Genomic DNA, 514635 nt, shown 5'->3' on the forward strand with positions numbered 1-514635 from the left:
TGCAACAAAAACATTAGAATTAGCTAAGTCAGTCAATTACTTGGTTAACTATACTGAACAAAAATAAACGCAACATACAACAAATTCAAAGATTTGACTGACTTACAGTTTGAGGAAATAAGTCAATTGAAATAGATTTATATCTATGGATTTTTACATGACTGGAATACAGATGCATCTGTTGTTCATAAATACATAAAAACACATGGGCCTCAGGATCTCATCACTGTATTTTTGTTCATTCAAATTGACATAGATTAAATGCAGTTGTGTTTGTTGTCTGTAGCTTATGCCTGCCCATACCATAACCCCACAATGGGGCACTCTGTTCACAACGTTGACAGCAGCAAACACCTCACATGGTCTGTGGTTGTGAAGCCGGTTGAACGTCCTGCCAAATTCTCTGAAACAACGTTGGAGGTGACTTATGGTAGAGAAATTAACATTAAATTATCTGGCAACACCTCTGGTGGACATTCCTGCAGTCAGCATACCAATTGCACACTCCCTCAATATTTGAGACATCTGTGGCATTGTGTTGTGTGACAGAATTGCACATTTCAGAGTGGCCTTTTATTGTTCCCAGCACAGGGTGCATCTGCATAATGATCATGTTGTTTAATCAGCTTTTTGATATCCATACATGTCAGGTGGATGGATTATCTTGGCAAAGGAGAAATGCTCACTAACAGGATGTAAACAAATTTGTGCACAAAATTTCAGAGAAAAGTTTTTTGTGCTTATGAAACATTTCTGGGATCTTTTATTTCAGCTCTTGAAACATGGGCCAAACACTTTACATGTTGCGTTTATATTTTTGTTCAGTGTAGGTAATGAAACACTCATGTAAAATGTGCACAAGCCTAATATTCCAAATTGAATGGTAACAGTCTAGTTGCAGTGAAATTAGGAAGGGCATTTTTCTTGCCAACTTTCAATCACCAATAAACAGGCAGGGGAACAAAGTAGTTTGTCAAAAATGGTTGAATAGTCAGTAACTAGTTAGTCTTTAAAATATAGCTACGAATGACATAGCTAGTTCGTTTGTACAGTAGCTAAACTGAACTCTGAAGGTGGAGTAAACTAAACGTTAGCTAGCTTTACCCCAGCAGCTTTCTGGCTAGTGATGGCATTTTTATCAGCTTTATCAATCAGATGAATAGCTATCAAATATATTCATACATCTGTCCCCCTTGTAGCAGCTTGCTGACCCAAGTTTGATGCATGCCTCCACAAGGAAAAGCATGTAATCTGGAGTTGTGTTTTCAGCAGAGTTTAGCCAAAACAGTAAAAAGTCCTGCATTTAAACTGATGCAAACAGATACAAATAGTGGAATCATGCCAAATTTGGACTAGATAATGCTTAACAAGTTTGTAATGTTATATTAATTCAACAAAAGACAACAATTAGTTAATTTGACAAAAAGGACAAGTCAGTTAAATCGCACTGTGGATGCATTAGACTTCATAATTGCATTGGGGGGATACTTATATTTCACTGTACAGCCTTACTTCTTGTGTCCATGATATGGGGTAACAGCCTACTCAGTGACACCCACAGAACACACCTGTGAAGAATTCACACAAATATTAGCATTTTAGCTCTTATTGCAAGATTTTGACTGGGAAATCACCTCCCCAGTCAGTCGATTGTGAAATGAGCCACATTATCCCACCGGTCAACCTACTATTTGTATTGAACTTTCATATTGCAATGTACAGTCTTAGCTAGGGATCTTGAGTCCATGAAATGGGGTATCAGCCAGTGGTGTAGTGCAATTTTCTTTAGGTGAGGGAGTGCACATTATCTAATATCAAAGTTTGTACTGACAGGTATAGCCTATTGAATATCATTGTACATTAAGCCTATGCATAAAATGCATCCTCTAATTGCAATGTCTTCTACCTATGCCCACACAGTCAAATGTTTTTCTATTTTTTGAATTACTGTTCCACAGGCAAATTAAGGCAGATGGCATTAAACTATTAGCTTTTCTTATAGGCCTATTTTGTTGAAATCAAGCTTAACCTGCCTGGTTGCACGCGCTGTTACATTTGGGCTGCATGAGGAAATAAATGTGACTACTCAGTTTCAGATAAGAAATGACATGTTTTTGGTGTAATACAGGCCTACTATGCTACAGTAGTCTTAATACTGTTATATTTGGTTCTGTTAAATACACAATCATTGTGATCTTGTGTCTCACTGCTTTGCTTTATCTTGGCCAGGTCGCAGTTGTAAACTTGTTCTCAACTAGCCTACCTGGTTAAATAAAGGTGAAGTAATAAAATGTAAAATTCACAGTCGCCTCTGAACAGTTGATGTTGAGATGGCTCTGTTACCTGAACTCTGAAGAATTTATTTGGGCTGCAATTTGTGGCCAGTAACTCTAATGAACTTATCCTCTTCAGCAGAGGTAACTCTGGGTCTCCCTTTCCTGTGCCGGTCCTCATGAGAGCCAGTTTCATCATAGCGCTTGATGGTTTTTGCGACTGCACTTGAAGAAATGTTCAAAGTTCTTGAAATGTTCCAGATTGACTGACCTTCATGTCGTAAAGTAATGATGGACTGTTGTTTCTCTTTGCTTATTTGAGCTGTTCTTGCCATAATATGGACTTGGTCTTTAACCAAATAGGGCTATCTTCTGTACACCCACCCCTACCATGTCACAACACAACTGATTGTCTCAAACGCATTAAGGAAAGAAATTCCACAAATTAACTCTTAACAAGGCACACCTGTTAATTGAAATGCATTCCAGGTGACTACTTCATGAAGCTGGTTGAGAGAATGCTAAGAGTGTGCAAAGCTGTCATCAAGGCAAAGGGTGGCTACATTCTCTCATATAAAATATTAGGATTTGTTTAATAATTTTTGGGTTACTACATGATTCCATAGTTTTGATGTCTTCACTAGTATTCTACAATGTAGAAAATAGTAAAAAATAAAGCAAAACCCTGGAATGAGCAGGTGTGTCCAAACTTGACTGTTACTGTACCTATAGGCTGCTATAGCCTACATATTCATGCCATCATTTTCCTTGAATTTTTTGTTGTAATTAAATAGAATCTTTCAGAATGAGTTTTACAGAAATATTTTTACCAGCTCAGTGTATTCTGAAATTTAAAAAAGTGAGGGAGCACTAAGGCAGCACAAAATCCCTGGTATCAGCCTACTCAGTTACACCCACAGAGCACAACTGAAGAGTGTACACACATATTAGCACCATAGCTCTAATTGCAGGACTTTGACTGTGTCAATCACTTCACTATTCAGCCTATTGACTGGTGAGCTAATGTGGCTTATTTCACAAGTCTTGCAATAAGAGCTACGACCTTAATATTTGTGTAAACTCTTCACGCTGTGTTCTGTGGGTTTCACTGAGTATGCTGATACCTATGGATCTTGGGTCCATGAAATAGGCTAAGGCTGTACATGGCAATATAAAATGTCCAATACACACAATAGACTGACTGGTGAGGTGATTTTCCACAGTCAAAGTTCTGCAATATGAGCTACACCGCTCATATTTGTGTAAACTCCTCACAGTTGTGTTCTGCTGGTGGCGCTGCTAAAAAGTTATGACATTATTTTGACAGGGTAGTTTTACACAGCTTGCTGTAGTTCCATTTGTGAACATTTGAACGGTTCTCTAGTATTGTAAGATCGCTTACCTTGCATGTTTGCTTACTCTAATGTTACCTGTTTGAAATGTGCATTCCAAAGAGAGCACATCACACTTTACCCCTCCATCAAAAAGTTCGCCCTGCTCTGAGTCACGTGGTTTAAGAAAATGGCTTCTTGAAACGAATTTTGTCAAATGTGTTGCTAAAAGTAGAAATTATAGCTACCTAAAACTGAATGCGAGTGTTAATATTGGACTGAAGGCTTTGTAACTTCAATCTCAGAAATCGTTATGCATAAATAAGTAACCGTTCTACTCAGGAAGATGGGTGTGCAGCAGATCTCAACTGTCGTAACATAAGATAGCTTACAGTAGCTAACTAACAAATCTGTCTCAATTTAAGCACCAAAGTCAACCGAACAACATGCCTCCTCGGAAAAAGCTAGAGAACAGAGGCACGGATTGTCCCAGGAAACGACGACGAGCTCAGGAAGAGGGCAATGTCGTCATCTCAGACAGAGACGAGGTAACCAGCTGAACTAACGTTACTGTATTTAGCTAGCTGGTAGCACACTAAATTGCTAGCAAACTATCTTCCAACACTGGACGCAGAACTACCGAGATAGCTATATTTCTGTGCAAATTGACCTTTCATTAAATCTTAGCTAGAATACAAAGACTGTATGGTATACTTGATAACTGTCGGCCTTCAAGCAATTTGTATTTGGATCTCTAAGCTAGGCATCCAGGCTTGAATAATAATATTATACAAACCTGGGTGCCTAGCTTAGAGAGCCAAATACAAATGGTCTAAAACAGAGATACTGCTTGGCCGACACTTATCAAGCATAGCATGCAGTCTTTATATTCTTCATGTCATTAACAACTCATCTCTCTTCTAACCCAGGATGAAGACTTCAGACCGACATCATCATCATCAAGAGGGGAGCGCAAACGGGAGAAGGAGAGTAGAACACGATCAAATGGTATTATGACCAACATATGTCTCCTTATTTGTAGCAAATTAGACTCATACTTTTCATGTACCACATCAACAGAATGCAACCATTGAAGCACTGCAAGATGGAACTTTAACCTACTGTACTGAAACTGTCCCTTCTTCTCAGAGATGACAGAGGAGGACATGCTGGACCTGGCCATGAGACTGAGTAAACAGGAGGCCAGCAGCGCTGCTCTCCAGCAACGACAGGAGGAAGAGGCCGTGAGGAAGGCCATCGCTGAAAGCCTCTACGTAAGTGTAGATATTACTGACAGAAATCAAATGTCGCCTGGAGATTTACTTTAGCAGTCCTCACCATTGTTTCAGATCAATCCAACCATTTGTATTGCATTCTATCTATTCCTGTGATACATGAGTGTTGCTGTATCCCTTCAGGCAGACAGCTCTACTCATCCCCTATCCCTCGGGTCAGGGAGCCCTACACAACAATGTCAAAATTCTCCTCCAGAGGGAGAGAGCAGCATACAGCCCCCCAGGTGTAAACTCTCCTACCCTAACCATGGTGTGGCTGACAAGGAGGGAGCCCGCAGTGGAGATGTTCATGTAGGGGTGGCTCCCTCAGACAGGAGGAGGAGGAAGAAGGAGGGAAGCCCATTACTAGATATGCCTGACCTGTCTCAGACCCAGAAGGTCTACTCCCAGTCCTCCCCCCTCAGCCAAGCTTCCACCTCAGTGCCTCTCCCATCCTCACAGGTCAGTGGTGAACACACACAGACCTACGCCATTATTTATCTGTCATTGCCTGTTCAACCCTGGCTGCTGTTCTGCATTTCTTCAGGGGCTTCAATGGGCCCAGATCTAACTAACTACACTCATACCTTAAGATTTAACTAATGTATGTGTTAAGTTCTGGTGACAGCAGGGTAGAAGAACCAACAACTTACTTAGATCTAAATGTGTTTTTAACAACAATGTTGGCATCATCTTACACTCATCACAGGCTAAGAATGCATGCCAGATGTTTTTGGCATTTGGCACAATGTTTTTGGCACAATGTTTTTATGATAACATCTTCTATGCCATTTTAAGGAAGAGGGGTCTTCTCAGAGGAACCTTTTCGGAGACCGCTCAGCCAACGCAATTGAATCTCAGGACTACAACAACTCCACAAAGAGTGACTCCCAGTCCCAACTCAGGATCAAGTCCCCTGGTTTCCCTTCCACTACGGCTCCCCAAGCCAACAAACCTGTCCTGTGCCTGGAGAAGCTTAGCCAGGACCTCCTAGTAGACTGTCAGGCCTCTGGGTTCCTACTAAAGGGTCATCCCAGCTTAACGCTTCCCACAAAGTCCCAGAAATCTCAATCTTATCAGCCCAAGAGCCCCACATTCTCCAATACCCCTGTGTTTTCCAAAACAGAGAGAGGTGTGGAACCAGGCCAAAGTAGTCCCTCCTTTCCTAAACGCGCCATGTTCTCTAATTGTGATTCAGGAGAGGAAGAAAAAGAGGCCAGTCCCACCATTCCTAAAAGCCTGGTCTTTTTCAAGACTGATAGAGGAAAGGCAGAGGAACAAGGGAGTCCAACTTCTCCTAAAAGCACCATGTTCTCTAAGACTGAAAGAGGACCAGAAGAGAAAGAGACCTCTGGAAGTCCAGTCTTTACCAGAACTGATCAGATAAGGGACCAGGGTCCACAGAGCTGTGTTGAAAGTGTTTCTGCAACAGGAGACTATGAGGATGGAGACAGAGATGATGCTGTGAAGAGCAGGGATGCCTCCGAGTGCCTTCCGCCATGCCCCAGAACAACCCTGTCCCTGAACAAGAGATTTGTGCCTATAAGGAAGACTGCTGGAGTTTCAGACAAAGTTGTTGACCAAGAGGAACGCGATTGTGAATCCTCGCAGAGAACTGTAAACAGGATTAGCATTCCTGCAAAGTTGGGTATGTTTTTTTCCCTATTGTTTTAAACACTGTCATACATGCAAAGCAATGTTACGATCATACATTGAGTATGAATAAGAACAAGAAATACCTTTATGGCAGGTTCAAATGGCCTCTCTGCCTGCCCTTTTGGCTTTTTATGTTCAGATTCAATGTATGTATTGACATGATTGTTCCCTTTTAGCTGCAGAAGAAGACCTTAATTCAGAGGAACTTACATTGGCTTTGGAGACTCAGCCAATGCAGGAGTTAACCAGTAATATGGCGCTACGCTGGTCAGATGATGACGAAGAGGAAAATGGTCCTGAAAAGGTGAAACCAGGGAACTACAATATTGTCTATCACCAGTACTGTTATATAGCTTTTGGCCTCACCCGAAACCTAGTTTCCACAATACACTGTAAATATCTTTCTCTCTCTCTCTCTCTTGCAGTTAGCTCACTCGCCCAGCCCAGTCTTCCCACAGGAGAATGACCTCCCTCAGCCAAGCAACCAGGGTCTCTCCCCAAACACCCACGACCACCGTTCCCCCCAACGCAGACACAGCCCCTGCCTCGTCCCCAAGAAACGCACTCACAACTTCGACGGCGCCGCGTGCGAGGAGGGGGAGAGCCAGTCCAAGTGCATCCGGAAGAAGTTCACCTTCAAGGGCATGTATGGAGCCCCCTCTCCCTCTCTTCTCAGACAGGCTGCAGGTAGGAGCCAGGATGAGGCCAAAGGCGGAAGCACCTCTTCCCACCAGCCCCTGGCCTCCTCCAGCAGCCTCTCTCCCCCCACAGACGGCCAGGGTTATGGGGGAATGGTGCGCTACTATTGGGGTGTGCCTTTCTGTCCACGGGGGCAGAACCCAGACGCCTACACACAGGTGATCCTTCTTGGACTGATGTAGTTTTCATTCATTTTTCTCTCACACAGACATTTTCTGGATTATGAGGCAATGTGGGTAACTGACTTCTGGGAACACAAAAAGTGAGGGGTATGAATACTGTGTGCTATTGTGTTAGAAAAGTTCCATCCATTATTTTGTAATATTTCATTGATCTGATGTTAGATGTCATGACTTCTAACTGTAAGTGTCTAATAGAAATTACATGATTTTCCTTACAGGTGATCCTGTCCCAGCTGGAGGTGTATGAGAAGAGCCTGAAGGAGGCCCAGAGGGGTCTGCTGAGGAAGGCAGGCTGGGGGGAGCCAGTCCTCCCTGGGCCTCCAGAGAAACCCTTCTCCAGGAGGGGACGCCTCGAGAGACGCAGGGCCCCACGACTCCTGGAAGAAGAGGAGAGAGGGGGAAAACGTCAGGAAGAGCTAGTGGAGGTGGTAGAAGATGATGATGAAGAGGAAGGAGAGAAGAGGGCGAGACAGCTGTCACGGTGGGGGGTGGAAGGGGGAGGGAAGAGAGGAAGGCAGGAGTGGAAGGACTGCCAGGATCTGTTTGTGTCCTCTCCTGAACAAGAGGAAGTGAGTATTGCTTAATAATTAGAAATGCCTATTATAGGCAGCTTGGAGCAATGCATTTATGTATTTTCGTAGGCTGTATTAATATTATTATTTTTCTTTAGAAGTGTCAATCATATTAAAGGCTCTGATGGTGCTACAGTACTTACTTAAAGTTCCTTGTTACACTATCTAACCACTTGATGGCACTATCAACAATTTACAATCCCAATGTGTTATTATAATACGGGTTTAAGTGTGTCTTTTTGGGATAGACACATTTTATTATGTAGAAAGGTCGATCCACTTGATGTTTTTCCCCCAGCAAATTTGTCTTTGTTTTGTATTCCCATAGAAATCTGCCTCCCCTGTATTTCATGCAGATACCAGTCAGCTAATTCTACTTCAACGGTATGGGAGGCGTAAACTGCTAAATCATACAGTATGGACCTAGGTTGTCTTTAATCTCAATGATACAAGTGTATTAATTGTGCACAAGAATAAAAAAAACAATGTATAAAGAATTCAGAGAGTTGATTTTTCATTTTATCAGGAGACTTGGCCTTAGAAGAAAAGAGGAAAGACTAGCAGAAAAACAACCACCTGACTTACTGGAGGAGAGGGAGGAAGACGAGAAGGAAGAAAATACGGATGATAAAGAGGGTGGAGAGAAGAGGGAGGAGGAAGAAGTGGATGTCAGAGGCTTACAAGTTCCAGGTATAAGAAATAATGTAATTATTCCATAAACCAGTAGGTATATATGGTTCTATTTAGATTTGAATAATTAATGTTTGAGCTTCATATGTAGCTGTAATTGTCATGCCGCTACTTCTTGTTGTTTCTGATGACAGAGACCCAACTCAGTGACGACAGCACTCAAGACCTCATGGTCACCAGCCCTGCACAGGTTAGTCACTTCAGCACTACCAAAGACACTCATACATAGAGCATTTTGACTACGGTTCTGAATTATTCTCCTTTTACCCAACACCTAGAAATAATGGGTGTGTGCATAGAATTGTGAGGCTATGGTTTTATATTTTAGCCATTTAGCACCGTGGTTTCCAAACTGTGGTGCTTGCTTTTCCCTCAAAGAAGTTATCAGCAAAGTCAGTGCTAGCAGGAAAAGACAAGTGCAGGTTTTTTTTGTGGGGGGGCATTGTGGGATTTATCAGAAGTTTTCGGAAGAGGATTGTTGATGTCTATGATTGATTTGGAAACCTGTAGCTCCAGCCAGAGAGCCAGTCCCTGCCTCAGATCCAGACCTTTCTTTCATCACCCCGTCCTCTGGAACAGCATGAAGAGGGGATGTTGGTGGTTGGAGAGGAGGAGGGGTGGAGGAGTAGCCCTGTGGGGATCCCTGCTGTAGGAGAGGATGTTCGGATGGAGGAGGATATCCCAGAGCCTGCCTTCCCTCGGAGCCACAACATGGACTGTCCCATGTGCATGCGTCTCTTCCCCCTGACGGAGATTGAGATGCACGCTGCCTACTGTGACGGTACCACCGGTATCTTGGAGGAGGAAATGGCAGAGGAGAGCCACTCGCAGGGTGATACGATTTTCCTTTTGTAGGACAATACATCTGATTCTGAGTAGGCACAGCAGACCAGCATGATGAAAATGATTAACTTGTCAATGTCGCCAAATTTTACAGTACCCACAAATAGTATTTCATAGTACTTTAGGACTGATGTACATACAGTAAAACAGTCATGTTGATATGTAGTTTCAGTCAAGGCTCGTAGGAAGAGGACCAGAAGAGGTGAGAACATTGGAGAGGAGCAGCCCAGCTCTTCTGCCTCTGGCAAGTAAGTAGGTATGACAGCATTTACCTTGGTCTAGCAGCATGTCTTACTCGGGTTACTTAGGGATTTTGTTGTGTGTCCCATCCTAAGGTGTTGAAAGTAAATTTCCCTTACTCCCCCTTCCTATAATGCCTATACATGTTAACAAATATGAATTAATGGAAGACAAGCAACTGATGTTCATACCTTTTCTACGTGTGTTGTCTCCACGACAGGGTGGTACAGGGTGAGAAGTGCTTCCTGTGTCAGCAACTATTTCCTCTCAAGTACCATGAGAAGCATGTAGAGGGCTGCATCAAGAACAAAGAGTTCTCCAAGGCTGCACCCAGAGATGGACAGGTACTCCTGGTTGGCAGTACTACACACACTAGTACTTGTTTTTTTTCTTCAAAGAAGGGTCTACTTGCAGTGACTGTGATATGTGGTTGTTTTTCTTACTAAACTTGGTTGAATGCACTGACTTCAAGTTACTCTAGATAAGAGTGACTGCTAAATGACTGTAGCTCTTCTGGTCTTCTGTCTGTGTGACGATCTTCCAGAGTGGAGACTTGCTGAGTGCTCTGGACCAGACAGAGCATATATATTCAGGTACTGTACTCTCACTTTCTGTCATTGGCTTGTTTTACACTTTCCTAAAGCCTCTTTCCACCATGTTTGAATGGGAGAAAAAGAGAGCCAATGTTTTCACTCTTTGGTCTCTTTCTAGGGACTGCTGAGGCCAAACCATGTGATACTACCGCCAATAACCAACAAAGGTAAGCAAAACAAACGGAAATAGTGATGGATTTTTTTGGGGAAACTCCATTTGACTGTTACTGTAGTACCCACCCCCGGTGACATAGGATAGGGAGGGGAGTCTGATAAGCGGACCCTATTTGTCTGTCAAGGATATACCCTGATAGTTATCTGATAGTTTTCTGAAGCATCATAGCAAGTCTATTACATGCTTATAAGACTTCATAGTTGTCCATAGTGGACTAAGGCTGTTAGTATACCCCTATTTAAGTAGTTATTAATTTGCCATTTTCTGCTGGTTTAATAGTTCATAAAAATAACATTTTTTGGGTCAATATGAGATGGTAGTAAGCAGACTGCAGCGTTTAGTGCTGGTCTACACTTGATTTGGGATTCCACAGCACTCCAGTAAACTATATGTCATCAATCTACCTCTCAAGCCCATTACTTCTCTGTATAACAGTGTGCATGTAACACCTGCACTTGTCCAATAAGAAATGCAAATTTTCACTCTTCGTTGCATAATGTTTTCCTACGGTCTACCTCAATGAACATGACCCTGCTCTGTATAACTGTGTTACTTTTATTCCAGTGGCCTGATTGATGATCTGGACACAGCAGAATCTGGGGGAAGAGGAGACTTCAGCGCCCCAGGTTTCAGAGTGAGCACCTCGCCCATCCAATCCTTCACCCCTGTCTCAGAAGCCACAGACTGCCTTATCGACTTCTAACGCCAATGCTCTTCCTCTACCTCCTCTTCCTCCTCCAGGCCCAGCCAAAAAGAGATTAAAGCAATAGTTTACAAAAAAATGTAAATGACTGTCAACCACTTTTTTATACCCCTGTAGATCTTTCATTTGTAGTGTTTGTTACACTGAATTGAATGACAAAAATGTGTGTTATTAATATGGTATTAAATTATACTGATTTCTTTGGAGACATCTACTTTCGTTGGAGACATGTTTGTTGGATTGTTACTATGTTGATGTAGATGTCATGAGGTATACGTGTAGTTCTAAACTGTTTCTTGGCAGTAATACATACAGAAAGCTATGTAAGAGTCTTCACTTTTGCAGACCAACCAAAAGAATGCCTGCATACCAAACAGTCACAGCGAACCAAACTGTCCTCATTGTACATTATTGGGTTGTATTTTGGAAGGGGGAGAACTATCAGGTTACAGCAGCCTTCATCAGTGCCACTGTGGCTGTGTGATTGTAATAGAAATACAGTGCTACCAGTGTAAACAATGATTGCAAGAGGACTGATTGTCAATTGCAGGTAAACAGTTCTTCAATTTATTTTGTAGTGAATTTAGGTACGTTCTGTCGAGTTAATTTTGTTTTATGTCAAGTATATGGTAGGGCTATTTACACCTGATGTTGCATGAAGTATTTCCTTCCAAAGTATGCTGAAAATTTGTACTTTCTTCTGCCAACACTACAAGCATATCAAGTTAAGTGATTCAATCCATGGAATGTGCTATTACAGTACAGTTAACACTGCTATTAGCATCTAAGCTCTTTGCCATATGTGTACCATTCCAGTGATTCTATATCCTCCCAGGTGAGCAGCAAGAGGGCCAAACTTAGCCAGGATTCCTCAGACCCCGTCAGCATATGCATATCCGCAGATACCTTCCACATGGTACACCCACTGTGTGTGACCTTATCGCTGCGTTTCATCCTTCCTCTGCAGGGGAAAGTGTCTCCCAGCCTTTCCGTCTCTGAGTAGGACGAGGACTTAGGAGAGGTGTCATCTCACCTGCAGAAAGACCTGAATAAATTACTGGGCAAAGACACCAAAAGGCTCCTCTTAAGATGCTTCCCACCTTTGTGAGGACCACACCTAATGGAACAGGTATGTTTAAAGAGACATGGTCTCGATGTGGTCCAGTGAAAACGTCTTTTATGTGGACTGAATTTTGTATACTCAAGGAAAGTGGAAACTACTCTGGTTGGCTTCAACAGAGACTGGTGACTTCCTGGCACCAGACCTGGGAGGGACTAACCTACGTGTCCTCTATTTGAAGTTAGGAGTGGAGGATCAGCAGCATGAAAGATGTTTACACCATCCATGAGGAGGTTGATACGTCTGGAAAGGTGAGTGTTAACTCAGTGGTAAAACACTTTCTTTCTTAGTGTGTGTATGTGACCCACCGAAAGAGTGTAAAACTAACACTTTTCAAAGTGTTGACAAACTAACACCTTAAGAGTGTTGGGTCTGTAATTACAAATTCTGACTTAAAATAACACTAAGTAGTTTTACAGTCATTCTTGGAGTGTTGTAGCATTGTAGGGTGCAGAGCATTATTTGCATATTTCCCAGCATGCATTTCAAGTGAATGTTAGTGATACCTACCCATGACTGTGTTTTGTTAGTAACAGAGACATGGTTTTGCAGTCAGCACTAAATGACAGCCTGAGTGAGTTTTTTTTAAATTAAAAGTTAACCAGTATTGTGGTTTGATGATCCTGGCTCATGGGCCATATAAAATCTGCAAATCACAATATGCTGGTTTGTGAAGTGATTTGTAATTCCTATTGGAATCCAGCTAGAGGGAGGATATTCAACTATTTTTATCACCCACAACCAGCATTCAGAATGACTGCTATGGTAAAGTACTAGCTAATAAAGAATACCTAATACTAAACATCTAAACTGGAACAACCATCTCAGTAATGGATTCAGTTAATCTAACCAATAACAGATTGGATTTGTTTATTTTTTATATATTTTTTGGATTCGTTTAGATTTTCTATGTATGTCTGTGTAGTACTATTCTAAAAATCAATCTGCAACAAAGCATGCTGGGAAATGTGTTGAGGCCCCTCCCTAGTACATCTTTTTCACTCAGAGTTAACAGAAATGAACTTGACTCAGTTGAGTAACAACACCACACAGTGTTGATTCACACTTGATTTATCCCACTGGTGTTAACTCCACTAGAATAACACTCACAACACTTACCTCCACACTAATATTTTAACACCTGCAAATTTTAACTATGAGAGAGACCTGAAGTACTGAAGTTAGTGTGAAAGCGGAGTGTCGCAGAAGAAGAAACAGAGAATCCATCCACGTTCCTCGCAAAACCATGAGCAGCCATGAGCTCAGATGCAGAGGCTGTGCTAGTGGGTTAATTGAAAACTGCCTTGTTCAGGGGCAGAACAACAGATTTTTACCTTGTCAGCTCGGGAATTCGATCTTACAACCTTTCAGTTCCTAGTCCAACGCTCTAACCACTAGGCTACCTGCTGCCCTCAGGTTTATTTATTGGAAAATAAAATAAATAAATGTGATGCCGGATGACAACATAATGATGTTTGTTTCCAACATTCGGGTTGTTTTCCTAAAGAAGTTAAATCTGCTTTGCGTTTTGTTTCCTTTCCATGATACTATACTATCCCAACCCTAGAAGGAACCAGTGACAGTAAAAAACGCAGCAGGGATGAATGTTGAAACTTGTCGAAGGTATTTCAACAGGGCGGAACGTTGAGGGCATGCCACTACTCTGCCATGCAGGCCCCAAACAAAGATTTTTTATCTTCATCTTCAGAGGTCTATAATATTTTTTTTATGGCTGACTGTGTTCAACCCAAACAATACCAGTTCCTTTCCTGTGGAACTTTTTTGCCTGTTTTCTGACGTGTAGGTCTGTTTACACTCTCTAATAAAGTCGTCAATTAGCCCATGTTTCAAGTCAAGGACATAAAAAAAATTATAGCAATCTAACCTTTATTTATCCAGGTTTCATTGAGATAAAATATATTTAGCAAGGGAGACCTAATTGAACCTGGATGAATGATATATGACCTGGATGAATTAAGATGTAAATATAGTGTTAGGTATAGGGCTGGGTGCCTCCTGAAAAGATATCAGTGTTGTCATGAGCAGATCTGCTTCACAACATTGATTTAAGATTACAGTATCATATTCGAAGAGAACAGAAAAGTAGGATCTAGGGATTCATCCAGTCAAGTTAACTTAAAATGGTACATTACTTTCACTGGAGATGGACTATTTCTGACGGAGAATTACATATGCATGGGCATCGTCACCTTGTGGAGAAATACTTATTTTTGTCTATTCTGACTGTTGTGTTACTCTGAATAACATGTCATAATCCCACTGGTCATCTTTGACTATGCCATTATCTGTAATAGTGTTATAGATGGTATACAGGTGGTATACCAGATGACATGGACAATGGTAACCTTGTCCTGAAATAGAAATAACAAACCTTCTCATTGGTAGAGTGTCTGCAGCCTTTCCGTCGCTCTGTGGAGAAGCTGCGGGAGGTGTCGTCTCGCCTGAGGAAGGACCTGATCATAAGGCGGGACAAACACACAAACCGCCGAGCGGCAGTCAAGATACTGCCCACTTTTGTGAGGTCTACACCTGATGGCACAGGTACAGTACTGTACTGTATTCCTTAAGGCCCAATGCAACCGGTTTTATATCAATATCAAATATTGCCTGCGTAACAATTAAGTAGCTTACTGTAATAGAATTCCATTAAAATGGGCAAAAATAGCTATTTAGCAAGACTATTTTTCAAACAAGAATTTTGCTAGGACTTTCTGGGAGTGGTCTGAGTGGAAAGGTGGAAAACTGAAAACTAGCTGTTATTGGCAGAGAGGTTTGGAACTGTCTTTATCATTGGTCTATTAACCAATTTACTCAGTGCTTAATTTGTAAATTGGGAGGTACCGGGAACAAAAAGCGAGCCTGGGAGGGGTGACCTGGGAAGGATCTGAGGTACAGGAACGCAAGAAGGGAAAAAAATCAATCTTTATAACAAAGTATTGCAAGCATTATCATTGCTTTTGCATACTGGCATAGAGCAGTAGAATCCTTATATAATTGCATGAAATGTGTTCTGAAATCATTTTTGACAAATGATCGAAATGACAGCCTACTTTGACACTGAGAATCTGAGATCAATAAAAATGGCCCTGTCTTGAATACATCAATAGCCTAGGTGTGTGGAGACTAGGGTTGCAAAGGGTGGGGAAACTTTTTCCATAGGAAGTTAACCCCGAGAATGTTGGGAGTTTTGCTTAAATTCATCAATAAAGTTAGCTTATAACAGTGAACCTTTTTTGTGGGATACACAAAGCCAATTCTAGGTCTTGAGGCATAGTTTAACCAAAATATCTCCAATTCAATGGAATTGAAACCCTCTGCATGCACAGTGCATTCTTCCATCACATGTACATCTGATTCTCAAGATATTGCACACTAATGGGATGCTATTGAGCCCATACTACTAAACTGTCTGAGCCTTGCACACTAATGGGATGCTATTGAGCCCATACTACTAAACTGTCTGAGCCTAGGACTAAATGCTTTCTGGGAAGTTTTGATTACAGTACTAGGTGGGGTGAATATATTTTATGACATAAATATTTTTTGTTAACTAGTAAATAGTAGCCTGCAGCAAAATGTGTTTAAATCATTTCTAACTTGTTAACAATTTCTGCCTGTTAGTTTTTGCTACCATGTGGGTTTTAGCTTGCTTGAGCTTGCTAACTGTGAAGTGTTAATTTACCTGTTTCCATACATGTTTCATTTTAAAACATTTATCTTACAAAGAAGTTGTTTAATCTAACTGCTTAACTATTTATCTGTACATGGAATTGTATTTGTTTTGTTTTTTTACTATTTTTTTTCTAATCTTTACAGGAAAATGCCACGGGTACTATCTGATGCGTGGAGACATTTTACTGCAGCTAATGTAGAAGGAAAAGCTGTGTACATTTGCAAATACTGTGCCAAATCATATGTGAAGAATGCAACAAAGATGCACAATCATCTGGCCAAGTGCATAAAGTTCCCTCAGCGCTCACAACAAGCTACCTCTGACAAAAGTCCCTCTACATCTATTCGAGGTGAAAATGATGAATCAGACACCTTATCGATAGCAACAGCTCATGGTCCTTCTGGAATCAGAGTTTTTTTTGACAGTGGAGGAACGTAGTCAGAGAAATACTGATAAATGTCTTGCTTGAGCTGTGTATGCAGCTGGTTCACCGCTGATGTTCACAGGCAATGTGTATTGGAAGAAGTCGCTGAATGTTCTTCGCCCAGCACACACTCCTCCAACCAGACATGCTTTATCTACCGTAATTTCCAGACTATAAGCTGCTACTTTTTTCCCACGCTTTGAACCTCGCGGTTTATACAATGACGCGGCTAATTTATGGATTTTTCCCGCTTTCACAAGATTCATGCCGCCAAAAAACTGAGCACCGTCACATAATGTGACGTAAATCGAGCGTGCTCAAACTTCCCATCATTCTGATTACGGTAGTCATTTTGTCACCCTCATCATGGCAAAGACACGGAGAAATGCATATGATGCAGCTTTCAAGTTGAAGGCCATCAATCTGGCTGTTGGAAAAGGAAATAGAGCTGCTGACAGCGTGGAGCATTGTCAAAAAATCCACTATCATCAACGGGTTTCGAAAGGTTGGACTGCTGCGTGTTAAAGAGGGCAGCGATCCAACATCGAATGAAGCAATTCTGAGGCTATTCAACCCCGACACCGAAGGAGATTACTTCAGTGGTTTCAGTGCACAGGAGGAGGAAGATAGTGACCAATGACTTTCTTGGTAGGCTACTGTTTACTGCTATTTTTTATTTTTTTGTTACAAGCCGTGTTTCATTTAAAAGCCTATTTATTTTTTGTTACAAGCCGTGTTTCGTTTAAAGGCTGTGTAAAGTTCATTTGTTTCAATGTACCGGTAGGCACCTGCGGCTTATAGACATGTGCGGCTTATTTATGTACAAAATACATATTTTTTTTAAGTTCAGTGGGTGCGGTTTATATTCAGGTGCGCTTAATAGTCCAGAAATTACTGTACTAATTTGCAGGATGCAGAGTTCAAGTGAAGATCAAGTAAATCATAGAGAAAGCAGACTGTATTACAATCATCTCTGATGGGTGGTTGAATGTTCGCAGGCAAGGAATAATTAACTACATTATCACCACCCCACAACCAGTATTCTACAAGAGCACAGGCACAAGGGACAACAGACACACTGGTCTCTACATTGCAGATGAGCTGAAGGCAGTCATCAATGACCTTGGACCACAGAAGGTATTTGCACTGGTGACAGACAATGCTGCGAACATTAAGGCTGCTTGCTCACATCACACCCATTGGCTGTGCTGCTCATGCATTGAATCTGCTCCTCAAGGACATCATGGCACTGAAAACAATGGATACACTCTACAAGAGAGCCAAGGAAATGGTTAGGTATGTGAAGGGTCATCAAGTTATAGCAGCAATCTACCTCACCAAGCAAAGTGAGAAGAATAAGAGCACCACATTGAAGCTGCCCAGCAACTCCCGTTGGGGGTGGTGTTGACATGTTTGACAGTCTCCTGTAGGGGAAGGAGTCTCTAAAAGAAATGTCCATATCACAGTCTGCCGATATGGACAGCCCCATCAAGAGGATCCTCCTGGATGATGTATTTTGGGAGAGTGGTAAGCAGCCTGAAACTCCTGAAACCTATAGCAGTAGCCATTGCACGGATTGAGGGAGACAATACCATCCTGTCTGTTCTGAAATACATCAAAAAGCGTGAAGACTTCTGCCTGAAGCCCATGTTAGACCCCAAGTATGCTGGCAAGAGCATCCTGTCTGGTGCAGAGATCAACAAGGCCTATGGTGTCATCACTACCGTGTCTCGCCACCTTGGCCTGGATGCTAAGCTTCTTAGCAGTCTGGCGATGTACACTTCCAAGCAAGGGCAGGTGTGTGTGGTACTGAGTTCACAAGAGTAGTCTTTCATTGTATGTTTGGGATGTACATGTTTTTACAGCTCATCCCACCCCTCCCATGGGGTGGTTATTTTTTAATCCCAGGTAGAAACGGTGCCTGTAAATCCCTGTGTTGTTACAATGTCTTAATTTGTAAGCATGGACTTTCAATGGTTCATTTTAAGTCAATCTACATTGACTGGAAAACCGTCTGTCAGCCACAAAGCCCTTTTTAAACTACTCATGTGACTGATCAGGAAAACACAAGTCAGATAATTGAACATAGACATACTCAAGGTAATACATCTTGGTGACTCATGAGGGCTGTGACTTTGCCAGGTTTTGATGGCTGAAAGCCATGCTCAGTTTCTAGAGAAAACGTATACGATTCCCCAGCCTGCATAGGTATGAATCCCCTTTCAGACCCGTCTCTTGGATTTTCGCACACCGTTGTAAAATGTTGACTCATTGTGATGTCTTTCCCTGTCCAGTGGTTTTACCACATTGCGGCCTGCCTGGCTGAGTTCCTGGAGCTGAAGGATCAGACGCTACCTCTGGGCTGTAACTTCTCCTTCGAGCAGAAAGACATCGACAAGGTTCGTCAGTCAGCCAACACACACAAACACATGCACACACACATGAATCCACAAAGGATCCATTCATGCAGCCAGGACTGATATTAGTAGAAAATACCAAGCCCAGGTTACTTCTCAACATTGGACTAATTAATTTGAACATTTAATTGTCTTTACACTTGTTTGGACAGTCTATTTGACAACTTTGTCAGAAAAAGTCAAGGGCTAATAGTAAGTGATGGTCAAATCTCACTCATTGTCTGACCTCGACTTCCAGAGTATCCTGATCCGTTGGATCAAAGGCTTTCTTTAACTGTTCAGGAGTGGACGTGGTCAGGCTACTGAGAGAAGCCATCCACAGCAGAGAGTTGAGTCTGTAGGCCTCTTATCATCCAACTACCACCACTTTCTAATAAACAGTTATTTTGATGGGATATGCATTTGGAATGTTATTACTACATTAGTAGAGCCTATAAAATAAGTTGTTATACCAGTATATTTCTTTCTGTCTTTCTCCCCCCCCCCCCCTTGAACTATGACATTGGTTCAGTTGCAATGGTGAATGACACTGTGGGTACCATGATGAGTTGTGGATACAGGGACCAGAGCTGTGAGATTGACATGATCATTGGTAGGTAGTACCTATCTGTACTGCAGCCACACTACTGCAAATATAGCATTAGAGGAAAGAACACAAATAAAGGCAAAAGATGCCCCATTTAGCCTAGAAAGTGAAGGAGAAGGGGACTGTAGTAACCATATATAAGTCATATTATCATGTTATTACAAATTGCTTGCCACAATGTTAGGGATGTCAAGGATAACCATGGAGTCCTATCTTGAAACATATCATGTAGTTTAGTGCCATTTCTAGCACTTCCACAATGCAATGGCTCCCTCTGCTGGAGATGATAGCAAAGGGGTTTTGTTTGCGTTTTTGTGTGTGTGCATGCAATATGTTGCATTCATTTCTGTGTAAGATTCTCTGCCTCCCCAGGGACGGGGACAAACGCATGTTACGTGGATTAGATAAATAACGTGAAGAGAGTGGGCGGGGAGGATGTATGTATTTGCAGGTAGCCTGGCAGGTAGGAGCATTGGGTCAGTAACCGAAAGGTGACCGACAAGGGTTGGGGCGTGTTGACCTGATGGTGGATCGAGATTTACTCAACCCAGGCGTGCATGCGTATGTGTTTCTACGCCAAATTAATGAGCAGTCAAAAGTACATAGCTGAAGTACATAAAAATACATAACTTCTATGTTTGACTCTCTTGACTTTCATTTGCCGAATACAGGCCAAACCTCATTCACCCTGGTCAATTTATCTGTGTACTTAACTCTGTTGTTTTGTGACTTTGTCCAGGACAGCGTTGAGACCAGATTCATCTCTGGAGGTAGAGGAGTAAGTGACTGACACACCATGCTCTTATGTGTCATCTCTAGTTACACAGATCCTAAATATAGCAGTTTAAAAAAAAAAAAATCAATGTGCTACATAATACAGAAGCTACTACTGGGTAAGATTGAGAGAAATGAGCGCAACTGTCTTTACAACCATATATTATAAAATTGACTAGAAATGGAAGGGCTGGGAATTGCCAGGGACATCATGATACGATATTATCACAATACTTAGGTGCCGATATGATGTATTGCAATTCGATACTGGGATTTTTTGGCAATTTAACGTTCTAAACATTGCTCACCATATGTCTGCTGCAAAGGGACATGAGAAAATTAGTTTTGATCAGTCATAGAAATATTGTTAGTGCTGAAAACAAATGAGCTCCCTTATTAAAAAGAAGGTTGAAGAACTAGTTATGAAGGAAAAATACTGGAATTTTGGTGCAGGTACAGACAACTAGCGCAAAATATATTGTGATAATGTCGATACGATATATCGTAAAAATATGTTCACCTCAGATAGAAATGGTCCACAGGGTTATTTCAGTTTAAGTGGAAAGTTACAGATAAATTCTGCTTTTTATATTCTTGTCACTTGATTGAATGGAGAATATCCTCTTGTGCTGCCATAATAACAATGTGGATTTCCTGCCTTTGTTTCCTCAGCGTATTCACAAGTCACTGAATCTCAGTAATATGTCGGTCTAACCACTATCCTAAAGTTAATTTACACCCCTCCCTCAACCTTATCCCTGCCTTTCCACTCTGTTTGTCTAAATGCAGGAATTTCACATGATGGAATATTATTTCATAGAATAGTTATTTTCCAATTGTCCATGGAGATTGTATCTCTCATTCACCCCTTTGCACTGTCAGGAGGACCAATGTCAGTATCAGGTGTGCAGGTAGTCAAATCAAAGTATGGCTATCTCCCTGTCTCTCTCAACATTGTTGTCCCCCTGTTTCTCTTCCCTTCAGCTTCAGTAAGCAGCTCCAGGAGACCGTAAGAATCCTGGTCCCTAAGTGTGACATCACTTTCCTCGTCTCGGAGGATGGCAGTGGAAAAGAGCACTGCCATGGTAATGGCGGTGGCACAAAAGCTGGCCATATCGCCCCGACTGTTAGAGGACAGCAGAGGAGGATGAGGAAGATGGAAATTAATGTTAGGTCAGAGGAGGCATACTGGAAAGACTACTTGAAATGCAGCACCATAAAAATGTCCCCCCTCAAATGCTTTTGTTGTACGGTACATCCTAAACAGCTCACTCACTTTCTCCTACTGTATGGAAATGAATGAATTCATTGAGGTTAACTTTTTTACAGTAGGCTATTTTTTGTTGTTGTACATGGTTAACTTTCAGTGAGGAAATTCCCTTTTTTTCTTAAACTTCTGTGTGAAATATGTATTATGTATAACAAATGTTACATTATTTTATACTAGGATGAAAACTTGTAATGGGTAAACTCACTGTATTGCTAGTATATTTAGAGACCAAATATTTAATACTTGGACATCACTGCAGCTATATTTGAATGGCAGCTTGGTAATACAATTAGTCTTGAAGTAAAAATCTATGAATTTCATGGTCAAGCCAAGTTCCACAGAATGGAAAGAGACACACGCTCACGCCCCCTGTTGGAGAAACTGTACAAAGGAACATCAGGTCATTAAATCAATGTTTTCCGCAAAATTATACAACTTTAGAATATTCAGTCACTCTTAAACAACAGACACCTTTCTGAACACGTGTTATGTTAATCAAAACTTACTGCAAATAAAGATGGCTAGCATTTGATATTGATACAATGTTGCACTGTACATTTCCCTGCACCCCCAGTAGGCTAGTAGTTCTGTTGCACTTCTTCAGCCATAACACGTGATTGTCTTTGCTCACCTTTTCTCCCAGTGTGGTATAGTGTAAAATACAAGTCACGATAACTTAAAATGATCACCAGGCGTTTGTCTCCATGGTTATACCCGAGGACCCGGACTGACCAGTTCAATGATTGATATTAGGCTACACTGTTAGAAAAATAAAATAAGGACTATTACAGGCATGAACAACAATGATTTCAGAATGGAAAAATGTCCTCCCATTAAAAATATCCACTTTCATATTAACAATAACTTAGGCTACTCTCGCAAACAGTTTTGGCCACACCTAGATCCTGTCCTATTTTCATAAAAAAGAGGGGCCTTTTCTTGTGCATTTGTTGTGTGCCGGTGAGTACCCGGCTGTGTAACTTGATAGGGGGCTTCGAGAGGGAATAAGGGAATGTGGGGCTGCAATGGAGCAGAATGCAATACAGGTAAAACCGACACTATATTGTTAAGAAATAAATCGTAGTTTTTCTATGCGCACACATGCCACTTTTACATGTTGACATGGGGAATAAACCGATAATTTTGGTCTTATTTTGATATCAGTTTGCCGGGTTTCAAGTCTGGAATTTTGTTTAGAATGTAGACTTGATTGTCCTATCAAGCTAACAAGTATTTTGCAATTGCAATTTAGCTGAATGAGTCAACTTTCCAGTGGAGAAAATAGCTCGCTATGATATTTGAAAGCCCCAAATTTCGCTAACAGGTTTTTACGATTTTATTTACCAGCGTTTGCAATGTAATTCAACTTCAATATTTCTATATTTTCTTCCTGTTAATGATTAATTTATTTTGTGTCGTGTCGACTACCTACGTTTTCTACCCCCACATTAAAGAACGTTTTTATCTGACGATTCGACAATATTAAGATTTTGTTTTTCAACTAAATCAATGGTGTAACTTAACCGTGTTTTGAGTAATTCGAAAACAAATATCTTACATTTACAGTGACGTGATATTAAAGATTATAACATCGATGCAACTAGGTGGAACAATTTATTTATCGAACAAATAGCCAACATATGGATAGTAAAAAAACGCCGACGTTATGTCTCGGGTGTATTTGGTATTGCTCAAAATGGAATGAGGATTTTCGTGATGGAAATCGCTGTACTTTTTACTTGAAATTGAGAGGATTATTTTTGATTGTATCATACCAGGCCTACAAAAATGCACGGGATGATTTTGTTTCTGTCGAATTGAAAGACTTCAATATCAATAAACCTACATTGGTTTGATATTTAATATCAGAAATATTAAAGTTATATCATTAATGATGGTATAGGTTATTAAGTTATAGGCCTAGCAAGCATAGTTTTCTCTACATTAATATTATATGTCCCTCGGATCCTCCTCTGTTCTAAATAAATCCAATAATGTACTTTTGTACCCCTTAGAATGTTGTAATAGTGTGTAAACGATCGTTTGTATATTATGATATCCAAGGTCACATAATGTTATTTTGCAGATAGAGCACATTTTATTTTAGTTCCTCTCTTCCTGGAACAGCAGTGCCATTCTAAAGCAATCACGAGCATTGACGTAATCAAATCAGTTGGTTAGTGTTTCTATTTAAAAATCCACTTTAAAAATTGAAAACTCAGTCTTTTTATATTTTGTGGCTTTACTGTAGAATCAAATTTACTTAATTTTCACCACTAGTTGGCCAAGTGATCAACGTGTTCTGTTCCTGCTACACTAGGTAGGGGACGGGGTTGCCCACAAGAGGGGGTGGGGTGAGGACCAGGGGTGCGAATTTGAGACGTTTCCGCATTTAGGCATCTGGGCTGGGCCCTATAATAGGCCTACAGGGGTGTTAATTTTAGAAGATCCTGAACAAAGAAAATGGACCGACCTATTATTGTTTTTTTTTAGATTAGGCCTTAAGAGTAAAAAAATAAATAAAAACGTTATATAAATTAAACATTATTACAGCAAGTTTCTTCATAGTTTTTGGATGAATCACCAACATTTTTTTTTTTTTGCATAGATAAATTGTATAATTTTTATTTTATACCCATCCAAAAAAACTATATAATATGCATGGAGGCCGATATCTATGAGTTGCCTACTAAGTAGATTAATACTTTGGAATGTGTTTTGGTGCATGGTAATGCTAAAGTGGCATGATGCTAGAGTGGCGAGCAGAAGGGCACTGTATTTAGCCATTGTAATTTATGGCCACTTGCAGCGAGGTCACTCACACATAGACATAGACTGTGCAAACTATACTGAATAAAAATATAAATGCAACTTGTAAATTGTTGGTCCTATATTTCATGAGCTGAAATAAAAGGTCCCAGAAAATTTCCATAAGCACAAAAAGCTTATTTCTCTCAAATGTTTTGCACAAATTTGTTTACATCCCTGTTTGTGAGCATTTCTCCTTTGCCAAGATAATTTATCCACCTGACAGATGTGGCATCTGATTAAGCTGAAGCTGATTAAACAGCATGATCATTACACAGGTGCACTTTGTGCTGGGGACAATAAAAGGCCACTGTAAAATGTGCAATTTTGTCACAATTTTGTCACACAACAAGTTGTTTTGAGGGAGTGTGCAATTGGCATGCTGACTGCAGGAATGTCCAACAGAGAATTTAATGTTAATTTCTCTACCATAGGCCTCCTCCAATGTTGTTTTAGAGAATTTGTCAGTACTTCCAAACGGCCTCACAACCGCAGACCAAATCTAAACACATCAGCACAGGACCTCCACATCCGGCTTCTAAGCCTGCAGGATCGTCTGAGACCAGCCACCCTGACCGCTGAGAAATACTCCTCAGTTCCATGTCTGTAATAAAGCCCTTTCTTGGGGGAAAAACTCATACTGATTGGCAGGGCCTGGCTCCCTAGTGGGTGGGCCTGGCTCCCTAGTGGGTGGGCCTGGCTCCCAAGTGGGTGGGCCTGTGCCCTCCCCAGCCCATGGCTACATCCCTGTCCAGAAATCCATAGATTAGGGCCTCATTTATTTCATTTGACTAATTTCCTTATATGAACTGTAACTCAGTAAAATTATTGAAATTGTTGCATGTTGCATTTATTTTTGTAAAGTGCATTTGTAAAGTGTTCAGACCCCTTGACTTTTTCCACAATGTTTTACTTTACAGCCTTATTCTAAAAGGGATTTTAAAAAAATCATTGTCAATATACACACAATACCCCTTAATTGGCAGCGATTACAGTCTCGAGTCTTCTTGGGCATGATGCTGCAAACCTGGCACATTCATTTGGGGATTTCCCATTCTTCTTTGCAGATCCTCTCAAGCGCTGTCAGGTTGGATGGGGAGTGTCGCTGCACAGCTATTTTCAGGTCTCCAGAGATGTTTTATCAGGTTCAAGTCCGGACTCTGACTGGGCCACTCAAGGACATTTAGACTTGTCCCGAAGCCACTCCTGCGTGGTCTTGGCTGTGTGCTTAGGGTCGATGTCCTGTTGGAAGGTGAACCTTCGTCCCAGTCTGTGGTCCTGAGCGCTCTGGAGCAGGTTTTCATCAAGGTTCTCTGTGCTTTTCTCCATTCATCTTTCCCTCGATCCTGACTAGTCTCCCAGTCCCTGCAACTGAAAAACATCCCCACAGAATGATGCTGCCACCACCATGCTTCACAGTAGGGATGGTACCAGATTTCCTCCAGACATGATGCTTGGCATTCAGGCCAAAGAGTTCAGTATTGGCTTCATCAGACCAGAGAATCTTGTTTCTCCTTCAGGTGCCTTTTGGCAAACACCAAGCGGGGTGTCATGTGCCTTTTACTGAGGAGTGGCTTCCGTCTGGCCACTCTACCATAAATGCCTGATTGGTTTAGTATTGCGGATATGGTTGTCCTTCTAGAAGGTTCTCCCCTCTGTCAGAGTGACCATCAGGTTCTTGGTCACCTTCCTGACTAAGGCCATTCTCCCCTGATTGCTCAGTTTGGCCTTGTGGCCATCTCTAGGAAGAGTCTTGGTGGTTCCAGACTTCTTCCATTTAAGAATGATGGAGGCCACTGTGTTCTTGGGGACCTTCAATAGAGTAGAAATGTTGTGGTACCCTTCCTCAAATCTGTGCCTCGACACAATTGTGTCTCGGAGCTCTACTGACAATTCCTTCGATTTTGCTCTGGCATCCACTGTCAACTGTGGGACCTTTTATATAGACAGGTGTGTACCTTACCAAATCCTGTCCAATCAATTGAATTTACCACTGGTGGGATAATCAATGGAAACCGGATGCACCTGAGCTCAATTTTGAGTCTCATAGCAAAGGATCTGAATACTTATCTAAATAAGCTATTTCTGTTGTTTTTTTAATGTAAATTTGCAAAAATTTCTGAACCGGTTTTTGCTTTGTCATTAGGGGTATTGTGTGTAGATTAATGACGATTTTAAAAAATATATTTAATCAATTTGAGGATAAGGCTGTAACGTAACAAAATGTGGATAAAGGGAAGGGGTCTGAATACTTTCCAAATGAGCTGTACATATTAACTAATGTTGATAAATGGGGAGCAATGCAGGTCTTTGCCAAGAACATTGGGTAGAATCTGAAGGTATATGTTCATGGCCAAATTAATAATTTGTGTAATGTGAAGGGGTGTCTGTGTAAGGAGTTGTGTTTGATAGTCAGATTGTACACATTGATGGGATAAATAACATCTATTTAATTCAAACTTGAAAAAAAAGTTTGTTTTGAAATTTAAATGATGCTTTCCTTGTCTGTTACAGACATTTGTGAGGGGCACTAATTAGTTGTAGTAATAAAATTAAGTATTTATGTTTAAATTGATTTATATAGTAGATGTCAGTTGGGCTGTACAAGACATAGTCACAGGATTATTGCTCCCAGTATAATTGCAGAAAATAAATGGTGACAGTACACATGGTTTTGCTGTTAAACGAAAGCAGCTTATAATAGAGAAATTAACATACAGCTCTGGTGGACATTCCTGCAGTTAGCATGCCCCCTGTATATAGCCTCACTATTGTTATTTTACTGCTGCTCTTTAATTATTTGTTACTTTTATTTCTTATTCTTATTTTTTGTAGTTTTTACTGCATTGTTGATTAAGGGCTTGTAAGTAAGCATTTCACAATACCTGTTGTATTCGGCGCATGTGACAAATAACATTTGATTTGAATTGCACACTCCCTCAACATGAGACATCTGTTGCATTGTGTTGTGTGACACAAGTGCACATTTAGTGGCTTTTAATTGTCCCCAGCACAAGGTGCACCTGTGTAATGATCATGCTTCTTGATATGCCACCCCTGTTCGGTGGATGGATTATCTTTTTCAAAGCAGAAATGCTCACTAACAGGTGTATAAAAAAAAATGTGTGCACAAATTTGAGCGAAATAAGCTTTTTGTGCATATGAAACATTTCAGGGATCTTTTTATTTTAGCTCATGAAACCAACACTTTACATTTTGCGTTCATATTTTGTTCAGTGTACATTATGGTCCAAGTTTGACTCAAATCACATGCCTAGTCACATTGAACAGACAGGAATGGTTAAATGACTCTAACCGTTCTTTCTTTTTTTGTGAAAATTGCTCACAGTGGTTAGGTGCTCCCTCCTGCCTGCGTGGATCCTTTGCCTTCTATAAGTCAGTGAGCTGTGAGGCCTTGGCTGGCGCCCCTGCACTGGTCTGGAAACTGGGGGAGTTCTACTATGTCCGCTGTGGCCCCCAAGAACCTGTGTGCATTGCTGAGGTACGACTTCCCATAGCTCCGTTAGTTAGCGCATGATACTTCCGTACCAGGGTGTATTCAGGGTGGTGAAATGTGCAAAACGTTGCAGATGGATACATAATAATTTGTTCTTCACCGATTTCTACCTGATTTTGAGCGGTCTGTAACGTTGCAACCTCCTTAACAAGACCCAGAGTTTTGAGTTTCATTCCTTCTTGTCACGTACTGATCACGTATTAATTGTAAGTCGCTCTGGATAAAATTATCTGCTAAATAACTATATTTCTTATTTCAGGTGACTTTACTGTGGGAGGACCTGGCCCAACGCCATCTACTGGCCAGCTCCAGACTCTACTTCCTCCCTGAGGATACTCCCAAGGGCAGGACCAGAGAGCATGGAGAGGTTGGGGGGGGGCCACTGAGCTCTATATTATAGACATAATTTGGGGGCAACCAAGGGGTGTGGGTCTGGTGTTTCCTTACAAGGTTTCTTTTTTTTGGAAGAATGAATGTATATCATTTAGGAATATTCAATAATTTTCACAACTGCTATTCAAATCTACATTACTGTAAACACTGAATGTGGGTGTCATTTTCTCTGTTCAACGTATAAGTACTTAGAATCACACAAAATTACAGTCCTTATCTGTCATTGCTAGACAAGTATGTCATACACAGCATAACTCATGAAAGGACATACTGTATTGTGCAAGATCATATGTTGCTTGGGCTGACGTAATAATGGATTGTGTGTGCCTGGCATTTAGCCAACTTGTTTAACCACCGATAACTTTAAGCAGGAATCCTTAGATTGTTGTGTCACTTCTCCCCTCATTCAAGTGAAACATTTTGTTATTAACCTAGACAATTCATGTGTTGTTAAATGTATTTTCATTCAAGTTGTTTTTTTTAACTCTCAGTTTTAATAATGCACAAGTATGGCAAAGACTAGTTTCATGAGATTTATTTATTTTCTCAGGTGGTTGTTGCTGTGATGTAAATAATGAGTTATGAATCCCAGATTTTCCAAAGTTGTTTCCTATTTCGCTACAGTCCTATGTTAATAACAATGTGTTGGGAGGAGTACGAGGTCTAATGGCTCCTCATGTGCCACAGGCTATTGGCACTCTGACTTATATCATGTGAAGTATTTCCTTGATTCTTAAAATGTTTGGTGGCCCTTTCTTTTACGGTATGCACCAATTTTAAAGAGTGTGTGTGTGTGTGTGTGTGTTCCTCAGGATGAGGTGTTGGCCGTCTCGAAGAAGATAGTGGTGCGGGTGGAGGATCTGGTGAGGTGGACCTGTCCTGAACCTCCAGGATGGAAAGGAGGAAGCCAGAAGTCCAGCGAGATCAACAGTCATCACAAACATACCCCCATTACCAATGGACCCCCAGCATCAATCGAAGAGAAGGGTGAGCGTCTGGGGGTCAAGGTGCTCAGTTACCCCCAGTACTGCCGCTTCCGCTCCCTCCAGAGACGCATTCAGGACGGGGTGGTTTTGGGGCTGCAGGATCCCCATCTGCTGGCCCTGGGGGGGATCAGGGTGGCCCAACACGACACCCAGGTCCTCTACTGCAGGGACACCTTCAACCACCCCACCCTGGATAGCAATACCAGTGTCTGGACACAGCTGGGTGAGTTGCTGGCTGGTGGAACAGTCTTTGCCATACTGTATGTTGTGGACATAATGTGCTGAAGTTATGGGATATACAATCTTTTTTTGAGGCCCATGCTTCTCTTCTTATTTGGAATTCGGGTGAAATGTGTGTCCCGTTCCCAGGATGCACTTCCCTCAGCTTGAAGGGGCGACCCCTCAAGAGAAGAGGAAGGCCAGAAGGCCAGAAAGCTGTGGAGCCACCAGCCCTCAACCAATCAGAGTCCTGGATAGAAAGAATAACGGTACAATTAGTTTTGTTCTATAAAGTTTTACTATGGCTACAGACCAACTTCATCCAGTTACTTTCAGATGTCTTATTATTAACCTCATATTCCCTTAAAAATCACTTTATATCCTAGTAATTACCTTGAGGTTTTTTTGTTAGGAAATGCATCACAACACACTATTTATGCCAAGTAGTTACTATTCTTAGAAATAAAAATTCCACATAATTTGTTAATGGACACCAACTGAAATGGGACTGTTAAAAAAAAAAAATGGGACTGTACAGCATTACCACATGTAGTATGGTGAAAACTTTATGTATCCTGTAGGAAAATGTGGTGGGCAGTGTGGAGATGCAACGTGAGGAGGGCTGTCTCCCCCACCCTGAGGAGCAGATGTTCCTGGATAAACTCTACTGCTACATGGAGCGCTGCGGCTCACCCATCAGCAAGGTGCCCAACCTCGGCTTCAAGAAGAGTGAGTCACTCACTGATGACTTCATCAACAACCATTAATATCCATACCAAAGACTTTGAATACAAAGTGTGTTTTCCCTATGGAACTAAATAAAATGTTCCCACCATGTGGTTATGTATTTGAACAAGCTGTTTATCTGTCAGTGATGTAATCCAGACAGTCAAAGTCACAGCTCTTAGGACCTATGGTATGTTTTAACACTCTTACCTGTGTGTGTCCACAGTTGACTTGTTTGTCATGTACTCTATAGTCAAACAGTTGGGGGGCCATGAGAGGGTGAGTAGTGAAAGCCCTCGTTCTTTATCAGCCACATATCTTATACAATAGTGGATAGATCGCAATGTCTGAGCAAATTACTTAGAACCATTTGTAAAAAGATGTAATTGTCTAAAAAATGCTTTTAAACTCTTTACCATCTCCTGTAGGTGACATCCCAGCGTCTGTGGAAGAAAGTGTATAATGAACTAGGAGGATGCCCGGGCAGCACCAGTGCTGCCACCTGCACCAGGAGGCACTATGAGAGGTAAGGCAGGAACACTGCTGGTGCCAGACTAGTTTACATTGTGCCCCACCTAAAGTATGTATATTCTTCTTGTGACAAAAGGTAACCATGTGCACAACTCTTACCCGTGCTTCAGCTGTGAGAAACACTGAGTCAGGGCTGAAACTATTCATAAAATGTGTCAAAAGATTGTAGTTCTAGAATGATGCCGTTAATGTACTTGATGGGAATCACCAGCAGTTGAGGCTTCTTGGCCTTGGTGTTTCCTTACAAAACTTGTTTTTCATTCTGAAACTTTTGGCTTTGTGTGTTTTCCTCAGGCTGATTCTTCCTTACGAGGAGCACAGAAATGGAGGTGGTGCAGAACCAAAACTCCCAGCATTCTCTGGGCATACCCGAGTTAGGGCGATGAGTGGGAGGAGACCGCTGGTGAAGGGGAGAGGAGCAGAGGCCAACCTTGAGAAGACTGTAACCCCTACCCCTCCAGTGAGTCTGTCTGCTAATCTCTCACTCTACATACAGTTCATCATTTTTGACTTGCTCAGTACATGTCAGTCATTTGATATTTAATATGCAATTCATCACTCGTTATGTCTTGTTTTGATCTGAATCTAATGTAAATTAATGTATGAATGTATTATATGGTGTTATAGAGACTAAAATGAGAATTCCTCATGTATGGCATCTCTCTCACTAGACCATTTCTCCAGACGGTGTGGTGGTAGTGAAGAGAGGCCGTGGTAGACCTCCAGGCAAAAAGAACCAGGTCAAACTCCTAGTCTCCAAGGCCAGTCCAGTGGTCCTGTCTCCCCCAGCTAAACCTAGCCTGGACCTCGGGGCCCAGCCCCCTCTCCAGGCCCCCTCTCTCGAGTCCCTGTCTGTGTTCCAGGGGCTAAACCTGGCCAACCTGCCACTAACCCCAGACCTGTCTCCCATCTCTTCCCCCTTCCTCCTGCCCAAAACCGAAAGGGAGGTAAAGATGGAGAACGGGGATTCTCCAGCACCATCACCCACTCTGTCTCCTGCCACTTTCTTGCCTGCTCTCCCCAGGCTCCACACAAGGGGGTCCTTCGAAGGGTTCAGCCCCACTAAAGGCCTCTGTACCCTTGATCTCTTTAGGAGCCGACTGGGCCTCACTAGCCTGGACACCCCTGGTCTAACCCCCCAGAACCCTGCCTCCCACCAGCCCGCCAGTCTTTACCTCCAGGCCAAGACAGGGAACCCAAACACCACCCTTCTCAATGGGAACCAGCCCCACCCAGAGTCTCACCATCAGTCCCACCACCAGTGCTGGGGGTGCAGGCTGGATGAGGAAGCCCAGAGGGGGGGTAGCAGCAGCACCAGGGAGGTCCGTAGCAGCAGGCCTCCCCTGCCCCCTCTCCGGGTCCTCCCCCTGGATCTGGACTGCAGCCTGCAGGTGCGCCAGCTGATGCGTACGCGGTTGGGCTCGGCCCAGCTCTACTCTATCACCAAGCGGCTGTCGGAGGTCTTAGCCAAGGACCTGAGTAGCAAGCCACATCTGTCTGTCACCCCTCCCCCAGAGCAGGCCCTGCCCCTCAACCTCAGCAAGTGCTCCACCACCAAAAGATCTGCCTTTGATGAACCTGACTACAGGATGTCTTCAGGGGATCAGGATAATGGTGACTCCACACTCCCCTTAGCTAAAAGTCGTAGAGTGGAGTCGTGTGATGAGGCTGAGGACTTGAGCTCACCCAGCAGGGCCAGGGCTTTCCTCCTGGAGCTGCCGCAGCAGACCACTATCAGCCCAGACACCTCTACTACACCTACCCAGTTTTTCCTCACCAAGTCTGGGGAGGCCTGGGGAGACACCCCCCTGGAGAACCAGGGCAGGAATTCTAACTCTGAGCCAGCAATCCAGGTGAAGGTGGAAGAGGACCTGAGGAAGAGCAGCTTGGTGGAGCCTGAGGGAGACTGCTCTGTAAGGACAAAGCAGGCGAAAGTGGAAGAGGGAGAAACTGTAACGATGGATAGGGAAGAAGAGAAGATTGACGAGGTTGATACCGTTATCATTGAGGAGGGTGTACAAACGCAATCAGAGAAAGATGAGATGGAGGGGAGGAAACTAGAGAGGATAGAAAAACAGTGTAATACCATAAAGATGGGCGGCGGCATATCAGAGATTATGAAGGGGACTGAGGATTCCTTAGCCCACTCTGCCAGTGACTCTGGGGGCCAGCAGGTGCCAATGGATGATGAGGAGATGGAATGTGATGTTAAGGCATCTATCAAAGGGCTGCCCAGTCCTATCCTACCCCCAACCCAGGCCCAGCCAAGCTGCCTGAACACCTGCACACAACCTCAACTGCACATAACATACTCATGACCAACACCAACAATCACTACACCACTCTACCTTATGGGAGGATACTCTCAAACACACAATCAAAGATGAATCCTATAAACTCTGTAACGACACACACAGACTTTGAAACACTGCCATTGCCTTTAGATGACACCATTATATTGTTCTGTATAGTACTATGCATCATACAACTTTCGTGCTTCCAACTTTATTACACAAAAATTAGAGTGCAGAGGTTTTTACAACAATCCACCAATTTCCTGAAAAGGATTGGATAAAATATGCGCCTTAAAGCTGTTGTGCTCTGATTTCTAGTCATTCACACAGTACAACAGCCAGGGGTGTATTCATTGCCAAATGGGACGAAATGGGAAGGGACCCATCTGAATTTGTACAATAGAAACTAGTTGTCATTGCAAACCATTTTTCCATTGTGAAATGCTTTGCTACAATGTGCACTAATGAATACACCCTATGAAACAGTGTTTGAGTCCTATATGTACTTCCTGTTTGCAAGTCTTTAACACTGACAGGATTTGCACACCTACTGTACTTGTTCCTTTTTTTCTTTATTTTATGAGGCAGTCATTTATGAATATTTCCTCTGATGCCAATTTTGAGGTATTTTAATGTTTGTCTAGTTTAGAGAAACAATGCTGACACCACTTGATGTTTTTAGTCCTTGGTGCCTTCATCAGAGTTTGACCCCAGTAAGTCTGTCAGACAGTTGGTATGTTGTGTATGGATCTGGGGTGTACTCTGATCTGATTTAGAGTAGCAGGGGAATTCTATTGACTACAAGAACCAAAGGCCTTTCATAACTCGTTCAATAGAGAGAGTACAAGTTTTCGGTTGTGCTTTATAGATTTTTCTAAATTATTTTAAAGATATATATCTATATATATATATCTGGATCAAAAATTGGAGCTATTTGTGGTTCATCCTGTTAGTGTTGAGTGTCTATCCTCATTGCAGCCGTGATGTATTTCTTTATGTATAAAACGGGCAAAATGGTGAAAGGGCCACATTGGGTGAGTGGGCAAAATGTTCTAGTTGAGCTACACATAATTTTGGTGTGATAAGTTCCTCATCGAGTTGAATAGGGTTTAGGTATTTAGTTAAATTATTGTTTGTGTAGCTTTTTGATGTTATTTTGATCATTTAGAGTTTAAGATCAAATGTTTACATTCAAAAATGCAACTACTAATATTAAGTTGATTTTGTATCTTTAGTGCTTTGCAGATGGTCAGACTGGTACTGTATTAGAGTTGGTTCACAGTATACCTACTTCTGGAATGAGAACAAGAGTCTATCTTCATTCAACTATGGTGGACTTAAAGCGAATCTCTGCTACTTTTTTATACTTTTCAGCCAGTAGTTCTGAAAGTAGCACTTATGAGCCAAAAGTAGTCCTGGAAGATTGCGTACTACGTTACATATGCAGATATGTGCGACACTTCATTGCTCGCACTCACTCTCTCTCTATTAATCTCACTCACTGAGCTGTTGGGCCCACCCTGCAACCTCATTGGAGAACACTGGGCAGGCCTATTGCTAGCTGTCACATTGCTAACGGAGGTAAAACAGTAATTCTGCTCATAAATTATGCATGTATGAACTACACATTGACACATCCATCCCAAAGCGGGAGGATTACAAAATACTTTCTTAGTTGCCAAAGTACCAGAGAATGTCTTTAAACTATTCTTAGAAAAATAAATAGCATATGGAATTGATTTCCAGTTGACTCCGATCTACTGTCTCTTATACCCCCCCCCCCCCCCCCCCATTTATTACTTGAACAACTGCTACAGAGTTAATGTCATGTAGTTATATCTCTATTTAAACCTGTGTATCAGTTGAGCTCATCTTGCTCATGGCAGACATCTGTCTCTGGTATTCTTTTCACTGTATGTGAGAGTAAGACCAGTGCACATCTTGACTCCTGTACGCTGACAATTGATAATATGGTAATTTCAACCATTTTTGTTTTAACACTGTATATTTATATTAAAGATGTATCTGTTAACAGGTGGGGGTTGCAGATTTTTGTATGAGTGTATATGTCTTTTAGGGGTGTTTTTTAAATTCCAGACACCGATTAAGTCTAATCCTGTACTAAAATCTGTTTCTTGGAGATTTTCCTTTGATCTTGTGTTTTAGATTAAACCTAGTCCTGGACTATCTGGGAACCACCCCTACTGTATGAAAATGTGTCAGTCTCTTTCACGAGGCATGATGTATAGAGACCCGCAGTTTCCTAAAATGACTACTAGATGGAGACAACACCAGCACTGTCCTATGACAGGCCTGGCGACGCATTCTACAGTCCTAAAGGGGAGGAAGGATACTCTATGCTAGCCTACAGAAGAAGTAAGGGCTGAGTTTGCTTCAGAGCTAAACAGATCAGTGCAGATACATTCCATCATTTAACAGCCCAGAGATCTTGACTAGATATGAGCTTCAGTGGGCCATGCACTTGGGCATGTGTCAAAATGCCGACCTTCAGCTATAATTTGACAAAGTGTAATGGTAACTGCTAGGCCTACATGTGTCAGGAATCACAAACCATTTACTGAGACCTTCCAGAAAAATGGATGTGTGTTTGGGGGACTAGCCAATCTTATTAAACATATAAAATGTGCTTTCAGTAGCCTAGTCTTGCTTTATTGTATTGTTCATCCATCCCTGTGAATCCATTCAATATCCCACAAGCACACACATACTTCCATACTTTTACATATCAAACACACTGGTTTCTTTCTGATGGAAGCAGCTCCTGTATTCAATGCTTTAGCCAAGCCTGACATTTAGTTAAACAAAAGAGGAAATTAACACATTCCAGAAGCCACCAGAACATTGCTTTGTTGTGCTGGTCGCCGCTCAGTGAAGAGGTAACGGGTTCAGGTCAGGGTAGAGATGTGTTATTGTCTGTTTAGCCATGTCATGGACTGGGGTCACACTTTGTCTTTCTTTCTGTGACCAGGATTGCATGCAGAGAGCCTGGTTGACCTGCATTTTTGGACACGTTTTTGTAGAGTACTGAAATTCCTGTCATTCAGCTGCTATCGGTGGTCTGATTCTGTTTTCCAACTTAAAAAGCTCTCCATGGGTCCAGGCTTCACTGGTCTGGTATGTGGATAGTATTTTTTTTCTTCTGCACAACAAGAAGTTAACCCTTTGGGAGTCATAAATCTTTTTTCTGTAAGTCTGGCCGCCTTGTCTCGGAGTGAGACACTCAAACAGCACTATTTCCTCCACACTTGACCATGGTAGTATTGACTAAAGTAAACGCTAAATGCTTTATTAAGTGCGTTAAGAGGTAGTGTGAGATTTACATGTTAACTCTTGCACCTTGAACCCACTTAAGATCAGAGCACCTTGCCTCCCTCTAAAAAGAGTGTTTCAAATGAACTCACAAAAAGTTAGCCTTTTATCCTCTCCTTTTGATGTTCGTCTTTGTTCATTATGTGGAGAATAAAGCACAGAAGAATGAATGTTTCATCAAAATGAAGTGTTTTGGCCCTTAAGTGCTTATTTGGTGTGTTTTGTTTTTCAGCACATCAACCATCTGTCTGTTCCCCATGGCAGCAGAAAGAGAGTGTGTTCAGGGGGCCTGTGTCCGAGCAAGACTTTAGGACACCACACAATTGTTTTCCTTTTGGATACTAACACAGTCAGATGTTAGGCTAACTCAGGGATAGGATACAGCCGTCTGTGCCTGCCTGCCTATGTGTCAGTTGTAGCAGACCTTTCCAAGGATGTGGTCCTCATCCCTCATAGACAGAGGAGTTGGCTAAAGCATAAACAAATCACATTTTATTTGTCACATGCTTTGTAAACAACAGGTGTAAACTCTGTGAAATGCTTACTTACGGGCCCTTACCAACAATGCAGAAATAAAGACATACATAACGAGTAACGATAACTTGGCTATAGACATTGGGTACCAGTACCGAGTCAATGCGCAGGGGTACGAGGTAATTGAGGTAGATATTTACATATAACTACAAATAAAGTGACTAGGCAACAGGATAGATACACTGTTGCAACTGTTTATGTGATGAGTCAACAAAGTTGTGCAAAAAGGGTCACTGCAGATAATCCAGGTAGCAATTTGACTAACTATACTGAACTAAAATATAAACACAACATGTAAAGTGTTGGTCCCATGTTTCATGAGCTGAAATAAAAAATCCCAGAAATGTTCCATTCGCACAAAAAGCTTATTTCTCAAAACCATTGTGCACAAATTTGTTTACATCCCTGTTAGTGAGCATTTCTCCTTTGCCAAGATAATCTATCCACCTGACAGGTGTGTCATACGAAGAAGCTGATTAAACAGCATGATCATTACACAAGTGCACCTTGTGATAAGGACATTAAAAGGCCACTAAAATGTGCAGTTTTATCACACAACCCAATGCCACAGATGTCTCAAGTTTTGAGGGAGTGTGCAATTGGCATGCTGACTGCAGCAATGTCCACCAGAGCTGTTGCCAGACATTTGAATGTTCATTTCTCTACCATATGTCGTCTCCAACTTGGTTTCTGAGAATTTGGCAGTACGTATTCAGTGTATTTAGCAGTCTTATGGCTTGGGGATAGAAGCTGTTCAGTGTCCTGTTGATTCCAGACTTAAATAAAAAATACAATAAAAAGTAACACAATAAAATAACAACCCACTCCACTACAGCCCAATTGATGTGAATGGGGGCGTGCTCTGCCCTCAGTTTCCTGTAGTTCACGATCAGCTCATTTGTCTTGCTGACGTTGAGGGAGAGGTTGTTGTCCTTGCACCAAATGGCCAGGTCTCTGACCTCCTCCCTATAGGCTGTCTCTTTGTTGGTGATCAGGCCTACCACTGTTGTGTCGTCAGCAAACTTAATGATGGTGTTGAAGTCGTGTGCGGCCACGCAGTCGTGGGTGAACAGGGAGTACAGGAGTGGACTAAGTACGCACCCCTGAGGGGCCCCCGTGTTGAGGGTCAGTGTGGCAGATGCATTGTTGCGTACCCTCACCATCTGAAGTTAGGAAGTCCAGGATCAAGTTGCAAAGGGAGGTGTTAGTCCCAGGGTCCTTAGCTTAGTGATGTTCTAGCGAAACAGTCCTCTAGTCTAGCATCCGCTTCATTGGACCACTTTTGTATTGAGCGCGTCACTGGTACTTTCTGTTAGAGTTTTTTTTCTTGTAAGGGGGATAGAATAGAATTCTTGTAGAATTCTGGTTTGACAAATGGATGCCGAGGGAGAGCTTTGTATAAGTTTCTGTGTGTGGAATAAAGGTGATCTAGAGTTTTGCCGCCTCTAGTTGCACAGGTGACATGCTGGTAGAAATTAGATTAAATGGATTTCAGTTTCCCTGCATTTAAAATCACCGGCCACTAGGAGCGCCGCCTCTGGATGAGCATTTTCTTGTTGCTTATGATCCTATACAGCTCGTTGAGTGCGGTCTTAGTGCCAGCATCGGTTTGGAGTGGTAAATGGAAAGCTACAAAAATATAGATAAACTCTTGGTAAATAGTATTTGTGTATCATGAATTATTCTAATTCAGACAAGCAGAACATCGAGACTTCCTTAATATTAGAGATCCCACACCAGCTGTTGTTAACAAAGACACACACCTCCCCCTTGAGCTTACCCGAGGCTGCTGTTCGATCCTGCAAATGCATAGAAAAACCAGCTAGATGTATATTATCCATGTCCTTGTTCAGATATGACTCCGAGAAACATAGGATATTACAGTTCTTCAGGTCCCATTGATAGGATAGTCTCGAATGGAGCTCGTTCAGTTTGTTCTCCAGTGATTGTATGTTCGCCAATAGAATGGAGGGTAGAGGCGGAGCCTGTAAAACAGCAGCTGTCCATTGCAGCCCCATTCTGAGTAGTGCAGTTCTGGGACCAGAGTACTAGAGTGAAGATGTGAGTTGGAACGAAAGCCTTTTGTCTTTCCACCTGCCTTCACTCCCCTTTACCCCACAGACTTCCTAAAATAGAACCAGATCAATAAATCAATACCACTCTTTTATGAACTCAGAACAAGCTGCTCATTGTCCTCCGTCTCCCTCTGTTTCTCCAGCCCAGTTTGAAAGTACTCTGAATGACGAAGAAATCATGTTACTTTGTTCAAATAAGAGAAATTAATTCTAATTCCTCATTCTAATGCTACAGTGTTTTTGTCTACTTTCGGCCCTACTGACAGATTATAGGAACTAGTTTGTGTTGTGTAATTCAGTTTGAGCTTGATGCAAAAGCTGCTGTATTCTCCTCCCTTCAGCCCCAGCAGAGTCATTTGGCCACTGAAAGACTGAGAGCCTGGTGTCAGAGTCCTATATGGAGCTACTGGCTCAATCCCCTGCTGCTCCATTTAAGACAGGGTGTGAGCTTTGGGCACTGAAGCCAACACACACATACCACGATCCCACCCACCCAAACAAACACACACTCACCCCCCATGTATGCATGCCACTGCTGGAGAATCCTGGACATTGGATCCCAGCCCATTCTTTGCTGGACAGATGTCTTCCCTGAGAACAATCACTACAACCAGTGAAAATAATTGGTACCTTAGCCATCTGCAGGAGACGCTGAGGACCGGATGGATGAGGAGAATAATTAATGTTAACCCACTTAACAGGGAGGAGGGCCGCTATGGGCCAAACACAGATCCTCATTGGATGAGACAGTTAGGAAGGAGGGGTGAGTGTGGGGGGCGTGAGCGTGTGTGGTATGAGGGTCATTGATGTGAAGAAGGAATATTGTTGGATAAAGAGGATAAGAGCATATGTAAGTGTAGAGGTGTGTATTGTGTGTGTGTGTGTGTGTGTGTGTGTGTTGGGGGGGGAATGATTGACACTCATATCTATTTCTACATTAGTGGCATGCTGTGATTTGTGTCAGTTAGACTGATGAAGGATTACTGCTCTTCCCCCTTCTGAAAATAAAGCATTGTGAAACCTTAAATATACATGAGACATTCTATTACCATGTTATTACCAGTTTAGTTTATGTTGTAATGTATAGTGCCACTATCCATAGCACTTTTTCTCATGGATGCTAGAAACATGGCCTGTCTCGTGTTGTGTTCTGAGTGACAGTTCCCTGGCAATCTGAGGTCTTGTCAGGGCTGGCAGGGCTTGTCAGGGTAGGGCTGGCAGACGTACACTACATGACCAAAGGTATGTGGACACCTGCTCGTCGAACATCTCATTCCAAAATCATGGGTATTAATATGGAGTTTAGTCCCCCCTTCGCAGCTATAACTGCCTCCACTCTTCTGGGAAGGCTTTCCACTAGATGTTGGAACATTGCTGCAGGTACTTGCTTCCATTCAGCCACAAGAGCATTAGTGAGGTTGGGCACTGATGTTGGGCGATTAGGCCTGGCTCGCAAAGTTGGAAGCACAGAATTGTCTAGAATGTCATTGTATGCTATAGTGTTAAGATTTCCATTCATTGTAACTAAGGGGCCTAGCCCAAACCATGAAAAACAGCCCCAGACCATTATTCCTCCACTACCAAACGTTGGCACGATGCATTCGGGAAGGTAGCGCTCTCCTGGCATCCTCCAAACCCAGAATCGTCTGTCAGCCTGCCAGATGGTGAAGCGTGCTGCCAATGGCGTCGAGATTTACACCACTCCAGCCGACGCTTGGCATTGCACATGGTGATCTTAGGCTTGTGTGTGGCTGCTCAGCCATGGAAAACCATTTCATTAAGCTCCTGGCGAACAGTTCTTGTGCTGACGTTGCTTCCAGAGGCAGTTTGAAGCTTGTGTGGCCTACCACTTTGCGACTGTGCCGTTGTTGCTTCCAGACGTTTCCACTTCACAATAACAGCACTTACAGTTGACTGGAGCAGCTATAACAGGTCAGAAATTTTTACAAACTGACTTATTGGAAAGATGGCATCCTATGACGGTGCCACGTTGAAAGTCAAGGAGCTCTTTCGTAAGGGCATTCTATTGCCAATGTGTGTCTATGGAGATTGAATGGCTGTGTGCTCGATTTTATACACCTGTCAGCAACGGGTGTGGCTGAATTAACCGAATCCATTAATTTGAAGTGGTGTCCACATACTTTTGTATATATAGTGTGGGTGTTGAGCCAATGAAGCCTGGGTGCACAGCACTGAGGCTGCCCCTGAGGCTCTGTCCAACACTGTTTGGGTAGGAGTTGGGTCAGCTGTAAGCACAGATTCAGGATCAGTTTACCCTCCCCAAACTGTAACTATAACCATAAGGAGAATAAAATAACAAAACTGACCTTAGCCTGAGTAACTTAATCTTACTCTATACTCAAAAATAACAAAACTGACCTTAGCCTGAGTAACTTAATCTTACTCTATACTCAAAAATAACAAAACTGACCTTAGCCTGAGTAACTTAATCTTACTCTATACTCAAAAATACACTGTAGACCCAGATTGGGCTCTAGGATCTTTATCCCAGTTATCAGGCAACAAAACTGTTCTCTCTCTGCCCAATCTGCATACAGTACTGAGGCTGCCCCTGAGGCTCTGTCCAACACTGTTTGGGTAGGAGTTGGGTCAGCTGTAAGCACAGATTCAGGATCAGTTTACCCTCCCCAAACTGTAACTATAACCATAAGGAGAATAAAATAACAAAACTGACCTTAGCCTGAGTAACTTAATCTTACTCTATACTCAAAAATAACAAAACTGACCTTAGCCTGAGTAACTTAATCTTACTCTATACTCAAAAATAACAAAACTGACCTTAGCCTGAGTAACTTAATCTTACTCTATACTCAAAAATAACAAAACTGACCTTAGCCTGAGTAACTTAATCTTACTCTATACTCAAAAATAACAAAACTGACCTTAGCCTGAGTAACTTAATCTTACTCTATACTCAAAAATACACTGTAGACCCAGATTGGGCTCTAGGATCTTTATCCCAGTTATCAGGCAACAAAACTGTTCTCTCTCTGCCCAATCTGCATACAGTACAGACTACAGACCCCCCCCCCCCCCCCCCAGTCATACACTCCAGACTGGGTCGGATGCTATCAGGGCTGATTGTTCCTGTTATTTGTTAGTAAAACATTATCAGTCTGAGAGTTGCAGCTAGCTACAGCCTTGAGAATTGGTGGCTTTTGGATGAATCTCTTTTCCACAGCCCAGACATCAAACACCCATCTCTGGATAACCAGCCAGAGCCAGACAAAAGCCTAAAACAACAGCTGTTAAATAAAGGGCTGTTTTTATCAAAGAGCAAGTTACGAAGAGGATTAATGAGAATGTTGATTAAAAAAAAGAGACTTAGTTAGACCCCCATTTCTGTAAGAGGCTATAGCTACTGTTCGAAATCAATTATTTTTCATCTCCCTGGTCTTTGTCAGGTGCTGGTTTGACGAGTCATTCCATGTCGGTGCCGGGCCTGGTCAGATCAGCATTTAGTGCTGACTGCTGACGTTCTATACGGCGCTAGGACCCAGCAGTGTTTTTTAGAGGCCTGTGAATTTTTCGCACTAGGACCACGCAGTTTGTGGGGCTGTAGCGCTGCACTGTCTTTGTTCCTCCACTCAGAATCTCTCCCCCTCTCACTTTCTACTCCGCAGTGTCTCTCTCCCTCTCATTCTCTATACTCTCCTTTACTTCCATTACAGTATTACACCGGTCTGGATGATTGCAGAGACAGCAACATGGCTGTGAATCTCGGCAAGAACAGACTGGCCCTTCTAACAGCCTACCAGGATGTTATCAACGAGACCTCGTCCACTGACTGGTAGGTCAATTGAACTTCCCTTATCTATCATGGCTCATCGGCATTAAGTGTTTTTATCGTTGAGTGTGTGTGTGTGTGTGTGTGTGTGTGTGTGTGTGTGTGTGTGTGTGTGAGGATGCGGATGGATGCACAGGACGGGATATGCACATCCCCCCATGCAGTACCGCCTGCAGGCTGTTTTTTGTGATAGGCTACGCAGCATCCCCCTGGTCTTTTACATGAGGAACAGGATGGGGAGAAATACCGAAGTAAGCCTACAAATTAAAGTTCAAAAAGCACTGTGGCAAAAATCGCAGGGAAATCATAGTTGATACTATAGGCTAGTATGTAACTATCCATGATGCGGGATGATCTACTCATAAATGCATAAAATGTAACGGTTCCATTCCAAAGCTGTCAGAAGCAGGGTGTTCAGCCCATAGGGCGATTTTTTTTCATACAATAAAATCCCACTTGTTTAAAGTGCTGAAATGTGCGGCTGTTCACAGCAGACCAACTGACACAGCGGTCACTGGCTGCTCCTAGTCCAGAAAAACAGCAGGCAATGTGCGCATTGATCAAATATTGAGAAAGAAGAAGGGTGATTCATTGTTTGCTCAGAGCGAGTTTTTACTTTGGACCACCGACCACTGTGTTTCTGTCTGTCATAGACAGACGTAGTGGGGAGCCCCGGAAAAGCTTTGAATATTGAGAGAATGTACGTACGTTTCCCCCTTTGCAATAGCATACCGCTCGTTTCCCTAATTTTAAATAAAAACATTTACATGTAGCGTTCTCGCATCCCGACTAGCGAGGGCTGAGATGATATGGGCGAGGCGAGTAGTGTCAGTCTAAAAACCCTCAATGTGACCGGCCTTGTTCTCTTCTGCTCCCTCTTCTCTCTTCCTCCCATTATACGCGATGTAACTGCTGTTTTGGCCTGTTGGGAGGGGAAAAGTTGCAAATGTGATGGTCCCATTCGAGTTATCCATACATTCCATCGGGCCTTGTGTCAATGTGGAGGCGTTTCTCTTCCCTTTGTGTGGAAATGGATACACATGGTCAGTGGAATATCTGTTCACCTACAAAACCAGCTGGCCTTAACAGAGAGAGTGAGACATTCTGAAAGGTTGCATCCATTGAAGTCCACTGATGATCACTTCTCTCTTTTGAAGATGGATAGGCCTTTGACTCTATGCTAAACAGCTTAAATTATCATATTTTTCCAACTAAAGATAACCAATTGCTATCTTTCAAGACAAATATTTTTAGAGCATGTGTTATCCTTTGGAGTTTATCTCTATAGCCTTATAGGCCTATAGAGTTGATCTGATTGAATCATCTACAACATCACTATTGTAATGTCTCTTTAATAATAAAAGATGCCACAAGCCAAGAAACAATATATTTTATCAGTCTGCCACCATTGTTTTGTATATTTTTCAATACAGATGTAGCCTTTTATTGTTGCCTAAATGGCAGTATCTGCATGTTTTGACTGGGCTTCAGTAGTCTGCCTGTTGGATTGCCCATGCCCTGTAGAGCCCCACTAACCCCCATTTCAGCCTGTGTCTGCTTGGAACAGGTTCACAAAAGCCCACAAAATGGATGCAAAGCAAAGTGAGATTTTCTTGTACATAGAAATGACATATCCTAAATTAAGATTCTATGAAGATACAGCTTGTATGTGTGATGGTGAGACGTGTTACCATGCTGTTTTATTATAATCGTGTTGTAAACATTATATTGTTAAATGATAGAAGGCTAACCTAGTCTTTTGAGAGGAGGCATCCTCCCTCAACCTGCCTGTTAGCTAGTAGCCACACTACTAGAGAAATTCCTACCTGTAGTTGAATATCACTCTCTGCTTTTTGTTCAAGTGGGTTGCACCCATATAATTGACAAAGGTTAATATTTCCTTAGGCTGTGTTTAAATGTTGCAAGGGCCCATTTTATTTGCCTATTTATCAGATTATAGCAAAGAATAGCTTGATAATGCAAAGGGCCTCAGGCTTTCCCCCATTACTCACACTTGAACGGAGCTGAACAAAGACAAGGCTTTCAACAATCTCTGACCCTAAACAACCTCAATCTTCCCCCTCTTTCCCTGTCCATATAATACCTCATCATCTATAACATCATGGCTGCCTTGCCCCGACACACAAGTGTGCATGAACACACTTACACACACGCGCTGGCACTTTTTTAAATTAGCATTTTAATCATGTAGCATACGCTCTTATCCAGAGCGACTTACAGTAGTGAGTGCATACATTTTCCTACTTCTTCGTACTGGTCCCCTGTGGTGCCATGCTCTACCCACTGACCCACACACCCAAACACACACACACACACACACACACACACACATACCGCAAATGTATCATACCCCTTCATACCCCCTCAAAAATATGAGCCCTTTTCATGGGCCCTCAATGCCTCTAACACACAGGTGTATTTCCCCTAATGGTGGATAAGTGGTGGATTCATTGTGGGCTTTCTGTTCACATAACTGACCTTCCTTCTTCACTGAGCACCGCTGTCCTTGTCATGCATTTTTCAGGACTTTTTGTGGAGTAAAAATGTATTCCCATTCAAATTCCTATTTTCCCTAACCCCTAACCCTAAACCTAACTTTAAGCCTAACCTTAACCCCTAAACCTAACCCTAACTCATAATTCTACACCTAACCTGAACCCTAAACCTAACCCTTAAGCCTAAAATAGCATTTGAACATATTCAGGACATTAAAAATGTCCAGACTTTTCTAAAAAAAATAATCCTACCTTGTCAGGACATTGCGATCCTGTTAAGGTAGGAAAATATGTACACACACGCGCGCATGTGTGCGCACACACACACAAGGTGATGGCACGACAATGGGCCTCAGGTCATCGTCATGGTGTCTCTGTGCATTCAAATTGCCATTGATAAAATACAATTGTGTTAGTTGTCCGTAGCTTATTCCTGCCCATACCATAACCCCACCGCCACCATGGGCCACTCTGTTCACAAAATTTACATCAGCGATCCGCTGGCCCACGCAACGCCCTGCACTCTGTCTGCCATCTGCCCAGTACAGTTGAAACTGGGATTCATCCATGAAGAGCACACTTCTCCAACGGGCCAGTGGCCATCGAAGGTGAGCATTTGTCCACTGAAGTAAGTTACGACGCCAAACTGCAGTCAGGTCAAGACCCTGGTGAGGATGACGAGCACGCAGATGAGCTTCCCTGAGATGGTTTCTGACAGGACTGTATGTGCAGAAATTATTTTGTTGTGCAAACCCACACTTTCATCAGTTGTCCAGGTGGCTGGTCTCAGACGATCCCGCAGGTGAAGAAGCCGGATGTGCAGGTGCTGACGTGGTAACAGGTGGTCTGCGGTTGTGAAGCCGGTTGGACTTACTGCTGCATTCTCTAAAACAATGTTGGAAGTGGCTTATGGTGGAGAAATTCAACATTTAACTCTCTGGCAACAGCTTTGGTGGATATTCCTGCAGTCAGCATGCCAGTTGCACTCTCCCTCAAAACTTGAGACATCTGTGGCATTGAGTTGTGTGACAAAGTTGCACATTTTAGAGTGGCCTTTTATTGTCCTCAGCACAACGTGCACCTGTGTAATGATCATGCTGTATAATCAGTTACTTGATATGCCACACCTGGCAAAGGAAAAAAATGCTCACTAACAGGAAGGCAAATACCTCATACAGGGTGAGAAGACACTACCTGTCTGATCATGGCATGATGAGACATTTCTCAAAACGGTTCAGAAAAGGCAGTCAAAGCCAGTAATAACTATTGCAGAAAGAATCCAGGTGGATGATGAATTATATTATAGTGTCCTTCGATTCAACGAGGGCCAGCCAGTGACAGTTATGGCTAGAGCCTAGAGGACTCTTGAGAGGCTCTTTGCAAGAGAAAATTAAGGCTTTTTGAACTCCACCATGAAGATGTGACGCACAACGAGCCAAAATGTCACAAGGGTTATCCAATATCAAACACACAGACATCTGGAATGTTCCATGTAGAGCGGTGGCTGCTGCTGATTCACCGGGAGCTATGGATTTGACCCTTTGACCCCTAGCCCTCTCAGTCATTACCTGACATGTTTCCTATTGGTCCTGATGATCTGTTCCTTTACCCATCAGGCTGCATTGATTGGGTTATCAACTACAGACAGAGAGGGCAGGTCAAAGGCAATCCTTTTACTTGGATTAGATAGGTCCTGGTTGGTTGCTTCAGCAGAAAGGCTTTGTTAAAAGTGTAATATCTTAGTATCTGAAGACAGAAATATAAACTATTTTCTGTCCTTTGCAATCAGTTGTCCATTTTTTTAAGAACAATGTTCTTCTAATTTGCTCAGTCAGATTTGTTTTGCTCTCCGTCTGTCATCACCGGTATAGGTCATATTCTGAACAGGAAGGAATGTTTTAGTTCTCAGACAGACAGCCAGACTCCTCTCTGTCCAATCAGCAGCAGGTTTGGCCCCTGACTTCCTGTCTGTCTCAGGGGAGAGGATTCTCCTGGAAGTCATCAGTGTGTCAGTCACCTGGTTGCATGGCCACCTCTGGCTGCTAGCCCGCTAAAAGCTATCCCACTATGCTCCATCCATACAATAACAAAATGTGCAATAAATCTCAAATTTGTCGTAGATAGTTTTTCATTTTACCCCGTATTTTCAGTTATTTCAGTTAGGCTACATAAATCAGGATTATTGTGCACTTCAAAGGTACAACATGAGTTAAGGTGTCAATCTTTGTGTTTCTGTGTCTCGACTGTTATTGACTTTGTTGCAATGCTACTTCAATGCAATGCTATTGCCTCCTCCTCCCACTCCTACTCAAGTGGCGCAGTGGTCTGCATCTCAGTGCTAGAGGCGTCACTACAGACCCTGGTTCGATTCCAGGCTGTATCGCAACCGGCCGTGATTGGGAGTCCCATAGGGTGGTGCACAATTGGCCTAGCGTCATCCGGGTTTGGCCGGGGTAGGACGTCATTGTAAATAAGAATTTGTTCTTAATGAACTTGTCTAGTTAAATAAAGGTTCAATAAAATAAATAAAAAATGCCCATCCCCCCTCCAAGTCAACCAGACATGGTTCTGGCGACATCCCTGGGGACAACACACATACAACACACATGCAAACACACAGATAGAGAAAGAGAGGTATAGCTACAACTGTATAGGGTTCTTTTACACTCTTTTACACTCTTGTGCCATGGGAACCAATTTAAGCCACACACACACTGTAAATTGGTCTGGTGGTCTGGGAAAAGGCAGGAAGAGCTCACGTGGTTGAATTGGCCTCATTCATGTAATTAGCAAGAAAAATCCACAAGTTGTTCATTTTAAATTCAATAACGTTATTATGCAAGAATTCTGTTCTGGTCCAAGTGTTCTGGAGTTTCGAGTTGACTATGAGAGCACTGTACTACAATAAATGCTATATAACCCTCCAGTTAAGACAAAATGTCTAAATTTGGTTTGGGAAATCATTTGCACTCCACTTGCACTTTCATGCCATGGGGATGAAGATTCAATTGGGTAGAAAAGAAAAGCCATGCAGTCATTCCACAGAACAGCTGTCTAACAATAAGTCGCACAACTAGACCTAACATGCTGACCAGACCGCGAGCGTCGCAAAATAAATGTAGAAATCCATGTTATTCAATTATTGCACCCACACTGCTCGCGCACGCCAACGAGCGTCTGCGATGCCAAGGGCTAAAATAGAACTCCTTTCTATTTCTGACGCAGATTGCGCTGAAAGTCCTGCCTCTCCCATCTCCTCATTAATTGTCGGGAGTAGAGGACCTTGTGCATTTCAGGTAAAATAACAACTCAATGTTTATATCCCAGAACAAATTAGCTAGCAAGTGCAAGCTAACTAGCTAAATTGCCATACATGTTTAATGCTTTTTGACCTGCCCCCAAATTAATGTCATTGGTTCAGTTTGTTTTGATATTTTAACCTGCATTTCGTAATCGCGTTTGGTGTAGGGGGACAAAATAAATTGATGCACGTGCGCAGCCTGTTTGGATTCCGTGTAAGGCTGTCTACTCCGTCATTTTCCATGCTAGATAACTTATTTTAAGGTGATCAGCACACATAAAATGATGGATTGGATACTGTCTGCCTGAAGTCATAGATGAGTTTCCTACTTTTTCATGGTCTTGCGTTTTGACTGCTCCAAGATCGCAAAGACAAAACAGTATAAAAACATTCATCTAGCTCTGCAAATGGAGGACAGAAAAGTTTTCATTGGCCCTTGGCAGAGCTGAAACTTCCCTATGAGAAAGAAGTTATCCTTTGTTTATGGAGCCCAAAGCTAGAAAGTAGACCTTGAAAAGACGGTTTTGGTTTGCTCAGCTCCTTCAACCAGTCAGTCAGTCAGTCGAATCACAAAGGAAGTCAGAGAAACACCAGCCGAGATTGGAAACTCTACTGTTTGCTCTCTGCTGCCAAGAAATGACCTGGAAACCAGCGAGGGCAGTAAGAATCTGGAAAGTCCTGTGACCGATAGGCAAGTCACTTAGAAAAACACACCGTTTTGAAGCAATTTTTTTGTGTAAAATCCAAAGCCATTGAATTACTAGTCTCATTCATTCACTCAGACCTCCTCACTCCTGGATTCACTCGGCTCTTGATCGCTCTCCAAGCCGGCCTCTGATTACTGGTATTGACCAAATCACAAGCATGACAACCTCCCCAAACTAAGTTCGGACTCCATTGGCTTTAATACCACTGAGTGATGTGCTATTTGGAGAGGTCCTATGTGGTAGAGGCACAATGCCTTACCAACTAAACATAGACTTGATTTGGAATTCAATGCAAAACAAAATCCTGATACTGTTCTTCTTCATTCCCCCTTTCCATTCTGACCTTGAGTCTAATTTATTTTAGTCTAGTATTTTACAGATGGTGGCCATGAAGTTCGTTTCTACATACAATCTGTAAGTGTTTGTCCCTGTGTGTTGTTTTAATGACTTCTACAGCCCAGTATGTTGCATTGAAACAGATCCTCTTCAGGGAGTCTCTAGCAAAGAATCATAGTCATAGCAAATATTCCTCTCCTCGCTCCTCCACATCACATTCCCTCGTTTACCTCTGGACCCTAGGAGAGGACAGAGAAAGGAATCCTCACTGTGGAAATGGATGCCTGTATAATAAGTCAAATAATTCCTTCCCTTCTTTCAGAACAACACCGTGACGAAAATGCTGATTATTTGGCACTTGGGTATACTGTCAGTTAGCAGATCAGCGTCAGACACAGACCAGAGTGTGTGAGACAGTAACAATAATCCTGTCATTGTATTGTGTGTTTTGGCATAGCCTCAGTTGTAGGAACTGGACTGTTATTCTGTCTGGAGCTCAGCCTTCTGCTACTTATTGTGATTATGAACATGTCACAGGGCTTGACAATCCTTCAGAATGGGTTTATGAGTGACCTTTGAACATTTAGCAGGTTTCTTATGCCCTTTACAGACAGACTTTACGGTATGTTGCCTTTAAAAGAAATCAGGCATGTTTTTTAGAGCCCAATTCATACAGTCCCATTTTTACCACATTCTTGCCAGTTTAAGCCTTTTATATTTCCTGTGCAGATGCCGACAAATTTAGGAGTGGGAGTAGACATGGGCCGATGTGGGTGGACATGCATTTTAATAAACCCATTGAATATACACCATCACAAAGAAATCAATTTTTAATTTGTTTTAGGCAGGCCCTAAGAAACATTTGAAAACACTTTGAAAATGTATTTTCCAAATAATAGAATGGCAGATGTAGATTTGAATTATGTTACTGGTTTTGCAGCATATATGCTACATGTGTAACGGATGTGAAACGGCTAGCTTAGTTAGCGGTGGTGCGCGCTAAATAGCGCTTCAATCGGTGACGTCACTTGCTCTGAGACCTTGAAGTAGTAGTTCCCCTTGCTCTGCAAGGGCCGCGGCTTTTGTGGAGCGATGGGTAACGATGCTTTGTGGGTGACTGTTGTTGATGTGTGCAGAGGGTCCCTGGTTCGCGCCCGGGTATGGGCGAGGGGACGGTCTAAACTTAAAGAGATGACTCAAGTAGCGAAGTAAACTATAAAAATGGACGTTACACACGGCGTATCACATTTAACAAACCAAACATTCAAAAACCGTTATAGAAGGTAAAGTAAACCGATCCGTGCATCAATACCAGTGTATCATAAAATACTGTATACCGCCCAGCCCTAGGATGAATTGACAGGCCTTGCAAAGTTTAGAACCGGCGCAAGAGCTTAAGAGCGTAGTGCGAGCCAATGCCCCCTCAGCATTACGGCTACATTTCATACTAAGCTGTAGGCAGAACTTTACCGCAATCATGACTAGGTCGGTTGGCGGAAATAAAAGTGGAGGCTTTGTCGCCTGCAGTACCTTTCATATATAAGAAAAGTCTGAAAAAGGTTGTTGGGATGCTAGTTGGCATAAAGACGTCTTGGTTTGAAAGGTGTATTAGTATGTTAGTATCTGATAATAAATGCACAGTTTTGTCCCAAAGGAAAGTATACAAAGGATTCTGGTCCCCTCTAAAGTGTTCAAATAAACACTATTTGCTTTCAGCATCAACGGGACCTTTCATCTTGCTGTGGGAAATGTTAGGCTAACCGTTTGCGCCAGCTAGCATTACACGTCCCAAATGGAATTCCTCCTCTCAAGCATCTTGTGTGCGGAACACAGCAGCAGCTACAGTAGCAGCAGTCGGCTCAGTTGCCCATTAAAGCACATCTGGCAGTGCCTGCTCTCTCGCTTCAGGCAGCCGTGGCTATTTCTGATTCTAACAGGCTTTAGCATAAATAGTGTGCTAAAGCCTGTTAGCAAGCTAGCATCTCTTTCCAACACCAGCCCAGCATGCTAGCTCTCTCTCTGACACATGGGAACAAAGATAGACGTGTCCAGGTCAGGCCTGAGTGCCTACAGATGATGCCACAGATGATGCCACTGCTAACAAGCCACTGAGGATTATGGGTGCAGGAGTTGGGCGCAGCTTAGAGGGAGAGGTTCGCTAGCTAACACCGTCCCCCACTCTGATTCAGTTCCTACACTTCATACCAACCATTCTTCAGTGCCTTCATCCCCCTTCACCCATGACCCTCCACCCAATCCACCCCCAATGACCCTACTCTGCTTCAACCCCTTGTGAGTTCATCTTCCCCCCAGCCCCTTACAACCACTACTGATGTCCCCATCCTGCTTTAGTTCCTACCCCCCCACCCCTACCCTCAGGACTGGGATTCAGTTGGACTTGATCATCAGCTGTGTGGAAGTAATCGGCCCGCTAATCCCCCAACATTAAACAGCATATCTCCAACTTTAAACATCTAGGTAAGTCTGGCTGTGCCAGTAGTTTTGGTGATAACAAAAACAGACAGCAGCGTGGTCTTATCAGAGAGCTGCTTCCCCTGCCTGACAAAAGTACAGCAGGCCTCGCTCCAGGCCTCAGAGTGGCCATGCTGAGTTGAATTTATGAAAAATAGCATCTGATGAAATATGAACAAAAAGGCTTTATTTAGGCCTTTGAGAAAAATACTACAAGGTGGTGAAACCAAAGCAGAAGACTGGCCTTTGTGTACTTTGTTTGGCGGCGGTTTGAAGTGTGTGTGTAATGCTGTTTGATCTGTGTGTGTTTCCGTGTCCTCTCATGCTGTTTCAGGTGGATTCCACTGCTCACTCTCTATCCCAATGGGACTTCCTATGAGGAAACACTCCTTCTAAAATAGGTCCGGCAGCTAAAAGCTTACCCCAGGTGGTGGCTCTGGCAGTCTCTGTGTTACTATGCTATTTGTCTCCAGCCCTGTTTCTCCTGGCACTACTCCTTCCCTCCTGCATATCTTTCCTTCAGAAAGGAAGAACGTAAGACTGCTTAGCAGTACCATGGCGGAAGGCTATCCATTCAAGGCTTGGCCCTTTCTACTCTTTACTGTAACAACTATTTCCTGTGTTCAGTTTAGTTTCAGGGTCTTTGTCTGTGCTCTAGGCTTGGGCGGTATACCATATATACTGTATACCAGGGTCTTTGTCTGTGCTCTAGGCTTGGGCGGTATACCATATATACTGTATAGCAGGGTATTTGTCTGTGCTCTAGGCTTGGGCGGTATACCATATATACTGTATACCAGGGTCTTTGTCTGTGCTCTAGGCTTGGGCGGTATACCATATATACTGTATACCAGGGTCTTTGTCTGTGCTCTAGGCTTGGACGGTATACCATATATACTGTATACCAGGGTCTTTGTCTGTGCTCTAGGCTTGGGCGGTATACCATATATACTGTATACCAGGGTCTTTGTCTGTGCTCTAGGCTTGGGCGGTATACCATATATACTGTATACCAGGGTCTTTGTCTGTGCTCTAGGCTTGGGCGGTATACCATATATACTGTATACCAGGGTCTTTGTCTGTGCTCTAGGCTTGGGCGGTATACCATATATACTGTATACCAGGGTCTTTGTCTGTGCTCTAGGCTTGGGCGGTATACCATATATACTGTATACCAGGGTCTTTGGAAATAGCCACCGGATGGTTTTTTAATACCGTCAATACCATTGAGACTATTTGTTTGACGTTTTTCAATAAATGTGTGTAGCTACTTTAAGTACATACTTGCAGTCAACTTGTGCAATACGTTAGGAGATGAAGCAGATTGCGTTCTTCATTTCACACATCACATTATTTTACATTTTGAAACTTACTGTGGTTCCCCAGAACAGTTGAGCCAGTCACGTGTTTGTTTGTAAATAGCACAACAGGAGAAGGCGGGAGCAGGTGAGTCCAGCAGTGGAGCCTATTGACAGGGGTTGTGCTTTATATTGAAAGTCAAGTGTTTTTTTGGTTCAATAGAGTGATCAGGAATGTGCAACTAATGTTTTCCTTCACATAAATACATTAGTGCAACACATTTGGCAGAAAATATCTTTGCTATTTGGCTGTCAGCCACACATTTAAATGTGTTCACAATGAAAAAGCAATGTCTTTTTTTGCAAAAACGATGCATGGCCATCATATATATGTCTAATGTTTATCATAGAACAAATGCAGCCAGCTACATTTCCTACTGTTTTGTTAAAGCTAATCTTCCATTTTACCTGAGAAAAGAAGGCTGGCTACACCGAGAAAACTAGCTACACATCAGTCGGAGCGTTGTATGCTGATGTGAATTCTCATCTGAGTGGAGAAGTGCAACTGAAGCACAACAATTGTGTGATGCCGTGCAGAAATGACAGAAGAAGCATTTTAGATCTGCGTTTTGGAATTTCTTATGCGTTTTAATCTTTTTTTCCTGCGTGAAAAGCGCATAATTCTGAGTTAACCCGAGCCATACGTTTAACTTGCTAGTTATCTAAGTAAGGTTAAGTGGCTGAATTAATAAGGTGATGGGGTATCATATTGTGTTAGCTTTGAGAAGTCAAAGCCCTTTGGATGAGTTATTTGTACAGTAATGGCTGTTGATTGTGTTTTCTCCTCCATTCTCGGCCCGTCTGCTCCTCCCCGTCTGCTCCTCCCCGTCTTCTACGAGCAGAGCATGCAGGGTCCATGCTATCTGGGATCCTTGGGACGTCCCTCCCCAATTGACATTGACATTTGAAAATGGTTGGTAAGGGCTAGGACCCCATATAGCACTAACCAAACAGGCAGGCCCGTTGCCCTAGAAAATCCAGACTCCACACAGACACAGCATGTACTGTAGGCCTACACATGCTGCTCCAGTGCCATTTTTTGTTTTTAATTTAACCTTAATTTAACTAGGCAAGTCAGTTAAGAACAAATTATTATTTACCATGACGGACTACCTCGGCCAAACCCGGGCCAATTGTGCGCTGCCCTATGGGACTCCCAATCACGTGGAGCTGCACTAGAACAAAGCAATCCCATCTCCAAGCAACTTAAAGAACACAATCAAAGCTGAATTATTCATTTAAATCACGACGGTTATGCTCACTAGCCTGAAGTGAATAATTTATTCTGCGTTTATATGGTTTGCCACAAATTCAATGGATGTAGTATTTTGTAGGTCATGATGATGAAACGTAACGTTAGTCATGGTATGTTAGTGGTGATAGCTACACCAGTGATGACGAGTGGAGAGAACAGTGTTCCAAGACACAATGAAGAAGTGGTTTGGGGTCTTTTAAAATACATTTGATGTTACATACAGTATTTATGACCATGGAATTATGAATGACTAAATGATCACTAGTAACTGCAGTTTGTCAGTTTGTTCTACATTGTAAGTACTAGTAGCATTCTTTTCACCCTTCCAATGGTACCCACATGCATCCATTCATATGTATTATTAACCTTCTTTGGTTACATAATGTGAACCTGCTGTTCTTTTTCTTCTTTACTGTTTGCAGGGTTTGTTTTTCAAATAGATATATATTCCATTCCTTTGTACCATCAGAACACTTGATAAAAGGATTGAGAATCAGAAAAGCACAGGGAGCCCTTACAACAACAACAAAAATTGTCAAATGTAGAAATCGTATTTTTAAGTGTAATATAACTGTTGAACTTACATTTCAGATGTGAAACCATATTTTCACATGTTTTAAATGTAGAGTTCACATGTTAACACCACTTTTTCAGGTGAGAGGAAAGACATGTTTTCACCTCACATGGGAAATGCAGTTGCACATGTGAAATTGGAGGTTTCACATGTTAAAACTTTCATGTTCACGTGTGGAATTGCAAGTTCACATGTATTGGTGAAATAGTTTTATTCTCCTCACATGTGAAATGGTGGTGTTAACATGTTGCAGTAACAATGTTTCCACATATGGAATTACAAACTCTGTATTACCATTCTGTAAAAAAGTAACATGATCTACCTGAGTATCATAATTCAAGTGTCTTAAAAATAATGATTTATTACGCGCCTGTCTTCATACGTTGGTCAGCGACCGCTGGAAGAAACGCAGTGAAAGAACAGAGAAGCTAGCGTTCCGTGTCTCCTTATTTATCCTTTTAAACCCTCTACTGCACATTGTTGCCCTCAGGCAACAGAAAACCCTTTTTCCCTTCTGATAGTGACGGCAGTGTGCTTGAGGACAGTGACCGCAAGGAAGAATGGATACCAGAATCAGGTTTGAGAGGCAGTGAAATACAAGTTTATGCCCATATTGTATTTTCTTATGAAAGGAGTGCTTGTTTCTACTATATTTCACGTAATAAATGTTTTAAATATATCAGATTTTACTTGGTGTTTTAGCAACCTTTTGGCACAGCGTTGCCCTAAGGCAAAAGTGTAAAACTGCAACAAACCAAAAAATATATTGATACATTATCAGAAAGCCAAAAAACAAAAAAACAAATGGCCTTAAGGGCCTCCCGGGTGGCACAGTGGTCTAGGGCACTGCATCGCAGTGCTAGCTGTGCCACCAGAGACTCTGGGTACGCGCCCAGGCTCTGTCGCAGCCGGCTACACCCGGGAGGTCCATGGGGCAATGCACAATTGGCCTAGCGTCGTGAGGGTTTGGCTGGTAGGGATATCCTTGTCTCATCGCACACTAGCGACTCCTGTGGCTGGCCGGGCGTTTCCTCTGGCACATTGGGGCAGCTGGCTTACGGGTTGGATGCACGATGTGTTTATAGGCAGTGCGGCTTGGTTGGGTTGTGTTTCGGAGGACGCATGGCTTTCGACCCTCGTCTCTCCCGAGCCCATAAAGGAGTTGTAGCGATGAGACAAGATAGTAACTACTAACAATTGGATACCACGAAATTGGGGAGATAAGGGGGTAAATAAAATAAAAAACAAATGGGGGTAAATAAAATAAATAACAAATGGGCACAATTTACCCCCTCTCAACCAACTCAGTGCTGGAATTATGTTTTTTTTTTTATTGGAATGCTTCCCCCAAACGCCATTGCCCCCCCCCCCCCCCCCTTGCAGTCCCCCACGTCTAACAAGGGATCATTAAATCAACCAATGTGAGAGCAGGGGGAGTTGTTGTTGCCGAGGGGATTTATTTAAATCATATTCGGGTCGTTTATCATGACGACCATGCTCTGGGGTGCTCTCAGGGCATTCCTATTGAGCTGCACTGTAAATGTAAATGGTCCGTCTGACCCACCGAGGTTGAAATGTCCCTAGTGTTGTTTTTCCCAAAACAGTTCTATCCATCACATGTTGTAGTGACCGGGGTATTGAGATCTGCTCACTGTGCTCTGCTCTCTCCCTTGCCTGTGCGTGCTGCATTTGTAACCCTACTGCTACCAGCACTTTGGGCCCTTTGCCCAGACTCTGGGAGAGAAAGATAGAGGAGAGCAATTATAATAGAGCTGTTTATTTCCCAAAAGAGTCTCCATCTGATTCTACTATCTGTTGTTGTTATTTTGAGAGTTCGTGGAGGTGTTCCGGGGTATTAGCAGAATTGACAACACAGATGAAACCATAGCACTAGCAACAGTTATCAATTGTTAAAACATTTTTAAAACAATTCTAATACATTTCAGGAATTATGGTAGGAATTCAGGTATTTATTGTCAAATGTCACTTTTTTATTTTTTAGAATGCACTCATATATACATTTTGTAATGGTATCAGGTAATTGAAAGAAAAATATATGTGCCCAATTTGCATAAATACACGGGATGAATTTGCATATATGAACACATTAACATAAAGGGGTGGAGCAGGGCTTCAACCACCAAAACACTTGCTCTGTCTGTCTAGGCCTACCTGCACTCAACTATGCTGTCGAGACTGCCTCATTCAAGTGTGTTAATAGCAGGATACCCTCGGATAAAAAAATCCAACACGCTTGGCTCTAGGTTACACCTATTTATACATACTTTACATTGTTTGTGAGATCAGACATAATATCACTATGACTGTTGATTTATTTTTATTTTTTAAAGACAATGTATTCCTTTGAGCCAATTTCAGCCATTGCCAGGTTGTGTTTGACAGGTGATTACAAACATTTCTGCGGCCGTAACGTTAACGGGGAAAAAAGGACAGGCACAAGCAGGAGTATGAAAGAGTCACATGAGTAAAATGAACACAATCAATCCAGTGAGATTTAAGTGACAAGTGGATTTTGCACCCGTCAAACACAGGAAATAGATGGCTGAAAGAAACAGATCCTCAGGTGGGCGGGGCATGCACGTTGCTAATTGCACTCTTTGAATGCTCCCTTTTTAACAAGAATTGTCTAATTTTGTTGAGTTCCTTTGAGCTAGCTCAAACTCTTATCTTTCCATCTGTCTCTATTTTGCTGTCTCTTTCATTCTAATATCAATCTTGCTTTCTTCTCTTTTGCTCTCCCTTTATTTGTTATTTTCTCCATCTCCTTTCTCTCTTTTTCGTTTTCTCCTCTCTGTCAGATTTAGATATGCTTCCATTGATTTACGAGAGAGCGGCAGACAGTATGAAGCTCCAGCACAGTGTATGGTTACTCTCAGCTTGGTTCGATGAATGTGAAAGGCCTGTACTAGGCCGCCTTACTCATATTCTCCCCAGAAATATCATGTTTTAGGTCAAGGCTCCACTTGGCACATCACAAAATGAAAACCTTGTGGAAAATCTAGTTATAATCCCTTGAATAAAATTGTATTTATATCCAACCAATAGCGGCGCTGCCGAGACCTGCCTGCATCTCATATGATGCATGGAGGATGAAGCTTAGGGATTTGTGGAAAATATGAAATGATTTGCAGAACAGTGTCAGGGGAGGAGAGGGGTAGAGCTTAGGCCCAGCTAAGACGAGAGGGAGGTGAGTGTAGGCTTCACTATGGCCCCAATGGGCCTTCCTCCATCCTCAAGGACGTTTGACTGTACAGCACAGTAATTGTCTGGGTTTCTCCTCCCATGCTGTGAGGGTAATCTTTTGGTAACTGCTGCTTGTCTATAACTCTGTTGATGGAATTATACGGGCACAGTAAGGGCCCCACACTCCTCTCCATCTGGCGTCCTGCTTCGCCCACCTCTCTCTCTCTCCGTCTCCTGTACCTCCCTTGCTATACCTCCCATTTTCCTTGCTCCCTTGAACACTCTTTTTAATCTCTTGCCCGCTCTCTCCCTTTCCCTCCCCATTTTCTCTCTCTCCCCTCACCCCCTTCTCTCTCTCATATACACCATTCGCTCTCATTAATTCCCAATCCCAGGAGCAGAGAGGAGACTGCTCTGCTGTCAGCTGATGTAGGAGATTAGGAGATCCTCTCCCCCACCAAACCCAAAACACACAATACAGCCAAGAGAGAGAGAAATATTTGTGGTAGAGTGACAATATGCAGCTGTTTTCTGTATTACTGTAATGTACTTTGTCTTCGTACAATTCATATTTTCTGACAATAGGACCATAGCTTTCATATATAAATCAGATGTAAATATACCAGGCACATACAATGGTGCAAAAAAGTATTTAGTCAGCCACCAATTGTGCAAGTTCTCCCACTTAAAAAGATGAGAGAGGCCTGTTATTCTCATCATAGGTACACTTCAACTATGACAGACAAAATGAGAAAAAAAATCCAGAAAATCACATTGTAGGATTTTTTATGAATTTATTTGCAAATTATGGTGGAAAATAAGTATTTGGTCACCTAGAAAACAAGCAAGATTTCTGGCTCTCACAGACCTGTACCTTCTTCTTTAAGAGGCTCCTCTGTCCTCCACTCGTTACCTGTATTAATGGCACCTGTTTGAACTTGTTATCAGTATAAAAGACACCTGTCCACAACCTCAAACAGTCACACTCCAAACTCCACTATGGCCAAGACTAAAGAGCTGTCAAAGGACACCAGAAACAAAATTGTAGACCTGCACCAGGCTGGGAAGACTGAATCTGCAATAGGTAAGCAGCTTGGTTTGAATAAATCAACTGTGGGAGCAATTATTAGGAAATGGAAGACATACAAGACCACTGATAATCTCCCTCAATCTGGGGCCCCACGTAAGATCTCACCCCGTGGGGTCAAAATGATCACAAGAACGGTGAGCAAAAATCCCAGAACCACACGGCGGGACTGAGTGAATGACCTGCAGAGAGCTGGGACCAAAGTAACAAAGCCTACCATCAGTAACACTACGTCGCCAGGGACTCAAATCCTGCAGTGCCAGACGTGTCCCCCTGCTTAAGCCAGTACATGTCCAGGCCCGTCTGAAGTTTGCTAGAGAGCATTTGGATGATCCAGAAGAAGATTGGGAGAATGTCATATGGTCAGATGAAACCAAAATATAACTTTTTGGTAAAAACTAAACTCGTCGTGTTTGGAGGACAAAGAATGCTGAGTTGCATCCAAAGAACACCATACATACTGTGAAGCATGGGGATGGAAACATCATGCTTTGGGGCTGTTTTTCTGCAAAGGGACCAGGACGACTGATCCATGTAAAGGAAAGAATGAATGGGGCCATGTATCGTGAGATTTTGAGTGAAAACCTCCTTCCATCAGCAAGGGCATTGAAGATGAAACGTGGCTGGGTCTTTCAGCATGACAATGATCCCAAACACACCGCCCGGGCAACGAAGGAGTGGCTTCGTAAGAAGCCTTTCAAGGTCCTGGAGTGGCCTAGCCAGTCTCCAGATCTCAACCCCATAGAAAATCTTTGGAGGGAGTTGAAAGTCCGTGTTGCCCAGCAACAGCCCCAAAACATCACTGCTCTAGAGGAGATCTGCATGGAGGAATGGGCCAATATACCAGCAACAGTGTGTGAAAACCTTGTGAAGACTTACAGAAAACGTTTGGCCTCTGTCATTGCCAACAAAGGGTATATAACAGAGTATTGAGATAAACTTTTGTTATTGACCAAATACTTATTTTCCACCATAATTTGCAAATAAATTCATTAAAAATCCAGAATGTGATTTTCTGGATTGTTTTTGTTCATTTTGTCTGTCATAGTTGAAGTGTATACCTATGATGAAAATTATAGGCCTCTCTCATCTTTTTAAGTGGGAGAACTTGCACAATTGGTGGCTGACTAAATACTTTTTTGCCCCACTGTACATAGACAGGATTGTTCTCTCTCGTGCTGTCGAGATTCTCTCTGCACGATTAAGCTTTAGCTGTCACGAAGAGAAAACATGACCTGAATTTGTGTGTTACCGTTCAGATTTTGCATCACATCATCCGCACAGTGTATTTTTCCAAGATGGTTCCTCTTCTGTCATTACCACTGTATATGAGCACATAGATTACCCGACTATGTCCCAATCTAGATGAACATAATGCTTAGTTAGAGTTTAGAGATTTGTCCTGGTGAGACTTGTGATCAGAGTGTGGGTAGGTGCAGGTGCATGGTGCCACTGGCCACTGTAAAGATCGTTTGATGCCCAGAACTCATTCCATTAGTCCTGCTTTCATATCTCTGTCTGTCAGTTTGTCTAACATGGTGCCAGGTGCATAAAATTGAGGGCTTATAGGGATTTTCAGTCACAGCAGCCCTTAAACACAGATCTAGGATCAGATTGCTCAAGACACAATCCTACATGTAATCATTACGGGATTGAGAAAATATCTGGTCCTGTATCAGTGGTTAGAGGCAACTTTGGCAGCACAGGCTCTGGGTACCCTATTACTGGGGAGGCAGACTAGAGGGAGGGAGGAGAGGACTCTAGGCTGTATGATTGTATCAGATCTGTTTATGTACAGTGTAGTATAGCACTAACTCTCCAGTTGACGTAATGGCCAGTGTCTATCAGTGACTGAGTGCCCGTCCCCTCTTTATACACCACTATTGTTGGCATGATAGTGTGTGTCCCTAGTGTTCTCACTCCTTATCCTTCTGTTTGAGGGGCAGCCCAAATTCCTGTCCAATCGCTGTGGTATAAGTCCATTAAAGAGTATTAAGCCCAGCGCTTTGAAAGTCATCACATGGATGTGTGGCAGCGATACAGCAGATTAAAAATCAACTGTTTCGCTCCCTGGGTCTGGTTTTCTCTCTATGCCTCTGGACAGTTCAGTCCATATGGTTTTATATAGTTTTCTCTCCCCTGGGCTAGTTCCATTCTATACACTTCTCAATCTCACAGGAACAGAGGGCTGTTTGTGATCCGGAGCCAGGCTCACTTTCCATGCCCATCTCCATCCCTGTGTCCATCCCTGTGCCCATCTCCATCCCTGTGCCCATGGGTTGTCTGAGCTGCAGAGCATGGCCAGTGTTTGATGTCCTCTCCTTTCCCTGCCTGCTGCATCTCTAATGGGCTCAGTTGGAGAACCAAAACCTAGAGACTAGGAGGACCACTGTAGCAGCACTCAAACTGGGCCTTGATTCACTGTTACCGACATATCAATTGGGTCAAGTGAAAAGTATAGGAATGTGGTATTGTCGTTCTTTACATATGGTTCTCCCAGGTTGTTTTAACCAGGGTGTATTTGGTGTTGTAGCAACACATGCTTTGACTCACCACTTATAAAATGTTCCATTATTCCTGAAGCACCCCTATCTGTACTCCTCATTTGTTTCTTACTGATATGCGAGGAGGAAGGTACAGCAGCTGTACACTTAAGAGGATTTATGTTACTGTAACAAACGTAGTGGATTTAGCTGTGTTGGTGGGGCGTAATGCTTACATCACCAAAGTTCTGTATTTAATTCCTGTTTGAAACAGTAATGAATACTTCTGTGTTGACTGTAAGTCACATGATGACGCAACAGCCTTGTGGAGGACAGGGAGGAAAGGCAGCGCGTGTGTGTGCATGCACACTTTTGTGTGTTTTCCGGTTGAATGGAGGTCAATTGTTAAAAGTACAGTAGGGTAAGTGCAGTGGATTAGTGGTGTTATTTTGCAGACGGGATAGCTCCAGGGCCTGTATCTGCAGTAGTAGATCAATATAGATATCTGATTCTGGTTAGGCTCTGTGTACCAACAGAGTGTTACTACGTGTGTATCGTGTAAGTGTATGTGAGTGCGTGCGTTTGTTCATCTGCACACATCTGCAAGCGTGTTTTGGAAAGAGAGATTGAGGGAGGTAGGGATGTGAAGCCAGGCTGCAGTTTTCTAAGGTTAGCAGACTGCAGCAGTAGAAGAGGGGGATGGGCTGGGAGGAGGAGTGAGCTTGCTCACAGGGGCATTCTGGGTGGTTCTCTCTCTCTCTATGCATACACTACAGCATTCAGGGCAGTACCAGAGTGGATGCCAGTTCTGGGCTGTTGACTATAGGATAGAATGGATGCTAGTGCTCTATGCAGCATTCGATTTGATGTTGGCTCTATTCAGACTGTGTTTAATACCAAACAAATCCTACTGCCATTGACCTAACAAGTCCCTGCCTCCTATCAGTCTGTTTAGGTAGGATTTTACCCAATGCCCATTATACACAGTGTCAATCTGCTCTGCCCTCTGAATATCAGAAGATGGGAAGTCATGTTAAATAGTGCCTAGGGAGTCCCCACGTCTATGAGGTAACCTATGATAGTGATGCAGATTGTGGTTTGATTTCCTTGTTTTTGATGCTGGTGCTGTTGCTGTTGCTATAGGAGATGTCAATCTATATGCAGCTAGTAGCCGGGTCCTCTTCACGTCACTCTTGGCAAGGTCCTGGTAGGGCTGTGTTGTGTTCTGGGAGGCCAGGCAGACTGCAGAACAGCACTGGAATTTTAATACCATGCAGACATCAATCAGTCTGAATGGGCTCGGCTTCAATCCCCTTGCTGCCTTTCCTCTGTGTTCTCTCTCTCTCGCTTGTTCTTTCACTCACTGTCTCTTGCTCTTTCACTCCCTCTCTCTCTTGCTCTCTGTACCTTTTTCTTGTTCGCACTCATTCTCTTTCTATTTATTTTTCTTTCCTGGCTCTCCTCCTCTTTCAATTTCTCTCTGTTTCTTTTTTCTGTACGCCTCTTGCTGTTTTTAGTTTTCCTCTCTGTCTTTTTCTCTCTCTTTCATTCTTCCCTCTGTCTTTTTCTCTCTTTCATTCTCTACCATCATATCTCCATTCTCTCCCCCTCTGTCTTTACCTGCATGTTAGGGATGATTAATTGGTGAGAACATATAAGTCAATCCGAGGGATCTGATCCAGGCAAATACTCATAATTATGTAATATGTAAAACCCTGATAAAATTCTCATCAAGAATCATCATATGTTTCTGCCTTTTAGACAATGCTAGGTAAAAGACATCCCTGTTTCTGGTTTTGAGCAGACAGGGCTGTGGTTTCTGACTGAGACAGTGAGGTGAGCATCAGGGATGGATGCTACAGAGTGGTTATAGATATCTAGCCAGGCTAAATTTAAGCACAGAGGATGGGGGACTGTGATCGAAAACGGAAGCGGTAGGTCACAGAAGAGGTTGTCTTTCTCTCCTGTTGTCTTCCTCTCCTTTCCCTGTTTCCGTATTCTGTTGTGTTAAGAAACCAAATAACTAGCCTACTGATTTTGCTGCACTCGTTATGTATAGGGGTCTTAGGCTTAGCTACATGGTCTGTAACCTAATGTGATGTGTGCATAAATGTGGAGTAACGTTTACACTGATTCACAGCAATAAGATGCTAGATAAAACATGTTCAAAATATAAAAAACTGAAAATAACTATAGAGTAACTGAAGCCTTTGTTATTTCTTTGTACACATTATGTATGAAATTGGAACAAAATAATCACACAGCAATAGTATAATACAACACTCAAGATAATATTGTCTCAAAGATAAGAGGACAACCAAAAACACGTTATTTTCACAATAGTTCCAACCATATTAGTCCGTAACTAAATCAACCAATAATTGTCCAAATCCGCCTAACATGCCACTCAGTCCAATAGTAATCTGATCCGGTCAGTGACACGGTCGCAAGACTCAAAGTAATTTTTGAAAAAAAGGAAAATTTCACCAGCCTTAAAAGGTAAATAAATATTTGTGTGGCATCAAAAATAGCAAGGAAAAAATATTCATCTCACTGTGAAGTATGTGTTCCCCTTTGAACCGATGACTTTAAAAACCTCTTAAGGATCGGACCCTCAATTTTCGCCTAAAATGACATACCCAAATCTAACTACCTGTAGCTCAGGACCTGAAGCAAGGATATGCATATTCTTGATACCATTTGAAAGGAAACACTTTGACTTTTGTGGAAATGCCAAATTAATGTAGGAGAATATAACACATTAGATTTTTTAAAATTTTTGTTCCATCATCTTTGAAATGCAAAAGAAAGGCCACAATGTATTATTCCAGTTTAGGCACAATATATAATTTGCCCACTAGATGGCAGCAGTGTTTGTGCAAAGTTTTAGACTGATCCTATGAATTATTGCATTTCTGTTCAAAATGTTGTATCAAGTCTGCCCAAATGTGTCTAATTGGTTTGTTAATACATTTTCAAGTTCGTAACTGTGCACTCTCAAACAATAGCATGGTATTATTTCACTGTAATAGCTACTGTAAATTGGACAGCACAGTTAGATTAACAATAATTTTAGCTTTCTGCCCATATCAGATATGTCTATGTCCTGGGAAATGTTCTTGTTACTTACAACCTCATGCTAATCACATTACCGCACTTTAGCTCAGCCATCCCGCTTGGGGGGACACCGATCCCGTAGAGGTTAAATTGTTAAGAAACTCTGTTTGGAAGCCATGGCAAGACTGTGCGTAATCCACCATTTGGGCAGGTGCGCCGGAAGGGGAATGCTTTGCGCGTATTCCAGCTATCTAACAGAGATCTAAACAAACACTTTAAAGACAAAATTCTCTACAAATTAACCTCGCAAAAACCTAGGTCACAGACTACCCAGAAGCGGCATAATTCTCTCCATGGTGCTTTTTCACACCCCTTTTCTCCCACCATTACTTAAAGATACATAATTTGACAGCGCATTCAATTAAAATATTAAACATTGTGTTCATAGACCATACCCTTATTGTCACTTGGGAAAAGGCACATATGTACATAACATTTCTGGTCTAGGGATTACCTTTTACCTTTACTTTGATGACCATGTATGTTTTTCACTTTAGGCTCATTTAGATAGGCCTATATGTGTAACATTTGGTACATAGGGAAGTAAACATGTGCTTGTGTTGAATGTACAGTATGTACCCAGGAGACAGACACCTTACCTTAGGTCCAGGGCCAGCTCCTTCTTGACCTCTTGGTCGGCCAGTCCAAGCACATAATTATTTGTTCACATGGTGATAAAACAAAAATATGTAAAAAAAATAAAAAAAAGGAAAAATACAAAAAGGCACCACGAAAGAATGTTCATAGAGCTGTTATCTTCTGAATATACTCTTAAAGACCTAGTAATTTTTTACATCAGTAGCAATCAATATTTAATCCTCACCTTATTCAGTCTCATCTGAAAGTTGTAAATTCTTCACAAACCCTGGCTAACAAGTTGAATCAGCAATACAAAATTTGATTTAATTATTTATTTACTAAATACCTAAATAATCACACAGAATTACATCTACACGGAGTGGATCATTGATTACAAATTATGTCATAAAGGAAAACGTCCCTAGCGGATGGAACAGACATGACGGCTGGTTACACAAGGAAAGTGGGTTGGGTTTTGAATGAAAGAGCGGGAAGACTGAGGAATAAAAATATTTTGTATGTCTATCGGACCGTAGGCAGCTCTGCTATCGTAAATACAGTATCTTATGCATTCTAAATAACCTCCCATTTGAAAAAGGAAAATGCAAAAAATATTTACTCTGAGCTGCGCTTCGGTAGATTGGTCGTAGATAGAAGGCCGAGTTGTCCAGCATGGATCTCTTGTCCTCTGAAGAATGTCTAGTAGTGAACTGGAGAATGGTAGAATAGATACTCTGTCCGTCCTCTCTTAGCCCACGTTTACAGCTGATGTTGCTAATGCAACGGCTAGGAGGTATTACTTCTTTAGTGAATAAGAGTTCAAAGTTCATACCAAGATTCCATACTTTAAGCTCATGCTATATTCTGGCTGGTATAGTCGGAATTCATCCTTTCGGCGTGTTGATCGTCATCTTCACGTTGAAATTCTATGCTAATTTCGTTAGGTTCTTGGCGTTCTACCAGAGCTCACGCTGAGGTTGGCTTAGTTCTGTTGGTGATCTTGTTCTTTTAACGTGGGGACCGCCGTCCTCTCGTCCTTGGAACAGAAAGTAGAATTTTAGTTGACTGGTTTATATAGTGGTGAAAGAAGGGCGTGTTTCATAGTTTAGAACCAAGGTCTGTTCACTTGGGCGATGCCTCTGAGTGAGCAGAGTTTCTCTATGACAAACCGTTCTCTCATTTAAGAAGATAAAATTACATTTAGTCTTTTCACAAATAGTTTCATGTTTAAACATTTAAATTGCACAACAATTTCATGTGAATCTAATAACTAGACTGTGTCGACTTTCCAAGATACAGTTTATGTCATCCTGTCATTAGTAGTAATGTCTCAGACAACAACTGATCTGAGATCATATTCATTAAGTACCAACGCATATTTACAACTGGTTGGATTACCGAAATATGGTTCCGCTTCCCACCTTTTGATGTTACCAGACTCTGTTACAAAGGTTTTACAAGAGTCAACTCTATAAAGTAGAGAGAGAGAGAAAAGGGGAAAGGTATTTATGGGGGTCATAAACCTCCCCCAACAGACCAACGTCTTGACAGGTGCTAATCCAGGTAAAACGGGGGGTGAGAGCTGGTTACATCATAGATGTACTATCAGGGCCACGTTCAGTAGGGCACAACATAACAAAAGGTTTTGCAACCAAAACTAAAATCTGTGTTCTCACTGGACACATTTTGGCAGTACTTCTCAGTTTCACTCTACTGAACACCACCCAGCTGTTTTTTTGTTTTGTTCTGAGTGTTCTAATATGTCTGTTCATCCCATTAGTCTGACACCGAGTGTGTCTTCTATCATTAGGAAATACATAAAACCAGAGGTGTGGACTCGAGTCACATGACTTGGACTCGAGTTAGACTCGAGTGACAAATATGATGATTTGCAAAAAAATTATGCTATTAAAAAAAGTGTGCAGCGCATCAACTCTTCATTGAACCTTTCTTGGGCACGGAACCCCTCGACAACATTCCGCTGAAAAGGCAGTGCACGAAATTCAAAATTATTACATTAACAAGTCCAATACAGCAAATGAAAGATAAAGATCTTGTTAATCTACCCATCATTTCCGATTTAAAAAATGCTTTACAGCGAAAGCACAACATATGATTATGTTAGGTCAGAGTCAAGTCACAAAAACACACACAGCCATTTTCCAGCCAAAGAGAAGAGTCACAAAAATCAGAAATATAGATAAAATGAATCACTAACCTTTGATGATCTTCATCAGATGACACTCATAGGACATCATGTTGCACAATACATGTATGTTTTGTTCGATAATGTGCATATTTATATAAAAAAATCTCAGTTTACATTGGCGCGTTACGTGCAGTAATGTTTTGATTCCAAAACATCCGGTGATTTTGCAGAAATACTCATAATAAACATTGATAAAAGATACAAGTGTTATTCACAGAATTAAAGATAGACTTCTTAATGCAACCGCTGTGTCAGATTTCAAAAAAGCTTTACGGAAAAAGCATAATCTGAGAACGGCGCTCAGAGCCCAATCCAGCCAGAGAAATATCCACCATTTTGGAGTCAACAGAAGTTAGAAATAACACTATAAATATTCACTTACCTTTGATGATCTTCATCAGAAGGCACTCCCAGGAATCCCAGTTCGACAATAAATGACTGATTTGTTCCATAAAGTCCATAATGTATGTCCAAATAGCCACTTGTTGTTAGCGTGTTTAGCCCAGTAATCCATCTTCATGAGGCGCAGGCACTTTGTCCAGACAAAAACTCGAAAAGTTCCATTACAGTCCTTTAGAAACATGTCAAACGATGTATGGAATCGATCTTTAGGATGATTTTAACATAAAACATCAATAAGCTTCCAACCAGAGAATTCCTTTGTCTGAAGAAAAGCACTGGAACGAGAGGTAACTCTGTCAGGAGCGCGTGTCATGAGACCAAGGCACTCTGCCAGACCACTGACTCAAGAGGTCTCATGAGCCCCTCTTTTATAGTAGAATCCTCATTCAAGTTTCTAAAGATGGTTGACATCTAGTGGAAGCCGTAGGAAGTGCAACTGTATCCATATCTCAATGTGTATTCAGTAGGCCAAGCTTTGAAAAACTACAAATGTCAGATGTCCCACTTCCTGGTTGGATTTTTCTCAGGTTTTTCGCCTGCCATATGAGTTCTGTTATACTCACAGACATCATTCAAACAGTTTTAGAAACTTCAGAGTGTTTTATATCCAATACTACTAATAATATGCATATATTCGCATCTGGGACTAAGTAGGAGGCAGTTCACTCTGGGCATGCTATTCATCCAAAAGTGAAAATGCTGCTCAGATGGAGCCCTTGGAAAGATGATACCCCAAATTATTATTTTCGGATATAAAGACTACGCTGTAGTAAAAAGAAAACGCAACAACTTCCAAAGCGAAACAACTTCCGACTTTGTTCGACATTTGAAGCTGCACGAAGAACTGTTATAGCTAACAGCTATATATAACTTTGCTAGTGTAGCATGTAGGCTAACATAAAGTTAAATCAGTGAGCCTTCACACAGTCAGTCAGTGTGGGAACGTGATCATTGCACCCAAGATTGAGCTACAATTGGCTAGGCAGTTGGTAGGCTAAATACTGCCTGATGTTACTGCTGTTTCTAAAACCATTGACATACGTTAGCCTACTATAACCACACACAGAGAGGGTGTGAGTGTGTGTGCTAAGGTTGGGCGATTGTGTACAAGCCTACATCGGCCGATTGCGCCCCATAGCGATCCTCGATAGTTGATCGCTATGGGGGGGGGGCGGGGGGGGGGACTTTCTCATGGCTACCCATGTATTTCCATGGAAATAAAGTTTATTTGGAAAGTAATAAATATATATATTTTTAAAAGCATTCATGATTTGCGTAAATGTAATATACTAACTATTACTATGGTATTACATTTGGTGAAGAGCACATAATGACTTGTTTAGGACTCGAAACTCAAAGTTTAGGACTTGATTTGAGACTTGTTGGTCTTTACTAGGGACTTGATTTGGGATTAGAGTACTAGGACTTGAGACTGACTTGTAAAACAATGACTTGGTCCCACCTCTGCATAAAACCATTAGGTTGACTTTTATTAGAATCAACATTACAGTAGCTATGGATCCATAGAAAGCCTAGAATTGTGAAATCCTCAAAAAAATGTATTGTGTTTGGTTCTGAAGCGTAGCCAGCACCCCCTTTATAAATCACAATAAAAAAAGTATTCATATTTTTTATATAAAAAAATTGCACTAGGCCTTTATTACTCTCACCCCAAAACATATTCCTGCAGCCATGTTCTGAAGTGACCTGGCCAGCCTTCAATGCACTGTTCAAAGACTTCTGCAGCTTAGAACAACAGAAGCTACGGCTTTAGGCCATAAATCTCATTATCAAATGAAAATCTCATAATTTCTAGGATTAGCTCTCAATAGCTGTTAGCAGAATGCTAACAGTGGATGCTAACTTGGCATGGCATGGCATGGCTGTGTCCCTGTGCCCCTCCACAAGGGGATTATTATCGGATACAGAGAGAGGTTGAAATGTGCTGTGTCTTTTATACTGATAACAAGTTCAAACAGGTGCCATTAATACAGGACAGTGGAGGACAGAGGAGCCTCTTAAAGAAGAAGTTACAGGTCTGCGAGAGCCAGAAATCTTGCTTGTTTGTAGGTGACTAAATACTTATTTTCCACCATAATTTGCAAATAAATTCATTAAGAATCCTACAATGTGATTTTCTGGATTTTTCTTTCTCATTTTGTCTGTCATAGTTGAAGTGTACCTATGATGAAAATTACAGGCCTCTCATCTTTTTAAGTGGGAGAACTTGCACAATTGGTGGCTGACTAAATACTTTTTTTGCCCCACTGTACATGCACAGAAAATTATAAACACATCATGTTTATGAGAGCATGTTCTGCTCCTGAATGTTATAAATGGTATGAAGGAGACAGAAACACAGAGGGAGAGAGAGAAATATATACTGAAATAACGAGAGAAACATGCTGAAATATGGAGAGAAATATACTGAAATAAGGAGAGTGTAACGGTTGATTTCTTCCTCTGAAGAGGTGTTGCAAGGATCGGACCAAGATGCGACGTGGTAATTGTCCATGGTTGTTTATTTAAAAACATAAACTGAACACTATGAATACAAAAACAATAAACGAGAACAAACCGAAACAGTACCGTGTGGCGACAGACACGGAAACAAACACCCACAAACAAACAGTGAAACCCAGACTACCTAAGTATGATTCTCAATCAGAGACAACTAACGACACCTGCCTCTGATTGAGAACCATACTAGGCCGAAACATAGAAATCCCAAAATCATAGAAAAACAAACATAGACTGCCCACCCCAACTCACGCCCTGACCATACTAAATAACGACAAAACAAAGGAACAAAGGTCAGAACGTGACAGAGAGAAATATATACTGAAATAAATAGAGAAAAGTATACTGAAATAAAGAGAGAAAAGTATACTGAAATAAAGAGAGAAAAGTATACTGAAATAAAGACAAATATATACTGAAGTAAGGAGGGAAATATATGCTGAAATAAAGAGAGAAATATATAATGAAATAAGGAGAGAAATATATATACTGAAATAAGGAGAGAAATATATGCTGAAATAAAGAGAGAAATATATACTGAAATAAAGGGAGAAATATATACTGAAATAAGGAGAGAAATATATGCTGAAATAAAGAGAGAAATATATACTGAAATAAAGGGAGAAATATATACTGAAATAAAGAGAGAAATATATACTGAAATAAGGAGAGAAATATATGCTGAAATAAAGAGAGAAATATATACTGAAATAAAGGGAGAAATATATACTGAAATAAAGAGAGAAATATATACTGAAATAAAGAGAGAAATACAGTGCCTTGCGAAAGTATTCGGCCCCCTTGAACTTTGCGACCTTTTGCCACATTTCAGGCTTCAAACATAAAGATATAAAACTGTATTTTTTTGTGAAGAATCAACAACAAGTGGGACACAATCATGAAGTGGAACGACATTTATTGGATATTTCAAACTTTTTTAACAAATCAAAAACTGAAAAATTGGGCGTGCAAAATTATTCAGCCCCTTTACTTTCAGTGCAGCAAACTCTCTCCAGAAGTTCAGTGAGGATCTCTGAATGATCCAATGTTGACCTAAATGACTAATGAGGATAAATACAATCCACCTGTGTGTAATCAAGTGTCCGTATAAATTCACCTGCACTGTGATAGTCTCAGAGGTCCGTTTAAAGCGCAGAGAGCATCATGAAGAACAAGGAACACACCAGGCAGGTCCGAGATACTGTTGTGAAGAAGTTTAAAGCCGGATTTGGATACAAAAAGATTTCCCAAGCTTTAAACATCCCAAAGAGCACTGTGCAAGTGATAATATTGAAATGGAAGGAGTATCAGACCACTGCAAATCTACCAAGACCTGGCCGTCCCTCTAAACTTTCAGCTCATACAAGGAGAAGACTGATCAGAGAGGCAGCCAAGAGGCCCATGATCACTCTGGATGAACTGCAGAGATCTACAGCTGAGGTGGGAGACTCTGTCCATAGGACAACAATCAGTCGTATATTGCACAAATCTGGCCTTTATGGAAGAGTGGCAAGAAGAAAGCCATTTCTTAAAGATATCCATAAAAAGTGTTGTTTAAAGTTTGCCACAAGCCACCTGGGAGACACACCAAACATGTGGAAGAAGGTGCTCTGGTCAGATGAAACCAAAATTGAACTTTTTGGCAACAATGCAAAACGTTATGTTTGGCGTAAAAGCAACACAGCTCATCACCTTGAACACACCATCCCCACTGTCAAACATGGTGGTGGCAGCATCATGGTTTGGGCCTGCTTTTCTTCAGCAGGGACAGGGAAGATGGTTAAAATTGATGGGAAGATGGATGGAGCCAAATACAGGACCATTCTGGAAGAAAACCTGATGGAGTCTGCAAAAGACCTGAGACTGGGATGGAGATTTGTCTTCCAAAAAGACAATGATCCAAAACATTAAGCAAAATCTGCAATGGAATGGTTCAAAAATAAACATATCCAGGTGTTAGAATGGCCAAGTCAAAGTCCAGACCTGAATCCAATCGAGAATCTGTGGAAAGAACTGAAAACTGCTGTTCACAAATGCTCTCCATCCAACCTCACTGAGCTCGAGCTGTTTTGCAAGGAGGAATGGGAAAAAATGTCAGTCTCTCGATGTGCAAAACTGATAGAGACATACCCCAAGCGACTTACAGCTGTAATCGCAGCAAAAGGTGGCGCTACAAAGTATTAACTTAAGGGGGCTGAATAATTTTGCACGCCCAATTTTTCAGTTTTTGATTTGTTAAAAAAGTTTGAAATATCCAATAAATGTTGTTCCACTTCATGATTGTGTCCCACTTGTTGTTGATTCTTCACAAAAAAATACAGTTTTATATCTTTATGTTTGAAGCCTGAAATGTGGCAAACGGTCGCAAAGTTCAAGGGGGCCGAATACTTTCGCAAGGCACTGTATATACTGAAATGGACAACGCAGGTCCAATTGTGCGCCACCATATGGCCGGATGTGATGCAGCCTGGATTTGAACCAGGGACTGCAGTGATGCCTCTTGCACTGAGATGCAGTGCCTTAGACCGCTGCACCTTTCAAGAGCTAGTGCACAAGTGTGTGTGTTTTACGAAAGTGTTTACCAGATTGGGACATTTTTTGTATTTTATTAGGATTCCATTTACCTATTGCGGTATCAGCAGCTACTCTTCCTGGGGTCCACACAAAACACGAAAATGAAATAATACAGAACATTAATAGACAGGAACAGCCCAAGGACAGAACTACATAAATTTTAAACGTTACACCTCGCCTACATATCAGTACATACACACATCATCTAGGTCAAATAGATAGGGGAGAGGTATTGTGCAGTGAGGTGTTACTTGATCTGGTTTTTGAAACCAGGCTTGCTGTTCACTTGAGCAATCTTTGATTGAAGGGAGTTCTATGCAATCATGGCAATATAATAGTGTACGTTTTCTTGAAATTGTTCTAAATTTGGGGACTGTGAAAAGACCCCTTGTGGCATGTCTGGTGGGTTAAATGTGTGTGTCAGTGCTGTGTGTAAGTTGACTATGCAAAGAATTTTGAATTTTCAACACATTAATGTTTATTATAAAAACAAGAGGTGATGCAGTCCGTCTCTACTTTTAGCCAAGAGAGACTGTCATGGAAAGTATTGATATTAGCCCTATGATTACAGTAAAGAGCAAGAAGAGCCACTCTGTTTTGTTCCAGCCGCAGTTTTTCTAGGTCCTTCCTTGCAGCACCTGACCTGTGTAATAATCAACATAAGATAAAACTAGAATCTGCAGGACTTACTTTGTGGAGTGTGGTGTCAAAAAAGCAGAGCATCTCTTCATCATGGAAAGACCTCTCCCCATCTTCACAACCATTGAATCAAAATGTTTTGACCGTGACAGTTTAGAATCCAAGTATTTTAGTCTCCTCAACTTGCTCAACAGCCACATTATTCCTAATCAGATTCAGCTGAGATTCAGCTGATTTGTACCAATTACAATGCTCTTAGTTTTAGAGATATTCAGGGCTAGTTTATTACCAACCACCCATTCTAAAACTGACGGCAACTCTCTGTTTAGGGTTGCAGTGATTTCCCTAGCTGTGGTTGCTGAAGCGTAAAGGGTTGAATCACCAGGATACATAGACACACAGGCTTTGTTTAATGTCAGTGGCAGGTCATTGGTAAAACTAGAAAAGAGTAGAGGGCCAAGAGAACTGCCCTGCGGTACACTACACTTCACATTTAACATTAGAGAAGCTTCCATTAAAGAAAACCAACTGTGTTCTATTAGATAGATAGCTGAATCCACGATTTATGAGGTCGAAAAGCCATAACACATACAACAAGTTATGGTCTATTATATCAAAGGCTGCACAACCTTCTTATTATCAATTTCTTTCAACCAATCATTGGTCATTTGTGTCAGTGCAGTTCATGTTGAGTGCCCCTCTCTATAAGCATGCTGAAAGTCTGTTGTTAATTTGTTAACAAAGAAATAGCATTGTATCTGGTATCTACCATTTAAAAACTTTTTTTGCTAAGAGTTGGCAGCAAGCTGATTGGTCGACTGTTAGAACCAGTAAAGGGTGCTTTACCATTTTTGTTGCGAAATAACTTTGGCTTCCCTCCAGGTTGGAGGAAGAAAAAAAAATCCACTCAAATTAAAGATATTACAAATAGGAGTGGCAATATAGTCCGCCACCATCCTCAGTAGCTTTCCATCTAAGTTGTTAATATCAGGTGGTTTCTCATTATTGATGGACAACAATAATCTTTCCATCTCACCCACACTAACTTTAGAAAATTCTAAATTACAGTGCTTTCTTTTCATTATTACGTATTCTATGCGTGAATATGATGGCTCATAGTTTGTTGTTGGCATTTCATGCCTAAGTTTGCATACTTTGCCAATGAAATAGCTATTAAAGTAATTGGCAACATCAAAGGTTTTTGTGATAAATTAGCCATCTGATTCAATGAAAGATGTTGAATTAGTTTTTCTGCCCATAATTTCATTTAAAGTATCCCAAAGCTTTTTTCCATTATATTTTATGTAATTTGTCTGTTTCATAATACCATTTATTTTTTTATATGTTTTTTCCTTCCAGTTTATTCACATCATTTTCAATTGACAGTAAGTTTGCCAATCAGATTTGCAGCCAGCCTTATTAACCACTTATTTTGCCCCGTCCTTTTCAACCAAATGGCTTTTCAATTTCTCATCAATCAGTTGGTTCCTCTTGTTCTTTGCTCTCTCTTGTCCTTAAACCTTAGGAACTTAACCACTATCAGCCTGGGTCTGTCACCTGGACTGGTTACAGGTTTTCCAGACCCATTTTTTTTTTTTTTTATGTTTTATTTCACCTTTATTTAACCAGGTAGGCTAGTTGAGAACAAGTTCTCATTTACAACTGCGACCTGGCCAAAATAAAGCATAGCAGAGTGAACAGACAACACAGAGTTACACATGGAGTAAACAATTAACAAGTCAATAACACAGTATATATATATATTTTTAAAGAGAGTCTATATACATTGTGTGGAAAAGGCATGAGGAGGTAGGCGAATAATTACAATTTAGCAGATTAACACTGGAGTGATAAATGATCAGATGGTCATGGGCGCACTCCACCTCAATCTTCCTTTGATCCATCTACAACTTTTCAGTGATCGTCTTTCTTACATTCTCCTCATACTCAGCCCAGTTCTCATGTGAAAACTCTGGCATGCCATCCATAATGATGTTATTCCTCCTCGAATGTCCCTAGATTGTTTTCATGGTAATCTGTAATAATGATTCACAGACAGTGTTGATGTCATCTCGTGTGGACTTACGGTTTGGTGTCATCTTTCAGGACATCCACCTCTCCTTGGGAGAACTGTTCTTAAGGTCCTGGACCTGTCTAGTCAAATCTTCCATTATTTTGTTAGTTGAGTCTATCAGTATTTGGACAAAGCTCTTTCATCTGTTTTCCTGTTGTTGTAACAACTGCTTGTAGAACTTTTTGTTAGTTTAAAAGATCCTTCGCCTGTGATAGAGAAACACAGTCCTCTCCGTTACTCCTACCGGCTTTGGCTTTGGATGACATGGTAGCAACGTAGGCTAATGCTGGTAGTCCACACAGTTTCAGACAGGGCAGGCCGTAGGGCAGATGGAAACAGAAACAAACAGCAGGGATTTAGACAGCCACAAGCCCGGGACACTCCGCTTGGATAAGGGAAAATGGTACCAGTGGACATTGGTGGGTAGATGCTGTATGTTATAGCTGCTAGTCCTCCTCCTCCTCCCCCTCATATCATCCTGCTTTGTTGCGTTCTCTATGGCCTCTGTGGAGGCTGCTGTAGTGGCTGTTTGATATAGTTAATGGCATCATAGTATTGCCATCAGGAGCCATTCTGTTCTGTGCTGTTCTGTCGGTCTGAGACTGGGCTGATGCCCCAGTTATTGCTCACTGCTCAGAATGATGAACACGTTGGATTTGACAAGCCACTGAGCGTGAAGTCCTTATGGCATCTGAGGTATACTAGCTAGCAGGCATGGGGACGGATAAGATTCTCTTGTCCTCTCTGTCCAAGTTTTCATTCTCCTGTTCTCAACCCTCCCATTTCTCTCCTCTCCAGCATTTGCAGCAAACACAACATTCAGCATTTTCTGCAAACCCAGCAGGAAATTTAGGAATCTCCCTTGCTTTTCCCATATTCCTATAGCTGCGCTGCAGGGAACTCGGTGACCAGAAAGTGAATATGTGTCACTGACTCAGACACGACTCTAGCCTTTTAGCTTACAAACACCATGGGACCACGCAGCCATCATACCGCTCAGGAAGGAGACGCGTTCAGACAGAAGACAGATGTGACCCGAGCTGGAGACTGATGGGGTCAGCTAGGCACTGGCAGAATACATAAAGTGTGTGTGTACAGAATGTGTGTGTACAGAATGTGTGTGTGTCTCCTAGAGTTGAATGTACTTTGGTGCGAAAAGTGCAAATGAATCCCAGAACAACAGCAGAGGACCTTGTGAAGATGCTGGAGGAAATGGGTACAAAAGTATCTATATCCTCAGTAAAACGAGTTCTATATCGACATAACCTGAAAGTCTGCTCAGCAAGGAAGAAGCCACTGCTCCAAAATGGCCATAAAAAAGCCAGACTTTGGTTTACAACAGCACATGGGTACAAAGATTGTATTTTTTGAGAAATGTCCTCTGGTCTGATGAAACAAAAATAGAACTGTTTGGCCATAATGACCATCGTTATGTTTGGAGGAAAAAGTTGGAGGCTTACAGACTGAAGAATACCATCCCAACCGTGAAGCACGGGAGTGGCAGCATCATGTGTGGGGGTGCTTTGCTGCAGGAGGGACTGGTGCACTTCACAAAATAGATGGTATTATGAGGTAGGACAATTATGTGGATATATTGAAGCAACATCTCAAGACATCAGTCAGGAAGTTAAAACTTGGTCGCAAATGGGTCTTCCAAATGGACAATGACCTCAAGCATACTTCCAAAGTTGTGGCAAAATGGCTTAAGGACAACAAAGTCAATGTATTGGAGTGGCCATCACAAAGCCCTGACCTCAATCCTATAGAACATTTGTGGGCATAACTGAAAAAGCGTGTGTGTGAGCAAGGAGGCCTACAAACCTGACTCAGTTACACCAGCTCTGTCAGGAGGAATGGACCAAAATTCACCCAACTTATTATGGGAAGCTTGTGGAAGGCTACTCAAAATGTTTGACCCAAGTTAAACAATTTAAAGGCAATGCTACCAAATTCTAAATGAGTGTATGTAAACTTCTGACCCACTGGGAATGTGATGAAAGAAATAAAAGCTGAAATAAATCATGCTACTATTATTCTGAAATTTCACATTCTTAAAATAAAGTGGTAATCCTAACCGATTTAAGACAGGGAATTTTTACTAGGATTAAATGTCAGGAATTGTGAAAAACTGAGTTTAAATGTATTTGGCTAAGGTGTATGTCTGCACTTTCCACAAAGCCTAATGTTACTATTGCTTCCATTTTTGCCATTTTCAAACATAGCTTTGCCCTTGCCATATGTGTGCCAGTTTGTCCTTGATATTAGCGGTTAGCATTCTCATACACATAGCAAAGGCATTTCTTCCCTTAGAGCCAAGTTGTATGAGGTCTCAACATGTTGTTTTTCCTACAACAGATGGCCTCTCTCTTTCTGTTCCTTATGAAGGGGTGGTACAAATCATGTTGTTTGTTTTGAGCTATTATATTTGTTATTGCTGACACTGACTAAATCAATTGGGGAGCCACATTGGCAAAAGTCCATCACCGCAGAAAACTTCCCCTTTAGTATGGCCCAGGTCAGATGTCCTGTACAATGCACACATATTCGGCGAACTCTTGTTTTTCCTCATTATTTACTGTCATGTTTAATGATAACCTAAAGCTGTTTTGAGAATGCAGATAGCCTATGGATATATTTAAAAAAAAAAAAAGCTCTATAGCCCAGTAAACCATTTTTTTGAGTTGGGTATATGAAACATTGACATTTCTGATTAGTACTAAAAATGAATATTTTCATGGAAATTCTGCGCTTGATTAGATTTGCTTGCCAGACAGCTTCAGAACTGTCTTCTAAATCACTTTGAAGGACTCCGTTAACAGCTTTCAATTCCACTCTTGTTCTCACACAGATATTCACCGCCATTGGCTGGTCTTTAGCCTACTTCAGAAGGTGTACAGTATAGTAGTGGTCTATTTAACACACCCATGTTCAGAGAGCATCATTACATACATGAATCCCGGCAACAAATGCCCTCTATAGCCCTTGGTATGCACTGATTGGGCTCCTTCACTGTGCTATTTATACATTTGAACATATTTGTTATTTCAGGTCAAGAAATAATGGGGGGATTTTTGAAAAATGTTGATTTTACAAGAGAAAAAAATGAGTCACATTCCCAGTTTGTACCCCTGTCTGAGAACCTAGAACAGTCTCTGAGTATGCTGTGCCAGAGAGAGCAGCACTGACAGGAGTATTGGCCTACTGAGCTGTTGAGATGGGTCATTATTGGTCAGCACTTCTTTAAAGAGCATGTTAGTATTGTTGCTGTGTAGTTGTGGTATTGTTGTGCTGCTGCTCTGAGAGGCTGTAAACAGTTAACACAGACAGAAGACAGATGTGACCCGAGCTGGAGACTGATGGGGTCAGCTAGGCACTGGCAGAATACATAAAGTGTGTGTGTACAGAATGTGTGTGTTCAGAATGTGTGTGTGCATGCATGTGTGTCTGGTAGTACATCTGCCATCTCTACCTCATTGTTCCTCACTGCCCATTTTTAGGACCTCATTGATGGGGTGGGAGGGACCCCCTCCTGCCCTGTCTACTTACACTGGACATCTGGACTGGCCACCTCTCCCTACCACTGACCACTCCCCTGACAGAACTCCACAGATGGCCTTTTCATAGCAGGAAACCATTGAGAGACATCAGATTGGTGGAAACTGTTTAAATGGTAGTTAGTAGTACAGCAATGAGACAGCAGTGGCTGTGTTACATGCATACCATGGTTAACAAAGTTACACATAGTTCCTGTACAGTTGTTGGAGACAAAGTAGAGGCAGATGTCGCCACAGTCCCTGTATGTAAGAACTAGCTCTTGGCTTAGATTTTGTGTCAACCAATTAGCATCCAATTACCATCCTACCTTCTGTTGTTGCTGGTGAGACCGTTCGCAAAAGTGTTATTGCTGTTTTGTGTAGGTGACACAGTATGTCTGTGGGTAGCTGTCACAATCAGTGACAGTTGTTTTGTGATTTTTCAGTGGGAAGGTGTTTGTCGAGCATTTCTCCTCAGTGTCGATACTAAATGTAAGCCTTGATTTAAATGAGATGGTGCACAATGGTATAGCTGGAGGAACAGCTTGGAAGCAGAAAACATATTAGCTGGGTTCAATGTTTCTGCCAGGCCCCTGTCTTTCATCATGTCATGTTCTTAATGCCAAAGATAATATAGCCGATAACACATTTACACCCAGTGAAGTGTAGGCAGTTTCTGTTACAGGAATATTGTACATCATAGGGGCAGATGTAACTGATGTGAAATGGCTAGCTAGTTAGCGGGGTGCACGCTAATGATGTTTCAATCGGTGGCGTCACTCGCTCTGAAGCCTTGAAGTAGTTCCCCTTGCTCTGCAAGGGTCACGGCTTTCGTGGAGCGATGGGTAACGATTCTTTGAGGGTGGCTGTTGTCGATGTGTGCAGAGGGTCCCTGGATCGAGCCCAGGTTGGAGCGAGGAGAGGGACTGAAGCTAAACTGTTACACAGAATCAACCACCCCCTGAGCCCTTTTCACAGGGCCAAATTACTACCACACACATGCACGTATGCATGCACATATACATGCACACATACATACGCACACACACACACACGCATAAAGCAACCAAAATCCATGTCCTCCTTTAATTAATAAGAGACGAAAGAATGGTCTGCCGTACGTCGTTTGGTTTGCAGTGTTTCGGGGAACGGTGCTGGCAGACGTCTCAGTCATTTGGGTAAATCATTATTATTTTGCCCGGCCGTCTGTTCGAGCACTACTACTGACCCCAGCGATAGACCGACCACCCCACTGCAGGTCCCCGGGGATTTTGCTGGTTGGAGATATTCACAGACGGAATTTGAGCAGACACTGAGCGATCACCACATGATTGCATTTGTCAAAGCAGCCCTGCGTAGCCACACTGCAAATTTGGCTTCTGAGTAGGAAAAGTTGACCCTTGTTGAGAGAGATGAAGTGATTACTGTGAAATTGAGGATGGTGTTTAAACTGTCGATGTGACATGGAGAGGGAATATATTGACAGAACCACTCAGAGGGAAGAGTCATGAAAATGGGACTGAAAACTCAGCAACAGTAGAGAGAATAAACTGGCTATTATCAACAGTATCTAATGGGCTTGGGTTTTATTCCTGCAAACATTTATACTAACTGCAGACTTTCAGAGGCATGATTGTATTACTAAGAGCTTGTTTCCAACAGCTGATATAAAAAGAAATATTATACCAATAATTCCAAATTATACAAAAAACAATCATATCTTTAGGCCTTAAAACGATAACATCTTTAGGCCTTTAAACGATAACATCTTTAGGCCTTTAAACGATAACATCTTTAGGCCTTTAAACGATAACATCTTTAGGCCCTTAAACGATAACACCTTTAGGCCTTTAAACGATAACAACTTTAGGCCTTTAAACGATAACATCTTTAGGCCTTTAAACGATAACAACTTTAGGCCTTTAAATGATAACACCTTTAGGCCTTTAAACGATAACAACTTTAGGCCTTTAAACGACAACATCTTTAGGCCTTTAAACGATAACATCTTTAGGCCTTTAAACGATAACATCTTTAGGCTTTTAAACAATAACATCTTTAGGCCTTTAAACGATAACATCTTTAGGCCTTTAAACGATAACATCTTTAGGCCTTTAAACGATAACAACTTTAGGCCTTTAAACGATAACAACTTTAGGCCTTTAAATGATAACACCTTTAGGCCTTTAAACGATAACAACTTTAGGCCTTTAAACGACAACATCTTTAGGCCTTTAAACGATAACATCTTTAGGCCTTTAAACGATAACATCTTTAGGCTTTTAAACAATAACATCTTTAGGCCTTTAAACGATAACATCTTTAGGCCTTTAAACGATAACATCTTTAGGCCTTTAAACGATAACAACTTTAGGCCTTTAAACGATAACAACTTTAGGCCTTTAAACGATAACAACTTTAGGCCCTTAGGCCATTTGGGCTTTTAACAAATGTATTGCTTTTGGTTGCGTCATCATCATAAGCCGTTGGCAGACTATGTCACTGATCAAGTCTCTGGAACAGAACAGAACCCTGTGTCCCTTGCTGTCCCTTTCCCAGGCTACTTAAAGCTTCATTGAGCTGACAGCACTTATACACTGTTTCGCTATGGTTGTATTCGTCAATCTAGCAAGTTGGCAATATTTTGAAAAATGTAGCAGTAGTTTATTTTTCAAGAGGTCACCTATAACTCCAGCACCTGTGAAAAATACTGGATATGCATATGTTCTTCAGATTTTGTACTTAGTTAAATAGTTAAATAGTTAAAATGTGTGCGTCCTCCGTATCAACAAGAGGAGAAGGGCTGTGAGAAACTTTCTTCTGAGCATATGCCATGTGTCGAGCCAACGACACAAAATTCCTTCTCTACTTATTTTAGGTTAAGGACGTCTGTAGGTGTCATTCTTTATGGTAGAGCTATATAAGTTATGCATATATACAGTTGAAGTCGGACGTTTATATACACCTTAGCTAAATACATTTAAACTCAGTTTTTCACAATTCCTGACATTTAATCCTAGTAAAAATTCCCTGTCTTAAATCAGTTAGGATCACCACTTTATTTTAAGAATGTGAAATGTCAGAATAATAGTAGAGAGAATGATTTATTTCAGCTTTGATTTATTTCATCACATTCCCAGTTGGTCAGAAGTTTACATACACTCCATTAGAATTTGGTAGCAATGCCTTTAAATTGTTTAACTTGTGTCAAACGTTTCGGGTAGCCTTCCACAAGAATCCCACAATAAGTTGGGTGAATTTTGGCCCATTCGTCCTGACAGAGCTGGTGTAACTGAGTCAGGTTTGAAGGCCTCCTTGCTCGCACACGCTTTTTCAGTTCTGCCCACAAACGTTCTATAGGATTTAGGTCAGGGCTTTGTGATGGCCACTCCTATACCTTGACTTTGATGTCCTTAAGCCATTTTGCCAGAACTTTGGAGGTATGCTTGGGGTCATTGTCCATTTGGAAGACCCATTTGCGACCAAGCTTTAACTTCCTGACTGAAGTTTTGAGATGTTGCTTCAATATATCCACATAATTGTCCTACCTCATAATGCCATCTATTTTGTGAAGTGCACCAGTCCCTCCTGCAGCAAAGCACCCCCACAACATGATGCTGCCACCCCCGTGTCTCCTTCCTGAGCGGTATGACGGCTACGTGGTCCCATGGTGTTTATACTTGCGTACTATTGTTTGTATAGATGAAAGTGGTACCTTCAGGCGTTTGGAAATTGCTCCCAAGGATGAACCATTTTTTCTGAGGTCTTGGCTGATTTCTTTTGATTTCCCCATGATGTCAAGCAAAGAGGCACTGAGTTTGAAGGTAGGCCTTGAAATACATCCACAGGTACACCTCCAATTGACTCAAATGATGTCAATTAGCCTATCAGAAGCTTCTAAAGCCATGACATCCTTTTCTGGAATTTACCAAGCTGTTTAAAGGCACTGTCAACCTAGTGTATGTAAACTTCTGACCCACTAGAATTATGATACAGTGAGTTACAAGTTAAATAATCTGTCTGTAAACAATTGTTGGAAAAATTACTTGTGTCATGTACAAAGTAGATGTCCTAAACGACTTGTCAAAACTATATTTTGTTAACAAGAAATTTGTGGAGTGGTTGAAAAACTAGTTTTAATGACTACAACCTAAGTGTATGTAAACTTATGACTTCAACTGGAGAGCGAGAGAGAGCAAGATTTGTGACCTGTTGCCACGAGGGCAACCAGTGAAGAACAAACACCATTGTAAATACAACCCATATTTATGCTTATTTATTTTATCTTGTGTCCTTTAACCATTTGTACATTGTTAAAACACTGTATATATATAATATGACATTTGTAATGTCTTTATTGTTTTGAAAATTCTGTATGTGTAATGTTTACTGTTAATTTTTATTGTTTTTCACTTTATATATTCACTTTATATATTATCTACCTCACTTGCTTTGGCAATGTTAACACGTGTTTCCCATGCCAATAAAGCCCTTGAATTGAATTGAATTGAATTGAGAGAGAGAGAGAGAGAGAGAGAGAGAGACTTGTTATGACATGCATTATCTGAGTTAGGTCCACAGAATTATAGCTACTTAGAAGGAGCGGCTTCTATGGAGAAAATTTGAATGCTAGCTAGCTGACAAGCTTGTTGTGTGCAGAGCGTCACCAGAATTAAAAACATGTTATACCGTTTCGCAGTTAATAAATCCAACGTGATAACTAGGCCTAAAGTATCCTTAACTAGCATTGAAAAAGTGTATTCATTCTTATCTAGCCAATTAAAAATCTATCTCCCTATCTTCTGAATCACGATTGTAACGTCAGTACAGTAGCCTATGCTTCGAAGGGGGGAGGGGCAGGTAGCCTGAACACAAATAGGGGCAAAGATTTTCAGCTTCCAGGCAGACACTGGAATAAGTTGTGACAGAGTGAGGGCTTTACTTTGGCACTTTGTTGCGTTTTTGTGTGGGATTGGGGGAAAAAATGCCTGGAATGTAAAATAACGTTATTAACCTGTTCCTATGATTTTAAATAATGGTTCTGTTCCAGAACAGTATGGATCACTTTTGTTCCAGATTCCGTTTCTCTATTGAAAAATGTAATTATTTTCTGGTTTTTGGTTCTGTTCCCAGAACCGTTTCCAACCTTTGGAGCCAACATTATGTTTATTCAACACCAGGGCTTTAGAAGCTCCTAGGAATGTCTTGGGTTTTTTGTATTCTGACTTGTAAAATTGTGTGAAATATATACATAAGTAATTTAAACATAATATCAGCAATTCTAATGCCCGATTTTTGGGAACTGTAGTCTGATTTTTGCCATAAATATAGCTTATTGAGTTTAAAGGCTGCCTATATTGAGGGGCTAATCTATAGTGTGCACTCTTAAGCTCTAGGGAGCGAGGGGGCTACAGCTGTAGCCTAGGCACTATCTGTTGGGGAGGGAACTAGGGAGGCAGAGGCAGACACAATGGGGCATCAGCTGAAAACCTTGATCCATAGTAGTCAATTGAAATGACTGATGGAGGGGGGATAGAGGCCATTTCATATGTTAAAGAGATTGACCTTTGGTGCAGGAAGTAGTCAGTTATGACTTTCACTCATTATTAGTTATATTGATGTAGTAGTGGATGGCGGCTAGTTATACCTTTTACATTGGCTTTCAATCAAAAGGCTTTAACGCCAACTGTGTTAGCCATGGCACAACATCTACTGACTATAATTGTCCCTGGTCTTGGTAGCAGTTAACTAAAATGCTTGAATGGACACACCACAGTGATCGATTTCTTTTAAACCCAAAATGAAGACCATACTCTCCCAGCCCAGTTGGTGGCTGTGCCTGCTCTGTCCTGGCAGGTCCTCTGGGCTAAATGTCACCCAGCAGTAGCATTGAGGCTCAGAGCCCTGTTTTCTCTGTTCTCTGAGTTCTCAGTGGCCATATGGAGCAGAGTTCAGCTTGGAAGCTTTCACACCTCCTCTTCTTCCTGGGGCCTTCCGTCGCCTCCGCTCTGTGTGTGTGCGTTTCACACAGAGGAACATAGAGTCTCTGTGAGTCGCCACTTCCCTCTGTAAAGCCCTAAAGTCTCAGACTCCCAGCGCTGCAGGAGGGGAAGTGACCGGCACAATGGCTCCACTTATTGAGAGTGAAATAACAAGGAGATCTGAAATGGGCCCTTGATTTGCATCAAAGTCTGCTGTGAAGATATCATTCAGGGATGTAATGTAGTCATAGTGTGTTTGATAAATTGTTCCTGTGATTATGTAATGTCAAAATGTCAGGTCTCAGCTTCTTTTCTATTTCTGTCTCCTAAGATGCCCTCCCCTAATTCTTTTTACTTTACATCCTGTGGAGCAGAAAGCTTCTCCACCCACCTCTTCTTCAGATGTCAAGATGATGACACCAAGCACGGATGCTCACAATTATAATTCATTTTAATACAGTCGCCTCCTCCTCCATCAGTGGGGCATAGAAGGAATAGACAGACGGAACACTAAGGTATCCACTGTAAATCTCAATCCCACCTCCAATATGGCATACTGCATCACCTGTATCTTGTTGTTCTGTTAGGTCTCTGATATGCTTGTCTGTATGTATCCATGCCATGGAACTGCTCAGCACACAGACAGACAGACAGACAGACAGACCTGGCTGCTAACCTACTGGAGGAACTGGCTGTGCACACACACACACACACACACACACACACACACACACACACACACACACACACACACACACACACACACACACACACACACACACACACTGTATATGTTCTAATTGAAGGTGGAGGAAGCAGGTGACTGGGTGACAGGTGTAGGTGTGCATGAGAGAGAGGGGCTGGATACATGACATGGATTTATACGTTCTCTCTCTAAGTCTCTCTCTCTTTGTGTGTCTGTCTCTCTCTCTCTCTCTCTCTCTCTCTCTCTCTCTCTCCCTCTCTTTCTCTCTCTCTCTCTCTCTCTCCCTCTCTTTCTCAATTCAATTCAATTCAAGGGGCTTTATTGGCATGGGAAACACGTGTTAACATTGCCAAAGCAAGTGAGGTAGATAATATACAAAAGTGAAATAAACAATAAAAATTAACAGTAAACATTACACATACAGAAGTTTCAAAACAATAAAGACATTACAATGTCATATTATATATACAGTGCCTTGCGAAAGTATTCGGCCCCCTTGAACTTTGCGACCTTTTGCCACATTTCAGGCTTCAAACATAAAGATATAAAACTGTATTTTTTTGTGAAGAATCAACAACAAGTTGGACACAATCATGAAGTGGAACGACATTTATTGGATATTTCAAACTTTTTTAACAAATCAAAAACTGAAAAATTGGGCGTGCAAAATTATTCAGCCCCTTTACTTTCAGTGCAGCAAACTCTCTCCAGAAGTTCAGTGAGGATCTCTGAATGATCCAATGTTGACCTAAATGACTAATGATGATAAATACAATCCACCTGTGTGTAATCAAGTCTCCGTATAAATGCACCTGCACTGTGATAGTCTCAGAGGTCCGTCAAAAGCGCAGAGAGCATCATGAAGAACAAGGAACACACCAGGCAGGTCCGAGATGCTGTTGTGAAGAAGTTTAAAGCCGGATTTGGATACAAAAAGATTTCCCAAGCTTTAAACATCCCAAGGAGCACTGTGCAAGCGATAATATTGAAATGGAAGGAGTATCAGACCACTGCAAATCTACCAAGACCTGGCCGTCCCTCTAAACTTTCAGCTCATACAAGGAGAAGACTGATCAGAGATGCAGCCAAGAGGCCCATGATCACTCTGGATGAACTGCAGAGATCTACAGCTGAGGTGGGAGACTCTGTCCATAGGACAACAATCAGTCGTATATTGCACAAATCTGGCCTTTATGGAAGAGTGGCAAGAAGAAAGCCATTTCTTAAAGATATCCATAAAAAGTGTTGTTTAAAGTTTGCCACAAGCCACCTGGGAGACACACCAAACATGTGGAAGAAGGTGCTCTGGTCAGATGAAACCAAAATTGAACTTTTTGGCAACAATGCAAAACGTTATGTTTGGCGTAAAAGCAACACAGCTGAACACACCATCCCCACTGTCAAACATGGTGGTGGCAGCATCATGGTTTGGGCCTGCTTTTCTTCAGCAGGGACAGGGAAGATGGTTAAAATTGATGGGAAGATGGATGGAGCCAAATACAGGACCATTCTGGAAGAAAACCTGATGGAGTCTGCAAAAGACCTGAGACTGGGACGGAGATTTGTCTTCCAACAAGACAATGATCCAAAACATAAAGCAAAATCTACAATGGAATGGTTCAAAAATAAACATATCCAGGTGTTAGAATGGCCAAGTCAAAGTCCAGACCTGAATCCAATCGAGAATCTGTGGAAAGAACTGAAAACTGCTGTTCACAAATGCTCTCCATCCAACCTCACTGAGCTCGAGCTGTTTTGCAAGGAGGAATGGGAAAAAATGTCAGTCTCTCGATGTGCAAAACTGATAGAGACATACCCCAAGCGACTTACAGCTGTAATCGCAGCAAAAGGTGGCGCTACAAAGTATTAACTTAAGGGGGCTGAATAATTTTGCACGCCCAATTTTTCAGTTTTTGATTTGTTAAAAAAGTTTGAAATATCCAATAAATGTCGTTCCACTTCATGATTGTGTCCCACTTGTTGTTGATTCTTCACAAAAAAATACAGTTTTATATCTTTATGTTTGAAGCCTGAAATGTGGCAAAAGGTCGCAAAGTTCAAGGGGGCCGAATACTTTCGCAAGGCACTGTATATATATATATATATATATATATATATATATACAGTGTTGTAACAATGTACAAATATTTAAAGTACACAAGGGAAAATAAATAAGCATAAATATGGGTTGTATTTACAATGGTGTTTGTTCTTCACTGGTTGCCCTTTTCTTGTGGCAACAGGTCACAAATCTTGCTGCTGTGATGGCACACTGTGGAATTTCACTCAGTAGATATAGGAGTTTATCAAAATTGGATTTGTTTTTGAATTCTTTGTGGATCTGTGTAATCTGAGGGAAATATGTATCTCTAATATGGTCATACATTGGACAGGAGGTTAGGAAGTGCAGCTCAGTTTCCACCTCCTTTTGTGGGCAGTGTGCACATAGCCTGTCTTCTCTTGAGAGCCAGGTCTGTCTACGGCAGCCTTTCTCAATAGCAAGGCTATGCTCACTAAGTCTGTACATAGTCAAAGCTTTCCTTAAGTTTGGGTCAGTCACAGTGGACAGATATTCTGCCACTGTGTACTCTCTGTTTAGGGCCAAATAACATTCTAGTTTGCGATGTTTTTTTGTTAATTCTTTCCAATGTGTCAAGTATTATCTTTTTGTTTTCTCATGATTGTGTTGCTGTCTTGGAGCTCTGTGGGGTCCGTTTGTGTTTGTGAACAGAGGCCCAGGATCAGCTTGCTTAGGGGACTCTTCTCCAGGTTCTTCTCTCTGTAGGTGATGGCTTTGTTATGGAAGGTTTGGGAATCGCTTCCTTTTAAGTGGTTGTAGAATTGAACGGCTCTTTTCTGGATTTTTGATAATTAGTGGGTATCGCCCTAATTCTGCTCTGCATGCATTATTTGGTGTTCTATGTTGTACGCAAAGGATATTTTTGCAGAATTCTACGTGCAGAGTCTCAATTTGGTGTTTGTCCTATTTTGTGAAATCTTGGTTGGTGAGCGGACCCCTGACCTCACAACCATAAAGGTCAATGGGTTCTATGACTGATTCAAGTATTTTTAGCCAGATCCTAATTGGTATGTTGAATTTTATGTTCCTTTTGATTGCATAGAATTCCCTTCTTGCCTTGTCTCTCAGATCGTTCACAGCTTTGTGGAGTTACCTGTCGCGCTGATGTTTAGGCCAAGGTATGTATCGTTTTTTGTGTGCTCTAGGGCAACAGTGTCTAGATGGAATATGTATTTGTGGTCCTGGCAACTGGACCTTTTTTGGAACACCATTATTTTGGTCTTACTGAGATTTACTGTCAGGGCCCAGGTCTGGCAGAATCTGTGCAGAATATCTAGTGTGCTGCTGTAGGCACTCCTTGGTTGGTGACAGAAGCACCAGATCATCAGCAAACAGCAGACATTTGACTTCAGATTCTAGTAGGGTGAGGCCGGGTGCTGCAGACTTTTCTAGTGCCCGCGCCAATTGTTTAATATATATGTTGAAGAGGGTGGGGCTTAAGCTGCATCCCTGTCTCACCCCATGGCCCTGTGGGAAGAAATGTGTGTGTTTTTTGCCTATTTTAACCGCACACTTGCTGTTTGTGTACATGGATTTTATAATGTTGTATGTTTTACCTCCAACACCACTTTCCATCAATTTGTATAGCAGACCCTCATGCCAAATTGAATCGAAGGCTTTTTTGTTAGGTTTCCAAACTGCATTCCTTCCATTTATAGCATTTCTTAATGTTACTCAGTTCCTTTGGCTTTGATGCCTCATGATTGAGTATTGCTCTTTTCAAGTAGACTGTGATTTTGCTGTGGTCTGATAGGGGCGTCAGTGGACTGACTGTGAACGCTCTGAGAGACTCTGAGTTGAGGTCAGTGATAAAGTAGTCTACAGGAGTTGTGAACCGTTTTTGTTGGTTATGTCTCTCTTTCTCTCTCTCTACGTCTCTCTCTCTCTCTGTGTGTCTCTCTTTCTCTCTCTCTCTCTACGTCTCTCTCTGTATGTCTCTCAGTTTCTCTCTCTCTGTGTCTCTCTCTGTGTCACTCTCTGTGTCTCTCTCTCTGTCTTTCTCTCTCGCTGACTCTGTCTCTCTCTCTCTCTCTGTTTCTCTCTTTCTCTCTCTCAATTCAATTTAATTCAAGGGGCTTTATTGGCATGGGAAACATGTGTTAACGTTCCCAAAGCAAGTGAGGTAGATAATATACAAAAGTGAAATAAACATTAAAAATGAACAGTAAACACAACACATACAGAAGTTTCAAAACAATAAAGACATTACAAATGTCATATTACGTATATATACAGTGTTGCAACGATGTACAAATGGTTAAGGGTACAAAAGGGAAAATAAATAAGCATAAATATGGGTTGTATTTACAATGGTGTTTGTTCTTCACTGGTTTCCCTTTTCTTGTGGCAACAGGTCACAAATCTTGCTGCTGTGATGGCACACTGTGGAATTTCACCCAGTAGATATTAGAGGTCTACCAATTATGATTTTTCAACACCGATACAGATTATTGGAGGACCAAAATAGCCGATACCGATTAATCGGACAATTTTTATTTTATTTATTTGTAATAATGACAATTACAACAATACTGAATGAACACTTATTTTAATTTAATATAACACATCAATAAAATCAATTTAGCCTCAAATAAATAATGAAGCATGTTCAATTTGGTTTAAATAATGCAAAAACAAAGTGTTGGCGAAGAAAGTAATATGTGCCAATGTGCAATATGTGCCATGTATTTGCCATATAAAAATGTGTGCCACGTAAAAATGTGTGCCACGTAAAAATGTGTGCCATGTAAAATATGTGCCATGTAAAAAAGCTAACGTTTAAGTTCCTTGCTCAGAACATGAGAACATATGAACGTTGGTGGTTCCTTTTAACATGAGACTTCAATATTCCAAGGTAAGAGGTTTAAGGTTCTAGTTAACCAGTTGCGACGAGCAAACCCGGATCCGGGATCCTATTTATAGCCTCAAGCTCATTACCATAACGCAACGTTAACTATTCATGAAAATCGCGAATGAAATGAAATAAATATGCTAGCTCTCATGCTTAGCCTTTTGTTAACAACACTGTCATCTCAGATTTTCAAAATATGCTTTTCAACCATAGCAAAACAAGCATTTGTGTAAGAGTATTGATACCTAGCGTAGCATTTAGCGTAGCATTTAGCGTAGCATTCAGCGTGCAACATTTTCACAAAAACAAGAAAAGCATTCAAATAAAATCATTTACCTTTGAAGAACTTCAGATGTTTTCAATGAGGACACTCTCAGTTAGATAGCAAATGTTCAGTTTTTCCAAAAAGATTCTTTGTGTATTAGAAATCTCTCCGTTTTGTACATCACGTTTGGCTACCAAAAAAACCTGTATCCAGGAGTGTAATTATCCCCGCAAGCTCATTAGCATAACGCAACGTTAACTATTCATGAAAATCGCAAATGAAATGAAATAAATATGCTAGCTCTGAAGCTTAGCCTTTTGTTAACAACACTGTCATCTCAGATTTTCAAAATATGCTTTTCAACCATAGCAAAACAAGCATTTGTGTAACAGTATTGATAGCTAGCGTAGCATTTAGCGTAGCATTGAGCGGGCAACAGTTTCACAAAAACAAGAAAAACATTCAAATAAAATAATTTACCTTTGAAGAACTTCGGATGTTTTCAATGAGGAGACTCTCAGTTAGATAGCAAATGTTCAGTTTTTCCAAAAAGATTCTTTGTGTATTAGAAATCGCTCCGTTTTGTACATCACGTTTGGCTACCAAAAAAACACGAAAATTGAGTCATCAAAACGCCAAACTATTTTCCAAATTAACTCCATAATATCGACTGAAACATGGCAAACGTTGTTTAGAATCAATCCTCAAGGTGTTTTTCACATATCTCTTCGATGATATAACGTTCGTGGAAGTCTGGTTTCTCCTCTCTATCAAATGGAAAAATAGTTGCACCTGGCGTTTGCGCACCAATTTCGACGCAGGACACCAGGCGGACACCTGGTAAATGTAGTCTCTTATGGTCAATCTTCCAATGATATGCCTACAAATACGTCACAATGCTGCCGACACCTTTGGGAAACGGCAGAAAGTGTAAGCTCATTCCTGTCGCATTCACAGCCATATAAGGAGACAATGGAAAACAGCGCCTCAGAAATTCATCTTGGTTTCGCCTGTAGCATCAGTTCTGGGGCACTCACAGACAATATCTTTGCAGATTTGGAAACGTCAGAGTGTTTTCTTTCCAAAGCTGTCAATTATATGCGTAGTCGAGCATCTTTTCGTGACAAAATATTGCGCTTAAAACGGGAACGTTTTTCATCCAAAAATGAAATACTGCCCCCAGAGGTTCAAGAGGTTAATATAGTATTTATAGGACTATTTCTCTCTATACCATTTGTATTTCATATACCTTTGACTATTGGATGTTCTTATAGGCACTATAGTATTGCCAGTGTAACAGTAAAGCTTCCGTCCCTCTCCTTGCCCCTACCTGGGCTCAAACCAGGAACACATAGACAACAGCCACACTCGAAGCATCGTTACCCATCGCTCCACAAAAGCCGCAGCCCTTGCAGCGCAAGTGGAATAACTACTCCAAATCTAAACGCGAGTGACGTTTGAAACAGTATTAGCGCACACCCAGCTAACTAGCTAGCCATTTCACATTGGTTACACCAGCCATTAGGCTGATAGGCTTGAAGTCATAAACAGCGCTGTGCTTGCAAAGAGCTGCTGGCAAAACGCACAAAAGTGCTGTTTGAATGAATGATTACGGGCCTGCTGCTGCTCAGTCAGACTGCTCTAACAAATCAGACTTAATTATAACATAATAACACACAGAAATACGAGCCTTTGGTCATTAATATGGTCGAATCCGGAAACTATAATTTTGAAAACAAAACATTTATTATTTCAGTGAAATACGGAACTGTTCTGTATTTTATCTAACGGGTGGCATCCCTAAGTCTAAATATTCTTGTTACATTGCACAACCTTCAATATTATGTCATAATTACGTAAAATTCTGGCAAATTAGTTTGCAATGAGCCAGGCGGCCCAAACTGTTGCATATACCCTGACTCTGCGTTCAATGAAAGCAAGAGAAATGACACAATTTCACCTGGTTAATATAGCCTGCTAAACTGGTTTAGTAGTTATAACTAGTGATTATGATTGATTGTTTTTCAATCTGTCGTTCTGCTCCTGAACAAGGCAGTTAACCCACCGTTCCTAGGCCGTCATTGAAAATAAGAATTTGTTCTTAGCTGACTTGCCTAGTTAAATAAAGGTATACATTTTTTTTTTAAATCGGCGCCCAAAAATACCGATTTCCGATTGTTATGAAAACTTGAAATCGGCCCTAATTAATCGGCCATTCCGATTAATCGGTTGACCTCTAGTAGATATGGGAGTTTATCAAAATTGGGTTTGTTTTCAAATTGTTTGTGGATCTGTGTAATCTGAGGGAAATATGTGTCTCTAATATGGTCATACATTGGACAGGAGGTTAGGAAGTGCAGCTCAGTTTCCACCTCATTTTGTGGGCAGTGTGCACATAGCCTGTCTTCTCTTCAGAGCCATGTCTGCCTACGGCGGCCTTTCTCAATAGCAAGGCTATGCTCACTAAGTCTGTACATAGTCAAAGCTTTCCTTATGTTTGGGTCAGTCACAGTGGTCAGATATTCTGCCACTGTGTACTCTCTGTTTAGGGCCAAATAACATTCTAGTTTGCTCTCTCTCTCTCTCTCTCTCTCTCTCTCTCTCTCTTTCTCTCTCTCTCTCTCTCTCTCTCTGTATCTCTGTATCTCTCTGTGTGTGTCTCTCTCTTTCTCTCTCTCTCTGTCTCTTTATCTCTCTGTCGCTCTCTCTGTGTCTTTCTCTCTCTCTCTCTGTCTCTCTCTCTCTGTCTCTCTCTCTCTCTACCTTCACATATTCCATTTTCCCCCTTCACATGCTATATCACACACTCCCTCTCATAACCAGCCATCCACTCAGCCCTAGCAGCTGTGACATCCTACAGATATATGTTGAGCTGTATTACAGATAAAACAAATGTATTTTTCATCCAACCCATTTCCGTTGGACATCTGTCTGGCGCTGTTGCTTTCCTCTGACGTATCTGTTTAAAATATGTGTTTAGATTTCAAGACACGGACATTAAAGCACTCCAGTGTCAAGATTAGCCGAAGATCATATCTACTCTTGAGGTTTTGATGGTGTATGGAGTAGTATAACTCTACGCCTTTGTCTGGATGGTGACCTTTTGGGATGACGTCTCTTCACTCTTGTCTGGTGCTAGAAGGGTTATTCTTCCCCATGGGAGAGAGGCGAGAGGCAGCAGCAGCCGTGGCTGTATTAGTCACACCAAGCACTCAGCTCTGTGATCTGAAGCTCTTCAGAGACACTGGAGCAGCAGCCAAATGATCAACACAGACTGAGCCATTTCAGATGGAGTCCTGGAAATGCTAGTAGAAAACACCCGTCTCTAGAGAATACAGATCGCCTTTCTGTCCTAAAACAAATCTTAGTACAAAGGGGAAAATTAACAGAAAGGAAAAGATTATTCAGTGTTGGTTGTGGGAGCTGTCCTAAGAGAGTGTTGGTGGGGTTTAGCAGTCTTTCTCTGTCCAGAACAGCTACAAATCTGTTAGTGTGTGTGTGTGTGTGTGTGTGTGTGTGTTGTAATGGCTTCTTGAAGGATGACATCAACACACTGGTTCATAGTGGTGCAGTCAGAGGGAGGAAATGAGAGAAGAAGAGAGAGAACAGCGAGAGGGGGAGGACATTGAGGAGAGATGGGTGGATTGTATCTGACACCACCCTCCTACAGATCAGCATGCTGTTCGCACAACGGCCTTGAGTCTCTGGGTGGTTGATATATAGTACTATCCTACTCCACTCCACACTGCTCCATGACTTGTTGTTCAAATTGTGGTACAGTGTGATGTCTGTTACAGCCTGGAGGGTAGTAGTAGCCTGGACTGTTGGACTGTTAACTCAAAATGTCACAACGACAAGGTTCCAGTTTAACAAAGTTTATTATACCGTATGAACACACTAGAAGGTAGCCATTCCACTCAAGGCTAGGTCCATCAACAACCAAACTTCCCGCTCAGGCGCACTCTTGACAGAGTGATAGCCCCGTAATAACAGAAGTATAGGGATACTTAAAACATGAACTTAACAGTACAGTGTGATATTGCCTGGATTGTAGTACTAGCCTGGGCTATTGTACAGTCTGATGTGTGGATTTTAGTGTATTGTCATTTGCAATGCGGTCTGGATTGTAGTGATGTGTGGTGAGGTTTAGCACGTAGTGCCCGTGCACTATCACAAGAAACTGGGTGAAGGGAGAGAGGAGCCACGTCGCAGGCTCACTGGCACACCGCAGGCTCACTGGCACACCGCCCACTCTGACCAACTGACTGAAGCGATTGCCACTCAGCTCACCAAGGGCAGCGAGTGTGTGAGGAGGCTCCTCTTTGATCCACATCCATTTTGTTTGCACGCCAGCCCAGCCTCCACCAATGCATGCTGTAGAAACTACACACTATACAGCCAGAGGATATGACTGGGGAAATGTTCAATTAGATTCCATTTGGAACTAGATAACCAACAACAATGTAGTATACCTAAAGACATTCATATACCAGTTAATGTGTATAACATTTGGTAATGACATTAGTTCAAATCAAGTGAATAAAAAAAACCTCCTAAATAATTGTGTCTGTCAGGCCCAATGTCATGTCCTGTAGTTGGGGTGAGTTGGAGGGCCAGCACGTGAACATAGACAGAGGCGAGGACATTGCATTTGTCTGCTGCTGCTGTGTTCAGCAGGCTGTTTTACTGTCTCAATTCGCTTATGATGCTACGATGGAGATGTTAATTTGAGCTGAGGCCTCCCCAGGCCTTCTCAGTGTGTGCATGCGTGTGTTGCTGGCCGGCCGGCAGACGGGACTGGCTCCAAGGCGAAGGGAAGGGGAAGACTCAGATTAGCTCTGTGACAGCCTCTTGGCAGGCCTGCGATTAGTGGCCTGTCCACTCTGGGCTTCTGCTTCCCCACACTTTTGTTTAGAGTTGACTGTCTGCTATTGGCATGGCAACAGTGTGTTCCAGCGGTCAGCTGCAAGATCTGAAGGAGGAGGAAAATGGCCATGGCAGTGGCTCTGGCACCATGGGAAGGCTGTGATATACATCTAGGGCACAATGGAGTCCTGTTGCTGGCCAGACCACCATGGAGACTGGACTGGGTCTTGGGGCAGTGTTTAAATAACATGCCTTCATTTTTCCAGTGTTATGGTTTTTTATTTTACCATTACCTTTTAACTAGGCAAGTCAGTTAAGAACACATTCTTATTTTCAATGGCGGCCTAGGAACACTGTTCAGGGGCAGAACGACAGATTTGTACCTTGTCAGCTGGGGGATTTGAACTTGCAACCTTTCAGTTACTAGACCAATGCTCTAACCACTAGGCTAACCTGCCGCCCCAATGGTACTGCATACTGTACAGAACATGACCAGAAATCTGCCTCTGTTTTATTCCTTCACCCTCATTTTACATGATGTAGGGATGTTCCATTGGTACAATGATACTGAATTCAGAATTTTGTTTTGTCTTGTGGTAAATATGAGGATTTGTCATTAATGTGAAATGCTCTGACTGAGGCAGATCAAGAAATATCCATGGGATTATATAAATACAGACAGGATAGTCTGATAGCCCTTCTCTCCACTCTCCTCTCTGCAGCCAGGAGCAGTTTATAGTACCTTTCAAAACTGCAGATTACACATTGAGAGTGGATGTGTCACCTGAATACCTTCAACCTCACTAGGGTATGCCAACTGGCCAACATCCAGTGAAATTGCAGAGCTCCAAATTCAAATACAGAAATTATAAAAATTCAGAAAACATACAAGTATTTTACATAGGTTTAAAGATGAACTTCTTGTGAATCCAACCACGGTGTCAGATTTCAAAAAGGCTTTATGGCGAAAGCATGCTGTACGATTACTTGAGAACATCGCCTAGCAGATAAATCATTACAAGCAGTAACCAGCCAAGTAGAAGAGTTACACAAGTCAGAAATAGAGATAAAATGAATCACTTACCTTTGATGGTCTTCATATGGTTGCACTCAGAAGACATTAATTTACTCAATAAATGTTTGTTTTGTTCGATAAAGTCTCTCTTTATATCCAAAAACCTCCGTTTTGTTCGCGTGTTGTCTTCAGTAAGCCACAGGCTCAAACGCAGTCACAACAGGCAGACAAAAAAATCAAAATTGTGTCCGTAAAGTTCATAGAAACATGTCAAACGATGTTTCAAATCAAATTTATTTATATAGCCCTTCTTACATCAACTGATATCTCAAAGTGCTGTACAGAAACCCAGCCTAAAACCCCAAACAGCAAGCAATGCAGGTGTAGAAGCACGGTGGCTAGGAAAAACACCCTAGAAAGGCCAAAACCTAGAGAGGAACCAAGCTATGAGGTGTGGCCAGTCCTCTTCTGGCTGTGCCGGGTGGAGATTATAACAGAACATGGCCAAGATGTTCAAATTTTCATAAATGACCAGCATGGTCAAATAATAATAATCACAGTAGTTGTCGAGGGTGCAGCAAGTCAGCACCTCAGGAGTAAATGTCAGTTGGCTTTTCATAGCCGATCATTAAGAGTATCTCTACCGCTCCTGCTATCTCTAGAGAGTTGAAAACAGCAGGTCTGGGACAGGTAGCACGTCCGGTGAACAGGTCAGGGTTCCATAGCCGCAAGCAGAACAGTTGAAACTGGAGCAGCAGCACGGCCAGGTGGACTGGGGACAGCAAGGAGTCATCATGCCAGGTAGTCCTGAGGAATGGTCCTAGGGTTCAAGAGAAGTACTCCAGATATAACAAACTAACCCTAGCCCCCCGACACATAAGCTACTGCAGCATAAATACTGGAGGTTGAGACAGGAGTGGTCAGGAGACACTGTGGCCCCATCCGATGATACCCCCGGACAGGGCCAAACTGGAAGAATATAACCCCACCCACTTTGCCAAAGCACAACCCCCACACCACTAGAGGGATATCTTCAACCCCCAACTTACCATCCTGAGACAAGGCCGAGTATAGCCCACAAAGATCTCCGCCACGGTACAACCCAAGGGGGGGCGCCAACCCAGACAGGAAGATCACGTCAGTGACTCAACCCACTCAAGTGACGCACCCCTCCTAGGGACGGCATCAAAGAGCACCAGTAAGCCAGTTACGCAGCCCCTGTAATAGGGTTAGAGGCAGAGCATCCCAGTGGAGAGTGGGGAACCGGCCAGGCAGAGACAGCAAGAGCGGTTCGTTGCTCCAGAACCTTTCCGTTCACCTTCACACTCCTGGGCCAGACTACACTCAATCATATGACCCACTGAAGAGATGAGTCTTCAGTAAAGACTTAAAGGTTGAGACTGAGTCTGCGTCTCTCACATGGGTAGGCAGACCATTCCATAAAAATGGAGCTCTATAGGAGAAGGCCCTGCCTCCAGCTGTTTGCTTAGAAATTCAAGGAACAATTAGGAGGCCTGCGTCTTGTGATCGTAGCGTACGTGTAGGTATGTACGGCAGGACCAAATCGGAAAGATAGGTAGGAGCAAGCCCATGTCATGCTTTGTAGGTTAGCAGTAAAACCTTGAAATCAGCCCTTGCCTTAACAGGAAGCCAGTGTAGGGAGGCTAGCACTGGAGTAATATGATCACATTTTTTGGTTCTAGTCAGGATTCTAGCAGCCGTTTAGCACTAACTTAAGTTTATTTAGTGCTTTATCCGGGTAGCCGGAAAGTAGAGCATTGCAGTAGTCTAACCTAGAAGTAACAAAAACATGGATTAATTTTTCAGCATAATTTTTGGACAGAAAGTTTCTGATTTTTGCAATGTTACGTAGATGGAAAAAAGCTGTCCTTGAAACAGTCTTGATATGTTCGTCAAAAGAGAGATCAGGGTCCAGAGTAACGCCGAGGTCCTTCACAGTTTTATTTGAGACGACTGTACAACCATTAAGATTAATTGTCAGATTCAACAGAAGATCTCTTTATTTCTTGGGACCTAGAACAAAGATCTCTGATTTGTCCGAGTTTAAAAGTAGAAAGTTTGCAGCCATCCACTTCCTTATGTCTGAAACACATGCTTCTAGCGAGGGCAATTTTGGGGCTTCAACATGTTTCATTGAAATGTACAGCTGTGTGTCATCCGCTTAGCAGTGAAAGTTAACATTATGTTTTCGAATGACATCCCCCAAGAGGTAAAATATACAAATATTTTGTTTTTTGAAAACAAAAGTGGTCCTAAAACGGAACCTTGAGGAACACCGAAATTTACAGTTGATTTGTCAGAGGACAACCCATTCACAGAGACAAACTGATATCTTTCCGACAGATAAGATATAAACCAGGCTAGAACTTGTCCGTGTAGACCAATTTGGATTTCCAATCTCTCCAAAACTATGTGGTGATCGATGGTATCAAAAGCAGCACTAAGGTCTAGGATTACGAGGACAGATGCAGAGCCTCTGTCTGACGCCATTAAAAGGTAATTTACCACCTTCACAAGTGCAGTCTCAGTGCTATGATGGGGTCTAAAACCAGACTGAAGCATTTCATATACATTGTTTGTCTTCAGGCAGGCAGTGAGTTGCTGCGCAACAGCTTTTTCTAAAATTTTTGAGAGGAATGGAAGATTCGATATAGGCCGATAGTTTTTTATATTTTCTGGGTCAAGGTTTGGCTTTTTCAAGAGAGGCTTTATTACTGCCACTTTTAGTGAGTTTGGTACACATCTGGTGGATAGAGAGACGTTTATTATGTTCAACATAGGAGGGCCAATCACAAGAAGCAGCTCTTTCAGTAGTTTAGTTGAAATAGGGTCCAGTATGCAGCTTGAAGGTTTAGAGGCCATGATTATTTTCATCATTGTGTTAAGCGATATAGTACTAAAACACTTGAGTGTCTCTCTTGATTCTAGGTCCTGGCAGAGTTGTGCAGACTCAGGACAACTGAGCTTTGGAGGAATATGCAGATGTAAAGAGGAGTCCGTAATTTGCTTTCTAATGAAGTTCATTAATTTATTACTGCTGAAATGAAAGCCATCCTCACTTGGGGAATGCTGCTTTTTATCTTTGCGACAGAATCAAAAATAAATTTCGGATTGTTCTTATTTTCCTCAATTAAGTTGGAAAAATAGGATGATCGAGCAGGGCTCTTCGATACTCTACGGTATCGAAGTACTGTACTGTCGGAAGACTTCCAGTTTGGTGTGGTGCCATTTCCGTTCCAATTTTCTGGAAGCTTGCTTCAGAGCTCGGGTATTTTCTGTATACCAAGGAGCTAGTTTCTTATGACAAATGTTTTTAGGTTTGCAACTGCATCTAGGGTATTGCGCATGATTAAATTGAGTTCCGCAGTTAGGTGGTTTACTGATTTTTGTCCTCTGACATCCTTGGGTAGGCAGAGGGAGTCTGGAAGGGCATCAAGGAATCTTTGGGTTGTCTGAGAATTTATAGCACGACTTTTGATGCTTCTTGGTTGGGGTCTGAGCAGATTATTTGTTGCGATTGCAAACGTAATAAAATGGTGGTCCGATAGTCCAGGATGATGAGGAAAAACATTAAGATCCACAACATTTATTCTATGGGACAAAACTAGGTCCAGAGTATGACTGTGACAGTGAGTAGGTCCAGAGACATGTTGGACAAAACATGATGATGGCTCCGAAAGCCTTTTGGAGTGGGTCTGTGGACTTTTCCATGTGAATATTAAAATCACAAAAAAATTTAATATTATCTGCTATGACTACAAGGTCCGATAGGAATTCAGGGAACTCAGTGAGGAACGCTGTATTTGGCCCAGGAGGCCTGTAAACAGTAGCTATAAAAAGTGATTGAGTAGGCTGCATAGATTTCATGACTAGAAGCTCAAAAGACGAAAACGTCTTTTTTTTTTGTAAATTGAAATTTGCTATTGTAAATGTTAGCAACACCTCCGTCTTTGCGGGATGCACGGGGGATATGGTCACTAGTGTAACCAGGAGGTGAGGCCTCATTTAACACAGTAAATTCATCAGGCTTAGGCCATGTTCCAGTCAGGCCAATCACATCAAGATTATTATCAGTGATTAGTTAATTGACTATAACTGCCTTTGAAGTGAGGGATCTAACATTAAATAGCCCTATTTTGAGATGTGAGGTATCACGATCTCTTTCAATAATGGCAGGAATGGAGGAGGTCTTTATTCTAGTGAGATTGCTAAGGCGAACAGCGCCATGTTTAGTTTTGCCCAACCTCAGTCAAGGCACAGACACGGTCTCAATGGGGATAGCTGAGCTGACTACACTGACTGTGCTAGTGGCAGACTCCACTCAGCTGGCAGGCTGGCTAACAGCCTGCTGCCTGGCCTGCACCCTATTTCATTGTGGAGCTAGAGGAGTTAGAGCCCTGTCTACGTTGGTAGATAAGATGAGAGCACCCCTCCAGCTACGATGGAGTCCGACACTCCTCAGCAGGCCAGGCTTGGCCCTGTTTGTGGGTGAGTCCCAGAGAAGGCCAATTATCTACAAATTCTATCTTTTGGGAGGGGCAGAAAACAGTTTTCAACCAGGGATTGAGTTGTGAGACTCTGCTGTAGAGCTGTAATTGCCAGAGACAATTACTCGATGCCGACACATCTTTCCAGCTGATTTACATGCTGAAGCTATGTTATGCTTGGTGACCTCTGACTCACCCTAACATTGTTGGTGCCGATGTGGATAACAATATCTCTATACTCTCTACACTCGCCAGTTTTAGCTTTAGCCAGCACGATCTTCAGATTAGCATTAATGTCGGTAGCCCTGCCCCCTGGTAAACAGTATATGATCGCTGGATGATTCGTTTTAAGTCTAATACTGCAGGTAATGGAGTCGCCAATGACTAGGGTTTTCAATTTGTCAGAACTAACGGTGGGAAGCTTCGGCGTCTCAGACCCCGTAACAAGAGGAGTAGAGACAAGATATGGCTCGGCCTCAGACTTCGACTCGCTGCTTAGTGGGGAAAACCGGTTGAAAGTTTCTGTCGGCTGAATGAGCGACACCGGTTGAGCATTCCTACAGCATTTCCTTCCAGAAGCCATGAGAAAGTTGTCCGGCTGCGGGGACCGTGCGAGGGGATTTATACTAATGTTACTATCTGTACTTACTGGTGGCACAGACGCTGTTTCATTCTTTCCTACACTGAAATTACCCTTGCCTAACGATTGCGTCTGAAGCTGGGCTTGCAGCACAGCTATCTTCGCCGTAGGCGATCGTTCTCCTGTATATTATGAGTACAGCAACTGCAATTAGAAGGCATCATGTTAATGTTAATACTTAACTTCGGCTGTTGGAGGTCCTGACGAACCATGTCCAGATAAAGCGTCCGGAGTGAAAAAGTTGAATGAAAAATAAGTTGAGTGAGGGAAAAACGAAAAATATAAATGGTAAATAAAAAGTAAAAACCATAAAGTTGTCAGGTAGCAAAGTAAGGTTGGCAACAAAACACACAGCAACACGTAAACAAGTCTGCAAGTTGCAAGGATGAGGAGGAAGCCAGAGTGGTTATTAGCAGAGAGAGAGAGAGATGCACTACTTGTGTCAGTCAGAATACGTAGACTCTGGAGACATATTCAATCCTCAGGTTGTTTTTAGCCTAAATAATCCTCAGGTTGTTTTTAGCCTAAATAATCGATAATATTTCAATATTGTCAATATAAAAGGTAAACAAGAATGGCACTCTCTCGGTCGCGCACATGAAAAAGCTCTGTGACACTGCAGGGTCCACTTATTCAAACTTCTCTTACTCCCTCATTTTTCAGAATACAAGCCTGAAACAATTTCTAAAGACTGTTGACATCTAGTGGAAGGCCTAGGAACTGCAATTTGAGTCCTAAGTCAATGGATACTGTAATGGCATTGAATAAAAAACTGCACAACAACAAAAAATCCTACTTCCTGGATGGATTTTTCTCAGGTTTTCGATGCCAAATCAGTTCTGTTATACTCACAGACACTATTTTTAGTTTTTGGAAACTTTAGAGTGTTTTCTATCCAAATATACCAATTATATGCATATCCTATCTTCTGGGCCTGAGTAGCAGGCAGTTTAATTTGGGCACACTTTTCATCCAAAATTCCAAATGCTGCCCCCTACCCTAGAGAAGTTTTTAAGACCTCAGGCCAAAAAGATCATCAAGGACAACAGCCACCCGAGTCACTGCCTGTTCACCCCGCTATCATCCAGAAGGCGAGGTCAGTACAGGTGCATCAAAGCTGGGACCGAGAGACTGAAAAACAGCTTCTATCTCAAGGCCATCAAACTGTTAAACAGCATCACTAACAACATCACTAACTCAGAGAGGCTGTTGCCTACACACAGTAGAGACTCATATCATTGGCCACTTTAATAAATGGATCACTAGTCACTTTAAACAATGCCACTTAAATAATGTTTACATCTTACATTAATCATCTCATATGTATCTTTTACCATAAATTGCATCTTGCCTATGCCGCTCGGCAATCGCTCATCCATATATTTATATGTACATATTCTTATTCCATCCCTTCAGATTTGTGTGTATAAGGTAATTGTTGGAGAAGATGACTTAGATATTACATATTACTGCACTGTCGGAACTAGAAGCACAAGCATTAACATCTGCTAACCATGTGTATGTGACCAATAAAATTTGATTTGAATAGATTTTGACATATTGGCAGTGCTTGGGCTATTACTGTCTAACTTGACTAACACATTGGTTCCTAGCTGTAGAATGACAATGAACACGAGTTGTGTCACCTAAAAATACACTGTCTGTCTGTCTGTCTGTCTGTCTGTCTGTCTGTCTGTCTGTCTGTCTGTCTGTCTGTCTGTCTGTCTCTGTGTGTATGTGTGTGTGTGTGTGTAAGGTCAGACTGAAACTTCCTCGGTGGCTGTGCTGGTTGTGTCCTTTGAGACAGAATCTGTTGAGGAGAGAGAGTGACACTGCCCCTCTGTGCTGATTGGGGAGTTTTGGGAGGTAGTCTGGAGGTGACGACGTGCTCTGGGTAGCTGCCTAGCTGGTGTTGACATAGTGGCTCTGACAGACTGGCACACTGAGGTCAGAAATCTACAGAAACATGCTCTGATTGGGAGAGGCTAAATCCCACAGGGTGCTAGTCTGAGCTCAGCTTGTCATAATAGAGCACATTTCTCTTATTATTGACCTTTATCATCTCTATATTGCATCATCAATGCCTGTACCTAGCATCAGTGCCTGTACATAGCATCATTATCTAGCATCAATGCCTGTGCCTAGCATCAATGCCTGTACATAGCATCATTATCTAGCATCAATGCCTGTACATAGCATCATTATCTAGCATCAATGTCTGTACCTAGTGTCAGTACTGTACCTGGCATCAATGCCTGTACCTAGTGTCAGTACTGTACCTGGCATCAATGCCTGTACCTAGCGTCAGTACTGTACCTGGCATCAATGCCTGTACCTAGCGTCAGTACTGTACCTGGCATCAATGCCTGTACCTAGCGTCAGTACTGTACCTGGCATCAATGCCTGTACCTAGAACCTTGAAGCTGTCTTCTACATAAACAAGGACAATAGTTTTGTGTTTGGTCTTCACAAGTAAAGAAACCCAATGAACACCAAATCAATCAAATATATACACAAATAGAAAGATAATCACACAAGGAATGAATACACAAAGAGTTAAGATGACTTGGCTATATACACAGGGTATGAGTAACGAGTGGATGTGCAGGGGTATTAGGTAATTGAGGTAGATACAGTCTGTACATATAGTTGAGGGTAAAGTGACGAGGCAATAGGATAGATGATAAGCAGTAGCAGCAGCGTACACTGTATGTGCTGAGCCATGCAGGGGGGGATCAATGCAGATAGTCCATGAGCTATTTGGTTAACTATTTAACTAACTATTTAGCAGTGTTATGGCTTGGGGGTAGAAGCTGTTCAGGGTCTTGTTGGTTCCAGATTTGGTGCATAGGTACCGCTTGCCGTGCTGTAGCAGAGAGAACACTCTATGACTTGGGTGGCTGGAGTCTTTGACAATTTAGGGCCTTCTTCTGACACTGCCTGGTATAGAGGTCCTGGATGGCAGGGAGCTTGGCCCCAGTGATGTACTGGGCTGTACGCAGTACCCTCTGTGGCACTTTGCTTTTGGATAGCAGTTGCCATACCAAGCGGTGATGCAGCCAGTCAAGATGCTCTCAATGGTGCAGCTGTAAAACTTTTTGAAGATCTGAGGGCCCATGCCAAATCTTTTCAGCCTCCTGAGGGGAAAGAGGCATTGTCGTGCCTTCTTCATGACTGTGTTGGTGTGTGTGGGCCATGTTATTTCCTTCGTGATGTGGACACCGAAAAACTTGACCCGCTCCACTACAGCTCTGTTGATGTACTCGGCCTTCCCTTTCCTGTATTCCACAATCAGATTCTTTGTCTTGCTGACGTTCACTGACATTGGCTGACCTCCTTGCTGCTAGGTCACTGACCTCCTCCCTATAGGCTGTCGCATCGTCGTCAGAGATCAGGCCTACCACCGTTCTGTCGTCAGCAAACTTAATGATGGTGTTGGAGTCGTGTGCGGCCAAGCATTCGTGGGTGAACAGGGAGCACAGGAGAGGACTAAGCACACACCCCCGATGGGCCCCCTTGTCAATACCTACCCTTACCACCTGGAGGCAGCCCGTGTGGAAATCCAGTTGCATAAGGAGGTGTTCAGTCCAAGGGTCCTGAGTTTAGTGATGTACAGCGGGACGTTTGCAGCATGCTTCCCTGGCCAAATTCCCTAGTCATTATCTGTGGAAATGTTCATCCAGCAATTTCCCTGCCTCAGCAACCGCTGGTTTGGCAGGCAGCAATTTTCCATCTGCTATAGCTATCAGCCATTATCCATTAGCATGTTAGCAATGTGGAGCGTGGGACAGATGGAACGGTGGCTCAGAATGGGCCAGCGCTGAGTTTGACCCAACCTGGATATGGACCGGTTTCTTTAGTACAATAGGTAGTTTGCAATGACAAACTGAAGACATAAGTGTTTTCACAGAACTGAAATTGTCCAAAAGCACTGAAGCATCTTGACAATTCCAGAACGTAGCCTTGCATCTGAATAGAACACTTGAAATGTGCTTTTGGATCCTTGACATGGACAAGCTCTGGAAAACTTCCCAAAATGTTTTGAGGCTATAGAGGAGAATTCACAGGAGTATTCACTATTCAGTAGTGGTTGTTTCACAAAGAGAAAATAAAATGGTCAGTGGCTTTCCAAAACCACTAGTAGATTTGTATATTTTAAGCTGTGGCCTTGAGTCTGAATCAAAAGCTTAGATATGCCTCATGAGATGTTAGACAGAAATGTCAGACAGAGACAAACATGGGGATTTCAATCATCTCAGTGTCACATTCTTACAGAGAGGGATCAGCAGCTCTCAGAAATACAGAGACTCACAAGAATTATGTTCTTCTCGCTAGCTAACCACAAAGCCTCAAGAATGGAATCCCAAAAATGGTCCTCCCACTCTCTCCTTCTCTCTCTCCTTTGTCTCCGTCTCTAGCAGTGGTAAGAAGAGACTGATTAAAAAAGAAAAGTGATTCTCTCGCCTGCAGACTAAAGTATGTAGTCTAGACCAGGGGAAAACCTGATACCTGGCTGATATCTGCCTTGGAGGTGTACATGCTATTGGTATTAGGCTGTAGTAGAATGTGTATAAAGGATTATTTCCTACCTATTCCTTTAGATATTCACTGATGTATTAGAGATTGGATGAGTTCTAGCAAGGTACCATGTCAGATCAGTGAATACCTTAAACAAGAACAAGGGAGGAACTAAGCAGGGAAGGAAGACTGTTAGGAAGGATGCCTTTCTACAGTATTTGTTGCCCATAGTATGGCTTGTATTCCTCAGACAGATGCAGGTTGTTTCTTGTGTCTACTGAGACATTGAGCTGTACAGTAGCTACTGATGCTATACCTTAGAATAGAAACCTCTGTACTCTTGAGTTATTTTTAAGCCCTGGTACATCTCTCTTACTGTGACGGGGTGAATGAAATAGATGTAACTTTATATTTAGATCAATTAAAAACGGGAATATATGAACCTTAGTAGACCCGTGTGTGTATGTTAGTGAATTACGGGTCAGCTGTTTGTTCACCCGCACCCTCCGGCAATTGCTAATAACCCATCCGCAACTGCTCGACTATATGTGATGAGAGCATCAGCTGTTCCGGACAAATGTGTGATCACGCTCTACGCAGCCGATGTGAGTAAGACCTTTAAACAGGTCAACATTCACAAGACCACAGGGCCAGACGGATTACCAGGACGTGTACTCCGAGCATGCGCTGACCAATTGGCAAGTGTCTTCACTGACATTTTCAACCACTCCCTGTCTGAGTCTGTAATACCAACATGTTTCAAGCAGACCACCATAATCCCTGTGCCCAAGAACACTAAGGTAACCTTCCTAAATAACTACCGACCCGAAGCACTCACGTCTGTAGCCATGAAATGCTTTGAAAGACTGGTCATGGCTCACATCAACACCATTATCCCAGAAACCCGAGACCCACTCCAGTTTGCATACCACACTAACAGATCCACAGGTGATGCAATCTCTATTGCACTCCACACTGCCCTTTCACACCTAGACAAATGGAACACCTATGTGAGAATGCTATTCATTGACTACAGCTCAGCGTTCAACACCACAGTGCCCTCAAAGCTCATCGTTAAGCTAAGGACCCTGGGACTAAACAGCTCCCTCTGCAACTGGATCCTGGATTTCCTAACTGGCCACCCCCAGGTGGTAAGGGTAGGTAACAACACATCCGCAACGCTACTCCTCAACACTCAGGGGTGCGTGCTCAGTCCCCTCCTGTTCTCCCTGTTCACTCATGGCTGCACGGCCAGGCACGACTCCAACACCATCATTAAGTTTGCTGATGACACAACAGTGGTAGGCCTGATCAACGACAATGGATGAGACAGCCTATAGAGAGGAGGTCGGCGACCTGACCATGTGGTGCAAGGACAACAACCTCTCCCTCAACGTGATCAAGACAAAGGAGATGATTGTGGACTACTGGAAAAGGAGGACCGAGCACGCCCCCATTCTCATCAACGGGGCTGTAGTGGAGCAGGTTGAGAGCTTCAAGTTCCTTGGCCTCCACATCACCAACAAACTAACATGGTCCCAGCACACCAAAACAGTTGTGAAGAGGGCACGACAAAACCTATTCCCCCTCAGGAGACTGAAAAGATTTGGCATGGGTCCTCAAATCCTCAAAAGGTTTTTATAGCTGCACCATCGAGAGCATCCTGACGGGTTGCATCACTGCCTGGTACTGCAACTGCTCTGCCTCCGACCGCAAGGCACTACAGAGGGTAGTGCGTACGGCCCAGTACATCACTGGGTTCAAGCTTCCTGCCATCCAGGACCTCTATACCAGGCGGTGTCAGAGGAAGGCCCTAAAAATGGTCAGACTCCAACCATCCTTGTCATAGACTGTTCTCTCTGCTACCACACGATAAGTGGTACCGGAGCACCAAGTCTAGGTCCAAGAGGCTTCTAAACAGCTCCTTAACAGCTAATCAAATGGCAACCCGGACTATTTGCATTACTCCCCCCCCCCCCACGCTCTTCTACACTGCTGCAACTCTCTGTTATTATCTATGCATAGTCATTTTAATAACTCTACCTACATGTACATACTACCTAAATTACCTCGACACTGGTGCCCCCGCACATTGACTTTGTACCGGTACCCCCTTTATAAAGCCCCACTATTGTTATTTACTGCTGCTCTTTAATTATTTGTTATTCTTATCTCTTACTTTTTTGTGTATTATCTTAAAACTACAGTGGGGCAAAAAAGTATTTAGTCAGCCACCAATTGTGCAAGTTCTCCCACTTAAAAAGATGAGAGAGGCCTGTAATTTTCTGTAATTTTCAAGGCCTTGTAAGTAAGCACTTCACTGTAAGGTTGTTGTATTGTTGTTGTATTTGGTACATGTGACAAATAACATTTGATTTGATTTGATGTGAAGGGAAAATCTGAGGCCTGCACTCAAATCTAACCCGCAATTATAGAAAATGCAATGTACAGTCAAAGATGACAGAATAATTTTTTTGACAGGCCTTTTTAGATAGGCCTATGTTTCTGCTTGTAATTTCCAACATTTTGGTAGGCTATTAGTTTGTCAATTTGTCTATAATTAGATACATACAGCCTCTCCTCTGTCATTACTTGTTGCCCTAGAAGACTCCATAGACCCTTGCTCAACAGAGTGCCATAAATCGATAGAATTAGTGTTTCAATCTAGTTGACAACGTTAAAGTTTGTTTTCTCTTTCATCTCTGCTTCTCTAGCTCTGCAAAGACTTTTAGGGACTGGGGAGAAAATGCAATAACCCACCCCCTGGTTTTAAGGAAATACAAAGCTATTAAAATGACCCAACATGTTTCTAATAAGATTTTAGTTCAGCTTGGAAGCATATTTTATGTGGTTGAAATACAATCAGCTTTTATGATGCTGATAAAGATAGCACCTTTACAGATGGTCCCTAACGCTACATTCATTCTCTCAGGATGCTGAAAGAAATAAAATATATTTCTCCAATCCTGTTCCCTAGTCAAATTTGACATTTGGTGTATCATTTTACTGCAATAAAAGCTTAATTCTGCTGGAGTTAATGTTATATTAGGCTATGTGAGAGGTTATAGACCTAAAGTCACTGTCCAGATTTCAGTTAGGCTACTATTCCATTTAACCCATCGGAACAGTACAGTTACCTTAGGCTACTGTTCTGGTCTTCCATTCGATTTATTTTCAACTCTCCATTTAATCGATTTTCTATTATTGAATTCAACTCCGACATTTGACAATTTGCGTGTATTTGTCACGCTACAGTTGAGCCCTAAGTTGTAGGCTTCTGCAGTATGAATTACACAGGAATGATACAGTTAGGGATTTTATTGTATTGTTTTCTCTTTATTCCATCCTCTTTGCCCTTCATTCACACAATATTGCATGACCCTAAAGCAGCCCGCCCAGTGGATATAACTGTGGGGACCGCCGGTTATGAGACAACCCGCACATCACTAGTGTGTGTTTGTGTGTACAGCATAGTAAAGGAGATGTGTGGCTTGCGGAGTACATCTGTGTGATGGGGTGACACTTATTCTTGTTGAGATGTGACCTGCAGTCAAAGAGCAGAGAGTGTGTGTGTGACCTCTTTCCCAGAAAGGGTTTTTCTGGTAATGTGTGGGTAATGTGTTTGTGTGTGTGTGCTAATGTTTTTGTCTACTGTGTGTATTTTGTGTGTGTGCATGTCATCTCTGTGTCTTTGCGTAGGCCTATTTATGTGTGTATGTTTTTCTGTGTGTGTTTGTGTGACCCCCTTCTTCAGAGCCACAGATGTCCCGGCCCTGACTGCCATGAGCCACTCTACTCCCTAGGGGTGTCACAGATCCAGCTTCAGCTGTGCTACTTGCTGTTGCAGAAAATCACACACGCCTGAACCCTACCCCAGCCCTTGTGCTCGTCCAAGCCTCATCTGTGCCTGCCCATGTCCCCCACCCTTTCACTCCCTCCATCCCTTAATACATGTTCCGTTTGCTTCTGTTTAAGAAATGTTTTGCAACAGAGTCCGTGGAATGAATACACCCCTCGTCACCCGCACACACAGTTAACTTTCATAGCGACCACATACAGCATCATCACTTTGGTTGATGTATAATTCCTTCTCTCATCTATCCGCTCTCCTCTTCTCAACTTTTCCCTTCGCTTGTGGACTTCAGTGCACAATGCAACAGCAGTGTAAAAACTTCTTCAAGCTAAACCTTCATACCATCACCGTTACACAGCCTATGTCGTTGTCACCATATTAACGTTATAGTCAACAAACTAGAACTAACTCGTTAATAAACCCACATTCCAATCCATGTGTACAATCACACAGTACAGTGTGTACAGCAAGTAGTTTAGCAGTTACAGTGGTGGGCCACAGTGGCAATACATTTGTAAAACCAGTTTACCTTGGAAGAGTTGCAGTGTTGGATAGCCTTAGCCAGCTAGCTAACATAAATAGCATTCCTCTCTGTTTGAGTCAGGATGTTGAGCAGGTTAAATTAGCTGGATAACCTTTTTTTATTGCAAAACAGTGTGTTTTAATTAGTTTTTTTGGTGATGTGAATATATTTAGGATCGTTTTGTCTAAAAATAATAACTTTTTGAATGTTTCACTATTTTCCCCTTCCTCCTCCAAGGAGCCTTCACTGGCAGGCACACACACACACACACGCGCGCGCACACACACACACGCACGCACACACACGCGCGCACACACGCGCGCGCACACACATATACACACACGCGCGCACACACTCACACACACACACACACACTGACCTCATTGAAATGTGTCACTTTATTTGTGATTTCTGCACCGTTTAGCCCAGCCACTCTCAGTACCCCGTTTAGCCCAACACTAACGCACCTCTCAGTATCCATGACTATATAAGGCTATTTTTCCAGCTTGTTCTCTCAGCATACTTACTTAGCTCACTCCCTTACTCACAATGCATTCCCAGACCAGAGAAATAGTTTTGACTACACCCTACCCTGTCCTCACCCCTCTCCCTCCTCTTAACACCCCTCTCCATTTCCATCTCAACCCCTCCTCTCCCCCAAAGGTTGTATGAAATCAAATCAAATTGTATTTGTCGTATACACATATTTAGCAGATGTTCCAGTGCAGTAGTATCTAACAATTCAGAACAATACACACAAATCTAAAAGGAAAATAATGGAATTAAGAAATATATAAATATTAGAACGAGCAATGTCTGAGTGGCGTTGACTAGAATACAGCAGAATACAGTATATACATATGAAATGAGTAAAACAGTATGTAAACATTATTAAAGTGACTAGTCTTCCATTATTATTAAAGTGACCAGTGATTCCATGTCTATGTTATATGGGGCAGCAGCCTCAAAAGTGCAGGATTGAGTAACCGGGTGGTAGCCGGCTATTGATGGCTATTTAACAGTCTGATGGCCTTGAGATAGAAGCTGTTTTTCAGTCTCTCGGTCCCTGCTTTGATGCACCTGTACTGACCTCGCCTTCTGGATGATAATGGGGTGAACAGGCCGTGGCTCTGGTGGTTGATGTCCTTGATGATCTTTTTGGCCTTCCTGTGACATCGGGTGCTGTAGGTGTCCTGGAGGGCAGGCAGTGTGCCCCTGGTGATGCATTAGGCAGACCGCACCACCCTCTACTCACAGGTGACACACACACACACACACACACACACAACCAGGGATGAATGAGGTAGTGTTATGCGAAGAAAATCTTGTGGCTAATTCATCATATTAAACTATGGGATTACAGCCCCGACTCTCACCCATCCTGTTCTATTCTGGGGAAATAAAGCCATGTTTGATGTTGCACAATGCACTGTTGAGGAGGCTATGTTGAGGAGGCGAATGAGGATGGAGAGAGGGTAGCAGCTCCTCTATGACCTTTATTTGCACCCCCACCCCATGACATGACATCACATCTCATCTGACACTCAATCAATATGTCCTCTCATCTCTATGGTGTTACACTGGAGGCTTTACAACTACCATTTTTGCTAACTTCATTCTCAGTCTTTGATACACACACACACAGAGTCACGCATGAATGCAAGCATACACACACACACACATACTCACAGAGAAGAGGAGGCGTAGCTCATGTTGCCATGGCAACTGGGAGGCAGATGAAATGGATACTGTACATCCCTTGAATCTACTGTACTGTAATTCCCCCACACATATTAATAATGTTCAGCCTCTGGCCCTCCATCCGTTCTGAGTAGAGAGGCAGTCTTATAAAAAGGCCAAGTCATTCCCAGTGTTAAAGTAAAGCTGGAGAGTATATCATGGCTATATTGTAAAAATGCATATTTAATTTAAGGTTAGGCATAAGGTTAGCAGTGTGGTTAGGGTTAGGTTTCAAATCAGATTTTAAGAAGAGATATTGTCAAGGTGAAGTGAGGCATCTGATTGGTACAGGATGGGGTGTGTGTGTGTGTGTGTGTGTGTGTGTGTGTGTGTGTGTGTGTGTGTGTGTGTGTGTGTGTGTGTGTGTGTGTGTGTGTGTGTGTGTGTGTGTGTGTGTGTGTGTGTGTGTGTGTGGAGTGGGGGGTCTCCCAGGGACCAGACAGGCTTGCCGGGCTCCCCGACTCTCAGACGGTGTTGTATGTGTTGACACTGTTCCTTAGTGGGCCCAGTCCTTGTCTTTGTCACCATGTGGACCTGCTCAAGAGAAGTGACAGCGTGGTAGACTGGACATCATCGTGGCCCTCCAGTGAGCATGCCCAGAACCCTCCCTGCTAGACGACACACACACACACACATACACTGAGGGCACTTTAGTCCACTGGATCAGTCTGTAATTAGGCCAAATGACCCAGGATGAGGCTGAGATTCTGAGACCATATTTAGGACTATTTGGACTAGTTATTGGTTATTCTAGCTAGTGGTTATTCTACTTAGTCTGGAAGGGCCTCACTAAGTCATTTTATTAGGTGTGAAGACAAGCTGTCTCAGTGATATTGTGTTATTTTGACCTGAACAGAAGTTTGGTTTTCTAACAGAATATTCTCAGCAGACAGAGAGGGGATCTGGATCTGTGGTGCAGCTTTTTGAAGTGGTTTGTGTCCACCCGTTCCACAGCCTATTTTGGCTTCCTTATCTGGTACACACACGCACACTGCATCCCACTGTGTGTTTCCTCTTGCTCTGATTCAGCTAAGCAGCACACATACACACCCCTGACACACCCCAACCCCCCAACTTCCCACCTCCAGGGAAAGAAGTGTTGTTGCCAAGGCAACGGTGGGGATGCTGTTGGTTGTCATGGTGATGCAGCATGGGGAGTAGACCAGTGAGCAAGGTTTTACTGCCCAACAAGACAATGATGTAGGTAGAAGGGGAGAGAGAGAAAGAACTTGTGTGTGTATATGTAGAGAATATACTTCAGTGTGTCTGTTTGCATACTCATGAATGTACAGTTCTGTATATCTGTGTATTTTGTAAGGGTTGTGTTTGTGTATGTATGCACTACATTCTGTTTGTTTTGGGTGCAGGTTCTTTAGACAGTTTACCACCATGGCACAGTTCAGAGACTTACACAGCACGTTTGTATTAGTGTGGAATTGATTTCCATTTGGCCTCTGATGTGTAGAATAGAGAGTGGGGCTCTTTCTGTCAGGGATCCTGGGCTCTCCCTCGTTCCCTTTCTTTCTCTCTCCTTCTCTTCCTCTCTCACTCTCTTTCTCTCTTTTGCTTTCCCTCACTATCTCTCTCTTTCTCCATCCTTAAACCCTGTATTTCTTTCCTCCATCTCTCTCTCTCTCTCTCTCTCTCTCTCTCTCTTTCTCTCTCTCTCTCTCTCTCTCTCTCTCTCTCTCTCTCTCTTTCTCTCTCTCTCTCTCTCTCTCTCTCTCTCTCTATCTCTCTCTCTCTCTTTCTCTCTCTCTCTCTCTCTCTCTCTCTCTCTCTCTCTCTCTCTCCCTCTTCTTTTTCCCCCTCTTCCTCGCTCCCTCCCTTTCTCTTTCCCTCTACTTCCTGTCTGTCTGTAGGATCAGCAGTTCGTGGGGGTTTGAAAAATGAATGAATTAGTGGTTTGGGGGCCATGATGGAGGAAAACTGGGGTTGTTTTCACCACCTACATCACAACAGAGTTAGGTTTTGGAATGTGGTGAACCACCATCACGTCAGGGGCTCTTTGGGAAATGTCTTTGTCATCCTTGACAGCTGCCCACAGTGAGGCCACTGCCTCAATCCCCAAGCCCTCATTTCAATGTCATTGAGATGTACCTCACACACACACACACACACATATACACACATACACACACACACACACACACACACACACACACACACACACACACACACACACACACACACAGCAGGGTCCAGGAGATTGTCAAGATCTCTGCAGGAGAGAAGGGATTTTAAGACAAGAGGGCCAGAATGGAGAGAAATTTAGAAAATTGTTTAATATAAAAAGGACAAGTACAGGGTGAGAAGAGAATATAGCCCTAGGTCTCAGTAGTACCGTGTTGGTTGTATCTGACTCCAGTACTCAGTAGAGGTAGATTTTTCAACGCCGATACCGATTATTGGAGGACCAAAAAAGCCGATACCGATTAATCCGCCGATTTATTTTATTTTATTTGTAATAATGACAATTACAACAATACTGAATGAACACTTATTTTAACTTAATATAATACATCAATAAAATCAATTTAGCCTGTTCAATTTGGTTTAAATAATGCAAGAAGAAAGTAAAAGTGCAATATGTGCCATGTAAGAAAGCTAACTTTTCAGTTCCTTACTCAGAACATGAGAACATATGAAAGCTGGTGGTTCCTTTTAACATGAGTCTTCAATATTCCCAGGTAAGAAGTTTTAGATTGTAGTTTTATTATAGGAATTATATGACTATTTCTCTCTATACAATTTGTATTTCATATACCTTTGACTATTGGATGTTCGTATAGGCACTTTAGTATTGCCAGTGTAACAGTATAGCTTCCGTCCCTCTCCTCGCCCCTACCTGGGCTCGAACCAGGAACACATCGACAACAGCCACCCTCGAAGTAGCGTTACCCATGCAGAGCAAGGGGAACAACTACTCCAAGTCTCAGAGCGAGTGACATTTGAAATGCTATTAGCGTGCACCCCACTAGCTAGCTAGCCATTTCACATCGGTTACACAAGCCTAATCTCGGGAGTTGATAGGCTTGAAGTCATAAACAGCGCAATGCTTGAAGCGTTGCGAAGAGCTGCTGTTTGAATGAATGCTTACGAGCCTGCTGGTGCCTACCATCGCTCATTCAGACTGCTCTATCAAATCATAGACTTAGTTATAACATAATAACACACAGAAATACGAGCATTAGGTCATTTTTATTTTTTATTTTTTATTTCACCTTTATTTAACCAGGTAGGCAAGTTGAGAACAAGTTCTCATTTACAATTGCGACCTGGCCAAGATAAAGCAAAGCAGTTCGACACATACAACGACACAGAGTTACACATGGAGTAAAACAAACATACAGTATAAACAAGTCTATATACGATGTGAGCAAATGAGGTGAGATAATAGAGGTAAAGGCAAAAAAAAGGCCATGGTGGCAAAGTAAATACAATATAGCAAGCAAAACACTGGAATGGTACATTTGCAATGGAAGAAATGTGCAAAGTAGAAATAAAAATAATGGGATGCAAAGGAGAAAAATAAATAAATAAATAAAATAAATACAGTAGGGAAAGAGGTAGTTGTTTGGGCTAAATTATAGGTGGGCTATGTACAGGTGCAGTAATCTGTGAGCTGCTCTGACTGTTGGTGCTTAAAGCTAGTGAGGGAGATAAGTGTTTCCAGTTTCAGAGATTTGTGTAGTATGTTCCAGTCATTGGCAGCAGAGAACTGGAAGGAGAGGCGGCCAAAGGAAGAATTGGTTTTGGGGGTGACCAGAGAGATATACCTGCTGGAGCACGTGCTATAGGTGGATGATGCTATGGTGACCAGCGAGCTGAGATAAGGGGGGACTTTACCTAGCAGGATCTTGTAGATGACATGGAGCCAGTGGGTTTGGCGACGAGTATGAAGCGAGGGCCAGCCAACGAGAGCGTACAGGTCGCAATGTTGGGTAGTATATGGGGCTTTGGTGACAAAACGGATTGCACTGTGATAGACTGCATCCAATTTGCTGAGTAGGGTATTGGAGGCCACTTTGTAAATGACATCGCCGAAGTCGAGGATTGGTAGGATGGTCAGCTTTACAAGGGTATGTTTGGCAACATGAGTAAAGCATGCTTTGTTGCGAAATAGGAAGCCAATTCTAGATTTAACTTTGGATTGGAGATGTTTGATGTGGGTCTGGAAGGAGAGTTTACAGTCTAACCAGACACCTAGGTATTTGTAGTTGTCCACGTATTCTAAGTCAGAGCCATCCAGAGTAGTGATGTTGGACAGGCGGGCAGGTGCAGGCAGCGATCGGGTGAAGAGCATGCATTTAGTTTTACTTGTATTTAAGAGCAATTGGAGGCCACGGAAGGAGAGTTGTATGGCATTGAAATTTCTGCTTGAAAAAGCTAGCCTTGGCTTTTCTAACTGCCTGTGTATAATGGTTTCTAGCTTCCCTGAACAGCTGCATATCACGGGGGCTGTTCGATGCTAATGCAGAACGCCATAGGATGTTTTTGTGTTGGTTAAGGGCAGTGGAGAGAGAACCAAGGGCTATATCTGTTCCTGGTTCTACATTTCTTGAATGGGGCATGCTTATTTAAGATGGTTAGGAAGGCATTTAAATAAAAAAAAACAGGCATCCTCTACTGACGGGATGAGATCAATATCCTTCCAGGATACCCCGGCCAGGTCGATTAGAAAGGCCTGCTCGCTGAAGTGTTTCAGGGAGCGTTTGACAGTGATGAGTGCAGGTCGTTTGACCGCTGACCCATTACGGATGCAGGCAATGAGGCAGTGATCGCTGAGATCTTGGTTGAAGACAGCAGAGGTGTATTTAGAGGGCAAGTTGGTTAGGATGATATCTATGAGGGTGCCCGTGTTTAAGGCTTTGGGGAGGTACCTGGTAGGTTCATTGATAATTTGTGTGAGATTGAGGGCATCAAGTTTAGATTGTAGGTTGGCTGGGGTGTTAAGCATGTTCCAGTTTAGGTCGCCTAGCAGCTGGGGGCAGAGGGTGGTCTATAGCAGGCGGCAACGGTGAGAGACTTGTTTTTAGAGAGGTGGATTCAAATTGGTAGAAGTTCAAATTGTTTGGGTACAGACCTGGATAGTAGGACAGAACTCTGCAGGCTATCTTTGCAGTAGATTGAAACCCCGCCCCCTTTGGCAGTTCTATCTTGTCTGAAAATGTAGTTTGGGATGAAAATGTCAGAATTTTTGGTGGGGTTAGGGAGGAGGCTTCTAATGTTAACATGCATGAAACCAAGGCTATTACGGTTACAGAAGTCATCAAAAGAGTGCGCCTGGGGAATAGGAGTGGAGCTAGGCACTGCAGGGCCTGGATTCACCTCTACATCGCCAGAGGAACAGAGGAGGAGTAGGATAAGGGTACGGCTAAAAGCAATAAGAATTGGTCGTCTAGAACGTCTGGAACAGAGAGTAAAAGGAGGTTTCTGGGGGCGATAAAATAGCTTCAAGGTATAATGTACAGACAAAGGTATGGTAGGATGTGAATACAGTGGAGATAAACCTTGGTATTGAGTGATGATGAGAGAGATATTGTCTCTAGAAACATCATTGAAACCAGGAGATGTCATCGCATGTGTGGGTGGTGGAACTAATAGGTTGGATAAGGTATAATGAGCAGGACTAGAGGCTCTACAGTGAAATAAGCCAATAAACAATAACCAGAACAGCAATGAACAACGCATATTGACATTAAGGAGAGGCATGCTTAGTCGAGTGATCAAAAGGGTCCAGTGAGTAGTGAGGTTGGTTGGGGTCACGGCGATTTAGACATTAATATGGTCGAATCCGGAAACTATCATTTCGAAAACAAAACTTTTATTATTTCAGTGAAATTTGGAACCGTTCCGTATTTTATCTAACGGGTGGCATCCATAAGTCTAAATATTGCTGTTACATTGCACAACCGTCAATGTTATGTCATAATGTAAAATTATGTAAAATTCTGGCAAATTAGTTCGCAATGAGCCAGGCGGCCCAAACGGTTGCATATACCCTGACTCTGCGTGCATGAACGCAAGAGAAGTGACACAATTTCACCTGGTTAATATTGCCTGCTAATCTGGATTTCCTTTAGCTAAATATGCAGGTTTAAAAATATATACTTCTGTGTATTGATTTTAAGAAAGGCATGGATGTTTATGGTTAGGGACACGTTGGAGCAACGACAGTCCTTTTCCTCCCAATATTAAATAACACTAACACTTGCCCTAATGTCCCCTCTGCCTCAGGAAGATTCAACATACAGTTGAAGTCGGAAGTTTACATACACCTTAGCCAAATACATTTAAACTCAGTTTTTCACAATTCCTGACATTTAATCCTAGTAAAAATGCCCTGTCTATGTCAGTTAGGATCACCAGTTTATTTTAAGAATGTGAAATGTCAGAATAAAAGTAGAGAGAAGGATTTCTTTCAGCTTTTATTTCTTTCACCACATTCCCAGTGGGTCAGAAGATTACATACACTCAATTAGTATTTGGTAGCATTGCCTTGAAATCGTTTAACTTGGGTCAAACGTTTTGGGTAACCTTCCACAAGCTTCCCACAATAAGTTGGGTGAATTTTGGCCCATTCCTCCTGACAGAGTTGGTTTATTTGAGTCAGGTTTGTAGGCCTCCTTGCTCGCACACACTTTTTCAGTTCTGCCCACAAATTTTCTATAGGATTGAGGTCAGGGATTTGTGATGGCCACTCCAATACCTTGACTTTGTTGTCCTTAAGCCATTTTGCCACAACTTTGGAAGTATGCTTGGGGTCATTGTCCATTTGGGAGATGTTGCTTCAATATATCCACATAATTGTCCTTCCTCGTGATGTCATCTATTTTGTGAAGTGCACCAGTCCCTCCTGCAGCAAAGCACCCCCACAACATGATGCTGCCACTCCCGTGCTTCACGGTTGGGATGGTGTTCTTTGGCTTGCAAGCCTCCCCCTTTTTCCTCCAAACATAACGATGGTCATTATGGCCATCTGTTTCATCAGACCAGAGGACATTTCTCCAAAAAGTATGATCTTTGTCCCCATGTGCAGTTGCAAACCAGTCTGTCTTTTTTATGGTGGTTTTGGAGCAGTGGCTTCTTCCTTGCTTAGCGGCCTTTCAGGTTATGTCGATATAGGACTCGTTTTACTGTGGATATAGATACTTTTGTACCTGTTTCCTCCAGCATCTTCACAAGGTCCTTTGCTGTTGTTCTGGGATTGATTTGCACTTTTCGCACCAAAGTACATTCATCTCTAGAAGACAGAACGCGTCTCCTTCCTGAGCGGTATGACAGCTGCGTGGTCCTATGGTGTTTATACTTGCGTGTTTATACTTGCGTGTTATTGTTTGTACAGATGAACATGGTACCTTCAGGCATTTGGAAATTTCTCCCAAGGATGAACCAGACTTGTGGAGGTCTACAATTTTTTTTCTGAGTTCTTGGCTGATTTCTTTTGATTTTCCCATTATGTCAAGCAAAGAGGCATTGGTTTTGAAGGTAGGCCTTGAAATACATCCACAGCTACACCTCCAATTGACTCAAATGATGTCAATTAGCCTATCAGAAGCTTCTAAAGCCATGACATTATTTTCTGGAATTTTCCAAGCTGTTTAAAGGCACAGTCAACTTAGTGTATGTAAACTTCTGACCCACTGGAATTGCAATACAGTGACTTCTAAGTGAAATAATCTGTCTGTAAACAATTGTTGGAAAAATGACTTGTGTCATGCACAAAGTAGATGTTATAACCAACTTGCCAAAACTATAGTTTGTTAACAAGAAATTTGTGGAGTGGTGGAAAAATGAGTTTTAATGACTCCAACCTAAGTGTATGTAAACTTCCGACTTCAACTGTTAATGTAAAGCCCTCCCATAGAGACACACTCACTGTGATTGACAGCTGAGGTGCCCCTCGGGTCAACCTGTTAATACACACAATCAGAGTTCCAATCTCAAAATTCCTCCCCATCCATAAGGATATGAACTCGCTGAGCCAGTGCTAGTCAGCCACACAGTTAGAACTCCTCCACCTATATGACCCATCTTCTGACCCGTCTGTCACCAATGGGAGTGTCGTGTCGTGACTATCATTAATGTGTTTGACTGTTATTTTATAAAATAATTACATACCACGTTCAATCATTACGTGATTAAATTAATCATATAACAATTAATTAAATAGTAATCTGGGTCACCACGGGAAAAGTTATTTAACGAGTTACTATCTCCCGACTAAACTCTAAAGATATAAATATCTCTTACATCAGTCACAGTCAATTCATTCATTATTTTTTACCTTATCAGTCTCATTCTGAATATCGCAAAACTCTTGGATATCTGCACAAACCCTAGAATTAATGATGAATCAGCGATATACAAATTGGCTTAATTATTTATTTACTAACTAACTAAATAATCACACAGAATTACATAAACACACAAACAGGATAGTTTACACATTGATCACTACACAATGCAATGAAAAGTCCCTAGTGGACTAAACCGATATGATGGCCTGAACACAAAATGGCGGATTCAAAAGAGAGGGAAAGGTAGAGCCAAAGGAATTCCACTATCGTACACACAGCTGATAACTATGCTCATGGAAATGCGAATACTTTGCACATGAACGGCCGCTCATTCGAAAAAATTGCAGTGTGCATATTTACGTCTGTATGTCTTTGCTGTCTCTCTGTTGACAACACTCGACCCATTTACGAGGAGTAATTAGACAGAAAGTCTCTGGTTGTGTAAGTATCTGGTCACCATGTCCTTTGTAGCTGTAGCTTCTCTGTCTCGGAGTGTCTGTTAGACCGAATCTTCCAGAGGAAGTGTTCGTTAGAATGGATCTTTCAGAGTACCACCCGGTGGTTCTCTGTCGAGTTTACTATACAAAAGTACTTAAACAGCTGCAGACTGAATGTTCCTGTGTAGTCTTCTTCTTCTTCTCGAGAGAGAGTTTCAGAGTTTCTAACCATTTCGTACCTTTCAGCTCACTCTGTCGGTCACATTGGTCTAATATAGAGCTTGAACCATTTTACACAACCGTAGCAACCCGGCAATGTACTGGCCTCTAGAGATTTAAATTCCTACCATTTCAACGTGCAGCCACACTCCACGTTTTTCTGGTCTCGTAGATTCTAGCCATTCGTGACGCCCGGTTCAACACCGTCCGCCTGCTTGGTGTAATATGTTAATATGTTAATATGTTAATGCACTCTGGCAAAAGTGACACCAACATAATGTCTCTGCTCACGTGGGTGTGGTCACTGACTGGTTAAGACGTTATATGAAAAACTATTCTCTCATTTGGGAGGCTAACATCACATTACGTCTTCTCACAAATAGTTTCATATTTTATCATATAAGTTCCACAACATTTAAATGTGAATCTGATAACTGGGATGTATACATTTGTAGAGGTACAGTTATTTAGTTAAACCATCCTTCATGATATCACAAAAGAATAACTGCTGGACATGGTTATTCTTTAAATACCCATGGACTATTCCCAATGTTTGGATTATCTAAATATTGTTTCATTATCCAGCCTTTTGATGTTGGAGTTTAGACGGGAGCAATCTCCTTGTAACAGAATTTTTCTTCGCCCTCCATCCTGCAGAGCCATAAAGCAGAGTTTCTACAAGGTATTTAGGACCGTCATCAAACGGCCAACTTCACCCCTCTCCCCCTCTGTGGGAGAGAGAGGGCGCTGTAGAGCGGGCCCACTGTAACCTGATACTTCGGATCAGGAGAGTCATGACAGGAGGTGCATGTATTTGGGCTGAGCCACCCGACCTCGTTTTGGGAAAAACAACCTGGCACACTATTGCTTTGTGTGTGTGTGTGTGTGTGTGTGTGTGTGTGTGTGTGTGTGTGTGTGTGTGTGTGTGTGGACATTAGCGCAGCTTTCAACATACGAAACCTCTATTAAAGCAAGATGTGGCGTCTGTATTGGATTATTTTGTCTCTGCCGGCCTCTTCGGGTGGTGTTTAGGAAACGTTGACTCACCTTCCTAGAAGGGAAGAGCTTTGTCATGACAAACAGCCCTGATTGGACACCATGACCCTCCGAGAGCCAATCAGATTAGTTGTTTGTGCTGGGGGCGAGCGTCGGCTTGATCATCGATGACATTGTTCTGAAATGAGTTGCGGGGGGTTCGAATGAAATCTATTTGACTGCTGACGGCCTATTGGTCTGTCTTCCTCTCTTCTTCTCCTCTGATACCATTGATCTCTTGCTCCATCTCTCCATCTCTCTCTCTCCATCTATAGCACTATTAGCAGAGAGGAGACTGAGAGACTCACACTAATAGGCTATCTGCTGGGTTTTCCACAGTGTTTCAACTCTCTATCTACCCTCTCTATTAGTTTCTAATTTCCTGTCTCTACCCCATCTTCATCATATCCCTTTCTCTGTTTCTATTTCTTGCTCACATTCTCTGCCCCCCCCTCCTCCTGGAGTCTTATTTTCTTGTTTTTAGTCCTCCTCTCTGATATTGAAGTGTAATTGGTCTATAGTGAGGGACTCTCAGTCCCAGCCCACTCATTCCCTCTTTCCCACCCTGGGAGACAATAGAGGAGGGCCCCAGCACCCTCGCTCTCACTCCCACACCCCTCTCCCCTGCATTCTCTCACACCCTCACCCCCGCTCCCCTGCATTCTCTCACACCCTCACCCCCGCTCCCCTGCATTCTCTCACCCCCACTCCCCTGCATTCTCTCACACCCTCACCCCCGCTCCCCTGCATTCTCTCACCCCCAGTCCCCTGCATTCTCTCACACCCTCACCCCCGCTCCCCTGCATTCTCTCACTCCAGCTCCCATGCGTTCTCTCAATCCCTCACTCCAGCTCCCATGCGTCTCTCACTCACTCCCTCACTCCAGCTCCCATGCGTCTCTCACTCCCTCACTCCAGCTCCCATGTGTTCTCTCTCTCCCTCACTCCAGCTCCCATGCGTTCTCTCACTCCCTCACTCCAGCTCCCATGAATCCACACACGTACTTTGACCCCCCCTCTCTCCCCTTTCCTCTACATCTACTTACCCTTCTCTCTTCACCATCCACATACCCCCTCACCCCCACCCCCCTCTCTCATTTGGACACCCTTCTGAACCCCTCCCTCCTATTCACCCCTCCCCCACATGTCGCTCTCTCCGTTTCTCTCCCACTCAGCAGTAGCTCCATGCCTGCTGTATGCCATGCAGTCTCTCTCTCTCTCTCGCTCTCTCTCTCTCTCTCTCAATTCAATTCAATTCAATTCAAGGGCTTTATTGGCATGGGAAACATGTGTTAACATTGCCAAAGCAAGTGAGGTAGATAATATATAAAGTGAATATATAAAGTGAAATAAACAATAACAATTAACAGTAAACATTACACATACAGAAGTTTCAAAACAATAAAGACATTACAAATGTCATATTATATATATACAGTGTTTTAACAATGTACAAATGGTTAAAGGACACAAGATAACATTTTTAAAAAAGCATAAATATGGGTTGTATTTACAATGGTGTTTGTTCTTCACTGGTTGCCCTTTTCTCGTGGCAACAGGTCACAAATCTTGCTGCTGTGATGGCTGGCACACTGTGGGATTTCACCCAGTAGATATGGGAGTTTATCAAAATTGGATTTGTTTCTCTCTCTCTCTCTCCCCAGGCCCAGTGACATAGGCTCCACAGAGCAGAGCTGTTTCTAGGTCATGCCAGTCTTTTATGAATAATAAAAGGAGTCTGCTTTAAAGGGAATTATTTATAGTTCTACACGTGAACTAGCTCACACATTCTCTCTCTTGGTTTCTCTACCTCCAATTTCTGTCTCTTTCTTTCGCTCTCTCTCTCTCCATGTCTACCCTTCTCTTTCACCCCTATCTTTCTCTTTCTTCCTCCCCACACTCTCTCTCTCTCTGACTCTCTCTCTCTCATCTCTCTTATTTTCTCTCTCTCTCTCTCTCTCCATTGTCACCCTGCATCCCAGTCTTTTCTCAGCTCATTGGCCCTGGTGTGTCCCAGACAGACTGTAGATGAGCTACTGGGTGTGGTGGGCTGGGTAGGGTTAGGCCAGCCAGAGAGAGGCCTGCTTAAAAATATCCCTGCTCTGCTATAGCTGCCTTCTGGGGACAGAAATTAATACAAAGTAAGGAGACTGAAGGGTGGCTTGAATACAACAGGCTTTAAGTGATCCTTAAACAGTACTTGTATGGCTTCAATTATGTAAGAGGGAAAAGTGTAGGGGGAGGAAGTTAAATCTCAGTAAGACAAAAATAATGGTGTTCCAAAAAAGGTCCAGTCGCCAGGACCTCAAATACAAATTCCATCTTGACACCGTTGCCCTAGAGCACACAAAAAACTATACGTCTCAGCCTAAACATCAGCGCCACAGGTAACTTCCACAAAGCTTTGAACGAGCTAAGAGACAAGGCAAGAAGGGCCTTCTAGGCAATCAAAAGGAACAGAAAATTCGACATACAAATTAGCATCTGGCTAAAAATACTTGAATCAGTTATAGAATCCATTGCCCTTTATGGTTGTGAGGTCAGGGGTCCGCTCACCAACCAAGATTTCACAAAATGGGACAAACAGCAAATTGAGACTGCATGCAGAATTCTGCAAAAATATCCTTTGCGTACAACGTAGAACACCAAATAATGCATGCAGAGCAGAATTAGAACGATACCCACTAATTATCAAAATCCAGAAAAGAGCTGTTAAATTCTACAACCACCTAAAAGGAAGCGATTCCCAAACCTTCCATAACAAAGCCATCACCTACAGAGAGATGAACCTGGAGAAGAGTCCCCTAAGCAACCTGGTCCTGGGCCTCTGTTCACAAACACACACACACCCCACAGAGCCTCAGGACAGCAGCATAATTAGACCCAACCAAATCATGAGAAAACAAAAAGATAATTACTTGACACATTGGAAAGAATGAACAAAAAAACAGACCAAACTAGAATGCTATTTGGCCCTGAACAGAGAGTACTCAGTGGCAGAATACCTGACCACTGTGACTGACCCAAACTTAAGTAAAGCTTTGACTATGTACAGACTCAGTGAGCATAGCCTTGTAGGCAGACCTGAGAAAGGCCGTTGTAGGCAGACATGGCTCTCAAGAAAAGACAGGCTATGTGCACACTGCCCACAAAATGAGGTGGAAACTGAGCTGCACTTCCTAACCTCCTGCCAAATGTATGACCATATTAGAGACATATTTCCCTCAGATTACACAAATCCACAAAGAATTCGAAAACAAACCCAATTTTGATAAACTCCCATATCTATTGGGTGAAATTTGACAGTGTTCCATCACAGCAGCAGATCTGTGACCTGTTGCCACAAGAAAGGGGCAACCAGAAGAACAAACACCATTGTAAATACAACCCATATTTATTTTTATTTATTTTCCCTTTTGTACTTTAAATATTTGCAAATCGTTACAACACTGTATATAGACATACAGTATATCACAAAAGTGAGTACACCCCTCACATTTTTGTAAATATTTGAGTATATCTTTTCATGTGACAACACTGAAGAAATGACACTTTGCTACAATGTAAAGTAGTGAGTGTACAGCTTGTATAACAGTGTAAATTTGCTGTCCCCTGAAAATAACTCAACACACAGCCATTAATGTCTAAACCGCTGGCAACAAAAGTGAATACACTCCTAAGTGAAAATGTCCAAATTGGGCCCAAAGTGTCAGGAGGGAGGGAGTGAGAGGGAAGGAGGGAGTGAGAGGGAAGGAGGGAGTGAGAGGGAAGGAGGGAGTGAGAGGGAAGGAGGGAGTGAGAGGGAAGGAGGGAGTGAGAGGGAAGGAGGGAGTGAGAGGGAAAGAGGGAGTGAGAGGGAAGGAGGGAGTGAGAGGGAAGGAGGGAGTGAGAGGGAAGGAGGGAGAGAGGGAAGGAGGGAGTGAGAGGGAAGGAGGGAGTGAGAGGGAAGGAGGGAGTGAGAGGGAAGGAGGGAGTGAGAGGGAAAGAGGGAGTGAGAGGGAAGGAGGGAGTGAGAGGGAAGGAGGGAGTGAGAGGGAAGGAGGGAGAGAGGGAAGGAGGGAGTGAGAGGGAAGGAGGGAGTGAGAGGGAAGGAGGGAGAGAGGGAAGGAGGGAGAGAGGGAAGGAGGGAGTGAGAGGGAAGGAGGGAGTGAGGGAAGGAGGGAGTGAGTGAGAGGGAAGGAGGGAGTGAGAGGGAAGGAGGGAGTGAGAGGGAAGGAGATTGGAGACACAAAGGGATGAGGGGATGAAGAGAAACAGAGAGGGATTGAGCCAGTCCTTCTGATAGAAGCCTCATGGCTGGCTGAACAGACACTACAGTACATTATAGAGGAAGGTCAACCAGATTCATCTGGAAATGTAGGATGTCTGTTACTGCCTTTCTGGCATACAGTAATCCCACTCTCCTTCATTCACCCCTTGCCTATGTGTGTACGTGTGTACGTGTGTGTATTATTACTAGAGTGCTGGTATGCGATGGTCCCGCTATAATCCAGGCGGAAGAGAGACTGTATTCCCACAGTCATTAATTAAACATGTTTATAATCTGTTTATTGTCTCACACGCGCGTGCGCACATATCTACCTACACACACACACAGATCTCTATATCTCTCTCTGTCTCTCTGTCTCTCTCTCTCTGTGTAGAATTCTGGGTAATCGAGTCTCACTGCATTGCTCTATTCAGATAATAATTATATGTCTCTATCTCCTCTCATTGTCTTCAGAATGGGAACAATAATACCGGCAGTTTAGCCTGAGTACCTTTCTATCTAATGCCGTAAAACCAGCAGAATTCATTGAAATGTGATTTTTTTCTAAAGCTAGTTAATCGCTCCAGGCATTACCTCATTTCACAGCTAAGTGAATAGATGATACCATTCTCTCTCCTATCCACTCCTCAGGACTAACAGCACCCGTGACCTGGTGTGTAGAGTATTGGCCTCGAGTGGAGTGTGTTCCAACCCGCACCCTCTCCCTCTTCCTCCCCTTGCTCATATAGTTACCACTGTATGAATGGAAAATAGAATCATACTGGATAAAGTTCTGGTGAAAGACAGTATGGCTGTTATGCTTGGATGCTGTGTTGTTCTGGAGTCTAAATGTCTGACGGTCTCTCTCTCTCTCTCTGTGTTTCTCTCATGCAGGGCCTTGTTCTCATATGAGGGCAACAGCAATGATTTGACTCTGGCATCATCAGGAGGTAAGCAAACTCCACCATGAGATCTGAAGATGATTGATTGTTGTTCTGGTTTATTTGTTTCCACTGTACTCTCTGTGCCTCTTGCATTGATAACATGTATTGAGATGAGGGTAAAGAGCCTGCAACTGACTAATAATGACTGTTTGTCTGGAGGGGAAATGTGTCAGTAGAGGGCATACTCACTAGCTTTGAGGCCTCCATTGAAGGTGACAGCCAGCCATTGTTGTCGGTGTTAACAATCACATGAAAAGGAAATCATGTTTTGTTGAGATGCTAACTATTCCATTAGGAAGGCATAATCATTATTAAATTTTTGTACATTTGACATTTTAGTCATTAAGTCATTTACAGGAGCGATTAAGGTTATGTTTTTTACCTAGTCGGCTCGAGGATTTAAACCAGTGATCTATATCGGTTGCTGGTCCAACCCTCTAAACGGCTACGCAAAGTTGATTATTATGCCTGTTAATAACTGTGATCCATATCTCATAGCAGTGCATGCTGCTCCTCACACTGCTCTGTTAATCATGTCTGGGAGACCAGCTTGGCCTGGTCTTGTGAGATCCACTATTAGTGGAGGGTTGGAACCTGGGAAAGCTCTGGGATACACAGCATCCCACACACGAAGCATGCCTATGATTGTGGTGAGGCAGACCTATCAGTCATCCTATTGGTGTAGAGTAGGTGGAGTGGACAGGCTGGACCAGTGAGACCTGACTCTGATTGGAAGGTGGGGTTTGGAGTGTGTTTGTGAGTGTGTGATGGCATTGGTGTCAGCTCTGTTCACTTGCGTTGGAGCAGTCAGGTGTGAGTGTGGGCGTCTGTCTCAGGGCTCAGCATGACCCTGTTTAGGACGCAAGTCTGTGTTTATGTGTCTGCACTCTAGTCCCCATCCTACTTGACCCAACCACAGTCAGCGGTCTCTCCATCTCAATACATTTACCATCGAAGAGATTTTAATGTTTCAACAGCTCATTGTAATGTTTCAACAGCTCATTGTTACAGTTGACAACAGCTCATTGGAAGTTGCCTATTTTCAAGCTATTGAATGATTATATTGGATGGTAACGGTAAGGATCATATCGGGCAGAGAGCTGCCTATGGGGCGGCAGGGTAGCCTAGTGGTTAGTGCGTTGGGCTAGTAACCGGAAGGTTGCAAGTTCAGGAGGGAGTGAGAGGGAAAGTCCCCTTTATCCCCTTTACCCTCATCTCATGTCGTTCTGCCCCTGAACAGGCAGTTAACCCACTGTTCCTAGGCCATTATTGAAAATAAGAATTTGTTCTTAACTGACTTGCCTCGTTAAATAAAGGTTAAATAAATGGTGAGAAGTGAAATAGAAAGTGAGCTATCATACAACCTGGCTGGTTTCACCAGGCTAGTTTGTACCTGGAACAGAATACCGTAGGAGCATTGAACTGTGAGTCGCTGAAGAGCACTGGGCCACATAATGTGGAGGAGGACATAGACTGTGTCAGTGTGGAACGGTCAGATCAGCCTTGAGAGTGGTAGTGATGTGTTTTTCTGAAAACACTCTACCTCTCATTCTTCTCATCAGTTTTTTCTCCCTCCTCCTATTCCACCCTCCTCTCCTTCTCCTTGTCTTCCTCCTACTCTCCTTACCCTTCCTACTCTCCTTACCCCTCCTCTCTCTTCTCCTCCTCTCCTCCTCCCCTCCTCCTCTAGCTGGAGGTCTACCAGAGATCACAGTGACCTTCGATAATGGCAGGGTCATGTACGGCTTCTGCAGCCTGAAGGAGCCCACGGCCGCACTGCCACGCTATGTCCTCATCAACTGGGTGAGACTGTGTGTGTGTGTGTGTGTGTGTGTGTGTGTGTGTGCGTCTGTGCATGCGTGTGCATGTGTGTGTTAGTACAGTAGACTGTTAGTACAGTCTATAAATGTGTGTGTTAGTACAGTTGATGTAGGTCTACAAATGTGTGTGTAGAGTACATGTGTAACTAGATCTGTATGCCTCTATAGGTAAACTGTATGTGTGTGTCCATTCAGCCCTCCCTCCCTCATGTCATTGTGTCCACTCAGCCCTCCCTCCTGTCAGTGTGTCCACTCAGCCCTCCCTCCCTCCCTCCTGTCAGTGTGTCCACTCAGCCCTCCCTCCCTCCCTCCTGTCAGTGTGTCCACTCAGCCCTCCCTCCCTCCCTCATGTCAGTGTGTCCACTCAGCCCTCCCTCCCTCCCTCATGTCAGTGTGTGTCCATTCAGCCCCCCCTCCCTCATGTCAGTGTGTGTCCATTCAGCCCTCCCTCCCTCCCTCATGTCAGTGTGTGTCCACTCAGCCCTCCCTCCCTCATGTCAGTGTGTGTCCATTCAGCCCCCCCTCCCTCATGTCAGTGTGTGTCCACTCAGCCCCCCCTCCCTCATGTCAGTGTGTGTCCACTCAGCCCCCCTCCCTCATGTCAGTGTGTGTCCACTCAGCCCTCCCTCCCTCCTGTCAGTGTGTGTCCACTCAGCCCCCCCTCCCTCCTGTCAGTGTGTGTCCACTCAGCCCTCCCTCCCTCATGTCAGTGTGTCCATTCAGCCCTCCCTCCCTCCTGTCAGTGTGTCCATTCAGCCCTCCCTCCCTCCTGTCAGTGTGTCCATTCAGCTCTCCCTCCCTCCTGTCAGTGTGTCCATTCAGCTCTCCCTCCCTCCTGTCAGTGTGTGTCCACTCAGCCCTCCCTCCCTCATGTCAGTGTGTGTCCACTCAGCACTCCCTCCCTCATGTCAGTGTGTGTCCACTCAGCACTCCCTCCCTCATGTCAGTGTGTGTCCACTCAGCACTCCCTCCCTCATGTCAGTGTGTCCATTCAGCCCTCCCTCCCTCCCTCATGTCAGTGTGTGTCCACTCAGCCCTCCCTCCCTCCTGTCAGTGTGTGTCCATTCAGCCCTCCCTCCCTCCTGTCAGTGTGTGTCCATTCAGCCCTCCCTTCCTCCTGTCAGTGTGTGTCCACTCAGCCCTCCCTCCCTCCTGTCAGTGTGTGTCCACTCAGCCCTCCCTCCCTCCTGTCAGTGTGTGTCCACTCAGCCCTCCCTCCCTCCTGTCAGTGTGTCCATTCAGCTCTCCCTCCTGTCAGTGTGTCCATTCAGCTCTCCCTCCCTCCTGTCAGTGTGTCCATTCAGCCCTCCCTCCCTCATGTCAGTGTGTGTCCATTCAGCCCTCCCTCCCTCATGTCAGTGTGTCCATTCAGCTCTCCCTCCCTCCTGTCAGTGTGTCCATTCAGCCCTCCCTCCCTCATGTCAGTGTGTGTCCATTCAGCCCTCCCTCCCTCATGTCAGTGTGTGTCCATTCAGCCCTCCCTCCCTCCTGTCAGTGTGTCCATTCAGCCCTCCCTCCCTCATGTTAGTGTGTGTCCATTCAGCCCTCCCTCCCTCATGTCAGTGTGTGTCCATTCAGCCCTCCCTCCCTCCTCTCAGTGTGTCCATTCAGCCCTCCCTCCCTCATGTCAGTGTGTGTCCATTCAGCCCTCCCTCCCTCCCTCATGTCAGTGTGTGTCCATTCAGCCCTCCCTCCCTCATGTCAGTGTGTGTCCACTCAGCCCTCCCTCCCTCATGTCAGTGTGTCCATTCAGCCCTCCCTCCCTCCTGTCAGTGTGTCCATTCAGCTCTCCCTCCCTCCTGTCAGTGTGTCCATTCAGCTCTCCCTCCCTCCTGTCAGTGTGTGTCCACTCAGCCCTCCCTCCCTCATGTCAGTGTGTGTCCACTCAGCTCTCCCTCCCTCATGTCAGTGTGTGTCCACTCAGCACTCCCTCCCTCATGTCAGTGTGTGTCCACTCAGCACTCCCTCCCTCATGTCAGTGTGTCCATTCAGCCCTCCCTCCCTCCCTCATGTCAGTGTGTGTCCACTCAGCCCTCCCTCCCTCCTGTCAGTGTGTGTCCATTCAGCCCTCCCTCCCTCATGTCAGTGTGTGTCCATTCAGCCCTCCCTCCCTCCTGTCAGTGTGTGTCCACTCAGCCCTCCCTCCCTCCTGTCAGTGTGTGTCCACTCAGCCCTCCCTCCCTCCTGTCAGTGTGTGTCCATTCAGCCCTCCCTCCCTCCTGTCAGTGTGTCCATTCAGCTCTCCCTCCCTCCTGTCAGTGTGTCCATTCAGCTCTCCCTCCCTCCTGTCAGTGTGTCCACTCAGCCCTCCCTCCCTCATGTCAGTGTGTGTCCATTCAGCCCTCCCTCCCTCCCTCCTGTCAGTGTGTGTCCATTCAGCCCTCCCTCCCTCCTGTCAGTGTGTCCATTCAGCTCTCCCTCCCTCCTGTCAGTGTGTCCATTCAGCTCTCCCTCCCTCCTGTCAGTGTGTCCATTCAGCCCTCCCTCCCTCATGTCAGTGTGTGTCCATTCAGCCCTCCCTCCCTCCTGTCAGTGTGTCCATTCAGCTCTCCCTCCCTCCTGTCAGTGTGTCCATTCAGCCCTCCCTCCCTCATGTCAGTGTGTGTCCATTCAGCCCTCCCTCCCTCATGTCAGTGTGTGTCCATTCAGCCCTCCCTCCCTCCTGTCAGCGTGTCCATTCAGCCCTCCCTCCCTCATGTTAGTGTGTGTCCATTCAGCCCTCCCTCCCTCATGTCAGTGTGTGTCCATTCAGCCCTCCCTCCCTCCTCTCAGTGTGTCCATTCAGCCCTCCCTCCCTCATGTCAGTGTGTGTCCATTCAGCCCTCTCTCCCTCCCTCATGTCAGTGTGTGTCCATTCAGCCCTCCCTCCCTCATGTCAGTGTGTGTCCACTCAGCCCTCCCTCCCTCATGTCAGTGTGTGTCCACTCAGCCCTCCCTCCCTCATGTCAGTGTGTGTCCACTCAGCCCCCCCTCCCTCATGTCAGTGTGTGTCCATTCAGCCCTCCCTCCCTCCTATCAGTGTGTGTCCACTCAGCCCTCCCTCCCTCCCTCATGTCAGTGTGTGTCCACTCAGCCCTCCCTCCCTCCCTCATGTCAGTGTGTGTCCACTCAGCCCCCCCTCCCTCATGTCAGTGTGTGTCCATTCAGCCCTCCCTCCCTCCTATCAGTGTGTGTCCACTCAGCCCTCCCTCCCTCCCTCATGTCAGTGTGTGTCCACTCAGCCCTCCCTCCCTCCCTCATGTCAGTGTGTGTCCACTCAGCCCTCCCTCCCTCCCTCATGTCAGTGTGTGTCCACTCAGCCCTCCCTCCCTCCCTCATGTCAGTGTGTGTCCACTCAGCCCCCCCCCCCTCATGTCACTGTGTCCACTCAGCCCCCCCCCCTCCCTCATGTCAGTGTGTGTCCACTCAGCCCTCCCTCCCTCATGTCAGTGTGTGTCCACTCAGCCCCCCCTCCCTCCTGTCAGTGTGTGTCCACTCAGCCCTCCCTCCATCATGTCAGTGTGTGTCCATTCAGCCCTCCCTCCCTCATGTCAGTGTGTGTCCACTCAGCCCTCCGTCCCTCCCTCCTGTCAGTGTTTCCACTCAGCCCTCCCTCATGTCAGTGTGTGTCCACTCAGCCCTCCCTCCCTCCCTCATGTCAGTGTGTCCACTCAGCCCTCCCTCCCTCCCTCATGTCACTGTGTCCACTCAGCCCCCCCTCCCTCATGTCAGTGTTTGTCCACTCAGCCCTCCCTCCCTCATGTCAGTGTGTGTCCACTTAGCCCCCCCTCCCTCATGTCAGTGTGTGTCCACTCAGCTCTCCCTCCCTCATGTCAGTGTGTGTCCACTCAGCCCCCCCTCCCTCCTGTCAGTGTGTGTCCACTCAACCCTCCCTCCCTGATGTCAGTTTGTGTCCATTCAGCCCTCCCTCGCTCCTGTCAGTGTGTGTCCACTCAGCCCTCCCTCCCTCATGTCAGTGTGTGTCCATTCAGCCCTCCCTCCCTCATGTCAGTGTTTGTCCACTCAGCCCTCCCTCCCTCCCTCCTGTCAGTGTGTGTCCATTCAGCCCTCCCTCCCTCCTGTCAGTGTTTCCACTCAGCCCTCCCTCCCTCATGTCAGTATGTGTCCATTCAGCCCTCCCTCCCTCCTGTCAGTGTGTCCATTCAGCCCTCCCTCCCTCATGTTAGTGTGTGTCCATTCAGCCCTCCCTCCCTCATGTCAGTGTGTGTCCATTCAGCCCTCCCTCCCTCCTCTCAGTGTGTCCATTCAGCCCTCCCTCCCTCATGTCAGTGTGTGTCCATTCAGCCCTCCCTCCCTCCCTCATGTCAGTGTGTGTCCATTCAGCCCTCCCTCCCTCATGTCAGTGTGTGTCCACTCAGCCCTCCCTCCCTCATGTCAGTGTGTGTCCACTCAGCCCTCCCTCCCTCATGTCAGTGTGTGTCCACTCAGCCCCCCCTCCCTCATGTCAGTGTGTGTCCATTCAGCCCTCCCTCCCTCCTATCAGTGTGTGTCCACTCAGCCCTCCCTCCCTCCCTCATGTCAGTGTGTGTCCACTCAGCCCTCCCTCCCTCCCTCATGTCAGTGTGTGTCCACTCAGCCCTCCCTCCCTCCCTCATGTCAGTGTGTGTCCACTCAGCCCTCCCTCCCTCCCTCATGTCAGTGTGTGTCCACTCAGCCCCCCCTCCCTCATGTCACTGTGTCCACTCAGCCCCCCCCCTCCCTCATGTCAGTGTGTGTCCACTCAGCCCTCCCTCCCTCATGTCAGTGTGTCTCCACTCAGCCCCCCCTCCCTCCTGTCAGTGTGTGTCCACTCAGCCCTCCCTCCATCATGTCAGTGTGTGTCCATTCAGCCCTCCCTCCCTCATGTCAGTGTGTGTCCACTCAGCCCTCCGTCCCTCCCTCCTGTCAGTGTTTCCACTCAGCCCTCCCTCATGTCAGTGTGTGTCCACTCAGCCCTCCCTCCCTCCCTCATGTCAGTGTGTCCACTCAGCCCCCCCTCCCTCCCTCATGTCACTGTGTCCACTCAGCCCCCCCTCACTCATGTCAGTGTTTGTCCACTCAGCCCTCCCTCCCTCATGTCAGTGTGTGTCCACTTAGCCCCCCCTCCCTCATGTCAGTGTGTGTCCACTCAGCTCTCCCTCCCTCATGTCAGTGTGTGTCCACTCAGCCCCCCCTCCCTCCTGTCAGTGTGTGTCCACTCAACCCTCCCTCCCTGATGTCAGTTTGTGTCCATTCAGCCCTCCCTCGCTCCTGTCAGTGTGTGTCCACTCAGCCCTCCCTCCCTCATGTCAGTGTGTGTCCATTCAGCCCTCCCTCCCTCATGTCAGTGTTTGTCCACTCAGCCCTCCCTCCCTCCCTCCTGTCAGTGTGTGTCCATTCAGCCCTCCCTCCCTCCTGTCAGTGTTTCCACTCAGCCCTCCCTCCCTCATGTCAGTGTGTGTCCACTCAGCCCTCCCTCCCTCCCCTCATGTCATTGTGTCCACTCAGCCCTCCCTCCCTCATGTCAGTATGTTTCCACTGAGCCCTCCCTCCCTCCCTCATGTCAGTGTGTGTCCACTCAGCCCTCCCTCCCTCCCTCATGTCAGTGTGTGTCCATTCAGCCCCCCTCCCTCATGTCAGTGTGTGTCCACTCAGCCCTCCCTCCCTCATGCCAGTGTGTGTCCACTCAGCCCCCCCCTCCCTCATGTCAGTGTGTGTCCACTCAGCCCTCCCTCCCTCATGTCAGTGTGTGTCCACTCAGCCCTCCCTCCCTCATGTCAGTGTGTGTCCATTCAGCCCTCCCTCCCTCATGTCAGTGTGTGTCCACTCAGGCCCTCCCTCCCTCATGTCAGTGTGTGTCCATTCAGCCCTCCCTCCCTCATGTCAGTGTGTGTCCACTCAGCCCTCCCTCCCTCCCTCCTGTCAGTGTTTCCACTCAGCCCTCCCTCATGTCAGTGTGTGTCCACTCAGCCCTCCCTCCCTCCCTCCCTCATGTCAGTGTGTCCACTCAGCCCCCCCTCCCTCCCTCATGTCACTGTGTCCACTCAGCCCCCCCTCCCTCATGTCAGTGTTTGTCCACTCAGCCCTCCCTCCCTCATGTCAGTGTGTGTCCACTCAGCCCCCCCTCCCTCATGTCAGTATGTGTCCACTCAGCCCTCCCTCCCTCATGTCAGTGTGTGTCCATTCAGCCCTCCCTCGCTCCTGTCAGTGTGTGTCCACTCAGCCCTCCCTCCCTCCTGTCAGTGTGTGTCCATTCAGCCCTCCCTCCCTCCTGTCAGTGTTTCCACTCAGCCCTCCCTCATGTCAGTGTGTGTCCACTCAGCCCTCCCTCCCTCCCTCATGTCATTGTGTCCACTCAGCCCTCCCTCCCTCATGTCAGTATGTTTCCACTCAGCCCTCCCTCCCTCCCTTATGTCAGTGTGTGTCCATTCAGCCCTCCCTCCCTCATGTCAGTGTGTGTCCACTCAGCCCTCCCTCCCTCCCTCCCTCCTGTCAGTGTGTGTCCACTCAGCCCTCCCTCCCTCCTGTCAGTGTGTGTCCACTCAGCCCTCCCTCATGTCAGTGTGTGTCCACTCAGCCCTCCCTCCCTCCCTCATGACAGTGTGTGTCCACTCAGCCCTCCCTCCCTCATGTCAGTGTATGTCTACTCAGCCCTCCCTCCCTCCCTCATGTCAGTGTGTGTCCATTCAGCCTCCCTCCCTCCCTCATGTCAGTGTGTGTCCACTCAGCCCTCCCTCCCTCATGGCAGTGTGTGTCCATTCAGCCCTCCCTCCCTCCCTCATGTCAGTGTGTGTCCACTCAGCCCTCCCTCCCTCCCTCATGTCAGTGTGTGTCCACTCAGCCCTCCCTCTCTCCTGTCAGTGCGTGTCCACTCAGCCCTCCCTCTCTCCTGTCAGTGTGTGTCCATTCAGCCCAGTGAGACTCAGGCAGTCTGAGACAGTCTACTGGGCTTACTGTGTCTATAGTTGTGACAGGCCCAGACATCCCCCTGGCTACTGGTCTCTGTCACAGTTTAGGATGGCTCTAGAGTGAGATTTGGGGTCTCTTGTCCAAAATTACAAACCTCCATTTTGGGTGTATTGTAATTCTCAGGCACTGCAGTCACCCATCAACTCCCCTCTCAAAAAGAAAACAGAAAATATAAGTTTCCTGTTGTCCTCAATATAAGTTCTAATGTGATTCAATACAGAAGTTCTCCAGAGATGTGTTGTTAACTAGGAGGTGAAGGGCCCTGGAATTGGTGTACCAGTTCAGTAGCCATGTGTTTTTATGCTTGGTTAGTATTCCACTATTCCTTTAATGTATTCAGTGGCCATTGTGTTGTTTTGAATAGGTCATGGTCATGTAATGCTACCAGGAATGTTCCTGTTGAGACACAATGCTTCATTCACTCATAATTACTACTGTTAAACTGGACACAAAGACAACATTTTGAATAGAATACAAAGAGCACATCCAGTCCTTTCAATGTGGTTACTTTGATTGATGATGATGATGTCGACGGCGATGATGACACTACTACTGTATTCTTGAAGTCGGAAACACACAGTAGCTCTAACCCTGTCTCCTCCCTCTCTTTTCTCTAACTCTCTCTTCTTCTCCCCATTCCCCCTCTCCTCTCCCTTTCTTCTCCCTCCCCCTACTCCCCCTCTTGTCTCCCTCTCTTCTCTCTGTCTCCTCTCCCTCCTCCACTCCCCCTCTTTCTCCCTCTCCTCTCCCCCTCTCCTCTCCCTTTCTTCTCCCTCCCCCTACTCCCCCTCTTGTCTCCCTCTCTTCTCTCTGTCTCCTCTCCCTCCTCCACTCCCCTTCTTTCTCCCTCTCCTCTCCCCCTCTCCCCCTCTTGTCTCCCTCTCTGTCTCCTCTCCCTCCTCCACTCCCCCTCCCTCTCTTGTCTCCCTCTCTGTCTCCTCTCCCTCCTCCACTCCCCCTCCCTCTCCTCTCCCCCTCTCCTCTCCCTCCCCCCACTCCCCCTCTTGTCTCCCTCTCTGTCTCCTCCCTCTCCTCTCCCCCTCTCCCCTCCCTCCCCCCACTCCCCCTCTTGTCTCCCTCTCTGTCTCCTCTCCCTCCTCCTCTCCTCTCCCTCCACCCTCTCCCTCTCCTCTCCCAGGTTGGTGAGGATGTGCCTGATGCCAGGAAGTGTCAGTGTGCCAGCCATGTGGCTAACATTGCAGAGTTTTTCCAGGTCAGTCTCACTGAGGTAAACCCAACTGCTACTCTAAGACTTTTGAAACGGTTTATTAAAACTAGCCTGGATGACTAGCTAAATTAAAACATATTTCATGTTGTCTGATGAATGCTATCTGCCCTTCTAGGCCCGTATTTTTAAAGTATCTCAGAGTGCTGATCTCTGATCTGTTCCCCTCTGTGTCACGATCGCCGTAAGAAGCGGACCAAAGCGCAGCGTGGTGTGAATGCATCATTTAATAGATGACGAAAAACACGAAGTAAACTGTACAAAAACAATAAACAAATAACGACCGTGAAGCTATCATAAGAACTGTGCTGACACAAGCAACTAACATAGACAATCACCCACCAACAAACAGTGAAACCCAGGCTACCTAAGTATGATTCTCAATCAGAGACAACTAATGACACCTGCCTCTGATTGAGAACCATACTAGGCCGAAACATAGAAATCCCAAAATCATAGAAAAACAAACATAGACTGCCCACCCCAACTCACGCCCTGACCATACTAAATAAATACAAAACAACAGAAATAAAGGTCAGAACGTGACACTCTGTCTATTATCTTATTCATTCTGATCTCAAAAGACAAACTGATTCCCTACTCTGAGAGGTTTCATGAATATTGGCCCAGATTGTCATTCGGGGTATGTCAGTTTTCATCTGGGTGACATGGTGGATCTAAAACCTAGAGTGAAAAACTCAGTATTGTCCTCCACCAGCCCAACCAGAGCAGCATACATAAGGCCATTAGCTTCTAGCTTCCTATTGAGATTCACCTCAGTGGTCTCAAGGGTATAGGAGTGATTCCAATGATCTGCCCACAGGGTCAGTGGAGATAGTGTGTGTGTGCATGCCTGCGTACATTACCTGGCAGTCAGCTGATGATGCACGGTGTCTGTAGTGTGTCTGTGTCTGTACTGTAGTCTGTCTGTGTGTGTGTGCATGCACATGTGTATATGTATGTATGACTAACACAGCACTCTCTATGGTTATTGTGAACAAGGTGCTTGGCAGTAGTTGCGAGCTGAATAAAAATCCTCTCTGCCTTTTATCTATGATATCTCCTGAATGTGTGTGTATGTGTGTGTGTGTGTGTGTTTGAGAGAGAGATAGTTTTTCTCCTGACTGTGAAGGCCATGGAGCTTAAGGAATCTCTAGACAGATTCCTTCAGTCAATTGATGTGGTGTCAAGCAACTTCTCCATAACAGCTCTTTTCACTGGCCATTCAGACTGATCTGCTCTGTCGGCTCTGGCCTTGGATTTAATGTGGGGTTAGCTGGTTGAAAATACTCTATCGAGCTGGAAGTTGCAGACACCTGTCAGGTCTCTCTTTCTCTCTCCCTCTCTCTCCCGCTCTCTCTCTCGCTTTCTCTCTTCTTTCTCTCTCTCACTTTCTCTCTCTCTCTCTCTCTATCTCTCTCTCTCTCTCTCTCTCTCCTTCTCTCTCTCGCTTTCTCTCTCTCTTTCTCTCTCTCCTGCTCTCTCTCTCTCTCTCTCTCTCTCTCGGTGCCTTTGTTTCTTTGTGTTTGGATTTAATGTGGGGTTAGCTGGATGAAAATACTCTATCGAACTGGAAGTTGCAGACACCTGTCAGGTCTCTCTTTCTCTCTCCCTCTCTCTCCCTCTCTCTCCCACTCTCTTTCTCTCTCTCTCTCTCTCTCTCTCTCTCTTCTCTCTCTCTCTCTCTCTCTCTCTCCTCTCTCTCTCTCCTCTCTCTCTCTCTCTCTCTCTTTCTCTCTCTCTCGCTTTCTCTCTCTCCTCTCTCCCCTCTCTCTCTCTCTCTCTCTCTCTCTCTCTCTCTCTTCTCTCTCTCTCCTCTCTCTCTCGCTTTCTCTCTCTCTCTCCCCCTCTCTCTCTCTCTCTCTCTCTTTCTCTCTCTCTCGCTTTCTCTCTCTCTCTCTCGCTTTCTCTCTCTCTCTCTCTCTCTCTTTATTTTATCTCTCTCTCTCTCTCTCTCTTTCTCTCTCTCTCGCTTCCTCTCTCTCTCTCTTTCTCTCTCTCTCTCTCTCTCTCCCTCTCTCTCTCTCTCTCTCTCTCTCTCTCTCTCTCTTTCTCTCTCTCTCGCTTTCTCTCTCTCTCTCTCTCTCGCTTTCTCTCTCTCTCTCTCTCTCTTTATTTATCTCTCTCTCTCTCTCTCTCTCTCTCTCTCGGTGCCTTTGTTTTCTTTGTGTTTGGATTTAATGTGGGGTAAGCTGGATGAAAATACTCTATCGAGCTGGAAGTTGCAGACACCTGTCAGGTCTCTCTCTCATTCTCTCTCTTTCTCTCTCTCCTGCTTTCTCTCTCTCTTTCTCTCTCTCTTTATTTGTCTTTATTTCTCTCTCTCTCTTTCTCTCCCTCTCTCTCTTTCTCTTTCTCTCTCTCTCTCTCTCTCTCTCTCTCTCTCTCTCTCTCTCTGTGCCTTTGTTTTCTTTGTGTTTGAAGATGTATGACTTATCCTGTCTCAGAGATCATTCCTACACACACAACAGGATTCCCACAGCATCAAATCAAATCAAATTGTATTTGTCACATACACATGGTTAGCAGATGTTAATGCGAGTGTAGCGAAATGCTTGTGCGTCTAGTTCCGACAATGCAGCAATAACCAACGAGTAATCTAACCTAACAATTACACAACTATGTAGGCAGCAGCCACTCAATGTTAGTGGTGGCTGTTTAACAGTCTGATGGCCTTGAGATAGAAGCTGTTTTTCAGACTCTCGGTCCCTGCTTTCATGCACCTGTACTGACCTGAATAATTACAATTTAGCAGATTAACACTGGAGTGATAACTGATCAGATGGTCATGTGCAAGTAGAGATACTGGTGTGCAAAAGAGCAGAAAAGTAAATAAATAAAAGCAGTATGGGGATGAGGTAGGTAAATTGGGTGGGCTATTTACAGATGGACTATGTACAGCTGCAGTGATCGGTTAGCTGCTCAGATAGCAGATGTTTAAAGTTGGTGAGGGAAATAAAAGTCCAACTTAAGCGATTTTTGCAATTCGTTCCAGTCACAGGCAGCAGAGAACAGGAAGGAAAGGCAGCCAAATGAGGTGTTGGCTTTAGGGATAGGGATAGTGTGTGTCGCTGTGTAGGTGGATTGTCATCTATGGTGTCATCTCTCTCTCTCTCTCTCCTCTCTCTCTCTCTCTCTCTCTCTTTCTCTCTCTCTCGCTTTCTCTCTCTCTCTCTCTCTCCCCCTCTCTCTCTCTCTCTCTCTCTTTCTCTCTCTCTCGCTTTCTCTCTCTCTCTCGCTTTCTCTCTCTCTCTCTCCCCCTCTCTCTCTCTCTCTCTCTCTTTCTCTCTCTCTCGCTTTCTCTCTCTCTCTCTCGCTTTCTCTCTCTCTCTCTCTCTCTTTATTTATCTCTCTCTCTCTCTCTCTCTTTCTCTCTCTCTCTCGCTTTCTCTCTCTCTCTCTTTCTCTCTCTCTCTCTCTCTCTCTCTCCCCCTCTCTCTCTCTCTCTCTCTCTCTCTCTCTCTCTTTCTCTCTCTCTCGCTTTCTCTCTCTCTCTCTCTCTCTCGCTTTCTCTCTCTCTCTCTCTCTCTTTATTTATCTCTCTCTCTCTCTCTCTCTCTCTCTCTCGGTGCCTTTGTTTTCTTTGTGTTTGGATTTAATGTGGGGTAAGCTGGATGAAAATACTCTATCGAGCTGGAAGTTGCAGACACCTGTCAGGTCTCTCTCTCATTCTCTCTCTTTCTCTCTCTCCTGCTTTCTCTCTCTCTTTCTCTCTCTCTTTATTTGTCTTTATTTCTCTCTCTCTCTTTCTCTCCCTCTCTCTCTTTCTCTTTCTCTCTCTCTCTCTCTCTCTCTCTCTCTCTCTCTCTCTCTCTCTCTCTGTGCCTTTGTTTTCTTTGTGTTTGAAGATGTATGACTTATCCTGTCTCAGAGATCATTCCTACACACACAACAGGATTCCCACAGCATCAAATCAAATCAAATTGTATTTGTCACATACACATGGTTAGCAGATGTTAATGCGAGTGTAGCGAAATGCTTGTGCGTCTAGTTCCGACAATGCAGCAATAACCAACGAGTAATCTAACCTAACAATTACACAACTATGTAGGCAGCAGCCACTCAATGTTAGTGGTGGCTGTTTAACAGTCTGATGGCCTTGAGATAGAAGCTGTTTTTCAGACTCTCGGTCCCTGCTTTCATGCACCTGTACTGACCTGAATAATTACAATTTAGCAGATTAACACTGGAGTGATAACTGATCAGATGGTCATGTGCAAGTAGAGATACTGGTGTGCAAAAGAGCAGAAAAGTAAATAAATAAAAGCAGTATGGGGATGAGGTAGGTAAATTGGGTGGGCTATTTACAGATGGACTATGTACAGCTGCAGTGATCGGTTAGCTGCTCAGATAGCAGATGTTTAAAGTTGGTGAGGGAAATAAAAGTCCAACTTAAGCGATTTTTGCAATTCGTTCCAGTCACAGGCAGCAGAGAACAGGAAGGAAAGGCAGCCAAATGAGGTGTTGGCTTTAGGGATAGGGATAGTGTGTGTCGCTGTGTAGGTGGATTGTCATCTATGGTGTCATCTCTCTCTCTCTCTCTCTCTCCTCTCTCTCTCTCTCTCTCTCTCGCATCCCTTTAGGCCATCTGTCTGTCCCTCTCTCTCTTCCTTCCTGTCCCTCTCTCTCCTACTTCCTGTCCCTCTCTCTCTTCCTTCCTCTCCCTCTCTCTCTTCCTTCCTCTCCCTCTCTCTCTTCCTTCCTGTCCCTCTCTCTCTCTTCCTTCCTCTCCCTCTCTCTCTTCCTTCCTCTCCCTCTCTCTCTTCCTTCCTCTCCTTCTCTCTCTTCCTTCCTGTCCCTCTCTCTCTTCCTTCCTGTCCCTCTCTCTCTCTTCCTTCCTGTCCCTCTCTCTCTTCCTTCCTGTCCCTCTCTCTCTTCCTTCCTCTCCCTCTCTCTCTTCCTTCCTCTCCCTCTCTCTCTTCCTTCCTGTCCCTCTCTCTCTCTTCCTTCCTGTCGCTCTCTCGCTTCCTTCCTGTCGCTCTCTCTCTCTTCCTTCCTGTCGCTCTCTCTCTTCCTTCCCCTCCCTCCTCTCTGAACATGACATAACCACTTTTCTCTGTTTAAAGTTGGTGAGGGAAATAAAAGTCCAACTTAAGCGATTTTTGCAATTCGTTCCAGTCACAGGCAGCAGAGAACAGGAAGGAAAGGCAGCCAAATGAGGTGTTGGCTTTAGGGATAGGGATAGTGTGTGTCGCTGTGTAGGTGGATTGTCATCTATGGTGTCATCTCTCTCTCTCTCTCTCTCTCCTCTCTCTCTCTCTCTCTCTCGCATCCCTTTAGGCCATCTGTCTGTCCCTCTCTCTCTTCCTTCCTGTCCCTCTCTCTCTTACTTCCTGTCCCTCTCTCTCTTCCTTCCTCTCCCTCTCTCTCTTCCTTCCTCTCCCTCTCTCTCTTCCTTCCTGTCCCTCTCTCTCTCTTCCTTCCTCTCCCTCTCTCTCTTCCTTCCTCTCCCTCTCTCTCTTCCTTCCTCTCCCTCTCTCTCTTCCTTCCTGTCCCTCTCTCTCTCTTCCTTCCTGTCCCTCTCTCTCTCTTCCTTCCTGTCCCTCTCTCTCTTCCTTCCTGTCCCTCTCTCTCTTCCTTCCTCTCCCTCTCTCTCTTCCTTCCTCTCCCTCTCTCTCTTCCTTCCTGTCCCTCTCTCTCTCTCTTCCTTCCTGTCCCTCTCTCTCTCTTCCTTCCTGTCGCTCTCTCTCTTCCTTCCTGTCGCTCTCTCTCTCTTCCTTCCTGTCGCTCTCTCTCTTCCTTCCCCTCCCTCCTCTCTGAACATGACATAACCACTTTTCTCTTTCCAGCCATGTGTTCTGTGGGTCTAAAGCTAGTGAGTGATGTGTGTGCACATTGCCCCAATCAAAAGTAGTCTGAGGAGGCTTGTGCTCTGACACAAATATAAGTGACACAAATATTACCTCCACAGAACCTCTGAGAGCCTGCTGCTTTTACCGTGGGATACCATCTCACACAAGCCATTTAAAGGGGAAAGGTATACTTCCATTGAAGGTGTGTTTTTTGCTTTTTTGCCCGCAGGGAGTCAACGTGATCATCAACGCCAGCACCATGGAGGACATCGAACCATCTGCCATTGGACAGAGACTGACAAATGGGATGGCTTCGGTAGCCAGCCCCGTCCTCAGCCGGCTGAGAACCAGAGAGGAGGAGAATGGAGAGGATGGAGTGGTAAGAGAGAGGGGGCAGATGGGGGAGGGATGGAAGAGATGGAGGGGGAGAGATGGAGGATAAGATGGAGAGAGGGGATTGGAAGGAGTAGAGAGATGGAACCAGAGAAGGGATACAATGACGGAGAGGGAGGTGGCGGGATAGAGAGATGCCTTGAGAGAAAGGTTAAAGGGACAGCGAGATGGAGCCTGGCAGAAGACGAGGGGGTGTTACGACATAGGTCAAAACAAGTGGTCTGTGAAAGAGCTCTCTATTAGTGTGATGTGTGACACAAGGCCACAGTCATGTTACTGTTTTAGAGGAGAGAGAGACGACAGAGGGAGAGAGAGACAGAGATAAAGGGAGAGGACAAGAGAGAGGGAGAGGGAGAAAGAGAGAGAGCGTTGGAGAGGCCCTCTGAGAGCGAGGCATTGTTAATGTTTAGGAACTTCAACAATGGGCCTTACTATGTATCAGATGGTCCATAAGAAATGAGTCTCTCAGCTGGACAGCTAGCAGGCTCCTTCCTCATTCTCTCTCTGCGTATCTGGACACAACTGAACCAGGATGTTAGGCTAGCCGCTGCGCTAAAGGTACATTACATTCTGATGGATCGTCTACAGTGTCGACAGTCTACAGTGCTACCAAAACATGACGACCTTAAGCTGAGGTAAATTCCTTGAGTTTAAAGAATGAATTATACTGTAGATTAACAAACTAACCAAATGTATTGCGTCACAGGGTTTTACAATGTCACACTGGCACTTTTGAACAGGCTACCTTGTGGATAATATCTATCTTTAAGGCCCGCACCTAAAGGGTTCAAGTTTGTTCATAATATAGAAGGTAAAGTTATATAACTCCATATAAATCATATCCAGGCAATGGTGCACAATAAGTGATACGGTAATTGTGTGTCGAACAGAAAAATGACACTATATGTCTAGTCTGACCCTGTTGGTTACGGGTGGTGTGGTGCAATAGGATTTGGAGGGCACAGTAATTGTACTATAGCAGACGCTGACCCTGAGCTGTGTGTGTGTGTGTGCCATGGTTCTCCAACCAACCACTTCCCCTTCCTCTCTCCTCTCTCCTTTCCTCTCTCCCTATTGGGCGGATGTCCAGGGCACCGTGTACACCAAAACCAACGCAGAGATTGAGATGAAGAAGATCAATAGAGAGGAATTCTGGGAACAAGCCAAGGTAGGAATAAACATGATTCCCGCTAACGTCAGGAGGGAGGAAAGAAGTGATGGAGGGCGGGGGGTGTGACTGGGACAAGGACTCTGGAGACAAGAAGAGCAGCACTGTTATCTGTTTTCTCTACCTTCTCCTCAGACTAGGAATGATAGCATGAATAGTGGTTTCAATTGGAGTGTGTAGGAGTAGGATCTAAACAAAGTCAAAAAATGTCCCCCGTCTTCCAGAAGCAACGCCACAAGCCAATGAGACAGACTCAAATGAGATATGACATCCACTGCTCTCTGTCCTTGAGGTTATTTGAATTTGAATCATTGTGAGCGGGCGGCTTTGCCCTCTACATGTTAGTTTGTGTTGATTTTGCTCAATAGAAGGACCAAAGCCAGATGTTCTGTTTCGCATTTTAGTCATTGATGTTTTATGTTGTGACTAATTGGTTATTGAAGTATTGAACAAATGTTGAAATATATTCCTGTCTTTTGTGTGTACCAGCGTGAGGAAGAGTTGAGAAAGGAGGAGGAGAGGAAGAAGGTTGCGGAGGAGAGGCAACGCTTCGAGGAGGAGAGGATGGAGCTGGAAAGGAAAGAGCAGGAGGATAGAGAGAAGAGGTACCGCGAGAGGGAGAGGCAGATCGAGGAACACAGGTGGGCCGCAGTTACTTATGGGTAGTGTTGTATCACGGAAACTCTGGTGCTTGGTCCATGTGGTAACTCTGTGTGTGTGGAGCAGAAAGAAGATACAGGAGGAAGAGGAGGCCAAAGAGAGGACACGGAACCAGCCCCTCGTAGTAAGTGTGTGTGTGTGTGTGTGTGTCTGTGTGTGTGTCTGTGTGTATGTGTGTGTGTGTGTGTGCGTGTGCGTGTGCGTGTGTGTGTGTGTGTGTGTGTGTGTGTGTGTGTGTGTGTGTGTGTGTGTGTGTGCGCCAGAGCATTATGTGTATTCTCTGTTCCATGCCAAAGAGGGTCTTGCCACCACTGAAAGAGGCAGTCTGCTTTTAGAGAACATTTCTGATCTCATTTCAAGACTTGTCATAATGCATCATTGATATTGTCTGGGAAGAAATATTAAGAAACAAGAGTTCTATTTCATTATCCTGTTTTTAAAAATCCAACTTTAATTCAATAGTAGCATCAACATTAATAATTTCAGCCCTGGCACGACATGACACAAGAAAATGTATTCTCCAAATATTGGACCGTACAATGTTTTCACTTCTCTCCTTCCTTTTACCATTCCACAAGAGCCATCGTTATTTTAAGACTCTCACTTCCTTCGAAAACAATACTTCTGCTTTCAGATCCCTTTGAAAATGCCAGCTTGAACGTCTGTGATTTTATAATGGCTGCCATGCTGTGAGAATGGAATTACTTTGTAGGCTGTTTCCTTGTACCCATCTCTCTCTCTCTCTCTGTAGACAGCAGAACCTAGCTATGAGGACCTGGAGAAGGAGAAGGAGTCTGAAGTGGAGGTGGGTTTCAGACTATCAGTCCCAATGGGGGGATTCATTGCATGCAGAAAATCAACTCTGTATATCCTATTCTGTGCCTCTCTAGTGTTAGTAGGCTGAGACTGAGAGAGTAAAGTAGAGTGTAGCCCAGACACCTGACCTGTATATATGTGTCATTGTGACAGTAGCACTCCTGGGCTTTGGATCTGTGTTAGTGGGACTAGTCAGGCTACACTGGGATATTTGTCTCTGGCTCTCTGTGTGTAAGGTCAATTCAGTCTGAGTGTGTGTGCTCCTACGTGCATTTGTGGTGTGAGTGTATTACCTATGTGCGATGAGTATCTTGTGTGTGTGTGGGGCGGGGGGTGGTGCTCTATGTGTCTAACGTTGTACTGTATGTATGTTTGTTGACAGGAGGCGAAAGCCCTCATTGCCCAGCGGGCGGACAACCCCAGGGAGTTCTTTAAGCAGAAGGAGAAGGCTGTGGCTACTGGTTTGGACATCTCCCCTGTCTCTAGCCACAGGACCGGTAAGACCAGGAAGACGGGGGAGATGGAAGGAGGGAGGGAGGGAAGAAGAGAGGGAGGGTTTGGGGCACCTGACCACCATTTGTCCTGTCATCCACCTCCTCACAGGCCTCAGTCCCTGTACTCTACTGTATGTCACCAGTGTGTCTGTCATCACTGTGTATGAGTGGACAGAGCCTGTTGGACCTAGACACCTGGGTATACCACAGAGATCTGGAAGGCAGGAGAACAGTTGGAGTAGAATTCAGACTAAGATGAGAAGTAATCCAGTTGAAGACAGAGGAAGATGAAGATGGACTGCTGTAGCAGTTATCCCTTGCAGGCTACATAGATCCGGAAAACAAGTGGTACCAAGGAGCCAGTTGGAGTGGATGGAGATTGGAACAAGTGCCTGACTCAGTGAGGGTCTCTGAACAAGACAACACACTGTCTCTCCTCTCCACCTGCAAACCCAAAGAATCTCCCTGAAACAATATCTGTTTTTGTCTAGAAGCAACAGGATATTTTCACTATTGGAGAAAGTCTCTGTGTTCATTCCATCTTAACATACTGAACTGAATCCATGTTCCTTCCTCCATCGTTAATGAGCTTGATGCAGTGCTTCTACGACTGCCTGCTTTGTCCACAGTGGCATTACCACACTAACAACTCTCCCTCTTCTTTATATGTCTCTTTGATTTCATTCATGGTTGTGCATCCATTTGTCTTGTCGTCCGTCTCTCCATTCATCCATCCATCCGTTCGTTTTATTCGTCTGGTGTCTCCCTCTGTTCTTTGGATCCTCTCTTGAGCGTCTCTTCTTCTATTCTGTCCTCACTATTGGGTTTCTATGGGACCATACCCATCCTCCCACAACCCTTCACTTCTCACCGGGGATCCTCCTGGGCCTTGCCTCGTTTTATCTTGACTTTCTCCTTCCTGTCTTCCTTCTACTCTCCCCTGTCTCTCTTTTCTCTGTGTCCCTCTATCACTCTCTCCCTCTCTCGTCTTTCCCTGTCCTCCCCGCGTCTGTATGTATGTGTGTGTGTCACCACCCTGGGCCCTGGCCCGTTACCAGGCCGTTTGGACAGCCCGTTACCAGGCCGTTTGGACAGCCCGTTTTTGAAGCAGCAGCACAGTCCCAGCGAGCCCAGTCCGCCCCCCCTCCGCACCCCACCTCACGCGAGGCTGCAGCCCACTGCACCCGGTAGGTACTGGACAGGAGGAGGAGCAGGGAGGCCCCCCCCACCCACCCTCACATTACCACAGTAGAGGACACGCCCCCTGTCACCCCAAATCATCCCCTGAAGCTGCTGTAACAAACTCAGCCCCCTCTCCTACACCATACCACCTACCCCCCACTAGCTCAGAGCACAACTGTGGCTACCTACTGTTAGCTAACCTGGGCTTGACGTGCTCTATTTTATTGTGAGTCCTTGTAGAGCCTGAATTAGATATCTCCATGGTAAAGTAGACCAGATTGGTACTGTCTGTAGGAGATGGTGGCTGTGCAGAGTGCTAAAAGCACTTCCGGTGTGATGACAGATCCTGTTCTCCACCTAAAGGCTGTGTCTCAGTCAGTCAGCACTCTCCTGGTTTGGCCTCTCTCTCTCTACACCCACTCTGATGCAGTTTGCTTTTAGTTGTCTTGCTGATGATGGCAGCTTATATCAAAGAGCGGAGTTGATCATGACCCTTAGTTCTGCCTACTACTTAGTGCCTCTTATATCTCCTTTTACAAATGAATCTGTGTACTAACTACCCTAACTTACTAACACACCATCTTGTCAACCGCCTTCAGTCTTCCACACGCCAATGATGTTTACTCCATGATCCCTCTCGGTCACCATATTTATCTGACTGATCTTTTATCCAGGGTTGTGGAGATGAGGGTGGTTAGGGGAAAAGTCCTAGTGAACCCTATAGGGAAGGTTTTCACCTGGAGGAGAGGAGGAGAAATAGAGGAGAATAATAGAAACCTGCATAGGTTCCATGCTCCATGATTTGTTTTGCCAATCTTACTTCGTATCCACCTTTACCCCATCTACCCATCATCCCTGCCACGTTTCTCCGTCCGCACACACACGTACCTCCTGACGAATGACCTGTGAGTGTGTGTTCCGTCGTTATCGAGCTGCCCGGGGTCTCAGGAACTGTGTTGCGTACCCTGTGGGCCCTGTGTGTTTACACAGTAAATGGATGTTACCCCTGACCTATGTAGAGTATTGTACCAAAAATTGTACTGTAATTGTTTCCTAATGTTGTGTCTGTGTCTGTGTAAGGGTGGTCAACCAGTTCTAACCAGTTCCAGCTAGTTCTAACCAGCTCCTACTAGATCCAACCAGGTCCTAGTAGTTCCATCCATCAGCTAAGTCATGAAATTAGTTTAAATGAAAATGGATTCCTATACCACCATCACAACCTTTTCACCTTGGTGTATTGACCCCTTAAATTGAAACGGTTTATAAATTGTTCAGCGTTGATGAGGACGAGGCAATATTCTATCCTCCTCTATTCTCTTTAGTATTTAAAGACCCCTCGATTAGAATGGAAATGGCAAGTCCACCCAAGCAAGATGCTGCTGTCAATATATATAATGAGCAGTCACGTAGGGTCATTCATCTCTATGTCCTGTTGTTTCCAGTCACAGTGATGTTGGTCATTATTGTTGGTTTGCTTGTTCATGCCTTGGCTCTTAGTAATTACTAGAGCATGTTCTGTTATTGTGTTTGTAGTTCCTGGTCCTAATTGAATTGAATTGAATTGAAGGGAATTGTGTTTGATGTATCAGCCTGTATAATGTGTTTGCCGGGGTTTATTCGTTGAGTGGATATTCATTGTTTCTCATCCAGATGCGCCCTCATTCTTTGCAAAGTACATACAGACAGCAGAGAATCATAAGCTGCCTCCAGAACTTTTAATGGACTTTACACACACCCAAAATGTATACTGGGGCAGTTTATATGTTTATATGTCTTGACTGATTAAATCAGTCAAGACATATAAACAAAAGGAATCCTGCACTGAGTATTGCTGCTCCCAAAAGTGAATTCACTGTTTAAATCAAGACAAACAGCATCACCGTGAAGATCTTTATCAGAGGGTAGTATTGCTTGAGGTGCTGAAGATTCCCCTAACCACAAATCTCAGATCAGATAACTTTCCCATTCCTAACCATAATCATTGGATATCTGATCCTGTATCAGTGGTTAGGGGCAACTTCTAGCTACAGTACATATTGAAGTCCATGTACTGTATTGTAGTGGAGAGCTGATATAGGTCATATGGAGTACTGTTGCTGCAGCTCATGCACTGGATTGACACTACTGCTGCTACTGCTCTACTGTCTTACTTCTACACTATATATACAAAAGTATATGGACACCCCTTCGAATTAGTGGATTCAGCTGTTTCAGCCACACCCATTGCTGACAGGTGTATAAAATTGAGCACACAGCCATTCAAACTCCAAAGACAAACATTGGCAGTAGAATGTCCTTTCTGAAGAACTCAGTGACTTTCAACGTTGCACTGTCATAGGATGACACCTTTCCAACAAGTCAGTTTGTCAAATTCCTGCCCTGCTAGAGCTGCCCCGGTCAACTGTAAGTGCAGTCATTGTGAAGTGGAAACGTCTAGGAGCAAGTGATAGACCACACAAGCTCACAGAACAGGACCGCCGATTGCTGAAGTGCGTATTGCATAAAAATCACCTGTCTTCGGTTACAACACTCACTACCGAGTACCAAACTGCCTCTGGAAGCAACGTCAGCACAAAAACTGTTCGTCGGGAGCTTCATGAAATGGGTTTCCATGGCCGTGCAGCCACACACAAGACTAAGATCACCATGCACTGTCCCAACAGTCTGCTGGAGTGGTGAAAAGCTCATCGCCATTGGACTCTGGAGCAGTGGAAACGCGTTCTCTGGAGTGATGAATCACACTTCACCATCTGGTAGTCCAACTTTGTGGCAACAGTTTGGGGAAGGCCCTTTCCTGTTTCAGCATGACAATGCCCCCGTGCACAAAGTGAGGTCCATACAGAAATGGTTTGTTGAGATCGGTGTGGTAGAACTTGACTGGCCTCCACAGAGCCCTGACCTCAACCCCATCAAACACCTTTGGGATGAATTGGAACTTCGACTGCGAGCCAGGCCTAATCGCCCAACATCAGTGCCCGACCTCACTAATGCTCTTGTGGCTTAATGGAAGCAAGTCCCCACAGACATTTTCCAATATCTAGTGGAAAGCCTTCCCAGAAGAGTGTAGGCTGTTATAGCAGGAAAGGGGGGACCAACTCCATATTAATGCCCATGATTTTGGAAGGAGATGTTTTTGGAAGGAGACGAACACGTGTCCACATACTTTTGATCAGTGTATTATCTGAAATGCCTGATGGAAAGGACCCACGCTTCACCATCACCAGTGATGTTACGTCACATGATCTCATCCCCAGTTACATTTGAGCTTTAGCAGAAATGCTCTGCCACAGTTGCTGTTGCACCATTCAAGTCAATCCTGAAAACAAATAACCACGCCATTGTGGTTGAAATTGAATGCAGTGTTCAGGCTAGCCTGACTGCTCATTGTGACCACTGGTGTTATTTTAATTGTGTTCATGTGATTTTGTGGTGGCATTTTGTCTGTGTTTGGTAACATTTTGAATGTGTTGGTGATTTGATTGTTGGGTGGTACAGTATTTTCATTCTGTTAGTGATTTAATTGTTTGGTGGCATTTTGACTGGGATTGATATGATTGTGCGATGTTGATGTTTGGTGGTGATGGTTTGAAGTTGTTATGGTGTACACTTTCTGATATTCCTCCAGATGGCGATGATGAAGGGAGCTTAGATCACAGTATGGGAACGTCCTCAACGCCAATCCCCAAAATAGTCACCACACCCATCCAGGAGGCGGAGGATGACAGCCGGAATGAGTGGGGTAAGATTAGGCAGAGTTGGGTTATACTGGGGTAAGCCTGAGGAATTTATGAGGACTTAAATCCTTGAATTTTGTTTGGTTATGTTGCTATAGGCTACTTTGTACATGGCTAATGTTAGCATTGAAAGTCATTGAGAGCACTTACTCTGTTGGATATCATTCATCCCAGACAAACAAAGACAGTGGGCACACACATTCACACGTTCCTTTACAGCTATTACACCATGTAAAGAAACAACATCCTAATTAAAAACATTTCACAAACTGGATTCATGTCATCTCCGTTAGACACCATAAAGGGCATTTCATTTTTACAATTATTGTCCAGCAAGTATTTAAAGGCCTTGATTCTAACATTAGATTATTCAAATATGTAATACAAATCTCCAAACTTCTTTTGTTTTGTTTATAGCACTAAAAAATGCTTTAAAAAACTTTAAAAAACATTTATAAAGCACAGCAAATACACAAAAAAATGACGCATATTAAGCAACAGTGATTACATTTTTTTGTTATATTAACCAAACAATTTTGACTCCATCAATGACAGAGTTGACCACAGATACTCAAAACAGATATATCTTTGCCCATAAAAATAAAAGTTCAATACAAACATTTGTAAAATATGGAAAATGATTGATGTGAAAATCCCCAATAAAAACAACAATTCTATCAGATCTTTAAGCACTCTGACGAAGCTGACGTTAGACAAAAATCGGAACTAGTGGATGTTTTACGGAGTTGACAAAAATATTACATTTTCTTCTTCATTCAGGTGGTACAGTGCTTTGCAAAAGTATTCACCCCCCTTTGCCGTTTTTCCTAATTTGTTGCATTACAACCTGTAATTTAAATGGATTTTTATTTGTATTTCATGTAATGGACATACACAAAATAGTAAAAATTGGTGAAGTGAAATGAAAAAAAAGAACTTGTTTAAATGTATTTATTTTTAAACGGAAAATTGGTGCATGCTATGAAGCCCCTAAATAAGATCTGGTCCAACCAATTACCTTCAGAAGTCACATCATTAGTTAAATAAAGTCCAGTTGTGTGCAATCTAAGTGTCACGGGATCTGTCACATGATCTCACCTGTTCTGAAAGGCCCCAGAGTCTGCAACACCACTAAGCAAGGGGCACCACCAAGCAAGCGGTACCATGAAGACCAAGGAGCTCTCCAAACAGGTCAGGGACAAAGTTGTGGAGAAGTACAGATCAGGGTTGGGTTACAAAAAAATATCAGAAACTTTGAACATCCCACGGAGCACCATTTGAATCCATTATTAAAACATGGAAAGAATATGGCACCACAACAAACCTGCAAAGAGAGGGCTGCTCACCAAAACTCACAGACATTAATCAGAGAGGCAACAAAGTGGCTAAAGATAACCCTGAAGGAGCTGCAAAGCTCCACAGTGGAGATTGGCGTACAGTTGAAGTCGGAAGTTTACATACACCTTAGCCAAATACATTTAAACTCAGTTTTTCACAATTCCTGACATTTAACCTAAGTGTATGTAAACTTCCGACTTCAACTGTATCTGTCCACAGGACCACTTTAAGCCGTACACTCCACAGCGCTGGGCTTTATGGAAGAGTGGCCAGAAAAAAGCCATTGCTTAAAGAAAAAAATAAGCAAACATGTTTGGTGTTTGCCAAGATCCAAGTGAGAGACTCCCCAAACATATGGAAGAAGGTACACTCGTCATATGAGACTAAAATTGAGCTTTTTGTCCATCAAGGAAAACGCTATGTCTGGCGCAAACCCAACAACTTTCATCATCCCGAGGACATCATCCCCACAGTGAAGCATGGTTGTGGCAGCATCATGCTGTGGGATGTTTTTCATCGGCAGGGACTGGGAAAGTGGTCAGAATTGAAGGAATGATGGATGGCGCTAAATACAGGGAAATTCTTGATGGAAACCTGTTGCAGTCTTCCAGAGATTTTAGACTGGGACGGAGGTTCACCTTCCAGCAGTACAGTGACCCTAAGCATACTGCTAAAGCAACACTCGAGTGGTTTAAGGGGAAAACATTTAAATATCTTGGAATGGCCTAGTCAAAGCGCAGACCTCAATCCAATTGAGAATCTGTGATATGACTTAAAGATTGCTGTTCACCAGCGGAACCCATCCAACTCGAATGAGCTGGAGCAGTTTTGCCTTGAAGAATGGGAAACAATCCCAGTGGCTAGATGTGCCAAGCTTATAGAGACAGACCCCAAGAGACATCAGCTGTAATTGCTGCAAACGGTTGCTCTACAAAGTATTGACTTTGGGGGGGGGGGGGGGGGGGGGGGTGAATAGTTATGCACACTCAAGTGTTCTGTTTTTTGTCTTATTTCTTGTTTGTTTCACAATAAAAAATATGTAATAAAAAAAATATATGTAAAAATATCTTCAAAGTGCTAGGCATGTTGTATAAATCAAATGATACAAACCCCCCCCCCCCCCCCCCCCCAAAAAAATAGATTTTAAATCCAGGTTGTAAGGCAACAAAATAGGAAAAATGCCAAGGGGATGAATACTTTCTCAAGCCACTGTATACACAGTAGCAATTTAGTTTTCCCTCAGTTGCTTTAGGACTCTAAAATGAAATTTAGTTTATTTGAGTTTATTTTATTTTTACAGGGACAGTGCACATGAATTCATGTTTCAGTAATAGTGCCGGTTTTAGCCAGCCGGCTAATTTTCAACCGCAGTCCCTGGGCAGGTTATTAAAAACAATTACAATATAGACAATCATTGAGCAGTGAGCACACGCAGAGCAACATAGGAAAAGCAAGACATAGCATTCAGACAGAGCAACATAGGACAAGCAAGATGTAGCATACAGACAGAGCAACATAGTACAAAAAGCAGCGAGACAAAATTCATAAAAGCAACAAAGGGTTTCCACACCTCACAAGCTACAGACAACAGACAACATGGAAAGCGGCAATACACAGCTAGGGATTATGATCACAAATCTGATTGACCTTTAGCCATGTATTCATACATTTTGTGAAAGTGTGATAGGTGGTGCAGTTATGTGTGTCTGATGGCAGTGTATTCCAGACATGGGAAGCTCTCACAGAGAAAGTAGATTTACTAAAGGTGCTTATCCTTAATGGATCTGCTGCCATATGTTTGGGTTTTCTGTTTAACAAAAATACTGAGTGGATTGGGAGCCAGGCCATTTAGGATCTTGAATACAAGACATGCGTCGGTGTATTGCACAAGATTTTCCCAACTCGGGAGCTCATGCTTTCTGAGGATGTAACAGTGATGATGGCTATTGGGCTTCCTATCAAGCACTTTGAGAGCCTGTTTGTAGACAGACTGAATAGGTTTTAATGTTGTACAGCAAGCTTGGTCCCAACTAGTCAAGCTGTATGTTAAGTGGGGGAGTATCATAGATTTGAAATACAGTTTTGCTTCCTCTGTAGTCAAACAATTTAGTATACATCGGAAATTAGCTAGGTTGAATTTGGTTTTCTAAATTACCTTTTTCACATGCTTTTTAAAAGAGAGGTTGGAATCAAGTATCATGCCAAGGTACTTAAAATCAGATACCACCTGGAGCTTCTCCCCTGACACATAGACTTCCGGCTCAGTAGCATCTGTTGCCCTCTTTTTGAAGAATATGCAAACAGTTTTTTTCACATTGAGATGCAAACACGAGTCACTGAGCCACTTTGTAACCTGGACCATTACAGTAGTGAGTTCTTGTGCAGCTTGTTGTTTGCTCTTTGCATGCACATATATCACTGTATAATTTGCATACATTTCAACTTCAGACACAGTACAGACAGAAGGCAGATCATTAATGTACAGGCTGAACAGGAGGGGCCCCAGTATTGACCCTTGGGGCACGCCCACATCACAGCTAAGAGTGGGCGACAGCTCATTGCTCACTCTGACACACTGAGTTCTGCCTTCAAGGTATGATTTTATCCATCTCAAGGCATCGGGGGAAAAGTTGAACTTGGACAATTTTGTGATGAGAATCTCATGGTTAACAGTATCAAAAGCCTTCATTAGGTCCAGAAACACAGCCCCAACAATGCCCGCTTTGTCAATCTTGGACTTCACATTTTCCAGAAGAAAACAGTTGGCCGTTTCTGTGGAGTGTTTCGCTCTGAAGCCAAACTGCATGGAGTGTAATGTGAAGGGGCTGTTGTTGAGGTGGGCAATCAGTTGTTCTGCTACACACTTTTCAACAACCTTTGACACCACAGGTAGTATACTAATGGGCCTGTAGTTACTCACATCAGCAGGGTCGCCCGATTTAAAAATGGCCGTTGTTATGGCCGACTTCCATACCCTTGGAAACACCCGAGACCGATAGATGTGTTGGTGACCTTAGTAATGGGGCCAATGAGTGACTCTTTGTAGTTTTTAAGAAAGGTAGAGTCCAGCCCAAACACATCTTTGGCTTTAGAGTTCTTTAGTGAGCTAATCACCTTGTTCACCTTTGACTCAGAAACCTCCCTTATGATGAAGACAGGTTGAGCGTCATTTACTAGCACTGAGCCCAAGAAACCAGTGGAGGGTAGTCAATAAAGTAGGAATTGAAGGCTATTGCTATTTTGACTGCATCCTGTGTTAGTTGTTATTCACCATGAGTTCTTATTCACCATTAAATGTAACATTTGGGGGTTGGGTGCCCCCAAAGCTCATTGGTCCCCTGTCGTGTGTGGGCTGCGGCGGTGTGTGCTACGCCAGTGACACGCATGCACACACACACACACCCTGGGACTGTGTGTATTTTCCCAGGCCTAATTTGCCTTCACAGATGGCTGGGCTTCCCCTGCTCATGTCTCTAGTCTCCAGTGGCACTCTGGTACTGTGGACAGTGTTAAAGTACACCACCTGAACACCAATGAGTGTAACAGGAACACAACACAAGGGTATCACTGCGTAGGAATTCATGTTGTGGACCTAAGAGATCTTGGACTGTAGGTATACTGTAAGAGCATCAATAAACAGTGTGGTCTTTCTATTGCGATGTGTAAGTGGAGTTTATTATCTGTGAACTGTGTGACTAGAATGACATGGCATACTGATGATCTTCTGACTGTTTCGCTTTGTGTCCTATCAGGGCTTATTGATAACAAGTTTTGACTGTTATCAATAACAGTCCCCCTCCCTCCCTCTCTCTCTACCTTCCTTCCCTCCAGGTGAGCCCAAGCAACAGCCAGGCCCGGTCCAGGACTCCACCCCCACCAAGCCCATTCAGAGCGTGGCACCCCAGACCCGCACAGACTCCAAACCCCCATCCTCAACCCCGGACGACTATGACCCCTTCTCAGGCTTCAGGCCTCTGCCTGCCCCCACCACTGCAGACCCCCTGGTGGAGCTATGGGACAGCAGCCCTGCCACCGGCATCGCCCCCTCTCAGGCCTCACACCCTGGAGGGCAAGCCCAGCCCCTGCTGAGCTTTGACGAGATGGGGGATGTACCATTCTGCCCGGGGGGTCCCGAGGGGGTCGAGGAAGAGCCCTCCAGCCTAGTGGATGTGGCCGGGACCCACGATATGACCCTGAGCTACCAGCAAGCACTGCAGCATGCTTCAGATGATACTCAGCTGATGACCAACGGGGAGACCCTGCTCAAAGAAGGGACTCAGGTCAGGAGAGGAGCAGTAGTCATGTTACCTCCTATTACAGTATATTGAGTAAAATTACTTGGCAGTACTTTACATGCATGGAGTTGCCCTTATACTTATGCCATTAAGTTGACGTTTTGCCAATACAGCAATACAGCATGTAATTTCTCAGCTGCACAACAACAAAGGTATGTTGTCTGCACTATCTGTATTGTATCATTCCTTATAAAAAACAAGTATTATATTATGTGCCACAAGATGGCAGTGAATGCATACCACTGCTGGCTTACTTCTGAAGCTAAGCAGGGTTGGTCCTGGTCAGTTCCTGGATGGGAGACCAGATGCTGCTGGAAGTGGTATTGGAGGGCCAGTAGGAGGCACTCTTTCCTCTGGTCTAAAAAAATATCCCAATGCCCCAGGGCAGTGATTGGGGACACTGCCCTGTGTAGGGTGCCATCTTTCGGATGGGATGTTAAACGGTTGTCCTGACTCTCTGAGGTCATTAAAGAGCCCATGGCACTTATCATAAGAGTAGGGGTGTTAACCCCGGTGTCCTGGCTAAATTTCCGATCTGGCCCTCAAACCATCATGGTCACCTAATAATCCCCAGTTTACAATTGTCTCATTAATCCCCCTCCTCTCCCCTGTAACTATTCCCCAGGTTGTTGCTGCAAATGAGAATGTGTTCTCAGTCAACTTACCTGGTAAAATAACGGATAAATAAAATATTCTACATCAGCACTAGTGGGTGCCACCGGTTACCTGGGAGAGAGAGGATGGAAGTTTGTTCTGTGTTCCTGATCTGGAACAAAGATGAACAACCCATAAACAGATAGTATAGTACTGAATGATTTGTGGTACAAATTTCCCCCAGATAACCTTGACTGTACTGTACATGTAGTATTTGTTTGGACAGAGTGGCTCGGTGATATACAGTGCCTTCAGAAAGTATTCACACCCCTTGACTTTTTCCACATGTTGATGTCTTTAAAGACTGAATATAAAATGGATAAAATTTAGATTTTTGTGATCTACACACAACACCCCATAATGTCAAAGTGGAATTTTGTTTTTTGAAATGTTTACAAATTACTTAAAAATGTAAAAAAAATGTCTTCAGTCAATAAATATTAAACCCTTTTGTTATGGCAAGCTTAAATAAGTTCAGGAGTATAAATGTGCTTAACAAGTCACATACAAAGTTGCATGGATTCACTCTGTGTGCAATAATAGTGTTTAATATGATTTTTAAATGAGTAAACCATATTTGTACCCTACACATACAAATAAAAACAAAAATGTCACATGCGCCGAATAAAATAAAGTGTAGACCTTACAGTGAAATGCTTACTTACAAGCCCTTAACCAACAATACAGTTCAAGAAATAGAGTTCATAAAATATTTACTAAATAAAGTCAAATAAATCAAAAAGTAACACAATACATTTACATAACAATAACGAGGCTATGTACAGTGGGTACCGGAACCCAGTCAATGTGCAGGGGTGAGTTATCTGTAAGGTCCCTCAGTCGAGCAGTGAATTTTAAGCAGAGATTCAACCACAAAGACCAGGGAGGTTTTCCAGTGGTTCGCAAAGAGAAAGAGCACATATTGAATATCCCTTTGAGCATGGTGTAGTTAGTAATGGATGGTGTATCAATACATCCAGTCACTGCAAAGATACAGGCGCCCTTCCCAACCCAGTTGCCAGAGAGGAAGGAAACCGCTCAGGGATTTCACCATGAGGCTAATGGGGATTTTAAAACAGTTTAATGGCTGTGATAGGAGATAACTGGGGATGGATCAACAACATTGTAGTCACACCACAATACTAACATAAATAACAGAGTGAAAACAAGGAAGCCTGTACATAATAAAAAATATTCCAAAACATGCATGTGGTTTGCAATGAGACACAAAAGTAATACTGCAAAAATGTGGCAAAGATAAAAAACACAATTACTGGATAAAGGTGTTATGTTTGGGGCAAATCCAACACAACACATCGCTGAGTACGCCTCTTCATATTTTCAAGCATGGTGAAGGCTGCATTATGTTATGGGTATGCTCGTCATCGGCAAGGACTAGGGAGTTTTTTAGGATAAAAATAAACCGAATAGAGTTAAGCACAGGCAAAATACTAGAGGAAAACCTGTTTCAGTCTGCTTTCCAACAGATACTGGTAGACAAATTCAGCTTTCAGCAGGATAATTTCCTAAAACACAAGGCCAAATATACAGTCTGCTAAACAACTGTAGTTGCTTACCAAGACAACATTGTATGTTCCCTTGTGGCTTAGTTACAGTTTTGACTTAAATTGTCTTGAAAATCTATGGAAAGACTTGAAAATGGCTGTTTAACGGTGATCAATAACCAACTTGACAGAGCTTGAAGACATTTTTTAAGAATAATGTGCAAATATTGTACGATCCACGTGTGAAAAGCTCTTAGAGACTTACCCAGAAAGACTGTAATCAGCTGTAATCACTGCCAAAGATGATTCTAACATGTATTGACTCGGGGTTGAATACTTTTCAAATGAAGATATATTAGTGTTTTATTTTATTTTAATCAAAATAATATATATATATTTATTCTACTTTGAAATTAGAGTATTGTGTAGATTGTTGACTAAAAATTACAATTAAATAATTGTAATCCCATTTTGTAACACAACAAAAGGTTAAAAAAAAAAAGTCAAAAGGTGTGATTACTTTCTGAAGGCACTGCAGCAGTAGCATAGTGTGTCTATATGTCTGCATGCATAGAAACAATACTGTTATCAACTAATGTTTCTGCCTGCCTTCCTGCCTGTCTGTGCAGGCGAACAAGGGTTACTTCAGCCAATCGCAGGAGGAGGAGAAATGCTCTGCTAAAATGACCCCAACGTCAGTGTTTTATAACAAGCCACCAGGTGAGAGAAGGAGAGCGAGAGAAAGTGTGAGAGAGAGAGAGAGAGAGAGAGAGAGAGAGAGAGAGAGAGAGAGAGAGAGAGAGAGAGAGAGAGAGAGAGAGAGAGAGCGCGCGTCATGTCAGGATTAAACATCAAATAACCTTTTTGCCTGAAAGCTGTGAGGATTATTCTGTTGGAAATACATCAATATATGAAAAAGTAGTAACAATAAGGTACCATTTGTAAAGTGTTTGAATAGTTTATAATTAGATAATTGAGGGTTATTTAATAATTTCTAAATGCATGATAAATCATTAATAAACGCTTCTAATGTTTTGGTCTAAATAGAGCAATTACCTGGTCAGTGCTTACCAAAAAGTGAGCCAATATTTATCCATTTACAAATGCACGTAGAATATGCACCTTTGTGTATAATCATGCAACCTCATTTTCAATGGTTGGACAGTTAAACAAAAGTTATTTTCTCCCTCTTGGGTGTGATGCATTCGTGCTCTGTCCCAGGAACAGAAAAGGTTGGTTTTTAGACCAATGGTCAACATTGCACTATTTTGACCAATGCGTTATAACCGATTAATTAATGGTTTATAGTGCATTTACAAGTAATTTAATAATCATTAACGACATCATTATAAACTCTTTATAAACCCTTTACAAATGGTACCTTAACAATCACCAGCTTGGCTAATCATGTTGTTGTTACTATTTTATTCAAGAACTGCTGTCACACTTATTTTTGAAGACAGTCTTATGACTTATGATGCTGATTGTTATAGTATGTGGTTGTTTCTGCCCATTTATTTGACATATTGTAAGACACCCTGGATAAAAAGATTAAAGTTTGTGTGTGTGTTTGTTTTTGTTTTTTCAAACATTGACCAAGTGTATTTGTGGATGTTTATCTATGCCCTGTGCGTGTGTACAGAGATCGACATCACATGCTGGGACACAGACCCTGTAATGGAAGACAGCGACTAGACCATGGCGAAGTAGTCCGGTCAGGCGGTGGGAAGCAGAAACAACGCATCATCAACAACGAAACAGACTTTTTTTAAAGTAATAATAACAACAAGTCTTGCATAAAAAAAAATTGTAAAATGTTCTAGAAGGGGAAAAAAACTGATGTTAGCCACAGAAAAGGTTTTTGAGTTATTGTTAAAGATGCTAATGGTTTAATAATGAGCTCTTGGTTTTGTGTTTTTTTTTCTTTCTTTGATTTCTCCTTTCTTTTGCTATGCGGAGTAAATAGTGGGGAGTGGGGGAATACTTTCTTCAGAATGTATGTGTCTTCTACAGCAGACTAAACACCCTGTACCAGACAGGTAGCCTATTGGAATGTAGCTACAGTAGTTGGGGATAAAAGTGGGAGTGGTGCCTGGTGGGAAGGAGGGAGGGTGGGATCAGAGAGGAGTGGTGCCTGTTGGGAAGGAGGGAGAGTGGGATCAGAGAGGAGTGGTGCCTGGTGGCAAGGAGGGAGAGTGGGATCAGAGAGGAGTGGTGCCTGTTGGGAAGGAGGGAGAGTGGGATCAGAGAGGAGTGGTGCCTGGTGGCAAGGAGGGAGAGTGGGATCAGAGAGGAGTGGTGCCTGGTGGCAAGGAGGGAGAGTGGGATCAGAGAGGAGTGGTGCCTGGTGGGAAGGAGGGAGAGTGGGATCAGAGAGGAGTGGTGCCTGGTGGGAAGGAGGGAGAGTGGGATCAGAGAGGAGTGGTGCCTGGTGGGAAGGAGGGAGAGTGGGATCAGAGAGGAGTGGTGCCTGGTGGCAAGGAGGGAGAGTGGGATCAGAGAGGAGTGGTGCCTGGTGGGAAGGAGGGAGAGTGGGATCAGAGAGGAGTGGTGCCTGGTGGGAAGGAGGGAGAGTGGGATCAGAGAGGAGTGGTGCCTGGTGGGAAGGAGGGAGAGTGGGATCAGAGAGGAGTGGTGCCTGGTGGGAAGGAGGGAGAGTGGGATCAGAGAGGAGTGGTGCCTAGTGTAATCCTGTAGTCTTTGATGTTTCAGTTTGTCCATGGGGCAATGGGGAGGGGGCAGATGAAGGCGTGGCGGACATCAGACTACAGGCTGGGATAGCAGTACCGTTGTACTACCCCATAGTAAGACCCTGATACACACAAGGGAGGTATAACGAAATACTTGTTTTGTGCTGTACCAAGTCACTTTGAAACGGAATATCTATTGTAGTTTGTTATCGTTGTGTTGGTTGGCATCTCTCCCAGCAGAAAATCTGACATGGGGAAAATAAGTATGATTTTTCTACCTATTAGAAGTGTTCTATAAATTGACATTCAGGATCTTTGAATCATGGCAATAGCGGTAGTCTCTTGTTTTGTCTTCAGTGTTAACTAGGCAATGACTGTATCTAGAGCACTCAGATGGGAATGAAGACGTTCGTCACACGTTGTGGCACTATGAACGGAACAGTGTGTCTTGTGCTAAGGTGGTTCTAGAGCTGCTACAGTAGTCTCTGCTTTGTAACACTACACCTTCTTTGCAGTAGATGACACAAATGCACCCTTTTGCTTTCCATGTGTATTTATTTTCCTCGTCCTTCTTTTAAAATGATGTCGTTCACATGCACGTCCCTAGATGGCCTCAGCACCGTTTTGTGTACTATTGTAATTCTACTGTTGGACTACCTCTGTGTTATTTTTGCACAGATCTCATTCTCTCACCCAGTTATCTCGGTTCTGATTTCACTGTTAACAGTCTAAATGAGAACCATTCCGGTGGATTAGTTTTGCCAGGAGCCCTTCTAAATGCTTTTGATCATCAAGCCTGGTTTTAAACGGTATTATTGCTGTAATGTTTAGAAACAGGTTCTAGCTTCTTTATGTAACCCTCTCCACATGGCTTATAGACCAGTCTTCCTTTATTTCATCTACAGGAGGTTTCTTATTATTACTGTTCACGGTTATAGTTTCATTCCTGAGATGCCACTCCTTAGATCTGATTCTATATCAATCCAGGCAGTCTTACCCATAGATATAGAACAGTTCTATAGCAGGTATATGTTGTTATAGCTATGTGCTCTTACCACAGAATTCTGAGTGGGAACCAACAAGCAATAAGAAAATAAACCAATCTAGTATTTTGTCCTGTAAATAGCGTTTGTTTTTTAGAAATACACAACTACAACTAATGAACGTCTAACACTTTGTCATTGTGGCCCTTATGATTATGGCACTTTGAATTTAGGCTTGTTGTGGGATTGAATGAGATGTTTAAATAAAGTTTCTTTGAAGCGAAATATGAAATGTGATTCCATATCCCTACCAGCCTTTTTCTGTATATGAGAATCAAATCATGCTTAGTAAGAGCCGACCAACCCGCATCTTTAGCAGTAACTGACACCCTTTCTACATGATTTCAATATATACTTCTTCACCCTGATAACCTCCTGGGTAGTAATTATTATTCTCTCCCGATCACACTACTAGGAGACTACTACTACTCTACTACTACTACCACTCTTTGCCCCAAAGCAAGGCTTAGCTGTTCCTTGTCTTATCTCTCTCTCTCTTTTCATTTAAAACATATTTTATTTATCTTCCCTCTTTTCCATCCGCTTCTCACACGCTCTGTTTTTTAAATAAGCACAAGATCTTTTGTGACATGCTAAGTGCTGATGTATGTTAATAAAAGACTTAAAAACCTCCAAATGATGACTTCAGAGTGTTTTTGATTTGACCGTTTTTCTTGTGGCTGTATCACCCCAATCTAATGCATCCTTGAATACTTCAATAGTATCATGAAGTGCTAGCATCATGGAATTAAATAGAACACTAAAATGAACATTGACATCCCGGCAACATGACTAAAATGACGGCCATCTTGGTCAGAGAATCTCATATCGTTCATTATATTGTAGGATAGAAGTGCACTTTCTTTATATTGATCATATCATTTATCATCTTGAAGTACTGGATTGCTCCAGGCCGCTCACTGATGCATTTCAAAGCTTTCTCGGCAAACAAATATCTCAGTCATTCAAAGCAGAAATGAACACAAAACATCCAACAAAATTAAAAGTCTGTCACTGCCACTTGTCATGTTTGTTTTAATCTATATTTTATTCAACTGCATTTTATTCAAGAGATGTTGGCACTGTTGACTTAGTAATAGTCCAGGTATGGTTCTGTGTGGCTCACCTGGCAGAGCATGGTGCTTGCAATGCCAGGGTAGTGGGATTGATTCCCATTGGGGACCAGTACGAAAATGTATGCACTCACTACTGAAAATCCAAATGGCTTTGGATAAGAGCATCCACTATAATGTGAAATGTTCTGTAAAGACCCTTTCTCCTCACAGGTATACATGGAACACATAGGCTCATCCCAAAGGCACCCTATGTCTTCAAAAAGTATTCACACCCCTTGACTTTATCCACATTTTGTTGTGTTACAGCCTGAATTTAAATGGATTCAATTGAGATGCTGTCACTGGCCTACACTGCCTTTTAAAGTCTCTATTTGGTTTGGTCAGGGTGTGATTTGGGGTGGGCATTCTATGTTTAGTTTTCTATGATTTGGTGTTTCTATGTTTTGGCCGGGTATGGTTCTCAATCAGGGACAGCTGTCTATCGTTGTCTCTGATTGGGAACCTTACTTAGGTAGCCCTTTTTCTCTGCTTTGTTTGTGGGAAGTTAACTTTGTTTATGGCACAATTAATAAAACATTTGTCAATAAATATTCAATTAATTTGCTTAACAAGTTACATAAGTTGCATGGACTCACTCTGTGTGCAATAATAGTGTTTAACATGATTTTTGAATAACTACCTACATCTCTGTACCTCTGTCACGTGTGCTCCCTCTCCGGCCTCTAGGTCACCAGGCTGCTCTTTATGGCGCACCTTCCCTATATATGTCACTCCCTTTGGTTCCTTCGCCAGGCTTTGTTTCTGTTTCAGTTTCATGTCTGTGTGCTGTTAGTGTTTCTTGGTTTGCATTATGTTCCATTTATTTGATTAAAACACTCACTCCCTGAACTTGCTTCCTGACTCTCAGTGCACATCGATACAACCTCATACCTACAATTATCTGTAAGGTCCCTCAGTTGAGCAGTGACTTTCAAACACAGATTCAGCCACAAAGTCCAGGGAGGTTTTTCCAATGCCACGCAAAAAAGGGCACCTATTGGTAGATGGATTTAAAAAAGGCAGACATTGAATATCCCTTTGAGCATGGTGAAGTAGTTAATATCCCAGTCACTACAATGATACAGTCATCCTTCCTAACTCAGTTGCCGGGGAGGAAGGAAACCACTCAGGTATTTCACCATGAGGCCAGTGGTGTCTTTAAAACAGTTACAGAGTTTCATGGCTATGATAGAAAACTGAGGATGGATCAACAACATTGTAGTCACTCCACAATACCAACGTAAATGACAGACTGAAAAGAAGGAAACCTGTACAGAATAAAAATATAGCAAAATATGCATCCTGTTTGCAAGGCACTAAAGTAAAACAATAAAAATGTGGCAAAGAAATTAACTTTATGTCCTGAATACAAAGCATTATGTTTGGAGCAAATCCAACACAACACGTCACTGAGTACCAGTCTTCATCTTTTCAAGCATGGTGGTTGCTGGTGCTGGTTGCATGGTGGTTATTTTCAATACATTTCGAAAAACATGTTTTCACTTTGTCATTATCATGGGGTATTGTGTGTAGATGGGTGAGATTTGTATTTATTTAATCTGTTTTGAATTCAGGCTGTAACACAACAAATTGTGGAATAAGTCAAGGGGTATGAATACTTTCGGTAGGCACTGTAATGCCTATATGGGCCCTGATCAAAAGCAGTGCACTATATAGGGAATAGAGTGCAATTATTTACACATACATACAGTACAGTAGTAGCAGCAGATGTAGGAGTGACTACCAGTCAGATGTATAGAGAATACTTTGCATGCTACATGTTGTATGTACATTCATTCACAGCAAAACAGTTTGTATATTCACAGTATGTGTGGGATGTCAGTCACTGAGAGTCCATAGTATAGCAGGGCCATTTCTTGCTTTAGGTCAAATCAATCTGTAGCCTATCTGGACAGATATGCTCCCTTGGATGGTATTTGGATATATCCTCAAATGATGGATCTCCCACAATGATGTCAATCCAATATTGGAGGAACGGTCCACTCCATCAGGGCGTTTTATCAATTTCCTCAAAATGGCTGTCACATTGACAGCTAGACAGAAAGTTCCAGTTCCAACTGTGTTTAGCGAGCCCTGGGAAGGGAAACCCTGTGGATGTCAGTCGTCAGACACTACTGACAGTCCCAGTACTACACTAGTAGATAGAAGCCATGTATCCTAGCCATGTGCACCATCCCCAATGTGCTCTGAATGAGTATGCTCTGACTGGCCACACAGCTGATGTTCCCTTGCACTCTAAACAGACTAGCTAGCTAGAGCTCTGGCCTGGTGGTTACCTAGCAACACGTATGCCACTGGAGGATGGAGGACAGTGGCATACACCTCTGTCTTTTCCTTCGCCTGTTACGGGGGAGAGGAAAGACAGAACATAAAAACAGCACAAACAAAACAAACGTGGTACAATGAAATAAACTGGAATCGATGCATGACAGCTCAGGGAGGCAATTGTCAGTTAATATAGAGTACTGTATGTGACAAGTTGTGTGATTAAACAGACAAAACCTTTGTCAAAATAATATTCAACATTACTTCATGCATGGATAGAAACACATCAAATTAAATAGTGTTCATTTTCAGTTACACTTAAAGCATGAATTAGTACATTCAGGAGCCATGATAATCAGCTTCACTTGTTTGTTTTGATTGTTCTGAAAAAGAAAAGCATGTAAGTTCTTCAAATGATTGTCTCAATGCAATTTTCTATATACTGTAGATCAGTGGTTCCCAAACTTTTTATAGTCCTGTACCCCTTCAAACATTCAACATCCAGCTGCGTACCCCCTCTAGAACCAGGGTCAGCGCACTCTCAAATGTTGTTTTTTGCCATCATTGTACGCCTGCCACACACACACACTATACGATACATTTATTAAACATAAGAATGAGTGTGAGTTTGTCACAACACAGCTTGTGGGAAGTGACAAAGAGCTCTTATAGGACCAGGGCACAAATAATAATATAATAATAATCAATCATTTTTCTCTTTACTTAGCCATCTTACATATAAAACCTTATTTGTTAATCAAAACTTTAAAGGATGCACATAACTCTGCAATGTTGGATTGTATTGGAAAGCGTCTCAGTCTTTTTCCACACACAGTCTGTGCCTGTATTTAGTTTTCATGCTAGTGAGGGCCAAAAATCCACTCTCACATGTACGTGGTTGCAAAGGGCATCAGTGTCTTAACAGTGTGATTTGAGTTCATTTGCACACAAAAAATCATACAATGATGGACCTGTGTGTTGTCCTTGTTAATGCAGACAGAGAAGAGCTCCAACTTCTTAATCACAGCCTCAGTTTTGTCCCACACATTGATTATAGTTGCGGAAAGTCCCTGTAATCCTAGATTCAGATCATTCAGGCGACATCAACCAGATAGGCCAGTCCTGTGAGAAACTCGGCATCATGCAAGTGGTCAGACAAGTGAAAATTATGGTCAGTAAAGAAAACTTTAAGCTCGTCTCTCAATTTAAAAAAAAAAGTCAATACCCTTGATAATCAGTGCACTTCTGTATGTTGTAAAAGCGTTATATGGTCCATGCCCATACCATTGCACAGTGCAGAAAATACACAAGAGTTCAGGGGCCTTGCTTTAACAAAGTTAACCATTTTCACTGTAGTGTCCAAAACGTATTTCAAGCTGTCAGGCATTCCTTTGGCAGCAAGAGCCTCTCGGTGGATGCTGCATTGTACCCGAGTGGCGTCGGGAGCCACTGCTTGCACGCGCATTACCACTCCACTATGTCTCCCTGTCTTAGCTTTTGCACCATCTTTACAGATACCAACACATCTTGACCACCAAAGTCCATTTGTGTCACAAAGCTGTCCAGTACTTAAAAATATCCTCTCCTGTTGTCCTGATTTCCAGTGGTTTGCAGAAGAGGATGTCTTCCTTTATTGAACCCCCATACCAGGAGCTGACACATACCAGGAGCTGTGCCAGGCCCGCCACGTCTGTTGACTCATCCAGCTGTAATGCATAGAATTCACTGGCTTGGATGCAAAGCAGTAATTATTTCAGAACATCTCCTGCCATGTCACTGATACGTTGTGAAACAGTGTTGTTTGATGAAGACCTTGTCTCTATAGTTTTTGGGGCCTTTTCCCCCAGCATTGTCCCAGCCATATCTGGGGCAGCAGGAATGAAGTCCTCCACAATAGTATGGGGCTTGCCTGTCCTAGCCACTCGGTAGCTCACCATTTAAGACGCTTCTAGCCCCTTCTTATTAATGGTGTCTGTTGCTTTTATACATGTCTTAATACTTAAAAGTAATCTTAATTCTCGCTCAAAAAAACTCCTGTGGCTTATTTTTAAAATGGCCATGTTTTGTTTCTAAATGTCTTCGCAAGAGTGAAGGTTTAATCGAGTTGTGAGATAGTACTTTTGCACATATAACACACTGTGGCTACTCCCAATATAAGTGAACCTCAAGTCAATGTAGATCTCATCTTATTTGTGCCTCTTTGATGGTCCAACGTCCCTGTCTTCTGTTCGGTGCTTTCCCGGGTAAGGGGGCAGTAGCTCTTCGGCTGCATCAGATTCACAACTGTCATTGTCCATGCTAGCTGGGCTAACAACAACTGTAGAATTACTGATACTAGCATTGGATGTGCTTGTGGAAGCAGAACAACTTGTCGTCGACAAGTGCAGGTGTAGTACTGCTGGTAGTAGCAGTACTACCAGTAGAGCTGGCACGTGTCTCTATGGACGAGGGCCTTACTCTTTTTAACCATTTATCAATTTTTGAGCAAACGGAATGAGCAGCAGCTACGTTTGGCTACATACGGACCATTAGTGGAATTCCCGCGAGAGAGTAATGGTTAATGTGATTGGATGTTAATTATTTGACTAGGCTACCTGTATTTGACATTGTGTTGTTATTTCGCTTAACACTAGATGGTTATTTTACTTCTGACAGTGTAACGAGGCTACTCAGGCGATAAAAAAACTCACCCAAATATATAGCCAAGTTGTAAAATATAAATGGACTGTTTGAAAATGTGAAGAAAATATATTTTTTGAATGTATTTAAATAAAATGCAAAACACATTTTTATTTGGCGTACCCCCGACAGCATTGCCCCAGTTTGGGAATATCTGCTGTAGACTATACTTTTGGTACAAAATGTCTTAAATATCAGCATCTGTCACGCCCTGACCTGGGCGTGTGGGCGTGTTATTATTTTCTATGTTTGGTTAGGTCAGGGTGCGACTCGGGTGGGAAAGTCTATGTTTTCTATTTCTTTGTTTTTGGCCGTGTGTGTGTGTGTGTGTGTGTTTCCCAATCAGAGGCAGCTGTCTATCGTTGTCTCTGATTGGGGATCACATATAAGTTGTCATTTTCCTTTTGGGTTTTGTGGGATCTTGTTTTCTGTTTAGTGTTTCTGCCTGACAGAACTGTGCGCTTTCGTATTCACGTTTGTTATTTTGTTTGTGTGTTTTTTGAAATAAAATAATCATGAACACTTTGCACGCTGTGCTTTGGTCCACTCCTTTCGACGAGAGCCGTTACAGCATCAATGCTATGTTACACAGAACAACAAACTACCGTAATATATCAATAGAACCCAGGACAAACTGTGACATTGTCTGTATAGATTCAAACTGAAATACTTTTTACCTCTCAATAATAACATTATCTCATGGCCTCAAGTAGTTCTCTCATTCTCTCCCTCTCATCTCTCTCTCTCCTGGCGTTGGGTACTGTATGTTCCCTATCTCTACATTTATATAAGCTCCTTGGGGACAGCACTTCAGCTTTGCACTGACAAGCTTCCTAATTTGTCCGAGCATCTCAAGGGTACTGCCAAGTAAGCCCAGGCCATCAAATACTCCATTAATTTCAGTGGATTATGTAATGTGATTGAATTGGGTTACATAACAGCTAATAACAAAGCGGTGGACCTTGGTGGTAACACTGTTCCTAATAGGCTTAACAGGGTAGTAAGGGAGGTCAGGATTGGATAGATTCCATTCCCCCTGCAAAAGCATTTCATAGCTGAATAAACTTTTTTTTTAAATCAGGAAAAGGAACATAAATCCCATCTCTGCAATTGCTTGGTGCATGGTGATAGCTTTGTTTTTCTACCATGACAGATGCCATTTTCTGTGATGGTGTCTGCTATATGTACTGTAGCACCACCATGGCAATGCGAAGGAGAGCGTCTCCCAGCGACATCTAGCCTGATGAGTAGCTTGAGAGTAAGACAGAGGGATAATGACGGAGGGAGAGAAAGAAAGAAATGGATTCACAATCACAATCTTGATAAAACACTTCCCTCGTGGACAGATAGCAACCACATACACACACACACACAGACAGACACACGCAGGCACACACATACGCACACACGCAGTTGCTGTACACTGAGGAGCAACAATCCCCAGCTGGGGGTTATCAAATTGATATTCATAGTCCACTTCAGAACATCTTGAAGATATGACAGTAATGCTGAAGAAGAGCTTTTTCAATACAAAACAGGGTTTCCATTGCACATTGCAATGCTCCGAGCAGGGCGATAGTTACTTGGGCTGAATGCCCCAACATGTCTTTCTTGGTCCTTCACTGTACATACTATACATCAAGAGAAACAGCAACACAGAGCTACTGCAGGTCATTTAAGAGTTCCCCCTCTTTCAACCTGCAGTCATACAAAGAAAGGCTATGAAAATGTCTTTAGAAACTCGGCAAGGAGGAGAGGTCGCTAAGGGCCCAAGGTGTCATGGGCAACAGACAGTTCCAGGGAGCTATGGCAACAGCAGACTCATATAATAGCTAATCTGCATCAGGCTGCGACGCTGCAGAGAATAGAGAGACAACATCAACACAACTACAGAGATATAGAGAATAGAAAGAAATGGAGGGAGAGAGAGAGACAGATAATGGAGGGAGGATGAGAGGAAGTCTGGGAAGAGAGACCATCTTTAGAAAGGGTGTCCCATCTCACTCTGTCAACACCTCTGGCTGCTGGGAGTCTGAAGGACATTTCTCCTCCTCTATCCCCTTCATCATTAGTCCAACTCTACAACCCAGATGCAACTCCTCAAACCCAACCCAACGCCTCTACACCTCAACCAAGTGTCCTTAGCTCCAGTCTGACCCCCACCTCCAGGAGGGTTAGTCAGGCCTACACGGCTGTGCTGCGACCCAGCAGAGGGAAGGCTGTGGGCAAGCCACAACTCTGCTCTAGCCCCCTGAGCCCCTGGAGCCCATGGATACTTCTCAGCCCTAGCTCTGGGTGTGTGTGAGTCCGGCCCTCGCGGGGCATGGTGACGGTGGCCTGGGCCTGCAGAGAGAGGGGCTCCGTGGGGAGGTTGTTGTGGTTGAGGTCCATTGTGGAGAGCAGGTGACCCAGGGAGTCCCAGCGTCGGGCGGTGGGCAGGCGGATCAAGGAGGAGTAGCCACGCTCAGAGAACACTGTGACAGGGGGAGTCTTGGAGGTCTCAGGCTCCTGCTGCTGCAGCCTGGAGGCCTGGGGGGTGAGCTTGGTGTAGGTGCCCCCCCGGCTGTCAGCCAGCACTTCACAGTAGGGAGGAGGGGGGTCCTCCATCAGAACAGCCTCCTCGTAGCAGGGGGGCTTCCCAAACACGTCCGTCTCTGGGGAGAAACAGACACTTGTATATTAGTTCCCCCTTTTCCATCGACACAGTATGGGTTCCTGTGGACAGGGTTGTGTGGGAGATCATCATTGGTAAACTGACCGGCTATTACATAATGTTAATGTAACTCCTTCGACGCCTCAGTCAGCTCAAATGACTGACTTTACATCTGGAGTTACTGATACCACTGCCAAGTCCTACACTTACAGCTTTGCCTTTAAACTGTGAATCAACATAGGTTGAGCGGTGAGCATTCCATTGATTACTACAGTGGCCTACAGTAAAGGCTTCTTTGATGACTCAATTCTGACTGTTTTTTTATAGTGCTAAATGGCTTCACACACAAGCGTGCATGCACACACACACACACACACACACACACACACACACACACACACACACACACGCACACACACACACACACACACACACACACACACACACACACACACACACACAGTGTGAAGAGAGATTAATGGGATATTTGTCTGACAGGAACACTCAAGCCACAAGTGGGAGGCTAATTTACTGATGTATTAAAGCACAATCATCTGTCTTCAATCCCTTTACAGCTCACAGAGAGAAAACCCAGAGAAACAGAAAAGGTGGGAGTAGAAGAGCGGGTAGATTTTTTTCCACATTTTGTTATGTTACGGCCTTATTCTAAAATTGATTAAATAAAACATGTTCCTCATCAATCTACACACAATACCCCATAATGACAAAGTGAAAACAGGTTTTTAGAAATGTTGGCAAATGTATTACAAATAAAAAACAGAAATACCTTATTTACATAAGTATTCAGACCCTTTGCTTTCAGACTTTAAATTTTGCTCAGGTGCATCCTGTTTCCATTGATCATCCTTGAGCTGTCTCTACAACTTGATTGGAGTCCACCTGTGGTAAATTCAATTGATTGGACATGATATGGAAAGGCACACATCTGTCTATATAAGGTCCCACAATTGACAGTGCATGTTAGAGCAAAAACCAAGCCGTGAGGTTGAAGGAATTGTCCGTAGACAAGAAATTTCGCTACACCCGCAATACCATCTGCTAAACACGTGTATGAGACAAATAAAATGTGTTTTGAATTAATTTAGAGCTCTGAGACATGATTGTCTTGGAGCCTCTGACCACACCTGGTACTTCCTCTAGTGTTATCATTTCTCTAGTAATGTGTGGAAACCCAGCCTGGTAAAGGGAGAGGTACTTGTGTGGGCTTAGACATGGTCATAACATGGATAACATGGTTAATCTAAACTCCATTTCCCAGCCTCCATTTCTTTCAAAGCACACCCACAGTCTGCCTATACTACTATTTATTCCAGGCAGTGAGCGATACCACTTTGCACTTCAGAGTGTTTTTCCACTGGAAGAAATGTTGCTGCTCACTAAAAACACAACAACCAATTGATGTTGAGGATATAGAATGTCTGATATGGAAATCCTTACAGCATGTGTTGGAAGTGTCATCGTGGTGGCAGTAATGTTTAGATCTGCTGTCTGCGTATGTCTACATCTCCACAACCAATTACACCAATGTTGTTATAATCCCTTTTCCACCACATGTTCATAACGCCCTGCTCTGGCCTCCTTTGTAATATTAGCCTCAGCCTCTATATGTATAAATAAACACTAAGCAAGCTTCGATACAGTAACAACAGAGGCCCAGAGCACTGGAGCTATTTCCACTGGGAGATGAGAGGAATGTTTCATGGACCAGGTGGTCATGTTTGTTTCCCGTGTCAGCAATGCCTCTGGACAAAGAGAGGGCCAACAAGTGCAGAGGGGTGGCAGGGCTGTGGAGGGTGGTGAAAGGGGGGACACGGCTCAGGGACAGCCCAGAGCGGAGCCACCTCCCCTAGGGATATGATTGCTAATCTCAGCCTCAGTGGCCCTGGGGCCCCGGGGCCCACCACTGTCGCCAAGGACATGACGTAAGCACAGCAGCAGCTGCAGGGTGCAGGGTGGGAGGTATTATTGGAACATGCCCTCGCCAATGCTGCAGGCCGATGGATCTCAGCATGAGAAAATTGCAATTAAAAATGTAAATGAAGCTTGTTCAATTACATTTCTGAACACAAGCTGTGCCTTGAATATCAATCATTTTGTGGCCATTTTATTTCTTGGCGCTATGTCATTTGGGGGGAGGGGATCCCGAGTGGCGGAGTGGTCTAAGGCACTGCATCTCAGTGCTAGAGGCATCACTAGAGACATCACTAGAGACCCTGGTTTGATTCCAGGCTGTATCACAACCAGCTGTGATTGGGAGTCCCATAGGGCGGCACACAATTGGCCCAGCGTCGTCTGGGTTTGACCAGGGTAGGCCGTCATTGTAAATAACAATTTGTTCCTAACTTACTTGCCTTTATAAATAAAAATCCAAATTTCCTTTCCCTTTATAAGCGGCTGTCTTCCCAATGAGCAGATTCCTCCTACTTTAAGGTGTTCACCTTAACCACCCTGTCCTGCTGCCCTGGTACTGAGTTCCTCTATCTGGCTTTTGTGCTTGCTCGCTCTCTGTCTATTTCAATGGCTAGCTTACCTTTCACTCCACTGACTGACTGCTATGCTGTTGGCGCCTACTAAATGTCGAGCTGCTAGCAGTCTGTCATTGCGCTGGCTGCTGTGCTGCTAACTCTGTCACCGCTCTGCCCACGCACTGCCTACTCTACAGCGCTAACTGTCACCATGTCACCCACAAAGGAACGCAGAAAGCTCTGATGAAAGCCTACAGCAAAATGCCTTTAGAGTCCCTGCTGTCACTGCTGTAGCTTGTAATGTACAGAAAACTGCAGGTGTCTCCTGGGTTATGCTCTTTGTATATTTATGTTGCGTTCATATTGAACTGGAAAGGGACAATATGTGAAAGCTGTCAAGAGTTGCATACACTCTTAGAGAAAAAGGTTCCTTATAGAACCAAAAAGGCTTCTATTGCTTGCTTCATATATGGAACCCCTAAAAGTTCTATATTGAATTATTTTATCTTTGATCAGAACCCTAGAGTTTCTTCTTGACTGAACTAAAATGGTTCCATATTGAACCCTGCATGGTGCCCTTTGTGAATGACTACTACTATTGAATAGTAATATTTTGAGCTAAGAATATAATTAGATTATCTATGAAATAGTGGACAAAAGAGTACCAACATAGTTTTGGGAATTTATTGTCATTATATGCTATCATAGTTTGGATATGCACTGGTGGCCAGGGAGGTATCTCTTTGTTTGAATGATGGCCCACATCAACTCTGGCTGACTTCTCTACAATACAATGCAATACAATATACTTTGTCCATTAGTTACAGTGAACAACAAAAATGTGTCTTCTGCTCCCATCTCAACTAAAGGTCGACCGATTATGATTTTTCAACGCCAATACCGATACCGATTATTGGAGGACCAAAAAAGCCGATACCGATTAATTGGCCAATTTTTTTATTTATTTATTTGTAATAATGACAATTACAACAATACTGAATGAACACTTATTTTAACTTAATATAATGCATCAATAAAATCAATTTAGCCTCAAGTAAATAATGAAACATGTTCAATTTGGTTTAAATAATGCAAAAACAAAGTGTTGGAGAAGAAAGTAAAAGTGCAATATGTGCTATGTAAGAAAGCTAACGTTTAAGTTCCTTGCTCAGAACATATGAAAGCTGGTGGTTACTTTTAACATGAGTCTTCAATATTCCCAGGTAAGAAGTTTTAGGTTGTAGTTATTATAGGAATTACAGGACTATTTCCCTCTATACCATTTGTATTTCATTAACCTTTGACTATTGGATGTTCTTATAGGCACTATAGTATTGCCAGTGTAACAGTATAGCTTCCGTCCCTCTCCTTGCTCCTCCCTGGGCTCGAACCAGCAACACAACGACAACAGCCACCATCGAAGCAGCGTTACCCATGCAGAGCAAGGGAAACAACCACCTCAAGGCTCAGAGCGAGTGACGTTTGAAACGCTATTAGCGCGCGCTAACTAGCTAGCCATTTCACTTTGGTTACACCAGCCTCATCTCGGGAGTTGATAGGCTTGAAGTCATAAACAGCACAATGCTTGACGCACAATGAAGAGCTGCTGGCAAAACGCACGAAAGTGCTGTTTGAATTAATGTTTACACGCCTGCTTCTGCCTACCCCCGCTCAGTCAGATACTTAGATACTTGTATGCTTGTATGCTCAGTCAGATTATATGCAATGCAGGACACGCTAGATAATATCTAGTAATATCATCAACCATGTGTAGTTAACTAGTGATTATGATTGATTGTTTTTTCTAAGATAAGTTTAATGCGAGCTAGCAACTTACCTTGGCTTACTGCATTCGCGTAACAGGCAGTCTCCTTGTGGAGTGCAACGAGAGAGAGGCAGGTCGTTATTGCGTTGGACTAGTTAACTGTAAGGTCGCAAGAGTGGATCCCCCGAGCTGACAAGGTGAAAATCTGTCATTCTGCCCCTGAACAAGGCAGTTAACCCACCGTTCCTAGGCCATCATTGAAAATAAGAATGTGTTCTTAACTGACTTAAAAAAATACAAATAATCGACAAATCGGCGCCCAAAAATAACGATTTCCGATTGTTATGAATTCAGCCCTAATTAATCGGCCATTCCGATTAATCGGTCGACCTCTAATCTCAACCCCCCCCCCCTAATTGAGCTTCAGTCAATCCTACCCTCCACACCTGTTCCTGTTCCTGTGCAGCGGGCCAGTGTGTGTGTGTGTGTGTGTGTGTGTGTGTGTGTGTGTGTGTGTGTGTGTGTGTGTGTGAGTGTGTGTGTGTGTGTGTGTGTGTGTGTGTGTGTGTGTGTGTGTGTGTGTGTGTGTGTGTGTGTGTGTGTGTGTGTGTGTGTGTGCGTGCGTGCGTGCGTGCGTGCGTGTGTGTGATAGAACATTCTAGTAAAAAAGTAGTGTTACAGAATGAGTACCTTACCTTGTGGGGAGGCCCAGCTGCCCTGGGGGAGGGATCGGGGAATGTGCAGCGAAGGGGAGAGGGTCAGCGGGGGGCAGAACTGGAGGGGCTCTCTGGATGGAGGGTACCCAGCCAACCCCGCAGTGCCCAGGCACTCCAGTGACTCCATCTCCAGGGCCCTTAGACACTGCTCCCTCAGCCTCTCCTCCCTCCTCCTCTTCAGACGACGCTGGACAAAGCTACAGAAGCAGCACAGCATGACGATGAGAGCCCACACCAACCAGAACCCAGCGAAACAGGCCAGGAAGGTGTACGTGCCCTGGGACATCACCATGGCGATGAGGAACTAGTTGACTTGAAATGAGGAGCCAACTGGACTTGGGAAGATACGTTAAATCAAATAGCACTGGCTGCCACTGAGGAGACAAGGGAAAACATTTAAGAGAAAGATAGGGCGACAGTCTCCTGAGGAGTTTGGTTGAATGTGTGGTCTTCTGTTGAGTTGTAATCCTCTTATATCAGGGTGACAGAACAGCCCTGATTCTGAGGACTGGGTGTCTAGTGTGCTTACACACACACACACACACACAACAACAGCACTGTCTCGGATGCTCTTCTCTAGTCCAAAGGCCAGGTATTATCAGTTGTTTTCCAGCCTGCAGGTCACTTCAAATCAGATGTCCTGTTGTTCTTCAGAGGTAAAACAAGGTGATCTTCTACATTCTCACTCCAGTCTCACTGCAAAACTCATAGTCTAAATCACATCCACCGTCCAGGTATCCTGAAAAATCACCGCTTAGGAAACTCTTATCACAAAAAACACAGAGCACTACTCCTCCTTCCCACTGAGGTTGAGGGCCTGCTCCTCTCCACACCAGGCAGACTGAGTGGGCCCTCTGAGGGGTGAGGCCTGGATAGGGGGTCAGGCAGAGCAGCGCCACGTGACGTGCCAGTCTGTCCCACAGCTGCCTCCTCCAGGACACAGGGCCAGACCCAGGGGTTCCACACACTCACGCTGGGTTCCGCGAGGTTCCGAGGCGTTCCGAGTCCCCCCTCTGGTGCGCTGAACCCCAGACGATGGATTTTAGCACCTTTATGGAGTACTACTGACGTTACGCTGCTCAACAAACAGGGAGAGGAGAAAGGGTGGAGGGGACCATCATTATCAATTATGAAATAGGCAATATTTTCAAAACATGACGCTGGAATATCAGAAACATGGACACGGGCCTGTCTAGTAAATTATTTCAGCTGTTCAGACATCATTATGATGGTGACCTCAAAGGGTGAGTATCAGTTTCACACATCAGAGAGGATGGATCAGAACAGTACATAGATCTCTTTGGGAAAACAGGGCCCTTTATATGGGTGCTAAATGGGACCCAATCCTGCTAATCCTTACCAGATAGCTAGTGCGGAGCGATTAACCAAAATGTTGGTTATTTTTTGTTTTTTTAAACAACTAATTAACCAATGTCGGTTCAATTATTTGAATTTCATTTCGTTTCGTTTTTTTCTGTGAGCTCGATGTGCACATCGCACAGTTTTTCTAGAGATAAAGCAGATCCAGCCTGAACTGTGCGATGTAGTAGAGGGTGTTTTAGTTTCCAACAGGCCAATATTCTAGATAGTTTAGTGCATAAAACGTGGTAATTAACTACAACTACAATGACCATAATCCATTACGCATGTACTTGTCCGGTCTGTGTTTCTTTTATGCCTTCTACTGAATAGAGAAGAATGCTTGATCATGAGGTGATATAGAAAGGAGCTGTTGCTTCGCGAGATGGCTCACATGGAAATACATGATCTAAGTGATTGATAGTTGATAGTTGATAGTTGGTATTCAGCAGTCATAAAAGTATTCCTTATTTACTTTTGTCAAACAGCATTGGCAGCAGCTCTATAGAGATGAGATGATGACTTGGAATGAAATTATAAAGTCATCAAATAAAACAAATGTAATATACACAATGTCTTAAATATTTCATTAAAGTAAAATAATGTGAATAAATTATGGTTAAGTGATAAGCAGTAATGGGCAGTCACTACCATCACGGGACTTTTGTTTTATTCTGTGTTTTTACAGCATTCAAACAACATAATGCATAGTGCACTTAATTTCATTTTTAAATAAACGGAATCCGTGATATTTAAAAATATATATATATATATTGAACAGAAACTGAACCAACTTCAAAAATCACGAATTGCTAAGCACTTCAGCTAGCACATAACATTCTGAGAACCATATGGGGTTGTCCTATGCTTATTTTGCATACAACCTTCCCAAACCTATTAGCAACGGGTGTGACTGAAATAGACAAATCCACTCATTTGAAGGGTTGTATATATAGTGTAGGTTCCCAATCTCCCAACCCCATAATTGTTATCAAGCCATTTCAGGCTATCAATCAAGATAGAGTAGCTTGTCCTACCATTTTAGCTAAGATAACCTGTTGAAAAATAGACATAGCTTTTACATAGAATTAGGAACAATGATTGTGGCTCTAGATGGCAGGAAAAATGTGTTTCATGTGTTTGAAAAATTCAAAATTCTTCTACTTATGTGCCCCCACACACACCATCTTCATGTAGCCTACTTCAAGCCCCCTCTAAAATAATGGGTGCATGACGCCCCTGAAACAATACTTATTTCGCATGCGCACCTGATGAATGTCAGGTTGTGAGATACAGCTTCCATTTCCATAACATCTGATCATGAAAATGTGAATGCAACTCGTTGTTTACCTTTGTTGCCAGTGCGTCTCCTTGCGTCCTGATAGGTTATCCTGATGGACTGAACTCAGAGACAGTACTCGCTCCGTTCCATTGAAATGGCCTGAAATGGAGCTCACAGTTTATGACAGCAAGAGAAACAGGTGAACCAAGGTGTTTCGGATGTATTTATCAATAAAGTAAACACAGATATCATAAAGTATTTGTTCTGTTGCCTTGAGCGCAAATTACTTCCTCTCCATCCCCACAGCATGCAGCCATTCAGTGAGTGATGCTACGCCTCCGTTCCACGCGAACATCCTCTGGTTCCTTGGTATCGCCTTTCATGAACGACGAGCGGCAATTACGAGCGCTATTTGGTAATGAGGGCTCGAATAACGTAGTCTACATTCACCTTGGCAACCTGTCTCCTCCCTTTCTAGCTATCATATATTCAATCAATCTCCTCATTTCGCTCCATCGTAATCATCGTGACATTCAAGCGGTGTAGTTTATACGGCCACACAATCAATACAGATAGGGGTTTTCCAAGGACGTTAACTGAGAGGAGCGCAAATACTGTAGCCTGCTCAAGAAAAGGTTAGAATTCCTTTGATCGCAGGGCATGATTATCTCTCTTTTTTGCTTTCTCACATTTTCTTGCTGTGTCATTATCCAGACTTGCAAATGGTACACATTATATTATATATATTCGAATAGCATGCATCATAATACTTCAAAATATATCAAATGTAATCTATTTACATCCAGGTTCAACTGATCCTGTAACAGGCTGACTACACCGCCAGCTTTGCAAAATACATTTTGAAATCAATATTATTGAATTAATTGCACTACTGCTCGAGGCGCCAACTAGCGTCTGCGTTGCCAAGGGCTAACACGGATCCCAAACCGGCTGCGCGCGTGCGCATCGTGCGCCATCGTGCATAAATTGATTTTGTCCCCCCACACCAAACGCAGTCACCACAGGCAGGTTAAAATATCAAAACAAACTCTGAACCAATTTTATTAATTTGGGGACAGGTCGAAAAGCATTAAACATTTATGGCAATTTAGCTAGTTAACTTGCACTTGCTAGCTAATTTGTCCTGGGATATAGCATTGAGTTGTTATTTTACCTGAAATGCACAAGGTCCTCTACTCTGCCAATTAATCCACACATAAAACGGTCAACCAAATTGTTTCTAGTCATCTCTCTTCCTTCCAGGCTGTTTCTTCTCTTGACTTTATATTGCGATTGGCAACTTTTATAAATTAGATGCATTACCGCCACTGTCTTTCAGTCACCCACGTGGGTATAACCAATGAGGAGATGGCACGTGGGTACCTGCTTCTATAAACCCATGAGGAGATGGGAGAGGCAGGACCTGCAACGCGATCTGCGTCAGAAATATAACTGATATTTATTTTAGCCCTTGGCAACGCACATGCTCGTTGGTGCGCACGAGCAGTGTGGGTGCAATAATTGAATAACATAACAGATTTCTACATTTATTTTGCAACGTGAGCAGTGTGGTCAGCCTGTAAAATAGAAGTCACGCAGATTGTGCTGCAGGTCCTGCATGAAAGATTAATTGGCGGAGTAGAGGACCTTGTGCATTTCAGGTAAAATAACTAGCTTTTCGACCTGTCCCCAAATTAATATAATTGGTTCAGAGTTTGTTTTGATATTTTAACCTGCGTGTCGTGATCGCGTTTGGTGTAGGGGGACAAAATACATTTATGCACGTGAGCTGCCGGTTTAGGTTCTGTGTAAGACAGCTCAAGGTTGATTGTGTATCTGCTCCAACAAATTAAATATTCAAGGTCCGCTTGTTGAGAAGAGAGCAGGAAACGCTTGACAACCAATTAGACATCATTTTTTACACACTTTCACCTCATTAACACCTGGTTTACTTGACAAAAGACATCTCGATGGGGGGTCCAGGTTAGTCATATAGTACAAGTATGTGGAGGGGGCTTGCCTCTTTTGTTCTCTATTGCTCCTCAAGCAAGGAGGGAGGCCGATAACATCACAGATTCCCATCAGAACAACTCCTTTTTTATTTAACTTGGCAAGTCAATTAAAAACGAATTGTTATTTACAATGACAGCCTACCCCGGCCAAACCCAGACGACACTGGGCCAATTGTGCGTCACCCTATGGGACTCCCAATCACAGCCGGATGTGATTCAGCCTAGATTCAAACCAGGGACTGTAGTGACACCTCTTGCACTGAGATGCAGTGCCTTAGACCACTGCACCATTCAGGAGCCCATCCTTGAATGTCCTACTCCTTGAAGTTTGCAGTTGTGTCTAAAAACACTATTTTGCTGAAAGCGTGTGTGTAGGCTACTTTACAGTATTTATACAATAAAAGTACAAATTAATCGCTGGAGGACATTTCCCTATTAGGAAAGAGAACATGCTCTGTCCAAAGACTGTATGGCTTTGTTTTAGGATTGTGTACTTTAGGGAGTTTAAAGACAAAGATTGTGGATAATCTACCTTGTAAAAAAAAACTTGATATTGCCCATCTGCAATAATGGCACTGCAAACCTGTGTAACTAGCCATTGGAGATTTCCACTTTTGCTCACTGACAGAGAGCCAGCCTGTCACATTGCTCACCATATCCACTCTCTCACAGTAAAGCTATTGTGTGTTTATTGATCATTGTTTGACAATAGAGGGTTAGATTGAGAGGTAGACCACACAATACAGCCTCAATAGCCTCAGAACAATACAAAGAATCATCATTCAATTGTTATTCTTTGTCAATACAAGGGAAATCGTGTTGCCGTAAACTTCTGGCAAAGGGCGGAGGGGAGAGGAGGGTTTGACACGTTGTAGATGGCTTTCTTTCAGAGAGCTGTCTTTTCCTGTGGTCCTGTCAGAAACCAACCTCTGTGGCCTCTTTTCCTTCTCCCCCCCTCCACTCTTGGCAATCCAACATTTGATCTCCTAATAGTCTCCAGCTGTTCTGCAGTCCAAAGAGATACTATACACTAGAACTCTTGGCTTCTCCATCATACGATGCATTTGTTTCCCAAGAAGTGGACTCTTTTCCTAGCTCAATTGGACTATTTTCCTTGCCCCTGGCTACGTTCATTTGAGAAATGCTCACCCATATTTCAATGGGTCGTGTAGAGCTGGCTCTGAAACCTACATGTCAGAAAAGTCTCCAAGACTGTGTTACTGGGTAATTAATTATTAAGGTCATGAGAGAGAGATCATTCTACACAGCCTGCTAAACATTTGAGGTTGACTACGATTGAACATTGAATGTTTGAATCTTCAAAACGGTGAAAATCTTGACTGAAAACAACATTTTGTCAGATGGTCTGCTGTGCAAACTCAACTTTAAAAGCCTCTACACTCTTAGAAGAAAAGGTTCCAAAAGGGATCTTCGGGTCTCCAATGGAATTGACAACTTTTATTAATTTAGCAAATACAGTGTCTATATAAGGATACCCAGATTATATTTCATGTAAAGGATTTAAAGGATGTAAAGGATTCATGTAAAGCATGTAAAGGATTTATGCATTTCTTACAGGGACAGCTTTATGCATCTCTTACAGGGACAGCTAGGATCTCTCCCCTGTTTAGTGTTCAGTGACCTATGTGTCAGACGAGATCTGTCTGTCACCTAGGCTGCCAAAGCACTGGACGACATATAATGAATATTCATTTACTTAGTGTCCTCTACCACATGTACTGTTGAATGGAATGACTAAGGCCAGAATTCAATCCAGTCATGCTTTGTGGGCAATTCAGCTTTTAAAGGCAATGTCCCTGTGTTCACAGAGACTGTATTCACAGTAAACGCTGCATATGTCGACTCATTTGGAAAATACCTTCATATGGTGTATTGTCGACAAAGCATGATCGTATTGAATCCCTAAATCATTTTGGTCAGAAAGAGACATGTGTTGTTGTTGTTGTTTGAAATGTACCTGGAGTAGACCGCTAGATTCCATTCCAGAACCTTTTATTCCAAAGTTGGGGAAACTGGCTACTATAGCAGTTTTAAACATGGTCAAACAGTTGTCTAGCTCTAGACTAGCTTTCTGTGATTGGGTGACCTATCACTCTATATTTGGAATCTGCACAACATTATCACCATGAAACAATACAGACATTGCTATGACAACACTCACAGCTGAGGGATATTGTAAAAATGTAAAATGTATGCAAATGCACTGAATACAAAATGTATGCACGCATGACTAAGTCACTTTGGACAAAAGCGTCTGCTAAATGGCGTATAGTATTATATATATTATATATTCCAGTACAAAAGGCTGTGAACGATCTCTATCACTTCGCCTTTGTTTTTGTGCATTAAGAGATAACAAACACATCAGAGAGCATGCAGAGCCAAGAGTAAAGATCACTGGAGCCGCGGGATCATGAATACGCTGTACGTTGCCTCATGGTGCTTTAGTAATAGAAACGATATACAACAGTACTGTCGTTCTCTGTTTTGGACTGCATTTGCATTGATTCCTCTCATCACTACAGGGGTAGCTAAATATAAACCCTGGCACACTAACATACTATTGTTCTGTGTTACAGTGTTCATCTGAGAAGAAAGCACTGTCTCTTTTCCAAGTTGTGAAGTAAGCCAAGAGACATCTTGTTTCTAACAGTTTCTTCAGACAATTTGTTCCACATGCGAGCTGACTTTGTGTTTATAGGTCCCATGCCTAATTTGAACACACACACACAGGTGCGTGAACACACATACACACAGGAACATGCACACACACACATGCTCTTACTTAGCTCCTCTGTTGTTCACTTGTGAGGTGCACTGTGCTTGGCGTACATCAATGCCTCTCTTGTTTTTTAGGACCCTGGGCTCCTTGAAATGGTATTTTTGATCTGAGCTGAAAACATGTATTCTTCTTGTCGGCTCTGAGCTTCGCATTGCTGAGGGAAACCAAAGTTCACAGGAGAGACTTGACATTTTCTTAATAGAGGCCTCATTATAGGGGGATACTAAACCAATATAAGCAGTTCATAGATACTTTTGACAAGGCTTATAATGCATTAGGAACACATCATAATGCATTAGGAACACATCATAATGCATTAGGAACACATCATAATGCATTAGGAACACATCATGATGCATTAGGAACACATCATGATGCATTAGGAACACATCATAATGCATTAGGAACACATCATGATGCATTAGGAACACATCATAATGCATTAGGAACACATAATGCATTAGGAACACATCATAATGCATTAGGAACACATCATAATGCATTAGGAACACATCATAATGCATTAGGAACACATCATAATGCATTAGGAACACATCATAATGCATTAGGAACACATAATGCATTAGGAACACATCATAATGCATTAGGAACACATCATGATGCATTAGGAACACATCATAATGCATTAGGAACACATAATGCATTAGGAACACATCATAATGCATTAGGAACACATCATAATGCATTAGGAACACATCATAATGCATTAGGAACACATAATGCATTAGGAACACATCATAATGCATTAGGAACACATCATAATGCATTAGGAACACATCATAATGCATTAGGAACACATCATAATGCATTAGGAACACATCATAATGCATTAGGAACACATAATGCATTAGGAACACATCATAATGCATTAGGAACACATCATAATGCATTAGGAACACATCATAATGCATTAGGAACACATCATAATGCTTTTTACTGTAACTGTATGGCTTAAGTCAAGTGTTATCCAGTATTTTGTTAACACCAACATCTAAATCAGTACAGCACGTTCACAAGGAATCACGACCATCAGCTGCTGAGAGCTATAATTTGTTGCTTGATTCCCATGGGTTTGATAAAGGTGGGTAGTAAGCACGAATCATGGTATAGTGCAACCGAGAGAATTCAAAAACACATTTAATCAAAAATAATGATAGTGTCCCATCTCATGTAGAATTACTAGAACGAATCATTAGAAGCTATCATTTGTCCCCTCATCATTCCCTGTGGTGTACTCAAGACCACGAACAAGATGTCGCCGAAAGACATGGTTGCCTTGTTTCTAGCACCTAGCCAACTTAGGTAGAATGGCACACCCCTTTTTCAAAAATTGCCTTTTTCCCTTTATCCAGATTACAACCTCTCAATTTCAGTTAATTGAAATGGTATATTTTTTAAATATCACCCTTTCTAAAAACAAGCCTTACAAAGCTGGTTGCAATTCCAGTTTGATCCTCCAGAAAAGACAGAACAAATATTACAACAAATAATGTTTACATTCAAATATACTAATTGATTAAAAAAATAAAACATCTTTGTTATTGAAATTATGAATATGAAAGGTGGAGTTATGCAGTGGTGGAAAAAGTACCCAATTGTCATACTTGAGTAAAAGTAAAGAGACCTTAAAACAGAAAATGACTAAAGTAAAAGTGAAAGTCAACCAATAAAATCCTACTTGAGTAAAAGTCAAAAAGTATTTGGTTTTAAATATACTTAAGTATCAAAAGTAAATGTAATTGCAAAAATATACTTATGTATCAAAAGTAAAAGTAAATGTATAAATCATTTAAAATTCCTTATATTAAGCAAACCAGACAGCACAATTTTCTTGTTTTTTAAATTTACGGATAGCCAATGGCACACTCCAACTGTAGGTGGGATGGACTGAGAGTAGCTGAGGGGTGGGTTTAAAAGCGCATGTTCTATAATAGTTATGACTGAAAACATGATGTACAATGTATAAGAAGTACTATCTATCTAGATTTAAAGTACAGTGCATTCGGAAAGTATTCAGACCCCTTGACTTTTTCCACATTTTGTAAGTTAAAGCCTTATTCTAAAATTAATTAAATAGTTTTCTTACCTCAATATTTTTTATTTTATTTATTTTATTTCACCTTTATTTAACCAGGTAGGCTTGTTGAGAACAAGTTCTCATTTACAACTGCGACCTGGCCAAGATAAAGCAAAGCAGTGCGACTGAAACAACAACACAAAGTTACAGTTGGAATAAACAACTGTACCGTCAATAACACAATAGAAAGAAAAATAAAGTCTATATACAGTGTGTGCAAATGGAGTGTGTGCAAATGGAGGCAAGGCAGTAAATAGGCCATAGTAGCAAAGTAATTACGATGACAAATTAACACTGGAGTGATAGATGAGCAGATGATGAGCAGATGATGGTGTATAAGTAGTGATACTGGTGTGCAAAAGAGCAGCAAAGTAAATAAAATCAATATGGGGATGAGGTAGGTAAATTGAGTGGGCTATTCACAGATGGACTGTAAAGCTGCAGCAATCGGTTAGCTGCTCAGATGCTGATGTTTAAAGTTAGTGAGGGAAATGTAAGTCTCCAGCTTCAGCGATTTTTGCAATTCGTTCCAGTCACTGGCAGCAGAGAACTGGAAGGAAAGGCGGCCAAAGGAGGTGTTGGCTTTGGGGATGACCAGTGAGATATACATACCATACCCCATAATAATAATGCAAAAACATGTTTTTGGACATTTTTGCTAATTTAAATAAAATAAAAAAAATTAAATGTCAGATTTACATAAGTATTCAGACCCTTTACTCAGTACTTTGTTGATGCACCTTTGACTCCGATTACAGCCACGAGTCTTCTTGGGTACGATGCTACAAGCTTGGCACACCTGTATTTGGGGAGTTTCTCCAATTCTTCTCTGCAGTTCTTATCAAGAGCTCATCCCTCAAGGACACTCAGAGTCCCGAAGCCACTCCTGCGTTGTCTTGGCTGTGTGCTTAAGGTCATTGACCTGTTGGAAGGTAAACCTTCGCCCCAGTCTGAGGTTCTGAGCGCTCTGGAGCAGGTTTTCATCAAGGATCTCTCTGTACTTTGCTCCATTCATCTTTCCCTCGATCCTGGCTAGTCTGACAGTCCCTGCCATTGAAAAACATCCCCGGAGCATGATGCTGCCACCACCATGCTTCACCGTAGGGATGGTGCCAGGTTTCCTTCAGATATGACGCTTGGGATTCAGGACAAAGAGTTCAATCTTGCTTTCATCAGACCAGAGAATCTTGATTCTCGTGGTCTACAAGTAATTTAGGTGCATTTTGGCAAATTCCAAACAAATTGTCATGTGCCTTTTACTGAGGAGTGGCTTCCGTCTGGCCACTCTTCCATAAAGGCCTGATTGGTGGTGTTGCAGAGATGGTTGTCCTTCTGGAAGGTTCTCCCATCTCCGCAGAGGAACTCTGGAGCTCTCTGAGTGACCATCGGGTTCTTGGTCACCTCACTGATCAAGGCCCTTCTCCCCTGATTGCACAGTTTGGCTGGTGGCCAGCTCTAGGAAGATTATTGGTGGTTCCAAACTTCTTCCATTTAAGAATACTGGAGGCCACGGTGTTATTGGGGACCTTCAATGCTGCAGAAATGTTTTGGTACCCTTCCCCACATCTGTGCCTCGACACAATTACGTCTCGGAGCTCTACACGAAACTGTCTCAGAGCTCTACGGACAATTCCTTTGACCTCATAGGGTTTGGTTTTTGCTCTGACATGCACTGTCAACTGTGTGACCTTATATAGACAGGTGTGTGCCTTTCCAAATCATGTCCAATCAATTGAATTTACAACAGGTGGACTCCGAATAAATTTGTAGAAACATCTCAAGGATGATCAATGGGAACAGGTTGCAACTGAGCTCAATTTCGAGTCTCATAGCAAAGGATCTGAATACTTATGTAAATAAGGTATTTCTGTTTTCAAATTTTTAATACATTTGCAAATTTTTTTTAAAAACTGTTCACTTTGTCAGTGTGGATTATTGTTAGTAGATTGATGAGGAAATTATTTAATACATTTTAGAATAATTCTGTAATGTAACAACATGTGGAAAAAGTCAAAGGGTCTGAATACTTTCCGAATGCACTGTACATTAAGAATATTTTGGAATATAAACAGACCATTTTAGTTTTTCTTAGAATAAAAACCTTACAGTGTTACAACAGTTTTAGTAAGTAACTAGCTACGGTCCAGTTACAGCTTCTTCTGAAACAAAAAAAAAGTGTACTTTCTTGAGAGTGCGCACAGAACAGAGGAAGAGCAATTCTTTGTCACGTTGTTCGTAATAATGATGGTCAGACCAAGGCGCAGCAGCGTACGTAGAGTTCCACATACTTTTAATGAATAAAGTGAAACTTAAGCAAAATACAAAACTATAAAGAACAAACTAACCGTGACGACAAATGCTGTGCTAACAGGCAACTAAACATAAACAATATCCCATCACCCACAGGTGGAAAAAATGATACTTAAGTATGATCCCCAATTAGAGATAACAATAACCAGCTGCCTCTAATTGGGAATCATACAAATCACCAACATAGAAAATCAAACCTAGAACCCCACATAGAACATATAAACTAGAACAAAAACCCCTAGTCACGCCCTGACCTACTCTACCATATAAAATACAGGTTTTCTATGGTCAGGATGTGACATTCTTACATTATTGTTCTAAATTCAATCACTCTCTTCTTCTTCATCCTCATCATTCAGTTCATTCATATTCATTGGTAATATGTTTTGTCACTCCCGTTCAACAACTCCAAATCTCTTTTGCATGTGCTGCAAAGCGAACACTTGAAATAACATGATAAAGGTTAATTTAATAATCGAAAGGGAAAATGTGATTATTTATTAGCCTACTGGATATACAGTGCCTTGCGAAAGTATTCGGCCCCCTTGAACTTTGCGACCTTTTGCCACATTTCAGGCTTCAAACGTAAAGATATAAAACTGTATTTTTTTGTGAAGAATCAACAACAAGTGGGACACAATCATGAAGTGGAACGACATTTATTGGATATTTCAAACTTTTTTAACAAATCAAAAACTGAAAAATTGGGCGTGCAAAATTATTCAGCCCCTTTACTTTCAGTGCAGCAAACTCTCTCCAGAAGTTCAGTGAGGATCTCTGAATGATCCAATGTTGACCTAAATGACTAATGATGATAAATACAATCCACCTGTGTGTAATCAAGTCTCCGTATAAATGCACCTGCACTGTGATAGTCTCAGAGGTCCGTTAAAAGCGCAGAGAGCATCATGAAGAACAAGGAACACACCAGGCAGGTCCAAGATACTGTTGTGAAGAAGTTTAAAGCCGGATTTGGATACAAAAAGATTTCCCAAGCTTTAAACATCCCAATGAGCACTGTGCAAGTGATAATATTGAAATGGAAGGAGTATCAGACCACTGCAAATCTACCAAGACATGGCCGTCCCTCCAAACTTTCAGCTCATACAAGGAGAAGACTGATCAGAGATGCAGCCAAGAGGCCCATGATCACTCTGGATGAACTGCAGAGATTTACAGCTGAGGTGGGAGACTCTGTCCATAGGACAACAATCAGTCGTATATTGCACAAATCTGGCCTTTATGGGAGAGTGGCAAGAAGAAAGCCATTTCTTAAAGATATCCATAAAAAGCATTGTTTAAAGTTTGCCACAAGCCACCTGGGAGACACACCAAACATGTGGAAGAAGGTGCTCTGGTCAGATGAAACCAAAATTGAACTTTTTGGCAACAATGCAAAACGTTATGTTTGGCGTAAAAGCAACACAGCTGAACACACCATCCCCACTGTCAAACATGGTGGTGGCAGCATCATGGTTTGGGCCTGCTTTTCTTCAGCAGGGACAGGGAAGATGGTTAAAATTGATGGGATGATGGATGGAGCCAAATACAGGACCATTCTGGAAGAAAACCTGATGGAGTCTGCAAAAGACCTGAGACTGGGATGGAGATTTGTCTTCCAACAAGACAATGATCCAAAACATAAAGCAAAATCTACAATGGAATGGTTCAAAAATAAACATATCCAGGTGTTAGAATGGCCAAGTCAAAGTCCAGACCTGAATCCAATTGAGAATCTGTGGAAAGAACTGAAAACTGCTGTTCACAAATGCTCTCCATCCAACCTCACTGAGCTCGAGCTGTTTTGCAAGGAGGAATGGGAAAAAATGTCAGTCTCTCGATGTGCAAAACTGATAGAGACATACCCCAAGCGACTTACAGCTGTAATCGCAGCAAAAGGTGGCGCTACAAAGTATTAACTTAAGGGGGCTGAATAATTTTGCACGCCCAATATTTCAGTTTTTGATTTGTTAAAAAAGTTTGAAATATCCAATAAATGTCATTCCACTTCATGATTGTGTCCCACTTGTTGTTGATTCTTCACAAAAAAATACAGTTTTATATCTTTATGTTTGAAGCCTGAAATGTGGCAAAAGGTCACAAAGTTCAAGGGGGCCGAATACTTTCGCAAGGCACTGTAAGTATTTTAGGCATATCATGTGAATTATGCCTCATGTGAAATCATTGTCAAAAGCGCAAGAGGTACTGTTGCATGACAAACAGGTGCAATAATATTTTTCTGCCCGTTTGGAAGTGTGAACAACACTAAATACATTTTAGGTAATGCCAGAGAGTCTGTTCTAATGGATTTTTTTGAAAGCCTTTCATGCAGCATACCAAAGTTTAAAAACAGCCCGATTTGTGAAATTGATGTATCCGACATTTTGCGGTTGCATGAGGCTTGGTGATGACAGAATCTGTAGGATATTAAACATACACTCAAATAAAAATAAAATTATATTTGTCACATGTGCCGAATACAACAGGAACTTACAGTGAAATGTTTTACTGGCAAGCCCCTACCCAACAATGCAATTCAAGAAATCAAGTTATTTATATTTAGTAAATAAACTAAAGTTAAAAAAAAATTATATCAAAAAGTAACACAATAAATGTACATAACAATAAGGATAATAAATAGCAAGTAGCATCAGTGTAAAAACAAAAGAGTGGCCATTTGATTAGTTGTTCAGCAGTCTTATGGCTTGGGGGTAGAAGCTGTTACGGAACCGCTTGCTGTACAGTAGCAGAGAGAACAGTCTATGACTTGGGTGAAAATTTGACAATCTTCCTCTGAAACCGTCTAGTATATACGTGTAGGTACTGGATGTCAGGAAGCTTTGCCCGAGCCTTATGGTCAGATGCCGAGCAGTTGCCATACCAGGCAGTGATGCAACCGGTCAGGATGCTCTCGATGGTGCAGATGTAGAACTTTTTGAGAATCTGGGGACCCATGTTAAATCTTTTCCATCTCCTGAGGGGGAAAAGTGTTGTCATGCCCTCTTCACAACTGTCTTGGTGTGTTTGGATCATGTTAGTTCGTTGGTGATGTGGACACCAAGGAACTTAAAACTCTCGACCCGCTCCACTTCAGTCCCATCGATGTTAATGGGGGCCTGTTCGGCCCTCCTTTTCCTATAGTCCACGATCAGTTCCTTTGTCTTGCTAACATTGAGGGAGAGGTTGTTGTTCTGGCACTACACTGCCAGGTCTCTGACCTCCTCCCTATAGACTGTCTCATCATTGTTGGGGATCTGACCTACCACTGTTGTGTCATCAGTGGTGTTGGAGTCATTCTTGGACACACAGTCATGGGTGAACAGGGAGTACAGGAGGGGACTAAGCACGCACCCCCGAGGGGCCCCAGTTTTGAGGATCAGCGTGGCAGATCTGTTGTTGCCTACCCTTACCATCCGGGAGCGGCCCGTAAGGAAGTCCAGAATGCAGTTTCAGAGGGAGGTGTTCAGTCCCAGGGTCCTTAGTTTAGTGATGAGCTTTGCGGGCCCTATGGTGTTGACCGCTGAGCTGTAGTCAATGAAAGCATTCTCACATAGTTGTTCCTTTTGTCCAGGTGGGAAAGGGCAGTGTGGAGTGCGATTGAGAGTAGGTTTAGGGTTTCTGGCATGATGGCGTTGAAGTGAGCCATGGCCAGCCTCTCCAAGCACTTTATGGCTACCGATGTGAGTGCTACGGGGCGGAAATCATTTAGGTAATAATTTAGGCAGGTTACCTTCACACAGGGACTATGGTGGTCTCTGTGAAACATGTAGGTATTACAGTGTCCGCCAGGGAGAGGTAGAAAATGTCCGTGAAGACACTTGCCAGTTGATCCACGCATGCTTTGAGTACACGTCCTGGTAATCCGTCTGGCCCCGCGGCTTTGTGAATGTTGACCTGTTTAAAGGTCTTGATCACATCGACTACGCAGAGTGTGATCATACAGTCGTCCGGAACAGCTGGTGCTCTCATGAATGCTTCAGTGCTGCTTGCCTCGAAGCGAGCATAAAATACATTTTGCTCGTTTGGTAGGCTTGCGTCACTGAGCAGCTCACTGCTGGGTTTCCCTTTGTAGTCTGTAATAGTTTTCAAGCCCTGCCACATCCAAAGAGCGTCAGAGCCGGTGTAGTAGGATTCAATCTTAGTCTTCTTTTGACGCTTTGCCTGTTTAATGGTTCGTCTGAGGGCATAGCAGGATTTCTTATAAGAGTCCGGATTAGTGTCCTGCTCCTTGAAAGCGGCAGCTCTAGCCTTTAGCTCAGTGCAGATGTTGCCAGTAATCCATGGCTTTTGATTGGGAAATGTACTTACAGTCACTGTGGGGATGAAGTTGTCGATGCACTTATTGATGAAGCCAGTGACTGAGGTGGTATACTCCTCAATGCCATTTGATGAATCCCGGAACATATTCCAGTCTGTGCTAGCAAAACAGTCCTGTAGCATAGAATCTGTGTCATCTGATCACTTCCGTATTGAGCGAGTCACTTGTACTTCCTGCTTTAGTTTTTGCTTGTCAGGAGGATAGAATTATGGTCAGATTTGCCAAATGGAGGGCGAGGTAGAGCTTTGTATACGTCTCTGTGTGTGGAGTAAAGGTGGTCTAGAGGTTTTTTTCTGGTTGCATGTGACATTCTGGCAAAAATTAGGTAAAACGGATTCAAGTTTTCCTGCATTAAAGTCCCCAGCCACTTGGAATGCCGCTTCTGGATGAGCATTTTCTTGTTTGCTTATGACCCTATACAGCTTGTTGAGTGCGGTCTTAGTGCCAGCATCGGTTTGTGGTGGTAAATAGACTGCTACGAATAATAGATATGAGAACTTTCTTGGTAGATAGTGTGGTCTGCAGCTTATCATGAGGAATTCTACCTCAGTCGAGCAATACCTTGAGACTTCTTTAATATTAGACATCCCGCACCAGCAGTTGTACAAATGGACACACAACCCCGCTCCTCTTACCAGACGTAGCTGCTCTGTCCTGCTGAAACACAGAGAAGCCAGCCAGCTCTATATTATCCATGTTGTCATTCAGCCAAGTCTTGGTGAAACATATATTACAGTTTTTAATATCCCGTTGGTAGGATAGTCTTAATCACAGATTATCCAGTTTGTTTTTCAATAATACCAAGTGTAGTGGTGGTTTACCTTCTTGTCTGCAAATTCTTACAACACACTACGCCCTCCACCCCCTTTTTCTCCGTATTTTCTTTACGTTGATGATGGGGATTTGGGCCTTGTCTCGACAAAGCAGTATTCCCTTCGCGTCCGACTCATTAAAGAAAAAATCTTCATCCAGTTTGAGGTGAGTAATGTTCTGTTCTGATGTCCAGAAGCTCTTTTTGGTCAAAAGAGATGGTAGCAGCAACATTATGTACAAAATGAGTTACAAACAATGCAAAAAAACTAGAAAAATAGCACAGTTGGTTAGGAGCCAGTTAAACGGCAGCCTCCCCATTACATCTGCATTAAAGGAGCTCCGCTTCTGGATGATACTTTTGTTCTCCTATGGCCAAATACAGCTCACTTATGGCCTTATACAGCTTTTTTGCTTATGGCCTCAGCGAGTTGTATAAGGCCATAAGCAAACAAGAAAATGCTCATTCGGAAGCAGCGCTCCTAGTGGCCGGGGTCTTTAATCCGGGCGCTTATAAAAATATAGGCAACAGAAGCAAGAACAAAAGTATAAGGCTGAGTGACTCACTCATTCCTGGCTTTCATTCAAAATAAGTTATATTATATTGCAGGGTTAAAGACACATTCTTTCTGAATGTCTTTAGCATGCAGTCTCTCCTCTCGCTACAGCTAATGTCATTTGAATAATTATGTAGATTCATATATTTGTAAGGGTTGATGCATTTTTTGTTAGGGCAAATCTGGTCTGTGATATTGAGTTAGAAATGTAAAACTTTAGAGTACTTAAGCCTTGAATACATTGCAAGTTTGCTCTTTTTTGACCATTAGGCTACAATAGGACTCAACTCTGACTGACCGCAGCATCTATCAGTAGTCTAAACTATGGCACAAATTGTGGGATTTTAGGATCCTAGGAAAAATAGGATACTTGTGCCTTACAGTCAATTACATAAACGAAGAGTGGATGTTATCCATCACACAGTGGGAAAGTGCAGCTCAAAACTACAGATAACAGACAACAGCTGTTGTGAAACAATACTTGTGGTTCTTCCTCTATCGCTTCAAGAGGCCTACTGTCCTCCTGGTAATTGTGTGGTTTCAAAGGATAAAGCATCACCTACAGATGGATGTGTGGTTTCAGAGAGAAGCCAGCTGCGAGCCTACAAAAAAATATAAACACCTGCTTTTGCTTTGTCATTATGGGGTATTGTGTGTAGATTGATGAGGGAATAAAATAAAAAATAAAAAAATCTGAATAAGGCTGTAACGTAACAAAATGTTGAAAAAGTAAAGCGGTCTGAATACTTTCCGAATGCAATGTAAATGAATATCACCTTGTAGCACTCACTCCTGAGCAAGGCAGTTAACCCACTGTTCCCCGGGCGCCAAAGACATGGATGTCGATTAAGGCAGCCCCCTGCACCTCTATGATTCAGAGGAGTTGGGTTAAATATGGAAGACACATTTCAGTTCAAGGCATTCAGTTGTACAACTAACTACATATTTCTGATATTTGTGTGTAATCTTTTGTATTGTTAGGTTTTACTGCACTGTTTGAGCTAGAAACATAAGCATTTCGCTGCACCTGCGATAACATCTACAAGATATGTGTACACGACCAATACAATTTGATTTCGGTCTATTATTGAGGGGACTGTACAAATCATCAAGGTCCCCCCCCCACATGGATTGTGTTTTGCTAGGCTGACTTACACTGTGGCCTTAGTGGTCGGATGCAGTGTCAGGCTGAGATGAAGGAAACCCATTTCCCACATATTGAGGAGGAGTGATATTTTCATTTCACAGCAGGGGTTAACCATTATGCGTGTGGGAAATCACAGTGCTATGTGACCTTCGCCTGACTAAACATCCATAAAGTGTCCACGCAGCAAACTAGCGACACAGGATATTTCCAGTATCGTCCTATGGGGAATAGGAGAATGTGGCTTGTATGTGTGTGTCTGTGTGTGTGTGTGACTAACGTGACCTAGTGAGTGAGAGCAATAAAAAATGTAACTTCCCAGTCAGAGACGCTGATCATGTGCTCACTGGCGTGACATCAAAGTCATTATAACTGTCCATTGTGACTGAGTGTGACTGTGACACGTGGCACATGGAGATGTAATTCAGATAGATACTATCAGTGACACAGCAGCATCAGGGAGGCCAGGCCGGGGCACAATGCAAAGCATTGTGTCGTGACGTTGGGTCCTGCTCACTCTCTCTCCTCCTGAACTTTATTCATGGGTATTTCCCTGGAAGTTGACTCAGGTGAGGTTCTAATTTCCCAGTAAATGGAGAATACCTCAGGGCACAACATGCGGTCTTCCCGAATGGCACCCTATTACCTATTTACTGCATTACTTTTGACCAGGGCCCATAGGGTAGGGGCCACTTGGGACGCAGTCATAGAGAGTGACTCAGAAGGCTAATGAAATGTAGTGTCTCTTCCATAGAAATCTAACGCTCAGTGGTTTTAGTTTCTTATTATTTATTGGTTGCAAAGAGACTTGATGCACACTAAGTGAATCACACTAAGTGATATAGTCTGAAGAAGAGTCGCCACCTAGATACATAGGTCTCTAAGACAATCCCTAGCCTTGCCCCATCCACATGATGGAACACTGTTGGTTTCGGCAGCCCTCCATGGCCTTGGTTAATGCACAGACACCAAATATCAGTGTGAGCCATAACCAGCTCTCTTATCACCCTGATAGGAGGGTGATAAGGGAATGTGTTTCTAATGTGTTGTTGTACCTACAATAACAATATGGACATATCCCAATCAAAAACCCTGGATGAACGGAGATATCCGTACAACGCTGCGAGCCCGTACCGCAGCGGTCAATGTCAGCAGAACAAACTGATGACGCGGTGTAATACTATCGCTGCACCATCAAGAGTGTCCTGACTGGTTGCATCACGGACTGGTACGGGAATAGTTCCATCCACAACCACAAGGTCCTCCAGAAGGTGGTGAAGTACATCACTGGGACCGTGCTACCACCCATCCAGGAAGGCACACAGCATCTTCAAGGACCCCACACACCCGAGCCATGAGCTGTTTTCTCCCTTATTGTAGGGCAGACGGTATTGGAGAAGTCTGCTAACAACAGGCTCAGAGACCATTTCTATCTACAAGCCATCAGACTGCTGAAAACTTGAACTGGACTGACCACCTGCTTGGATTCTGTGCACCTTAGCACGCATGCACTCACTCAAGCACCCACCCACACAGACATAGAGATATACAATACATGATCAAAAGTATGTGGACACGTCATCGAACATCTCATTCCAGTTGCAGATAGCACAATGCAGATTAATGAAACATTTAAGTGTGACAAATGTGCAAAACATTTAAAAATCAGGAAGGGGGCAAATACTTTTTCACAGCACTGTAGGTGATACAGATGAACGTGATTGAATGGAGACAAACATTTGAATTAAAAGGGTTTGTTCAAAAACGTTGTTCAAATGCTGTAAAATCTTTAAGGTCTCTATACCTGAAGGGACTGCAGCTGTGCCTAAATATGGGTTTTTGCTGTGCTCTACATCATCATAGTCATCTGCTCTAATCACTGACTGACTGACTTCACACATAAACCTTCAGCCGTTGAGAGGGGAGGAGAGTTGGGAGACGGGATAGATAGGGTGGTTCTGGTGTTATACTGTATGCTTCAGGGTTGTTGTGGAGAGAGAAATAGAGACTAAGAGAGAGAGAGTGATTAAGTGGATAGACGGGTGCCAATCACACACTCCCAATCAGCCAATGTCTAAGTAAAAACAATACATTCAACGTCCTTGATGATCCACAACTGGGAGAGAAAAAGACAAAAACATTGCATTGCATAGGCTGTCTCTCTCTCTCTCTCTCTCTTTCTTTCTTTCTCTCCTGATGCGTACAACACGAGCAACACCCCAGCCTACCCTGATGATACATTCATGCCATAAAGACAGTCTGCACCAGGCCTCCTTTCAATATTAAAAAACAGAAGTCTATTTCAAGCATTTATTTATTTTAGATCCCTCTTACAGAGGGTTGCCTGGCAACAGCGGGGAGGCTGGTGAGGAGTGAGAGAGAGGAAAAAGAGAGAGGTGTGAGGGAGGGAGGGGCACAGATGATGGTTTGGAGAAGAGGAGAGCCAGACAGATGAAGGCTTTATCAGTACTGTATTGGTGAAAGTAAGTGCTGGGACAGAGAGACTCTCTGGTAGAATAGCATGCAGTGATGTGGGAGCTACACAATACACATCATGATCCTACGGGGAGAAATGGTTCAAATGGACGGTGGGTACCAACACCTGAGTAGCCTGACGCTTATAATGTCAGGTGATGCACCTGCGGCACCAATGAAGTGCAGCTTTACTCCAAATTAATTATCCCTCCAACTTTTCGCGAAAATCTGATGCCCAAATGAATGCAGGTGCAGCAGAGGTCATTTGCAATCCCGCTCTCGTGATTGGTAGCCCTACCTGAGATTCATAAGCCCAATAGCTGCCCTCAGATCAGAGGGATTTTCCTTTGGTCTAATGGTTAAAACTTAATTTTGGTTCTCGAGCGAGAGCTACCGGTTACAAATCCCACCTGTCACACAGGCAACTGTCATCTACACTGAACAAAAATATAACAAGAGATGTAAAGTGTTGGTCCCATGTTTCATGTGTTGAAATAAAAGATCCCAGAAATTGTCCATATGCACAAAAAGCTTATCACTTTCACATTTTGTGCAGAAATGTGTTTACATTCTTGTTAGTGAGCATTTCTCCTTTGCCAAGATAATCCATCCACATGACAGGTGTGGCATATCAAGAAGCTGAATAAACAGCATGATCATTATACAGGTGCACCTTGTGCTGGGGACAATAAAAGGCCACTCTACAATGTGCTGTTTTGTCATACAACAGTGCCTCAGATGTCTGAAGTTTTGAGGAAGCATGCAATTGGCATGCTGACTACAGGAATTTCTGTCTGTAATAAAGCACTTATGTAGGGAAAAATGTATTCTGAATGGCTGGACCAGGTTCCCCAGTGGGTGGGCCTATGCACTCCCACTGGGGAGCCAGGTCCAGCCATGATTGCGACCCTGCCCAGCCATGTGAAATCCATAGATTAGGGCCTAATGAATGTATTTGAATTGACTGATTTCCTCATATGAACTGTAACTGAGTAAAATCGTTGAAATTGTTGCATGTTGGATTAATATTTTTGTTTGTTTGCAAGATTGAATTACACAAGACACGCCAAAGCTAAACAAAACAAGTTTTATTGAAGTAAAATACTTTGTTACATGGAGGTCCGGATTGACTGGCCATGACTAATGTACATTTTCACAGGCACCTACGGAGACAGGTTAGAGGCAGACAGTACGAGTTGATAGAAGGGAAAGAGAGAGAGAACAAAAGAGCTCAAACAAACATCACATCAGAGTGATACATAGCATGTACATGGCACATGTTCACATCTTCCTCATTATTATCGTCAACGAGCCACTTTCATCATTATCAACATATGATCTTGATCATCATCCTCTCGGTTGCTTCCATTTGGCATATAAACACAGTAGGACAACAGAGACCTACGTACTGGTCTCTAGTGACACACAGTACGACATTTGGCCTTGCAGAAGACAGTGTGGGAAGGCAATGGAGTCAGAGGAAGTTAACACGAATAAAGTCTCCAACCTTCCTGAGTTCAGGGAGGTATCACACATGCAACGTAACAAAAGTGGGGAAGTGGACTTAGATACAATAGATCAGACAAAGAATACTAAGGGCTTGATTTAATATGGTATTTAAAGGATATACAGTGGGGCAAAAAAAGTATTTAGTCAGCCACCAATTGTGCTCCCACTTAAAAAGATGAGAGGCCTGTAATTTTCACACTTCAACTATGACAGACAAAATGAGAAAAAAAATCCAGAAAATCACATTGTAGGATTTTTAATGAATTTATTTGCAAATTATGGTGGAAAATAAGTATTTGGTCACCTACAAACAAGCAAGATAACAACTTCTTTAAGAGGCTCCTCTGTCCTCCACTCGTTACCTGTATTAAATGGCACTTGTTTGAACTTGTTATCAGTATAAAAGACACCTGTCCACAACCTCAAACAGTCACACTCCAAACTCCACTATGGCCAAGACCAAAGAGTTGTCAAAGGACACCAGAAACAAAATTGTAGACCTGCACCAGGCTGGGAAGACTGAATCTGCAATAGGTAAGCAGCTTGGTTTGAAGAAATCAAGAAATCAACTGTGGGAGCAATTATTAGGAAATGGAAGACATACAAGACCACTGATAATCTCCCTCGATCTGGGGCTCCACGTAAGATCTCACCCCGTGGGGTCAAAATGATCACAAGAACGATGAGCAAAAATCCCAGAACCACACGGGGGGACCTAGTGAATGACCTGCAGAGAGCTGGGACCAAAGTAACATAGCCTAACATCAGTAACACACTACGCCGCCAGGGAATCAAATGCTGCAGTGCCAGACGTGTCCCCCTGCTTAAGCCAGTACATGTCCAGGCCCGTCTGAAGTTTGCTAGAGAGCATTTGAATGATCCAGAACAAGATTGGGAGAATGTCATATGGTCAGATGAAACCAAAATATAACCTTTTGGTAAAAACTTAACTCGTCATGTTTGGAGGACAAAGAATGCTGAGTTGCATCCAAAGAACACCATACCTACTGTGAAGCATGGGGGTGGAAACATCATGCTTTGGGGCTGTTTTTCTGCAAAGGGACCAGGACGACTGATCCGTGTAAAGGAAAGAATGAATGGGGCCATGTATCGTGAGATTTTGAGTGAAAACCTCCTTCCATCAGCAAGGGCATTGAAGATGAAACGTGGCTGGGTCTTTCAGCATGACAATGATCCCAAACACACCGCCCGGGCAACGAAGGAGTGGCTTCGTAAGAAGCATTTCAAGGTCCTGGAGTGGCCTAGCCAGTCTCCAGATCTCAACCCCATAGAAAATCTTTGGAGGGAGTTGAAAGTCCGTGTTGCCCAGCAACAGCCCCAAAACATCACTGCTCTAGAGGAGATCTGCATGGAGGAACGGGCCAAAATACCAGCAACAGTGTGTAAAAACCTTGTGAAGACTTACAGAAAACGTTTGACCTCTGTCATTGCCAACAAAGGGTATATAACAAAGTATTGAGATAAACTTTTGTTATTTACCAAATACTTTTTTTCCACCATAATTTGCAAATAAATTCATAAAAAATCCTACAAATGTGATTTTCTGGAAGAAAAAAAATCTCATTTTGTCTGTCATAGTTGAAGTGTACCTATGATGAAAATTACAGGCCTCTCATCTTTTTAAGTGGGAGAACTTGCGCAATTGGTGGCTGACTAAATACTTTTTTGCCCCACTGTATGGACTTTCAGATACTTTTTCCCCCTCCACCTCATACTCAAACATGTTCTCCAAGTGAAGTGTAACACAAAGTGTGCCTCCAAGGTGTGAGGGCTTAGTGCAGTTTGAACATAGTTGACAAAATGTCAAGCGTATGGCGGCACACCAAAAACATTTACAGAACACAGAACACTGAAAGCAGTTTGGAAGCGAACACATTGGTAAAAACATTGAGCACATGATAAAAAAATAAATAACTGAAATAAAACGTAGAAGTATTGTACAGGTAGATAAAGATGGCAGGATAATGTTAGGAAGGATGCACCTTACTAAAGACACGACCAGTTTTACTGCCTAGCATTAGCATAGCCTAGCATTTCAGTTCAGCACATGGTCCACCAAATAGCTTTTTACAGCTGCTGTAGCTCACCAGAAAGGCTTGTAGAAAGAATCACAGAAGGTGTGTAACACAATATAACAAACACACAGATAAACATTAAAAGCGTAAGTAAATGTCCCTGAACCCTTTGAAGTCAAAGTAAGGTATGTGACACACGAACTGGACAAGGCCATGACTTGACTGTCTGGCACTAACAGACGTTAACTGCCATTTTCACTTCACAGATAGTCTTTTCACATAGGGAACAGCGCTATAGTATTTAACTGACATTCCAAACTTTGAACAAGCATATCTCCTGTCCCGTTTGAGCTTGAATTGTTGTTACTAATTGGCCCAAGGGGATGCAGCATCATTAGTGGGGACAACGTGTTTACCGTTGCCTTGTTTTGATTTACATTTGATTGAGTTGAGAAATCAACAAAAAATGTCACCATGTCATTGGATTTAGATTAAAAGTTGGGTGAAAAAAAGTACAGAATTCCCTGACGTTGCTGACTTCTTGCAAATCCAATCAGTTTCCACGGTGATTCAACGTCATCACATAGATTTCTTTGTTGTTGTTGAATTCAGTTATTGCCCAGTGGGTCTATTCCATTCTTTACAGAGTTAAAAATCAAGTATATGTTTGGTAAATTGAACTGTTCTCATACCCACTGTCAAAACCTGTTGCTTTGTGCTCTCCTGTTGGGCTTGGAATACTAACAGAGATTTAGACATCCTCCAGATGTTCCGAGAACGTTCCAAGAACTCCCTTGTACAGTAGCACGTTCACTCATCATGACCAGGACAGAGCCTAGTACAGGGTTCCTCAAACTAGGTCCTGGGGATCCCAAGGCATTCTCGTATGGGTTTTTGCCCTTCCACTACACAGCTGATTCAAATAATCAACGAATCATCAAGCTTTGATTATTTGAATCAGCTGTATAATGCTAGGGCAAAAACCAAAACATGTAACCCCGCTGGTCCCCAGGACAGAGTTTATGAAACACTGGTCTAGTGGTTATGGTAAAATATGGACACACACAAAACATCAGTGCATTGCAAGAAGAAAGTGTCAGAGGTGTGACATGGATGCAGACAGACAGAGAGGCCCTCCCTCCTCTCTCAATGTGTAAACCTGACTCAGGAGCACATTGTAAAGAAAAGTCATAATAATCCGACTAGAAGTCCTGCCCTAGTATCACGGTGGAGCTGTTGTTGTTGTGGTTTTAACTTTATACCGGTTAAAAAAAGTCATATGGCTAAATAAACAAAAGTAGCATAACTTTACACAGTACAGTACGGTATTGACTGGAATGTAGACAAGTTCATCTGAGAATCACACACAATAAAACAACATTTCAATGAGAGATGGGGATGATAAGAGGAGTTTTGGAAGTCTCTTTCACTTCCGTTGGGAGTGCAGAGGTTTCCATGGAGATGGCTTAACCTCTCCGTAACCTCTCCCTTCCCCTTTGACCCCTCTTCCTCAGTCTGATAGAGTCTGGTCAGGAGGGTTCAGCGGGGGATAACATAGTCTGTCAGGGAGCTCAGTCCTATTATAGTCCCACATCCGCAAGGAGAATCCCACTGAGTGACATAATGCACAGACACACATCAGCATGGCAAAGGAACACATGAGGTACAACAGCGGCAGAGGAGACAGGAGAGAGAGAGAGAGAGAGGCAGCATGGTCTGAAGCACCTTGAATGGGAAGGACTTAATTATTCAAATATTTTGAGGATTAAAACAAACCAGTTTGGTCATAAGTGCACCGCTAAATTAAACTCAGGAGCTCTGTGACAAAAGTGTAGCAATCTAGAGGATGCCATGGTAGAGGAAACTCCAAGGCCATTCTCGGCTATCCACGTGTTACAAAAAGGTCCCTTTTGGCAATTGAATTACTGTACTATAACGCAGGGCGTTTTTAGAAAATTCCCTTCTCTAGCTCATAATGTGGTTGGGAACTAACATGCTTTTTTACCTAAACCCAGATTCTTAGGAAGACACATTTAGGACTTTAGAGGTCACATATATGGTACACTTCTATGCACTTGTGCACTTACATATGTATCATATCTATTTGGCTTACATCAAATGTCTCTAGATAGAACCCTAAAATGTACATATCACCTCATACTAAGAGTTCACCTCAGTCTTCAATTGCCTTTTAAGCCTACGCTTCACACAAATATCCTAATTTGATTGTCTAGAATTGCACGAAGTAAATATTAATAATATATATTTTGAATATACATTTCAAATAAAATAAAAATTGTTCGCAATCTGAGCCCCGTCACCACTTTTTATAAGACAAAGAAAAGAGGCCTGCGATATCGGCTGAGAACAACATCAACAAATGAGATGTGGGGGTGACAGTATGGTCACAGCTGTTGTTGCCATGCATGAAAATGTGGACGGATTCTGAATCATGATTACATTTAAATAACATGGACTTTATGGCTATATATTGAAAATATACATGCCAATATTTATATAGAACTATCTTAAAAATACAAATGTGCAAAATTTGTAAACAAATGAGATCCTCTGTGAGGCTGGGATGAGGGTGCTCAGTCACAGCCTGGTGGGCTCCTCATCACTGTCGCTGCAGTTTCCACAGCAGTCCTGACAGAGGGCGACAGAGAGCAGGCAATTATCAGGAGGCCCAAAGATAAGTTAATGAGGACAAGTATTGATAAGGAGACAGGAAACCATAATGTAAGCTTCAGGAGCATGATCTGACAATTCATCTCGATGGTTGTACAGTCGTCTCAAATAAAACTGTTACTCTGGACCCTGATCACTCTTGACGAACATATCAAGAATATTTCCATATTCCTAACATTGCAAAAATCTGAAACTTTTTGTCCAAAAATAATGCAGAAAAGCTAAGCCATGCTTCTGTCACTTCTAGGTTAGACTACTGCAATGCTCTACTCTCCGGTCTACCCGGATAAAACACTAAATAAACTTCAGTTAGTGCTAAACACAGATACTAGAATCTTGACTAGAACCAAACATTAGCTCATAATACTCCAGTGCTAGCTTCTCTACACTGGCTTCCTGTTAAGGCAAGGGCTGATTTCAAGGTTTTACTGCTAACCTACAAAGCTTTACATGGACTGGCTCCTACCCATCTCTCCAATTTGGTCCTGCCGTACATACCTACACGTACGTCACAAGACGCAGGCCTCATTATCCCTAGGATTTCTAAGCAAACAGCTGAAGGCAGGGTTTTCTCCTATAGAGCTCAATTGTTATGGAATGATCTGCCTATCCATGTGAGACCGAGACTCGTTCTCGACCTTTCAGTCTTTACTGAATACTCATCTCTTCAGTAGGTCCTATGATTGAGTGTGCAAAGGTGTGCAAAGGTGAACGGCAAGGCTCTGGAGTGACGAACCGCCCTGCTGTCTCTGCCTTGCCAGCTCCCCTCTCTCCACTGCGATTCTCTGCCTCTGACCTATTACGGGGGCTGCGTCACTGGTTTACGAGTGCTCTTCCATGCCATCCCTAGGAGGGGTGCATCACGTCGTGCCAGGCTTTTTTCGCTATACTCGACTTGAGTGGTTGAGTCACTGACGTGATCTTCCCGTCGGGTTTTGCGCCCCCTCGGGCTTGTGCGGTTGTGGAGATCTTCGTAGGCTATACTCAGCCTTGTCTCAGGGTAATAAGTTGGTGATCTGTTGATATCCCTCTATTGGTGTTGGGGCTGTGCTTTGGCAAAGTTGGCGGGGTTATATCCAGCCTGGTTGGCCTTGTCCGAAGGTATCTTCGGACAGGGACACAGTGACAGCCTCCAGTATCTATGCTGCAATAGTCTATGTGCCGGGGGGCTAGGGTCAGTCTGTCCTATTTGGTGAAATGCTCCTGTCTTATCTGGTGTCCTGTGTGAATGTATGTACGATATCTCCCTCTTCTCTTCTGTGTGACACACACAACGCTGATGTTCTAGGTTTAATAAGGTTGATGATCTAACCTGTCTCCCAAAAAGCCTCTGTAGCAGCCCCTGTTTAGGAGCAGGCGAGGGCTGTCCTCTCCAGTCCAGGTCCGGGGGAACTGTCCCATCCGTATGAAACACGTTGAGCTCCTGAAAGCACTCGGACTCAATCATCTGGAACCAGAAAAAACAATCTGATCACAACCTCAAACCCCAAATCCATAGTTTAACAGCTTCACTGATAAAGGGACATGCCAAGGTAAATAACAGCTTCACTGATAAAGGGACATGTCAAGGTAAATAACAGCTTCACTGATAAAGGGACATGTCAAGGTAAATAACAGCTTCACTGATAAAGGGACATGTCAAGGTAAATAACAGCTTCACTGATAAAGGGACATGTCAGGGTAAATAACAGCTTCACTGATAAAGGGACATGTCAAGGTAAATAACAGCTTCACTGATAAAGGGACATGTCAAGGTAAATAACAGCTTCACTGATGAAGGGAAATGTCAAGGTAAATAACAGCTTCACTGATAAAGGGACATGTCAAGGTAAATAACAGCTTCACTGATAAAGGGACATGTCAAGGTAAATAACAGCTTCACTGATAAAGGGACATGTCAGGGTAAATTACAGCTTCACTGATAAAGGGACATGTCAAGGTAAATTACAGCTTCACTGATAAAGGGACATGTCAGGGTAAATTACAGCTTCACTGATAAAGGGACATGTCAGGGTAAATAACAGCTTCACTGATAAAGGGACATGTCAAGGTAAATTACAGCTTCACTGATAAAGGGACATGTCAAGGTAAATAACAGCTTCACTGATAAAGGGACATGTCAGGGTAAATAACAGCTTCACTGATAAAGGGACATGTCAAGGTAAATAACAGCTTCACTGATAAAGGGAAATGTCAAGGTAAATAACAGCTTCACTGATAAAGGGACATGTCAAGGTAAATAACAGCTTCACTGATAAAGGGACATGCCAAGGTAAATAACAGCTTCACTGATAAAGGGACATGTCAAGGTAAATAACAGCTTCACTGATAAAGGGACATGTCAAGGTAAATAACAGCTTCACTGATAAAGGGACATGTCAGGGTAAATTACAGCTTCACTGATAAAGGGACATGTCAGGGTAAATAACAGCTTCACTGATAAAGGGAAATGTCAAGGTAAATAACAGCTTCACTGATAAAGGGACATGTCAAGGTAAATAACAGCTTCACTGATAAAGGGACATGTCAGGGTAAATAACAGCTTCACTGATAAAGGGACATGTCAAGGTAAATTACAGCTTCACTGATAAAGGGACATGTCAGGGTAAATTACAGCTTCACTGATAAAGGGACATGTCAAGGTAAATTACAGCTTCACTGATAAAGGGACATGTCAAGGTAAAAGACTTTGAGACGGCGTACTAAACGGCACCCTATTACCTACAGTGCATTACTTGGGCCCTGGTCAAAAGTACTGGACTACATAGGGAATAGGGTGCTTTTTGGGATGCACACAGAGTGTTTTTTGCCAGGATATTGATCAGAACATCAGTATGATGAAAGTGAAGGCCATCTTGATAGGAAGGGGAAGCACTCTTTGAAATGACTCAAAGTAAATGTGGTGTTTTAAAACAGGCGGATGTCAAATCCACATCAGTGATTCAGAAGACTTAATTTGATACTTTCTAAGGCTTTGTCCCAAATGGCAGCCTATTCCCTATGCAGTGTACTACTTTTAACCAGAGCCCTGTGTCTTATTGGTGCCAAAGCAAGTTACTTTTATAACCCACTGCTATCTCAATTGGCCCGGTGTCCGTCTGAACTGCTACAGACAGTAGCCTGCAGTATTCTCTGGACTACGACCCCATTAAGCCTACAAAAACATATTTTCTGACCTCCTTAGTAAATATGGATCTTTGTGGCTTGACCTAGTGCCTCTATATTGGGCCATTCCTAAATATTGCTTGGTTGTATACCTGGGGGATAGTGTCTAGCGTCTGCATATGAGAGTCTTCATATTGCATGAGACAAGTTACAATTAACTGACTTGTCCAGGACGTTACGTGATGTGAAACAGGTTCATAGATGAAAAGATTGAGTACAGCGTGCTTCCTTTTGGTGCGTGTGTTATTGTGTGACCTCTGACCTCCATTTGCCAGGGGATGGACACGCTGCCTGTGGACACTTTACAGTAGAATGAGTCATCTTTGGGCTCCAACTCCACCCCCTTGACCGTGGAGAACTGCTCAATGTCCAGCACGTCCTTACAGTAAATGGCCTGGGGCTGGGGAAGCAAACAACAATGTATGTCTGCTGAACATCCTGTGTTGCATGCACTGTACATTTATGTAATCATGTGCTTGTGATCTGACAATGCCTTCTTAACTACTCTCGAGGGGATTAATAAGGACATATGGCATATAAACACATCCGTGCACATACACTATAACATCAACAAGTGGAGGCAGCTGATTCATCCTATACGAGAAGACTACCATGATGTTTCCTTACATCAGGGGTGAAGGGGGCCTTCAGCCTGCCAGCTTTCAGCCTCTTGAAGTTGATGGATCGGAAGATGGGGTGGGCCTTCACCTCCGTAGCCCCCTCCCCCTGGCAGCCCAGCCTCTCACTGGGTTCTTTAGCCAGCAACTGGGCAGACATGAGAGAGTGACAGCAGTGTTACTAAGCAACAAAGTAAATATGTTACATTGTTATACTGTTGAATTATGCACTGGTCTGCTGTATGTGTTTGGAATTAGTTTTAAGATCATGACAGACAACCTTCTTTGCTTATGATATTACAAGCCATAGAAAACCTGAATAAAAGAGTCCTTCATGCATGTACGTCATGAATTAAAATCTGTTGAAAACATGACGCTGCCTTCACAAATAAATTATTACCCTAAAGATATATTTTGATATGCAAAGCAAATGCCTGTGCCAACCGACAACAAAGCATGATCCCATGTTGTTGACAATATGAGGAGGTACTGTAGTCGGGTACCATTTTGCAGAGGGACTTGGCGTCCTCTGAGAACTTGTCTGAGTACTCCTCCTCCACGTCTCTGACCAGCCTCTCCACGTCCTCACGTTTGATCTTCTTCTTGCGCTGCTGGAAGGGAGACTGGCCCTCGATCATCTCATACAGCAGACAGCCCAGCGCCCACCAGTCTGGGCTGAATGTGTAGCGCTCATTCTTCACCACCTCTGGAGCTGACACACACACATTAGGATGATCGGCCCACAGGCACGCATGCACGTGTATACACACGTAGACACACGTACACCCAGAGACATGATTGCAGATAATGAAAGTACCATTTACATGTGTACTGTTCATTATACAGTACAGTAACAGTATTTGAAAAAAAGTGTTGAATATCTTTTGCTGAATGGTGTTGAATGGTGCTTACCCATGTACCCCACAGTGCCCACCCGACCCTTGATGGTCTCTTCCTCGGGAACGTGGACTGCCAAGCCCAGGTCTGATATCCGGATATGACCTAAAGGAACACGGCACAACACGCACTGTTACAGTACACCACCACCTAATGCTAAAACACTTAACCTTATGTCATATCACATGCTATCCCCACAAAAGATGCATCTCAATCGAGATTTCCGAATATGACATGAAACAACATACATACAGTATCACAGACACATTACATAATACACCTCAACGCTGTGACACTTAACCTTATGTCATATGACATGCTATCCCCACAGATTATGCATATCAATGGATATGGCCAATCACGATGCAACAAAACAACACATACGGTCTTACATATAACACACCTCAACGCTGTGACATTCATATATATGTCATATAACATGCTATCTCCAGTCTAGAGTTTGGACCACAGACTATGTATATCAGGGCATCCTGGAGTAAAGCAGATCTTATGAAAACCTTGGAAACCTTATGTTGTTTGCTAAAGAGCACTACTCAGTGGCCGCAGGCTTCACTGACAACCTTGAAAGAAAGCTGGAACCCTCCGGTCTTGAGAGAGGTCTTTTGATAGACAATGTACTCCCCCTATTGGTGAATTACAGAACGACAGCCTCGGTTCACACATGCAGTAAGGCAGTAGTTACTGTACCAACTCTGGTTACAGAGAGCTATAGTGTGTGTAGGCTTTTGTTCCAGCCCATCACTAACACACCTGATATATTATTCAATTAATCATCAAGAACTTGATTAGTTTAATCAAGTGTTTTAAAGTAGTGCTCGGCTGGACCAATCGCATTGTTCCAGGACCATGGGGTGGTCTCCAGGACCAGGGATGGTCCATAAAACATTTATTTACTTGTATAGTGGGCATTCATACTATTTCCATTTCTATCTTTACTCACCATGGTCATCCAATAGTATGTTTTCAGGCTTCAGGTCCCTGGAAAAAGACAGCAATACCAGGAGTTATAAAACCAATAACTAACTTCTCTCTCTTCCATCAGCCTTGTGAGCAGCTGACAGACAGATTTACAAAACTTTGAAAGCTCTCTGTTCTGTGTCTTCCTTTGTCTCTCTTTCTCTCTCCCAACATCTTGCCATCTATCGTTCTCCCAATCTCACTCCCTCCTATCTATCTCTCTCTCCATCCACTCTTGTAAGCTGATAGTTGTGTAAACACTAAATATGCTCCATAAAGTACCCGCTGAACCATTCTATCAGAACAGCCTTGTGTGTGTGTGTGTGTGTGTGTGTGTGTGTGTGTGTGTGCGTGTGTGTGTGCGTGTGTGTGTGTGTGTGCGTCTGTGCATGCGTGTGCATGTGTGTGTTAGTACAGTAGACTGTTAGTGCAGTCTATAAATGTGTGTGTTAGTACAGTTGATGTAGGTCTACAAATGTGTGTGTAGAGTACATGTGTAACTAGATCTGTATGCCTCTATAGGTAAACTGTATGTGTGTGTGTGTATTTCTGTGTGTGTCTGTTCCTGTGTGTGAGTGTGCCTGTGTGTAGCCTCACCTGTAGACGATCCTCTCTCTGTGCAGGTCCTCCAGGCCACAGGCCAGCTCTGCAGAGTAGAACACAGCCCGCTTCTCCTCGAAGCCGGCCTCTCCCATGTGATAGATGTGGAACTTGAGGTCTCCCCCGTTCATCAGAGTGAGCACTAGACACAGAGCGTCCTTTGTCTCATACGCGTATGCTAGACTCACCTTCAAGACACACAGACAACATGGCCGTATTCATTAGGCACCAAACAGATGAAAACAAAACATAACTGACTAAAATGTGGAGGGATTACCTGAACTTGTTCAATAAGAAGTGTTTTTTTTTTTGCATTTTGTTGCAAAACGTTTCTCTCATTCTGCTATGGTGTGCCCTAATGAATAGGACACTTGGTTAAGAGACCAGTTTGAAAATCATATTTCTACTACTTCTAATATACACAATTAACAAAGCTATGAGGTAGGAGAAGGAGAGTAGCATTTGTGCCACCTTTGGCTACCATTTATTTTGGACAACTAAAATATGTTGAAATTATGTGTGGGGTCACTTGAAATGAAAACAAACCGAACTGAACCAAACCCTGATGTTATCTTTTAATTAATAGTGTTATTCTTCTTCTTATTATTATTATTATTATGATCTGAGTTATTAGACAGTAGTCTGGAAGAGCCATCTAGACTCAAATGGTCAACATTTTTAATGTTGCTGTCAAAAGCTGAGTTGGGTCAACAGTTTAGTTGGGTCAACAGTTTAGTTGCGGTCAACAGTTTAGTTGTGGTCGACAGTTTAGTTGTGGTCGACAGTTGAATTCATTGAGGTCAGTCAACTTGACATCTATATAAGGAAAAATGAGTAAGTGGTGCATCATATATGAATGTAGTTCAGTTGAATTACAATACAAAACATTAATAACACCTGCTCTTTCCAAGACAGACTGACCAGGTGAAGCCTGGGGAAAGCTATGATCCCTTATTGATGTCACTTGTTAAATCCACTTCAATCAGCGTAGATGAAGAGGTGGAGACATGTTAAAGAAAGATTTTTAAGCCTTGAGACAATTGAGACATGGATTGTGTGTGTGCCATCCAGAGGATGACTGGGCAAGGCAAAAGATTTTAAGTGCCTTTGAACAGGGTATGGTAGCAACTCAATATTAGGAAGGTGTTCTTAATGTTTTGTACACTCAGTGTATATTACATACAGTACCAGTCAAAAGTTTGGACATACAGTGGGGCAAAAAAAGTATTTAGTCAGCCAGCAATTGTGCAGGTTCTCCTACTTAAAAAGATGAGAGAGGCCTGTAATTTTCATCATAGGTACACTTCAACTATGACAGACAAAATGAGAAAAAAAAATCCAGAAAAATCACATTGTAGGATTTGTAATGAATTTATTTGCAAATTATGGTGGAAAAAAAGTATTTGGTCAATAACAAAAGTTTATCTCAATACTTTGTTATATACCCTTTGTTGGCAATGACAGAGGTCAAACGTTTTCTGTAAGTCTTCACAAGGTTTTCACACACTGTTGCTGGTATTTTGGCCCATTCCTCCATGCAGATCTCCTCTAGAGCAGTGATGTTTTGGGGCTGTTGCTGGGCAACACAGACTTTCAACTCCCTCCAAAGATTTTCTATGGGGTTGAGATCTGGAGACTGGCTAGGCAACTCCAGGACCTTGAAATGCTTCTTACGAAGCCACTCCTTCGTTGCCCGGGCGGTGTGTTTGGGATCATTGTCACCTGTTTGAACTTGATATCAGTATAAAAGACACCTGTCCACAACCTCAAACAGTCACACTCCAAACTCCACTATGGCCAAGACCAAAGAGCTGTCAAAGGACACCAGAAACAAAATTGTAGACCTGCACCAGGCTGGGAAGACTGAATCTGCAATAGGTAAGCAGCTTGGTTTGAAGAAATCAACTGTGGGAGCAAGTTGGGTGAATTTTGGCCCATTCCTCCTGACTGAGCTGGTGTAACTGAATCAGGTTTGTAGACCTCCTTGTTCGCACACACTTTTTCAGTTCTGCCCACACATTTTCTATACGATTGAGGTCAGGGCTTTGTGATGGCCACTCCAATACCTTGACTTTGTTGTCCTTAAGCCATTTTGCCACAATTTTGGAAGTATGCTTGGGGTCATTGTCCTTTGGAAGACCCATTTGCGACCAAGCTTTAACTTCCTGACTGATGTCTTGAGATGTTGATTCAATATGTCCACATAATTTTCCTGCCTCATGATGCCATCTATTTTGTGAAGTGCACCAGTCCCTCCTGCAGCAAAGCACCCCCACAACATGATGTTGCCACCCCCGTGCTTCACGGTTGGGATGGTTCTTCGGCTTGCAAGCCTCCCCCTTTTTCCTCCAAACATAACAATGGTCATTATGGCCAAACAGTTCTATTTTTCTTTCATCAGACCAGAGGACATTTCTCCAAAAAGTACAATCTTTGTCCCCATGTGGAGTTGCAAACCGTAGTCTGGCTTTTTTTAATGGCGGTTTTGGAGCAGTGGCTTCTTCCTTGCTGAGGAGCCTTTCAGGTGAAGTCGATACAGGACTCGTTTTACTGTGGATATAGATACTTTTGTACCTGTTTCCTCCAGCATCTTCACATGGTCCTTTGGTGTTGTTCTGGGATTGATTTGCACGTTTCGTACCAAAGTATGTTTATCTCTATGAGACAGAATGCGTCTCCTTCCTGAGTGGTATGACGGCTGTGTCGTCCCATGGTGTTTATACTTGCGTACTATTGTTTGTACAGATGAACGTGGTGCCTTCAGGCATTTGGAAATTGCACCCAAGGATGAACCAGACTTGTGGAGGTCTACAATTTTTTTAATGTCTTGGCTGATTTCTTTTGATTTTCCCATGATGTCAAGCAAAGAGGCACTGAGTTTGAAGGTAGGCCTTGAAATACGTCCACAGGTACACCTCCAATTGACTCAAATTATGTCAATTACCCTATCAGAAGCTTCTAAAGTCATGACATCATTTTCTGGAATTTTCCAAGCTGTTTAAAGGCACAGTTAACTTAGTGTATGTAAACTTCTGACCCACTGGAATTGTGATACAGTGAATTATAAGTGAAATAATATGTCTGTAAACAATTGTTGGAAAAATTACTTGTGTCATCCACAAAGTAGATGTCCTAACCGACTTGCCAAAACTATAGTTTGTTAACAAGAAATGTATGGACTGGTTGAAAAACAAGTTTTAATGACTTCAACCTAAGTGTATGTAAACTTCCCACTTCAACTGTACATATATTATACATAATGTGACACATAGTAGGAGGTAAGTGGGTAGCTCATATACTTACTACAAACCTACTGTTGACTTTCTCTAGAATCTGCTTCTCATTCAAGGCCATGGACTCTCCTTTCCTCTTCTTGATCCTCTTCTTCTCCAACTTCTTACATGCGTACATCTTCCCTGTGGCACGCACCTGGCACGCACACACCTGACATGAAGAGTGGATGAAAGAGAGACAGAGAGAGAGAGGGAGAAGATAAATAGAGAAGGCAAGTTATCTGCATATTGTAGGTTTTTCATAGTTGAACACCACAATGTCTACTCTCTCCCAGTAAATACACTGTCATGGAGGCATGACCATGGCTCAGGCCATTTCACATGAGGAGAGCTCAAGAGGACACCAGTTAATGGCCCTTGTATCCCAAAAACACACAAAGACACAGTTGATAATTACGTTATGGGCCCATCAAATCACATCCACACTGAGGTCTTTGTTGGTCCTCGTTGATCATTTATAAATTCATCCCTTTGAGGGTCTGATGATGAAGATTATAAGACACCACTATCTTTATTTCTTATTATCCACTTGTAAAATATAATTCTAAATGAAAGGAAGCTTTAGTTAAGGAGACATAGACACAGAGGCAGACCTTACCTCACCGAAGCCTCCCTTCCCTAATACCCTGTACTGTCGGAATGTGTTCTTAGTGACTGGCTGCCTGTGAGAACACAGAAAAAGGGTCAACACAATACAAAACAACAACTTTATTGTCCCTTGTGGGAAAATGTGCTCAACTTTATCGACATACATTGACTGTACAGCAGCAATGCATCTGAACATACACATTTGACTTTGTAAGTCACTTTTACAAAAGGTTTGCTTTAAAAACACTATTCTGTCAAAGCAATAGGAGAATAAAACCCTCTTGTTTAATACGTTCTGTCTTATCTTGTAAATGGACTTGAGTTCGGCCCAACACCAAAGACCAGATAGGACTACTTTCTTAAAGCTTTAACAAAGTGTTGGCTTATTTACTGTGAGTCAAAGTTGCATCCCAAATGGGACACTATTCCCTATATAGTGCACTTCGTTTGACTAGTGCCCTATGGGCCCTGGTCAAACGGTGTGCACTATAAAAAGGGAATAGGGTGCCATTTGGGATACACACCGTGATGAAAGAGTAAGGTTAAACTTATCTCTTTAGTCACACCGATGACTCTTATAGGAAGACCATTGCAGAAGCCTTGCCTCTGATAGGCTGGAGACTGGAGACGTGTTCTGTTTGCTAATGTATTAAATATAGAGACCAGGACTCATGTATTTACATAAATAAATCTGTTCCCCAAAATACTTATTTGCATCCCATGCATGATTGGCCTGCTGGGATAAAGGTCTTTAAATATAGGACAAGCATGAGTATGGATATGAACAATACCAAAACTGGAATGTGCAATAATGACTGTATAAAATAAATAATTTAAATACTGAGCTATATTGTATGCTCAAAACAATTGGGATGTTACGATATTTTATAATAATACAAATTGCTCAGAAAAATAGTTTTGGTTTAATTAGTAACATTTTTTTATCAATAAAGTAGTCAAAAGTTTAGTATTTGTTCCCATATTCCAAGCACGCAATAACTACATAAAGGTTGCGACTCTACAATCTTGCTGAATGCATTTGCAGTTTGTTTTGGTTGTGTTTCTGATTATTTTGTGCCCCATAGAAATTAATGGTAAATAATGTAGTGTCATTTTTGGAGTCACTTTTATTGTAAATAAGAATAGAATATGCTTCTCAACACTTTACATTAATGTGAACACTGCCATGATTACGGATATCATGATCAAAGATCATGGCCCCAAGACATACTAACCTCCCGGTTATTGGTAAGCATTGGCGTCAACATGGGCCAGCATCCCTATGGAAAGCTTTTGACACCTTGTAGAGTCCATGCCCCAACAAATGTCTTAATGTTTTGTACACTAAGCTGAGTGACAAAAGACACAGCCCCACTAAGTGGTAGAGGGTACAGTGCCTTCGGAAAGTATTCAGACCCCTTGACTTCTTCCACGTTTTGTTACGTTACAGCCTTATTCTAAAATGGATTAAATATTATTTTCTCAGCAAATCAAATCAAATGTTATTTGTCACATACCCCGAATACAACAGGTGTTGTCCACCTTACAGTGAAATGTTTACTTACAAGCCCTTAACCAACAATGTTGTTTTAAGAAAAATAAGTGTTAAGAAAGTATTTACAAAAATAAACAGAAGTAATTAAAAATAATAATAATAATAATAATTAAAGAGCAACAATAATGCTAATAATCCGGGCAGCCATTTGATTAGCCCTTCAGGAGTCTTATGGTTTGGGGTAGAAGCTGTTAAGAAGCCTTTTGGACCTAGACTTGTCGCTCCCGTGCGGTAGCAGAGAGAACAGTCTATTACTAGGGTGGCTGGAGTCATTGGCAATGTTTAGGGCCTTCCTCTGACACCGCCTGGTATAGAGGTCCTGGATGGCAGGAAGCTTGGCCCCAGTGATGTACTGGGCCGTACGCACTACCCTCTGTAGTGCCTTGCGGTCGGAGGCCGAGCAGTTGCCATATCATGCAAGCAGTCAGGATGCTCTCGATGGTGCAGCTGAAGAACTGTTTGAGGATCTGAGGACCCATGCTAAATCGTTTCAGTCTCCCGAGGGGGAATAGGCATTGTCGTGCCCTCTTCACAACTGTCTTGGTGTGTGTGGACCATGATAATTAATTGGGGATGTGAAAACCAAGGACCTTGAAGCTCTCAACCTGCTCCACAACAGCCCCGTTGATGAGAATGGGGGCGTGCTTGGCCCTCCTTTTCCTGTAGTCCACAATCATCTCCTTTGTCTTGTTCACATTGAGGGAGAGGTTGTTATCCTGGCACCACATTGCCAGGTCTCTGACCTCCTCCCTATAGGCTGGCTCATCGTTGCCGTGACCAGGCCTACCGCTGCTGTGTTTACAAATGTATAAAAAACAAAAACAGAAATAGCTTATTTACATAAGTATTCAGACCCTTTGCTATAGGACTCGAAATTAAGCTCAGGTGCATCCTGTTTCCATTGATCATCCTTGAGATATTTCTAGAACTTGATTTGAGTCCACCTGTGGTAAATTCAATTGATTGGACATGATTTGCAAAGGCACACACCTGTTCATATAAGGTCCCACAGGTGACAGTTCTTCTCAGAGCAAAAACCAAGCCATGAGATCGAAGGAATTGTCTGTAGAGCTCTGAGACATGATTTTGTCGAGGCACAGATCTGAGGAAGGGTAGCAAAACATTTCTGCAGCATTGAAGGTCCCCAAGACACAGTGGCCTCCATCATTCTGAAATGGAATAAGTTTGGAACTACCAAGACTCTTCCTAGAGCTGGCCGCATGGGCAAACTGAGCAATCGGGGGAGAAGGGCCTTGGTCAGGGAGGTGACCAAGAAGCCCATGGTTACTCTGATAAAGCTATAGAGTTACTCTGTGGAGATGGGAGAGTCTTCCAGAATGATAACCATCTGTGCAGCACTCCACCAATCAGGCCTTTATGGTAGAGCGGCAAGATGGAAGCCACTCCTCAGAAAGGCACATGACAGCCCGCTTGGAGTTTGCCAAAAGGCACCTAAAGACTCTCAGACCATGAGAAACAGATTCTCTGGTCTGATGAAACCAAAATTGAACTCTTTGGTCTGAATGCCAAGCATCACATCTGGAGGAAACCTGGCACGGTGAAGCATGGTGGTGGAAGCATCATGCTGTGGGAATGCTTTTCAGCGGCAGGGGCTGGGAGACTAGTCAGGATCGAGGGAAAGATGAACGGAGCAAAGTACAGAGAGATCCTTGATGAAAACCTGCTCCAGAGCGCTCAGGACCTAAGACTGGGGCGAAGGTCAACCTTCCAACAGGACAAGGACCCTAAGCAAACAGCCAAGACAACACAGGAGTGGCTTCGGGGTAAGTCTCTGAATGTCCTTGAAAGGCCCAGCCAGAGCTCGGACTTGCACCTGATCGAACATCTCTGGAGAGACCTGAAAATAGCTGTTCAGAAATGCTCCCCATCTAACCTGAAATAGCTTGAGAGGATCTGCAGAGAAGAATGGGAGAAACTCCCCAAATACAGGTGTGCTAAGCTTGTAGCGTCATACCCAAGAAGACTCAATGCTGTAATCACTGCCAAAGGTGCTTCAACAAAGTACTGAGTAAAGGGTCTGAATACTTATGTAAATGTGATATTTCTGTTTAAAAAAATTGATAAATTAGAAAAACGTTCTACAAACCTGTTTTTGTTCTGTCATTTTGGGGTATTGTGTGTAGATTGATGAGGGGAAAAAACAATTTAGTCAATTTTAGAATAAGACTAACATAACAAAATGTGGAAAAAGTCAAGGGGTCTGAATACTTTCTGAAGGCACTGTATATGGAGGCGGTGTCAAGTAACAGTGACATTTAATCACTCGCGCTGTGTAGGGGTTTTCTCAGTCTGTCTGTCTGTCTGTCTGTCTGTCTGTCTGTCTGTCTGTCTGTCTGTCTGTCTGTCTGTCTTTCTGTCTGTCTTTCTGTCTGTCTGTCTGTACCTCTCCAGCCACTTCCACTGCAGGAATCGGTTATAGTACATGCTGTCGATGTAGTCTGCGAAGGGAGCCACACTCAGGTAGTCATGGATCAGTCTAAAACAGAGGACAGAGAGACAGAAGGCAGTCAGAAAATAGACAGCCCACTAACTGGGCCTTAGGTCCCTCCTAAGGCCCAGAGTTCTTCCTGGTCAGGTCACATGGTCAAGAAGACCCCCATGCCCTACACATATACCATGCTGCTACGCCATGGGCCCATCTCTCTGACTACTATACCCCAAACATCAGTTCACATCTAAACACTCATTAACCACAACCAGAGGCAGCAATGACAGGGTCGTAGTGTTCAGGGTCGTAGTGTTGTTGGAACAGTTGTGAGAATGTTCAAAAATAGAAACAATGCTGAGCGGAATGCCGGGTGATTGAAGTGGCTAAGGGTGATTAAATAGAACAATATTCATCAGCAGCCACATACCATCAACATGCTATTGACACGCCCAGTGTGGACAACTGTTCAGAGGATGTTGCACAATGCAGTAGACAGTTTATAGGAAAACTCACTGAAAATTACCCTTTATTCTTAATTGACTTCCTTTGTTGAATAATGGTGAAATGATCTTAAAATATCTACCTTTTCTGATCTTGAATACATCCTATATGCTGAGTAAGTATTATATGTTAGTGTATTCTCTGCTACTGTGTTTCTGTGTTGAGAGACAGACTCACCTGGTGCACTCATTGAAGAGTTCTTTACAGGGCTCCTGCTCCAGCCTCTCTGTAAACTGACCCACCATGTCCTCCCCCAACTCAGGAATGTGATCCTCTGACTACAGGGAGATGGAACACAATACAACGTGAATTACGTATATATGACATCATAGGCCCAGATTAAGCCCACTCCTGGATTAAAAAGCATGCTCGATGGAGTATCTCAATTGAAAGTGATTTTTAGTCCAGGAATAGGTTTAGTCTGGTTCTGGGAAACCACACATCAACATTATTGAATATTTGACATGAAATCACTCATAGCCTGAGAATAGGTTATTCTACTGTACCTTTGGACTGAAGTACTTGTCTAGGAGCTCCTGAGCACACTCCCTCCTCTTCTCATCTGGACTGACCTCATACTCTGCCTGGTGGGGGGAAGAAACAGTAACATACATTATTCAAACAGATGCACAAGCACACACCTGTACAGTGACATCTGCTCCAATAGGTCAGTTCTACCTTTTCCACTATAGCTAGTAGCCTACAATCACAGTACTTTCTGTACAACCTCTAATGGCACTAGAACCACGTTACCAAATCACTGTAGTAGGCATGAAATAGAAAAAATATTTTTGAATCGAAAGAGGTATTATCAATAAGAACATTGTTTATTTCATCATAAAATGTTTTGGTTTCATGCCTACTGAACACGACCCAGCCCTAGTGTAAGTACCTCCCTAGTACACTACAGCACAGTTCTACAGAGTCACTCACCTGGGTCCCACTCCTAATCACCATTTTGATTCATAGTTCTCTCTGGGTTGTTGATTCCTAAATCCCGCCAAGTACAACAGCATCAGGCCCTTGTGTCATGTCATCCTCCACCCTCTATCCAGCAGCATGATTTACAGTATGCTAAGAGCCTCACTTTAAAGTGCGTCTGCTGGACTTGCAGCACAACTTGCCCATAATGGTTAGTGACAGTTCAGACGGTTCAAATCTAATTTGCTCTCTCTCATGTAGCCCAGGCTCTGTGAGAGGCAGGAAGGAGACTGTGCAGTAAAAGGACGTGCTCACTACTTATGAAGTTGGAGAAGACTGTCTGCTATCTCTTATTTCACAAAGTCAGCCATCTATTCATCATTCTACTTCCATTGACTATTTTCGCTGTGCTAGTAGCATCCTCCTATTAAGCCTTTTTATACTTGTAGGCTTTTGCATTTGTTAATAAACCAGAGAGGATCTAGCTACAACAACACTCCTCAGATCAACATACACGTGTGCCAGTTATAATGTGTTAGAGGGAAGGAGGTAAAGTGGATAGGTCATGACTGAGTGTGTGTGAATGTGTGCATGCAGGAATGAGTGTGGTGTATGTGTGTATATGTGTGCTCCAGAACAGTATATTAGAAGAATGCCACGGGGGTCAGCCAGGGTGGAGATAGGAAGTTCAGGTTTATCATTGAGCCATTAGGAGGGGGATCTGAACAACAAACACCCTCCCCCCACACCCTCCAACATTGCCCCCCCAGGGACTGGTGGGAAGAACACCACAAATGTGACCTAAACATTCTTCCACAAGAGCGTAGCGCGGGGCACATTCACTGAGAAAGAAGAGGAGGGGGAGGGGCAACAGAGGGTGGTATAATGACTTTTCTCCCAGAAGTCGCGAGTTCCTGTATTCCATTAGCTACTAACCTCCCCTCCGACCCTTTCCTCCCCTCATCCCCTTCCCTCCCCTTCCCTTCAACCCTTCACCTCCCCTCTGACCCTTCCCTCCTACCTTCCCTTCCCTCCTCACCTCTCCTACCCTTCCCTACTATCCTCCTACCCTTCCCTCCTCTCCTCTCCTACCCTTCCCTCCTATCCTAGCCTTCCCTCCCCTACTATCCTCCTACCCATCCCTCCCCTACTATCCTTCTACCCTTCCCTTCCCTCCTACACTTCCCTCCCCTCCTACACTTTCCCCTAATACATCTAGATAAGCCAATTCAGAGTCCTTCTGAAGATGTGCATCTCGAGGAAAAACAAACACAAGAGTTTTAATCCTGCCTGTCTGTCTTTCTTACCACAGCGTCCAGAAATTTGACACAGCGTCTCAGCTCAGCCCGGGTTTCACAGAACTGCCGAAAGAGCGTGCGTCCGATTGGCTGCCGCTCACAAAGGCTGATGTAGTCTTTCTCTGTTGAAGGACACAAGACAAGACAGAGAGGGAGTCAATGAGGACCTCTCTCAGGGTAGAATGAAAACACTCAAGCACAAAAACACACATTAGAAGTTGGGCTGATGTATACAAATATATACTGTGCATAATACACGTGCTCACGCCTACTCAAATGCATTTGTGCACTTAAACACGTTGTATACACACACACACACACACACACACACAGAGCATATTATCAAATGTATGAGTACTATGGTATCAAACTACCAAACCTCTCTCTGTAGGTGGAGAAATGGTAATGAATAAGGCCTAAACATACCCAACACACACAGAACAATCTCATCTTCAACTACTTAAACTAAACAGAAATGGTCCATCATCTCCTCACACGTGTAAACAGTAATATATAGAGGTATTCTACATGTATGCATGTATCCAAGTTATTAGGCCCCATTTCCTCTTTACCGTATGTGTGTGTGTGTGTCTGGTGAATAACAAATTGCCGGAGGGAAATGGCGATTTGCATCTGTGGCTCAGGTAGACACAAAGGATATCCAGGAGGCTGTATGATGGATCCAGGAGGACGTGTGCAGGTAGCCGTTATTGATAGCAACCGTGACTAAATACATTGAGAGCTACCCCAAGCTCGTCTCGGTAACCAGAGAGCAGCTGTAGACACATACCAGCACACGTGCACATGCACACCGCTATAGCTAGCTGTTCATAAAGACGACAGCAGAGAATGTTCCTTTTCCATTCTCTGAATATGGAAATGGAGAACATCCTTTGGTATTTTTCAGGAGCATACATTGTTTTGGAAGAGTTAGGCCTATTTGTGCCGTAAGTTACCTTACATGCTCTCAACTCAAACACAAAAGCTCTACTGTGCCTTAATGAAATTCATTTAAGTTTATTTATAACTTAATTCATTTAGTTTTGTTAGAAGTTAATTATGTTATGAGATAATACTGTAGAGATGTCCAGTGATGCACCCTAAGGTTTAAATCATGTTGCAGACTAATTTAGCAACACACTTTTCTTATTTGGGTTGACAATGTCTTATTTGTCATCGATCAAATTACAGATTTGCCCTTTAATGTCACTACAAAAATAGAACTACCCATGTCTTTCCACTAAATCATTCTGATACATGTTCATCATCTGTCGGTTGTTGTGGTTCCGTTGTGTATCTATAGGGCCCTATGTGTTCTGTCAGTGTATGTGGTCTCTGATTGGGTTCTGCAATGGAACGGTGAGAAGGACAAAACAAGATTTGACCCCCTAATGGCTGTTTCATAGAGATAATCGCATTAGCCACAATGCAATTTCATTCAGTCCTTGACAGAGGCTCTATTGACAGTAAGATAGTTGGAAGAGATCATGCAGATCCCCTTCTGAGCCCTGGCCTTTCTCACATCTATTGTTGCTTTCAATGGATGGATGGTTTTTGGCCCTGTTACAAGACCACCTGACTCGACCAAAATGTGAGTCAGAAGATTGAGAGGAGAATTGAAGTCATACAATAAATCACTGCATTTGATGACATTTAATACATTCAACGACTATACACTTGATTCCACAGGCTTCATGTTTACATCAATGATGGGCTCTTAAAAACCGTGTAGTGATGTTCCAATTGTGAAATTCATCCCACAAGATTACAGCCATTAAAACAGTAAGCTATTTGGATTCTGCGACATATTGCATTGGGGCTAATAGCCTGATACTGCACTCTGCCTTGATCCATCTTCCCTCTCTGCATGCTGCTCTGACTATCAATAGGGGCAATTCTCTGATAACAGAGTCAAATGTATGGAGAGAGGAGGGAGGCAGAGAGTGTGAGCGGCAGTGTGGTAAACCTGAAGCCAGTGCTCATTAACAGTTGCAGAGAGTGCACAAAGCTTTATAGACTGCCGGACGATTGGATGGCTACTCCAGGCCACCCATGAGTCCCTTATTAGGAAGAGGAGCGGAAATGATAAACGTAATTTCAGTCCGTGTCTCTCGTGTCTCTCTGCCCTGTTGGGTGTTAAAGTGACGTTAGTTTCCTGGGAGAGTGGAAGGACACAAAAATAAACTGGAGGTGTGCATGTGTTTTCTCCTGAGGGCATCAGACTCTTTTTCTCTGTCAAGCCTCGCCGGTAAACATGGAAGTTGAGGGTTTCCTGAGCCCCTCTCTCGCTCTCTTTCTCGACACTCTGTGGAAACTGCATGCAGAAGAAAAGCTATGAGTTGGTAATCGGCCGCCTGTCTGTGTTTATCCCGCACAATCTCAGAGGGAGGTGGCTCTGTGGCTGGGTATCAGACAGCATCGGGTGAGGGTAAACACCAGGGAACAATGAGAGAAATCCACATGTCATCCACTCAGGCCTGTAATTATGCTCTATGATGTACTGTATGTACAGCCTGAATTTTAAAGGGATTCAATTGAGATTTTGTGTTACTGGCCTACACACTATACCCCATAATGTCAAAGTGGAATTATGTAGATTACTTATTTTTTTACCAATTTATTCTAAATGAAAAGCTGAAATGTTTTGAGTCGATAAGTATTCAACCCCTTTGTTATGGTAAGCCTAAATACGTTCAGGAGTAAAAATGTGCTTAACAATTCACATAAGAAGCTGCATGGACTCACTCCGTGCGCAATAATAGTGTCTAACTGTACCCCACATATACAATTATCTGTAAGGTCTCTCAGTTGAGCAGTGAATTTCAAACAAGATTCAACCACAAAGACCACAGAGGTTTTCCAATGCCTCGCATAGAAGGGCCCCTATTGGTATATAGGTAACATGTTTTCACTTTGTCATTATGGGATATTTGAGTGAGAGAAAAAATCTATTGAATCCATCTTGAATTCAGGTTGTAACAACAAAATGTGGAATAAGTCAAGGGGTATGAATACTTTCTGGGGGCACTGTATGTCCGCAAAGCAACAGTCAATACTATAGTATTCAGTGTAGTGTTTTTGCAGACTTTAGCTTGCAAAAACAATATAGTGAATTATACAGTAAAGTCTGCAAAAACACTACAGTAAATACTATAGTATTTAACCATAGTATATCATAGTATTTGGATACCATTTTTACGTCTCTGCGTGCAGTTTGAAGGAAGTTGCTAACTAGCGTCAGCGCAATTGCTAATTAGCCTTAGTGCAATGACTGGAAGTCTATGGTGACCGCTAGCAAGCTAAAAACGACCTCCAACTTCATACTAGATGCAGAGACATAAAAGTGGTATCCATGAGTTCATCTGACTCTGGGGAAGTAGATAAAGGGATTTAAGTGAAACCAAATATTCAGATATATCCTAAATCCACCATAGAAGAACTTGCATGAAGTGCTGTTTTTACTTCCTGATTGAAGAAAGTTGAGCGTCAGCTGAAATATTGTACTACTGTACTCCAGTGGAGCACCAAGAGCGTAAGTGAACAATACACCACAACAGAGTCAAGACTACTTCACCCGCATGTTTTCTACCACCACCATTCCCACAATTCAGCACAGCATGGCAAAACTGTCTGACAGCGTTGAGATGTAGGCCTAGAAGCCAGCTTGGCGCTGTAGATCTAGCTGCTGTGGCTTGAAAGCCCAGCAAAAAAAATACATAACAATAATAATTGTTAATGGCCTCAGGGTGACAATATATATTTTTTAAGACATGAGAACAATCAATGTCTATTGTATGTATGGAAGGCCACAATAGGAGCTGGAGTCATAACCCAAAAGGCCATTGGCCAGGAGCCTCAGCCTAGTGATATGCATCTCAACCTAATCTCCTGCCTTATGGAGATAAATGACAATAATGAGGAAATCATATGACTTCCTTTAACCTTAATATTTGTTTTCTTTCTTTGTTCACCACTACCTCCCAACCTACTGTTTGACCCTGACCAATGGAGGAAAGCAGCCTATTTTCAGAAATTGGGCTCAAATCCATACAATTGTTCTACTCTTATGAACAAAATAGGTAACAAGGAAGAGGAGCCACAATCCCACTGTTTGCAAAATCTCACTATGTCAAACTAGGGGCAATGAGTCAATAGTGTCAACCTGGTGTTGTAAAAATGTCCCAGACTGGGTGTAGGCTAAATACTGTAACGACAGCCCTGAAAACAGCCATCTCATCCGAAAGTTTAGGCTTTGAGCTTCCACTTATATTTAATTGTGTTACTTTGATTTAGACTGCATTAGTTTCATACAAAACACAATCTCTTAGAACTGCTGCAGAACAAACACTCAAATATGCAACACTTTTTTTCTCTACCATTTACATATTGTAAGACATGTCAATTATCATTAGTGAGATCTCACAGCAAAACTGTGTGTGTTCTGTGTCTACCTTGTGTTCCAAACCAGTGACCTATAAACATTTGCCACCATTTTCTTTTTGAACGGCAGAGTGAATTAAAACAAACATGCGAGTCATCTTCCTCTTTCTGCCCAGCTTCCTCTGTGGTAAAATTGAAGCATGGTTACATTATGTCTGCCACTGCTTCATGGCTGTAGTCAATGATAAAATGCACTCAGCATTTACAAGTTAAACAGGATTCCCTTCATAATCATCCATCTGAAAGAGCGATGGATGAGAGGGATTTATAAACCCTCACTGTGCCGCTTTAGAGAAGCTGCCGACAATGCCTCTAAACTATCGGAAAAGAGAAAAACAAAAGTTACCACAGCAGCCTATCTTCATCATTCACGTGTTCCACAGGATACAATGCAAGCCCCATGATTACAAAATACTGTGCAGTTAGCTGATCTGTGTTGGTGTGAATCCATGTTCAACAACTCCTGACCACCACCAGCAGCACCAGCCACAAATATAAGATTGTCAATCGCCATAAACACAACGCCAATATACTGTATGTTTCTTTGTGCACAAAATAGCCAATAACTAATGTACTTCCTAACAAAATAATGGGATGATTGAATAATGACTCCTGATTAGATAATACGATAACTGACGCATATTATACAGGCCTGCATTCCAACTGTACTAAATTATACATACAGTATGCTTCTTGTCTTGAGGGGATGAGGTGGGGATTTCCTCCACCATTGAAAGCACAGTATGGCCACGTGCCATCAGACTACTTCATAACATAACACAGTCCGTCATCACCAACCCCAACTTGACTTATGTCAGACCCAGTGTCTGGGCGGCAGGTAGCCTAGCGGTTAAGGGTCAGTAACTAAATCCCTGTGCTGGCAAACTGGAAAAATCTGCCATCCTGCACCTGGGCAAGGCAGTTAACTCCCAACAACTACTGCTGCACCCTGGGCGCTGATGACGTTGATTATGGCAGCCCCACTCACCTCTCTGATTCCCCCCTCACCTCTCTGATTCCCCCCTCACCTCTCTGAGGAGTTGGGTTAAAGGCGGATGAAACTTTTTGGGTTGAATGCAGTCAGTTGTGCAACTGACTAAGTATCCCCCTTCTCAGATCTACAGTGGACAAACTTCAATCTCAGCCTCTTTTCCACCTCTTACAGTGCCTTCAAGTATTCATACCCCTTGACCCCTTGGAATAGTTGTATTCTGTACAGACTTCCTTCTTTCCACTCTGTCAATTAGGTTAATATTGTGGAGTAACTACAATGTTGTTGATCCATCCTCAGTTTTCTCTTGTCACAGCCATTAAACTCTGTAACTGTTTTAAAGTCACCATTGGCATCATGGTTTGCTTCCTCTCTATCAACTGAGTTTGGAAGAATGCCTGTATCTTTGTAGTGACTGGGTTTATTGATATGCCATCCAAAGTGTAATTAATAACTTCACTATGCTCAAAGGGATATTCCATTTTTTTTTACCCATCTACCAATAGTGATCATTGCTAGCCAACCATTTTCAAGTTTTGCCATAGATTTCCAAGCAGATTTAAGTCAAAACTGTAACTCGGCCACTTGGGAACATTAACTGTCTTCTTGGTACGCAACTCCAGTGTACAGTTGGCCTTGTTTCAGGCCGTGGTTTAGGTTATTGTACTGCTGAAAGGTGAATTCATCTCCCAGTGTCTGGTGGAAAGCAGACTGAACCAGGTTTTCTTCTAGGATTTTGCCTGTGCTTAGCTCCATTTTTGTTAATTTTTTAACCTGAAAACTCTCCAGTCCTTAACGATTAGAAGCATACCCATAACATGATCCAGCCACCACTGTTCTTGAAAATATGTAGACTCAGTAATGGTACTCCTTAATGTGTTGTATTGGATTTTTCCCAAAGACAACGCCTTTTATTCAGGACAAAAATGTAATTGCTTTGCCACATTTTTGTGCAGTATTACTTTAGTGCCTTGTTGCAAACAGGATGCATGTTTTGGAATATTTTTTTTATGTACAGGCTTCCTTCTTTTCACTCTGTCAACTAGGTTAGTATTGTGGATTAACTACAATGTTGTTGATCCATCCTTAATATTCTCCTATCACAGCCATTAAACTCTGTAACTGTCTTTAAAAGTCACCATTGGTCTCATGAAGAAATCCCTGAGTGGTTTCCTTCCTCTCCGTCAACTGAGTTAGGAAGGTTGCCCGTATCTTTGTAGTGACTGGGTGTATCCAAAGTGTAATCAATAATTTCACCATGCTCAAAAGGATATTTACTGTCCAATTTTTTTTCTTCTTTTTTTTTAACCTACAGTGGGGAGAACAAGTATTTGATACACTGCCGATTTTGCAGGTTTCCCTACTTACAAGGCTTGTAGAGGTCTGTAATTTTTTATCATAGGTACACTTCAACTGTGAGAGACGGAATCTAAAACAAAAATCAGAAAATCACATTGTATGATTTTTAAGTAATTAATTTGCATTTTATTGCATGACATAAGTATTTGATACATCAGAAAAGCAGAACTTAATATTTGGTACAGAAACCTTTGTTTGCAATTACAGAGATCATACGTTTCCTGTAGTTCTTGACCAGGTGGACTACATACACACTGCAGCAGGGATTTTGGCCCACTCCTCCATACAGACCTTCTCCAGATCATTCAGGTTTTGGGGCTGTCACTGGGCAATACAGACTTTCAGCTCCCTCTAAAGACTTTCTATTGGGTTCAGGTCTGGAGACTGGCTAGGCCACTCCAGGACCTTGAGATGCTTCTTACGGAGCCACTCCTTAGTTGCCCTGGCTGTGTGTTTCGGGTCGTTGTCATGCTGGAAGACCCAGGGGTACCTTGCGTGCGCTGCAGGATTTTAATCCATGATGGCGTAGTGTGTTACTAATGGTTTTCTTTGAGACTGTGGTCCCAGCTCTCTTCAGGTCATTGACCAGGTCCTGCCGTGTAGTTCGAGGCTGATCACTCACCTTCCTCATGATCATTGATGCCACACTGATTTCCTTATATGAACTGTAACTCAGTAAAATCGTTGCATGTTGCGTTTATATTTTTGTTCAGTATATCTATTGTGGCGTACAGCAGGTCAGCCACCAGGGGGAGACTCGTCGAGGCCTGGTAACAGATGGAGTATACATCACGAGGCGGTGGCTCCATCTGCTGGACGTAACAGGTTTCGACGGGCTCTCCGGACAGGACTAATTGGGGCTGATTGGGAGCTGGTGAGTAATCAAGGGTGGCTTGCTCACCAGCTGTGCGAGGCCCATAAACTACCAGAAGGGCAGCACACAGGGAGAGGACTAGGGGAAGTGAGGTGACTTCCATGTGGTTAGATAAGGTTACCCAAGCTAAGCTGAGGGAGTTGAGTTTGTATGCCCGACAGGATACAGGAAGACCCGGATCCCAGGTGACTGTGGTGGATAACTACGACGGACTCAAACGGGAGATACTCAGCCGCTACGGATACAGCCTGGCCCATCGGGCTCAACGGTTCCACGACTGGAGGTTTGTACCCGACACCTCCCCCCGAGCCCAGATGAGCGACCTACTGCGCGTCACCAGGGCATGGCTCCTCACCGACGTATCCACCCTATCCATCCTCAACAAAGTGGTCCTGGATCGCTTCTTACGGGCGCTACCCCATGACATGAAGAGGGCAGCGAGTTTATGCGCACCCCAGACCTTGGAGGGCCTCCTGAAAGCAGTGGAGACGCTCAAGCACTGCTGAGTGGGAGCCGGGACGAGTCGGCAACCCGTCCAAAGGGACGGAAGGACAGTCCCACCGCAGTGTACCCCGAACCGACAGTCGGCAGGGCCAAAGGACAGCAAACCTGTGGAGAGACGGCGGTTGTAGGGCCGACCCGACACTGACGACCCCAATTAGAGGGAGACCAAAGGAAGTGTTTTGAGTGTGGCGCTCGGGGGCACATTGCCTGAAATTGCCCGGTTCGAGAGGAGTTGATGCCATCAGCTAGCCCCGCAGGTGAGGTGGGTCACGCCGGGAACTATGTCACCTCCTGTTGGGCGCACCACGAGTCAACTGCACCCATGGTCCCGGTGAAGGTTGACAGACACGACACGGAAGAGCAATTAGACTCTGGAAACATGGTTATGCTCGTAACCAAGAGCCTGCTGAACCAGGAGACCGAACGGGGTAGGGAGATGTCCATTTCCTCTGTTCACGGTGACACAAAGCGGTATCCCACCGTATGGACCAACATCGTGACGCCACAAGGGAGCTGTCAAATGATGGTGGGTGCAGTACCAGAGCTGCAGGTACCTCTCCTAGTGGGACGGGATTGTCCACTGTTCGCGGCCCTATGGGGGCACGAGTTGAGGAAGAAAGTATGAGCCGGCCAAAGAAGAGAGCGGGGACGACCCATCGCCTGTGCGGCCCGGAAGCCACCAACCTGACTCTACGGGTCCGGAGTCGGAGGGGGAGCCAGAACCTAGACCCCCTGGGGAACCACTGGAAGAGGAGCCCAGTCTCCCATTCCTCGATTTCGAGGGGCCAGTCGAGACCGCCGTGGGGGGCCAAATGAGGGGACAATTCGGGACGGCCCAGTGGGAGGATCCGAATTTGAAAGCTGCCGCCGCCGAAGTGATAACAGTGGATGGACAGCTACTTCCGGGGGGTGAGTGACTGGCGATACCCCCATTTCCAAATTAAGAATAACCTTTTGTATCAGGTGTCGCGCCAACAGGGGGAACATCGAGGGGTATTGTTGCTGCCCCGACGGTATGTAGGAACCGTTCTTCAGCTGGCCCACACCCACCTGTTGGGGCACCTGGGAAAGGAGAATACCCGGGAACGGATCGCCGCCTGGTTCCACTGGCCCTCGATGAGGAGGGCCGTGGAAGACTACTGTCTCAGCTGCCCGGAGTGTCAACTCACTGCCCCGAAAGCACACTTCCGAAACCCTCTGGTCCCTTGGCCAATAATCGGGGTGCCCTTTGAAAGCATCGCCATGGACATAGTGGGACCCCTGGTAAAGACTGCACGAGGACACAGGTACATCTTGGTAATAGTGGACTATGCCACCCGGTATCCCGAGGCATTCCCCTATGGGCGGCGGTGTCCAAGGGAATCGCCCGGGAGCTGTTCCACCTCTTTAGCCGGGTGGGCATCCCAAACAAGATCCTGACAAACCAAGGTACGGAGTTTATGTCCCGCCTCATGAAAGAGTTGTGTGCCCTCCTGCAGATCAAGCAGATCCGCTCCTCCGTTTTTCACCCGCAGACGGATCGGTTCATCGAGCACTTTAATAAAACGCTCAACCAGATGCTGCGGAAGGTCATCGAGCAGGACGGGAAGAACTGGGACCAGCTACTACCCCACCTAATGTTCTCAATCCGAGAAGTACCCCAATCCTCCACTGTGTTTTCCCCGTTCAAACTCCTTTTATGGGAGGAGGCCACGCGGCCTACTGGACCTCGCCAAGGAGGTGTGGGAAGTCCAACCGACCCCCTTATACAGCGTGGTAGAGCACATGGAGATGATGCGGGAGTGGATGACAGCCATATGGCCAGTCGTGAGGGAAGCCCAGGTCTACAATCGGGGAGCCCAGCCCTGAGAATTCCAGGTGGGAGACAGGGTGTTGGTCTTGATCCCCACGGCCGAAAGTAAGTTTCTGGCAACATGGCACGGACCATACTAGATGATCGAGAAGCTGGGAAATTACCGCGTACGGCAACCGGGGAGGCGGAAACCCCAACAGATTTACCACGTGAACCTGTTGAAGAAGTGGCACGAGAGGACAGCCTTGGCCATGTTATGGTCGGGATCCAGGACGCCAACGGTACCAGTGGAGGTCCCGAGCAATGAGGACCTCGACCCGGCCCAGAAGCAAGAGCTCAGGGAGCTCGTCGATCGGAACACGGCGGTTTTCTCCGAGAAGCCGGGCCGCACGACCCTCATTGAACAACACATCCGTACCCGGCCCGGGGAAACAGTATGAAAGAGGCCATATCGGATTCCGGAGGCCTGAAGGAGGCCGTGAAACAGGAAGTGGAGGCTATGCTGAGGATGGGGGTCATGGAAGAGTCCCACAGTGCATGGTGCAGCCCCATTGTGTTGGTGCCCAAACCGGACTGTAGCCTCCGCTTCTGTAACGATTTCTGGGGGGTGAACGACATCAGCTTGTTCGACGCATATCCCATGCCGAGGGTGGACGAGCTCATCGACTGATTGGGAAAGGCCCGGTACATCAGCACCCTTGACCTGACCAAAGATAGGTACCGTTGGCAGGTACCGTTGGCAGCCTCCCCCCGGGAAAAGACGGCGTTTTCGACACCAGACGGGTTGTATCAGTACCGGGTGCTCCCGGTCGGTCTCCACGGAGCCTGGCCCACATTCCAACTGCTGATGAACAGAGTGCTTCGACCCCACCAGCAGTACGCAGTGGCATATCATCATCCACAGCCAAGGTTGAGAAGAGCACCTGAAGCGCCTCCAGGCCTTGCTGGATGCGCTCAGACAAGCCGGGTTGACCGCAAACCCCAAGAAATGCAAGCTAGGGTTCGGGGAGGTGGAGTCCCTGGGGTATTTGATTGGATGGGGGGGACGCCAAGCCCCAGGAGGTTCATGCGGTGCGTGACTGGCCCGTTCCACGCACCAAGACACAAATCAAGTTCTTCCTGGGACTGGCAGGATACTATAGCCGGCTATAGGCTCCATCTGCTGGACGTACCAGGTCTCGCCGGGCTCTCCGGACAGGACTAATTGGGGCTGATTGGGAGCTGGTGAGTAATCAAGGGTGGCTTGCTCACCAGCTGTGCGAGGCCCATAAAAGCTGCCAAAAGGGCAGCACAGAGGGAGAGGACTAAGGGAAGTGAGGTGACTTCCATGTGGTTGGATACGGTTACCCGAGCTAAGCCGAGGGAGTTAAGTTTGTGTGCCCGACAGGATACAGGAAGACCCGGAGCCCAGGAGACGGTAACCCGGAGAGGGTCTCATGGGGGAGACCTGTTCTTTTCTTTTGATTTAATATTTAATAAAACACCCTTCAATTTGAGCAAATCATACTCTGTCCGTGTCTGATCTATGTAAACACCTTAACCCCCTGGTCTGCCACACTATCAATGGGCTAGCAAGTAGAGGAGAGGAGAGGAAACGTACCTGTAGTTTCCCGGAGCTCCTCACACAGGCTTATGTGGGGAAACTGAAGCATCTGTTTCCATTTCTTGCTTTTTCCTTTTCTGTTTCCACCACCCCCTGCAAAAGAACAGTGGTTGATTAATCAAACAAAGGAAAAATATAACACATGGAAAAACACTAAGTAGCCTTGAGCGGCCCATAAAGATACATACAGTGCCTAAAAACACAAAAGTGCTCTTGTAGATTCGTCAAGATAAAGAAGAGGGTCAGGGTGATTAATATAATGGCTGTCCTGGAGTGTTTGTCAAGAAGACCGAGAGGTTATTCATTTGTAGACATAGAAAAAGCATTTTAGTCTACTTCTTTAAATTAAATCAAATTGTATTGGTCGTGTACACATATTATGCATTTGTTATCGTGAGTTTAGAGAAATGCTTATGTTCCTAGCTCCAACAGTGCAGAAATATCTAACAATACACAATAAATCAAAATAATTTAAAGAAAGGAACTACTTTTGTCACCAAAGCCCCATACACTACCCACCATTGTGACCTGTACGCTCTCGTTGGTTGGCCCTCGCTTCATACTCGTCGCCAAACCCACTGGCTACAGGTTATCTACAAGTTTCTGCTAGGTAAAGCCCCGCCTTATCTCAGCTCACTGGTCACCATAGCAGCACCCACTCGTAGCACGCGCTCCAGCAGGTATATCTCACTGGTCACCCCCAAAGCCAATTCCTCCTTTGGTCGCCTTTCCTTCCAGTTCTCTGCTGCCCATGACTGGAACGAACTGCAAAAATCTCTGAAGCTGGAGACTCACATCTCCCTCACTAGCTTTAAGCACCAGCTGTCAGAGCAGCTTACAGATCACTGCACCTGTACATAGCCCATCTGTAAACAGCCCATCTATCTACCTACCTCATCCCCATACTGGTATTTATTTATTTATTTAGCTCCTTTGCACCCCAGTATCTTTACCTGCACATTCACCTTCTGCCGATCTACCATTCCAGTGTTTAATTGCTATATTGTAATTACTTCGCCACCATGGCCTATTTATTTCCTAAACTTACCTCATTTGCACTCACTGTATATAGACATTTTGTTTTCTTTTGTTCTACTGTATTATTGACTGTATGTTTTGTTTATTCCATGTGTAAGTCTGTGTTGTTGTATGTGTCGAATTGCTACGCTTTATCTTTTATCTACCTGGTTAAATAAAGGTGAAATAAAAAAATAAAATAAGAAATATAGAAATACTAGAAGTGTCAAAGTCCAGAATATAAATATATATGTATATGATGGTGTGTATAGACATTATGGACAATATATTAATATAAAAGGTGTGTACAACAGTAGATATATAGGATGAGCCTTGACTAGAATACAGTATATACATATGAAGTGGATAAAACAGTATGTAAACATTATTAAAGTGAACAGTGTTCAATGATAATGTACATAGGACAGCAGTGTCTAAGGTGCAGGGTTGAGTAACGGGTGGTAGCCGGCTTGTAACAGTGACTAAAGTTCAGGGCAGGGCACTGAGCGGAGGCCGGCTAGTGGTGACTATTTAACAGTCTGATGGCCTGGAGATAGACGCTGTTTTTCAGTGTCTCGGTTCCAGCTTTGATACACCTATACTGTCTCCGCTTTCTAGATGGCAGTGGGATGAACAGGCTGTGGCTTGGGTGGCTGAGGTCTTTGATTATCGTTTTTGCCTTCCTGTGACACTGTGTGCTGTAGATGTCCTGGAGGGTTTGTGAGGGCTTTAGAGGCCAAGCCTCCTGAGGTTGAAGAGGCACTGTTGTGCCTTTTTCGCCACACTTTCTGTGTGGATGGACCATTTCAGGTTGTCAGTAATGTGCACTCCGAAGAATTGCATCACTGTTCTCAATGTTGCAGCAGTAGAACCTTTTGAGGATCTCAGGACACACGCCAAATCTTTTTAGTTTCCTGAGGGGGAATAGGCTTTGTCGTGCCCTCTTCACAGCTGCCTTGGTGTGTCTGGACTAGAGGTCGACCGATTATGATATTTCAACGCCGATACCGATACCAGTTATTGGAGGATCAAAAAAAGCTGATACCGATTAATCGGTGGATTTATATTTATTTATTTGTAATAATAACAATTACGACAATACTGAATGAACACTGTTATTTTAACTTAGTATAATACATCAATAAAATCAATTTGGCCTCAAATAAATAATGAAACATGTTCAATTTGGTTTAAATAATGCAAAAACAAAGTGTTGGAGAAGAAAGTAAAAGTTAAATATGTGCTATGTAAAAAAGCTAACGTTTCAGTTCCTTGCTCAGAACATGAGAACATATGACAGCTGGTGGTTCCTTTTAACATGAGTCTTCAATATTCCCAGGTAAGATGTTTTAGGTTGTAGTTATTATAGGAATTATAGGACTATTTCTCTCTATACCATTTGTATTTCATATACCTTTGACTATTGGATGTTCTTATAGGCACTATAATATTGCCAGTGTAACAGTATAGCTTCTGTCCCTCTCCTCGCCCCTACCTGGGCTCGAACTAGGAACACATTGACAACAGCCACCCTCGAAGCATCGTTACCCATCGCTCCACAAAAGCCGCGGCCCTTGCAGAGCAAGGGGAACAGCTACTCCAAGTCTCAGAGTGAGTGACGTCACAGATTGAAACGCTATTAGCGTGCACCCCGCTAACTAGCTAGCCATTTCACATCGGTTACACCAGCCTAATCTCGGGGTTGATAGGCTTGAAGTCATAAACAGCCCAATGCTTGAAGCATTGCGAAGAGCTGCTGGCAAACGCACGAAAGTGCTGTTTGAATGAATGTTTACGAGCCTGCTGCTGCCTACCGTAGCTCAGTCAAACTGCTCTATCAAATATCAAATCATAGACTTAATTATAACATAATAACACACAGAAATACGAGCCTTTGGTCATTGATATGGTTGAATCCCAAAACGATTATTTCGAAAACAAAACGTTTATTCGTTCCGTATTTGATCTAACGGGTGGCATTCCTAAGTCGAAATATTGCTGTTACATTGTACAACCTTCAATGTTATGTCGTAATTATGTACAATTCTGGCAAATTATTTACGGTCTTTGTTAGGAAGCAATGGACTTCACACAGTTCGCAACGAGCCAAGCGGCCCAAACTCTTGATTATACCCTGACTGCTTGCTCGGAACACAAGAGAAGTGACACAATTTCCCAAGTTATAAGAAATTCATGTTAGCAGGCAATATTAACTAAATATGCAGGTTTAAAAATATATACTTGTGTATTCATTTTAAAGAAAGGCATTCATGTTTATGGTTAGGTTTGGTGCAACGACAGTGCTAAATCATCACCTGTTTGGCGAAGTAGGCTGTGATTCGATGAGAAATTAACAGGCACAGCATCGATTATATGCAGGACACGTTAGACAAACTAGTAATATTAACCATGTGTAGTTAACTAGTGATTATGTTAAGATTGATTGTTTTTTATAAGATAAGTTTAATGCTAGCTAGCAACTTACCTTGGCTTCTTGCTGCCCTCGCGTAACAGGTAGTCAGCCTGCCATGCAGGCTCCTCGTGGAGTGCAATGTAAGGCAGCTGGTTAGAGTGTTGGACTAGTAACCGGAAGGTTGCAAAAACAAATCCCCAAGCTGACATGGTAAAAATATGTCGTTCTGCCCCTGAACAAGGCAGTTAACCCACCGTTCCTAGGCCTTCATTGAAAATAAGAATGTGTTCTTAACTGACTTGCCTAGTTAAATAAAGGTGTCAAAAATAATAAATAAAAAATTGGCCAAATCGGTGTCCAAAAATACAGATTTCCGATTGTTGTGAAAACTTGAAATCGGCCCTAATTAATCAACCATTCCGATTAATCGGTCGACCTCTAGTGTGGAATGCAGTAGATATTGCATCATCTGTGGATCTGTTTGAGCGGTATGCAAATTGGAGTGGGTCTAAGGTTTCTGGGATAGTGGTGTTAATGTGAGCCATTACCAGCCTTTCAAAGCACTTCATGGCTACGGACGTGAGTGCTACGGGTCTGTAGTCATTTAGGCAGGTTGCCTTTGTGTTCTTGGGCAGAGACTATGGTGGTCTGCTTGAAACATGTTGGTATTACAAACTCAAATCAGAGACATGTTGAAAATGTCAGTGAAGACACCTGCCAGTTGGTCAGCACATGCCAGGAGCACATGACCTGTTTAAAGGTCTTACTCAGGTCGGCTAAGGAGAGCGTGAGTCGTCCGGATGACTAAGGAGTCGTCCAGAACAGCTGATGCTCTCATGCATGCCTCAGTGTTGCTTGCCTCGAAGCGAGCATAGAAGTGATTTAGCTCGTCTGGTAGGCTCGTGTCACTGGGCAGCTCACGGCTGTGCTTCCCTTCGAGCATCGGAGCCGGTGTAGTATGATTCAATCTTAGCCCTGTATTGACACTTTGCCTGTTTGATGGTTCGTCACAGGGCATAGCAGGATTTCTTGTAAGCCTCTGGGTTAGAGTCCCGCACCTTGAAATATACCCCCTGGGTTGGGGTATATACGTACAGTCACCGTGGTGACGACGTCCTCGATGCACTTATTGATAAAGCCAGTAACTGATGTGGTGTACTTCTCAATGCCATCGGAAGAATACCAGAACATGTTCCAGTCTGTGAAAGCAAAACAGTCCTGTAGTTTAACATCTGCTTCATCTGACCACTATTTATACACCGAGTCACTGATGCTAGTAAGCAGGAATCAGGAGGATAGAGTTGTGGTCGGATTTACCAAATAGAGGGCGAGGGAGAGCGTTGTACGCGTCTCTGTGTGTGGAGTACAGGTGATTTAGAATTTTTTTCTCTCTGGTTGCATATTTAACATGTTGATAGAAATTTGGTAGAACTGATTTAAGTTTCTCTGCATTAAAGTCTCCGGCCACTAGGGCTGCCGCCTCTGGGTGAATGGTTTCCGGTTTGCTTATTTCCTTATACAGCTGTGTTCTTAGTGCCAGCATCTGTATGTGTTGGTAAATAAACAGCCACGAAAAGTATAGCTGAAAACTCTCTAAGCAAGTAGCGTGGCCTGCAATTTATCACAATATACTCTACTTTTGGCAAGCAAAATCTAGAGACTTCCTTAGATTTTGTGCACCAGCTGTTGTTTACAAATATGCACAGACCGCCCCCCCATCTGAATATCAATGTTGTCATTCAGCCACGATTCCGTGAAACATAGGATATTACAGTTTTTGATGTCCCGTTGGTAGAACATTCGTGATCGGACCTCGTCTAATTTATTGTCCAATGATTGCACGTCGGCGTGTAATATTGACGGTAACGGCAGCTTTCCCACTTGCCTTCTGCGGGTCCTCACGAGGCATCCTGCTCTGTGTCCCCTGTACCTGCGTTTCTTCCTCTTGCAAATAACAGGGATTTGGCCCTGTCGGGTGTTTGGAGAGTGTCCTGTGCCTCCTGCTTGTTAAAGAAAAAATCTTTGTCTTATCCGAGGTGAGTGATCGCTGTCCTGATATCCAGAAGCTATTTTTTTGCCGTATGATATGGTTGCAAAAACATTATGTACAAAATAAGTTTCAAATAACGCGGGAAAAAAACACATAATAGCACAATCCGCCACCATTTGAATTTTAATAATGGTGGCCATCGAAGGGGAGCATTTGCCCACTGAAGTCGGTTATGACGCTGAAATGCAGTCAGGTCAAGACCCTGGTGAGGACTACGAGCATGCAGATGTACTTCCCTGAGATGGTTTATGACAGTGTAAACTAGAGGTCGACCGATTAATTGGAATGGCCGATAAATTAGGGCCAATTACAATCGTAAATTGGTATTTTTGGGCGCTGATTTTGCAGATTTTTTAAAACTTTTTTACTTTTTATTATTATATACAGTGGGGCAAAAAAGTATTTAGTCAGCCACTAATTGTGCAAGTTCTCCCACTTAAAAAGATGAGGCCTGTAATTTTCATCATAGGTACACTTCAACTATGACAGACAAAATTTGAAAAAAAATCCAGAAAATAACATTGTAGGATTTTTAATGAATTTATTTGCAAATTATGGTGGAAAAAAAGTATTTGGTCAATAACAAAAGTTTATCTCAATACTTTGTTATATACCCTTTGTTGGCAATGACAGAGGTCAAATGTTTTCTGTAAGTCTTCACAAGGTTTTCACACACTGTTGCTGGTATTTTGGCCCATTCCTCCATGCAGATCTCCTCTAGAGCAGTGATGTTTTGGGGCTGTTGCTGGGCAACACGAACTTTCAACTCCCTCCAAAGATTTTCTATGGGGTTGAGATCTGGAGACTGGCTAGGCAACTCCAGGACCTTGAAATGCTTCTTATAAAGCCACTCCTTCATTGCCCGGACGGTATGCAACAGTTTGGGCAGCCTGGCTCATTGCGAACTAATTTTCCAGAATTTTACGTAATTGTGACATAACATTGAAGGTTGTGCAATGTAACAAGAATATTTAGACTTAGGGATGCCACCCGTTAGATAAAATACGGAACGGTTCCGTATTTCACTGAAATAATAAACGTTTTGTTTTCTAAATTATAGTTTCCGGTTTCGACCATATTAATGACCAAAGGCTCGTATTTCTGTGTGTTATGATATAATTAAGTCTATGATTTGATAGAGCAGTCTGACTGAGCGATGGTAGGCAGCAGCAGGCTCGTAAGCATTAATTCAAACAGCACTTTTGTGCGTTTTGCCAGCAGCTCTTCGCAAGCACGGCGCTGTTTATGACTTCAAGCCTATCAGCCTAATGGCTGGTGTAACCGATGTGAAATGGCTAGCTAGTTAGCGGGGTGCGCGCTAATAGCATTTCAAATGTCACTCGCTCTGAGACTTGGAGTAGTTATTCCCCTTATAATAGTTTCTGGATTCAACCATATCAATGACCAAAGGCTCGTATTTCTGTGTGTTATTATGTTATAATTAAGTCTATGATTTGATATTTGATAGAGCTGTCTGACTGAGCGACGGTAGGCAGCAGCAGGCTCGTAAGCATTCATTCAAACAGCACTTTTGTGTGTTTGCCAGCAGCTCTTCACAATGCATTAAGCATTGAGCTGTTTATGACTTCAAGCCTATCAACTCCGAGATTAGGCTGGTGTAACCGATGTGAAATGGCTAGCTAGTTAGCGGGGTGCGCGCTAATAGCGTTTCAATCGGTGACGTCACTCACTCAGACTTGGAGTAGTTGTTCCCCTTGCTCTGCAAGGGCCGCGGCTTTTGTGGAGCGATGGGTAACGCTGCTTCGAGTGTGGCTGTTGTCGATGTGTTCCTGGTTCGAGCCCAGGTAGGGGCGAGGAGAGGGACAGAAGCTATACTGTTACACTGGCAATATTATAGTGCCTATAAGAACATCCAATAGTCAAAGGTATATGAAATACAAATGGTATAGAGAGAAATAATCCTATAAATACGATATTAACTACAACCTAAAACCTCTTACCTTGGAATAGTGAAGTCTCATGTTAAAAGGAACCACCAGCTGTCATATGTTCTCATGTTCTGAGCAAGGAACTCAAACGTTTTTTACATGGCACATGGCACATATTGCACTTTTACTTCTCCAACACTTTGTTTTTGCATTATTTAAACCAAATTGAACATGTTTCATTATTTATTTGAGGCTAAATAGATTTTTATTGATGTATTATATTAAGTTAAAATAAGTGTTCATTCAGTATTGTTGTAATTGTCATTATTACAAATAAATAAACAATAAAAATCGGCCGATTAATCGGTATAAGCTTTTTTGGTCCTCCAATAATCGGTATCGGTATTTAAAAATCATAATCAGTCGACCTCTAGTGTAAACCCACAGTTTCATCAGCTGTCCTGGTTGCTGGTCTCAGATGATCCCACAGGTGAAGAACCTGGAGGTCCTGGGCTGGCATGGTTACATGTGGTCTGCGGTTGTGAGGGCAGTTTGTCATACTGCCAAATTCTCTAAAATAACGTTGGAGGCGGCATATGGTAGCAAAATTAACATTAAATTATCTGGCAACAGCTCTGGTGGACATTCCTGCAGTCAGCATGCCAATTGCACACTCCCTCAAAACTTGAGACATCTGTGGCATTGTGTTGTGTGACAAAACTGTACATTTTAAAGTGGCCTTTTATTGTCCCCAGCACAAGGTCCACCTGTGTAATGATCATGCTGTTTAATCAGCATCTTCATATGCCACACCTGTCAGGTGGATGGATTATCTTGGTAAAGGAGAAATGCTCACTAACAGGGATATAAACAAAGTTGTGCACAACATTTTTAGAGAAATAAGCTTTTTGTATGTATGGAATATTTCTGGGATCTTTTATTTCAGCTCATAAAACATGGGACCAACACCTTAGATGTTGCATTGATATTTTTGTTCAGTATAGTTACAGTACGTCAACAAATAAATTGGCAAGCAGAATAGGTCTAGGCCTGCTACCTACGCTGTAAAGTTGTCCATCTTGGTTGGGTGGTGAAACCAACTCTTTAAGTGTCATGTGCATGAACCGGATGCCATGCCCAGTAACATTTGCTATTCAAATAGTGGTTGGAAGTGAACATATTGACAGTATGTCTGGCTAACAATGTTTTATCACAATAGGAAGCGAACAAGATGCAAATGAGACACTGAGCACATTGTTTATGTCTGGCAAAGAGATGTACAAGTATGACAAATTATATATATCTCATTGGTCATTTGTCATACTTGTACATAGAACTTGTACTAGAAGACTAACTTGTGTTGAAGCCACTGTGCCTCAATCTTGACAATCCCACACTATTGTAAAAAATACTTTGGAAGCTATAGAACATAATATATTAATGTCTAGATTTGTTTTTGCCACATGCATTCTATTACAAACACCTTTAATGCATACTTTTAAATTATATTATGTGAGCTAAACATAAAAATAAAAAAATATATAAAAACATATTCCTGAAAGTATAATTTTACTAATAATTTTACTAATAAGAAAATAATTAAATACTTGTCATTTTGTCTTTGAAACATCGAATTCCATTCATTCCTATGGAGGACTGCTTCTACTGGGGAGTACCAATATGACCGACCTGTGGCTTAAAAGCCTCTCAAATGACATATATGTAGCATCAGCAATCCAGGGTTTATATACTGTACATCACTGCAAATGACAGTGTTATCACTAATTTAGTATTGTTCGATGGAGATATACTCACTGGTGTTGAAAGAATGAGATTACATCCTGCATTAGTGCAAATGCAAAGATAGACAAACCATATGGAAATAATAGCGCAAATCAGAGAACGAGACAGCCTTATTCTTTCACTCTGCCACCGTTTTCCATCTTGAACTGTTGTTGGTGAGAGAAAGTATTAATGCATTATTACTATTTGATAATAATAGAATTACAGTGTTATTACCACCAACAACAACAAGAGTGGAAACAAATTAGAGGTGCTTCTACTAGAACACTGATTTGCAGTAATAAGTAGACTATCATTATGTGGATTTGATCATACCACTTCACCTGGCTACCGAGTAGGGTTTGGTCTCTCAGAGATATTATTTGATAATTTACAATTAATTGGTTCCTTTTTTCACATTTTCCTGCAAAACACAGCCTCTTTTGTGCCTGATAAATGTAAGACTGGCACTCTGAAGAGATTGTAAGTTGAACTTGTCCTACATCCAAATATAATGACACTTCACAGTGGTATTTCATGTGGATTTCAATGGCAAACAATGTGACCAGAGAAAGGCGATGTGAAAACAGAAGTCTATGTAATGTCTATGGCAGATTCAATACTTCTCCTCTATCAAAAAAACAGAGACACTACACTGAGACTAGATAGAGAGTACAGTATTGATCCTAGCAGAGATGACAATACCATTTTGAACACTGTGTTTTGCCGTAGGCTACCTCTGACATACAGTACAATGGTTTTGGTTAGTTTTCCATTACAACGCATTTCACAAATGAACATCTAATTGGTTGATTGGAAATATACATATTTACAGATCAGTATGATGTTATTTGATGGTGATACCGATGTTCCCACTGGGAAAAATAGAAGTTGTTCTATACTATTCTCTTTTACTGTATATGTCCAAAATATGCCATGTGACTGATATGGCCAGAGTGGGGTTCATCAGACTGGGGTCAACCACCCTGTGAATGGAATGAGTCTATCAACAGGAAAAACATTCCTGAGTTTTAAAACAAGACCTTTGTTCATTGTGTTAGCACTTACTGATTTAGAATGAAAGAGGTATAACAAATAGATTGATCAAATGTCTTACTTTTGTCTTCCATGATAGGCGACTTTTACTGTAGTTAGTTCATTACTGTCATTGCTTCCAAAGTATCTGATAGTAGGACCACTATCAGATCATCTGTGACTGGGGGATAAAATGATATATTCCGTGATGCCATTTGTGTTTCAGATGGATACATTATCAGTCTACAGTAATTAGAAACAAATATCTCGGCTTGTTACATTATCTGCAACAGCAAGATACACCAGCTATAGTCTATAGCGCAGCTTACTCAGTGATCATCTTTATGTTGTTATTTCACAAATTGACATAGGCCTAATGTTGACACCCTTCCAACATCACTACAATCCGCTAACATGGAGCGCACTGACATACGCTGTCATTGCCAACTAAAGGTCCACAAATTAATGTCTACTGGCGTTAATTTTGTATGTGTGTTGCTAGCTCTTCATTGCAAATTGAATACGGAATTCTGTTCAACATGCAGTTTCGACAACGACAGAAGGATGCTGTAGAATAGAAAACCGGAAAATCTAATGTCACGCAATTTGATTGACAGTCGCATCTTTTCTGTAGCCTACCAATGTCCAAGGTTAAGCTCGAGTAAATATTATGTATTTAGAGAGCATATGGGATGTTAATATAGTTATCTTAACGCTTTGCAAATAATAAAGAGGTGCAGCAATCATCCAGCTCCTATCTCTATGGCCTGCGCTTCCTGGGGGAATCCCCAGGTTCTGAGCTAGTTCTGGCGGTGAAGAGAGAGGAGCTGTCAAGCTTGTCATCCGCCCCTGCGCTCCGACATCTCTTACCTTCTCTTGCTTTCAACAGGACGGTGTTGGCCACGATATTCTCGAGCTCCATGTTTTGCTGGGTTGCAGGCACCACAGGCCCAATCTCGTCGCCGGCTTGGCAATAGTATGTCCTCCCCCACCCCCCCACCCCCAAGGCAGAATATTTTAACCCTGATGACTCTCCGTACGGTCGTTCGCTCCCGCTCTCCGCCCCGAAGGTTGAGCTGCGTCGATTCTAACCCCACCCGCACGTCAACTATTGATGTATTCTGACATTGCAGTATAGTTTTAGTTTTGTCTTTACCATAACCACGACCCTTTAACACAAATATGGATCAACATTATTATTCACATTCAATTAGTTATTCAAAATTATGACATAATTTGTCTGTTCACGTAAAAGAGCCAGTATATTTGGTTCCCAAACGGTTCGTCGTTCAAAATTCTTAAAGATCTCCAATGTAAAGACCAAAATGTAGGCTGCCATTATGACCAATTGTGAAATCCGCGTTCAAATTCATTTTTACCTAGACAAATTATTAGACGGCCTGAAAAAATATATAGTTATTTTTTTACGCACTAAAAAAAAATCAGCGAGGACCAGATTCACGTGCTCTCCCCACTTTTTATTTTTACTGCAGTGACGATTCATGAGGCATTAGACGGGTCTATAGCCCGATTGTAAAATGTAATACTAAACTAACTGATAACTCAATGCCGCAGTGGAGCTATTATTGGAAGACTCGAACTGCTCAAGCAACGATTACCGGAAGTGACGACTGCTAAGGGGAGTGGTCGATTGTAAATGCAAATTTAATTTCAAACTTCTTTGGGAGATTCTTGTGGAGTTCAACTTCATCTGGAAAAAATGTACACATTATATTAGGAAATCTGTCGTATGAACTCATATGAATATGGTGGTCTCAATTTTTTTGATTTTCCTACTTTGAATAATACTTTTAAGATAAATTGGGCTTAACATTTTTTAAAGAATCCAACTTCAATTTGGAATTTCATCCCTCATTATATCTTCTCCCGTTTTGGTGGCCTCAATTTCATGTTACTCTGTAACTATAACATTGATAAGATTCCTGCAAAATTATCTGCTTTTCATAGACAAGTATTCATAGCGTGGTCGTTAATTTTTCCCTGCATATGTATTTTATTTGGAACAATAAGGACATTGTGTATAGAAACAAGTCTTTATTTTTTAAGAACTGGTTCAATTATCATATCCTGCTCGTGAGTCAACTTTTTAATGCAGAAGGACTGTTACTCAATTATGAGGAATTTTTATCTTGTTACAATATTAATATAACACCTAGAGAGTTCGCCATAGTCTTTGATGCTATTCCATCCGGAACTCTCATGTTATTTAGAGGTGTAGCCAGACCTCACCTTCTTGACCTACCCTCGCTATATCCAGTTGACTCTCCAATAGGGAAAATATGTTTCTCCTTGCTCCCATGTCACAAGTTACTGGAATACATTGGTCACTAATATCTGTTGGAAAAATGTCTGGTTATTACCACATAAATACTTGCTTGTTAACAAGGTCAAAGAGGTCTCTTTCAGAATGATCCATAAGTATTACCCTGCGAATCATTACCTGAAGAAAAAATACTTTAACATTGATTGTACTTTTTGTGTTGAGCATCCAGAAACAGTTTCACATTTATTTTGACATTGTCTACATGTAAAACAATTATGGAAAGGTAGTCACAGTTTTATAATTGTTAATATTCTTGATGACTTTTGTTTGTTATGGAAGAATGTGCTGCTCGGTTTCCTTAACCATAATAAAGATAAAGAAAAACAATTTTACCTCATAAATCTAATTGTGCTAATGGGAAAATTTCATATTCATAAATGTAAATTCACTAATAAAAAACCACTCTTCAGTGTTTTCTATAAGGAATTTGAGCAGTACATTAAGACCATTCTACATTATTCTAATAAGAAAGCTGTTAAAACAATCAATATGTGTGTTTCTTTTAAAGTCGTTGTGTAATCTGTAATTTGTTCTACCCCCTAGCATATGTTATCATTGTCTATCTATGTACTTATTGTATGTATACAGACTTTTATACGTTGGTAATAAAAATAAAAATAAATCAATAAAAAATAGATTCTTGTGGAGTTACAGAATCTGCGTAAACACACACACAGTGCAGCATTTGATGGATGCCAAGTGTAGAAAGGGGCTAGAGAGGCCAAATTATATGATGTTGAAGTCGGAAGTTTACATACACTAAGGTTGGAGTCCTTAAAACTCGTTTTTCAACCACTCCACAAACTATAGTTTTGGCAAGTCGGTTAGGGCATCTACTTTGTGCATGACACAAGTAATTTTTCCAACAATTGTTTACAGACAGATTATTTCACTTATAATTCACTGTATCACAATTCCAGTGGGTCAGAAGTATTCATACTGTCACATTCTGACCATAGTTCTGTTATTTTATTATTTGTTTTAGTATGGTCAGGGCGTGAGTTGGAGTGGGAGGTCTATGTTTGTTTTTCTATGTTGGTTTTTGTGTTCGGCCTAGTATGGTTCTCATTTAGAGGCAGGTGTCGTTAGTTGTCTCTGATTGAGAATGATACGTAGGTAGCGATACTGTTTCGGTTTCGTTTGTTCACATCGCTTATTGTTTTGTAGTGTTCAGTTTATGTCTTTAAATAAACATTATGGACACTTACAACGCTGCGCATTGGTCCTCCGATCCTTCTAGCTACTCCTCCTCAGAAGAGGAGGAAGAATGCCGTTACAGAAACACCCACCAAGAAAGGACCAAGCAGCGTGGTAACAGGCAGCAGCAGCAGGACAGGCAGCGATACCTGGAGAGATGGACTTGGGAGGAGATATTAGATAGCAAGGGACCCTGGGCACAGCCGGGTGAATATCGCCGCCCCAAGGCAGAGCTGGAGGCAGCGACAGCCGAGAGGCGGCATTATGGGGAGCTAGCTCGGCAGCGTGGCTGGAAGCCCGAGAGGCAGCCCCAAAAATGTCTTGGGGACGGAACACGGGGAGTGTGGCGAGTTCAGGTAGGAGACCTGCGCCAACTTCCCGTGCTTACCGGAGATTGAGAGGGACTGGGCAGGCACCGTGTTATGAGGTGTGCGGTGTCCCCGGTGCGGTACATTCCAGCTCCACGTATAGGCCGGGCTAGAGTGGGCATCGAGCCAGGTGCCATGAAGCCGACTCTACGCATCTGGTCTCCAGTGCTTCTCCTCGGGCCGGCGTACATGGCAACAGCCTTACGCATAGTGTCCCCGGTTCACCAGCACAGCCCAGTGCGGGCTAATCCACCTTGCCGCACTGGCCTGGCTACGGGGAGCATTCAACCAGGTAAGGTTGGGCAGGCTCGGTGCTCAAGAACTCCAGTGCGCCTGCACGGTCCGGTCTATCTGGTGCCACCTCCACGCACCAGCTCTCCGGTGGCAGCCCCCCGCACCAGGCTGTCTCTCCATCTTCTCCCTACAGGTGCTCCCGCCTGTCCAGCGCTGCCAGAGCCTTCCTCCTGCCCAGCGCTGCTGCTCCCCTCTGTCCTGAGCCACCAGAGTCTCCCCTCTGTCCTGAGCCGCCAGAGTCTCCCGTCTGTCCTGAGCCGCCAGAGTCTCCCGTCTGTCCTGAGCCGCCAGAGTCTCCCGTCTGTCCTGAGCCGCCAGAGACTCCCGTCTGTCCTGAGCCGCCAGAGTCTTCTGTCTGTCCGGCGCTGCCGGAATCTCCCATCCATTCGGGACCCGTGGCGTGGGTCCCCAATCCAAGGCCGGCGGCGAGGGTAGCCGCTCTTAAGAGGCCACAGAGGCGGACAATGAGGCGGAGAAAAACTGTGGTGAAATGGGGTCCACGTCCCGCGCCAGAGCCGCCACCGCGGACAGACGCCCACCCAGACCCTCCCCTATAGGTTCAGGTTTTGCGGCCGGAGTCCACACCTTTGGGTGGAGGGGGGGGTACTGTCACGTTCTGACCATAGTTCAGTTATTTTATACTTTGTCTTAGTATGGTCAGGGCGTGAGTTGGGGTGGGCAGTCTATGTTTGTTTTTCTATGTTGGTTTTTGTGTTCGGTATAGTACGGTTCTCAATCAGATGCAGGTGTCGTTAGTTGTCTCTGATTGAGAATCATACTTAGGTAGCCTGGGTTTCACTTTTGGTTGGTGGGTGTTTGTTTCCGTGTGAGTGTTTGTTGCCACACGGTACTGTTTCGGTTTCGTTTGTTCACATCGTTTATTGTTTTGTAGTGTTCCGTTTATGTCTTTAAATAAACATTATGGACCCTTACCACGCTACGCATTGGTCCTCCGATCCTTCTCGCTGCTCCTCCTCAGAAGAGGAGGAAGAATGCAGTTACACATACACTAAGTTGACTGTGCCTTTAAACAGCTTGGGAAATTCCAGAAAATTATGTCATGGCTTTAGAAGCTTCTGATAGGCTAATTGACATAATTTGGGTCAATTGGAGGTGTACCTGTGGATGTATTTCAAGGCCTACGTTCAAACAGTGCCTCTTTGCTTGACATCATGGGAAACTCAAAGGAAATCAGCCTAGACGTCATAAAAAAATTGTAGACCTCCACAAGTCTGGTTAATCCTTGGGAGCTATTTCCAAACGCCAAAAGGTACCACGTTCATCTGTACAAACAATAGTACACAAGTATAAACACCATGGGACAACGCAGCCGTCATACCGCTCAGGAAGGAGATGTGTTCTGTCTCCTAGAGATGAACAAACTTTGGTGCGAAAAGTGCAAATCAATCCCAGAACAACAGCAAAGGACCTTGCGAAGATGCTGGAGGAAATAGGTAGAAATCCACAGTAAAACGAGTCCTATATCAACATAACCTGAAAGTCCGCTCAGCAAGGAAGAAGCCACTGCTCCAAAACCGCCATAAAAAAAGCCAGACTACGGTTTGCAACTGCAGATGGGGACACAGATCGTGCTTTTTGGAGAAATGTCCTCTGGTCTGATGAAACAAATAGAACTGTTTGGCCATAATGACCATTGTTATGTTTGGAGGGAAAAGGGGGAGGCTTGCAAGCCAAAGAACACCATCCCAACCGTGAAGCACGGGGGTGGCAACATCGTGTTGTGGAGGTGCTTTGCTGCAGGAGGGACTGGTGCACTTCACAAAATAGATGGCATCATGAAGCAGGACAGTTATGTGGATATATTGAAGCAACATCTCAAGACATCAGTCAGTCAGTTAAAGCTTGGTCGCAAATGGGTCTTCCAAATGGACAATGACCCCAAGCATACCTCCAAAGTTGTGGCAAAATGGCTTAAGGACAACAAAGTCAAGGTTTTGGAGTGGCCATCACAAAGCCCTGGTCTCAATCACATAGAAAATTTGTGGGCAGAACTGAAAAAGCGTGTGTGAGCAAGGAGGCTTCAAACCTGACTCAGTTACACCAGCTCTGTCGGGAGGAAGGGGCCAAAATTCACCCAACTTAATGTGGGAAGCTTGTGTAAGGCAACCTGAAACGTTTGACCCAAGTGAAACAATTTAAAGGCAATGCTACCAAATACTAATTGAGTGTATGTAAACTTCTGACCCACTGGGAATGTGATGAAAGAAATAAAAGCTGAAATAAATAATTCTCTCTACTATTATTCTGACATTTCACATTCTCAAAATAAAGTGGTGATCCTAAATATATATACATACATTTAGCAAAAAAATAAACGTCCCTTTTTCAGGATCCTGTCTTTCAAAGATAATTCGTAAAAATCCAAATAACTTCACAGATCTTCATTGTAAAGTGTTTAAACACTGTTTCCCATGCTTGTTCAATGAACCATAAACAATTAATGAACATGCACCTGTGGAACGGTCGTTAAGACACTAACAGCTTACAGACGGCAGGCAATTAATGTCACAGTTATGAAAACTAAACACTAAAGAGTCCTTTATAGTGACTCTGAAAAACACCAAAAGAAAGATTCCCAGAGTCCTTGCTCATCTGCGTGAACGTGCCTTAGGCATGCTGCAAGGAGGCTTGAGGACTACAGATGTGGTCAGGGCAATAAATTGCAATGTCCGTACTGTGAGACGCCTAAGACAGAGCTACAGGGAGACAGGACGGACAGCTTATCGTCCTCGAAGTGGCAGACCACGTGTGGCACAGCATCATCGGACTGAGCTTGTTGTCATTGCAGGCAATCCCAAAGCTGTGCGTTACAGGGAAGACATCCTCCTCCCTCATGGTACCCTGCCTGCAGGCTCATCCAGACATTACCCTCTAGCATGACTATTCCACCAGCTATACTGCTCGTTCTGTGCGTGAATCCCTGCAAGACAGGAATGACAATGTTCCGCCGTGTCCAGCGAAGAGCCCGGATCTCAATCCCATTGAGCACGTCTGGGACCTGTTGGATTGGAGGGTGAGGGCTAGGGCCATTCCTCACAGAAAAGTCTGGGAACTTGCAGGTGCCTTGGTGGAAGAGTGGGGTAACATCTCACAGCAAGAACTGGCAAATCTGGTGCAGTCCTTGAGGAGGAGATGCACTGCAGTACTTAATGCAGCTGGTGGCCACACCAGATACTGACTGTTACTTTTGATTTTGATCCCCCCTTTGTTCAGGGACACATTATTCCATTTCTGTTAGTCACATGTCTTTGGAACTTGTTCCGTTTATGTCTCAGTTGTTGAATCTTGTTATGTTCATACAAATATTTACACATGTTAAGTTTGCTGAAAATAAACGCAGTTGACAGTGAGATGACGTTTCTTTTTTTTGCTGAGTTTATATAGATACTGTAGCCACAATGGAGCTGAATTGAGTGTAATCATCTAGCTAACAAGTTAGTTCAACAACTAGCTGCTGTTAGCATACGGCTAGCTTGCTAAAGTTAGCTCGTTAGCTAGCTGTCTAGCAATACCAACAAATTACAATGCTGAACCAATCAACCAAAACATTTAAGCATTTTTAACAGCAATAATCACTCTATTGCGGAATTTACTTATCAGTTGTTAGTTTTATATGTTTCATTGTTAGTTTTATATGTTTCATTTGTATTAACCAAGCATAAGAGATCACTTGATGTGGATAAACTGGAAGTGAGAGTGGAGATTGGGAAGGATGTCTCAGTGGAGTTCTATCTAGACCAAATGGGGTCTCTGACTCCTTGGCAGTCTAGGACTATGAGCCATTATGGAAGATATCTGTGCAGGTCCCCGTGTAGTTCATGGAAATAGGTCGTAGCTCACATCGAGAGAGAGGGCTACATAAGTCCACATACCCAGTATGGAAGAAGATGGAGTGTAGTGAAGGTGAGGGTTTTTGACTGTAATCCTGATCAGGGGAAATACTGCGTAAAGGTACGAATTACCATTAAAAACATAAAGGAAGAGGATCTCGGGTTATGGTATGTTGGATTTCATCAGGTTTCAGTTGATACCCTAGTGCCATTCCGGGTAGAAGAGGTTCGGGCAGGTGATAGCTCTATAGTCAGCCAGAATACAAGCAAAGCCCCTGACAAAACAGATACTGACCGTGGAGTCGTCCAGAGCCAAGGGCCGGTGCGGATAGTGCAGAGGAAAGATCTTAAGGAAGTGATTGAGGTGGAAACTGGTTATGGGGATTCTAACCTATGGTTAGAATGGATTCAGTATACAGCCAGATCAGTACCGAAATAAGAATGTTATACCTGCGCCACAGCAAAACCTCAGTTGACAACCATTCCCTTTCCATTTGATGGAATTGATTCACCCAGGGGAATGGTCTGCATGGTAAAGCTGTTCATGGAGGCAGGGAAGCCATACAATGACAGTTGCATTGATCTGCATTATCTGTATCCCCATGTGCCCATTACATCCAGACTTCCCCCTTTCACAGAAGGACACTATTATTGTATGGCTCGCTACATCACACACGGATGGGACATGGGAGAAGTAAGAACATGCAATAGGACAGAGAACGTTAAAACCGACAAGACAATGAGGGACCTGACTGGGTGGTTGAGTTCCGAGGACTTTATTAAGATAAAAAGGCCTAGAGCGGATGTCTGGTGTTTTAAAAAAAATATATATATATTTTTTCATTTTACCCCTTTTTCTCCCCAATTTTGTGGTATCCAATTGTTGTAGTAGCTACTATCTTGTCTCATTGCTACAACTCCCGTACGGGCTCGGGAGAGACGAAGGTTGAGTGTCATGCGTCCTCCAATACACAACCCAACCAGCCATACTGCTTCTTAACACAGCGCTCATCCAACCCGGAAGCCAGCCGCACCAATGTGTCGGAGGCTACACCGTGCACCTGGCAACCTTGGCTAGCGCGCACTGCACCCGGCCCACCACAGGAGTCGCTGGTGCACGATGAGACAAGGAGATCCCTACCGACCAATCCCTCCCTAACCCGGACTACGCTAGGCCAATTGTGCGTCGCCCACGGACCTCCCGGTCGCGGCCGGTTACGACAGAGCCTGGGCGCGAACCCAGGGACTCTGATGGCACAGCTGGAGCTGCAGTACAGCGCCCTTAACCACTGCCCCACCCGGGAGGCCGTGTCTGGTGGTTATGTGGAGGTATGAAGCTTTGGCCCAACCTGCCTACCAATTGGACCAGTATTTGTACACTAGTGCAGTTAGGCATGCCCTTCACCCTTATCCGACACAAAGACTTAGTGCCAGGTAGAAGAGTAAGAAGGAGTGCTCCGTCAGGATCTGACCCTAGAGTTTACATTGATAGCATTGGAGTTCCAAGGAGGGTGCCTGATGAGTTCAAAGCTAGGAATCAGATATGGGCTGGCTTGGAATCAAGAATCTTCTGGTGGTCAACTCTCAATACAAATGTAGATTGGATTAATTATATCTACTATAACCAACAGCGTTTCATCAACTATACTAGAGACGCGATAATAGGTTTAGCAGAACAAACCGCGGCGCCGAGTTTGAGAGAACTCTGGGGTAACAAATTGGTTTGATAGTGTGTTTGGGAAATGGAACAATGTCATGATCACTGTGTGGTGGGCAACCTTCACCTGTGTGACTGTGTTGGTTTTGTGCAGATGCTGTTTGATTCTGTGTGGGAGAGGTCTCATTTCCAGGACTCTGGAGAAATGGGTGACGCAACAGATGGAGAGATACGGACCGATTCCGAGCACTGACCAGTGGAATGATGAATACATGCCCCCAGACCTAGTAGATGGACCCGGCTCCTTCCCTTACGAGGAGCCTATGTTAGATGAGACCATTTTTAATGTTTAGGTTCCTTCTTGTTTTGATGTTTAGACTGTTTTTTGACGAAGATTATAACGAGAATCCTGACAAGAAGAGTTATGATTCTGATGTAGGCCTAGAACAGTCATTGTAAATACATATATTGGTTTTTGTGTGGTTGATTTTGGGTATAATAGATATTTCTAATAAAAATAGATGTGTGATTGTGTGTATAATATTTTGTCAAAGGGTGGATTGTTATGAATTGCATGAATAATGACTAAATGATGTATACATTTAATGTAGGACTATAATTAACAGTATTCCACCCTGTCACTGTATGCTTGTATGGAATTGATTAGAATGTATAAAAGTATAATCAATAAAATACCATAGGCTTTGTAAAACGAACCATGGCGGAATTAGTGCCTACAAAAATAGGTCATTACTATTGCTCTCTATTGTTGAATGTGGTTGAAATGGAACAAAAAAATCGCTAAAGATCATGGTGAAATTTGCTGTAATTAGCAAAGGATCATGGTTGATGTAGTCATTTTCATCCTGTATGAGATAGTCACCGGTGAGCCTCTTCCTAGCCCAGTTTGGTCGACAAATTAATACATACCATACGAAACGAGACATATCATACTAAATTAGTATCCCGGTTTACGTACAGAATAATACGAAATGCTCTGAGACCAGGATGTGTACCGTACAGGCCCGTGATTGGTCTATGTCGGCACATGGTTCTGTATGACGACAAAAAGTGTAGTCCGAATCGATCACTATTTAATTAAATATCTCGATTTGTAACGAACGTTAAAATTATTCACTGTGGGGATCGAATCATAATAAACTAATTTTAAAGCCCAAAACGACCGTCCCATTTATTCCGATTTGGCGATCGTAATGCATTCTAGGGCAGATGGCACCACTAGGTTGCTACAAAGTAGCCGACCAGCAGCGCTCGTGACCTCAAGCTCCAGACCGGACACTGTAGCTTCCCCTTGAGCGCTTGTCTCTTAGATTCTGGCAAGAAATACTACTTCTCTGAGATTAAAATATGATTGCAAAATGTGTAAAAGAATACAAGAGAGACACTAGATGTGTAAAATCAAATCATGTATAGATGTGTAATATCATAGATGGCTTATTCGGTTTCACTGTTGTCTTAGCTTTTATCCCCTGTCTAGTTCACTCCCCTGGTTAGTCTGTTATCATGTTTTGTGTTTCCCTGGTTAGTCTGTCCTTATGTTTAGTGTATGTTTTTTTTATACATAATTTCTTATTTTAAATGTGATTTCATTGCATTTTTTTACTTAATGATTATGTTGTATGTAAACTGACTTTGGGTGTCTTGAAAATTGCTTATAATAAACTGTGTTATTATTATTATTATTATTAGATGTGTAAAAACATTGGTTCTGGTTTTTCATATTGGCTCTTGGGTAGACATGCTTTATAAAACTAGATATTGTAGTCTATGCTGAATGGATAGAAAGGAAAAATAAATTGAAACTCTTTCTTTAACACCTGACAAAGCACTCTTCTGGATACCTAATTGTTACATATGTTATGGCTGTGTGTAGGCGGAAAGACTTATCAGTGTTTGTGGGTTGTTATGCTTGACATAAGACATCTCCTCTGAGAGTAACAGCATCCTCCTCCATTAAGGTGAAGGAAATGGAAACTGAGTCATATACCGAAGTCAATTAGCAGAGTAGGAAACTAATCAACACTCCTGAGAAAATACATTAACACAATTGGCAAAAAAAAGTGAGCACTCTCTTTCTCAGCACCTCTCTGCCACTCCAACATTTACATTTTAGTAATTTAGCAGACGCTCTTATCCAGAGCATCTTACAGCTAGTGCATTCATCTTAAGATAGCTAGGTGGGACAACCACATATCTCAGTCATAGTAAGTACATTTTTCCTCAAAGCAGCTAGTGTTAGTTGACAAAAGTATTATTTGAGTGATTATTTAAGATAATGTTTTTGGAATCGGAAGATGGGCAGAGACTCTGCTGTCCTATCTTTAGGGCGAGCTGGTTCCACCATTGGGGTGCCAGGCAGAGAAGAGCTTAGACTGGGCTGAGCGGGAGCTGCCCTCTCGTAGTGGTAGGCGGGCCAATAAACCAGAGGTGGCAGAACGGTACTCGGGTTGGGGTGTAGGGTTTGAGCATACACTGAAGGTAGGGAGGGGCAGTTCCTCTTGCTGCAAGCACCATTGTCTTGTAGTGGACGTGAGCTTCAACTGGAAGCCAGTGGAGTGTGCGGAGGAGCAGGTTGACATGGGAGAACTTGGGGAAGGTAGAATACCAGGCGGGCTGCAGCGTTCTGGATATGTTCCAACATTCAGCTTGATACTGTCAACTTGGTTACCATGGCCCACACAAGACAAGGAAGAAAAATATTGAACACTAAAGCCTCCTTATTTGCCCTTTTCCCCCTCAGAGTGAGATGTAGATGTTCATCCTTTCAGATGTACATATTAAATCCTCTCAGATGTTCATAGCTGGAGAGCTCTCTCCTCTTGCCATCTCTCTCTTTCTCCCATGCTTCCTGTACATTTTCCTTTCTAATTTGTTGACAAATATCTTCTAATGGAAAATAACAAAAACAACCAATTTCAACCTAATTGTTGCTAAAAGTTATTATTGCTATGTTTGTCATTGTCAATCTACAGAAATGTACAGTTTGTGTTTTCATGCAATTCTGGGCTCATGGTTTATAAGGCTTTCAGATTGTTTTTCTTTTTAAGACAAATCATTGCAGCCAGGGATTACTTGACTCATCATCATCCTCGTTCTCATCATCATCATTACCCTTTACCAGTGGCAGCTGCATCAGCATCACTAGAACCAGAATAAGTGATTATCACACCTTCCCTGTTATCAAAATATGCCCCATAATTTAATGTATTTTAATTAGTTCATGATAGTAATGTTATCTGTGATAATTTTACGCTACTACTATAATAATAATAATAAAAAAATACTGCATAAAGGTCAAAGGTAAACGGGCGTTTATTTAAGCCACGTGACACCAACACATGCGTATTTTGTCCCCACCGAAATACTGCACGTTTTTCAGAAGTTAGCTCGATTTTCAAACAATGCCGAAAGCCAAAAAGAAAAGTAAAAGAAACACGTTTGATTACAGTAAAGATAGAAAGAAATTGAAAAAGCAGTTTAAGAAAAGGGAAGCCCCGAGAATTGAATGGTAAGTCGAATATTGATTATGAATAGCAGTCGATGTTAGCAATGCTAACTCCTCGTTCTAGTAAGCTGTGATGCTAACGTTCGCTCATATATGCAGTTTTGTATGTGTGATTGAACTAGCTAGCCAACCTAGCTAGCTAACTTTACAAGAAAATGTTATCTGGTCTATTCCCGGGTTTATTGTCAATGGTTGTCAAACTGGTGAAATAACAAACTAGTTTGATAGCTAACATTACTTGCTCTGGTCCAGCCAGGGCGTCGTTTGGCTGAACAGCTTTGATGCGTAACATTAATTATTCGGCTTCACTGGGGTCAAACGCAATCATGGTTACATTCATATCCTATTTCTGCTTCTCTGATAGAAATCCCTGATCACACTTATATGGGATGTCATGGCGAAGTTGTCTAGCAAAGCTCATGCGTAGAAACACGCTTATGGGTCTAACGCTGACCTGCGCATGTGCAGACCGACACGCCTTTATAATGTTGTTTGACATTTAAACGTGTCACTTTCATGAGGTTGCCTTAATCGACATCCATGCCATCGGCGCCTGTGTAACCGGTGCTGTACTGCACCGCTGTAACTCTGCGTTGTGTGTGCTTGATTTGACTTTGGAGATCAGGTAGTTTTAATTAAGCAGAATTCACTCTCTGCATCCAAAAGAAAATAAAACATTTGTAGAGCACATATGTTCTGCGGATTGTCACCTCTTTCTCTCATAGTGCATCAAAAAAAAAAAACATTATACAAAAATGAGTACAGCCTCTCCTTATTATACATAACATATTTTACATAGATAAAACCACATACCTGCATCCAAAAGAAAATAAAACATTTGTAGAGCATATGTTCTGCGACTTGTCGCCTCTTTCCACAACAGATGCACAATACAAGGGACTGGGATCATTCGAGGAGCTAGCCAACGTTCACACATATACCGTAGCTAATACCGTAGCTAGCTATTAACCACATGTTGTATTCAGAATGTTGATATAATCGTAAAAAGTACAATTACAAGTGCATCTTAATAATACCATCCACTTATGGGTAACCTCTAAATATACGACATTATTCATGAACAAAACACTGTATGACTTTGTGCTTAAAAGAATCAAACTTTTCTGAAGACGACGGGAAAAGTGTGCCTACCTCTCGTGGGCTCAAATAATTTTGATGCACTGAGCACGCAGGGCAAAACGTAAGTACACACTCCCCTACTCCTAGGATGCAGGCATGCATAATAACAAATCAACATGCCATATTAATATATGAACCTTGTGAAATTCACACAATACTTTAACAACTGTTACACCTGGGAAACATTGGGTTAACTACCTTGATCAGGGGCAGAATGGCTTATTGTTTAACCTTGTCAGCTCAGGAATTCGATCCAGCAACCTTTCGGTTACTGGCCCAGCACTCCTATCTGCCAGGCTACCTGCCGCCCCTTTGGAGCAGTCTGGATAAGGTACATTTTGGAGTACAGTGTAGAGGTCGACGGATTATGATTTTTCCATGCCGATAGCGATTATTGGAGGACCAAATAAAGCCAATACCAATTAATCGGCAGATTTATATTTATTTATTTGTAATAATGACAAATACGACTATACTGAATGAACACTTATTTTAACTTAATATAATACATCAATGAAATCTATTTAGCCTCAAATAAATAATGAAACGTGTTCAATTTGGTTTAAATAATGCAAAAAACAAAGTGTTGGAGAAGAAAGTAAAAGTGCAAATGTGCCATGTAAAAAAGCTAACGTTTAAGTTCCTTGCTCAGAACATGAGAACATATGAAAGCTGGTGGTTCCTTTTAACATGAGTCTTCAATATTCCCAGGTAAGAAGTTTTAGGTTGTAGTTAATATAGGACGATTTCTCTCTATACCATTTGTATTTCATATAACTTTGACTATTGGATGTTCTTATAGGCACTATAGTATTGCCAGTGTAACAGCATAGCTTCCGTCCCTCTCCTCGCCCCTACCTGGTCTCGAACCAGTGACACATCGACAACAGCCACCCTCGAAGCATCATTACCCATCGCTCCACAAAAGCCGCGGCCCTTGCAGAGCAAGGGGAACAACTACTTCAAGGTCTCAGAGCGAGTGACGTCACTGATTTGAAAAGCTATTAACGCGCACCCCGCTAACTAGCTAGCCATTACACATCGGTTACACCAGCCTAATCTCAGAGTTGATAGGCTTGAAACTCATAAACAGCTCAATGCTTGAAGCACAGCGAAGAGCTGCTGGCAAATGCACGAAAGTGCTGTTTGAATGAATGCTTACGACCCTGCTGCTGCCTACCACCGCTCAGTCAGACTGCTATATCAAATCATAGACTTAATTATAACATAACACACAGAAATGCGAGCCTTAAGTCATTAATATGGTCAAATCCGGAAACTATCATTTCGAAAAACAAAACGTTTATTCTTTCAGTGAAATATGGAACCGTTCCGTATTTTATCTAACGGGTGGCATTCCTAAGTCTAAATATTGATGTTACATTACACAACATTCAATGTTAATACATAATTATGTCCAATTCTGGCAAATTAATTACTGTCTCTGTTAGGAAGAAATGGACTTCACACAGTTCGCAATGAGCCAGGCGGCCCAAATTGCTGCATATACCGTGACTCTGCTTGCACGGAACGCAAGAGAAGTGACACAATTTCTCTAGTTATAAGAAATTCATGTTAGCAGGCAGTATTAACTAAATATGCAGCTGTAAAAATATATACTTGTGTATTGATTTTAAAGAAAGGCATTGATGTTTATGGTTAGGTACACATTGGTGCAACGACAGTGCTTTATTCGTGAATGCGCTTGTTAAATCATCACCCGTTTGGCGAAATAGGCTGTGATTTAATGAGAAATTAACAGGCACCGCATCGATTATATGCAACGCAGGACAAGCTAGATAAACTAGTAATATTGTTAACCCTGTGTAGTTAACTAGTGATTATGTTAAAATGGATTGTTTTTTTATAAGTTCAATGCTAGCTAGCAACTTACCTTGGCTTCTTGCTGCACTCGCGTAACAGCTAGTCAGCCTGCCACGCAGTCCCCTCGTGGAGTGCAATGTAATCGGACACAATTGGTGTCCAAAAATGCAATTACCGATTTGTTATGAAAACTTCAAATCGGCCCTAATTGATCGCCATTCCGATTAATCGGTCGACCTCTTGTACAGTGGCGTATCCCCATCTCTGCATTGAGGTACATTTTCAACCCATATCTCGCACCGGCTCCACAGTGTCTTATTAATGTAACCATTGCATTGCGACCCCAGTGCAGCTCAGTGTAAACAAGCGTAACTATAGGGTCGGTATCTTCATGCAAATTAGCATGCAGCTCATAGTACAGATCTGACTTGTGTGTGTGGACCAATACAAGTCTTGGCTTAACAAAGTGCTAATGGCATACTTAATACATACAACACCCACTTATCAGAAATGTATGATCTAGCATGAGTGAATGGCTATAGTTGTGTAACTGTTTATTTCAAGTCCTCAGATCCGAAATGCCTGGAGTGACAAGAAGTCTGTGGCAAGGAACTTGCGAGACATGGGTCTGGCATTTGACCCTAACCGTGCCCTCCCAATTAAGACACTGACGGTGAGTTTATCCTGTCCATCATGGTGATATACTACTATACATTCACAAGTCATGGCCTAATCACTTATAGTGAATTGTGATGTATAATTGACATGTCTGCAGTTTGCTGCTGTGGCGAGAACTGAAGAAGCTCCCACCCTCAAATTCGTAAGGAAGCCATACGTTCTCAATGGTAAGGAACCATTAATAATTTATTGTTGGACCTAAATCAACATTTGTTCTTTGTAATTTATAAATCCTTTTTTTATTGAACCTTTTATTTTACAAGGCAAGTCAGTTAAGAACAAATTCTTATTTTACAATGACCGCCTTACCTGGGCGACGCTGGGCCAATTGTGCGCCACCCTATGGGACTCCTGATCACGGCCGGTTGTGATACAGCCCGGGATAGAACCAGGATCTGTAGTGATGCCTCTAGCACTGAGATATGCAGTGCCTTAGACCGTTGTGCAACTCGGGTGCCCCTATTAGATTTTATTAGAAGATCTTATCACTTAGACTCATGCATGATGACTTGTTTTCAACAGAACTTGTAGCAGAGGCCAATCTCCCAGAGAAAGACACAAAGACTTTATCCACAGACTTGATAGAGTATGTGCAGTACATGATCAGGGAACACAGCGAGAACTACAAGGTAAGTACAGCTGATGAGGAATTTCACCTCCCCTAACTTGATTCTCTCTGTACAGTAGTATTTCACAAAGGATGGGCTCGTATTCCTATAGTTGCAGTGTATTACCTTTGGGTCATTGGGTCATAGCAATAACTACTGTATGTTCTTATGGGTATTGTGAGACCTCATTTTTCATTTTTATCTCAACCTAATTTCTGCTTCTGTAGGCTATGGCCAGAGATGAGAAGAACTATTACCAGGACACGCCCTCACAGATCAGGAGGAAAGTGGACCAGTATAAACGCTGCCATCCAGAGGAATACAACACCTTTGTGGAGTTTCTCAAGGGTGGGAAACCTGTTTCCACATAACTGGGCCTGTCTGTGGTGGTCAAAGATGTTCAATGTAGCGAGAGATCATTACTCTTCATCAGTGGAGGCAGTCTGGGAGTGCTGACTCAAAAGTATTTTGTTACTTTGATGGACAGAGGGAGTCATGGTGCACTCAGCAACTCTCCTTCAATCAGAATGGATGGTAAATTGTGATTCTAGAAACTGTCACCATTTTAGAAAAAGACCAGACATTTTCAACATGCATAAAATCAAACACTTTATTATATTTGTTCATACTTCCCATATGTATCCCAAAAATACAGTTACACAAATTCCATACAGTAAGAACATTTAAGACTGCTTTTGTAATGAAGTGAACATGTATATTTGTATTGGCAAATTCCACAGTTAGTGGTGAGACTAAGATTTTTCACTTTAAAAGTGCATGCCAAACGCAAACCAATGATTGAAAAGTTAAACCATACAACTGTGGGAATGTCATACTTCCCCTGAGTCGGATGAACTCTTGGATACCATTGGTGTCTCTGCGTGTGGTTTAAAGGAAGTTGCTAACCAACGCAATTGCAATGACTTCCATTGCGCTAACGCCAGTTAGCATTGGCTTGTGAAACTACCTCAAATCAAAGTTTATTTGTCACAGTGAAATGCTTACTTATAGGCTCTAACCAATAGTGCAAAAAAGGTATTAGGTCATTTAACTCTGGGGAAGTATATAACGGGGCTCACTGCCTAAATCCCTAAATATCTCTAACAATTCACTAGGAATTTTATAAAAACACATTTACTTGAACAGTGCAGATACAAAGTTTGATAGACGTTTTTGTTCACTTGTCTGGAAATTGTTTAAAGTAGTCTTTGTGTATGTACGGTTTAACTTTGCAGTCATTTTGGTTTGGCATGCATTTTAAAGTGGAAAACCTTAGTCTCGGCATCACTCTTAACGTGGAATTTCCCTAAGCCGTTATCAATGCGTTTCCTTTTTTGAATAACATAAGATATATAAACATAGCATCGTTTGTGCAAAAGGTTAGAATGTCACTGCAAAACCAAAACGAAAAATAAGACATTGGAGTTCGTTAAATCTTTAAAGCAACATAAATATTACAACTGAACACAACAGAAATATGAAACATGCTCTAGATTATCAAGAAACAATAGCGATATCAAGGAGTACGGATGGACATGGGTAATTGAATATCAGAACGGAAGTTAGAATACTATTTGTGTGTACATTTTTCAAGAGGGGGAAAATAATGACATTAAAAAGCTTTGTCTAAATGCAATTATCCATGTGACATTTACACCATGACATTTGATTTCTTTATTTAATATAACTAAACTTCTGAATGCAGTTTGACAGTGTGAGCTACTGCTGCTTCAAACATATTGTGGCTTATAACATATTGTAGCTTATAGTTTGTTGTGCACTGTAAACGTAGCCAACAGTTGATGCACAAAGTAATTGTTTAATTTAAGCTCATTTTCTCTCATGTTGCATTTGACATGAAAAAGCATTTTATTTTCATAGCGCATTTTGCCTTCTAGTCAGCCATGACATCGGTAGCCTATGCTATTTTCCCCACTTCAAATAGTGATAACAGGTATGCACCTCCTTGAAGCTCCACAAGGCCTGACACAGATCAATGCAAAACACTCACCAGAACCTTTTTTTGAACAATCTATTCTATCATGTTGAACATCACTTACAGTGGGGCAAAAAGGTATTTAGTCAGCCACCAATTGTGCAAGTTCTCATACTTAAAAAAGATGAGGCCTGTAATTTTCATCATAGGTACACTTCAACTATGACAGACAAAATGAGAAAAAAAATCTTGAAAATCACATTGTAGGATTATTTATGAATTTATTTGCAAATTATGGTGGAAAATAAGTATTTGGTCAATAACAAAAGTTTATCTCAATACTTTGTTATATACCCTTTGTTGGCAATGAGAGGTCAAACATTTTCTGTAAGTCTTCACAAGGTTTTCACACACTGTTGCTGGTATTTTGGCCCATTCCTCCATGCAGATCTCCTCTAGAGCAGTTATGTTTTGGGGCTGTTGCTGGGCAACACGGACTTTCAACTCCCTCCAAAGATTTTCTATGGGGTTGAGATCTGGAGACTGGCTAGGCCACTCCAGAACCTTAATGCTTCTTACGAAGCCACTCCTTCGTTGCCCGGGCGGTGTGTTTGGGATCATTGTCATGCTGAAAGAACCAGCCACGTTTCATCTTCAATGCCCTTGCTGATGGAAGGAGGTTTTCACTCAAAATCTCACGATACATGGCCCCATTCATTCTTTCCTTTACACGGATCAGTCGTCCTGGTCCATTTGCAGAAAAACAGCCCCAAAGCATGATGTTTCCACCCCCATGCTTCACAGTAGGTATGGTGTTCTTTGGATGCAACTCAGCATTCTTTGTCCTCCAAACACGACTAGTTGAGTTTTTACCAAAAAGTTATATTTTGGTTTCATCTGACCATATGACATTCTCCCAATCTTGTTCTGGATCATCCAAATGCTCTCTAGCAAACTTCAGATGGGCCTGGACATGTACTGGCTTAAGCAGGGGGACACGTCAAGCACTGCAGGATTTGAGTCGTTGGCGGCGTAGTGTGTTACTGATGGTAGGCTTTGTTACTTTGGTCCCAGCTCTCTGCAGGTCATTCACTAGGTCCCCCCGTTCTTGTGATTTTGACCCCACGGGGTAAGATCTTGCGTGAATCTCCCTCGATCTGGGGCCTTGTATGTCTTCCATTTCCTAATAATTGCTCCCACAGTTGATTTCTTCAAACCAAGCTGCTTACCTATTGCAGATTCAGTCTTCCCAGCCTGGTACAGGTCTACAATTTTGTTTCTGGCGTCTTTGACAGCTCTTTGGTATTGGCCATAGTGGAGTTTGGAGTGTGACTGTTTGAGGTTGTGGACAGGTGTCTTTTATACTGATAACAAGTTCAAACAGGTGCCATTAATACAGGTAACGAGTGGAGGACAGAGGAGCCTCTTAAAGAAGTTACAGGTCTGTGAGAGCCAAAAATCTTGCTTGTTTGTAGGTGACCAAATACTTATTTTCCACCATAATTTGCAAATAAATTCATTAAAAATCCTACAATGTGATTTTCTGGATTTTTTTTCTTCTCATTTTGTCTGTCATAGTTTAAGTGTACCTATGATGAAAATTACAGGCCTAATCTTTTTAATTGGGAAAACTTGCACAATTGGTGGCTGACTAAAATACTTTTTTGCCCCACTGTATTTCACTGTTGCTGACTGCTTGCCAAAAAACTACGGACCACTGCCAGCTGTTGTGGTACCTGCATTTGCTTCATTCTGATTGGTCCAGAGATTCAAGAGCAACTTTTTGGGGTGAGGGGAATTGACAATCTGGAGATCTGGAAAAAAATGCATGATTATTCATATAGTGCAATAATGTCATATGCCCATCCTTATCAAGGAGGTGTTTTCCTCATCTAAATGTTTATGTGCACATCAGGTTTGAATAGACAAGTTGGAAATATCACACATTCACAAGATTATACAGTGTACAACATTTTGTATAGTGACTAGATTTACTGTCTCGGAAAACACATTGTTTTCAACAAATGGGAAATGTCTCCAATAAATGTAGCCCTCGGTACATTGGATAAATTTGGTGAGATGTTGGACATGATATTCCATTAGGCTGACCAATAACCCTGAGCATTGCAGTTAAGAACCTTTTTTAAAATAGTGTTTTATCAAGACGGTCAGGAAACTGCATTCAGATGTTTGCTTGTAGTGGAAATACCAACCCATTAGCTGACCTATTTCAGTATGCTAGTCCTATCTGTTCTCGTCAATTATTTACAATCTCATTTCGGGGAGCAACCGAGTGCTTAATTGATGACTATTAAAGCATCTGGAATACCTCACGGAGTACATACTATTGCCACTATTACGTTACTGTATCTGCTAAACTGAGCAGGTTGTGTTCAAACTAACCTACATTGGCACCGAGTTGGAAAAAAGCAAGTCCGCAAAGTCAATTCTACATGTCAGATAAGGACTGCTCAGCAAAATGGCTTCCTGTTTAACCACAATACAAGGTTATATAAGCCTACCTAAAGAGTTGTTTCCTCCTTAGTAGTTTCTGTATTGATTTGATGGGTCAGAGATGGCTGCAAGGAAAATTGTCCTTCCCCCCCAACTGGGTCCTTAAAGGGCCTGATTTCTTTAAATCGTGGGTAACGTTATTTTAACAACCACATTTCAGTTTAACAGTCAAACAAAACATCAGGTGGTGCCACTGCAGTAGAAACATGGAATTACTGGTCATTGATAAGAAGGTTGAAGATAAGATTAAAAGGTATGTTTTGAATAAAAGCGGGCTACAAAACTGCCTCCTATAAGTGAAAACATGCACATTTTGAAAAATTCCAATGTAGAGCATGAATTTCTCAAAGAGCAAGTCATCTTAAAAACTGCACTCAGTTTACACCTATTAACATGGACTTGACTGCATCTTACCTACAATGAAATGTAACACAATCAAATGTCTCCTTTAAAGAGGATAAAATGCCATTTCATTATTGACTGAATTGACACTAGCTGACATGACATTGCCACAATAAGGAGCATTGAAGCTGTATTGTATTGACACGTATGCTACAATAAATGTAACAAGCTTCATGATTTGTAGCTAGATGCATGATCTACACTGAGTATACAAACCATTAAGAAAACCTTTTTCCATGACAGACTGTCACCTGTTAAATCCACTTCAGTGTAGATGAAGGGGAGGAGACGGGTTGAATGATTTTTAAGCCTTGAGACAGATTGTGTATGTGCCATTCAGAGGATGAATGGGCAAGACAAAAGATTTAAGTGCCTTTTGAATGGAGTATAGTAGTAGGTACCAGACGCACCGGTTTGAGTGTCAAGAACTGCAACATTGGGTTTTTCACGCTCAAGTTTGCCATGTTGATGGTGTTCCTAATGTTTGGTATACTTTGTGTATATTGTTACTATTTAAGTGATTTAGTCCCTGACTCCCAGAGGGCCCTGAAGGATCTTCTCTAGTTCAAAAGTATTCACACGCAGTCATTGCTACTTGTACTTACACACGGGCTCACCCATGGGCCTCTCCCCCATCCCACCTGCATGGTCAACCCCCAGTTCAACTCATCCTGTCCTAGGGAATCAAACGAGCTGTAGGATCAGGTCTTGGAAGGCCTGCAGATTGCGGGAGACAATCAGGTCGTCTGAGCCCAGCTGGGCAGCCAGGAGGAACAGCCTCCTATCGTCAGCCACCGCCCCCAGAGACAGGGCCTCATGGAGCTCCGACACACTCATGGCGTTGTGCTTGTCCTGGGGGGGAAGAAGACACACAGGACGGACAGTGAACTCTACTGCCGAGTCACTCTGGGTTTGATGAGCCTCTGTTGAAATAACTAAATTGTAAATAAGAGTTTGACAATCTAAACATTGATGTATTACAGGCGTAATATCACATTTATAAAAGTATTACAAATTCTTTATAAACAAGTGTTACTAACATGTACACACTGGAGAACATACATTTATCCATGTCCAAGACACGTTGCCCACAGTAGGAACAACAAACGTGTTTCTATAGCAATGGAATAAGATTCCATTCGTTAGGTTGTCTGCCCAAAGACAGTATAGACAGCTCAATAGTCAAGGTCACCTGTTTGTTTCCCAGGACCACCACAGGAAGTTGTGAATCCAGTCTGAGAAGGCGATGCAGCTCAGCCTTGGCCTGTGGGAGACGTTTTCTGTCAGAGGAGTCAACCACGTACACCAGGACATGCGTCTTCCTCAGGTACTCGGTCCAGTACGTACGCAAATCCTCACCCCCTCCAACTAGAATACAGCAGACAGAGGTAGGCTGGTTACTTGAGTGTTGCTAGGCAAAAAGGTAGATGTATGAACTTGTGTTGTATACCTTGTTTGTCACACTACAAAAGGGCTAAATTAATTATTCCACTGAAGAAAAAGTAAATGGTGTGTGTTGTCCAAACGTATGACTGAGTCTAAGCAAAGGCACATGATTATAATGCTTTTGGTAAGGCCACTGGTATTTCAAGGGCCAAACTGATAGCTTAAAATGTGGTCATAGAACAACCTTAAAGCACTCTGCATGGAGTCTTACAGGCCAGTTGAATTGCACTGCAAGCATATGCAGAATTCTGGTGGTGTGCAAACTGCACAGCTTACTCTCAAGGAAATCCAGCTGACAGGCAGGGGCACTGAGGCTCATAAAGTTGAAGCCCCTGGTGGGGCGGCAGTGCCCTCTCTTGCCCCCGTCTCCAGCTGTCAGCCCCTGCAGGATACTGCTCTTCCCAGCACCGTCTAGGCCAAGGACAAGCACCTGGCGCTTTCCACGCTCCTCGTGCTCCTGCTCAACACACACAGCAGGAGGTCATCAGAACACCTGTTCTCAACATCAGCAACATGAAGTTACCTTATTCCATTTTACTTTTTTCTCAAGTTACAGGTATAGATAATTGTGTTACTCCTGTAAAGTGACGGACTGCAATATGTTTTGTTTACATACAACAGCATTTTCACCATCTATCCCTGTAGGATTAACGGTGCACTATAGATAATGCTGCATTCACTTGCGTTTTTGTGTGCAAAGCAGCTAGCAGCCTCTGTGACCCCCAAATCCCCAATAAACTGTCTACTTGGCCCACAATAACTGCATAAGCTCTTTGACCACTATGTAATGTTGTAATGAAACATAATCGTAGTTTCTACAAATGTTAGTTAAATCAGCTCAAAACCATCTCATTGGTTTGTGAATGGCACTCTATAGGCGAGTGACACAGTAACTGTAGCCTTATCTTGTCTCCTTGATTTAATTAATACCTTTGAAGCTCCTGAAAATCTTATTCGTCAATATCAGGTAATGTCCTATGTCCATATAGGCTATATTCAGAGGAAATGTTTCTATAGGCAATTATTATTATGATAGTGATACTACTTTGGAATGATTTGAATATATAAAACAACAATTTCCTTCAACATGAAAATAACTATTTTCTTGTTGCTCTCTTGGACGCTAAACCTGAATGATTCCCATTATGTGCGTCAATCGTTATCACAACCCATCATCATCACCACCATGCAGTCAGATTGTCAGTTTGTGATCAACATGATCTGGGATGAAGACTCAGCATTCATATCATATGTATTGTATGGGCTGGAAGACCACATCCACGTCCAGACAGAAGTGACTCGTGAAGTCCTCTCTTTCCGTTCGATGCCACTGGCGTCTATAGAACTTTCACTGCTCTGGCACATAAAGAATCCGGCGATAAACCGTGAAAACTGTGCGTCTGGCCCAGCGATTGCAACAGCCATAAACTTATGCCGACTGAACATTCCTAGATGGCAGAGAATAACAGTGTACCTCTTTTATCATGTAATATTCCGCTTCGGGAGACCATATTCGCCTTCTGTAGAAATAATTCAAGGCGATAAACAGCGCGGACCCGAAGGCAGCCACCGCGGCGGTTAGGGCGATGGATATGTGCCGAAGCAGAACCATGTGGCACTGCTTAAACGCCGTATAATGTTGTCTTCCTGGACACAGCAACCAAGAGCCAACGATGAACTGACCGAATGATTTCCACTGTAACCAGTGCACGTGATATCTCTTCCTTGTTTGTGTTGAAGAGCCCCGCCAGCGCCTTGTACCCTTCAATCCGTTGGATTCGTGACGGCAGTGTATGGGCTGGGCAACTGCTACTTGTGTGATGTGGATGAAGCCTCTTGAGTTTTAATCATGTAATTGCTGCAAAAGGGTATGTCGGTTCCCTTTAAAAAAATGTTGCTATATAATTGTGCCAAAATATTTCACATAAAGTGCAATGTACTACACAGATTTTGTTTTACTTCGGACTGGAATTCATAATATTTAACGGCCTATAATGAATAAGACATTTCCAGTTGTGTTTGAAATGATTAAAATAAATATTTGTAACCTAGAGTGAACAGTGTCAAAAACTGTCCATGGGAGGGCGTCGTGCACTTGTCTCAGAAGTTTGCCTCATGAAGTAGAACTAACAAACACAGAGCAACATTTATCACCAAGCAAAGTATTTAATTGTCTCGTGTGTGTCCGTCATTTATGACGTAAGCGTTACACATTATTCCACATTTAAAACCAGAAAAAAACATTCATATTGTAGGAAACATTTGGTAGAATAAAATGTATGGCACAGGGCAGAGAAACACCTGTATGACGTCATTCAACAGCATCGCGAGCCTTCACGACTGACCGCGGCAAGCAGTACTCTGGAGGAGAGACTGCTGCCCCTTTAAGTAACAAACGATTACAAGTAAACAACTTCAATGAGGATTTATTGGAATTTTGCAGGAACATTTACCGTGAATGTGAAGATCACTGCATCTCAATTCTGTGGAACGGGGTAATTTTTGGGTAGCGCACGAGAGGGTTACTTGCTAGCTGACTGGTTAGCATCGTTCTCGCTAACTAAACATGGTGGCCAGTGAACGAAAAGAGCTCTAAAATATTTAAGAAAAGCTTATTGTTGAATGGTGAGACATTGTTGTAACCTTTTTACACATACTAAAAATCTTGGCTGGATTTGCAGACTTCAAATGCACTTTTCGGTTAATCTGAATATCCCAAAAGGAGTCAAACTGCCCCGACACAATTGCCATGCATTGGACAACCCGTTTGAAAAGTTATAATTAACGTTACGTTTTCGTTATGTTCTACAATGTATTATATATAGACGAACACAAACCTTGAACAACGATTTCAAATGCACATTAGGATTTCTCTCACCACTCTCAATTCCAATGTGACCATGGTTGTAACATTGTTACTGAGCTGAGATAACGGCTACAAAATAACCTTTTTATTCTGCAGAGAAATCATTTGCTCATCTGTACTGGAAAGATTGTTTCATTAAGGAAATTACCACTGTTTGGCAAACATTTCTACTCGTACTGAGAACATGCACTGCGAGACGTTATGGATTATCACGTAGTCCAACACGCACACAATCCAGAATTTGGGAATTGGAACCAAGTGATGGTTTTCAGATTTGGGATTTTAAGATGCTTCACACAAGACATTGTTTACCTTCAATAGAATTTAGAGGACTTGCAGAGAAAATTACATGGAGACTCGTCTGACATGCCAAGGAAGGAGTTACCACTACCAGAGGGTTGGGAAGAAGCCCGGGATTTTGACGGGAAAGTCTACTTCATCGACCACATCAAACACGCTACTAGTTGGATTGATCCAAGAGACAGGTATGGTATTATATTTGGGGGGGGGGGGGGTCTAAGTCTTTCAATTACTTTAGAGTATTTTGTGTAATTTGTATTTCACTGGCCTGAATGCAATGCACTTTGTATTAAGTTACACAATTTCAAAATACTTTTCTATACCATTTTTATAGCAGCTATCACCCCAAATGTACTCCATTGGTGTCAAGTGTGATGGCACTATGTTGTGATAAAAGCATCTGCTATATGACAAATATTATGTGAAAATGAACACTTGCAAAGCACACTGGGTATTATTCTAATGATCTTTGTCCCCAAACAAGGCCAAATTTTATTACAATACAAATTTTTCGGACAATACGCATTTGTGCCAATTTTGATTACATTTGGTTCAGTGGGTATTAACGGAACATAGGGTGGACCCCATTTACAGTACAAAGCATGCAGTGCTTAGAAGGGCGTCATGAGAGGGAAATTAATTTGTACAGAAACACACTGTCAACCATAGACTGGAACTAATATAATTTTACCAGTTACTTGAGTCCCCCCAGACTTTGACACAAAATCTCTTTAAAAGCTTAATTCTGGAATGCTTGAGATTATGGGAGTTTTTATAGTTTTATTCTGCTTTGTTTTAGGATAAGGATAGGCTTTAATATTATATTGCAAGATTTGAAAATAGGCTTTGTGTCAAAAGCCAGTCCTGTTTTCCCTTGGTGGCTGTCATTATTGCAGTCCTCATTATAAGACCAAGAACATGACAGTCACAAGGCCACCAATCTGCCCACCTCCCTGGTGAATTGCCACAGGTTGGCTTGGTAGAAGCAAGAAAAAGATGGCAAGAACAAACCTTAACAGACATTCCTAAAACGCACAGCTGAGGAGGGTTGAGCACAGAGGCTGGTAAAGTAAAGACGGATGATTTAAAATCCATTTCACTGCTTGCCAAGGTGCACAGGGTCAAAATGCAGCATGAGGCCCTGAAAACTTGTAACTAGCATGTGGAAACCAGTGTCAGTACCGGAATGGATTCATGTATAACCTCTCCATTTCTGGAGTCATGCATGCATTTCTTTACAACAACGACAACAATGGGAGGTGAGGGGTTAAGTCAAGTGAGGAACATTTACAGTGACAGGCTGTCTACTGTACTTCATAGGCCCATCTCCTAAACTGTTCACTGGTCTGTTGGGGCACAGTAGAATGAAGCCAGCCCAGAATACTAAATCTGAGATGAGCCAGTCATTCTCAAATTAGTGGACTCGGACTGAAATAACCTGACATCCATACTGGCCCAAAACTGTCATTGGACTTTCACATCTCTTTCCACTGCAGTTAAGCACTAGGACATTACTGTGGCCTTGCTAAGAAACAGCTGATGCAGAGTTATGTTTTTACCTTTATTTAACTAGGCAAGTCAGTTAAGAACACATTCATATTTTCAATGATGGCCTAGGATCCACAGCCTAGGAAGACAGCCTAGCATCCTAGGAACAGTGGGTTAACTGCCTTGTTCAGAGGCAGAACAATTTTATTTTTTCTACCTTGTCAGCTTGGGGATTCGATCTTGCAATCTTTCAGTTACTAGTCCAACGCTCTAACCACTAGGCTACCTGCTGCCTCCTGATCATGATATTGAATTCCCGTTAGACTGGGCAGCCCTATTGGTGGATAATGTGTTGCCTCAAACTCATTTTTATTGGCTGGGCCTAGCTACCCAGTGGGTGGGCTTGGCTCCCAATATAATAATTTCCTTATATGAACTAACTCAGTGAAATTTTTCAAAATGTTGTATCTTGCGTTTTATACATTTTTTCAGTATGCATGCATACATGCATCTAATGAGCCCCTGCCATGTCAGTATCTCTTGGCTGCATTCGCATACCTCAGCCAGCCATATTGTTTATCCACCCTCATGGTGACGCACCCAACCCATTCTGTCAGGTGAATGGAATGTTATCTCCCAGATACTGAGCCGTTGCCAGGGGGGAGCTGAAGCAACTAGCAGCTCTACTTCATTGTTGGACCTTGAGCGCTATGAAATGTAGGTTGGAGCCTCATAAATTTGACTTGAGGAATGTATCGTGCTTTGACTGAAAGTCTCTGACTCAGTTATGCTCCCGCATGTTTGCATTCGGCTGCACGCTTTGTCGCTTTGCGTTAGGGCATGGGCCAGGGTGTTTGACTTTGTTTGCGAACCTGCCTATTGTTTTTCACCACCGACATTCACTCAACTAACTTGTAATACTGCTACTCACCAGGAAATGCCAGACCCCCGGTCTTTGTGTGAAACACTTAGCTAGAGGTTAAACCTGTAGAATCATCAACTAGGGCCTCAGAAAGCCGCTCTCGCTATATAGGCCCACAACCAGTATTGTAAGGATCTCACACAGTTCAACAAAAATAGAATGTTGATCAACCCTGCCCTCCAGGGGAGTGCTTTCCTAATGTGTGGTTATGGCTGGTCTTTCCTGGATCACACAGTTTATGGATAACGCTGTAAAGAAACAGAATTTATTTTATCTTGTGGGTCACAAAAGACAATTATAGTAGTCTTAGGTGTGTCACTCACTACCCAAAAATGTGTTATTTAAGATTCTTCACCGTCTGAAGAGATGAAGAGATGTCTAGCCTGGTGTCGTCCTCTTCAGACAGACTGGAAGAGGTCTTGCATTCCAATGAACAACCAGTGAGTGCCTCACGCTATGCTCTGGGCCTATTTAAAGCCCTCTGGTTGGTCGAATGAGACAGTGAGTCAGCTCTACTCGGAGGGAAATGATGATGAGTTGGGCCATCAGCTCAGAGTGATTTAAGGGTTGGATTTGCAGGGGTGAGAGGACAGCTACAGTGGAATTAATCAAATAATACGATGCGCACACGGTCACTCAAAGGACCCTGCAGCAGCAGCCAGCTTTTGGGGGATATGTGTTTGTTTTCAACAAAGCCTTTTCCTCTGAGAGATACATTTAGAATGGGGCTAAGGGGGTCTTTGCTGGCCCTTTTTAATTATTCATAAAGTGAAAAAGGAACCTGTTCGGTTTCACCCTGAACAAAAGGCTCTGTGAGGATGGTAATATCTTCAGTCTGCAGAAAAGAGTTTGAACAAAAGACTAAGACAAGTTTTCTTATACTCTTAGAAAAAAGGCTTCCAAAAGGGTTCTTTGGATGTCCCCATAGGAGAACACTTTTGGGTTCCAGGGAGAACCCTCTACCTAAGGGGACAGCCGAATAACCCCTTTAGGTTCTAGATAACACCTATTTTCCTAAAAGTGTACATGCCGGCTTTGCTGCTGATAACTCTGTCAAAAATGTTAACATTAGCATAATTTGTATTCTGTCCTTTAGCACAGGGTTTTATATTATAGGAGCTATGCGAAGAATTAGGATTCAATTGTGATCTTGGTTGTGCCAAGTTAGAGCAGCATGGAAAAGACAACCATAGCCTATCCAAATCAGCTAATGCAAAGACCCAGAGAGGCTGATTTTTGGACCGTTACTCAGCAAATAGGCCCCTTAACTTTTTTCGTTAGCACATTGGTCCTGTTGGTGAGTGCTTTGAGGTGCTTTGTGTGTGGTGGCCACTGAGGTCCTCCTGGGTCCCCTGTGATCCAGAACTCTGGCCTTGTGTTGGAAGGCCTGGATTGGTTGCCTCAGAAACCTCCAGGCGATGTGTTAACGCTACTTGTGGAATGCCAGGCCCCAGCTTCCGGCTATTGTGCTTTGCAAGCCAGAGGTGAATAGCGACCCATTCTAACTAGACCCCCCCCCCCCCTATTAGAGACAGAGAGACACACACACACACAGCAATGGTGGTAGCCCCCCCGTGACAACCAAATTATCTATCTTGACATATACTCTGGATGGCCCACTACAGTGCCTTGTGAAAGTATTCGGCCCCCTTGAACTTTGCGACCTTTTGCCACATTTCAGGCTTCAAACATAAAGATATAAAACTGTATTTTTTTGTGAAGAATCAACAACAAGTGGGACACAATCATGAAGTGGAACGACATTTATTGGATATTTCAAACTTTTTTAACAAATCAAAAACTGAAAAATTGGGCGTGCAAAATTATTCAGCCCCCTTAAGTTAATACTTTGTAGCGCCACCTTTTGCTGCGATTACAGCTGTAAGTCGCTTGGGGTATGTCTCTATCAGTTTTGCACATCGAGAGACTGACATTTTTTCCCATTCCTCCTTGCAAAACACCTCGAGCTCAGTGAGGTTGGATGGAGAGCATTTGTGAACAGCAGTTTTCAGTTCTTTCCACAGATTCTCGATTGGATTCAGGTCTGGACTTTGACTTGGCCATTCTAACACCTGGATATGTTTATTTTTGAACCATTCCATTGTAGATTTTGCTTTATGTTTTGGATCATTGTCTTGTTGGAAGACAAATCTCCGTCCCAGTCTCAGGTCTTTTGCAGACTCCATCAGGTTTTCTTCCAGAATGGTCCTGTATTTGGCTCCATCCATCTTCCCATCAATTTTAACCATCTTCCCTGTCCCTGCTGAAGAAAAGCAGGCCCAAACCATGATGCTGCCACCACCATGTTTGACAGTGGGGATGGTGTGTTCAGGGTGATGAGCTGTGTTGCTTTTACGCCAAACATAACATTTTGCATTGTTGCCAAAAAGTTCAATTTTGGTTTCATCTGACCAGAGCACCTTCTTCCACATGTTTGGTGTGTCTCCCAGAGGCTTGTGGCAAACTTTAAACAACACTTTTTATGGATATCTTTAAGAAATGGCTTTCTTCTTGCCACTCTTCCATAAAGGCCAGATTTGTGCAATATACGACTGATTGTTGTCCTATGGACAGAGTCTCCCACCTCAGCTGTAGATCTCTGCAGTTCATCCAGAGTGATCATGGGCCTCTTGGCTGCATCTCTGATCAGTCTTCTCCTTGTATGAGCTGAAAGTTTAGAGGGACGGCCTGGTCTTGGTAGATTTGCAGTGGTCTGATACTCCTTCCATTTCAATATTATCGCTTGCACAGTGCTCCTTGGGATGTTTAAAGCTTGGGAAATCTTTTTGTATCCAAATCCGGCTTTAAACTTCTTCACAACAGTATCTCGGACCTGCCTGGTGTGTTCCTTGTTCTTCATGATGCTCTCTGCGCTTTTAACGGACCTCTGAGACTATCACAGTGCAGGTGCATTTATACGGAGACTTGATTACACACAGGTGGATTGTATTTACCATCATTAGTCATTTAGGTCAACATTGGATCATTCAGAGATCCTCACTGAACTTCTGGAGAGAGTTTGCTGCACTGAAAGTAAAGGGGCTGAATAAATTTGCACGCCCAATTTTTCAGTTTTTGATTTGTTAAAAAAGTTTGAAATATCCAATAAATGTCGTTCCACTTCATGATTGTGTCCCACTTGTTGTTGATTCTTCACAAAAAAATACAGTTTTATATCTTTATGTTTGAAGCCTGAAATGTGGCAAAAGGTCGCAAAGTTCAAGGGGGCCGAAAACTTTCGCAAGGCACTGTATCTTGGCATGGTCATCCTAATTTTACTTTTGCTGTGACACCTCTCTAATTCTTACCATCAGTTGACTGTTTCTTGTGTGTGATTTTTCAGGCAGACTAAACCTCTGACATTTGCTGACTGCATTGGAGATGAGCTGCCTGTGGGTTGGGAGGAGGCCTACGACCCCAATGTCGGGGCCTACTATGTGGATCATAACACAAGTGAGTCCAGATATACAATACTCCATAACTAAAGCTTCCTGCACCCATATTCATCACACATTTGTGGGAAAAACATGACTGGTCAAATCATGATCCAAAATTGTGATTAGCAAAAAATATTATCTCATCCATTCTTGTTTCTTATGTTCGGTCTCCCTGTCCTCTCCAATTGATCCGTCTTTCCTCATCCCCTTCTCTTCCCCCATCAGAGAGCACTCAGCTGGAGGACCCGCGGGCCCAGTGGCAGCGGGAGCAGGAGGTCATGCTGCGGGAGTACCTGGACGTGGCCAAGGATGCGCTGAGCGCCCAGAAGGAGATTTACCAGGTGAAGGAGCAGCGCCTGCGCCTGGCCCAGCAAGAGTACCTTCAGCTCAACAACGCCTGGAGGGACAGGTCCACCTCCCAGACCAGCTGTAAGGACCGGGACAAGCCAGGGGAGACAGGGTTATTGGGTGACCGAAGGGGCTAGGTGGCAATGGGGAAGAGAACTAGAGTGATAGTCTTTTAGTCTTCTGAGTGATGCAAAGCGTTTGACATCTCTGTTGGGTAGGTGCAAATAAATTTGATCATAGAATTGCAGCTCATCATAGTTTACTCAAGTTGTCAGTTATAAAACATTTAAAATAAAGTTTTAATACACGCTACAATACTTAACTTGACTCCATTCCTAAGCGTAATCCTCTGTTGTTCCTCAGACTTGAAGTGGTGATTTAAAGTACTTTGATAATACGTAGGGAATTGATGAGAAGGGCCTTGAAGTTGAATAAAGCGATGTAGAGGATTAGATAACGCCCCGGCTCACCCTCTCATCTGATCTCCCGCAGTGAATTCCAGATCATCCTCCAGCAGTAAATATGACCCAGAAATCCTCAAAGCCGAGATTGTCACTTCCAAAAGTAGGGTAAGAAACCACTCTTTCAAGTTTATCACGTTCACAAGTACAATGAAATGCCTTTGTTGCATGCGCTTTCCCAACAATGCAGTAATCAATATCAGTAGTACTATAAAACATTTTTGTAAGTAGTACAAAAACACTGTTATTTACACCGTCTCTGTACTTTATTTATGGCCTGCATTACTTGTGTTCAGTCACATTAGGAATGGATGTGTATACCCATATGTTCTTAAGTCTTCTGTTGGGGCTTAATTCTCATCCCTAAGCAGACATTAGTGCATGAAATAGGCTTAGTCCAATGGGCTGTTGCTAAGTGACTGAGTGTCCAACTCTCTTTCTCATTGTAAAGGAGGAATGTGTGTAAGTGACATCTTTGTCTGAGAACTGCACCCAGGCTTGTGTCCCAAATGGCACCTTATTCCCTATATAGTGTACTACTTTTGACCAGGGACCATAGGACTCTGGTCAAAAGCAGTGTACTACATAGGGTACAATTTTGGGACGCTTCCCAGAGCTGCCAGTTGGTGTTGTGTAACAGTAATACACTGTTGGATTATTTGTCGATTCCCCCCCCCCCCCCCCCCCCCCCACATTTCATAAAAGTACAATAAGTAAATGTTTTGTTTTAATCATATCATATTTAATCATATTAGATACGATCAGGTGCATTATCAGTTATATCCTAATTATTTTTCTGCAAGGAACAAACACGATCGGTTCTATTTGAATCAGCTGTTCCCAAATATAGCCAAATAATCAATTGTATTGCAACTGGACATGTTTTATTTCAGTAAATGTATACTGTGTGTTTCTCTCAGGTGAATATGCTGAATATTATCATATTCCCAGTAATCAATACTATTTTGACCTGGACATTTTTCATTTCAGTGAAATAACTATAGTCCTGTGTGTTTGTCTCCTTTAGGTGAATAAGCTGAAGAGAGACCTAGCCTGCATGAAACAAGAGTTGCAGTACAAAGAGCAGGGCTTTGAAACGCTGAAAGAGTAAGTGCAACCCAACCTCATTACACAATCACACTTCATAGTAGTAGGCTTCTGCTTTTTCCATACAGTTGCAGAAAGATTCCAGTTGTCAACACATCAACAACCTCGAGGCCCTCACATCTCACTATAGTCGAAATGGCAACTCGCTGCCATTTACATAGACAGTGATTCCAATGGTAATTTCAAGCATGACCTTCAAAAGGGTCAAATATCCCTATTTTTGCCTGCGAAACACAATTCTCTTGGAGTGCCTGATGTGTGGCTTCTACAATGTGTGTTGTGGAAAAATGAACGACAAGATACATAGTGGTTCTATTGGATTCCGATCCATTCTTCCGTGACCTTCATTTGATATCAAAGACATTTACCAACCCTCATGAAACAAAAATAATATACTAACACACTAACATCCTATGTCAGTCCTAAACTCTCCTTTCCCAAAGAAAATACCTTAGGATCTTTAAAAACATAAGACTGAAATAGAATAAGAGGATCTATTCTAACAGCCAGGTGGAAAAGGCTTACAGAGGCTTCATTTGTTCTAGTTCTCCTTGGCCTGTAATGGAGGAGTGCTGCTCCCCTCCCTCGCATGCACCCTCCCGCCCTCCTTTGCTCTTGGAAGAATGTGGAAAGACCTGTTGTTCTGCTGCACGCATGACTTGCTGATGACTGGCTTTACATATATGCTGCTGCCGCCACTAATGGATGGTCTCTCTCCCTGTGTCGCTGACGGGCTCTTTCCTCTCTCTCTACACCTGTGGCCCTTTAAATCCAGTTTGACTCCTGTAATGGATCCATAGTTTCTTATTGGTCACTCCTGTCTAGATTAGATCAGGATGGTTTGAAAGTGGCACAGTAGGATTATCATAGTGAAAATGAAACGTGTTTTTGTAAACAACATCCCTCTTCAACAAACTATAGAATAATAATCTGAGAGCAAAAATGTACAACTCAGATAGCACATCTTCAGGTGTACTATTTCAAGACTGTTTAATAACTCTCTCTGATTTGTTTCCACCGTGTGCCTCCCTCCAGGATCGACCACAAGGTGTCCAGCGTGCCTTACGGTGTCAAGCTTCACGATGAGCAGGCCACCCTGAACGAGGTCAAGTCCATCCGGGACGCCATCAGCTCCGGGGAGAAGGAGAAACAGGAGCTCATGCAGGTAAGCAGTGACGGTACCACCTGTATATAGCCACCGCTACTGTTATTTTCACTCATTTTTTTCTTTACCTATCTATTGTTTACCTAATACCTTTTTTTTTAAAACTTAAATTGCACTGTTGGTTAGGGTCTGTAAGTAAGCATTTCACTGTAAGGTCTACACGTGTTGTATTTGCCGCACGTGACAAATAAACATTGATTTGATGGGAGGAGCGGGGGATGAGGGAGGGAGAGGGGTTGGTGAATGGATAAGATGGGATGGCGGTCAGGTGTTGTGTGCAGAGAGAAACTCAGCAAAAAAAGAAACGTCCCCTTTTCAGGACCCTGGCCAAAGATAATTCGTAAAGATCCAAATAACTTCACAGTTTCCCATGCTTGTTCAATGAACTATAAACAATGAATGAACATGCACCTGTGGAACGGTCGTTAAGACACAAACAGCTTACAGACGGTAGGCAATTAAGGTCAGTTATGAAAATTTAGGACACTAAAGAGGCCTTTCTACGGACTCTGAAAAACATCAAAAGAAAGATGCCCAGGGTCCCTGCTCATCTGCGTGAACGTGCCTTAGGCATGCTGCAAGGAGGCATGAGGACTGCAGATGTGGCCAGGGCAATACATTGCAATGTCCGTACTGTGAGACGCCTAAGACGGCACTACAGGACGGACAGCTGATCGTCCTCAGTGGCAGACCACATGTAACAACACCTGAACAGGATCGGTACATCTAAACATCACACCTACGGGGCGGGTACAGGATGGCAGCAATGACTGCCCGAGTTGCACCAGGAACGCACAATCTCTCAGTCTCTGGTAGATGGATACCTCTTCGTCTCACACTGCTCAGTTTTCCCTCCGCTGGGGCATCACCCTCCCTCTTTTCCTCTCTCCCCTGCAACTTCTCCGTCTCCCCTCATGTCCCTGCGTCCCCTCGGCAGACGAACAGACTCATACATATTCCTGCCATGACTTTGCTGCTCAGTCAATGATGCACCAGCAGGCTGAGACTTAGAAGCTGAGACAGAGGAGTGCGTGGGTGGTATTCGCCTGCCTACTTCATGCTCCCAACTCCGCTTAGGAAATGTGGGGTGGGACGTGTGTGTGTGTGTATATACAGTGCCTTGCGAAAGTTTTCGTCCCCCTTGAACTTTGCAACCTTTTGCCACATTTCAGGCTTCAAACATAAACATATAAAACTGTATTTTTTTTGTGAAGAATCAACAACAAGTGGGACACAATCATGAAGTGGAACGACATTTATTGGATATTTCAAACTTTTTTAACAAATCAAAAACTGAAAAATTGGGCGTGCAAAATTATTCAGCCCCTTTACTTTCAGTGCAGCAAACTCTCTCCAGAAGTTCAGTGAGGATCTCTGAATGATCCAATGTTGACCTAAATGACTAATGATGATAAATACAATCCACCTGTGTGTAATCAAGTCTCCGTATAAATGCACCTGCACTGTGATAGTCTCAGAGGTCCGTTAAAAGCGCAGAGAGCATCATGAAGAACAAGGAACACACCTGGCAGGTCCGAGATACTGTTGTGAAGAAGTTTAAAGCCGGATTTGGATACAAAAAGATTTCCCAAGCTTTAAACATCCCAAGGAGCACTGTGCAAGCGATAATATTGAAAAGGAAGGAGTATCAGACCACTGCAAATCTACCAAGACCAGGCCGTCCCTCTAAACTTTCAGCTCATACAAGGAGAAGACTGATAAGAGATGCAGCCAAGAGGCCCATGATCACTCTGGATGAACTGCAGAGATCTACAGCTGAGGTGGGAGACTCTGTCCATAGGACAACAATCAGTCATATATTGCACAAATCTGGCCTTTGTGGAAGAGTGGCAAGAAGAAAGCCATTTCTTAAAGATATCCATAAAAAGTGTTGTTTAAAGTTTGCCACAAGCCACCTGGGAGACACACCAAACATGTGGAAGAAGATGCTCTGGTCAGATGAAACCAAAATTGAACTTTTTGGCAACAATGCAAAACGTTATGTTTGGCGTAAAAACAACACAGCTGAACACACCATCCCCACTGTCAAACATGGTGGTGGCAGCATCATGGTTTGGGCCTGCTTTTCTTCAGCAGGGACAGGGAAGATGGTTAAAATTGATGGGAAGATGGATGGAGCCAAATACAGGACCATTCTGGAAGAAAACCTGATGGAGTCTGCAAAAGACCTGAGACTGGGACGGAGATTTGTCTTCCAACAAGACAATGATCCAAAACATAAAGCAAAATCTACAATGGAATGGTTCAAAAATAAACATATCCAGGTGTTAGAATGGCCAAGTCAAAGTCCAGACCTGAATCCAATCGAGAATCTGTGGAAAGAACTGAAAACTGCTGTTCACAAATGCTCTCCATCCAACCTCACTGAGCTTGAGCTGTTTTGCAAGGAGGAATGGGAAAAAATTTCAGTCTCTCGATGTGCAAAACTGATAGAGACATACCCCAAGCGACTTACAGCTGTAATCGCAGCAAAAGGTGGCGCTACAAAGTATTAACTTAAGGGAGCTGAATAATTTTGCACGCACAATTTTTCAGTTTTTGATTTGTTAAAAAAGTTTGAAATATCCAATAAATGTCGTTCCACTTCATGATTGTGTCCCACTTGTTGTTGATTCTTCACAAAAAAATACAGTTTTATATCTTTATGTTTGAAGCCTGAAATGTGGCAAAAGGTCACAAAGTTCAAGGGGGCCGAATACTTTCGCAAGGCACTGTATGTGTGTGATATATATATATATATATATATATATATAGCAGCTGTAGAAAACAACAACGTGTTTGTTAGTTAATAGGGGCTGGGTTGTGTTTAATAATGCATAGCCCCCATGATCCCCCCCCCCCCCCCCACTGGGATGCCTCACCTCCTCAGCCTTCTGCCACTGACAGTTCAGTTGTATGTGTGTTGGCCTTGCAGTGTCTGTCTGACTGCAGTGTGTGAGTACATTTACATGATCATATAATTAGATATTAAACTGATTGTGGCAGTAGACGAATTATGGCATTAGTCATGTAAACACCTTACTTTGCTTATCTTAATCGGCGTAAGGTCATATTTTAAGTAAGCATATGCCGATTAAAACACCTGATTTTCTGAGCAATCGCCTTAATCAGCGTGAAAGCGGTGTATTTGATCCGCACATGTTCTAGCACGAACTTCCTCCTTTTGCGCGACCGAAGTGATTTCAGAAGAACAAAGTGTGCATCTATAGAAATTGGTTTCACATATAAACTTTACACTACATGGCCTAAAGTATGTGGAAACCCCTTCAAATTATTGGATTCTGTTATTTCAGCCACATCCCTTACTGACAAGTGTAAAAAATTTTAAAAAATCGAGCACACAGCCATGCAATCCTCATAGACAAACATTGTCAGTAGAATGGCCTGTACCAAAGAGCTCAGTGGCTTTCAACGTGGCATCGTCATAGGATGCCACCTTTCCAACAAGTCATTTGGTCAAATTTCTGCCCAGCTAGAGCTACTCTGGTCAACTGTAAGTGCTGTTATTGTGAAGTGGAAACGGCTAGGAGTGGGACCTCCAAGTGCTGAAGCGCAAAGCGCGTAAAAATCTTCTGTCCTCTGCAACACTCCCTACTGAGTTCCAAACTGCATCTGGAAGAAATGTCAGCAGAAGAACTGTTCATCGGGAGCTTCATGAAGTGGGTTTCCATGCGGAATGCCAAGTGTCGGCTGGAATTGTGTAAAGCTCCATTGGCCTCTGGAGCAGTGGAAACACGTTTTCTGAAGTGATTAATTACGCTCCACCATCTGCCAGTCCGACGGACGAATCTGGGTTTGGCGGATGCCAGGAGAACACTACCTGCCCGAAATGCATAGTGCCAACTATAAAGTTTGGTGGAGGAGGAATAATGCTCTGGGGCTGTTTTTCATGCTTTGGGCTAGGCCCCTTAGTTCCAGTGAAGGGAAATCTAGACGGTTCTGTGCTTCCAACTTTGTGGCAATAGTTTGGGGAAGGCCCTTTCCTGTTTCAGCATGACCGTGCCCCTGTGCACAAAGCGAGGCGAATAAAGAAATGGTTTATCGAGATCTGTGTGGAAGAACTTGACTGGCTTGCACAGAGCCCTGGCCTCAACCCCATCAAACACCTTTGGGATGAAATTTAATTTTGACTGCGAGCCTGGCCTAATCGCCCAACATCAGTGCCCGACCTCACTATGCTTTTGTGGCTGTGTGGAAGCAAGTCCCCACAGCAATGTTCCAATATCTAGTGGAAAGCCTTCCTAGAAGGAGTGGAGGTTGTTAAGCAGCAAATGGGGGACCAACTACATATTCATGTCCATGATTTTGGATTGAGATGTTGAGATGTACTTCTGGTGATGTAGAGTATACGTTACCTTCGGAAAGTATTCAGACCCCTTTACTTTTTCAACATTTTGTTTGTTACAGCCTTATTCTAAAATGGATTTAAATGTTTTTCCTCAGCAATCTACACACAATACCCTATAATGACTAAGCAAAAACTGGTTTGTAGATATTTTGCAAATGTATTAAAAAAATAAACATACCTTATTTATATAAGTATTCAGACCCTTTGCTATGAAACTCAAAATTGAACTCCGGTGCATCCTGTTTCCATTGATCATCCTTGATGTTTCTACAACTTGATTGGAGCCCACCTGTGCTAAATTCAATTGATTGGACATGATTTAGAAAGGCACACACCTCTATGTAAGGTCCCACAGTTGACAGTGCATGTCAGAGCAAAAACCAAGCCATGAGGTCAAAGGAATTGTCCGTAGAGCTCTGAGAAACGATTGTGGTGAGGCACAGATCTGGGGAAAGGTACCAAAACATGTCTGCAGCGTTGAAGGTCCCCAAAAACACAGTAGCCTCCATCATTCTTAAATGAAACTAGTTTGGAACCACCAAGACTCTTCCTAGAGCTGGCCAAACTGAGCAATCGGGGGAGAAAGACATTGGTCAGGGAGGTGACCAAGAATCTGATGGTCACTGACAGAGCTCTAGAGTTCCTCCTGTGGAGATGGTTGTCCTTCTGGAAGTTTCTCCCATCTCTGCAGCACTCTACCAATCAGGCCTTTAAGGTAGAGTGGCCAGATGGAAGCCACTTCAGTAAAAGACAGCCCGCTTGGAGCTTGCCAAAAGGCACCTAAAGACTCTCAGACCATGAGAAACAAGATTCTCTGGTCTGATGAAACCAGTATTGAACTCTTTGGCCTGTATTCCAAGCTTCACATCTGGAGGAAACCAGGCACCATCCCTACGGTGAAGCATGGTGGTAGCAGCATCATGCTCTGGGGATGTTTTTCATCGGCAGGGACTGGGAGACTAGTCCAGGATCGAGGGTAAGTTGAACTGCGCAAAGTACAGAGAGATCCTTGATAAAAACCTGCTCCAGAGCGCTTAGAACCTCTGACTGGAGCGAAGGTTCACGTTCAAACAGGACAACAACCCTAAGCACAAAGCCAAGACCACACAAAGTCTCCAACTTCAGCGATTTTTGCAATTCGTTCCAGTCACAGGCAGCAGAGAACTGGAACGAAAGGCGGCCAAATGAGGTGTTGGCTTTAGGGATGATCAGTGAGATACACCTGCTGGAGCGCGTGCTACCCGATCGAACATCTCTTCAGAGACCTGAAAAGTGCTTCAACAAAGTACTGAGTAAAGGGTCTGAATACTTATGTAAATGTGTTATTTCAGTTTTAAATTTGTAATAAATTAGCAAAATGTTAAAACATCTGTTTTTGCTTGTCATTATGCTTGTCATTTGGCCGCCTTTCGTTCCAGTTCTCTGCTGCCTGTGACTGGAACGAATTGCAAAAATCGCTGAAGTTGGAGACTTTTATCTCCCTCACCAACTTCAAACATCTGCTATCTGAGCAGCTAACCGATCGCTGCCGCTGTACGTAGTCTATCGGTAAATAGCCCACCCCCCAAAAAATTATATATATATATATATATATATATATATATATATATATATATATATATATATATATATATATATATATATATATATATATATATATATATATATATATATATATATATACATATATACAGTGCCTCGCGAAAGTATTCGGCCCCCTTGAACTTTGCGACCTTTTGCCACATTTCAGGCTTCAAACATAAAGATATAAAACTGTATTTTTTTGTGAAGAATCAACAACAAGTGGGACACAATCATGAAGTGGAACGACATTTATTGGATATTTCAAACTTTTTTAACAAATCAAAAACTGAAAAATTGGGCGTGCAAAATTATTCAGCCCCCTTAAGTTAATACTTTGTAGCGCCACCTTTTGCTGCGATTACAGCTGTAAGTCGCTTGGGGTATGTTTCTATCAGTTTTGCACATCGAGAGACTGACATTTTTTCCCATTCCTCCTTGCAAAACAGCTCGAGCTCAGTGAGGTTGGATGGAGAGCATTTGTGAACAGCAGTTTTCAGTTCTTTCCACAGATTCTCTATTGGATTCAGGTCTGGACTTTGACTTGGCCATTCTAACACCTGGATATGTTTATTTTTGAACCATTCCATTGTAGATTTTGCTTTATGTTTTGGATCATTGTCTTGTTGGAAGACAAATCTCCGTCCCAGTCTCAGGTCTTTTGCAGACTCCATCAGGTTTTCTTCCAGAATGGTCCTGTATTTGGCTCCATACATCTTCCCATCAATTTTAACCATCTTCCCTGTCCCTGCTGAAGAAAAGCAGGCCCAAACCATGATGCTGCCACCACCATGTTTGACAGTGGGCATGGTGTGTTCAGGGTGATGAGCTGTGTTGCTTTTACGCCAAACATAACGTTTTGCATTGTTGCCAAAAAGTTCAATTTTGGTTTCATCTGACCAGAGCACCTTCTTCCACATGTTTGGTGTGTCTCCCAGGTGGCTTGTGGCAAACTTTAAACAACACTTTTTATGGATATCTTTAAGAAATGGCTTTCTTCTTGCCACTCTTCCATAAAGGCCAGATTTGACTGATTGTTGTCCTATGGACAGAGTCTCCCACCTCAGCTGTAGATCTCTGCAGTTCATCCAGAGTGATCATGGGCCTCTTGGCTGCATCTCTGATCAGTCTTCTCCTTGTATGAGCTGAAAGTTTAGAGGGACGGCCAGGTCTTGGTAGATTTGCAGTGGTCTGATACTCCTTCCATTTCAATATTATTGCTTGCACAGTGCTCCTTGGGATGTTTAAAGCTTGGGAAATATTTTTGTATCCAAATCCGGCTTTAAACTTCTTCACAACAGTATCTCGGACCTGCCTGGTGTGTTCCTTGTTCTTCATGATGCTCTCTGCGCTTTTAACGGACCTCTGAGACTATCACAGTGCAGGTGCATTTATACGGAGACTTGATTACACACAGGTGGATTGTATTTATCATCATTAGTCATTTAGGTCAACATTGGATCATTCAGAGATCCTCACTGAACTTCTGGAGAGAGTTTGCTGCACTGAAAGTAAAGGGGCTGAATAATTTTTCAGTTTTTCAGTTTTTGATTTGTTAAAAAAGTTTGAAATATCCAATAAATGTCGTTCCACTTCATGATTGTGTCCCACTTGTTGTTGATTCTTCACAAAAAAAATACAGTTTTATATCTTTATGTTTGAAGCCTGAAATGTGGCAAAAGGTCGCAAAGTTCAAGGGGGCCGAATACTTTCGCAAGGCACTGTATATAAAAAAAAATCCTACTGTGTTATTGACTTGTTAATTGTTTACTCCATGTGTAACTCTGTGTTGTCTGTTCACACTGCTATGCTTTATCTTGGCCAGGTCGCAGTTGCAAATGAGAACTTGTTCTCAACTAGCCTACCTGGTTAAATAAAGGTGAAAAAAAAAATGTGTAGATTTGATGAGGGGGAAAAAAACAATGCATTTTAGAATAAGGCTGTTACAAAATGTGGAAAAAGTTAAGAGGTCTGAATACTTTCCAATGGCACTGTATGTCCGAACTCGGAATCAAATATGCGCCACAAAAAAAACATGGTCACTGTGGTAGAACGTTTATTTTGATTGGCTATTTTCGGCATTTATCGAAGTCCCATAAGGTAGACTGATGAACGTTGTGTGTGTATAAAATGCAACATGCAACAATTTGGAATGATTTTACTGAGTTACAGTTCATATAAGGAAATCGGGCAATTGAAATGCATTTCACATGATTGGCTGGTCTCAGACAATGTTGCAGGTGAAGAAGCCGGCTGTGGAGGTCCTGGGCTGGCGATGTGGTTGTGATGCCGGTTGGACTTAATGCCAAATTCTCTTAACGACGGAGGCATCTTATGGTAGAGAAATTAACATTCAATTCCCTGGCAACAGCTCTAGTGGACATTCCTGCAGTCAGCATGCCAATTCACGCTCCCTCAACTTGAGTTGTCTGTGGCATTGTGTTGTGTGACAAATCTGTACATTTTAGAGTGGCCTTTTCTTGTCCCCAGCTCAAGGTTCACCTGTGTAATGATCATGCTGTTTAATCAGCTTCTTGATATGCCACACTTGTCAGGTGGTTGGATTATTTTGACAAGAAGAAATGCTCACTAAAAGGGATGTAAACAAATTTGTGCACGTTTTTTGAGAAATAAGCTATTTGTGAGTATGGACAAGTTCTGGGATCTTTAATTTCAGCTCATGAGACAAACACTTTACATGTTGCTTATATTTCAGTGTATTATTCTGACCATTCACAATCGTATCACTGTACTCTATGAAGCTTGCCCTACTCAGTCAGCATTATGTCCAAGGGGAGCCTCGGTGGCTGTCTTCTTTGCTGTTTCTACTTGTTTACAATAGTCAAGATAAGGTTTATTCCACTCCATGCTTCAGCGCTGAGCCATGTATGAAATCTATCAACAACCTTAAAGACCAGCACAGATTTAAAAGTAGGTTACTGTTTTTGGCCACTGTTTCAAAAAGGTTTCCCATTTCAAAAACACATCTTTATGCAATGTACAGTACTTGTCTACAAGTATCTGCAAAATATTGAAACGCATGAGTATTTGGGGGAAACAAAGTATATTGAAAGTAGGTGCTTCCACACAGGTGTGGTTCCTGAAATAATTAATAAATTAACATCCCATCATGCTTAGGGTCATGTATAAAAATCTAGGGCAGGCCATTATTTTGGGTACCATGGTTATAGCATGACAATGCCCCCATCCACAGGGCACTGAATGGTTTGATAAATATGACAATTATGTATGCCATGTCAGTCACCAGGCTTCAACCCAATTGAATATTTTGAAGTGGCGACTGAGACAGTGTTTTGCACCACCATTAACAAAACACCAAGTTATGGAATGTATTGTGGAAGAATGGTGTTGCATCCCTACAATAGAGTTCCAGACCCTTGTAGAATCTAAACCACGGTGCATTGAAACTGTTCTGGTTCATGGTGGCCCAACACCATATTAAGACACTTTATGTTGGTGTTTCCTTTTAGACAGAGATAAAGGTAACTGCCTATCTCTATGATGATGAAATGTGTTATAGATTTATACCAAAGGATAGGAGCTTTGTGAATGTAAGACACGCAGCACAGGACATAAAACATACTATTCCATTTTGATTTCACTATCTCTGATTTTGTTAAACCTGTATGTGTCGGTCTCCTCTCCCTGTAGAAACTAGCAGTGCTTAAGGATGGCTTCCAGTTGGACTCGGTGGGTTCTCAGTCTGACCTGTGGGGCAGCAGCCCCTCCCTGGCCAACTCTGAGCTGTACATCCCCCGCCTCTACTCCGAAGCCGGATCCCAGACCAACATACCTGCTGAGGTGAGCGGGGGGGGGGGGGGGAAGACAATAGACTGAAATTGTGAGGGAATACCTGGACTTGTCCAATAGGAAATGCTTTGTTTTAATTTTCCGTCTCAAAATGTTTCCTTTTGGTGTGCCCTAATGAACAGGAACAAGGTTACAATGCACTGGTTGCGTCACTAATTGATCAGAATGTAGCTTTGTCACACACCTTGATTTTTGTTTGATATAGTTTGTGACCAACACCAACAACTTGGCAGAGAAGGTGCGACTGAGCCTGAAGTATGAAGAAGCAAATAGAAGGTAACTTGTGTAACCCAGATGACTCATTCTCAACACAACCCATCAGTCTATATATAAACTCAGCAAAAAAAGTAACGTCCTCTTACTGTCAACTGTGTTTATTTTCAGCAAACTTAACATGTGTAAATATTTGTATGAACATAAGATTCAACAACTGAGACAAATGGAACAAGTTCCACAGACATGTGACTAACAAAAATGGAATAATGTGTCCCTGAACAAAGGGGGGTCAAAATCAAATGTAACAGTCAGTATCTGGTGTGGCCACCAGCTGCATTAAGTACTGCAGTGCATCTCCTCCTCAAGGACTGCACCAGATTTGCCAGTTCTTGCTGTGAGATGTTACCCCACTTTTCCACCAAGGCACCTGCAAGTTCCCAGACATTTCTGGGTGGAATGGCCCTAGCCCTCACCCTCCGATCCAACAGGTCCCAGACGTGCTCAATGGGATTGAGATCCGGGCTCTTCGCTGGCCATGGCAGAACACTGACATTCCTGTCTTACAGGAAATCACGAACCGAACGAGCAGTATGGCTGGTGGCATTGTAATGCTGGAGGGTCATGTCAGGATGAGCCTGCAGGAAGGGTACCACATGAGGGAGGTGGATGCAACTTCCCTGCAACGCACAGCTTTGAGATTGCCTGCAATGACAATAAGCTCAGTCCGATGATGCTGTGACACACCGCCCCAGACCATCACAGACCCTCCACCTCCAAATTGTTCAGGCCTCGGTGTAACGCTCATTCCTTCGACGATAAACGCGAATCCGACCATCACCCCTGGTGAGACAAAACCGCACCTCGTCAGTAAAGAGCACTTTTTGCCAGCGACGGTGGGTTTGTGCCCATAGGCGATGTTGTTGCCAGTGATGTCTGATGAGGACCTGCCTTGCAACAGGCCTACAAGCCCTCAGTCCACCCTCTCTCAGCCTATTGCGGACAGTCTGGGCATTGATGAAGGGATTGTGCGTGCCTGGTGTAACTCGTGCAGTTGTTGTTGCCATCCTGTACCTGTCCCGCAGGTGTGATGTTTGGATGTACTGATCCTGTGCAGGTGTTGTTACATGTGGTCTGCCACTGCGAGGAAGATCAGCTGTCCATCCTGTCTCCCTGTAGTGCTCTCTTAGGCGTCTCACAGTACGGACATTGCAAGGTATTGCCCTGGCCACATCTGCAGTCCTCATGCCTCCTTGCAGCATGCCTAAGGCACGTTCACACTGATGAGCAGGGACCCTGGGCATCTTTCTGTTGGTGTTTTTCAGAGTCAGTAGAAAGGCCTCTTTAGTGTCCTAAGTTTTCATAACTGTTTCTAAAAAAAATGTATTTGACCTTTTATTTAAACAGGTAGGCTAGTTGAGAAGTTCTCATTTACAACTGTGACCTAGTCGAGATAAAGCAAAGCAGTGCGACACAAACAACAACAGAGTTACACATGGAATAAACAAACATTCAGTCAATAACACAATAGAAACGTCTATACAGTGTGCAAATGAGGTAAGATAAGGGAGGAAAGGCAATAAATAGGCCATAGTGTGGAAATAATTACAATTTAGCAATTAAACACTGGGGTGGTAGATGTGCAGAAGATGAATGTGCAAGTAGAGATACTGGAGTGCAAAGGAGCAAAAAAATAAATAACTGTATGGGGATGAGGTAGTTGGATGGGCTATTTATAGATGGGCTATGTGAAGTGATCTGTGAGCTGCTCTGACAGCTGGTGCTTAAAGTTAGAGTGGGGGATATGAGTCTCTAGCTTCAGTGATTTTCGCAATTCGTTCCAGTCATTGGCAGCAGAGAACTGGAAGGAAAGGCGGCCAAAGGAGGAATTGGCTTTGGGGGTGACAAGTGAAAGATACTTGCTGGAGTGTGTTATGGGTGGGTGCTGCTATGGTGACCAATGAGCTGAGGTAAGGTGGGGCTTTACCTAGCAAAGACTTATAGATGACCTGGAGCCAGTGGGTTTGGCAACGAATATTTATTTATTTATTTTACCTTTATTTAACCAGGTAGGCAAGTTGAGAACAAGTTCTCATTTACAATTGCGACCTGGCCAAGATAAAGCAAAGCAGTTCGACAGATACAACAACACAGAGTTACACATGGAGTAAAACAAACATACAGTCAATAATAAAGTATAAACAAGTCTATATACAATGTGAGCAAATGAGGTGAGAAGGGAGGTAAAGGCAAAAAAAAAAAGGCCTTGGTGGCAAAGTAAATACAATATAGCAAGTAAAACACTGGAATGGTAGTTTTGCAATGGAAGAATGTGCAAAGTAGAAATAAAAATAATGGGGTGCAAAGGAGCAAAATAAATAAATACATTAAATACAGTTTGGAAAGAGGTAGTTGATAGGGCTAAATTATAGGTGGGCTATGTACAGGTGCAGTAATCTGTGAATATGAAGCTAGGGCCAGCCAACGAGAGCATACAGGTCGCAGTGGTGGGTAGTATATGGGGCTTTGGTGACAAAACGGATGGCACTGTGATGAACTGCATCCAATTTGCTGAGTAGAGTGTTGGAGGCTATTTTGTGAATGACATCGCCGAAGTCAAGGATCGGTAGGATAGTCAGTTTTACAAGGGTATGTTTGGCAGCATGAGTGAAGGAGGCTTTGTTGCGAAATAGGAAGCCGATTCTTGATTTAATTTTGGATTGGAGATGCTTAATGTGAGTCTGGAAGGAGAGTTTACAATCTAACCAAACACCTAGATATTTGTAGTTGTCCACATATTCTTAGTCAGAACCGTCCAGAGTAGTGATGCTGGACGGACGGGCAGGTGCGGGCAGCGATCGGTTGAAGAGCATGCATTTAGTTTTACTTGCATTTAAGAGCAGTTGGAGGCCACAGAAGGAGAGTTGTATGGCGTTGAAGCTCGTCTGGAGGTTAGTTAACACAGTGTCCAAAAAAGGGCCAGAAGTATACAGAATGTTATCGTCTGCATAGAGGTGGATCAGAGAATCACCAGCAGCAAGAGTGACATCATTGAGAAAGGAGTTGGCCCGAGAATCGAACCCTATGGCACCCCCATAGAGACTGCCAGAGGTCCGGACAACAGGTCCTCCGGTTTGACACAAGGAACTCTGTCAGAGAAGTAGTTGGTGAACCAGGCGAGGCAGTAATTTGAGAAACCAAGGCTGTTAAGTCTGCCGATAAGAATGTGGTGATTGACAGAGTCAAGCCTTGGCCAGGTCGATGAATACGGCTGCACAGTATTGTCTCTTATCGATGGCGGTTTTGATATTGTTTAGGACCTTGAGCGTGGCTGAGGTGCACCCATGACCAGCTCTGAAACCAGATTGTATAGTGGCAAAGGTATGGTGGGATTCGAAATGGTTGGTGATCTATTTGTTAACTTGGCTTTCAAAGACCTTAGTAAGGCAGGGTAGGATGGATATAGGTCTGTAACAGTTTGGGTCTAGTCTAGATTGTCACCTCCTTTGAAGAGGGGGAGGACCGCGGCAGCTTTCCAATCTTTGGGAATCTCAGACGATACGAAAGCGAGGTTGAACAGGCTAGTAATAGGGGTTGCAACAATTGTGGCAGATTATTTTAGGAAGAGGGTCCAGATTGTCTAGCCCTGCTGATTTGTAGGGGTCCAGATTTTGCAGCTCTTACAGAACATTGGCTATCTGGATTTGGGTGAAGGAGAAATGGGGAGGCTTGGACAAGTTGCTGAGAGGGGGGTGCAGGGCTGTTGACCGGGGTAGGGTTAGTCAGGTGGAAAGCACGGCCAGCTGTAAAAAAAATGCTTATTGAAATTCTCAATTATTGTGGATTTATCAGTGGTGACAGTGTTTCCTAGCCTCAGTGCGGTGGGCAGCTGGGAGGAGGTGCTCTTATTCTCCATGGACATTAGTGTCCCAGAACATTTTGGAGTTTGTGCTACAGGATGCAAATTTATGTTTGAAAAAGCTAGCCTTTGCTTTCCTAACTGCCTGTGTATATTGGTTCGTAACTTCCCTGAAAAGTGTGACCTTAATTGCCTACCGTCTGTAAGCTGTTAGTGTCTTAAAGACCGTTCCACAGGTGCATGTTCATTAATTGTTTATGGTTCATTGAACAAGCATAGGAAACGGTGTTGAAACCCTTTACAATGAAGATCTGTGAAGTTATTTGGATTTTTACAAATTTTCTTTCTTTGAAAGACAGGGACCTGAAAAGGGAACATTTTATTTTTTTGCTGAGTTATATAAGTAACAAATAATAAAGAGCAGCAGTAAAATAACAATAGCAAGACTATGTACAATGCTGCGGGGCACCGGTTAGTCGAGGTAATGTGTACATGTAGGTAGAGTTATTAAAGTGACTATGCATAGATAATAACAGAGTAGCAGTGGTGTAAAAGAGGGAGCAGGGTGGGGGGGCAATGCAAATAGTGTGGGTAGCCATTTGATTAGCTCATGAGCACTTATAATGACTTAGAAGTCATATCTCTTTTAAACCTCTCCTCCACATGATTAAATAGAACTTAAGTAGCCTTACAAGAACCCTTGGCTTGTGTGAGCCGGAACGGCTCGTAGGAGCCTGTTTTTGTAGCATCAGGCTGCTTGATGTACAAGTACACCCCCTGGACTCTAGTCTATTGCAGGGCCTTAGAAAAGGAGAACATATAAATACAACATAATAGAACATTAAATATACACTCTCTATGCTCTCCTCTCTCCACCTCCAGGATTGCCACCATCGAGGTGCAGATAGCCAAGCTGGACAGTGAGGCGTGGCCAGGGCTGCTGGACCCAGAGCGTGACCGCCTCATCCTCATCAATGAGAAGGAGGAGCTACTCAAGGAGCTGCAATACATCAAGCCTTGCAAGAAAGTGCCCATTGACCAGGAGAAGATAGAGACACAAAAGAAAAGGCTTGAGAGAGACCTGCAGGCTGCCAGGGACAACCAGAGCAAGGCCCTGACCGAGAGGTGAGGGGAGAGGATTTATAGCTACTTGGCGGGGTGCAAAGTCATTGCAAACATTGTGGGCAGCAAACACAAAATTGTTTAATTAGAACAGTGTGAGGCTAAATTGTTTGGGCAATAAAGGTGGGGGAAACCTTGGTCAGCATGGGGCTTATAGACATTGAGTGATCACTCCTTCCCTGGGTAAAGTCACGGCCAGGGAACGAGGGATAAATGAGAGAGGGAACAGAGCTGCACACCAGGAAAGCATCATGGTCACATACAATAATACAGGAGATGAAATTAGTCACTCTCTTCTCAGTAAACTTTTGCCACTTTTTGGAGTTTGTGTTCCATTAGTCAGCACCTCACAAAAAGAGTGCATTTTTACATTTGTTTTATACAGCACCTGTTAATGCTAGCGAGGGAACAGGTCAGCGGGGCTGTTGCATGAAGGAGAGAGGAGGACATTGGAACCCCGCTGGAACTAGGCTACAGTATATTCACTGACAGGGAATAGATAGGCAGAGCAAGGCCCCCTGCCCTGCTGATAACAACCTACTGAACTGTGCTTTAACTGCAGTGAAAAGACATGGTTTAAGTAATATGACTGTTACATAAGCCCAGAAGGTTTACTCCCTAATGGGGACCTGGTGTAAGACTTACTCCAAGACACACAACACTGCTCTTTTTGTTGTGTTGGATGCTTTGATCCGCATAGCCTTTTTTCATGACATTCCTGGTTCATGGTTGTGATTGGATCATAGACATTGATAGTGTAGTGTAGAAGCCCCTCCCCCTAGCCTCTTACCTGGAACTAGCCTTCTCTAAGGTCCATACTTACTGTTTAGTGGTTGGAAATCTGCACTCTGGATGAGGTAACCAAGGAGACTATACCAATTAGGCCTATTTTCACTCTTTCTCTTCTATTTCTCTTACTTTCCCATATATCCTCTTTCCTTCTCTAATTTTCTTTCATTTTCTTTTTTTTTTTATCTCTCTCTCCCCCACTCATCTCTCTCTCCCATATGTAACTCGAGCATCACAAACAGGGGATGTAGGGTGGACGCAAAATAGCCTTTTTTAACAAGCTCGTTTAATATTTGAAGTCAGAAGTATCTGCTCGTTGAGGAAGAAAATAACCTTTAGCTCTTATAACTGTTTATAATGCTGTAATTACTCTAGTTTGTAAGAACATTGTATTAAGATGTTGTAATTATGTAATTGTATGGTCATGTAGTTGGTTGTTTTTTTTTATTACCCAAGTAGAATAGGGCCTGTTTCTTCTGCTTGCATTATCATTTTTTTGACCTAACATTTCTGGTGTTTTGTCTTTTCTATCAGATTAAGATTGCACTGTAAGAGGAACAAGCTGGTGAGAGAGCTGGAGGAGATGGTTCGCCTGGCCTCATCATTACACACTCAGCTCAAGAGGTACATTTACTCACCTAAACAACACATTCAGCAACTGTCACCCAGCTATAACACAGCACTACCACGCTGCCAGTTCAGGAGGCACAATCACTTAAATGTATCGACTTAAAATGTAAACTCCACAACTGAATGTGCACATTCCAAATGAAAAATGAATAAGAAGACCTTGGAGACATGGGCAATGTTTTAACTGTGGAGGGCTTGGCATTTTAGATTTACCTCACAACCTGCCTGGTGCCTTGAGCTTACCCACAACCCTTTGAGGGGAAGGAGTCAAACTTCAATCCAGGGTCTTCAAAGGTCTACATTCACCTCATCTTAAAGGAGCATCTTTCATTTATAGAGCTCCATAAATTCACATAAGATTCTAGACTACAGTATTTTATCTTCTGAGTGGCTCGTATGATTCATTCAGTTCTATGAGGGACTGTTGGTCTTAAAAGAGAATGAGAGAGGGATAGGACATTGCGTATTTAACCTTTACTCTAAAAGCTTAAGATGTGTCCTATACTTTAGTCACTGTTTTTGTAAAGTCAATTTGAATTTCAGCTCTGAAACAGGAGTGTGCGTTTCAGAAATGGAATCTGAAACTGAAGCTGTGTTTTATAAGATGTGAAGTCTCTGTAAGATAGTCATATGTATTAAAGCTATTTTCAAAAGGCGCTCTCCATACTCTCGTTTAATCAAACAAATAACTTCAACAATAGTGTTAGTCTCTTTCTCTCTGTTTTTGTTCTTATCATGCATAATTCATCCTGTCTCTAGCTGATATACATCAAAGGGCTGAGATGCAGAGAAACTCCCCTGTGTCTTTCCTAATGAGCTTGCCTAGCTTTAATTACTATGTTTTCTGTCGAGTAGACACTGCATTTGAAGTTACTGAGGGCCAAAAGATGGGGGAACAGAGAAGAAAATGATGAACATTTGGTTGGAGTACCCTCCTAGCTCTTCTAACACTGTGGTCCTCTCTCTCCCTCTCCCTTTATCCCTGTCCACTCCGCTTTTCGCTCCATCCTTTTTGCTGCCCCCAATTTTCTCTCTCTCTTTGCCCTTTCTTTGCCCTTTCTGTATTGTTCTCTTCTCCTCTGATTTTCTCTCTCTTCATCTCCCCTCTCTATGCCTTCTTTCTGTCCAAATGTTCTTTCCATCTTCCTCCCCATTTAACCCTCTCCTCTCTGCCTCTCTCCTCCCTCCTCCCCATCCTCCCTCCCTCCCTCCCTCCCTCCCTCCCTCCCTCCCTCCCTCCCTCCCTCCCTCCCTCCCTCCCAATCCAACCCTCTCCTCTCTGCCTCTCTCTCCTCCCTTCTCCCCACCTCTCTTCCTGCAGTCTTTCGGCCAGCACACTGTCGTGTTCCTCAGGCAGCAGCCGTGGCTCTCTGACCTCCAGCCGGGGCTCTTTGGCCACCACGTCATCCCTGGGCTCCACCTCCTCCCTGAGCTTCACAGATATTTACCTGGAGCAGCCTGAGCTGGGAGACCCAGACTTCCAGAACAAATTGGACTCCCTACTGCAGGACGGTGGCCCGGGGGTTAGCTACCGTCCCTCCAGCTCCATCACCACCATCCACGAACACGAGGTGGTCGCTGGGGGAGAGAGAGCGGGCGACAAGGGGGGTGTTGTCGGTGGGGGAGCAGATGCCAGAACCAGGCTACAGGCGCTGAGACTATCAGAGACGCCAAGGTCGATCAGTTCACTGTCGCCGAGGTCTTCGATGTCGTCACTCTCGCCGCCCTGCTCGCCGCTGGTCACGGACTCTATATTCCTCTCCGGGGAGAGGTTTGCGGGTCCAGGGGGCCCAGGTGGGGGACTGGACATGGAGCTGCATAGCAGGCTGACTGAGCTGGGGCTGGACAAGGAGGAGCAGCAGCACCCTGGAGGGGTGGAGCAGGATGCCACTACCATAGCTGGAGAGATGTTTAAAGGTACAGTCACTTTCTGTCCATCTGATATTATTTAAGCTCTCTTTTAATATCAGGAGAGCGACTGTATTACCTGCTACTGTAGACTTGTGTATTGTTGGTGTATAGTGGACTGTATGGTCCTCATGTCCATTGTGAACCGTAAAGAATGAATATGTTTAAGATCCACACAAAACGCATCATAGAAATATCAAGTGTTAGCAACACACTAAGATATGAACGTAAATATACACTGAGTGTACAGAACATGCTCTTTCCAAGACATAAACTGACCAGGTGAATCCAGGTGAAAGCTATGATTCCTTATTAATGTCACCTATTACATCCACTTCAATCAGTGTAGATGAAGAGGAGGAGACAGGTTCAAAAATTATTTTTAAGCCTTGTGACAGTTGATTGTGTATGTGTGCCATTCAGAGGGTGAATGGGCAAGACAAAATATATAAGTGCCTTTGAACGGGGTATAGTAGTAAGTGCCAGGCAGTTCTTGACACTCAAATTGGTGCGCAACTCTGCTGGGTTTTTCACACTCCACAGTTTCCCATGTGTATCAAGAATGGTCCACCACCCAAAGGACATCCAGCCAACTTGACACAACTGTGGGAAGCATTGGAGTCAGCATCCCTGTTGAATACTTTCGACACCTTGCAGAGTCTATGCCCCGACTAATTAAGACTTCTCTGAGGGCAAAAGGGGATGCAACTCAATATTAGGAAGGTGTCCCTAATGTTTTGTATATGGGTGATGTAGTAGGAGATGTTTAGTTGCATAATGGCAAGCCTGCACAGTGTGACCTAGAGAGATAGACAGGGCTGTATTAGCCTGCACAGTGTGACCTAGAGAGAGAGACAGGGCTGTATTAGCCTGCACAGTGTGACCTAGAGAGAGAGACAGGGCTGTATTAGCCTGCACAGTGTGACCTAGAGAGAGAGAGAGGGCTGTATTAGCCTGCACAGTGTGACCTAGAGAGAGAGACAGGGCTGTATTAGCCTGCACAGTGTGACCTAGAGAGAGAGACAGGGCTGTATTAGCCTGCACAGTGTGACCTAGAGAGAGAGACAGGGCTGTATTAGCCTGCACAGTGTGACCTAGAGAGAGAGACAGGGCTGTATTAGCCTGCACAGTGTGACCTAGAGAGAGAGGCAGAGGAGAGGAAGAGAAGAGCTGTATTAGCAGGCGCTTGTGATGTATTGGACTGAAAGGTCAGGCTTCCACCTCATCTACTGTAGTAGGTGTGTGTGTGCAACTCGTGAGGAATTCAAGGATTGCACCTGAAACCTGATTGCCAGTGGGGGCACACCGGGGTGAGGAGGGAGTTACAGCCCACTATTAACTGTATGGTTTACTCCAGCTCTGCACCGGCTCCTCCCTGTTTTCCTCTCCTCTTCCAACCCCCTCTTCCCCTAGATGCCATAGTGCAAGCCAGAGGGACGGTGGGGGCGGGGCCTAAGAAGATGGGCGTGATGTCAGCAGTGTCTGATGAGTCGGTGGCGGGTGACAGCGGGGTGTATGAGCCCTCAGAGACGAGGTGGGTACAGTAGAAGGCCATTGGGTCACCTGGAGGAGAGGTGTCTATTTAATTGCTTTACTCTGGAGCAAGACTTAAGACCATGTTCAGTAGCCTGAACCTTCACGGATAGTAATGAAAGATGGTGCTTCATTAACTAATTAACTATTAACTAATGTTAGAAGGGTGTGCAGTATATACAGTAATTAAGGTCAAACACGATGTTGTAATTTTTGGGGGATTAGGTCAGGATACCCAGTAACTTCTAGATGTGTATGTAAATTAAGTTATTCAGAAAGGTAGAACTCAAATTGGAGAGGTTTGATCTGATGGTTTATCTATTCATGTATCTATTACTATTAGAAAGAGACAAGCTGTCTGCTGTACTATGTTTTGTTTGAACTGTTTGACCCTAGAACCTGAGGGCCATAACTGATGGCAACATACACGTCCCTGTCATAACTTACTGTGGTGTTTGAAGTCTGGTAGCCAGATCTGTTTAGACTGATGTCCCCACTAGAATATCAGTGATATGACTTCAAATGGAAGGTTGGTGGCTAAAGCACAAACCAGGTTTTGCTTCCTGGTACTGTATTTGATAGCAGCTTTGTGGATCTAACCCTGTATGTGTCACTTTTCCCAGGTCAGTCCTCCCTGCAGAGCTGCTGCTGGGCTATGAGGAGAGGGGAGAACCACTAGGCTGTGCCCAGGTCAGACTGGGCCTGAAGTACGAGGTGAAGCGCTTCACCATGTTCGTCATGCAGCTCTCCAATTGCAGCGTCCTCGAACTGCCACCAGACCACAAAATGTATACAGCAAAGTTGCCTTTTCTCTTTGCTTTAGAAGTGAATGACTGTCATTACTTGGCTATTCGAAACACCTTTTCAATGACTGTGTGCATATGCTGTGTGTGGATGTCTTTGTTCCCACTTCTCATCAATTAGGTTTGTTTGTATTGAAAGTACTGCATGTTTCCTCTGTCCTCAACTGTAGACGCATCTGTGTGTACATTGTCTTGAGGTGTTTAACTGTGTGTGTGTCTCCTCCATAGATACATCCGTGTGGCGGTGCTCCCGTGCTCAGAGTCCACCTGCTGCCTCTTCCGGACGCGCGGCTCTCTACCCCAGGACATTGTGGAGGTCAATGAAGTCTTCGGTGTCCAGATGGCCCACAATGCCCTGCGGCAGAAGACCCTGAGGGTGGACATATGCCACACCAGCCTGTCTGGCCGTGAGGAGTGTCTTGTGAGTGTAACGACTGTCCCTGGTCTGTCACTCATCTCTCAATTCAGCATCAACATAACAAACAGTCCACACCCAGACAGTGCAAACACTTGTACGTGGTGTATTTGCTAAGTGTACATTGAAATTCCAATGTATACCTTTTAGCTTTCCATTGTGTTGTCATCGTGTCATATGACAGTGGTTTATTGCTGTTAGTGGATAAGAGCTTTTTGTCCTTCCTAACACTCCGTACTGTCTCAAGCATGAAAGTCGGTTACAACAGTGTGTAACGTCGTTCAGTAGACTGCCTTTTAACTATTGTATGGCTTTCTGTCCTCTGGGCAGGCTGGTGCTCAGATAAGCCTGGCTGATGTCAACACCTCTGGGGAGAGATGTGTCAAGAGCTACAACCTCCTCAGCTACTCCTTCATGCCCCAGATCAATAACAAGGACAAGACTGGGACGGCTCGGCAGTGTGAAAGGGTAACATAGACATTCATTCATCTATAGCAATGGCCTGCATTTCAAAGGGAAATTGATCTGTTAAGGTGAATCTGTATGGAAGTGTTATGAATGTGTAAACATACTGTATGTAATGAATGCATGTAACAGATGAGTAACAACGTGTGTTCCAGAGCTCTGTCCCCACCACAGAGAGAGTAGCAGGCAGTCTGGAGGGTGACCCAGAGGAGGATGAATGGTGAGCTCTCCCTTCACTAACAGAACCTTTATCCTGTTATTCTCCTCCCCATTATAACCTCTACAGAGGACAGGCCCTTCTTCTGTACTCGTCACGGTCAATGAGGGAGATCTTGTCTCACACACACTCACCTCCCCCAGTTGAATAATTGTTCCCTCCCTTCCCCCTCTCCCACGAGAAGAAGCTCAGACTGTAGTGTAGTTTTTGAAAGCCCAGAGGCACACTAACCACCCCTCCTCCCCCACAGCCCCTCGCATGTAGAATGGGCAAGGTGAATAACTGACAGGTTTCTCTCTCTGTCTCTGTCTCTGTCTCTCTCTCTCTCTCTCTCTCTGTCTCTCTCTGTCTCTCTGTCTCTCTGTCTCTCTGTCTCTCTGTCTGATAGTGTTTCAACCCTGTACAGGCACAGTGAAGAGCTGGAAGGTGAAGTGTTTGAAGAAGATGACCACATAGAGGGGGCAGGACCTCTAGAGGAAGAGGAGGGGCTATATCCTGACAGCAGCCATTGGGAGGGAGAGGAAGTGACAACCAAACCGACTGGAACAGGAACCCTGGTTGAGAGGGTATGTGGAGACTCCATTAACTGTTATAAATACTACTGTATATGAATACTATTTTATTTGATATTATTTGACCTATTTCCAGATGATGTTCAATGGAAGTATTTGAGTAAAAACATGTGTGTTCGTTTGAATCAAACTCAACAGTTCTGCAAACTCATTGATATGCAGACTAACAAATGTGCTGTATGACTTGACTAAGAATGACTTGATCAGAGTTGGAACTGAACATAACAGTACATTTGTAAGCCAAGATGGACTATGTAAAACACAGCCTTCATTGTAAACTGTTCTCCTGCTCCGTCCCCAGGTGAACAAGGAGACCAGTACCGGCCACCACCACCATGTCTCCTCCTCGGTGGTCCGGCCAAAGGAGCGTCGGCCCCACCATGTTCCCCAGCAGAATGCCTTCTTCCAGGGCAACACCATCATCCGCTCCAAGACCTTCTCCCCTGGGCCCCAGAGCCAGTACATCTGCCGGGTGAGGGCAGCCACTCTAGTGCACACAATACATGGACATATTTAGTACACATCTAGTATATAGTAGCACATATACATTTATATTTGTACATATTTACTCAAAAAATCATTCAGACAAACTGATTTATTTATATAGCCTCTAACTATAGCCTCGTTTTTTTTGACTGAAATGTTAAATACAGTTCACTCTGACTACTGTTTTCATTTGTGCTTAGCTTTGAAAAGCATCCCAAACCCAACGGAAGCTGTCGTTCATGCCCTTTTTGTTCCAACTTTGTTTTCTTTCTTTCTGTTTGTTTTTGCCGTTCTACTGTGTGATGATCAGATCAACCGCAGTGACAGTGACAGCTCCACTTTGTCAAAGAAGTCTCCTTTCATCAGGAACGCATCAGAGAGACGCAGCATGCGCATGAAGAAGGTAGAAACTACCCACTTAGTATCCATCCCACAAAAGTACATCAATCACGGCTTGAGAGTGGGGAGGCACCCCAAAGGTTAGAGTTTGGTCAGGATTTTTTTATTTAAAAAAAATCCTGTAAAATCACCAGGAATTCAGCTAAAAATGTTTAATTTAGGAAATCTGTCCCGAAGTATCCCCACAAATAAAAAGAGATGTGATCATGTCTCAATGTAATCAAGGAATGAAATTATTGACATTTTCAAATACGTTCTCTTTTTGGGCTTAATTGTGGTCAATTTGCAGTGTGCCCCCTGTCCACCTGCTCCGGCAAAAATCAACCCGCGGCTGAATCTAGTTTCCTTCCCCTGCTGTAGATCCTATCTATCTGTCATTCTTTTTTTTAATGCTGCATAAATACCCACTTTGTATTTATAATTGTACACACAATAGAGATTCTGTCTATCGGTCTATATTTCTATGATATAAATACCAATTTGTCTTCGCCAAGGTTCTTAGTATAACAAGCACATTTTCTTCCTGTTCTGTCTGTCCCTGTCTGTCTGTGTTTCTCTCTCTCTCTCTCTCTCTCTCTCTCTCTCTCTCTCTCTCTTTGTCTCTCTCTCTGTCTCTGTGTGTTTGTTTCTCTCTGTCTCTCTTTCTTTCTCTCAATTCAATTCAAGGGGCTTTATTGGCATGGGAAACGTGTTAACATTGCCAAAGCAAGTGAGGTAGATAATATACAAAAGTGAAATAAACAATAAAAATTAACAGTAAACATTACACATACAGAAGTTTCAAAACAAAGACATTACAAATGTCAAATGTCACTGGTAGCACTTTTCTTGTGGCAACAGGTCACAAATCTTGCTGCTGTGATGGCACACTGTGGAATTCCACCCAGTAGATATGGGAGTTTATCAAAATTGGATTTGTTTTTGAATTCTTTGTGGATCTGTGTAATCTGAGGGAAATATGTATCTCTAATATGGTCATACCAAGAGGTTAGGAAGTGCAGCTCAGTTTCCACCTCCTTTTGTGGGCAGTGTGCACATAGCCTGTCTTCTCTTGAGAGCCAGGTCTGTCTACGGCAGCCTTTCTCAATAGCAAGGCTATGCTCACTAAGTCTGTACATAGTCAAAGCTTTCCTTAAGTTTGGGTCAGTCACAGTGGACAGATATTCTGCCACTGTATACTCTCTGTTTAGGGCCAAATAGCATTCTAGTTTTTTGTTAATTCTTTCCAATGTGTCAAGTAATTATCTTTTTGTTTTCTCATGATTTGGTTGGGTCTAATTGTGCTGCTGTCCTGCGGCTCTGTGGGGTGTGTTTGCATTTGTGAACAGAGCCCCAGGACCAGCTTGCTTAGGGGACTCTTCTCCAGGTTCATCTCTCTGTAGGTGATGGCTTTGTTATGGAAGGTTTGGGAATCGCTTCCTTTTAGGTGGTTGTAGAATTTAACAGCTCTTTTCTGGATTTTGATAATTAGTGGGTATCGGCCTAATTCTGCTCTGCATGCATTATTTGGTGTTCTATGTTGTACACAGGGGATATTTTTGCAGAATTCTGCATGCAGAGTCTCAATTTGGTGTTTGTCCCATTTTGTGAAGTCTTAGTTGGTGAGCGGACCCCAGACCTCACAACCGTAAAGGGCAATGGGCTCTATGACTGATTCAAGTATTTTTAGCCAGATCCTAATTGGTATGTTGAAATTTATGTTCCTTTTGATGGCATAGAATGCCCTTCTTGCCTTGTCTCTCAGATCGTTCACAGCTTTGTGGAAGTTACCTGTGGCACTGATGTTTAGGCCAAGGTATGTATAGTTTTTTGTGTGCTCTAGGGCAACAGTGCCTAGATGGAATTTGTATTTGTGGTCCTGGTGACTGGACCTTTTTTGGAACACCATTATTTTGGTCTTACTGAGATTTACTGTCAGGGCCCAGGTCTGACAGAATCTGTGCAGAAGATCTAGGTGCTGCTGTAGGCCCTCCTTGGTTGGTGACAGAAGCACCAGATCATCAGCAAACAGTAGACATTTGACTTCGGATTCTAGTAGGGTGAGGCCGGGCGCTGCAGACTTTTCTAGTGCCCGCGCCAATTCGTTGATGTACAGTGCCTTGCGAAAGTTTTCGGCCCCCTTGAACTTTGCGACCTTTTGCCACATTTCAGGCTTCAAACATAAAGATATAAAACTGTATTTTTTGTGAAGAATCAACAACAAGTGGGACACAATCATGAAGTGGAACGACATTTGTTGGATATTTCAAACTTTTTTAACAAATCAAAAACTGAAAAATTGGGCGTGCAAAATTATTCAGCCCCTTTACTTTCAGTGCAGCAAACTCTCTCCAGAAGTTCAGTGAGGATATCTGAATGATCCAATGTTGACCTAAATGACTAATGATGATAAATACAATCCACCTGTGTGTAATCAAGTCTCCGTATAAATGCACCTGCACTGTGATAGTCTCAGAGGTCCGTCAAAAGCGCAGAGAGCATCATGAAGAACAAGGAACACACCAGGCAGGTCCGAGATACGGTTGTGAAGAAGTTTAAAGCCGGATTTGGATACAAAAAGATTTCCCAAGCTTTAAACATCCCAATGAGCACTGTGCAAGGGATAATATTGAAATGGAAGGAGTATCAGACCACTGCAAATCTACCAAGACCTGGCCGTCCCTCTAAACTTTCAGCTCATACAAGGAGAAGACTGATCCGAGATTCAGCCAAGAGGCCCATGATCACTCTGGATGAACTGCAGAGATCTACAGCTGAGGTGGGAGACTCTGTCCATAGGACAACAATCAGTCGTATATTGCACAAATCTGGCCTTTATGGAAGAGTGGCAAGAAGAAAGCCATTTCTTAAAGATATCCATAAAAAGTGTAGTTTAAAGTTTGCCACAAGCCACCTGGGAGACACACCAAACATGTGGAAGAAGGTGCTCTGGTCAGATGAAACCAAAATTGAACTTTTTGGCAACAATGCAAAACGTTATGTTTGGCGTAAAAACAACACAGCTGAACACACCATCCCCACTGTCAAACATGGTGGTGGCAGCATCATGGTTTGGGCCTGCTTTTCTTCAGCAGGGACAGGGAAGATGGTTAAAATTGATGGGAAGATGGATGGAGCCAAATACAGGACCATTCTGGAAGAAAACCTGATGGAGTCTGCAAAAGACCTGAGACTGGGACGGACATTTGTCTTCCAACAAGACAATGATCCAAAACATAAAGCAAAATCTACAATGGAATGGTTCAAAAATAAACATATCCAGGTGTTAGAATGGCCAAGTCAAAGTCCAGACCTGAATCCAATCGAGAATCTGTGGAAAGAACTGAAAACTGCTGTTCACAAATGCTCTCCATCCAATCTCACTGAGCTCGAGCTGTTTTGCAAGGAGGAATGGGAAAAAATGTCAGTCTCTCGATGTGCAAAACTGATAGAGACATACCCCAAGCGACTTACAGCTGTAATCGCAGCAAAAGGTGGCGCTACAAAGTATTAACTTAAGGGGGCTGAATAATTTTGCACGCCCAATTTTTCAGTTTTTGATTTGTTAAAAAAGTTTGAAATATCCAATAAATGTCGTTCCACTTCATGATTGTGTCCCACTTGTTGTTGATTCTTCACAAAAAAAATACAGTTTTATATCTTTATGTTTGAAGCCTGAAATGTGGCAAAAGGTCGCAAAGTTCAAGGGGGCCGAATACTTTCGCAAGGCACTGTATATGTTGAAGAGGGTGGGGCTTAAGCTGCATCCCTGTCTCACCCCACAACCCTGTGTGAAGAAATTTGTGTTTTTTGCCAATTTTAACCGCACACTTGTTGTTTGTGTACATGGATTTTATAATGTCGTATGTTTTACCCCCAACACCACTTTCCATCAATTTGTATAGCAGACCCTCATGCCAAATTGAGTTGAAGGCTTTTTTTTATCAACAAAGCATGAGAAGACTTTGCCTTTGTTTTGTTTTGTTTGGTTGTCAATTAGGGTGTGCAGGGTGAATACATGGTCTGTTGTACGGTAATTTGGTAAAAAGCCAATTTGACATTTGCTCAGTACATTGTTTTCATTGAGGAAATGTATGAGTCTGCTGTTAATGATAATGCAGAGGATTTTCCCAAGGTTACTGTTGATGCATATTCCACGGTAGTTATTGGGGTCGAATTTGTCTCCACTTTTGTGGATTGGGGTGATCAGTCCGTGGTTCCAAATATTGGGGAAGATGCCACAGCTAAGGATGATGTTAGAGTTTTAGTATAGCCAATTGGAATTTGGATACCATCAGCACCACAGGCCTTTTTGGGTTGGAGGGTTTTTACTCTCTCTCTTTCTGTTTCTCTCTCTCTCTGTCTTTCTTTTTCTTTCTCTCTTTCTTTCTCTTTCTCTCTTCTCTCTCTCGCTCTCTGTGTTTCTCTGTCTCTCTTTCTCTCGCTCGCTCTCTATGTCTGTCTCTCTCTGTGTGTCTCTGTCTCATCTCTCTCTGTGTCCCTCTCTCTCTCTCTCTCTCTCTCTCTCTGTGTCTGTCTCTCTCTCTCTCTCTCTGTGTCTGTCTCTCTCTCTCTCTCTCTGTGTGTCTGTCTCTCTCTCTCTGTGTGTCTGTCTCTCTCTCTCTGTGTGTGTCTCTCTCTCTGTGTGTGTGTGTGTGTCTCTCTCTCTCTCTCTCTGTGTCTGTTTCTCTCTGTCTCTCTCTCATCTTGCTCTATTTCTCTCTCACGCTCTCTTTCTCTCTCTCTCTGTCTATCTCTCTGTCTGTCAGTGTCTGTCTCTGTTTCTCTCACGTGTGTATGTTCAAACTGACAGTCTAGTACTGCAGTCGAGTCTCAGGCTGTGGCCACATTAGTTATCCTCAAAGGGAGACATTTACATTTTTGCTTTCCCAGACCTAGCCTTCAGTAAAAGTCAGTCTTAATATTTAATGGCTGGTTTAATTTTTAATGCGGCTTGACATTCTCTGGCCTCTAATGCTGGGCCCAGGAGTGAACTCTGTTCAGGACAGGGAGGACTACTGGGAGGAGCCACTGGGAAAGGTCTGCTTTGTCTCCCTGTACCTCCTTATGTGTGTGAGGAAGAGAGATGTGTGAGAGATCACTATCCCACCATTTCCCCCCAGCCCTCTGTGCCGGTGCGGAGCCTGGACGGGCTGCTGCGGACCAGTCTGGACCTAGAGCTTGACCTGCAGGTGTCCAGGACGCGCCACACGCGACTGGCCCAGGAGCTGCGTGTCCTCAGGGAGCTGAAGGAGCAGCTGGAGAGAGCCCGGCAGCAGGGAACCAGAGATCTCCCCACCTGGGTGCAGGACGACGAGCGCTTTCGTCTGCTTCTCAGACAGGCCGAGAAACAGGTGGGAGATTATTATTTATTTACCTTTATTTAACTAGGCAAGTCAGTTCAGAACAAATTCTTATTTTCAATGACTGTCTAGGAACAGTGTGTTAACTGCCTTGTTCAGGGGCAGAACGACAGATTTTTACCTTGTCAGCTTGGGGATTCGATCTTGCAACCTTTCGGTTACTAGTCCAACACTAACCACTAGGCTACCTGCCCAGATGCAATGATCCCCGTGACACTATCACTAATACGTGCTCTATATAGGGAATTGGCTGCAATTTCAATCAAAATAAAACTTTATTTTATTTGTCACGTGCCGAATACCTTGAAATGCAGACTTTATGAGACAGATGGGAGTCTCTCACCCAGTAGATAGAGTTGAAGTCGGAAGTTTACATACACCTTAGCCAAATACATTTAAACTCAGTTTTTCACAATTCCTGACATTTAATCCTAGTAAAAATTCCCTGTTTTAGGTCAGTTAGGATTACCACTTTATTTTAAGAATGTGAAATGTCAGAATAATAGTAGAGCGAATTATTTATTTCAGCTTTTATTTCTTTCATCACATTCCCAATGGGTCAGAAGTTTACATACACTCAATTAGTGTTTGGTAGCATTGCCTTTAAATTGTTTCACTTGGGTCAAACGTTTTGGGTAGCCTTCCACAAGCTTCCCACAATAAGTTGGGTAAATTTTGGCCCATTCCTCCTGACAGAGCTGGTGTAACTGAGTCAGGTTTGTAGGTCTCCTTGCTCGCACACACTTTTTCAGTTCTGCCCACAAATGTATGCTTGGGGTTGTTGTCCATTTGCGACCAAGCTTTAACTTCCTGATGATGTATTGAGATGTTGCTTCAATATATCCACATCATTTTCCTGCCTCATGATGCCATCTATTTTGTGAAGTCCACCAGACCCTCCTGCAGCAAAGCACCCCCACAACATGATGTTACCACCCCTGTGCTTCATGGTTGGGGGATGGTGTCTTTGGGCTTGCAAGCCTCCCCCTTTTCCTCCAAACATAATGATGGTCATTATGGCCAAACAGTTCTATTATTGTTTCCTCAGACCAGAGGACATTTCTCCAAAAAGTATGATCTTTGTCCCCATGTGCAGTTGCAAACCGTAGTCTGGCTTTTTTATGGCAGTTTTGGAGCAGTGGCTTCTTCCTTGCTGAGTGGCCTTTTTAGGTTATGTAAATATAGGACTCGTTTTACTGTGGATATAGATACTTTTGTACCTGTTTCCTCCAGCATCTTCACAAGGTCCTTGCTGTTGTTCTGGGATTGATTTGCACTTTTCGCACCAAAGTACGTTGACCACTAGGAGACGGAACACGTCTCCTTCCTGAGTGGTATGACGGCTGCGTGGTCCCATGGTGTTTATACTTATGTACTATTGTTTGTACAGATGAATATGGTACCTTCAGGCATTTGGAAATTGCTCCCAAGGATGAACTAGACTTGTGGAGGTCTACAGTTTTTTTTCTGAGGTCCTGGCTGATTTCTTTTGATTTTCCCATGATGTCAATCAAAGAGGCACTGAGTTTGAAGGTAGGCCTTGAAATACATCCACAGCTACACCTTTAATTGACTCAAATCATGTCAATTACCCTATCAAAAGCTTCTAAAGCCATGACATCATTTTCTGGAATTTTCCAAGCTGTTTAAAGGCACTGTCAACTTAGTGTATGTAAACTTCTGGCCCACTGGAATTGTGATACAGTGAAATAATCTGTCTGTAAACAATTGTTGGAAAAATGACTTGTGTCATGCACAAAGTAGGTGTCCTAACCGACTTGCCAAAACTATAGTTTGTTAACAAGAAATTTGTGGAGTGGTTGAAAAATGAGTTTTAATTTTTTTTATTTTTTTATTTCACCTTTTTTTAACCAGGTAGGCTAGTTGAGAACAAGTTCTCATTTGCAGCTGCGACCTGGCCAAGATAAGGCATAGCAGTGTGAACAGACAACACAGAGTTACACATGGAGTAAACAATTAACAAGTCAATAACACAGTAGAAAAAAGGGGAGTCTATATATACATTGTGTGCAAAAGGCATGAGAAGGTAGGCAAATAATTACAATTATGCAGATTAACACTGGAGTGATAAATGATCAGATGGTTATGTAAAGGTAGAGATAGAGATATTGGTGTGCAAAAGAGCAGAAAAATAAATAAATAAAAACAGTATGGGGATGAGGTAGGTGAAAATGGGTGGGCTATTTACCAATAGACTATGTACAGCTGCAGCGATCGGTTAGCTGCTCAGATAGCAGATGTTTGAAGTTGGTGAGGGAGATAAAAGTCTCCAACTTCAGCGATTTTTGCAATTCGTTCCAATCACAGGCAGCAGAGAACTGGAACGAAAGGCGGCCAAATGAGGTGTTGGCTTTAGGGATGATCAGTGAGATACACCTGCTGGAGCGCGTGCTACGGATGGGTGTTGCCATCGTAACCAGTGAACTGAGATAAGGCGGAGCTTTACCTAGCATGGACTTGTAGATGACCTGGAGCCAGTGGGTCTGGCGACGAATATGTAGCGAGGGCCAGCCGACTAGAGCATACAAGTCGCAGTGGTGGGTGGTATAAGGTGCTTTAGTGACAAAACAGATGGCACTGTGATAAACTGCATCCAGTTTGCTGAGTAGAGTGTTGGAAGCAATTTTGTAGATGACATCGCCGAAGTCGAGGATCGGTAGGATAGTCAGTTTTACTAGGGTAAGTTTGGCGGCGTGAGTGAAGGAGGCTTTGTTGCGGAATAGAAAGCCGACTCTTGATTTGATTTTCGATTGGAGATGTTTGATATGGGTCTGGAAGGAGAGTTTAGAGTCTAGCCAGACACCTAGGTACTTATAGATGTCCACATATTCAAGGTCGGAACCATCCAGGGTGGTGATGCTGGTCAGGCGTGCGGGTGCAGGCAGCGAACGGTTGAAAAGCATGCATTTGGTTTTACTAGCGTTTAAGAGCAGTTGGAGGCCACGGAAGGAGTGCTGTATGGCATTGAAGCTCGTTTGGAGGTTAGATAGCACAGTGTCCAAGGACGGGCCGGAAGTATATAGAATGGTGTCGTCTGCGTAGAGGTGGATCAGGGAATCGCCCGCAGCATGAGAAACATCATTGATATATACAGAGAAAAGAGTCGGCCCGAGAATTGAACCCTGTGGCACCCCCATAGAGACTGCCAGAGGACCGGACAGCATGCCCTCCGATTTGACACACTGAACTCTGTCTGCAAAGTAATTGGTGAACCAGGCAAGGCAGTCATCCGAAAAACCGAGGCTACTGAGTCTGCCGATAAGAATACGGTGATTGACAGAGTCGAAAGCCTTGGCAAGGTCTATGAAGACGGCTGCACAGTACTGTCTTTTATCGATGGCGGTTATGATATCGTTTAGTACCTTGAGCGTGGCTGAGGTACACCCGTGACCGGCTCGGAAACCAGATTGCACAGCGGAGAAGGTACGGTGGGATTCAAGATGGTCAGTGATCTGTTTGTTGACTTGGCTTTCGAAGACCTTAGATAGGCAGGGCAGGATGGATATTGGTCTGTAACAGTTTGGGTCCAGGGTGTCGCCCCCTTTGAAGAGGGGGATGACTGCGGCAGCTTTCCAATCCTTGGGGATCTCAGACGATATGAAAGAGAGGTTGAACAGGCTGGTAAATAGGGGTTGCGACAATGGCGGCGGATAGTTTCAGGAATAGAGGGTCCAGATTGTCAAGCCCAGCTGATTTGTACGGGTCCAGGTTTTGCAGCTCTTTCAGAACATCTGCTATCTGGATTTGGGTAAAGGAGAACCTGGAGAGGCTTGGGCGAGTAGCTGCGGGGGGGGGGGGGGGGAGCTGTTGGACGAGGTTGGAGTAGCCAGGCGGAAGGCATGGCCAGCCGTTGAGAAATGCTTGTTGAAGTTTTCGATAATCATGGATTTATCGGTGGTGACCGTGTTACCTAGCCTCAGTGCAGTGGGCAGCTGGGAGGAGGTGCTCTTGTTCTCCATGGACTTCACAGTGTCCCAGAACTTTTTGGAGTTGGAGCTACAGGATGCAAACTTCTGCCTGAAGAAGTTGGCTTTAGCTTTCCTGACTGACTGTGTGTATTGGTTCCTGACTTCCCTGAACAGTTGCATATCGCGGGGACTGTTCGATGTTAGTGCAGTCCGCCACAGGATGTTTTTGTGCTGGTCGAGGGCAGTCAGGTCTGGAGTGAACCAGGGGCTATATCTGTTCTTAGTTCTGCATTTTTTGAACGGAGCATGCTTATCTAAAATGGTGAGGAAGTTACTTTTAAAGAAAGACCAATGACTCCAACCTAAGTGTATCTAAACTTCCGACTTCAACTGTATACTTTTTTATTATGAATCATTGTTCTAATACACACCTGTGAAATATGAAGTGAGGTGTTAGAACAGCATCTATCTGTTGACTGGCCAGGATTTGTTGTTTAGGCCTATTCTCCAACTTCTCTCTGAGCGTCTCTGTGGTGATGTTGTGTCTGCAGACCCGTGAGGAGCAGCTGCAGGAGCAGAGGGTGGAGAAGATGATGCGTGCTGCGGCCAAGGACGTCCACAAGCTCCGAGGCCAGAGCAGGAAAGAGATGCCTGAGGTCCAGTCCTTCAGGTCAGTAGTGTAGATTACATTACATTACAGGGTACAGCAACAGTATAGTGTAACAGACCTCTTGTAAGAGGAGTTGGTCCATTAATCCGTCTCTTTCCCCATGTATTAGATGAATGACAATGTTTAAATTGTATATAGCTTCTCTCACCCAGGTCTCCAAGCATTAGGTTCAGTTGGAAGGACTATGATTTGTCGTCCATTCCGTTTGTATACCTGTTAGTCTAGGAATATAAGATTATATGGAATTTTAAATTGGTAAAATGGCTACGATATGTATTGGATGTTTCTCCATTTTAAATTTCATGACCAATGCTAGTCCTTAGTTGACTGGGATTAAGTAATTGACGCTGGCTCTGAAGCAACTGAAAGACGTTTGCCTCAGTGAACACACATCCCAGCAATGAAAAATAAAGATTTGCTCTGTTCACTGTAGAAAAAGGGAGGTTAGTTGTGGTTTTACGCTTGTGAAGATAAGACTTTTCTCTTCTGATTTCAGAGAGAAGATGGCCTTCTTCACTCGAGCAAAGACCAACATCCCTGATCTGCCTGTCGACGATGTGTAGCGCATTTCAAGTATTCCAGTCTTAACTGCTGTTTCCAAGCAGATGACTCTGACGCAGACTTCTGGTGGTATTATGAAGAATGGAGAAAAATAAAATAATAATGTATAGGAAAAAATACCGTCACATTTTTTTTTTAGATCTCAGAGTTGCTAATCTGTATAGTTGTTTGTGTTAGCAACTAGAGCATTGTTTTCTTCCACTCTCTCTGTAGCAGTATTGTTACTGTTACTAATAAGTGGATGTTGGAAGAGACCGTTAGATGTTTTATGGTAAAATCGTAATTCCAATACACACCAGCCCTTTCTGTGTGGAATTTGAAAAGATAAAGAGAAATGCTGTTCTGTTCTTTAGCCAGGACCACTTATTTGTTGTAGTCTAAGATGTGAATATTGACCCCCAGAGGTACTTTACATTATTTATAGCACAACACATCTACAAAATCAATATTGTTATTGTATGATGGTGTACCATGACCGAATGTGTGGTTGTACAGTATACTGAAACTGGCTGTCTGTCCCTAGTCACACTGCACATGGTTCTCATAGTAACCCTCACTGGTGCACACACCATCTCTCAGCATTGTGTAGAAAGTGCACTGACTCTCACCTATACTCAGGTAGTTTATTGGATAGTTTGTGCACTTTTAAAATGGTAATCTATAAAAGAGGATGGAGGCGTTGAAGAAGTGGGAGGAGTGCTCCACTTCAGGCTGGAGTGATTGTTGAATCACCGCCTAACAAAGCACATGATTGTGAAAGACAAAAGAAGTGGAGGAGATAACTCTTGTATTTAATGAAGATCATTGCTGGTGATAAACTCCCCATTGACTGTATGATTTAAAACGGTAGTGAAGTGATCCAAAAACCATGGAATAACTGAGGACTCTAAAGTATATCTTAGCCTAAAGTTTGATCACTTTTCCTGCTCTCATCCCTTTTACCCCTTCCCTTAAATTCTTTGTAACTGGACATTTTGAAGACCCATACAAACAGTATCCCAATTGTTCTTCTGCTATCTTTTTTTGCATCTCTCAACTGGACTTTCTATATGTAAACCTTACCAAATCACACTAACTGGGATATTTGTCAATGAGCCCCCTTCCAAAGAGGATCTTCCTTTCCAGTCTGGGGCAGTACTAGGGACCCCTCTTACACTGGCAAAGCTTTAGTACATACAGAGATGAATAAGATCAGGTCTGCCTCTGTATCCATCCTGCATGGAGCATTGTCTCATCAATGACCACAGGAATTGGCGAGACCGCACAAACAGATCTGGGACGAGGCTACACTTCTAGTCTAGCAGCCATGTTTCCCAATATATATCTCTGTAAGCAGACATGACAAAGTCCTCCTGAGGATTTCATTTTATCTCTGCATGGTGCTCTCTATGTGCCAGAGGTATCGTTGAACAGGCTTACTGTTGCAAGTACATATCTGGCTCTGATTGATCACGTCTGTGATCTTCACAGGCGACTAGTGGTGTCTGTGTTAATGAAATGTGATGAAGAAGTGAAATGTGTAAGTGGATCAACTGGCAGTACAGGGAGAAATCAGAGGGCTTTTAACTAGGCTACTGGAAACGGTACAGGGAGAAATCAGAGGGCTTTTAACTAGGCTACTGGAAACGGTACAGGAAGAAATCAGAGGGCTTTTAACTAGGCTACTGGAAACGGTACAGGAAGAAATCAGAGGGCTTTTAACTAGGCTACTGGAAACGGTACAGGAAGAAATCAGAGGGCTGTAACTAGGCTACTGGAAACAGTACAGGGAGAAAGCTATAGACTAGATCAGAACAGTCAGCTTGCTACTCTCTCTGTAAACACTTAATAATGGATGGCATTTCAGATGATAGAGATGTCTTGGATGTTGGTTTGAAGGGGTGGTCATAAGGGGATATGTACAAGGGCCCCTGTTCACATGCTGAACACATGCAAATGTCTGGAGTGTTTTGGTGATTTTAGATGTTCGAGATTAGTTTTGCTTTTCATCAAATCCTACTCTCCCACACCCTTTTTTTTATGTTGACCAAACATGATTGTGTGATACCAATTATATTAGGCCTGAATTACAATCTACTGATATTGGAGTAGCCAGAAATGTAACCTACTTTTCAACAGAAACATAGCTAGCTTCTTTCCCTCTCAATAGAGCACCATACGTAGAGAGCACCCCAAGATCTGATATAGAGTCAGAGCCCACTTAAAGCTCAATACAACATTAGGCTAGTTCGAACTCTGTGGTGATGTAGTGATTTGTCCAATCCACAACAGCCAGGATGACATTGAGACAGGTTCATGCTTCATAGAATGTTGAGCATAATGACTCTGAATATGGAGAGGAGTCAGAGTGGAATGAAATCACATGCCCAGCATCTCAATTTGTATAGTAGCACAAGACCTTAGTCTGATTTTTTTGATGGTCATGAATTCGCACTAATGTTCTGCAAATAATGAGTAGAGATTCACTTGTGTCCAGTGTCTCACCCCAATGGATATTGCTCTGTAGTTTGAATACATTCCATGTTTCATACCCTTTACAGATAGAATAATACCCCGATTTGAACATCAGAAATTATTTTCTACTCCACCCCATACTAATAATGTTAGATCAGACAATTGAATTCCTTCACTGCTTTTTTCCTTACTGATAGTCTGAAGTTCACATGCCATTCCATAATGCACTGGTTGTCTTTTGCCGCCGCCTTTGGTTTCATGGCGTTTACACATTTAGTTTGCATGCTGCCACATAGTGTGTGGTCAATCGCGTTACACGGCAAAAAAAAGAGAAGTGGGAAAAGGAACATATTGCACCACCAACTAAAAGGCGCTGCATGGTCAATCCGATGTCTGCATGGTCAATCTGATGTCTGCATTGTCCGTGCAGCATTTATGGTGATATGGCCTCTGCAGAAGTCGGGGCATTCATGCTTCGCGGAGCAGTGCAGAGCTGTTGTGAAGGATGGGGTCAAGGATGTGAGTTTGTGTTTATACAGGACCTCCCGCCATCACCTACCATCAACCAATCATGTCAATGCGGAGCAATATGGAGCCCTCCGCATTGTTACAAAATTTGAGAGGGACACAGCAATGTGTTACGGAGCTTGATTTGGCCTCTGCATGCCTCTGGAGGCTCCGCAATTGCGTCACACCCTCCATATGAAGCCTCCAACCACATTTTCGGATCAAGCATAAATGGTCTTTAACCCTACACCTATATTCCACAATTTCATAAAAATCACCACCCCATTCCACTACTTTCACCCTAACTGATCCTACACTAGGCCTGGGAGGACGGGACTCTTTTCGCTGCCTCAGCATATGACACCTTCTGTTCTACTCTGACCCTGGCAACCTCAACCTGTCTTTCTTGCATCGGGCACTTCTGATCCCCAGCAACATGGGCACCTCCACAATGGACACTTTTTTCCCCCACTGATACTACACATTCCTTTGTCACTTGCCCTCCTGCACACTTCTCACATCTCAGAATCTCCCTCCAACACACTGCTGCAATATGACCATAAGCTTGGCATCTGAAACACAGTGGGTTCTGCACAAAGGCTCTCACGGGAAAGCTGACATATCCTAACATTACCTTTATCAGGTGAAAAGGACAGACAGCATCTTCTGAGTTTCACCACGCTCGCCACCGGGTCTGCGTCGCAAATGGCGGGCATCACAGACGCAGGGAATCTTACATTTCAGTTGCTCCACCTCTAAACTTAACGCCACTCTTGTAATCACTCCTTTCAAACCTCCGCCACGTGTGTTCTGGCTTTGGCCCAACCCATCAGTTTCTAGACGGCCCCGAAATATGTTGCATTTGGTGAAGTGTCAGGAACGTACGCCGATCCAGACCATAGAGATAGAGGAATCATCTTTGTATCGGCCATTATAGCGTATGTGACAGCATGGGCAGCGCCATTGAGACGATTTCCATTTTGAAGTAATCGATTTTCTTCTTCATGATTTTGCTGATCTCTCCTGATGACCCGGTTGGACATGGAAGTCCCATCCAGCTGACTACATTAGTCCTCTATGGCGCTGCCCATGTTAATATGGCCTTTTGACCACTAGAGGCCTCTATCATTCTTTATGATCCAGACTCATTGCAGAGAATAAAGTAAAGTCTGTGGTCGTGGCGTAGTGTTTGACTGGAGCAGGAGCCTGGGTAGCCAGGCAAATCAGAGGAAACCATCAGACCAACTCCTTGAATACCCTACTCTTTGAAGTTTGTTCAACAAATTGTTTTACCCTTTAGTGTGTGTACTTTAATGTATTGATACTTGGGATATTGCTTTTTAATAGGAAAAGTTACAAAATCGCTGCTGGAGGACATCTTTAAAATGCACTACATGACCAAAAGTATGTGGACACCTCCTTGCCAAACATCTCATTCCAAAATCATGGACATTAGCATGTAGTTGGTTCCCCCTTTGCTGCTACAACAGCCTCCACTCTTCTGGGAAGGCTTTCCACTAGATGTTGGAACATTGCTGCATGGACTAGCTTCCATTCAGCCACAAGCATTAGTGAGGTCAGGCAATTATGTTGGCCAATTGTCATGCTGAAACATGTTGCCACAAAGTTGGAAGCACAGAATTGTCTAGAATGTCATTGTATGCTGTAGCGTTAAGATTTCCCTTCACTGGAACTAAAGGGCCTAGCCCAAACCATGAAAAACAGCCCCAGACTATTCCTCCCCCACCAAACTTTAGTTTTATTTTTTAACGTATTTATTTAGATGTATTTTTTATACCTTTTATTTAACTAGGCAAGTCAGTTAAGACGGTCTAGGAACAGTCTAGGAACAATGGGTTAACTTCCTTGTTCAGGGGCAGAACGACAGATTTTTACCTTGTCAGCTTGGGGCTCGATCTTGCAACCTTTTGGTTACAAGTCCAACAATAACCACTAGGCTACCTGCCGCATAGTCCGTCGGACTGCCAGATGGGGCGGCAGGTAGCCTAGTGGTTAGAGCGTTGGACTTGTAACCGAAAGGTTGCAAGATCGAATCCCCAAGCTGACAAGGTCGTTCTGTCCCTGAACAAGGCAGTTAGTGTTGGACCAACTGTTCCTAGGCCGTCATTGAAAATAAGAATGTGTTCTTAATTGACTTGCCAAGTTAAATAAAGGTTAAAAAATCAAATTAAAGGTGAAGCGTGATTCATCAGTTCTTGTGTTGACGTTACTTTGAGGCAGTTTGGAACTCTGTAGTTAGTGTTGCATCCGAGAACAAGATTTTTACGCGGTTCTGTGAGCTTGTATTCTACCACTTGGCGGCTTAGCCGTTTGGGCTCTTAGACGTTTACACTTCTCAATAACGGCACTTATAGTTGACTGGGGCAGCTCTAGCAGGGCAGAAATGAGACAAACTGACTTGTTGGAAAGGTGGCATGCACGCTGAAAGTCACAGCTGTTTTTCTATGTAGATTGCTGTGTGCTCAATTTTATACGCCTGTCAGCAACGGGTGTGGCTGAAATAACCGAATTCACTAATTTGAAGGGGTGTCCACATACTTTTGTGTATGTATAAGGTGTTACAAAAAGTTTTTTTTAGTTTGGACCATTTCTATCCGTTCACAATTTTACAAACTGTACAATGTTGCACTTCACCACTGTAAAGGAAAGTCACTATTCATGGCACAGCAATTTATTCTACATGAACTGCATACTGTGAATGGATCCTTTGGAGAGTGTGCCTTTTTTAGATTGTTATGATTTTAACCTGAGGCGAAAATGTGGTCACCATCCAAAAACAGATAACACTACTTTTTGTTGCCTCAAATAACGTGTACTGTTTGCATTTGAATGTGAACTGTTTACTTTTTTTAAAATCATGATTTACTCCAGTGTAGAGAGAGTAAACCAATCAGAGGTCTTATATTAAGACTTCTTATTGGATTTCAGTGTGGATGGAACAGTGCTATCTATATGTGATTAACTGAAGCTAGCCATGATTGACTAGATGGTTTGTAACTTGGATCTAAATGCTTAAATGTACTATTATAACACCACCCAGCATGTGTGTTTTGACAGAAGTGGTCAATATAATCAGAAATTAACGATTAAGTAAGTCTTACTTCAAGTCATCAAAAACCATCACTGTCAGGACCTGAAGCTGGTAGCATTGAATGATTTGTCGTCATGTAGGATGTGATATAATTCTTGTTTTGAAGTTCAAGTGCATTTTTGTTTTAATTATTATAAAGTTTTAATCTGTTGTATTAAGGATGGCAAAGAACCTGGTATGTGTATGGAAATGATTTGAGAAATGTATTTATTGCACTTTCTGATTTGGGTGTGTGGTGTTTGTTTCCTTTCTCGTGAGACTCCTGAAAGCTGTGAATTTTATCATGGACACTGTACCCGTCAACCTGAATTGTAAATATTTCACCAGCACAAAAATGTTTTGTAGTTTCACAACAAGTAAAACAAGTTTTTTTTTGTTCTACTCTTGCCTGTGCTTTCTCCTCTGTTTTGTGTGTCTGTGGTGTATTCAATGTCAATTTTGAAAGAAATTTGCAGAGCATTGCATTTTTTACAAAAGTTTTGACCAAGAAAATGCTTAAAGTAACAACTTAACATTGTTGATGTGGTGGAAAAAGTACCCAATTGTCATTCTTGAGAAAAAGTAAGATTACCTTCATGGAAAAAATGTCTCAAGTAAAACTGAGTCACCCAGAAGAATACTACTTGAGTAAAAGTCTAAAAGTATTTGCTTTTAAATATACTTAAGTATCAAAAGTAAATGTCATTGCAAAAATATACTTAAATATCAAAAGTAAATCCTTTCAAATTGCTTATAATATCAGATGGTACATTTGAAACATTTTTAATTTATGGATAGCCAGGGGCACACTACAACAGCAGACATAATTTACAAACAAAGCATTTGTGTTTAGTGAGTACTCCATATCAGAGGCAGTAGGGATGACCAGGGATGTTCTCTTGATACGTGAGTGAATTGTACCACTTTCCTGTACTTTTGGGTGTGAGGGAAATTGTACTGAGTAAAAAGTAGATTATTTTCTTTAGTAAAGAAAAAGATACCTAAAAAAACAACTTCGGTAAAGGTAAAAATACTTCGGTAGGTAAAAATACTTTAAAGTACTACTTAAGTACTTTACACCACTGTTTGTTGCTATGTTTTATGAAAGTTAAAGCATAACTTTGTCTGTAGTACCTTTCGTCAGTGGTAGTACCTTGGGCACCCCAACGAGGGCGGTAAATGGAATTTCCGAAATTTTACGTCATTGAGCCTCGGCCTCATCTAGGTTCAGAAACACATTTAGTTAGAACAGTACATTAGCGTGTTTCTAACGTTATTTATTTATTTTAACCGAAAATGGGAGATCCTGTGGCTGAATACTCGTCCCGACTTCAACAGCAGGTCAGCTCTTACACTTTACAAATACCTCTTGGTTTGCAATAATGTGCTGAAATTAAGAAAATGTTGGTAGCTACGCTAACGTGGACTTGTTTGACGTAATGTGGCAACTAAGCCAGCTAGCTAGCCAGCTAAACATTGCGGCAGCTTGCTAGCTGACTTGTGAAAAACGTGTGAAGGCGGATGCCAGCTAAGTGTTATCTTTGTTGTATTCTAGCAAGCTGTATTCAGTTTAATTGTTACTGCAAAGACTGACAGGTCAGCTGTTACTCAGGTTGATAATGCAGGAACGGATTCATTGTACTGCCCTTCCCAGCTAGACATTTCCTGATAACTATCAATCATAACATACTCTAACGTTGAGGGACAGTTATTAGCTAATTTAGCTAGCTAGCTGAAGCTTTCAGTTTTGTTCTGACGGGTGTGGGATCATGTGATTTCCTCAATCTGTGCTGATGTCAGTAGCTTAGTTTATGAGTTTTGAGTCAAAGTCTTGAATGTCATTGCACACTGTACCTCAACCAATCCTGCATTTGTGCGGTTTTCGTAGACCGAGTATAGGTGTAGAGGCAGGACATTTTATTGACCGTGAACCCTTCGTCTGTCTAGGAGCAGGAGATCAATTCCCTGACTGCTGAGATCGAGAGCCTGAAGAACCCACAGAGCCTGGGCTTGTCCTCACACCTGGATGGGCTGAGAGAGGAGAATACCAAGCTCAAATACCGCCTCAACATCCTCAAAAGGGTGAGTGATCACTTGCATAAGTATTTCCACACTCCCCTCTGGGTACATTAATGTTTGGAGATTCATTCATTCTTATTCATTCACATACAGGAGGTGACTAGATGCTTTGTTTCACCTGTTATGTCCGCTTGAGAGAGAGCTAGAGACTTTATTTTTTTATTTATTTTACCTTAACTGACTTGCCTAGTAAAATAAAGAACAAATTCTTATTTTCAATGACGGCCTAGAAACAATGGGTTAACTGCCTGTTCAGGGGCAGAACGACAGATTTGTACCTTGTCAGCTCGGGAATTTGAACTTGCAACCTTCCGGTTACTAGTCCAACGCTCTAACCACTAGGCTACCCTCCCGCCCACTCTCTATAAGTTGTTCCAAGTTTCCCCCAAAGAGCCTGTAGGAGGAGAGAGACTGAGTAGGTCCTGAGTAGGTTGTCCCCTATACGTTGTATTGAAGTGCTCTCTGTCTGTCCTCCCTCCCCAGAGTCTGCAGGAAGAGAGGAGCCAGTGCAGTAAGACCATGATGAACATCAACCAGCGTCTTCAGGAGATCTTTGGTGAGGCCATCCGGGAGGCCTGGCCTGACCTGGAGAACCCTCCCCTGGCCGTCACCCCCAACCAGCAGGCCAAATTTGGGGACTACCAGTGTAACAGCGCTATGGCCATGGCCCAGGTGGTACAATAATACTGATGGATTTTATTCTCTTTGAAGCTTGTTTCTCAGTCTCAAAATGCACATCAGCCAATTCAAATCATGAATGTAGTTGCATGTGATAAAACGCTACATGTTAGCTGTTCCTATTAGATATGCTAACCTAACCAGCTGGGAGTGATTATTTCCTGTAACAAATTCCGCAGCAGCCTATCAAAGATCTTAGACTTTATATCCAACAACCAATGGTATTTTTTTTAAATAGATTTACTTGGACACCAGAAATATGCATTAAACCTCCACCTGAATTTTGTTACACTTGGTCTGTCATATGTCAAGTTTGCCAATATTGCATGATACATCCTTGACCAGGCCAGCTACTAACATTAGACAAAAGGCATGTTTTTGCATTAATGACAAAATCCCACGTTTCACACAACCATGTGTTTTTACGGGGAAAAGATAAAGGTCTATTCAACCTTTGTGACCGATCGCCTCGATTCGGTCTTATGTAGCAACATTTTTAATTGTTTTTACATTGGATAAAAGTAGAGACTCGGAGCTAGGAAATTGCATATCATACACTGCAGTTGAGGAACAATGGGAAAGTAATTCTGCTTTGAATGTTGATAAACTTGTAACCCCACTTTTGAGAAAATGGCCCTTGAACATTTTGGTACACCTACTGGAAAGCTTGTCTATGCCCATTCAGTATCGTTCACACCCTCTTAAGCCTTAGCCCAACCATCTCTTTAAGGATTCACATGTGGTAAACACGCTATATCAAATAAAATCTATGTTTATTTGTCACATGCACAGGATACAGAAGGTGTAAACAGTACAGTGATAGTACTTGCCTAGTAGCAATATCGAAAACAGAACGTGTCCAGATAATTATTTGATTGTTATTAGACAACGCTTACCTGACACACTTGTTTAAATTGATGGGTCATATGAAGGAAATGCTATAACCACCCCTCACCCACAAGTGGATGGGTCACTATTGACACATGTTCATGAAATACAATCAATGGCCATAATCACCCCCAGACACACTTGCTAATTTTATGGGTCATGTAATAATCTGGCTGTGGAGTCTTTTGTTTAGACATGTAGCTGCTAGCTAGCTAAACAATGAACCGGCAGAACCCTCATACCAATAGAAACATTCTCATAGCTGTAGTAGGAATCTGCAGGTAGCTAAAGCTAACAAACTAGGTTCAATGTTAGCTAACATTAGGCTATAACTAGCAAATGGATTTCTAATTCGAATAATTCTACTACACAGATCATACATGTAACGTTAGCTAGCGAGCCAGTAAGCGAACGTTTGCTAGCTCACTAACAGTTCGCTTTAACTTGCAATAAAAATGACTTTCTGACAAAATTAGAAACGTATATCTGGAAAATGTAGCTAGACTCTTACCCGTATACATGGATGAACGATTCACTGCTGACTGGAACCATTTAACTCCGTTTTGTAGCTACACTGTTCAAATGTTTGGGGTCACTTAGAAATGTCCATGTTTTTGAAAGAAAAGCACATTTATTTTGTCCATTAAATAAAGGTTAAAACATTTTTGTAAAAATAAGCAATAAAACTGGCCTTATTTAGACTAGTTGAGTATCTGACGCATCAGCATTTGTGGGTTCGATTACAGGCTCAATGGCCAGAAACAAATAACTTTCTTCTGAAACTCGTCAGTCTACTCTTGTAGAGTAGAGAAATTAAGGCTATTCCATGTGAGTCTGTAATCGAACCCACAAATTTCACCTAAAATTACATACCCAAATCTAACTGCCCTGAAGCAAGGATATGCATATTATTGGTACCATTTGAAAGGAAACACTTTAAAGTTTGTGGAAATGTGAAAGGAATGTAAGAGAATATAACACAATAGATCTGGTAAAAGATATTACAAAAAAAACATGTTATTTTGTATTTTTTTGTACCATCATCTTTGAAATGCAAGAGACAGTCCATAATGTATTATTCCAGCCCAGCCGCAATTGAGATGTTGGCCACTAGGTGGCAGCAGTGTGTGTGCAACATTTTAGACTGATCCAATGAACCATGGCATTTCTGTTCAACATTTTATATCAAGACTGCCCAAATGCGCCTAATTTGTTTTATTAATAACATTCTATGTTCAAAACTGTGCACTCCTCGAACAATAGCATGGTATTCTTTCACTGTAATAGCTACTGTATATTGGACAGTGCAGTTATATTAACAAGAATTTAAGCTTTCTGCCAATATCAGATGTCTATGTCCTGGGAAATTTTCTTGTTACTTACAACCTCTTGCTAATCACGTTAGCCTACGATAGCGCAACCATCCTGTGGATGGGACACCGATCCCAAAGAAGTTAACTAGGCAGGTCAGTTAAGAGCAAATTCTTATTTTCAATTATGTCCTAGGAACAGTGGGTTAACTGCCTTGTTCAGGGGCAGAAAGACAGATTTTTACCTTGTCAGCTCGGGTATTCGATCTTGCAACCTTTCACTCTAACCACGAGGCTACCTGCCGCCCGTTTAATCAGCACAAGAGTTTTCAGCTGTGCTAACATAATTGCAAAGGGGTTTTTGAATGATCATTTAGTCTTTTAAAAGGATAAACCTGGATTAGCTAACACAACGTGCCATTGGAACACAGTAGTGACGGTTGCTGATAATGGGCCTGTGTACACCCATGTAGACATTCCATAAAAAAATATGCCATTTCCAGCTACAATAGTCAGTCATTTACAACATTTAACAATGTCTACACTCTATTTCGGATCAATTTAATATTATTTTAATGGACAAGAAAAAGGACATTTCTAAGTGACCCCAAAGTTTTGAATGGTAGTGTACATCGTTGTGTCAAGTCACTCCGGTTCACACTGACCGTGGCGTGTGCAGAAAGTAGCCCATCACTTCTTCTTACTGATCTGTCGATAGCGCCTGCTAAGTTCAGGGCATTAATGTTGTTGAGAAAAGTAGCAACTTTTGTAGTTCTCGATGGCTAATGTTATATCTTTCAAAAACGGCACTGTAGAAAGGGCTGTCAAAACATACTGAACAGCCCACTTTATAGACAGAAGCAAGCTACGTGGCAGACCAATCTAAACTAATCATCGTTATCATCGGGCAATCATCGTTATTTGGAAGGTTCCTGTATTTTTACATGGCTAAACCAACTAGGTTCTTAATTTAACAATTATTTATGGATGTAATCCAAGTTTGTTATTAAGGCACATGAAAGTTCACATGTTGCAGAAAGCATTTCTGCCCAAAAATATGCATTTTGATAAAAAAAAAAAATTATGTTCAAGTGCTGCCCCTGCGAAGTAGTGACGTGCGACATACGCCAAATTTCCTGAAACTAGTCACATTTTAAGGTCTCCCCCTCAAAAAAGCCTAATGGTCTTGTCAAGTAGCTGTCATGTAGGTCAATTACTATTGCTGCCAGGTGGCATACTCCGCTAAACCGGTTAACTGAATCTACGGGGCACGATAACCTCATGTTCGAAAACCCCTCACGTTAACCTTTTTTGTTAAGTATTTTTTTTTTCACTGCTTGTCTCGGTGCTCAGTACAAATAACGCATATGTGAGAGTGGATCATTCTAATAATGCATATAAAACGTTGTTACACCTTTGATGGGATATAAAATTCTGGCACCTAAAATGTCCCTATTAATTTACTTAGTGGTAATGACCATCTCATCTGGCCCATACTGCGAATCATCTATTTTCTGTGACAAACTTTCTTTATAGATTTAAATAGCGTTTATTTGGAATATTTATGGTTAATTGATGGTTAATTTGGGGACATTGCCCTGATTCAGCCTGGAGAATTATGGGGTCAACTTGGGGTCATGATAGGTGCTGCACCAAATGTTTGATGGATTATAATAATTGATTATGCTTATGTTGTATTAATAGAAGGGGAAGGGCAATAATACCCCTCCCCCACTACATTTATAGGGTCATGACTACATTTATTTATATATATATATATATATATACACATATACACATATACACACACACACTGTTCAAAAGAATAAAGGGAACACTAAAATAACACATCCTAGATCTGATGAATGAGATATTCTTATTAAATACTTTTTTCTTTACAGAGTTGAATGTGCTGACAACAATATCACACAAATTATCAATGGAAATCAAATTTATCAACCCATGGAGATCTGGATTTGGAGTCACACTCAAAATTAAAGTGTAAAACCACACTACAGGCACATCCAACTTTGATGTAATGTCCTTAAAACAAGTCAAAATGAGGCTCAGTAGTGCCTGTATGACCTCCCTACAACGCCTGGGCATGCTCCTGATGAGGTGGCGGATGGTCTCCTGAGGGATCTCCTCCCAGACCTGGACTAGAGCATCCGCCAACTCCTGGACAGTCTGGTGGATGGAGCGAGACATGATGTCCCAGATGTGCTCAATTGGATTCAGGTCTGGGGAACGGGCGGGCCAGTCCATAGCATCAATGCCTTCCTCTTGCAGGAACTGCTGACACACTCCAGCCACATGAGGTCTTGCATTAGGAGGAACCCAGGGCCAACTGCACCAGCATATGGTCTCACAAGGGGTCTGAGGATCTCATCTCGGTACCTAATGGCAGTCAGGCTACCTCTGGCGAGCACATGGAAATGCCACCCCACACCATGACTGACCCACCGCCAAACCGGTCATGCTGGAGGATGTTGCAGGCAGCAGAACGTTCTCCACGGCGTCTCCAGACTCTGTCACGTCTGTCACGTGCTCAGTGTGAACCTGCTTTCATCTGTGAAGAGCACAGGGCGCCAGTGGCGAATTTGCCAATCTTGGTGTTCTCTGGCAAATGCCAAACGTCCTGCACTGTGTTGGGCTGTAAGCACAACCCCCACCTGTGGACGTCGGGCCCTCATACCACCCTCATGGAGTCTGTTTCTGACCGTTTGAGCAGACACATGCACATTTGTGGCTTGCTGGAGGTCATTTTGCAGGGCTCTGGCAGTGCTCCTCCTGCTCCTCCTTGCACAAAGGCGGAGATAGCGGTCCTGCTGCTGGGTTGTTGCCCTCCTATGGCCTCCTCCACGTCTCATGATGTACTGGCCTCTCCTGGTAGCGCCTCCATGCTCTGGACACTACGCTGACAGACACAGCAAAACTTCTTGCCACAGCTCGCATTGATGTGCCATCCTGGATGAGCTGCACTACCTGAGCCACTTGTGTGGGTTGTAGACTCCGTCTCATGCTACCACTAGAGTGAAAGCACCGCTAGCATTCAAAAGTGACCAAAACATCAGCCAGGAAGCATAGGAACTGAGAAGTGGTCTGTGGTCACCACCTGCAGAACCACTCCTTTATTGGGGGTGTCTTGCTAATTGCCTATAATTTCCATCTGTTGTCTATTCCATTTGCACAACAGCATGTGAAATTTGTCAATCAGTGTTGCTTCCTAAGTGGACAGTTTGATTTCACAGAAGTGTGATTGACTAGGAGTTACATTGTGGTGTTTAAGTGTTCCCTTTATTTTTTTGAGCAGTGTATATATTCATTATAAGGTTTAATATTGTTCCACAGTTATTTTCTAGTCTCTGCCTCTTATAAAGAAACGTTCTGAGAGATGTGAGAGTTATTGCACTCAAAACACTCAAAAAATTACTGCTGAGCCCTTAACACTGGAACTATTGTCTCTCCTGCAAGTTTGTAAAACTGTATATGCATGGGCTTGGTTTCATGAGAAGGTGTTGATGTAGGCAGTTACATCACTAGGGGTTAACTGCAAGCATATTAAAAGCAACTTGGACTTTTCCTATTTTGCAGAACTCAAGAGAGACATTGGTTGTATGTTTGATCTTTGACTTCTGTCTACAGCTGTATTTTGAGTTCCTTATTTGTTAAGTAAATAACAGCCAAGAAAAGTGGAACCAACAGGAACACAACACATGCACAGTGATGACATGGTGAACAAACAAACACATAAAATAACAGGATATACTGCAAGGTATCAAATAAACTAACTGAAATGTAGGTGGGTGTGTTAATTTAAACCAACTTTTTTGGTTCAAGTGTGGACCCACTTTGTCTTCTTTTGTTACCTGTTTTGTTATGCGTTTGTGTTGTCTCTGTCCCTGCAAACTCTTTCCCACTAACTCTGTCTTTCTGAGCTGGTTTTGCAAATAGCCTAAATATCAACAGCTCAACTTTAATTTGAGCAGTTAGTGGGTGAATGAAATGGGAGTGTCATTGTTTTGGATTTATTGTGTTTCAGATGATGAAATCAAAGGGCCTGAAAGTGAACCCCAGGGAGATCGCTGAGAAGATTCAGCAGAACATTCCAGACAATGAGCTCGTTGAGAAGACTGAAATTGCTGGACCAGGTTTGTGAAAATTCACCAAACAAGGAGGTGGGCAGAGCCAAGCACAAGCTAGCAAAATCTTACATGCTGTCCGCCATCGTGCGCACGTTGATTTTGTTTACCCACACCAGAAGCGATCAGGACACACAGGTTGAAATATCAAAACAAACTGAACCAATTATATTAATTTGGGGACAGGTTTAAAAGCATTAAACATTTATGGCAATTTAGCTAGCTAGCTTGCTGTTGCTAGCTAATTTGTCCTGGTATATAAACATTGGGTTGTTATTTTACCTGAAATGCACAAGTTCCTCTACTCAACAATTAATCCACAGTTTAAACGGTAAACCGAATTAGTTTCTTATCATCGCTCCTTCCTTCAGGCTTCTTTTTCTTCTTTGGACTTTATATGGCTGTTGGCAACCAACTTTAGAGCATTACTACAACCGACCGGAGAGTGGACCTAAGTTCATCTTTCAATCATCCATGTGTGTATATTCTCCTAAAAACCAATGAGGTGATGGGAGAGGCCAGACTTTCAATTTTAGCGCCTGGCCACGCAGACGCTCGAGCAGTGTGGGTGCAATGATTGAATAACATGTATGTGTAAATTTATTTAGCAAATCTCAGCATGTTGGTCAGCATTGGTTGGTCAGCATGTTATTGCCGTGTTTTAGCATGTATTTGCATATTTCTGTTAGGGAACGCCTACTCTGTGAAGTGTCCATGTGCAAGAACTCCATTTGCCCTTGCACTCCTTCTAAACAATGCAAAAATCTACATCTGCATCAGATTATTGTTTTGGGAACAAAACTTTATTGATATTAAATGTTTCATCGATGAGAACATTTGCAGAATGTCGGCCCAGTTCCATCTCGCTCCATACTCTACCACCGGTGGCCACTGGGCTTCCTCTCCTCACAATATTTAGTGGCGAGTGAAATTCCAACCGCATGCTTTAGATAGTTTAACTGGATGTATCAAAGTTGACCACGTGTTCAGGATTGTGCGGGACTGTCCCGCATTTTGGCCTTTTGTCCTGCAACCAAACAATCATGTCCCGCATGTTGTCAACAAATTCAAACCTCACTAATAAAAAAAAATACGTTTTTGACCCGTGTTTCAGACGTTCCAACCTGTCTCTTGCAGTCACGTTGCGCTTATTGAAATATATATTATAAGGATGTGGTCTGTTAAACACTTCTCCAGTCGTTGTTGAGATATATTCAATCGTCAACCTTCCTCCACGGCCGCAGAGCAGATTAGCATTCCCTTGTCACCTGTGTTTTGGTGTTTCTGTCCTTGGGGTCCAAGTGGAGGTCGTTTAACCACACTTGTAGTGGCCTTAAAGAAAGCAGGCCTAATGGTGTCACTGCAGAGGCCACCGCGAGCATGCCCATAAGTTGTTGGAACGTTTGTGCCTTCACCAATGCGTTCAACTGGAATTGTTTTAGAAGAAGAAGAAGAATGCTGTCCACGAGCTGAGGTGGTATACATGTCCTCATAGTGCAGAAGTTCAGAGCCAGGGTCAGCCTGAAGGCTAATACCACAAACTGGTATGCATGGCCTTGGAAGGCGAACACAGGAATGTGAAAGTAAGCATCTTTTAAGTCCAAGGACGTGAACCATTCCCCTGCGGCTACGGTCTGGAGAAAGTTGACCGTCCACAACATGTGAAAGTGGAGAACTTTTAGGAAAACATTGAACCGTTTTATATCCAGAACTGGACAGAAGCCTTTCTTCGGAACCATGAAATAGGTTGCATAAAAGCCATCTTGCTGTTCTGATGCTTTTACTCTTGTGATTGAGCCCTTCTCCAGGAGAGACGTAATCTCCTGGTTGAGGGTGCAAGCTTTTACGGGTGAGAATGGTGGAGAATGGTGGAGGCCAGTGTTGGAACTGCAGCCTGTACCCTTGTGAGATGGTCCTAACCACTTATGGGTCTGAGGAGTGGGATGCCCAGTAGGTCAGGTGCTGCTGGGTAAATCGGCCAACGGTTTCTGCCCCATGCCTGTTTGTGTGGTTTGTCGCGCGCTAGTCACGACCACGGCCTCTTGGGGGTTGGGGTGGTGGCTGCATAGCCGTCCGGTGCTGGCGAGCACCTGTGTTAGGCTGGTGGTAGTACCAAGGGCTTGTGTAGGGCTGAGCCGAGTGAGAGTGGGGATGTTCACGCGCGTCAGGCCTCGATCTGCCATGACTGTGATTCCTGGTTTCTGGGCTGTGGTGTAGCCCAGGGACAGTCCCGCACAATCCTGAACACGTGGTCAACTTAGTTTAACTGGATGTATCAATCTAAAGCATGCGGTTGGAATTTCACTCGCCACTAAATATTGTGAGGAGAGGAATCCCAGTGGCCACCGGTGGTAGAGTATGGAGCGAGATGGAACTGGGCCGACATTCTGAAAATGTTCTCATTGATGAAACATTAAAACTTTATTGATATTTAATGCGTTGTTTCCCACTTTCAATGGTCCGCTCAGCCGCGGGGCCGAAGAGCAGTCCGGGGACAACTGGGAGCTTGCTCAGCGCCCCTCTGGAGTCATCGGACATTGGGGCTTGGGCGAGCCAGACCTGGCAACGAGTCACAACAAGGGCGGATATCAGTCTGCCTAGCTCTCTGGTCAGGAATGCAAATGCTTGAAGAGATGTGTAATTCAGGTTGCAGAGGTCCAGGTCTGCGTGCTCTGACTGGAGCACTCTGTTTTGTGCTTGCATGAGCACTGAGAGGGAGTTCCCAATGCGGGCCATGTGGGCCGATGTGTCGTAGGCCCGTTGTGTCGTAGGCCCATGACAGTAGCTCATCTGTGGCCCTGCACTGAGGTCTGGGGCAGCAGGCATCATCCTTCAGTGCTTCATCTGGGAAGAGCATTAGCTATGCTATGCATTCATCCCATGTTGTTTTGTGTTGGGAATGGCAGATATCGTCCCACTGTCCTTGCTGTGGTGGGCAAGAGCCCACGGGTGAGCCCAGCATCTTTGAAGCGCCATAAGAAAAGCTGAACGATGTAGCTGCCGGGGTCTTCCTTTTTTAACGTTTTTTTGAACATGTTTTTTTTTTACAAAAGGATAGATTTGGAGTTAGATAAACTTAGATTTTTCGGCAGGTACATATGCAGGATGCTACCCTCCACAGCATGGCCTTCGCTCCAAATCAAAACTCTAAACCTACAACCTAATTTTGACCAAAATTAACTGGAGAGATTACTGCTTTCAATGTCATTTCTTTTTCCAAGCTATGTGGAGGGTGCTCTAGCCAACAAACAGCAGAGACCTGAGGACACCATTCCAACCTGGAACTGAGTGAGTAGTGTTTGGTCTGATGCTATTTTGAAAGCCATGAAGAAAAATAAAATGGAGTTAAGGCTCCCAGGCTTGCAAGGACAGTCCAGATACAAATTCAATTAGCACTAAGGTGTGAAATAAAAGACCCTTGGGCCCAACAAGTGTCAGGAGTCTTTGAAGCGTCCTCTGAAGCCCCCTCCTGCTGTTCAAAGACCATTCACTGGCATTTTATACAAGAAATCTGCCTCCAGAAATAAAAGCTTATCCCAAGTGGGTATGACACCTACTCCCAATGTCTGCTGCACTGCTGCTTGGATTCCACCTGGCAATCTGTTCACCGTCTGTCCTGGCCTGTCTCCCCCTGCCTGGTACAGGTACCTCCACCACACTCATCTCTCTCTCCCGAGCTTTCGCTCACCTCCAGCACACACACACTGTTGGTGCGAGTGACTCTGAACTTACAACGGCTAGCCCCAAGTTGTTATATATTTAATTTTTTTATTGTCCATTTTGCTATTTGCCTCATGACTCCTGCATACTTTGTTGACTACCAACTTTCTTTACCCAACTGTGGGACAGACTGTTTGTTCCCAGACTTGGGACTCTGACTCTCTATTGGTTACACTGACTTGGCCTCCCATCCCATTCTAACCACCTCTCGCTGGCTTTGTATTCATGTTACCCGACGAAATTGCTGTACAATATGATCTTGTTGGCATCTGATGCACATTCAGATGTCATAAATCACCACTGCAGAGCGCTCCATGTCCTATGCCGTGCCTTGATTGTATTACTGTTGATGATTTCTGGAAATGTGCATGTACTTACTGACCATTTAGAATCCCAACATACCTTTTCCGCTATGCAATCTGGTTTCAGAGCTGGTCATGGGTGCACCGCAGCCACGCTCAAGGTTCTAAACGACATCATAACCGCCATCGATAAGACACATTACTGTGCAGCCGTATTCATCGACCTGGCCAAGGCTTTCGACTCTGTCAATCTCAACATTCTTATTGGCAGACTCGACAGCCATGGTTTCTCAAATGATTGCCTCGCCTGGTTTACCAACTACTTCTCTGATAGTTCAGTGTGTCAAATCGGAGGGCCTGTTGTCCGGACCTCTGACAGTCTCTATGGATGTGCCACAGGGTTAAATTCTCAGGCCGACTCTTTTCTGTATACATCAATGATGTTGCTCTTGCTGCTGGTGATTCTCTGATCCACCTCTACGCAGACGACACCATTCTGTATACTTCTGGCCCCTCCTTGGACACTGTGTTAACTAACCTCCAGACGAGCTTCAATGCCATACAACACTCCTTCCGTGGCCTCCAACTGCTCTTAAACGCAAGTAAAACTAAATGCATGCTATTCAATCGATCACTGCCCGCACCTGCTCGCCCATCCAGCATCACTACTCTGGACGGCTCTGCCTTAGAATACGTGGGCAACTATAAATACCCGGGTGTCTGGTTAGACTGTAAACTCTCCTTCCAGACTCACATTAAGCATCTCCAGTCCAAAATTAAATCTAGAATCGGCTTCCTTTATCGCAACAAAGCATCCTTCACTCATGCTGCCAAACATACCCTCGTAAAACTGACCATCCTACCGATCCTTGACTTCGGTGATGTCATCTATAAAATAGCCTCAAACACTCTACTCAACAAACTGGATGCAGTCTATCAGAGTGCCATCCGTTTTGTCACCAAAGCCCCATATACTACCCACCATTGCGACCTGTACTCTCTCGTTGGTTGGCCCTCGCTTCATACTCGTCGCCAAACCCATTGGCTACAGGTTATCTACAAGTCTCTGCTAGGTAAAGCCCCGCCTTATCTCAGCTCACTGGTCACCATAGCAGCACCCACTCGTAGCACGCGCTCCAGCAGGTATATCTCACTGGTCACCCCCAAAGCCAATTCCTCCTTTGGTCATCTTTCCTTCCTGTTCTCTGCTGCCCATGACTGGAATGAATTGCAAAAATCTCTGAAGCTGGAGACTCACATCTCCCTCACTAGCTTTAAGCACCAGCTGTCAGAGCAGCTTACAGATCACTGCACCTGTACATAGCCCATCTGTAAACAGCCCATCTATCTACCTACCTCATCCCCATACTGGTATTTATTTATTTTGCTCCTTTGCACCCCAGTATCTACCTGCACATTCATCTTCTGCCTGCCGATCTACCATTCCAGTGTTTAATTGCTATATTGTAATTACTTCGCCACCATGGCCTATTTATTCACTTAACTTACCTCATTTGCTACACTCACTGTATATAGACATTTTGTTTTCTTTTGTTCTACTGTATTATTGACTGTATGTTTTGTTTATGCCATGTGTAAGTCTGTGTTGTTGTATGTGTCCAATTGCTACGCTTTATCTTGGCCAGGTCTCAGTAGCAAACAAGAACTTGTTCTCAACTAGCCTACCTGGTTAAATAAAGGTGAAATAAATAAATAAAAATGTACACTCTGGCCCACCTACTGTTGCTAGCCCCAATTCTGACTTGTGCGCTGATATCTGCTTAACTGATTTCTGCTCTTGTAAAAGCCTGTGTTTTCTGCATGTTAACTCTAGAAGTGTATTACCTAAAATGGATCAGTTGAAATAAAAAATACATTCTTAAAACTTCTCTGGGATATGTGGGATGCTAGCGTCCCACCTGGCCAAAAGCCAGGGACAATGCAGAGCGCCAAATTCAAATAAATTACTATAAAAATCAAACTTTAATTAAATCACACATGCAAGACAGCAAATTAAAGCTTGTCAGAACATGTCAGATTTCAAAAAGGCTTTTTGGCGAAAGCAAACGATGCTATTATCTGAGGATAGCACCTTCGTAAACAAAGAGAAACCATATTTCAACCCTGCAGACGCGACACAAAACGCAGAAATAAAAATATAATTCATGCCTTACCTTTGACGAGCTTATTTTGTTGGCACTCCAATATGTCCCATAAACATCACAAATGGTCTTTTTGTTCGATTTAATTCCGTCAATATATATCCAAAATGTCCATTTATTTGGCGCATTTGATCCAGAAAAACACCGGTTCCAACTTGCTCAACGTGACTACAAAATATCTCAAAAGTTACCTGTAAACTTTGCCAAAACATTTCAAACTACTTTTGTAATACAACTTAGGTATTTTTTAACGTAAATAATCAATAAAATTGTAGACGGGATATGTGTTCAATACAGGAAGAAAACAAACTGAAGCATGCTTTCTGGTCACGCGCCTCTATCTAACAGTACACTTCAAGTGACCCTCGTTCAAGATGGCCGTACTTCTTCATTACACAAAGGAATAACCTCAAACTATTTTTAAAGACTGTTGACATCCAGTGGAAGCGATAGGAACTACAAGAAGGTCCCTTAGAAATCTGGTTTCCCAATGAAAACCGATTTGAAAAGAGTGACCTAAAAAAAAAAATCTGAATGGTTTGTCCTCTGGGTTTCGCCTGCTAAATAAGTTCTGTTATACTCACAGACATGATTCAAACAGTTTTAGAAACTTTAGTGTTTTCTATCCAAATGTACTCATAATATGCATATCTTATCTTCTGGGGATGAGTAGCAGGCAGTTGAATTTGGGCATGCATTTCATCCGGATGTGAAAATAACCACCAAGAAGTTAAAAAATGGGTTAGCTGCAGGGGCTCTGGCTTGAGGATTATCACGCTCTAGCCTAGCTAAGGCCGCGTGCAGGACCGCACGTAGTGAGGCAGAGCTTTCTTCAGAGCCTCGGAATGACTCCTCTGACCCATCTTTAGCGTTGAGACTGAATGGATCCACAACAGTGGTTGGCACCTCCTTCACCATATTGGGTGTGTTGTCTTCCTGGTCACTAAAGTGCCAGTTGGATGCCCGAGTGGAGGGTGTGCTAGAGGGTCCCGACTCAGGGGGCTTGAAGGAATGCAAAAGCATAGCTGCGCTATCTCATAAGATAAGGAATTGACCTTTTACTGGTGGGCTCCATCGGTTTTGTGGGCTTTCCCTCTTTTGGTGGCCCTAGTTGGGTCCTGGCAAACAACAAAATTTAAAAAAAAAACAGGCCCTCCACTCTAGCTAGATGCACTTCCTTCACAGGCTGGATGGCACAGTTATTGCAGGGGTCAGAAAAGGCCTCACGCTGGTGGCCTAGGCAGGCGGGGCACCGGTCATGACCATCTTCTACTTGTAGTTCAGCTCCACAAGAGGAGCTGAACAGCATCAAGGTGATGCGGTGTTCTCTCCTGAAGAAAATAAATGCTAAAATATAAATATATAACATTTCTTATTCAGTACACTGATTTGTCAATTAACTAATATAATGATGACTGGGAGACTGTATACAACAGCTACCACAATACACAGTAAGGGTAGAGAGCTACAATAATGTGTCGGGAGCTGTGCAGCACCCACAAAATAATTTTAGAGCTATGACCACAGGGCTGGAGCAGGAGGCTTATTTATGCAAAACACGAACAAATGCCCGTCATTTGGTAAGCCATGCTGACAACACATTGGCAGCTAGGTGGAGTGGGTAAACTAGCTAGCTTGTAGCATGCTAGTAATACCAATGGATAGGGAATATCAGGGGGAAGCATTCCGAATTCACATTTTATAGCTGGCTAGGCTAACAATCTTCCTAGATGTGGTTATCTAGGGGTTTGACCCGCTTAAGTTCTATATAGTCGAGGGATGACTAGTGCCTGGTGGCCATGAAAACAAGCACAGCAGTGGAGGATATCTTGACAAGGTTAGCACTGGAGTACGGTTGCCAACAAACACACGAGCTGGTGGGTATAAGACAAGGAAGCCCGATATCCTCTGATAAAAGGGATAGGTAGGGAAGAGCTGTCACACAGCCTTGGAGGGTGAATTTCACACTCTGACCCACACGTCACAGGCTGTTGTTGACAGACTGACCGTAAACACAACTCACAGAGCACAAAAAGCTATGGGAAGATGCGATCTGAAAAACGGGAGCCGCGGAGCAGTCAACTTTGTGAGAAGAAATAAGAGGCAGTGTGTGGTCTGACGTACAGTTATATATGAAACGCAGAGCACGTCCTCCCACGTTGTCATGTCATCGGCGTGACTTTTTAGTTTCTACTGAAACTGTAAATTCTATGATATTCAATAGGCCATATCACAACTGGCACTGACTTTGAGAAATGTACATTTACAATTTTATTGCGCTCTGGCACCTAAAAAGTTAGCACTACACCATGAGCGGGAAGAGGATTCTTCTTTTGGGGGCGGGTTGCCAATTTATTTAATTCATATAGGCTACTCTGTTTCTCGCGGATGTCCCGCAAATCATTCTCTTGTTCCGCACTTTAAATGTGATCAATCTTGGTGAAACATCTGGCTCCTTCTGTCTCTTGTTACATAGCTTTTTGTGCTCTCAGGGTTCATCAATGTTCACCTTAAGAGATCGTTTGTGTCCAAACTGCTGACCAACCTGCTACTCAACGGTGTCCAACCTCCTCCCTTAGAGAGCAAGAAGAAGGTAGGCTAATATCCTGCTTTTATGGACCCAACTGGTGCCCTTTTCCAGTTTTAAATGTGGTTGAATCTGATATGTCCCATGAAAACTATTGGATGAATCTTATGCGGATGTGTGTGTTTCCTAGGTGGTTGTGGATTTCTCATCTCCAAACATTGCCAAGGAGATGCACGTAGGTCACCTGCGCTCCACCATCATCGGGGACAGCATGTGTCGCCTGTTTGAGTTCCTAGGCTACAACGTGTTGAGGTCAGTAAATCAGTCAAAATGTGACAGACATATAAATTCAGTTAATCTTTTTTGAATTGTACTGGTATCACTTTATGATACAGAAATTACCAGGTATTTACTTAAAATGTAGTAAACAATAATAACCTATGAATATGAAGAGTTTCTGTATGAAGAGTTTCTGTGTTACCTTATCAAACAGCTGTAACAGTTGTCAGTTACTAATATACCATGACTCAGCCAAATGAATACCAACAGAGGCAGAGCAACCCCTACATTTCAGTTAGTTTATTTGACTCCCTGCGCAGTATATCCTGTTATTTTGTGTTTGTTTGTTTACCATGTCGTCACTGCATGTGTTTGTGTTGTGTTCCCTAGGCTGAATCATGTGGGGGACTGGGGCACCCAGTTTGGCATGCTCATCGCTCACCTGCAGGACAAGTTCCCAAACTACCTGACCGTGTCCCCTCCCATTGGAGATCTGCAGGCATTCTACAAAGTGAGTCCACCCAAAATACAAAACATTTAAAAAATGGAATAAAGTTGACCACTACAGATGGTGGTGGGTTTAAAAAAACTTAAAGGGAATGACATCAGAAATGGCATGTCCTTTCGTCTGGCCAAATGTTGAGTTGTGTAGACTGTCCTTGGCATACATTACATACTGTTCCTCACGAACTGTCATCAAATATGTTACCTATTGTCTCCCCTGATGATATGAGTGATTCCTCCCGGTCTGTCTGTGCCAGGAGTCTAAGAAGCGTTTTGACGAGGAGGAAGACTTTAAGAAGAGGGCCTACCAGTGTGTGGTCAAGCTGCAGAGCAAAGACCCAGCCTTCATCAAAGGATGGAACCTCATCTGTGATGTTTCCAGGAATGGTGGGTGCGATGAATGGATAGATAAAGGGGTGCTGAAAGTAAGCAATTATAGTGAAGGCTACGTTTTGTTCAAGGGTTAGACCTAATGCCAGTTACTGTGAAGAGTCGAAAGTAACTAGAGTCCTAAAGATGACATTATCAGAAGTAAATTCACAAAAATATAGGCCTAGTACAGTAGTTCAGCTTTTAATGAAAGGTCACAATCAGACAGACAGATAAAGTTGTGGCGTTTGCCATTTTGGAGTTATTGACATCGTCAAAATGGGGGTTCACATGGGGTGATGAGTTCATGGTGACTACTCTATTGTCAGTTCGGTTTCATTGGGTTTTTTGTGTGTGTGTGAGAACGCATGTGTGGGTATGTATGATAAGGGCATGACAGGCCTGAGTTGTCACAGCGCTCCATATTGTGTGATCTCTGGGAGGATTTAAAGCTTCACGTGGCAGACAGGGAGGGAGAGCGGGATGAATGGAAGGAGAGACACACTCAATGCCTTCATTAGCCAGCAGTCTTGTCCCCACTGAGACCCAGCTGAGGAAGGGCATTTGGGTTGCTCCATCCTTTTCTTTCTCCTCCATTTCCTCAACGAGTGACTTTACTTTCTCGTGTCTCATCCAAAGACATACGACGTAGTTGGTGTTGATTTCCCCCTAGTGTTTCTACTGAACTCCAACACAGATCCAACTCTTGTCTTTTTGTCTCGTAGAATTCCAGAAGGTCTACAACTGTCTGGACATCCAGATCATCGAGAGAGGAGAGTCCTTCTATCAGGAGAAAATGATCGCCGTGGTCAAAGAGTTTGAGGCCAAAGGTCAGTCAGTTTAAATCAAGGAAAACAAAGCTAGCTTTACGTTGTCATTCAGTTCATATTAATGTTATTCATATTAAGATTGTACTCTTCACCTCAGGTGGGTTGCTGTCCTGCAAGGATTCCCAGCCAAGGGGGCACAACCCTCAGTGGGAGACAACTTTTCGTGGGGGGGTATGGGACCTTTTTTGATTTGAGGGGTGAAAAAAAGTTAATATTCAGTTGTTTATACCGATCTAAAACAGTACATACATCCGCAAAGCTTTAGGCTAGAAACGAGGTAAAATGCCAGAGGAAGACGCAGCCCGGATGCACATAGGAATATCTTTGGATTGTTTCTCTGACATTCAGAAGTTGAGCTATGACCTTCTAAAGTTGAGGAGTCAAAGAAATGTGACTTTGCTTGGGAAGTAATCTCATATGTCTGACTCTGTCGCTATCAATTGATCTATTCACTTTCTGTATTTAAAAAAAAATATATATTTAACCTTATTTAACTAGGCAAGTCAGAACAAATTCTTATTTGCCTACCCTGGCCAAACCTGGACGACGCTGGGCCAATTGTGAGCCGCCCTATGTGACTCCCAATCACGGCCGGATGTGATACAGCACGGATTCGAACCAAGGACTGTAGTGACGCCTCTTGCACTGAGATGCAGTGCCTTAGACCGCTGCTCCTCTCGGGAGCCCTAAAAGAGAATATCTATAGCCTACCTAAAATATATCCTGAGTCTTGCTAAACTATGTAGAATTGCAGGAAATTAGCTTCTAAGCAACATTTTCCAAGGTCCCTCAAATTAACCTGGGAAAAAGGTTGGGGACTCCTGCTGCACTGTACAGTGTTTGCTGTAGTGTGTACGTATCCAGAAGGGGGCACTGTTGACTCAGCAATTATTTTTCTTTCTTTCTTTCGCTCTTTCTCCCTCTCCAGGCCTGGTGGAGATGGACGAGGGACGTAAGATAGTGTTTGCCCCGGGCCAACAGATCCCCCTGACGGTGGTGAAGTCTGACGGGGGCTACACATACGACACTTCAGACCTGGCCGCCCTGCGCCAGCGGCTCTTTGACGAGAAGGCAGACATCATCATCTACGTGACGGACAGCGGCCAGGTGAGGAGGGGGTTGAGGGAGGCAGAGGAGAGTGCTTATATTATTGCCTGAGTGCTGGTCTGTTTTTTTGCTGTCATGCCAAACATGTTTGGCTTTTACAATGACAGCATTGGAGTTGGCAAGAGTACAAACAGATCTGGGACCAGGCTAGCTCTGTTGTGCCTCTGAGGTCCTCGCTGTGAGACGCCACCGGTGTCACCTGCTGAAAAGGTAATCCTCTCAGGGTCAGTTGTCTGTGTCTTGGTTTCTCTGAGCCGGAGAGAGAAGTAAGATACTGTCAGAGATGGGCATGAGTAGAGGACTCCAGAGTACTGCCCTCTCATTGCAGTTCAACACCACAATGATTGGCTTGTCTGTGTGTTCACTCTCATTTTTAGGCTGTAAAATGTTCTACTGGAGTGGATTGTACATGTGAAGTCATTATGTTTACTTGCAATGTTTTGCAACCATCCTTTATTAGCCTGTCAAACTCGGTTTAAACATTTAACTGGTGCCCAATTCATGACTAGTTAATTATGCGTATGTGTGATTTTTTTTTTCACTACAGGGCACCCACTTCCAGGTGGTGTTTGCAGCGGCTCAGATGATTGGTTGGTACGACCCCAAGGTGACACGAGTGGAGCATGCTGGCTTTGGAGTGGTGCTGGGAGAGGATAAGTGAGTGTCTACAAATTACAGATTTTTTTTCCAGGGTCCTATTCATTAGCGCACAAAAACAAAAGTTTACAGAAAACTAAAATGAGTGCTTCTTATTGGACAAGTCAAATGAGCCCCTCCTGTTTTAGTACGTTTTCTTCCATTTGGTGTCTAATGAACGCGCTCCAGATTCACATACGCCAACAATCACGTGATGGCAACAGACACATGCCTAATTAAGCATTCATAGCGCTGTATACTGTGTTGGGCCATTCAAGAGACCACCGTCCCACCTGCTACGTCAGCCTATCATCATATTGAATTAGCACTCTTAGGTTTTATTTGTTCATTAATTTGCTCTATTGGCCCATAAGTCACACATCATCTAGTTTTGTGTATGACTACTAGGAGTCTCGTTACCGAGCAGACAATATCACCCAGTGCATTAATAAAGCATCAAACACAGTCAGAATGGGTTGTGTTGGTCGTAAGAGGTTGGAGGGGTGGTGAGAGGCGCAAGCTAAGTGGTGGTTTGTGGTTAGAGCCTGGTACTCCACTGTTGGGCTGAGAGGGAGCTGAAGCCCTGTTCAAACACTGTTCACTCAGTCAAATACTAGAAAGTGGAATAGCACACATCGTTTCTAATAATAATTAATTGAACATGATTTTACTCATTGAACATGATTGGATGGAGCGACGTAAGACCACCATTTTTTTCACAGATCCAGTTATGTGTGATTAATGGTGAAGGAATGGAAGAGTTCCTGAAGTGTTGAGTGAGTATTGTCCTTCCGTCTGTCTCTTTAGGAAGAAGTTTAAGACTCGGTCTGGGGACACGGTGAGGCTGATGGACCTGCTGGACGAAGGCCTGAAGAGGTCCATGGACAAACTCAAGGAGAAAGACAGAGACAAGGTGAGATAGATGCTGCCTGTGTTTCCATCAATACTGTGTAGCCATTTGTTTCATCCTAGTACCCTCCTGATTCTATTAGTCAACTCTTCTTCAAGGCCTTAATAATCCAAATAAATCCTGCAGGACACACACACATTGTGAGTAGAGTGTAAAACACATCTCTACAGCCTGAACGATGTCTCTATCTAGTCTTTATGTTCCAAAGGCAGAAACGCGCGCTGCTTCCACCTGGCATAGCTGTCTGCCTGCGTGCCAACTGCAGCCGCCTCTTCTTTTCTTTCAGTCTATGACGCAAGAGGAGGTGTTCTGAATCAGGGTTTCGCTAAGCCTATAATTGTCAAGGATATTGAAAGTTACACATGGTGCATTAAATTATGCAGAAAACTAAGTATGCGTATAATCGTCCTGCTCCCTGGGGCGTAATCAATTTAGCAAATGATGGCGGATGGGGCCAATTCAGATCTATTCTGAGATCTTTGTTTTGTTAGTGCAGTAAGTGTACCCCCGCCCATGCCCTATGTAGTTGGTATCAGTGGCACCACGGGGCTGGCCACACGCCCAACCCTGCCACCTTCTCGTCCCAACCTAATTTAAAGACACCTGCCCGCACTGCTCAAAACACACTAATGCACACAAACCCTATACACACACATACTAAAGAACACATCCCCACTCTGTCCGTACCTAACAGGGTATTGGACTCGATGTGGATGTTGGAAGAATTAGACTGTGTCCAGTGGGGAATGTGGGGTTTAAGGCATGAATGACAGGTCAGACTCATAGCAGTACAGTATTTCAACCTGTCCCAGATGCGTTGTGACACACAGAAACAAGTTGTGATCTGTGTCAGATGCCCAGTGGACTAAACACATGTCTGATTGCCTGGAACTCTGATCATGTCTAACTCAGGTGCTGAGCACAGAGGAGCTGACCAAGGCCCAGCACTCGGTGGCATTCGGCTGCATCAAGTACGCCGACCTGTCCCACAACCGCATCAACGACTACGTGTTCTCCTTTGACAAGATGCTGGATGACCGGGGCAACACGGCCGCCTACCTGCTCTACGCCTTCACCCGCATCAGGTGATCCTTCGCTGGGCTGTAGGGAACGGCAACCAGCCCCTCCCCTGGTTCTCTCTCTCCTCCCCTGAACGTACTACGGGCTCTGTGGCATTGCGCCCAGTCTGTCTCTATTGATCTGCACACAGAGAAGGAGGGGAAAGAGACGTTTTCCCCAGGATGGTTGATGGTAACACACTGAGTCAATAGAGCACCACAGGTGGCGGCAGACCCACACTTGGGGGGGGGGGGGGGGGGGGGGGGGTTATACACGTACACACTAGGGGAGTACTCATACACCAAACTCATGGTTCGGTACGTGTTGTGGTTTTGGAGTCATGGTTCGGTTTCGGTACAGTGGGAATATTAAATACCGGCAGTTACTGTAGTTAATTACATTTTTAAATATAAAGACCCGTTCTGAAAGGACCCGAGCACAACAAGACCCGTGTTGTATTGACCTGGTTCGATCCAGACCCGATCTGATCCCAGGAAGGGAAGCAGAAGAAAAGTCCATTTGTAAGTTACTTTATTAACCAGAGCTGATAAAGCGCGAGTGAGGGAGCGGTGCCGCTCTAGCAGGCAGAGGGGCCTTGCGGTGTGTGTGCTGTGAGCGAGTGACACGGGCAAGGAGGGAGGGAGAGACGGCAACCAACCAAGCCGATTCGCACTAGTAGACTAATTTCTAGCTTGTCATAGCTAGATTATTTATCATCCATTATGATTACAACTGCAGCAAACCTAGAGAAGCTAGTTAGCTAAACTAGCTAGGCTAATTGAGGGTACATGCGGTTTCTCCCTGTCCTACAGTTACAAATAACAACACCTCCAACACCTCAGATTATTAACTAGCAGCCTACCTGTTGGCTCTTGGTCTTTGTAGCATGTCCTCATTTAATTACATCATTTTAATTCCTTTTTCAGTTGATTATTCAACCTCCTAGCTTGATCAAATGGCTACCCGGGCTATTTGCATTGTGTGCCTCCCCCCAACCCTTATTTTACGCTGCTGCTGCTACTCTCTGTTTATCATATATGCATAGTCACTTTAACTATACATTCATGTACATACTAACTCAATTGGCCTGACCAACCAATGCTCCCGTACATTGGCTAAATGGGCTATCTGCATTGTGTCCCGCCACCCACCACCCGCCAACCCCTCTTTTACGCTACTGCTACTCTCTGTTTATCAAATATGCATAGTCACTTTAACCACATGTACATACTACCTCAATCAGCTTGACTAACCAGGTGTCTGTATGTAGCCTCACTACTGTTATTTTCAACTGTCTTTTTACTGTTTTTATTTCTTACCTTTTGTTCTCCTAATACCTTTTTTGCACTGTTGGTTAGAGCCTGTAAGTAAGCATTTCACTGTCAGGTCTACTGTGGTTACACCTGTTGTAGTCGGCGCACGTGACAAAAAAACTTGGATTTGATTTGCCACACATGGCGGTTCTATGACTGTAGTGCTGCTCTGGGGATATGCGATTGACTGACAAAAACAAGCTACAGACATGCAGCACTCTCTAATGAAAAGTATCGGCAGCAGCATCATCCCTTTTTCTCTCTCAGAATCGGCTGCGAAGGGCTGCTTGAATTCAGAGCGGAGACTAAGTTGTTGTCTTTGCCTTTCCATCTTGCTCCGGTGGTAGGAATACTGGCGTAAATATGCCAACATGATTGAGGTGTTGGCAGCTGCATCTGCTATTCTCGTTGAGCAGTGGAGAAATACTGTTAACGTTTTGTCCACAACTGTCAATCGCCGTTGTAATCTACTGGGAAGCCAAAATGTTCCTGAACTGGAGATTTAAACGAAGGTGGAGGATCCCCCAATCCTGGTTCATCCACCCCACCACTCCCCATTTTACAGAACTACACAGAACAAAAATATAAACGCAGCATGTAAAGTGTTGGTCCCATGTTTCATGAGCTGACATAAAAGATTCCAGACATTTTCCATCCGCACAAAAAACGTATTTCTCTAGCATAGTGTGCATTTCTCATTTGACAAGATAATCCATCCACCTGACAGGTGTGGCATTTCAATAAGCTAATTAAATAGCATGATCATTACACAGGTGCACCTTATGCTGGTGACCATAAAAGGCCACTCTAAAATGTGCAGTTTTGTCTCTCAACACAGTGCCACAGATGTTTAAAGTTCTGAGGGACCATGTACGTGGCTTGCTGACTGCAGGAATGTCCACCAGAGCTGTTGCCAGATAATTGAATGATAATGTCTCTACCATAAGTCGCCTCCAATGTTGTTTTAGAGAATTTGGCCGGACGTCCAACTGCCCTCACAACCACAGACCACGCGTCGTATGGGCGAGCGGTTTGCGGATGTCAACATTGTGAACAGCGTGCTCCATGGTGACGGTGGAGTTATGGTATGGGCAGACATAAGCTACGGACAACAAACTCAATTGCATTTTATCGATGGCAATTTGAATTCACAAAAATACCGTGACGATACTGAGGCCCATTGTTTGTTTTTTGTTTTTTTAAGTTATCTGTGACCAACATATGCATATCTGTATTCCCAGTCATCTGAAAATCATAGATTAGGGCCTAAATACACTTAGTTAATATGAGGAAATCAGTTAATTGAAATAACTCAGTAAAAGCTATGAAATTGTTGCATGTTACATTTATATTTTTGTTCAGTATAGTTCCCTGCTGCGCCTCACAAAAGGATAGTTTGAAATGTGCCAGTTAAGATATACATTTTTATTACAACATGCGCATAGGCTGTAGTTGTTTTTATCAGAACATACATTGCTCAGATCGGTAAGTAAGCATTTCACTGTTAGTCCACACGAAGCATGTGAGAAATACAAGTTGATTTGATTTACTCAAGGCGATGGCATACAACACAGCGTAGGCTTAAGCCTATAGGCCTAGTGTATATTTATGTATTCATTCAGGTTCACAAAGAGGACCGAACCGAGGTCCCTGAACCGAAAGGTTCAGTACGTGTACTGTTGTTACATCCCTAGTACGCACACACCTTGCTAATTTAGTTAATTACCAGTTTATTTTTTTTATTTATTATTTTTGCTTGATTGAGCATTGTGTTTGAAACCTCGGGATGTTTGAAACCCCAGGATGCTGCTCATCTTGTAAATCTGTGCTTGTAGATTTAGAAAGCACAAAGTCTCTTTTGATAGCCATTGATGCTCCAACCAACTGTGCTGTCTGGACCAGCAGCATCACCTGTGATTATCTTGTCCATTGTGGTCCCACCTAACAAGTGTTGTTATTATCATGTATTTATATGATAACTGCATAGGCAGGCTATCACAATATACAGTATGCACACCTTATAAAATGAAGAGAAAAAAACCCATTGTCTGACATTAATATCCTACTCAACTTAATATCCCTTCCCCTCCTGTATCTATATCTGAAGGTCCATAGCCCGGCTGGCTAACATCGACGAGGTTGCGCTCCGTAAAGCAGCAGAGACCACGGATGTGCTCCTGCAGCACGACAAGGAGTGGAAGCTGGGCAAGTGTCTCATTCGCTTCCCTGAGATCCTGCAGAAGATCCTGGATGACCTCCTGCTCCACACGCTGTGTGACTACCTGTACGAGCTGGCCACCACCTTCACAGAATTCTACGACAGCTGCTACTGCATCGAGAAGGACCGCCAGACCGGTAGGGAAAAGACCCTGGGGTGGTAGATAATGACAGTTGTCCATCTTTCTATCAGTCTATTTGTCTGTCTCAATTAATCTATTCATCCATCCATCCATCCAATGATCCATACTAAATGCTGGTTCTATATCTTTGCTGGTTCTAAATCTGATATATTTCTTGGCTTTGCCAGTTGGTAATTGCTTTCATGCACTGCCCCAGACTTCTGCTATTCTCACATAATCCTAAATAGCCCACTGAGAGGGACAATCACAAACATCAGTCAGAGGGGTGGTGTCAGAGAGCAAGCATCGTTGTTAACCGATCCACTAGCATCTGTTAGCATTTACCCTACTGTGGGCCACATCGCTAATGCTAAGTCCTATTACCCAGGGTTTAGTAGATCAAAGTGTATTAGTTTAACATTACTGTTGCAAGTTAGAATAGGATAATACACATGGTGCCGTTTTTCTCAGTCACTGATAGTCACTCAGTTAGCTCATGTCAGCTAAAATGTTTAAGATTGGTAAATTTGTCTAGTGGCCAGCTATCTAAACATATTAATCATGGTCGAATTACCAGCTTGGGTGCCTCCATTGATTTTGTTAATCTGTCACACTCTCCCTATGGAAAAATGTGACATTTGCATGACATTTGTTAAATCTTCTCTCTGCCCCATGGCAAAATGTGTAGAATTGCAGCAAACTTCCTTTAAAACAGCAACAGATTTTCAGATTTTTATGGCCCCCAACCCCATCAAATTGTACACAGCTATAATAAATGAATAATATATAAGAATACACTTTTTTAAGGTATTGAAGTATAAATTACCAAAGTTACGATAGATTGCCGTAGATTTTCTTTTAATTTGTGAATATTCCACTAACGTTGGTAAATTACTGGTAGCTTTGCAACCCAACTCATGCCTCCTTTTCTATTCGCACCAAAATTACAATTTATTTAATTGAATTGCTTTGTGAAAGCCTAACACTAATTTCGTATTTTATAATTTAGCTTGTCATGTAGGCAATAGAACAAGCTTTCAAATTATGCCAACCTGACCCAGATTGAGATAAAAAAAAAAATGTAAAAAGCAGTTTTTGGATTGTGTAAACAACAATCGTAATTGTGATTGCAGGGTTGTGTTCCAAACAAATAGTATGCTTGCTCTAGTTCCTCAGCGGCACAGCTTGGAGAGCTAAAAAATGAAAAGGCACCTTATAGTTGAAGACTCTTTGATTCATAAAAGCGCATTGAAATTACTTATGAACTGTGTACACTTTATAGTGGTGTGTGTGGCCACTTGGAGACACTAGTTAGTCATTTCACTCAAACCCTTGTCATTTTTTTTCCTTACTGTATGTTGCACCTACTCCACATTTTACAGGAATATTCTTATGATACTGAATATATCCAGAGTATTTTCAGATTTTTGGGGCAGCAAAAAGTACAGTAAATGTAAAATGCACAAAATGAAAAGTGATGTTTGGATTCAGTCTTGTCAGGTGAACTGTTGTCCTCAATTTTGTTTGAATAATTTCCCTATAATATCCAAACTCAAATCAAATTGTATTTGTCACATTTGCCGAATACAACAGGTGTCGACCTTACCGTGAAATGCTTTCGTACAAGCTCTTAAATTAACCAACAATGCAGTTTTAAGAAAATAGAAAATAATAATCTGTTCACTTTTACTTGCTACCATGTTTATAAATTTAATATTTCTTCTCTTAGAAACATTTCAATTTAGCCCAATCCATATAGACCAATTCACACGAGTGTAAAGTTAACCTTTTCCGTTTAACATTGTCTTTTGTTATGAATATGGCAGCTTGTTTTCCACCCTTCAGTAAGTAAGTTACAGTTCAATGAAGGGCATTTGGGTTTTAGCCATACAAATAGTCTATGGGTGGTTCTCAATAACATCATATACAGTGGGGCAAAAAAGTATTTAGTCAGCTACCAATTGTGCAAGTTCTCCCACTTAAGATGAGAGGCCTGTCATTTTCATCATAGGTACACTTCGTGGGGGACGACATGTTTTAGTGTAAATTAATTTGGAAATGGTATTATTTGTCAATTACAATGACGTCCATGTCCTTAATGTCCCGTCTGTGTAATTTGCCCTCTCCCCCTCATTACTATCTTAATTAGGGGTTTAGCAGCGAAGCTGGTGAAACCATATTGCTTTTGTTGGCTTTCATTATTATTATTATACCGGGTTCTTCCCCCAAGGAAAATAACATGCAAATTCCCATGATATGGTAAGGCCTAGGACGGCCCAACTTGGCAGGATGGTAAAAGCCCATGGGCTACACCCTCTCATGCATTCTCATGCCAATGGTGGCGCTATAAGAAGTGATTGAAAATGCCAGCTTTGAAAGCTCACGCCCTTCACCCCGTTTTGAGCTGGAGTCCTGAAATGTAGTATGTAGATCTCTCTGCTCACAAGGAACACATTTACCTCAAGGACCCATAAAGTCCGTCATGATGGATTTTCTGCCATTTGGAATTTTGTGAAAAAGGCTTAAAACGTTGCTACTCTAGCACAAATGACCGATCTGCAGAAAACTTGATATCTGGCATCTAAGGACCAAGGTGTCTCAAAGTACTTTTTTCCAGGCTAGTATGTCAAACAACATGGCCTCTACTGACCAATAAACATTCAAATGGGCGTGGTCTCACACATAAATGCCTATAAATCAGTCATGGATATTTGTAGTGTAATTAAACTTGGTACATGTGGCAAACACTGTCAAGATTCAGCATAACTGGGGCCTCGCGAGTGGCGCAGCAGTCTAAGGGACTGCATCGCAGTGAAACCCATGAGGCACAATTGGCCCAGTGTCGTCCGGGTCAGTGGAGGGTTTGGCCTGCCGGGATGTCCTTGTCCCACAAATTGGTGCGGCTGGCTTCCGGGTTAAGCGAGCAGTGTGTTAAGAAGCAGTGCGGCATGGCAGGGTTGTGTTTTGGAGGATGCATGGCTCTCGACCTTCACCTCTCCCGAGTCCGTACGGGAGTTGCAGCGATGGGTCAACACTCTAAACACCAATTGGATATCACGAAAAAGAGGTAAAAAAAAAACAACAAACAAGCACTTTTTATATTGACCACACGGTGGCACTATAACGGGCACATTTTGATATCTCTTGATCTGTTTGACACAGTGATGAAATTCAGAACACATGCTCAAGGTTATGAGTCTAGCTAACCTGTAAAGTATGGTTCAGTTTGGCCACATTGTGGTGCTGTTGTACAGGGAAAAACCATTCATGCAAAAGCTCATTGTCTCATAGCGGCCATATTATTTCAGTTGGCATCTTGGAAAATAGTGCATTTTTTAAGATGTGCATCCATAGATGTTATATTCCAAATATGTTGTCTATCAGTCCAGCGGTTCTGGAGAAGAAGACGTTAAATTAAAGAAGTCAACATCATTGAAACGGGTCCAAAATGCATCAAAAGCTTGATTTTTGAGTTCTGATTTGGTAAGTGTGGTAAACAGTAAAGAAGTAGGTCATCCCAGGGCAATTTGTCCTGGCACAATGGGCACACAGCTGAACTCCGTCAACACTGCTTGCAGCTTTAATTTCTATTGGATCTTCTCATCATGTAGCAATATGCCCCATGGATCGTTGAGTTGTGAATATTGCATAGCATCATGTCTATTTAGTGACTTCTGTTATTAAGCAATGTTATGTGATTTTAGTGGAATTTGATAGGTTATTTCATCCAAAGATCTATGTGTTTACCCATCTTTCACTCACTCAACAGGTGAGGTGGTGAAAGTGAACATGTGGAGAATGCTCCTGTGTGACGCCACTGCCGCCATCATGGCTAAAGGCTTCGACATCCTGGGCATCAACCCGGTCTCCAGGATGTGACTTCAGTGACATCACCATGCCGTCCTCCCAACTCCTCAGACTACAAGAGGGGGGGGGGGATTCTTCAACCCATTAATGTCACCTGGGATTTTACTGTATACCAAATAAAAAATACTGCTTGTAAAAAGTTTTTAAAAAATGCTCTGGCAACATGCTCATCTTTCTCCATATAAATGTCAGAATACCAAGAGATTGAGGAATGGCTGGAGAGGCTGCCAAAACAGCAATACTGACCTGGGCTACAGCTCAATCATTGCACATGGGGTCCAAGATGGCGGTGTTACATTTTATCTTGGTTTATTGTAGTAAACCAATAAACACTATTTCAGATGAAATACAAGAGAAACATCCAGCACACTGTAGATCGCAAAGGGAAATGTCCAAAAAAGGAAGCTTAAGTAGCTAAACGTATCCATTCGTTCTTGAAGCGTGTCGCTTAAATAGAGCACATTATTTTGACAATTTGAGTATCATTTTTGGGACGTTTGCCTTTGAAGTTGACAGAAGGTTTTCTGTCGTCTTAGTCCAGCTATCCCATCTGTCATCCAAGTCTATATATTTGAAACCCAGGCACCTGTGTTATTGGTCACTTGAGGACAGAGAGACAGAAGTGAAGACTCTTGCTTTTCCTGAAAAAATTGCGAATCAGTGGTGTATGAATCATATTTTTCATACTTTTCAATCCACTTTCATGTCAATACTCAATGCTATATATTTTTGTTAGACTCCATCATTTTCATACAGTGGAGATTTAAATGCCTGATTCACACTACATGGCTGACCCAAACCATACTGTTGGCTCTATTTTATTTTCACATTGTACTTTTCAGCATGGTTCCAACAATAATGGTGTATCCATAACCAGGCCAGCCCAGTACAGCTTGGCTTGGCTAGGCTCAGTTTTTCCTATAGTGTTTATCCAGCAACAGAGACTTGGGGACAACCGTTGTTCCCCCCGGTGACAGTGGTAGTAGCTCCTCACCTTGGTTATTTCCATACATGCCAAGGTTAAATGAACACCAGTGATGTGAATGCCTTGTCCCATCCTGATAATCAGCTGTGTGATTAATGGGGTAGATTAGGCCAGCTAAATGGACCATTGCATATTATTGACTCATTTCACAGGTAGCCGTGGACCCACAGGTGTCGATTACACCAGACTGAAGTTCTAAATTACACATGATAACAAGGGGAAGGAGAAATAGCAAGAAGACTGATTGGTTTGTCTTTCGATGCCAAATAGCCCATGCTGTTATGGTTGGAGCTACATTGTAAAATACCATATTTTCTGTGCAGGTTCGATTAACAAGGTGCATCTAAGACTTTGCACAGCTCGTGCCTTAACTGGCTTTACATAGTTGGTACTTTCAGATCCATTGGAGCATAGGGTGTCCACCATGGCTTTCCACTTCACTCATTACTGTGTGAGGACTTTTGTCCCATGCCAGGGTTTCATTGAGTTTGACACAGCATGTGGTTGCATTAGACTTGCGGCCTTCAACTATACTCATTAGCCTCTCAAATGAAGTTGGACTAGCCTGAATAACCCCAAAACCAACATTGTTTTCTCTGTCTCTTTCAACTAAGTGTTCTGTGTTAGCAGGCTCACTAAATTAGAGAACAAACTCTTTATAGATGATAAATTATAGATCTCACTCTCTGAGGCAGCCCTCAAGACTTTAATTGTAAGGCTGTGTATGCCCATGGGAAAGTTATGCACTGTTGTAGATGGACTGATGCTGTAAAGGATGCCGCGAGGTGAGCAATATAATATTGTTCCAAACTCGAGTTGAGCTCATAAACTGCCAAGAGGAAGTCTCTGTGTATGATCCATCACCAGAACGTATTAAATATCCATACACTTTATTTGTATTCATCTTTTATCATTTCACTGCATGACTTTATAGACGCTCCTCAAAGTGATTCCCAGTGCCTTTATTAAAAATGTATGTCTTCCACAAAATGGGTACTTTGGTGTGCAGGTCCCTGGTTGAAGGACAATATTCTAAAGGAGTTTTGACAGAGGCTTCAGGAGGAAAATGGTTTGCCATGTTGTTTTGGCACCAAGCTTCAATAGCACGTGCATTAACAATAGGAATATAGATCCCTCAGCAGTAGTCTATGGTTCCATCTTATTCTGCCCCTCTGGGTCAGCCAGCCAGGTGACTTCACTGCACAAAATTAATGTGTTTTTCCTCAAGTGTCTACTTCAATTTCCATGGACTGTAGTCACATCCCAGTCTTTCGTGCTATACTACTAGGTTACCAAGTGTTAGGTGGTGAGAGGAGAGGTTATGCGTCAAGGATCTGTTGAGTAATATTTCTGGCCTGATTCCATCATGACCTCTTCTGACCTTTGAGTTAGTCATCAAGTTGTCAAGACACTTCCTGATTGCGCAACCTTATGGAATGGATTTACCTGAACCCAATCTGAAATCTTCGCCAGTCATTAGCGCTGTTATATGCTATACGTTGCTGTTATTCAAGACTGTTATAGGAATTCCAACAGTCATCTTTTATATCCAGCCTGATTGCCTAACCATGTGAGATATTTTTACTTCCCATTCTCATGCAGTTATTCAGCATATTCCTGATATTAGGCCAATGCCTCAGTACTAAGTGTTTTAAAGTGGATTGAATTATGTGATCTTGGAGATGACTACGATATGCAAATGAAAATTATGCAAATATGACACGAGTGGGCAGTTTGACAGCATAAATTATTTCCTAAGTGTATTGTAACAGGGAGAGAGAATGTTTGTCTTTGGAAATGAACATCATAAGCCCAGACCTGTAAATCTTCTCTGATGGAAGCAGTGTGACACATCTTCCTCTGGCTGTTCGCTATTTCAGGGTCTTCAGAGGGAACAATCAGTGTGACTGGCTGGGATTCAAGCAGGCCATCATCACGACACACACAAAAGCGAGAAGGCTATAGAGAAATCAACATTTTAATCAGTTGTCATTATTGATGTATCATTTCAATTCAGCACACTAATTACAAAGAAAGGTACGCTGCAGTTTTTTTCATCTTGAAAAACAATATTTAAATAAATCTCTTAGTATTGCTAAATACATTTTGTTTAATCATTTTAAGAAATAAAAGCCATTTAATAATAAATTGAACAAGATAAAGCACACTTATGAATATGTACATGTATAAACATACTGTCATACATTTGTAAGTTTACAACATTAGACACTTTTAAAGCCAGAGCAACACTGAAGTGTCAAGTCAAATATACACACATACAAGTAAAATTAAGTAATATTCTTTTGACAGTAAAATAATTTACAGAGTACAGGTTTGAGGACCGCAACCTGCCTCACTGGATATCTGTCACAATGGCACATGTACAAGAGAATCTCCTCAGTTCTCAACTGCAAGACGAGGCTTTCCTAAATCCTTGACTTTGCCCTGCTTGAAAGTGTGACCAACCGAGGGTTTTATCGCCAAAAAGGTATATTTTCTACTGAACTGTCACACAAGGCCCTGTTCTAACTCTCTGCCGGAGGCCCCCCTGCCATGCATTAGGCCTGAAACAGTCACTTAAATGGGATGAGACATTTCATTACGGTGACAGGCTCCCGAGTCACTCTTGATAACGCAAAGCTCCGCCGCCTCCGCCTGAACACTTCATCAGACGACCCCTGCTGTGAGTCCGCTTCTGGAATTCACATCAGGTCTCGGGTATAAAACAACTTCTCAGCCCCCCCCCCCTCTCTTGCCTTCTACTCCCTCTTTCATTTCCTCTGCTACAGCTGTATGCCTGGAGGCTTCTGTCTATCTGTTTGTGTTGTTCTCCTCTCTCCTCCTCTTTTGGCTCGACAAGGCCTGGGCTCTGTCTCGGGACTATGACTCAGATCTTGTTCTATCTATGGTCAGGTCTGAAGGAGTCCCTGATAGCCAGCAGGTTGGAAGCCAGTAGGTGTCCACTCACTCTGTTGTGCCACTCCTGGGACCGGCCCCTGGAAACCACACAGGAAAAGGAAGTTAGTACACAGGAAGCATCACCAGGGTTCAGATGAGACAGTCGGAGAAACACAAGGGCCACATGTCAGGCAGACTACACTGCAGTTGCCTGCCAGACCAAACCATATCAGTCAGTCTGCAGGTTTCCATCGACCAACGTTTATTCTACAAAAGCAATGTCGCAAATTATTGCAACATGTGTAATGGAAACCGCAGATATAGGATACATTTGACATTTTTGTCATTTAGCAGGCGTTCTTATACATAGCGACTTACAGGAGCAATTAGGGTTAAGTGCCTTGCTTGAGCACATCGACAGATTTTTCACCTAGTCGGCTCGGGGATTGGAAACAGCGACCTGGTTACTGGCCCAACGCTTTTAACCACCAGAAATGTTCTAAAGATGGACAACATTTTTATCTGTTCAACAGGTGTATTTTTTCTTTAGTCTAACTTTCTTTATTTTATTATTAAACGATAATGGAAACTTTTTCAAATAAATTATGATTGTTGAATCAGGTAACTCCACATGTCATTCTGAAGCTCTACTGCTTGCTAAATATACACTGCTCAAAAAAATAAAGGGAACGCTAAAATAACACATCCTAGATCTGAATGAATGAAATATTCTTATTAAATACTTCTTTCTTTACATAGTTGAATGTGCTGACAACAAAATCACACAAAAATTATCAATGGAAATCAAATTTATCAACCCTTGGAGATCTGGATTTGGAGTCACACTCAAAATTAAAGTGGAAAACCACACTACAGGCTGATCCAACTTTGATGTAATGTCCTTAAAACAAGTCAAAATGAGGCTCAGTAGTGTGTGTGGCCTCCACATGCCTGTATGACCTCCCTACAACGCCTGGGCATGCTCCTGATGAGGTGGCGGATGGTCTCCTGAGGGATCTCCTCCCAGACCTGGACTAAAGCATCCGCCAACTCCTGGACAGTCTGTGGTGCAACGTGGCGTTGGTGGATGGAGCGAGACATGATGTCCCAGATGTGCTCAATTGGATTCAGGTCTGGAGAACGGGCGGGCCAGTCCATAGCATCAATGCCTTCCGCTTGCAGGAACTGCTGACACACTCCAGCCACATGAGGTCTTGCATTAGGAGGAACCCAGGGCCAACCGCACCAGCATATGGTCTCACAAGGGGTCTGAGGATCTCATCTCGGTACCTAATGGCAGTCAGGCTACCTCTGGCGAGCACATGGAGGGCTGTGCGGCCCCCCAAAGAAATGCCACCCCACACCATGACTGACCCACCGCCAAACCGGTCATGCTGGAGGATGTTGCAGGCAGCAGAACGTTCTCCACGGAGTCTCCAGACTCTGTCACGTCTGTCACATGTGCTCAGTGTGAACCGGCTTTCATCTGTGAAGATCACAGGGCGCCAGTGGCGAATTTTCCAATCTTGGTGTTCTCTGGCAAATGCCAAACGTCCTGCACGGTGTTGGGCTGTAAGCACAACCCCCACCTGTGGATGTCGGGCCCTCATACCACCCTCATGGAGTCTGTTTCTGACCGTTTGAGCAGACACATGCACATTTGTGGCCTACTGGAGGTCATTTTGCAGGGCTCTGGCAGTGCTCCTCCTGCTCCTCCTTGCACAAAGGTGGAGGTAGCGGTCCTGCTGCTGGGTTGTTGCCCTCCTACGGCCTCCTCCACGTCTCCTGATGTACTGGCCTGTCTCCTGGTAGCGCCTCCATGCTTTGGACACTACGCTGACAGACACAGCAAACCTTCTTGCCACAACTCGCATTGATGTGCCATCCTGGATGAGCTGCACTACCTGAGCCACTTGTGTGGGTTGTAGACTCCGTCTCATGCTACCACTAGAGTGAAAGCATCGCCAGCATTCAAAAGTGACCAAAACAACAGCCAGGAAGCATAGGAACTGAGAAGTGGTCTGTGGTCACCACCTGCAGAACCACTCCTTTATTGGGGGTGTCTTGCTAATTGCCTATAATTTCCACCTGTTGTCTATTCCATTTGCACAACAGCATGTGAAATGTATTGTCAATCAGTGTTGCTTCCTAAGTGGACAGTTTGATTTCACAGAAGTGTGATTGACTTGGAGTTACATTGTGTTGTTTAAGTGTTCCCTTTATTTTTTTGAGCAGTGTATTTTTTCAACTATAGAAATGATGTTTCTTTGCCGGACAAGGATTGTCCTGACTCAAGAGTTCTTTAATTGTTTCATCTTGCTTTTCTGTTTGCTTGGCAAGTTTCACTATCCAATTATTTCTAATCTACAGGAATGCAAGTTTCACCATGGCATGGACTGTGGCGATATGTTGCCACGTAAGAAGGATTACAATTATGGAAAATATTTGTCAAGTATTGCATTCTATCCATGCTGGCTTTCGCAGACTACCTGAGACATGAAACAGATAGGTGGGAGGGAATAGCCTGTCACCAATTTATTAGGCCTAATGTGCAACTTGCCTAAATAGATCATGGAAACACTTCAACCACTTTTTATTTATGGTGGGACGTCCTTACGTGCAGCTGTTTTTATCGACACAAAATGACTAAATGGAAACGCACCGTAGCATGCAATTAACTCATCCATTTTAAAGGCAACCTTTCTAAATATCAACAAAAACAATCGCTGGACAAGTTAATGGATAACTAGTGACGTGACAAGCAACCATTGCTGCATGTAGCAATACCGCAATATAGTCTGCCTGGAACGCAACCAAACCTTGCTGCATGAGACACACTGACAGACTCTTTCACTTTCAATTTCCTCTATATCCTCCGATTGGATCAGTCTCATTGGCCTTCGCTGTTAAGCTTAGCAGACTGAAGACCAGTGAATTTATTATCGATAATAGGAAAACATTTCACTGCACCTATCGGGTGTGTGACAATAAAAAAAATTGTCTAATGCCACTGGCACTACAAATAAAGCCAATACATTTTAAGCCTGCCAAGCTCTTTTCTATGAGTATTTAAAGAGAGTAGAACAAGGCAGAGATGTTCTCCATTGCTGCTCAGTTCTGATGTAATGAAGTGAGAAAAACCTGCAGAGATAATCGTGTGAATCTGTCTTGTTGGCAAACCGTCTCGTTCAAATCTCACTATGCTGCCTTACTGAAACTCCTAGTGTGATGAAAGTGTGGCTAAGTGAGTAGTCAACTACTTCCACTGATGCTGGTCCATTGGAGCAGTACAATATATTTCAGTATAAGACACACTCCCTCTACTTTCCCCTCATTCTCTTTCAGTCTCTCTTTTGACTTCCCTCTGTCATCTTTTCATTTAATCTCTCTCTCTCTGTCTCTGTCTCTCTCTGTCTCCTATTGCTTATAGACACCTGTTTTCCATTGCCTGGCTTGTTTCATTAAATCAGCTGAAACAAATGGAAATAGCGGGGGTCTACAGAATAACCCAGCAGAACCACGCAGGGAATAAATTGATCATGTAAGAAGCAGAAAATCTAGAGAGAACTTTGAAGAGAGCTAAATCAAGTTGTACACAAGGGGTCCCTTCTTTCTGTTCATTTCTTTATTTTCTCTCTATTTGAGTGTCTCTTTTGAGAAGCTGGGATTGCACTTGAGATACTGAAGGTAAAGAATAAGCTAGTCTCTGGATATATTTTTTAAAGGCTCTGCATTTTCTCAAATCTTTCATATTCTCTCACACCCTCCCTCTCACTTCCTCCTCCCCTCTTACCCTCCCTCCCTCCCTTCCTCAGTCTTTCCTACCTTGTATCTGTACGACAGAGGTGTGTAAGTCGGGACTTCTTAGCCCCCAGGGGTTCTACCAGGTAGAGGCAAGAGAGGACCTGGGCTCTCACCCCCTCCATGGGGGCCTCGCGGTGCTCTGTAGACACAGCCGACACATAAGCAGGACCAGCCGACAGGTCTGACTGCCAGGTCCTGCATGGGGAAATGATAGGAGATTATTCTGGTTAATTTAAAAACAGACTTCAGACTCAAGCGGCGTGAGAAATAGCCCCTCAGATATTCAGCTACAATTTGACTGGGTGTTTGAGTAAACAGTCAACAATTCTTTGACCCCAACACTTTAATGTAACTTAACTAAACTAGCTTTTTCATTTTTCATTCACTGTGATGCCAAAATGTAGCACTAGTACAACAACAATAGGCACCATTTCAAAACAACTTTAGCCAGAGTATTCAAGTCCAAGCTAAACTCTGTTTGTCCCTGACTCCTCTGTCCCGTATACTCTTAAGCAGCAGAGTCAGCAGCCTGCCTAAAGACCCATGCAGCGTCGCCCTGGTAACACCTCATTACCTCAGCAGCAGGTGCTCCTGTGGCGGCCGGGATCCCAGGCCTTGCAGGAGGTAGCGGTAGACCTCGGTGTCCTTGGTCAGTGTCTGGACTACTGCAGACTGTTTGAGGGTCTTCTCCCAGTGCCCATGCTCCCTCAGGACCCGCTGGAGGGCTTCTTTCTGGGGGGCATCTACCTCAACAGAGCCCTTCCACAACCGTAGGGGCCAGCCATCATCGACCTGGTATGGGGGGGCAAGGTGGTGAGACCCAGTGTGAGAACGTGACTTTGACCCTTGATAACCCCTCTTACACACACACATCTCAGCTCAAGCTCTGTGTGCTTAATGTGTCTGACTCACTGGAGAATGTTTTTATGTTGACTCATACATAATTAACCTTTCGTTAGTCTCGGCTGTTCTTTATAGGTGTTGTTTTGGTAGTGGCTTGCTGTCAGAAACTTTTATTGGTCACTGTATTCATTCATTTTATTTTATTCATTAATTCATTCATTAATTCCATCAGATTCCACCACACACCTTCTTAAAAGCCAGGTCCACATTGTCTGGTCCAGAGCAGGACTCCCAGCCTCTACTCTTCTCCCTGGCCTCTCTCAACAGGTGCTGGGTGGTCTGGACCAGTCTGGCCCTCTCATCCTGCTCCTCCTCCTCACCCTGAGAGGGCGAACTCCGACTCACATCCACCCAGACAGCCTCCTCACTGGGGTTGCTCACACTCTGGCCCGGCCAGAACTCTGGAAGCTGGAAGGATGAGAGAAAGAGAGAGGAAGAGTTAGCTTGACGTTTTCACAAACAGGGCCACCAATGACTTCATCTCGACAACCAGAACCAAATATTGCGTGTTAACGTCTGTCACAAGAAACTACATATGACTTCTTGATCATTTGATACACTATTGCATTAAGCGAAGCTATGGTGATTAATCGCCTGTTGGCATTCATGTTCTCATTTTCTGATATTCTTATTCTGTATAATCAAGTCAATACAATTAACTGACTGAACTGAATAACATAGATGAAGTGCCTCCTCATTTAATTTCCCCTGCAGATTATTATTATTATTTTATTATTATTAACCTTTATTTAACCAGGCAAGTCAGTTAAGAACAAATTCTTATTTTCAATGACGGCCTAGGAACAGTGGGTTAACTGCCTGTTCAGGGGCAGAACGACAGATTTGTACCTTCGGGGCTCGGGGGTTTGAACTTGCAACCTTCCGGTTACTAGTCGGGTTATGAACAATAGGAAAAGTGCCTGTCTGCTTTTTGTAATGTACTCTACGTACTACTGCACAGAGAGAGTACACTCATGAGAGAATGGTGTGTGCTCTGCTGGGTCTTGGCAGTAACACCTACATGCTGTGCACACATGTGATGTGGATTAGTGTGGCTAGAACAGGCTGTACCCTAACTTTACTGTAGTGTGTACCTTGAAGAGGCACAGGGACTCCGTCACCATGTGGGCCAGGCCTTGAGTGGCAGCCAGGTTCTCACTAAGGTCCCTCTGGTCAGGCCTACCCAGGCTGTACTTCCTGTGGCTTGACCTAGGTCAGAGAAAGAGGAAATGTCTTTACATCAGAGTTGAAAATATATGGAGTACAGTTTCTATTGCTATACTAGGCTTCCATAGACTCATACTATGCAGTTCATTTGTGACCCTTACAAGCAGAAACTGAGAAAAGGGACTGTTATTCAATGTAAAAAGCAACGTCAGCATCGACTTCCAAACAAATTCAAATATGTAGCAAAGCAAAACAGCAAAATATTTACTAACGCCACTGTATCCTAGAAGCACAATGTGCCACAACACAACAGTCCATTGGAGTGGAGTTGATTTGTTCTAGTCATTGTTTCCAGTGTTAGAGTGTGACGTGTATCAAGGCAGAACTCTGTTTCCAGTGTGTTGTGTTCTGATTTCCATCAGTGCTCTGCTCTTACAGCCTGTGGGGTAATGGCTGAGCCCGCTGGCTCCACTGGACTGCTGCCCTAGCACAAGGAAGAGAAGGACGAGGGGGGTGGTCTATTGTCTCTGACTGGCGATACGACATCACTGGGTCCACCACGCAACTTTTCGACGTGAAGTTGGAACTTCTAGACATGCTGTCAGAATACCGGGTATCAGCAGTGTGTGTGCAGCTGAACTGTGTGTGTTTTGTGTGTCTATCTTTGCCAACAACTACAGATAACTAGTCTTGTGAGCTGAGCGCCAAACTCAAAAGCTAAGTTCATAGACAGATGTGTTTTGAAAAATAAATCATGTGCAAATGTGTCTCCCTGTTTCTCACCTGGACCGTCTCTTTCTCTCTCCCTCCCTTCTCTTTCCCTCCACCCATCACTCCCCTTTTTCTCTTTCTCCCTCCCTCCCCCCCTTTCCCTCCACCCCTCTCTCCCCCTGTTCTCTCTCCCTCCCCTCTTTCCCTCCACCCATCTCTCCCATTTTTCTCTTTCTCTCTCCCTCCCCTCTTTCCCTCCACCCCTCTCTCCCCCTTTTCTCTTTCTCCCTCCCTCCCCTCTCTTTCCCTCCACCCATCTCTCCCCTTTTTCTCTTTCTCCCTCCCTCCCCTCTCTTTCCCTCCACCCCTCTCTCCCCCTTTTCTCTTTCTCCCTCCCTCCCCTCTCTTTCCCTCCACCCATCTCTCCCCCTTTTCTCTTTCTCTTGCAGTAACCAGCTGAACAGTATTAAATATATAATATCTCCTCTATCTAAGAGAAATTATGTCCAGATGGGCGATTCATGCAGGGTTACATAAGTCTCTCTCTCGCTGCCTTTAAACTAAACCCATCCGACAGCTATTCATTACTGCACAGGGAAATAGGGTTTTGGCTACATTACTACAGTTGATGTAATCTCTGGGAACTCAAAGAACCTAACTCCACACTTTAACATGAATCTGATGCGTAAGAAGAAGGAAAAACAAACACAACATTTCAAACAGACAAATGAAAACCTGCAGTTGTAGCGATGAATGCAAAGCAATGTGCACCGGAGTAATCTTATGCAACAACGTAAGAGGAAGTTCTAACTAGGAATGTGGGACAAAGACCCCCAGACCTCTGCTAGTCTAGAAGTTGCTCTTACTCACAGATCTAGGATCATCTTACACTCCCCCAATCCTAACCTCAACCATTATGGTTGAAAACCCCAAAAGTGTTCTTATATCAGCATCTAGGGGTTGACTTTGTCCTATTCCTCCCCAGGAGGCAGTGGACTGTACCTGGCTACATTGACCAGGACCATCCTCCAATCCTAACCTCAACCCCTATGGTTCAAATTCCCAAACTGCATAGATCAGCATCTAGAGTAAGACCCTAGAGTCTAGGGGAAACTTGACGTCATCCTCCTCCTCAGGAGACAGCACCGTACCTTGCTGTGTTGTCCTCTCTCTTCAGCGTGTTGAGATGGAAGAGGGAGGGGGCCAGGCACACAGCGATGTTGGTGGGGGTCATCTGGTTTTCGTCCACGCAGCCCACCACATCTCGGAGGAAGAGGAGGAGTGTCTGCAGGGCCTCACGGTTCTCATCAGGCAGGAGTAAGATGGCTGCTTGGGCCGCACAGAACTGCTGGTCTTTGGGGAAGTCTGTGGAGGTGGGAGTGAGACACATAAGTATGTGGATAGAATTGCTTTGTGATTCTCTCATTGTGCTTATACTATAAAACTGTCCAAAACTGGTTTCAGTCTGCCTACTTAGCCAGCATTTGAACCTTTCTTGCATGTTTAGCCAATCCAGTCTTTACTGTACTGGCCCAAGCAGTGTTGTAAGTTCTATTCTCTTACATTGGTAGATATGCAGGAAGGACTTGCAGAGCTTGCTGGAGAACACAGGTTCTGGTAGGTCTCTGAAGTACTGCTTCACCATATCAGCCACGTCAAAAGCTGATTGGCCCTCGTAGGACATGGCCTCTGGGTCCGCCTCCACCATGTCGCGCAGGTACTGGATACGAGACTTCACCCCCGACTTTCGAAACAGACCCACCTGAGAGGATGAGAGGGTTAGGAGTGTGTGCGTGTGGTGTGGAATGGGAGTTTTAAAGCCGGGATGGCAGGTCAGACTCATGTAGGAGGCTATCCTAAGTCCTGTCGAACTAGGATAACTTCCATTCATCTTTGTAAGTAGGAGATCCCTCTAAAGCACCTCATAACCCACCCTCAACATGGAAGATAAATGAAAGCGGACCTCCCATTCCTCATGCTCATCTGTCTCTGTTCTCAGTATAGGACCCTCCACTGTGTTTAACCATGACTCCAATTTACAGTATGTCAAGGTGTCACGGGGGTGTAATTCAACCCAGGTGCTGTGTACTCCGTAGTATCAATGCATGACACCGATGTTAATAGGTTGGAGAGGAATAGCTGATGGCCCAGACCTGGGTGTCCTTCGCAATCTTAAAGGGACAGTTCACCCCATGAATCTAAGTACCTTGTCAACTGTGGTCCATATTCCATGACGTTATGTTATGTAGAGAGCCCACTGTAGATGGCATGGAATCAGGACTGTAAGCTTGACTTTAGACCATTTTTGAGGTATGAAACCATCTAACCAACTTTGATATTGGGTGAACTGTCCCTATAAAGCTAGAATCCTTAGCTGCTACATGTATTTTTGGACTTAAAAATTAATGATCTATTGATTCTTGAAGAATATAACTTATAAATGCCTCATGAGCTTAGTTCAACTGTCGTACTCCATCAGAACCCAACATATAATCTTGTTTTACACCAATGTTTGTAAACAATATAAATGTAAACACACAACATTGTTAAAACTATAATTTGGATATAATGGATGAATTTGAGAGTGGTTACATTTCCCTAGGCGCATTACCAAAACTGCTTTGTTATTGTTTGTTTCAATCTCTCTGGTTTTAATAATGCATGAGCAGTACTGCATACAGTTGAAGTCGGAAGTTTACATACACTCCACAAATGTCTTATTAACAAACTATAGTTTTGGCAAGTCGTTTAGGACATCTACTTTGTGCATGACACGTCATTTTTCAAACAATTGATTACAGACAGATTATTTCACTTATACTTCACTATATCACAATTCCAGTGGGCCAGAAGTTTACAAACACAAAGTTTTTATTTTTATTTTTTTTACCCCTTTTTCTCCCCAGTTTCGTGGTATCCAATTGTTGTAGTAGCTACTATCTTGTCTCATTGCTACAACTCCCGTACGGGCTCGGGAGAGACGAAGGTTGAATGTCATGCGTCCTCCGATACACAACCCAACCAGCCGTAACACACCGCGCATCCAACCCGGAAGCCAGCCGCACCAATGTGTCGGAGGAAACACTGTGCACCTGGCAACCTTGGCTAGCGCGCACTGCGCCCGGCCCGCCGCAGGAGTCGCTGGTGCGCGATGAGACAAGGAGATCCCTACCGACCAATCCCTCCCTAACCCGGACGACACTAGGCCAATTGTGCATCGCCCCACGGACCTCCCGGCGCGAACCCAGGGACTCTGATGGCACAGCTGGCGCTGCAGTACACGCCCTTAACCACTGCGCCACCCGGGAGGCCCTAAAAAACACTAAGTTGACTGTGCCTTTAAACTGCTTGGAATATTCCAGAAAATTATGTCATGGCTTTAGAAGCTTCTGATAGTCTAATTGACATAATTTGAGTCAATTGGAAGTGTACATGTGGGTGTATTTCAAGGCCTACCTTCAAACTCAGTGCCTCTTTGCTTGACATCATGGGGAAATCAAAATAAATCAGCCAAGACCTCATAAGAAAAATTGTAGACCTCCACAAGTCTAGTTCATCCTTGGGAGCAATTTCCAAACGCCTGAAGGTACCATGTTCATCTGTACAAACAATAGTACATAAGTATTAACACCATGGGACCACGCAGCCGTCATTCCACTCAGGAAGGAGATGTGTTCTGTCTCCTGGAGATGAACGTATTTTGGTGCAAAAAGTGCAAATCAATCCCAGAACAACAGCAAAGGACCTTGTGAAGATGCTGGAGGAAACGGCTACAAAAGTATCTATATCCACAGTAAAACGAGTCCTATATCGACATAACCTGAAAGGTCGCTCAGCAAGAAAGAAGCCACTACTCCAAAACCGCCATAAAAAAAGCCAGACTACGGTTTGCAACTGCACATGGGGACAAAGATTGTCCTTTATGGAGAAATGTCCTCTGGTCTGATGAAAGAAAAATAGAACTGTTTGGCCATAATGACCATTGTTATGTTTGGAGGAAAAAGGGGGTGGCTTGCAAGCCCGAAGAACACCATCCCAACCGTGAAGCACAGGGGTGGTAACATCATGTTGTGGGGGTGCTTTGCTGCAGGAGGGTCTGGTGCACTTCACAAAATAGATGGCATCATGAGGCAGGAAAATGATGTGGATATATTGAAGCAACATCTGAAGACATCAGTCAGGAAGTTAAAGCTTGGTCGCAAATGGGTCTTCCAATGGACAATGACCCCAAGCATACCTCCAACGTTGTGGCAAAATGGCTTAAGGACAACAAAGTCAAGGTATTGGAGTGGCCATCCCAAAGCCCTGACCTCAATCCTATAGAACATTTGTGGGGAGAACTGAAAAAGCTTGTGCAAGCAAGGAGGCCTACAAACCTGACTCAGTTACATCAGCTCTGTCAGGCGAAATGGGCCAAAATTCACCCATCTTATTGTGGGAAACTTGTGGAAGGCTACCTGAAACGTTTGACCCAAGTGAAACAATTTAAAGACAATGCTACCAAATACTAATTGAGTGTATGTAAACTTCTGACTCACTGGGAATGTGATGAAAGAAATTAAAGCTGAAATAAATAATTATCTCTACTATTATTCTTGCTACTATTATTCTGTAAACTTCTGACTTCAACTGTATATTGGTTGTACAGGAGGTTAAAGTCCAGTACCTGATCGAGACACTCTGTCCTCAGATAAATTATGGCCTTGAGGATGCTGGAAGGTAGTGGTTCCCCTGTCTGCTGCACATCGTGGAGGAGGGGTACACCAAACACCCTCCTGCCCTTCAGCTCTGGGGCTTTGGTCTTCCTTGGAGGCTTTGGGAATGTCCTGAGGGGAGAGACAAACAATTCAAGATAGACTTCTAGTGTTGCTTTTGAAGGTAAAGAGGTTTTTGTTTTGAAGTTATATGAAGATAGGGCAACTTTACAGAAGTATGACAAAGTTGTTGCATTGTATTTTATTCCTTCTGAATATGTTCTACTTCAAACAACACTGCATTGCATATTTGTACAATATGTAAGAACCCACTGGACAAAAACTGGTTGAATCAACGTGGTTTCCATGTAATTTCAGAAACAAAATGATATGTAATGACAGTGAATCAATGTGGAAAACTGATTGTATTAGCAAAAAGTTATCAATGTAAGGTAAATGTGTCTTTTTTTTTTAACCTAAATCCAGTGTTTTGTAGATTTTGATTTGTTGAATTCACCTTAGTTGACAACTCAACCCAATGTAAATCAAAAATAGACGTTGAACTCACGTCTGTGCCCAGTGGGAGCCTACATAGGTATCTGACCAAGACTCACATATGCACTTAGCAGAGGACTTTGTGTACGACTCTGACAGGATATTTATTTTAAAGCCCAGCGAGTGTTTTCATAAGCCAGCAAGTGACTGCCATGGTAACGGCCAGTGTAGCCAAGAAGATAACATGAAGGCAATTTAAATCCTCCCTCTCAAAGTTCAGGCACCTTGAGATAGCTAGCTTCAGAGCCAATCAAATGTATGATGAGTCGACTGGAATTAGATTCACAAATGTTCATACAGCATGCTTCTCTTTGATAGTGCTCTCTCCCATTACGGACTGCATTTCCATTCTAGTCTTCAGCTGTTCAATTAAAACATATCTTCTGCGTCCACCTCATTTCATTAGCTTAATGGTGTTCTGCTCATGATTTCATGTAATTGTGTGAGTGAGGGAGAGAGAGTTTCCTGTTTGGTCATGTGTTTGAGGAGCCCCAGCCTCTCCCTGCTAGGTAATAACCACATGTAGATTTTGTTCATTAGAGACAAAGCCAAGGGGAAAGGTGTTTGGCCACAGCAAATAAGAAAACAGTTATCTGGAATGAAACTTGTACAGAATACTGAAGCTCAGGATCAATGGGAAAGCGATGAGAACAAGGAGTAGGTTATTTATTTTGTAGTTAGCTCAATGATTGTTAAAACAAATAGCCCAATTACTCTGCTCTCAAAAAGTCAATTACCCTGTCATTTTGCCTTAAAGGGGAACTCAGCAGATGCTACATCAATTGCTACATCAAAATGAATTATATGTAGAAATTGATTCTTGAAGCATATAACTTATACATTCCTTCTTGAGCTTATTTCAACTGTCGTACCCCAAAACCTCAATGTTTGTCAACAAAGTAAATGCAAACAAACACTATATAGCCTCAAAGCATGGTTAAAACTACAATTTTGATATAATGGATGGCCAGTCCTTGCATCCATAGCCCTGTCTAGGAATTTGAGAGTGGTTACATTTCTCCAGCCCCATCCCTAAGCTTTTCACCCAAACAAGGCTGGGGAGACGCTTTGTTATTGATTCTACTGCTGATTGCCGCTTTAAGCAATCACTTTTACTCCAGTTCCCTACACAAATGAATAATGTCAAACACTTTATTAATTGATCCGTGGGGGATCCAAGGTTAGGAGATCAGATTTCGAAACATGGGTGAGGAAATAGCTACAAACAATGAAAGCAAAACTCATTCTGACAGATTGGGATGTGTTGACTTCCCATCATGGAGATAGATAGAGGACTCATCATGGATATAACCCATTTTAGTATGGACGTTGCCATTGAGGGCTTCCTCCATTTTAAAGTAGTCAACTGGGTGGGGATTCCTATGAGTTGGGAGCAATCAGCCAATGAAAAATAAGAAAATGGACTACTTTAAAATGGAGATGCTGTCACAGACGCTATAATGGGACAGATACGAAGATGAGTCCTCTATCTATCTCTATCAAATCTCATTTTATTTGTCACATGCACCGAATACAACAGGCCTTACAGTGAAATACTTACTGTAAGGTCTACAGCTGTTGTATTCGGGCGCATGTTACATCTATGGTTCCCATGCATCATTACCTGTTTCCTATGTAACGCTATTTGAGGTCACGGCCATTAACCACCAAGAGGAAAGGTTCCTAGCCACTATGTTTGAGTTAACATTCCACCATATCTTTCATTAGTGTACTCTATAGGCCATAGGTCTTTGCCCTGCGCTGGAAACACTTCACCAAATTCTAGCAGATGGTAAGCACATGCCTGCCTCGTTCAAATCAATAACAAACTAAAAACGCAGGGAAACATTGGGATGTGTAAGCACTTCACTTTTCCCAAATGTAAACCGATGTTTTGCCAGAAAGTAAAATTGTTTGGGATCCAAGCTCCCTTTAATTAAATAAGAGAGAGAGAGGCCTGGCCAATGCCAGAAAAGTTACCTAGACACACCCCTCTAAGAGCCAGATGGGAGTGTACACCACAGACCTTAACCAAAAAGGAATTAAGAGAAGCTGTCTATAATTTCTAAGCTGAAGGTCATACTTTGTCATTTCTTTCAGACGCTGAATTTTATAAATATTATTTTTCGGCAGGGGGGTTTATTGCTCTTGAAGCATTCTGTGTTTTGTCTTGTGAGAGGCACGGCAAGGTTGCAGCTTCACATAAATAATAAATTAACCTCTGAACAAGTTGCCTCTAATCTTCCTCCTCTTCCCTTCCCCCCCCTCTTCCACACCACCTTTCCCCATCCTCCCCTCTCCCTCATTGCTCTCCTCCTAATTTTGGTCATTCATCCTCTTCCCTACTTCTTTCTCCACACCCTTCCCCATACCATTCCATCTCTCCCTCTCCCCCTCCCTCTCCCCTTCCCATTCCTTACCAGTTCCAGCCCTGCTTGCTAGATGGGGAGTACTTGTCCATGAGAGCAGTGAGTTTAAGCAGGGAGAGTTTCTGCAGAAGGTGAAGCTGAGAAACAGACTGGGCCTCGACTCCTGAGCCGCTGGGGGTAACTGATGGAAGACTCTGCTCGCTGGACCAGTGGTGCTGGCTCTGTCTGCATACATACACAACAGACAACAGAATGGCAGCCATATTAATGTGGGCTCAGAGAGGGGGTGATAGAGTAATAAAGACTTTTTAATGAGTACTCAGACCAGCTGACATTGCTCTCACCTGATACTACATGGTGGTGACTGTGCCTCAGGGTCATCTCCATCCGCAGACTCCTTCTCTAGGTTCTCCTCATCCCCTTCACCCTCCCCCTCCATGGCTCCTGGCCCCAAATCCTCTGCCTCCTTGACCTCCAGGTGGATGTGATTGGAGGAGGACGAGGGACAGGGCGAGGGTGTGGAGTGGCGCTTAGTCTCCGATTCACCGTCCTCCAACAGTTTGTCTGTCCAGGTGTTGACGAGCTGCTGTAGGCCGATGATACGCTCCATCACGCTGTCCAGCGCGGAGAAGACATCATCGTTTTCGCTGATCTCCCCCGTCTCCGCCTCCCCATGATGCTCCATCTCCTGGCCAATCACCTGGCCTATCGGCACGTTGTCATAGATACTGGCCCGGTGGTCCAATGAGGCTAGGGAGCTGCAGCAGGTGGAATCCTTGTCCTTGGCCGCTGCACATCCCCTGCTCCGTCTCCCGCGGTACCCGTGGAAACTCCCAGTCCTCCAGTTGATGGAGGTGTTGTCTATGGGCAACAGGAAGTTGTTGTGAGTGAGGGCTGTGGGGAATGTGCCTGGCTTGTGCCCCTGGGGGATCTGGAAGACCAGGCTCTCGTGGTTATTTCTGTCGTTCTTGTAGTCCTGGTGCTCTCGGACCCGGCAGTTGCTGCGTACTCTGGTGATGGGGCTGGGGGTGCTGACAGTACTGCTGCTCTCTGAAGGGCTGGGGCTGCTGCTGCCCGAGTGGGGGGAGGAAGGTGAGGAGGAGGCCTGGCTGCCTGGACGGTCCCTATCCCTGTGCCGCAGGGTGGAGATATCCAGACACTGAAGCCGTCTCAGCCTGTGCTCGACATCCAGACTATCCTGGAGCACGGGGCCAGAGATGACCAGCCTGGCCCTGCTGAGGCCACTGTGGGTGGGGGAGTGGAGGTTGGACGTGCCCCTCAGACGCAGTTTTTCCATCTTCCTCAGCAGACTGGGGCCCTTCTTCCTAGGGGGCTTGTCAAGGAAGCGCTCCTCAGCGCTGCTAAAACTGGGCGTCTCACCCCCTGGGGAGGGAGGCCCGCTAAATGAAGTGTCTAGGGATGGGATCTTGTTGATGGAGGAGCAGCGAGAAGAGCTCCCGCTGGTCTCCTGGTCATCAATGGCGGTCTTGGGGCTCTCACAGCCCTCGCTCTCTGTGCTGCTGGTGCTATGGAGGGAGTAGACCTCGTGGTGGTCGTTGGCGTCACACAGGGACATGCCCTGGCTGTCCGGTGAATGTAGGAAGCCCATTCCCTCCAGGCGACGCCAGCGCCTTGTTCGCCTCTCATAGGCCCATTTTGTGCTGATGGCACAGGGCTCCTCATCCTCTGACCCCTCCCCCTGAGAATCACAAGCAGACAATTAAGATGCTGTATAAGAAGCCATGTAGCAACAAAAAAACAAGGGCATCTATTTCTGGACATCGTGTAACTCTTCAGAGATATCTTTCACAAAGACTACTACATTCTGAGATAACTAGACTGAGACTGATTATTATGCAACATTATTAATTCTAGATGAGTTTCTGCCCTAATTCTTTTCGCTTTTGCCTCACTTTCTCAAACAGGGACTAATGAAGTTAGCTCCACCAACCCTCAAAACTCTATCTATCCAGCCATCAATATCAGTGGAAATGAAAGCGATAAATTCTAACGAGGAGCTTTTCCTCTGGTTCCTCCGGTGGCTCTGACATAGTTGCCATGTTGGTGTTCCATGGTGTTCACTCTCACTCACCCGTCTTTTTGATCTGCCCAGCTCCAACCTCAGCTCCACACATTTGTTTAAAGTGCTTAATCTCCTGGAAGCAGAGAGGCATGGCGGTTAAACAAAAACAGCAGCATGAGACCCACTCCCAACACAGACTCTCTCTCTCTCTCTTTCTATTTTTCTCTCTCACACACTCTCTCTATGAGGAGGTGCTGGTGAGGAGAGAGTGGATGGAAAGTCTTGCTTCTCACCTGCAGAGGGAATCTAGCGCGTCCTTATCCAGGAAACCATGATCACTCTTTACCCAGTCTATAGCAATGGGGAACCTGCAATCTGAAAGGCAAACAAGGCAAATGAAAGTGTGATATGACACTGTTTGCTATGGATCAGCAAACATGTGGATGTGGTTTGTACTGTAATAGATTGTGCTTGATGGCTTGAGAGAATTCATATTTAGTATTTACCTTTGTATAATTGCACGTACTGGGGGAAGCCGGCCGCTCTTAGCCAATCGCAAGCCTCCTTTGCTTCGATCTCTGCAAACAAAACAATATTCAAATTCAATTAAGGTCATTAGTCTCCCAAGTGGCACCGCGGTCTAAGGCACTGATCAGTGCTAGAGGCGTCACTACAGATCCAGGTTCGATCCCGGGCTGTGTTGCAGTGTCGCAGCGGCCACGATGGCGAACAATTGGCCCAGCGTCGTCAGGGTTAGGGGAGGGTTTGGCCAGCTAGGATGTCTTTGTCCCATCGCGTTCTAGCGACTCCTTATGGCGGCTGGGTGCATGCACGCTGGCTTCGGTCGCCAGCTTTACGCTGCTTCCTCCGACAGATTGGTGCGGCTGGCTTCCGGGTTAAGCGAGCAGTGTGTCAAGAAGCAGTGCTGCTTGGCACAGTCGTGTTTCGGAAGACGCATGGCTCTCGACCTTGTTGCAGCGATCGGACATAATCATTTCTGGTCGGTCCATTTTAATAAGAGGGCAAATATATTAAGCAGGCTATTTTGCACTTTAGTTACATTCGCAAAAGTATTGCGGACAAAAATTAAAGCAACACTCATGTTGCTGTCATCTCTGAGAGGGTATTCGTTAAAGCTGGAATCCTTAATAGTGAATCTGCCATATCCGTTTGAGATATTACAACAACAAAGAAGTTACTGCAAGCAACAAATACTGTTTTCCTTCTGACATAATTGCACGCACAATTTTTTCCCTTGATGCAGGGAGCTTCCCCAAAGCTCCCCACCTCTGTTTGTCAACAAAAAAACACCAATAACAACGGCCGTAGAGCGGACAGTGGTGCAGTTTTGCCCTACTGTGGATTCCATATTTAAGTGGCTTTTTGGGAGAGGCCAGCCTAATTGCTCCTAATTGGCTAACGGTGGTGTATGCGTGTCAGACACAGAAAAGGCAGGTAAGCATTCGTCAGAAGTCCCTTCTGCCCCACACAGCCTTTCATGTCCCCTCTGTTCAGGTTCCACCCATCTGCTAACTCCCACCATTAACACAGCATCTGCTAACTCCCACCATTAACACAGCATCTGCTAACTCCCACCATTAACACAGCATCTGCTAACTCCCACCATTAACACAGCATCTGCTAACTCCCACCATTAACATAGCATCTGCTAACTCCCACCATTAACACAGCATCTGCTTACTCCCACCATTAACACAGCATCTGCTAACACAGAATCTGCTAACTCCCACCATTAACACAGCATCTGCTAACTCCCACCATTAACACAGCATCTGCTAACTCCCACCATTAACACAGCATCTGCTTACTCCCACCATTAACACAGCATCTGCTAACACAGCATCTGCTAACTCCCACCATTAATACAGCATCTGCTAACACAGCATCTGCTAACTCCCAACATTAACACAGCATCTGCTAACACAGCATATGCTAACTCCCACCATTAACACAGCATCTGCTAACACATTATCAGCTAACTCCCACCATTAACACAGCATTGTCAGCGACAGATGAAGGAAAGAAGCACACTCTTTCTTTGAACTCGCTGGTATTCCATGAAACCCAGAGAGTGAATGAGAAAATTAAAGGGAACAAGAGAGAACGATAAAGAGAGTGATAAAATGAAAAGAAAGAACAAGAGAGTTCTTGGAATAAGGTGTCTTTTTCCCAGGCCATGGGGGTCAGGCGAAGACAGCTGGAGGTTGAGCTACACAGAGCAGATGGCTGAGATATGTAAACAGGGGGAAAATTAACTGCGAACATCAGTCATCACAAGACCCCTCTGACGCAGGGAATAAGAACTCTACTGGTCGGACCAGGGTTCATCATATCAACAGCTAGGACAGATCACTAACTGTTAGTGTTAGAGGATGATGACTTCTGTTCCTGTCTCAGTGTGGGGTTGGATGGGGACGAGGTGGGGTGGGGTGACTTTTGCGAGAGGATCAGCTGTACCTGCTGAAGTATCACATAGTTTCAAATAACTGTGACTGAGGCTCTAAATCCAGGGGTGTCTGAATGTGCCTGTCAGGCAGGTCAAATTAAGCCTATGGTGCCAGACACAGAAAAGGCAGGTAAGCATATGTTGTTACCTCCCTATTCATAACATCCTGCACTGAAATGTAACTACACTGTTAGCTACCCAAACAAGCGGTCAGAATGACATCACAGGGCTGAAAAAGGCCTAAGACAGCCAGAAATAGTGTTTTTGGCGTACGGGATTTTACCAATGAACTTCACAGCGCCTACTGCAATTCATGCACTCATCACTGTTCCACCACTGTATGCACTGTGTATGACTGTTATACAATCATGGTTATATCAGACTTCCAATTTTAATAAGGGCAAGCAGAGAAAGGCTCTTCCTTTTCCAAATACCTCAGGCCGCGTTGGAAGAAGTTGTGCTTTTGGGCTCTGGGTTCTGATAAGAGATGTATGCCCTCGATTAGACCGCTCCCTCCCTAGCAGTGCCAGTAAGTCGCATGTTTCAGCGGTCTGAGAGGACCGGGATAATGATGCTATATTCTGTGTGTGTGTGTGTGTGTGTGTGTGTGTGTGTGATGTGTGCAGGTAGCAACGACAGCAGTATAGTGATTAAGGGGTCTTCACCTCAGGCCAGCCTTGACTCAGCCTTCAAGCTGCCTCCCAGAGTGGCATCCCAGCACACACTCAACACACACTACACACAGTCACTCAATGCCTGGAGTCACCTTATAAAGTGCTACTACTGTGTGGTCCTCCAGGCCTAGAGGCCTAGCTGTACCTCTCCAGAATCCCAACGCCTCTATGAATTGATAGACACAAGAAAATAATCTCGAAGCCATTGTGTGATATGAGAACATCTCTCTGCTCTGACAGCTTACATGGTTCTGATCTTCAATGTCCCTCCAGAGATCTTAGACTTAGATTTGACAGTCTCAGTGGAAGGCAAATACAGCAGTCCTCTGCTTTTAACTGGGATGGCAAGTGTCAAGTGAGGTGTAGAAGCATTTTGAAAACCTCAAATGTCTCTGAACTTGATTTGAGAACTGTAACTTTGAGTGCTAGGGATGTGGCCTGGTTAGATGTTTAACCATGTCAGAGATGAATGTACAGTATGTATATGTTCTGACATATGACCAACCTTTGACCTTTGAATGTAAACCGGAAGCTTGATTGCTGAAGACCCCATAAGTCATGGAACAGATAGAAAATAACAAAACAAAACAGAATGGACAGAACGCTGGCTGTTTTACGTAAATTCTCAGAACCTTTGTCGACAGTTCTAACCAGCAACGTAAATTCTCCTTTTAATTCTCTATTGTTGTTATGACACAACCAGCAGTCTGGTCTCAGAGAAAGTAGTATAATAATGTAAGCCCTCCAGGATGTTTGATTTGTTACGTCATCCAAATCGTATGATATTGTACAACTGGGTAAGATGTATGATACTATACGTCCTCTAATTCGTGTGATATTGTACAACCCACTCTGTAAATTCGATGCACTTTTAGAGTTTATTATTCCAAACAATGTCTTAAAATGAACTAAATCAAAAAGGGTATTCATATAAATATTTTTAGGGTTTCATAAATGAATATAAAAATGTATATTTCAGAATCCAGACATATTCCATATTTTAGAGCACACTATAAGGAGTATAATGACATCAAGATGTTGTGTGTATCATGTATGGTTCACAGATCATAGAGTCTTACAGGAGACATGTATAGGTCTTAAAAGGGCCTACAATTGCCACGTTCATTATGATTTTCTCCAAAATGGTTTGTGATATAAATGTAAAAAGCATGTCAAACACCCTTCCTCCCAATGAAGTTTCTGGGTGAGAATTGTAGGAACAATCGGAGATACCAAAAATAATTTCCGCTTTTGCTGGTGTGGAATCGCCCATAGATGCTCGATGAATCACAAATTCACTTAGCAGTTATATCCACCCGTTGATCATTCCCATCATGTTTGGGTCCAGTTAGCTCTCCCATGTACTGTATGACACAAACTGACACTCAGTCAGAAATCAGAGTTCATATGGAAAAAGTAACAATGACTTTAACATAAAAAATGGCTAGTGATTGTCACACAATAACTAATCCCACTTATTAACATTTTGAGTGAGCAAAACATCTAGAGTGTCAAGTTAATCACACAGCTCCACAGTGCTGCCTAATCATTCCATACACACCAGCCCTTGCTAGGCATAGCTCGTTGCATTACTCCCCTGCCAAAGTTGGTATAATTGTTCCTGCGCTCGCCTGTGCTATGTTGCTTCTGGTTGCTAACAACAGTCCGTGTGATCCACTCATACCAATGGAAAGAGAGTCAGAGGGATTTTCACTGCTAAAGTTAGAGAACTGTAACTACTCAGAATACAGAAAATATAATTAGTGGAAAAAAGTATTCTAAGAAATACTAGACACAAATGAACAGGTAAATATCAACTGAACCTTTCCAGAGGACCATCTGCAAATGAGCCAAACTTATGTCTGAGTCTGCCTTCCATCACTATGAATCATGTTGACTGGGTGGAAATACTTGGCATCTAATTGTCAAGTAGAACTATGCAAATGACAAGAAGCCAAATCTTAAATGGTGAAATACAACAGTTAGTTGATTTAGAGACCAAATACTCTAATCCATTGTAATGACTGAATGTCTGGTTCCTGTGAAAAGCTAACACCATGGGGAAAAACAGAGGTGCTAAGCCTTTTATCTCTGATTTCAAAGTAGCTGGTTTTCTATCATATCTCCTAGTTCATCAAATGTATTAACTACAAAATGTACGCTAGATAATTGTATTTTAAACCAAAGATTTGTTGGTGTCCATTACTGGGTGTTACAGGGAAGCCACATACAAACCACCGCTGTAGATTTTTTAACTAACCTGTTCTTGGTAATACTTACTTTTTCACTGAATCGAGAATGAAGAATCTTAGAAATTTCATTTTTCAGTTGCAGGTGGGTCTATAATAACTATTGAACATTCAGGAAGATATTAAATCCATGTTTTGGTAACACTGTGTGATGCTCTGTCATCTACTTCTACACATGGCCATGGCCGCGTCGCATAGAAACGACTAGTTCCTGCTAAAATGCTGGGAAATGCTAGATGTGCGGCAGCTAAGAGGGCGAGGATCCTCTGGGGCGGTACAAAACATGGATTTAATATCTTTCTGAATTTTTGCTGGTGTTTGTAGAACTACCTGCAACTGACATTTCTATAATACAAAGAAAGTATTGCCAAGAACAGGTTAGTTGAATAATCTATGGCGGCGGTGTGTGTGGTGCTTTCCTGTAACGCTCAGTAACGGACACCAACAAATCTTTGGTTGTATCACATTATCTAGCGTACAATTTGTATCTACTAATTTTGAAGCCTGAACCCATTTAGACCTTAGTGCTAGGAATATGTATGCAGCAAGCAACAAATCCATTATATTTCATACTCTAACATTATAACTGACATTAATTTCAACAATTTATAGGCACCTGCATGAAGAATACAATAAAACACTTTCCCACGTAACATTCAAACCTGTAGGTCTACATTCTTAAGATGTTATTTGAATATTTTATGTTGACCTTCTTTATAGTACACATTTTCTCAATTTTAGAGTAAACAGAAACATAAGTTTTGAATCTATGCCAAAACAGTCAACATTGTTCATTTAAATAAGTATATTTTAAAAGCCTGTTGCAAAATTATATAGGCTTCCATATGTATTAGACAAGAGACGGATGCTCATGTGGTGGTACCTAACGCCTCATATCATCTGAACTCCTCACCTCATCTTGAGCATCAGCCTCAGTCACAGCTGACATCCTATCAGGCTAGTGGCTCTCTGAATATGTTAATACATCTACATTGGTATTTGTCACTGTCCTAGAATTTGTTATACTATTACTGAAGTAAACACAATCAAAGTTGTTACTTACTTGTAATCAACATGGTGCTGTAATGTTGTCATATATTTAACTATTTTAAAGAATTAGGAAACTACTCACTCAAAAAATAAATACAAATTATACAAATTAAATCTTAAAGTCCAGTTCTCTTGGTCATTTAGGGCATCATAGTGAAATCAGTAAAGCGTTTCCACTTTCCAGCCGCCTTTCCCTCCCCTGCCTGGACCATACCAACTGCACTTAACGCTCACCCGAGGGGGAAGGTTTCAAAATTATATCATGGATGACCAAGGCTGTTGACTTTGAAAGCATGCCATGGTATTCATAATCTATTTAACACACTGTGACAACTAGTAGAAATGTAACATCTGATAGAAAACATTCATTTTAAATAAGCTAAAGTATCCCCTCCCCCGTTAAGAGAGTGTGGTTGATCCCATGATGTTGCCTTGTGACCCTGGGTTTAATCTCTATGGAGTGACCAGACAGACATTTCCAAACCTCAGACTCTGGTCATGAGGGGATATTTTCCCTGTATAGTCAGACTTGATAGTTAAAATTAGATGTAGCAGACATTAATCAGCCCATTAAGGTAAACAATGAAAAACTCTAAGACGAGAACAGGGTGAATTTCCCTCCCCACAGGCTACATATGAGCATGTATTTTTATGTAATACTGAACAATGTGTGCTTTATGCTATTCCCTCCAATATCCAGATGCCACATTTCCTACACATTAATGTCCTCACTTTCCTTGACAAAATTATTAATATTGACACTATCTTTTCTGATCCTACTACAAAAACAATCAACCCATTTTTGTCATTAGAGCTCACTCAGGCACACATTCAGACATTTTACAATAAATGTACCTTGAAAGTCAAATTATTCCCTTACGGTATCTATCTCTAAAACACCAACAAACACTATGTGGTCCGACCCTCTCCTGAAGCCCCTATCACATCATCTTGTAAAAGGCGGCCATTGTTTCAAAGCAGCAATGGACAATGAAAACTCTAATGATGACCCTTAAAGCACCATGGATGATGACAGAAACCTGCGGTGCTAATAGTTCTCCACTCCAAGGCTTCATCAGGATTCATTCCTAGGTAAGTCATTAGTGGTAATAGGTTCCATTTACAGTGTAGGTGTTTGATTAGGATCTTTTCAATGTGAAAACCCTTGGAGAGGTCCACCGCTTCGCTGCATTAATTCACAGTTGAACGAAAGATGGAAATAAATGTAAACAGCTATTGACGTTCACACGAGCGAAGATACAGGACTCGTGGTCCCCTTAGCAACCTTCCTGGAGCGCTTAGCTTTCTAATAAAACCTGGGTCCTGAGGCTGCTGCAGCACCCCCTGAACAATCGGAATGAATAAAAAATGATTCACAAAGGTAGTGCACTGGGCCTTTACTAGTCCTGTATTAGTGGACCGATATAGCCTTCGGAAAAAACCCCACCCCCAACTATCTTAAAGCGGCTATGTGTCATAGTCTATCACAATGCAGACTTAAGTTGAGGTTTTTTCCCTCCAGAATTGGAAAATGCTTCTGATTCGTGTCTATGTAATAAAGGGCAACACTTTACTTGGCACCCAGCGTCCTAAGACGTTGTGACACGGTCATAACCATGTCATATGTCATAACAGCTGACATAACATGTCAATCTGTTATAAAATGGTCATAACACTGTCATGACACTTATTTACACCTGTTGTGACATACATTGTGTTATTTTAGGGCTGTTATGATGCCTACATAAACCCACCACACAAGGCAGAACATTCCATTACACCATAGCCTACCTGTCAACAGTATGTTTACGTTATGTAACATTTTTATATAACATTGACCATATTAAATTATCATTGTAATTGTGCATACATTGATGTCAGACATGCATCTACCCCAGTGATCTGTTGCTGATGCCTGGGATGAATGCAAGAGCAGATTTCAAAAGCAGAACAAGAACACTCTTTTGACTGATGACTGACATAAGGCCATGTAGGTGATAGGTCTATCTGGCTTATATGATTATGAGGGTCATAATGCTTCTTGACAATGTCATGAAGTATATTATTTTTAGTCCAAGTAAAGTGACAGGATGGTCATAATGACAATGTCATAAAGTATATGTGAAATATGTTATTTAAAATATGATGAAAAATTACATTACAAAACAAAGGATTTAAGAGACAAACTTTCAAATGAAACTAAACTTCTCGGCAGGGAAACATTTTTTTTGGAATAGATGTGGGTTTTGACACGCTTATGTAGTTGTCATAACCAGCCATAAAATAACACAATATATGGCACACTAGGTGTAAATGTGTCGTGACAGTGTTATGATCATATTATGACCAGGTTATGACAAGTTACATCAGCTGTTATGACCTATGACATGATTATGACAGTGTCATGAAGTGTTATGACACTGGGTGTCAAGTGAAGTGTTACCTAATCAAGTAATTGCATGGAAGTACCATTCAGAATACATGATTAGGGTGTGCACTGCAGCCCTTCTCCCATCACATAGTCTGCTTTAATTCTATACCTAATACACTATATTAAACATATTTGCTACTCTTGAATAGTTTGAGTTCTGTAGATGTTTTGAAGCTTGCTGTTATGTAAAATATATTATGACATCTGGGCTTTCTTCCTGAGGACCACAACTCCTACATACTGAAGTGATAGGGATTAACAAGGATGAAAGGATTGCTGCTGCTGATATTAAAGTCTCTCTCTCTCCCATCAAATCAAACATAACCATGACGACAGTCTGATCTTACTGAAGTCAAGAAGCACCTTGACAACGCAGATCTTTTTCTAAATGCACTATGTACAGTCAGCTTGCCTTGCAATAAATGCACATCACAGAGAAATTGGCATATTGAGACATGGAACCAGTCTGGAACTAAAGAAACCACACTGAATACAACTACAAAGAAGATCATTCCACATCTTCTCACTTTACAATATGAGCTTGGACAATAGCATCTTTCTCCAAGCCATCATTCCTAGAAATGACGTAATCAGCATTAGAATCTTTGGGTTGATGAAATTATGTTACTCCAACAGCTGTGGCAGACCGGCCAGCAGTCATCCGCTCTGTTCTATTGTCTGCTTTTTATTACAGCTCTGAAGTATTTACAATGACTGTGATTATGGTTAATAGCCCAGCCTCTGTATTGGAAACTGTTAGATCCATCCATGAGACTGCTCTAAAGCAACACTAGTGACATGTAGATAGGTTTAATATAAAGCGACATACAGTATGTCCTAGTGTCGTCTGAGAAGGACAAAAGGACGTGCGTGTGTGTGGTTACTGCATGTGAAAGTTAAAGGACAAGTTACCCTGTCCTCTTTTGTGTGCTTGGCCATAAAACTGAGAGGCTCACTTAGGCCTGACCTCTGCGCCTGGCAGCTGCTGAACTGTTTTCCCCTGGTCACTGTTTTCTAAGATTACACAAGAACACACTTCCTTTTCCCAAGCAAGTTGAGGAGGGCGTCAGAATAGGAAAAATTCAGCCCCGCTCCCAGGGGAGTGTGTGCATGTGTGTATATGTGTGTGGTTATGAGAGTGTTTACTCTCATGAGCTTTGTTTTTTATTTGTGTTTACTGTGCACACTTTTGATTGATGTGTGTAGATTTGTGTGTGTGTGTGTGTGTGAGTCTGCGTGTGTGTATTTCTGTCTGTAATCTGAGTTGAGCCTCTGATCTTAAGGCTGGTATTTCCGATGCTGCAGGAAGCGCTCTCTCTGTCTGTAGAACTGTGTCCCCTTCCACTCACCACCATCTCCACTGACTGTACTGCAGCTCCGGTGGTGGCCAGGTCCCTATTTCTCCATCTAGCCTCTGTGAACAAATCAACCTGTCCTGAACACACTGGGAGCCTCTGTACTGGAACCAGCAAGCACGGAGCACACTCACTGACACACTCACTGACACACTCACTGACACATTCACTGACACACTCACTGACAACCCCCTCCTTGCTAAAAATAAATTCTAACTTTAGCAGAAATATTTTATCAAAACCATTGAAAATAATAATACAATATTTTTGCCTCTTTGTCTACCCTTTAGGGACAGGGGTGTGGAATGAAGCCTGTGAAAATAATTAATGCATTTGACATGGAAACTGGAAATTGCATAGATGACCTCCATAAAGGTAATATCAAACTCAGGAAAGGCCCTGGTCTACCCTGCATTGCCCTGCCAGTGTCTGAATGTTATTGTATAATAGTGGTGAGTTTTCAGGGCCTGTTTGTCTCTGGCTGTACTAAATATAATTGGCATAGAGCTCAGAGCTTTGGCTACAGTAGGCCAGACTCTGTCACAGGCTAAGCAACAGGGCCAGCCCCTGAAATGAGCCTCCGACGAGCTACAGAATCAATTAAGTGGGGACATAATTAGAGCTGTGCTTTATTAGTACTTAGGGATGATCTGCGGCGCAGAGTAATGGAGCATCCATGTACAGTTCATTTGGAAGGAATCTTTATCAGGACACTGTAGAGCCTATGGCTGCTATGTTGTCTGACTACAGATCTGTGTTTAGTTGTCTTTGCATAACTCGGCCATTGAACATAATTCAATGGAACAGTTCAGCGAACACGGTTGAGTTGGTCTATGTCTATCTATTTCATATTTTTAGATCTGTCAAATGTTTATATTGCATGATGTTGATCTTGACTATTGGATTTGGTGGTGTCTTATACAATTATGTTCAAATGGTATTGCTTTATTTAGAGTTCTGTTCTGGTCCTGTTCTGAGGAGATCTGTACAGTAATATTTAAAAAAGAGGACATGTCAGAAAGATTTTCCTGTAATAGAAAACCCAACATTGTTTATTTAAGTTGATTGCCCTGAGGGCAGGACCCCCCCCCCACCCCCCCCCCCCACCCCAATCTCCTCCATCTTAAACACAGGCTGAAACAAATGGAGGTGCGGGGGGGGGGGGGGGGGTGTACATTCCATGGTTGGGTGAAAAATGATCAACAGACTAGCAATGTAACCCACTTAACTTTGATGTTAAGGTATTCACACGTGTGTGTGTGTTTGTGTGTGTGTGTGTGTGTGTGTGTTTAGCATGTGTACTTGTTTAGGTAACCTATATGAAGTGTGCACTTCTTACATGACGTGTGTAAATGTTGACATACATTAGGAAGTGTGTACTGCACTTGTTGATGTAGTGGAAAGCCAGGGCGTCATGCAGGCTAAAGGTCACAGTCCCTAGTGGGGTTCCGGAGCCTTCCCATCAGAATATCCCAGTCCCACGCCATCCCACATTCTGTCTCCAAGCCACCGACCTAAAATAGCATCTCTGATCCGTCCAGCTTGTTGTCCATCCATCCAGGAAATGTTCAAGCTGTGATGTACATTGGCCAGTTCTCTCTGATATTGGCCTGTTTTCTCTGATCCCCTTGCCTTCCTCTGTGTTTCACATGGGTTTAGCTAAAGCCATCACATGGAATTACGCTCTATTGACATGGTCTTTAGTGTCTAAATCCAGAGCTCTGACATTTATTCAAATGGAGTTTGTCTATATCCACTGACTGTACCACAAAACTAGATATTCAAGCAGCTGCTTGTTGTCACTGATGACTCCAATTTGAACCCTAAAACAGTCAAGTAGGCTATACACAGTGAAGCATGTGCTAAAGTATGTCAACAAATAAAAATGTAGTATTGCTTTACCTAGGTAAAGGAGCGAAGGAATGCTGGATTATAATTTAATTTTGACACAATTTTTTGAGTCTATGACGTTGAATGTCCAATAGAAATCAGTCTCAAAGTGCTTTCTTAATTACAGCTGGAGAAGCCCATTCAATCATGCAGGTGTGGAGATTGTTGCGCCCGCCAAGGTCAGTGTTCATCTGCTTTGCTTGGGTAAAGAAAGACGTTCCCAAGATGTCTGGCAGAGGCCCAGATATTACCCATTCAACTCAGAGACAGGAGGGAGCCTGTCCGATTTAGGCAATGCCTGGACTGAATACGTGTGTGTGGCTGTGGGAATGTGTGTGTGTGTATGTGTGTGTTTGACTGTACACAATAAAAAGAAAGGAGTGTTTGCCTCTCCTCTTCCCCATACGATGTCAGCTGTTCTGCACACACAGCTATGAGCCAGAGCATATTGTTTAATTATCCCCCTAGCCCACTACATAAGGGATAGATGGGTCTACACACCTGCAGAAGAAATAGGACACACACACACACACACACACACACACACACAGACACACAGACAGATACAGCAATGCTTAACATACTCAAATGCACATAAGCGTGGGACAGGTGTGTGTGTGCGTGCGTGAGCGCGCGCACTGTGCCTCTAGTCACTGTCCCTGTCCCTCTGCCTTCATTTGCTTTTCAATGACGATTACAGAAGCGGTGCTCCTCTCTGATTGAGAACACCGCGCTGCAGTCTGGCCAGCCAGCGGCTGGTGACAGGGAGAGAGAGACACACACACAGGCAGGCACACACACACACAATCTGGTCATCAGGTCATTATGATCAGTTGATGACTTGCGCCAGACACTGATACTTCCAGTATGAGATGAGTGAAATAATGCTTGTAATAGGGGGAGTGAAATAACAATAATGACATAAGAGGGAGAGTAAATGTTATGTCTGGAAGTCCCACAGTGAGTTGCTCCACAGGAATGCAGGGAAACAGACCAGTCTTCAAAGTCCTGCTATCAGCCACAACAGCACCCAAAACACCCGAAGACACATAAGAAATGGTTAGATGAGCGCATTGCACTGTCTCACCTCGGGGGCTTTCCTGTGTATAAACAACATGGGCTCTTAAACTATCTGGTACCAGTTACAGGCACTCTGCTCTAATGGTAACAGTCATTGGCTCATAGTCTTAGAGTCAGGTCACTGGATAGGCCAGTAAATGACATGTCCTGCCAGAGGAAGTGGAGAGAGAGAGAGAAGGAAAAAAGGAAAAGAGAGAAAGATGGAGAGAGGGAAGTGAAAGAGCGAGAGAGTGTGAACGAGAGCAAGGGAGAGACTTAGTGAGAGAGCTACAGAGCAAGGAGAGAGATGGAGGGAGGAAGAGTCAACCCACTAATTGTCCTTTTAAAAGCGACCTTCACCGCGTCTGATCCCTCTCTCCTCAAATGAAGTAGGTCCCATTCTAAGCTAACTCAACACCCTAACACAACGTCCATGACAGGACCCACACTGCTCCCCTCCATCCCCTTATGGGCCTAATAAACCTTTGGTGGCAACGATGACTGATATTCCCCACCCAAAATTACAGTGCTGAGTTATTGGTGATTCATAATCCAGTTTTGAAGTGTTAATGGGGAGCCCTATTTAAGATGCCAGCGTTTAATATACACTTCCTCCAGTTACTGTACATTAAATCTTCAACACCTTTTTTCAGAGCTATTACAATTGGCTGGTTTCCCAGGACAGGAGAGGAGCTTTTGGGTCTTAATGCTCTGATATGACCTCTCTCGCTCTCTCTCTCTTGCAGTGCATGCTAGGAGTTTTTTGGAGTTTGAGTGTTTAGTGTGGAGGGCTCTGTCCTAACATTTAAAAAAATATATTTCCTTGGTCTTTTCTTTCATTTTGTATTTCTATGGTGGAGGGTTAATCTTTGTTTTAGCGGTACCCACATTTGTTTTTTTCAAAGTTAGGATGGAAGAGGACAGAGTTTTAGTTTCCTGGGGTTTGAACGGGGTGGTGTATGCGATGGCTTCGCAGCCTAGTGCGGAGGAGACGCTGTCGTTACGGAATGGATTCAGGTGTGTTCCTTCAGGTGTGTTCCTGAGAATATAATTAAGGTGGAGGAGATTCTGCTCATGGTCGGTGAACAGGTAGGAGCTGAATTTATACATTCCACTTCCAGAATTAACAAAGCTGTGGTTGTGTTCATGAAAAGAGCAAAATTGGTGGGTAGGCTCATTACTAGTGGAATATTTGTGTTGGGGCCAATTTCTCCTCTTTCTACCCCTTCAACCAGGGTGGTAGTTGCAAATGTACCTCTGTTTATTACGAATGATCAAATCAGGAAAGAGCTGTCGTTTTGGTAAGTTTGCTAGTGGGTTTCGTGTTGGCAGGTTTTCAGGCAGATGCCGTCAGGCATGTTGTTTTGTTCCGGATGCAAGTGTTCATGTTTCTGAGTAACAATGAGCAACAGTTAAATATGCATTTTAAAGTTAGGCATGGGGAGGGGCTCTGCACAGGGTTTGCTAGCACAGATAGTCTATGGTGCTTTGAGTGTGGGGATTTGGGGCATAAGAGCTTTGCGTGCCCACATAAAGGCGGATGAGGAGAGTTTAGTGGGGAAGGGTAAGCGGCTAGCGGGGATGGAGGGTGTTGTCATGTGGAAGAGGAAAAGGCGGAGAAGAAAGGAGGGGAGAGGCTGGTTTGGTCAAAGGCACTATGGAATCTCTGCCTGGTGCTGGGGGGAGGCTCCGACTAGAGAGAAAGGGCAGGTGGTCAGGATGGGAGATGGAGATGATGAAGGTGAGTCTGAAGAAGATGAGGATTTATTTTCAGACTCCTCCCCAATGGGTCCAGGGCTGACAGCCAGACAGGCAGAGGGGTCAAAGTATACGATGAGGGGACTGTCAAGGTTCCTGAATGAGACTAAGGGGAAAAAAGTAAATCTTGAGGCTTTTTTTTGCGATCTGGGAAAGTTTGTAAGAACAGTACAACATGCTATGAAAAATTAGGGGCATGGTGTCATCTCACCCAGGAAACGGTTTAGGTTGAGGAAGTGGGTCACAACAGTGTGTAAAGGTCTACCTTCAGACACCGTTTAGATGAATAATTTCTTTCTGTCACTGTGGCTTTTTGAGCTTTGCTTTTGGTCTTTTTCTTTGCTGGCTTTTCTCCCACTTTGGGTAGGCTAGCTTAATATAAATGGTGCAGCTTAATATAAATGGTGCCAAAGATGTGGGAAAGAGGAGTGTGTTTGGTGAATATGTAAAACAAAAACAAGTACAGGTGTTGTTTCTGCCGGAGACCCATAGTGATTTGGTGAATGAAGTCGATTGGAGGCTGTTGTGGGAAAGGGGCAAGTGTGCTGAGCCATGGGACAAATGTTAGTGCAGGGGTGACAGTCCTTTTTGTACCTGGTCTGTCTGTAAAAATGTGCTCCTCAAAGGAGGTGTGTAGGGGTAGACTGCTTGTAGTAAAAGCAGAAATTAACAACAGTGGTTTTGTCTTTATGAATGTGTATGCGCCCAACACAGGGAGAGAGAGGGGACTTCTATTTGGATGTCTTAGACAGAAACTCTCACAGATGGCGCCTGAGAAGACACTGGTGGTTGGCGGGGACTGGAACTGCACAATGGATTTTACGAAAGACAGAAATGGGGAGGAGCCTCATTCAGGCTCAGTGGGTGTGTTAAGGGACATTGTTAAGCAGTTTGACCTAGTGGATGTTTGGAGAACAAGACATCCCAACACAAGACAGTATACATGGGTGAAGGTATTTGGGGCTAGGGTGAGTGCAGTCCGGCTTGATCGATTTTACATGTCCAGGAATCAGAGCAATAGGCTGATGAGCGCTACCATTCTCCCGGTGGGTTTTTCAGATCATCACATCACCATGGCTCATCTGTCTATTTAACCAGGGCCTTGGCAGGCATCCTATTGGAAGTTTAATGTAAAGCTTTTACAAGATGCCACTTTTTTGCTCAGGTTTCCAGACTTTCTGGGAAAGGCGGGGCAGTGAAGAGTATGGGTCTCTGAGTCAATGGTGGGATGTGGGAAAAGTCCAAATTCTGCTTTTCTGCCTACAGTATACAGCTCTCTCATCCTCACAGGCTAGGGGAGTTTTGGGGGAATTTGAGCGTAGTATTAGTGAGATGCCGCTAGTTCTGGTGAGGCAAGGCAATGTAGGCCTCCAGGCTAATTTAGCTGAATTATGTAGGGAGCTGGGCAGTTTTTTCCAGGTTAAAGCAAAGGGAGAACTTGTAAGAGCTAGGTTCTCCATGCTCAAGAAGATGGATGCTCCCAGCTCCTTCTTTGGTTTGGAAAGACAGAGTGGTGAGGCCAAGGGTATGCATTGTCTACGGCTTTCGGATGTGCGGGTGACCTATGTGGTGGGGGAGATGCGGGAGCAGACTGTGGAGTTTTCTACTGAGTTGTATAGGGCAGAACTGTGTGATCCTATGTGTGCTCAGGTTTTGTTTGCTGAACTCCCTAAGCTCTCTCTGGCACAGAGGGATGAAATGGACATTCCATGAACTGGCAGAGGCCGAAACCCAGATGTCACCCGGCTCTGCACCGATAGACTCCCAGTGGAGTTTCTAAAGAATTATGGGGAACAATTGGACTGGATTTCTTTTGCGTGTTGCGTGAGTGCGTCGGGGTAGGAGAGTTGCCGATGAACTGCCATCTGGCAGCTCTGACTCTCCTGCCCAAAAAATGGGACTTGTGTAAACTTAAGAACTGGAGGCCTGTGGCATTGCTCTGTGCGGAGTACAAGATATAGACTGAAGTCCCATCTGAACTCTATAGTACACAAGGACCAGACATATTGCGTACCGGGACGAACAGTCACAGACAACTTGATCTTATGTTGTTTGGCGTCACAACTTGTAGACTTGTTTACGTGCTGCTGTGAGGTTTGTTGCTAACCTTACTTTGCTACCTGTGAACTTTATGGTTTTTCTTTTTAATTACCTTTTAATTTTTTTCCCTCGCTCAATGTTTTTCATTCAATTTTTTCAACCCGGACGCTTTATCTGGACGTGGTTCGTCAGGACCTCGAGCAGCCGATGCTAAGTAGTGACATTAACATTATGCCTTCTAATTGCAGTCGCTGTACTCATAATATACAGGAGAACATTCGCCTTATGGCAAGGATAGCTGTGCTGCAAGCCCAGCTTCAGACGCAATCGTTAGGCAAGGGTAATTTCAGTGTAGGAAAGGATGAAACAGCGTCTGTGCCACCAGTAAGTACAGATAATAACGTTAGTATAAATCCCCTCGCACGGGCCCCACAGCGGGACAATTTTCTCATGGCTTCTGGAAGGAAATGCTGTAGGAATGCTCAACCGATGTCGCTCATTCAGCCGACAAACTTTCAACCGGTTCTCCCCATTAAGCAACTGGTCGGAGTCAGAGGCAGAGCCTTCTCTTGTCTCTCCTCCTCCTGTTACGGGGTCTGAGACGCCCACCATTAGCTCTGAAAAATTGAAAACCCTAGTCATTGGCGACTCCATTACCTGCAGTATTAGACTTAAAACGAATCATCCAGCGATCATACACTGTTTACAAGGGGGCAGGGCTACCGACGTTAAGGCTAATCTGAAGATGGTGCTGGCTAAAGCTAAAACTGGCGAGTGTAGAGAGTATAGGGATATTGTTATTCACGTCGGCACCAACGATGTTAGGAGGAAACAGTCAGAGGTCACCAAGCGCAACATAGCTTCAGCGTGTAAATCAGCTAGAAAGATATTCGGCACAGAGTAATTGTCTCTGGCCCCCTCCCAGATAGGGGGATTGATGAGCTCTACAGCAGAGTCTCACAACTCAATCGCTGGTTGAAAACTGTTTTCTGCCCCTCCCAAAAGATAGAATTTGTAGATAATTGGCTCTCTTTCTGGGACTCGCCCACAAACAGGACCAAGCCTGGTCTGCTGAGGAGTGACGGATTCCATCCTAGCTGGAGGGGGGCTCTCATTTTATCTACAAACATAGACAGGGCTCTAACTCCCCTAGCTCCACAATGAGATGCAGGCCAGGCAGCAGGCTGTTAGCCAGCTTAGTGGAGTCTGCCACTAGCACAGTCAGTGTAGTCAGCTCAGCCATCCCCATTGAGACCGTGTCTGTGCCTTGATCTAGGTTGGGCAAAACTAAACATGGTGGTGTTTGCCTTAGCAATCTCACTGGAATAAAGACCTCCTCCATTCCTGTCATTATTAAAAGAGATTGTGATATCTCACATCTCAAAATAGTGCCACTTAATGTTAGATCCCTCACTTCCAAGGCAGTTATAGTCAATGAATGAATCACTGATCATAATCTTGATGTGATTGGCCTGACTGAAATATGGCTTTATTAAGCCTGATTAATTTACTGTGTTAAATGAGGGCTCACCACCTGGTTACACTAGTGACCATATCCCCTGCGCATCCCGCGAAGGCGGAGATGTTGCTAACATTTACGATAGAAAATTTCAATTTCCCCAAAAATTAAAAATGACTGCGTTTTTGTCTTTTGAACTTCTAGTCATGAAATGTTTGCTGCCTACTCAATCACTTTTTATAGCTACTGTTTACAGGCCTCCTGGGCCAAATACAGCGTTCCTCACTGAGTTCTCTGAATTCCTATCAGACCTTGTAGTCATTGCAGATAATATTCACATTTTGGTGACTTTAATGTTCACATGGAAAAGTCCATCATCGACTCAGTGGGTTTTGTCCAACATGTCTCCGGACCTACTCACTGCCACAGTCATATTGTGGACCTAGTTTTGTCCCGTGGCATAAATGTTGTGATATTAATGTTTTTCCTCATAATCCTGGAATATCGGTCCACCATTTTATCACGTTTACAATCGCAACAAACAATCTGCTCAGACCCCAACCAAGGATCATCAAAAGTCGTGCTATAAATTCTTAGACAACACAAAGATTCCTAGATGCCCTTCGAGACTCTACCTACACAAGGAAGTCAGAGTACAGAAATCAGTTAACCACCTAACTGAGGGACTCAATTTAACATTGTGTAAAACCCTAGATGCAGTCACACCCCTAAAAACAAAAAACGTTTGTCATAAGAAACTAGCTCCCCGGTATACAGAAAATACCCGAGCTCTGAAGCAAGCATCCAGAAAATTGGAACAGAAATGGCACTAAACCAAACTGGAGGTCTTCCGACTAGTTTTGAAATACAGTACCGTGCAGTTTCGAAGAGCCCTCACTGCTGCTCGTTCATCCTATTTTTTCAACTTAATTGAGGAAAATAAGAACAATCCAAAATGTATTTGATACTGTCGCAAAGCTAACTAAAAGCAGCATTCCCCAAGAGATGATGGCTTTCACTTCAGCAGTGATAAATTAATGAACTTCTTCGACGAAAATATCATGATCGTTAGAAAGCAAATTACAGACTTAAATCTGCGTTTTACTCTTTGTGTTTCTGCCTGTGTTTCAGACATAAGGAAGTGGAAGGCGTCAAATGTTCTACTTTTAAACTCGGACAAAACAGAGATGCTAGTTCTAGGTCACAAGAAGCAAAGAGATCTTCTGGTGAATCTGACAATTCATCTTGATGGTTGTACAGTACTCTGGACCCTGATCTCTCTTTTGACAAACATATCAAAACTCTTTCATGGACAGCTTTTTTTCCATCTACGTAACATTGCAAAAATCAGAAACTTTATGTCCAAAAATTATGCAAAAAAACTAATCCATGCTTTTGTCACTTCTAGGTTAGACTACTGCAATGCTCTACTTTCCAGCTACCCGGATAAAGCACTAAATAAACTTCAGTTAGTGCTAAACATGGCTGCTAGAATCTTGACCAGAACCAAAAAATGTGATCATATTACAGCGCTAGCCCCTCTACACTGGCTTCCTGTTAAAGCAAGGGCTGATTTCAAGGTTTTACTGCTAACCTACAAAGCATTACATGGGCTTGCGCCTACCTATCTTTCCGATTTGGTCCTGCCGTACATACCTACACATACGTTATGGTCACAAGACGCAGGCCTCCTTACTGTCCCTAGAATGTCTAAGCAAACAGCTGGAGGCAGGGCCTTCTCCTATAGAGCTCCATTTTTATGCAATGGTCTGCCTATCCATGTGAGAGACCTAGACTCGGTCTCGACCTTTCAGTCTTTATTGAATACTCATCTCTTCAGTAGGTCCTATGTTTGAGTGTAGTCTGGCCCAGGAGTGTGAAGGTGAACGGAAATGCACTGGAGCAACGAATCGCCTCAGCTGTCTCTGCCTGGCCGGTTCCCCTCTCTCCACTGGGATTCTCTGCCTCAAACTCTATTACAGGGGCTGAGTCACTGGCTTACTGGCGCTCTTCCATTGGCGTCCCCCCTTGAGTTTGTGCCATGGGCGAGATCTTTGTGGGCTATACTCGGTCTCTCTCTCTCTCTCTCTCTCTCTCTCTCTCTCTCTCTCTCCGTGTACGTGACATCAGCTGATGTAAGAAGGGCTTTTTAAATACGTTTGATCGATTGATGTTGGACTTGTCAAGAGGTTCTAATGCGAGCTTTGGACTGGTCTCTAGATCAAAAGAAGGCTTTTGATAGAGTGGACCATGAATATCTGTTTAATGTGATGTTTGGGGAAAAGTTTTTGACTTGTGAGAAGATGTTGTATGCTGGGGTGTTATGTATGGTCAAGATGGGAGGGGGGCTAGGTAGGCCACTCTGTGTGAGAGGGCATCCTTGTCTAATGGCCCGTCTATCGGGGTAGCCTTTTTTGGGCCTGCTACGCAGGAGACTGTAGGGAGTATGCTGGACAGGCATGGGTGTGTTGACAGGCATAGCAGTGTCAACGTATGCAGATGACATTTCTGTGATGGTCAGGATATGCAGGCACTAGAGACTAAGCTGACGAAGCCCCCTAGTACACCTTCAGACAAGGTAATCTGGAGCAAGAGCAAAGCTTTGTTATGTGAGGCATGGGGGGATAGGGCCCCTCCTCTGCTTCCAGGTTGCTTGCAGTGGGGTTGTGAAGGGCTTAAAATGTTGGGGGTGTACCTGGGCTTGGAGAGGTGGGTCAGGATGAACTGGGAGGGGCTGTCACAAGCAGTGGTGTCAAGACTTGCCAGGTGGAGGTGGATCCTGTCCCAAGTGTCATATAGAGCGAGGTTGCTGATAATCAACAAGACCTGCAAAGCAACCTGCTCGCAGACCTGCAACGCAAGCTGGTGGATTTTTTTCTGGTCGGGCCATCGCTGGCTGAGGGCAACAGTGTTGTACATGTCCGTTCTTGAAGGAGGACAGGGCCTAGTAGAACTGGAGAGCAGGGTGGCTCGACTAAAGGCGGCGCAGAGACTGCTGTACCATACTGATGTCGGCTGGAGGGAACCAGCATGCACTCTGCTGAGGAGAGCTGGCGGATTGGAGTTGGACCGGCAGCTGTTCCTCATGAAGTTGGAGAGTCTGAGTACCTCAGGTCTCTCAGGCATTTACTCTGCAGTGCTGAGGGCCTGGGTTGTGGGTGTGGGAGGAGTCTATCTTCCATAACCCAGCCTTCCCTTTGAGACCGGTTCAGTCGGCCACCCTGCAGAGACGACTGATGGCAGCGGGTTTACAAAGGCTGGGTGACCTGCGACTGCTGTGAGAGGAGGGGTGGAATATCCCAGAAGTCCTGGCACAACAAACAGGAATAACGTATTTTAGGCTGCTGGAGAGATTCCTGGAGGAGGTCCAAGAGGCACTGTCTGAGCCAGTAAGGGGGGTGTTTGAGTGGCCAAAGGGGGAAAGGTGTCTTTTATACTGATAACAAGTTCAAACAGGTGCCATTAATACAGGTAACGAGTGGAGGACAGAGGGGCCTCTTAAAGAAGAAGTTACAGGTCTGTGAGAGCCAGAAATCTTGCTTGTTTGTAGGTGACCAAATACTTATTTTCCACCATAATTGGCAAATATATTCATTAAAAATCCTACAATGTGATTTTCTGAATTTTTTTTCTTCTCATTTTGTCTGTCATAGTTGAAGTGTACCTATGATGAAAATTACAGGCCTCTCGCATCTTTTTAAGTGGGAGAACTTGCACAATTGGTGGCTGACTAAATACTTTTTTGCCCCACTGTATACTGCAATGTACTATTATGATTAGGACTATTAAGATTTTACTTTAGAGTACTTTAAACTAGTGCCTGCTAAACGTAATGTTCGTTTTAATTAATGTAACTTTTTTAATTGCATTTGTTAAATTTGATTCCAGGACACTAATGTCATAATTATGTCAACAACAACAACAAAAATTGCCTCAATGATTGTGAAATATGTCTTCAATGATCACACATGGGATCGAAATGATGGAGAATTGATTTTCACAACATTTGTATGGGTATTGCAAGTGTATAGCCTAATGTAAAAAACAGTGTACTGTTCTGTGATGTACAATACTGTACTACATTCAAAGAGACATTTTGAAACATTGCATTTTGCATTTTATGTATTGGATTAACTGGTTGTTAAAACAATTAAATTGAGAAGATATGTTTTGTTTCGGTGTTTAAATCAATGTTCTTATGGTATTTCACGGTAAACTTATATTTTGGATCAATGGTTGTGTAGTAAAAAAGGTCTCCAAACAAAAGGAATGCACAATTAAAGGTTTTGAACATAGGACTTGCTGCGTTACAAGTGTTGCCAGTTTGGAGTTTTGTAATAAGAGTTTTGAAAATTCACCACATGCTTGTGAAAATAGCACCAAATTGATTGAAAAAAACTGTACAACTGCAAAAGAGTAATCAGTCTCCATCCAGTGTTTGTCTACATAGAGAGTCATCCATCCACCATCTAATCTAATCCTAAACTGTGGGGCGGTTCCCAAACCTGTCACACCCTGATCTGTTTTACCTGTCTTGTGCTTGTCTCCATCCCCACCAGGTGTCTCCCATTTCCCCCATTATCTTCTGTGAATTTATACCTGTGTTTTCTGTTTGTCTGTTGCCAGTTTGTCTTGTATTGTCAGGTCGTCCCAGCTGTTTTCCCTGCTCTCTAGTTTTTTGTTTCTAGCTTTTCTGCTTGCCCTGAGCCTGTCTGCCGTCCAGTACCTGTCGGACTTTGACTCTTATCTGGTTACAAACCTCTGCCTGTCCTTGACCTACCCTTTGCCTGCTCTCCGTGTTATAATAAATTATCTGAGATCTGTACCATCCACCACCTGTGTCTGCATCTGGGTCATATCCTGAGTCGTGATAGTACAAACTGGCCATGACTGACCCAGCAGACTCGGACCGGCTCCGCAACGCTGTCTCCATCCAAGGAGTCGCCATTGGTAGACACGAGTTAGTACTTCAAGACCTTATGGAAAGACTCCAGACAATTGGCGGAATACCATGACCAGACTCTCACTGCGTTGCTGGAGCAATTCTGTGGGTTATATACTAAGCAGCAAGCCACAACAGTAACCTCCCCAGACTGTTAGTTACCCTGCTATCCGCGGCACCTGTCTCCAATCTACCCCGGCTTCTCCCCTGCTTACTTCCTCTGGAGCGCTACGCTGGAGATCCAGAATCTTGCCGGGCGTTTCTCTCCCAGTGTTCTCTCATCTTTGCACTGCAGCCCTGTTCGTTTCCCTCGGATCGCTCGAGGACAGCAAACTTGATAACCCTGATGTCTTGGAGGGCTCTCGCCTTGGCTATGGCGGTGTGGGAGCAACAATCCACCATTTGCCTCAGTCTGGAGGAGTTTGTGGAGGAGGTTAGAAACGTGTTTGATTCTCCGTTGTCCGAGAGAGAGGCTGCTCGTTAGCTACTGCGTCAAGACTTCCGTAGTGTGGCAAACTACGTGGTAGATTTGGCCGCCGAGAGTGCCTGGAACGTGGAAGCTCTGTTCGACATGTTCCTGCAGGGATTATTGGAGGTGGTCAAAGACGAGCTCGCAGCCCGGGAGCTTCCTATGGATCTCGACTCTCTCATAGCCTTGACCATAAGGACAGATAGGCAGCTATGGGAATGTAGGAGGGAGAGGTCGTCTGCTTCCTGTCACACTTGCTCCCCAGGAGGATCCGATGTCACCCAAGTTATCTTGGGAATAACCAAGGGCTGCCGACTCACTTCCTCCGGTGCCCATGCAACTGGACAGGGCCAGATTGTCTCCTACTGAACTCTTACGCAAACTGAGCACCAAGAGCTGTCTGTATTGTGGAACAACAGGACATTACATATCTACCTGTCCATTAAAAGACCAGGCTCATCAAGTAGGTACAAGTACGCTGGTGGGCCATATGAGGAGTTTCCCATCTTCTCTTTCTCGTACCCCTCTTCATGCTATCCTGTTGTGGGGTGACCAGTCTAAATCCCTCCGGGTGCTCATTGACTCCGACGAGAGCTTTATGGACGCTACCCTGGTGTCGGAGCTGGAAATCCCCCTCTCCATTCCTATGGACGTCAGAGTGCTGGATGGGTGCTCTATTGGCTGTCACCCATACTACGTTTCCCATTAACCTGAGAGTATCAGGTAATCACAGTGAGTTTATGCAGTTCCTGCTCATTGAATCACCTCAGACACCCGTGGTTTTCGTGGCTCCAGAGGCACAATCCTTTGCTCGACTGGGCTACCGATTCTATCATGGGTTGGAGCCCTTTCTACCACATGCATTGTCTAAAGTCGGCGCAGCCTTGCCCGGGATGTCTTCTTGCGGGCTTGGGAGAAGCCTCGCATCTCACCGCCATTCCTGTGGAGTACCAGGACTTCCGGGAGGTTTTTAATAAGGCCTGTGCTACATCTCTCCCACTGCATCGACCCTACAACTGTGCTATCAACCTTCTCCCATGAACTACACCGCCTCAGCGGCGGCTTTATTCCCTGTCGAGTCCGGAGACCAAGACCATGGAGATGTACATTGAGGACTCTGTTTCTGCAGGGAGTATTTGTCCATCTGCTTCCCTGCGCCTGTGTATTGACTACTGGGACCTTAATGTCATTACAGTTACTCTCTACCACTCATCTCCTCGGCTTTTGAGCCTCTCCAGGGTGCGACAAACTTCTCAAAGTTGGACCTTTGGAACGCCTACCATCTTGTTCGGATACGTGAAGGAAACTAATGGAAGACAGCTTTTAACATGGCTAGTGGGCATTATGAGTACCTTGTTATGCCATTTGGACTGACCAATGCTCCCGCAGTGTTCTTGGCCCTGGTCAACGATGTGCTCCATGGTATGTTGAACCAGTTCGTGTTTGTCTACCTTGACCACATCCTCGTTTTTCCCCCGGTCATTTCAAGAATACCTCCTCCACGTCCGACAGATCTTTCAGTGTCTCCTGGAGAACTCGTTTTTTTGTTAAAGCCGGAAAACGTTAATTCCCTCGCTCTACCATCTCCTTTCTAGGGTACATCATTGCTGCTGTAAATATTCAGATGGACTCTGTCAAGGTGAGAGGGTTGGTAGATTGGCATCAACCCACATCCAGAGTGCAGCTGCAATGTTTTCTGGTGTTTGCTAATTTCTACCACCGCTTCATCTGGGGTCACAGCACCCTGGCTTCCCCCTCTCAGCACTCACCTCTCCCAAGGTTGGGTTCACGTGGTTACCAGCAGCTGACCGGGTATTCTCGAACCTCAAGCATTGGTTCACTACAGTCCCCATCTTAGTCCATCCGGACCCGGATGAGAACTACCCGCCATCAAAATGACGTTGGAGGCACTAGTTAGAGGGGGCGGAACATCCATTCATAGTGTGGACTGATTACAAGAACCTGGAATATCTCTGCACCGCCAAGTGCCTCAACTCTAGGCAAGTTCGAAGGAGCCTAATTTTCACTCAGTTCAACCAACTTTACCATCTTCTACCACCCGGGGTCCAAGAATGTTAAGCCATATGCGCTCTCACGCCTCTCTAGCCCTGCTGCTACACCGTCGGATCCCCGAGACCACCATCCCTACCTATTGTCTAGCGGCTGCACTCATCTGGGGCATAGAGAACCTGGTCCGTGAGGTGGAGCGTTCTCGGATGTGAGGTGGAGCATTCCCTAAACGGATGTTTGTCCCGGACTCTGCTCGTTCCCCGGTCCTTAAATGGGCTCATTCCTCCAGACTTGCCTGCCACCCTGGCTCCCGTCGGACCCTGGCCTTTTCTACGACAATGTTTTTGGTGGCCTTGACAACTCTTCATTCGGCACCGCCTGCACTGTGTGCTCAGAATAAGACTCCGTGGCAACCTCCGTCTGGCTTCCTTCAACCACTCCCTGTTCCTCACCGCCCCTGGTCTCCTATATCCCTGGACTTTGTCACTGGTCTCCTTCCATCAGATGACAACACCACTATCCTTACGATGGTGGATAGGTTTTCCAAAGCTGCCCATTTCATTCCCCTTCCCAAGTTTCCCTCAGCCAAGGAGATGGCCCAGCTCATGCTGCATCACGTCTTCCGGATCCATGGACTTCCGGTGGACATGGTCTCCGTTCACGGTCCTCAGTTCTCGTCCTGGTTCTGGAAGGCGCTCTGCACCCTCATTGGGTCATCGGTCAGCCCGTCCACCGGTTTTCACCCCCAGTCTAACAGCCAGTCGGAGCAAGCCAATCACGACCTGGAGACGGCTATTGTGTGGTTGGAATACGCCTGCAATATCCTTCACTGCTCAGCTACTGGTCTCTTGCTTTTTTTGTTTTCCATGGGACATCAGCCCCCTCTCTTCCCTGAGGAAGAGGTCAACATAATCTATGCCCAGATGTTCGTCTGCTGCCATGGCCATACCTTGATGAGAGCCTGGACCTCTTCTCAAGACCACGTCCAGGTATTGGCGACAAGCGGACCGCCACCGGATCCCTTCTATTGTCACCGGACCCCCGCTATCATCTCGGGGAGAGGGTATGGCTGTCCACTCGGCATTTGACCCTCCGGTTGGAGTCCTGTATACTTTCCCCCCCGTTTTATCGGACCTTTTCCCATCTCTAAGCTTCTTAGCCCCTCTGCGGTTCGTCTTCTGTTGCCCCACACCCTCCATATACATCCCACCTTTCATATGTCTAGGATTAAAACTGTCTCACAGCCCTTTGTCTCCTGTTTCCAGGCCCACCCCTCCCCATGTCTCATTGACGGCCATCCAGTGAGGCGCCTCCTGAGTGTTCGACTTCGGTGCAAGGGATTCCAGTACCTGGTTGACTAGGAGGGTTATGGCCAAGAGGAGAGGTACTGGGTCCCCACTAGGAACATCCAGGATCCAGCCCTCATTGCTGAGTTCCACCACCAGCACCCCGGTCAACCGGGTATGTGCCCAGGTAGGACGCCAGGTGGTGCCCCTGGGGGTGTGTGTGTGTGTACTGTCACACCCTGATCTGCTTCAACTATCTTGTGCTCGTCTTCACCCCCACCAGGTGTCTCCCACTTCCCCCATTGTCCCCTGTTTATTTATACCTGCATTTTCTGTTTGTCTTGTATTGTCATGCCGTCCCAGTGTGTTTCCTGTTTTTCCTTGCTCTCTAATTTTTGTTTCTAGCTTTTCCAGTTCTGACCTTTCTGCCTGCCGCGAGCCTGTCTGCCGGCCAGTACCTGTCGGACTCTGATCTGGTTACGAACCTCTGCCTGTCCTCGACCTGCCCTTTGCCTGTGCCCCATGTTATAATAAATAATCTGATAACTGTACCATCTGCCTCCTGTGACTGCATCTGGGCCATATCCTGAGTCGTGATAACTAAAGGAACTCAGTCCGGCTTTACTCTTGAAGGTTGTAATAGTACGTAGAATGCACAAGGTGTAATTTCGAAATTGTGTAGTGCATCATCAGTTCCTCTTGCCATCTTAGTCATTGCTTAAATTAGTTATAACGTGTCAGAAATATCCAGATCAACTAGCCCATGTCAGCTAACATTTTTTAGCTGATAGATATTGTTTTAATTGTTTTTGTCTCATATCACATGAATACATATTAGACATGGCAAAAATTGTAGAATTGCAAGAAAAGTTGCTTCAAAATGGCTAAATGTTCTTTGCACCCCATGACCAAATGTCGAACTGCAGGAAATAAGCTTTAAACCTGCAAAATTATTTCCAGCAACAAGAAGGGTGTGAACAGTTTATTTCATGAACAGTGCTTGTGCCCATAGAAATAGATGTGGCGCACTCGGGGGGAGGATGGGGGCGCGGGATGTTACCCAATGCTGGAAGTTGGGCCCTGAGTGAAAAAGTTTGGGAACCACTGATCTAAAGAACTACACTGGTTTTGAAAGGCAGATAGAAGTAAGTAATTACCTCCACAACCATATCTCTTAATTCTCCTGACATTTACAAACCCCATACTTATTAACTCTCAAACAATATTAGAGGCTTAATGCATATCTCACATCTAAGGCCTTACCATAAAGGCTGCTGTTGTTTAACCCATAAGAGTCTAAGCCAGGAGGTTCCTTGTAATGGATCTCGTCCTCTTCTGAGCAGGAGTAGCGAGAAGGATCAGAGGACCAATTTGCAGCGTGGTGAGTGTTCATGATGTAATATTTAATGAATCAAACTGAACAATGAAATACAAAAAACAATAAAGTGAACGAACGAAAACCGAAACAGTCCTGTCTGGCGACATACACAAAGACAGAAAATAAACACCCACGAAACACAGGTGGAAAAAGGATACCTAAGTATGATTCTCAATCAGGGACAACTAACAACACCTGCCTCTGATTGAGATCCATACTAGGCCGAAAACAGAAACCGACATAGAAAAACAGACTGCCCACCCCAACTCACGCCCTGACCATACTAAAACAAAGACTAAACAAAGGAACTAAGGTCAGAACATGACAGTACCCCCCCCCTCCTATAGGGGAGGGTCTGGGTGGGCGTCTGTCCGCGGTGGCGGCTCTGGCGCGGGACGTGGACCCCACTTCACCATAGTTTTTTCCCGCCTCTTTATCCGCCTCCGTGGCCTCTTAAAAACGGCGACCCTCGCCGGCCTCGGACTGGGGACCCAAGCCACGGGTCCCGAATGGACGGGAGATTCCAGCAGCGCCGGACAGGCGGGAGACTCCGGCAGCGCCGGATAGGCGGGAGCACCTGTAGGGAGGAGACAGAGAGACAGCCTGGTGCGTGGGGCTGACACAGGGCCCACCAGGCTGGGGAGACCTACAGTAGGCCTGGTGCATGGAGGAGGCACCGGATGGACCGGGCTGTGGGGGAGCACTGGAGCTCTGGTGCGCAGCCTTGGCACCACTCCTCCAGGCTGGATGCCCACTTTAGCCCGGACCCTCCCGAGTTCAGACACAGGTTGAATGGGGCTGTGGGTAAGCACTGGAGCTCTGGTGCATACCACTCGCACCTCTCCCTTCGGCTCAATACCCACATTCGCCCGGCACAGGCGGAGCGCAAGCATAGAACGCACTGCACCCTCCCAGCGCCTTGGAGACACAGCACGCAGCGCCGGCGCAGGATACACTGGACCGAAACGGCATACTGGAGACCAAACACGCTGGGCTGGTACAACTCGCCCTGGCTGGATGCCTACTCTTGCATGGCACTTGCGGGGGGCTGGCCTATAGCCCAACGGGCTATGAGCGCGTACTGGCGACACCGTGCGTTTTGCGCTTCTTCCGATAAGCTCGAGGAATGGGCTCAGGTCTCCAACCTGACTCTGCCCCACTCCCTGTGTGCCTCCCCCCAAAACATTTTTGGGGCTGCCTCTCATGTCTGTCGCGCTGCCGTGCTGCCTCCTCATATTGCCGCCGCTCAGCTTTCACTGCCTCCAGCTCTGCTTTGGGGCGGCGATATTCCCCAGCCTCTGCCCTGGGTCCCTTGCCATCAAGTATCTCCTCCCATTTCCAGGAGTCCGGAGATCGCTGCTGCCTGATACCACGTTGCTTGGTCCTTGGTTGGTGGGTGTTTCTGTAACGGATCTCGTCCTCCTCTTCTGAGGAGGAGTAGCGAGAAGGATCGGAGGACCAATTTGTAGCGTGGTAAGTGTTCATGATGTAATATTTAATTAATAAAATTGAACACTGAAATACAAAAAACAATAAAGTGGACGAACGAAAACCGAAACAGTCCTGTCTGGCGACATACACAAAGAGAAAATAAACACCCACGAAACACAGGTGGAAAAAGGATACCTAAGTATGATTCTCAATCAGGGACAACTAACAACACCTGCCTCTGATTGAGATCCATACTAGGCCGAAAACAGAAACCGACATAGAAAAACAGACTGCCCACCCCAACTCACGCCCAGACCATACTAAAACAAAGACTAAACAAAGGAACTAAGGTCAGAACATGACAGTACCCCCCCCTCCTATAGGGGAGGGTCTGGGTGGGCGTCTGTCCGCGGTGGCGGCTCTGGCGCGGGACGTGGACCCCACTTCACCATAGTTTTTTCCCGCCTCTTTATCCGCCTCCGTGGCCTCTTAAAAACGGCGACCCTCGCCGGCCTCGGACTGGGGACCCAAGCCACGGGTCCCGAATGGACGGGAGATTCCAGCAGCGCCGGACAGGCAGGAGACTCCGGCAGCGCCGGATAGGCGGGAGCACCTGTAGGGAGGAGACAGAGAGACAGCCTGGTGCGTGGGGCTGACACAGGGCCCACCAGGCTGGGGAGACCTACAGTAGGCCTGGTGCATGGAGGAGGCACCGGATGGACCGGGCTGTGGGGGAGCACTGGAGCTCTGGTGCGCAGCCTTGGCACCACTCCTCCAGGCTGGATGCCCACTTTAGCCCGGACCCTCCCGAGTTCAGACACAGGTTGAATGGGGCTGTGGGTAAGCACTGGAGCTCTGGTGCATACCACTCGCACCTCTCCCTTCGGCTCAATACCCACATTCGCCCGGCACAGGCGGAGCGCAAGCATAGAACGCACTGCACCCTCCCAGCGCCTTGGAGACACAGCACGCAGCGCCAGCGCAGGATACACTGGACCGAAACGGCATACTGGAGACCAAACACGCTGGGCTGGTACAACTCGCCCTGGCTGGATGCCTACTCTTGCATGGCACTTGCGGGGGGCTGGCCTATAGCCCAACGGGCTATGAGCGCGTACTGGCGACACCGTGCGTTTTGCGCTTCTTCCGATAAGCTCGAGGAATGGGCTCAGGTCTCCAACCTGACTCTGCCCCACTCCCTGTGTGCCTCCCCCCAAAACATTTTTGGGGCTGCCTCTCGTGTCTGTCGCGCTGCCGTGCTGCCTCCTCATATTGCCGCCGCTCAGCTTTCACTGCCTCCAGCTCTGCTTTGGGGCGGCGATATTCCCCAGCCTCTGCCCTGGGTCCCTTGCCATCAAGTATCTCCTCCCATTTCCAGGAGTCCGGAGATCGCTGCTGCCTGATACCACGTTGCTTGGTCCTTGGTTGGTGGGTGTTTCTGTAACGGATCTCGTCCTCCTCTTCTGAGGAGGAGTAGCGAGAAGGATCGGAGGACCAATTTGTAGCGTGGTAAGTGTTCATGATGTAATATTTAATTAATAAAATTGAACACTGAAATACAAAAAACAATAAAGTGAACGAACGAAAACCGAAACAGTCCTGTCTGGCGACATACACAAAGAGAAAATAAACACCCACGAAACACAGGTGGAAAAAGCCTACCTAAGTATGATTCTCAATCAGAGACAACTAACGACACCTGCCTCTGATTGAGAACCATACTAGGCCGAACACAGAAACCAACATAGAAAAACAAACAGACTGCCCACCCCAACTCATGCCCGGACCATACTAAAACAAAGACAAAACAAAGGAACTAAGGTCAGAACGTAAACAACCCTGTCTTTCCAAGATAATTAGTAAAATCCAAATAACTTCACAGATCTTCATTGTAAAGGGTTTTAACACTGTTTCCCATGCTTATTCAATGAACCGTAAACAATGAATGAACATGCGCCTGTGGAACGGTCGTTAAGACACTAACAGCTTACAAATGGTAGGCAATTAGGCTCACAGTTATGAAAACTTAGGACACTAAAGAGGCCTTTCTACTGACTCTGAAAAACACCAAAAGAAAGATGCCCAGGGTCCCTGCTCATCTGCGTGAACGTGCCTTAGGCATGCTGCAAGAAGGAATGAGGACTGCAGACGTTGCCAGGGCAATACATTGCAATGTCTGTACTGTGAGACGCCTAAGACAGTGCTACAGGGAGACAGGACGGACAGCTGATCATCCTCGAAGTGGCAGACCACGTGTAACAACACCTGCACAGGATCGGTACATCCGAACATCACACCTGCGGGACAGGTACAGGATGGCAACAATTACTGCCCAAGTTACACCAGGAATGCACAATCCCTCCATCAGTGCTCAGACTGTCTGCAATAGGCTGAGAGAGGCTGGACTGAGGGCTTCTTGGCCTGTTGTAAGGCAGGTCCTCACCAGACATCACCGGCAACAACGTCGCCTATGGGCACAAACCCACCATCACTGGACCAGACAGGACTGGCAAAAAGTGCTTTTCACTGACTAGTCGTGGTTTTGTCTCACCAGGGGTGATGGTCGGATCCGCGTTTATCGCTGAAGGAATGAGCGTTACACCGTGGCCTGTACTCTGCCGCGGGATTGATTTGGAGGTGGAGGGGCCGTGATGGTCTAGGGCAGTGTGTCACAGCATCATTGGACTGAGCTTGTTGTCATTGCAGGCAATTTCAATGCTGTGCGTTACAGGGAAGACATCCTCCTCCCTCATGTGGTACCCTTCCTGCAGACTCATCCTGACATGACCCTCAAACATGACGATGCCACCAGCCATACTGCTCGTTCGGTGCGTGATTTCCTGCAAGTGAGGAATGCCAGCGTTCTGCCATGGACAGCGAAGAGCCCGGATCTCAATCCCATTGAGCACGTCAGGTACCAGTTGGATCGGAGGGTGAGGGCTAGGGCCATTCCCCCCGGAAATGTCTGGGAACTTGCAGGTGCCTTGGTGGAAGAGTGGGGTAACATCTCATAGCAAGAACTGACTAATCTGGTGCAGTCCATGAGTAGGAGATACACTGCAGTACTTAATGCAGCTGGTGGCCACACCAGATACTGACTGTTACATTTGATTTTGACCCCCCCTTTGTTCAGGGACACATTATTCCATTTATGTTAGTCACATGTCTGTGAAACTTGTTCAGTTTACGTCTGTTGTTGAATCTTGTTATGTTCAAACAAATATTTACACGTTAAATTTGCTGAAAATAAACGCAGTTGACAGTGAGAGTTTCTTTTTTTTCCGAGTTTATATATAAAAATGATTTGATAAAATGTTTTATTTGGCCTTTTCTGCTATTAGCCCATACAAATGCGTTGAGTATAACATATTCACTACATCGAAAGGAAATTATGTATGCATTTTTTTCAACTGGTTCCGGCGGACCTTCAGGCGAGTCTTGTGAGGCCTGTGGGAGTCATGTACAGTATGTGTTAGTGATAGTCTCACCTTTCCACTGAGGGGTCATATTAGTGTGTTGCCCAAACTGTTCGGACGCTACATCGAGGAGTTGTCTGTTTAGTGCCACACACACTATAACGACTTCAGATGACTCACAAGATGCTTGTGAAGGTTCCATAGAGGGGTCATAATAGTTTGTAGGCAAAACCGTTCGGACGCTACAGATGATTTTGTGAGAAGACCAATTTTCGAGATTTCTCAATGTCTGACAAACAACGCTATAGCTCTGTCACCTTTCACCGCAGATGCGAAAGTGTGATTCAGGTAAATGCAGTGGATTGAGACTAAGCCAATAATAAAAAAATATACAATACCGGACACACCAACTCATTCAAGGGTTCACATTTGTAGTGAAGACGTCAAAACTATGAAATAACACATATGGAATCATGCAGTAACCAAAAAAAGTGTGAAACAAATAAAAACATGTTTTATTTGAGTTTCTTCAAAGTAGCCACTCTTTGCCTTGATGACAGCTTTGCACACTTTGAAATTCTCACAACCAGCTTCACCTGGAATGCTTTTCCAACAGTCTTGAAGGAGTTCCCACATATTCTGAGCACTTGTTGGCTGCCTTTCCTTCACTCTGCTGTCCAACTCATCCCAAACCATCTCAATTGGGTTGAGGTCAAGGGACTGTGGAGTCCAGGTCATCTGATGCAGCACTCCATCACTCTCCTCCTTGGTCAAAGCCCTTACACAGCCTGGAGGTGTGTTGGGTCATTGTCCTGTTGAAAAACAAATGATAGTCCCACTAAGGTCAAACCATGCTTCCCGGTGGGAACTACACATGCGGAGATCATCCGTTCACCTACTCTGCGTCTCACAAAGACACAGTGGTTAGAACCAAAAATGTCAAATTTGGACTCATCAGACCAAAGGACAGATGTCCGCCGGTCTAACGTCCATTGCTTGTGTTTCTTGGCCCAAGCAAGTCTCTTCTTTTTATTGGTATCCTTCAGTACTGGTTTCTTTTCAGCATTTCGACACTCAGTCTCCTCTGAACAGTTGATGTTGAGATGTGTCTGTTACTTGAACTCTGTGTAGCATTTATTTGGGCTGCAATTTCTGAGGCTGGTAAATCTAATCTTCTGCAGCAGAGGTAACTCTGGGTCTTCCTGTGGCGGTCCTCATGAGAGCCAGTTTCATCATAGCGCTTGATGATTTGTGCGACTGCACTTGAAGAAACTTTTGAAGTTCTTGAAATTTTCCGAATTGACTGACCTTCGTCTTAACGTTTCTCTTTGCTTATTTGAGCTGTTCTCTCCATAATATGGACTTGGTCTTTTACCAAATAGGGCTATCTTCTGTATACCACCCCTTACCCCTTACCTATCAAAACACAACTGATTGGCTTGAAATAAATTCCACAAATTAACTTTTAACTTCTTGATGCACCCATCCCGTGAGCGGGATAATTTTTGTCAACCACCGCTGAATTGCAGAGCGCCAAATTCAAATTAAATCACTAAAAATATATAATTTTCATGAAATCACAAGTGCAATATAGCAAAACACAGCTTAGCTTGTTGTTAATCCACCTGGCATGTCAGATTTCAATAAAGCTTTTCGGCGAAAGCTATCCATGCGTTTATGTAAGCACATCTCTCTCAGTAGGCAAAATATCACAAACAGCTAGCAGCCAAGTAGATTGGTCACGAAAGTCAGAAAAGCAATAAATTAAATCGCTTACCTTTGATGACCTTCGAATGTTTGCACTCACGAGACTCCCAGTTACACAATAAATGTTCCTTTTGTTCCATAAAGATTATTTTTATATCCAAAATACCTCCATTTGTTTGGCTCGTTATGTAAAGAAAATCAACAGGCTCAAGCGGTCACGACATCGCAGACGAAAATTCCAAATAGTATCCGTTATGTTTGTAGAAACATTTCAAAAGTTTTTTATAATCAATCCTCAGGTTGTTTTTAGAATATATAATCGATAATATATCAACCGGGAATGTAGCTTCTTCAATAGGCGAGAGAGGGAAAATGGCTGCTCCAAGCTGTTGCGCATACAAAACGCTGCTGGCACCCAGCCATACAATGACGCGATGTGATCTTTCTCGCTCATTTTTCAAAATAAAAGCCTGAAACTATGTCTAAAGACTGTTCACACCATGGGGAAGCCAAAGGAAAAGGAATCTGGTTGATATCCCTTTAAATGGAGCGAAGGCAAGCTATGGAACATGGAGCTTTCAAAATAGAGGCCAGTTCCTGGTTTGATTTTCCTCAGGTTTTCGCCTGCAATATCAGTTCTGTTATACTCACAGACAACATTTTGACAATTTTGGAAACTTTAGAGTGTTTTCTATCCTAATCTGACAATTATATGCATATTCTAGATTCTGAGCCTGAGAAATATTTGGGTAGGTTTTTCATTCAAACATCAAAATACTGCCCCCTACACTCAAGAGGTTTAACAAGGCACACCTGAAAAGCCCTCATTGAAATGCCTTTCAGGTGACAACCTAATTTAGCTGGTTGAGAGAATGCCATGAGTGTGCAACGCTGTCATCAAGGAAAAGGGGGCTACCTTGAAGAATCTCAAATATAAAATATATTTGGATTTGGTTACTACATGATTCCATGTGTTATTTCATAGTTTTGATGTCTTCACTCTTATTACACAATATAGAAAATGGTTTACATTTTTTTTCCCTTGAATGATTAGTTGCGTCCAAACTTTTGACTGGTACTGAATCTCTAGCTTTAACTGACATGTTTTTATGAGGATTTTTGTATTATGCTAATTCGATTTTCTTGGGTGTGGACATCAACCTTAGGGGGATAATCAGCACAACAGGATATCTAAGGAAAATCCAACATCATTCACCTCAGTTGCACCTCAGTTGCACGCTCTCTGACAACACCATGAAACTTTTGGACACCAACTACATAATTTCCCCCATTCTGATTCATACTTCTCTGACCGTGTCATGATGTCGCTCTGATGTGAATACCAGGTTCATAGCCTCATACTGTGTTCTACAGTGCAATGCTGTGGTGGACTGGCCACCCAAACCATAATGCCATTTGCCGTAATCATTTGGCCAGGGGGCAACATTAATCTAAAACACTGCTAGCTAATTAGCAAAGTACAGTTCTCTCCTCCATATTTCAGTGGGTTGAATAAGGCCTGGCTTTGGCCTCACACTACTGGGAGGTGATTGAGCACCGAGGCCCTGCTATGGAGGTGATGAAGGAGGAGTTATGAAGACAAAAGCTGCCAATACTCATCACCTCCTTTTCCTGGGTGGAGGAAGACAGAGGCTTTGATGAAAATGTCAGGCCGTCTTTTTATTATTGAAAATCATTAGCAGCTAAAGATCACGACAGCGGAGGAGAGCATAAACAACAGATGGTGAACAGAGGTAGGTAGAGGTAAGTAGAGGTAGGGCTGGGGTGGTTTGGGCTAACTGTGCTGTCTGTAGGTCCGGGACAGACAGACAGACAGACAGACAGACAGACAGACAGACAGACAGACAGACAGACAGACAGACAGACAGACAGACAGACAAGCCTGACAGACAAGCCTGACAGACAAGCCTGACAGACAAGCCTGACAGACAAGCCTGACAGGTATGGAAGTGGAAGTGCTGTCAAAGGCCCATTCATCATTTCATCATTAGCAGTATTACAGGAGGCACCATTTCCCTGCACTCTGTGATGCATGTCTGTCTTTTCTCAGTACACACACACACACACACACACACACACACACACACACACACACACACACACACACACACACACACTATCTCCTACACAAACGCATGTGTCTGTGTGTACTTGTGTCTGTGACAGGAAGGCTATATTCTTCAACATGGGAGAAGGATGTTCTTGGAACACTGAGTGACATGTGATGCTGTGTTCCACACTAGGTCTGAGGGAACCACAGGCTAACTGTACAACACCACACAATCACCATGGTGACACACTTGGCATGCACTAATTGGAGGATAGGATTTATTGAGACTACTTGAGAGACAAGACGATGCTGTAACATTGTGTAACTGTTTAAAGAACAAGTATCGACAACAATGCTGTAATGTTATGTAAGTGGTTAAAGAAGCATTTTTAAAGCTTGATATTTTGTATCCTTTCACGGTTGAAGGATGGCTAAGTACATAGCGCTCATGATCATAAGCTCACCTCTGTTAACACTGCTATGGGAGTTCCTCATTACAGTCTTTACATGACATACTGCAGCTGCAAGTGTGGGATTTGTAATTCCTGCATCTTGTTATACGGTAGATGTGCTCATATTTCTTTTGGATGATTACAGTTTTACACTGTACAGTACAGAAGCATCTCAGTTGGTTCACTGAGTGAAAAAAGCTCTGGAGGAGTTTAGAACTCCTTGCGGCTCTAAGAAGATTCAACATGTCCTCCATGACGCTAACATGCCACCTAGCGGATTCACATGGGACATCGCTGGCCAGTTTCTCTATGGCGCATTCACTAAGAATGGCCACTATGCGCGATGCTCTTTCATGAATGACATTGAGTGGAATGTGGGACAGTTACTACTTCTCCTTAGAATTACACAGAATGCTGTGGAAACAACATACTTTCAACCAGTGTGTGCCCAGTGGGATGTTCATAGAAACAAATAGTTCATAGTCTAACTGTTATTCACATGACAGCACATAACATGAGTCACCCTAAGGGGTCAGACACACCGAGTGATATGTGTAGTAGTTGTTACCTTGGCCCTAGTGACATGTGTCTGGGAACAGGGAGAGAAGCTGTGTGGTTTGGCTAATGTTTTCTCCATCCCAGGAGGGGGAAAGCTCGAAGGAGTGCACAGCTCCTCATCTGTAACCATCACCCTTCACTGGCTTTGAAATCTTATCAGAGTGCCTGGGAACCCTAAATGAGTGTGTGTCTGTGTGGCATGTGGGGGGGTATTTGAGTAATTGTATAGTGTGTGATGTGAATTTGTGTGTGTGAATGCTTTTCAAACAGTCCATGCCACAGCAACCAGTGTCTCAACCTCAAGACTAACAAGGCAGCTCCCCCTGCCTGACTGCCCCAAAACACACACACACACACACACACACACACACACACACACACACACACACACACAGGCCCGCTGCACAGGAACAGGTGTGGAGGGCAGGATTGACTGAAGCTTAATTAGCTGGAGCAGCCCCTCCACCTGTGGCTTCCCTCACTCTGTCTACCAAATGACCAGACAGATACACAAACAACCACACTGCGCATGACTGCAGACACCTGCACACTGACACTTCTGTGCACGTTTACAGAGTAACACATGAATTACTCACACAGAACCTTGCTCGCATGCGCGCACACACACACACATGAACAACCACTCTCCACCACCAGATTATCAGGTACATCTAACTCCCGTCCCATATTGATGATATTGATATCAAAACCTCACACTTCTTTGGTTCTTCTCTCTCTCTCTTTCCCTATCTCTCTCTCTCTTTATCGCTCTCTCCCTTCTCTCTCACTATCCCTTCTATATCCCCCCTCCATCACTCTCTTTTCTCCTCCCCTCTCCCTCTCTCCAGTTTATGATTGCCCAGTGTCTCCTTGTCGCGATAAGGAAGCTCGGCGGCGACATGATGGATTACTTTTGGGTCAGATGAGGTCCAAATCCTGCTGGATAAGCAGGTCAATTGGAGCCGGTGTTTCAGGGAAAACAGCTGACTAAAAAGCAACGAAGAGGGTAACCAGTAGACAGGATATACATCTAGTGCTGGCGAGAATAAGGGAGGGAGCCATGGATAAACCAACCGAGAGGAAGGACGAAAGTAAAATCTGATCCAATTTGTAATAGAGACAGGATGAAGACTGGCTTGTATGTAAACATGAGGGCTTTATATGTGGAGGGGAGCATATAATCGATAGACTCAGAAATAGACACCTGGGAGAGGTGGAGGAAATATAGGAGTTGAAGGGGGATGGGAAAGAGAGATTTAGTGGTATGGCTGTATTAACTGTTATCTGGTCTCCCCAGTGCAAATTATACCTTTGGTTCTGTTCACTTGTTTATGGCAGTACTACTATCGTCAGTGTATTAAATCAAGATCACAGGGCCATGTAGTTCAATGGGCTTGACCAAGGGTGAAGTGTTGTCCTGCATTTGACCCAGTTACTCCAGCACTGTGACTCCTGCTGCCAGAGGAAGCCATAAATCCATTGCCTTGAGGTATCCACTCGTTCTCTGTTGAGAAAACTCTAATTTTGAGGAAGACGGTGACTCTATGAGACACTTTACATTGAGATCATCAAGCAACCTCAGGGCCTGTTGTTGACTTCCTTGTGAGATGAGCAGCTGTATCGCGTTCATGTTATAAGCTGACCGTGACCGTCTTTCAGGTTGGGAACCACATACCTATGATGACATCCTGACATATCCCTAAGATGGGGGTAACACTTGCCTAGGGGTCTAAGTGTTTTTCTCAGTCAGGTAATTTGGTTAGAAACTACAGACATCCATGACCATCCGTGTATATAAAATCAAAGTTTATTTGTCACGTGCGCCGAATACAACACGTGTAGACCTTACAGTGAAATGCTTACTTACAGGCTCTAACCAACAGATGCAAAAAAAAAGTGTGTGTGTGTAGGTAAGTAAAGAAATAAAACAACAGTAAAAAGACATTTGAAAATAAGAGTAGCAAGGCTATATACAGACACCTGTTAGTCAGGCTTATTGAGGTAGTATGTACATGTAGGTATGGTTAAAGTGACTATGCATATATGATGAACAGAGAGTAGCAGTAGTGTAAAAAGAGGGGTTGGCGGGTGGTGGGACACAATGCAGATAGCCCGGTTAGACAATGTGCGGGAGCACTGGTTGTTCAGGCCAGTTGAGGTAGTATGTACATGAATGTATAACCTTGTTACAGTATGTCACAGAGGACTGAGTTAACTGACCGACAGGGACCACATCTGGTCCTGGTCGCACCTACCTCACCTGTAAAAACATCTATGGCTCACACATGGGCCTGTACAACCACTTGGGATGGCACAACACATCCCTCTGATGCAAGGGCACTGTATCATTTATGTAGCAATATCCTCATCAATATTGATAAACAACCAGGAGAACAGCCAGGAGAAATGTTTCAGTGTACTGTATCTGCTGCATGCATGTAACTATGTTGTGGGGACAGTAGTGTGGAAGTAATTCTATACAAGCACTGCAAAAAACAACCATGTACGGGAAATCAATAATTATTTTCCATAGCACAGTAGTTGATACAGACTGTCCTGTACTGTACGGTAGAGAGCTTTCCTGTATGTAGTGAATAGTTTCAAGTTTCAAGTTTTATTAGTTGCATGTACAGGATACACATGGTATATCTGTCCAACGAAATGCAGGTTCCTTGACAATACAACAACCACAACAAGAAATAATACAAGATAGGAATGCGAACATAAGTAAATGGCTCAGTAGAATAGAATAAACATTTAAGCATAAGTATAATACAAAATGGGGATGGTAGGGGGCGCCATGTGTGACTGACGTGTTCTCCGTTTGCTCCCGTGGTATTCTTAAAGTTTATGTGAATTCTGCAGCAGAACCGTATTTATTTTCAAATATTAATTTGGTGATCCCGTTCCGTAAAAACCAAGACTTTGACTTTGATGAAAAGCCCCTGATTGATCGAGCCCACCGGTCGCTGTGCCCAAAGCCCCGGGATGGGGAGAGGCCCCGTGACATAATTCTTCGAGTGCACTTTTTTCATGAGAAGATGGAGATCCTCCGACGAGCCCGCAATACCACTCTGAGCTTTCAAGGACAGAGCTTTTCCATTTACCAGGACTACTCCCCCACTGTTTCCAGGCAGCGCGCAGCTTTCGGACAGGCCAAACGAGTACTTCGGGACCATCCAAGTGTGAAGTATGGACTGCGATTCCCGGCCCTTTATGGATATCTCATGAGGGTAAAGACCACACATTTGAATCTCCGGATGAGGCTATGGCTCACATTCAACGTCACATCAAGAAGTCTTGAATATGCTCACAGTGTGGATTGTAAGTACCCCACTTGTGGTACAATTATGTTTAGATATAACAGGCTAGTCTTGCATAGTTGGTGAAACTATTCAGGCTTATTTGATGTGATCTAATGTTTTGATTATCTAGTGTGCGTGCCTTATCTCGCTCACCTATTTAGTTTGTTTACACATTGTCTCAGTGACTCAAAATATTTTTGGTTATTTGTTTACTGCATCCGTTTGCATTGACCCAGTAAACAGTAAATGTCTCCCGAGGCTACACGGTTTCTGGGGCCTCACTTTAATTTTAAAAGTTTTGAGCGTCATTTATGCCCAGCAAACGTTCAACGTTGCGCACACGTAGTTTTTTGGTATTGTAAGCTGTCTCAGCTTCAACTAGACTACTATTATAATTACTATTATTTTTGATTGTCTAACTACGATTTCCTTACTTTAAATTAGATTTTTGGCTGAGAGCCTTTATTCATTTGATTTATTTTCTCTCTCAATGCCTGTTATAAGACGGGGAATACAATTATATACATCTACAAGTGGTGCTTTTGTCATTCCGTTTGCACAAGGGATTCGCCTTTTTTTTATTTGAAAAAATACATACAAATCTTTCTTTTTGCTGCTTGATCCACTAACAAAACGCGACTTTAAAGAGCGGGACTGTGGGTTTAGGTTTAAGACCGCACTCTCACAGACATACTGTGCGAAGAGAACATGTTCTATTTAGGCTTGTACCTCGTTTGGGGAGGTATTGTCTGTGATGGGGGGAGGAGGTGGGGGGGCAGGTTGAATTGTTCAGTTCTAATGTTGTCATTCTGTCTTTTTAGTTTTTTTTCCTGTTTTTTTCCTGTACTTTTTCCAAACATTTACCACCGTACATTATTACTCTGAGACAAGTTATTCTGGGGGTTTTGGGCGCTCATTGCTTTTCCATTCTATGCTCTAATGACAGGGTTGAATAACGGGAATGCCCAGAGGGGCCGAAATAATACGATCAAGTACATTTCTTGGAATACCAAAGGGGTTAACAACCCGGTGAAGCGTAAGAGGGTGTTGACACACTTATTTGAATGCAAATATTGCATTTCTACAAGCGACTCACTTGAGGACTGGTGAGCATTTTAGGATGCGTAAGGACTGGGTTGGTCAAGTGTTCCACTCAAACTTTCATAGTAAATCAAGAGGTGCTGCTATTCTGGTTGATAAAGCTACTCCCTTTGTAGCTTCTGAGGTTATTGCTGATCCTAAGGGACGATACGTCATAGTAACTGGTGAACTGTTTTCTACCCCTCTTGTTTTGGCTAGTGTTTATGCTCCCAATTGGGATGACACAAGTTTCATTTCTTCCTTTCTGTCTGCTATTCCCAATTTAGATTCTCATTTGTTGATTTTAGGGGGGGATTTCAACTGTAAAATGTCCCCAGTTCTGGACAAGTCCTCACAAACAAATACAGGCCCATCTAAATGTGCCCTACTTATTCAATCCTTTCTTCAGAAATATGCTATGTTTGAGGCCTGGCGTTTCCTACATCCTACAGATAGACAGTATTCCTTTTATTCTCATGTTCATCAAACATACTCCCGGATTGATTACTTCTTTTTGGACAAAAAACTTCTGCCTAACCTTCGGCAGTGTACTGACGAGAGTATTGTTATCTCTGACCATTCACCATTAGTGCTTGAACTAGAGTTTCCCCAGCGACCTCCTAGGTGTTATCAATGGCGTCTCAACCCCATTTTACTCTCAGATAAGGAGTTTGTCAATTTCATTTCTTCTGAAATTACCTTATTCCTAGAAACTAATTCAACACCAGGTATGTCCTGCTCTACCATATGGGAGTCTCTCAAAGCATACCTACGTGGCCAAATTATTTCTTATACAGCCAACCAAAACAGAGTTCGCTCCCAGCAACTTCGGGACCTGAGCGAGTCCATAGCCACATTGGATGAGAAGTATGCTACGGATCCTTCCTCTGATCTGCAATCTGAATTTGATGAGCTTTCTACCAGGCAAGCTGAACAGTTACTCTTGCGAGCTCGATACAAAGTCTATGAACAAGGCGACAAGGCCAGTAAACTCCTTGCACATCAGATCCGTAAATCTGAGGCCTCACGGCTAATCCCACAAATAAGGACCCCGTCTGGTGCCACCACAGTTATACATAAAGAGATCAATGATCAATTTAAACAATTTTACTCTGCGCTATACACCTCTGAATCCCCTCAAGACCCTTTGCTGATTGACTCCTTCTTTAATGGCTTGAATATGCCTTCAATTGATACAGACTCCCATGACTGTCTAGAAGAAGAATTTATGCTCGAGGAGATTGCAACAGCAGTGTCCGCAATGAAAAGTGGTAAATCACCGGGTCCAGACGGTTTTCCAACCGAATTTTACAGGACGTTTTCTGGTCTGCTTTGCCCATTCTTGTCCCGACTATTTGCAGAGTGCCTCAATACTTCAAAGCTGCCGCCTAGTCTTTATCAGGCTTCAATTTCATTACTACTAAAGAAAAACAAAGACCCCCTGGAATGTGGATCCTATCGCCCAATCTCGCTTTTAAACTGTGATTACAAAATCCTAGCTAAGCTTTTTGCCATCCGTATGGAAGGCTTGCTGCACCAAGTAATACACTCTGACCAGACTGGCTTTGTGAGAAATAGGCATTTATTTTTCAATATTAGGCGCCTTATGAATATACTGTACTCCCCAGCGTCGGAGGACCCGGAGGTGGTGGTCTCACTTGATGCCGAAAAAGCGTTTGACCGCGTTGAGTGGGATTACCTAACAGCTGCCCTTTATAGATTTGGCTTTGGCCCCAAATTCATTGCGTGGATAAAGATTCTTTATTTTTCCCCCATGGCTTCGGTACGGACTAATAACTTGTCCTCTGACTATTTTCCCTTGCACCACGGATCCAGACAGGGTTGCCTACTCTCCCCCTTGTTGTTTGCTTTGGCAATCGAGCCTCTCGCCATTGCACTACGCTCTAATGATGCCATTCAAGGCATAATCAGGGCGGGCTGGGATCAGAAAGTCTTGCTATATGCTGACGACCTCCTTTTGTTTATCTCCAATCCTGATACCTCATTGCCACGTGCCCTATCTGTTCTTAAACAGTTTGGATCAATCTCAGGGTACAAGCTGAATCTAGGCAAGAGTGAGCTTTTTCCGGTAAACAAGGCTGCTTTAAAGTGCTCTTTCACAAGTTCTCAGTTTAGGATTGTCCGGGATCAATTCACTTACTTGGGAGTAAAAGTGACAAGGAAATATTCAAATTTGTTTCAGGAAAACTTTGTTGCTCTAGCAGACAGATTGAAACAATCTTTTACTTTTTGGAACTCGCTACCCCTTTCTCTTATCGGAAGTATTAATGTCATTAAAATGAATGTGTTGCCCAAATTTTTATATTTATTTCAATGTTTACCCATTTTTATTCCAAAATCTTTTTTTATTTCGCTGGATCAAACATTCATGCATTTTATTTGGGATGGCAAGGTACCACGGATTGGTAGAAAACATTTACAGAAGCCTAGGTCATTGGGGGGTTTAGCTCTACCAAATTTTCAGACATACTACTGGGCTGCAAATTTTAGAGCCGTTCTGTACTGGCTGCAGACTGATCCTACTGGCCCTAGACCACTCTGGGTCCAGATGGAGTCTGAATCGTGTAAACTTGCAGCACTTTCCTCTGTGCTGTGCTCATCTCTCCCAGTGTCCCTAGGCAAAAGGTGTGCCAACACAATTGTAAAGCAGTCTCTTAAAATTTGGAATCAGTTCCGTTTAGCCTTTAGCCTCCGAGGCTTTTCTCTATCAGGCCCAATCAATCAGAACATTTTATTTTCTCCATCTTTGAATGATGGGGCTTTTGGCATTTGGCACTCACTAGGCCTTTCCTCGCTAGCCCAATTATTCTTTGATGGTACATTTGCCTCTTTTTCTCAGCTGCAGGAAAAGTTCAATCTCCCCAATCCCACTTTTTCTCTTTTTCTCAATCTCCAGACTAGAAACTTTGTCAGGGCTAACACACCTGGATTTCCCAATAGGCCTGCGAATACAGCTATAGAGAGCATCTTGGAGCTGAACAAGCTTCATAGGGGTGCAATTTCAGATGTATATGCAATCATTCATGACTTACAGAACCCTTCTTTGGTGCCTTTAAAGACTCGATGGGAAAAGGATTTGGGGGAGGAACTTGGGGAAGACGCCTGGGAATCTGTGCTGCACAGGGTGCACTCGTCCTCTTTTAGCACTAGCCACAGCCTCATTCAATTCAAGGTGGTTCACCGTATCCACTGGTCGGGGGCCAAACTTGGAAGAATATTCTCTGATTTTGATCCCACCTGTGTCAGATGTAAGGTGGAACCAGCCACACTGTTGCATATGTTTTGGGGCTGTCATAAACTGTCCGGTTTGTGGGAATTAATATTTAAATGTTTCTCTGATATATATGACACTGTTATGGATCCGTCTCCCCTTACAGCCCTTTTTGGAGTACTGCCCATGGGTACCCCCCTATCAAGAATCCAGTCGGACACTGTTGCTTATACAACTCTTTTAGCTAGACGGCTAATACTACAGAACTGGAAGATGGCAGCTCCCCCATCTTATAAATATTGGGTGAGGGATGTGTTGTGCTCTCTGAAACTAGAAAAAATGCAATTCAATTCACGTGGGAACCCCAAACTGTTTGATGAGGCTTGGGCTCCATTCCGGTCTTACTTTAAACAGTCCATCCTCTGATGGCATTCCAATTAATACTAAAATAAGTCTGTGACTTAAGGGTTGGAGGAGTCTCTTTCTCTCTGTGTTTTTGCTGGGGGGGGGGGGGGGGGGGGGGGGTATTAAGATCCATGTGCTTATTGATTGTGGTCTGCAGATGCCTTGTTCATCTTGCCCAGGCAGAGACTGAAGTGTGAGCTTGTTTTCCCCAGTTATTTTTACATTTTGTTCACGCCTACATGAATAATAATTTTTTATTTTTTATTTTAAAGCATTGTAAACTTGTTTTTTGTTCAGTGGATGGTCGGTCTGTGGCCATGACTCTCTGTGAGTGGTTGCATGTCTCCACCCTTATCCCTTGACTGTTTACAGGAACAATGGTGAGGTGTTTGCCCTGTCCCTGTACTATAGATTGCCCTTTAACCTCTGTAGCCTTCTGCCTGGTGTGTTTAACTTGTCTAAAGTATGGTATCTTTAAAGCTATTTTTTTATTTGTATTTTTATTTGTATTTTTTTTTTCTATTTGAGTATATTATGTATATTGCTTTGTCTTGTCTGTGTGTTTGTATGTTCAAAACTTAATAAACAGAGTTAAAAAAGAAAGAAAGTATAATACAAAATGGCATAATTTTAAATCCATATTTACACGTATATTGGGGAAGAGGGATTGGGAGGAAAATGTTTAAATTGTGCAGTATTTAGCAATAATACGATTCTGGTAGCATCAGTTGTGATGTGTGTGTAGCCTGAATGTATATGTGTTTGTGTGGATGAGTGTATGTCTGTGTGAGTGAGTGAGTGCATTTGTGCTAAGATGAGGAGAGTCAGAGCATGTGGTCAGTCCAGTTCAAGTGTTAAGCAGTCTGATGGCTTGTAGAGAGAAACTGTCTCTGAACCTGTTGGTATCAGACCTCATACCGTGCTTCTACACCTGCATTGCTTGCTGTTTGGGGTTTTAGGCTGGGTTTCTGTACAGCACTTTGAGATATCAGCTGATGTACGAAGGGCTATATAAATACATTTGATTTGATTTTTGATACTCCAATACCGTCTGCCCAACGTTAAGGGAGTGAACAGCTTGTTGCTGGGGTGTGTGGGGTCCTTGATGATACTGTGGGCCTCCTCAGGCACCGTTTGAAGTAGACTTCCTCGATGGGTGGGAGCACGGTCCCAGTGATGTACTGGGCCATGGAGGAACTTGCGTTCGTGGATGGAGCAAATCCCGTATCAGGCCTTGATGTAACCGATCAATGCACTCTTGAGGGTGGAGCGGTAGTATTTGGAGAGGACCAGGGGTGGCAAGACAAATTTCTTCAGCTGCATTAGGAAGCAGACGCGGTTGCGCCCTCTTGTCAAAAGTGGTGGTGTTGTTGGTCCATGTCAAGTTCTGGGTGATGTGGAAGCCGAGGAACTTAAAACTGTTGACTCTCTCTACTACAGTCCTGTTGATGTGTATATATACAGAGTGTACTGTACTGTATGCTAGCTGAGGCCCAGTGACTGTCTGTCTACTGCTCCATGCTGCACGCTGCTGTGCTTGTGGCTCCCCAGAGTGAGGAATGAGTCTTCTCTAGGGTCATGTTAACTATAATATAAATTATGATGTGGAATGAGCTCTATAAACCCCTACTCACCTTGAAACTTCAGTCTGCTCTGCTCCACTTTAAAATCTGTCATGGCTCATTGACTGTGAGTCTATTCTGCTCTGTGTGGTGCTCTGTGCGGTGCTCCATGTGGTGCTCTGTATTTCATTACTTCAACAACAGACTGTGACATAGCCATTGAGAGGTTGTTTGATAAGGTATTTGGAACTTTTAGTGTTGTGTTTTCTGTCATTTATTTATGTTCCCAGACTAAACTACGGTACCATAGATATCTTAGTATCATACTGCAACATCAAACCATTTCATCATCACTCATGACTTGGGACTCAAGATATTAAACAATTGCAAAACATTATTTTGCAACACTGCTACAGGAATACTTAAAGGCCCAGTGCAGTCAAAAATGTGATTTCCCTGTGTTTTATGTATATTTCCACACTATGATGTTGAAATAATGCAGTGAAATTGTGAAAATTATGATAATGCCCTCTTAGAGTTAGAACTGTTTGAAAAGACTGCCTGTTCCTAACCAAATGTGTATATATACAGAGCGTACTGTACTGTATGCTAGCTGAGGCCCAGTGACTTTCTGTCTACTGCTCCATGCTGCACGCTGCTGTGCTTGTGGCTGCCCAGAGTGAGGAATGAGTCTTGAGAAATGAGTTCACAAGATCATCCTCTGCATCCCTTGGCTTCATCGCCATATCCCCACCATCTCATGGTCGAGCATGAGAATCACAGCCTGGTCACCTGAATGCCGGAGGACCTGCTTCCCATCCCCTGTGGTTCCACGTCGGTTGAGAGTCCTATGTTTGCCCTTCAGCCCAACATCCTGGAGGTTTACCAGGACCTGCAGGAGGTATTCTCCCAGACCCACGCAACCTGTCTTCCTCCTCATCGTCCTTGGGACTGTGCCATCGACCTGCTGGTCCGTGCAGATGCATCTATCATCTGTTCGTGGCTGGAGGATTACATCCAATAGGCACTCCAACAAGGTTTTATCCACACGTCCACTTTTCCTGCATCGCCTGGTTTCTTCTTTGTGGCCAAGAAGGATGGAGGGTTACGTCCATATATAGATAACAGAGAACTCATTGAAATCACCACAAAGTCCCATTACCCTCTCCCGTTGGTGCCGGCAGCCATAGAATAGCTCAGGGGGCCCGGTTCGTTACCAAACTGGACTGCGGAGTGCATACAATCTCATCTGGATCCAGGAGGGGGATGAATGGAAAACTGCGTTAGCACGATGTCTGGTCACTGAGAAGTACTGGTGGCCCACCTTGGCGCAGGATGTCACTTGTTACGTCAACTACTGTTCCATATGTGCCCAAACCAAATCCCCCCAGAACGCACCAACAGGGAAACTCCTTCCCCTTCCCGTGTCTCAGCTTCCCTGGCCCCATCTATCCATTGACTTTGCTACTGATCTCCCCTCTGACAGTTTCACCACCATTTTGGTGGTTGTGGAAAGATTTTAAAAATACTGTCGTTTTAAGACCTTTTTCTCTCCAGGTTGCTGAGGCACTATTCCAGCAGGTTTTCTGGCATTATGGACTTCCGGAGGACATCGTCTCCGACCGTGGCCCCCAATTCACATCACAGGTATGGAGAGCCTTTATGGAGAAGCTCTGGGTCACGATCAGCCTCACTTCCGGGTATAGGCCTCAGTCCAATGGGCAGGTGGACAGGATGAGCTGGGGAGGTTCCTGTCAGGACCGACAGGGAGAGTGGGCTTGATTACTTCCATAGGCGGAGTATGCCCAGAACTTGCGTCACTCCTCCACTGGGTTGACATCCTTCCAGTGTGTTCTGGGTTTTCAGTCGGCCCTGTCTCCGTGGACCCCAGGCCAGACCTGAAGCTCCTGCAGTTGATGAGTGGTTCAGGGGTGCAGAAGTGCGGATCGATGCTCACCTGAGACTCCAGTGCGCCGTCTACCGTCAAAAGGAGCAGGCAGACTGCCACCGCAGTGAAACCCCAGTTTACCACCCTGGGGATTGTGTCTGGCGTTCTACCAGGAACCTCCCACTCCGCTTCTCAGGAGGGTCAACGAGGCAACATATAGGTTACAGCTTCCCAGTGACTACCGTATCTCATCTTCTTTTCATGTCTCCCTTCTCAGGCTGGTGGTTCCTAGGCCCTTAGTTGATGCTGTCCCCCACGACACCCCTCCACCCCTCCGGACATCGAGGGGGGTCCGGTCTATGCCTTAAGATCTCTAATGGACTCCCGACATCATGGGGGTTGGCTCCAGTATCTGGTGGACTGGGAGGGGTATGGCCCAGAGGAGTGGTATTGGTTTCCGATGGAGGACATTCTGGATCCCAAATATCATCTGTGAATTCCACCTTCGCAGCCCGCTCCTCGTCCTCAGGGCGTCGTCCAAACAAGTCAAACAACATTTCTAATCAATTCTCAGGTACCCTAATATGTAAATAAATTATAACAGTTAAGACGGAATGTAGTATGTTCAATACCGGAGATAAATAACGAAGTGCTCGCCCTCATCCTCGCGCGCCACAAGACTACAGTCCAAAATGAGAGCCACCTTGAAAAACTATAATTTCTACCTTATTTTTCCAAAAACAAGCCTGAAACACTTTCTAAAGACTGTTGATATCTAGTGGAAGCCATAGGAACTGCAATCTGGGAGGAATTCCTTTGAATATCCCATAGACAAGCATTTCAGTGGGTAGTGACCTCAACAACAACAACAGTTTTAGACACTCCAGTGTTTTCTATCCAATGCTACCAACCAATTATATGCATATCCTGAGTTACAGGCAGTTTACTTTGGTTACGTCAGTCATCCGAACTTCCGAATACTGCCCCCTAGCCTTAAGAAGTTTTAACAGTGCATTATTCCATCAAAACGTCCCATAATGTAAAAGTTAAAGTCAAGGACTAGACACACATTACTACCTAACTGACTAAGTCTCATCAGGCCTGAGTAATAGGAGGTAATTCATATAATGATGTTTGTTAGTTCAGTTTAAGCAGACAAATGTATTCTTGGATAAATTACACCTTCAAACAGTGTGTCCAATAGTTGGCCACCGGAGAGCTGTGCCAAAGAGAGAAGAATCCCAGGACTGGGGTTATCAATCAGGCGTAATGAGTGAGGCAAAGTGACCAGACCAAATAATTTGCATAGTAATGTCTCCAACAATGTGTCTGGCAGTGGCTGGGTCTGCCATGGCTGAGAGGGCCTAGTATCGACCTTCTCTTCAAAGCCCGGGACAATACGAGTGTTCCAGGAGTCCAGAACAGCACACAGCCTTCGATCCTACACTTTTCCACCCTCCATTAATCAATCAGGGAAAAATGAGGCACCCAACCAGCTAACTAATCAATCTATTTGTCTGTGATGGTGCGAGGGAGGGAGGTGTTTGGATATGTGATGGGGTTGTTTTGAATAAAGAACAGGGAGTGCAGAGGTGAGAAGACAAAGCTTTGGAAGAATCGTAGATATGGGTGGATAACTAAAGAAATACTGTTGGAAAAAGTTAACGAGAAGATGGATAACTTCAGTGGTACAATTGGAGAGGGAAGAGAAAATATTATTTAGTCCTAAATGAGCCAAGACTTTTCAGTGCCTTTCTGCCTCGCTTCCATGATCCCAATCACACAAGATTGAGCTGGCCCTCCCAATGAATAACAAACACATTACCCAGCATGCCATTTGTTTGGTGTCCTTCAGCAGCTAGCTAGCTGACTCATTATGTAGCTTTTGCGGAGGACATTTGTTTCCTCTCTGACCCTGCAGGTGGGACAAACACAAACAGACCCACTGACTAAGTGCATCAAACTTATTTGTTCTTCAAACCCAGTGTTATGAGGATGGAAGAGAGAGAGAAATCCCGCAGGAATGATGAGGATGAATTATCCACTAGAGTATGTCTGAGTCCCATTAACTCATGTCTGCTCATTAGTATTTTTACCTAAAGATAAGGCCAATGAAGTATGAGAAGAATCTCTCTACCCCCGGGGCATCTGCTTATTGTCTCCACACCAGAGGAGGCTGGTGGGTGGAGCTATAGGAGGATGGGCTCATTGTAATGGCTGGATAGGAATTAATGGAACGGCATCAAACACGTTGAATGGAAACCACACGTTTGGCTCCATTCCATTGATTCCATTCCAGCCATTACAATGAGCCCTTCCTCCTATACATCCTCCCACCAGCCTCCACTGCTCCACACTGCAATGACACCAGTGGAGAAAGAGAGTTCATCGGAGGTGAGGGAAGCATTGTGTCTGTGTCATGTGTCTGTGTGTGTTGGCCCACGTGTGTTATTCTCCCAGTGTGTCTCCATCTCCTCCTGGCAGCCATACTTCAGTGTGTGTTGGCCTGGGATGAAGAGGAGCCTCTGTTCTCCTACACCTCTCTGTCGCTGTGTCCATCCCTGCATCATCTCTCCACCGGGTTGACCTCCTTCCAGTGTGTTCTGGGTTTTCAGTCGGCCCTGTCTCTGTGGACTCCTGGCCAGACCTGAAGCTCCTGCAGTTGATGAGTGGTTCAGGGGTGCAGAAGTGCGGATCGATGCTCACCTGAGACTCCAGTGCGCCGTCTACCGTCAAAAGGAGCAGGCAGACTGCCACCGCAGTGAAACCCCAGTTTACCACCCTGGGGATTGTGTCTGGCGTTCTACCAGGAACCTCCCACTCCGCCTGCCCTGCAAGAAGCTGAGCCCCCGGTTTGTGGGACCATTCAAGGTTCTCAGTACAGCAGGCAGGCTGGCTGTAAACGGGATCCTTTTAGAGCCATGAGGCTTTTGGCGCTTTGACGCAGGCGGGACACTTGACTTGACAGGGTTCTTCAACAACAGGAATGGCTTGCCATCTAGCCCACTCCCACAAAGTCAGATACAATGCAGAATACTGAGTGAAATAATGAGTCAGCTTGCGTTGCTGACTTTCCATCCTCAAATGTTCACCTTATTCTCTCTCTCTCTCTCTCTCTCTCTCTCTCACACACACCCTCTCACACTCTCTCACAACCCCTGATACACTGACTATGAGGTTAAAGTGCAGCATTTGGGACGGCAGATAGCCTAGTGGTTAGAGCATTGGGCTAGTAACTGAAAGTTTGCTAGATCGAATCTCAGAGCTAAAAAGGTGAAAATCTGTCGTTCTGCCACTGTTCCCCGGTAGGCTGTCATTGTAAATAAGAATTTGTTCTTAACTGACTTGCTTATTTAAATAAAAATGTCAGCTTTAATTTGAGGGTATATTAATCCATGAACCGTTTAGAAATTACAGCACTTTTAAGACATAGTCCCCCATTTTAGGTGACCAAAATGATTAGAAAAAGTTAACTTATATGTGTATTAAAGTAGTCAAAAGTTTAGTATTTGGTCCCACGCAATAATTACATCAAGCATGTGACTCTACAAAATTGTTGGATGCAGATTATTTTGTGCCCAATAGAAATCAATGCTAAATAATGTATTGTATAATATTGGAGTCACTTTTATTGTAAATAAGAAGATAATATATTTTTTAAACACTTCTATATTAATGTGGATGCTACCATGATTTCAGATAGTCCTGAATGAATCATGAATAATGATGAGTGAGGAAGTTACAGACGCACAAATATCATACCCCCCCCCCCCCCCACAGAATATAGCTAACCTCCCCTGTTATTGTAATGGTGAGAGGTAGCATGTCTTGGGGGTGTCACGTTCTGACCTTTATTTCCGTTGTTTTGTATTTATTTAGTATGGTCAGGGCGTGAGTTGGGTGGGCAGTCTGTTTGTTTTTCTATGTTTTGGGGCATTTCTATGTTTTCGGCCTAGTATGGTTCTCAATCAGAGGCAGGTGTCATTAGTTGTCTCTGATTGAGAATCATACTTAGGTAGCCTGGGTTGCACTGTTTGTTTGTGGGTGATTGTCTATGTTGATGGCTTGTTTCAGCACAGTCCATATGATTAGCTTCACGGTTGTTTTTTTGTTTACTGGTTTTGTATAGTTTTCAGTGTTCACTACTTTCTTTATTAAAGATTGACCATGGACACTTACCACGCCGCGTATTGGTCCTCAGATCCATCTCGCCTCTCCTCTTCAGATGAAGAGGAGGACGGCCGTGACAGAATCACCCACCAACCAAGGACCAAGCGGCGTGGTAGAAAACAGCGACGACAGCAGCAGCAGCAGCAGCAACAACAGCGGCCGGTATCACAGGACTCCTGGACATGGGAGGAGATACTGAACGGAGAGGGACCCTGGGCACAGGCTGGGGAATATCGCCGCCCCAAAGCAGAGCTGGAGGCAGCGAAAGCTGAGCGGCGGCGATATGAGGAGGCAGCACGGCAGTGTGACAGGTACGAGAGACAGCCCCAATTTTTTTTGGGGGGGGGGGCACACGAGGGGTGGAGCTAAGCCAGGTAGCAGACCTGCGCTCACTCCTCGTGCTTATTATAAGCAGCGTGATACTGGGCAGGCACCGTGTTATGCGGTTAAGCGCACGGTGTCGCCAGTACGTGTCCATAGCCCGGTGCGCTATAGGACAGCCCCCCGAGAGTGTCATGCGAGTGCGGGCATCGAGCCAGGGCGTATGGTGCCTGCTCAGCGGGTCTGGTCGCCGGTACGCAGTTTTGGTCCAGGGTATCCTGCGCCGGCTCTGCGTGCTGTGTCTCCGGGGCGCTGGGAGGGTGCAGTGCGTCCTCTGCCTGCGCTCCGCTCGTGCCGGGCGAATGTGGGAGTGGAGCCTAAGGGAGAGGTGCGTGTAGTAAGCACTAGATCTCCCGTGCTTACCCACAGCCCGGTTCAACCTGTGCCTGCACTCTGGAGGGTCCGGGCTAGAGTGGTTATCCAGCCTGGGGAGGTGGTGCCAAGGTTGCGCACCAGAGCTCCAGTGCTCCCCCACAGCCCGGTCCTTCAGGTGCCTCCTCCTAACCCCAAGCCTCCTGAAGGGCTCCCCAGCCTGGTGGTTCCTGTGGCAGCCCCACGCACCAGGCTGTCTCTCTGTCTCCTCCCTGCAGGTGGTCCCGCCTGTCCGTCGCCGCTGCCGGAGCCTCCCGCCTGTCCGGCGCCGCTGCCGGAGCCTCCCGCCTGTCCGGCGCCTCTGCCGGAGCCTCCCGCCTGTCCGGCGCCTCTGCCGGAGCCTCCCGCCTGTCCGGCGCCTCTGCCGGAGCCTCCCGCCTGTCCGGCGCCGCTGCCGGAGCCCCTCTGTCCCGAGCAGCTGCCCCTCTGTCCCGAGCAGCTGCACCCCTGTCCCGAGCAGCTGCCCCACCTCTGTCCCGAGCTGCCCCTCTGTCCCAAGCAGCCCCTCTGTCCAGTGGGTTCATTAAGTAGGGTGGCCATGGTGAGGAAGCCACGGAGGCGGACAATAAGGCGGACTAAGACAATGATGAGGTGGGGTCCGCGTCCCGCGCCAGAGCCGCCACCGCGGACAGACGCCCACCCAGACCCTCCCCTATAGGTCAAGGTTTTGCGGCCGGAGTCCGCACCTTTGGGGGGGGGGGGGGGGTACTGTCACGTTCTGACCTTTATTTCCGTTGTTTTGTATTTATTTAGTATGGTCAGGGTGTGAGTTGGGTGGGTAGTCTGTTTGTTTTTCTATGTTTTGGGGCATTTCTATGTTTTCGGCCTAGTATGGTTTTCAATCAGAGGCAGGTGTCATTAGTTGTCTCTGATTGAGAATCATACTTAGGTAGCCTGGGTTGCACTGTTTGTTTGTGGGTGATTGTCTATGTTGATGGCTTGTTTCAGCACAGTCCATATGATTAGCTTCACGGTTGTTATTTTGTTTACTGGTTTTGTTCAGTGTTCACTACTTTCTTTATTAAAGATTGACCATGGACACTTACCACGCCGCGTATTGGTCCTCAGATCCATCTCGCCTCTCCTCTTCAGATGAGGAGGACGGCCGTGACGGGGGGTATGATATTTGTGCGTCTGTAACTTTCTGACTCATCATTATTCACGATTCATTCAGGACTATCTGTAATCATAGTAGCATTGTATCATTTCAAATCCAAAGTGCTGGAGTACAGAGTACAAAATTTGTCACTGTCCCTATACTTTTGGAGCTAACTGTATGTAATTCTCCAAATCACATAAATGTATATGATGATTTATGTACATTGATCGTGTCCCTGTTGATGAGTAAGTTTAAGAATTATAATTGACTTATTTTATAGGAATAGGTCAAAACATATCATTCAGTCGCAATTCATACCGGTTCCAGACTATGGCGATATTGTCTATATGAATACAGCTGCTACTGTATTGAAGCCATTGGATGCAGTTTAAAGCACACTACGCTTTATTACGGGCGATAGGTTCAGTACACATCACTGCATTCTGTGTCAGGAAGTAGACTTGCTCTCTCTGAAGTCTGGTAGATCGTTTTTGTTTATAAAGCCATCCTGCATAAACTTCCGCTGTACCTTACTTCATTGTTTCATTAGTCCACTGTTGATACAGTCCCAAAATGTTTTACATGTCAGCAATCACATTTTTAAAGATATACAACTTTCAAAATACAGAAAGTGTCCCAGTATGATAGGTTTTGGATCATATGCGGGCCTGATCACTGGATTGGACCTGGTCTAGAACCATGGATGGCACAACAACGTATGACAGAGTCAGATGACAAGTCACCTGGTACAGATAATCTTGATGCCAAATTGCTCAAAGTTACAGCTAACCAAATATCTACCCCAATCTCTCATATTTTATTAAGTGCTTGATGTATGGGGCATGCCCAGAAGTCTGGAAAGAGTCAAAGGTTATTCCACTACCTAAGGATAAAAAAAAATCTGCATTCACGTCCTAATAGTTGTCCTATAAACTTGCTGCCTGTGTTAAGTAAATTATTGGAGAAAAAAAAATTGTATCTGTACAAATCAAGGATTATTTCTCATGTAATGGTCTGATAACGGGTTTCCAGCATGCTTACGAAGAAGGGCATTCTAAGAGTACGGCCTCAGCACAAATGACAGATTGGTTAAAGAGTATGGATGGCAGGAAGTTAGTTCGATTTCAGTGCTGCTTTTGATGTAATTGATCATGAACTGTTACTAGGAAAACTCAAATGTTATGGTTTTAAGTCTGCAGCTCTATCCTGGATGGAAAGCTATCTATCCAGGAGAAGGCACAAAGTGTCCTTTAATGGTAGCTTTTCAAACAGTAAAGATATACATTGTGGTGTTCCTCAAGGAAGTTGCCCAAGCCCACTTCTATATTTTCTAATGATTTACCTTCAGTAATGAACAAAGCAAGAGTGGTCATGTATGCTGATGACTCTACAATGTATAGCGCAGCATCAGAATGTAATTGTCACGGCTGGCTGAAGGACTGGACCAAGGTGCAGCATTGTAAGCATACATTTTAACTTTATTTAAAAATGACACCGACAAAACAAAGAACAAAAAAAACAACCGTGAAGCTTTGGGCTATGTGCCCTGAACAACTACAAAGTTAACTTCACATAAAACAGGTGGTGGAAAAGGGTAACTAAATATGGTTCTCAATCAGAAACAATGATAGACAGCGTCCCTGATTGAGAACCATACCAGGCCAAGACATAGAAATACAAAACATAGAAAAAAAATAGAGAACAGAGAATAAAAAGCCTCTCTATAGCCAGGGCGTGACAGTACCCCCCCCCAAAGGTGCGGTCTCCGGACGCAAAACCTGACTCTAAAGGGGAGGGTCCGGGTGGGCCTTCTTACAGCGGCGGTGCGGGACATGGACCCCGCTCCACCTCAGTCTTGGCCTCGCAGCGGGCCCCGGACTGAAGACCCTCGTAGAGGGCGCCACTGGACTGAGGTGCGCCTCTGGACTGAGGTGTGCCTGTGGACTGAGGGGCGCCTGTGGACTGAGGGGCGCCACTGGACTGAGGGGCTGTGGCTCTGGCACTCCGGACAGGGGGGAGGCTCTGGCAGCTTCGGACAGGCGGGAGGCTCTGGCAGCTCCGGACAGGCGGGAGGCTCTGGCAGCTCCGGACAGGCGGGAGGCTCTGGCAGCTCCGGACAGGCGGGAGACTCCCCGGCAAATGCGGGACGCCGGAACCGAGCATACCGGCCTGTGAATACTCTGCCTCGGTACCATGTGCATCACCCCATAGCACGAGGCCTGACCAGTCCCATGCTCGCCCCGGTAAGCATGGGGAGTTGGCTCAGGTCTGCTTCCTGACTCTGCCACACTCCCCATGTGCCCTCCCAAATTTTTTTTGGGGGGGGCTGCCTCTCGGGCTTCCTTGCCAGCCGTGTTCCCACATACCGCTGGTTTCTCTCTCCGGCTCTCTCCTAGCTGCCTCCACCTGTTCCCATGGAAGGTGATCCCTTCCCGCCAGGTTCTCCTCCCATGTGTAGACTCCCTTGCTGTCCAGAACGTTCTCCCATGTCCAGGAGTCCACCTTACCATGCTGCTTGGTCTGTTGGTGGTGGGAAGTTCTGTCATGGCTGGCTGAAGGACTGGACCAAGGTGCAGCATGGTAAGCATACATTTGAACTTTATTTAAAAATGACGCTGACAAAACAAAGAACAAAAAAACAACTGTGAAGCTTTGGGCTATGTGCCCTGAACAACTACAAAGTTAACTTCACATAAAACAGGTGGTGGAAAAGGGTACCTAAATATGGTTCTCAATCAGAAACAATGATAGACAGCTGTCCCTGATTGAGAACCATACCAGGCCAAGACATAGAAATAAAAAACATAGAAAAAAGGACATAGAATGCCCACCCTAGTCACACCCTGGCCTGACCAAAATAGAGAATAAGAAGCCTCTCTATGGCCAGGGCGTGACAGTATATGTGCTGACAGATGTACTGAGAACTAAGAATGGTGTCTGAGTGGGTTGATATGAACAAATTAGAGTTGAACATTTCTAAAACTAAATGTATTGTATTTGGTTTAAGAGAATGCTTGCTGATGATCCCCAATTGAATTTGTCGATGAATAGAATGCATGTAGAGCAAGTGAAAAAACAAAACTAATAGCCAGCATGTTGGATGCAGCTTTATCATGGTCAGAACACATAGATAACATTGTTATTAAGATGGTTAAGGGAATTGCTGTTACAAGAAAATGTTCAGAGTATGCAACATCTAGCACACTGAATCAGGTGATTCAATCCCTGGTCCTATCACACTTAGAGTACTGTCTGATTACATGGTCAATCCCTGGTCCTATCACACTTAGAGTTCTGTCCAGTTATATGGTCAATCCCTGGTCCTATCACACTTAGAGTACTGTCCAGTTATATGGTCAATCCCTGGTCCTATCACACTTAGAGTAATGTCCAGTTATATGGTCATCTGCAGCAAAGAAAGATATAAAAAATCTCCAAATGGCTCAAAACAGGGCTGCCTGATTAGCTCTTCGTTGCTCTATCCGTATGAATATTATCCAAATGCATCAGAATTTCTCATGGCTTCACTTGAAAACAAATTACTATCCAGTCTTCTGATATTCTTTAGGAATGTTATATTTGTTTAAAAACACAGTATTTTTCAGGCCAGTTAGTACATACTAGCAACACACATAACCACCAAACCAGACAGGCAAATTCAGGGCAGCTAAGACAACCCAAGCCAAGGACAAATCACCTTAAATCTACAGTTTTATATAGAGCCATAGCTGAATGGAACTCTTTACCAATCCATATTTCTCAGGCAAAAAGTTAATCCACCTTCAAGAAAAACATTCAACAACATTTAATGCAATAGACCATATGACTGGATAGGAAATAGAGCGCATCAACTGAATGTTAAATGTGTTTCCTGTCAGGTATTTTAATTGTCTGTATTGTCTACTTGTTGAATGTTTGTGAAGTCTTGATTTGTGGTTGTTTGTAATGTCTTGTTAATTGGTATTGGACCCTAGGAAGATTAGCTAGCGTTACAGCGTTAGCTGATGGGGATCCTAATAATAATAAAAAACAATTACAGAGGATATAATCAGTATGCAAAAGTCCAGAAATCAGAATAGCTGTACGTTCCTAACCTAAGATTTCGGAGATGTTCTTTTGGAATAGTCTGAAGAGATCATTTTCATCTGCGAAAATACTCATGACAGATATTTTAGAAGTATTTTGAAGAGGAGACATTTTATCCAGCTCAAATATTTTGGAATCAAACCATATCTGATAAAATTATTAGGTTGAATATTCATGGCATCCAGAAGAAGGTGTGTAGTGGAGAAACTCTCTAAATAGGTCATTGATTTTTCACATGCTGTTGTTAAAGCCAAGAGAAACTTCTAGTACGATGCCACTTCCTTTGCTTCTTTCAAGCAGTTTCTTTCTGCATTGCCACATCTGGTAAGGCTTTCTCACTGTAATCTTACAGCTCACACAGACCTGCTCTGCATCAGAATAGGACTCCTCAGATCCCCTCATACACACTACCACTCCTTCCTCTTTCTCCTATATACTACACACCTTAGGCCCTACACTTCTCCCCCATCCCCCCCAAAACACTACAGTACTCCATTGTGAACACACACTGATATGCAAGATCACATCCATGTGTAGACACACACTCAATACAGCACCCCCCTGAGTCTGTCATTTGAGCATAGTGTGGCAGTGACAGGCAGAGAGGAGAGCAGAGCACATGGCCCTGGTGCTCCAGAGTGAGGTAATACTGCTGATGAGACCCGGGCAGGCAAGCAGGCAGCTTAGAGAGGGGGAGAGGACTGGAGATCTGGAGCCTGCCATAGATACTATACACTGGCAATCTGCTCTATGCTTCCGTTCAGAGGACCGAAGGAGAGGAAAGAGAAAAAGAGAGAGAAGAAAGAGAGGCTTAGTTTGAGAGAAAGAGAAACCGAAAAGAGGGACAGCTACCCAAAGAATAGAGTGAAATAGAATAGACAGATAGGAGTTTTATCTTTAGAAAAAGGCTCTGAAGATCAAAATAGAGAGATCCTGAAGATAAAACTGTCAATTGAGAGGAAGTAAGAAGATCAAAAAGAGAAAGACAGAAAAAGAGAAAAAAGAGGAAGGTGAGAGATACAATAACAGAGAGATGTTCTCTGAAATGTCAAGTTCCAGCTCTGTGCTTCTCCAGTTGGCCCTCACACAACCGTGTCTTCATACCTCTGATTGGGGCTACAGCTTGACGTTGGAAAGTTATTAGGAGTTTATAGACTACATCTGGCAGAGGTACTGTTTGGATGTGAGTTGCACCGTTTGAATGGAACACCATATTTGGCCTGAGTTATGACAACGTTTAGTGCGGGTGTAAATATTAGGACAGGTTTGTGAAGTATTCCGGACAGCGGATCCTCCCTGTGAGATGTATACTGCAGTATGGCCCAGAGAAAAAGAGAGATAGAGAGAAGGGATGGTGGTGGAGGGAGGGGTGTGTGTGTGTGTGTGTGTGTGTGTGTGTGTGTGTGTGTGTGTGTGTGTGTGTGTGTGTGTGTGTGTGTGTGTGTGTGTGTGTGTGTGTGCGTGTGTGTGTGTGTGTAAAGAGACAAAGAAAGAGAACATGATATGCATGCACGAAATAGTGAGAGGGGGAGACAGAAAGAGTGTGAAAGAGGGAGAGAGAAAAACATAGAGGGTGAGAGGCAGAGTGAAAGAGAGAATGCTTGCGTCCCTTGGGGGGCCGTTTTGCTGTTAGAGCTGGCGTCTAGTGTCTGTGCAGTTCCAAGTTCCTTAATGATCTGCCACAGCTAACTAGCATTGTGTAATTATCTTCAGCCAATGGGTGAGCTCAAATAACCAACGTCACTATGTGGAGTCATTAATCCAACACACATGTTGAGAGGACATGAATATGAACACACAGCTGGTTCCAGGTATTATCTCTAAGTCTGAAGAGACAGCTGTCATCATCAGATGCAAACTTTGAATCGGATGCATTTTTAAAAGTTGAAGACAGAGATGTCGCTACACACGAAGAGGCAGATTTTGAACGACACCTCAGAGATGACACCAAACAGCAGAAGCTTCTAGAGCCAGATTGGACTGACAGCTTGATGAATGTGTGTGTGCGCGTGCATGTGTGCATGTGTGTTCATTTGTTGAAAAGGATTGTATAGCTCATAAGACTGTGCTGCAATGTGTGTGTGTGTGTGCATACTTCCATACGTGCACGTGTGTGTGAAAGCATAATGAATGGGACACATATGGTACACACTCATAATGCATGGGCCCTGAAATTCCTAAAGGCCACAGAGGAATCAAGGTCATCTCAGCAGGTCTCCAGTATGAGAACCATGAAGCTCCCCCCACTGACAGTCCACCAGAGGCTAGGGCCAACCGACCCTTCTGCAGGGCACTGAGCTACACACTAGAGCTTTTTTGCATTATCATAATTCTAATCTAGAGCATGTTTTGATCAGAGGAGGCTGGTGGGAGGAACTGTAGGTGGGCGGGCTCATTGTAATGGCTGGAATGGATAAAATGTAATGGAGTCAAACATGTGGTTTCCATATGTTTGATGTGTCTGATGCTGTTCCATTTATTCCATTCCAGCCATTACAATGAGCCCATCCTCCTATAGCTCCTTCCACCAGCCTCCTCTGGTTTTGATAGACACGCAATCATGGGAAAATAACTCTCTGGTATGTAGGACTGGAGATGTAGCTTGAAACGGTGAGAGGTTTAACATGATACAGCTGTGAGGTGAGCGGAGTGTCAGTTTTGGTGAAAGTGAAATGATTTGGTAAGTGATTTATGGGCTAGACTGTGTGAGACAGACAACTGTCACATCAATGCAATTATTGATGGATTTGTAAACACAACAGTCAAGCCAGTAAATAATTTACTACACAAAGTTTGAGTCAACAAGTTAACAGACTTCAAACACTTGGTCAATGTGTGAGAAAGAGTCCAGTACTTACCCCAAAGCCTTTTCTCCCTAGCACTCTTCCAGAATACATCCCAAGCCTTGTTGGTAGAGACTTTCACATGCTCACTGAAGGACCTCCGCAGTGGGGTTTTGCCAATATGAGCCATATTCCATGTGTCCTGTTCTCTCCCTGAAAAACCTCCGCTAGTCACTCACTCCTCTCTGGATCCATCAGGGTGAAAAAGCCCCTGCGAGTTAGTCAGTCAGTCCGTTCACCAAGTCCACCAGAGAGACGGAGCGCTCTAAGGAAAGAGAGAAGTTCCTCTTGCCGGGCTGACACTTGATGCAGAAAGTCTGCATGTAATTTGTGAACACCCTCCTCCAGTGTGGCCTGAAAAATAAATAGTATCAAATTTGGGTTAAGACCCCCCCCCCCTCTCCATTCCCCCCATGCACAGAGATGGGCAGTATTTATTTGAAATATGTATTTCAATTACTTTTGAGTATTTTGTCATTTGTATTACACTTGGCTGAACTATACTCCAGTGTATTTTGTAACAAGATACTTTTCAGAGCCGAAATATGTATTTTCAAAATACAATATACAAAATACTTTTCTATACCGTTTTTATAGTGGTTCACAATTTAGTGGCCCCCTTTCACTCTGCATTGGTATCAGAAGTCTGATGGCACTATGGTGTGATAAGAGTGTCTGGTAAATTAACTAAATGTAAATGTACTGTATAAAGTAACAGTCAAAAGTTTGGACACACCTACCCATTCAAGGGTTTTTCTTAATTTTTACTATTTCCTAAACTGTAGAATAATAGTGAAGACATCAAAACTATTCAATAGTGTATATTTTATATTTCAGATTCTTCAAAATAGTCACAATTTGCCTTGATGACAGCTTTGAACACTATGGCATTCTCTCAACCAGTTTCATGAGGTAGTCACCAGGAAGGCATTTCAATGAACAGGTGTGCCTTGTTTAAAGTTAATTTGTGGAATTTATTTCCTTCTTAATGCGTTTAAGCCAATCAGTTGTGTTGTGACAAGGTAGGGGTGGTAACCAGAAGATAGTCCTATTTGGTGAAAGACCAAGTCCATATTATGGCAAGAACAGCTCAAATAAGCAAAGAGAAATGACAGTCCATCATTACTTTACGACATGAAGGTCAGTCAATTCTGAAAATATCAAGAAGTTTGAAAGTTTCTTCAAGTGCAGTCGCAAAACCATCAAGCACTATGATTGGCTAAACTGGCTCTCATGAGGACCTGGAAGTGTGTTGGTTCATTGTCCTGTTGAAAATCATGTACTAGTCCCACTAAGCGCAAATCAGATAGAATGGCACCCCCACACCATCACACCTCCTCCCCCATGCTTCACGGTGGGAACTACGCATGCTGAGATCATTCGTTCACCTACTCTGCGTCTCACAAAGACACGGCGGTTGGAACCAAAAATCTAAAATTTGGACTCATCAGACCAAAGGACACATTTCCACCGGTCTAATATCCATTGCTCGTGTTTCTTGGCCCAAGCAAGTCTCTTATTATTATTGATGTCCTTTAGTAGTGGTGTTGATGTTGAGATGTGTCTGTTACTTGAACTCTGTGAAGCATTTATTTGGAATGCAATCTGAGGTGCAGTTAACTCTAATGAACTCATCCTCTGCAGCAGAGGAAACTCTGGATCTTCCTTTCTTGTGGCGATCCTCATGAGTGCGTTTCATCATAGCGCTTGATGGTTTTTGCGACTGCACAATGTAGAAAATAGTAAAATAAAGAAAAACCCTTGAACGAGTAGGTGTGTCCAAACTTTTGACTGGTACTGTATGTAACAATTAACAATTGCAAAGCATGTTGAGTATTACTATAATGAGCTTCGACACGAAAAAATGGCAATAGTAATACGCAGTGTGCTTTAAAAAAAAGTTCAATTTTTTTTAACTAGGCAAGTCAGTTAAGAATAAATTCTTATTTACAATGACGGCCTACCATTGTGCGCCGCCCAATGGGACCCCCAATCACTGCCAGTTGTGATGCATCCTGGAATCAAACCAGGGTCTGTAGTGATGCCTCTAGCACTGAGCTGCAGTGCCATAGACTGCTGTGCCACTTGGGAGCTTTGTAGTTCATTTTGGTATGTTTATTTTCACATATACATTTAGGTAATTTAGCAAACACTTTTATCGAGAGTGACTTACAGTCAGTGCATTCAGCTAAGGTACTGTCGATTAACAACAACATATCACAGTCATAGCAATTCAAAAGTTTGTAACCGTTACTGAGGATGTTGTTGCTGTTCATGCCGGCTACTTGCAAATGTACTTCTGTATTTTAAAATATAATATACATATATTTTAATTAAATACATTTTAAAACATAAGTATTTTAGTAGTTTATTTTGATACATTGATCTCAATGATATCTTGTAATTTTATTTTGTAATTGTATTTTGTAACTCTTGCCCATCCCTTCCGATGCACACGCATGCACGCTTACACACACACACGCTTACACACACACACGCATACACACACGCATACACACACACACACACACACACACACACACACACACACACACACACACACACACACACACACACACACACACACACACACACACACACACACACACACACACACACAGCAACAATTCATGAACACACTCATTCCTCTCTTAGTCACAAAGATACATATTAAGTTATGGATGGTGAGTTGAACCATAGGAAAATAGACTGAGTATTCTCCCCTCACTTCCTTCTTATTTTCATAAGATGAGTTTAAAGAGGAAGCCTTTGGTGCTTTTGAGCTGACAGACCACATAACAGATATATCTTTCCCTGGCAACACAAATAACATAACGACAACAAACACAATATCGCTGCATGCAACTTTGTCAAACTCAGTGCATGACGCTCAGAGGTTTGTATTGACCTAAATTCAATCTGGACCATGGATGATCCACACTATATTGCAATTGAAATTTAAAGCGAACATTCCCGCTTTCCCAGAGACTGCAATGAAGGTAAACATAGCATATGTTGGCTCAATCGAAAATTCCCTTTTGAATCTAGCCCTACATATTGATAAATGTGACAGTGCATTTGCTTGTGTTTGCAAAAAGATTGTGGGTTAGATTGGTATTTGTATGAATGTTGGACCATTGCTTTTGTGATACATATTTGAACACATAATATCATCAGCAGTAATCCATACAATTATGTTCACTTCTCTTTGATATGATGGGGTGGACACAGCTGTCTTGATAATTTCAGATTCTCACTATCATATGTCCTGACAAATTAAAACATTAGCAATGAGTGGAAGGAATTGCCTTATTCTAACATATCTAAACATTCCCCCACACCACATTTGCTACACCCATCTGTGCATTTTTTTTCTCTGCTCTTAAGCCATTCTCACTTCCTGTTGCCAGAGCAAACATCTGATCAGTGGTCCTGTTCAGACAGACAGAAACAAGCCTGCTTCCTGTTGGCTGGCTTTTCAACATTTGACATCTCAGACCCCCAGTTTGAGTTGGATGAATAGACACATGGTAACAAAGATTTGAATTTATTTAATGTTACAATTAGTTACCTCTTTCAATCCCTTTCAAGTATTTCTCAAGTAGTTGTTGTGGTGATGGTAATGTTCGTAATAGTTTTACAGCCCTTGGGGGTCAGACATGAGGCAGCTTTTGGCACATTTGTTTATGTTTCAAACAAGGCCAAAATTCATTGTTTTCCCAATAACTATCTCCATGTATGTACTTAAATACCATTTTGGTGTCACGCCTTTTTATGTCTGGGCTTGACCCACCATCCGCAGTCTATGGAAAAGCCAGCAACAGCAAGGTCCTGATTCTGAGATTGGCACAGCACTGATGGTTAACCTGGAATCACAGAGAAAAGTTAATCAATGGAGGAATTGTATGGTACAGTGGGGCAAAAAAGTATTTAGTCAGCCACCGATTGTGCAAGTTCTCCCACTTAAAAAAGATGAGAGAGGCCTGTAATTTTCATCATAGGTACACTTCAACTATGACAGACAAAATGAGAAGAAGGATTTTTAATGAATTTATTTGCAAATTATGGTGGAAAATAAGTATTTGGTCACCTACTAACAAGCAAGATTTCTGGCTCTCACAGACCTGTAACTTCTTCTTTAGGAGGCCCCTCTGTCCTCCACTCGTTACCTGTATTAATGGCACCTGTTTGAACTTGTTATCAGTATAAAAGACACCTGTCCATAACCTCAAACAGTCACACTCCAAACTCCACTATGGCCAATACCAAAGAGCTGTCAAAGGACACCAGAAACAAAATTGTAGACCTGCACCAGGCTGGGAAGACTTAATCTGTGATAAGTAAGCAGCTTGGTTTGAAGAAATCAACTGTGGGAGCAATTATTACTGATAATCTCCCTCGATCTGGGGCTCCACGCAAGATCTCACCCCGTGGGATCAAAATGATCACAAGAACGGTGAGCAAAAATCCCAGAACCAAATCAAATCAAATTTTATTTGTCACATACACATGGTTAGCAGATGTTAATGCGAGTGTAGCGAAATGCTTGTGCTTCTAGTTCCGACAATGCAGTAATAACCAACAAGTAATCTAACTAACAATTCCAAAACTACTGTCTTGTACACAGTGTAAGGGGATAAAGAATATGTACATAAGGATATATGAATGAGTGATGGTACAGAGCAGGATAGGCAAGATACAGTAGATGGTATCGAGTACAGTATATACATATGAGATGAGTATGTAAACAAAGTGGCATAGTTAAAGTGGCTAGTGATACATGTATTACATAAGGATACAGTCGTTGATATAGAGTACAGTATATACGTATGCATATGAGATGAATAATGTAGGGTAAGTAACATTATATAAGGTAGCATTGTTTAAAGTGGCTAGTGATATATTTACATCATTTCCCATCAATTCCCATTGTTAAAGTGGCTGGAGTTGAGTCAGTGTCAATGTGTTGGCAGCAGCCACTCAATGTTAGTGGTGGCTGTTTAACAGTCTGATGGCCTTGAGATAGAAGCTGTTTTTCAGTCTCTCGGTCCCAGCTTTGATGCACCTGTACTGACCTCGACTTCTGGATGATAGCGGGGTGAACAGGCAGTGGCTCGGGTGGTTGATGTCCTTGATGATCTTTATGGCCTTCCTGTGACATCGGGTGGTGTAGGTGTCCTGGAGGGCAGGTAGTTTGCCCACGGTGATGCGTTGTGCAGACCTCACTACCCTCTGGAGAGCCTTACGGTTGAGGGTGGAGCAGTTGCCGTACCAGGCGGTGATACAGCCCGCCAGGATGCTCTCGATTGTGCATCTGTAGAAGTTTGTGAGTGATTTTGGTGACAAGCCGAATTTCTTCAGCCTCCTGAGGTTGAAGAGGCGCTGCTGCGCCTTCTTCACAATGCTGTCTGTGTGAGTGGACCAATTCAGTTTGTCTGTGATGTGTATGCCGAGGAACTTAAAACTTGCTACCCTCTCCACTACTGTTCCATCGATGTGGATAGGGGGGTGTTCCCTCTGCTGTTTCCTGAAGTCCACAATCATCTCCTTAGTTTTGTTGATGTTGAGTGTGAGGTTATTTTCCTGACACCACACTCCGAGGGCCCTCACCTCCTCCCTGTAGGCCGTCTCGTCGTTGTTGGTAATCAAGCCTACCACTGTTGTGTCGTCCGCAAACTTGATGATTGAGTTGGAGGCGTGCGTGGCCACGCAGTCGTGGGTGAACAGGGAGTACAGGAGAGGGCTCAGAACGCACCCTTGTGGGGCTCCAGTGTTGAGGATCAGCGGGGAGGAGATGTTGTTGCCTACCCTCACCACCTGGGGGCGGACTGTCAGGAAGTCCAGTACCCAGTTGCACAGGGCGGGGTCGAGACCCAGGGTCTCGAGCTTGATGACGAGCTTGGAGGGTACTATGGTGTTGAATGCCGAGCTGTAGTCAATGAACAGCATTCTCACATAGGTATTCCTCTTGTCCAGATGGGTTAGGGCAGTGTGCAGTGTGGTTGAGATTGCATCGTCTGTGGACCTATTTGGGCGGTAAGCAAATTGGAGTGGGTCTAGGGTGTCAGGTAGGGTGGAGGTGATATGGTCCTTGACTAGTCTCTCAAAGCACTTCATGATGACGGAAGTGAGTGCTACGGGGCGGTAGTCGTTTAGCTCAGTTACCTTAGCTTTCTTGGGAACAGGAACAATGGTGGCCCTCTTGAAGCATGTGGGAACAGCAGACTGGTATAGGGATTGATTGAATATGTCCGTAAACACACCGGCCAGCTGGTCTGCGCATGCTCTGAGGGCGCGGCTGGGGATGCCGTCTGGGCCTGCAGCCTTGCGAGGGTTAACACGTTTAAATGTCTTACTCACCTCGGCTGCAGTGAAGGAGAGACCGCATGTTTTCGTTGCAGGCCGTGTCAGTGGCACTGTATTGTCCTCAAAGCGGGCAAAACAGTTATTTAGTCTGCCTGGGAGCAGGACATCCTGGTCCGTGACTGGGCTGGATTTCTTCCTGTAGTCCGTGATTGACTGTAGACCCTGCCACATGCCTCTTGTGTCTGAGCCGTTGAATTGAGATTCTACTGTCTCTGTACTGACGCTTAGCTTGTTTGATAGCCTTGCGGAGGGAATAGCTGCACTGTTTGTATTCGGTCATGTTACCAGACACCTTGCCCTGATTAAAAGCAGTGGTTCGCGCTTTCAGTTTCACGCGAATGCTGCCATCAATCCACGGTTTCTGGTTAGGGAATGTTTTAATCGTTGCTATGGGAACGACATCTTCAACGCACGTTCTAATGAACTCGCACACCGAATCAGCGTATTCGTCAATGTTGTTGTCTGACGCAATACGAAACATGTCCCAGTCCACGTGATGGAAGCAGTCTTGGAGTGTGGAGTCAGCTTGGTCGGACCAGCGTTGGACAGACCTCAGCGTGGGAGCCTCTTGTTTTAGTTTCTGTCTGTAGGCAGGGATCAACAAAATGGAGTCGTGGTCAGCTTTTCCGAAAGGGGGGCGGGGCAGGGCCTTATATGCGTTGCGGAAGTTAGAGTAACAATGATCCAAGGTCTTTCCACCCCTGGTTGCGCAATCGATATGCTGATAAAATTTAGGGAGTCTTGTTTTCAGATTAGCCTTGTTAAAATCCCCAGCTACAATGAATGCAGCCTCCGGATAAATGGTTTCCAGTTTGCAAAGAGTCAAATAAAGTTCATTCAGAGCCATCGATGTGTCTGCTTGGGGGGGGGGGGGGATATATACGGCTGTGATTATAATTGAAGAGAATTCTCTTGGTAGATAATGCGGTCTACATTTGATTGTGAGGAATTCTAAATCAGGTGAACAGAAGGATTTGAGTTCCTGTATGTTTCTTTCATCACACCATGTCACATTAGCCATAAGGCATACGCCCCCGCCCCTCTTCTTACCAGAAAGATGTTTGTTTCTGTCTGCGCGATGCGTGGAGAAACCCGTTGGCTGCACCGCCTCGGATAGCGTCTCTCCAGTGAGCCACGTTTCCGTGAAGCAAAGAACGTTACAGTCTCTGATGTCCCTCTGGAATGCTACCCTTGCTCGGATTTCATCAACCTTGTTGTCAAGAGACTGGACATTGGCAAGAAGAATGCTAGGGAGTGGTGCACGGTGTGCTCGTCTCCGGAGTCTGACCAGAAGACCGCCTCGTTTCCCTCTTTTTCGGAGTCGTTTTTTTGGGTCGCTGCATGGGATCCGCTCCGTTGTCCTGTTTGTAAGGCAGAACACAGGATCCGCGTCGCGAAAAACATATTCTTGGTCGTACTGATGGTGAGTTGACGCTGATCTTATATTCAGTAGTTCTTCTTGACTGTATGTAATGAAACCTAAGATGACCTGGGGTACTAATGTAAGAAATAACACGTAAAAAAACAAAAAACTGCATAGTTTCCTAGGAACACGAAGCGAGGCGGCCATCTCTGTCGGCGCCGGAAGTTTGTAAGGGGGGACCTAGTGAATGACCTGCAGAGAGCTGGGACCAAAGTAACAAAGCCTACCATCAGTAACACACTACGCCGCCAGGGACTCAAGTCCTGCAGTGCCAGACGTGTCCCCCTGCTTAAGCCAGTACATGTCCAGGCCCGTCTGAAGTTTGCTAGAGAGCATTTGGATGATCCAGAAGAAGATTGGGAGAATGTCATATGGTCAGATGAAACCAAAATATAACTTTTTGGTAAAAACTCAACTCGTCGTGTTTGGAGGACAAAGAATGCTGAGTTGCATCCAAAGAACACCATACCTACTGTGAAGCATGGGGGTGGAAACATCATGCTTTGGGGCTGTTTTTCTGCAAAGGGAACCGGACGACTGATAAAGGAAAGTAAAGGAAAGAATGAAAGGGGCCATTATCGTGAGATTTTGAGTGAAAACCTCCTTCCATCAGCAAGGGCATTGAAGATGAAATGTGGCTGGGTCTTTCAGCGTAACAATGATCCCAAACACACCGCCCGGGCAACGAAGGAGTGGCTTCGTAAGAAGCATTTGGCCTAGCCAGTCTCCAGATCTCAACCCCATAGAAAATCTTTGGAGAGAGTTGAAAGTCCGTGTTGCCCAGCAACAGCCCCAAAACATCACTGCTCTAGAGGAGATCTGAATGGAGGAATGGGCCAAAATACCAGCAACAGTGTGTGAAAACCTTGTGAAGACTTACAGAAAACGTTTGACCTCTGTCATTGCCAACAAAGGGTATATAAGCATTGAGATAAACTTTTGTTATTGACCAAATACTTATTTTCCACCATCATTTGCAAATAAATTCATTAAACATCCTACAATGTGATTTTCTGTATTTTTTCCCTCATTTTGTCTGTCATAGTTGAAGTATACCTATGATGAAAATTACAGGCCTCTCTCATCTTTTTAAGTGGGAGAACTTGCACAATTGGTGGCTGACTAAATACTTTTTTGCTCACTATATATGGTAAGCTGATGGAGAAATTCCTCATAATACACTGATACAGTATTCTGTTATTTATCCCCCATATTGTACAGTATCTGTGAAATGACTAAACTGCCAATAGGATGTGTGGATAAGTTGTTGAAACTCTTGCCACAAAACCTGGATCTGAGGTTTCACCAATGATTGTATTGCAAAATACTCTGTCCAGAGTGACATTTATAATGGCATTGTTGGAGCGCTGGCCTAGCTTGTAAATGACTGCATCTAGCCTAGTGCTGGGCTAACCCCTAAAACTGCACAAGCTGGCATCTGGATCACATTAGGGACTGCAGCCTCTCTATTGACTATTGACTGTTCCTGTGAGAAATGATCAGGTAAAGGACTTCTCATATATCTTCTTTATGGATCAACTCTTTCCGGTGTGATTATTCTCTTTCCCATACTCAGTAATAGGTCTGCTTTGGCTGCCTACCTCAGGAGAGACTGACCTACTGATAAGACAAACAACTTTGCAGTACGTTGTATCCACTATCCTTCAGACCCAAAGCAGCATAAGAATTTCAAAGAGCACATACGTCTTCTCTTTAGAGTGGTCATCAACCAAACTGGTGAGAAGTTATAGAAACCATCATCAGCTATGTGCTTAATTCTGTTTATCACTTAAAGTCATGGTCTCTTGCTAGCTTTATCCTATAAATATTTATTAGCCTCCAACACTGACTAATTTGCCTGTATTTAGAAAGGGGCAGCAAGGTGGACTACATGGAAAATGAGAGAGGCGGTCTACTGGTCATCTGTGGCTTCATAAAAAAAGAATGTGATGGATAGTGTTCCAGTTTAGGCCTGCCATAACGTAGCTACAAGAAATCAACTAAACAAGACCCAATGCAGTTCATACCAACACAATTAAACTTTTAACTAAAGTTATCATACTTCCAAAAAGACTAATAACAAGATTTGATTGTTAGGGGAGCTTATGCGCTGGTGTGTAGTTGAAAGACATAAATAATTGAAAAGTCTTAAGAGTATCTGTTTGTGGACAACCCACCGCCATCACATGGCTGCCCACGTCAGCTCGTAAAGAGGTCAAAGCTGTGACATGATTAGTGGAATCAACTAGTGAGCCTTAGATAAGTAATAGACAGTCCCCCACAGCATTGATAACTCCCCTTAGGAGTGTGTTTTGGTGTGTGTGTGTGTGCACATTCCTGCGTATGTGTGTCTATGTGTGTGTGTTTATGCACGTGCCTGTTTATCTGTCTGTTTGCCCCACATTATCGCCACCATCCCTCAGTCATAAACACAACACACTGGACCTGTCAGGTGCTTGCCAAGAGAGTGCTTGAACTTCTTTATGGCACGCCTCTGAAAGCCAGGCCTCTCCAAAGACCTGCTCGTTCATCAAGCTTTCACTCACTGGCAAGAATTCATTTGGCTGATAATAGCCTCCTCCCGAGACTCTGCCCTATGTTCATTTGAAGGGACGGAATAAAACATGATTACTGGAAATGTGTTCTCTTCCCTCTCTATCTTTGGCTAATCTCCTTTGCTCCTCTCTGGTCTCATGGCACTTTGCACAAGCCTGGTCAATGCGGTACATGTTTGTAAACCAGCGTTCAGAGGCAACATTTTTAAATAGGTTGCTCATCGAGGTGGTGAAGTTGTTACCCAGGAGGTATCTGGCATTAACTAAGCAAAGCTGTATGATTGTTGCCAGCCAACAGATGCATCTTTCATCACATGACCTCAAAGCTCCAGATCAAATGTCCTGAAAGCGATGATCATTGCTTTCTTTGATCATCTATCAAAGAGCAACCTAGTTACCAATTGCATTTAGACCACATGTACGTTTCACATACATTTGAGCTTGTCAAACACCCAACCATCATCGATTTCTAAAAGCTTTTACCTCGATCTGATCAAAGGCTTTGGAGTTTTAACCAATCTACCCAAATCATCTATGTAGATCGCAACCGACTCAATCGGCAAGGACAGGTACACAAGGGAAACGAGATCTTCAAAATGGTCACGTTCGGGGACCTTTTACCCTGTGGAGCAAAGTTAAAAGTTAACGAATCAGTCTGGTTTGGAGTGCGGCGCTCAAGTCAAATCAAATTGTATTCGTCACATGCTTCGTAAACAACAGATGTGGACTAAGTACCAGTACCAAATCTGTGTGCAGGGGTACAAGGTAATTGTGGTAGATATGTACATATAACTAAGAATAAAGTGAAAGATAGTAAACAGTAGCAGCAGTGTATGTGACGAGTCAAAACATTTAGTGCAAAAAGGGTCAATGCAGATAGTCCGGGAGGCTATTTAACTAACTATTTAGCAGTCTTATGGGTTGGCAGTAGAAGCTGTTCAGACTTGGTGCATTGGTACCGCTTGCCATTCAGTAGCAGAGAGAACAGTCTATGACTTAGGTGGCTGGAGTCTTCGACAATTCTTAGGGCCTTTCTCTGACACCACCTGGTATGTAAGTCCTGGTTGGCATGGAGCTCGGCCCCAGTGATGTACTGTGCCATCCACACTACTTTCTGTAAAACTTTGCGGTCAAATGAGGGCCCATGCCAAATCTTTTCAGCCTCCTGAGGAGGAAGAGGCATTGTCGTGCCCTCTTCATGACTGTGTTGCTGTGTTTGGACCATGGCAGATCCTCAGCGATGTAAACACAGAGGAACTTGAAGCTTTCAATCCGCTCCACAGCAGCCCCGTCGATGAGAATTGGGGCGTGCTCGGGCCCTTTCCTCTAGTCCACATCTTCTTTGTCTTGCTGATGTTGAGGGAGAGGTTGTTTCTCTGGCACCACACTGCCAGGTCTCTCTGGCCTCCTCCCTATAGGTTGTCTCATCGCCGTCTGATCAGGCTGACCACCGTTGTGTCTTAGGCAAACTTACTGATGGTGTTGGAGTCATGCACGGCCACACAATTGTGGGTGAACAGGGAGTACTGGATGGGACTAAGCACGCACCCCTGAGGGGCCCCCGTGTTGAGGGTCAGCATGGCGGATGTGTTGTTGCTTACCCTTACCACCTGGGGTGTCCTGTCAGGAAGTCCAGAATCCAGTTGCAGAGGGTGTCCAGTCCTAGGGTCCTTAGCTTAGTGATAAGCTTGGAATGGCACTATGGTGTTGAACTCTGAGCTGTAGTCAATGAACATAATTATCACATACAGTGCCTTCAGAAACTATTCATTCCCCATGTCGTATTCCACATTTTGTTGTGTTACAGCCTGAATTCAAAATGGATTACATGTATAAAAAAAAAATCCTCACCCATCTAGACACAAAACCCCATAATCACAAAGGGAAAACATGTTTTTAGACATTCTGCAAATGTATTGAAAATGAAATGCAGAAATATCTAATTTACATAAGTATTAGAGTCAATACTTTGTAGAAGCACATTTGGCAGTGATTACAGCTGTGAGTCTTTCTATGTAAGTCTCTACGAGATTTCCTCAGCTGGATTGTGCAACATTTGCACATTCTTTTCATAATGTTTCAAGTTCTGTCAAATGGGGTTGTTGATAATTGTTAGACAACCATTTAGAGTTCTTGCCATAGATTTTCAAGTAGATTTAAGTCAAAACTGTAATTCGACCACTCAGGAACATTCAACATCGTCTTGGTAAGCAACTCCAGTGTATACTTGGCCTTGTGTTTTGGGTTATTGTCCTGCTGAAAGGTGAATTAATCTCCCAGTGTCTGGTGGAAAGCAGACTGAACCAGGATTTCCTCTAGGATTTTGCATGCGCCATTTCGTTTATTTTTTATCCTGAAAAACTCCCCAGTCCTTAACGATTACAAGCATACCCACAACATGATGCAGCCACCACCATAACATAATGCAGACACCACTATGCTTGAAAATAGGGATAGTGATGCTCAGTAATGTGTTGTATTGGATTTGCCCCAAACATACTGTAACACTTTGTATTCAGGACAAAAAGTTAAATGTTTTGCCACATCTTTTGTAATATTACTTTAGTAATTTGTTGCTAACAGGATGCACGTTTTGTAATATTTGTATTCTGTACAGTCATCCTTCTTTTCACTCTGTCAATTATGTTAGTTTTGTGAAGTAACTACAATGTTGTTGATCCATCCTCGGTTTTCTCCTATCACAGCCATTGAACTCTGTAACTGTTTTAAGTCACACTTGGCCTCATGGTAAAATCCCTGAGCAGTGTCCTTCCTTTCCAGCAACTGAGTTAGGAAGGACACCTGTGTCTTTGTGGTGACTGGGTGTATTGATAAGACATCCAAAGTGTATTTAATAACTTCACCATGCTCAAATGGATATTCAATGTCTGCTCATCTACCAATAGTGCCCTTCTATGTGAGGCATTGGAAAACCTCCTTGGTCTTGAATCTGTGTTGAATCTGTGTTTGAATTTCACTCCTCAACTGAGGGACCTTACAGATAATGATATGTGTTCAATCTGGTCTCAGAGTACTTCGTATTATTCTGTACACTCCGTTTAGTATGATATGTTATGTATCGTATGCTATGTATTAATTTGTGGATGTCCATCAACCATTTCGTATGATATTTAGGAATTTGCTAAAACGTACAATATGCTACGAATTTTCGAAACGTATGATATGTTACGAATTCTAGCTAGGTGGCTAACACCAGCTAGCGGTCTAGCGTTAGCTAGGCTAGGGGTTACAGTTAGGGGTTTGGGTTAAGGTTAGAAGTTAAATTAAGGTTAGGATTATGGGAAGGGTTCGCTAAAAGGGTTAAGGTTAGGGGAAGGGGAAGGGTTCGCTAAAAGGGTTAAGGTTAGGGGAAGGGTTCGCTAAAAGGGTTAAGGTAAGGGTTAGGGGAAGGGTTCGCTAAAAGGGTTAAGGTTAGGGGAAGGGTTCGCTAAAAGGGTTAAGGTAAGGGTTTAGGGGAAGGGTTCGCTAAAAGGGTTAAGGTAAGGGTTAGGGGAAGGGTTCGCTAAAAGGGTTAAGGTAAGGGTTAGGGGAAGGGTTCGCTAAAAGGGTTAAGGTAAGGGTTAGGGAAGGGTTCGCTAAAAGGGTTAAGGTTGGGGATATGGTTAAGGGAAGGGTTAGATAACATGCTAAGTAGTTGCAAAGTAGCAAAAAAGTAGTAAGTAGTTGAAAAGTTGCTAAAGTTGTCCGTGTTGCGATTCGAACATGCAACCTTTGGGTTGCTAGACGTTTGCTTTATAAGCTTACCCACCCATACCGACCACCACCCTACTTTTGATTTTTCCTTTTATGTAACCATATCAAATGTAACATATCATATTAATTTGAGTGTCTATGAGACCAAGCTGATGTGTGGGATACAGAGTTGAGGTAATCATTCAAAAATCATGTTAAACACTATTATTGCACATAGAGTGAGTCCATGCAATTTATTATGTGACTTGTTTAGCAATTTCTTACTCCTGAACTTATTTAGGCTTTCCATAAGAAAGGGGTTGAATACTTACTGACTCAATACATTTCAGCTTTTCATTGTTTATTAATTTGTAAAAATTTAGAAAAACATGATTCCACTTTAACATTATGGGGTATTGTGTGTAGGCCAGTGACCAAAAATGTCAGTTTAAATTGAGGCAGTAACACAACAACATTTTGACAAGGTAGGTGTCCAAGTGAGAAAGTGCAGTGTGGAGTAATGTTGGGGCAGTATGCGACTTGAAGTGGGTCCATGGTGTCTGGGATGATGATGTTGATGTGGGCCATGACCATCCTATCAAAGCATTTCATGGCTACAGATGTGAGTTCTATGGGGCAATAGTCATTTAGACAGGTTAGCTGGCATTATTGGGCCAGGGACTTGGTGGTCTGCTTGTAGGTATTACAGACTGGGTCAGGTTGAAAATGTCAGCGAAGACACTTGCCAGCTGGTCAGCGCATGCTCAGAGTAAGCCTCCTGGTAATCCGTCTGGCCCTGTGGCCTTGTGAACGTTAACCTATTTAAATGTCTTTCTCACTTAGACTCAGTGTTGCTTGCCTCGAAGCGAGAATTGAAGGCATTTAGAACATCTGGTACTCTCGAGGCACTGGGCAGAAAGCGTTTGGGTTTCCCTTTTTTAATCCATGATAGTTTGCAAGTCCTGCCACATCGACAAGCGTCAGAGCCGATGTGGTAGGATTTGATCTTAGTACTGATGTGGTAGGATTTGATCTTAGTATCCTTAGTATCCTTAGTAGGATTAGGATCTTAGTACTGTATTGGCACTTTGCCTGATTGATGGTTCGTCGGAGGGCGTAGCAGGATTTCTTACATGCATATGAGTTAGTGTCCGGCTCCTTGAAAGCGGCAGCTCTAGCCATTAGCTCAGTGCGGACATTGCCTGTAATCCATGGCTTCGTACGTACCGTCATTGTGGGGATGACGTTGTCGATGCACTTATTAATGAAGCTGGTGACTGATGTGGTAAAGTCCTCAATGCCATTGGGTGAGTCCCTGAACATATTCCAGTCTGTGCTAGCGAAACAGTCCTATAACTTAGCATCTGCTTCATTGGACCACTTCCGTTGGACCACTTCCTGTTTGAGTTTTTGCTTGTGATCAGGAATCAGGAATATAGAGTAATGGTCATATTTGCCAAATTGAGGCCGTGGGAGAGCTTCTTATGTGTCTTTGTGTGTTGAGTAAAGGTGATCTAGAGTTTTTTCGCCTCTAGTTGCACAGGTGACATGCTGGTGGAAATGAGGTAAGGCGGTTTTCAGTTTTCCTGCATTAAAATCTCCTGGCCACTAGGAGTGGTGCCTCTGAATGAACATTTTCATTGTTGATTTTTTTTTTAGTCACAGAATCAGTTTATGGTGGTAAATATACAGCTACAAGAATATAAATTAAACTCTCTTGGTAGATAGTATTGTCTACTGCGATATTCTAACTCAGTTGAGCAGAACCTTGACTTACTTAATATTAGAGATCATGCACCAGGTGTTGTTAATAACAGAGACACACACCACCGCCCTTGACCTTACCCGACGCTGCCGTTCTGTTCTGCCAATGCATAGAAAAACCATCTAGAATATTATCTACGTCCTTGCTCAGACAAGTTTCCAAAAAACACAAGATATTACAGTTCTTCCGGTCCTGTTGACAGGATAGTCTTGAGGGGAGATGTCAAATTTGTTCTCCAGTGATTGTACATTTGGCAATAGAACGGAGTGTAAAGGCGGATTATTTACTCTCCGCCATAGCTTCCTCAGGGTACCTGCACGTCGGCCTCTATATCGCCGTCTTTTTCTCTTCCGAGTGTCAGGGATTAAGGGGTAAGGGTAAGCCGTATGTCCTGTGCCGCTGACTCATGGAAGTAGAAATCTTCATCCAAATCGAGAATAGTTTCACTGTTCTGATGACCAGAAGCTCTTTATTGCTGCTCGTTTTCTTTCAGCTGGTGGTTGTGTGGGATCCTTCTGAGGGGTAGATGTTGAACAGGGAACCCTGGCAAGGAAGGGCTGTTTGATGGGGTTGGAGGAGTGTAAGCCACCTGAAACCGCTCTGCCCACCTTCACGCCCACCGAGATCTGTAAAGTGTGTATACGTCACATCTGTTCAGAGTCAACATACAGGATGTATAGGTGAGGCCAAATGCTCAACGATCTGCCCTCCAAGCTCTGTGTGTACAAGGGGAATGTTGGCCTATTTTAATAATGACCAGGCCGTTTTCCATGAGCAAGCTCACTGGTTTTATCAGCGGTAGATATATACCTATATTTTGTAATTCACTTGCTTGAAAAGACTGTCTTACTGTCTAGGTATGTGCAACACTGTAGAAATGTTGAAAATGGCAAGAATGAATTTGGCTGATAATAGCCTCCTCCCGAGATTTTGCCCTGTGTTCATTTGAAGGGATGGAATAAACCATGATTAATGGGAATGTGTTCTCTTCGCTCTCTCTCTTTGGGTCATCTCCTTTGCTGCTCTCTGGTCTTGTAGTACTATGCAAAAGCTTGGTTGCAAATGGATTTATCACATGGCGATATTAAAGATGTGGTACATGTTGGTAAACCAGCGATCAGAGGCAAAATTATTAAATAGGTTGCACATCCAGGAGGTGAGATTGTTACCCAGGAGGTATCTGACATGAACTAAGCCAAGCTGTTTGATTGTTGCCAGCCAACAGATGCATCTTTTATCACATGACCTCAAAGCTCGAATGACACAAATATTAATTTTCACAAAGTTTGCTGCTTCAGTGTCTTTAGATATTTTTGTCAGATGTTACTATGGATACTGAAGTATAATTCCAAGCATTTCATAAGTGTCAAAGGCTTTTATTGACAATTACATGAAGTTGATGCAAAGAGTCAATATTTGCAGTGTTGACCCTTCTTTTTCAAGACCTATGCAATCTGCCCTGGCATGCTGATAATTTGTGGGTTTTTGTTTGTCCACCCGCCTCTTGAGGATTGACCACAAGTTCTCAATGGGATTAAGGTCTGAAGAGGTTCCTGGCCATGTACCCAAAATATTGATGTTTTGTTCCCCGAGCAACTTAGTTATCAGTTTTGCCTTATGGCAAGGTGCTCCATCATGCTGGAAAAGGCATTGTTCATCACCAAACTGTTCACGAATGGTTGGGAGAAGTTGCTCTCTGAGGATACGTTGGTACCATTCTTTATTTATGGCTGTGTTCTTAGGCAAAATTGTGAGTGAGCCCACTCCCTTGGCAAAATTGTGAGTGAGCCCAACCCCACACATGAATTGTCTCAGGATGCTTTACTGTTGGCATGACACAGGACTGATGGTAGCGCTCACCTTGTCTTCTCCAGACAAGCTTTTTTCCGGATGCCCCAAACAATCGGAAAGAGGATTCATCAGAGAAAATGACTTTACCCCAGTCCTCAGCAGTCCAATCCCTGTACCTTCTGCAGAATATCATTCTGTCCCTGATGTTTTTCCTGGAGAGAAGTGGCTTCTTTGCTGCCCTTCTTGACACCAGGCCATCCTCCAAAAGTCTTTGCCTCACTGTGCGTGCAGTTCTGTACTGGTGGTGCCCCGATCCCGCAGCTGAATCAACTTTAGGAGACGTTCCTGGCGCTTGCTGGAAGCCTTCTTCACTACAATTGAACCGCTCTCCTTGAAGTTCTTGATGATCCGATAAATGGTTGATTTAGGTGCAATCTTACTGGCAGCAATATCCTTACCTGTGAAGCTCTTTCTGTGCAAAGCAATGATGATGGCACGCGTTTCCTTGTAGGTAACCATGATTGAATGAGGAAGAATAATGATTCCAAGCACCACCCTCCTTTTGAAAATTCCAGTCTGTTATTCGAACTCAATCAGCATGACAGAGTGATCTCCAGCCTTGTCCTCATCAACACTCACACCTGTGTTAACGAGAGAATCACTGACATGATGTCACCTGGTCCTTTTGTTTTTTTGGGATTCAGTTCCTTTGCATGGCAGAGGGACTTTGCAATTAATTGCAATTCATCTGATCACTCTTCATAACATTCTGGAGTATATGCAAATTGCCATTATACAAACTGAGGCAGCAGACTATGCGAAAATTTATATTTATGTCATTCTCAAAACTTTTGGCCATGACTGTAGAGTGACACACGTAGCTTTTTATTTGATATTAGCTGCCGGTGATGGTCAGGAGCTGTGTTTGTAAATTCATTTGATCAAGCTATGTAGCCTATTGACTCCTTCTTGATGAATAAATAAAAATGTAATGTTTTGTTGTTTCTTTCTAATACTAGCCACGTAGCAATTTTATGAAGTTGGCTTTAGTTAGCCAGCTAGATAGGTTCCTAATCTCCCAACCTCATACTTAGCTATCAAGCCATTTAAGGCTCTCAATCAAGTTAAAGTAACTTGTCTAACTATCTTAGCTAAGCTAACCTGTGCAGAAAAAATACATATTTCTTTACATAGAATTAGGCATAATTATTAATGAATGCAGGAAAAAGCTGTTTCAGGTGTTTAAAAAATAAAAAAATATCTAACTTATGCACTCTTCTCCGGACCACCCCTCCACCATCCTCATGTAGCCTTTTTCATGCCCTCTATAAAATAATGGATGCACTTGCTCAGCAGGGTTTGGATTCCCTTTCAGTCAGACAACTTCTGTACAACATACTATGGAGAGTCACACTCTCGCAACTTCGGTTGAAGGATCTACAATCACGCCTGAAAAGGCCAATGAATTCCGCGCCTCGATGGAACCCTAGCCTTCCACAGGTGATAAGCGTGAGACTCGGATCCATTCTTTAAATTATTCTACTTGTCACGCCGTGACCGTAGGGCGCTTTTTATGTCTCTATTTTTGGTTTGGTCATGGTGTGATTTGAATTATATGTTCATGTTTCTATGTTTTCTATTTCTTTGTGTTTGGCCAGGTATGGTTCTCAATCAGCTGTCTATCTAGGTAGCTTTTTTCCCTCCTTCTGTGTGGGATCTTATTCTTCGTTTGTGTACAGTTAGTTTGCACAAGGAAGCTGTTCGGTCGTTGTTTTCTTTATTGTTTTGTTTTGTCTAAAGTTTCACTTCAGTAATAAATATTATGTGAAACTCAAGGAACGCTGTGCCTTGGTCTCATCCTTCCGACGACAGCCGCTACAGAAGATCCCACCACAAAGAGACCAAGCAGCGTTTCCTGGACTCCTGGACATGGGAGGAGATTTTAGACGGACAGGGACCCTGGAGACAGGCTGGGGAATATCGCCGCCTCTCCGCTTTAGCTGCCTCCAGCTCTTCCTTGGGGCGGCGATATTCCCAAGCATGAGAGGGCATGATATGATGCCAGGCACGAGAGGCAGCCCCACGCACCAGGCTGTCTCTCCGTCTCCTCCCTCCAGGTTCACCCTCCTGTCGGGAGCTGCCAGAGTCGCCCTCCTGTCGGGAGCTGCCAGAGTCGCCCTCCTGTCGGGAGCTGCCAGAGTCGCCCTCCTGTCGGGAGCTGCCAGAGTCGCCCTCCTGTCGGGAGCTGCCAGAGTCGCCCTCCTGTCGGGAGCTGCCAGAGTCGCCCTCCTGTCCGGAGCTGCCAGAGTCGCCCTCCTGTCCGGAGCTGCCAGAGTCGCCCTCCTGTCGGGAGCTGCCAGAGTCGCCCTCCTGTCGGGAGCTGCCAGAGTCGCCCTCCTGTCGGGAGCTGCCAGAGTCGCCCTCCTGTCGGGAGCTGCCAGAGTCGCCCTCCTGTCGGGAGCTGCCAGAGTCGCCCTCCAGTCCGGAGCCTGCGGTGCAGCCCCTCAGTCCAGAGGCGCCCTCCAGTCCGGGGCTCTCTACGAAGGCCTTCAGTCGGGGGCGGCGGTGAGGGTCCCCACTCTAAAGGTGTCACCTAAGTGGGCCGAGCCAGAGGTGGAGCGGGGTCCCACGTCCCTCACAAGAGCCGCCACCGCGGAGTCATGCCCACCCAGACCCTCCCCTATAGGTTTAGGTTTTGCGGAGTCCGCACCTTTGGGGGGGGGGGGGGGGGGGGGGTACTGTCACGCCCTAACCGTAGAGAAATTTTTATGTCTGTTTATTGTCTCCATTTTTGGTTTGATCAGGGTGTGATTTGGGGGGGAATTCTATGTTCATGTTTCTATGTTTTCTATTTCTTTGTGTTTGGCCAGGTATGGTTCTCAATCAGGGACAGCTGTCTATCGTTGTCTCTGATTGGGAATCATACTTGCTTTTTTCCCTCCTTCTGTGTGGGATCTTGTTCTTTGTGTGCAGTTAGTTTGCACAAGGAAGCTGTTTGGTCATTGTTTTCTTTATTGTTTTGTTTTGTCTAAAGCTTCACTTCAGTAATAAACATTATGTGGAACTCAAGGAACGCTGCGCCTTGGTCTCATACTTCCGACAAGAGCCGTTACACCGCTCTTCACCTGGGTGTGAACAGGAATGATTCACACTACTAAAACAAACTGAAATTGAAAAACGAGACTCTCTTACGTTGAGCCAACTAAACTGTCCCATAATGGTAGAGCCTGTTCACGCCCTGGACATTGTGTGCTAAAGGTTGTACTGGTTCTCATAAGGTTTCTATCAAAACCAATTAGTTATTCTTCAGTTTTCTGGTGCAATGAGTAAGATGGTTAAGAAAGTGACGAGACGATGATGGCTAAGCCGAGTTCGGTGTTGTGATCATTCCCCCAGTCATGCAGTTATAGCATTTCTCTGAAAGATACTCATGATCTATGTTTAGTTTATCCCGGCGCTCAGGCGGCCCTCGCTCTACCCAGTCCATGTGCACATTGCCACATACTGCATACAAACTCCCTGGACAGTATTCTTGAGGATGCTTGGAATTACTGATGGAGACTTTCCTTTCCTGGATGCTGATACCTCGGCTGGGACCGAGCTGCAGGAAGCGGAGATTGATTGGGTGGTCTGAGCAACTGTCTTGTCTGCCTGGGCGTGGGGTATGGGGTGACTGCCTGTACCCAACCCAGCTGCTGTGTGCTCTGTTGCTGGTTACAGAAGGCTACCCAAAGAGACAGGGTGGCCAGGTTCAGTGGATACCCCCCGCCGCCTGTGTCTGCCTGTCAATCAACGCTTGACTTTCTTCCAAGACTTGTTGATGAAGGGTTCGGTCCCACCTCGGTGATCTGGTCCTACGTGGACTTTCAAGACTGGGCTAGGTAAACTAGTGCTGCATAGCATACTTCCAGGTTGGCTAACTCGCAGAGGCAAGATAGGTATTACTAGCTATTCTTGCCTCCCCACGGAACAGTTGCTGCGGTAGCTCTCTTGTTTGGTATATGTAGTGTTAAGTCGCTTGACTATTCTAAACAGACCATGATGCGGTCAAAGAGGCTAGCCTAGCTTATGCTAAAAAGCCTCCTGGCTAACTTTGGCTAGCATGCTTAACTTTCGGTGAGTGGAACTTATTAGCTTTCCCCCGGCGTTATGGCAACCCCATTCCTATTTTCAGTTCCTGGAGTTGGAAGGAGTGATGGAAACGGGGTTTGAATGCACCTCTGATGAAGAAGCAGCCCCCCAAGCACTTGGCTTGGATAACCCCCGGTGCGAGGGGCCTTAGCATGAGCCTGTGTGACCACCTCCTCAAAAACATTACTGTGACAACAGTGCCCACCATGTTTGGCATAAGGGGTACTATGTCAACTGTTGCGTGAGCCCTCTTTGCCCGTAAAGGGGCCCGAGCTTCATGCAGGCTATACAGTCTCATGGAAGCACAATTTATGTTGGAAACTTATCCATGTTTAATGCTGCCCTCTGTTATCCCGTATTCCACTGTGTTCACACTTCTGCAGAATCATGAGGAAATATCCTCCCGTCTCCAGAAGCAGGCAATCCGAGTGGTTCCTGGACTGCTGGTACAGACGGTATTCCTGATTACGAAAAGGGACAGGACGTGTCCCATTCTAGGCCTACATGCCCTCAGCATGCACCTCAGACTATTACAGCGATTGGCTGGTGGCGGGGAGTCGAAAGGGCAAGCAGTGTTACACACATCCATGCTACTGTCCCTTATTCAGTCTCTAGGCTTCATAAGAAACCAGAAAAATAGCTGCCTGACTCCATCTCAGCATATTCAGTTTTATGGGTCTCGACTCACGAATCACACTTTTCTATTCCTACGGAGGTTGTCCGGGTTCCGGCTCTACTTAGCCAAATTTCAGATTGGTCACTCAGTGCATTTTTACCCGTTCCTAAGCCTGCTGGGGATGATGGTTTCTGTGATGAATGTCGTTTCCTTGGGACTACTGTTGATACGGCCCTTCCAGTGCTGAGTGCTAGCCACTCACCTGCATGCATCTCGCAGCCTACGCCGGTTGCTTTGGGTGTCCCTGTAAGGCCTACGAGCCATGGCCTAGTGGTGGATGGGCGCTGCCTCTGACTGGGTGGATGGGGAATTGGAGGAAGACTTCCTGCAATGAGATCAAGGTCAGGTCATTTGACCTCACTCATCCAGCCACTGGGGTCATGTGTTGACGCCCATTCTGTGTTCTTTTTTTCTCATAACACAAAAAAAATATTTATCACCACCCTTTGGGCTGTCTTGTGCTGGTCAGAACTGACCATATATCAGTGGTGGAGTGCATCAACAGATGGAGAGAGACTATATCTATCCCTTCTAACCTTGGCTTGCTCCATATTGCTGGGGAACAGTGCGCACATGCTTTTGATTTAGGTGGCGCATGTCCCCGGTTGCCTCAACTCGGGTGCAGATCTTTTATCCAGGTGGGATCCTCTCTCTCAGGAATACGACGTTTTCAGCAGGGTATCGAGGGAAAACATGCATTGTCATCTATTTTTCTCAATGAGGGACCCGGGTGGCCCATTGGGAACGGACGCTCTGGCGCACCAGTTGCTTAGGACCCTCCTTTACTAATTTCCACCAGTTGTTCTGATTCAGCCCACACTAGAGTGGGTGCACCGGGAGGGTTTACCATTGATTCTTGTGGCTCCCCATTGGCCCAGGCAGCCTTGGTTCACAGAGATCATTAGCCTTTTAGGGGTGGTCCCATTCTGTGAGATTGTGTGTTAGGCCACACAAGCTCACAGAACGGGACTGCCGAGTACTGAAGCGCGTAGCACGTAAAACTTGCCTGTCCTCGGTTGCAACACTCACTACCGAGTTCCAAACAGCCTCTGGAAGCAACCTCAGCATAAGAACTGTTTGTCGGAAGCTTCATGAAATGGGTTTCCATGGCCGAGCAGCCGCACAGAAGCCTAAGATCACGATGCGCAATGCCAAGCGTCGGCTGGAGAGGTGTAAAGCTAGCTGCCTTTGGACTCTGGAGCAGTAGAAATGTGTTTTCTGGAGTGATTAATCACGCTTCACCATCTGGCAGTCCGACGGACAAATCTGGGTTTAGAGGATGCCAGGAGAATGCTACCAGCCCCAATGCATAGTGCCAACTGTAAAGTTTGGTGGAGGAAGAATAATGGTCTGGGGCTGTTTGTCATGGTAGTGGCAAGGCCCCTTATTTCCAGATAAGGGAACTCTTAACTCTACAGCATACAATGACATTCTAGACAAATAATTATTCGCTTCCAACTTTGTGGCAACAGTAACAATTTTTTTTGGAAAGGTGCCATCTTATAACTGTGCCATGTTGAAAGTCACGATGCTCTTCAGTAAGGCCCTTCTACTGCCAATGTTTGTCTCTGTAGATTGCATGGCTGTGTATTTAAAATGTTACACCTTTCAGCAACAGGTGTGTCTAAAATAGTCAAATCACACTACTTTGAAGGGGCGTCCACAAACCTTGGTATATATGGTGTATCTATGGCCAACATGTGCATATCTGTATTCCCAGTCATGTGAAATCCATAGATCAGGGCTTATTGAATTTATTTCAATTGACTGTTACTTTTTTGAAATTGTTGCATGTTGCGTTTATATTTTTGTTCGGTATAGTATCCAATGACGTCGGCTTGGGCCGTGATCATATTTCCCCATAGTATATTGTACCGAAGTTGACTGAATGAAAGGCAGCGTGACGTTATGACTATAACTACATGTCCCTGATGGAGGGAAATTAGGTACAACTCCTGTGTGGACCCGCTTCCTGTTTCTGGGCTCGGTAAAGAGTGATATTAAATTGAAGGAATGAATCCGAGCCTCACTTTATCATATGTGGAAGGTGGGACTTTCAGCGAGGCACAGATTTCATTGGCCTGGTCCGGCGTGATCCTTCAACCGAAGTCAAGAGAATGCGATTCCCCATAATATGTTGTACCTCATTTCTCTCCTTTAGGGAACATTAGTTATAGTCATAACATTACATTTTTAATGGCTGTGTGGAAATTATATTTAGAGTATGGCATCTACCTTGTCACCATGGTTACGTTCTCTACCCAGTTGGATCTCAGTCCTTTGTGTTTTATTTTTACATGGATATGCTTTATCCGTTTTCACAGTCTTGTGGTTATATGTTCTGTCTGACAAATTGTGTAGATGTAATGACTGTTGCACACACACAAATCATTATTTTCTTCCTTTTCTCCATGGCTGGGTTGTTTGATGATTCAATATAATTTTGGATATGGACTAAACATGGACCCAAGGCCTGTTCGGTGCACATTTCGAGGCCACAAGGACTGTTTTCTGCACATTTAGATGAATTGCAAGCAGCCAACACTACAGACAAATAATGTAAACACAGGAAAATTCAAATGTATCCGTGAATATGATTTGGGAGCTTTTGACCTTGGGAGCTTTCTATTTCTATTTCATTGGGCATACACCTTTTAAGAGACGTCTAAAGGTAAGACACATTAACAGAGCCGGAGATTACCGTACCATAGTAGTAAACTCTAGCACAGATTTATTTTGAAATCCATCACAGTGTCAGTCAGGGCAGCGGGAGATATCATCATGTCTACCTTAATGTCTGTGGGAGAGCGAAGTCAGCCAGACTTAAACACAAATAAGCCTTAAACTCCATCCATTTAATTGTTGCGATTATATCCGACAATAGGTAGACCCAGAGCTGCCCCTGAGATGAGGACGAATTGAGCGAAGCTTGCAGATGAGCCTCCATGGCTGCGTAAGGCCAGTTTGGAATCGATACTGTGAGAGACACACACTGAACTTCAGTGACAGCTTGAGTCAACTCAGCTGAACAGTTTTTTTTTCTTTCAATCTCTCTCTCCCAAAGAACGTTTCTATGGCTTTGTTTATTCTCTTTCTGTCCAGTGACTGAGGGCATTCTCTTAAGCACATTGACAGGGAAACAGAAACTTGCCGTGATTTTAACGATGGGAGCATTTGTGCCAAGCATAGATTTAGCATCACTTTCCAGACATGTCAATCTCCATGCTCTCCATATAGAGCACCAACATTCCCTAAGGCCCGCAGATATGTATGCTATGGAGAGAGGGAATGCCCAAAACACCTCCGGTAAGCAGGAGTCAAGACCTGTCAACTGGCTGTTGTCTTTGTGATGCTACGTAAGCTGACAGCTAACACATTGTAAGTGTGTCTATCTCTCGCTTTCTCTCTCCCCCTCTTTTTCTCTCAGTTAGTTCCCCTACCTTTCCTATTTCCTATGGATTATTTCAGTGTTTGTTTTTATTCTATGCATGCTTGGCACATGTATGCCCTAAGGGACTAAATTAGCGAGGGAAAGGTGATCTCTCTCATTTTCCCTCCTCTCTTTCCCTGTGTTCTTCATTCATTGTTGTTTCTCCATCTACTGTTAGAATTCTTTTCATACCATTTGAGCATGTTTGCTTCATATGGAAGGCATGGCACGTGGCTACAATCTCTTGCTTCATTAATATAATATTTCAATCACCTTACTGCACTCATTTAAAACAGTATTATGGTGATCATGGGGGGGGGGGGGGGGGGATTTACCTAAAGGATACAGACTAATTGGGAATACATTACTTTGACGCCCTTGAGCAAGGCACACTGTCAGCAGAGTTGCAACACATACACAGCTGTTTCTGCTCCACCACAGAAGTGGAGCTGTAAACTATGCCAATGATGTTCTCTGGAACTCTAACAGAAAAATAAGTAAGTAGTTATCTTTGATTATAATATGCTCCATCTGTAAGGAATCGAGTAAATCAATTGATTCAGTGTTTTGAATATGTTGTAGATGAGCTGGTAACACGTTAAGTAGATCTTAAACCTGTGTAGTATATGTGTAATTACTGTAGTAATAACATGTTATTACACCGTGTGTGGGGAAAAAGGAAACTTAAAAGTCCAGGAATACATGGTCCTAACTATAGACCAGAGCAATAGTTCCTGTAAACCCAGTCACCCCTGGAAAAGGGGACTGCCATGCATCACTCCTGCCTACTGCCCAGCTAGAGTCCATCCTCATCTGGTGGGAATTTCCCTCTGCTTTGTCCCATCTTTCTCTCTCTCTCTCTCTCTCTCTCTCTCTCTCTCTCTCTCTCTCTCTCTCTCTCTCTCTCTCCCTCTCTCTCCCTCTGTCTCCCCCCTCATACCTCAGCGGTGATGTCCGTCTTCGTCTCTCTCCTCTCGGTGTTGTGCAACAGCCATCGCTTTGGGGCGACCGAATAAGGAGAGAAGAGGGGCTCGCCGCAGCACGGGGCCCTGACAGGTAACTCCCAGGATGGCCATTTCCCCTCCGACCAGCCAACATTAATCCCACTCACCGCTCTTAAAGTGCCTCATATGGAAGCCATTAGACGGCCTGACAGGAGCCAGAGAGTGAACTGTGAAAGAGACCCAGGCTTTAATTACAGTTCCCTTCTACCAGGAGACCCAGCTAGCTAGCGCTGGCCATGGGGATGCCTTGGGGACATCATTAGAGTGTGTCCTGGTCTGGTGACATGCTGCGTTAAATAAGGAAGTCTCTACTAATTACTGAACTGCTAGGCATGTATCTGGTTTCTGGTAGTTTTTTGGCCTGTGACAATAGAGCGTTGTTGAGTGCTTCAAATGATATAGTGAAGCAAAATATGCCTGGTTGGTTGGCAGTCAGTGTGCTCAGAATATTTGAGCAGAGTCGTTAATAAAGGAATGTTCTGGATGTTTTAGTTGTTGTCGTTTATCCACGAGATTGACCACCACCAAGGAAAATGCCTCCCTGCTTGACTGCTAAAGGTACATTTAGAGTGTTTGGGAGAGAAAGGTCAGAGAGATATGCAGTGATAGCCTGAGCTTAGTCACCGCAAGAGTCTGCAATCATTTAGTTGCAACAACGAAAGACAAACCCTGGACCGTGTAACTTTTCAAAGTGTGGGAAACCTGCACTGTCAGCATAGCCTCTTCTACTGTTTCACATTTGGTCACTCGTTTGCTGTTCTAGGACTGGTTACCCGTCTACCATTGTGTTCCCTTGCGGCCAAGCCCTGGGCCCCAGGCCAGGTGGCCCACAGACTTTTGCAGCACTGCCGAGCCCTCATCATTTTGACCCCATCCTCTGACCTTCCTGTCTATACTGTAAACATTTTGGTTTGAACAGATAGATGGGGATCTAGAGGAAGAATCCTCAAAGGGTGTACTGTAAGGTAGAAACTGAGGTAGAAAAAGCAGTTCAAGTTTATATCTGAGAAAAAATCTTCTCACCAGCTTTACAGTGTTTCACATTCACTGTGATGTCCTCTGTAGCGCAGTTACAAGAGCATGGTACTTGCAATGACAGGATTGTGGGTTCAATTACTGGGACCACTTGATGTAAAACGTATGCACACATGACTATTAGTTTCTTTGGATAAAAGCGCCTGTTAAATGGCATTTATTAGTTATCATATTATATTAATAATATAATGTCTTCTTGCCTTCCTGGGACTAGTGATAAAATCTTCTGATAGCCAAGCAGTATAAACGGAACTGTAGAGCGTAGCATGTTGAGAACAGGACATTAACATAGATTGATACCACAGATCTGTGGCGACAAAGGAACTCAAACATTCTAATGGTGGGAGATAGTGAAGCACCGATATCCCAAACCTGATTCAGCAGATCTTCATTAGCTGCTGACTGGCGATGATGTACAGGCCTGACGACAATCGCTTTCTCTATTTACTTGCCATTTCCATCTACTGTCTCCAGATGACCTTCTCAATCTCTATTGACACGATAATATTCAGCTCACAAAAATGAATTGCAACAGCACATGGCACAGCACCCGGACCTGTTTTAATGCATGCCTAATAGGCCTAGCTGTGTTGAGAATTGCTATGGCATTGCTATGAGGGAGAGCTACAATGGGAGATATACATCATACACACATTAAGCAGATAAGCGCACTCACCAAATGTTGAGGACACACAATGAGAAATGGGAAGTGACGCTCTTGGAGCATGATTGCGACATATGGCGCGAATATTGTCAAAGGCCAAACAATGGCACTGTTTCTTGTCAAATGGCAATTTAGACACCTGCAACCTAATCTCGAAGGAAGGTCATGCCAGTCATGCTGACAACAGCACTGCAGCACTGGGCTTTTATTTTTGGATTCAAAAGTATGTCTTATTGAGAGGCCCGGCAGCATTGGCCAGTACTGGGCCACACATGCTTAGTCCTAAGTGCTAAATTAGTCTACTCTACAGAAAGATGTCCTCAAGTAGAATAGGTCTAAGAGACACACACTGCTAGAAATTGCAATTTTATTTAAGCAATTTATCCCCAAAGGCTAAACGCAGGCCTCTGAATATGTCCCTGGGGGCCTGAGCATGTGCTGCAAGTTTATATATATATTTTTATTTTTTTATTTAACTAGTCAAGTCTGTTAAGAACAAATTCTTATTTACAATGATGGCCTACCACGGCCAATCCCTAACCCGGACAACACTGGTCCAATTGTGCGCCACCCTATGGGAGTCCCAAACACAGCCAGTTGTGATACACCGTGGAATCGAAACCAGGGTCTGTAGTGACGCCTCTAGCACTGAGATGCAGTGTCTTAGACTGCTGCGCCACTCAGGAGCCCATTTTAGATAGTTTGTAATGGGAAACCAGCTCTGTGAAAGGAGAAAGTTGGTAATGGGAAATCAGCTCTGTGATAGGAGAAAGTTGGTAATGGGAAACCAGCTCTGTGAAAGGAGAAAGTTGGTAGTGGGAAACCAGCTCTGTGAATGGAGAACGTTGGTAATGGGAAACAGGCTCTGTGAAAGGAGAAAGTTGGTAATGGGAAACCAGCTCTGTGAAAGGAGAAAGTTGGTAATGGGAAACCAGCTCTGTGAAAGGAGAACGTTGGTAATTGAAAACCAAGTCTGTGAAAGGAGATCCGTCCCCTGAGACCCAGAGAGGAAATTACATTTCTGTGCAATCGTATCGAGCCCTTGGGATGGAGAGGGAGGGCTGCTAGCTCCATCACTCACTCCCTCTCATTCCCTCGGATGTTAAAAGGTTTCAAGATGTACAGCGGGATTTGTTTGAGGGGGTTAAATGGACAGTTCTGTTCTGATTGTGTAAATGCAGGCTATCCTATGAACACCATCTTAGAGGTTTTATAGCTGACATCACTTGGTTAGAATTCCCTGTGGATTTCTCAGCAGTGACAGCGCGGTGCTTGACAAACACTCAGCACTAATTGCAACCTGACAAAAACAAACAGGATGAAGAGAAGAGTTCAAACTAACTATGGAAAGTCCTATATTTCTGTACACAAATAGGGTCCGATGTTAGAAACAAACTGCCGGTGGTCGAGGAACATCCTAGAGCTATGGCAGTAAATAGATGGGCTCTGTTTTTAGAAAAGTGATGGATAGAAATGCTTCCCAGCTTGTACACATTACTAAGAGCCTTCCAGAATAAACAGGAATCAATTAAAGAAAAAAAGTGCAATCAACTCCTTAACTACTACTTAATTAGATAATGTGAAATTTCTATTAATTGATTGAACTAACTTTAAGTTAACTGACTGTATCTGAAAAAAAAAAACTTATACCCCAGTGTACACATTGTTCTGTACACAAAGGGGCTCCTTTGCCTGCAGTAAAGCCAATAAAAATGTGTGGGAACGCTCTGGAAAAACAAAACAACATACCACAGCCAAACACACCCTTCCCCAGCAGGTCAGAGACACAACAACAGGCAACACAATATGACAATGTTATAGGGGGAAGAGACAATTTCATTTCTCAAATATGCCATTAACTATTTTATATGTGTCCCAAAGCGTTATGTCAGTTCGACAGCAGAGCTGTCCCACTCCTCGAGTCACCTCTCAAAATGAGGACACATCTTGCATAACTGACTGGGTGCCAGCTGCATCTTCATGTTTGTTAATGAAAAATCTTCTAAGCTTTTCCATGATTTGTTTTGAGCCAGCCGACGGTTCCCATCACAGAGACCAGGTGGTGTTGTGTGCTGGCATAGCCTCTTTGTGTTTGTGTTTGTGTGTCTGTGTGGGGTGTGTTTGGGGGGGACGGGGTGGGGGGAGTGCGGGATTGCATGCTTGTGCGTGGGTGTGTATTTCTGAGTTTTAGGCTCCTGGGACTAGTCGGCCATGGAAAGTAATGATACATGCTTAAAATCAAGCTGATTTACTATCAACAGCCAATACTGTGTCCCTCTAAATACTGTAACTATTAAAGTGCTTATCAAAACAAAGGCTATAACCACACTTTGTCCTTTGAGAAGTTCAGTTTGAAGTGTTTTGGGTGTATTGCCATAAATTTACTTTTTGATTGGCTGTAGTCCTTCATATCAACACATCAACATTACTTTTGCAGTTAGCTAGAGGTGGGCTTACTTTGCCAGCGAACCATTGACCTATAGCCCAAGCAATTATCATTGTACACATATACTGAGTGTACAAAACATTAGCAACACCTGCTCTTTCCATGACACAGACTGACCAGGTGAATCCAGTTGAAGGCTATCATCCCTTATTGATGGCACCTGTTAAATCCCCTTCAATCAGTGTAGATGAAGGGGAGGAGACAGGTTAAATAATATTTTTTAACTTCTAATGGTTGCAGGGGCAGTATTGAGTAGCTTGGATGAAAGGTGCCCAGAGTAAACGGCCTGCTCCTCAGTCCCAGTTGCTAATATATGCATATTATGCATAACTCATATGGCCGGCAAAAACCTGAGAAGAAATCCAAACAGGAAGTGGGAAATCTGAGGTTGGTCGATTTTCAACCCAGCCCCTATTGAATACACAGGGGGATATTGGTTATGTTGCACTTCCTAAGGCTTCCACTAGATGTCAACCGTCTTTAGAAACTTGAATGAGGCTTCTACTCTGATGTGGGGCCGGATGAGAGCTCTTTGAGTCAGTGGTCTGGCAGAGAGCCATGGCTTTTCTACAGACAATGGAATTCTCCATTGGAACATTATTGAAGATTTATGATAACAACATCCTAAAGATTGATTCTATACTTAGTTTGACAAGTTTCTTCGACCTGTAATATAACATTTAGAAGTTTTCGTCCAACGTTCGGCTGGACCTGCACGAGCGTTTGGATTCGTGTACTAAACGCCCTAACAAAAGTAGCTACTTGGACATAAATTATGGACATTATCGAACAAATCAAACATTTATTGGGGAACTAGGATTCCTGGGAGTGCATTCTGATGAAGATCATCAAAGGTAAGGGAATATTTATAACGTTATTTCTGATTTCTGTTGACTCCAACATGGCGTATAATTTTTATTTTCTTCTGAGCGCCGTCTTAGATTATTGCATGGTTTGCTTTTTCCATAAAGTTTTTTTGAAATCTGACACAGCGGTTGCATTAAGGAGAGGTATATCTATGTTTCCATGTCTAACAATTGTATTTTCATCTACATTTATAATGAGTATTTCTGTAAAATGATGTGGCTCTCTGCAATATCACCGGATGTTTTTGGAACTAGTGAACGTAACGCACCAATGTATACTTAGATTTTTTTAAATATAAATTTGAACTTTATCAAACAAAACATACATGTATTGTGTAACATGTTGTCCTATGAGTGTCATCTGATGAAGATCATCAAAGGTTAGTGAATAATTGTATCTCTATTTGTGCTTTTTGTGACTCCTCTCTTGGGCTGGAAAAATGGCTGGGTTTTTCTGTGAGTTGGTGGTGACCTAACATAATCGTTTGTGGTGCTTTCGCTGTAAACGCCTATTTGAAATCAGACACTGTGGTGGGATTAACAACAAGACTACCTTTAAAACGGTATAAGATACATGTATGTTTGAGGAATTTTAATTATGAGATTTCTGTTGTTTTGAATTTGGTGCCCTGCACTTTAACTGCCTGTTGTCATGTCGATCCCGTTAACGCGATTGCAGCCCTAAGAAGTTTTTTATTAAGCCTTGAGACAATTGAGGCATGGATTATGTATGTGTGCCGTTCAGAGGGTGAATATGCAAGATTAAAGATTTAAGTGCCTTTGAACGGGGTATGGAAGTAGGTGCCAGGATCACCGGTTTGAGTGTGTCAAGAACTGCAACACTGCTGGGATGTTCACGTTCAACAGTTTCCTGTGTGTATCAAGAATGGTCCACCACCCAAAGAACATCCAATCAACTTGACACAACTGGGGAAGCATTGGAGTCAATACGTGCCAGCATCCCTCTGAACTTTTCCAACACCTTGTGTTTTACAACACCTCCATGCCCCGACGAATTGAGGCTGTTTTGAGGGCAAAAGGGGGTCAACTCAATATTACGATAGTGTTCCTAATATGTTTGGATTGTCAGATTCTATATTTGTTTTAAACAAAAGTTAAAAGCACTGTTATTGTTAATATTATAGAAGTAAATCTACATTCAAAGATCAAAGTCCAACAGTTATGTTGTTCCCCTATGGAATGCAGATGCAGACACTGAAAGCATTTCGACCAACATTGTGTTAGGACTTTCTGTAATTCGTTATTAAGAGATCTTATATCGTCAATTAGAGGGTGGCATGTTACAACTTCCCCATTTCTCCATAGGAAGGGAAGGAATTAGTCTCTGGTACATGAGTTATTGTCATAGCATTTCCACTAACCTTGCTTGCTTGATTTATAGTTCCTTTCATTTTAAAGACACAGGCACCGTTACCATTCAGTCATCTTTCATTGGGAACAACTGTACACTTTCCTTGACTGTCCGCAGTAATTTTTCATTTTTCCTGTCAGCTAGTACTATACATTTATAAACATTGAATGACTCTTCAGGTTACTCTATAGTCTTTATTCCTCACTGTAAAATATATTGTGACAAGAAATGTATTTCAAAGAACAGCATAGACCATGTGCTGAATAGAGAGCAGCAATTCCATTCCAGGTAAATGTAAAGAAAAGTTCTGCATGTTCAGTAGGACAATGGGGGGTAAAAACAGTAAAAGACTTGCTATGTTACAGCAGCTTTGCATCCACATTACCTCACATGCACATATTTCGTCATAAACTTGACTGATGTTCTTTGGTAACGGGGGACCGCTGTACAGGCATAGAAAAGTTTGAATAGTGTTTGACAAACTTTCCCAATCAGACTCTGCCCCCTACTGGTTAACTCCATCAACACCACCCACCAGTTGAATAGAATCCTGGGACACACACACACCAATACAGTATCACAGCTAGCTGATATCTTTCATATTCAAGTATATTTTGTCTCTGTGAAAATAATGAGGTATTTGAATGAAAAGGGATGTTGTTGTAATTCTGCAGCTTACATCGATCTTTCCCTTTAATATAAAAAAGATGGTGTTATTATGTGCTGCTGTGGGTGACATGCTGGCTAATAAGCTCATTCCTGGCGTTTCCTTGACTCCTGTTCTAAGATAATGCATGCGTGACACAGCACTCTACCCTACTGTATACAGTATTAGCCCAATGATTTGTGTGTGTGTGTCCGCCACTTCCCAGTGCTTAATCACTGCTGCTAATTGAGCTGTTAAGCCAACCTTTGTCTTGATTAGATATCTCTCTGCTGGTCTCTTGGATGCTCAGGCCTATGGAGACTCTCTCTCACACACACACACACACACACACACACACACACACACACACACACACACACACACACACACACACACACACACACACAGACACACACACACACACACACACAGACACACAGACACACAGACACACAGACACACACAGTACAGTTGGCAGGGAGGGGAGCCTGTTCTCTCCTCAACCTGTTTAGCCCAGCAGTCCATTAGCCTGCCTCAGAGCATCTCAGCAAATGACTGCCTTTGTTGACACCAGACAGTAAAGACATTGGTGCTAAATGTAACTTTGATTTGAATGGGGCTGAGTGCAAGCTAAGCCAAAAAGTACATTATGATACTAGCTCATTATGGCTAGCGTACCTACCTTCTGGTGTCCATGATAGAGGCATATCAGGGCTCAACATGTAATAGAATAATACACCAGTTAAGGTCTTATTTAGCCCATTTGAGTGTAGCTACAAACAGTAGCTACAGTGCCTTGCGAAAGTATTCGGCCCCCTTGAACTTTGCGACCTTTTGCCACATTTCAGGCTTCAAACATAAAGATATAAAACTGTATTTTTTGTGAAGAATCAACAACAAGTGGGACACAATCATGAAGTGGAACGACATTTATTGGATATTTCAAACTTTTTTAACATATCAAAAACTGAAAAATTGGGCGTGCAAAATTATTCAGCCCCTTTACTTTCAGTGCAGAAAACTCTCTCCAGAAGTTCAGTGAGGATCTCTGAATGATCCCAATGTTGACCTAAATGACTAATGATGATAAATACAATCCACCTGTGTGTAATCAAGTCTCCGTATAAATGCACCTGCACTGTGATAGTCTCAGAGGTCCGTTAAAAGCGCAGAGAGCATCATGAAGAACAAGGAACACACCAGGCAGGTCCGAGATACTGTTGTGAAGAAGTTTAAAGCCGGATTTGGATACAAAAAGATTTCCCAAGCTTTAAACATCCCAAGGAGCACTGTGCAAGCGAATGATATTGAAATGGAAGGAGTATCAGACCACTGCAAATCTACCAAGACCTGGCCGTCCCTCTAAACTTTCAGCTCATACAAGGAGAAGACTGATCAGAGATGCAGCCAAGAGGCCCATGATCACTCTGGATGAACTGCAGAGATCTACAGCTGAGGTGGGAGACTCTGTCCATAGGACAACAATCAGTCGTATATTGCACAAATCTGGCCTTTATGGAAGAGTGGCAAGAAGAAAGCCATTTCTTAAAGATATCCATAAAAAGTGTTGTTTAAAGTTTGCCACAAGCCACCTGGGAGACACACCAAACATGTGGAAGAAGTTGCTCTGGTCAGATGATACCAAAATTGAACTTTTTGGCAACAATGCAAAACGTTATGTTTGGCGTAAAAGCAACACAGCTGAACACACCATCCCCACTGTCAAACATGGTGGTGGCAGCATCATGGTTTGGTCCTACCTTTCTTCAGCAGGGACAGGGAAGATGGTTAAAATTGATGGGAAGATGGATGGAGCCAAATACAGGACCATTCTGGAAGAAAACCTGATGGAGTCTGCAAAAGACCTGAGACTAGGACGGAGATTTGTCTTCCAACAAGACAATGATCCAAAACATAAAACAAAATCTACAATGGAATGGTTCAAAAATAAACATATCCAGGTGTTAGAATGGCCAAGTCAAAGTCCAGACCTGAATCCAATCGAGAATCTGTGGAAAGAACTGAAAACTGCTGTTCACAAATGCTCTCCATCCAACCTCACTGAGCTCGAGCTGTTTTGCAAGGAGGAATGGGAAAAAATGTCAGTCTCTCGATGTGCAAAACTGATAGAGACATACCCCAAGCGACTTACAGCTGTAATCGCAGCAAAAGGTGGCGCTACAAAGTATTAACTTAAGGGGGCTGAATAATTTTGCACGCCCAATTTTTCAGTTTTTGATTTATTAAAAAAGTTTGAAATATCCAATAAATGTCGTTCCACTTCATGATTGTGTCCCACTTGTTGTTGATTCTTCACAAAAAAATACAGTTTTATATCTTTATGTTTGAAGCCTGACATGTGGCAAAAGGTCGCAAAGTTCAAGGGGGCCGAATACTTTCGCAAGGCACTGTATTTTACCTCTGTGGAGCTATTTGTTGTAGCTTTTAGGTACATGGTCTAATTAACCTAGACTTTAATCAAACAGAAATGCAAAGGATTTGGTAACTAAGTCATTAACAGTCATATTTGAAATATACAACTGAGGAAACATTGACATCAAAGACATTTCCAGCGTGAGAGACATTTACTATATTCAAGCTAATGCTCAAATTTGGATTAATACAAAGACAATATTGCACTTTGCTTATCATAAAGGCTTGCAATGACACACCAGAACTGACTGCCAACCCAAAGGCCACAATCAAACTCTAACGACATATAGGAAGAGATGGGAAGAGAAGAATTAATAATGCAACAGGACATTGTCATGTCATGCAATTTGCCACAATTAGACATTAACATGACATCATGAGGCACTGATAACAGGGCTGTGAAGCCTCCTCTGAGCCAATGGTTCCGTAAAGCACTGATTCCTTATAGCACATAATACGGTGAGAAGGGAAGGGCTTACTATTCACGTAAGGGTCCACTCTATTGCCCACATGTGACCTCAGCACAGAATTCAAATTTCTCCTGAATCTGGCCTCTCCCGCATCTCGTCCGAAACCTTTATCTGGACACACCAAGGTTACCATCCTGAGATGTGAGTTTTGTGAGTGGATGGTTGTTGAGAAGCTTAAGCTGCCCTTAACCTTTCCTCTCCTCTCTCTGTCCTTCACATTTGCTTACTGCCCTGCTCTGTCTCTTGACCTCTCTGTGCTTGTCCATTGTGTGAGACGTCAGGTGAGGCCATTGCTGAATCACTGAAAAAAATAGCTTTAGCTACGGAAAAAGTCAGAGGTGGAAACTATGAAAAAACAACAAGCAGACACAGAATAAAAAACAACTACAATATAGGATGGATATAATATATTGTGAATTTTTCATAACCCAGTTTATCTCTTAAGACAACATCAATTACATAAGTTATCTTATTTCTTTATTTTTACAAACCTTCATTACATTTGAGGTATGGAGACCTCCAACTGTATGAGTTTACTCATACAGTTTTAACAGCATTAATGTAATGCTTAGTACCATTTAATTAATTCTTCCTTCAGTCCAGTGGAATGAAACCATTGTATGCAACACCATCCATGTACCTTCCTTTTAAATGGAAAAGGAAATCAATGAAGATCACTAGAACAAATGTTAGCATTTTACAAAGCGTAGGCCACTTTATGGAATTCACACAGTATGGGATGGATGGAGAGGGTATGATACAATTATTTTGTTATGACTCCTGTGGTGGAATTAATTTACTGTGTGGTGAACAGTATCTTGGGAAGATGATACCGTGACATGTCCATTCCAATTATTTGGCATGCAGCAGACCTGGAATAATTTAGCTGGTATGTGCCTTGGGGTTCACGTCAGATAACCTGACATAATGGTGAAGTCAGACGATTCGGTTTTGTGTAGTCTGTGATATCCATGGATGAAGAAATCAATTTCATGGACCTCAATGTTTTTTTAAATCCACAGTGAAAGACCAAGGGTATCGTAAGGTTGCAAGAGGCAGTGTCTGTATATTTTCTAACATGAATATTCTTAATACGTGCTGTGTGGTACATATTACCATTTGCCCTATATACAGTAGCAGACACAGCACATTGTTGGGCAATAACACTAACAGGAAAATCATTAATTTAACCAACTATAATTACTTGAAATATGTCTGAATAAAGCTAAATAAAAATGCATCTGACACCAAATACAAGAGAGTATAATTACTAAAAACTGAAAAGGTTGTACTGTACGTATCAGGTTGAAGGTAAGACCGAGATGCAGACTGTGTCGGAGTAACAATGTTTATTACAGCAGGGCAGGCAAACGGCAGGTCAAGGCAGGCAGGGGTCTATAACCAGAGTAGTGGGGGGAAGGTACAGGACGGCAGGCAGGCTCAAGGTCGGGTCAGGCAGAGGTGGCTAATCTAGAGGTGGGGCAAAGGTACAGGATGGCAGGCAGGCTCAGGGTCATGGGCAGGCAGAGATGTCAGGCAGGCAGGCTCAGAGACAGGACAGGCAAGGGTCAAAACCAGGAGGGCGAGAAAAAGAGAGACTGGGGAAAAGCAGGAGCTGAGACAAAACAATCCTGGTTGACTTGACAAACAAGACGAACTGGCAACAAACGAACAGAGAACACAGGTATAAATACATAGGGGATAATAGGAAAGATGGGCAACACCTGGAGGGGGTGGAGACAATCACAAAGATCAGGGTGTCGCAGTAGGTGGCTTTTCACATTGTACACATTACAATTTGTTATCTACACTAGTGCCTGCTTTTTATTATTAGTATCATGTGCTTTGTTGTAGCTACCAGGTGTTGGAACCAGTTCAGGGAACAGAACCGAAAACTATAAAATAACCAAAAATGTAAAGGAACAGAAACGGAACCAGGAACCAAAGTGATCCATACTGTTCCGGAATAGCATGGGATCTGGTTAATAATGTTATTTTATGTTCCAGGCATTTTTTTCTAGTTCCACAACAAAACGCAACAAAGAGCCTATACAAATCCCTCTCTCTGTCACTCAGAAACGTATTTGTGTTTGCTTGCAAGCTGAAAATCGTTGCCTGTGTATGTGCTTGTTTAGGCTACCTGCCCCTCCCCCTTCGAAGCATAGGCTACTGTACTGATGTTACAAGTTTGATTCAGAAGATAGGGAGAGAGGTTTTTTATTAGGTAGAGAAGAATTGATTAACTTTTTCAATGCTAGTTAAGGATCTTATAGGCCTAGTTATCACTTTTCACATTGGATTTATTAACTACAAAAAGATAAGAAGTGTTTTTAATTCTGGTTCCACTCTGCACACAGAAGCTTGTTCGCTCGCTATCTCTGGCTTGTTAGTTAGCTAGCAAGCTCAACGGGCATTCAAAGTTCCTCCATAGAAGCCACTCCTCCTAGGTACAATTCTGTGGACAGATAACGCATGTCAATAACGCATGTCAATACAAGACACCCATCGCTTCAAGCCTCCTCCTCAACCTTCTCTTGCTCTCTCCCCACCCACAACATTTCAGTCGCATCTTGCGCTATAGGTTAGGCAACACTTGTCTGTCCATCACGCATGTAAACAACTAGCTTGCCTGTCAAAAAAAGAACGAAAGGAATTATATTAACCAATACTTTTTTTGTTTGAATCGGTTTAGAACTTTATTTTTTTCCCCTGTTCCTTTGGTGACTTGAAAGGTATTGAAATTGAAATGTATTGTTGCTATTACTAGGTCAGTGTGCTTGCCCAAAGTGTGACACGGGTCACCGGGAAGATGACATGGGGATCAGCCATTTGCCCATGAAGTTCCAATTCTGAGGGAACCAATCAGAAGAGACAGAGGAGGGTATGATGAGGATACTGACCCAACAGAAGTCAACCAACCTCAACTGACCTTTAAAGGGGCAACTGCAGTTCAAACAATAACAAAGTGATCGTCCTGCCACTCTTTTTTGTAAAAAGCTTTGGAATGAGGCTGGAGAAATGTTGCGACATAAGCAGCCGTGCACCTGCTTCTGGCCTATCAAGCTTCCAGCCCCAAAGCATCTGATTTCAGCTGCAAATTGTCTCCCTGACAACCCTCAGTGTCAACTGCTCTGACAGCCGCCATATTCCCCTTCAATCCACAGATGGATGATGTTTTAAGCAATGCTCAGCAGCTTCCATCGCACAGATTTGTATTAATTCTACATAATCTCCTCTAATATTCCAGCTCAATCTTGTGGTGTCAAAAAGGCGGCCCTGATTTGTCAGCATGTCTTAGCATGTGAAAATGATTGGGCAAAGAGAGAGAGAAACAAATTACAAGACAGCAGCTCACTTTTTCTGGAAAAATATAATTTTATGGGGCCTGTCATGCCAAATACTGTTTATTACCGTTACATTATCAGGTATTTTGACATAAAACACATCTCTTGTACACCAAGGACTAGGGTAATAGTTGCGGGGTAGAGGAGAAGAGAATAATGTGCCTATTTGAAAGCTATACAATATTAGTAGCTTGTAACAGTAATACATTTTTTAAGTAGCTCTTATGCTAGAAAATGTTGGAGACCCCTGGTCTAAGTTTTACTACAGCTCCAAAAGTTTGGCTGGCAGTAAGGGGAAGACCAATCATTTCTATGGAGAAACAAATAATCCTTGAAAACAAAGAATAACTGTTGTATTATTGATGAATAAACAGTAGCAGTGACGTCACGACCATAGGGCAGATTTGTCATGTAAGAAAAAATGGATTAATTTGTATTTTTCCCCTCACCAATCTACGCACAATACCCCATAATGATAAAGCAAAAACAGGTTTTTGATTTTTTTTGCAACAGAAAATGTATAAATAAACAGAAATATTACATTTACATAAGTATTCAAACCCCTTTCATTAGTACTTTGTTGAAGCACTTTTGGCAGCAATTACAGCCTTGAGACTTCTTGGGTATGAACCTACGAGCTTGTCACCACTGTATTTGGGGAGTTTCTCCCAATGTTCTCTGCAGATCCTCTCAAGCTCTGTCAGGTTGGATGGGGAGCATCGCTGCACAGCTATTTTCAGATATCTTCAGAGATGTTCGATCAGGTTCAAGTCTGGGCTCTGGCTGGGCCACTCAAGGACATTCAGCGACTTGTCACGAAGCCACGCCTGCGTTGTCTTGGCTGTGTGATTAGAGGTGTTGTCCTGCTGAAAGGGGAACCTTCGCCCCAGTCTGAGGTCCTGAGCAATATGGAGGTTTTCATCAAGGATCTCTCTACACTTTGCTCCATTCTTCTTCCCTCGATCCTGATGAGTCTACCAGTCCCTGCCGCTGAAAAACATCCCCACAGCATGATGCTGCCATCACCATGCTTCACCGTAGGGATGGTGTCAGGTTTCCTCCAGACGTGACGCTTGACATTCAGACCAAAGAGTTCAATCTTGATTTCATCAGACCAGATAATCTTGTTTCTCATGGTCTGAGAGTCCTTTAGGATCCTTTTGGCAAACTCCAAGTGGGCGGTCATGTGCCTTTTACTGAGGAGTGGCTTCCGTCTGGCCATTCTACCATAGGGACCTGATTGGTGGAGTGCAGCAGAAATGGTTGTCTTTCTGGAAGGTTCTCTCATATCCACAGAGGAACTCTGGAGCTCTGCCAGAGTGACCATCAGGTTTTTGGTTACATCCCTGACCAAGGCCCTTGATTGCTCAGTTTGGCCAGGAGGCCAGCTCTAGGAAGAGTCTTGGTGGTTCCAAACTTCTTAAATTTAAGACCGATGTAGGCCACTGTGTTCTTGGCGGCCTTCAATGCTGCAGAAAGGTTTTGGTACCATTCCCCAGATCTGTTCCTCGACACAATCCTGTCTTGGAGCTCTATGGACAATTCCTTCGACCTCATGGCTTGGTATTTGCTCTGACATGCACTGTCAACTGTGGGACCTTATCTAGACAGGTGTGTGCCTTTCCAAATCATGTCCAATCAATTAAATGTACCACAGGTGGACTCCAATCAAGTTGTAGAAACATCTCAAGGAGGATCAATGTGAACAGGATGCACCTGAGCTCAATTTCAAGTCTCATGACAATGGGTCTGAATATGTTTTTTATTTTTTTGTTTTTTTATTTCACCTTTATTTAACCAGGTAGGCTAGTTGAGAACAAGTTCTCATTTACCACTGCGACCTGGCCAAGATAAAGCCAAGCAGTATGACACAGACAACAACATAGTGTTACACATGAAATAAACAATAAACAAGCCAATAACACAATAAAATAAAAGTCAATGACACAGTAGAAAAAAAGAAAGTCTATATACAGTGTGTGCAAAGGGCATGAGGAGGTAGGCAATACTCTCCAACACCTTCTGCCTTTTTATTTTTGTACATTTAGATTTTAACAGATACTGTGTTTATACAAGGATGTTATAGTTACCTGCCTAGCATTTCATATGCGTCTGGAAGGAGAGTTTACAGTCTAGCCAGACACCTAGGTATTTATAGTTGTCCACATATTCTAGGTCAGAACCGTCCATGGTGGTGATGCTAGTCGGGTGGGCGGGTGCGGGCCATAGTAGCGAAGAATTACAATTTTGCAGATTAACACTGGAGTGATAAATGAGCAGATGATGATGTGCAAGTAGAGATACTGGTGTGCAAAAGAGCAGAAAAGTAAATAAAAACAATATGGGGATGAGGTAGGTAGATTCTGTGGGCTATTTACAGATGGACTATGTACAGCTGCAGCGATTGGTTAGCTGCTCAGACAGCTGATGTTTAAAGTTGGTGAGGGAAATATAAGTCTCCAGCTTCAGCAATTTTTGCAATTCGTTCCAGTCACTGGCAGCAGAGAACTGGAAGGAAAGGCGGCCAACAACAAGGCTATTGAGTCTGCCGATAATAATACAGGGATTGACAGAGTTAAAAGCCTTGGCCAGGTCGATGAAGACAGCTGAACAGTGCTGTCTTTTATCCATGGCGGTTATGATATCGTTTAGTACCTTGAGCGTGGCTGAGTTGCACCCGTGACCGGCTCGGAAACCAGATTGCACAGCGGAGAAGGTACGGTGGGATTCGAAATGGTCAGTGATCTGTTTATTAACTTGGTTTTCGAAGACTTTAGAGAGGGCAGGATAGATATAGGTCTATAACAGTTTGGGTCTAGAGTGTCACACCCATTGAAGAGGGCGATGACCGCGGCAGCATTTCAATCTTTATGGATCTCCTACGATACGAAAGAGAGTTTGAACAGGCTGGTCATAGGGATTGCAACAATGGTGGCGGATAGTTTTAAAAAGAGAGGGTTCAGATTGTCTAGCCCAGCTGATTTGTACGGGTCCAGGTTTTGCAGCTCTTTCAGAACATCTGCTATCTGGATTTGGGTGAAGGAGAAGCTGGGGATGCTCAGGCCTGCGGGGGCAGAGCTGTTGGCCGGGGTTGGAATAGCCAGGAGGAAGGCAAGGCCAGCCGTAGAGAAATGCTTCTTGACATTTTCGATTATCATGGATTTATCATGGATTTATCGGTGGTGACCGTGTTACCTAGCCTCAGTGCAGTGGGCAGCTGGGAGGAGGTGCTCTTGTTCTCCATGGACTTTACAGTGTCCCAAAACTTTTTGGAGTTAGAGCTATAGGATGCAAATTTCTGCTTGAGAAAGGTAGCCTTTGCTTTCTTGACTGACTGTGTGTATTGGTTCCTGACTTCCCTGAACAGTTGCGTATCGCGGGGACTATTCGATGCTATTGCAGTTCGCCACAGGATGTTTTTGTGCTGGTCAAGGGCAGTCAGGTCTGGAGTGAACCATCTGTTCTTAGTTCTGCATTTTTGAAAGAGGCAAGCCTATCTAAGTTGGTGAGGGAATTACTTTAAAGAATGACCAGGCATCCTCGACTGAAGGGATGAGGTCAATATCCTTCCAGGATACGCGGGCCAGGTCGATTAGAAAGGCCTGCTCGCAGAAGTGTTTTAGGGAGCATTTGACAGTGGTGAGGGGTGGTTGTTTGACCGCAGACATTTAGCGGATACAGGCAATGAGGCAGTTATCGCTGAGATCCTGATTGAAAACAGCAGAGGTGTATTTGGAGGGCAAGTTGGTCAGGATAATGTCTATGAGGGTGCCCATGTTTACGGATTTAGGATTGTACCTGGTGTGTTCCTTGATGATTTGTGTGAGATTGAGGGCATCTAGCTTAGATTGTAGGACTGCCGTATTGTAAAGCATATCCCAGTTTAGGTCACCTAACAGAACGAACTCTGAAGCTAGATGGGGGTCGATCAATTCACATTTGGTGTCCAGGGCACAGCTGGGAGCGGAGGGGGCTCGATAACATGCGGCAACAGTGAGAGACATATTTCTGGAGAGATTCATTTTTAAAATTAGAAGTTTGAACTGTTTGGGCATAGACCTGGAAAGTATGACAAAACTTTGCAGGCTATCTCTGCAGTAGATCGCAACTCCTTCCCCTTTGGCAGTTCTATCTTGATGGAAAATGTTGTAGTTGGGTATGGAAATCCTTCCTAAGCCAGGATTCAGACACGGCAAGGACATTAGGGTTGGCGGAGTGTGTTAAAGCAGTGAGTAAAGCAAACTTAGGGAGGACGCTTCTGATGTTAACATGCATGAAACCAAGGCTTTTTCAATCACAGAAGTCAACAAATGAGGGTGCCTGGGGACACGCAGGGCCTGGGTTTACCTCCACATCACCCGAGGAACAGAGGAGGAATAGGATGAGGGTACGGCTAAAGGCTATCAAAACTGGTCGTCTAGAGTGTTGGGGACAAAGATTTCTGGGCGTGATAGAATAGATTTAGGGCATAATGTGCAATCAGGGGTATGGTGGGGTGCGGGTACAGTGGAGGTAAGCCCAGGCACTGAGTGAAGATAAGAGAGGTTGCATCTCTGGACATGCTGGTTATAATGGGTGAGGTCACTGAATGTGTGGGTGGTGGGACAAAGGAGGTATCAGAGGTATGATGATTGGAACTAGGGGCTCCAATGTAAACTAAAACAATGATAACTAACCTAAACAACAGTATACAAGGCATATTGACATTTGAGAGAGACATAAAGAGAGGCATAGAGCAATCACAGGTGTTGATTGGGAGAGCTAGCTAAGACAACATTGGGTAAGACAACAACAGCTAATCAGCTAAGACAACAACAACAGGTAAAATGGCAATGGGTGGGCAGAGAGGGTCGGTTAACTACTCACAGAGCCTGAGTTCGCGACTGGGGCCGACAGATAAACAAAAATAAACAGAATGGAGTACCGTGATTAATGGACAGTCCAGCAGGCATCAGCTATGGAGCCAAGTGATCATAGGGTCCAGGGGACAGCAATAGATGGAACAGGGAAGCCGCAGGGTAGTCGCTACTACACTAGCACGCGGGCGAAAACAATGTTTAAAATTAGCAGACCGGTGGCTAGTAGTAGCTCCGACGTCTGACAGAGGCCGGTTGAAGGCACAGTTAATGGAGTCTTCTTTTGCAGACCAGTCGTGGTGGTGCGGCGGGGCGCCGTGTCAACAAAGGATCCAAGCCAGATGGCGAAAGAGGTATTGTAGTTGTAGTAATTTAGTTTGCTAGCCAGGAGATGTGCCTGGCTCACGGCTAACTGGTGCTAGCTTCGGGGCAGTGGCGTTAGCCACTCTAGCCACTCGGTAGCAGTGGTGATCCGGTGCCAAGGTCCAGCGCTTACGACAAGGATCCGGTGGAGTAGTGGATTCTAGCCATGTTTGGGTGGAGTGCCAGGTTAACAACTGAGTAGGCCGGGAGGTGGGCCTGGCCTGGCTCAGGGCTAGCTTTGGTACTGGGTCACTCGGTGGCAGCTAGCTAGCTGTGAAGATCAGGAGTAATGGTCCAGGGTTTACGGCAGGAATCCGGTGTTGTAGTTGAGAAAGTCCGATACTGGTAGGCTGGCAAGTATTATCCAGGCTATAAAAAGGGCTGGTATCTGTGCAGAAGTTAAAGGCCGCTAGCAGTGGCTAACAATGATTAAATAGCTTGTAGCTAATTAGCTGGTTAGCTGCTGATGGCTAGCTTCTGATGGCTAGGTGGTTCTGGCTATAAGGTCAAACAAAAATAGCGGTTCCGTATCAAATTGGGTGAGGCAGGTTACCAGAAGGTATAATTGATTTAAAATGGAAAAGAGATACAAAAAAGGACGAAAAATGCAAAAGTACACGAGAGGACGAACAAAACACGTCTGTACTGCTACATCATCTTGGATAAAAAAGTATTTAAATAACGTATTTATCTTTTTTGTTTTCAATACATTTGCAAACATTTATAAAAAACCTGTTTTCACTTTGTCATTATGGGGTATTGTGTAGATTGATGAGGAATTTGTTTTCATCCCTTTTAGAATGATTCTGTATACTTTCAGAATGCACTGTATATATAGTACCAGTCAAAACTTTGCACAGACCTACTCATTAAAGGGTTTTTCTTAATTGTTTCTATTTTCTACATTGTAGAATAATAGTGAAGACATCAAAACTACCCAAACCATCTCAATTGGGTTGAGGTTGGGTGATTGTGGAGGCCAGGTAATCTAATGCAGCAATCCATCACTCTCCTTCTTGGTCAAATAGCCCTTACGCAGCCTGGAGGTGTGTTTTGGGTCATTGTCCTGTTGAAAAACAAATGCCAAACCTAATAAGCGCAAACCAGATGGGATGGAGTATCGCTGTAGAATGCTGTGGTAGCCATGCTGGTTAAGTGTGCCTTGAATTCTAAATAAATCACAGACAGTGTCAGCAGAAAAGCACTCCCACACCATCACACGTCCTCCTCCATGCTTCCCGGTGACAACCACACATGCGGAGATCATCCAATCACCTACTCAGCGTCTCACAAAGACTCATCAGAACAAAGGGCAGATTTCCACTGGTCTAATGTCCATTGCTTGTGCTTCTTGTCCCAATCAAGTATTATTCTTATTGGTGTCCTTTAGTAATGGTTTCTTTGCAGCAATTCGACCATGAAGTCCTGATTCACGCAGTCTAAACAGTTGATGTTGAGATGTGTCTTTTACTTGAACTCTGTGAAGCATTTATTTGAGCTGAAATCCGAGGTGCAGTTAACTTAATTGCCAATTCCTGAGGCTGGTAACTCTAATGAACTTATCCTCTGCAGCATGTCCTGTGGCAGTCCTCATGAGAGCCAGTTTCATCATAGCACTTGATGGTTTTCACGACTGCAAAACTTTCAAAATTCTTCAAATGTTCTGCATTGACTGACCTTCATGTCTTAAAGTGATGATGGACTGTTGTTTCTCCTTGCTTATTTGAGCTGGTCTTCCATAATATGGACTTTGTCTTTTACCAAATAGGACTATTTTCTATATACTACCCCTACCTTGTTACATTACAACTGATTGGCTCAAACACATTAAGAATGAAAGAAATTTCACAAATGAACTTTTAAGGCACACCTGTTAAAAACTTCTTAGGGCTGCAATCATGTTAACGGGATGATATGACAACAGCCAGTGAAAGTGCAGGGTGCCAAATTCAAAACAACAGAAATCTCAAAATTAATATTCCTCAAACATATATTTATCTTATACCGTTTATAAAGGTAATCTTGTTGTTAATCCCACATGTATGTTTTGTTTGATAAAGTTCATATTTATATAAAAAAAATCTGAGTTTACATTGGCGCGTTATGTTCACTAGTTCCAAAAACATCCAGTGATTTTGCATAGCCACATCGATTCAACAGAAATACTCATCATAAATGTAGATGATAATACAAGTTATACACATGGAATTATAGATAATCCTCTCCTTAATGTAACCGCGGTGTCAGATTTTTAAAAAAACGTTACGGAAAAAGCAAACCATGCAATAATCTGAGACGGCACTCAGAAAAATAATCAAAATAGCCACCATGTTGGAGTCAACAGAAACAATACTCCCTTACCTTTGATGATCTTCATCAGAATGCACTCCCAGGAATCGCAGTTCCACAATAAATGCTTGATTTGTTCGATAATGTCCGTTATTTATGTCCAAGTAGCTACTTTTGTAAGCGTTAGGTACACATATCCAAACGCTCGTGCATTACTTCGGACAAAAACTTCAAAAAGTTATATTACAGGTCGAAGAAACATTTCAAACTAAGTATAGAATCAAACTTTAGGATGTTTTTTTATCATAAATCTTCAATAAAGTTCCAACCGGAGAAATCCTTTGTGTCTACAGGAGCAACGGAACGCAGGGCGATATCATGTGGAATGCGCATGACCAGGAAATGGCTCTCTGCCAGTAACCTGACTCATTCAGTTCTTATTCAGTCCCACAACACAGTAGAAGCCCCATTCAAGTTTCTAAAGACGGTTGACATCTAGTGGAAGCCCTAGGAAGTGCAACTTCATTCATATCCCAATGTGAATTCAATAGGGCCTGAGTTGAAAATCGACCAACCTCAGATTTCTCACTTCCTGTTTGGATTTCTTCTCAGGTTTTTGCCTGCCATATGTGTTCTGTTATACTTACAGACATTATTCAAACAGTTTTAGAAACTTCAGAGTGTTTTCTATCCAATACCAATAATAATATGCATATATTAGCAACTGAGACTGAGGAGCAGGCCGTTTACTCTGGGCACCTCTGGGCACCTTTCATCCAAGCTACTCAATACTGCCCCTGCAGCCATAAGAAGTTAATTGAAATGCATTCCAGGTGATTGAGTGAATGCCAAGACTGTGCAAAGCTGTCATCAAGGTAAAGGATGGCTACTCTGAAGAATCTCAAATTTAAAAAATATTTTTGGATTTCTTTAACACTTTTTTGGTTACCACATGATTCCATATGTGTTATTTTTCTATTTTCAACAATGTAAAAAATTGTAAAAAATAAAGAAAAACTCTTGAATGTGCAAGGTTTTTAGACATTCAAAAATCAAGCAATTACTAAATATAGACTAGCTAGCTTTTTTTAACTATCTTACCTCACATGCCTGTTGACAAGGTTTTTAGACATTCAAAAATCAAGCAATTACTAAATATACTAAGACTCACATTGCTTTCAATAATTTACCCAGAGTTTGTGCTGCTACCATGTTGTGCTGCTGCCATGTTTAGTTGCTACTGTTTAGTTGCTACCATGTCATGTTGTGTTGCTACTTAAGTAAGAAACATTTGAATTTAGCCCTATCCATATACAGTACCATGTTGTGTTGTCATGTTGTGTTGCTGCCACAACATGTGTTGTTGTCTTAGGTATTTCTTTAGGTAGTGTTGTGGTGTCTCTTTTGTCGTGATGTCCTACATTTTGTTTGTAATTTCCTGCCCCCATATTAGGCCTTTTGCCTCTTGGACAAATTTGTTCTTAATGGACTTGCCTAGTTAAGTATTGGATAAATAAAAATACAACAATGAATAAAAACTTGAAATGTAACCATGAATTTGGAGGTTTAAATGTATCCCTCTGGGCCCGAATTTACCTAATTTAAGAAATGCCATTGGTTTGTGGAGAAAAACTTTGATCTTTGATAGGCTGATGAGGACATTTTTACAGGAGATAATCACTGCCATCTGGTGAGGTTGGCATAGGGCTAACGTGTGCCAGGTTATCTGACGGGACCAGCTAAAATGTAGAATTCTATCACATGACACTACGTCAACGATTTTAGTTGGCTGATGCTTAAACGTAACCTTGAACTTAAACTTGTTATAATTTTCGCAAGTATGGCCCCACAGTGATCAGTGATACAGTACATCTCACCCCATGCCATCCTGTATGAAATCCATACTCGCTGGCAGACTTCCCCCTCAATAATTGGTAATAATGCTTGTGTTGGACAACCTTGTGGACACTGATGAGGACAATACACATGATCTACAGCCCCCTCCATCTCTCTCTCTCTCTCTTCTCTCTCTCCCTCTCCTCTCTCTCCCTCTCCCTTCTCTCTCTCTGTCTCTCGCTCTCTCTCTCTCTCTTCTCTCTCTTTCTCCTCTCACTCTCTCTCACTCTCTCTCTCCCCCCCCCCCTCTCTCTCTCTCATTGGGCTATTTGTCAGTTGCTCTGTGTGCAACAGGTGCACCACCACCTGTTGAATGCCTTTGTAGTCTGAATAGATGTTTAGAATTTACAGTATGATGTGTATTAAAGGCCTATAAACGTGGTTTCAATGTTGTGGTAATAAGTGTGAAGTGCTCCTCTAATGTAGGGTTTCCCAAACTCGTACCTGACCCCCCCCCGTGGGTGTTCTGGACAGCTGAGGTGACCCAGCTAACAAGAAAATAATTTCCCTCTCTGTCACGGCAAACCAAGCTCAATTGAAGTGTGATGACTTCATTGATTTGAACAACATTACATGAAATTGAACAATTGCTGCGAACTAGGGTGTGAAATAGTCTTTGCAGGCCATATCAGATTTATAGAACACCGTTTAAAACGACATGAAAAATTCAAGAAGCAGAGCTTCTGCGATCGGGCAGAGCTATCAATTTAGACAACAGCATAGTTAATGCAGGGCCATTTTCCAGTTCAAAAGAAGCGCAATTTGAGTATCGTAATTTGCAGTCCATTGGCTAAATTATCAGCCAACCTAAATGTTAAAGTTAACTGCTGTATGATTTTATAATATGCATTAAAACTATCTTTAACTACACTTAAAAATAAAGGTGAAAGTTGGAACCAAATAAGGTTATTAAGAGTAATGCCATAGGAGAACCATTTTAGGGTCTCTTAAGAACCATAAATGGGATGGTTCTTTGAAGAACCATACAAAAATCCAAAGCCAGAAATGTTTTGGCCCTCCAGGACCGGAATTGAAAAGCCCTCCTGTAGTTTTTTAAGCATATTGTCCAGGGTGCATTTGGAGTGATTTTTTTGAGTTATCAGTAGCACCCATGACTGTTTTTGCAAGTGAGAGACACATGGTTGTTGCATTCATGAATTTTCAGTCCTGTGGCCTTCACCAAGTGGAATTCTAAGTGAATATGTTAAAATTAAAATTAAAATGTTATTCTTCAAGACAATACAATTCATATTTCATAAGGCCTTCTTTTGAGGGCCTGGTTTCACACTATTACAGTGGCCAGAAAAGTATAGTTTACAGGCCACATCAGGCCTGCAAATCACATTATGCTGGCTTGCAAAGTGATGCATAATTCCTAATGGAATCCAACCAGAGTAGGGATATCCAAAATTTTTCATTTTTATAACATGCATTCAGAATGACTACCGAGGTTGGGAAGACTAAGCTATGAGACTTCCTTAAACATCCAAACTGCAATAACCATTTTCGGGTGCAATAAGTCCAAGTAACAGATTAGAATAGTTTAGAAAAATGTATGTTATTTATATTTGAGCAGCATAAGATTAATTCATCAATCAGTGTACATGCAAAAACATAGATATTAAGTCAAACAATTCAACAAATCTACCTGCAATAGACCATGCTTGGAAATATGATAACAATGGACATGGTTTTGGTTCAATTGTGGTTATTAACACCTACACTGGGGTTATTTTACATCACTGAGTGTTAATTTAACTCTTTACAGTGTTAATTTGAATCTTGAATCAACTCTAGAAATATTACACTGAAAAATCAACACTAGTTAACACTAGCCAATTTGCTGTGTGCTATGAAAGGGACACATCTGCAGGCTTCCATACATTTCAAGAACCTTTTAGAATTTTGAAGAAACGTGATGCCACATCAAGAACCCCACACTTAACTCAACGGTTCTTTATCGGGCAAAAGTTATCCAAGGAACCTTAAAGGTCCAATGCAGCCGGGTTTTTGAAATCTCAATATCAAATCATTTCTGGGTAACAACTCAGTACATTAGTGTAATTGTTTTCAATTAAAATGGTTAAAAATAAACAAAAATGGCTTCTTAGCTTCTGTTACCAGGCAGGCAAAAACAACATCCCACGAAAACAAGCTGGAATTTCAGGCAGTCTTTTCAAGCAGCTCTTACACTAAAAGGGAATTATCATTATTTTCACAATATTATTCCAACCTCATAGCGTAGAAATATATAGTAAACACAGGAAAATCTATTTTTTGACTGCACTTTGCTGTTAGAGCCTTGGAAGAACCATTAGAGAATCTTACATTTTTTCAGTGTATGCAATTAGGGATACCTAGTCAATTGTACAACTGAATGCAACCCCTCTGAATCAGAGGTACGGGGGGGCTGCCATAATCGACATCTATGGCGCCCAGGGAACAGTGGGTGAACTGCATTGCTCAGGGACAGAACAACATATTTTTTACCTTGTCAGTTCAGGGATTCGATCCAGCAACCTTTTGGTTACTGGGCCAATTTTTTATTTTTTATTTAACCTTTATTTAACCAGGTAGGCCAGTTGAGAACAAGTTCTCATTTACAACTGCGACCTGGCCAAGATAAAGTGAAGCAGTGCGACACAAACAACAACACTGAGTTACACATGGAATACACAAACTTACAGTCAATAACACAATAGAAAAAGTCTATATACAGTGTGTGCAAATGGCACTCTAATGCTCTAACCACTTGGCTACCTGCCTAGCCACTATTTGTGTGGTCATGTACAATTAATTTGAGGCACACTTTACTCTTCACAAATTCTTATCAAAGTCATTCAGTTTCATTAAGTTTCAACCGGAGTAACATTTCTGTTATACAGTAATGCATGAGAGATTCCCACTGGACCATAAACTCTTGTTCTGTGCATATACTGCAACAGCCAAACATACTGTATGTCATATACTGCTGCATCTTCATTTCATACAGAACTATGTTTAAGCTAAAGAAAGATAGGGGGTGAAAGAAACAACACCTTTTGAATGATAGGGCAAAAAAAAAATTCTGCCTAATAGACTCAACCGTAATTATTTGTCATGAGATGGCCATAAAGAATAACTGGTAATATTGCATAGTTTTAGAAAGGTCTAAAACTCGCCTTTCTGGTAATTTTTTTCATAAATGTCTGAGGTGTACTCACTTTTGAGAACACAAGCTCAAGTACATAGTACAAATATTATGAAAATATGAAAAATCTTGTTATTATTTTCCTATTCAACAAAAGTGGGGCAAAGAGGTCTTGTTTGTAGTATTTTTTCCTGTTGAGATCTATAAATCCATCTGAGAACATCACAAAGAAATTACTATTATTGAATCCGCTAAACTGACCCGTTTCATATGCACTTTTGCAAGTGCAGATGTGAGTGTCACAGGCAGAGGAAATCATTCCTTTGTCTGGATAACCTATTTCCTGTGTCTGTGAAACATACAGGTTTGTTTGCAATAGGAGGCAGGTACCGTAGTGGTTAGAGTGTTGGGCCAGTCACCAAAACGCCACTGGTTCAAATAACTGAGCTGACAAGGTGAAAAATCTAATTTGCTTCAGGAGCACCGTACTACTATGGCTAACCGTGAAACACATTTCACTGCACCTGTCTGGTGTATGTGACAATAAAACATCTATTTAATGGGGGATTTCTCACATATGACTCGGGACAACCAGCACTTTTAGGGAGTGTAAGGCAATTGATGTTCACAGAAAATATTGGTATATAGGGGCCATCTTAACATCTAAAAGAAGCAAACACAATTAAAACAAAACTCTTGGCCCTTGTCATGATGTGTACATACAGTAATTATTTCTATAAAAGAAAAATGACTGTCACAAATATTCATGAGAGTTCTTGTTTCTTCATGAGAGATAAACTTGCATTATCATAAAGCATTAGGCGGGAGGCAATTTAGCCTCTGTTATCTTGTTCTTTAGCTAGCAAATCATCCAAGCTCTTTTCATCTGCCTTGGCAGTGTAAAGTCATGGTGCGTAAACCAACAAACACATCTTAGAATGGTTATGGCAGATGCCACGCCATGTTAAACTATTCAAGAACTTGGAAGGAGCACCTACTGTGGGGTAAGTTGAGCCAAAGGGCTAGTTGAGCCACCCCTTGTTTCGAGGAGATGGCAAGTAGCCTAGCAGTTAAGAGAACTGAGCAAGTGTTTGAAAGGTTGCTGGTTTGAATCTCCAAGGTGACTAGGTGAAAAATCTGTCGCTGGGCCTTGAGCAAGACACTTTTAACACTAGTTGCTCTGGATAAGAGTGTCTGCTAAATGACTAAAATCTAAACCATGCACAAAATGTGTCATTTGACCAAGTATTTAGGAAGAGGTAATTTCATGGAGTCTGTGAAGGAACCACATGGAAAAAGTAGGTAAGTACCGTAATTTCCGGACTATTAAGCGCACCTGAATAAAAATCGCACCCACTGAATTTTTAAAAAATATGTATTTTGTACATAAATAAGCCGCACATGTCTATAAGCCGCAGGTGCCTACCGGTACATTGAAACAAATTAACTTTACACAGCCTTTAAACAAAACACGGCTTGTAACAAAAAATAAATAGGCTTTAACGAAACACGGCTTGTAACAAAAATAAATAGGCTTTTAAACGAAACGGCTTGTAACAAAAATAAATAGGCTTTTAAACGAAACACGGCTTGTAACAAAAATAAATAGGCTTTAACGAAACACGGCTTGTAACAAAAATAAATAGGCTTTAACAAAACACGGCTTGTAACAAAAATGAAAAAAATAGCAGTAAACAGTAGCCTAGCAAGAAAGTCTTCCTCCTCCTGTGCACTGAAACCACTGAAGTCATCTCCTTCGGTGTCGGAGTTGAATAGCCTCAGAATTGCTTCATCCGATGTTGGATCGCTGCCCTCTTCAGCACGAAGCAGTCCAGCCTTTCGAAACCCGTTGATGATAGTGGATTTTTTGACAATGCTCCACGCTGTCAGCAGCTCTATTTCGTTTTCCAACAGCCAGATTGATGGCCTTCAACTTGAAAGCTGCATCATATGCATTTCTCCGTGTCTTTGCCATGATGAGGGTGACAAAATGACTACCGTAATCAGAATGATGGGAAGTTTGAGCGCGCTCGATTTACGTCACATTATGTGACGGTGCTCAGTTTTTTGGCGGAATGAATCTTGTGAAAGCGGGAAAAATCCATAAATTAGCCGGTCATTATATAAACCGGGAGGTTCAAAGCGTGGGAAAAAAGTAGCGGCTTATAGTCCGGAAATTACGGTAAATTAGGTCCAAAAAACGAATCCTGACAAATTGATGTGTTATAGGTTTCATGGTGCTTCTAAACCAAAGTAAAAAAGTTTAAGATTGTTTTGTACATCGGCTTTGGCATCATTAAACCATTTTTATCAAATAAATTCTCTGTAATAATTATTACATGATTAAACTGGACTGGGATATGTTTCGTATTGCATCAAACAACAACATTGACGAATACGCTGATTCGGAGAGCGAGTTCATTAGAACGTGCGTTGAAGATGTCGTTCCCATAGCAACGATTAAAACATTCCCAAACCAGAAACCGTGGATTGATGGCAGCATTCGCGTGAAACTGAAAGCGCGAACCTCTGCTTTTAATCAGGGCAAGGTGACCGGAAACATGACCGAATACAAACAGTGTAGCTATTCCCTCCGCAAGGCAATCAAACAAGCTAAGCGTCAATATAGAGACAAAGTAGAATCGCAATTCAACGGCTCAGACACAAGAGGTATGTGGCAGGGTCTACAGTCAATCACGGATTACAAAAAGAAAACCAGCCCAGTCACGGACCAGGATGCCTTGCTCCCAGGCAGACTAAATAACTTTTTTGCCCGCTTTGAGGACAATACAGTGCCACTGACACGGCCCGCAACCAAAACATGTGGACTCTCCTTCACTGCAGCCGAGGTGAGTAAAACATTTAAATGTGTTAACCCTCGCAAGGCTGCAGGCCCAGACGGAATCCCCAGCCGCGCCCTCAGAGCATGCGCAGACCAGCTGGCTGGTGTGTTTACAGACATATTCAATCAATCCCTATCCCAGTCTGCTGTTCCCACATGCTTCAAGAGGGCCACCATTGTTCCTGTTCCCAAGAAAGCTAAGGTAACTGAGCTAAACGACTACCGCCCCGTAGCACTCACTTCCGTCATCATGAAGTGCTTTGAGAGACTAGTCAAGGACAATAGCACCTCCACCCTACCTGACACCCTAGACCCACTCCAATTTGCTTACCGCCCAAATAGGTCCACAGACGATGCAATCTCAACCCTAACCCATCTGGACAAGAGGAATACCTATGTGAGAATGCTGTTCATCGACTACAGCTCAGCATTTAACACCATAGTACCCTCCAAACTCGTCATCAAGCTCGAGACCCTGGGTCTCGACCCCGCCCTGTGCAACTGGGTACTGGACTTCCTGTAACATCTCCACCCCACTGATCCTCAACACTGGGGCCCCACAAGGGTGCGTTCTGAGCCCTCTCCTGTACTCCCTGTTCACCCACGACTGCGTGGCCACGCACGCCTCCAACTCAATCATCAAGTTTGCGGACGACACAACAGTGGTAGGCTTGATTACCAACAACGACGAGACGGCCTACAGGGAGGAGGTGAGGGCCCTCGGAGTGTGGTGTCAGGAAAATAACCTCACACTCAATGTCAACAAAACTAAGGAGATGATTGTGGACTTCAGGAAACAGCAGAGGGAACACCCCCCTATCCACTTCAATGGAACAGTAGTGGAGAGGGTAGTAAGTTTTAAGTTCCTCGGCGTACACATCACAGACAAACTGAATTGGTCCACCCACACAGACAGCATCGTGAAGAAGGCGCAGCAACCTCAGGAGGCTGAAGAAGTTTGGCTTGTCACCAAAAGCACTGACAAACCTCTACAGATGCACAATCGTACGGCAACTGCTCCGCCCACAACCGTAAGGCTCTCCAGAGGGTAGTGAGGTCTGCACAACGCATCACCGGGGGCAAACTGCCTGCCCTCCAGGACACCTACACCACCCGATGTTACAGGAAGGCCATAAAGATCATCAAGGACACCAACCACCCGAGCCACTGCCTGTTCACCCCGCTATCATCCAGAAGGCGAGGTGCATCAAAGCTGGGACTGAGAGACTGAAAAACAGCTTCTATCTCAAGGCCATCAGACTGTTAAACAGCCACCACTAACATTGAGTGGCTGCTGCCAACACACTGACTCAACTCCAGCCACTTTAATAATGGAAATTGATGTAAAATATATCACTAGCCACTTTAAACAATGCTACTTAATATAATGTTTACATACCCTACATTATTCATCTCATATGTCTACGTATATACTGTACTCTATATCATCTACTGCATCTTTATGTAATACATGTATCACTAGCCACTTTAAACTATGCCATTTTGTTTACATACTCATCTCATATGTATATACTGTACTCGATACCATCTACTGCATCTTGCCTATGTCGTTCTGTACCATCACTCATTCATATATCTTTATGTACATATTCTTTATCCCTTTACACTTGTGTGTATAAGGTAGTAGTTTTGGAATTGTGAGTTAGATTACTCGTTGGTTATTACTGCATTGTCGGAACTAGAAGCACAAGCATTTCGCTACACTCGCATTAACATCTGCTAACCATGTGTATGTGACAAATGCAATTTGATTTGATTTGATTTGATTTTAAACTAACATGTGAATGTAATTAACTAGGAAGTCGGGGCACCAAGGAAAATGTTCAGATTACAAAGTTATAATTTTCCTAATGGTTACAAGGATATGATAGGGGAATGTGCCCTAGTGGGCTAAACCGGCATGGCGGCTTGTTAGACAAAGGGACTGAGGAGGGCGCGAAAGATAAAAGACACTACAAAGTTGATATTATAACAATTGAAATGATAATCCTTTGCACATGAATGCTCACTCATTCGGGAATAATTGCAATCAATGTATATATTTACGCTCAGTGTGTCGTCGTGATCTCTGTTGGATGTGTTTCTGTTGGTGAGTTTGTCCGCCCTCTCTCTCTCTGCCGTGGTTAGAATGGATGGTTCAGAGTAACATTCAGCAATGTTGTTATAGAATAGATGTTTCAGCGGATGTCGGTCTTCGCGTTCAATGATACCAAATTCCTAGCTGCAGACTAGTAATTAGTATCAAACATTTGTTCTTATTCTGTTGGTTCGATAGTCTCAGAGTTGAACCACGTGGTATGGTTAAGAATTCAGCAATAGGCTCAAACCTTAGCCTTCTCGCTCTCGTAATTGAGGTAAGCTTGGTGTCTACTCAAACCTTATCCCTCTTGGAATTGAGAGAAGCATGGTCTGAAGATAAATTCCCAAGGTGGGGGTTAAATTCGGAAGAGCAGAAAGGGGCTGTCCCATGACGCCAGATCAATGTCTGTGCTCATGGGGCGGGCCTAGGATTTAGTTAAACTCCAAAGGGAATTGGAGTTTCCTTCATTAAACAGTTTAAAATCACATTACATAATTTCACAATTAGTTTAATCTTTACTCATTCATTTTATACAACATTAGATGCAAGCCTCCCAACTGAGATTCTTGTATAAACAGGGTTATGGTAATGTGGCTGTATTGTCTCTCATGAGTTTCACAAAATTGTACCAAACGGACCAGTTCGTAGCTGGCTACTTCACAGACTGTTTATACATTCTCCAGAACATGAGTATTGTTCAGTTCTCAAGTTCTGTGAGGTGGAAGAAGTTCCTTTGTTATCTCTATGAAAACACACTCTCTCTCTCTATAATGTCTGGCCAAGAGGAAGAATCTCCTCCAGGGATTTATAACCTGCCTAACAGCAGCTTGGGTGTAGGAGAGAGAGAGAGAGGGGAATGGTGCACAGAGAGGGGGATGGTGCTCACTGTCTCCAAAGAGGGCAACGTCATGACATCAGGGTAAGTTGAGTCAATGGTCATGGGGTAAAGTGGGCCAATGGCCACCATATCCAATAATAATGATGATTACAATTGGTCATGCATCTCAAGATGGCGCCGACAGACATGCCAGCTCTGCTTCTAGTTCCTAAGCAACTTGCAACTTTACAGTATTTTGTTTATTTGTGTGTTATTTCATACATTATTAGCCCAGAAAGTTTTTTGTGTTATTACATGTGTTATTTAACTTATCCCAGAGGCTGCTCCAAGACGCTGCCGGTGGAGAAGAGGTAATCGGGGTGGACTTCTAGTGTGACTCAGGAGGAGGTATACACACCATCCACCGCTTACGAGTATACAGTGCATTGCGAAAGTATTCGGCCCCCTTGAACTTTGCGACCTTTTGCCACATTTCAGGCTTCAAACATAAAGATATAAACTGTATTTTTTTGTGAAGAATCAACAACAAGTGGGACACAATCATGAAGTGGAACGACATTTATTGGATGTTTCAAACTTTTTTAACATATCAAAAACTGAAAAATTGGGCGTGCAAAATTATTCAGCCCCCTTAAGTTAATACTTTGTAGCGCCACCTTTTGCTGCGATTACAGCTGTAAGTCGCTTGGGGTATGTCTCTATCAGTTTTGCACATCGAGAGACTGACATTTTTTCCCATTCCTCCTTGCAAAACAGCTCGAGCTCAGTGAGGTTGGATGGAGAGCATTTGTGAACAGAAGTTTTCAGTTCTTTCCACAGATTCTCGATTGGATTCAGGTCTGGACTTTGACTTGGCCATTCTAACACCTGGATATGTTTATTTTTGAACCATTCCATTGTAGATTTTGCTTTATGTTTTGGATCATTGTCTTGTTGGAAGACAAATCTCCGTCCCAGTCTCAGGTCTTTTGCAGACTCAATCAGGTTTTCTTCCAGAATGGTCCTGTATTTGGCTCCACCCATCTTCCCATCAATTTTAACCATCTTCCCTGTCCCTGCTTAAGAAAAGCAGGCCCAAACCATGATGCTGCCACCACCATGTTTGACAGTGGGGATGGTGTGTTCAGGGTGATGAGCTGTGTTGCTTTTACGCCAAACATAACGTTTTGCATTGTTGCCAAAAAGTTCAATTTTGGTTTCATCTGACCAGAGCACCTTCTTCCACATGTTTGGTGTGTCTCCCAGGTGGCTTGTGGCAAACTTTAAACAACACTTTTTATGGATATCTTTAAGAAATAGCTTTCTTCTTGCCACTCTTCCATAAAGGCCAGATTTGTGCAATATACGACTGATTGTTGTCCTATGGACAGAGTCTCCCACCTCAGCTGTAGATCTCTGCAGTTCATCCAGAGTGATCATGGGCCTCTTGGCTGCATCTCTGATCAGTCTTCTCCTTGTATGAGCTGAAAGTTTAGAGGGACGGCCAGGTCTTGGTAGATTTGCAGTGGTCTGATACTCCTTCCATTTCAATATTATCGCTTGCACAGTGCTCCTTGGGATGTTTAAAGCTTGGGAAATCTTTTTGTATCCAAATCCGGCTTTAAACTTCTTCACAACAGTATCTCGGACCTGCCTGGTGTGTTCCTTGTTCTTCATGATGCTCTCTGCGCTTTTAACAGACCTCTGAGACTATCACAGTGCAGGTGCATTTATACGGAGACTTGATTACACACAGGTTGATTGTATTTATCATCATTAGTCATTTAGGTCAACATTGGATCATTCAGAGATCCTCACTGAACTTCTGGAGAGAGTTTGCTGCACTGAAAGTAAAGGGGCTGAATAATTTTGCACGCCCAATTTTTCAGTTTTTGATATGTTAAAAAAGTTTGAAATATCCAATAAATGTTGTTCCACTTCATGATTGTGTCCCACTTGTTGTTGATTTTTCACAAAAAATACAGTTTTATATCTTTATGTTTGAAGCCTGAAATGTGGCAAAAGGTTGCAAAGTTCAAGGGGGCCGAATACTTTCGCAATGCACTGTATTACTCGCTAATGTTCAGTCTCTGGACAATAAAGTACACAAGCTCAGGGCGAGGATCTCCTTCCAATGAAACATCAGGGACTGTAACATACTTTGTTTCACAAAATCATGGCTCTCTCCGGATATACTGTCCCCGCCCATACAGCCAGATGTATTCTCAGTACATTGCGCAGACAGGAATAAAGAACTCTCCGGGAAGAAGAAAGGTAAAGAAACTCAACTCCTTTTGTTCACCCGATCTAGAATACCTCACAGTCAAATGCAGACCATATTACCTCGCAAGAGAATTATCTTCGGTTATAGTCACAGCCGTGTGTATTCCCCCTCAAGCCGATAACACGACGGCCCTCAAGGAACTACATTGGGCTTTGTGCAAACTGGAAACCACATATCCTGAGGTCGCATTTATTGTAGCTGGGGATTTTAACAAAGCAAATTTGAAGAAAACGCTACCGAAGTTCTATCAACACATTGACTGTAGTGGTCGAGTGCTAAAACACTTGACCACTGCTACTCAAACTTCTGGCATGCCTACAAAGTGCTCCCCCGCCCTCCCTTTGGAAAATCAGATTGTGACGCCATTTTCCTCATCCCTTCCTATAAGGAAAACCAGCCACGTTGCGAACACCGACGTCTTGCTCCCGGACAAATTAAACAACTTATTCACCTGCTTTGAGGATAACACAGTGCCACTGACGCGGCCCTCTCCCAAGGACTGTGGGCTCTCGTTCGCTGTTTCCGACATGAGTAAGACATTTAAATGTGTTAACCCTCGCAAGGCTGCCCACCCAGACAGCATCCCTTGCAGTGTCCTCAGAGCATGCACAGACCAACTGGCTGGAGTGTTTACGAACATATTGAATCTCTCCCTATCTCAGTCTGCTGAGCCTGAAGCCACACACTGGCCAAACAGTGTGAATGAACTTGCTACCTGGTAACTTTACAGTTTTTACTTTTTAATTACCGTTTATATTTTTTGTCTTTCCCTCAAACAACTTTTTTCATTCAACTTTTTCACTCCGGATGTTTTATCTGGACATGGTTCATCAGGACTTCCAACAGCCGAAGCTAAGTAGTAACATTAACATGATGCCTTCTAATTGCAGTCGCTGTACTCATAATATACAGGAGAACAATCGCCTTACGGCGAGGATAGCTGTGCTGCAAGCCCAGGTTCAGACGCAATCGTAAGGCAAGGGTAATTTCAATGTAGGAAAGGATGAAACAGCGTCTGTGCCACCAGTAAGTACAGATAATAACGTTAGTATAAATCTCCTCGCACGGGCCCCGCAGACGGACAACTTTCTTGTGGCTTCTGGAGGGAAATGCTGTAGGAATGCTCAACCGGTTTCGCTCAATCAGCCGATTCTCCGCATTAAGCAGCGAGTCGGAGTCAGAGGCCGAGCCTTCTCTGGTCTATACTCCTCCGGTTAAGGGGTCTGAGACGCAGAAGGCTCCCACTATTAGCTCTGACAAATTGAAAACCCTAGTCATTGGCAACTCCATTACCCACAGTATTACACTTAAAACAAATCATCCAGTGATCATACACTGTTTACCAGGCGAATCTGAAGATGGTGCTGGCTAAAGCTAAAACTGGCGAGTGTAAAGAGTATAGAGATATTGTTATTCACGTCAGCATCAACGATGTTAGGATGAAACAGTCAGAGGTCACCAAACGCAACATAGCTTCAGCGTGTAAATCAGCTAGAAAGATGTGTCGGCATCGAGTAATTGTCTCTGGCACCCTCCCAGTTAGGGGGAGTGATGAGATCTACAGCAGAGTCTCACAAGTCAATCGCTGGTTGAAAAATGTTTTCTGCCCCTCCCAAAAGATAGAATTTGTAGATAATTGGACATCTTTCTGGGACTCACCCACAAACAGGAACAAGCCTGGCCTGTTGAAGAGTGACGGACTCCATCCTAGCTGGAGGGGTGCGCTCATCTTATCTACGAACATAGACAGGGCTCGCCCCTATGTCCACAATGAAATAGGGTGCAGGCCAGGCAGCAGGCTGTTAGCCAGCCTGCCAGCTTAGTGTAGTCAGCTCAGCTATCCCAATTGAGACCGTGTCTGTGCCTCGACCTAGGTTGGGCAAAACTAAACATGGCGGTGTTCGCCTTAGCAATCTCACTAGAATAAAGACCTCCTCCATTCCTGCCATTATTGAAAGAGATCGTGATACCTCACATCTCAAAATAGGGCTACTTAATGTTAGATCCCTCACTTCTAAGGCAGTTATAGTCAATGAACTAATCACTGATCATAATTTTGATGTGATTGGCCTGACTGAAACATGGCTTAAGCCTGATGAATTTACTGTGTTAAATGAGGCCTCACCTCCTGGTTACACTAGTGACCATATCCCCTGTGCATCCCGCGACGGCGGAGGTGTTGCTAACATTTACGATAGCAAATGTCAATTTACAACCCCCCCCCACAGACCCACTCCAAAAGGCTTTCAGAAACAATGTGGAATAATGTTGTGGATCTTAATGTTTTTCCTCATAACTCTGAACTATCGGACCACCATTTTATTACGTTTGCAATCGCAACAAATAATCTGCTCAGACCCAACCAAGGAGCATCAAAAGTAGTGCTTCAGCAGTAATGAATTCATGATCTTCTTTGAGGAAAAGATCATGATCATTAGAAAGCAAATTACGGACTTTAAATCTGCGTATTCCTCCACAGCTCAGTTGTCCTGAGTCTGCACAACTGTGCCAGGACCGAGGATCAAGGGAGACACTCAAGTATTTTAGTACTACATCTCTTGACACAATGATGAAAATAACCCTATTCCAACTAAACTACTGAAAGAGCTGCTTCCTGTGCTTGGCCCTCCTATGGTGAACATAATAAATGGCTCTCTATCCACCAGATGTGTACCAAACTCACTAAAAGTGGCAGTAATAAAGCCTCTCTTGAAAAAGCCAAACCTTGACCTAGAAAATATAAAAAACTAACGGCCTATATCGAATCTTCCATTTCTCTCTAAAATGTTTGAAAAATCTGTTGCGCGGCAACTCACTGCCTTTCTGAAGACAAACAATATACACAAAATTCTTCAGTCTGGTTTTAGACCCCATTATAGCACTGAGACTGCACTTGTGAAGGTGGTAAATTACATTTTAATGGCATCAGACCGAGGCTCTGATACCTGCTTTTGATACCTGCTGATACCTGCTTTTGATACCATTGATCACCACATTCTTTTGGAGAGATTGGATGCTCAAATTGATCTGCACGGACAAGTTCGGGCCTGGTTTAGATCTTATCTGTCGGAAAGATATCCATTTGTCTCTGTGAATGGTTTGTCCTCTGACAAATCAACTGTAAATTTTGCTGTTCCTCAAGACTCCGTTTTGGGACCACTATTGTTTTCACTATATATTTTACCTCTTGGTGATGTCATTCGAAAACATAATGTTTACTTTCACTGCTATGCGGATGCACACAGCTGTACATTTCAATGAAACATGGTGAAGCCCCAAAATTGCCCTCGCTAGAAGCCTGTGTTTCAGACATAAGGAAGTGGAGGGCTGCAAACTTTCTACTTTTAAACTCGGGCAAAACAGAGATGCTTGTTCTAGGTCCCAAGAAACAAACACATCTTCTGGTGAATCTGAAAATTAATCTTGATGTTTGTACAGTCGTCTCAAATAAAACTGTGAAGGACCTCGGCGTTACTCTGGAACCTGATCTCTCTTTTGACGAACATATCAAGACTGTTTCAAGGACAGCTTTTTTCCATCTACGTAACATTGCAAAACTCTGAAACTTTCTGTCCAAACATTACGCAGAAAAATTAATCCATGCTTTTGTTACTTCTAGGTTAGACTACTGCAATGCTATACTTTCCTGCTACCCGGATAAAGCACTAAATAAACTTCAGTTAGTGCTAAATACGGCTGCTAGAATCCTGACTAGAACCAAAAAATGTGATCATATTATTCCAATGCTAGCCTCCCTACACTGGCTTCCTGTTAAGGCAAGGGCTGATTTCAAGGTTTTACTGCTAACCAACAAAGCATTATATGGGCTTGCTCCTACCTATTTTTCCGATTTGTTCCTGCCGTACATACCTACACATACGCTACGGTCACAAGACACAGGCCTCCTAATTGTCCCTAGAATGTCTAAGCAAACAGCTGGAGGCAGAGCTTTCTCCTATAGAGCTCCATTTTTATGGAATGGTCTGTCTACCCATGTGAGAGACACAGACTCGGTCTCAACATTTAAGTCTTTACTGAAGACTCATCTCTTCAGTGGGTCATTTGATTGAGTGTAGTCTGTCCCAGGAGTGTGAAGGTGAACGGAAAGGCTCTGGAGCAACGAACCGCCCTTGCTGTCTCTGCCTGGCCGGTTCCCCTCTCTCCACTGGGATTCTCTGCCTCTAACCCTATTACAGGGGCTGAGTCACTGGCTTACTGGTGCTCTTCCATGCCGTCCCTAGGAGGGGTGTGTCACTTGGACCATGCCTAAGGACTACCTGGCATGATGACTCCTTGCTGTCCCCAGTCCACCTGGCCGTGCTGCTGCTACAGTTTCAACTGTTCTGCCTGCGGCTATGGAACCCTGACCTGTTCACCGGACGTGCTACCTGTCCCAGACCTGCTGTTTTCAACTCTCTAGAGACAGCAGGAGTGGTAGAGATACTCTCAATGATCTGACATTTACTCCTGGGGTGCTGACTTGTTGCACCCTCTTCAACTACTGTGATTATTATTATTTGACCATGCCGGTCATTTATGAATATTTGAACATCTTGGCCATGTTCTGTTATAATCCCCACCCGTCACAGCCAGAAGAGGACTGGCCACCCCTCATAGCCTGGTTCCTCTCTAGGTTTCTTCTGGGTTTCTGTACAGCACTTTGATATATCAGCTGATGTAAGAAGGGTTATATAAATACATTTGATTTGATTTGCTGTCCCCACTTGCTTCAATATGTCCAACATTTGTCCTGTACCCAAGAAAGCAAAGGTAACTGAACTAAATGACTATCACCCCATAGCACTCACTTCTGTCATCATGAAGTGCTTTGAGAGGCTAGTTAAGGACCTCTACATGACCTGACACTCTAGACCCACTTCAATTTGCATACCGCCCCAATAGATCCACACTGCCCTGTCCCATCTGGACAAGAGGAATACCTATGTAACAATGCTGTTCATTGACTATAGCTCAGCCTTCAACACCATAGTACCCTCCAAGTTCATCATTAATCTCAGGGCTCTGGGTCTTATCCCCACCCTGTGCAACTGGGTCCAGGACTTCCTGACGGGCCAACCCCAGGTGGTGAAGGTAGGAAACAACACCTCCACTTCACTGATCCTCAACACAGGGGCCCCACAAGGGTGCATGCTCAGCCCCTTCCTGTACTCCCTGTTCACCCATTACTGCGTGGCCATGCATGACTCCAACTCAGTCATCAAGTTTGCAGATGACACAACAGTTGTAGGCATGATTACCAACAATGACGAGAAAGCCTACAGGGAGGAGGTGAGGGCCCTGGTGGAGTGGTGCCAGGAAAATAACCTCTCCCTCAACATCAACAAAACAAAGGAGCTGATCGTGGACTTCAGGAAACAGCAGAGAGAGCATGCCCCTATCCACATCGACGGGACCGCAGTGGAGAAGGTGAAAAGCTTCAAGTTCCTCAGCGTACACATCACAGACATTGTGGTGAAGAAGGAGCAACAACGCCTCTTCAACCTCAGGTGATTGAAGAAATTTGGCTTGGCCCCTACCACCTTCACAAGCTGATGCAGATGCACAATTGAGAGCATCCTGTTGGGCTGTATCATCGCTTTACTGCCCACAACCGAAGGGCTCTCCAGAGGGTGGTGCGGTCTGCCCCACACATCACCAGGGTTACACTGCCTTCCCTCCAGAACACCTTACAGCACCCGATGTCACAAGAAGGCCAAAAAGATTATCAAAGACATCAACCACCCGAGCCACGTCCTGTTCACCCAGCTACAATCCAGAAGGCGAGGTCAGTACAGGTGCATGAAAGCTGGGACCGAGAGACTGAAACACAGCTTCTATCAGACTGTTAAAGGCCATCAGACTGTTAAATAGCCATCACTAGCCGGCTACCACCCGGTTACTCAACCCTACACCTTAGAGGCTACTGCCCTATATACATAGATATGGGTCACGTTAATAATGGAACACTAGTCACTTTAATAATGTTTACATACTGCTATAGACATTTCATATGTATATACTGTATTCAATTCTACTGTATTTTAGTCTATGCCACTCTGACATTGCTCATCCTAATGCTTATATCTTTCTTAACTCCATTCTTTTACTTTAGATTTGTGTGTATTGTTGTGAATTGTTAGAAATTACTGGAGCTAGGAACACAAACATTTCGCTACATTCGCAATAACATCTGCTAAGTATGTGTATGTGACCAATAACTTGTCATTTGATTTGAACTCAATATGGTGCATTTTTATTGTTTCAGAGCAGACATCGTCATTTCCCATGTATACAAACGTGAAACAAGCAGGGGTCTTGCTCCCTCCCTCCCAAAAGCCTGTAAGCGATGAGAGAGCCAAGTCTATGGGTCTGTAGCTTGAACCCAGCAGCATACACACATCCACTGATTAAATGACAACTAAATGTATATTTTTTTGTTGTTCTTTTTTGTTGTTCTTTTCAATATTATGTCTATCTCTGAGAAGCTACCCAGCAAAGGGCTGAAAATAGCCCATATATAGCCCATAATTATATATGTAGCCTAAGATATAAGGTTAATGAAATCAATAACTTACTTACATCTGATAACATTCATATTTGAGCAATTTCTGAGAAAATTCCTTTGATGATACAGCAGTAGCAATATAATGATATAACATGCTTATGGGGAGGTGTTGCTATACATCACAGGAGTGGCTTTGGGACAAGTCTCTGAATGTGGCCACTCAAGTCCTAAAGCCACTCCTGCATTGTCTTGGCTGTGTGCTTAGGGTCATTGTCCTGTTGGAAGGTGAACATTCACCACCAGTCTGTGGCCCTGAGTGCTCTGGGGCAGGTTTTCATCAAGGATCTCTCTGTACTTTGCTCCGTTCATCTTTCCCTCAATCCTGACTAGTCTCCCAGTCCCTGCCGCTGAAAAATAACCCCACAGCATGATGCTACCACCACCATGCTTCACTGTAGGGATGGTGCCAGGTTTCCTCCAGGCGTGATGCTTGGCTTTCAGGACAAAGACTTAAATCTTGGTTTCCTCAGACCAGAGAATCTTGTTTCTCATGGTCTTAGAGTCCTTAAGGTGCCTTTCGGCAAACTCCAAGTGGGCTTTCATGTGCCTTTTACTGAAGAGTGGCTTCCATCTGGCCACTCTACCATAAAGGCCTGATTGGTGGAGTACTGCAGAGGTGGTTGTCCTTCTGGAAGGTTCTCCCATCTCCACAGAGGAACTCTGGAGCTCTGTCAGAGTGACCATTGGGTCCTTGGTCACCTCCCTGACCAAGGCCCTTGTCCCCAACAAGCTCTAGGAAGAGTCTTGGTGGTTCCAAACTTCTTCCATTTAATAATGATGGAGACCACTGTGTTCTTGGGGACCTTCAATGCTGAAGAAATGTTTTGGTACCATTCCCCAGATCTGTGCCTCGACACAATCCTGTCTTGGATCTCTACGGACAATTCCTTGGACCTCATGGCTTGTTTTCTTTCTCTGACATGCACTCTCAACTGTGTGACTTTATATAGACAGGTGTGTGCCTTTCCAAATCATGTCCAATCAATTCAATTTAGCACAGGTGGACTCCAATCAAGTTGTAGAAATGTCTCAAGGATGATCAATGGAAACAAGATGCACCTGAGCTCAATTTCTAGTCTCATAGCAAAGGGTCTGAATACTTATGTAAATAAGGTATATATATATTTTTCTTTCTAAAAACCTGTTTTTGCTTGTCATTGTGGGGTATTGTATGTAGATTCACGAGGAAAACAATACATTTAATACATTTTAGAATAAGGCTGTAACATAACAACATGTGCAAAAGGGGAAGGGGTCTGAACACTTTCCGATAGGCACTGTGTATTCAGAGCCATTTCTCAGTAATGCTTAGAAAATATCTCATGTCAAGTTCTATTGAAGTACAGTGGCTGCAGGTTCACCTGCTTCATCTAAAGCCTATTCTTTTCGGGTGTTGCTATAGGCCACCAAGTACTAACAGTCAGTATCTAAATAATGTGTGTGGAATGCTTGATAGTGTATGTGATGTAATCTGTCCTCTCAAGAGGAAGCTTCTCACTGTAACTAGCACCTGTAATCTGGTTCAGGTTATTAATCAACACACCATGGTGTTAACAAACACTACAGGAACAAGATCATCCACATGTATTGATCACATTTTTACTAATACTGCAGAATTCTGTTCAAAAGCTTTATCCATACTCATTGGATGCAGTCATCATTATTTTTAGGCTATATCTAAGAGAACCACGGTTCCAAAAGCTGGGCCTAAAATAGTGTATAAGAGATCATACAAACATTTTTGCTGTGAAAAGATTTGCTGCTGTGATTAATAACGAGCATCCAGACGATGCACTTGATACAATTATTGATAAACATAGGAACTGACTGTTAGAACTATTAAGGCTCCATGGATTGATGAGGATTTGAAAAACTGTATGGTTGAAAAAGATGGGGCAAAAGGAGTGGCTAATATGTCTGGCTGCATATCTGACTGGCTGATTTACTGCAAATTGAGAAATTGTGTCACTAAACTTAACAATAAGAAGAAACTGTATTATGAAGCAAATATCAATGATCAATCTGTCATCAAATCACATGGCTTATTCATCACGAAACCATTTGATGTTGCCATTTATTTGAATGATTACTTCTTTGGCAAAGTAGGTGAACTTCAGCAGGAAATGCCAACAACGAACAGTGAGCCATCGTATTCATGCATAAAAAACAAATAATGAAAGAACAGCATTGTAAATAAGAATTTTGTAAAGTTAGTGTGGGACAGGTGGAAAATTATTGTTATCAATCAATAATGACAAACCTCCTGGCATTGAAAACTTATATGGAAGGCTACTGAGGATGGTAGCTGACTCTATGGCCACTGCTGTCTGTCATATCTTTAATCTGATTCTAGAGAAAGGTGTTTGTCGTCAGGCCTGTTGGGAAGCCAAATTTATTCCGCTACCCAAGAGTGGTAAAGCGGCCTTTACTGGTTGCAACAGCTGACAGCTTGCTGCCAGCTCTTAGACAACTGTTGGAAAAATTGTTTGACCGAATACAATGCTATTTCTCTGTAAACAAATTGACATCAGACTTTCAGCATGCTTATAGAGAAGGGCACTCAACATGTACTGCACTGACACAAATGAGTGATGATTGGTTTACATAAATTGATAATAAGAAGATTGTGGGAGCTGTACTGTTAGATTTCAGTGCATCCTTTGATATTACTGACCATAACCTGTTGTTGAGTTAACTTATGTTTTATAACGTTTCAACCTCTGCCACATCATAGATTCAGAGCTATCTATCTAATTGAACTCAGAGGGTTTTCTTCAAAGGAAGCTTCTCTAATGTCAAACATGTACATAGGGTGTGGTGTACCGCAGGGCAGTTCTCTAGGCCCTCTACTTTTTTCTATTTTTACCAATGACATGCCACTGGCATTTATCAAAGCCTCTGTTTCCATGTATGCTGCTGATTCAACCATATACGTGTCAGCAACCTCAGCTAATGAAGACACTGAAACCCTTAACAAGGAGTTGCAGTCAGTTTTGAAATAGGTGGCCAGTAATAAACTGGTCCTGAATATCTCTAAAACTAAGAGCATTGCATTTGGTACAAATCATTCCCTAAGCTCTAGACCTCAGCTGAATCTGATAATTAATGGTGTGGCTGTTGAACAAGTTGATGAGACTAAATTACATGGTAATACCTTAGATTGTAAACTGTCATGATCAAAACATATACAGTAGATTAAATGGTTGTAAAGATGGGGAGAGTTATGTCTGTAATTGTTTGACACTACACTCCACAAAGCAAGTCCTGCTGGCTCTAGTTTTGTCTCATCTTGATTATTGTCCAGCCATGTGGTCAAGTGCTGCTAAGGAAGACCTAGTTAATTAACTTCTTATGGATGGGGGGCAGTAATTTGGATGAAGAAGGTGCCCAGAGTAAACTGCCTGCTACTCAGGCCTAGAAGCTAAGATATGCATATGATTTGTAGATTTGGATAGAAAATACTCTGACGTTTCTAAAACTGTTTGAATGATGTCTGTGAGTATAACAGAACTCATATGGCAGGCAAAAACCTGAAAAGAAATCTAACCAGGAAGTGGGAAATCTGAGGTTTGTAGGTTTTCAAGTCTTTGCCTATCCAATATACAATGGAAATTTGGTCCGATTGCACTTCCTAAGGCTTCCACTAGATGTCAACAGTCTTTAGAACCTTGTTTCAGGCTTCTACTGTGAAGGGGGAGAATAAGAGCTGTTTGAGTCAGAGGTCTGGCAGAATGCCATGAGCTCAGTCTGCGTTCCTTTTAATTTCTAAGGACAAAGGAATTGCCGGTTGAAACATTATTGAAGATTTATGATAAAAACATCCTAAAGATGGATTCTATATGTCGTTTGACATGTTTCTACGAACTGTAATATAACTTTTTTGACTTTTCGTCTGGACTAAGTGTGCCTGCGCCTCATGAATTTGGATTTGTGAACTAAACGCGTGATAAAAAAGGAGGTATTTGGACATAAAATATGGACTTTATCGAACAAAACAAGCATTTATTGTTGAACTGCTATTCCTGGGAGTGCATTCTGATGAAGATCATCAAAGATAAGTGAATATTTATAATGCTATTTCTGACTTATGTTGACTACACAACATGGCGGGTATCTGTATGGCTTGTTTTGGTGTCTGAGCGCTGTACTCAGATTATTGCATGGTGTGCTTTTTCCGTAAAGCTTTTTTGAAATCTGACACAGCGGTTGCATTAAGGAGAAGTATATCTTTAATTCCATGTATAACACTTGTATTTTCATCAACATTTATGATGAGTATTTCTGTAAATTGATGTGGCTCTCTGCAAAATCACAGGATGTTTTGGAAGCAAAACATTACTGAACATAACGCGCCAATGTAAACTGAGATTTTTGGATATAAATATGAACTTTATCAAACAAAACATACATGTATTGTGTAACATGAAGTCCTATGAGTGTCATCTGATGAAGATAATCAAAGGTTAGTGATTCATTTTATCTCTTTGTGCTTTTTGTGACTCCTCTCTTTGGCTGTTTTTCTGTGACTCGGTGCTGACCTCAGATAATCGCAATGTATGCTTTCGCCATAAAGCTTTTTTTAAATCGGACACTGTGGTAGGATTCACAACAAGTTTATCTTTAAAATGGTGTATAATACTTGTATGTTTGAGGAATTTTAATTATGAGATTTCTGTTGTTTGAATTTGGCTCCCACACTTTCACTGGCTGTTGTCAATTTGATCCCGTTAACGGGATTTCATCCGTAAGAAGTTTAAGCTGCAGCTGGCATAGAACAGAGCAACACGTCTTGCTCTTCATTGTAATCAGAGAGCTAATATAAATACTAAGCATGCTAGTCTCTCTTGGCTAAGAGTTGAGGAGAGTCTGCCTGCACACTCCTTTTTTTATAAGAAACATCAATGTGTTGAAAATAGCAAATAGTTTGCATAGTCAACTGACACACAGCTCGGACACACACACTTACCTCACCATACATGCCACCAGGGTTCTTTTCACAGTCCTCAAATCCAGGAACAAATTCAAGAAACCAAACAGTATTATAAAGAGAAATAATTGCATGGAACTCCCATCCATCTCATGTTGCTCAAATGTACAGCAAACCTGTTTTCAAAAAACAGATAAAGCAACACCTCATGGGCACAACTTCTCTCCTCTATTTGACATAGATAGTTTGTGTGTATATCTTGATATGTAGACTACATGTGTCTTTTTTAAATGAATGTAGTTCTGTCCTCGAGCTGTTATTGTCTGTTAATGTTCTGTATTATGTTGTTCCATGTTTTGTGTTGACCCCAGGAAAAATAGCTGCTACGTTCTCAACAACTAATGGGGATCCTAATAAAATAAAAAATACTCTTGAGTTTTTTTAGACAGTTACCAATAAAGTGAGAGAATGGAAGAATTTAATTTGAGTAGCAGCATGAGATGCACACATAGACTAAATGACACTGAAAAGGCACCGTGACAAAAATTAAAATGAACATGAATCTGTGTGAAAGAGAGGCTATGTTAGAGTAGCAGAGGTACACACCGTCTTATCTGATGACAATGCAGTCTGAGCTTGCTAAACACATAAAGAATCTCATGGACCAGTTTAATGGGCTTCGTAGCCTCAAATGCAGATAACTTTCCAATGAATTGGCACACTGAAATAACATCCCTGTCCCAGACAACTGGTCAAGATATGAATGGTTAAGTGATATTGAAAAGAGAGATCTATATCTGAATTTAGGCATACCTCCAGAAGCTAACCAGCTAACTAGCTACAAGCTATTTAGTCATTGTTAGCCACTGCTAGCGGCTTTTACCTTACCTGGATAATACTCGCCAGTCCAGCTTCCCTGCCCCATCCACCGCTGCCCCCTGGACACTGATCACTTGGCTACATAGCTGATGCATGCTGGACTGTCCATTAATCACGGTACTCCATTCTGCTTGTTTATGTTTTATCTGTCGGCCCCAGCTGCACTCAGGCTCTAGGCACTCAGGTGTGTAGTTAATCCGACGCCCCCTGCATAGTCAACACCATTTTACCTGCTGTTGTTGTGCTAGCTGATTAGCTGCTGTTGTCTCACCTACTGTTTTAGCTACTGTTTTAGCTAGCTCTCCCAATTCAACACCTGTGACTACTGTATGCCTCGCTGTATGTCTCTCTCAAATGTCAATATGCCTTGTATACTGTTGTGCAGGTTAGTTATCATTGTCTTAGTTTACAATGGAGCCCCTAGTTCCACTCTTCATACCCCTGATACCTCCTTTGTCCCACCTCCCACACATGCGGTGACCTCACCCATTACAACCAGCATGTCCAGAGATACAACCTCTCTCATCATCACCCAGTGCCTGGGCTTACCTCCGCTGTACCCGCACCCCACCATACCACTGTCGGTGCATTATGCCCTGAATATATTCTACCATGCCCAGAAATCTGGTCCTTTTATTCTCTGTCCCCAACGCTCTAGGCGACCAGTTTTGATAGCCTTTAGCCGCACCCTCATTCTACTCCTCCTCTGCTCCGCGGGTGATGTGGAGGTAAACCCAGGCCCTGCATGTCCCCAGGCACCCACATTTGTTGACTTCTGTGATCAAAAAAGCCTTGGTTTCATGCATGTCAACATCAGAAGCCTCCTCCCTAAGTTTGTTTTACTCACTGCTTTAGCACACTCTGCTAACCCTGATGTCCTCGCCGTGTCTGAATCCTGGCTCAGGAAGGCCACCAAACATTCTGAGATTTCCATACCCAACTATAACATTTTCCGTCAAGATAGAACTGCCAAAGGGGGAGGAGTTGCAGTTTACTGCAGAGATAGCCTGCAAAGTAATGTCATACTTTCCAGGTCCATACCCAAACAGTTCGAACTACTAATTTTGAAAATTGCTTTCTCCAGAAATAAGTCTCTCACTGTTGCCGCCTGCTACCGACCCCCCTCAGCTCCCAGCTGTGCCCTGGACACCATTTGTGAATTGATCGCCCCCCATCTAGCTTCAGAGTTTGTTCTGTTAGGTGACCTAAACTGGGATATGCTTAACACCTCGGCAGTCCTACAATATAAGCTAGATGCCCTCAATCTCACACAAATCATCAAGGAACCCACCAGGTACAACCTTAAATCTGTAAACAAGGGCACCCTCATAGACGTCATCCTGACCAACTGGCCCTCCAAATACACCTCCGCTGTCTTCAACCAGGATCTCAGCGATCACTGCCTCATTGCCTGTATCCGCTACGGAGCCGCAGTCAAACGACCACCCCTCATCACTGTCAAACGCTCCCTAAAACACTTCTGTGAGCAGGCCTTTCTAATCGACCTGGCCCGGGTATCCTGGAAGGACATTGACCTCATCCCGTCAGTTGAGGATGCCTGGTCATTCTTTAAAAGTAACTTCCTCACCATTTTAGATAAGCATGCTCCGTTCAAAAAATGCAGAACTAAGAACAGATACAGCTCTTGGTTCACTCCAGACCTGACTGCCCTCGACCAGCACAAAAATATCCTGTGGCGGACTGCAATAGCATCAAATAGTCCCCGCGATATGCAACTGTTCAGGGAAGTCATGAACCAATACACGCAGTCAGTCAGGAAAGCTAAGGCCAGCTTCTTCAGGCAGAAGTTTGCATCCTGTAGCTCCAACTCCAAAAAGTTCTGGGACACTGTGAAGTCCATGGAGAACAAGAGCACCTCCTCCCAGCTGCCCACTGCACTGAGGCTAAGTAACACGGTCACCACCGATAAATCCATGATTATCGAAAACTTCAACAAGCATTTCTCAACAGCTGGCCATGCCTTCCGCCTGGCTACTCCAACCTCAGCCAACAGCTCCGCCCCCCCCCCCCCCCCCCCCGCAGCTACTCGCCCAAGCCTCTCCAGGTTCTCCTTTACCCAAATCCAGATAGCAGATGTTCTGAAAGAGCTGCAAAACCTGGACCCGCACAAATCAGCTGGGCTTGACAATCTGGACCCTCTATTTCTGAAACTATCCGCCGCCATTGTCGCAACCCCTATTACCAGCCTGTTCAACCTCTCTTTCATATCGTCTGAGATCCCCAAGGATTGGAAAGCTGCCGCAGTCATCCCCCTCTTCCAAGGGGGAGACACCCTGGACCCAAACTGTTACAGACCTATATCCATCCTGCCCTGCCTATCTAAGGTCTTCGAAAGCCAAGTCAACAAACAGGTCACTGACCATCTCGAATCCCACCGTACCTTCTCCGCTGTGCAATCTGGTTTCCGAGCCGGTCACGGGTGCACCTCAGCCACGCTCAAGGTACTAAACGATATCATAACCGCCATCGATAAAAGACAGTACTGTGCAGCCGTCTTCATCGACCTTTCCAAGGCTTTTGACTATGTCAATCACCATATTCTTATCGGCAGACTCAGTAGCCTCGGTTTTTCGGATGACTGCCTTGCCTGGTTCACCAATTACTTTGCAGACAGAGTTCAGTGTGTCAAATCGGAGGGCATGCTGTCCGGTCCTCTGGCAGTCTCTATGGGGGTACCACAGGGTTCAATCCTCGGGCCGACTCTTTTCTCTGTATATATCAATGATGTTGCTCTTGCTGCGGGCGATTCCCTGATCCACCTCTACGCAGATGACACCATTCTATATACTTCCGGCCCGTCCTTGGACACTGTGCTATCTAACCTCCAAACGAGCTTCAATGCCATACAACACTCCTTCCGTGGCCTCCAACTGCTCTTAAATGCTAGTAAAACCAAATGCATGCTTTTCAACCGTTCGCTGCCTGCACCCGCACGCCTGACCAGCATCACCACCCTGGATGGTTCCGACCTTGAATATGTGGACATCTATAAGTACCTAGGTGTCTGGCTAGACTGCAAACTCTCCTTCCAGACTCATATCAAACATCTCCAATCGAAAATCAAATCAAGAATCGGCTTTCTATTCCGCAACAAAGCCTCCTTCACTCACGCCGCCAAACTTACCCTAGTAAAACTGACTATCCTACCGATCCTCGACTTCGGTGATGTCATCTACAAAATTGCTTCCAACACTCTACTCAGCAAACTGGATGCAGTTTATCACAGTGCCATCCGTTTTGTCACTAAAGCACCTTATACCACCCACCACTGCAACTTGTATGCTCTAGTCGGCTGGCCCTCGCTACATATTCGTCGCCAGACCCACTGGCTCCAGGTCATCTACAAGTCCATGCTAGGTAAAGCTCCGCCTTATCTCAGTTCACTGGTCACGATGGCAACACCCATCCGTAGCACGCGCTCCAGCAGGTGTATCCCACTGATCATCCCTAAAGCCAACACCTCATTTGGCCGCCTTTCGTTCCAGTTCTCTGCTGCCTGTGACTGGAACGAATTGCAAAAATCGCTGAAGTTGGAGACTTTTATCTCCCTCACCAACTTCAAACATCTGCTATCTGAGCAGTTAACCGATCGCTGCAGCTGTACATAGTCTATCGGTAAATAGCCCACCCATTTTTACCTACCTCATCCCCATACTGTTTTTATTTATTTACTTTTCTGCTCTTTTGCACACCAATATCTCTACCTGTACATGACCATCTGATCATTTATCACTCCAGTGTTATTAACCTACAAAATTGTAATTATTCGCCTACCTCCTCATGCCTTTTGCACACAATGTATATAGACTCTCTTTTTTTTCTACTGTGTTATTGACTTGTTAATTGTTTACTTACTCCATGTGTAACTTTGTGTTGTCTGTTCACACTGCTATGCTTTATTTTGGCCAGGTCGCAGTTGCAAATGAGAACTTGTTCTCAACTAGCCTACATGGTTAAATAAAGGTGAAATAAAAATAAAATAAAATAAATAAAATACAGTTAAAATATACCATAACCCCATTAAATTGATTAAACTTTGACCTACCAGCACCATTACCCACAGTCACAGGACACCTTCACCCACTTACCCCAAGGCAGCTCAACTGACCCTGTCCCTAGAGACCTTTTTTTGACAAGCTATGTTTTCAAAACGGTTATGTTTACATGAATTCAGATTATTTCCAGGGATAGACAACATCCTGAAATATTTGTAGATTTATTTGTTTGAAAGAATATTATATTTCACTTGATGTATTGATGCTGAATGTAAAAAACGTCTCAATTTAACTCACTCTACTTCACAGTAATTTCTCTTAGTCCACTTTGCACTAATGTATAAGATGTGAGAGATAAAATCACTCTACATTCCCCATTACTTTGTGTTTAGGTGACTCATGCTGTGAGATGTGCTTTACCTGGTGTTAATGAAAACGAAGAACAGTTATATGATGGACAAAATGTTCAGTATCATGTTTCCCTTTCCTTGTACTCAGAGTGAATATGGCCACACATGAATATACTATTTTTAAAATAAGTTTATTGATACAGTTTAGATTGCAGCTCAATTCATAAATACAAACTGTATAAAGAAATAAAATTAAGATAGTTAACTGACATACATCTTCGCATTATTACAATGATGTCTATATCCATTTGTTTTGCATAGAATGTGCAAGGTAAAAAAACAAACTAAGAAAAAAAAATGATTTCTCCATTTTAGCAAAAATGTGTCAACCCACCATTTTGAAATGTAAAATTTAAATTAGATTTTCTGAAAGAGGACTAAATAAATGTATGTGAACTAAATTAATGTCATACCACAACATGGATGACATAGCTTTCACTTTTGAAAGTGATATATCAGATCAGCATCTTGAAATATGAAACAATATGAACTTTTGATTGAAGAGAAGACAGGTAACCGATGTCCCTTTCCAAATAATCTCCCGTGGGCAGATTCTGCATGTAGACTGAAGAATCTGCCGGGACTAAATGGGATGCGTGAGATAACGAGCAGCATTAGTTCAGGCTTTTTGGGGTTTCGTCACTGGTTATTTGGACGTATCAGGATTTGGCGAAGGCGGTGCTCAAACTGCTTCGCCTTGAGTGGTTTGCGCATGTGCCCACACGGATTGGAAGGGGGGGGGTCCTTTTGCAAGAGTGGAGACATAGTCTTTGGCGGAACTTTCAATTTCTAATATGCATGAACACAGAAGTTAATCACGCTGACCATATTACGCAAGATTTTACTTCTGGGTTAATAACAGAGATAACATTCCAAATTAATATCTGTATTTACACTATTTTCAAACAGATGGGAGAATGGCCCATCATGCCAAACTCAAAGCAAGGTACGAAGCGAAAATGTGATTGATTGTGAGTGTTGTTTTCTTTTCAACATTTGTCCTCATCAACATTTTGTGTTCCTTTCACATGCTGTTCAAAATCGCATCGACACATAGTGTAACACATTTTTGTGAAGCTAAGAAGTAAACAAATTACACAAGAATGCACAATTTCTCAAAACTGACAAAATATATGTCCTTCAATCATGTAGTGTTTATACCCATGTTAATGAATTAAAAGTAAATTAGAATATTATAAACAATGCACTCAAAGTCCTGTTTTTAGCTCAATAGACCTTGTTCAACTGGAGAGGTGTGAGAGACAACACATACTGTAGCTAGCACACAAGATCAAAGCAATATGTCTTGTAAAATGATAGCTCTGATGTATTTATGTGTCTGGAGCCACTGGCGGTTAGCCCATTGAACATACAGTATAACTATGTCCCCATCATAACAGAGAAAGTCTATCTATGTTCGAAGCCCATCTGTCACTCTCAGTCTATAAAATAACCACTGCCAGACAGACAATGTCAATTCATAGACCCTTTTGAAACTTTTGTGTGTTTGGTTCTATTTGGTTTGGTTCTATGGTTCATTTTGAGGGTTTGCTTTTTTTATTACCATATTCACAGGGGAATTATTTCACAAATCATGTAAACGGTCCAAAATAATCCATATGAAGTCATGCATGTCAGATAATCCCTCTGAAGATATGTATAAAATATATTTGATAAAGCCCTTTAGGAAAATCTGATCGGAAAGTAGCCACATCCTATATAAGCTGAGCTCCTACATCTTCATTCAGTATGGGCTAACATACTTGTTTCAGAGGACAGCCTTGAACGAAGGCAATGATTAATTTGTGGTTTATTAGAATAGTCTTAGAGGAAGTATTAATTGTTGTTCATTTGTGTACCCAGAACCAGAAGCAATGTCTAGTGTTTGACTGTTCATTCAAACTACATGCAATTATCCTAAATTAATAAAATACCATCTTGACCTTGGAAAGCCCTAGTTAAGAGATCAGGATGTTGAAGAAAGGATGACCTTACATAAAGAATGACAAAAACACCCAGAGACTATTCAATAACTGATAGTTAGAATATCATGTGTGCAGTGGACAGGAGAGTACTGGAGGACTGGGTCTGCTTTGAATGATTTACGATCCTTAGTCTGTTATTGGGGCTGTGGCAGAGTCAACTAGTGACTGGGCACTTAGCAAATATTTAGGGCTCTATTCAATCTGTATTGTGTAAATTAAGCATTAAAGCGTGATTGGGATTTAAAGTCAATGTCAATTTGGGTGGTGTTGATACACTCCTCTGATTCAGTCAATTAGCACTGGACACACGCATGTTTGTACACTGTGTGTGTTTGTGTGTGTGTGTGTGTGTGTGTGTGTGTGTGTGTGTGTGTGTGTGTGTGTGTGTGTGTGTGTGTGTGCGCGTGCGTGCATGTGCACAGTTCCTAGTGAAAGTCTACACATCCCTTGCATGTATCACAATTTGAAACCTTAAAATGTAATAAAAAAAATATTAAATTGAGATAAAAAAAAATTGACAGATTTATACAAACTTGTTGAAAATTTCAAAGTGAAAGAAAAAATATAACATTTTCCAAATGAATTACAATAAAAAAATTAATATGTCTTGATTGGTTATGTCTTCACACCTCAAGTAAATACTTGGTGGAAGCACCTCTGATAGCCATTACAGCTGTGAATGATTTTGAATAAGATTCTACCAACTTATGGAACTCTTAGGACAACATATATCTTATTGCAACATATACTGTATCTATTGATTTTGTCAAATTTGCTCAACCTCAGTCAATTTGATTGGAAATCATTGATGCACCGCAATATTCAAACCTTATCTGTGATTTTCAAACAGATTTAAGTCAGGACTGACTGCACCAGTCAGGAACACTCAACACAACTTGGAAATACATTTTGTCCTGCTGAAAAATACAACTATCGCAGGGTTAGGTATTTAGAAGACTGAGGTTTTTTTCTACCTGAGTTTTTGAGACTTTCATATTTATTTTGATCCTTTTGACAAACTCCCTAGTCACTGCTGGTGGCAAGCATACCCTTAACATGATGCTGCCACCACAGTTTCACTCTTGTGTTGTATTGGATTTGACCCAACCTAAAGTTTTTAATTTAGGCCTAAAAGTACATTTATTTGGCATGTTGTCTTGCAGTATTACTTTACAGCCTTGTTCAAACATAATATAATATTTGGAGTGAACTTTTTAACACAGGCTTCCGTCATTGCACTTTGTCATATGTAAGGGATAACCAACGAGGGGTTATGGGTTCTATGGAAAATAATGTGCGACGTGGAAGGTGTGCTCCAGAAAACGCAAGCTTCAAGAGAATGCATAGAGCCCTGAGTTGATTATCACTATTTTACCATGGCTATAATTTAACACATTGCCACTACAAATGTTTTCATTTTACAGGAATATGTTCAACATCCACTGAAGTAGCTGGAAAGTTTACTAGATAGCTACAGTAGTTGCCAAAAAGACAAACATACTTGCTAGTTCAGTCAACCAAACCTTCAGTCCTAGCTTGCTATATTACAAATCTGACAATTATGTTTTAAATTAGATTTTTGCTTTCAAAACCAGTTCAAACCAAACATGTAAGAATGAACTATAGCCATTGAATTCTACTGTGCTTATATATCGTGCATTATAGGGAAATAATGCCAATCTAGAATGCCCTTCAAGCCAATCAGAAACAAGTATTCAACAATGCCTTGGTTTAAAAGCCAGTATTGTGGAGTAAATGCAATGTTGTTGATCCTCTGTATTTTCAATTATTGTGGTGGCAGCATCATGTTATGGATATGCATGTCACCAAAAGGGACTAGGGAGTTTGTTAGGATCAACATTTATATTCAAAGAGCAAAGCCCAGGTAAAAAGTTTGAAGAAAACCTGCCTCAAACCTCTGAATACCTAATCCTGGGATATAGTTTCATTTTTTCAGGAAGATAATTACACACAT

The 514635-nt window shown here is 43.4% G+C and overlaps 11 protein-coding genes, 2 long non-coding RNA genes and 2 pseudogenes across 34 annotated transcripts; 7 read left to right on the forward strand and 8 right to left on the reverse strand.

Moving 5' to 3' along the window:
* Nucleotides 1-919: 919 nt before the first annotated feature.
* On the forward strand, nt 920-11442 carry LOC110533601 (uncharacterized). Of its 7 annotated transcripts, none has more exons than XM_090188608.1 (18): nt 920-4152; nt 4534-4612; nt 4754-4878; nt 5023-5340; nt 5677-6526; nt 6711-6838; nt 6960-7391; nt 7634-7984; nt 8316-8371; nt 8514-8677; nt 8812-8867; nt 9188-9509; nt 9687-9768; nt 9981-10104; nt 10269-10353; nt 10472-10520; nt 11093-11162; nt 11270-11442. In XM_090188608.1, exons 1-18 carry the CDS (start codon nt 4051-4053, stop codon nt 11288-11290), a joined length of 3414 nt encoding a protein of 1137 aa, XP_090044734.1. In that variant the 5' UTR covers nt 920-4050; the 3' UTR covers nt 11291-11442. The 7 variants fall into 7 exon arrangements, 4 of the variants coding, with proteins under 4 accessions (XP_090044734.1, XP_090044735.1, XP_090044733.1 ...); XM_090188609.1 differs by having other exon boundaries at nt 10305-10353; XR_016484045.1 differs by lacking the exon at nt 10472-10520 and having other exon boundaries at nt 10305-10353.
* A 333-nt stretch (nt 11443-11775) lies between these two features.
* LOC110533602 (uncharacterized) lies at nt 11776-22482 on the reverse strand. Its single transcript, XR_002474999.3, has 3 exons — nt 22148-22482; nt 14744-14825; nt 11776-12264 (listed from the first exon to the last, which is right to left on the reverse strand). It is a non-coding gene; the product is annotated as an uncharacterized LOC110533602 (long non-coding RNA).
* Nucleotides 12246-19478, forward strand: LOC149979979 (uncharacterized). Of its 3 annotated transcripts, XR_016484047.1 has the most exons (8): nt 12246-12360; nt 12533-12602; nt 14758-14913; nt 16189-17117; nt 17468-18266; nt 18764-18868; nt 19125-19213; nt 19396-19478. XR_016484047.1 is itself a non-coding variant. In XM_090188611.1 (3 exons), the coding sequence occupies exons 1-3, from the start codon at nt 17976-17978 to the stop codon at nt 19158-19160; spliced, it is 432 nt and encodes a 143-aa protein (XP_090044737.1). In that variant the 5' UTR covers nt 17599-17975; the 3' UTR covers nt 19161-19281. The 3 variants fall into 3 exon arrangements, 1 of the variants encoding a protein (XP_090044737.1); XR_016484048.1 differs by lacking the exons at nt 12246-12360; nt 12533-12602 and having other exon boundaries at nt 17509-18266; XM_090188611.1 differs by lacking the exons at nt 12246-12360; nt 12533-12602; nt 14758-14913; nt 16189-17117; nt 19396-19478 and having other exon boundaries at nt 17599-18266; nt 19125-19281.
* Nucleotides 22417-35053, forward strand: LOC110533603 (uncharacterized). Its single transcript, XM_036990014.2, has 10 exons — nt 22417-22562; nt 27674-27826; nt 28101-28208; nt 29047-29443; nt 29590-29708; nt 30021-30168; nt 30392-30444; nt 30594-30691; nt 30991-31156; nt 31368-35053. The coding sequence occupies exons 1-10, from the start codon at nt 22542-22544 to the stop codon at nt 33012-33014; spliced, it is 2910 nt and encodes a 969-aa protein (XP_036845909.2). The 5' UTR covers nt 22417-22541; the 3' UTR covers nt 33015-35053.
* On the reverse strand, nt 28755-38882 carry LOC149979980 (uncharacterized). Its single transcript, XR_016484049.1, has 2 exons — nt 38635-38882; nt 28755-29689 (listed from the first exon to the last, which is right to left on the reverse strand). It is a non-coding gene; the product is annotated as an uncharacterized LOC149979980 (long non-coding RNA).
* Nucleotides 38883-42467: 3585 nt separating this feature from the next.
* Nucleotides 42468-164782, forward strand: dbn1 (drebrin 1). Of its 6 annotated transcripts, none has more exons than XM_036990019.2 (15): nt 42468-42740; nt 128360-128415; nt 130100-130212; nt 138295-138369; nt 144403-144552; nt 145657-145734; nt 146224-146375; nt 146461-146518; nt 147146-147199; nt 147593-147707; nt 148763-148891; nt 152512-152625; nt 157790-158238; nt 161042-161132; nt 162055-164782. In XM_036990019.2, exons 1-15 carry the CDS (start codon nt 42658-42660, stop codon nt 162105-162107), a joined length of 1770 nt encoding a protein of 589 aa, XP_036845914.1. In that variant the 5' UTR covers nt 42468-42657; the 3' UTR covers nt 162108-164782. The 6 variants fall into 6 exon arrangements, with proteins under 6 accessions (XP_036845914.1, XP_090042429.1, XP_036845915.1 ...); XM_036990018.2 differs by having other exon boundaries at nt 42501-42740; nt 138295-138384; XM_090186303.1 differs by lacking the exon at nt 148763-148891.
* A 5845-nt stretch (nt 164783-170627) lies between these two features.
* Nucleotides 170628-181104, reverse strand: prr7 (proline rich 7 (synaptic)). Its single transcript, XM_021617993.3, has 3 exons — nt 180555-181104; nt 177825-178920; nt 170628-172879 (listed from the first exon to the last, which is right to left on the reverse strand). Exons 2-3 carry the CDS (start codon nt 178135-178137, stop codon nt 172410-172412), a joined length of 783 nt encoding a protein of 260 aa, XP_021473668.1. The 5' UTR covers nt 178138-178920; nt 180555-181104; the 3' UTR covers nt 170628-172409.
* Nucleotides 181105-200086: 18982 nt separating this feature from the next.
* Nucleotides 200087-245457, reverse strand: grk6 (G protein-coupled receptor kinase 6). The gene is made up of 16 exons (XM_021617994.3): nt 244731-245457; nt 233672-233767; nt 222121-222233; nt 220399-220476; nt 220070-220170; nt 219347-219439; nt 215398-215461; nt 214810-214950; nt 211504-211694; nt 210890-210927; nt 209944-210033; nt 209535-209743; nt 209042-209179; nt 208677-208814; nt 206562-206696; nt 200087-205207 (listed from the first exon to the last, which is right to left on the reverse strand). The coding sequence occupies exons 1-16, from the start codon at nt 244780-244782 to the stop codon at nt 205157-205159; spliced, it is 1728 nt and encodes a 575-aa protein (XP_021473669.3). The 5' UTR covers nt 244783-245457; the 3' UTR covers nt 200087-205156.
* An 11441-nt stretch (nt 245458-256898) lies between these two features.
* LOC110533607 (nucleolar protein 16) lies at nt 256899-262983 on the forward strand. Its single transcript, XM_021617995.3, has 5 exons — nt 256899-257100; nt 260626-260734; nt 260837-260906; nt 261262-261368; nt 261575-262983. The coding sequence occupies exons 1-5, from the start codon at nt 256994-256996 to the stop codon at nt 261716-261718; spliced, it is 537 nt and encodes a 178-aa protein (XP_021473670.1). The 5' UTR covers nt 256899-256993; the 3' UTR covers nt 261719-262983.
* arl10 (ARF like GTPase 10) lies at nt 261931-269505 on the reverse strand. 2 transcript variants are annotated; one of them, XR_016483642.1, is made up of 5 exons: nt 269120-269458; nt 267922-268102; nt 267392-267567; nt 266805-267051; nt 261931-265097 (listed from the first exon to the last, which is right to left on the reverse strand). XR_016483642.1 is itself a non-coding variant. In XM_090186309.1 (4 exons), the coding sequence occupies exons 1-4, from the start codon at nt 269255-269257 to the stop codon at nt 266884-266886; spliced, it is 663 nt and encodes a 220-aa protein (XP_090042435.1). In that variant the 5' UTR covers nt 269258-269505; the 3' UTR covers nt 261931-266883. The 2 variants fall into 2 exon arrangements, 1 of the variants encoding a protein (XP_090042435.1); XM_090186309.1 differs by having other exon boundaries at nt 261931-267051; nt 269120-269505.
* Nucleotides 269506-269782: 277 nt separating this feature from the next.
* LOC110533610 (protein KIBRA) lies at nt 269783-319887 on the forward strand. Of its 5 annotated transcripts, none has more exons than XR_016483641.1 (23): nt 269783-270270; nt 270833-270996; nt 276565-276674; nt 276884-277087; nt 277499-277575; nt 278495-278574; nt 279610-279739; nt 289362-289511; nt 289726-289796; nt 294475-294717; nt 296038-296127; nt 297455-298050; nt 299455-299575; nt 300198-300288; nt 300606-300798; nt 301123-301260; nt 301413-301477; nt 301863-302040; nt 302348-302518; nt 302843-302935; nt 308034-308264; nt 312754-312872; nt 313369-313550. XR_016483641.1 is itself a non-coding variant. In XM_021617997.3 (23 exons), the coding sequence occupies exons 1-23, from the start codon at nt 270268-270270 to the stop codon at nt 313433-313435; spliced, it is 3459 nt and encodes a 1152-aa protein (XP_021473672.3). In that variant the 5' UTR covers nt 269783-270267; the 3' UTR covers nt 313436-319887. The 5 variants fall into 5 exon arrangements, 4 of the variants coding, with proteins under 4 accessions (XP_021473672.3, XP_090042433.1, XP_090042434.1 ...); XM_021617997.3 differs by having other exon boundaries at nt 300198-300362; nt 313369-319887; XM_090186307.1 differs by having other exon boundaries at nt 300198-300362; nt 301881-302040; nt 313369-319887.
* Nucleotides 319888-320336: 449 nt separating this feature from the next.
* Nucleotides 320337-350657, forward strand: LOC110533611 (arginine--tRNA ligase, cytoplasmic). 2 transcript variants are annotated; one of them, XR_016483643.1, is made up of 16 exons: nt 320661-320826; nt 321433-321567; nt 322048-322236; nt 328483-328591; nt 337259-337359; nt 337484-337605; nt 337963-338083; nt 338334-338463; nt 339171-339275; nt 339373-339446; nt 340204-340382; nt 340930-341039; nt 341826-341931; nt 342841-343013; nt 346408-346655; nt 350409-350657. XR_016483643.1 is itself a non-coding variant. In XM_021618001.3 (15 exons), the coding sequence occupies exons 1-15, from the start codon at nt 320782-320784 to the stop codon at nt 350516-350518; spliced, it is 1983 nt and encodes a 660-aa protein (XP_021473676.3). In that variant the 5' UTR covers nt 320337-320781; the 3' UTR covers nt 350519-350657. The 2 variants fall into 2 exon arrangements, 1 of the variants encoding a protein (XP_021473676.3); XM_021618001.3 differs by lacking the exon at nt 339373-339446 and having other exon boundaries at nt 320337-320826.
* A 2794-nt stretch (nt 350658-353451) lies between these two features.
* On the reverse strand, nt 353452-433541 carry LOC110533612 (rho GTPase-activating protein 7). 2 transcript variants are annotated; one of them, XM_021618003.3, is made up of 14 exons: nt 433206-433541; nt 371122-371193; nt 370909-370990; nt 370685-370748; nt 368937-370291; nt 368644-368817; nt 365641-365800; nt 362538-362736; nt 362126-362339; nt 360191-360305; nt 359283-359504; nt 358768-358985; nt 358215-358388; nt 353452-354487 (listed from the first exon to the last, which is right to left on the reverse strand). In XM_021618003.3, the coding sequence occupies exons 1-14, from the start codon at nt 433318-433320 to the stop codon at nt 354391-354393; spliced, it is 3261 nt and encodes a 1086-aa protein (XP_021473678.2). In that variant the 5' UTR covers nt 433321-433541; the 3' UTR covers nt 353452-354390. The 2 variants fall into 2 exon arrangements, with proteins under 2 accessions (XP_021473678.2, XP_021473680.1); XM_021618005.3 differs by lacking the exon at nt 433206-433541 and adding an exon at nt 377069-377280.
* Nucleotides 397327-400617, reverse strand: LOC149979981 (uncharacterized; annotated as a pseudogene). Its single transcript, XR_016483644.1, has one exon. The product of XR_016483644.1 is annotated as an uncharacterized LOC149979981 (transcript).
* Nucleotides 400628-402152, reverse strand: LOC149979982 (uncharacterized; annotated as a pseudogene).
* Nucleotides 433542-514635: the final 81094 nt, after the last annotated feature.

This window comes from Oncorhynchus mykiss, chromosome 10, assembly GCF_057628025.1.
Source record: "Oncorhynchus mykiss isolate SJ-2025 chromosome 10, ASM5762802v1, whole genome shotgun sequence".
Lineage (NCBI taxonomy): Eukaryota > Metazoa > Chordata > Actinopteri > Salmoniformes > Salmonidae > Oncorhynchus > Oncorhynchus mykiss.

Excerpts from the sequence above, each read along its gene's own strand:
- LOC149979979 (XM_090188611.1), top strand. The coding sequence starts at position 17,976 with ATGATGTATTTTGGGAGAGTGGTAAGCAGCCTGAAACTCCTGAAACCT. Across the intron at positions 18,267-18,763 it reads ACACTTCCAAGCAAGGGCAG|TGGTTTTACCACATTGCGGC; the intron begins GTGTGTGTGGTA and ends TTCCCTGTCCAG. Across the intron at positions 18,869-19,124 it reads AGCAGAAAGACATCGACAAG|AGTATCCTGATCCGTTGGAT; the intron begins GTTCGTCAGTCA and ends CTCGACTTCCAG.
- LOC110533610 (XM_021617997.3), top strand. Across the intron at positions 301,261-301,412 it reads CGGCTCGGCAGTGTGAAAGG|AGCTCTGTCCCCACCACAGA; the intron begins GTAACATAGACA and ends CGTGTGTTCCAG. Across the intron at positions 302,519-302,842 it reads AGAGCCAGTACATCTGCCGG|ATCAACCGCAGTGACAGTGA; the intron begins GTGAGGGCAGCC and ends TGTGATGATCAG.
- prr7 (XM_021617993.3), bottom strand. The coding sequence starts at position 178,137 with ATGGTGATGTCCCAGGGCACGTACACCTTCCTGGCCTGTTTCGCTGGG. Across the intron at positions 172,880-177,824 it reads CAGCTGGGCCTCCCCACAAG|AGACGGACGTGTTTGGGAAG; the intron begins GTAAGGTACTCA and ends GTTTCTCCCCAG.
- LOC110533612 (XM_021618003.3), bottom strand. The coding sequence starts at position 433,320 with ATGGCTCATATTGGCAAAACCCCACTGCGGAGGTCCTTCAGTGAGCAT. Across the intron at positions 370,749-370,908 it reads GCGCTAGATTCCCTCTGCAG|GAGATTAAGCACTTTAAACA; the intron begins GTGAGAAGCAAG and ends CTCTGCTTCCAG. Across the intron at positions 359,505-360,190 it reads AGTCCCTGTGCCTCTTCAAG|CTTCCAGAGTTCTGGCCGGG; the intron begins GTACACACTACA and ends TCATCCTTCCAG.
- LOC110533607 (XM_021617995.3), top strand. The coding sequence starts at position 256,994 with ATGCCGAAAGCCAAAAAGAAAAGTAAAAGAAACACGTTTGATTACAGT. Across the intron at positions 257,101-260,625 it reads GAAGCCCCGAGAATTGAATG|TCCTCAGATCCGAAATGCCT; the intron begins GTAAGTCGAATA and ends GTTTATTTCAAG. Across the intron at positions 260,907-261,261 it reads GAAGCCATACGTTCTCAATG|AACTTGTAGCAGAGGCCAAT; the intron begins GTAAGGAACCAT and ends TGTTTTCAACAG.
- LOC110533601 (XM_090188607.1), top strand. The coding sequence starts at position 4,051 with ATGCCTCCTCGGAAAAAGCTAGAGAACAGAGGCACGGATTGTCCCAGG. Across the intron at positions 4,879-5,022 it reads CCATCGCTGAAAGCCTCTAC|GCAGACAGCTCTACTCATCC; the intron begins GTAAGTGTAGAT and ends GTATCCCTTCAG. Across the intron at positions 10,354-10,471 it reads GACAGAGCATATATATTCAG|GGACTGCTGAGGCCAAACCA; the intron begins GTACTGTACTCT and ends GTCTCTTTCTAG.
- dbn1 (XM_036990018.2), top strand. The coding sequence starts at position 42,658 with ATGGCTGTGAATCTCGGCAAGAACAGACTGGCCCTTCTAACAGCCTAC. Across the intron at positions 146,519-147,145 it reads CACGGAACCAGCCCCTCGTA|ACAGCAGAACCTAGCTATGA; the intron begins GTAAGTGTGTGT and ends CTCTCTCTGTAG. Across the intron at positions 152,626-157,789 it reads TGACAGCCGGAATGAGTGGG|GTGAGCCCAAGCAACAGCCA; the intron begins GTAAGATTAGGC and ends CCTTCCCTCCAG.
- grk6 (XM_021617994.3), bottom strand. The coding sequence starts at position 244,782 with ATGGAGCTCGAGAATATCGTGGCCAACACCGTCCTGTTGAAAGCAAGA. Across the intron at positions 215,462-219,346 it reads CAGTGGAAGTGGCTGGAGAG|GCAGCCAGTCACTAAGAACA; the intron begins GTACAGACAGAC and ends GTGTTCTCACAG. Across the intron at positions 210,034-210,889 it reads CATACTATTGGATGACCATG|GTCATATCCGGATATCAGAC; the intron begins GTGAGTAAAGAT and ends GTGTTCCTTTAG.
- LOC110533611 (XM_021618001.3), top strand. The coding sequence starts at position 320,782 with ATGGGAGATCCTGTGGCTGAATACTCGTCCCGACTTCAACAGCAG. Across the intron at positions 320,827-321,432 it reads CGTCCCGACTTCAACAGCAG|GAGCAGGAGATCAATTCCCT; the intron begins GTCAGCTCTTAC and ends TCGTCTGTCTAG. Across the intron at positions 338,464-339,170 it reads CTGTGATGTTTCCAGGAATG|AATTCCAGAAGGTCTACAAC; the intron begins GTGGGTGCGATG and ends TTTGTCTCGTAG.
- arl10 (XM_090186309.1), bottom strand. The coding sequence starts at position 269,257 with ATGGTTCTGCTTCGGCACATATCCATCGCCCTAACCGCCGCGGTGGCT. Across the intron at positions 268,103-269,119 it reads AATATTACATGATAAAAGAG|GAGCACGAGGAGCGTGGAAA; the intron begins GTACACTGTTAT and ends TGTGTTGAGCAG. Across the intron at positions 267,568-267,921 it reads TCAGCTGGATTTCCTTGAGA|TTGGAGGGGGTGAGGATTTG; the intron begins GTAAGCTGTGCA and ends GCTGTATTCTAG.
- LOC110533603 (XM_036990014.2), top strand. The coding sequence starts at position 22,542 with ATGGAGCAGAATGCAATACAG. Across the intron at positions 22,563-27,673 it reads TGGAGCAGAATGCAATACAG|TGGTTAGGTGCTCCCTCCTG; the intron begins GTAAAACCGACA and ends AATTGCTCACAG. Across the intron at positions 30,169-30,391 it reads CAACCTCGGCTTCAAGAAGA|TTGACTTGTTTGTCATGTAC; the intron begins GTGAGTCACTCA and ends GTGTGTCCACAG.